Source organism: Balaenoptera musculus, chromosome 11 (genome assembly GCF_009873245.2).
Source record: "Balaenoptera musculus isolate JJ_BM4_2016_0621 chromosome 11, mBalMus1.pri.v3, whole genome shotgun sequence".
NCBI classification, from domain to species: Eukaryota; Metazoa; Chordata; class Mammalia; order Artiodactyla; family Balaenopteridae; genus Balaenoptera; species Balaenoptera musculus.
The window spans coordinates 101492202-102043661 of NC_045795.1; the positions used below are offsets into that span (position 1 = coordinate 101492202).

Sequence of the window (551460 nt, forward strand, 5' to 3'; positions counted from 1 at the left end):
ATTCTGAATAAATGGCAGTGAAGTAAAGTGGATCCTTCTCTCTTTGCTGAAAGATTTAGTAACCCAGTTGATGTACAGAGACGCAATCATAACTGTCAGGGGAACCAAAGGCTGCAGCCCACCTCGACTGCTGCTTGCATTCAGGCCTGGTGTCGCCCTGCCCCGCTGCTGGGGCAGCCGGCTCCGGGGAAAGTCAGGCCAGCCTGGGGTCTAGTCCAGCTCTGCCCCGTCCGAGCAGGTCACGTAGCCCCGGGGCCTCAGTCCTGTCCCCTGTACCGCGGGAAGGGCAGTACCTGCGTCCCAGGCGGTGAGCCTGCACGGTCAGCGCTCAAGGGCCTGCCTCGGCTTCCCCCCCAGATAGTGGTCAGCGTCCCACAGAGGATCGTGGCCCGGTACACCCGCCCCATCCAGACCGGCTTCCAGGAGGTTGCGGCCTCCAAAGTGATGGTCACCGTGGGAGACCGGAGCGCTAACCTGAGAGGTAAGGAGTGAGGGGTCGGGTGTCCCGCGTGGGCCCTGCCAGGCTAGGGGCCTCGGGCCCTTCTGATGGGCTTTTGCTGCTCTTCCTACTCAAACTCACTGACTCCGAGGAGGGCATTTAGCCCCCGCTGGCCCGCCCCTTCCAGCTGTTTAGAAATTCGAGTCCTCCACAGGCAGAAGCAGTGAAGGGATCTTCCTGAAAGCCCAGTGCCGCGAAACTGCCTGTTTCTGGGCTGGAGATGCAACGTCAGCCCGAGGGCACCCAAGTAGAGAAAGCCACCATTCATCCCAGAAAATGTGGCTTAGCAGGCCTCGCCGCTGATTTTGATTTTCATAATTACCTCTCCCAAGTCACGCGTAGAATGTTCGACCTCATCCCCTGCCCGCGACAGCCCTGGGCAGCAGCTGCCGGAAATAAATGCATCAATACAGGCTGTTTTTTAAAAACCACTTAACTGGTAGAATTCAATACCGCTGTCGTCGTTCTGATGCACCTCTGCTGCCTCGTGGTCACCTCTCTCCCTGCTCCAGTGCAAGTGGACAGCACGGTGCCGTTGCCCGAACGATGCTCAGGGTATTAGTGGGGAACTAGTGCCCTCCTGATGTCCAGGGATAAATTGCCCGTTTTCCCCGCTGACAGGAGCAGACGACATGCACCAGCGGGCTTGACCCGCTGCTGTGCCCCTGGACGCGGGCTCTGAAAAAATGCTGAAATTGCCCATACTTCAGGATGCCCCCCGTTCCCGCATAATGAGTAATTTGTCCTCAGCTTTTATAAGCTGCGGCATCATCAGGAGCAATGTGGGCACAGGTCCGGTTCTCGGGCCGGCCGGCCGGCCTCCACGTGGCCTGCTCGCATGTCCTCGTGCTGGGGCTGTGCAGGTGGGGGCCTCGGGGGCCTGGGTGCGCGGCCTTCTCACCCCCTCCCGCCCCCAGGTGAGTGCTCCCCCGGCCAGGTGGAGAGCATCGCAGCCCTGCACCCAGAATCCCTCCTCGACTGCCAGCTACAGTTCAAGCAAGACATCTTCGACTTCCCAGCCCGTGAGGTTTTCACCGTAGAACCGGAGTTTGACGCTGCCCTGGGTGAGTCTGCGGGGCTTGGAAGTGCACACTGACCTGCATGGCGGGTTTGCCTGCGGTTCATTTGGCTCACGATGGCCGTCTGTCCAGGGGGCGGTATCTGTCAGGAGCCCAGCCTGGGGACCGATGCCGTCACCCCGGCCTGTGGTTCCCTGCGGCCGCCGGCAGGGGTTGGCATTCCCAGCTGCTCTCAGCAGCCACCTGCACCTGGCGGAAAGGACTCGGTTCAGAGCTGGGAACCTGGTTCCAGGCCTTTCCTGCTCTTCTAGGCTCAGAGCCTGCAGGCGAGGAGGCTGCTTCCCTCGTGAAATGGGAAGGGCGGTGCCCTGCTCTGCTGGCACGACGGGGCTCTGAGAGGGATGGAAGGGCCTTTATTCAACCGGCAGTCGAGGGCATGGGCGTCTCTGGAGTGTAACCGCTCCACAGAACTGGTAACCAGAGCCGTGGAACTGGCAGCCGGCGCCACGGGCTAGAGCGGCGTGCTGGCCGAGTGGAGTGACCTGAGTGGTAGGATGAGTAGGAGTCCTGCAGGGAGCAGGATTAGCATCAGGGCCTAGGTGGAGCGGAGACGAGGTGGAATAACGGCCCTTGTCTCCACAGGCCGGTACCTCTGCTCGGTGACAATGCTCAGGCTTACAGACAAGCAGCTGAGGCACCTGAGCCTGAAGAGGACAGCACTGCTGGTCACCCCCTCCCTACCAGTCAGCCACTTCTCCGGAGAGCAGGTCGGGGCCGAGGTGCCCTTCAGCCCAGGGCTTTACACCGACCAGGCTGAAATCCTTTTGAGCAACCACTACACCAGCTCCGAGGTCAAGGTCTTTGGTGCCATGGAAGTTCTGGAGAACCTGGAGGTGAGTGGTGACCAGGCAGGAGCCAAGGCCTCAGAGGGGACCAAGAGGCAGGGAGGACCAGCTGGGGTGTGGAAATCCTGGACCACCTCCCTTTCAAATTAAAATTTTTAAGGGAATTCCCTGGTGGTCCAGTGGTTAGGACTCCACACTTTCACTGCTGAGGGCACTCTTTCAGTCCCTGGTCAGGGAACTGAGATCCTGCAAGCTGCATGGCGCAAAATTAAAAAACTAAAAAATTTTAAAAATTAAGTCCCTTTACCCTTTTCCCCGTAGCACTGCTGCTGTCTGTCGGCCCGTATAATCGTGTGAATGGTCGTGATCGCTCCCGGTCTTCCCCAGCTGGAAGTGACGTATGGGGGGAGGCGCTGAGTGCAGGGCCCGCCTGACACATGGCATCCGCTCAGCGAACGTGTCACGTGTCCATGAATGAATTCAGGGCAGGAGGGCACGCTGACGAGGGGCAGGAAGAAAAGCTCTAACCTCTAACCTATCGCTGATCCACTAATGCCGCACACCTGGGGACGATGGCGTCCCCATCTCTGGTCCTGGGTTTCCCCGTCCGTTGAGTGGCGGTGCAGGACACCGGTCCTGCGGCCCGGCAGGCTGGGAGGAGGTCGGGGTGATGTGCCAAGGGCTCGCTGGTGTCTCCGCCGGCTCCTTCTCTGGTCTCGCTGCGGCAAATGTAGCTGCATGTCCTCACGGTGACACAGGGATGAAGTCACTATTGGTGGTGGTGCACCTGCTGGGCCCCAGGCTGCGCTGCTGGCCACGGGCCATGGACAGAGCTCCTGGCTGCTCCCTTGGGAAGCTGGAGTTTGGTGATTGCTCACGCAGTGCAGCATTTTTTTTAAGGAGCTCTTGATTAGAATTCTGTGATATTGATTTGTCCTTCCCCTGAAAATGCCCCAGCATAGACAGTGTGCTCCCCTGAGTTTGCGGATTGCACGCCTGTCAGTTAGAAGTGCCCAGGCCTCCTCACCTGCCTGGGAAGCGGGAACTGTCAGGGTCCCCGCCATCGGCCCGCGGGCCCAGGAGGGCAGCTCGCGTGTGTCAGGCAGACGTGGGCTGTGCCCCTCAGCCCTGACGTCTCTCCCAGGTGAAGTCAGGGTCCTCGGCCGTGCTGGCCTTCGCGAAGGAGAAGTCTCTGGGGCTGCCCAGCTTCGTCACCTACACAGTCGGCATCTCGGACCCCACGGCCGGCAGCCAGGGGCCTCTGTCCACCACCCTGACCTTCTCCAGCCCCACCACTAACCAGGCCATCACCATCCCCGTCACCGTGGCCTTCGTGATGGATCGCCGGGGACCTGGTGCTCGTGAGTTACGGGACGGGACACCCGCTGGGAGGGACCTGCCAGAAGGGACGGGCGGAGTGGTCCAGCTGGGAGTGGAACCGGGAGTCTGAAGGCTGCAGGAGCAGAAATGCAGAATGTGTCTCTCACCCGGGGCCCCTCACCCTCTGAGCACGCACACGACGTGAGGGGCTCCGCGGACGGTTTGGTAACTCTCTTTCCTTGGACCACAGACGGCGCCGGCCTCTTCCAGCACATCCTGGACTCCTACCAGGTCATGTTCTTCACGCTGTTTGCCCTGCTGGCCGGGACCGCAGTCACGATCATAGGTGAGGCGGGCGTGCCGTGTCCCCACCCCCCGATTGCTCCCCCGTCCCCACCCCCACTCTAACCACCCGTGCGTCTTGCAGCCTACCACGCGGTCTGCACACCCCGGGAGCCCGCCACGCCACCGGCCCTCTCGCCGCGAGCCAGCCCTCGGCACAGCCCACACTGTGAGTGGCCACCCTGTGGAGGGGGCGGAGGGGGAGGATCCCCAGGTCTCAGAAGGCCTGGCCCTGGGCATGAGCTGCAGCTGGGGTGTGAGGCCCAGAGGGCAGGCCTGGGAGCTGGTGGGGGAACGGGAGCCGGCGGATGCTGGTCCCAGAGGGGCTGGTGCCAGGGAGCCCTGTCTCTGCGGGTGTGCGTGGGGGGCCGGCGTCCCACCCGCTGGGGCTACCGCGAAGGGCTCTCAGCCGGGGCTGGACGGGCTGACTCAGAGATGAGGGTTCTGGGAAGTCCCGGCGAGGTGCTTCTCAGATGGAGAAGCATTGCTGGACTCATTGCTGTTAATGGTCCCCCTGCCTCTGGTGGTCCTGAAGCCCTGGTGACCCTGCAAACCCCAGGGGCTCCTCTCTCTGTGGGTGGTGTCCCCTGAGGCTGTGCAGTGCCCAACCTGCACAGCTGTACATGGCAGCCCTGGGTCTCCGGATTCCCATTCAAGGGTTCTCTCCCCTCCACAAGGAATCCTTGAGGGGGTGTCTACTGCCCTATGGGGGCATGGCCTGGCTTCAAGGGCTCTGTGAGTTTTTTGAAAGAGGATACAACTGTGTATATAGACTGGTGTTCCTGGGGTAACAAGATCCTACATGCATCCTGGACCCCTAGAATCACAGCCTTCTCTCAGGCCTGCGACGCCCAGGGGAAGCCGTGGACTGCTCGGCAGCTCGCTTCCCCACGTCGACTCCGATTCATCATCCAGCTGTCCTTGCAGTGGGCGCTCGCCTTGCTAACTGCGTCCCGCAGCACACGCCTCCCTGGTTTGTTGGAGCCACGCCGGGGGCTTCGCGTTGCCTCCTGAGCACTCCAGACCTTTCGCACACGTTGGAGTCTGTTTGTGCAGCTTTCTCTGCCCAGATGGACAGGCCCGCTCCCCGTGTGCCCCGTGGACGGGACGCGGCCGTGGGATCCGGGGACCTGGCAGGCCGTGCGCGCCGGGAGGTCAGGGTCACGGTCCAGGCCGCTGCGTGCGCAGCTCAGCGGGCCCCTGTGGGCCTCGTGCGCTGGCCCGGGAGCCGGGGGCGTAGCTAGGCAGCAGCCCCTCGGAGCCCTTGTCTGGCATAGGCCCTGCGGGGTGTGAGGAACGTAGAGGTCTCCCTTTGGCTCCTTGCTCACCGGGGCTCTCTTCCCGCCCTAGATGTTCCTGCCTCATCGCCAACGCCTTTCAACGCGCTGCTTCCTGCTCGCAGAGCCAGCCCTCCCTCGGGGCTGTGGAGCCGGGTGTACCCCTCCCACTAGTCAGCAGGGCCAGGACCCCCGTGCCTCCACCACCCCGGGGCCGGGCCTGCTGGGTCCAGCCTGGAGCAAGCCCGGCCGCCGCCACCCCTCTTCCTGTAACTGTAGTTTAGGCCACGCTCACGAGCTTGTTCTTATAAGTAGGAGTTTAAGTTTGTTGTCTGGGGGTTTTTGTTGTTGTTGTCTTGTTCTACTGGGAGTCTTGCAAAGGCAAAGACCTTGGCTCATTCCTCAACCTGGTTGTCTGGGGTTTCGGGACGACATACACTTTGGCTTTTAGTTTCTTGGTCTCTAAAATCGCTCCCTTCTCAGGACCTGGAGCCGGTGGGCGTCTGTGGAGAAGGGGTCTGTAGATGCTGTGACAGCAGTGGTCTCAGGGAAAGGACTTTTTATTGGATTTTTTACTTGTGTGGGTTCTTCTCTCCATGGAAACTGGACTTTTCCCCTCGTTGGGCTGCTGCTGGGATATGATCGCAGCGAACAGACACGAGTGACCGGGGCCGCCCCGTCCCTGCACAAGGAGCCTCAGGACCGGGGCCAGGGCGCCCGGCTCAGCCTCGGGGGCGCCTGAGACGCCGGGGAGCTGGGAGCTGGGCCTCCTGCCCCCCTCGGGCCACTGTGAGTGGATGGCCGTCCTCTGTGGTGGTTTGTTTCCCGAGCGGTGTACTTGGCCTCGGCCCCGGGGGGTCCGGCTCATCCTCTCCGTCCTGGCTTCGCTATCAGCACAGGGACTTCGGAATCAGAGCTGGGAAATGTCCTTGGCCTGGAGACAGGGACTTTCCTTGTGTTCCACTGTTCCACCCACGCACAGACCCGTGTTCTCTGTCCCTCCCTCTGTACAAATCACCTCGCGGATCTGAGCCTCTGCCGCCCCTCGGGACGGCCTCCCTCCAGGCAGCTCCCAGGACGGGCCGGGGAGGGGGCGACTCGGAAAACGCCCGCCTTCCCAGCCCTCATCCACACAGCAGCTGAGACCTCCAGGACGCGGCCCCTCCTGAGGCCGGGGTGCCGTGCCGCCCCCAAGAAGGCCCAGAGCCCGGCAGGCGTGGACCCCGAGCTGCACACGTGAATCCACCTCAGCCCTTTGGGACTGGGCCACGCGATTTATTTTTTTAAAGCTGGAGACAGGAAGAATTGTGCCTTGCATATTACTTGAGCTCAAACTGGCAACTTGGATGTAAATAGGCGCATTTCTACTTGGTTTATTTAATAAAGCTCTATATAATTTCTTAAGATGAGCGTGATTGTTGCCGGAATTACAGGCGTCCTGTCCAGAAGTGACCCAGGCCTGGTGACATTGCTTGCCGCTGTGTGTATTTGGGGAGCAGGTCTGTCCTGCCAGCCTCTCTTCTCTGGCTGGACAGCCCAGCCTCCCTCCCACCCCTGAGGGACCGGCAGGCAACCAGGGCAGGTGGCCGTGGTGTCTGCCCACAGCTGCCTGCTCAAGGCCCCCAGACAGGCCTTCCCTGTCGGAGGACGTGGCAGCCCTGCCCACACATCCCTGGGGTCACCTAGACGGCCTCTCGGCTCCCCTCCCTCTCCAGCCATCCCCTTCTCTCTGCAGCTCTGGCTCCACCACCCCACCCCCGAGACCATGTCCCCGGGTCACCAGCGCTCTGCCCGGCCTCTACAGCCGGACACCAGCCCCATTAGTTAACTGGCCCTGCCTTGCTGGCAGCCCCTCCTCTGTGGCCCCCGGCCCCCAACCCTGTGCCCCTCAGGGTTGGCCCTCCCAGCCCCAGGCTCTGCCTGCGGCCTTCACGGGGCACTCGTGCAGGGTCATCCTGAGTGCCCCATGGGGCAGGGCCTGGCATCACGTGTCACAGGGGTGGGAACGGAGGCTTAGAGACAGGTAGCCACCCAAGGTCGCAGGCCACCCAGAGGTGCTGCTGGTGGAGACCAGCTGTCCCCGACGTCACTTGCCGGCCTCCTCGGAGTCTGAGCCCCTGACTGGGAGCTGGGCAAAGAGGAGCCAGAATTTCAATGCTAATTTTGCATTTCCCAGCCCTTTGTGCTGCTGGAAGCCAACATGTGGCTACCTTTGGGGGCCAGAACAGAGCGGGTGTGGCCCAGGCAGCTGGTGAAACGGTGCCCTGAAGGGAGGGGTGCCCAGTTTACCTCCCGTCCCATCATCGCCAGCTCAGCGGACCCGGTGGGGTTCTGCCTGGCAAGGACGGTCGGGCCACCAGAGTCGCTGGGCCGTCATCGTGACCAGCCTGCACCCCAACCCGGGAAGGCCTCCCCTGACGCCCAGGCACACGGGCAAGAGCTCTGGGCTGTCTTCTCCCCAGACGTCACCGGCATCTTAAAGCATGTGCTGCTAGAAACAAGCAGACCCGGCCAGAGGCGAGGGCGTTCACAAAACCCAGGGACGTGCTTCAGCTTTCTGTTCCCAAACTAACCAAGCAACTTTCACTCTCTAAAGGGTGCCAAAAAATGCTTTTAGCACCATTTAGCGCTAAAATTATAGTATTGCATATAGATTTTTTTTTTCCTCTAGAATTCCTAAGTTTGGCCAAAAAAAACTCTGTGTCTCTCTCTCTGTCTCCCCCTGTTTTTCTGTGTGTGTGTTGGTGGGGGGGGGCATACTGGAAATGTTACATCTCGAGGTCTGAAATACCAGCTACGAGACAGCCCAGAACCTGGGCATCCAGGTGGGTGGGAAAGGCATGGGGTTTAGAGATGAGGTGGCCAGGGGTGCAGGCCCACCGTCTGGGGCTAGCACGGAAGCGTGTTCCCTCCCTGCGCTGCAGCGTTCCCCCGTCTGCCCCTGGCCTGCCTGCCACCCCGAGTGGCTCCGGGGGAAGAGGCGGCAGGTGGGCTGCGTGCTCATCCCCGCCCTCAGCCTCCCAGTGCCTCCCCCAGAGGCTGGTTGCATTCCCCCCATGGAGGGGGCGCCATGGTCACGTGACTTGCTTTGGCCAACGGAAAGTGGGTGGAAGTGACCGCACGTCAGTTCAGAGCCTGGGCTTAAAGAGGCCTCACCAGTCTCTGCTCACCCTCCTTGTGCTTCTGCCGTTGACAGAATAACAAGGAAACCCAGGTAGCTGCTGGCCCCAGGAGGAGGAGAGACATCTAAGAGGGACCTGAGACAAATCTGCCCATTCCAGACCAACTGACCTGCAGACTTGTGACCTTGAGAGTAAACGATGATAGTTACGAACCACTGACTTTGGGGACAGTTTGTTAGGCAGTGTTGTTGCAGCAGTAGGTGACTGATACAAAGCGTGGCATGGATTCCCTTCTGGCTGAGCCCGTCAGGGCAGGTTTCTGCCACTTGTCACAGAGTCTGATTGACATGGCTGCAGCCTCGTGGCCCCTTCCCTTCAGTCTGTTCTCTCCTGGGCCCTGCCCGGGGCTGCCCCTTCGGCCCATCCCGCTGGACAGGGCTTTCCGGTGGCCCTGGCAGAGGCTGGAAGGACACCTGGCGCTCAGAGCCTGGCACCTCAGAGGCCCCGGTTTCCTCCCTCTTGGGAGGGGCCCAGTCAACCTCACCCTCGGGCTGCTGCTCTCATCCTGTTGTCACCCCAGTGGGCTGGGTGAGACACGTCCTGCTCATGGTGACAGCCAGGAGCGAGAGAGCAGGAGGGAACACACAGCCCCCCAGGGGCTGGGCTGGGACGGGCGTGCTAGCCTGTGCTCTCCAGTCCCTTGAACAAAACAAGTCACGAGTCTGAATCTAGAATCAAGGCTCAGGAATATTCTGTCTTGGCTGGGAGGAGCTGCAAAGCCACAGTTGTGAACGGAGGGGTCAAGAGTCAAGGTCATTAAATAAATTTATTTAAAAAAAGAGTCAAGGTCATTAACACAAAGCAATCATGGGTTGTCTTTTTTCTTATTGTTCAACTCCCTCATCATACATCATACAGACGGGAAAACTGAGGCCCAGAGACAGGAAGGGACTAGCAGGGGCCACCCCTGAGTAGCACACCAGGCCCCGGCCCTGAAGGTCAAGGTCGTACCCCCCCCACCGCCCCCGCCTCCCCAGAGCAGTGACACAGGTCATGGGGACGCATTAGTCAATGGCGTGGGCCTTTCACCCTATGATTAATTCTCAAGGATCCTGTCTAGATCCACAATTTCAACATCACATAAAGTGAGCAGTCTCAGTTAAAGAGAGAGAAAGGAAGAAAACAATGCCCGGGACCGTGGGTCTGGTGATTGTCTATTATTTTGTTAAGTTTTATGTTGTGTGTAATTAGCACATAAACTTCCGTGGAAGATTTCATTAGCAGACTCATCAGGTGACCACTTTCATGTGGGGAGTATTTACTGAAGGCAAATAAAGACAATTTATAAGAACCAGGAAAGTGGAATCCCATTTTCCCATCGCTCCACAGCTGCAAGGTATAATGGCTCCAGGGCAGTGGCAGCTCCCTCTCTGGGTCCTTCTCCACAGAGGGCTGCATCAGGAGGCCAAGGGCAGCAGCCCAGAGCCTGGTGGACAAGGCCCAGGCACCGGGTAGATCTCCTGCCTCTGCCACTATCCAGCCAGGGGACCTTGACCTTGAGTACTTCCTGTCGCCTCTCTGAGCCTCAGTTTCCCCGTCTGCAGAGTGGTAATTATCACACTACCTCCTCCGTAGGTGTGCCGTGTGGACTGAATGAGCTCCTGTATTAAAACCCCCAGCATGGTGGTGAGCAAACATTTGGTGCTCAGTAAATATGATCTTTTCTGCCTTCTTCTCCCTGGTGACTGGCGACAGTTGTCCTCACTCTCTTGGGGGCCATGACACATTCCCCAGGAGTCCCTGTCACTGCTCACCCGGCCAACTGAAGCAAGTCAACAATCAGGTCCAGGCTCACAAACGTGGGTGATGGCTCAGGCAGGCGTCCCCCGAATGCGAGGGGCTGGGGGTGGACGCTGGCGACCTGAGTGCATGGCCTCACCCACTGAGCTCCAGCTGCCAGGTGGGAACAAAGCCCAGTGAGGCCCATTCTTCTAGTTTTCTAGAGACTCCAGAAATCCTTTGGGGGGCAGTAAAACCTTCCACCTTATAAATAATGGTAATAAAATTAAAGTTTAAAAAATATTAAAAAAAAAAAAAAAAACTTGTGTGGGCCGAAGGAACCTGCCCTCAGGCCACCAGTTTTCAATCTCTGAATTTCTTCATAACTGGTAAAATTCTGGCTCGTGTGTTTCCTCAGTCCCTTCCTATGACCCTGGCAGACATTACTAATCACTCCTAGCACTCTCCTGCTCAAGCAGGACTCTGCCTCAGATTCCCTACAATCCAGCATCCGGGCAGCCACAGCCAGTCAGCTGGTGTTGACAGAGGAGAGGAGTCCCATCGTCCTCCCTAATCTACTCCAAGCCCCTCATTTTAGAGGCAGGAAAGGACTAGCTTTAGCTCACCTACAACCAAAGATGTGAATGTATCATCTTTTCTCTGGCAACCGGACGCAGAGGGAGTGGCTAAAAGATGCTGTGTATGTTAGAATATCTTTTTTTTTCCTTCAGAAGTATAGATTTGGGACTGAAGCATCTTAAAATGAAGAAAAAGTAGGCAAATGTTGCAGCCCCAGCTACCTGCCCCTACTGCCCACAGGGTCCAGGCGTCCAGGGTGAGGAGATTGATGGGCAAAGGTAGGAAGCTTAAGTGTGTAACTGTAATCAGTTTGTTAAGTTTTCAGGAACCACTGAAATGACATTCACCATCCATGTGGGGAGGGGAATGGGCGCTCATGGTCTAAATCAAAGGAAGATGATCAAGGGCTGTTTCTTGGGCACCCCAGTCGGAGACAGATTCGTGTCGGCTGTCAAGTCGGTAATTTTGTTCCCTACGCCAGGAAGGTTGAGATGCTGTTACCACCTCCAGGGGCTGTTGGCAGCCTTTATCAACGCCCTGCTTCCCAAGGAGCTGGCAGGGCGGAAGGCAGAGTGATGAGTCATATGGGGCTTCTCTGTGGAGGGGCAGAGAGACAGACAAGGCTCAGAGCACCTTCTACAGGTGGGGAAAGGGACCTTGGTGTGTTGGAGGGTTGGAGGAGGCTCCCGGGAGGAGGCGAGTCAGAACCAGGGCGGGAACAGTGGGCGTCTAGGAAGAGGGGCCAGTTTGAGCCTAAGGTCAGACACTTCTAGCCTCCTGTGGGGAGGAACAGATAGTGGCCTGGATTCCAGTCCTCACCCATTTGGGATAGAGTTATGGCATGTTGTTCTGGGTATAAAAAGCTCTTGGCTCCCAAGCTAGGGGATGTGGGGAAATATTGATTTGGGGTGACCGGGGTCAGTATATTCAAACCAGGCTTCCTGTCCTCCACCACCCCCCACCCCCGCCTCCGGTCCTGTAACATTCCCCAGGGGCACACGTGACTGGGTTGAGATGTTCTGAGTTCAGGACACCCAGAGAGGAGAAGTCAGCAAAGTTAATTCTTCCCAATCTAACTGGACTTTCTTTTAGGTTTCTCCCTTTTCGAACTACATTAAAACCCATTTTCAGTAAAATTTCACATAATTTCAGAGTCGGAGTGGGTTATTTAATTTGATAATTAAAACCTATTTTGTCAAGTCCTGTCATAAAATATTCTAATTATGGTTAATCCTCATTGTATTTCATCCTGTAAATTGTTTCATATGTTCTACTTCCTACTGATAAAAGTATACAACAGATGTCAACTTAGAAAGGGTGGTGGGGGATAGAGTTTTTCCCTAATACTATGAGGGAGCACACGAAAAGCTGTGAAACTTCCCCTGTAGGCAATGGGAAGCCATGGAGGGTGCCAGAGCAGGAGTGTGCCATGGCCAGAGACTGGCTCAGAGGGTCACTCCAGTGGTAGGTGTCTGTGTGAGTGGAAGCCCTTCAGGGCAGCCGATAGGATGACTGCTCCGTCCAAGGCGAGCTGACAGGCTCTCTTTGGGGAAAACACATGCACTCACCTCACCTCTGCCCCTTGGTCCTTTAACCAGGCTCCCCCCGGCTTCTGCTTCCGGCCCAGACTCTCCAGCCAGTCCCCTCCCCTCTCTGGGCCTCAGCTTCCCCTCGGTTCTGATCAGGTGCCCCAGCTCCAAAAGGCTGCGGGTCCAGGAGGGGAGCAGACCCAACACCCGGCCCCGCCTCCCCGCCCGCTGGATCCACAGCCTCAGGGAGCACAGCTTCCGCCCCCGGGGGCTGCCCTGCTCTTGGCAGGAGAGAGACTAAACCTCAGAGGCCACAGCTGAGTGGGGCTGGGCGGCCTGATTTAAGCAGCGCGCCGCTGCGAGGCTCTGAAGGGCAGGACACTCAGGCCCGCTTTCCTGACTGATTCGGAACATCTGAGCCTCATTGGGTCCGCTGGGGCCTTGGGGATGCTCCCGTCAGCCCCTGCGCCGGTCTGCCCTTCTGTTTGTCTCTTCTCCCTTCTCCCCCTGCCTGGCTCCCCACCTCAGGGCAGAAGTCTCACCTCTTCTGCGATTTCTCTTCTTCCTCTTCGCCCCCTGCACCCCTCCCCCCTCCCACTCCTCCTTTCACTCCCCCCTCCCCCTCCGACTCCCTCTCGTTATCCTCCTCGCCCCCCCTCCTTCTCCCTACAACACCCTACAGCCGCGCTACTCAAACTCTGGTCCTCCTCGGATCAACAGTGTGGGCGCCACCCGGGAGCCTGTTAGAAATGCAGACTCTCAGACTCCGCCCCAGACCTGCTGGATCAGGACCTGCATTTCAGCAAGACCCCCAGGTGACTTGTGTGCACTTTTCTAATTACAGAGTAATCGGAGTTAATTGAAGTAGAAAATATAGACGAGAAAAGAAACATCACCTGTAGCCCCTCTGCTGATTGCCAACTCCGTTTTCAATTTGCTGTTCTTTCTTCCCAAGATTTTTTTCTTAATTTTTATTTTATATTGGAGTATAGTTGATTTACAATGTTGTATAAGTTTCAGGTGTACAGCAAAGTGATTCAGTTATACATATCTATTCTTTTTCAGATTCTTTTCCCATACAGGTTATTGCAGAATGTTGAGTAGAGTTCCCTGTGCTATACAGTAGGTCCTTGTTGGTATTCTATTTTATATATAGTAGTGTGTGTATGTTAATCCCAACCTCCTAATTTATCCCTCCCTCCCCATACTTCCCCTTTGGTAACCACAAGTTTGCTTTCTAACCCTGTGAGTCTGTTTTTGTTTTGTAAATAAGTTCATTTGTCTCATTTTTTTTAGATTCCACAGAAGTGATATCATATGATATCTGTCTTTCTCAATCTGACTTACTTCACTTAGTATGATAATTTCTAGATCCACCCATGTTGCTACAAATGGCATTATGTGCTTTTCTCTGGGTGGGTTGTAAGAGTTGTTGAGCGAAAATCCCAACCGGGATTTAATTTCTGGAAGCCCCTCCCTGAACCAGCCGCCCTGACTGTGGCCGTCTCTGTCCCAGTGGAGTCCACTCCAGTCGGCCTGGCACAGCCAGGGATGGGGACCAAAGTCCTGCTGAGGACAGAAATGACAAAAGCAGTTGAGGTTCCCTGCTGATGGGAGGGATGGTCCTCGCAATCCTGAACTTCACTCACCCTCTAAACCCAGGCTGCACTGGCCGCAGGGCCCCGGGAGGCTTCTGACCCCTCCCTGCACTCCCGGACCTCATGTCCCATGTGGAGACAGCCCAGGCTTAGACCAGGGCCAGAGCGACAGCAGTCCTGAGGGAGCTCGGAGGAGGCCCAGCCAAGTGTAGGGGAGGGGATGGTCAGGGAGGGCTGCCTGGAAGAGGGGACACTTGCTCAGGCATCTTGGTGGAATAGTAACAGCTTTTTCTGGTGGACAAGAGAAAGAGGGAAGGGTTCCCAAGAAGAGGGAACAGCACTTGCAAAGATGACCAGGGAGAGGACAAGGAGTTTGTGTGTGTGTGTGTGTGTGTGTGTGTTTGCTGGGCGGGCAGTGGCGGTAGCAGGGAGGTGTGTAGCAGAGGTCAGGAGAATGTTGAGGTTATGTGTCTGGGGCAGGGTTTCTGGAGGTCTGTTGTAAACACTTAAGCAAGTGAAGTTAAGGGCTGGACCAGGCCACTGTTTTCTATGTGCAGGCTCTGGAGCCAGGAGGCATGGGTTCAAATTCTGACTCTGCTTCTCATGTGCTGTGTGACCGTGAGTTAGTTGATGAACCTCTCTGTGCCTCAATTTCCTTACCTGGGAAATGGAGGCAATGATGGTGCTTCCATCATTTGGGCTGATGTGAGATTAAATGACTTAATTAATGGAAAGTACTGGGAAGAGTTCTTGGCATATAAAGGGCCAGCCAGAGACCAAGGATGGGTGGTCCACTGCTCCCATCCTCAACTTCCTCAGTTGCACTGTGGGCAGTGTGAAACCTCTCCTGCAGGGGCATTTGTAAATATTCAGCAACATCCAACAGACATGCATGTGCCTGGCCTTCTGCCTGGCAGGCTCGGCTTCTCTCATGGAGTTGGCACTGTAGTGGGGGACACGGAAAAAGTATAAATAGATAACCCGGTTGCAGAGATAGTGCTAAGTGCCATGAGAAGCAAGATGGTAGGAGAGAGGATGATGGCATGGTGGAGGGGACCCTGAATCAGTTTGGTGGTCAGGGAAGACGTTTCTGCAGTGATATTTGAGTTGAGATCTCAGAGCCAAGGAATCAGCAAAGATGGGGCAGTAGGAGCATGCCAGGCCAAAGGAACAGCGTGTGCAAAGGCCCTGAGGTGGGAGTGCTTTGGATCTGACTGTGGAACAGCACAGGGGCAATGTGGCTGGAGAAGGGTGGCCAGGTTTTAGCAAATAAAAATAATAGGGCACCCAGTTAAATGTCTGCAATTAGAATTTCAGGTAAACAGCAGAGGATTTTTTAGTATAAGTATGTCCCAAATGATGCATGGGACATACTTATACTAAAAAAAATCATTTGTTGTTTATTTGAAATTCCAATTTAACTGGGAACCTCTATTTTACCTGGCAATCCTAGGCTGGAGCGGGGAAGTTGGGGGAGATGAGTCAGCAAGCAGGCGGGGGCTTGGCCGGCCTGGGGAGGCGGCTGGATTTCGTTCTCAGGGTCATGGTTAACAGGGCCGTGGCCTCCAGCTTCCATCCTGCTCCAGGTGCTAAATGGGTGGGCGTTTTAGCTTAATGGGGGAAGTGTCTGTCAGGGACCCCGGAACAAGCGGTTCAAGCCACCCACGTCATGGAGAATTCTCCAAAAGATGACTCATCCCAAGTAACAGACAAGAGAGCTGGGCTGCATCGCGCTCCCGGGAGGTGAAAACCTCCCTCACAGGAATGACAGGGAGGGGAGGTGGTCGAGGTAGCAGGGAGTGATGTTAAAATGAGAACAATCATGTTCTCCTAATCGGAGATGCAGCCAGTGCCCCACGAATCTGTAATGGGCTTCCTTGCAGACTTCTGGAAGGGGGAGGCCAGGGTCAGCTGTGTAAATATTCATTCATCCCCCAGGGGGATGCGGGCCTGCCCGCTCCCTGCAGAGGCCCGGTGGGAGGTCTGGGTGCTTATCCTGCCCTGCGGCTAACTGGGTGAATTGTGACATCAGGCCTGCCCTGCTCCCTCCGAGCCTCGGGGGGACGGATGGAGAATTAAGTTCAGGACAGGATCCCAGAGGGAGAATCAGGGCCCCTCACTTGGCCTCTGCTGGCCCCACAGACTCAGTGCTTGCTGAAAGAATGAATGAATGAATGAATGAACGAATGAGGGCTCTTTGGCAACCCCCTCCTTTTCCTGGCAGGGCTATTTTAAGCCTCCTGCTAGGCCCTGTGTGGGCACATCCACACCGTGTCACAGCAGACAGATTAAAAAGCACCCACATGCCTCATTAAATAGAATTTATATATAACTATATGGCGCTGAGTCAAGATGCAATTGACTAGTTGACTGATGTTCTGTTCTGTGGACATTTAATTAAACATTTATTCATTTTGACGTGTCAGTGTGTCTTTTTCCTCCCTCCTCTACCCCATCTCAAACACATTCCTGGGCCCCTGACAGGCTCCTGGCTGCCAAAGCTCTGCCCCAGCAGCTAAAGGGGCGGCCTTGTCTCAGGGCCTCAGGCGCCCCGTCTGTAAAAGGGGAAGGTTGGATGAGGTGACCCCCACTGGGCATGCTCCTCCCACGAGGAGGACTGTTAGAGCCCCCCACCCCCGTTCCTACAGAGACCGCGGAGTGATAATAGCTGCAGTCCCTCAGAGGGACGTTGAATTCCACGGCCTCCAACATCAGCAGATGTTCTTATCCCCATTTTACAGATGAAAAGGCAGAGGCTGGGACGTTAGGACAACGCTGTGGGGACAAAGTCCCCAGGGCTGTTTGAGGAGATGTGGGCCAAAGAGCATTAAACATCATGAGGTGACAGGGCAGAGAGGTCCATTTCCCTTCAATCCTGATTATAGGAAGGAGAAGCACTTGGCCACCTGCTCATGGGTCTTCAACGCCCCTCTAGCACTTGCTAATCGAGAAGGAACAGGCCCCACACTCACAGTGTAGAATGGCAACAATTTCTAGCTAGAACTTCATGTTTTTTTCCATTCTGTTTTACTTTATGGATGACCTTATAATTATGGCAAGTGATACAAAGTTTCATTTCAGGCTAAATATATTTGATAAGAAAACTTAAACTAAAATTTTTTTTTAAGATAATCGCAAAGACAAGAGCTTAAATTTCTTTATGCAAATCAGTACTTTTTTTTTTTTAATTTATTTATTTTTGGCTGTGTTGGGTCTTCGTTTCTGTGCGAGGGCTTTCTCTAGTTGCAGCAAGCGGGGGCCACTCTTCATCGCGGTGCGTGGGCCTCTCACCATCGTGGCCTCTCTTGTTGCGGAGCACAGGCTCCAGACGCACAGGCTCAGTAGTTGTGGCTCACGGGCCCAGTTGCTCCGCGGCATGTGGGATCCTCCCAGACCAGGGCTCGAACCTGTGTCCCCTGCATTAGCAGGCAGATTCTCAGCCACTGTGCCACCGGGGAAGCCCCTAAAAATATTTTTGTTCAACAAAGTAAAGAAAAAATCAAATACATGTTTAGCGTGTACTCAGTAAGGGCAAAATTCATGAAGGCAGCATTTTTAGTTGATTCACAGTGTTATGTTAATTTCTGCTGTACAGCAAAGTGATTCAGTTATACATATACATATTCTTTTTCATATTCTTTTCCACAGGATATAGTTGAATATAGTTCCCTGTGCTACACAGTAGGACCCTGTTGTTTATCCATTCTATATATAATAGTTTGCATCTGCTAATCCCAAACTCCCAATCCTTCCCTCCCCTCCCCACCTTGGCAACCGTAAGTTTGTTCTTTATGTCTGTGAGTCTGTTTCTGTTTCTTAGATATGTTCATTTGTGTTGTATTTTAGATTCCATATGTAAGTGATATCATATAGTATTTGTCTTTCTCTTTCTGACTTACTTTGCTTAGTATGATAATCTCTAGGTCCATCTGTGTTGCTGCAGATGGCATTATTTCATTCTTTTTGATGGCTGAGTAATATTCCATTGTATATATGTACCAAATCTTCTTTATCCACTCATCTGTTGCTGGACACTTAGGTTGTTTCCATGTCTTGGCTATTGTGAATAGTGCTGCTATGAAATAGGGGTGCATGTATATTTTTGAATTATAGTTTTGTCTGGATATATGCCCAGGTGTGGGATTGCTAGATCATATGGCAACTCTATTTTTAGTTTTTTGAAGAACCATCATACTGTTTTCCATAGTGGCTGCACCAATTTACATTCCCACAAACAGTGTAAGAGGGTTCCCTTTTCTCCACACCCTCTCCAGCATTTATCATTTGTAGACTTTTTAATGATGGCCATCATGAAGGCAGCATTTGAATGACCAAACTTGGGGTTCCATTGGGGTGGACTGCAATTAACATGCTGTGCATCCTCAGACAAATCAGTCCCCCTCTCTGGGCCTTCCCATTTGTAATAAGGATTGCTAACCTAGACAAGCTCCAGTGCTAAGGATCTAACTCTGAAGATTCCTTATTCTGATAGTCTTCTGCTTCTTTCAAGGGCAGGTCAACGTCTTCCCTATAGGTCCAGCAGACAGTGGACCAAAGGCACTTAGAACAGGCCTGAATCCTGATGTTATGTTCTGTGCACATAGGCTCCAGGAGCCTGGCACTGCAGATGAGAGATGTGGTGAGTGCTTCAGTTCTGTGGTGGGTTGTGTGCAGCTGCTCTGAGAGTCACTGAAAGCAGCAATGTTGTAGGACAAGTTTAGGACCAGTTACCTGCTCCTAAAACGTGGGACAATTGAGGAATGAGGACCTTCCTGATTTGCAGAAACAAGGTGATTGATAAGGTGACTGCAATCACCAACCAGCCTTAGCTAGCGTGACCACAAAGTGCTCCTCAGCCATCCAGAGAGAGAAGGGCCTGATGGCCAGCTCTGAGGATTAGCAGTGTGGAGCATCAGGACAGGTGAGGTGGGTGGGAGGTGGCCAGCAGGGACTCCAACCCCCAGGGAGCTCTTGAGATTCCTTAACTCTCCTAAACACATACCTCTCGGCATTATGAGAATCCTGTCTGAGTCTCTGCCTTTTGATAGGAGAGTGGAAGACATTAACTTTTATTGTACTGTTGATCTGTTTAGACTTACTTGGCCATCTTATTTTAATTTTAATTCATCATGATTTCATTGTGTTTCATTTTTAAATTGATCAAATTATCTTTATTCCATTTCCCCCCCTCTACTGCTTTGAAAACTATACCTTCTATCTCTGTTTTTCTAGTGACTGATTTTATATTTTTAACACACATAGTTCATTTTCTAATAATGTTTATTGTTTAACAGTGTCTATGTTCCAACTTGGTCTTTGTGAATGCTGATAAATCCCTGAGGCAGGGATCAGGGAGTCGGGGAAAGGTAGGATGAGGTCATGTACACCTACCCCGTGCCAGGCACTTTCTCCATGTTTCCATATATGACCTTAATTTATCCTTAGAGCAGCCTGGAAAGGAGGATTAGTCTTTCCATTTACAGAAAAGTTAAGTGAAGCTCAAGAGCTAAAGATGGTGGTCCAGGGCTTATTAGCAACTTGGTGGCCAAGCAGGATTTCTAAGTCCTGGCTCTTTCCACCTTTTTTTGTCTGTCTTTCTGAACTTGCCACCACTTGTCTGCACTTCCTCAACAAAGATCTGGGTGAGCTGGAGCGTGAAGACAGAGGTAGAGGTGAGCATGTGCAGGGGGAGGGGAGAGCCCCCCATTGTCATCTGGCCCCTGCTTCCTACCATTGAGGGTTCAGGATGTCTGGGAGCCCCACAGAGCCCTGGGTGGGCACCTTCCTGCCCACAGGCTCTGGGGAGGACAGCTGTGCTGATTCTGGGGGTGGGGGGCTGCCCCACTCAGTCACTCATTCCTCAGATGCTTCCTGAGCTCTTCTTGGTGGCAGTTCATGGGAGTGGAGGTTCAGGGATCAATCAGAATCCGGGCGGGGTGAGAGGGAGACGTGCAAAGAGAATAGGATACCTGGAGATTATTTGTTCCCTTTCAATGCACTTATTATTATGGCTCTATTTTGAAAAGGTGATACATCCATGAAAAGGAAAACAATATCTGAACTTTATAAAAGGCTATAGAGTCAGTCTTCTTTCCACCCCTAGGATATTGTTATTATATAAAAGGTAAAACATACATGAGGAAGTATAAAAAATCCAGAGGCACCCACCTTTAGCATTATCTGGAGCACATCCTTCTGGAAATAGTCTGTACAAATTCAAGTGCACAATTCTGCATGTTCCTTCATATTTTCACACCGCTAGGAGCAGCCCACAGCTTCTGTTCTGTGCCTGACTTTCATCACTTCCTTTTTCCTGAAGATCACCCTTGTCGGTCCATAGAGGCCAACCTCTGCTAAGGCTGCAGATTTTCCACAGGATGAATTTTCCACGATTCCTTTGAGCCAGTGAGTGGGTTTATTGTGGAATAAATTCCTAAGCTTGGAATTGTCGGATCAAAGGGTGTGTGCATGTGAGACAGTTCAATTCCCCCCTTGTCTTCTGAGGAGCATGTGCCATTGTCACCCCAGCTGTGACTGAGAGTTAGTGCTTGTTTTTCCACAGCCCCACCAAACTGAAGACCATCTTTTAAACATAGCAGGAAGAAGAGCCTCGGGAGCTAAAAGGAGCCCCCACATGGGCTGAGGGAGTCAGGGAGGGCTCCTGGAGGGAGGTGCCACTTGGATTGGGTTTTGAAGGATGCATAGGAGTTTGTCAGTCTGGGGAATGTGGGGAAGGAGTGTCTGGAAGAAGGAACAGCGTGTACAAAAGTGCAGAGGTGTGGGAGCATGTGGTGTGTCCAAGGCAAGAAAGTACAGAGAAGGGTGGAGTGGAGAGGCGGGGACCCAGATGCCCAGGATGAGGGGCCATGCAGCTGTGCCTTCACCCCTTTCTCCTCTGCACCCTCTCTGATAGGGTATGAAAGCAGCCTTCACTTCAGGGTGAGGCTTTGTGGAATAATCATGGGAAGTGGGGCAGGGTGGGGAGGAGCCACACACAGAGCCTGGAATTCAAGGTCACGGTTACTCCTTCAACAAGACCACAGGGATCTTGACTTCTCTGGGCTAGGCCTTTGGCTGGAGGTTACAGACAGGAGCACTGAAGTGAGAGGCAGGCAAGGCTTCCCCGGCAGTTACGTGGAGGCCCCAGCCAGTCAGGAGCTCCTGGGTGGGCTGCATGCTTAGCCTGAAGAAGCTGGTTACCCAACTCCTCGCCTCCTGCCCACTTCAGATGAGCCCCAGTGGAGACATGGGAAGAATGGTCAGACTCCTTAATTGAAGCCATTCTAGCAGATATGGTGTGTGTATTTTCTTCCTTTGAATAGCTTCAGTGAGATATAATTAACATACTACACAATTCTCCCTTTAAAAGTGTACGATTCAATGATTTTCAGTACATTCACAGTGTTTTACAATCAGTTTCAGAACATTTTCATTACCCCATAAAGAAATCTTCACCTACCTACTACTCACCCACCCCTGGCCCTAGGCTACCACTAATCTACTTTCTGTCTCTATAGATTTGCCTATTCTGGCCATTTCATGTAAATGGAATCCTACAATATGTGGTCTTTTGTGACTGATTTATTCCGCTTAGCATGTTTTCAAGTTTCATCCATGTTGTGGCAGGTGGCAGCATTTTATTCTTTTTTATTACCAAAAAATATTCATTGCGTGCATAGACCACATTGTATCTATCCATTGATCAATTGATGGACATTGGGTTGTTTCCTCTTTTTAGCTCTTATAAATAATGCTGTTACGACATTTGTGTACAAGTTTTTGTGAGGCTGTATGTTTTCAATTCTCTTGTCTATATACCTAGGGGTGGAATTTCTGGGTCATATGGTATAAATGCTTAAATGTTTGAGGTACTGCCAGACTATTTTCCAAAGCAGCTGCACCACTTTAGATTCCCACCAGCAGTGTATGAGCGTCCCATTTCTCTACATCCTCGCCAACACTTATTATTTTCTGTATTTTAAATTTTAGCTAACCTAGTGGGTGTAAAGTGGTATATCATTTTGGTTTTGATTTGTATTTCCCTGATCACTAATGGTGTCAAGCATCTTTTCATGTACTTATTATATTTTTGAGAAATGTCTATTCACATCCTTTGCCCATTTTACACTGGGTTGTCATTTTAAATTATTGAGTTGTAAAAGTTCTTTATGTATTCTAGAAACAAGGATCTCATCAAATGTATGATTCAGAAAAATTTTCTCCTGTTCTGAGGGTTGTCATTTCAGTTTCTTGATTGATGTCCTTTGAAGCACAAAAATTTTTCATTTCACCGATGTCCAGTTTATCTCGTTTTTCTTTTGTTCCTTATGGTTTTGGTTTCATGTGTAAATCATTGTGATTTTGATTTGCATTTCCCTAATGACTAATGATGTTGAGCATCTTTTTGTGTGCTTATTTGCCATTTATATATCTTCTTTGGTAAAATGTCTGTTCAAATCTTTTGCCCATTTTTAATTGGGTTGTTTGTCTTGTTATTATTAAGTCATAAGAGTTCTTTATATAGTCTATACACAAGTTCTTTGTTGAGTGTACATATTGCAAATATTTGCTCCCATACTGTGGCTTGTCTTTTCTTTTTCTTAACAGTGACATTTGAAGAGCAAGGTTTTTTGTTATTGTTGTGATGAAGTCCAGTTTATTGATGTTTTTTTTCTTTCAGAGTTCATGCTTTTGGTGTCATACTTAAGAAATCTTTGCCAAACTCAAGGCCATTAAGATTTTCTCCTGTGGTTTTTTTCCCTAGAAGTTTTATATATTTAGCTCTCACATTTAGGTATACACTGTATTCCAAGTTAATTTTTGTAGATGCCGACAGGTATGAGTTTTCATTCTTTCACATTGTGCCAGCAACATTTGTTGAAAGACTATCCTTTCCCCCATTAGGCGGCCTTGGCATCTTTGTTAAAATCAATTGACCACATACATGTGGGTCTATTTCTGCACTCTCTTCTAGTGACCTTTTTGTGTAGCTTTACACCAGGACCACTTGCTTTGATTACTCCTGCTTTATAATAAGTCTTGAAATCATGTAGTGTGAGCCCTCCAACTTTGTTCTTCTTTCTGGTAATTTGAGCGGGGCAGCTTTTGTTAGATGGGACTTCCCTGCATTAAATACCAGGCCCCTGCCCATTGAATACCACGCTGTTCCCAGTCATTGTGATGATCAAAAATGCCCCCCACCATATTTCCAAAAGTCCTGACTGGATGCAGTACCCCCCACCCCCACCAAGATAATCTCTTCTTCAAAGGAACAAGAATCAGATTAGCATCAGCAGCACTAGATGATAGAGGAAAATGGTGCAAACCCGTCCAGGTTCTGAGGAAATTGATTTTTAACCTAGAATTCTATACCCAGCAAAACTGTCCATTGAGTGTAAGGGCAAAATAAATCATTTCAGACACACAAGCCCTCAAAGACCTTCCCCCGGGCCGTCTCTGGGAGAATTGCTAGAGGATGTACACAGCAAACTAGGAAATGAATCCAAGAAAGAGAATACATAAAATCCAAGAGAGCATGGACCCATTCCAGAAGAGTAATGCCAGGAAATCGCCGATAACAGCTGCATAGCAGGCCAAGGAAGCGCCAGGCCAAATTACAACAGTGAGTCAGAGAGCTCTCAGAGGAAGGTTTTTAAAGAGAAAAATGAATGTTCTTCAACAAATGGTAATATTAAAAAGATAGATGGTCTACTGAGCAGCTGAATGTGGATAATAATAGTAAAAATTAATAGATGATCATAATATGCCTCCCCTTCCCCTCTCTCCTCCTCGAAATTTTTGTTACCTTTATTTTCTTTAGAGTACATAGTTACATCTTTTTTCCTGCAGTGCAATGTAAACTCCTTGGCCTTGTATTCATGTAATGATAATATTGGAAAAGCCTATTACTGGTTTTTCAAGTTTAAAATCTCTCTCCATACAAAGCACGGAGATTTGCACTAGAGTTGTTAGACAGCATATAAATCCCATAAATCATCACAAGGTCCAAGTAGTGGGTGACACAGTCGGGAGAGGAGGGGAAAGGAGGTTTGGTGCAGGAAGCTTGCTGGCGGAGCTCTCAGGACCAGCACCAGCGCGGGCGTGAAGGAGCACTGCTGGGCAGGGGTAGGGCTGGCCTGGGTCTGATCCCGCAGAGGCCTCAGAGGGCCCTATCAGGGGCTCTGGAGCTGGAATGACCCTGCATGGTTGCCCAAGTTTGGACAAGGCACCAAGCTCTTGTACCCCTGCATGGACCAGTCACTGCCTGGCCTCAGGGAAGTGGGGACATAACCTTGGGTGAGGCAGATTCCATGGGCACAGGGCAATTTCCCAAGAGGGACGTGGCTGTGAGCCGTTAGATGCCAACATGTCTGGCTGGTGGGGAATGAGAGCCTCGTCCTGAAATGGGGGTCCGGTTGGCCACCACAGTGTCCATTGCACAGTTCTCCTTTGTTGTACCCTGCGGGAATTAAGATGAGAGGCAGTGTCTAAACTGGACAGGCTGCATGTGTTTTCACTGCTTCGTTTTGCAGGTGTGTTAAAGCACCCTGGATTATCCCTCCTTGTCCACTTCTGCCACCTTGTCCATCAATGCTCTTATGTCATGGGCTTAACGTGGGGAGACTGTAAGGGACATCTGGGTGGCTGAGAGTCCAGAGTCTAGTCTTTCATTTGGGGGGAGGGGCGGTCAATCAGCTCACTGCATCTGGGGGCTTGGGGGAGAGGCAGCGTGGAGATGGAAATGTGAGGTCAGTTTCAACCCGGAACTGCTGGAAGCGGGTAGCAGGTTGAGGGCGGGGGACAGGCAAATGGGGTTGGGGTGGAGGGAGGGGGAAGCTGCTCCTCCCCCCAGTCGTCTTCTCCCCCAACAATCTTCACTCACATGCCCCAGGATTTAGATCTGAATTTCCTTCATTCCCAAACTGGCAGAGACCCCATGTGTGACTCCACGGTCAGGTCTCCCAAATAAGTCAAGAGAAGCCGAGGCCATATCCCTTTTGGGAAGGCTCCTGGTATCTTTATAAAATGAGGAAATATTAAAACAGGATTGCAAAGATTTTGGTATATTTTCAATGTATAAACTGAAATGATAAACACAGTTTACACACACAAGCAGGATGTAATATAATTGTGCCCTTCACAAGATAATTACAGGATTTATAAAAATAATATTACTTTCTAGAACATCACAAGTAGCCTAGTAAAAGTGCTTGGTGAATTTGAGGACCTCTAAATAGCCCCACTGCCATTCTCTCCCTCTCCATAGGCCATGCCCAGGGGCCACCCAAGGAGGCCTTAGGGCCCTGGAGGGTCCAGGGTCTCTTCATGCAGGGCTCATCCTCTCCTGGAGATAAAGGGGTATCAACAAACATGGGGATAGGATACTAAGTTTTATCAAAGCCAGTGTGATGCCAGCCTTAACAAAGAGACACTGTACCATCAAAATGTACATTATTACAAAGTTTAGAAACTTATGAGATGTAGCTAAAGCTTTACCCAGAGGTAAATGTATAGCCTTAAATGCATTTGCTTTAAAACATGGAAATAACCGAACTCTTCAGGAAGATAGAAAAACAATAAGTTTAGCCCTAAGGAAATTTAGACTATGAAAATGATAAAGGTTTTAAAAAGTCAAGAAATAGAAAATACTATTGCTGGGGAACCTGAGGCTCAGGGGCAAAATAAACTGCTTAAAGTCTCCGTGCCATTTTTGAGGTGGGTCTTTGGCCTACAGGCCCATCACACCACACCCTGGGTGTGAGTGGAAGGTGCCTGCCTGGGCCTTGGTGGCTGGTCCACATTCACATCGTGGAGGCCTCAGTGCCACCAACCGCCTAGAACAGTCTAGGAAAGGAACAGTCTAGGAAACTTGTCTTGCTTGTGCAACAAAATGAACCGCGCGTTTTATCAGACTTAGAAAAAAATGTCAAAGTGCTTAGGAGTTCCTTATTTTCCTATTCACAGCTCAGTCGTCGGCTGACAGTACGTAGTAGGAAGGTCTGTTTTGCCGAATTCCTACTTTGTGAAATTTGTACATCAGAGCGGCCCAGGCGGCTGTGCGGAGGCGCGAGTCGCACCACGGCGGCAGGAGCGGGCGCGGGGCGCGGGGCGCGGGGCCGGTAGGCGGCGCCCTCCCTCCGCCGCCGCCCGCTCCTCCCGCCCGCTCCTCCCGCGCCGGCCGCCTGGTTCCGGCTCCCGCTCCCCTAGCGCCGCAGCCGGCACTTTACAAACTCCTCGCCCGCCGGCGGCGGCCGCAGCTCCACGCACTGTCCGGCCCGGCGCGTCCGCGGGGCCGCGGGCGGCGCGGAGGCGCCGGGGGCGGGCGCGGGCGGAGGCGGGAGCAGGGCGCCAAGGCGGGGCCGACGCGGCCCCGCGCGCCGCGCCCCCCGGGCCGAGCCCCGCGCCGCGCCGCGCTGAGCCGCCGTCACCGCCGCGCAGCCATGGCCGCGCCGCCGCCGCCCCGCCGCCCGCGCGCCTGAGGCGGGGACCATGGCGAGCGCCGCCGAGCCCCCCGGCCAGGCGGCCGAGTACCTGCAGGAGCTGACCCGGATCGTCGCGGCGCAGCAGGAGCTGCTGGCGCGGCGGCGGCGGCGCATCGAGGAGCTGGAGCGCCAAGTGGCGCGGCTGAGCCGCGAGAACGCCGGCCTGCTGGAGCGGCACCGGCGGCACCTGGCCGCGTGCGCCCGCCGCCTCGACCCCGGGCCCGGCCCGCAGCCGCTTGGCGCCATCCCGGAGCTCGGAGGCCGCCGCGACAAGTAAGTGGGGACCGGGGGCGGCGAGCGTGTTGGGGCTGCGCGAACTTCTTGGGGGGCCCCGCTCCCCTCGGGGCCGGGCGTGGAGGGTGTCGGCCGAGGGGGGCCGGGGTATCTCCGGCGGGGTCGCGGCCCGACCTGGGGCTCGGGCTCGGCGGGACCGAGCTCCCAGGGAAAGGGGCTCCGGGGCGCTGCCCGGCGCTCCCGCCCGCCCGGCTCTCCGCGGCCGGCGGGCTCGGGACTCGGGCTCCAGCGACCCAGGAGCTCGGGAGCTTGAATGCGGGGTCGGCCTCGCCACAGGGGGCCGTCCGGGCGCAGCTGCGGGGCTCTGGGTGGCGGGACCAGAACTCCTGACTCGGAGACTCTAGACCCGGAGGGCAGGGGGCGCGTCAGGCGCAGATCCCGCCCTCGAGCGGGCCTGGGTCACTTGCGGGTCGCACCCCTCCGGAAGGGACTCTGTGCTGCCTCCAGCCCGGGACGCGCCGAGCCCTCCTCCCTCTGGACGCCTCCGTCTCTTCCTTCGCCGCTCCGGGTTAATACCCCGCCCGCCTCGCCCCGGGATTACCCGGGGTTATGTCGGAGCGAGGATTAAGCGGGGGACGGGATGGGGCGGGACTGCCCGGCCGCGCTGGACACAGCGTCCTGGCCGCGCGTTTGCCTCCCGTAGGGTCCGAAGTCGCGTGCGCGGCCCGGCTCCGCAGAAGTCCCGGCGCCCATCTCGGCGAGGCGGAGTGGAGAGAGAGAGAGAGAGGGAGAGTGTGTGTGTGAGTGTGTGTGTGTGTGTTGGGGGGATGGAGTGGTGAGGAGAAACCGTGTGTGTGTGCCTGAGTGTGTGTGTGAGTGTGTGTGGGGGGGATGGAGTGGTGAGGAAAAACCGTGTTTGTGTGTGTGTGTCTGAGTGTGTGTGTGAGTGTGTGTGTGTGAGTGTGTGTGTTGCGGGGGTGGAGTGGTGAGGAGAAACCGTGTGTGTGTGTTCGTGTGAGTGTGGGGGGGGATGGAGTGGTGAGGAAAAACCGTGTTTGTGTGAGTGTGTGTGTGCCTGAGTGTGTGTGTGTGTGTGTGGGGGGGGGATGGAGTGGTGAGGAAAAACCGTGTTTGTGTGTGTGTGTGTGCCTGAGTGTGTGTGTGAGTGTGTGTGAGTGTGTGTGTTGCGGGGGTGGAGTGGTGAGGAGAAACCGTGTGTGTGTGCCTGAGTGTGTGTGTGAGTGTGTGTGTGGGGGGATGGAGTGGTGAGGAAAAACCGTGTTTGTGTGAGTGTGTGTGTACCTGTGTGTGTGAGTGTGTGTGTGAGTGTGTGTGTTGCGGGGGTGGAGTGGTGAGGAGAAACCGTGTGTGTGTGTGTGTGTGTGTGTTGGGGGGATGGAGTGGTGAGGAGAAACCGTGTGTGTGTGCCTGAGTGTGTGTGTGAGTGTGTGTGTTGCGGGGGTGGAGTGGTGAGGAGAAACCGTGTGTGTGTGTGTGTGTGTGTGTGTGTGTGTGTGTTGGGAGGGTAGACTGGTGGTGGTCCGCAGCTTCAGGACAGGTTTCGGGGAGGCTGGGGGTGGGCAGAAGTGATGGGGGAGGAGTTAACCCTGACTCCAAAATCCTGCGGGGGAGGGGCTCCTGATTCCCAGGACTCCAGGTGTGGTTATCTGGTCCTCTGGTCACCGGAGACCCCGTGTCCCCGCTGCCCCAGGCCGGGCTGTGCAGGCTGTGTGTGCAGGGCTGCCGCCCTGCTTCCTGCATGGTTCTGGGCGGTGCTCCTGGGCTCTGGGGGGCCCTGGAAGAGGAGCGTAGGGTGGGGTCAGGGCGTGGGTGAGCCTGGTGGCCCCGTGGTGGCAGGCCAGTGGCACACTTCAGCACTCTGTTTATGCTGGAAGGGAGGCGGGAGGCATGGAATCGCTCCTAGCTGGCAGCACTGAGAGAAAGAACAGACCCCCACTGCCTCTGTAGCTCTGCCCCCGGCTCTCTGGTGTCTCCAAGACCCCCTTTGTCACTCGGTCTCTTCTGCGGTCACCTGGTGCTAGTTGCAGGGCCTGAGTGAGCCCTCACCCCCCAGGCAAGGACTTAAGGAAGAGCCAGGGGCCCAGTGAAGTCGTCAGTCGCTCGGGGAGGCAGCGCACCGGGGCTGGGACACGCGCCCCCCTTTCCTAGGGAACGGGGGCACACGCTGTCGCCAGGTGCCTCACAGCACCGTCCTGGGGGTGGATTCCTTCTTTCCCTTCAGAGTCGCCTCTGGTGACCAGGTAGGGGTGGGAAGATGCCGAGAGGTCTGCGTGGGGACTCCCCAGTGCTGGTCTGGGTGGCAGCCTTGGAGGGAGCTCGGGGTGCTGAGGCAGGACTTGTGTCGTGAGTCCCCAGCTCTGTCAGCCTGGCTTCGGAGCCTATGATGGTATCCCTTTCCAGAGAAACGGTGGCAACACGGGCCTTGGCCCACGTTCTAGGTGGAGGGGAGCTTCTCAAACTTGAACGTGCACACAGGTGCCTGGGGATCGTGCTGAAACGCGGATTCTGATCAGTGGGTCTGGGGCGGGCTGGAGGGCCTGTGTTTCTAACAAGCTCCTGGAAGTGGGGTTGCTGCGGCTTTGGGGCCACATGCGAGGAGTGAGGAGTGGGGCTGGGAGGCGCCAGTGTATTGAACAGAACTGGGGGTCCCCTCAAGACAGCACTCCAGGCCCACTTTCCCCCGTCTGCGTCTTTGCCCAGTCTTTGGGCGGGGAGGGTGCTGGAGCCACCCGTCTTCCACAGGCCCCCTGCATGGGGCTGGTGGCTCACATCCGTGGGTTTCCAGCCCCTGCAGTGTGAGGGGAGTGAGCTGGATTTGGGGGGCCCCTGCCCATCCATGGAGAAAATGATTTATGCCTAAGGAGCATGGGGTAACCAACCCCCTGAGAGCAACCAGCCTTTATTAAGCACCTACTGTATGCGGAACCATTAGTGATGTGCTGGAGACCCAAAAGGGAGAGTGGGGAAGCCAGGCAGGGAATACACAACCCCGCACGGGGAAGGGGACGTGGGCAGGTGGACGGGCCCCAGGGCCGGCTCTGCACTGGCCCCGGGGGCTGTGGGACAAGTCACCTCTCTTAGCCTCGGGGCGTCTAATGCACGGAAATGGGGATGAGCATAGCTGTCTCCCATGCTCTTTCTGAGGATTAAGTGAAGATAAAGGGCGTGGAGGAAACGGTACACAGTAGGTGCTTAATGCACATTCTTGCCTTGTCAGGCAGGTTCTCATTTTGGGGCGGGGGCCAACTGAGCACAGGTAGGAGGTGAGTGCACTTCCTGAGAAGCTGGGTGAGACCTCTGGGGGCCCAGCGTCCACGCAGAGGATGTGGAGTTGGGGGCGTGACAGCCTGGGGGAGACGGCCCAGAAGCTGGGCTGGGGCAGGGGTTGGCCCCCTGCAGTCGAGACTAGAACCTCTGTGTGTGGGCGTCCCAAGGTGACAGACAGTTGGAGCCGGAGCTGGCACCATTGGGATTACTTCCTGCTGGGGGACTCTGCTCCACTTTCCCCAGTGCTGGTGCGCCCACCATCTCCCAGGCCCCCCCGCCTGCAGACAGGGGCCCCTGTGGGTGAGGGTTTGGCGAGCATGCAGGACGGCCAGGCCTGGCTTCCCCTTTCCTAAACAGCCTCCTGCTGCTCCAGCTTGAGTCAGGAGCCCCTGGCCCCCTGGCCACTGGGCAGGGTGCCCCTGCATGCCCAGCGGGTACAGTGTCCTGCTGGGGGATGTACAGATAGATGCCATGGGACAGGCTCGCATTGGGACTGCAGCAGTCTCTGTACCACCTCCTCCAGGCAGTCCTCAGGAGGGTTCCTGGGCGTGGGGGAAACCCTTAAGCCCAGAGACCTTTAAACCCTTTCTCAGGAAGTCCTCTTTCGACCACAGCTGAAGGATGTCATCATGAGTTTCTCAGCTCTGGGGAAAACAGAGTTATAACAAGGAAAGAAATAGGATGCCTTTGGTTACGCTGGGTATTTAACTATTTTTTTTCTGACATCAGAATTCACATCCAGTGTTTAGTTAGCTACATTCTAATGATGTTTCTAGAACTGCCCCCTCCCATCCCTCTAGAGATTCGGGCACACAATAGGTGCTCAGTAGATATTGTTGAGTGGATGAAGGCACAGGGGATTGATTAGGATCCCTGTGTTTTCCATTAGAAAGTCAGCTTGGGCTTTAGCAGATACAGCTGGTACCAGTGAGCACCTAGAGCCAGATGCACAAGAGGCAGGTGCGTGCGTTCCGGCTCCATCCATGAGGGCGCCCTGTGTGCCCGGCACTGCTCCAGGTCTTTGCATTTACCAGCTCATTTCGTGGTCCCAGCCCTCCCACGAGGCAGGAACGGTTGCCTCTCCCATTTTACGGATGTGGAGACTGAATGTCAGAGAGGTCCTACGACCGGCTCCGGCCCTCTCACCTGGCCAGTGGTGGAGCCGGGACTGGGGCTCGGGTGTCTGGTCCCAGGCCCCCTGCTCTCACCCGTCTCCCACCTGCCCTTCGTGCTGCCCTGTGATCAGACCTCCCGGGACCCTGCGGGACTCCCAGCCTCCAGTGCTGGAGGAAGCCCAGCACGAGTGGTCCCTGTCCTGCCTCGTGGGCCCTTGTCACCGAGGCCGGGTCCTCGGCATCACCTGAGGTTGCCGTGCGGGGGGGACCAGGATGGAAAGAGGCGCTCCCTCTCAGTCTCTGCTCCTCCAGGGTTCCCCGGCAGAAGTAAACATCGGCCCGAAGAGGTTGGAGAGGCCTGTGGAGCTGCCTCCCTCGTGCTCTCGTCCCCTCCAGCCCTTGAGTGCTGTCACATCACTGGAGAGGACGTTTTTCTGAAGCTCCGAGCTGGTGACTCACTCTGGGGGAGGTTTCCAGTGGCATTCAGTCTCTGTTGACTTTCCAAACAAGCGCTCCTCTGGTCTGTGCTGACATTAACCATGACGGGGGTGCATCAGCTGGCGGGGAAGCTCGAGGGTGGCCAGCGATGTGGGTGTGGCCGGAGTAGGGACACGAGCTGCTGTACAGGGGCGGGTCCTGGCCAGGAGCCTCTGAAATTGCGTTCATCTTCAGAGCAGCTGCGGAGCCCCAGGCCCGGGCCACGGGGTCTGAGGTCCCGGCCGCTTCTGTTCCATTTCCTCTTCCCCTCGGAGCAGAGAGCGGGGGCCAAGAGAGGCTGAGCGGGCTTTTCTGATCTGCGCGTCGGAGGGGGTGGCAGAGGGAGATACTGCGTTCACGTTCTCATTCAATGATTCTCTTGTTCTCCCAGTTGAGGTAGAGCCGAGTGCTGGGGAGGACGTCCCCCGGCTGGCAACAGGCTGCAACGTGTTGGCGGGGCCTGGTCCCTGTTGGACGAAATGTGTTCAAGTCCAAGGGGGCGGGGCGAGCCGTTCTTTCTCCAGCAGATGGTAGAGTCCGCAGAAGGACAAGGAGATGCTTCTCTGAAGCTCTCTCCCAGCCGTCTGACAACCTAGGCAAATGATTCTTCTACAACCTGGAGGATAAATCGTGAGATGCGTCTTTATCTAGCTCAGGTTGAGAGAGATGGGGCAGCGCGGTGTGTGAAGTGGAGACCTGCTCTGGTTTTCGCCTCCGCTGTCCGGGTTTGGGCCTCCGCGCCTGCAGAGACCTCAGGGCTGTGCCCTGTGAGCATCTGGACTCTGGGATGAAGAGGCCCGGGTTTGGGAGTTTGGGGGCATCAGCATTTTTGGTCATCTGGGTGGCTGTTTGTCATCTGTTTTGTCGATGACATTATTTTGACAGCTGATCTCATTTTTTTGTTCTTTGCTTTCTGTTTCTGTAAGAAAGAGCCACACTTTGCCCAACTTGGGGAAGGCACTGTTCTGAGCTTGTCAGGGTGTCATCCGTGTAATTGCCGCAGAGCAGCAGAAAAAACAAACCGGCCGGCCGGGCGTTGGGCAGGAACTGGGAGGAGGGGCATGAACTGACCTCACTGAAATGGAGCCGCAGCTACAGACGAGGCCGTGAGGCAGCCCGGGGCCGTGCCCGTGGCCCGGAAGTTCAGTGGGCCTCCAATTTACCACCCCCTACCCCATGTAGATGCAGGCCAGGCTGCAGTGGAGATTGCCCCGACTGCGAACCAAGCTTCACAGAGTGACGGCCTGACTAGGAATCCCGAGGCAGCGAGGCCTTTGGCGTCTGAATCCTGCCCCTCCAGGGGCCTGACCTGTTGGCGGGAGATGCCAGACCAGTTATTACAAATGCTAAGCGCTTATCTTTTATTGAGTAGGGAGCTGCAGCCTGGAGTTTTTCAAATGCCTCCCCCCGCCTCGTGGGGACCCTCCGTGATGACACCTGAGCAGCTAAGCCCTGCTTGGTCTGCAGGACCCCGTCAGCCTCAGCCCCCTCCCAGCAGGAGGACCGTCCAAGTGAGGCAGGCTTTGCCCCGGCTGCCCAGAGGCCAGTCCCCGTGTAAGATGGGGAGGTGGCCCTGTTCCAGGAGATCCAGGTGGAGGGATTGCGGGGCGCCTGGCCCGTCACTGCAGGACGCGGTGAACACTGGCTCGGGGGAGGAATAGGGTATTGAGAGCGCCCTTAAGGATTGTTTTTCCCTAGCATTTTCTTATGAACATTTTCAAACCTACGGAAAAGTTGAAAGAACCGTACCAGGCAGAACACCCCCCAGATGCTATAGTGAAGGTTTTGCAGCATTTCTTTATTACGTGCCTGGCCATCCGGGAGGGTGTTTGGAACCGCACACGTGGGAGCACCAAGGCGGGGAGGGGGGCGCATGGCATGTTTCAGGCAGGGAGGTGCTGTCGGTGGTTTTGCCAGGCCTGGGAGCGGGGATGGTGGGCCACACGAGGCCCAGACGGGCATGGACAGCCCAGGGCGCTTGCTCAGAACCCAGACTTCAGCCTTGTGGGGTTGGGGGGGTGAGGTGGTGAACAAGCCTGGCTCACCCCCAACCAAGCTGTTCTCTGTTTGAGCCTCGATGTGAAATGCTCAGCTTTCCTTGGAGGAGGCAAGGTTCACAAAGGAACAGGACAGAAATCCTGTGTTCTGGGCACTTAGACTTAGAACGCTTCAATTATAATTAAACCACGGAAATAACCAAGCCGTTCCTGGTGCCGCGTGCCCACCACCTTCTCCTTGGGATCTCTGCTGATGCCCCAACCCTATGACACGTGTGTGCTGCTGCCATCCCATTTTGCACATGTGAACACTGAGGCTCAGAGAGGGTAAGCAGTTGCCCGCGGTTACCCAGCGACAGAGGCAGATTTGCACCCAGGTCTGTCTGCTTCCAGAGCCCGTGCAGTTTGCCACCGCACTGTGGCTCCACAGCTATTCGCTGCGTGGTGTCCGTGTTTGGAGAGACGTTTGGGGCCGTTTCAGGATGTGTGCGGTCAGCTCACCCAGGCTTTTGGTTCCAGGAACCAAAACTGCCCCCAGCACCACTGCCTACCCAGGGACAGCCCTGGTTTTTCCCTTTGTATGTTGGGTTTGGCCTCTCCCTCGCTGTGGTCACCTCGGGGAAGTTATTTTACCACAAGGAGCCTGAGTCACCTTTTGGCAAAAATGATGGCGGTGGTCCCCGCCAGTGGGGTGGTGGTGGGCAGGAGGTGACACGTGTAGGGGAGGGACTCCTAAGCTGTCAGGCACCAGCCAGCCTGGGCAGTTCACTTTGAATTGGCCCATTTCCCCACCCCAAACACGTGTGCATTTGCTGGCCTGCTGGTGAGGCAACCCCAGGCCTTTCTGTGCATGGTAGCCCCTCAGGACACACTGGGCGCTTGGTTGAATGGGAGGATTGGTGTTTGTGCCCCTCTCCCGGCTCTGCCCCCCCATCTTGTTGGTTTCAATGGCCTGTTTTCTCAGCACGTAGAGTGTCAGACATTGTGGAGCCTCAAGGCCCCTGGGCCTGGCCCTTGCCTCTGAGCCGCAGGGAATAGGGCTCACTGCAGCCAGAAGACGGGGCTTCCACGGGGGGTGTCCTGGGTGGCAGATCTGGTGGGGCTGTCAAGGTAGGTCGTGCCTGTGAAGTGTCAGCGGGGCAAGGCTGGCATGAGGTGCCCATGAAACCCCACTGTCCTCCCGGATGGCCTCAGTGCTTGAGTGACAAGTCCTCAGCCCTTGTCCAGTGGTACCAGGGCAGCCTCCAGGGACCCTTACAGGGGTGAGCACATGTGTGGATGAGATTTGGGGACAGACTGAGGGGGTCCCTGACAGCCTGAAGTTGAACATCAACGGGCGGGTGGCCCGTGTGGTCAGCCAGGGGTAAGACCCCGCCTGGGGCCCTGGTCTGGAGGCCCAGCTCTTCCTGCTTCCCTTGGCACATGGAAGAACCCTTTTGGGGCTCTGGTGTCAGTGTCTCTAGTGGGGACAGTGGCGACTGGGTCTCCCTTTGGTATTACATGAGAGGGGAGTGTGCCTGGCGTGGTCCATTCACAGCGAGGAGACTGGCATGTCTGCAGCAGAGTGACCGAGGGGACAGCAAAGGAGAGGAGGGAGAGGGGACCCACAGGTGGGGCTGGGCAGGGCCAGCAGGCTGGGGAGGCCCCGAGGGACATTGGGAGGAGACAGGAGTCCCTGGAGGGTGCTGCCCAGGGGAGGCACTTAGGTGTGGGCGGGGCACCTGGCTCTGGGGGGAGGCGGGGACCAGCGAGCAGGGGCTGCAGGAGACGCTGCAGGACTTGGGGTGCTGGGGGCGAGCAGGAGCACGTGGGTTTTGGATGGAAGGAATGAGCCCCATCCTGTCTTACCCCCAACAACTGCCTGTCCAGATAGGAGGGGGAGATCATTGCTTAAGCAGAAGGAAAGGATCCAGATGTTGGCCTTTGTCTTCTGCAGTGTTTCTTGGACTGGTGAGTGAGTCGGGGGTGGCTTGGGGTTATAGACAGCTCCTGGTCGGGGTACCCATGTAGTATGTGGACAGAGCAATAGTCAGGACATGCACTTGGGGTCAGGCCACTCCCTCTGCCATGTCCTGGCTGTGCCTCACCTATAAAATGGGGTTCTAAAGCATCACCTTCCTCCTAGAGGGGTTGTGAGGATGGAATCCTTAATATGTGTACATGCAGAGTACTCCTCATTCTTGCTAACTTTAATCACTGTTGTTCCCTCTTTCTAAGTCGAGAAGAAATTTGATGTTAGAGAAAAGTCATGGGATTTAGAATCAGATGACTTGGGTTTTGGCATTTGTTGTTCTGTTATCCATCCACCTTCTGCACATCTAACGTAGCTGATTTTGAATCCAACCCTTTGTAAGATGTGCCATCACAATCCTTTTAGCCCCCAGTTACAGCCTCTTCACATGTATTAAAGTTGTGGGGACTTAATGCTATTAAAATAGAACGAGGGCTCCCTACAGCAAAGCAGAGGCTTCTGGAATGTCCCCCACCCCAACCCTGGCAGCCCATTGCCTACACACAGCTCTGTCGAGACTTCTTAGAGGCTTTACTATCACCCAGCTCAGCAGTCCTCAAACTTCCAGGTGTGTAAAAATCCTCCACCTGAAAGGGATGTCGGGGGTCACCCTGACCACCCCATTCAGTTCCCACCCAGAGGCTGACCTGCATCCTCCCCGGCACCTGTTGTGAGCCAGGTAAGGAGGTAAGGAGGGGGAAGTCATGGTTTGGGCAGTGATGAGCCAGGCACATCCCCATGAGAGCTGTCATCTAGACATTTTAGGGGACCCTTTAAATTCCAGTCCATTGTTTCCAGAGAACATGCTTTGTGTGGTATGTTCCTTTTTAATGTATTGAGCCTCACTGTAAGGTCTAAGATATGGTCTGTCCTGGAGCATGTTGCATGCACTTGAGAAGGATGTGTATTCTGCTGTTGTTGGGTGGAGTGTTCTGTACGTGTCTGTTCGATCTAGTTGGTTTACAGTGTTGTTCATATCTTCTGTTGCCTTGTTGATCTTCTGCCTTGTTGTTCTACCATTATTGAAAGTGGGGTATTGATATCTCCAACTGTTATTGTTGAATTGTCTATTTCTCCATTTATTTCTGTCAGTTTTTGCTTTGTGTATTTTGGGGTTCCGTTGTTTGGTACATATATGTTTACAATTATTATTTCTTCTTGATGGATTGACCCTTTTATTGTAATAAGGTATCCTTCCTTGTCTTTAGTAGCTTTTTGTCATAAAGTCTACTTCGTTTGGTAGTAGTATAGCCACTCTAGTTCTCTTTTGGTTACTGTTTGCATGGAATATCTTTTTCCATCCTTTTATTTTCAACCTATTTGTGTCTTAAATCTAAAGTGAGTCTCTTGTAGACACCGTATGGTTGGATTACATGTTTTTTTAAAATCCATTTTGCTAATCTCTACCTTTTGATTAGTGTTTAACCTACATACATTTAATATAATTGTTGATAAGGTAGGATTTACACCTGCAACTTTATTATTTTCTTTTTCCTATTTTTTTAAAATAAATTTATTCTTACTTATTTATTTTTGGCTGCGTTGGGTCTTCATTGCTGCGCGCGGGTTTTCTCTAGTTGTGGTGAGTGGGGGCTACTCTTTGTTGCGGTGCGCGGGCTTCCCACTGCAGTGGCTTCTCTTGTTGTGGAACACAGGCTCTAGGCGCATGGGCTTCAGTAGTTGTGGTGCATGGGCTTCTTTAGTTGTGCCGCACGGGCTTAGTTGCTCCGCGGCATGTGGGATATTCCCTGACCAGGGCTCGAACCTGTGTCCCCTGCACTGGCAGGCGGATTCTTAACCACTGCACCACCAGGGAAGTCCCAACTTTATTGTTTTCTGTATGTTTTATGTCTTTTTTTCCTCCTCTACTTCTCCCTTACTACCTTCCTTTGTGATAGATATTTAGTGCACCGTTTTCATTCTCTTGTTTCTTTTAGCACCTAGGGGACCTTTTAGAGTAAAATAAAACCTGTTGGAGAGGCAGACCATCCCGTGTATCTCTCCTCACCGAGAGAGAATGAAGACAGGGGCGGGCACTGGACAGGGGAACGTTGGCAGTGAGCCCAGAAGTGACGGGCCTGGGAGAGAAAGCTGCCAAACTGGGAGATGGGTACGTGGGTGTGGACCTAGACAAACTGGGTGAGCTCTGAGGAACCAGCCCAGAAGCTCCCCTGGGGACAGGGAGAATGAATTATTTGTCTCTGCTGTTTTTGTAGGGGGCCCTGCCTCAGGGTCGGTTTTAATGAATATGTGTTGCATGAATGAATGAGTGAGTGAATGAATGAATGTTCTAGTTATCTGTGGCCGAGTAACAAATTGTTCTAAAATCTAGAGGCGTAAAACAAGCCCCCTGTTATTATAGCTCAGATTCTGTAGGGCAGGGGTTGGCAGAGCTTGGCTGGTTGGGTCTTCTGTTCCCTGTGTTATTAGTGGAAGTTACTCAGTGGTATTCACATAGTGGATGGACTAGTCTGGAGGGTCCAAAACACCTTAACTCATGTATCAGGGAACTTGTGGAGACACCTGGAAGGCTGGCCCTGTGGACCAGAGTGCCTGCACATGGCATCTCAAGCACGGGGGCTCAGGGATCCCAGAACCAGTGTTCCAAGGCCTGGTGGGAGATGTGAGGCTTCTCGTGGCTTGACCTTGGGAGTACCACAAGGTCACTTCTGCCACATGCTGTTGATCAAGGAGATCCGAAGGCCAGGTTCAAGGGGAGGGGCTTGGACTGCACCCTCAGTGGGAGGAGGGGCAAGGATTTGCAGCCATCTTCACGCCCCACCTTCGGGGTGCCCAGGCCTTGTGCTGTCACTTCCACCTCTTAAGGCTGCTGAAGGGTTGCCCCTCTCTCTGCTTGGCGGGTGACAGCCTGTCCTGCCGCTGGTGGGTCTCCCTCTGCGGTGCTGTGTGTCTGAAGGGCGCTGTCCTGCCGCAGGCCACCAGGAGCTGGGCTGGGAGTGCTTCCCAGGCCCCGCCTGACCAGATCCACACCCCACTGCTCAGGTAGCCAGCCTGCCCACTCCGTCTGCAGCCCCCTCACTCTGAGCTGTATTTTTAACTCCTGCCATATGGCGAAGCAGCCAAAACATCCAGGGAAGGGAACGGGGGTCTGGAGGAAATCATCACCGCTAATGCGTCTTTGATAACTGCAGTAATTAAGAGCGCGGCGCCCTCATTCCCGCCCCCTCCCCCGGCATCGTGGGTGCTCGGAGCAGCGTCACTCCTGCGTGGGGGGCAGCCGTCCCGAGGGGTTGGGGGATCCCACAGACTCGCTCCTGCCTGCGGGGGCGGGGCCGTCACATGGCCAGTGGCTCGTGCACAGTTGGGGGGATGGGGGGTGGAGTGCGCGGAGCCCCTGCCTGCCAGAGATGCGTGTCCCTTCTCCTTTCTCTCTGTTTCTCCCCTTCCCGGGGCATCTTGGCACAGACGCGGCGTTTCCCTGGAGGCTCCTTCTTGCTCAGAAACCTGCCCTGGGTGGGGCGGCCGGTGGCACTGTGCAGTTTTCACACTCCGTGCCTTTGGTCATGCTGGTCGCTCTGCCTTAGACACCCCTCCCACACCTCCATTCCTGCCTCTAGAAACCCCATGTGTCCAGTAGGGACCGGCTCCCATCTTGGAACTTTTTGTGGTTTTGAGCCTTTTCTTTATATCTGCGCTGTAACCCTGGGCGCCCTGGGGCCTCCCGTCTGACTGACTTTGATTGTGCCCTGCTGGGGTGCTTGCCTCTAGGCTCCATCCGGCAGGCAGCGCCAGACCCCGCTTCCGTTAGGATGCAAACTGCTTGTATTAAAGACGAGATGTGTAAGATCAGTCCGCCGTTGTCACGTGCGCAAGTCCAGGGTCTGCAAAATGGAGTGTGTGCACCCCTGGGGGCAAAGGACACCATCCTTTGAGGTGCAGGGAAAAATGTGGGGACTTCTGTTCCCATTGATGCTTAAATTCATCCTTCACTGTCTTTTCTTGGATTCTTTTGCAACACGAATGACATTAGTGCAGTTGTGCCTGCACGTGATTAATAAATACATACAGATACGGTTATCGCGCGGATGTGCGCCCACACTCTCTTCGGGCAGGGAAGACTCATCAAAAGTCTAGTGGCTGGTGTCTTCAACTGCAGCTGGGTTTTCACTGCTTTTCTTCTTGAGGCAGTTACTTTCCTGGTACGAGGGTCTCCGCTGTGAGATGGGCTGAAGTAGGCGTTTATTGAGCACCTGCTGTGTGCTAGCTGTGTGGCCCCACTTTACAGACGAGGAAAGTGAGGCTCAGAGTGGTGCTATGCCTTGCTGGGCGTTGCACAGCTAGTAAGTGGCAGGGCCGGACATGACCGGGCCTGAGTGACTCCCAAACCTGTGTTCTTTACGTTCTGCTCTGTGTCTGTGGTCCTGAGACATGGCTGGCTGTGCTCTGGGGCTCTGCCCATGGCTGGGCCGTGGTGGTGATGGGAGCTGGCCTCCTCCATGTTTCCGTGGCCTCTGGCGGGGGTGGTCCTGCTAGCAGTGGTCTGGACAAGGCATGCAAAGGCCCCTTCCCCATGGGTGGGACTCAGTAAGCCCCTTCTCTCTCGTCCCCCAGAAACCTGAAAGCCCCAGGCCAGGAGGAGAGGCACCCATGGGGCATGGGCTTCTTATTAAGAAACCTGCTGACTCTGGTCCCCGAGGGTGAGGGCGGCTTGTTGCGGGGCGGGCGGGGGGAGCTGATTCATCACCAGCTTCCCAGATTTTCATTCACCAGATGCCAGAAGTCCTGTCCCCCTCAGCGGGAGGAGACCAGGGGGTGGGAAAGGCGGCTTCTATTTTGTCCGCATATCAGCCGCCTCCTCTGCGTGGGCTGTTTTAGTTGCAGAGGTGGGTCTTTTCTCTCTCCACTGAACTTCACTCCAGGTCCCATTCAGCAAGCGTTTACGAGCCTCCTTATGTGGGGACGTGTGTGGGGTTGGGAGGGTAGGGGCGCAGGGAAGCAGATGCCCCTCGGCCTCCCCCCCGTGCAGGGGGCGAGGGCGGTTGTCGGGGCGGGGGGTGACAGCGAGCCCCGGGTGAGTGCACACCCCCTCTCGCGCTGCCCTCGGGGGGCTCCACATCCTGGTTCTGCCATGTCCCTCTAGGGAGGGGTTGGCTTTTGATGTCTCTCAAGGTGACATCTTCAGCCAGAGCTCACAGTTTTTCTCCCTGAAAGGCTCTCCTTTGCTTTCATTTGATTGAAGCAGACCACGCCCTCCCCCGCCTGCAAGCTGGTGGGGGCCTCTCTGTGCACCCAGTTGGGGCGCCCTGAGCCCCTGGTTTAATGAGAAAGACCCCGGCCGGGGTCTGGGCCTCCAGGGCCTGCGGGCTTAGCCCAGTCCGGCCATACCACAGGCAGAGCTTGGCTTTCTGTCTGTGAAAGGCCAGCTTTGGTGTAGTCAGACCTGCACGGTGTACTGGGGCACTTTCCACAGTTGAGACACCTCCGGGGCAGGTGTTTCTCAGGCTGCTCCATCCCACGGGGAGGTCAAGGGCTGTGGACCTCTCATGCCCCAACTTGCCAAGTGCAGTTTGATTAATAAAAATTGCTGAGCTGGGAGCACCCGGGTCTGAGTTTGGGTTCTGGCCCCATCCTAGCAGGCAGGGCAGGTTTCCTCATCTGCAAGTGGGCATAAGAATGGAGACAGAGCCCTCCTCATGGGACAGAGCCGGTCAGCACAGCACGGGTGAGGAGGAGGAGAGTTCACTCTGCAGGAGTTCTCAGTCATAATTACTTAGCAGGTTAAGGGGTCTTGGAGGTGGAAAGGGAGTCATCCCTGGCCTAGATGGGGAGGATATATGATCCAAATAGCTGCCTCACAATATCTACTTTCTCTTTTTCTTTAGCATTAAAGCGTTTTAGCATTTAGCGTTTTTGGTGTGTTTTTGTGTTTTAATCTGGCCTCGATGCCAACCAGAATAAAGACTGCCTTCCCCAGCCTCCCTGCTTGTTAGATATGGCCATGTGACTGCTCTGGCCAATAAGAGGTAAGCAGAAGTGTGGTGTGCAGCTTCCAGGAAGTGTCTTTAAAAGGAAGAGGTGGGTCCTTTGCCTGTTGCTCCTCCTTCCTGTTGGCTGGAATGAGAATGTGATGGCTGGGGCTCAGGCAGCCATTTTGGATTGTGAGGACAATGGCTGCACTGTAGGGATGGCAGGGCAGTGAGCTGGAAGAAGCCTGGGCCCCTGACAACCTGGGGGGAACTGCCCAATACAGCCTGGACTACCCACCTCTAGACTCTTACATGAGAGAATAAAACTGTGTGCTTAAGTCCATGTTAATGTACAGCTGACCCTTGCACAATGTGGGGGTTAGGGATGCCGACCCTCCACGCAGTTGAAAATCTGTGTCTCAGTTAAGTCAGCCCTCCATATTTGCAGTTGTACATCCATGGATTCAACCAACCGTGGATCGTGTAGTACTGTAGTATTTACTATAGGAAAAAATCTGCCTATAAGTCGACTTGCGCAGTTCTCACTTGTGTTGTTCAAAGGCCAACTGTATTTACTTTTGATCCCTCTTAGTCAATCCTAAAGTTACAAAGAGTGTGGTTTTATGGCTGTGATTTGAAGATGTTTGACCACATCTCTGGGAGCCCAAGGCCTCAGCGTTGGAGCCAGTGGAGGTGGAGGTGGGTCCCCTTAGGACCCTAGTGTTGGGATAGTTGCTGACTTTAATCACTCAGCAGATGAGGGCCAGTTACTTCACACAGTGTGAGATACAGAGCTGGAGAGATGGCCAAGTCCCCTGGACCCTGACCCTCAGGGGATGGTGGGTGTCTGATGACAGACAGGGCACTGCCTGGGGTGGTGGGAGAAGAGGCAGAGACAGAGGGGGCGACAGAGAGACAGACTGAGAGACTGCAGGCAGCTACGTGTATCTGACCTTCTTCTGTCCCCTGTGTTGAATTAGCCGTAGATTCGTCATTTATCCATAGGTAACTAGCACTTGCCAAGCCTCGTAAGTGCCAGCCTGCGGCTGGGGGATCCTGGAGCAGAGCGGCCACGGTCAGCGCCCCCCAGGGGGACGCAGTTCTGTTGGGAGGGAGATAGGGAAGAGAAGGGTGTGCTGTGTACCCGTCGGAAAATGTCTCTGCCACGTGTTTTGAAGGTGCTGTATCCGCAGGTTGATTTTGAGACTAATGAGATTCATCATAGGGATCGGGTGAGAGCAAGACTGTGCCCCAGGCTGGGGTCACAGACCAGGGGGCGTGTTCTTACAGTTTGCTTCCAGCTCTGCCCCTCCCCCCACACCCCAGGTGTGCCCCCCCCCCCCCCCGCCCTGTCTCTTGGTTCCTTGAGTCCCTACACAGCAAACCAGGGGAGGGGCCTGCTGATGATTCTGCTTTGGTTTAAAAACCAGTTTGAGTTTAGAAAGAGAAACTGTGACAGGCAACAAGATGGGGGTGGAGCACAGGGCCTGAGCTTGAGGCCTGGAGAGCCGAGGAGGATGTGGCCCTGCTGCAGGGTCTGCGGGGCGGCCGCTCCCTGAAGGTGAGTTTGGAGCCAGGCTTGCTGGGTCCCCTTAGCCGTCAGGCCCGCGATGCTGGCTCAGCAGCCGAGACCGGGAGCTTTGAGCTATTTATATCCACTCCAGCAAATCTTCTGATCTCAAGGATCCTGTTCAAAGGCTGTGTTGTGCTGGCCTCTTGCACGCTGGCCTCCCTGGCCGGCAGTTCAGGGACGAGGACCGAGTGCAGGGAAGGGCTGGGCAGCAGGGCCTCTTCGTCCATCCCTGGCTCCGAGGCTGAGAGCTCGGCCCCGGGCCCTGTGCCCCTGCTCTCGGCAGTTGTTTCTCTGTCCTTAGGGTGAGGAGGAGGCTGGCAGGAAACAGGTATTACTTGAGCACCTACTGTGTACGGAAGAACTTTTTTTTTTTCCAAAGGAGGTTTGTTTATCTTATTTTTAAAAATTGTGGTAAATGTACATAACATAAAATGTACCATTTTAACCATTTTTAAGTGTACAATTCAGTGGCAGTAAGTACATTCACACTCTTGTGAAACCATCACCCTCATCTCCAGAACCTTTTCTTCTTCCCAAACTGAAACTCTGTGCTGTTAACCACTAACTCCCATCCCCTTCCCCCAGCCCCTGGCACCTACCATTCTACTTTCTGTCTCTACGAATCTGACTCCTTTAGGGCCCTCATATAAGTGGGATCATACAGTATACGTCGTTTGTGACTGGCCTATTTCACTGAGCCTAATGTCCTCAAGGTTCATTCATGTTGCAGCAGGTGTCAGAATTTCCTTTGTTTTTAAGGCTGAATGATATTCCAGTGTATGGATGGGCCACACTTTGTCTACCCATCCATCCGTTGGGGACACTGGGGTTGCTTCCTCCTCTTGGCTACTGTGAATAATGCTGTCGTGAACATGGGTGTGCAAATGTCTCTTTGAGACCCTCCTTCCCATCCTTTTGGGTGTGTCCCCAGAAGCGGCAGTGCTTCAGTGGATTGTATACTGATGTGCCAGAGGCTTTAGACACAGGAACTCAGCCTCCACATGACCGGCCAAGGTAGGTGTTGGTGTCTGTGTTGTGCAGAGGAGTCGGGGGAAGAGCGGGCTGGTTGCAGGGCAGCCGCACGACCCCCTCACCGCCGTGTGCCGGCTCTGAGCCCGAGAGGCATGTGGCCGGCCTCCTCCCTTCCTCTCGGGGGCCCCTAGATGCCAGCGCCCCCCGCCAAGCCCTTTCCTCCGCCCTGCTCTCCTTCTCAGCGCACCCCTGCGCAGCGCGTCCTGGGCGTTTGCTCGTCACCTGCTGCCCCCAGCGCGTGGGCTGCACGAGGGCCGGTTCCTTCTTTCGGCTCCCTCTTGAAGCCCCCGTGGCCGGCACACAGTGGGCCCTCGGGAAGTACTCATGAGTGACCGATGGCGTGTGGCTGGACGTTCTCTCCCTTCCCTGCTGGTTCTGGGCAGCCTGACCTCACCTGCACCACCCCGGGCCCGGCCTGCCCCCCGCAGAGGGTGTCCCATCTCTGCATGTGGGGTGGGTGCCCTCGGCCGCCTGGCCCTGCGCCCAGGCTGACAGTGATGAACGGCCCTCCGCCGCTCCGGTTATTAACTCTGCTTCTGAGGGCTCTCGTAGCTCCAGACTCGGGGCTGCTGTTTGGGTTGGGAGCTTCTTGGGGTCAGTGACCCCGCTGCAGGGTGCAGGTGTCCCCCCCACCCCGCACGGTGCACAGCGCACAACCTCCCTCTCCTGTTCTGGCCTCCGCGCAGGGCTGGGGAGGTGAGTTCATCACACCTGGGCTGGCCTGGTGCATTTGTCACCGCTACCAGCCAAGGCCTCTCTCCGGCTCTGCCCGTTCATTTCCCCGGCCCCGAGTCCCTCCTGGTCCTCCCCTAGTATCATGGCCACCTTCCTCTGCCTTTCGGGGCCCCTGTCTCTCTGTGTCCTTCCTCGGTGTGCACAGCACACAGGGTTCCTGTGGACACATCCCTTTGCCACCAGCCACTGCCATGGGGGTGCAGCTGGCCTTCTCCGGAGAGATGCCTTGGCTGATGGGGTCCTCACCCGGGGAGCCCCCCAGACCTCACACCCCCATCTGGGCTCCAGTGACCCACGATGGGGCCACAAAAGCTGTTGGTCCCGCCCCAAGGCAGGACACCTCTGGTGCATCCACTATCCAGACCCCGTGGATCAGGCCGTGCAGACCCCCGTGAGCCCCTGCTCTCCCCCGGCTTCGCAGGTTCCCCTGAGAGCAGCCCTCTGCTGCCGGAAACCGGCCCTGAGGCACTTCAGTGTCCTTTCTTGTGCACCCAGCTGGTCGCTTCTCCCTGATCAGAACCCTCTGGGGCTGGGGAGTGGGCGTCCACTGCACCCCACCACCCACTCCTGCGGGACGGACACCCAGGCTGCCTCTGCTGCAGGGGACGCTTGGTGCGCGGCATCCTCCTGCGTGGCACCCAGGGACCCACGTGAGCATTTCCCTCGGGTGGACGCACGCCCAGGAGTGGAGCCACTGCTCACAGGGCGCAGCTACCCCAGCAGCGAGGGATTGTTCTCTGGAAGGCAGCACCAGCTCCGTGCTTGCAATGGGGCCGAGTCTGCGCGCCCACGCCCGCGGGGGGCATTGTCACCTCCTCTTGGTGCTCCTCCTGCCCCTCCTGGCTTTACAGCTCTTTGGAGGTTCCTGGTCTCCCCTGCTGCCTGCTGGTCAGTGACTGAGCTCAGATGTCACCTCCTCTGGGAAGCCTTCCTGGTGCTTCCTCCGGCCCCTCTGCAGGCCCAGCTGGTTTCACTGCCGTGACAGTGTGGCGATGCCGCGGGGACTTGGGCTCTGCCTCCTGTCTTAGGTGGGCATTCGGGGGCTGGGGACCCTGTGGGGTCATCTGTGTGCTCCCGATGTGTCTGTACACTGGATGGAGGAGGGCTCCAACCCACAGCCTCCCCTCTGTGGGGGAGACACCCTGCCTCCTTCTCCTTGCCTTCCCTGTTCCTTGGGGCCACATGTGCTTAGAGGGAAGGGTCTCTTTTGTCCCCACTGAGCTGGGGGTGGGGTCTCTCCTTCCATTTCTCTGCCGGGACGTCCAGAGGAGACCCTGGGAGATGCCGGGGACCAGGAGGCCTGTTCCCGACTCCTCTCAGCGCCTCGGTTTCCTCATCTGTGATGGGGGGGTGGTGAATGACCCCACCCTGCCGGCGTGGGGGGAGGTTGTAGTGGTTGCCAAGTGTCAGGAGGGCCTGTTGCCCACCCCCCACCCCCGAGCTCTGGAAGGCCTGCTGCCACCTGCCGTTGTAAGGGCCTCCCGTGAGTGGGTGGGCTGGAGTGGGCTTCCTGGACTGGCTTCGTGGCGCAGAGCACGGGCTGTTCCCCGCAGCCAGACCCGCCGGCTTCCAGGACCAACTGTGACCTTGAGCGCTTTTGTTAGCCACTCTGTGCCTCAGTTTCCTCATCAGTGAAATACGTTTAATATTTGGACCGCGGAAGATTGTTGAGGGCGAGGCCCTGGCCTGTAGGTTGTGGTCCGTATACTCTGGCTACTGTGATGATGATTGCTATTATCTATCATTGTCTGCTTATGCGATTGATGGGCCAGGGCACTTGGGGTTCAGGTCTGGGTGCTCATCGCCCTTGACACCCAGCACACGGAGGGGCTGGCCTGCTCCAGACCCGATCTTACAGCCACAGGAAGAGACCCTCGTTCCCGGCACCTGAGTTTACAGCGGGGAGTGCAAAGCGGCTTCGTGCTGGCATAGGAGCTGCCGATTTCCCCAGATAGAAAATGCAATGATTTACAAAACTTGCCTAAGAAAAAATGGGACGGATACTTTACAAATCCACAAAGCCCCAGAGTAGGGCTCTTGTATGCTGGCTCCCAGCTGACCCGCCCAGATGAAGCAGCCAAGGTCACACCCGACAAGGCTTGGAGCCTGGAGCACCGGGGATCGTGAAGGGAACAGAGCCGCCTGCCCCAGGAGCCCGGGGACAGACACACATCCACCGGTTACTGCAGTGCAGGTGGTCACGGCGGGAGGGGAGCGGAGGGCAGTGGGGGACATAACCCCATCAGTGACCCCCCACAGCGATGCACCAGGAGCTCTGGAGCTGGGATGGCCCTGCAGAGATGTCCCTAATAGAGGCCGGGGGGCGGCCTTTGTCCCTCTGCATGGGCCAGACGTTGGATGTGGTTGCCCCTGGGGGAGGGAGCCATGTCCTTGGCCAGAGGTGGCTCCCCGAAAGGGACTCAGCTGAGAGCCGTCGGCAGCCAGCAGCCCTGGCAGGAGTGGCACAAGGGCCTCATCCCAAAGGGGGGACCTTGGCGGCCACCACAGTGTCCACTGTAGCTGGTTGGGCTGATCTTTCCATATGCAAATCAGACTGCATCCCTTCTGCTGTGAAAACCCCTCCTCCCTCCTTTGCTCTCCTTACCCTCTGAGTTGCAAATTGGGCTCCCAAGACCACACCCAGCCAAGAGAGATATAAATTTAAAACCTGAATCAGTTGGCAACATTTACAGATCAGGAGATTTCACATAAAGCCTGAGATTTCCGGCTTCTCTTGCTACTAAGCAGTGCCCCCTCCCCTGCACGGGAGGAGGTCTGGCTGCAGGGGCAGGCCTGCCTCCGCGCAGGGTGGAGGCGCCGTCCCCATGGGCTTCCCCTGCCCAGGGTCCTGGCGGGGCCCTGCGGCTCGGCCCTGTGGGCTGCAGGTGGATGTGAAGCTCTTTATTCCTCACTTATTCATCCAGGCTGTGTTTGGGGTTCCCACTGGGTGTCAGGTTCTGTGCTGTCCCCCAGGCTCCCCTGTCCTGGGGAGCTTACGTTCTAGTGGGGGGACAGGCACTCAGGAGAGAAGCAGGTCCGTGGGGATTGGACTGCCCAGCAGGGCTGGGAGGTGGGGAGTGATGGGCTGCATTTCTAGGCAGGTGGGTCAGGGCGGCCTCCGGTGGGTGACCTTGAGCGGAGAGCAGTGGAAGTGAGGGGTGAGAGGCCAGCCCCCGGGGACCAGGATGGGCCCCCGAGGCTCCTTGTATCCACCACGCACTTCTTGCCTCCATGGGCTTGCTCGGCCCAGAGGACCCACCTCCCCTCAGCCTTGAGCCACCTCCTCCAGGAGGCCTCCCCGGCTAGGCCTTGTTCCCCGGGTCTCTGGGCAGTGTGGTTGTCTGTTTCCATGTCCATGTCACCCACCTGGAGGACCTTGGGGTCAAGGTCAGGGTTAGCCTCTGGGCCATCTTGGTCTCCGTGTCCTCAGCTCTGGCTCAGTGCCTGGCACAGAATAGGTACATGAGCTGGACGTCAGGGGACGGGCCGTTGTGGGTCAGGTAGATGAAGGCAGATTCAGGCGCCTGCGAGGGACACTAGTTCTCAGACCACCTGGGACGCTGGGACTTGCGCCAGGCTTGGTAATGATGGCGCCAGGCTTGGTAATGATGCCCCCAGGAACTAGGGCTTTCTGCCACCTTTACTACGAGCACCTGTTCTGGCCAAAAATGGTCACTGAGTGAAAAATCTGAGAGAGAAAGCCTTGCCTCTTACTGGGTGGAAATCAGTGACACTGCTGTGAGGACAGATGCCCATCGGTGATTAATAACAGTTTTACTCACCAACCTGTATTGATCTGGGTTTCTGCATCACCGTACAGGCTCCCTCCGTGGGCTCGCCCCAAAATGTCAGCCTGGGATAAGGCAGCCCCATACCTTTCTGTTGGCTTCCAGGTCGCAGAAAATGTCAGGCCAGAGAACACAGTGAACAAGCATCATACAGATTAAGGCTCCTGGCTTGAGGACTGCACCTCTCCTGCCCTTCTCCCTCCACCCCCGCCCCTCTCCTCCTCTTGCTCCCACTGCCAGGGTCCTCCAGGGCTGGGGAGCCAAGGCGGCTCCCTGAGATCCAGCGCCTGGGCTCGTCTCTGGCAGGGGCAACTTTTGCTGGAACGCTGTGTGTTCTCCCTGCCAGCGTGACTGTTCTAATTAGTCATTTTGAAAGCAGATCTGCTTAATTGCAAGCGGTACTAAATATTGGTACATAAATAAAGTCATTAATAACTGCATATGCAGAAAATCCTCCCACTGAGCACCGCAACAGCTGGGCCCCTTTGACTGTCCCTCGGGCAGCCCCAGCTCGACGGTGGTGTCCCGCCAGCCCCCTCCCGGCATCGATCAGTGATCAGAGTGGGGGCAGGTGGGGGAGAGGGACGGAGGCTTCCCACAGGAGAGGAAGAGCGGCGGCGGGCCGGGGACCCTAAGGACCCGGGGAGGTGGTTCCAAAGCTCTGAGTTTTGAACGGCAACAGTGTAACGGGTCTCCCGCCATCCAGTTAACATACGCGTCCGGAACAGTCACGGCTTAAACACAGCGTTAATCGTCATCCAGACCCCGGGGGGTGGCAGTGCTTCCCTGATTCCCGTCCGTAGAATGCAGATGATAACATCTGTCCAGCACGTTGGGGGCTTTTTATTTCTTAGGATGTTCAGCAGTGTTTACTGAGTGCCGACTATGTGCTGAGTCCTGTCGTAGTGGAAGCGTCATGTGCCGGTGCCTGCATGGCTGAGGGTAGTGGAGGTGAAGCAGAGGGGTTGGTGGGGACTCGGGAGGCGGGGGTTGGGATTTTGCTCTGCTTGCTGTGGAATAAGGTCCAAGCCGTCGTTTTAGAAGACCTCTCTGGCCGTGGTAGGAAACTGTAAGGAAGGAAGGCACGGGCTGCAGCGGTGGCCCAGCAGAGGGATGGTAGGCTTGGGCGAGGGAGGTGGGTGGAGGTGGTCAGAAGCCCAGATTTGGGGGCCGCTGTGAGCCAAGCCCAAGACTCACAGATGGGCAGGGGGTGATGTTTAGAACCACAGAAGAACCCCTAGGCTTCTGGCAGTGGCTAGCGGTGAGCGGGGTGCGGGAGCGGGTGCAGTTCCAGGGCGGGTGGTGAGAAGCATCTCACGTTTCCCCTCTTGGCTCTGCTTCTCACTGGCTACCATCCCCTGACTCTGTCAGCTTCTCCAGGTTCTACATTTTTTAATCATTTTTTTTAAATAGACTACTTTTAAATAATATTTTGGATTTGCAAGAAAACTCAGCCTTCAGTACAGAGAACTCCCATATACCCCTTCCAGTTTCCCCTCTTATTAACATCTTGAATTAGTGGGGCGCGGTCCTCACAATCGATGAGCCAATGCTGCATTATTAGTGGCCGAAGTCCAGTTCAGTGAGGCTTTACGCTTGGCGGTATGCGTTCTGTGGGTTTGGACAAATGTGTGATGACACGGACCCACCGTAACGGTATCATACAGAGCAGTTTCACTGCCCTAAATATGCCCTGGGCTCCGCCTGTTTATCTCTTCCCCTCCTCCAACCCTTGTCTGCCACTGATCTTTTTACTATCTTCATAGTTTTGCCTTTTCCAGAGCGTCACAGAGTTGGAGTCATACAGTATATAGCCTTTTCGGATTGGCTTTTTTCACTTCGTTTCCTCCATGGCTTTTCATGGCTTGGTAGCTCCTTCCTTTGCAGTGTTGGATACTATCGCGTTGTACGGATGGACCGCAGTTGATGTATCCATCCATTTACTGAAGGACGTCTTGGTTAGCGTCCCCATTTTACAGAACAGAGAACTGGGCTAAGAGAGGTTATGGAACTTGCCTATGAACACACAGCAGGTTGGCAGAGTGCCAGGGCAGGAGCAGGTCCTGGGTTGAGGAGCAGAGAAGGAGTAGGGGCCACTTCCTTGGGGTGGGGTGGGGATCCTGGGCCCCGGAAGCTCTTTACTCCGGTGATGCCTTCGCAGTGGGCGCCTGTCCCCCCGGCTTCCTGTCACTGCTGTGCTCTTGGCTTCTCTCCACTGCATTTGCCACCTGACCTGCCTGACTGCGTGTCCCCTTGGGTTTTGTTCCTGGTCCACGCTCTGGCTCCCCAGCATGGCTCAGCCCCCCAAGGGGCAGGGTTTCTGCCTCCCCAGGGCCTGGCACGGAGGCAGTGCTGTTTGCTGAGTGAACTGTCCCCAAGGCTGCGTTGGGGTTGATGAGAACAGAGCCTTTGCCCAAGGAGCAGTGGGATGGCGCCAGGTTCAGAGCCTGCCAGGCTCCCCACCTGGGCCACAGACGCGTCACTCTACCCCCTCGGCTTCAGTTCGTGCCCCCCCAGTGGGGATAAGGATGGGACCAGTGTCCCGGTTATGATGGGGACTGGCGTATGGTGCGCTCAACATTATGAAGTAATTATAATCAGGTAATATCTACAATGTAATTAAATAACATAATTTGTAGATTTTTTTTTTTACCATGGTAAAGTCTACATAACATTAAGTATACCATTTTTACCATTTCTCAGTGGCATTAAGTACATTAACTTCTTGTGGAACGATCACATCCATCTCCAGAACTTTTACATCTTCTCTAACAGAAGCACATTATAATATGTTGTGTTATAAGATAATAGTAACTATTAATTATTTCTTTTCCTGAGACAACTTCAGCTAAGGGTCCACCTGTTTATTGACAGAGTTTCTCGACCTTGGGCCCCTTGACGTCTTGCGCCAGGTAATCAACTCCTTGTCCGGGATCCACCTGCTGCGTCATAGGATGTTTAGCAGCCGCTCTGACCTCAACCCGCTAGGTGCCAGTAGCACGCCCTCCTCAGTCTTGACAATGAAAACTGTCTCCAGACAGGCACAAAGTTGCAGCTGTGTAGGATGGCAAGTCTAGAGATCTCAGGTACAGGGATGACGGTCCTACTTGGTAGGACTGGATTGAACACAGGACATATGCCGAGGGGGTAGATTTCAGGCTCTCATCACACATGAAATGTAGCTGTGAGGAGATGGTGAGTTAGCTTGACTGTAGGAATCATTTCATTCTGTATGTACATCAAATCATCGTGTCATGCACCTTAAATATGTGCAATTTTGTTTAAAAGTATATAAATAAATGAAAAAATGTCTCTGGGCATTACTCATGCCCCTGGGGTTGGGTTGGAAATTGCCTCTGATTGGACACCAGTGGCCTAAGAGTTTGAAGCTAGTTGGAAAACCAGGCTCCCCATTTTGGGGAGCAACTCCATCATTACAACCCTGTGAAGCCTTTCCAGCCACCAAGAAGAGCCCCTTCTTACTGTTTGGGTCCCCGAGCCACCTGTCCTTCGTACAGACTTTCTCCCTCGTACAGACTTTCTCCCGTGTGAGTTGAGGCTCTCGGCCTGGAGGAAACCCCGGGCGGAGGCGGAAGTTGGGGTGATGGAGCTGTTGGAATCCAGGCGCCAGTTCCGCATTTCACGTACAGGCCTGTCCACGGCTGTGCCCCGTTGTCCCAGGATCAGGGACCGGCCCCGTCCTCGGGGCCCAGGCTGCGGTGACCTCTCCCTCCCTTGGACCCGACACCTGTGTCTCCCTCCCACCCGCCTGCTCTCTGGTGAAACCCAGCAGGTTTGGAAAGGTTATAACCCGCTCCTGGTTCCTTCCTCCGTGCCGGAAAATTTGTCTTTAATTAAAACGGATGCAGCTCCTAGAGCTGCTGGACGTGGAGGTTCAGCCCAGCCCTTCTGGATGTTTCTCCACGCGTGCAGGGTCATCGAGGGCAGAGCCAGGCGAGGGCTGCATGGATGTGGCTTGTTCCATGTGGACCTTGGTCAGGATGTTGAAATCGTGTTGAGACTCGGGTTCAGACCCACGAGGCCTGCGTCCGGGCCTAGCTGCAGGCGGTTAATGTGCTCAGAACCACTCCGGGCTCTCAGAGCAGGGAGGATGGGTGGCAGGCGGTGGGCAGGAATCCAAAGCGGCCCAGGGCACTGCTGGGAGTGCCCCATATGCTCGGCCCTCCAAGTTCAGCCTCCAGCACCCTTTGCTGGGCGTCTACCAGCCCCCACCCCAGGGTGCAGGCGTGGGGCCATGCAGGCTGAGTGCACGGATACACGATGGCCACCGCGCAGGCAGTGATCTCCCCGGAAACGAGGCTCCTGATGCTTCAAAAATAGAGTTGCTTAAGAGTATCGCCCGGCGTGCACATACGTCTTGCATTTTAGAAATCAAACACTGACTGTTCCTTATCTAATATTTTGATGGATGTAATTTTCATGAAAATGGAGTTGAACTTCATTTTCTCTAAGGCAGTACCGAAGTGCATTTTATAATAAAGCATCACTGAGCCTCCATTTGACTTTGGTGCGAGCTCTTCCGACCCCCTCCTTGGTGTCACTGCACCACCCAGTAACCGACATGCCAGCTGAGTTGGCCGGAGTTGCATCTTAAACGCTGTCTGGGGGTGAGGGGTTATTTCCAGGGAGGAATCATTTGCCCAGGGGGTGTCATACCCTTTCTCTGGGCGCCTTGCACTTTCTCTGGAGTCTGACATTCTGGGTGCGAATCTGGGCTCTGCCACTCACGATGTCAGCTTCCGTACCCTTTGGCAAGTTACCAGACCTCTCTGTGCCTCAGTGTCCACATCTGTGTAATGGGGATAATAGTGGTACCGACCCCATAGGGCTGTTTGGGGCTTACATGGGTTAATGTTTGCAAAGCGCTTAAAATAGCATCTGATCTCTAGTGAGCTGGGGTTTGTGTTTGCTGCCGCTGCCGTGCTTGTTAAGCTGCGAGCTACCTGAGGTCAGAAATCCCCCATTTTGGGGGCTTTGTGATCTCAGCACTCACCCCCGAGGGATTCTTTTGTTGAACCTGCTGCCCGGTCTCTAATTCTGGCACGAGGTCCAGGAGCTGCTGCTCAGCCCTCTAAGCAGGCGAGGATGCCTGGCTTGGGCCCTTAATTCAGGAATCTTTTGCAGTCCTTATCAGGGCCTTTGTCTTCCTCACCCAGGCTCCAGGTCTTTCACTCTTTCAGATGCTGGTGTGTAAACACTGTGGTTTCCGTCCTCTGGTTCCTGCCCGTGACAGTCAGCTTCTCGAGGTTTTCCCCTGCATTTTTCAGGCTGGGAATCGCAGCAACATTTAAAGTATTCCTGCGTGCTTGGGTTCTTTCAGCCGACACCGTTCATTCATTCAAGAAATATTTATCGAGCACCTACTGCTTATGCCAGGCATCATTCCAGGAGCTGAGCAGTTACGACAGCGCACGAAACAAGAAAATCCCTGTCCTAGTGGGCTTACACTGCAGTGGGGAGAAACAGATAGTAATTGAGATAAATTTGGACAATATTTAGTGTGTTAGACAGGAAATGTGGCGAGGAGAAAAAGAAAGCAGGGGCAGGGAGAACTGGGGTGGGTGAGACGTTGTTGGAATTTTAGACCTAAAGGAAGTGAGGGAGTGAGCAAAGTGCTTGTCTGGGAAGAGCGAGCCAGGCAGAGGGCACAGCCGGTGCAAAGGCCCTGAGGCAGGCATGCACCTGGCACGTTGGGGGAATGGCAAGGAGGCCCGCGTGGCTGAGGGTGAGCGAGGGGGACTCTGGCTTTTACCCCAGGGAGGGGCGGGCCATGGACGTTTCTGAGCAGAGGAAGGACATGATCTGGATCTGGACCACCCTGGATGCTGCATGGGGAAGAGCCCGAGGGGCTGAGGGTGGAGGCCATTGCGACAATCCAGGCAAGCAGTGATGGTGGCTGGTGTGGGCGGCATCCCCTCTGTGGTTGGTCCAAACCAGAGGACCTGGCTTGTCTTCTTTGAGTCCACAGACCATTTGAGGCTGTTTGCGGTGTCCCCGAAGGCTTGTGACCAGCCCTAGAAAGGCCAAGAAGGAAATGTCCTCCAGTAGCTTGTTTGTGGCAATGTGGAGCCAGGCTGTACAACATTAACCACAGCAGCAGCAGACAGGATACTTAGTCCGCAGCAAAATAAAGTCTCAGAACTCAGATGTGCGGGAGGTGACAGTGCAGGAGGGGACCTCCCCGGACAGGTGGAGAAACTCAGTAAATGTAAGCCATCCTTGTTACAGGGTGGAAAAGAGTTCTGAGGAAGCAGGACACCATGTATGGTTTGTAGCCGTCAGGAAAGGTCCCCTGGAAGAGGGGACGGTGAGGATGGGTCTTGAAGGGTGGGGGGCCCCCAGCAGAGAGGGGGGGTGGCCATTCCATGGGGGATCTAGGAGCTGGTATATATATGTGTGTATATATATATATATATATACATACATATATATATATATATATACACATACATACACACACACATTCTTTTTAAAAAATTCTTTTCCATTATGGTTTATCACAGGCTATTGACTATAGTTCCCTGTGCTGTACAGTAGGACCTTGTTGTTTATCCATTCTATCTATAGTAGCTTAGGTCCGCTAACCCCACACTCCCACTCCACCCCTCCCCCAGCCCCTCCCCCTTGGCAACCACCAGTCTGTTCTCTATGTGTGTGAGTCTGTTTCTGTTTCATAGATAGGTTCAATTGTGTCATATTTTAGATTCCACAGATAAGTGATATCATATGGTGTTTGTCTTTCTCTGTCTGACTTCACTTAGTATGATAGTCTCTAGTGGCCCAGGAGCAGGTTTTGAGGGGTGGACATGTGAGCCCGATTAGAAACCAGAGGGGCTCAGACTGCCTGGGGTCTGGGCACAGGGGGAGTGAGGGTGGGAGGTGGGGAGAGGAGGCTGGAAGGCCAGAATACACGCAGCCTTGAACGCCCGTGGGGACGCGCCTTTGCTCAGCAGGCGGTGATCTGGTGAGAACCACCTTTAGGAAGCTCGGGGGGGGAAGCCCAGGTCCTCCTGCATCGGTGCAGAGTCTGAATTTCCAACGGCTGCAAAGACGCAGTAGGAAACTTGGAAAGAGCCCCGGTTTCTAAGTCCAAAGCATCCCCTGCCTGCGCTTTTGAAAGGCAGCTGGAGGTGGGGATACCCCAGTCCTGGTGACTCCGGGGGTGGCTGGTGGTTCCTGATCCAGGGCGTTGGGACATCGGAGCCTGCACTGTCACAAGCTGGGCCTTGACCGCAGGAAGGACGCAGGGGAGGATGGCCAAGCAGACGGCCCAGGCTCGTGGACAGAAGACCGCAGGGTCAGTGGGAGCCCTGGGCCCAGGGAGGAGCCCCTGTGGCCGCGTTTCCTGGGGCCTGGGAGGCAGTCCCTCCTCTGTGGGAGGTCAGGAACGAGCCTGGGGTGGCCCTGGGGTGGCTGGGAGCCCAGAAGAAGGCCCCGGAGCCCCGCCTCCCAGCCTGGAAGTCTGCCCTGAGATCTGCGTGGGGCCCACTTATCAAATTTCTACTTGGCACAGAACCGAGAAGGCTGCTGATGTGATGGAATCAAGGCTGTCAGTGGCTGTGACACTCCTGACTGCGGGTGAAAGCTCGCGGCGTGAAAATTATGAGGGAGACGTATCTGGCCCAGCTTTGGGTGAAAGGAGAGGCGTGAGCAGAGTGCTTGTTGACAGGGTGAGGGCAGAGGGGAGGGGGCGCCGTGTCGGGCCAGGCGGCCTGAGAGCCCGCGGGGCTTCGGGGCCGCGGGAACCCAGGCGTCCATCCCAGGCCCCGCCTGTGCCTCGGGCTGTCCCTGGACAGAAGCTGGGGGCTTGACCTGGGGGGTCCAGAGGCGGGGCTTGGGCAGTGGAGGAAGTGAGGGGGACAGGCTCTCAGGGGTCGTGTTACCTGGGGGAGCGCAATGGGGCCCCAGAACATCCTGGGGTGTCTGGGAGGTATGCGGCAAAGCCAGCCAGGCAGGTGCACGTCTGTCGGTGCATTTGAGTGGCCCTCGGAGGTCAAGGCGGCCGTGGCTGAGGTTGCGGCGTCCTCTGCCACCCTCAGGAGCAGGGTCTGCGGAAGCAGCAGGTAGGCCGAGTTCTGCCCACAGGCAGCCATCTGCCGTGGTGCCGCCGGCTCTGAAGCGTTCCTGGAGAGAATGGTCAGGGTCCGGGGGCAGGACTCAAGGAGCAGCCCCGGTCAGGAGGTCAGCGAGACTCCACCCCCCGCAGACGGCACCGGCCCTGCAGCCCCACGAGGACGGGGCCTCCTAGCCGTTCATACCTGTCCACGTAGGGGAGGGCGGTCTGCGGGATCCTGGCGGGAGCGCCACCTCCGGCCCGGTGGGAGCCCCCTCCCGCGTCAGTCATGCTCGTTGGCAAGCTGCTCGGCTCACCTGGGAGAGCCTGTCCTGACCTTGCTCGCTCGCCAGGCCTTTGCACCTGGCTGCAGACTGGGGCGTGGGGGGCACACAGCAGCCGGGCTGCCCCGCTGGCAGCGGGTGGGCCTGTTGAGGGCACTGCCTGGCCCCAGGCCTGAGTCGCGCAGGGCACGGTGTCAGGCTGAGAGGATTTTCAACTGGACTTGGGTCTGTAGCAGGAGGCTTCTGAAAACCGCCAGCGCGGCCTTTGCCACATCCGTATTTCCTTTGCACTACTATTTTTCTTTCTTTTTTCTTTTTTTTAAAGTTTTTTTTTTTTTGATGTGGACCATTTAGCTCCCCGACCAGGGAATGAACCTACACCCCTGCACTTGAAGACAAAGTCTTAACCACTAGACTGCCAGGGAAGTCCCTGTTTTTCTTATTTTTTGTCTTGCAGGGAAGTCCCTATTTTTCTTATTTTTTGTCTTGTAGGGAAGTCCCTATTTTTCTTATTTTTTGTCTTGTAGGGACGTCCCTATTTTTCTTATTTTTTGTCTTGTAGGGAAGTCCCTATTCTTTTTTTTTGTCTTGTTATTTTTCATTGTAATAAGATACACGTAATGGAAAATGGACCATCTTAACCATTTTGAAGTGTCCAGTGGCCTTAAGAACATTCACACTGTTGAGCAGCCACCCCCCCCATCCATCTCCAGAACTGTTCCATCTTCCCAAACTGAAGCTCTGTCCCCGTTAACCATGAGCGCCCCCCATACCCCTCCCGCAGCCCCCGGCACCCAGCATCCTGCTTTCTGTCTCTATGGACTTGACTGCCGGTCATTGCTGCTGGGTCAACCCAGGCCGGCCAGCCCCCCGCCCAACTGCCCACTGACCGCAGACACAAGATCTGCGGAGCCCAGGCCAGGACCCAGGTACCCTCTAGACTTGTCACAGATGATCATCGGTGGCTGCTTTGAGCCACTAAATTGGGGCCATTTGTTTTGTGGCGTCATCATAGCAATAGGTGCTCCCCAAGACTGTGGACTCCCCACTGGACGCTAAGGATTCCTCAGTGGGTGTGGAACTGGGGTTCCCAGTTGGCAGTGTCACAGGAGCCCCCCACCACGCACACTGCCACCCCCAGAGCCCCGCGGTACCTTTCCCAGTGCGGTGTTGTCTTGGAGATGTTTGCGTGGTGGTCTCGATAGCTGGGAGGTCTGGAGGGGAAGGAAGTCTTCCTCCAAAGCCCTCTGTTCTCTCTCGACAGCCCTTGGCCACGGATTTATCACAAGCCTGGGACCAGAAGCGGGCATCAGTATTAGGTGTGCCTGGGTCACACGCTCGAGGGCGTAAAGGCTTGCTGTCCACTCTCTGGGGTTACATTATTCTGATACAGTGGACCTCCCCATTCATGGAGTCAGCACAGATTTATTTCGCACTCCTGTATGCCAAGCCCAGGGCCCGCTGTGTGAATGATGGGTGAATTACACTGACTGATAATCACTGGGCTGTTGGTGTGTAACTGTTGCAGTTCAGCTGTTTCTGCACTTGCGTAGAGGAGCTATCTCTAGGTGTTAAAAAAATAGATGGCGTTGTATTTAATTATCAGTTGCTTTTTTCTATCAGCTGTTTATTTATTTTTTATTTTTTTTTTAAATATTCTTTTTTTTTTTAAATTTATTTATTTATTTTTGGTTGGGTTGGGTCTTCGTTGCTGCACACAGGCTTTCTCTAGCTGTGGAGAGCAGGGGCTACTCTTTGTTGCGGTGCGCGGGCCTCTCATTGCTGTGGCTTCTCTTGTTGCGGAGCACAGGCCCTAGGCACGCAGGCTTCAGCAGTTGCAGCACGCAGTCTCAGTAGTTGTGGCTCACGAGCTTAGTTGCTCCGTGGCATGTGGGATCTTCCCGGACCAGGGCTCGAACCCGGGTCCCCTGCATTGGCAGGCGGATTCTTAACCACTGCGCCACCAGGGAAGCCCCAGCTGTTTATTTAGAAAGCAGCAGCGAGGCGTGGAGGGAGACCGGCTGGGGATTGGTCTTCAGCTCTGGTCACAAGCGGGGCCGCCCCCTCCCTGGCTCACTGCTGTGTCCCCAGCACCTGGAATAGCGCCTGGCACAGAGCAGGTGCTGCACAGGTACGTGTGGAGAAATTAAAGGGTGTACCTGCCGTTTGATTTTCCTAATCACCGTGCGGCCTCATCTATAGATGAGGGAGCCTGGCCCAGAAGCATGCAGGGGCTCCCAGGGCCGCCCAGCGAGGAAGCGGAAGAGGCAGAGTGGAAACCCGCTGTTCTGAGCTACTTCCCTCTCTGCTAAACTACCTCCCCAGGAACGGAGAGCTGCAAATCCACATGCTTCTACGAGGGAGGCCATCGGGGGACAAGGGACACCCATATCATGATGTATCCATCAGAGGAAAGCAGAGACGCTCTGGGCGGGGGGACAGGGTGAGGTCTCCCTGAGATGGCCCCCGCCTCGGGACAGGGCATCTAGGGGAGCGTGGTAGAGCATCCCTCCGGCATCAGGAAGCGGCTCCGCGGGCGGAAGCATCGGGCTGGTAGTAAGTGTGGAGCAGCCGCTGGCTACCCTGGGGTCTCCAGACCAGGCCCTCGGCCGGGGACCAGCAGAACCGCCCTCCCCGAAGCCCCCGGGACGCTCGAGGTCCGGCCAGCACGGGTAGGAGGGCAGCAGGGGCTGCGTCCAGCAGAGGCCAGAAGCCGCAGGTGCAGAGAGCCAGCCTGGGAGGGGAAGGCTGCGGCCTTGCCCTTGCCACTGTGTCGCAGCCCCAGCCCAGGCGCCGCGTGGAGTCGGCACCTTCACAGGTCTGCATCTGTGCGTGCGTGCGTGCGTGCGTGCGTGTGTTGGGGGTGTCACGGGCAGAGGGAGCAGGTGTTCTTCCCTCGAGAAGGCAGAGGGCAGTGCTTGAAGGTGGGGTGAGGGCCTTTGTAAGGTAGCAAGCCTCCCGCTGCTGGAGAATGTGCAGGCAGATGCAGAGTGGCTGAGAAGCGGAGGCTTGGAGGGGGTCCACCTGGGTCTCAGGAGACCTCGCTTGACTGCAGCTCTCTTCCGCTTTCTCCACCAGGCTCCTCTCAGGAGGCCACGGGCTGTGGTCATTCAGAGCCTGGGTCTGGAGCCAGACGGCCTGGGTGCTGTGTTTCCTCATCTGACAAATGGGGGTGAACGTGGGACCCACCTCTTGGGGCCGATGTGTGGCTGGAGTGAATTAATACGCACGAGGCACCAGCTTTCTTCTTTTTGGAAAACTCTCCAGACTTCCCGGGTGATGTGAGTGGGGAGGGCAGGTTTGGGGCGCCTTTAGGACCACCTGGAACCATAGTTTCCCCATGAGTGAAAGCAGGGCAGAGACCTGGGCCCCACTCCTGGCAGGAGGCCCAGCCCCTGGAAATGTCAGCTAAGGAGACAGGGTAGCTGGTTTCATCTGGAAAACTCTGGCAGATGGGGGTCGTCAGGCTCTTCAGTCCCGCATGACCAGGTTATGAGGGACGCGGCCCTGGGGCTGGGGTGCCTGAGACATCCAGACCGGGATCTGGGCTCTGATTTGCTGAGCTGCCCATCTAAGGGCCGTGTCTCCCGCTCACTCTCTGCCTGGGAGCTGGCAGAGTGGTCTCGCCTTGAACTTCTCAACTTATCAGGCTGAGGGGAGTGGTGGTTAGCAGACGTCAGCTGTGCCAGCAAGGCCACTGTCACGGCCACCCTCAGTGGGTCCTTGGGGGAGGAAACAAAGGCATCAAGCAGCTGTGTCTCTTGCGGAGGATCCCCCATCTAGAAGCGGCGGGGCCCTTCTCTCCTGCCTCTGCCTGCTTCTCAGATGAGCCCGAGGGGCAGTGTGAGAGCAGGCTTGAAAGACCTGCCTCCCCAGAGGGTCCCCGCTATGCACTCGCCAACCCCCCAAGTCTGTTACTGCCTCGTACCTTCAAATGACAAGCGGTCTGTAAAGCCATAGTGGCAGGGACTTAACATGTTTCTCAGATGCAAGAATAATCTGCTTGGCCATTTGTCACCAGCACCAGGGGCTCGTTCCTCAGCTGCCCAGGTGGCCGAGGGGCCTGGATCCATGTCAATGTGCAGAGAGGGCAGCAGGCTTGGAGCCTTAGGACAGGTGGGTGACCTCAGCAACAGCAGACAGCATTTCCCTCCCCTCTCAAAAGGGAATGCCCTCCTCTTGCTGTCACGTTTTCACGTCCCCATCTGGTTCAGTGGCCAGCCCCCCAGCCCCCCCCAGCCCTCATCACCCTACCACCAGCACCCCGTGGCCAGCTCGGATTATTGGGGGACACTGGAGAGAGAGGCCCAGCAATGGGGGGCATCTACCCAGAGAGGGTCCTCCTGGGCCGTCTCATCGGGGATTTTGCTGTGGTATGGGGTGCACAGATCCCACCTGTGAGCAGGGATGTTTCCGGATGGATCTAGGCTCTCCCCTCCTCTGAGCCGACGGAGGAGGGTGCCTGCAGGTCCTTACGTGGCTGGCACCCGCAGACCGTCAGCTGGGAGGGTACGGTCACCCCCTCTGACCCCAGCATTGCGGGAGATCCGGGCCCCAGTGCCTCCCTGGAGAGCCAGGTGCAGGGGAGGTGTCAATGGAGCCCCCAGCCGGGTGAGGGAGGGGCCGTGCAGGCCAGTCCTACTTCTGATGGGGGCCCCCCTCTGAGCCCTTCTCCGGGTCTTCGGCGCCACGGAGGAGGCCGATGGATCTTCTCCCTCAAAGCCAGTCGGATGCACAGACACACACAGGGCTGGCGCGCTTCATCGGACCCCTGGAGCCTCGCCCCAGGCCTGTGGGATCGGAGCCCCTGCTCCCCACGTGGACCCCCCCCCCCACTTCCATCTTGCCCCAGTGCCGCGGCAGCAATCCACATCTTGGTGCCGGCTGCCAGCAAACTCACACCACGTTTCAAAATGAACCCCGTGAGCAACGGTCGCAGGAAAGCGAGGGGGATGTATTAGCTTTCATGGTGAGAAGCCACAAGGAGCGGAATGATAGGATACGTTTCTCATTAGTTGTAGATGCTGGAAAAGAATTAAGGAACGCTCATATTTTCTGTCTTTCATCAAGCACAATGAGAGCTGCGAGGTGCAGGGCATTGGACGGCTGTGATTTGGGCATCAGGCTCCCACGGGGCAGTGTCACTCCAGCCCGCCGTCGCTGCACACGTCACCTGCCTGGGAGTTTTTTTCTTTTTTTTTTTTTTTTAATCCCAGCCAGACCAGCCCCCAGAAGGGATGATTTGGGGGTACCCCAGTAACCCCTCTCGTCCAGATGCAAGGATGTATTCATGTTGGCAGCAACAGGACAAGATAACAAGGAGGGGAAATAAGTTTAGAGAAAGTTCCTGTGCCTCCAGCACGGGGGATCGAGATGGGCTCCTGGGGAAGGGAAGGCCCATGGGAGTCGTCTTGGAGACACGTCACAGCCCACCTAGGTGTGGGCAGGGCGGGTCTGCAGTGCATGAGACCTGGGGTTGTGACCACCTGGTCGAGGCAGAGGACAGGGACCGCTCTGCTGGCACAGGGCCGGGGCGCCCACCCCCAACCCGGGAGCCCTGCAGCACCAGGACGGTCCAGAGGGTGGAGGGGACGCCTGCCCCGGGGGAGGGACGTGTAGGAAGTGCCCCGGAGCTGGGAAGATGTGGGCAGAGCAGGCCTGGGGAGGCCCATGGGGGCTTGGAGGTGGTTCTGGGAGAGCGAGTCGGGGTCTTCGGGGGGCCTGGGAAAGGGGTCCAGCAGGGGGACAGCACGAGTAGGGGTACAGAGTCTGGTGGTGCCTGGCATGTGGAGGGACAGTACTGCACGTGTGTGTGTGTGTGTGTTTGGTGGGGTTGCACAGGATGGAGGGGGCACAGAGGGCAGGAAGGGACCTGCTGGAGAAGGTGGGTTCCGTCCCAAAGGGGAGCCATGGGCCGTGGTGCCTTGTTCTGTCCTCCTGGTAGTGGGCGTGTCCCGGAGATGCCTCCCCTGGGGAGAGACACGCCAGCCCGCATGTAGGAAGACCACACGTGAACATGCACACACACACACAGGCACACAGACGCACAGGCACACAGATGCAATCTATGCCAAAGTTTTAAAGCATAAAATTAGACACACCCAGTATTCAAGAGCTTAGAGGAAGCTTGTATTTTTTAAAAATTCCGTTCAGATCCCAGAAGTCACATTGAGAGCATCTGTTTCACGTTGTCGGCGATAATCACAGCAGACACTTAAATAGCACCCCTTGCGGTGCCCGCCCCCGTGCGGAACACTGCACGTTTACCTCATTTCACCCTCCCGGCCACCTGGCATGGGTTGCTAGTACTAGAATTACCCAGGTCTAATGACATTAGGATTATCTTTGCATAACAATTTATGGTTTATAAAAACATTCATAATCATTATTGCATTTGATAGTGAAAGCCAAGAAGGCATTATAATCCCCACTTCACAGGGAACAATAACGTGTGTATACATACAGAGAGAGAGGGAGAGAAAGAGAGAGAGGGAGAGAAGAGGGAGTGCTTACTATATGCCAGCTACTGTTCTGTGTATTTTACACATATTAACTCAAACTTCAAATCAACGCCGTAAGTACTATTCCTATTCTCATCTGACATGTGAAGAAAGTGAGGCAGAGAGAGGTTGGGTCACTTGCCCGAGGTCACCCAGCTAGGAAGTGGTAGATCCAGGCAGAGTCATCCAGACTGAGCTGAGCTGGCCCGGGTGAGGCTCTCAGAGAAGCTAACTTTCTAGTTGAGAGCTGAGCCGTGCAGAAGAGAAGTCAGGGATGGATCTGGGACAAGCATTCCAGCAAAGGCGGAACAGCGTGTGCGAAGGCCCTGGGGCAGGATCAAACTTGGTGAGTTTGAGGGGAGAATGAACGAATGAATAAATGAGTGTGAGTCCCACTTGGTGAGGTCCTCCTTGGCGAAGCCCCTGCTGACCTCTCAGCTGTCTCCCCTGTGTCTCCTGCACTGGCCTGTGGTCTAGGCATGTGACGGTCAGCCCTGGGCAGTCGGGACAGCTCAGGCTTGCTTCCCCCACTGCTCTTTCATCTCTTGCTCTGCTGTTTAAATTGTCACCCAGGAGGCTGTGAACAGCTTGAGGGCTGGGGTGGGCGCTGCCACCTCAGTGTCCCTTTGATGGCTGTGGCTAACCTATTGTGCACTCAGGACACATTGAAGGGCTGAACGGTCTGTGTCTATGATTTTGGTAATGCTAGTGAGAGTTAACATTTAAGTAGCAATCAGTTTGTGCCAACTGCTGTTATCATAATGTATCTACATCAAAGGGCATACAGTCCTGATATAATGCTGTGATGCTCAGGTCCTGGCAAGCTGAAACAATACTCTAGCCTTAAAAATTGGCACGTGACTAAGGGCTGTTTAGGGCAAGGGGGGTTTTGAACGCAGGCAACCCAGAATTTGACACCACTCTGTGCAATTCTCTGTATGTGTGCACCAGTGGTGCCAACGAACATCACATCATTATTTATTCTATAATCTGTACCCGTGCCTACCAGGTGCCGGGCACCAGGCTGGACTTCAGTGGTTAAAAGAAAAACACAGACAGACATTCTTAGGGAGTTCTCAGACTGAAAAGAAATTGTCCTCAGCACCACAGGGAGGAAATGTGCGAGGGGCTGCGTTTAGCCTGAGCGGCCTGGGAGAGCTTGCTGAGGAAGTCATATTTACGCTGAAGTCTGAGGAAAGACAGGGAAGGAGACTGGCAGGGACTGAGTGGAGGGAACGGCTCTGGGCAGGGAGAACAGCATGCACAAAGGCCCTGAGGTGAGCATACGTTTTCTTGTTTGGAAAACTAAGAGGCCAGTGAGTCTGGAGCCTGGAGGGCAGGGGTGACAGGGACGACCTGGAAAGGGAGGGACCAGCAGGGACAGATCATGTGGCACATTGCAGGCCATGCAAAGGGGTTTGGTAATGTTTTAAAACCAGATCAATTTTTTTTTTAAAGATGTTAAGGCCTTTGCAAGTCACAGTAAGATTTTGGCTTTGCAAAGTTCCAGGGTCTACTTCCATATAAAGTCAGTGAAAGTCATTGCTGTAATGCTTCATGTCTCCCTCTCACCAAGCCTTTCACGCACACCGCCCTACATTCTGACCACCTGCACCTAGGTCGTCATTGCCACCTGCGTCCGGTTGACCAAGGGAGGCTTTGCAAGGACTTGGCTCGGCCAGGGTCACGCAGCTGGTCTCAGGGTTTGGGCAGGTGTGGTCTCCCAGAGCCTGGAGCGAAGTGCCTGTGGAGGGGGGAGGCCGGCTGGTGGGCCCGGCCTTGGAGGAGCCTCGCTCGGTCCCAGCCCAGCACGGTCGTCTGCAGAGCCTTCCTTCTCTCTGCTCCGTCGTTCCCTGTCTGCTAAATGGGGATCTTGAGTGAAGTTGAAGCTTCTGGGAAGTTCTTACAACAGGGTGTTCCTGTGAGCCGTGTGAAGAAAACGGCAACTCTGCGCTTCTTAGCAAGTGTCATCAAAACATCACCTCGTTCCCACGTGACGGGCTCTGGGACTCTCAGGAGGGCTGGGAGCAGAAAAGACTGACTTCTCAGTTCATTTATTAGCGGGAGCCAGGCTGCCTGGGGCTCGTGGGTGAATAAATCACAGCTCCTGCCGCCCGAGTCCCCGAGAGTGAGGGGAGTGGGGGGATGTGCGGGCTCTTGCTGCAGGGCCGGGTGAGGGGTGGGCAGCGCAGGAGGCCGGGAGAGTCAGGGTGGAAGGCATGTCCTGGCCTCACCCCACTTGGGAGGCTGCTGGGCCTGGGGCTGGGCTCCAGATTTGGGGGGGCGGATAGCCCAGAATCTGACCCCTCCCCATCCCCGCCTGGGCCACGCCCCCGCCAGCCTCCTAAGTGGTCTCCCGGCTCCGCCCTCAGCCACAGCGTCCGACGAGACCCAAGTCGGCCCTCGAGCCTCTCTGCTCAGCGCCCCATGGCTCCCGCGTCACCCAGGGTGCGTGGGCGCAGGCCCTGCACATCTGTCCTCGTCACCCCTCCGCTCTCCTGTCTTACTGCACGTCCTCTGCTCCCTCTCCCGTCCCCCACTAGAGCGTGAGCTGCGAGGGGGCAAGAATCTTCGTTTTGCCCCCTGACGTCTCCCCATGCCTAGAATGATTCCTGGTACACAGTAGGTGCTCAGCAATTATTTGCTGAATGAATGAACAGTGATCTGAGTATGATTGTTATCGTTTTGCACATGAGTAAATTGAGGCACAGAGAGATTCAGTAACTAATCCGGGGTCACACAGGTACTAGATGGCAGATTTGGGATTCAAACCCAGGCAGACTGGCTTCAGAATCTACGTTCTTAATTTCTAAGTTATTTTGCCTGTCTGATTAAGAAATGATGAATTAATGAATCACACAGCCTTTCTAGATTCTTCTTGTATCCTATGCACTAGATCATCAAACTTTTTCTTGCTTTTGAGTCTCTGTCCTGCCTCCATTCCTTTGCACATGCTGTTTCCTCTGATTAGAATGTCCATTCATGTAGGGAACTCCTATTCGTTCTTCAGAACCCAAGCTAAGTTGTTCCCTCACCAGGCAGAGGCAATTTCTCTCTCATCCTTGCTTTCCTTGCCCTGTGGATATACCTTCATCAGAGCCCTGAGAAGCCACTGATTTATGTGTCCTTCTGAATCCCCATTTTGAGACTCTTGATGGCAGGAACCTTGTTTTGTTTTCTTTGTCTCTCCCAGCCTGTGTCTCACACATGTTTTGTAACATGTGAATGAATGAATGAATATTTGTTGAACGTGTGACTGGAAGTGTTTCTGGCGCTTACAGCCTGCCTAGTAAATATATGCATATTGAATCCTATTTGATGAACTTTCGTTTTTACACTGCCCATATGTTCCAAAGAGAGAAAAGTGGGCCCAAATCATAACAAAATCTAATAAAATCCTATCTAGTGGTAACTCTTCATGTCATGCATTTAGAGGGAAATGCTTCTGGTAAAATACTGTTCTGTCTTTGGTGTATTAAACACAGACATTGAATGTAATTCAATGTAAAGTTACATTAAATCCCCAGGATCAAAAGGTACTGTGGGGACCATAAAATGAATTGGTCAGTAGGGAAGTCTACTTGGTTAGGGGATAAAAGGGACATTCATGTCCCATGGGGTAATGCCAATCCTAGTGGTCATAAACGCATTAACGTCTATGTAATGGTGTTAACCAAGAGTCATAGGTGTGGATTACGGGAACCCTTTCTTTCGCATGAGAATTTGATCTTTGCTTAACTTTCTAGCTGTTTTCCTGGGAACCGGGTAACTGTCACCTCTGTTGCTAGGCAGCATTGCTTAAGGTAAAGCATCTCTTGGTTGGTAATTGCATCTGGACGGGTTGGGGCCCTACATACCTGGTGGGCCGCCAGGCTTGGGCTTCGGGAGCCCGGTGGCTCGTGGGCTGGCCGTGTCCTTTGGGAGCCTGGACGCTTTGCCGGTGGGGCTGTGAGCGGAGGTGCTGGTCCCCATGGGGCATGAAGGTTTCAAACTAGGGCAGCTCCCACACCTGCCGGGTGTGTATCTCGCCTCCTTGCGCCTGACTGGCCCCCTAGAGGTGGAGGTGCCAGGTGGCTGCAGAGAGGACGAGCCCTGCCAGGAAGCTGTGCCTCCGTCCCGGGTCCTTTTCCGTGGACGGTGACCTAAGACAACTGTGTGATTCTGAGCGCTGGTTGAACCCTAAACCACACTCTGGCGGGCATTGCAGAAGTGGATATGATATTTGCCTAACACAATAGTGAAGAGTAAGTAAATGGTGCCGATTCCAACACTTGGGAAAAATGGAAAAGCGGCTGGGTGAAGTCAGGAGGCTGAAGCCCCCTGCGTGTGCAGCGCCCCGTCCCGCATCTCTCCCGGGAGCGCAGGCATCCTGGCTGCGCTGGGCCTGGGCCCTAGACCTGCCGAAGACCCGTGATTTCTCAGGCCCTTTCGCTGCTCCTCCCGGCCCTGGTACCTGGGTGTGGCGACCATCTTTCTTCCTCCTGACCTGGAGGGCCGGGGCAGGGCCGGTCTCCTCCCTCCCTCTGGTCAGACCAGCTGTAGTGGGGACTTCCATCCTGGGTGGAGAGTTAGGGATGCTAGTTCTTAGGGCCCCCGTCACCCCCTCTTGCTCTGTGCCGCCCCGGATGGCACCCCTTCCTGCCTTCCCCCAGTTACGCCTCCCGACAGTCTCAGGAGGCTTCTTATTGTCTTCATTTCTGAGATAAAGAACTAGAGGTTCAGAGAGGTTAAGTAACTTGCTCAAGGTCGCCCAGTGGCTCTGTGGCCCGGTGAGGACTCAGCCCCACCATCCCGCCCCAGAGCCCAGCTCTGAACCCCACATGGCGCTGGCCTCCCTCTTCCTCCCAAAGCTAATTAATGTCCTGTGATTCTAAATCAGCGTCACCTCGGTAGGTGGCTCGGGGCAGTGAATTTCTAGGGCACAAGATGTCCTTCTCCCTTCCCTCCTTCTGCCTGAGTCTGTCAGTTCAGAAAATGCTGAAATGGGCCAGGTGTGGAGTCTGGAATGGGGCCCAAAAATTAACAAGCTTTTCTTTTCCCTCTAATGCCTTTGTTTTGACTTCCGCAGACGGCCACCGTCTCCCTGGTGTCCCAAGCGTATCTCTCTCGTAGGTAGAAGCTTGGATTCCGGATCTGGTGTGACAGGCAGGGAAGGGCCGGACCCGCCCGCCTCTCCCGTCCATTCCCAGCTTCCTCCTCGCATGGCAGGTCTGCCGGCCCCGAGGAATTCGGCCACCAGGAGCCCCTCTACACAGGAGGGTTCTGCTTAGTGTGTGGTAAAGCTTTGTCACTCACCAGGGGAGGAGGAGGCTGGCCCAGGGGGTGGGGACCCCCCCTTTCCGGCAGAGGGGGATGGGCAGAGGCTGGGCAGCCACTTGCCTACAATCTGGAGGGTTTGCATCTCAGCGGGAGATCTTGAGCCTTTTAGGGGTTCTTCTAAACCTGAGCGTGATTTCCTCCTGCGTCTGCAGCTCCAGCTCGGAAGAGGCCAATTATGCCGTGAAGCATTCATTTTTTCCTTAAGAGATTACATTCTGGGTGATTATTTACAAAGCATGGCCAGGCAGGCGGACCAGCTCCTGATGTGCACATTTACGGGGAAGCCCTCCCCCACCCCCTACCCAGTTCCTTTTTTTTATTTTCAATCCATCGAGATTGATGCTTTGGTAAAATACAAAATCCTGCTTTGGATGTCAGGGCACCGTCAGATGGCCGCAAAAGTTTCTGAATGTTGACTCAGTTTCTGTACTTACCGTGCTGTGGGCCTGTGACGTGGGGACTGGCCAGTCCCTGGGCTACCCTCTCGGAGCACAGCTTCCTCAGCAAGTCTGATGAAAGCCTGCAGAGTTTGGAGCAGCTGCACTGACGTTGTCTGGTCCCTGAGCTCACAGGGGTGTTAACAGTTCTCAGGAGTCCTGTGGGAAAGAAACATGCCCACTGGTTCCCAAACCTGTTTGACCTTGGAATGTTTTTCATCGCCTGCCACAGAGCTCATACCCCAGAGTTTGCTTCTAGAAACTCTTTTCCAGTGGGCGAGGACGTGGAGAAATTGGAGCCCTCCAATTTCTGCACTGCTGGTGGGATTGCAAAATGGTGCAGCCATTATGGAAAACAGCATGGCGGTTCCTCAAAAAATTAAACATAGAATTACCATATGAGCCAACGATTCCACTTCTGGGCATGTACCCAAAATAACTGAAAGCAGGCACTCAAACAGATATTTGTACATCCATGTTCATAGCAGCACTATTCACAAGAGTCAAAAGGTGGAAGCAACCCAAGTGTCCAGTAACAGATGAATCGATAAAGAAAGTGTGGTCTATCAATGGAATATTACTCAGCCTTAAAAAGGAAGGGCATTCTGACACCTGCTGCAACATGGGTGGACCTTGAGGACGTTATGCTCAGTGAAATAAGCCAGACACAAAGAGGCAAGTACTACATGATTCCACTTATATGAGGCCCCTAGAGCAGTCAGATCCATAGAGACAGGAAGTAGGTGGTGGGTGCCCGGGGCTGGGGGATGGGAAGCTCGTGGTTAACGGGCACAGGGTTTCAGTTTGGGAAGATGAAGGGGTCTGGAGGTGAGGGTGTGATGGTTGCCCAGCAATGTGGATGTACTTAACGCCACTGAGCTGTGCACTGCAAAACGGTGAATTTCGTGTTAGGCGTCTTTTATCGCAATAAAAAGAAAGTCCCCTTGGGGATGCGGGGCTGTGGGCTGGGCCGGTCGCTGCTTCTCCCTCCTGCTCCTCTGCTCTGGGGGCTCCTGTCTCTGGGCGGGTCTCGGCTCATCTCTGGAACACGCTGAGCTGCCGCATCCGGCAGCTGCCTGGCCCTGGGGTCCTTTGTGAACCTCGTCATCGTGGGCGCCAGGCCTCGTCTCCCGGATCACGAATTGCAGGCGGAACGTCCTTTCTGCGGCAGATGCTGGTGCAGGAGCCCCTTGGATTCAGTCCCTGAGCCGCGTGCGGCCCCGACTGCAGCTGCCTCTGTGCTCGGGAGGGCCACCGTGCGTCTGGTCCCCGAGCACCTGTTCCCGGAGGCCCCGGGAGCTTGCGCCGTGTGAGCTCGTGAGGTCCCGGACCCAGCGTCGCGTGGGGAATGGGGCACAAGGCGGCCGGTGGGCTGCAAGGCTGGGACCCCCGGCTGTGCTGCTCACACGGAGGGGGCCCCCCCACCTGCCTCACAGAGATGCTGTAGGTGGGGGTGAGGGTGCTCTGCCCCTCCTCTGCCTTTTCTCTGGCTCCTCCTGCAGCGTCTTGGGCCTGTCATCCTTCTCACTGAGCCAGAGGGGCCTGCAGAGGCCGATGGGCCAGGGAGCAGGCAAGCCTGGGCCCCGTGCCCACCCCGGGGCCATGGCCAGGCAGGCGTGACCCTCTGGGCACCGCCCCCAGGTGATCCCACCTTGGCCAGGTTGGCAAGGCCTGGCCTCTGCCCCCGGGACCTGGCACAGCGCTCAGGGGTAGAAACGCCCCCTCTATCCCCCCCGTCTTCGCTGGTCTCTGCTGGAGGCCTTCCCATGGCCTCAGAGCCAGACACTGTGGGCCCCTACTGGCCCCCTGCTCCCTGGCCTCCCGCGGACTCCTCGCCGCCCCCCGCATCTTCTCTTCCCCACGGGGTAAGTGGCTTGTGACGCCAGTTTAAGAAACAAGCCTTCCCAAGTTGGCAGCTAATTATAGCAACGGGAGTTTGGCAGCCAAAGCCCATCCACACGGATCTGGATGAAGGGACGTGTGAGGGGCGCGTGGCCGGACGTCCGCAAGGCTCATTTAGCCACACGTCCCAGGATGTGGGCGTCTAGGTGGGCCGTGCCCTTCACACTTGGGGAGAAGGTTCTGTGAGGTTGAAATGCGCCTTCAGACAAGTCAGGTGCTGCTTTTCGGGGAACTGCTCCGAGACAATTAAAAAAACCAGAGAAGTAAGTCAGCCCTTGCTTTCAGGCTAGCCCTCACTTTGCATAAAATAGGCTTGATTATTAATTAGTCGCTCGATTCAGTGAGTAATTATTAGGATGTCTTCTTCCCTGGGCACCCAGTGTTGGTGAGAGGTGCTAGGCGATGTTTTCCAGGTTTGAAATCTGGGGCTCTCAAAAGATGTGGCCCCGAAATGGAGCCACATCTGTCCCTGCGGACAGGCCACACTGGCCCAAGCCCCACCCGGCTGGCTTCTCTCTCCACAGACATGTTCACGTCCCGAAGTCACGTTCCCCGACTGCCTTGGGCGGCATCAGCATTATTGAAATAAGCTGTGAGCACCTCGGGGGCCTTGCTGAAATGAGCGATGATCTGCAGATGAAGACTCGCCATCTCCCTCCTCGTTAGAGGTGCCCCGCTGCCCCGTGGCCACGGGGCCGGCGAGGACCATCCCCTGGGCTGGGCGGGCCTGCGGAGGTGGCCAGGCCTTGGGCGAGCGTTGGTGCCACTGCACAGCAGAAAGCGCGCGGGCTTGGCAGGGTCCGCTCGTTGTTGAATTATTTAACATCTTAACGAGTCCATTTTCCACGTCTGTCCTCCGCTGGTTCCCCCAGGATCTGCTGGGGGTGGGCAGTTGGTGAGACTGTAATGATTATTAATGAGGCAGCGTTCGGCTTGGTGTGTCTGCTTCATGTTCCTTCCCACCGGGGTGAGGCCACATGGGGCCACCTCCCCGGTGGCCATGGGGCCATCCCAGCTTGCGGCCACCGGGGCCCTGGAGGTGTTTCCAGCTTGGGGAGGAGTCCCTGGGGGTGACATCACAGAGAGCGGCTTCTGGGAGGGACTCCTGCACCTGCACAACATAGGCGCCACGACCGCTCGCTTGGTGGTCCGGCTCTGCTGCCTTCGGCTTCCTCTTGCTGGTGAACTTGGGAGCAGGCGTTGGGGGGCTGGCGTGGAAGGGGAGCCTTGGGGGGCTCGTGTCGGCGTTTGGGGGTGACGTGGTGTGTCGTGGTTTACAAGGCCCCTCCTGCTGCTGAAGGAATTGTAGACGGCCCGAGGGGGGCTGCCAGACCGGTTGGGTGGCTGGTGCAGTGGTCCAGGGAGAGGTGCTGCTGGCCTGGACCGGGGCGGCGTGGTGGCCTTGGGGCAGAGCGGGTGATCTTAGGTGCACGTCGGAGGGGGTTGTCGGGGGACCTCTGGTAATGGCACGTCGTGGGTTGGGGAGAAGGAGGTGTTGTCGGTGATTTGGGAGGGCTTCAGCAAGTGTAGAAGTCACCGGGGGTGGGATGGGAGTGGAGGTGGTGGGGGGAGTCCTCCGGTCTCCAGTCTCCCTCCCTTGCACACGTGCTGCCGGACGAGTCGTGCTAGAGCCCAGTCTGATCAGGCCACCCTCGCTCAAGAACATTCAGTGGCTCCCACTGTCCGCAGGACCCAAGCACAGCCTGGAGGATGGCATTCCGGGGCCTCCCCACACAGCCCTCCCTGCTGCCCCCGTCCCTCAGGAGCACACGGAACACTGGAGCCTCTTCTCCCAGCTTCTGTTCCTGTTGTCTTTTTAAAACGTTTCCCCTTCCACCATCCCTGGAGGTTAAACGTCTTGTTTGTAAATCAGCCCAGAAGCTGCCTTGTCCACCGAGATTTCCTTCACCTCCTGACAAGAGGCCCTGTGCTCAGAACTCAGCCCCTTTCTCACTGTGTGAGTAGTCTTCAGGTGGGTCATTTTAGCCTGTCTTTTCTCTCTTACCAGCTAGTTCATTCATCCATGCATCTGTGTGTCATTCATTCTACAATGAATGAACACCTGCTGTATACTCAGCGCTGAGCCCAGCCCTGGGGTGACTAATGGGAATAAGAAATGGCCCAACGTTCAAGGACCTAGAAGTCGGAACAGATCCAGACTGCCCTTCCGCCACCGCCCCCCGGCCCGGAATGTCTGCTCGGGGCCTTGCACGCCTCCGAGTGTCATGGGTGCACGTGGAAGGAATTGACCAGCCGGCGCCAGGGATTCTGCGGGAGCTTCCCACCACGGCTTCTGGGAGGTTCCGAGCCTCCGCACTTGGGGATCCTGGAAGCCGGAGTTTCAGAGTTGGCAGGACGGGGCCTCAGAAGCGGCAGGTGCACCTTCCGTTTGGGTGGTGGGCGAGCAGTTGTACCGCTGCTTCTAGAGGCCTCGACCACCGCCCCCCACCCATCCCGGCTTGAGAAGGTGCTCTGTTCCAGCTCTTTCCTGCCCCTGCTTCCCTGAGGGAGACCCGCTCAGCATAGCCTGGAGCCAGGTTGTCGTGTTTGCATGGTGTTTATTTTGGGGGGTTCTTGTTCTTTTCGGCCAAGTGATAGTATTTTTGCATTTAAAGTGTGAATATGAGTAAATATGAATTTTCTTTTCAAATATAATGTATTTAAGTTTAAAAAGTGAGCCGACATAAAGGAAGATACTAAGGAGATAATAGTGATCAAGCACAAGCTTGGGGAAAGGGGTTGGAATGAGGCAAACTGGGGCAGTTTGGAGCTGGTTGGGTCCAAGGCTGCTTGCACAGCTGTGGAGTGCCTCCCCTACTCGGCTGTCTTTCCGGAGAGCGGGGTTCCTCTCGCTGGTTTCTGGGTGGAAATGCTCTGGGAAGCAGTGTGAACACACAGACAGCATGGTGCGTGGTGCACGGTGGAATACAACGCAGCCCTTAGGAAGGAATGAACTACAGCTACATCCTGTGTCACAGGTGAACCTTGAAAACGTGGCGTGCAGTGAAAGAAGGCAGACAGAAAAGACCACTTATTGTACGATTCCATCATGTGAAAGTCCAGAACAGGCTAATCCGTAGAGATGGAAGTAGATTCGTGGTTGCCGGGGGGCTGGTGAGGGGAAAGGGGTGCAGTGTGTGTAACTAGGCGTGAGGGGTCTTACTGGCGGAAGAAAATGTTTTAAAACTGTTTAATGCACCACTCAGGAAAGTTACTAAAAATCATTGAATTGGGGGCAAAACAAGAAGCTCTAAGGACAAAATGAAAATCCTCTTTAGTTGTCCACAATGCGGGCTTCCCTCCGTCCCCACACTGAGCTCGTATAGTCTGTGCACTAGGTTCATTTCACCTACTGAATGGTATGCTTTGTCCTACGTCGTTAACTGTTCTAGGTCAGGGGAACCCGAAGTTGCAGGAGGAAAGGTCAGTAACTTCGGGGAGGGGCAGGAGCGAACGGAGTTAAACGTGTCTGTGGAGTGTGCTGCTGGACCCGTGTCCTGATTCTCCAAGATTCACCCATCCACCTGGACCCGTCTGCTCACTGCCCTCCACCGAGCTCTGTGCCGGGGGGGATGCCCTCCATCACCGGCTCCTGTTGGCTCACCCGTGGGAGGCCCAGACCCGGGATCGGTGGGCAGGGTGGAGTAAGGCTGGGTGTCCATTGCTCCGGCCCCCTCCCTGCTGGGCCGGGGGGGCCGTGCCCCGGTCCCTCCCTCCACGGCTCCTGCTGAGGGGCTCTCTCTGGCGAACCTTTCAGGGTCCATACACGCTCCCTCCCCTGTTCCTGAGGATGAGGGGTGAGCAGCTCCCCGCCTTTGCCAGCCCTGGGAGCTTCAGCATCTCCGGCTGGCTGCCCTCACGCTGCCCGCACCTCTGCAGCAGCCCCTTCCTGAAGCTCACCCCCACCGCCCCTTCTGAGTCTTCTTTTCCCTGCCAGGTGGGGAGCCCTAAACGTACTTGACCTCGTGCGTCTCACGGAGGTCACATGGGCGAGTGGTGTGTGGGACTCACGTTTGATGAAGATGGTTCTACAGCAGCATTTTTCTTTTTTTCTTTGTTTCTTTTTGGCTGCGTTGGGTCTTCATTGCTGTGCGCGGGCTTTCTCTAGTTGTGAGTGGGGACTACTCTTTGTTGTGGTGCGCGGGCTTCTCATTGCGGTGGCTTCTCTTGTTGCGGAGCACGGGCTCTAGGCGCGCGGGCTTCAGTAGTTGTGGCTCACGGGTTCTAGAGTACAGGTTCAGTAGTTGTGGCACACGGGCTCAGTAGTTGTGGCTCGCGGGCTCTAGAGCGCAGGCTCAGTAGTTGTGGCGCACAGGCTTAGTTGCTCCGCGGCATGTGGGATCTTCCCGGACCAGGGCTCGAACCCGTGTCCCCTGCATTGGCAGGTGAATTCTTAACCTCTGTGCCACCAGGGAAGTCCCTATAGCAGCCTTTTTAGTGGCTTCGGAATTTCCCGTAATCGCATCACATGTATGATACTGTTATATATTTGATCTGCTGTGGAGCAGTTGGTCACCGCCAGTGTGTTTTGCATCTTTGTGTGAGGATTCTGTGCTTTGGGTCAGTTCCTAGAATGTTCGAGGGAAGGCCCACTTCAGCCTGGTTCCGGGGGATGCCGGACAGGACCCTTGAAGGCAGTCCAGCTCCAAGGGTGTGGCTCCACCTGTTCCAGGCACAGCCCCCGGCCCCAGTTTCGGGGACATTCATGAATCGTGAAGAAAACAGGCTCCGGGAGCTGAAAGCAGCACGTTGGTTTGGGGGACCCGTTATTCTGGAGCCTTGAGGACGTTTGTTCTGTGAGCTCTGCCAGCAGGCCCTGCCCCAGTGCCCAGGCTGGAAATCACAAGATGTTTCTGAGAAACCCAGTGAGCCCCTGGCAGAAGTGGGTTCCACCCCCGCTTGGCCTCTCCCCAGCAGTGAAGCAGTGATATTGGCCGTCAAGGGCCCACTGAGCCCCACGGAGTCGTGGAGTCAGTTGAAACGATGTGATGGGCTGGGTGAGCGCGTTGCCCACGGTACTGGGGACGAGATGCAGAGGCTGCCTCTCACCTTCTCCGAGCTCCGTCCACACCTCCGCGTGTCTGTGCCGAGGACATTATGTAATATCTCGGCTTTTTATCATCCGTGTAGCTTTGCCGCCCTGCCCTGGCCGCAGAGGGGCATTTATTAATGTCCTCACACGTACAGATGGCCCTGCCTGCTACTGAGGACTTGGAAGCCGTTCAGGCTTAGAATATTTTAAAAATAAAAATCGTGCCATCATCATCCGTTGCTTTTCCGAGGGAGCCTGAGGGTGATCGTCACGATTATCGTGATGCTGATCTGTTGTCCCTGGCTTGGGTGGTGGGGTGGGTGGCGGCCGTTCCCGAGATGGCCCAGGAGTCCGGCGCCTGCCGTGTCTTTTCCATCCTCTTGTCCTCAGTCCCAGTCTGGGGACTTGGTCACACCAGGCATGTTCACAGGGCAGCGGTCACTTGAGTTACAGCCTGGTAATGACTAAATGTGCTGATTGGATTTGATCAGGTTTAATCTGATCTTTTATGGCTGAAAAACTTGACTCGGAGTGAAGGACATGGAAGTTTAAAGGAGCCCCGGGTGCAATCTTTCCTGCGGGTTCATACTGATCAAGAATTGGGGTGACACAGACCCTACAATTCGCTGGAATCATAAGGAACCCAGGAGAGACAAAACAATACTGAAAAAGAGGCGGACTAGGATTTCCACTTCCCAATTTCAAAACTTACTACAAAGCAACAGTCATCTCGACTCTATGGTATTGGCACAAGGATGAACATGGAGAGCAACGGAACAGAGTTGAGATTCCAGAAATAAACTCATACGTCTGTGGTCAGCTATTTCCACAGGGTGCCAAGATCATTCCGAGGGGAAAGGCCAGTCTTTTCAGCAAATGATGCTGGACCAACTGGACATCCACATACAAAAGACTGGATTTGGATTCTTCCTTCACATCAGAAGCAAAAACTACCTCAAAATGGATCACAGGGCTAACTGTAAGAGTTAAAAATAATGAAACTCTTACAAGAAACTATAGGCGTAGGTCTTTGTGACCTTGGATTTGGCAAAGGATTCTTAGATATGACACCAAAAGCCTGGGCAGCTAAAGGAAAAAATAGATAGGTTAAATTGAACTCCATCAAAATTAAAAACTTCCGTGCGTCAAGGAACACTATCAAGAAAATGAAAAGTCATCACACGAAATGGAAGAAAGTATTTGCTGATCTCATAAGGGACTTGTATGTAGAATATGTAAAGAACTCTTACAATCCAATAATCAAAAGAGAAGCAACCCAACTGAAACGTGAGCAGAGCAACAACCAAAAAACCAGACAGCCCATTAAAGAAATGGGCAAAGGACTTGAACAGACATTTCTCCAAACAGGGTATACAAACGACCAATGAGCACATGAGAAGATGTTTGACATCATTAAACATCAGGAAATGCAAATAAAAACCACGATGAAATGCCACTTCACACCCACTAGGATGGCTGTAATCCAAAAGACAGACAGTGACAAGGGTTGGCCAGGATGTGGGGAGATTGGAGCCCTCATATAGTGCTGGTGGGAAGGTAAAATGGTGCAGCTCCTGTAGAAAACAGCCTGGCGGTTCCCCGAACGGTTACACATAGAGTCCCCATATGTGTGGCCTGGCAGTGACACTCCTAGGTATACACCAAGATAAATGAAAACATAGACCCCTGTGAAAACTTGTATGCAGAAGTTCACAAGAGTAGTATTCGTAAGAGTCAAAACATGGAACCAAATGTCTGTGATGAGTGACAGATGAATGGTTAGATAAAACGTGGTCCATCTACACAATGGACTATTATTCAGCCATAAAAAGGAGTGAAGTACTGACATGTGCTACTACATGGATGGACCCTGAAAACATGATGCTCAGTGAAAGTAGCCAGACACAAAAGTCCATGTGGAGTCCATTTATGTGAACTGTTCAGAACAGGCAAATCTATAGAGACAGAATGATTGGTAGTTTACCAGGGGCTGGGGTGGGGAAAGTGTGGGGGAATAGAGGGTTTCTTTTTAAGGTGATGAAAATGTTCTAAAATTGTGGTGATATTTGTACAACTCTGTGAATAAATTAAATAGCATTGGCTTTAAATGGGTGAAGTGTATGGTATGTGAATTATACTTCATTAAAGCATTAAAAAGGGACAGGAGTGAGCTGCTCATTCCTGGAGGTAATCAAGAAGCAGCTCACAATAAAGAAGATGTGGCACATATATACAATGGAATATTACACAGCCATAAAAAGAAACGAAATTGAGTTATTTGTAGTGAGGTGGATGGACCTAGAGTCTGTCATACAGAGTGAAGTAAGTCAGAAAGAGAAAAACAAATACCATATGCTAACACATATATATGGAATCTAAAAAAAATAATGGTTCTGAAGAACGTAGGGGCAGGACAAGAATAAAGACACAGACGTAGAGAATGGACTTGAGGACGTGAGGAGGGGGAAGGGTAAGCTGGGACGAAGTGAGAGAGTGGCATGGACATATATACACTACCAAATGTAAAACAGACAGCTAGTGGGAAGCAGCCGCATAGCACAGGGAGATCAGCTGGGTGCTTTGTGTCCACCTAGAGGGGTGGGATAGGGAGGGTGGGAGGGAGATGCAAGAGGGAGGAGATAATGGGGATATATGTATACATACAGCTGATTCACTTTGTTATACAGCAGAAGCTAACACACCATTGTAAAGCAATTACACTCCAATAAAGATGTTAAAAAAAAAAAGAAAAGAAAAGAAGCACCTCACAGCCATCCTTCAGGAATGCAGCAGAGGAGATTCCCACCTTGTTGGGGGTAGGATGGTTGACTTTTTGGAGCACTTTATTGAGACAGAACTTTTCAATCCTTTCCAGCCCTGTGGGACTTGACATTCTGTGGTTTTTTCTTGGAACGCCTTCTACTTTTTGGTGGAGGAAGCCAGGGTGGGGCATCAGGGGAGCAAATAAAATAGGAGGACTGCTGTGACCTTGACCTCCTTGATCGATTTGCTGCCCATCGATCAATGTGATTAGCGGTGTATTCAGGGCAGGAAACACTTGCTGGGTTTGGCTGAAGTGGGCTCTGTGGCCCTGGGGACACACATGTGGATGGGCCTCTGACCTCACGTGCCCTGCAGCCCACAGTCTGGTTCTCCGATGTCCTGGAGCATCGTTTCCCTATGTGTAAAGTGAGATTGCTGAGAGCCTGGCAGAGGGAGCTGGGCAGAGGGTACCGCCTCTCGGCGGACCAGGCCCCTCCTGGTGCCCCGTGCAGTGGAGCCATCAGTGAGCGCACAAGGAGGTGCCCCCAGGCCTGGGCTGCTGTGCTGGGAGCTGCTGCCCCCTCGGGCAGGCCAGGCGAGGCCCCGTCCCACCTAGGAGGAAACTGTGTGGACGCGTGATGAGCCATCCTTGTGGGGGACAGAGACCTGGATGCTGGGGCACCAGTGATGTGCAGGGGCTGCAGGTGCGTGGTCCAGCAGGGGCCGTGTCTCAGGTGAGCACACCCAGCCCTGCACTGCTGGGGGTGGCAAGGTGTGGGGAGCACGCAGTGGCTGGGCGTGGTGACCGGCAGGCCACCCAATGCCTGTGGGCCGGAGCCAGTGTCCCCTGTGAAACCCACCCTCGCCTCGCAGTTGCATTTTGCCAGGCTTAGGGGAAGGCGTGGGATTGGCAGCCCAGCCCCTCGGGGGGTGTGTGTGTGTCTGTGTGTGTGTGTGACCTGGCAGACACCTTCTTCCTCTGATTTCTAGTTAGGACTCGGGGCTGTAAAATGTGGCCTCTTTGGCATTTGTCTTACCTTTTGGTTTATCAGTTATGGGAGGGGGTTTCCTCCTCCCTTGCCCCCTGCCTGCCTGCCTTCCTGCTGTAATCATTTCCTGAGCCCTGCTCAACTCGGGGCCTGTGCACAGAAGGGTCAGGTGTGGATGAGGGACGGGCCTGCCCCCAAGGTGCAGGGGTATTGGGCGCTGGGGTGTCACTTGCATTCATGAAAATTCACCAGGTGCTTATGGAATGATAGTATCATTATGATCATTACTGTTAGTCTTATTAATGTCCTCTTTATCAGAACCTCCTGTGTGCAAGGCTGTGTTCCAGGATTCTGACTTATTTAATCTTTACAACAATCTTGGTAAGAAGTACAGTTGTCCCCACTTTACAGATGAGAAAACTGATGCTCAAAGAGGTTAAGGAATCGGTCTCTGAGGCCACACAGCATAAATGTGGCAGAGGTGGCATTCCGGTTCTAGATGGCCTGACTCCCAAGCCAGTGCTCTGAGCCACATCCCCTCCCCAGCGCTCTCGGTGAGTTTGAGCAGCTGCGCCCCCAAGAAACCCACAGGTGCTCGGATGAGACCAGGGCCCTGTGGGGCATAAGCGAAGGGATGTGGGAACAGGCGGCTGGAGCAGAGAGATTGTGGCTGCAAGGATGTGGCATTTGAGGCGGGCTTTCAATATTTGCATCCATTTGGATGGGGGGCAGGGAGGGAGGGCATTCCAGGGGGAGGCGAGTTCAAGGGCAAAGGCTTGGAGGCTGGGCAGCTAGATTTGAGTTGAGTTCAGCTACTGAGCAGGGCTGGGGTGGGGCAGAGCTCCGGGACCTGGTGTGGCCCTCAGGGATTTGCTCAGGGGATGGACCTTCTCCTGGGGCCTGTGGAGAGCCAAGGACAGAGAATCCTCCCCAGGCCTGCTGGGCTCTTACCCTGGGGGAGGAACTTGTCAGGGGAGATGCTCCTAAAGGGGGTTGGAGGATGGATACCTGAGGGGCCCCGGAATCTGAGGTCTTTGTAAGATGAACGGGGGCAGGGAGAAGGTGGGGTGTGCAGAGGAAAGACACCTGGCAGGGGTGTTTCCTCCTTCCCTTCCCAGTTCAGTAAACTTTATGGAACACATATCATTGGAAATACCTGGTTCTGGAACAAAAGGGTGAGGAGCTCACTGTGGGGAAGGCTTTCCTTGGTCCGTGCTGTCCAGCAGGCAGTGAGGCCCCCATCAGCACAGGCATGAAAACAGGGACTTCATACTCACCTCCCCAGGCTGTGCCTTCCCAGCACGCAGTGATCGAAGGCAGGGGCTCTGCTCTCCTTTCTTCTGTCTCGTCCACCTACTGTGAGCTCCTGAGTGGGGAGATGGCTTAGTCACTCAGCAGACCTGCCCCGCATCCTTACTATGTGCTAGACACTGAGTGTAGCAGGGAGCAGAGCACACAAGGTCCCTACTTTCTGGGGGACTTTCGTTGCCTCTTTGTCCCCAGTGTCCAGCGCCAACCCTATGGGTACCAGGGACGGAGTGGCAATGTTTGTTGAGTGAATCTTACCAGGAGGGATGTATCTGGTGTCGGTCCCACTGTGTTTATGGATTCAGGGGTTGACCCCCTCCCCCAAGACCTCCCAGAGTCATTAAGCAGGCAGTCATCCTTTTAGTCCGAAACAGGCCATGCCCTCCACATGGATGGCATTTGCCTAAAGGGCCTGGAGCCCTGCCTCCTTCCCCTCCTCCTCTTCCCAGGAATGTCCCCGTGGGATGGAAGCCTTCCTGAAACTCCCCAGATGCCGTTTCATGCCCTCGGAGATTTGCTGGGCGCCCTCTCCTTGTTAAGGAAGGTCAGGACAGAGGCGCCCAGGCCCTGAGTGGGCTCTGACGGCTGTGACAGGTGGGCCTGCAGCTTCCGGGGGCCTGGCTCTGTGTAAGTTGGAATCATCTAGAGTGGTTGCCGGAGCTCCCAGGATAATCTCCCCCGGCGCGAATGCGCCCCCTGCTCCCTGGGGCCGAGCACGGTTCTCCAGGGAAGGGGCCGGTGGTCCGGCGGCTCTGAGCCTCTGCGCGGTTGGAGGGGATGCTTGGAGACGGGGGTCCCCAGGCCAGCGCAGGGAGATGGGAACCCCGATAGCTTCGTGCGACACCTCTCCCACTGGCGTGCAGGAGACCAGGTGGGAGGCAGAGCAGAGATCGTCCGGGGAGAAGGGCGGCTTCCCCTCATTGAGGGCCTCCTGTGTGCTGGGGGCGGGGCCTGTGAGACCTCATTGGATCCCCCAGCTGGGGGTGTTATTAAAACCCCCACTTACTCGTGGGGCCACTGAGGACCCGGCGGGTGGGGGGGATGTAAAGCCACTCCCCCAGGCCACATCCCTGCATTTGACGGAGCTAGGATTCAACACCCCGCCAAGGCTGACACACCCTCCCACAGGGCCCAAGGACTGGGAACCCGAGGCTCAGAGGGGTGAAGCAACCTGCTCAAGGTCACACAGCAAACGTGTGACACTGCTGGGCTGTGACTTGGTGACCTTCCACTGCAGGACATGAAGTGAAGCCCAGTGATGGCCTTGCTGCATTCCGGTGCCCCGAGATGGGAGGAGGAGGGAGCCTTGGCCCAGGGCGTGTGAGGGGGACGTGGCCGCAGTGCGGGGTATTGGGCTGCTGCCCAGCCCTGCCCCCCCCAGGTGACAACTGTCCTTGTGTCTGACCCTCTCCTGGCTTTGTTTTATTACATAATGTGTACAAAAGAGTTTTTTTAGTTTTGCCTATGATTTTAAAACTTTTTCTTAAGCTATACCTACACAGAGTAAAGGGCACATCTCCGCTGCACGCTCATTGAGTTTTTCCATTCATATACACCCATGTTGTGCCTACCGCCGAGATGAAGATGGAAAACATCCCCAATGCCCCAGAATTCTCCCTCATGCCCCCTCCCAGCCATTACCCCACCCCCATCACTGTCCTGACCTCCACCAGCATAGATGAGTTGTGGGTGATTTTGTATTTGTATATGTGGAGTCACACAGTGTATGTTTCCTGTGTCTGGCTTCTCTCACTCAACATTGTGTGAGGGGTGCATGTTTTTGTGTGTCATTGGGGGCTGGTTCATTTTCACTGCCGTTAGATATTCCGTGACTTTGGCGGGCACATATGTACATGTCTGCTGGGTATGTACCTAGGAGTGGAATTGCAAAGGGCAGGCTTTCGTAGAAACAGATTTCCAAACAGCTTTTTGCTTTCCCACCAAGAATGAAAGTTCCTGTCTCAACGTTTGATTTTAGCCCCTCTGCTGGGTGTACACCGGGACCTCCTTGTGGTTTCCATTTGCATTTTCCCAATGACTGAGGATACTGGACATCTGTTAGAGGTTTCCCAGCCTTTAGAATTTCCTCCGTGTGAAATGTCTATCCAGGTCTTTTGCTTATTTTTTTAAAAAACAAATTGTCTGTCTTTTTGTTACCGAGCTGTGGGAGGTTCTAAAAAATATACATTGTGGATGCGAGTTCTTTGTGAAATTTATGTATGTGACTGTCTTCTCCCACTCTGAGTTTTGTCTTTGCAGTCTATTTATGGTATTGTGGTGACAGAATTTCTTAATTTCACTGTAATTTAATGTATGTCTTTATATACATTCTTTATTGGTGATACAAGTTTTGTTTGTTTTTTTAAATTTTATTTATTTATTTATTTTTGGTTGCATTGGGTCTTCGTTGCTGAGTGCGGGCTTTCTCTAGTTGTGTCGAGCAGGGGCTACTCTTCATTGCGGTGCACGTGCTTCACATTGCGATGGCTTCTCTTGTTGCGGAGCACGGGCTCTAGGTGCGTGGGCTTCAGTAGTTGTGGCTCGCGGGCTCTAGAGCGCAGGCTCAGTAGTTGTGGCGCACGGGCTTCGTTGCTCCGCGGCATGTGGGATCTTCCCGGACCAGGGAATTGAACCCATGTCCCCTGCATTGGCAGGCGGATTCTTAACCACTGCACCACCAGGGAAGTCCCAGATACAAGTTTTTTGACACCACCTGTGTTTTGCATGTTTTGAAGTATGCGTCAGGCCCTGTGCTTGCACGGCAGGGCTGTGGTGCAGACCCATTCCCCGCGTAGCCTAACAGGAGGACATAGATGCATAGTTCATCTATGACATCCCTGAGTGATGGGGGAAACCCTTAGGGCAGTGGGCGTCTGGAGGAGGATCCCCTAACTCAGTTCGGGGGGAACATGGATGGCTTTCTGGAGGAGGTGACATGTCAGCTGAGCCCTGAATGATAGAAAGAGGGTAGGCGGGCAAAGAGGAGGGCGAGAGGGGCAGAAGGGATTCCTCAGGTAGAGGGCAGAAAGGGCTGGAATGCCCTCCTCCGCCTCCCTAGCTACCCCAGCTCTCTGCAGGCAGCTCCAGGTGACTTGGGGTTGCTGCCCCGGGCCAGAGTATGACCTGGGATTTTGGTTCCCAAGCTTGGGTGTCTTAACAAGGGCTGCACACCGTCCCCCTGAGCTCTGTGCCTCCTGCTTGCAGCCTTTCGGGTTTGCAAGGGGGTGGGACCCCAGATACTCAGCCCTTGCTCTACAGACCCCCAAGAGAGCGGAGGATCCACGCCCACCACATCAGAGCCAGCGGAGTATCGGTGAGAGGAAATGGGCTGTGTAGACGCATTCCAGGATAAAATAAAGCAAGGAAGATGGGAAGAGGGCAAGACAGAGGGAAGGAAGGGACAGATAAGTAACCAACACAGAATCGTGGTTTTTATCGGACAATGTCCTCCTTACGAGATGCAGGCTGAAATCTTTAGGCGTGAAGTATGGTGATCCTGGTAACTTATTTTTTTTAGAAAAAAAAGTGTGTAAGTAAATATTTAACTGAGTTTTCATGGTATTAGTTTGAACCACGAAATTGCTGGTTTTAGAGATCAAAATGGTCACATATCCACAATTTCATAGGGTTCAACCTAAAGCCATTTTTGTTTTTCGTTTTTTTTTTTGATGTGGACCGTTTTTCAAGTCTTTATTGAATTTGTTACAATATTGCTTCTGTTTTATGTTTTTTGGTTTTTTGGCCGCGAGGCATGCGGGATCTTGGCTCCCCGACCAGGGATCGAACATGCACCCCCTGCATTGGTAGGTGAAGTCTTAACCACTGGATTGCCAGGGAAGTCCCCTAAAGCCGTTTTCTATTCAGTTTTTTTTTTAAAGTATCTCTTCACCATTGCTAGAATAATTGCTTTCTTTTCTTTTCTTTTTTTTTTTCTGGCCACACCCTGTGTCATGTGGAACTTCCCCGACCAGGGATCACGCCCCCTGCAGTGGAAGCCGTGGAGTCTTAACCACTGGACCACCAGGGAAGTCCCCTAAAGCTATTTTTAATTGCTCTCCCTGTTTGAAAATTTTTGTAATATGATGATAGAAAAAAGAATCCCACCTCAAAATTAAAAAAAAAATCAAAGAACATATTAAAAATTTCTCATAATTGCTTCATGCTATAAAGCAACTTAAGAACTCCAGTTGGAGAGCTCAAAAATCAGAATGAGATGAAAAGGGAGATTGAAGACCTAAGGAAGAGAATTGACGATCAAAGCGGTATTTTTAAGGAGCAGATAAATAAATTAGGAGCAACAAGGAACAGAAGAGGCACTGCTGAAATGGAGGAAGTGTCAAAAAGGGAAGAAAAGATAACCAGAGTGGATGCAGCTGGAAAAAAAGAGAGAAAGAGGTAGACGCAATTAGAAGAGAAGCAGCGGGTACAGAAGAAAACTCCTGTGATGCTCATAGCATAGCTGACGGTCCTAACAATCAGACAGAAGATGCACCCCGGGATGTTCTTACTACCGGGGAACGGAAGAGCTGCACCAGCAGGTCGGACAAGCCCTGCTTGAGTCGATGTTCTGGAATCTTTTGATCAAATCCTCAACGCCAAGATGTGTCCACGTTCAGACCAAAGGTAGAATCCCCCAGGCATCCAGGCAGAAAGAGCGCGTCACCTACAAGGATAGAAGTATCAGGCTCGCCTCACCTCTGCCGACTCAGTGCCAGAGAGGAATGGAGAAAGGTCCACACGGTTCTGAGCTGGGGGGAAAGGGTGTGTTCCCAGAGAATAATGTATGTACACAGCCTTGCTGTTGTTTGTATATAAATGCAATAGGCACACTTCCTCAAAGATGGACAAACAAGAGAAATGCGTTCGGTTTGCAGATGAATCAGAATGAAGAATCCAGGAAAGGAGATGCTGATAAAAATTAAAAGACTGGCGCTGAACATTTAATCCACATATATGCAGATTGAATGGGAAATCCAGTTGTGAACAGAATGTGAGTTGGATAACCTGGGTGATGTAAAAATAATAGTGGAGCTCACAAAAATCAGAAGGTAGCGGAGGAGGAATGAGCTGGATTGTGGACGTACAAATGTCCTCATCTTGCACCTGCCGTGTATAGTGCCCCCAGCTTACCCCGTCACATCACCCTCATGCCCTTCTCTGGGTGCTCCACTGCTGTGCTGATGTCTTGACTTGTTTATTATTCTCCTCCATGAGTCCAGCAGCTCCACGAGGTGGGGATTCTTCTCTGTCCTGTTCACTGCTGGGTCCCCAGTGCCTCATAACAGTTCTTGGCATATAGGTTGCTGGATAGATGGATGGGTGGATGGATGGATGGATGGATGACTGGATAGATGGATGGATGGATGGATCGGTGAATGGATGGATGGGTGAATGGATGGATGCATGGATGCATGGATGGATGGATGGATGAGTGACTGGATGGATGGATGAATGGATGGATGGACAGATGGATGGATGGATGCATGGATGGATGGATGAATGGATGGATGGATCTGTGAATGGATGGATGGGTGAATGGATGGATGCATGGATGCATGGATGGATGGATGGATGAGTGACTGGATAGATGGATGAATGGATGGATGGACAGATGAATGGATGGATGGGTGGCTGGATGGACGGGTGAATGGATGGATGGACAGGTGAATGGATGGATGGGTGAGTGGATGAATGCATGATGGGTAGAGGGATGGATGGATGATGGGTAGATGGATGGATGGATGGATGGGTGAATGGATGGATGGGTGAATGGATGGATGGGTGAGTGGATGAATGCATGATGGGTAGAGGGATGGATGGATGATGGGTAGATGGGTGGGGTGGCCAGGAAGCATCTCCTGTATGATTAGGAGGCATGTTTAAGCTGTGTGGCGGCAGTTTCATAGTCTTGGGTCTTGGTGCAGGTGAATGTTTATAGTCCTGTCTGGTGGTTCTGATGGGCTGAGTGGCTGAATGAGTCTGCTGTATCCCACATGGAGGAGAATTTGTGGCACAGAATAGCCCCTAGTGTTTCAGGGTGGCTCCATCTTGAGAGAGATGCTGTCTCGCCTTAATGCTGTGTTCTTACTGTTCAGGACAGGAGTGGCCTGATTCCCCTTGGGGGCAGTATGAGCAGGAAGACATTTTCTGTGCAACATTTGTGACTTGGGTGGAAGTGGGAGAGTGTGCAGCACAGAGGAGCATGAAAAGGGTCCTGCCAAGTGGCCCAGCGCGAAGGGGCTTTCACGCCCATGCACCCCATGCAGTCCTCACAAACCTCCTAAAAGCCAGGCATCACTGTCCCCATTTTGCAGATCAGAAAACTGAGGCTCGGCTCAGCCCCTTCTCACTAGCTTCCAGCTGCCTGGGCGAGTTTCCTCAGCTCTCCGAGCCCAGTTTCCTTAACTGTAAGCCAAGGATAAGAATGGCGCCTGCCTGGTAAGATTGGGATTGTTGGGGGCGGCCGAAATGTGAGGCTAGTTTGAAAGGGCTTTGCAGATTGTCCAGCCCGACGTGATGCTGCGTCCTCCCAGGCGTGGCTCAGTCACTGTTGCTCAGTCTTTCCCAGCTTGGGATTCCCGTGGACCTGGTGGGAACAGCTGCTCATCGTGATGCCGGGTTCCTTTCTGCCGCATTGGCTCTGATGCCCGAGCTGCTTGCCGAGGGTTCTCTTTATTGTAGTCACACCGGAGGCCGTGGGGATGCAGGAGGTGGCACCCACTCCCTGCGGCCCTGCCTGGGCTTTATTTGGGTTGTAATCTTCCCTGACCAGCAGGGACTTATCACTGTGGCCCCTTAGGGTGGAAAATGCCTACCCGCTCACTTCCGAGGTCTGGACAGTACCCACCCGGGAAGGGGTTTCACACGTGGGCAGGTGTGAACTGGCACCTCTCTGAGGGGCAGCCCAGTTCCACCATCAGTGTGGCCTGGACACAGACCAGGGGGCCAGGGCGGGAAGGCTGAGCGTGGGGCGGGGGGGGGGTGCCCCTGGTGAGACCCTACCGACGCCCACCTGTGTCCCTGTGTGTTCCCGGGCGTATTCCTGACACCTGGCACATGGTGGGTGCCGAGTAAATACGAGAGGAAGGAAGGAGGGAAGAAGGAAGGGTTAAGTTTTGGACTTAGGGCCATGTGACCAAGGTCAGTCTTCTGCTAACGGGCAGCTCCTCCTGCCTGTCAGATTACTGGAATCCTCTGTTATTCAGCAGATGTGTTCCTGGACTTGACTCTGAGCTGCCAGATCAGGCCCATGCATCTTACTGATTTGCACGGCAAGCGCTGCCGAAGTGAGGCCTGTTTGTTCTCAGGATGACTGACCCTCACACTCCTGAGCGCTCTCTGTGTCCCAGGCACTTTGTTCACACCCCTGTCTCCGGGAGGCCTGGAGGGCAGGCGTCTCCAGAGAGGATCAGGGGCCTCTGCAGTCTGTGGAGGCCCCAACTAGGAATTTGTCCTGGGCACGTGGGCAAACAGATGGGTGAGGGGGTGCCGGGGAAACCGAGGCCCACTCGCGGGGAGGATTAACGAGGGATGACCGGCAGAGGTGTGAGTAAGGCCAAGGGAACCAGCGGGGCTGATGCAGCACCCAGGGACGAGGGGCAGCAGGGAGCCGTTACTGTTGTCGGCCTGAAGGGCGTGTGTGCACGTGTGGGCACCCATGTTCCTGTGTCCGTGTGTGCGTGTCTGGTGTTGGAGGAACCCTGTGAGCCCTGCAGCTCCAAGAGAGGCCTGCCTGATGGGGCTCCACGCTCAGGGCAGGAGGCAAAGCTGCAGGCCGGCGGGCGGGGAGCAGAGCGATGACGGCCAGCCTCTGTCTCCTGCCGGGACCTCCCATTGGCTAGATGAGCTCAGACGAGAGCACAGGGGAGCCCAGCTGGTGCATCTGTGTGAGTCACCCTCGCAGGACACGGAGATGGGCAGAGAAGGCACCTGTAAGATGGGTGTGATTAAGGCACACACCTAACAGGACACTGTGGGGAACAAATGAGGGATTGTCCGGTACAGCGCTCACAACGGTGGCTGGCACCCTGAGCGCTCCCAGAAATGGTCATTACTGTCATTACAGGGTCCTTTCTCCCCTCACAGTGAGTATCCAGCACAGACTTTTTTGTGTAATAAAATACACATAACATAAAATTGACCACTTTAACCACTTTTAAGTGTCTGGTTCAGTGGCATTTGTGCAGCCATCACCACCATCATCTCCAGAACCTTCTCATCTTCCCAAACTGAATGTCTGTCCCCATGAACCACTAACTCCCCTCCCCCTCCCCCAGCCCCTGGCAGGCACCATCTACTTTCTGCGTCTATGGATTTTGACTCCTCTAGGGACCTCGTATAAGTGGAGCCATACAGCTTGTGCACTTCTGTGACTGGCTTATTTCACATAATGTCCTTACATTTCGTGCATATCGTAGCGTGTGTCAGAATTTCCTTATTTTTTAAGGTGACTAGTACTCCATTGTATGTATAGACTGCGTTCTGTTTATCTGTCATCACTTAGGACAAAAAATGTTGATAGACACTTTTGTTGTTTCTACCTCTAGTATGAATGACGCTGCTATGAGCATGGGTGAACAAATATCTCTTTGAGACCCTGCTTTCAGTTCTTTTGGTCATATCCCTAGAAGTGGACTTGCTGGATCAAATGGTGATTCTATATTCAATTTTTTTTGAGGAACCTCCATACTGTTTTCGACAGTGGCTGCACCATTTTACATTGTCACCGTCAGAGCACCAGGGTTCCAATGTCTCCACATCCTTGTTATTTTCTGTGTTTTTGATAGTTGCCATCCTAATGGGTGTGAGGTTCTAGCATAGACTTTTTGTACATAGGATGGATGGGTGGATGGATGGATGGGTGGATGGATGGATAGATGGATGGGTGGGTGGATGGATGGGTGGATAGATGGATGGATTGATGCATGGATGCATGAGTGGGTGGGTAGGTGGATGGATGGATGGATGGATGGATGGGTAGATGGGTGGTGACAGTGTCTGTTCGTTACAACAAGACTCCTATTGGGACCACTTGGCTACCAGTTGGCTAAAGTGTCACTGTGGATTGGAAAATAGTATAATATTTCTTCTAAAGCGCTCTATAATAATTCCCCCCTTCTTTCTCCATTTGTCCTACCAGTAGGAGTTTGATGTAGCAAAATTATCTAGAATGCCAGTGTTTGTGGTCACAAATGAACTGACTTGGCAACACAGAGGCATGGAGTTGAGGCTGAATTAGCGGGGTGCTTTGCTGTGGTGGTTAGAACACATCCCATGTTATTGTAATCCTGGAAATGAAAACGCTGTTTCCCCTCCAGAGAAAGCTTTGTCTTAAACCATCACGAGAAAAGCTTCTGTCCAGGGCGCTGCCTGTGACCATGGGGGTCTGCCCTTTGCACGTGAAATCGTCTTAAATCAGCCCTTCCCGTTGTCCCCTCTCCCGGCCTCCTGCCCAGCTTTAAAAGAGCAGAGTAGCCTGCAAGAGTACAGGGGCAGTCGGCAGTTGCGGAGGGAAGGTCAGAGGCCCTAAGGGTGAGTTCCGGTCACCTCCCTTCCTGGCCGTGTGCCTTGGGCCAGCTGAGTTCTATTTCTTTGTGGACCACCAGTCCCCTCTGCTATAGAGTGGGAAGGATTTGACTCACCTTGCAGGCTTGTTGTGAAGATGAAATGAGATGATCATAGGTGGTCCCTCCTCAGGCAAGTTCAGTGTGGCTTCTTGTTCCTGAAGGGGTGCAGTAGGTGGGACTCAGGAGACGTGGGAATGCGGTCTGGCCTCAGTTTCCCCATCCTGCACACACTTGTGTTTCCTGGCCCATGTTGCAGCTTTCATACTCATGAATTCCCTTGATCGTCCCAAGAAATCATTACCTCTAGCTTAGAAACAGGGACATGGAAGCACAGAGAGGTCTAGTGACTCACCCAGAATCACACAGCAAGGCAGTAACTGAAAAGAGCAGATGAAATAAAGGCGGTGTGACGTGGTGTCGGAAGGTGTAAGATGTCAGGTGGAGGCGTCGGGCTGGCTTTGGAAGTGGGGACCCCCATGCTGATCCCTCTTCTCTCTCCACCATCTCTCCTCAGGCATCCCCATCCTTGCAAGAGGGAGCAAGAGCTTCCTCTGACCCCTCTCCCTGCCTGACAGGAGCCAGACACACCTGGGTTTCAGTCTTTCCCCTGCCGGGCACTAGCCCTGCGACCTGGGAGACTTAGTTTACCACCTCAACTGCCTCGTTTGAGAAAGACCCCGACCCTGAATTTTGATGCAAGTCCTTTTAAAAAAGCTGTTGTTGGCAGTTGCAAAGGCGACGCATGATCATTGTTTCAGATTTGGAGAGTCCAGGGAAGCAGATAGAACAGCATAATCATTGCAGGGCCCCATTTAAATGAAGCAAACACTGTTAACATTGGGGGAAGTTTCCTGCCAGTCTGTTTTCTGTGTGTAGACCTTTCACAGTTGAAACAACTTGGGAGATTGCTCGCTAATGGTAAGGGGTGTGGGTGCCGAGAATTCCATAACGCTGAGTAACACCCCACTGTGTCCGTGTGCTGCATCTTCTTGGTGGAAGGATACTCAGCTTGTTTCCTTAGCTTGGCTGTTGGGAATACTGTTCAGCCATAAAAAGAAGGAAATCCTGCCATTCCTGACACCACGGAAGAGGCTGGAGGGCGTTATGCTGAGTGAGATAAGCCGGGTGGAGAAAGATGGTATTGCTTACATGAAGAATCTTGTCGAGTAGAATGGTCATTGCCAGGGGCTGGGGAGGGGGGAAAGGGGGAGACGTTGGCCAAAGGGCACACGCTTCCAGTTATAAGACGAGTGGATTCTGAGGATCCAACGTACAGAGCGCCAGCCTTGTGACTGTAGTTAACGATACTATATTGTGTACGTGACAGTTACTAAGGGAGTAGATTCTAAGTGTTCTCACCACAACCCCCCGAAAAGAAAGTTAGCTGTGAGGTCATGGATGTGTTAGTTAATTTGATTGTGGTAAATGTTTCATAATGTACGTTTATCAAATCATCATGTGCACTTTAAGTAGATATGACTTTATTTGTCAATTATACCCACTAGAGCCGGGGGGAAAGAATTCTGCAGGGTTGCTTCTGCCGTCGGTCCCAGTTACCTGTAGGGAAGGGGGTCTTGTGGGGGGCTTTGAGCAGCGGGAGGGACGCCCTCGGAGGCCGTGGTCAGCCCTGCTGCCTAGGCTGTGAGGGCAGCCAGCTGGGGGCAGAGGGGCCTGGGGAGGGGGTGTCACTGTGGGCCAGCAGGCCCCTCGGGGCAGCAGGCAGCTCTTCCGGTAGCCACTGCAGACTTTGACAAAGGAGGCCTGGGTGACCCCTGAGCGGACACAAGTGGGGGCCGACCGCGGGGCTGGCCTCTGCAGCCCGGGGTTGGGGAGGGAACTGAGAGGCCGGCCTGCAAGCAGGTGGAGAAGGGTGGCGAGCAGCGCTGGCGGCCACACGTCTGGGTCCACACTGTGCCCTGAGCCACCTGGGCAGGGCCCTGAGCTCCGCGCCTCTGTGGCCTCCGCTGTGAGGTAGGCTTCGGGTCCCACCTCTGGGCTGTTGGATGCAGGCCCATCCTGCCTGAGGGGCGTGGCTCAGCGGGGCCGTCACTCTGTAGAGAGGTTGTGTGTGGCCCCCACCCCTGGTGTCCCCTGTAAGGAAGTCGGGGTACTTGGCCCACACCGTGGGATGGAGATTTGACACGTCACGTTTTCTGAGTCGTAACAGCTGAGGGCAGGGGACTGAGCCCCAAGCCCCCATGTCCACCCTCGAACCTCTCCACAAGGGCCCGTCAAACGTCTTCCCCCTCTCTGAGAAGGGGACAGGTGTCACCTCCTCCAGGAAGTCCTCTTGCTTCCCAACTCCTCTCCACCCCGCACTGGGCCAGGGGCCTCCTCCCACCCCATAGCTTCTGTGACATGAGGCTGATCTCAGTCTGTTCTATGTCACCTGCTCCGCTGGACTTCTCTCCCAGGGCCACCTGCAGGCAGCACGTGCCTGTTGATTGCGTGAATGATCGGATGCACTATTTTGATGTCAATATGTTTTTATTATCAGTGCAGGATAGAATCATGACAGAAAGTTTAGAAAGTCTAGGCCAAAAAAAAAAGCCCAGCCCATTAGCCTTCCCGGGCCCTGCTGTTATCACTTTGGTGTATTTCCTCCTAGTAAGTTTATTCATCGGTGTGCTTTTTCTTACCCAGCAGCAGAAAATACAGGGTTCTGCTTTTCTTCAGAATAATAACCCCACTCTGGGAGCATGGGGCCTAAGCTTTCATATTCCTCGCGTCACAATGCTCTGGGGACGGTTAGTCTTCACCCCACTTTATGGCCAAGGAGCACAGGCTTGGACAGTAGAAGGACTTGCTCAGGATCATGCAGGAACACATGGGCACAGCCAGCTGGCATTGGAGTCGGAATTCAGGACCAGGGCCTGTGTCAGGGTCCGGCTCTGAGCGTCCAGCGTGCCGCTGCCCCGTCAGCACACGGACCTTTCCCAGTGCTGCCCAGAGCATCAGGACAGGAGTCCCCGTGGCTGCAGAATATCCCAGCCGCCCAGCACTGTGTGGGCGCTGAGCCCCACCAAAGGCCAGGTGCTGGATTTGCCTCTGACCCTGGGCGAGCGCCTCCCGGCCCCCGGCCTGCCCCGGTGGGGAGTTCTCAGACTGGGTCTCCGAGGGGCCCACGTGGTGCTGGGCCGTGGCCATGGGCTGCACAGAGCCCCCCGGAGAGTGGTGATCGACCAGCTCAGGCCTTGGAGTTGCCAGTTAAATGTTCTCTGTTTACAAGGATGCAGGGCTTATGCTTTTGGGGGAAAAAGCCCACAAACGGGCTGTACCAGGCAGGAGAAGCAGAGAGTAAATCAACTTTTAATGTTCGGATAAGCTTGCTGACCACGGGGCTGAATTACAGAGGTCCTCTGTGGGAGAATAAGCGGAAATTGTTAGAATTAGAGAAACAGACAGGCCACTTGGCCCCCTGTGTTCTGCATGGGCTCGGCGCTTCTCTGCTCCATTCTCCCCGGGAACGGGTCATCTTCTCTGTCATTTCAGACCGTGCTGCTCGGAATAGAAACCCTTTCTGGGGGCACAGGGCAGATCCCTCCCAGCAGAGAGGCTGGGGGAGGCTGGGCCGCAGGCACCGGGCGCTGCTCTCAGCCCTGTGACCTTGGGCAGGTCCCTCAGGCCCTCCGAGCCCAGAGTTCCCCCTGTACTGACTGGGGGGCTCACTCCCACCTGCCTCACAGCCAGCCTTGTGCTGAAGCTCACGGACTGGGCTGCAGTGATGCTGGTCGTGGGGTGGACCCAGCAGCTGGTGGACGGGCAGCCCTCACTTCCCGGGGCCCTTCTTTGGCAGGTGGGCTGGGAGAGAGGGGTGGGCCGGAGCGGGGCTGGGGTGAAAGAGCAGGGTGGTGGGCCACTAGAAAGTCTGCCTGAGCTTAGAAGCTGGAGCTTCACAGCCTTGACATGACACCAGGTCACCAAAAAGTTTCATCAAACAGCTGCTCAGAACATCAGCTCTTACCACTGCAACACAAGGCCATGTGGCCTTGACTTTCTTCTGTGCCGTCTCTGGACCTCAGTGTGCCCGCCTGTAAAAGGGGCACATGGATCCCTAGCAGGTGCAGATGTCAGACACCAGCCCATGCCTGGCAGGTCACCTCTGAACCTCAGTCTTCTCATCTGTAAGATGGGCTCCACCTAGTGACCACCTCGTAGCATCGTGAGGACCTCAGGGCCTGGGTCTGGATCTTCCTCAAGGTGCCGCTGGCGGGGACGGCTCCACCAGGGGCCCTGGTCACGCTCCAGCCAGGAACACTTGAGGCCCCAGGGACCCTGTGGCCTTGTTGGAAGTGGGTTCCCAAGTCACGTATGCAGCTTCGCCCTGAAGTTGGTTTGAGCCGTAAAGGCTGGCCTGGGGGGTGCTGTGTGGAAGCCCCCCGCCCTGCAGGAGACAGGCCAGGCAGTGTTTCCTATCTCCGGAGTGGAGGTAAGGGAGGATTCGTGGAGAGAGGGCCTTCTCCCTGCTCCAGGCCGGGCAGGCATCCTGCAGCCGGCCAGGGCCTCCTGCCTTCCCTGGCAGGAGGCCGTCTCTAGGAAGGTGCTCCTCCTGCCTCTGTGGACGCACCCGTGGGTTGGCAGAGTCGATGTTTTAAATCCCACTGTGCGCACGGAGCAGGCACGTCCCATTCTACCGAAGGAAGACAAGGGCTCGTTTGCATCTCTGGTAACATTTCTCCATGGGTCCCAAGAAGCCTAGCAATTTCTACAGCACCAGGAGAGGTTGCCTTTGAAGTGCTTGCCATCCCGGGCTGTGATCCGCAGACGCCCAGGCCCAGGCCGCCCTCCAGGTCCAGGTGGAGGCTGACCTCGGGGGCGGGGGTCCCCTTTGCAGCGGCCCTAGGAGCCCCCCGATGACCCCTGCGTGTCCCTGCCTGAGACAAGCCCTTGGTTCTGGGCTGGGTCTGCTGCCCTCTGTCACCCCCACCTGGACCCCTACCATGGACGCACACGATCTCTGGAAGGAAGCGAGGAGAACTGGGGGACTGCTTACAGCCCTCCTCGGCGTCTAGCTGACGCTGTTGGCTGTAACACCCCCTCCTTGTGACGTGGGCGTCCTCAGGGCATGGCGGCCGGGCTCCAAGGGTGAGTATCCTGAGACAGAGACAGAGAGAGAGACACAGAGAGAGACGGGCCACTGTAGCACATCCAGTCCCACGGTCAGGATGCAGAAGAGTTCCACCACCACAGGGGTCCCTCGCGTTGCCCTTTCATAACCACACTCACCTCCTTCCGCCTCCATCACCCCTGGCAACCACTCGTCTGTCTCCGTCTCTATAATTCTGTCATTTCAAGAATGTTATATAAATGGAATCATACAGTGTGGAACCTCTTGGGATTGGCTTTCTTCACTCTGGGTAATGGCCTTGGGATCCCTCCAAGTGGCTGTAGATCACTCCCTTTTGGGTAGCGTTCTGCGCCGTGGATGCCACGGAAGGGCATCTGGGTTGTTTCTAGTTTGGGGCTGTTACGCTAAAACTGCTATACACGTTTCTGTACAGGTTTTTGTGTGAACGTAGGTTTTCGTTTCTCTGGGATAAACGCCCAAAGAGCGTGATTGCTGGTTTGTGTATTAGTTGCATGTTTATTTTTATAAGAAACCGCCGAAGTCTTTTTCTGGAGTGGCTGCACTGTCCTGCATTCCCATCGAATTCCCTCCAGCATTTGGCATTATGCGATTTTTGATTTTCGTAGGTGTGTGGTGACATCTCCCCGTGTTTTCCCTTGTGTTTCCTTAACGGCCAGTGGTGTCGAACGTTTTTGTGTACTTATTTGCCACCTGTCTATCTGGTTAGGTGAAGTGTCCGTCCATGTCTTCTGCCCATTTTCTAGTTAAGCTGGTTGGTTTTGTTCTGTTGAGCTGTGCACACTCTATATTCTGGATAAATATATCCACCACTCCTTTGTCGGGTGTGTGGCTTGCAAATACTCCTCCCTGTAAAAAGCCTGTCTTTTCATCCTCTTTGTAGCGTCTTTCACGAAGCAAAAGTGATAAACGCACTGAGGTCCAGCTTACTGACTTTTCCTTTTGTGGGTCGTGCTTTTAGTGTCAAGCGTAAGACTTGCCAATTCTAGGCCTTGGTTTTCTCCTAAATGGTTTTTGGGTTTCCATTTTTCAGGTGAGCCCATGATCTGTGCAGGGTTCATTCCTGTATGAGGTGTGAGGTTCAGGTCAGGGTTCACCTTGATTGCCTGTGGATGTCTGACCTTAGAAATCGCTCGCTGTCATGATTTCAACTGTGTTTCCACTGGTCAGGGCACCTGGGGATGTGGGGAACATAGACTCCCACCTCTCAATCTCTGGAACAGACCGTCCACCACGGGGTTGTACCCTGGAGTTTCAGGAGGGCACTGCTCCTCCGGGATCACAGGCTTCAGACGACTGTAGATTCGTGTGGAAATGAGCCTAGAGCAGCAGATGGCCAGTGGGATGGCGATTATCACTCAGCATCCTGGCGGGAGACAACAGGCCCATTCAAGGGGAGTGAGGGGAGGTTCACGAAGGGGCGAATCACAGAGGTGTGGGTGGCACTGCAGAGCTGACCAGGGACAGTGCAGCACCCGGGGCCTGGCAACCCACTGGCTGGGGGGGTCTGGGAGGGGCCACGTCACCAGGACCCAGTGAGAGCAGAGGCTTTGGGGGGCTTCTCACGCTAGGGCTGTAAGTGGAGAAACACAGTTATGGACGAATCTGCAGCCCAGCAGTAGGGGAGCTGGGAATCGATACCCCGACCTCCCTCCCGTCCCCTGCTGGTGCCTCCCAGTGACTGATCCAACTGTGTGTGGGCTGGACCGTGTCCCTCAAATCCATATGTTGAAGTCCTAACCCCCCAGGACCTCAGAATGCGACAGTATTTGGAGATGAAGCCTTTAAAGAGGTGACTAAGTTAAAATGGAATCCTGTGTCTGGGCCCTGCTCCAATCGGACTGGTGTCCTCATAAAAAGAGGAGATGAAGACACTGAGAGCCCCGAGGGACAACCACGTGAGGACACAGGGAGAAGGCGGCCGCCTGCACGCCGAGGACGGAGGCCTGAGGAGGAGCCAGCCCTGCCCACACCTCACAAGTGGATCTGAAATCATCACAGGCCAAGACACAACCCAGGGTGCCTCCGTTTCTAGGGATTTCTTCCTAATCTAAGAATTCAGAGATGAAAAGCCAGTTGCAGTACTTGGACGCCAGGCTCCAGGGGGCAGCAGACGAGCGATGGAGGCTGTAATGTCTGAATATTTTTGAGGCTGAACAGCAGCACACGTCCTCCTCAGCTGGAAACACACACACACACGCACACACACACGCACACACACACACAGACACACACACACACACACACACACACGCAGTACAGAGCACAGTAAGTAAAATCTGTCTGTGCGTCCCGTTGCCTCGTGGTAAAATCCGAACTCTTCTGCACAGACTGCGGTGCCTGCTCTGTACCCACCTTGCCAGTGTGTTCCTTCCCATCCCCCTGGACCCCTGGACTCCAGCCGTGCTGCGTACCTGGAGTTCCCCCGACACAGCACGCTGCTCCCGCCTTTCCTCATTCTGTTCCCTCCTCCCGGGAACCCTTCCTGCCCCTCTACCTAGAAACGGTCTGCTTATCCTGTCCAGGCTCCAAAGAGAGGCTGCTTCCTCCTCCAGGCAGACCTCTCTGACCTCCCGGGCTGGGCTGGGCTTTAACTTCTCTGCTTCATATTTGGGTCCATTACCCGGTTTTCAAGCTGTGGCTTCACTTGTCCCCCGAAGATGGGTGAGCTTCCTCCGATGACTTGGCTGTCCGCCTGTGTGCAGCCAGTTCTGTCTAAATGTCTGCAATGATTTTTGTTTATAGTGCAAAGGACTATTAAAATATGAGTTACTCTTATAATAATGGTAACAGTAATCATCATTATTATGGTGTTGGGCTTTGGGGTGGCTGGCAGTTTGTTTACGGGGCCCGTGTTTGCCCGAAGGGCCTCTTTCATGCCAGTTAGAAATGGATGTTTATTGCAGACAATTGGTCTCCTGCCTGAGCACAGTTTTGTTTTGCTTTGTGCTGTTTTAATCCTTCGAAGGGAAGTTAGAGCCTGTCCGGCCCCATGACGGGCATGTGGTTCAGCCATCCATAGTCACTGAAGTTGCTTGTTACGAAGCAGCAAACAGACCCGTTCCCGGGCATTGCTGGCACCACACAGCTGCCGCTGGACGCCGCCCCTCTCTTACGGCAAATGCAGTTCCTAGGGCTGAGCCCCCTGAGAGGGTGACAGAGGGTGGGGAGGACGGGGACAAGTGTGCATTTGCGATCGAGAGAGGACCCTGGCTGCCGCGTCAGGGGACCAGCTGCCTGCAGGCTGTCGCAGGAGGCTGATGAAAGGACTCCTGGCATCCGTCATGGGCGTGGAGATTTCTGCAGCTCCCCCCCCACTTCCAAAGGGGCATTTGGGGCTGGAGGGTGGGGAGTTTGTCCCTGCTGCCTGGCCCAGCGGGACTGCACTTTGCTCTCCTGCCTTCACCCCTGGGGCCCCGGCCCCGGACCTGCAGGCTGGGGTGGCCCCGGGTCACGCGGCTGCAGAGCCTGTGCTCCGGGGTCGACGGCCCGTCGGCGGGGTCCCCGCCCCTGTGAGGAGCAGGTGTGAAAGTGACCGGCAGCTGAAAAGTTATTGCCCGGACGCACGTTGTTAGTTTTTTTTTTTTTCTCAGAAATATTTATTGCTTTTGTGAAGTTGGTGAGTGCACAAGGATGTTGAAGCATCCAGGGCAGGACTGGGCCAGGTGACCTCAAGAACCCTCCAACCCCAGTGTCCAAGATGCTGAGATTGAATATAAAGAAGGAGAAATGTAATAAAAGAGCTGAAGAATGTTTGCGCCGTCTGGGAGGGAAGAAGGGCAGCGCTGTGCCCTTCCTGTTTCTCTGTCCCTGGGACGCAGCTGCTGCGGAGCCCGTGTGCCCTGGGTGGTGTGGCCGAGGCCGGGCTGAATGGACTCAGCCCCGCCCGGAGCCCCTTGGCCGCACAGAGGGGCCTAGCTGGGCTCCTGGGTGGGGCGGGCGTGTTGCGTTCTGACCTAGCACCGACGGGGCGGGATCACACCACCGTGGCAGTGTGTTCGGGCCTGCACCTCCCCGCTGGGCTCAGCCGTGGCGCTTGCTCTAGTGCCTCTGCCTCGTCCTCGGGTCTCATCCTCCAGACCCTCACTCTGCGTGTGAGAATGCCTGAGACGTCTCAGCCGGGCTGATCAGCGGGTCCTCCCAGAGTTCCAGGAGCCTCCAACCCAAGCTATTGATTCTTGTTTTTGAACTGTGAAGTAGGCAAGTCTTTTAAACGCAGAAGAGCCCAATTTCCCGGATTTTCCCACCCGCCCCATGACTTCTTCCCAGGTGTGGGGTATTTTAAGCAGTTGCAAACACCCTTTTGGTCAGACTTTTCATTTCTGATAATGACCGTATTTATAAAAATTTCTGTCACAATTCACGGTCTAAGAGAAGATCTCTTTCAAACTCAGGCGCTTTGGCACTTTTATAGCGTTTCCATCTGGAGCAGGCACGGTGCTGGGCTCAGTGGGAACACCCTCACGGTGCTGGGGTTCCAGGGGCGGCAGATAATCCACAAATGAATAGGATGTGATTTCAGGCTGAGCTAAGTGCAGCGAAGGAAGATGAGCAGGGGAGGCCGTCAGAGTTGTGGGCACTGAGAGGCCCTCTAGGGCGGCGTGGCCAGGAGCGGATGAGGAGGTGACCTTTGATCAAATCTGGAGTGAAGGAGGGAGCAGGGCTCGTGGAAGTCTGGCGAAGGGAGCGGCGGGTGCAAAGGCCCTGAGCAAGGGCTGTGCTCAGCGTATCCAAGGCCCCGCTCTGGGAACAGCCGACCACAGCCTTGGAAACAAGGAGAGGAATCCTGGGGGCTGGGGGGTGGGGCAGTGAGAAGCCAGGAGGTTCAGGGAGAGGGAACACGACGTAGGAGGATGAAGGGAAAGTGGATCGTCCATGCTCGGCCGTAGCCAGAGTACGGAAGGGGACACACAGGCACGCCTCTGCATTTGAACTACATGTGAACTCTTGCAAGGGACAGGAAGGTCATTTAAACAGATGTTAAAAAAAAAAGTGGGGGGGAGGGGAGGGGATTCATGTATTAGTTCATGGGGCTGAGAATTCCAGGGAAAGGTCTGGCTTCAGGTAAGGCTAATCCAGGCGTCAAACAAATTCATCAGCACCTTGTGTCTGTGTGTGTGTGTCTGTGCGTGTCTGTGTGTGTGTGTGTGTATCTCTCCATGTCTTGGCTCACTTCTGCCACACCGGTGGCTTCTTTCTCACATGCCCACTCTACTTATGAGCACCTACTGTGTGCCACATGCTGTGCTCGGTTCTAGGAGTGCAAAGATGTGTTAAAGCGGAGCTGTGGGACTGACTTCTATAGTTTGATTTACATGAACACTTGGTGTGGAAGTTGAGCCAGGTCATGGCCTGCCCTGGGGCCTGAGGCCTCTCTGAGCCCCAGGTCTTCACTGCAATACCTGTCAGTGTCACTGCATGTCTGAAAGCTCCTGGCCAGGGCTGTGGTACAGAGTCAGTCCCCATGAAAGGGAGTTTCCTTTCCTCCAGAATGAAGGGAGGGAGGGGCAAGAGAGGGAGTGTGAACTTGACCGCCTGATGTAATGACTCCCATTTAAGAAAGCAGCTCTTTGAAGTCCCATTTAAGGACAAAATTATAATATTCTTTTTTTTTTAATTAATTAATTAATTAATTAATTAATTATTTTTGGCTGTGTCGGGTCTTCGTTTCTGTGCGAGGGCTTTCTCTAGTTGCGGCGAGTGGGGGCCACTCTTCATCGCGGTGCGCGGGCCTCTCACTATCGCGGCCTCTCTTGTTGCGGAGCACAAGCTCCAGACGCGCAGGCTCAGTAGTTGTGGCTCACGGGCCTAGTCGCTCCGCGGCATGTGGGATCTTCCCAGACCAGGGCTCGAACCCGTGTCCCCTGCATTGGCAGGCAGATTCTCAACCACTGCACCACCAGGGAAGCCCAAAATTGTAATATTCTTATGACAGGACACTCATATTCTCAAAACTTCATCATGAGCGGAGATTGCACAGCGGGGCAAACTTCCTCCCAGAAATAGTTTGCCTGGGGCCTCACTCTCCAGGCCTGAGATGGGCCCTGGGTGGCTGCCGGGTGCTTGGGGTCTGGCTGCCCGCAGCCCCCTTGAGGCTGCCCGCCTGTTGATGCAGCTGTGGAACATCCGGAGAGGCTGTGATTATTCCCCCTGGGCCGTTCAGGGTGAGGAGGAGAGGAATACACCTTCTCCCATAGCGCTGACAGGACTTGGGATCACCTGTTTTAAATCCTGGTGACTGTGTCAGACTCAGGTAAAGCAGTTTCCAAGCCAGAGTGAATTATGATGGCAAAGCCTACTGCCCAACGTTTCCTCTGAAGGGCACGTCTAGTGGGGCCGGGTCCACCTGGGGGCACGTGCCCTGCAGCGGTTCTGCCCTGGAAAGGAACAAAGAGGAGTATGCCTGGAAAAGTGGGCCAGACAGCCGGCATCCAGGCCAGGGTCCCACTAGGCCCCTGAAGACACCTGCTTCTGGGAGAACGGACCTCCTGGGGCATCAGCAGTGCTGTCCAGCAGTTAGGACGTGGCTCTAATGCCGTCCCTGCTGTCCTGGGATCTTAAGGGACTCCCTCTCCTCTCTGAGCCTCAGTTTACTCCTTTTACCTACAGTAACATTCTGGCCTTTATATTTGGACATCTCCACCCATGGAATGGACAGTCTCCCTTTGGTAATGATCCCCCTGTCTGTGGAGGTAATCAAGCCGTAACTTCAGCCGTGATCGTACGTCGTACATTCATGACCAGATATTTGCTGAGGGGCTACCGTGTGCCAGGCACAGCACAGGGGACTCGAGTTCTCTGGAGCTGAAATTCAAGGCAGAAGGCAGAAAATAAACAAGTACACAAACAAGAGCTTCGGAGATGGGGTGTGACAGGGTGTGACAAGGGAAGGCAAGGGTCAGGAAGGCTTTTCCGAGTCAAGACCTGAAGGATGAGAGGGTGCCAGCCCTTAAACAGCGAGAGAGGAACCCTCTCGAAGATAGAGTCTCGTGCAAGGTCCAGGGTGGAGGGAGTGCTGGCTCAGCGTGGGTGTGGGTGTGGGGGGACTTGGGCATCCTAGGTGTGGGATGAGAGGAGTCTGCGAAGGGTGGGTGTGGGGGGAGAGGAAAGGAGAGGACCCAGGGGATGCTTCTGGCCTGCTCAGCAGGGGGTGGTGACACTGCTTACTGAGAAGCGGAGGGGGAAGCAGAGGGGCCCAGCCAGGGACTTGACAGGAAGGGAGGAGCCAGGAGTCTGGTCTGGCAGCAGGAGTTTGAGCCGCCTGAGAGATGTCTTGGTGGCACTGCGGGGTGCGTGGAGATCAGGGAGGGCCCATCCCATGGAGGGTGGTTGAAGCCCTGGCAGTGGGCGACCCAGGGGCCCAGCCCACTTCTTGGCTAATCCCCACATTTTGCAGCTAAAGGAAATGGCATTTAGAGAAAGGGACTTGCCTGAGGTTACACGGAGACTGGGGGCAGAGGTGAACTAGAGCCCAGGTCTCCCGACCACTGGCCCATAGCGTGTGATGATTTTAATGAAAGCTGATTGGACATCTGCTGTTTCCCAGACTGTTGTGTGTAGTAACTCATTCAGTTTCCACAGCAACCGGGAGTGAAGGCACATTTTACAGATGAGGAAACAGAGGCACAGAGAGGTTAAGTACCTCGTCCAAGGTCACACAGCTGGTCAGTGGCAGAGCCAGGAATGACTGTGGCCAGCTCCTGGGGGCGCACAGGTGGTTGGGGGCGACATGTCACATGCAGACAAACTGAGACCAGCCCGGCATCAGTATGGTGAGAGGGGGAGGCCAGGGAAGGCCTCACGGGGAAGGTGACACTTGAGCACAGACCTGTAGGAGGTAAGGGAGCCACGTGGACATGGGGAAGTAGGTCCCAGGAGGTCAGCCTGTCACTAAGGCCTGGGACACACAGGCTGTCCCTCAGGGGCGGCCGCGGAGGGTGTGGAGAGAAGGGATGCATCCTGACTTGGGCTGAGTGGAATTGTCTGGCCGCGTGTGGAGAGCAGGCTCTGGGGTGAGGGCAGAGGGGACCACGACCGTTAGAGAAACGGGGAGGCGGTGGTCGGCTCCGGTGAGGACAGTGGGGGTGGGGAAGGAGCAGATCCTGGGCGATTCTGAAGGTGGAGCCACCAGTTATCGGCTGACGGATGCGATGAGGGCGCGAGAGCAGGGGGGCCGGGCTGAGCCTGGTGTCGGGCCTGAGCTCCTGGGGAGGCGGTCGGGCCCAGCTGAGATGGGGACGTTGTAGGAAGGGGATCCCTTCCAGGGCCCGAGAGCGGGGTCTTGTCTAGCATGCGGAAATGAATTGTCCCAGGAGACACACGTGCTGACAAAGCAAGAGACTTTATGGGGAAGGGGCGCCCGGGCGGAGAGCAGCAGGGTGAGGGAACCCCGGAGGACTGCCCCGCCACGTGGCTCACAGTCTCGGGTTCATGGTGATGGGGTTAGCTTCCGGCTTGTCTCCAGCCCATCATTCTGACTCAGGGTCCTTCCTGGTGGCGTGCGCATCGCTAAGCCAAGATGGATTCCAGCGCAAAGGACTCTGGGAGGTTGGCAGGACATATTATGGGCTGGCGTCTCCTCCCTCCTTCTGGCCCCTCCCGAATTCTCCCAGTTAGTTTTCGGTGACAGCACTGTGGTGCTTATCGGACCTGCTGTTGTGAGACAGCTCAGGCAAGTGGGCCTGGCCAAGGTGGGCGGTTTCAGTCAGTGGTTCCCTAACAGGAAGGCCGTGGTGGGTTCACTTCATCCAGCTGAGGTTGAGGCGTCCGTCAGGCCTCTGAGCAATGCACCGAGAGGGCTGGTGGATACTCGGGTCTCAGCCCTGGGAGGAGCTTGGGGCTGACTGTGTCGGCATGGTTTTCAGCCCATGTGCATTCTCGTGGGAGGTTGAGACCCTCTTGTGGAAACAGGAGACAGAACTTTCTGGGAGTTGGGCAGGGCCGAGGCCGCCGGGGTGAGAGCCCCGGGCCACGCTGACCACACAGGGCCCTGGGATGGTCCTCGGAAGCCCCAGGAGGCGGGGGACTTGCAAGACCACCCTTCCAGGCTCTGTCCTCCCTCAGGAGCAGGTGGGCCCTCCATCCAGCTGGGTGAGGCTGCTCTGGGTCTGGTCCCCAGGGCACTGAGGCCACACCTGCCCCGTGCGGGGTCCGGGCCGGGAGGAAGGGCTGCCTCTGTCCAGCTGGGTCCCCGGGGGCGGGCAAGGGTCAGCGTCTCAGCTGTGCCAGTGGGAGGGGGCGCAGGGGCACGAAGGCCAGGGGTCTGCCCATCTCCTCACACACCTAACGTGGCCGGAGTACATTAAAAATTCCCAACAAGGTGCCCATCGAGGAGACTATGGATTTTGTTTCAATAGTGACTGATCCGGAACTGAAATGTCCGGGGAATCCTCAAGTCCTTGGAAGTTCTCCAGATTTTGTCAACACTATGTAATTCCTTCCAGACTCCTCTTGGGGAAAGGAAAAAACTCAAAATGCTAGGGAGTTGGGTTACTACTGGCCTTTCAAGGAAATCATTTGGGTTTTTTTTTTTTTCTTCCTCTTGAAAATAATGAGGCATGCGAGGGTTTCTCCCGGGCGGTCTTTGCCTACAGAGCGGTGGAAAATCATAGAGTCTTTGGGGTCAGAGGGAACCACCTGAGAGATGGGCCTTTATCACTCCCGGTTCACAGATGGGGAAACTGAGGCCTGGGACGCTGAGGGACCTCCCCAGGGACACACCGTCCTGCCTGATGCAGGGCCCTGAGCTACCACACGCCTGCGGTGTGACCTCGGGGAGGTCACTTTGCTCATCTGTACAAAGGGGACACTGGCAGTCCCCCCCTCCCCACAGAGTTATCGTGTGAGGAAAGAACAAGGTAATCAGTACAGAGACCTCAGAACGAGGACCTGAGTGCACGCGGCGCTTCGCCCGCTGGTCGTTGTGATGTCTGCTGTTCTCAGCCCCCTCCCAGTCTGCTTGGCACCCAGTGCTAGGGGCTGACGTCCTCTTGCTGGAACACCACTCCATCCTGTCACCCCTCTGCTCCAGATCCTGCCGTGGCTCCCTAGCGCCTGGTCGTTCTTTCTCAGCACCAAGCCCCACAGCCGGCACTGCTGCCCTCGCCTCGTTCCTCCATTCAGCAAGTGTCTACGGAAGACACACCCGCTGTGTACGGCCCTGCTCCAGCCCTCCTGGCTGCGGGTGCCTCTGCCCCCGGCCCCCACCCACCTGGGCAGGCTGGAGGCTGAGACCTCACCGTCCTTGGAGGTCTCGGCGGGGGAAGGAGGGAAGAAGAAAGTGTCAGACATTTTTTTTTTTTCAAAATGTGATCTGGACACATGAGCGAATGGGGACGAGCGGCAGCTCTCCTGCTGCAGGCATCTGGGGGGCCTGTGCACCCTCCCCGGGTCCTGGAGGGGTGAAGACACATTTTGGGCTCTCGTCCAGGAGGTGGTTGCCCTCAGGTCTCCTCCCAGAAGCCTCTCTCATCGCCCCCTCTGACCCTGCGGCCTGGACGCTTGCTCCCCGCTATGACCCGTTGGGGACCCTCTTGCACACTCAGACCCGAGCAGGCGGCTCCCCGCTGAGCTTTGCTGACATCCGTCCCAGGACCAGCAGCGAGCTGGGCTTTGCAGGTGCTTCCTGTGAAACGACAGGCATCGACAGAAGCACGTGTGACGACGTGGAGCTGTCTTACCTACAAAACACAGTCTACTCGCAATTGACTGGCACTGACCGGCCAGGAGGAGTTTTCTGGATTTGCTTCGACAGGGAGGAATAGTCATATCGTAGCATCCTGGCTTCTCCTGGTGGTCTCAGGGACCTTGGAGACGGCCCAGTCCCCCATTTAATTCTGCATGCCCTTTCCACCAACCCAGATTCTTGCATGCCTCCAGGGCCAGGGAGCTCCATTTTTTAGGTACAACCATCCGTCTTGAGACACCTGTAGTTCCTGAACAGTTTTTGCGATGGAGAGCCACAATCTCTGCCCCCGTTGTGGGCTGTGGGGCGTGGCTTCCCTGGCTCTACCTGCTCCCCTGCCCTGGGGCAGCCGTGTCAAGTCCGCGGGCAGGCCCGCCGGCCACTCCTCCCCGGCTAGGGGTCCTCAGCAGACAAACTGGTCTCCTTCACAAACGGAGCCCCCAGAATTCCAGATCTCACTCTCAAGGACCCATCCCCACGCCATCCCTGGAGCTTGATGGGATGACTGCTGGGAAGAGTTTCCAGGAGATAAGCGAGGCCTGGTGTGTGAGGATGAAATCAGCGCCACTGAGGATACAGCGCTTGCTCAGGATCTGATGGAGCCTGTTTGGATACGTAATTGTCATTCTGAGTGCGTCCCCCCTTCGTGACAATCATCTGTCCGAAAGAGCTCAGAATTCTCACCAAGGGGACAGCAGACGCGTTTAAAGAGGGCAGTGGCTTTGATTGGACCATTTCTAAGGTTCCAGTTCACTGTCTTCGACATGATCCAGGGCTACTGATTGTTTTGCCACAAATATCTTTTACGAGTGAACATTTACAGAAGGAAATCTCTTGGGCTTCTCCCCACCAGAGCAGGAAACCGGCTGACCGTGTAATTCCGCGCGCTGGTCCCGGGGTGCCCAGCTTCCGGCCTCATCGGTCAGGACAGCCTGGCCATGGTATTGGAAGTGTCATTTCTGCTGGTGGCATCCAAACTCAGAGCGTTCACGCACTCTTGTTGGGAGTTGGAAGCTCTTTGGTGAAGATTTTAACAAGGGCAGTGGAGAGAGCTATCTGGACTTGTTAAACCTCAGTCTCCCGTCATGATGTGAGAGGAGGAAAGAGCATTCTCTCGTTCATCTACTTCTTTGTTCTTTGTCCTGCTGGGCCCTGCCTGCTGCCCTGCCATACTCCCCGCCCATGCCCAGTGCCTCTCTGGGTCCTTCACACACTGTGTCCCCTTAGCCCGGCTCAGCCTTCCCACTGAAGCAACACGTTATTCACCGAACACTGTTCCCTGAACGTGTGTTAATCCCATGTCTGCTGTGCACAGATGCCTTGCTCGGCTTCAGGAATTCAGCGGGGAGCGGGGGAATTTACCCAAGGGCTCATCCAGGGCCTGAGTAAGCCCTGGGCATTATCTAGGCCTAGGGGAGAGGAGGGGAGGACCCACCCCTGTGCAAAGGCCTTGAGGTGGTCAGTGGGAGGCACTGTAAAAAGCCCATGTGAGTTCAGGATGGGGACAGTGGCCATTCTGTCCATTGACTTAGGACCAAACCCTGCCTCTTCCCACCCAACTGCCTTCCTGGGCTGATACAGTCAGAGGGCTTGAGTCTGAATCCTGGCCTGTCACAGCTGATAGCTGTGTGACCCGGGCCAGTGGCTTCCCCTCGTGAAGGCTTGGTTCTCTCATCTGTGAAATCGGGGGGAGGCTGTGCAAATCATAGGACCAGCTCGCAGGACTTTGGGGAAGTCTAGGTGGATGTGTGTAATGCACCTGAAACGCTGCCATGGCCAGTACTCAGTGAATGTGCGCTGCTACTCTCTGTTGTTATGATTATTATTACTCCTTTGGTTCAAAGCTGATGACTCGTGGAGGCTAGTGGGTAAGGTCACAGGCTTTGCCATTAAACTTGGGAGTCAAGTAGTGCCAGTTCCTCCGTCTGCCTGCTGTGTGACCTTGGGCAAGTCACTTCACCTCTCTGAGCTGCATTTTGTTATCCACAAAATGGGGAAGCTAATTCTAAGGGAGCCTTCTGATATGTGCTTGCATGTATTGGCATAAGGACAGGCTGCGTACATGAATTAGCTCGCCCTGGTTGTGCTGGGAGAGGGGAAATGGAGCCGGGATGGACGGGGAGAGAGCAGGCACGGGGATACTGTGAACTTGCTCTGCGCACGTGCCTTTTCTGTTAGATGTGCTCCAAGGAGCACGCATTCCTTTTGCAATGAAAACAAAGCAGCCCCCAAAGTGGAAGAGTTAAATGAAATAGAGGTCCTACCTTCTTCCCAGGGTGCAGTGAGGATTAAATGAGTTAATACCTGTAAACTGATTAGAATAGGGTCTGGAATGTGATAAGTGCTGAGTAAATGTTAGTTGTTAATAATAATAATAAATTATTATTATTACCATCACCATTACTTTTCAAGCGGCTCTGCAAAATCATTAGCCTCTGTCATGTCACTCTGAGAGAGGTGAGGTCCTCTTTAATCCTGGGGGCGTGGGGTACCCAGGGATGCTGAGAGTCACCTGTTCCAGGCAGGAAGGTAAGAAGCCCCACGTGGTTCTGGGCAGGGCAGCAGCCCCTGTGAATGGCCCCCACGCTCTTATCTAGTGCTGCAAGTTTTGGGAGCCCCTCTGTTCTAGGGTGGGAAGGGCAGGTGTGTCCCTTTAGTCTGGTGACTGAGACGCCCTTGAGAGTCTGATAAAGCCTGAAGGTAGAGAGGAGATGTCTGGGTGGAAACTGAGTCAGGTCCAAGCACTGGACCTGCAACTGTGACTTCCAGCCCTCCTCCAGCCCTGGCAGGTTGGAAGGCAGGGGACGGGGCCCCCAAGGCCAAGAGCCGGGGGTGGCTCTTGTGGGTCACCAGGTGGATGGCTAGGGAGCTTCTCGTGAGCTTCTCCCCTGTCTGCAGCCTGGGACCCCGAGCGCTGGCCCAGGGAGAAGCAGGAGGATGTGGGTTTATTTTAAGATGCAGGAGACCTTGCAAGAGGCGTGTAAGCATTTCGCAGAATGGGTCTCTGTAGATGTCGTTTGCATGACAAGTGTCTAAATCATCAGAAATAGGGAGGAAACTGCAACTGAGGATGAGCAGAGATACCCTGGAAACGGAGGCCTTTCAGTACTTATTTCCAGTTGATGACAACGCCCTTGGGTTTGGGATTTGGGGAGAGGAAGTGGGAAACAGGTCCGTTGGGAGTTGGGGCTGATTCATGCCTTGTGAGGCCTAAATCATAGAACTTATATAGTTTGGTGTGGCGCTTTTTAAGAAAAAGACCCCAGAATTAGGTGTCAGATCTGAGAAGGGGCCAAACAAGTGAGGGCCCTGCAGTTTCAGCCTCCATAGCTTCCCGGGAAACCTGCCTCTGGTGGTGAGTCAAACCCAGGGTTTTAGTAAGACAACCTTTGTCTGCGTGTCCACTCTGCCCCTATAGGCTGTGTGACCTTGACCTGACCACCTCTCCTGTGTGGACCCCCAGAGGGTGCACTGGACCCAGTGGGCTGTGTGACCTTGACCTGGCCACCTCTCCTGTGTGGACCCCCAGAGGGTGCATTGGACCCAGTGGGCTGTGTGACCTTGACCTGACCACCTCTCCTGTGTGGACCCCCAGAGGGTGCACTGGACCCAGTGGGCTGTGTGACCTTGACCTGGCCACCTCTCCTGTGTGGACCCCCAGAGGGTGCATTGGACCCAGTGGGCTGTGTGACCTTGACCTGGCCACCTCTCCTGTGTGGACCCCCAGAGGGTGCATTGGACCCAGTGGGCTGTGTGACCTTGACCTGGCCACCTCTCCTGTGTAGACCCCCAGAGGGTACATACTAAGGCCCTGTACTCACATATGAGACAGACAGTGCCGACAGCGTGGACTTCCTCCCCAGGGAGAGATGAAAGACACGAGGCTGTTTAAAGACTCCAAATGGGCCGCTCTACCATATTTAAATGCTGTTTTGACTCACGCTTCCATTAAGCTACTTGACAGCCGCCTAATGCATCTCGTATTTTTATTGTTTTGCATCTCAGGCGAAGATACCAGCAATGTTGTAAAACCTCCCATGGGACTGGAGTGGCCCTCCTCTCTGTCGGCTGCAGTCCCCCCACCATGACCCCCGCTGCCCTGGCCTGGACCGTGTGTGTGCCCATATGCGTGTGCGTGACGTATGTGTGTGGGGAGGGGGCTGTGGACACTTGTGGGGTTTCTCTTTTGGAGCCTCTTGCCTCCTTAGTTTGTGCTGAACGCGCGCACACACACACACAGACACACACACACACACACACACGCCTCACTGCCCAAGCTGGTGCCTTGCTGTGATGGCTTTGGTCCTAGCTCTGTGGTGGCCCACCCCCATCCAGATCAAGTCAGCTTCAGGTCCAGCTTGACCTAGGGGCTCAAGTTATGACCTCGGGAGTTACCTTAGCCCTGTTCTCCATGTTGGGCTCACTCTCCGGGCTGTGAGCTGCATGTCGTGGCCCTGGCAGCCCCCGCAGAGGGCAGAGAGCTTCTCATCCACAGTAGTTCTGTTGTAAATCCTGGCATGGGTTTGCTGGGCCCAGGTCACATGTTCATCCTCAAACAGGTGACTGAAACGAAGGCGATGAAATCTGTTGAGTGGCCAGATCTAGGTTATACGTTCACCTTTTGATTCTGATATTATGGAGGGTTAACTTCCCCTAAACCACGTGGACTAGGAAAGGCTGGGTGGGTAGCTGAGCGTCTTCAGAATAAAAAAGAGGTACTATTGGCATAAGATGAGGAGACAGAGGGCAGGCAGGAAAGGCAGTCACAGACGTCCCCTACCCCACCCAGGGCAGGGGAGCATCCTGGGTCTGAGGGGATAAGTTCACCCCACACGGAGTGGAGAACCCAACTCAGAACCCCTAAGAACCACACATACATCAGGGGTCAGGGGTCATGGAGCCTGGAGTTGAGAGCCAAATGGAGACAGGGCTTGAGGCAAGCAGGGTGGAAACAAGCACAGGCTTTGCTGCTGGGGCTGCTGCCTTGGAGGCTGAGGCACAGGTGCCCAGGGGCTGTGTCAGTATGGAGCCCAGATACTGACAGGGAAGAGCAGACAGGCTGAGGCCCTCTGGGGGGATTCTCCGGGGAACTTGTTAGAAATGCAGTGTCTCAGGCCCCACTCCCCACCTCCTGTATCACAGTCTGAATTTTAATCAGATCTTCAGGTGATCCATGTGCACCGCTGCTCTAAAGATTCATCTCTTGTCTCTTAGCCCTCACATTCAAGGGGGGTGGCACTTAGGTCTTCCTGGGTGCAGTGTGGCCCTGTGTATGAAGGAGCCTTAACCATATTCATGCTCTATGATGCAGCCAATATTTCTACTTCGGGGACGTTACTGAACAACATCACCAGAGTCAGGGACAAAGAATGCTCTGCACAAAGACTGTAAGAGACTATTGTGAACAATTCTATGTCAATAAATTAGACAACCTAGAAGAGATGGATAAATTCCTAGAAACATGCAACCTACCAAAATGGAATGAAGAAGAAATAGAAAGCCTGAACGGACCAATAATAAATATGGAGAATTGAAAGAGCTGAATTACCAGGACCAGAAAAAAAGAAAAACCAACAAAGAAAAACCCAGGACCAGATGTCTTCACAGGGGAAATCTACCAAACATTTAAATAAGAATTAATACCAATCCTTCTTAAACCCTTCCAAAAAATAGAAGAAGGAACCCTTCTGAACTAATTTCATGAGCCAGCATTACTCTGACACCAAAGCCGGACAAAAAATTAGAAATAGAGGGGCTTCCCTGGTGGCGCAGTGGTTGAGAATCTGCCTGCCGATTCAGGGGACACGGGTTCAAGCCCTGGTCTGGGAAGATCCCACATGCCGCGGAGCAACTAGGCCTGTGAGCCACAACTACTGAAAAAAAAAGAAAAAAAAAAATTAGAAATAGAGCTACCATATGATCCAGCAATCCCACTTCTGAGTATGTACACAAAGGAATTGAAATCAGGATCTCAAGGAGATATCTGCCCCCCTGTTCATTGCATCATTGTTCACAATAGCCAAGACACGGAAGCAACCTAAATGTGCATTGACTGATGAATGGATGAAGAAAATATGATATATACATGCAACGGACTATTATTCTGCCTTAAAAAAAGGGAATCCTGTCATGTCACAACATGGATAAACCTGGAGGGTGTGATGCTCAGTGAAATGTCAGAAGGACAAATTCTACATAATGCCACTTATATGAGGGATCTAAAATAGTCAAACTCATAGAAGAGAGTAGAGCAGTGGCTGCCAGCGGCTGGGGAGAGGGAAATGCACAGGCGATGGTCAAAGGGTACAAAGTTTCAGTCGTGCAACATGAGTAAGTTCTAGAGATTTGCATGGCATAGTCCGTAGAGATAATAATGCCTTATTAAATGCTTGGAACTTGCCTAAGAGGATAGATCTTCTGTTAAGTATTCTTATCACAAAAAAAACAGTAAATAAAGGGGGTGGAGGAAACTTCTGGAGGTGATGGATATGTTTATGGCATTGATTGTGGTGATGGTGTCACAGACATATACTTATCTCCAAAGTCATCTAAATACATACAGCTTTTTCTGTGTCAATTATACCTCAATACAGTAATTTAAAAATAAATAAATAAATGAAAAAGAGTGGATGGAGAGGAACCTGACTTGGTCTAGGGAGCTGAAGGCCTCGTGGCCAAGGCTGCTGGGATGTTCATAATCCACATTAAGTGAGCAGAGCTGGCATAAATAGAATGATATAAACTGCATCATTTTGACTATATAAAAATAATAATAAAAAAACAAAGCCTGGAGATAAACATGCAAATATATTACAGTACCTCCAGGTGGTGGATTACAGGTGGTTTTTTTTTTTTTGATGTATGGATTGTTATTTGTCTTTTATTTCTGGAATTTTTAAATTTTATTTTATTTATTTTTTATACAGCAGGTTCTTATTAGTTATCTATTTTATACATATCAGTGTATACATGTCAATCCCAATCTCCTAATTCATCCCACCACCACCCCCGCACCACTTTCCCCCCTTGGTGTCCATACGTTTGTTCTCTACATCTGTGTCTCTATTTCTGCCCTGCAAACCAGTTCATCTGTACCATTTTTCTAGGTTCCACATATATGCGTTAATATACAGTATTTGTTTTTCTCTTTCTGACTTACTTCACTCTGTATGACAGTCTCTAGATCCATCCACGACTCTACAAATGATCCAATTTCGTTCCTTATTATGGCTGAGTAATATTCCATTGTATATATGTACCACATCTTCTTTATCCATTCATCTGTCGATGGACACTTAGGTTGCTTCCATGTCCTGGCTATTGTAAATAGTGCTGCAATGAACATTGGGGTGCATGTGTCTTTTTGAATTATGGTTTTCTCAGGGTATATGCCCAGTAGTGGGATTGCTGGGTCATATGGTAATTCTATTTTTAGTTTTTTAAGGAACCTCCATACTGTTCTCCATAGTGGCTGTATCAATTTACATTGCCAGCAACAGTGCAAGAGGGTTCCCTTTTCTCCACACCCTCTCCAGCATTTATTGTTTGTAGATTTTTGGATGATGGCCGTTCTGACCGGTGTGAGGTGATACCTCACTGTAGTTTTGATTTGCATTTCTCTAATGATTAGTGGTGTTGAGCATCCTTTCATGTGTTTGTTGGCAATCTGTATATCTTCTCTGGAGAAATGTCTCTTTAGGACTTCTGCCCATTTTGGGGTTGGGTTGTTTGTTTTTTTAATATTGAACTGCATGAGCTGCTTATATATTTTGGAGATTAATCCTTTGTCAGTTGCTTCGTTTGCAAATACTTTCTCCCATTCTGAGGGTCGTCTTTTCATCTTGTTTGTGGTTTCCTTTGCTGTGCAAAAGCTTTTAAGTTTCATTAGGTCCCATTTGTTTATTTTTGTTTTTATTTCTGTTTCTCTAGGAGGTGGGTCAAAAAGGATCTTGCTGTGATTTATGTCCTAGAGTGTTCTGCCTGTGTTTTCCTCTAAGAGTTTGATAGTGTCTGGCCTTACATTTAGGTCTTTAATCCATTTTGAGTTTATTTTTGTGTATGGTGTTAAGGAGTGTTCTAATTTCATTCTTTTACATGTAGCTGTCCAATTTTCCCAGCACCACTTATTGAAGAGGCTGTCTTTCCTCCATTGTATATCCTTGCCCCCTTTGTCATAGATTAGTTGACCATAGGTGCGTGGGTTTATCTCTGGGCTTTCTATCCTGTTCCATTGATCTATATTTCTGTTTTTGTGCCAGTACCATATTGTCTTGATTACTGTAGCTTTGTAGTATAGTCTGAAGTCAGGGCATCTGATTCCTCCAGCTCCATTTTTTTCCCTCAAGACTGCTTTGGCTTTTCGGGATCTTTTGTGTCTCCATACAAATTTTAATATTTTTTGTTCTAGTTCTGTAAAAAATGCCACTGGTAATTTGATAGGGATTGCATTGAATCTGTAGATTGCTTTGGGTAGTATAGTCATTTTCTTCACAATATTGATTCTTCCAATCTAAGAACATGGTATATCTCTCCATCTGTTTGTGTCATCTTTGATTTCTTTCATCAGGGTCTTATAGTTTTCTGAGTACAGGTCTTTTACCTCCTTAGGTAGGTTTATTCCTAGGTATTTTATTCTTTTTGTTGCAGTGGTGAATGGGATTGTTTCCTTAATTTCTCTTTCTGATCTTTCATTGTTAGTGTATAGGAATGCAAGAGATTTCTGTGCATTAATTTTGTATCCTGCAACTTTACCAAATTCATTGATTAGCTCTAGTAGTTTTCTGGTGGCATCTTTAGGATTCTCTATGTATAGTATCATGTCATCTGCAAAGTGACAGTTTTACTTCTTCTTTTCCAATTTGTATTCCTTTTATTTCTTTTTCTTCTCTGATTGCCATGGCTAGGACTTCCAGAACTATGTTGAATAATAGTGGTGAGAGTGGACATCCTTGTCTTGTTCCTGATCTTAGAGGAAATGCTTTCAGTTTTTCACCATTGAGAATGATGTTTGCTGTGGGTTTGTCGTATATGGCCTTTATTATGTTGAGGTAGATTCCCTCTATGCCCACTTTCTGGAGAGTTTTTATCATAAATGGGTGTTGAATTTTGTCAAAGGCTTTTTCTGCATCTATTGAGATGATCATATGGTTTTTATTCTTCAATTTGTTAGTAAGGTATATCACATTGATTGATTTGTGTATATTGAAGAATCTTTGCATTCCTGGGATAAATCCCACTTGATCATGGTGTATGATCCTTTTAATGTGTTGTTGGATTCTGTTTGCTGGTATTTTGTTGAAGATTTTTGCATCTATATTCGTCAGTGATATTGGTCTGTAATTTTCTTTTTTTGTAGTATCTTTGTCTGGTTTTGGTATCAGGGTGATGGTGGCCTCATAGAATGAGTTTGAGAGTGTTCCTTCCTCTGCAATTTTTTGGAAGAGGTTGAGAAGGATGGGTGTTAGCTCTTCTCCAAATGTTCGATAGAATTCACCTGTGAAGCCATCTGGTCCTGGACTTTTGTTTGTTGGAAGATTTTTAATCACAGTTTCAATTTCATTACTTGTGATTGGTCTGTTCATATTTTCTATTTCTTCTGGGTTCAGTCTTGGAAGGTTATACCTTTCTAAGAATTTGTCCATTTCTTCCAGGTTGTCCATTTTATTGGCATAGAGTTGCTTGTAGTAGTCTCTTAGGTTGCTTTGTATTTTTGTGGTGTCTGTTGTAACTTCTCCTTTTTCATTTCTAATTTTATTGATTTGAGTCCTCTCCCTCTTTTTCTTGATGAGTCTGGCTAAAGGTTTATCAATTTTGTTTATCTTCTCAAACAAACAGCTTTTAGTTTTATTGATCTTTACTATTGTTTTCTTTGTTTCTATTTCATTTATTTCTGCTCTGATCTTTATGATTTCTTTCCTTCTACTAACTTTGGGGTTTTTCTTTGTTCTTCCTTCTCTAGTTCCTTTAGGTGTAAGGTTAGATTGTTTATTTGAGATTTTTCTTGTTTCTTGAGGTAGGCTTGTATTGCTATAAACTTCCCTCTTAGAAGTGCTTTTGCTGCATCCCATAGGTTTTGGATCATCGTGGTTTCATTGTAATTTGTTTGTAGGTATTTTTTTATTTCCTCTTTGATTTCTTCAGTGATCTCTTGGTTATTTAGTAATGTATTGTTTAATCTCCATGTGTTTGTGATTTTTACGGTTTTTTTCCCCCTGTAATTGATTTCTAATCTCATAGCGTTGTGGTCAGAAAAGATGCTTGATATGATTTCAGTTTTTTTAAATTTACCAAGGCTTGATTTGTGACCCAAGATGTGATCTATCCTGGAGAATGTTCTGTGCGCACTTGAGAAGAAAGTGTAATCTGCTGTTTTTGGATGGAATGTCCTATAAATATCAATTAAATCTATCTGGTCTATTGTGTCATTTAAAGCTTGTGTTTCCTTATTAATTTTCTGTTTGGATGATCTGTCCATTGGTGTAAGTGAGGTGTTAAAGTCCCCCGTTATTATTGTGTTAAGGTCGATTTCCTCTTTTATAGCTGTTAGAAGTTGCCTTATGTATTGAGGTGCTCCTGTGTTGGGTGCATATATATTTATAATTGTTATATCTTCTTGGATTGATCTCTTGATCATTATGTAGTGTGCTTCCTTGTCTCTTGTAACATTCTTTATTTTAAAGTCTATTTTATCTGATCTGAGTATTGCTACTCCAGCTTTCTTTTGATTTCCATTTGCATGGAATATCTTTTTCCATCCCCTCACTTTCAGTCTGTATGTGTCCCTAGGTCTGAAGTGGGTCTCTTGTAGACAGCATATATATGGGTCTTGTTTTTGTATCCATTCAGCGAGCCTGTGTCTTTTGGTTGGAGCATTTAGTCCCTTCATGTTTAAGGTAATTATCAATATGTATGTTCCTATTACCATTTTCTTAATTGTTATGGGTTTGTTTTTGTAGGTCCTTTTCTTCTCTTGTGTTTCCCACTTAGAGAAGTTCCTTTAGCATTTGGTGTAGAGCTGGTTTGGTGGTGCTGAATTCTCTCAGCTTTTGCTTGTCTGTAAAGCTTTTAATTTCTCCATCGAATCTGAATGATATCCTTGCTGGGTAGAGCAATCTTGGTTGTAGGTTCTTCCCTTTCATTACTTTAAATATATTGTGCCAGTCCCTTCTGGCTTGTAGAGTTTCTGCTGAGAAATCAGCTGTTAACCTTATGGGAGTTCCCTTGTATGTTATTTGTCATTTTTCCCACGTTGCCTTCAATAATTTTTCTTTCTCTTTAATTTTTGTCAATTTGATTACTGTGTGTCTCGATGTGTTTCAGTACCTCCAGGTGGTGGATTACAGATGATTTTTACTTGTTTATCTTAAACGTTTCTGTATTTCTTCCACACAGGAAAAACAATGGAGGTGATTTCAGAATCTGAATTTGTATCAGTCACAGTGATTAGTTCTAGACGACAGAATCCACTCTTTCTGATTTGAGCAGGAGAGGACTTATTCCTGGGTGTTAGGACTGAGATTCCAGGACTGCCAGGGGACCAAGATTGGATGCCCCATAGCCAGGGACAACACAGCCTGGACAGTCGCCTACCCCCACCTGACCCTGTTGCCATGGAAACCCCACTGTCTGTAATGCTCAGGCCCAGACCCCTCTGTTCCTTGCCAGCCAGGAGCCCCATCCCTCCACCACCCTGTGTTGTTTGCTTCCACCTTTTAAATCTTACATAGACATCTGTCCAGAGGACCTCAGGTCACCTGCCGAACTCTAGATGCAAGGTTTCAGTTTTCCGGAGGCTAACATACACAAGGCATGGAAGGAGGGGTTGGCACACATGTTGAATGAGTCAGCAGGATCCGCCACAGAAGTGAAACAAGAGGACGAAATGATCGCTTGTACCCTTGACATTCTGAAGTCCACATGGCGGCTCAGTTCTCCATGGTGTTATCATAAGGACAGCAGGGGGCTCTCTCTTAGTCCAGGGAGCGCGGGCTGCAGAGCCCCTCACCGCAGCCTCTCACTTCCAACCGCCAGCACCTCTGTGCCTGGGGTCTTCTCTTGAGGCTGGAGACCCCTTGGCCTCCTGTGTGGCAGGCTGGAGTGTGGAGACTTACTGTCCCCTAGGAGCAGACTCAGCTAGGACTGCAGCAGCCTTACCCCTTGAATGGGAACTCCGCACTGGCCCCCAGGGCTCCCTGGTGGACCAGTTCTTGTTGCCTGCAGTGGAGGGCTCCCACCGTGGGGGGCAGCTTGATAACAGCCATAATTAGGCAACTTCTCTTTGTCTTCTCACTTCCCTTGCCTTCACCTCCCAAGTAAACTCCTTGTGCCAGCATCCTTATCTCCAGGTGTGTCTAGAGCATCCCAAACGAAGGCATCTCTGACCTGAGCATCACACATGTGAAGCCTCGTCCTGGCTCTGGACGACCCGCTGGGGACAGTCCCCTGAGGTTGGGTTGAGAGGTATGAGACCGCTTCTGTGACCTCACCTCCATTCGTGCCAGTTTGGGAAGTCATCCTGTTCCTGGTTCCCATTCACGGGCAGGAAACCAGAGGGCTCTGGGCTGCTCCCACTGCCTGCTGCCCAGTACACGCTGGCGCCACGTCTGCGCGCACACAGGCCTCATCTGCCCACCCCCCTCTGCGTCGTTCATTGCTCCTTCTGTCCTAGGACCGGCAGCGATATGCCCTGGGGTTCCGAGGGTCCTCTGAATGTGCTGTCCTTGGTGTAAATGTGACTCCGCGGTGTGTGGCTTTCAGTGTGTGGGGTTTGGGCCAACTCCATCGTGGGTTCACACGGCAGCCTTTTCCGTGGAGCCTGCTGGGTGCCAGGCCCTTGCTGGGCTCCGGGCGTGGGATGCATCATCTGTGGAAGCCACCCTTCCCGCTGCGTGAGTCAGGGAGCTTCAGGCAGCTTTACTGGCCAGCTCCTCTGATCGGGCATCAGCCTACCTAACCCGTCCGTGCCGGCTTTTGCCAGGGCTTCCTGAGAACGGCTTCGGAGAGTCTCCAGCTGACAGAGGGCTGGTTTGACCTTGTCTCGGCCCCTGGGGGAGAGGGCACAAGGTCTGTTCCGGTCTTCATCACCTGCCAGCGTCCAGGCAGTGTGGCCGTGATGGTGGGCGCTGATGCCCACTTGGAAGGGAGTCCAGGGTCCTTCTGGACAGGGGTTTACACGCAGGCAGCTGGGAACTACCTGCTGTCTCCTTGCCGCTGGTGAGAGCAAGGGGCGGGCTGGGTGCTGCCAGGGGAGCCCAGGCTCATCCGCCTGTGACAGTGGGCCTGGGTGCTTGAGTGGCGAACTGGGGGCTCTGTCCCCCTTCGTGCTCCTCCCACCGCTCTTATCTCTGAGGAAATTCCAAGGGTTTTGGAAGCTTTGAGCAGGAAACTGTCGATGAAGACCAACTGCATATGAGAAAGATATTTTTGTAAGAGGGGCTTGCGCAGGCGCGTGGCCCATAGCACTCGGCCGTTACTGAGCAACCAAAACCGTTACTGCAAGACCCTGAGAGCAGGAAGCTTAGTGCGAGACCCTTAGCTCCGCGGTTAGACGCCACCCTCCGCCACCGGTGGTCCTCGCGGCGGAGAGCGCAGTAAGAGGCGGATCACGGCCTTCTCCCCGGGGCTTTCCAGGCCCTCCCGCCTCGGGCCGGCGGGTGAGCTGGGCGGCCCGGGGGACAGGCCGCGTCCCGCAGGGTCCTCGCCACGGCTGCCCACTGGCCGGGCCCAGGCCTTGAGGTGGCGGTGACCCTCTCCCCATCCCCACCTACGCGACCTAGTGGCGGCAGCAGTCTGCATGGGTTGCGGTCCGTGGGACCTGGCACACGCTCCCCCCGCCTCCCGTTTGGGCGGCCTGAGGAGCCTGAGGGCCGGCTGGGTGCTGGGCTCCCGGCTGCCTCGGCGATGACAGCTGGTCAGGCTCTGGGGACCTGGCCCTGAGGGCGCCGCCAGCTGAGATCTGCCTCTTCAGCCAGGCCTGGGCAGTGGCCAGAGGACCCAGACGGATGCTCCCAGGCAGGGCACCCAGCCCCCGCAGGGACCCCCTCCTCTTAGCCGGGCCTGGACCTCGGAGGGCGAAAGTCGAGCCTTGGGACCTTGCCCTTTCTTGTCAGAGAAATAACAGAGAATAACATTTGTTTTGGTGGAGGGTTACAGGAACATCGTTCCCTGCCCAGGTCCTGACCTCAAGGACAAAGGATCCGACACCGAGAAGTTAACCATGCCCCTCCCTCACCTTTGGGGGTTTTTAAGGCATGAGCCACCTGTCTCCTTGCACAGCCCTGCAATAAACCTTTCTCTGCTCCACACGCGACATTTTCGTATTGTTTGGATTCACTGTGTGTTGGGCACATGGACTTGCGTTTGGTAACACTTTGGTCATCTGAATGACCAAATATGTAAATACACATTTCTTATAAATGACAGTATCCCTGGGTAACCAGTTCCTGATCAGGAATCACACACCTGCAAACCTGTGTCCCCTTCCATCACCAGCCCTGTCACCTCTGCCCAGACTTTGAACACGGCAGAATGTGGTTTGCTGGCCGCTGAGGTTGCGTCAGGAGCTCGGCCTGGCAGGAAGAGGGTGGAGTTGGCATATCTGGGTTCAAAATGCACCTGGCACTGGCCGGTCATGTGACTGTGACACTTAGCCTCCGGGACCCTCAGTCCCTCATGTGCTCAGCGGGGACCGTGCTGGACCTGCCAGGTTGCTGTGGAAATCACAGATTACCTGCGTCAGGGCCCAGCCCAGGGCTTGGCACACAGTGAGGACCGAATAAGGAGCCTGTCTCGTTGTCATCGTTGGTGGCACCCGAGGCTTGACGGGACGTGGCCTGTGGCTGTGACACATGAGACACCTGAGCGTGACGCTGAGACACGCTCCGTGGCCTGTGGCGTTGTGTGGCTACAGCGAGAGCCGTGGACATGGTGTTCTGGACAGCCACCAGCTGCCGGCGTCCCAGAGACACGGTCCTGCACCGGCCTGTCCATCAGCTTGAAAGGCCACCGGGACGACGTCTTCTCCGACGCAGCAGACAGGGGGACGGGGCACAGCGTGGTCTCCTGAGGTCAGCCAGGCTGGCTCAGTGGGAGAAGCCGCCCCCGGCTTCCGTGCTGAGGGGGCCGTGCAGCCAGTCTTCAAGATGACTGACTGGAAAGGCAACTTGCTGAAAGAAAAGCCATCTGACTTTGGGTTAAGCGTGTTTTTATTTCTCAGGCTCTCTGGCAGTGAAATCCAATTTGGGATGTTCGGGGATTAGGTCCCAAATGTGCTTACTCGCAGCCCTTTACTTGTTCAGACCCAGGAAGCCCACCAGCCTCTTTCGCCCTGAGCTGTTTAATCCCAAAGTCCCTTTCCCTCGGCTTACAGAGCAGAAGTCGTCGCTGTTGATGGATTCCGCGTGTTTCTCGGTCTACATGAAAGTTCAGGTGCGCGTGATACGATCTTAGTGTCTGGTTTCTTGACATTCAGCCTTGTCTCCTTTGTAAAGCAGTGTAATTGATTTCTGGGCACTTGAAAATAGAGCTGGGAGAGGGGAGACACGCTGCAAATACCAAGCAGGGGCAGCGGCAAGGCCGGCGCAGCGCCCACACGCATTCGTTCGTTCACCGGTCTGGTTGCTGCCTTGCAGAGCCTGGACACGGAGTCCTGGAACCGTAGCTCCCCCTGCAACTCTGGGGTTGCTCCCCAACTCCTGTAAAAACGATTACCTTTGAAGTGACGGGCATGAGGGGGGTGGGAGAGGAGCCCTAAAGCTTCTAGAGGTGGCCCTGGGGCTGGGTGGGGGGACAGCTTGCTGAGGCTGGAGAAGGGATCCTGGGCAGCGGGGCTCAGGGGCCCCACGTCTAACATCCTCGCGTGGGTCCGCGGCAGCGGAGGGTCTGCGTTCTAAGCGTGTGCTCTCTCTCGTTGCAGGTTGGAAGGAGAGCGCTCCCGCAGCGTCAGGTACGTGTGTCATCAGCCTCCGTCTGTGCCTCTGTCCTGGGAGCGGGCGGCGGCGGTGAAACCATGTGCTTCGCTTTCCCTCTGACGGGGCCTGGCCAGATCAGAGCCCTGCCCGCCACCTGGGCACCTCGGCCGTGCTGTGCTGCCTTGGGGTCCTGGAGCGAGAGCGCCAGTTTACTGCGTGGGCTTTCCTGGTCCTTGAGTGACCTTCACAGAGGTCACCCCGCCTGGTGGTGGTTCCTTCCCGTCGGGGCCGATGGTGACCCGGTTTGCCTGGGCTGTGACCCACGTAGGACCAGAATCGTCTCAGCTCAGACAGCCCCTGAGGCCAGGCTGGGCAGGTGGGGCAAGTCTTTGGGGAGTTTGGTGGAGGGACGGGCTCGCGGCCTGGACCGCAGTGTTTCTCCAGGGTGCGTGGAGCAGACTGATGGTACTTTCTCGGGGCCTGCGGCGGAGACCCCTCCGCCTCCCCACCCCTACCAGCTGGGGGCTCTGACTGGACCAAGCGGAGGGTGTTAGTGCCTCAGCCCAGGGGCTGGTGCAGCAAGGTCTCAAGGCTTGAGCTGGGGCCGAGAAAGCCATGGGGGATGGGAGACAGTGGGTGGTGGGGAGAGTGGGGGCAGGAAGGAGAGGCAAGGAGGCAATTAAAGAGCCACAGGGGCCCCGGGGCCCACTGGCTGCAGACCGGAGGGTAGGTACCTCCCCGTGACCCCCTGGGAGGAGATGCTCATCGGGCCTGGCGCTGGCAGTGTCAGGCAGGGTGGGGTCCTCTGGGCAGCCTGCGGAGCCAGAGGCAGAGGTGAAGGTGACTACATCCCGGGGAGGCTCCCTGGAGTCAGTACCCCATGCACTCGGCTGTGGCTTAGCGCAGGGGTCACGGGCGGGGCCAGGGGAGGGGCTGGGGCTGGGGCTGGTGGCCCCGAGTCATGCAGGGTCCCAGCCGGAAGCAGAGGCACACTCGAGGGGACCGAGCAGAGTGTCACAAGGATGAGGGCCTGAAGGGGCTGGGGGAGACGCTCTGAGGGACAGAGGGTGTCCAGGAGATGCAGGAGGAGGCCCGGCCGGGCATTCAGGGACATCCCAGTACTGCAGCTGTGAGAGCGGGGTGTGCTGGGGTGTGCTGGCGGCTGCCGGCGGGGACGAGGCCCGGGGTGCCGTCTGTGAACAGAGCCAGGTGCAGGAGAGCGTGGGCCTCACGTCACATCCTGGGGCAAGGGCAGGGGACACAGGCAGCTGTAGAATGTTCTCTCGGGAGGTGGGGGGCAGGGAAGGCGGGGACGGGGTGGCCGCGAGCCTCATCTGAGTCCCTGTGCTGTCTCTGGGCTGTGAACTGTCCACGTGTATGACCTCTTATTAAAAGTCACGAGCCGTCCGAGGGGAGGGTGGGTTGCTGAGCAGTGAGCGTCCCGGCACTGGGGGTGTGCAATGACGCTGGAAGGGGATTGGCTCGCGGATGGGGAGGGTGAGGTCCCGCCCCCCCGCCCCCCACCCCGTTGGGATCTGAGAACCGCCCTCTCTGACTGACACACTCACCCAGAAGGTGCTGCGGCTGAGATGGGGCCCTGCACTGAGGTCTCCTGAGACCTGTGGGTCCAGCCGGGCTCCCCATGAGTAGCGGTGGGAGGTGTGTGCAGGGTGAGCGAACCTCGAGGTGGCCGGCGAATGGCCCTGAAGAGCCTGGGTGCCCAGCCAGTCCCCCACCTCCAGCTGCAGCATCTCGTGGTGGTGGTGGAGGGGTGTCGGGAAGGTGGTTCTTTGAAGGCACTGACGCTGGAGCCGGGCCCAGGGAGGAGGGTTCTCTCCTCGGAAGAGGGGGGAGGACGCGTGCAGGGACCCGGAGCTGCATCGCTTGGCTGCCTGGTGGGAACAGGAATGGCCTTGGGACGCGGGCGGCGGAGTGCAGCGTGAACATATGCTCCCAGCTCCAGCCAGACGGTTCTCGGCAGGACGCCCTGGCGCTGAGGAGCCAGGCAAGGAAGAAAACTGATGGGAGCGCGGGCAGAGAAGGCTGCGTTTCAGCTCTTCTAGGGCTGAGGACCCCACCCCGATGGCTCCGGCCCGCTTGGCTGTGTGCACTCCTGGGTCGTGGGTGGAAACTGTCAGGACTTGAAGGTGCCGTGTTCAGGTCTGGACTGCGTCTCCATCCTGCGTTTCAGCCCCGGGGCCGTGGACGCCGGCATCAGGCCTTGGCCACGTGTCACACCCTTTGCTCGCCGGTGTGGCCACAGCACACACACACACACACACACACGCACGCACACACACAGCCCTCCCTTTGCTCAGGACCAGGAGGTGCCAGACTGCTCAGGTCTGACCCCTGATGGGTCCCAGTCCTCTCCCCATGCTCAGGTCACTGCCTCCCAGCACAGCTGCAGAATTGGGTTTCCAGGGAAGAGCGTCGTGGGGTCTCTTCTGTCAGTGAGCCCAGACCCCGCCGGGTGGCCTCTCCGTAGCCCCTCGGCCCTCAGGGCCGCCAGAGGGAGTGCTCTGCAACAGGGACCCTCTGGGTCTCCTCCACGATCCCCTTTGCCCCTCGGCCGGCACCTCCCACCTGTGCAGCCTGGTTTTCCACTACGCCCCCCTCGACCTCCTGCTTGCTCCCACCCAGCGGTGCTCCTCGCCTTCTAAACGCACCCAGTGACTCACTGCCTGCCTTCCGGCTTGTGCGTGTGACTTGTGCTGCTTGCTCCGCCCCCTCCACGGGGCAGACCTGTGCCTTTCTCGGAATTCCCCCAAGCTGCTGCCTCCCTGACACTTTGAGGGAGGCAGCGGCTTGGGGGGACTGAGGGGGGGCATGGCTGAAGTGCTGTCCTCCCCTCCACCCCTTGATGCTGAAAACCTGGCCTCTGTGCACCGGTGCCGAACCGAATCTCAGAGACAGTTTGGGGTGAAGTAGAAAAGGAGAGCTTTATTGCTTTGCCAGGCAAAGGGGGGGGGACACAGCGGACTCCTGCCCTTGAAAACTGTGTTGTCCCCACCCAGGAGGATTTGCTGAGGAGTTTTAAAGCAATGGTTCAAGGGTGGGGTGTGTGCGGGACCTGCACTCCTTTCATCTGGTCTCCGTGGTCTCTTGATGAGCTTCTCTGGTTCCTTTAGTCTGGCCTCAGGTGGTCTCCTCTGGAATGAAGAATGCTGACTTCTTCCATTTGAAGGGGTTTTACTTCTGTAAAGAGCTCAAAGATATTGTTTTGTGTATCCCTTGAGGGGGAACCAGGACCCTGCCCCAAGGCTGCACTGTTGTTTCTTGGCTTCTCCTCCCTTGTCTCTGCATCCCCTCCCTTCCCTGATTGGCAACCGTTTAAACTGCCCTTTGGAACTCAGGGAAGGTCACAGAGGCTGAACAGAGAGGCTCCTTGCCCAGGAGGAGCCCCACAGGGTCCTGCTTGGTTTCACCCTTGCCTTCTGTGGCTGCTGTGCTTGCTTTTGATACGCAAGTTCATGCTGCTTTTGCGTCCTAGTGAGGTGAGCCCCTGTCTTACTTCCCCGGGCAGCGTAATGGACCCCGGATGTGGCCCTGGGTCGTTTCCAGGTAGGGCCAGCACCTGCCAGGCACACAGCAGGCCGCAAGGGCCTTAGTGGAATGAATTTACCTTGGTATCACTAGGTATCCCTGGAGCCCCAGCATGATATCTTGCATATAGAACATGGACAAGCTAATGTTTGTTTTATTGAATTCAGGACCCATAAATATTTTCAGGCCATGAACTTGCAGGGAAAAAGAAAAGTGGACCATTCACCTTGGTCAGTGGAGAATCCTTCACATCCCTACGTCCACAACAAACCCTCACTAAAAATAGTGGGCAGAAGGGGCCACCTTTGACGTCTGGGTTTCGTTAGGCTGGCAAAGTGAGGTATTGATGGACGCCCTGAGCTGATTCTTTGCTGAATGTTAAGGAACTGAACCCTGAGAGACGACCCCCTGTTGCTCTCACCCTCCCCAGGGCCCCTTCATGGGGAGGTTATTTCCCTTTAGACTCCAGTGACCTGAGGCACTGTCTTTCTGCTTGGCTGTCTCAGCCTCCCCGAGCAGTAGGAAACTGCTTTTCCAGGAGAAGGCTGTTTGAGAATTCGCGTGCGCTTCTTTTCCCCGAGGCGAAACATTTGCAAGATCAGATGTATTCATTCTCCACAAATGAAATGACTCATTTTTGACCATTTTGCAAACGTAGGACTTTGCTCCTTGTGCCCGGGGAGCACGTGTCTGCTTTTCACTCCATTCCAGGGGAAGCTCACGAGGCCCAGACTTTGAATCTTTTCATGATTTATTTAGTCGGAAAGAGGAGAGGTTTGCAGAGTTTGGAGTTTGAAAAGAATGAAGAGCTACGTGGAGGGCCCAGAAAGAGTGCTGATACCGTATTTAAGATGCAAGGACTTTCTGCAGGGTAAAGAGTTATTTTCTCTCTCCCTGGCTCTCATCAACCCCTTGAAATGAACTCATATTCACTGGTAGGAATTAAGTATCATTTAACGAGTGTTCACCGTGGGTTGGGGCCTCACCTCATCTGTGCCAGCCCCGCCCCTGCATGTGAATTATTAGCCTCATTTTTTCAGCTCTGGGAAATTGAGGCTGAGAAATACTAACTAGCTTCCCTGGGAGCCAGGACATGGAACACCAAACCTTTCCAAGTCAGAATTCCTGGCGTCCTTGTTGAAAATACAGATGTCCAGGCCCGTCCTTCTCGTGTTTGAACGCAGCTGGGAATGTTTGCTGTGCAGGGTGACCAGAGCTGAACGCTCGCCTGCAGGATGGATTGGGAGCTGTTTCCAAATCAGAGAGAAGGGCTGGGGGCCTTGTCCCGCAGTGTGTCCGGTGTCCAGAGAGCCCGGACGAGGGGCTGAGCAGGTGGCCTAGGAGGTGAGCAAAATCCTTCTTAGCACCGTGGAATGGAAGGAGTAGAGGCAGTGGATTTAGACGAATCCAAATCCTTTCTCCTCGTCTTACCCTCATGTCACCAGGGATCAGATGCTGAACTCTCCAGGCCTCAAATTTCAGTCATTCAGCAGTCTTTATGAAACACCTACTGGGGGCTTCCCTGCTGGCGCAGTGGTTGGGAGTCCTCCTGCCAACGCAGGGGACACGGGTTCGAGCCCTGGTCTGGGAAGATCCCACATGCCGTGGAGCTGCTAGGCCCGTGCGCCACAACTACTGAGCCTGTGAGCCACAATTACTGAGCCCGCGTGCCGCAACTCCTGAAGCTCGCGCGCCTAAAGCCTGTGCTCCGCAGCAAGGAGAGCTACCACAATGAGAAGGCCACGCACCTCAACCAAGAGTAGCCCCCGCTCGCCGCAACTAGAGAAAGCCCACGCTCAGCAACGAAGACCCAACACAGCCAAAAATAAAATAAATAAGTAAATAAAATAAATAAATGTGTTTAAAAAAAAATAAACACCTTCTGTATGCTAACCACTAAGGGCATGAAGACCAGTGAGATACAGCGAATGAAATGGGAGCAAAGATCTCAGCCCACAGCCAGTGGGCCTGTCAGACGAGGCTGTTGGTGGGACAGTGTGTGACAGGAAGTACCATTCAGTTCACTTCTACCTTCTTCTCTCCTTTCTCCTCCCTCCACCAGTCTCTGGAGACTCACCTCCTTGGAATCCGGAGGGAGGATTGGAGGCAAGCTCATGTTTGCTGGAGCAGGAAGTGCTTGCCCCAGCTTGGGGGACATCCACGTGGCTGTCTTCCATCCTCCCTTCCCTCCCCCCCGAGATTTCTTGTCTCTCAGGGCCTGTTTCTTAATTTGCATCTCCTTGGCTCTGTGCTGCGTCCTGTGCCGTTTCCGCAGGATGGCCTTTCAGTTCACTAATACTCCCTTCAGCTGTGTCTGTGTGCTGTGGGGCCCATCCCTGGGGGGCTGAGGCTCTTAGATTGGGTCCATATGTGTTCAGCCTGATTCTGGAGGCACCAATGCTCCTCTCTTTACAACAGGAAATAGAAAGATCTTACAGGAACCAGATTCAGGTCACTGGGCGAAGAACCCATCTGGCTGGATATTTTATTTTGTTTTTATTTTTATTTGTTTTGGGGCCGCCCCACACAGCTTGTGGGATCTTAGTTCCCCGATCAGGGATTGAACCCGAGCCTCGGCAGTGAGAGTGTGGAGTCCTAACCACTGGACCGCCAGGGAAATCCCTCTGGCTGGATGTTTTAGAAAAATCCTCTGGTGACCATCTAGAAGATGGGCCAGAGATATTTGGGGGGTATCACGGCAATGCCAGCCTCATAGAGTGAGTTGGAAATGTTCTTTCTCCTGAATTTTTTTAGATGAGTTTGAGAAGGCTTGGAGTAAGTTCTTCTTAAAATATTTCGTAGAATTCACCAGTGAAGCCATCAATCAGATCCACAGCTTTTTTTTGTCCAGAGTCTTTGATTACTGATCTAGTCACCTTACTAGTTATGAGTCTATTCAGATTTTCTATTTCTTTGTGACCCAGTCTTGGTAGGATTTGTATTTCTAGGAATTTGTCGTGTTATCCAGGTTATCCAATTCATTAGGGTACAATTGCTCATAATCCTTTTTATTTCAACACAGTCAGTGATAATGTCTCCACGTTCACTTCTATTTTAATAATTTGTCTCCCTTTTTTTCTTAGTCAGTCTAGCTAACAGTCTGCCAACTTTGCTAATCTTTCCAAAGCACCTACTTTGGGTTTTGTTGATTTTCTCTATTGCTTTCCTATTCTCTGTTTTATCTCTGCTCTAATCTTCATTGTCAGCTTCCTTCTGCTAGCTTTGGGTTTAATTTGTTCTTTTTTTAGTTTTCTAAGTTGCACAAAGTGAGGTTATTGATTTGAGATCTTGTTTTTCAGTGTAAGCATTTATAGCTATAAATTATCCTCTTAGCACTGTTTTGCTGTGTCCCTAAGTTTGGTACGTCCTGTTTCGTTTTCCTTCATCTCCAAGTAATTTCTAATTCCCCTTGTGATTTCTTTGACAAAATTGTTCTTTATGAGTATGTTATGTAATTTCCACAAATTTGTGAATTTTCCACTTTTCCTCTGTTACTGATTTCTAACTTCATCCCATTGTGGTTGGAGAAGATACCTTGTATGATATCTATCTTTGAAAATCTACTAAGACATAAATTGTACTCTAACACGTGGTCTGTCCTGGAGAAGGCCCCACGTGCACTTGTGTGTTGTGTTGGTGGGTAGGGTCGCATGTGTCTTAGATCTGGTTGGTTCATTGTGCTGTTCAAGTCCTCTACTTCCTCGCTCATCTTCTGTCTGGTTGTTCTACCCATCCCTGAGAGTGGGGTATTGAAGGCTCCAACTCTTATGTAGAACCGACTATTTCTCCCTCAGTTATGCCCATTTTCGCTTCATATATCTTGATGATCCGTCATTAGGGGTGAAAATGTTTACAGTTTTATCTTCTAGCTGTACTGAATATACAGTGTCTTCTTTGTGTCTTATAACCTTTTCTGATTTAAAGTCCATTTGTCTGATGTTAGTACAACCACCCTGCTCTCCTGTGGTTACTGGTTGCATGGACTATCTTTTTCGGTCGTTTCATGTTCAACTTTTTTGTGTCTTTGGAAATAGAATGAGTTGGATCATACTTTTTTTTATTGTAATTGTTTTCAATATTTAATGGAGTTTTCTAATGATTATTGATCATATTTTTATATCTATTGTCTACTTTAATTTTTTATCTCATGAAATTTTTTTTTTACATCTTTATTGGACTATAATTGCTTTACATTGCTGTGTTAGTTGCTGCTGTATAACAAAGTGAATCAGCTATACGTGTACATATATCCCCATAGCTCCTCCCTCTTGCATCTCCCTCCCACCCTCCCTATCCCACCCCTCTAGGTGGTCACAAAGCACCGAGCTGATCTCCCTGTGCTATGCGGCTGCTTCCCACTAGCTACCTATTTTACATTTGGTAGTGTATATATGCCCATGCCACTCTCTCACTTCGTCCCAGCTTCCCCTTCCCCCTCCCCGTGTCCTCAAGTCCATTCTCTACATCTGCGTCTTTATTCCTGTCCTGCCCCTAGGTTCTTCAGAACCTTTTTCTTTTTTTTTTAGATTCCATATATATGTGTTAACATGCGGTATTTGTTTTTCTCTTTCTGACTTACTTCACTCTGTATGACAGACTCCAGGTCCATCCACCTCACTACAAATAACTGAATTTCATTTCTTTTTATGGCTGTGTAATATTCCATTGTATATATGTGCCACATCTTCTTTATCCATTCATCTGTCGATAGACACTTAGGTTGCTTCCATGTCCTGGCTATTGTAAATAGTGTTGCAATGAACATTGTGGTACGTGACTCTTTTTTGAATTATGTTTTTTTCAGGGTGTATGCCCAGTAGTGGGATTGCTGGGTCATATGGTAGTTCTATTTTTAGTTTTTTTTTTTTTTTTTTAATTATTATTATTATTTTAAATTAACTTATTTAATTATTTTTGGCTGTGTTGGGTCTTCGTTTCTGTGCGAGGGCTTTCTCCAGTTGCGGCAAGCGGGGGCCACTCTTCATCGCGGTGCGCGGGCCTCTCGCTATCGCGGCCTCTCTTGTTGCGGAGCACAGGCTCCAGACGTGCAGGCTCAGTAGTTGTGGCTCACGGGCCTAGTTGCTCTGCGGCATGTGGGATCTTCCCAGACCAGGGCTCGAACCTGTGTCCCCTGCATTAGCAGGCAGATTCTCAACCACTGCGCCACCAGGGAAGCCCCCTATTTTTAGTTTTTTAAGGAACCTCCATACTGTTCTCCATAGTAGCTGTATCAATTTACATTCCCACCAACAGTGCAAGAGGGTTCCCTTTTCTCCACACCGTCTTCAACATTTATTGTTTGTAGATTTTTGGATGATGGCCATTCTGACCGGTGTGAGGTGATACCTCATTGTAGTTTTGATTTGCATTTCTCTAATGATTAGTGGTGTTGAGCATCCTTTCATGTGGTTGTTGGCAACATGTATATCTTCTTCGGAGAAATGTCTATTTAGGTCTTCCACCCATTTTTGGATTGGGTTGTTTGTTTTTTTGATATTGAGCTGCATGAGCTGCTTGTATATTTTTGAGATTAATCCTTTGTCAATTGCTTCATTTGCAAATATTTTCTCCCATTCTGAGGGTTGTCTTTTCATTTTGTTTATGGTTTCCTTTGCTGTGCAAAAGCTTTTAAGTTTCATTAGGTCCCATTTGTTTATTTTTGTTTTTATTTCCGTTTCTCTAGGAGGTGGGTCAAAAAGGATCTTGCTGTGATTTATGTCCTAGAGTGTTCTGCCTATGTTTTCCTCTAAGAGTTTGATAGTGTCTGGCCTTACACTTAGGTCTTTAATCCATTTTGAGTTTATTTTTGTGTATGGTGTTAAGGAGTGTTCTAATTTCATTCTTTTACATGTAGCTGTCCAGTTTTCCCAGCACCACTTATTGAAGAGGCTGTCTTTTCTCCATTGTATATTCTTGCCTCCTTTATCAAAGGTAAGGTGACCATATGTGTGTGGGTTTATCTCTGGGCTTTCTGTACTGTTCCATTGATCTATATTTCTGTTTTTATGCCAACACCATACTGTCTTGATTACTGTAGATTTGTAGTATAATCTGAAGTCAGGGAGCCTGATTCCTCCAGCTCCGTTTTTCTTTCTCAAGATTGCTTTGGCTGTTCGGGGTCTTTTGTGTTTCCATACAAATTGTGAAATTTTTTGTTCTAGTTCTGTGAAAAATGCCAGTGGTAGTTTGATAGGGATTCCATTGAATCTGTAGATTGCTCTGGGTAGTATAGTCATTTTCACAATGTTGATTCTTCCAATCCAAGAACATGGTCTATCTCTCCATCTGTTGGTACCATCTTTAATTTCTTTCATCAGTGTCTTATAGTTTTCTGCATACAGGTCTTTTGTCTCCTTAGGTAGGTTTATTACTAGGTATTTTATTCTTTTTGTTGCAGTGGTAAATGGGAGTGTTTCCTTAATTTCTCTTTCAGGTTTTTCATCATTAGTGTATAGGAATGCAAGAGATTTCTGTGCATTAATTTTGTATCCTTCTACTTCACCAAATTCATTGATTAGCTCTAGTAGTTTTCTGGTAGCATCTTTAGGATTCTTTATGTATAATATCATGTCATCTGCAAACAGTGACAGTTTTACTTCTTCTTTTCCAAATTGGATTCCTTTTATTTCTTTTTCGTCTCTGATTGCTGTGGCTAAAACTTCCAAACCTATGTTGAATAAAAGTGGTGAGAGTGGGCAACCTTGTCTTGTTCCTGATCTTAGTGGAAATGGTTTCAGTTTTTCACCATTGAGAACGATGTTGGCTGTGGTTTTGTCATATATGACCTTTATTATGTTGAGGTAAGTTCCCTCTATGCCTACATTCTGGAGAGTTTTTATCATAAACGGCTGGTGAATTTTGTCGAAAGCTTTTTCTGCATCTATTGAGATTATCATATGGTTTTTATACTTCAGTTTGTTAATGTGGTGTATCACATTGATTGATTTGCGTATATTGAAGAATCCTCACTTTCCTGGGATAAACCCCACTTGATCATGGTGTAGGATCATACGTTTTTATCCTTTCTGCCAGTCAGTCTTTTGTTTGGAGAATTTCATCCATTTACATTTAAAGTAATTACTAATAAGGAAAGACTTATTTCTTTTATTTTGCTGTTTGTTTTCTATACACTTTATGGCTTTTTTGTCCCTCATTTCCTGCATGGCCATCTTCTTTTGCTCTTAGCGGATTTTTTGTAGTGAACGATTTTAATGTCCTTCTCATTGCCTTTTGTGTATATTCTATGGCTCTTTTCTTTCTGGTTACCATGGGATTACATTTAACATCCTAAAGTTATAACACTCTAATGCCAAGTTATACCAGCTTAACTTCAATAACATACAAAAATTCTGCTCCTATACAGCTCTGACCCCACCCCCTTTCAGTTACTGATGTCACAGAACTACATCTTCACGCATTTTGCGTCCAAAAACAGACTAATAATTGGGTTTTTAATTACATTAATCTCTTAAATCAGGTAGAAAATAAAAAGTGGAGCTACAAACTGATGTTACAGTAGTACCAACTTTTCTAATCATCTGTGTATTTACTTTATTTTTTCACAAGGCTTTGAGCTACTGTCCAGTGTCCTTCATTTCAACCTGAAGGACGCCCCTCGTTGCAGGCAGGTCTGGTGCTAAAGAACTCTCTCAGCTTTGGTTTATCTGGGAAGTTCTAAATTTCTCCCTCATTTCTGAGGGACAGTTTTGCCAGATATAGGATTCTTGGTTGACAGCTTTTTTCCTTCAACACTTTGAATACATCAAGCCCATGCCGTCTGGCCTCCAAGGTTTCTGATGAGAAATCTCCTGATCTTACTGGAGAAAATCAGATAAAGCTGTTTTCCTCTCAGCTCTATAGATGCTAACAATGTACCTTCACAGCCAGGCCAGGTCTCTACTCGTCTTCCATGCAGTTCCTTCCTATGCATTACTTCCTGGAGCCGATAGTTCTTAGAATTGATAGTAAATGAATTCCCATTTAAATTCTATTCTAATTGTTTCCTCTGTGTGGGTTAGTTGGATTGTGAGCTCCACAAGGGGAAGTTCTGGAATCACCCCTCAACATCCCAGGTTTTCAAATACTATGTATTCGACATAATAACAAAAATAATAAAGATACTTACCTTACCGTGTCTTATGCAACAGAACATTTTCCTATAGTGTCGTGATGTCAGTTGAGTTGTAGTATTATTTTGAGACCAGAGTTTAAGGAAACAGAATTTAATATTTCAAGTGTCTATGTTATGAGGTCTTTAGAAGCCAAAAATTATTACAGATTTTCAAGCTAGAAATGAAAAGGCCACTGGATTATCCTACAGTTTTCATTTCGAATAAAGTAAATATCAATCTCTAATAACCCACATAAACAGAAAGCTCTTTGGGTCCTTTTTTTTGTTTGTTTTTGTTTTGGTTTTTTTTGGTTGTTTGTTTGTTAAAGAGTAAAGGGGCCTTGAGACCAATCAGTGAGAAAACCACTGTGGTTTATCCCCAGCTGTGTCTGGTCCGTTTCTTGCTCTGACCTCATAGGTGCCACTGTGATGTATTCACAGAAAACCTATAGAAGTCCCTGCTGGGCCCCGGTTTTGGGTCTTTATAGCCCAGGAAGCTGCCTTTGGTGACCTGATGGCCTTGGACCCACAGTTGGCTTGTTTTTTCCTTTTTACCCCCATTTTGTTTATTTGTTCTTTTTTCTCTACTCTTTTATTTTTCTGTGTTCTTTTTCTCATTTTATCTGAATTTTTTTTTGTATTTTTAGTACAGCTGGTATCATTAGAATTGTTGGTATAGTTAGTGTAGTTGGTATTTATTAGCACAGTAAGTATAGTTAGTGTTGTTGGTTAATATCGTCAGTGTAGTTAGCAGGTCACCATGGTGCAGGGCCTCACTGAGGCCTCCCTGCTGACAAGGAGGCTCGTATGGACTATTCCAGGCTCCTCAGGACCACTGGCAAGGTAGCTTTGCCAAGGTGACATTGGCCCAGATGGCCATCAGAGTCATTAAGGAAAATCAGCAGAGCTCCTCCAGCCTCCAGGCACTTTACCATGAAGTCCACAGCATGAAGGTTTTAAATCATCCAACATCATAAAGTTATCCAAGGTGACTGACCGGAGGAGACCTGTTGGACCATTTACAGGACCACGGCCACAGGACAGACGGAGGCCCGGGGCACATGGGCAGCTGGTCTCCACCCTGCAGCACGGCCACCAGGAGGGGATCGAGCCTGGGACCTGAGCCAGGATACCTCCTCTCTGAGGATGAGATGGACACGACAGCTGCAGACTTGGGCCCCAGCGTGAGTTCACGGGCAGAGGAGCCTCGCGTCCCCACGCGGCTGTACGGGGAGAAAGTGGGTGGCCTGAGGAGGGCCAGGAGTCAGGGCAGAGGCCAGAGAGCCCCCCAGTCCCCCAGCCAGCCTGGAGGCGAGGACCACCACCTCCAGCCCAGCCCTGCGGCGGGGCCCAGGGCCTCCCCTCCAGCCACAGCACCAGCTGCCATACTGGAGCCTCAGAGAAAACCACACGCCCCCAGGGCGGGACCCTCCTGGGCACCTTGATGCTGGGACCCCAGCCTCGCCCTCTGGCAGCCAGAACTGGCAGCGGGTGGCTGGGAGATTCTCGAACTTTATCAGAAAGCATCTATGTTTCAGGCTGCCGGGCAAGAAGCGTCACAGCAAAGTGAGCCCAATGTGACCCCTTTTGGACGGCCGAGGAAGGGCAGACCGCATTTAAATGCAGGGCAAGAGGACGCGGAGCCAGGAGCCTGGCGACAGGTGCGGGAGATGGGCCGGGGCTGGATACACACTCCCTCCTGCGAGCAGGAGCAGGGCAGGACGTGCGCGCTGTGTGCACAGATGCCAGTGGACGAGGGGAGTGTTTTCTGCTCGAGATTCAAATCAGGAGGGTATCCAGCGCCTCCACGACACCGTATCCAAAACCATGGTGAGCTTCGAGGACGAACTGGAGCTGCCTGGGGCAGGTCTGCCCCTCGGCCCCCGCCTGGGTGTCACTGCAGAGACTGGACAGTCTTTCCTGGGGCGCTCCCCTCCCCCGCCCTTCTCTGTCTTTTCTTCCATGCTGGTGGGGAGGGGATGGTTCTTGTCAGGTACTTGGTTCTTCCTCATCTTGAGCTCGATGCTCCAGAAAGCTGCATCACAGATGCTCTGTTCTGCACCCTCCTGCCCAGAATCGGGGCTGTGTATGCTCCAGTCTGAGAAGCAGGGAGTGACGTGGTGCTTGGAGTTCATCAGAACAACTAAATGGAATAATGACTTTAAAGAATTATCACGGCAGCCATACATGCGGTGCTGAAGGGAAGAGGCTGGGAGCCGCACTCAGGGCAGAAATGCAGACACTGTGCCTTGCCTTCCTGCACGAACACCACCGAACATTCCCAGAAGGACCGCGGGCAACTTTTGGTCCTGTGCCCTGTGTTCATTATGACCAAGAGGTTCATTATAGGATAACAAAGCCCCGTGAAGCAGCCTGTGTGGGGAGTCGGAGAAGTGGTGGGGGGGCGTGGCCCCCCGGAGAGGCTTGGGGTCACTTTCCTGTGCAGCTGGCTTTTCTGACTGTCATGCAGGAGTCGGGCCTTTTCCCCTTTCCCCATCAGGGAGGGGCCCCGAGGCGTGGGTCTGAGCACAGGAAACGGAGAGCAGGCATCCGGGCGGCAGGAAGCCGGGGTGTCAGGCACACGCAGGACAGAAATGGGGAGCGAGGCTGGGAGTCTGGGGCTGGGCCGGCCCCCCTTGCTTCCAGGACCACCCCCACTGGTGCACCGTGCTCGGCGGCCCCAAACTCACGCTCCCCCAGCTCAGGGCCTGGAAGCAGGCGGCCCTGAGGTCAGAGCTCTCAGCTCCCGAGACCGTCTCCCCCTCTTCCGTGAGCCTCGGGCCCGGGCTGGGCCGTGGCCACTGCTGATTTCCCTCATCCGTCCAAGCTCCGTCCCGCAGGGGGGCTTTGGGTGTTTTTCTAAAGGGCAGGGGACCCACGAGCAGGGAGTGGCACGGCGGCCTTCCACTGGACGAGACGCGTCTGGCTGCAGGTGTCCAGGGCCGAGAGCCTCCGTCCGTAAGGGAGCCCCGCCAGCGGTTGGCCAGCAAAACTCATGAAGAGCACCCAGAATCTCATGACTTTTAGCTGGTTCCTGAATTATGAAGTGCTTAGTGCAGTTGACGGACAGTGTTTCATACAACATGATTTCAGGGTTGAGAGTGGTGGGGAGGTGGGAGGGAACACTAGAAGGGGCGGGGCCGAGGGGTCCGGGTGGCTCCCAGTAGCCTTGTCCGCTTCCCAGAGCACCGAACACTGACTTTCAGCTGGTCACGCGGCCGCCCGGGACTACAGAGGTGCCACCTCCTCTGCAGCGAGGCTGCTTGTGTGACCAAGCTCTCCCTCTAGGACGGGAAGGGAAGCGATTTGCACAAGCTCTAGAGTATGTCCCGGGAGAGAGAAGCAGGCCCTTTCTGCTTCTCCCTCTGTCCTGCCCCTGGAAACATGAGCTCTGAGGTTGGAGCTCCGTCCTGCCCGTGGGGACGAGGCAACTCCTCTGGGACGACAGGGCAGCAGGGACAGGGGCTTCCTGGACCAGCCCTGGACAGTCAGCCTCCAGACCCAGCGCGACGGATGCCAGCTTCCGTTTGCCACTCTGCTGTGAGGCCCTGTGTTACAGCCGCTGAGCCTTTTCCTAAGTAGGACAGCAGTCCTGGAGGGGACATTTCTTGTGGTTCCCTTGGGTCCGGCTGCTCCCAGGACCACAGCTGTCTGACATTTCCAGTCCCCCCTTCCATAGGTGACAGCCAAGCTCAGCTCCAGCCCACTCTCTTCTCTGGCCGCTTCTGTGGAAATCTAACGCAGGAAGACAGAGGCTCCCGACTGAACTAGTCAGGAGCTGATGTCTTCCAGGGGCACCAGCCCCACTCAATCCCAGAGACGTAGGTGGTTTTGAAATATTCTGCACTGACTCTCTCCCTGCTAATATCTGCAGATTCTAATTAGATAACTCAGGGAACAGGCCGTCTCATGCGTGGTGTAACTTGATTATTGCTAGAAAGATGAGTTTGGAACTGACAAGTTCCCTGCTAGGCTGACAAGTATAAAAACTTAATTTGAAAAACCAACCAAATTTCATACACAGTGTGAAAGCAGAGACTGGGACTTGGTCAAGCCTTGGCCTGAGCTGTCCGTTTGGGGAGGTGGATATTTAGGGCCTCCTGGGTGTCTGGCTCTGTTTAATTTCTTACATGCCCTCCACTTACGAAGCCTGCGATTTTATGGGGGAAAGGAACTCTAACATAAAAGTATTCAGCTGATTGAGGACATGTTAAAAAGGTATACAATTCACTTGTTAACTTGTTTACTCTAAGTGTCTGCAAAGTATCTTGTCAGGCTGGTTTAAAACAGGATGTGTTTATAGAAAATTTGCCTTTAGCACCTGCTGTGTACTTGGTCCCAGGTTGGGGGCTCAGGAGACTGTGAGGAGGAGGGAGCCTGGGTGTCTGTCCACAGGAGACCAACTAATGCCAGATGGAGAAGGGGGGAAATACCTCTGATGGCGGAGGGGAGCTGGGGTCTGGGGTAGCTGCGGAGCATCTCCACAATGTGATCTGGTGGGGACGGGGAAGGGTGTGGGTGTGCTGGGTGGAACAGCATGCACAGTGGCTAAGAAGGTGTGGGGGGTTGGGGGGTGTGACCCTGTAGCAGGCCTCCATCCCGCTTTCCTCTGTGATGATGGGGAAGATGATGAGAGCAGCTTAGTGAGCCCTCCTGGGGCCCTGTTTCTAGTTCTTTATTACAGATGAGGCCACTGAGGCACAGAGAGGGCAGTGGCCCCCGAAGGTCACACAGCAGGGAACCAGCTTAATCCAGGCCACACGGTCAGTGTCTTTTACGACCGACTCTCTGCTGCCAGCAGGGGTGCAGGCCTGGAATGGATGATGAAGGCAGTCTGAGCCCCAGTGCCCCATCGGATGCTGAGTTGCCCTCAGGAAACACCCCTCAGCACCTACTTGCACACCCCCAGGGACAGAGCTCGTTGCTGTTCCTGGAAGCTGGCCAGGCCTCCCTGTGATTTGGCCTGGGACAGCCCAGGAGAGGCCTGGAGCAGCCACAGGCCCCTGGAGGCTCCCTGTCCCCAGCTGCGCAGCTCTGGTTCCCCGGCTGTCCCTGGCAGCGAGCCTGATGGAGGTGACAGCCGTGCAGCCAGGAGCGCTGTGGAGATGAGGGCACATTGGGCCCAGTGCAGGGACACGCACATGTTCAGACCTTCACTCAGCAAACACTGATTCAGGCCTTGCAGTGTGGCCGGCCTGGACCTGGGCCTGGGTGTCCAGCGGTGAGTACAGCACAGCTCCTTGAGCCGCCTGCCTGATGGGAAAGCAGTGCTCAGAGAAACGGGCCCCCAGTGCCCCCACCCTGCTCCCCACGAATAATCACTCTGAGCTGAGCCTGCAGCCGTGGGTCCCAGTGGAGGGTAAAGGAGGCAAGGGACACCCACCACGGGCACTGACCACGAGCCTGGATGCTGGAGCTGGACGGCCTGGGCTCTGTGACCTGGGCGGTCACCTCACCTCTCTGTGCCTCAGTTTCCCATCTGCAGAAAGGGCTGATGACGTTGGCACCTCGCCCACAGATTTCCGTGAGGATTAGGTGGGGTCCTGCTTCTAAGGCACGTAGGACGGTGTCTGGCAGTAGATCAGGCTGCCGCTCACCTCACAGCAGTCTGTCCCCATTTTAGAGATGAGAAAACCAAGGCTGAGAGGGGCTATGAGACCAGCTCGGGCTCACCCCCTCCTCATGCTGTGCTGATGTCCCCTCTGTGTCCAGCTCTCGTGCGTTCACCTTGTCTCTCTGTCCCCTGTAACCCCCCAGCAAAGTAGATGCTAAGAATCTCTGAGCAAATTAATGGATGAATGAAGACAAGCCCTGCTCCCCACCTTGGGCTCTCGGGGCCGTGGGCTGGACTGGGGCGTCGGGCTCCCCCAGACCATCAAGGAGACACGGCATGTCCATCACCTCGCTCACACCCAGCACGGAGAAGGTGTGGGGACCGAGGGCCAGAGGGCGCTGGAAGAACCCCGGGTGCGGGGGGATGTCAGTGAGGCAGTGGGGAGGCACAGAGAGGCCTCTGGAAGACAGTCTCCAGGCAACCGAGGCGCGGGAACAGTGATACCCAGGAGGGGGCAGAGGACGGAGTCGAGCCTGGCGCCGCCCCCTGCTGGACACTGAGTGGGGTGAGAATTAGGACAGGCCTGGCCCCCACTAGGCCTCCTCCTCATCCAGCAGAGGGGAGAGGAAAAGATAAGAAGGCCAGTACAGATGACCCCAAGGTGCCCCCTGCATGCTGGGCGCTGCTTCAAGGATTCTGTAGGTTCCTCAGAACCTTGTGAAGTGCCTGCCGATTCCAGCGCCACGTAGACAGGAGAACTGAGGCCCGGAGGACACAGTGACACCCCTAGGACAGAGCCAGGACTCAGCCCAGAGCGTGTGCGCTGGGCCCCTCACTGAGAGCAGCCTCTGGGCATCAGGGACTCGGGAAGCGCCCCGGCCTCCCTCTGACAGCGGCGTCCTGGCTTCTTAGGCAGGGAGGCTCCCCGCGCCCATCCCCAGGCCTCTCTGAGGGACACTGATGTGTGGGACCATGATGGCTCCGGGGAAAGGAGAGAGAGTGTGGCCTGGGCGTCAGGTCTGCGTCAGACCCCAGCTCTGCCCTGGCCAGCTGTGGGACCTGGAAATGTTCCCCGACCTCTCCGTGCCCGGCTTTCCAACCCTGAGTCGGAGGACTGCTGGGCTTGGCACACAGTAGGCCCTCAACCAGAGAAAAAAGCCAGTCCTCCCCAAAGAACCTCTCCTATTACATGCCCAAAGCAAAGCACATGTGCCACGCGCCACAGAGCTGATCCTTGACAAGCAGGGCAAGTGCAGCCCAGCAGGTCCTCCCGCCCCTGCCTGAGGCCCTTCCCTCCTCAGTGACAGTGGCTTGGTCACGGCATCCCAGGAAGTCTCAGCTGAGCTTCTGTGACTTGAGGGAATTCCCTGTTCCCCACAACTTGGTTTCCAGGTCGTTCCAGCAAGGAACGAGAGCACCTGCTCAGTGTTTTAGCGGCAAGGTCCTCCCTTTACAAATCGCCCATCACTTTTGGGCCAGGAGATGTGAATTCCTGAGCATGTGACTGTCTGCCCAGTGACTTCAGGGGAATCGTGCCCACCCACCACTCTCCTTGTAGCCGGCCTCCTAGAAAAGAGGCGTTAGTGATCCACGGCCATGTACGGTTTTATCAGAACACAGCCCCACCCACTATTGGAAACACATGGGTGAAAAACAGAATCTCCCCAGTGCCTGGACCCCGTCATCCAGAGAGCAGGGGTCAAGGTGCCTCCAGAACAGAAGAAGGTATTTAGAAATCACATATCTGATGAGGGGTCAGTACCCAAAATATATAAAGAACTCATACAACTCAACAGCAAAAGACCAAGCAACCCAGTTTAAAGATGGGCAGAGGATCTGAATAGACATCTTTCTAAAGAAGACATTGACGGGGCCATCAGGTACGTGAAAAGATGCTCAGCATTGCTAATCATCAGGGAAATGCAAATCAAAACCACAATAAGATATTGTATCACCTCACACCTGTCACAATGGCTGTCATCAAAAGACAAAAAATAGCAAGTGTTGGCGAGGATGTGGAGAAAAGGGAACCTTCGTGCTCTGTTGATGGGAATGGAAATTGGTGCAGCCACTATGGAAAACAGTATGGAAAGTCCACAAGAAAATTAAAAAGAGAACTACCATATGGTCCAGCAATTCCACTTCTGGGTATTTATCTGAAGGAAAGGAAATCACCATGCTGAGAAATATCTGTACTCTCATGTTCATTACAGCATTATTTACAAAAGCCAAGACATGGAAACAACATCAGTGTCCATAGAGAAGTGAATGGATGAAGAAAATGTGATGTGTGTGTGTGTGTATAATGAAATCTAATTCAGCCGTAAAAAGAGAAGGAAATCCTGCCATTTGCGACAACATGGACCTTGAGGGCGTTACGCTAAGTGAAACAAGTCAGACAGAGAAAGACAAATACCATACAATCTCATATGTGGAATCTGAAAAAAAACAAACCCGAACTCATCGACACAGAGAACAGATTGGTGGTTGCCAGACGTGGGGGGCAGGGAAGGAGAAATGGATGAAAGGGTCAAAAGGTACAAACTCCCAGTTATACCGTAAGTTAAGTCCTGAGATGTCCTGTATAGCAGGGTGACGATCATTAACAACACCGTGTTGTGTATTTGGAAGTTGCAAAGAGAGTAGATCTTAGCAGTTCTTGTCACAAGGAAAAACACATTGTGACTCTGTGTGGTGATGGATGTTACCTAGACTTATTGTGGTGATCGTTCCACAATATGGACATATATCAAATCATGCTGTACACCTGAAACTAACACCATGATACGTGACAATTATATCTCAATTTTTAAAAACGAGAGAGCAGGGGTGAGAGCGTGGACAAAAGGCTGCGTTTGCCCTGCAGCAGCAGAGGGCCGTAAGTGGGACAGAGTCCGTAGGTCCTACAGAGCCTGAAGTATTTACTGTTTGAGACTTCATGGGAGAAGTGTGTCGATCCTGGAAGACAGTGGTTGTACAGCAACGGCGTGCCTGGGTGCTCGCTCAGCCCAGCCAGCTCCTGTGCTCTACTGGTCGCCCCATTTAATCCCCCTTCCCACCCTAAGAGGGAGAGACTTCAATATCCTCATTTTACAGATGAAGAAACTGAGGCTTCTTTTGCTTTTAATAACTAACCAAGAGGTGGACCCCCAAGAACTCCAGTGTTCTGGTTTCAAAGCCACAAAACCCCGATTTCTAGAAGGCGGGGATCCAGGCACCGGCGACCCTCCCTCTTCCACGCTTAGAGTTGTGCTTTGGGGCCGGCCGGCCCAGAGGCTGCTGGATTAACACTTAATCCACTTATTCTGCACCTGCTCAACCCTTGACTGCTGCTCTCCTGCTGCTGCTGACACTTCTGCCAGCTGAGGTTTTACAGGTGAATCATCACCACTCGCCCACCCTGCCCTTCTGTGGGGCAGCCCCTCCTCTCTCGTTATTCTAAATCCTTAGCTCGCAAATCTGCAGAACTGCTTTAAAAGAGCCCTGCCAGCCTCTGTGGAGGTGTTGACAAGGGGAAGGGAGGGAGAGTTTGGGGTGGCCTCTTATACTGAAGGTGACACGTGAAAGGGACAGTATTTATGTCCATAATCGGACTCAGTTTGATGCTAAGAACTCAGTCCCAGAGAGAAATAAAAGCTGAGAGGCTGAAGCTTACGCAGTTGCTGACAAAGGGGCTTGACTGCTGCGTCGTAAATGTGTAATTTAATTTTAAAAATCAGCCCCCTGGATGATGACAGTTTGCCCTTTAAGGCTGGAAATGGCCACCTGACCCCTGCGCCCCCCTCAGTTCCAGGATGTGATTGTCTGGGCATTGGGGAACTTAACTGGGCACACCTGCCCACGTGTGCACCCACGGACTGTGGTCCCCATGGGTCAGGGCGCTCCTCATGCCAGGCCCAGGAGGCCCACCCGGGTCACAAGGGAGGACTGACGCGTCTGTGGGGTCCCACGTGTGCCCTCTGCAGGGCTGAGCGTTGTGTAGAGGAAAGGCCTCCCCATCTAGCAAGCGTCCTGGCCGGGGGTGGGGAGGCTGCCCCGCTCTGAAGTCATAAAGGGGATGGTGGATTGGAATCCCACCCCCCCCAACTCGCCAGTGAGCCCCTCACCCGTGTCCAGCCTCTGTTTTCTCCTCTGTAAACTGGAACCCAGTCACCCTTGCCCTCGGACATGGGGGCGCCCTGTGTAAATTACAACACAAAGTGCTGGCTTGTTTGGGCGCCCTGGGGTGTGCGGGCCCGAGGCTGGGCTGGGGGCAGGTGGGAGAGAAGAGGTGTGGGTGAAGCAGGTGTGCTGGCAGCGCTGTCTAAGAAGTGGGCTGAGTCTGTGCGTTCTAATATCCAGAAACAGGTAGCTGCCACGAGCACATTCATTACCCAGGGTCATGTTTGCTGTCTCTTGTCAATTACAATCATCTGTTTGAACAGAGGCCTGTGGAGTCTATTAGCGACATTACTGCCCATTACTGAATGGCTCTGCCCAGCTCCTAAGCACAGGGGCCTCTGTACACCGTGATTTCCCATCTGCTCCTGCACTCACTCTCTTACTCTCAGTAGCTCCCCGTTGCCCAGGGCCTGCCCCACTCCAGGCAGAAAACCTCCTGTGAGGCCCTGCCCACCTTCCCCACCTGTGCTGTATTCCTGCAGCAGTGAACCACCGGTGACCCCGAGCCCCCAGGTCGTCCCTGGCACCTCTGAACCTCTGCCTGTGCTGCTCCTCCTGCTCTCCTGTTCCCTTGTCTTTGAACCCTCAGCTCCCTTGTGCATTTCTCCTTTAAGGCAGGATGGTGTTGGTTGCTTACCCAGCAGCCTTTGCCCAGGCCACCCCGCCTTCTTCCCGTGGATGCTCAATTTGGAGGAATCACAGTTGGTCCAAGCCAGTCATGGCAGCTGCTTCCCCCCCACTCACTAGTGATTGGTCAGGACAAGGGCTCATGACCCAGTTCTGGCCGGTGACATATTAGAGGAAGTCTCTGGGGGCTTCTGTGAGAGATTTTCCTTCCTGAAAAGAAAGAGCTGCACAGGGAAGAGGGTGCCCCCTTGCTTCTGGTTTGAGTGTTAACTGTGCAGAGGTGATGGCTGGAGCAGAGGCAGCCACCCTGCATCCATGAGGGAGTGACACCAACATTCTGATAATGGTGCAGTAGAGAGGTGGGTGGCATCTGATGACATTGTTGGGCCACGAGACTACCTCTGGACTTCCCGTCGCTCACGTCTTTATTTTTTTTTTTATTTACCATTTTAACCATTTTTTAAAATTTATTTTTTTTGGCTGCATTGGGTCTTCATTGCTGCAGGCGGGCTTTCTCTAGTTGCGGCGAGCGGGGGCTACTCTTTGTTGCTGTGTGTGGGCTTCTCATTGTGGTGGCTTCTATTGTTGTGGAACACAGGCTTTAGGCATGTGGGCTTCTAGTTGTGGCTTGTGGGCTCAGTAGTTGTGGCTCACGGGCTCTAGAGCGCAGGCTCAGTAGTTGTGGCGCACGGGTTTAGTTGCTCCGCAGCATGTGGGATCTTCCCAGACCAGGGCTCGAACCCGTGTCCCCTGCATTGGCAGGCGGATTCTTAACCACTGCACCACCAGGGAAGTCCACTCTTACATTGTCTTTAAACATTAAATGTTAGATGCCTACGTAGTTTAAGCCACTCTCAGTAGGGATTTCTGTCACTTTAGCCAAACATGTAACTAACTGATACAGCCTTCAAGTCTCAGTTGAAAATTTTCTGTCCTTAACCAGTTCCCCAGAGGACTTGGGTCTCTGCCCCTGTCCTCGCACCCTTCGCCCGTGAAAGCAGCTCAGGTGCTGTGGTGCCCTGTCTGCCTGTCTGGCTCGACCACATTTGGTCTGTGAACACCTCCGGGGCAGGCCTCTGCCTTCTCTTCTCTGTGCACCCTGAGCCTGCACACAGTGGACGTTTAGAACCTCAGGGACCTCGCCCCACCCCCACCATGGCCAGAAGCCCCCAGCCATCACAATGCCTGCGGATTCATTTTGGCACAAGCACTGCTTCCAGACCCTGGAAGGGGGCTTCTAAAGCCTCTACATCGTGAAGAGCAAGGTCCCTTGTAAACAGAGTTTCCCAGCTATCAGATCTCGCCTCACATGTGCCTTCCAGGGCTGAGCTGTCAATTCTATGTCAGCTTGGTCTCTTCCTGTGGCAGCCACGAGGGCTGCGATGCAGAGAAAGGAGCACATGAGCTGAGTTTCAAGGGAGATGTGGAAAGGGCAGGACTGGGTACATTTCCTTGCAAACTGAGTGAGGTTCTCTGCATGTTCTGGAAAAGACCTCTGGTGAGCCAGTGGGGAATAGGGTCTCCCAAGGCCCAAAGGAAGGAGAGGTCCCCAGGTATGGTAGTAGGAGGTGGAGGTCAGGGCTCTTGACCTCCCCTGTAGCAGCTGCAGCCCCTGGATGGGGGACTGCCCCTGTGGTCACGTGAGCATGACTCTAATTGTCACACAAAGCAAGAGAAAGGTGTGCTGGGTGTGGGGGGAGCTGGGAGGGTGTGTGAGGGGCTGGTGAAGGAAGGTCCGCCTCCTGTCTTCGGTGTGAATTGCTTTTGTGAGTCTCGGAGCAGCCGCGTGGCGGGCACCAAGTCTCAGGCCCCCACAGTAGCTGGCACGGCGCTGGGTGCCTTAGCCCCGTCCCATGGCCAAGCCATACCATGTGGTTTCCCCGAGTTCAAACAGCAGGATCTGTGGGTTTTGTCTGGGGCCACACTTTGTCACTACAGCCCAGTTACCTCCCTTCTCTGAGCTTCTGTCTTGTCCTCCAAAATGGGGACGTCGGTTGCTACCTTAACTGGGTTAATTCCATGAGGATTAATTTGGGTAATGTATCTCAACAGATACTGCTTACATCCACTTGGATCTCCAGTTAGAATGGAGTCTCGTAGTGTTATCTGGAAGTTCTTCCTTGAAGCTAGCCTGAATCCATACTGTGGCAGTACCGGGTGGTCCATTTAACCAGCTGGAAGGAACGGTCAAAATTTTTTTTGATAGCCAGTGACGGAAAGTGCAAAGTGGTTTAAACTAGCAAGCAAAGTGGGAGAGAACAATGTATGTAACTAAGAAGTCTAAAGGCAGACAGCTTCAGGCAAGGCTGTACCTGGGTGCTCAGTGAAGTCAGCAGGAATCATCTCTCCCGACCTCTCAGCTCTGCTTACTGGTGTCACCCTCACATGGCCTCTCCTTTTATGAAAGCAAGAGGGTCACCAACAGCCACAGGCTGGTGTCCTATCCCCTCGGCTCCCAACAGAAATAGAGCTTCTCTTCCCCAGATTCCAGTGCCTGGCCTGACCCGTAGGACCTGATTAGTCACATGCCTAGCCCTGAGCCAATCACAGTAGCCACGGAGGATGGAATATGCTGATTGGCCATGGTCATGTGACCACCCTCTCCGAGGAAACCTGTGAGCTGCTCACGGTGTTTCGGCATAGGAGACAGTGTGACGCCCCGGAGGGCAAGGGTGAGGGTCCAGCCGCTGTGTCCTCTGTGCTCAGTTTCCTGAGATGTGCCTGCTCACATCCTCTTCCCGCACCCCGTTGTCCTTTGTTTACAAAAGAATTCGTGGCAGCCCCTCTTCCCTTCCTACCCACACCAGAAAGGAGCAAGACCTCCTGTTTGAAGACAGGACTGGGGATCCCCTCCCAGCCTCAAGGCTTGCTTTATGTGTCTCATTACTGTCATTTTTTCACCCATTAAATGCCCACTTGTTACAGAATGCAAGTCCATGTGCCCGATGCGCAGTGAATCCAAACAATACGAAAATGTCACGTGTGGAGCAGAGAAAGGTTTATTGCAGGGCTGTGCAAGGAGACAGGTGGCTCATGCCTCAACAACCCCCAAAGGTGAGGGAGGGGCATGGTTAACTTCTCGGTGTCGGATCCTTTGTCCTTGAGGTCAGGACCTGGGCAGGGAACGACGTTCCTGTAACCCTCCACCAAAACAAATGTTATTCTCTGTTCTGACAAGAAAGGGCAAGGTCCCAAGGCTCGACTTTTGCCCTCCGAGGTCCAGGCCCGGCTAAGAGGAGGGGGTCCCTGCGGGGGCTGGGTGCCCTGCCTGGGAGCATCCGTCTGGGTCCTCCCGCCAGTGCCCAGGCCTGGCTGAAGAGGCAGATCTCAGCTGGCGGCGCCCTCAGGGCCAGGTCCCCAGAGCCTGCCCAGCTGTCATCGCCGAGGGAGCCGGGAGCCCAGGACCCAGCCGGCCCTCAGGCTCCTCAGGCCACCCAAACGGGAGGCGGGGGGAGCGTGTGCCAGGTCCCACGGACCGCAACCCGTGCAGACTGCTGCCGCCACTAGGTCCCGTAGGTGGGGATGGGGAGAGGGTCACCGCCACCTCAAGGCCTGGGCCCGGCCAGTGGGCAGTCGTGGCGAGGGCCCTGCGGGACGCAGCCTGTTCCCCGGGGCGCCCAGCTCACCGGCCGGCCCGAGGCGGGAGGGCCTGGAGAGCCCCGGGGGGAAGGCCGTGATCCGCCTCTTACTGCGCTCTCCGCCGCGAGGACCACCGTCCGGCCCCCCTCTAATCGCCGTGGTAGCGGTCTTGCACTAAGGGTAACGGTGTGCGCTGGCGATCTCGCGGTAACGGTTGCCTGGTAACGGTAGCCCGGCGTGCGTGCTAACAGCGCCGCCCCGCGTCTGTTACGCACTGCGCACCACACACTGCGCACCTACTATGTGCTGTTATGAGCTTTCAGGACTGTCCGTTGTTCTGAGTAGTGGGCAGGAGCCTTCCAAGGGCAACGAGTTTTGTCTGCGGAAGCATCTGGAGGAGAGCTTCCAGTCGCACCCCCGCTAGGGGTGTGGTGGGGAACCGTAGAGCAAGAAGCAGTGTGCCCAGAGCGTCCAAGGTTTGAAAGAGGATGCGCCCGGGAGCAGCCGGGACCAGAAATGAACCCCTGGCATCTGTGTTCCTGTGAACCCGAGCGGTATTGTTTCGGCGCCTTTGCAGGTGGAAAGCAGAGTGTGTGTGGTGTTTGGAGTCTGTGGGCAGTGATGATTATGGCAGGTTCCAGGCCCTTCCACACTTTGGGTGTCATGGCGCCCTCTGGCCTGGGGGTCAGGTGGACCCTGTGTGGGCACGTGGCTGGCTTTGCTCGGGATGAAGCAGCAGGAGACCACTGTGTCTGTTCATTGGAGATGTCTGGATGCCTTAAGTTCCTGTCCTCGTTTCCTAAGAACCTGCCACAGTTCTTTCTAATAAATCAAGACTTCCTGTGCCCACAGTCCCAGCAGCCATTTAATATTTGCATAAGATGAATAAAATGGAAACGAGATGAATCACCCAGAACACCATGTCGCTGGATGTAATGTCTCGGATACGATTGCGTTATTAAAATAGTCTTCAGGGCAGGGTGAGACCAGGCGAGCCCGCTGCTTGGTGACTAGTGACCCCGGTCACTCAGCGTCCCCTGTGCTGGGGAGGGAGGCGTGACCACACAGGCCTGGGGCTTCAGGGCCCTGATGGGATGTGGCAGGAAAGCTCCCAGCCCCCCAAAAGGTGGGAAAGTGGGCTGTGATGCTGGAAAGTCACCCCCCTTCATGGCCCTTGATCTTCTGGTTGTTACGAAGGGAAGTGAAGCGTGTCCCCCACTGTCCGCTTCCCTGGTGTGAGGCTCATGCAGTCAGTGGACCGGGCTTGGAAAAGCCCACTTATTCCGAGGGATCATTGTTGTCCTGGTGGTATTATTAATTTCATGCCACTTGTGAGGTGGACCCTGAGGGGGTCCCTGAACTGGGGGGATAGACACCCACAGAAACTGGACCCTGACCCGGCACACAAGTTCTCCATGAGAAAGCTGACCTGTGCGTCCTGGACATCGAGAGGAAGGAAGTTAACTCCTGCTGGGGAGGGAGCAGACAGGGGGCCGGGGGAGATGGGGGCTCCCCAGGCAGGGGGAGGACAGGAACAAAGGGACAAAGGCCTGGGGCCTGAGGAGGCAAAGGTGGAGAGAGGAATGCAGTCCCTCTGTCTGGGGGGATGGATAAGGCTCAGCAGGGACGTGCCCTGGAGACTAGAGGTGACGATGATCCTGCGTGGCCCTCTGTGCTAGTGGAGCTGGTTTCAAGGCCGGCGAAACTCACCAGCATTGTGTAGACATGAGCCTGCCCACCGGGCAGATGGCAACCTGGGGGCCCAGGAGGATGGCAGGGGGGCGGCGAGGGGCTCCAGAGACCGGAGGCCACAGGGTTAGGCACTGTAGCAGCTGAGGTTCCACTGGCCAGCTCCAAAGCCAGTGGGCTGCTCCTCGAGAGGCATTGGCTTTCAGAGCAGCTTCTGCCCACCAGCTGGGCTTCAAATCTTCCAGGCCAGAGCTGGCTGGACTCTCCAAGTCAGGCATCATTTAATGTTCCGTCTTTGATCGACCGTCACTGGCAGCCTGCAGTGAAGCTGAGGAGGAGTCAAAAGCTGTGAGGAGTCCAAAGTCCAACGTGAAAGAGTGCTGCAATCCATTAGTAATGTCTGCAGTGGGTGAGGAAAGGGAGACCTGTGTTAATGCGTGCCAGCCATTTGTCATCCCTGGTGCAGCCTCTTATTTGGCTTATGGAGAAACAGGCCCAGGTTCTTCTACCTCCTGCTCTGGCCTCTGGGTACCCACTGGGATGCAAAGAGAAAACAGTGAACTGTGTGACAGGGAATCAATCACACTGGATCTGTCTGGATCCACACTGTGTTCCTCCTCTGTTTTCTCCTTGCCTGTATCTTTTTAGTATTTAATGCATTTTGTCCATTATAAAGGATAGTAAAATAATGAACATCTGTGAATACACCACTCAACTCCAGAACTAGGACCTTCTCAATAATTTGAATCTTGACCCACCCTGGAGTCTCCACTATCCTGAATTTTGTGTTTGTCATTCTCTTGCTCATAGATTTACTACATCTGTCTAAACAATATATTGTTTTGTTTGTTCTTGGGCTTTATAAAAATGGTACACTATGTGTGGACTTCTAAGATTTGCAGTTTTCAGTCAACATTTTGCCTTTCTTAAGCTTTCTTCATGCTGCTGTGTGTAGCTGTAGCTAGTTTACACTGGTGTGAAAATAAACTCTGTGACTATTCGACAATTTATTTTTGCATTCTCCTGTCAATGAGTCTTTGGGTTATTTCTGGGTTCTTTTTTCCTGTTATTAACAATGCTGCTAGGAGATCTTCTTGCTCGTGACTTGTGTCATGCCCAGGAATGGACTTGCAGGGTTATAAGGTGTGTGAATGGTCCACCTACGAGAAAATGCCAAAGTGATTTCCACAGTGGTTATACCAGTTTTCTCTCTCATCAGCAGTACTTAGATATTCCAGCGGGTCTTTACCCTCTTGGGCCCTTGGTACTGTCAGATGTCTCACTTTTTGCCAGTCTAGTGGGCATACAGTGAAATTTTGGGATGTTAATTGCATTTCCCCGTGCACTAGTAAAGCCAAGCGTCTTTTCACATTTTCATTTGTGTGCCTGTTTCCTTCTTTAAGAAATGCCTGCTCCAGGCTTTTGACTCCTTGCTTCTCGTTTTCCTGTGGATTTGTAGGAGTTCTGTATATATTCTGGATGCTAATCCTTTGCTGGTTGTGCATATTCCAAATGTCTTCTTGCCGTCTGTGGTTTGTCTTTCTCCTGTCTTCTGGTAAAAAGAAATTCTTCATTTTATTGTAGTCAAATCTATCCATTTTTTTTTTATGCCTAGTGAGCTTTTTGTTCCTTGTTTAAGAAATGATTCCCAGCCCCACCTGTAGAAAGATAATCCCTCATAGAAAACTAGTCTGAAAGTTGTAAAGTTTTCACTATCAATTGCAGGTTTTTAACATGTCTGGACTTGGCTTGGGGGTGTGGTGTGAGGTGTGAGGTAGGGATCCAAGTTCATTTTCCCATGTGGATATTCAGTTTTCCTGCACCATTGACTAAATGGACCTCCTTTCTACAGTCTCATATCAAGAAGCCTTTCTAAAATTCCTCAGTATTGAGACCCTCAGACCTTTGGTGATTTGTGAGCACCCAAAGCTCCTGCCTCCTGTCTGTGTCTTCTCCCCGTCTCCCTCTTTTTACTGTTGCAATTTCTGGTGTGCGCGAGGACCCCAGAACGCCCAGTGTCGTGATCCCTGGATGTTTTTGTGGAAACACGAGCGTGGAGGAGGGGCTGAGTCCATCATGACCGTATGACCATGTGGGGTGACCCAACGTGGAGGGTGGCCGGGGCTTCCCGAGGGCAGGGTCTGTGTTCCTCTGGAAGTCTGGCCGCGCACAGTAGGGCTGGTGGGCTGGGACCTGGGGCTGGCAGCGGAGGGGTCAGACCCCCAGCCTGCCTTGCCATTTCCCTCCTGTGGGCTCCCCTGAACCGCCGCGGAGACATTTCTGGTGCATTTCCCCTGAGGCGCCTCTCAGAGAGGTGCTCGCCGCTTCTGCTTCTCATCTCCTGCAGTGTCCCTCCTCGTGTCCTTTTGACAGTAAAGCACCTGTGCTTTAGTGAGTGAACTCCAGCTCCTGACCTGGTAGCGAGATGGAGAACTCTGGGAGCAGCACCCCCTTACCCTGGAACCGGGATCAGAGAGGCTGTCCTTGCCAGGAGGGCTCCAGCCCTGCTGTGCGGGGTTCGGAGTCACGGCCTCTGCCTCCTCCACTCCTCCCTGCCTCCTGGTCCTTTGACACAGGCCCCACTCAGAGGTCTTGAGCCGGGAACGGAGATGGCCTCCCTTCCCTGACCCACGATCAGGAGCGGGCACTCAGTCCAGCCCGCTGCCGTCTCCGCCCTGATCCGTGTCCAGCCCCGTCCGCAGGGTCAGGAGGCCCAGGTTCCAGGACAGTCTCGCACACAGAGAGGCTCTTGGAGGCCCTCAGACCCTAAACCTAAGAGGATAACGATGATGACAGCTGTGATGTGCCAGGCCCTGGTCTAAATAAGCATTTCATGGGGTCCTCACAGCCCTGTAGGGAGACACTGTTTGTGCCCATCTGACAGATGAGGAAGCTGAGGCTCAGAGCCCAGGGTCACTCAGCAGCTTGGAGAGTGGGCTGCGGTTTGAAGCCAGGCCGCCTGGCCCCAGACTCGTGCTCCTCACCACAATGCCGCATGGTCCCTCCAGACCTGGACGTGGCCCCCAGCTCTGCCCCCCAGTGACCGATCTGAGGCCTCAGACCCCATGGGGACTGTCCCCCCTTGCAGAGTGTAGAAGAGCTTTGTCCCTGAGCCCTGGATCCATGGTGGACCTGGGCCTGCCCTGGGGCTCCCTGGCCCCAGAGAACTCCCTCCCCAGCTTCTGCGGCCGGGCCAGGCCAGCCGTGGGGCCTCCCGCCTGCCGTAGGGGAGTCCTAGCTCCCTGCAGTGAGAGACTTAGCTCTACCAATTCTGAGAAAGGCCCTGAATGCTGGGCCTTGAATTTTAGAGTATTTTACACAGCAGGGGCTCCTATGCTCCATGGAACAGACCTCTAGTAACACCTTCAGTGAAGGTATTTTCGACAAATGTGTCACCCACGGGAGGCTTGTAAGCAGTTGTGCCACAGCCATAAATCTGGGCTTGGCCTTGTGCTGCTGAGTGAGACCCCAGCTCCTGGAAGTGGCTGAAGCACGTCAGGTGTCGGGCAGAGAGGAAGGCGGGCTGCGGCAGGACACCCAGGCTCTTTGCCCTGGAGGCCCCCAGGCTGACCTTCCTCACCACCCGCCCCTTCCTAGCGCTCACTGGCTCCCACTGGAGGCCTCACGGCTTGGGCATTGTTGGGCCGGGTGCTAGGTGCTCTGAAGACAAAGAAAGCAGCAGGAGGGCCTGGAGGGTGGCAGGGGCCGTTTGACAAGGAGCAGTCTGATGGCTATTTGCTAAAGCAGGTTGGAGCAGGAACCTGCAGGAAGTGGGGAAGGAGCTGTGTGGGTGCCAGGGAGGAACGTTCCAGCCCAGGGAGCTGCACGTGCAAAGGCCCTGGGGTAGGGCTGGGTTCTGTGGGTTGGAGGCCAGTGTGCCTGGAACGGTGTGAGAGGGTGGGAGACAGGAAGCTGAGAGGGGAGCAGGGGTGGTGAGAGCTGTGTGGTGGGGTGAGGAGGTTGGATTTCATCCTGAGTGTCACGGGAAGCCACTGGAAGGCTTTGAGTAGGTAGGGCCCATAAGCAGGGGAGCCCAGAGGGCTTGGGCTCGGGGGTGCCAGGGGGACTGTATCTCGGTTGTAACAGTGTGGACTGAGGCCTGGGGTCCAATCTGTAGGACAGAGCCTGGATGATGGGAAATGTGAGGGCAGGGAGGCGAGAGCCCCGAGGCCAGTCCGTCTGTCTGCAGCCAGGCCTCTGCCCATAAATCCCAGAGCCTGTGCAAGGAGGCCTGTGTGCTCAGAATTCTGCAGTGCCTGTATCAGTTAGCTTCTGCTGCGTAACAACCACTCCAACATGGAGCAGCTTACAACAATAACCGTTTACTAGCCAAGTAGCTAGCAGCCTGGGCAGGTCTCCTGGGCTCCCTCAAGCGTGCATGGTCAAGCAGGGCAGCGGGGCCTGTCTGCGGCTGGGGGTCAGCTGTCAGCTGGCTGCTGGCTGAGGTGACCAGGGATGGTGGTGACTGGACTGCGTGTCTCTCATTCTTCTGGGAGGCTAGAAGAATGTCACACATGGTGTGACAGAGTCCCAAGAGGGTGGGCACACAAGGCCACAAGGCCCTCGAGGCCTATACCCAGCACTGGCACAGTGTCCTTTCCAGCACCCCTGTTGGCCAGAGGCCAGAGCAAGTCCTGGAGGCAGGTTCAAGGCTGGGAAACTGGACCTCACCTGTGATGCTTCCAGACAGCTGCCCAGTCACAGTGCAAAGGGCATGGGGACAAGGAGATGGCGGGCACCACAGTGCCCTCCAGACAGTGGGAAACAGCTCTGCCACTCAGGGCACAGGCACTGGACAGGACGGTGACCCGCAGGAGGGGATGCAGAGGACCCTCCGGGGGTTCAAGGGCAGCAGTGGGCAGGTAGTTAATTTCCAGTTACAGAGTTTCTGCTGCGTGAATTCTGACTTACCCAAAATAAATATTATTATCATAAAAAGACAAGCCTATTGAGATGTGACAACTCTGAATGCAGTGCAGTTTCTACACTGTCACAGGGCAGGAGAAAAATGCTTGTCACCTTATCGTGCATAGCAGAGGTGAAGGAGGGAAGGATGGCGGGGGTGAGGTGGTCTTCACTGAGTCTCAAGGGTGGGCCTCGCCAGGACCCACAGTGGGTTAGGCCGGGCTGCTAGTGTGTGAACCCTCCCTGCAAACTGGGCCATCGGAGCCATTGCCCTGGCCGGGCCAGGCACTCTCTCCTTGGGGAAGGAGTTTGAAGCCTTTGCAGTTTGTCGTTGTCTGTTGTATTTAGAAACCCAAGCATCCCAGAGTCATAAATTACCTTGAACTAGTTTGCTAACCCGTGTGACTCATGGCTCTTCAAAGCGGCCAGTTATGTAACTGAATAAGGCACAGCCTGGGCCCCTGAGAGAGGCAGGGCTGAGCCAGTCCTGGCAAGGGTGCTGGCTACCCAGGACCACAGGGGACAATGCAGGGAGATGCTGGGGGACCATGCGGTTCACTGGCATTTCCATGGAAATGCGCTCCTAGCAAGGAGCAAGGGTTTACAAATTAATGAGGCCAGATTCTCACTCCCAGCGCAAGGTCGTGGGATCTGAGCCACGTGGAAGGGGCAGAGAGCACCATCTGGTTCAGCCTCCGCTGTGATACCCCTGCTAGGGGATCATCCAGTGCCTGCTTACATCCTTCCAGGGATGGAGAGCTCATCACCACTCAGGACATTCCCACTGACAAGAAGTTAGCTTCCTGCTGATGCCAGCGCTCTCTTCTGGGGACACAACTGTATCCATGCCTGAGACAGCCTGGACAGAGTGATAGGACCTCTGGCCAGCCTTTCCTTCACCACCACCGGCCCTCTGGACAGAGCAGGCACTAATGGGGCCAGCTGGTTAGACGTGTAGGGTGTTATCTCCAACGTTGACATCAAATTTTAATATCAAACGGTTGCAAGATAAACATGTCTACTTTTCTTTTCTCTAAACAGAGCTTCAACCCCCTCCCCATTCCTGTATTCAGATAGCAGAGGTGACTGTGCTGTGGGCATGGGGAGGAGGTCCAGGTGTGAAGGGAGTCTCTGCTTATAACGTGGGATCAAATTCCAGTATCCCCCAGGGTTCCCTGAAATTTGCTGCAGAACAAAACCCATTTGGTGTTCAAAATCAGGCTTCAAACTGAATGGGATGCCTGAAACTTTCAAATAATGGACAAACATCATAAAGGCCATATATGGCAAACCCACAGCTAACATCATACTCAGCGGTGAAAAGCTGAAAGCATTTCCTCTAAGATCAGGAACAAGACAAGGATGCCCACTCTTGCCACTATTATTCAACATAGTTTTGGAAATCCTAGCCACGGCAATCAGAGGAGAAAAAGAAATAAAAGGAATTCAAATTGGAAAGGAAGAAGTAAAACTGTCACTGTTTGCAGATGACACGATACTATACATAGAAAATCCTAAAGATGCCACCAGAAAACTACTTAGAGCCCATCAATGAATTTGGTTTTTAAAATTTTGCGTATTAATTGAAAATTAATATACAGAAATCTATTGCATTTCTATACACTAACAATGAACTATCAGAAACAGAAATTAAGGAAACAACCCCATTTATCATCACGTCAAAAAGAATAAAATACCTAAGAATAAACCTATCTAAGGAGGTAAAAGACCTGTACTCGGAAAACTATAAGACACTGATGAAAGAAATTGAAGACAATACAAACAGATGGAATGATATACCATGTTCTTGGATTGGAAGAATCAATACTGTTAAAATGACCATACTACCCAATGCAGTCTACAGATTCAGTGCAATCCCTATCAAGTACCTAATGGCATTTTTCACAGAACTAGAACAAATATTTTAAAAATTTGTACAGAAACCGGCTTCCCTGGTGGTGCAGTGGTTAAGAATCTGCCTGCCAATTCAGGGGACACGGGTTCGAGCCCTGGTCTGGGAGGATCCCACATGCTGCGGAGCAACTAAGCCCGTGAGCCACAACTACTGAGCCTGCGCGTCTGGAGCCTGTGCTCCGCAACGGGAGAGGCCACGACAGTGAGAGGCCCGCGCACCGCGATGAGGAGTGGCCCCCGCTCTCCACAGCTGGAGAAAGCCCTCGCACAGAAACGAAGACCCAACACAGCCAAAAATAAATATAAATAAATAAATAACTAAATAAATAAAATTAAAAAAAAAAAATTTGTACAGAAACACAAAAGACCCTGAATAGCCAAAACAATCTTGAGAAAGAAGAACAGAGCAAGTAGACAGAAATCAATAAGGATATAGAAGATTTGAACAACATTATCAGCCAACTTTACCTGTTTGACATTCCACCCAACAGCAGCAGATAAACATTCTTCTCAAGTGCACCTGGATTGTTTGCCAAAATAGACCAAATTCTATGTGATAAAACTAACTTAAACAGATTCAAATCATACAGGGTATGTTCAATGACACAGTGAAATTAAACATCAAGAACAGAAATATTTCCAAGAAAATCCCCAAATATTTGGAAAATAAATAACACATTTCTAAATAACCTATGGTGAACGAGGAAGTCGAAGTCTTACTGACTGAATGATAATGAAAACACTGCATATCAAAATTTGTGGAATGCTACTAAAGGGATACATACGTAGGGGAAATTTTAGGTCACTAGAAGCCAGTAATAGAAAAGAGGAAGGATCTCAAATCTTCCATCTTAAGAAAGAAGTTTGGGGTTTTTTGTTGTTGTTGTTGTTGTTGTTGTTTAAGAAGAACAAGTTAAGCCCAAAGTAAGTAGAAGAAAGGAAACATGAATATCAGAGTGGAAATCAATGAAACAGAAAATACACAGACAATAGAGAAAATAAATGAAACCAAAACCTTGCTCTTTGAGAAGATCAATATAGGTAATAAACCCTTAGATAGATTAATCCAGGGAAAAAAGAGAAAAGACACAAACTACCAATACCAAGAATAAAAACAATGACATCACTACAGGTTTGATACATATTTAAAGGAAAATGAGAGAATATTGTGAATAACTTTATGCCAGTAAATTTAAAAACTTAAATATATGAATTCCTTGAAAGACAAAAACTAAGAAATCTCACTCAAGAGGAAATAGATAACCTAAATAGCTTTACATCAAAGAAATTGAAATTATATTTTAAAATCTCACAAAGAAAGCTCCAGACCTACATGTTTTTACTGATGAACTCTACCACACATTTAGGGAAGAAATAACATGGATTCTACACAAAATCTTCTGGAAAACTGAAAAGGAGGGAATATTTCCCAGCTCATTCTTAAAGACCTGCCTTATCTGTTACCAAAATCAGACAAAGAAATACAAAAAAAGAAAACTACAAACAGGTCCCAAGGTGTAATGGTTAGCACTCTGGACTTTGAAAACTATAGACGTGACTTTCTCATGAACGTAGATGCAAAAATTCTAAACAAAATGTTAGAAAATCTAATCCAGTAATGTATAAAAAAATTTTGGGACTTCCCCGGTGGTCCAGTGGTTAAGAATCCGCCTTCCAATGCAGGGAACGCAGGTTTGATCCCTGGTCAGGGAACTAAGATCCCACATGCCATGGGGCAACCAAGCCTGTGCGCTCTAGAGCCTGCGCGCCGCAACAAAGAGCTTGGGTGTGGCAACTAAGACCCGATGCGGCTAAATAAATAAATATAAAAAAAAAAAAAAAGATTTGTTTGGGCTTCCCTGGTGGCGCAGTGGTTGAGAGTCTGCCTGCTAATGCAGGGGACACGGGTTCGAGCCCTGGTCTGGGAGGATCCCACATGCCGCGGAGCAACTGGGCCCGTGGGCCACAACTACTGAGCCTGCGCATCTGGAGCCTGTGCTCCGCAACAAGAGAGGCCGCGATAGTGAGAGGCCCGCGCACCGCGATGAAGAGTGGCCCCCACTTGCTGCAACTAGAGAAAGCCCTTGCACAGAAACGAAGACCCAACACAGCCAAATAATTAATTAATTAATTAATTAATTAAAGGTGCTAATAATTAAAAAAATATTTTATACCATGACTAAGTGGGATTTATTCCAGATATTCTAGGCTGGTTCAGTATTCAAAAATCAATCAACATAATCCATCATCTCAACAGTCTAAAGAAGGCATAAATCCTATGATCATATCAGTGATGCAGAAAAAAACAACATCCATTCACAATTTTTTTTGTTGGGGGAGTGGCACTGTGCAATTTGCCAGATCTCAGTTCCCTGACCAGGGATTCAACCCAGCCATGGCAGTGAAAGCACTGAATCCTAACAACTAGACCACCAGGGAACTCCACCATTCACAATTTTTAAAATTCTCAGATAAATAGGAATAGAGGGAACATTCTTTAACTTTTTAAAGATCCACAAAAAACTTACAGCTACCATCATACTTAATGATGAAGACTGAATGCTTTCTCTCTAAGATTGGGAACAAGAAAAGTATGTCCACTCTCATCATTCTTATTTAACATATCACAGAGCAATAAGTCAAGAAAAAGAAATAGAAGACATATAGATTGGAAAGGAAGAAATAAAATTGTCCCTATTTTCAGACAAGGTGATTCTCTACATAGAAAATCCCAAAGAATCTACCCAAAAAAACCCTCCTAGAACTAACGAAAACGTTCAGCATGGTAGCAGGATACAAGATCAACGCACAGAAAAATTACATTTCTACGTACCAAAAATAAACATGTAGAAACCAAAATTAAAAACACATACAATTTATAATTTCTACAAGGAAATAAATTACTTATGCATAAATCTAATAAACAAGTGCAGGATTTGATACATAAAAATGCAGATGAAAGAAAGCAAAGAAGACCTAAATAAATAGTGAGCTATACCATGTTCATGGATTATGGATGGACTGTGCTGGAAAACTCAACATAGTAAAGATGTTTGTTTCCCCAAATCGATCAATAGGCTTAATGCAATTCCTACCAAAATCCTATCTAGGATTTTGTAGACATATACAAGCTTGTTCTAAAACTTATATGGAGAGATAAAGGACCTAGATTAACTTAAAACAATTTTGGAAGAGAAGAATAAAGGATGAGGAATCACTTACTTACTTATATTACTTACTTACAGGCTTATTATATCGCTACAGTAATTAAGACAGTGTGTTATTGGCAGGAGGACAGACATATGGATCAATGGAACATATAGAGAGCCCAGAAATATGTCCAACTGACTTTTAACAAAGATGCAAAAGCAATTTAATGGACAGAAAATAACCTTTTCAACAATGGTGCTAAAGCAATTAGATATCCATAGGCTGAATAAATGAATGTCAACCTAAATCTCATACCTTATACAAAATTTAACTCAAAGTGGATCATGGACTTAAATGTAAAGCTATAAAACCTTTAGGGAAAAAAAAATAGAAGAAAATCTTCGAGATCTAGATCCAAGCAAAGAGTTCTTAGACTTGACACCAAAGGCACAATTCATTACAGGAAAAATTGGACTTCAAAAATTCAGAACTTTGCTCTGGGAAAGACTCTGTTAAAGGGATGATGCTTGGCCTCATTACATATTAGAGAAATACAAATTAAAACCAAAATGACATACATTTCTACATGCCTATTAGGATGGCAACAATGAAAATGACTTACCATAGCAAGTGCCTGTGAGAATGTGGAGGAACTGAAACTTTTACTATCTGCTGGTGGGAATGTGAACTGGTGTAAGCATATTGGAAAACAGTTTAGCAGTTTCTTAAAAGGTTAACCATATACCTACCATATGCTCCAGGCATTCCACTCCTAGGTATTTACCCAAGAGAAATGAAAACATGTTCACACAAAAACTTGTACACGAATGCACATAGCAGTCCGATTCATAGTAGCCAAAAAGTGGAAGTAAACAAACGCTCATCAACTGATGAGTGGATAAACAAACAGTAGTATATCCATACAGTGGAATTCTACTTGGCAATAAAAAGCAACGAACTGTTGATACATGCAACTACTTGGATGGATCTAAAATAATTATGCCGAGTAAAAGAAGCCAGGCTAAAATATGTGCTGTGTGATTCCGTTTCTCTAAAATTCTAGAAAGTGCAAACGAATTCTTATGAATCAGTGACTGCCTGCGGATGGGGTCAGGTGGCAGGGTCAGTCCCCGAGACCTAGGCCAGTTACATCACTAAGGACAGGCCCACTAGTGCCCTTTCCTGAGCTCTTAACACGTGCCAGCCCACCTGGCCCGTCACAGCCTGGGCGTCTCCTCAGTCTGCACCTTCTCGATCCAGTGTGCGAGGGGGGTGCCACTCCCATCCCCACCACCACCCGCCACTCAGGTTTGTCACTTGTCAAAGGATAGCCACAGGTGCAGCTGTCCTGCAACCTTTCAGAAGTCACCAGCCCACATGGCGACGTGAGCCCGCCCAGTTGCGTGCTGGCCACTGACCCAGGCCAGCCTCGCCCGTGAGGGGCCAACTGAGGCCACGGGCCACGTCCCCATGCAGCCAGCTCCCCAGCTTGAGGATGTCTGATTCCTCCCTCTCCGGCCCTCGGTGGTGCTGTTACAGTCCTTTTATTAGAAGACGAAGACTGCCTTTCCTGCAGATGCTGGTTATAGGTCTGAAATCAATTGCAGGCGGTAGGGGGGACACAAATATTAGAACAAGCACCTCCTTCATCACTGCCTTCCGAGGCCTTCCGTGCTGAGCCCACATCTCAGAATCAGCCCACACAGAGCCTCCCTGGCTGGGTTTTTTCTTAATCATTTGCTCAGTGGGTGTCTTATTTGACATGTAATTGTCGTCCTAGGGAAAATTAATTTCCAGGGCGTTGAATGGTCTTTATGAAACTTGTGAGCGTGGTGAACCCTGGCCCTGTCCCGGGGGCCAAGGGAGCCCCAGCACCCCTCTCACGGGAGCTCCAGGGGAGCAGGGCCCCAGGCTGCGTCCCGAGGTTCGCCAGGCTCTCTTTCTAGATGCAATTGACTCGGAGGTGGCTCCTGCGGTGTCTGAGAAGTGGGCACGCTGCCGGCCCCTCGGTGGGCCAGAGCCTGGTTTTGTGGTTGTGAAGGTGTCCAGTGTTGAGCCCCTGTGACCTTGTCATCTCTGAGCTTCGGGGTCCATGGCAGCACAGTGAAGGCAGTCAGGGGAGCTGGGGGCTGGGCTTCTCCGGAGGCCTGCGCTGAGCCCCCCAGTGCCGCAGGCATCGGGCAGCACCTGCAGGGCATGGTGAGGGGCACGCAGCCCACAGGCCGCCCTCCGCTCTGCATGGAGCTCTGCCTGACTGCTTGTCCCCATCACCCCCTCTCTTTCAGTTAATTCACTCGTTGGTCCCTCCCTCCCTCCCTCCCTTCCTTCCTTCCTTCCCACAGTCATCCCATTCTGCACCCAGCAGCCAGAGTGACCCTGATAAAACCCTCCTGCTCGGCACCTGCCCTAGCCCCCTCCTCACTCACGGCAGAGACAAGGTCCTCCCAGTAACCGTCACGGCCCTGACTATCTGGCCTCAGCCATTCCTGGGCTCCCTGTCACTCACTGGGCTCCAGGCACGCTCCTGCCCCAGGGCCTTTGCACTGGCAGTGCCTGCTGCCTGGCTTGCCCTTCCCCCAGGCACCTTGTGGCTCCCTCACCTGCTTCAGGTCTTCTGGCAGACAGCCTCATCTCACAGAGGCCGCCCCTGGGCAGCCTCGTCCCCTCCCCCGGGGTGGGGTTGCTGCTCACGGTGCACGTCACCACCTGTTGGATTTGGCTAATTGTCGTCTCCCCACTGGAAGGTGAGGGCCCTGTGGGCAGCCTGGCCCAGGACAGGTGCTGGGAGCTCTTGCTGCCCCTGGGTGACCTGGATGGTTTCCACCCAGCCTGGACAGGCCTGGCCTTTACTTTAGATGGAGGTCCCCTTTCAGCTTCCTGCTGCCTCAGCGGTCCCCCGAGGCCGGGGGGAGGTTCTGGAGGGCTGCTCGTCACCAGCTCACGAGGCAGACCGTGGTCGGTCTGTCCCCTCCGTGTCACAGCCGGGAGTTCTGCAGGCCCGGCTCGGCGCCTGTCCTGGCCGTGCTCTCTTGATTCAGCGTTCGTGGAGCAGGACGCCTTCTTCCTGTGGGCCAGGAACTGCTAGCTCCCTTCTGTCTGCCCAGACCAGACCCCCAAGCCTGCCGCCTTCCAGAGACAGAAACAGCCTGTCTGGTGCCTGCCTGGCTGCACCTGATGGTCAGGCTGGTGCTCTGTCCTCTCAGGGCTGGCTTTGGTCCCGTTGTGTCCTGGCCGCCCAAGAGCTTGGCAGATGCCGGGCATATCGCTGATACACAGCTCTGCTCAGGGCCACCGCCTCCCGGGCCAGCGAGGGCCTTGTCCCCACAGGCCACCAGGAAGGCCCCTGTGACCTCAAACTCCACACCGAGCTCAGTCATTCAGCCACGTCATCACCCACCCATCCGTCCATCTGTCCATCCGTCCACCCATCCGTTCAGCAAACAGTCACCAAGCGGCCTGCTCTGTGTGCTGGGAACAGGCCAGAAGCCCTGCCCCCATGGGGCTGGCCTTTCCTCTCCCGGCTCTGGGTTCCTCCTCTGTGAAATGAGGAAACTAACAGTGGCTTCTCCAGGAGGCCATGAGGAGTCCATGAGACAGGCGTGGAATGGGGATCAAGCCTAACGGGGATTAGGCTTTGTGGGCCCTACGGGCTCCGTCACCACCACTCCATCCTGCAGCCGTCTCGGCCACAGACGGAACGTACATGAATGGGCATTACTTACAAAAACAGACGGCGGCTGGGGGTGGCCCGGGGGTTTGCTCACCCCTGGTGTGGAGAGTCTGGGGTGGGTGCAGGGTAAGGGGCAGCTGGCAGTGTCATCATATCTGAGAATGACGGTGTGACGACGCTGAGATGCCATCCCTGTCTGGGATGCAGGACTGCGGGAAACTCGCGGTCCAGGGGCTGCAGGGCGCTGGGGGTACGCAGGCAGGAGGGGAGACTTAAACAAAACTGCCTTCTGTTTAAATCTGTTTAAGCGTCGTTTCATCTGGGGTTCCCTGGGTCCACGTGTAATCCCTAACCTAGTGGGGTACATTCTGAGAGACCGAAGCTAGGATTTAGCTCGTGACCGAGGGCTGCCCGGAGCCCAGCAGAGGCGGCTGATTTCACCATCATTTTGAAGGAAGCCTGGGCTGTGCCCCTGGGGGCCATGAGGGTCTCATGGACCCTGCTTCCTTGTCTGCAAGACTCCTCAGCTGGCCCTACCTTCGCTCGCTCCCCGGAACTCCGAGATCCCGTGCTCAGGGCTCTGTCCAGCCCCGTCTCAGATCCCATGGTAAGCTTTTTGTAATTAAATGTATGCCTCCTCCCTCTAGACTGCGAGCAGCTCCTCCGCAGGGAGGGGAAGAGGAAGAATTAACATAACGAAGTGTGTGCGCCACGTGTGGCCTTGGGGAGCCGTGCAGGGAGCCCAGAGAGGTTCCATGCCTGCCTGAGGGCACACAGCGTAAGAGCCGCAGAGCTGGGATCCGGAATGAGGACCCTCCCTCGATCCCCTGGGAGAGGGCAGGCATGAGGAACCCAGGCTGGAGTCAGAGAGACCTGGGTGGCAATAGGTCTCTCTCCCAAAGCCTCAGTTTGCTCACCTGTAAACTGGACCCAGTGACGGTCACCACCTCACAGAGTGGCTCTAAGGATTCAGTGAGGCCGGGAGGGAGGCAGGGGTGACAGAGTCCTTGCCTGTCTCTTGGGCCCTGAAGGTCACTGCTGCTGCAGACTGCCTGGCCGGACCCGTGTGCACCCTTGTCCCTGAGCTGGAGTGGCTGGCGGCAGGCCTGCGTGCAGTGTCCCTGTGCCAAAGGGGATGCCTTCCAAGGAACATGACGCTGTGGCCAAAAACAGACTCCAGAGCCTTCCCGGGGAGGTGAGAGCCACTGGGGGCGGACCCCTCTCCACCCCCCAGTCCTTGGACGCCTCCCTGGCAGGGCTGCAGAGAACTGGGGAGGCTGTGCTCAGCCGATGAGGTTGGGCGCGGATGGTCTTAGATACTTACGGAGGCCTACAGCAGTGCTGTGCTGCCCTGCGGGAAACAGAGCCTGTGCCGTAGTCAGGGAACCGGGTCCGCACGTCACCCTGCGGGAACCAGAGCCTGTGCCGTAGTCAGGGATCAGGGTGCACACGTCACCCTGCGGGAACCAGAGCCTGTGCCGTAGTCAGGGACCCGGGTGCGCACGTCACCCTGCGGGAACCAGAGCCTGTGCCGTGGTCAGGGACCCGGGTGCGCACGTCACCCTGCGGGAACCAGAGCCTGTGCCGTGGTCAGGGACCCGGGTGCGCACGTCACCCTGCGGGAACCAGAGCCTGTGCCGTGGTCAGGGACCCGGGTGCGCACATCACCCTGCGGGAACCAGAGCCTGTGCCGTGGTCAGGGACCCGGGTGCGCACGTCACCCTGCGGGAACCAGAGCCTGTGCCGTGGTCAGGGACCCGGGTGCACACGTCACCCTGCGGGAACCAGAGCCTGTGCCATGGTCAGGGACCCGGGTGCGCACGTCACCCTGCGGGAACCAGAGCCTGTGCCGTGGTCAGGGATCCGGGTGCGCACGTCACCCTGCGGGAACCAGAGCCTGTGCCGTGGTCAGGGAACCGGGTCCGCACGTCACCCTGCGGGAACCAGAGCCTGTGCCGTAGTCAGGGATCCGGGTGCGCACGTCACCCTGCGGGAACCAGAGCCTGTGCCGTAGTCAGGGACCCGGGTCCGCACGTCACCCTGCGGGAACCAGAGCCTGTGCCGTAGTCAGGGACCCTGGTCCGCACGTCACCCTGCGGGAACCAGAGCCTGTGCCGTAGTCAGGGATCCAGGTCCTCACGTCGTCCTGCCGCCCATGATCAGCTTCATCATCGTCTACCATGAGCGTTACATCTGCAGCCGCCCTCATTCTACACCGACCTTCTGCACAGCCAGCCTGTCCGAGATGCTCTACACCGGGGTCTAGAAACCGCCACCACATCCAGCCCACTGGCTGCTTTTTTCTTTCTTTTGTGAAAGGTTTTGACCATTTATTTACTAAAAAGCATCAGTCGTGGAAAAAAACAGAACTTTACTGGTCTTAAGCTGATTTTGCAGTTCATTAGAATCTCTGTATTAAATTATAAACCGTGAGATGCAGCATGGTGATGGTATCAAGGCATCTGAGATTATCTCCACTCGCCGTTCATACCCCACAGTCAGCTCCCTCGCTCTGCTTCCGTCACCATGGAACTATCTTTAAAAGTTTCTTCAGTTGTTGGCAGAAGCAGGTTTACAGCTGAGGAAACTTTAGCTCTGAGCCCCTTGGTTCCCTGGATCCCTTTTAAGGATGGGGTTGGAGGGACCAAAAGATGTGTTCATGTGGGCATATGCTTTTTAGTTCTTGTTTAGTTTTTTATTGTGGTAAAAATCTACATGACAGGACTTCCCTGGTGGCACAGTGGTTAAGAATCTGCCTGCCAATGCAGGGGACGGGTTCGAGCCCTTGTCCGGGAAGATCCCACATGCCGCGGAGCAACTAAGACCGTGCGCCACAGCTACTGAGCCTGTGCTCTAGAGCCCGTGAGCCACAACTACTGAAGCCCGCGCGCCTAGAGCCCGTGCTCCACAACAAGAGAAGCCACTACAATGAGAAGCCCGCTCACCGCAACGAAGAGTAGCCCCCACTCGCCGCAACTACAAGAAAGCCCACATGCAGCAATGAGGACCCAACACAGCCAAAAACAAACAAACAAATAAATAAATAAATACATTTATGAAAAAAAAGAATCCGCCTGCCGACGCAGGGGACACTGGTTAGAGCTCTGGTCTGGGAAGATCCCACATGCCGTGGAGCAACTAAGCCCGTGCACCACAACTACTGAGCCTGAGCTCTAGAGCCCACAAGCCACAACTACTGAGCCCGTGTGTCACAACTACTGAAACCTGTGCACCTAGAGCCCGTGCTCCACAATAAGAGAAGCCACCGCAATGAGAAGCCCATGCACCACAACGAAGAGTAACCCCTGCTCGCAGCAACTAGAGAAAGCCCGTGCACAGCAACGAAGACCCAATGCAGCCAAAAAAAAAAAAAAACTACATGACATAAAATTTACCATTTTAACCATTTTTAGGTGTACAGGTCAGTAGCATTAAGAACACTCACATTGTTGTACAGCCATGACCAACCATCATCTCCAGAACCTTTCATCTTCCCAAACAAACCCATCAAGCACTAACTCCTCCTTCCCCTCCCCCAGCCCCTGGACCCCACCATTTACTTTCTGTCTCTGTGAATCTGACTCCTCCAGGGACCTCATATGAGTGGAATCGTATAGTAGTTGTCCTTTGTGACTGGCTTGTTTCACTGAGCATAACGTCCCCACGGTTCATTCATGTTGTAGCAGGTGTCAGATGTCCTTCCTTTTTAAGGCTGAGTAATATTCCATTGTATGGATGGACCACACCTTGTTTATCCATCATCCATTGATGTACACTTGGGTTGCTTCCACGTTTTAGCTACTGTGAATATTTGTACATGGGTGTGCACATGTCTCTTTAAGAGCTTGTTTTCACTTTTCAGTGTATGCCCAAAAGTGGGATTGCTGGATCACAGGCTGACTTATTTTCATCTTTTGAGAAACCTCCATATCATGTCCCAGAGCAGCTGCACCATTTTACATTCCCACCAACAGTGCGCAAAGGTTCCAGTTTTTCAACATCCTCACCAACACTTTTTGTTTGTTTGTTTTGAGATTTTGTGGGGTTTTTTTAAATAGTAGCCAACCTAACGGCTGTGAAGTGGTATCTCACTGTGGTTTTGATTTGCATTTCCCTAAGTGAAGCATCTTTTCCTGTGGATATCGGTCTTTTATATATGTATATTCAGGTCCTTGGCCCATTTTTGAATTGAATTATTTGGGTTTTTGTTGTTGAGTTTTAGGAGTTCTTTGTATGTCCGATATCAGTCCCTTATCAAATATGTGATTTGCAAATATTTTCTCCCATTCTGTGGGTTTTCTTTTCACTCTATTATCGTGCCCTTTGATGTACAGAAGTTTTTAATTTTGATGGATTTCAATTGAAGTATTTTTTTGTTGCCTGTGCCTTTGGTGTCATATTCAAGAAATCATTACCAAATCCGTTGTCATGAAGCTTTCCCTCTCTGTTTTCTTCTAAGATTTTTATCATTTTATCTCTTAGGTTTAGGTCTTTGATACATTTTGAATTAATTTTTGTATACACTGTTAGGTATGGGTCTAACTTTATTCTTCTGTGTGTGGAATCCAGTTTTCCAGGCACCATCTGTTGGAAGACTACCCTTCCACCATGGAGTGGTCTTTGCACCCTTGGTGAAGATCACATGACTATGTATGTGCGGGCTTCCATCTGGGATCTCTGTTCTGTTCTGTTCTCTTTCTGTAGGTAAAGTTGTATTGGGACATGGCTGCACTCATCTGTTTATGTATTGTCTGCGGCTGCTTTCGAGAGAAAACTGGCAGAGTCAGAGTAGTTGTGACAAAGGACACTTGGTGCTCAAAGCCAAAAATACTGCACCCTGGTCCAACCCACGCCCCGGCTACACAGCCCCACCGGGCCTCCCTGGGCCGTGAGCGCCCCAGACGGTCACCTCCAGTGTCCCCACCACCCACCCCCGGCAGGCAGCGCCAGGCCTAGCACATCGTAGGCCTTCCATCACTGTTGTTCTTTTATTGCTCCCCGTTGAGCCAGGAGGATTTACAGCTGCCTCTGGCTGGTTCATCTTCCAGGGAGAAGTGGCCAAGTGGTTAAAGTACTACAGGACCCCTCATTCACCCCTAAGGCCCCTCATTCCTTCCCTGAGGGCCCCCTTCCCTAGACACTGGGCCAGGGGAAAAGCTGAGAGTCAGGGGCTGTAGTGTAGGCGATGGGTAAACTATTTTGCAGGGTCCTGGAGGCTCCCGCTGCACCAGATGTTAACCTTTCGCTTGCTGACTTGTAGGAAAGTGGGCAGCAGGTCCACGCAGGTGGCCAGGCTGTGGGAGGGGCTCGGGGCAACGGCGACTTACCAACCAGACCACGGTGTTTACCATTCAGCAGCCCTCGATCCCAGTACCGACCTCATCTGGAGGAAGGGGCCTAGGGCCGGCTGTGGCCCATGGTATTTGCCCACTCCCGGCACCTGGCCCTGGGCATTTGTTGGGGCCATGGATGCAGTAATTGGGGCCAAGATGTTCTGAGTGCCTGGGTCCAGCTGCCAACGTGTCCCTCTCTGGCAAGACGAGGCAGCACGATGCCCTCTTTACAGATGAGGAAACACATCACAGAGGAGACTTATCCATGGTCACGGAGCGAATAATGGGGACACCCCGCCAGAGGCCATCTTGCGGGCCCAGACCTCTGGGGAACACTGTGACTTGGACCCATTTCTGGCCGGACCCTCATCCTGAGACAGGTACCCACTGTCGTCTGTTTGGACCGTGTCCTCGCAAGGCTTTCTGTGCATTTTCAGGCACTACACGCGCTAAGCTGGCCGTGTTCCGTGCACAGTTCCCTCCCCCACAAGCAGAGTCGTGCTGTGTCGGAGGGTCCTGCAGCTGGCCCTGCGGTCCCGGAACTTTTCCGCGTGTCACCTGTGACCTGCAGCTTGGAATGCCTCACAGCACATCCTAGCTGGTCCCCCAGCGAGGGACATCCAGGTTGCTCTTTGGTTCTGCTTCCCTTTTATTTGATGAGCCCCTGCCACATGGGCCCCTCGCAGCTGGCACCCACCCCTGCCTAGGACCTTGCCCACCTCCTGGTTATGGGTGAGCTCTCCTCTGGGTGCCGCACCCGCTGTGATTTCTCTAACCCTCCCTCCCCACCCCAAGGCGGGCAGGTGTGAGCCTCATCTTACAGACGCACACGCTGAGGCCCAGAGGGTCCTGGAGCGGGTCAAGGTCACGCGGCAGCAAGGGCGGGCCGATTGGCTCCACGGGGCCTGTGTGTTTAACCACTGGCTCTTCAACATGGAACCCGCCCAAATGAACTGAATCCCCCCTGCCCGGCAACAGCCCTTTCATTACTGCCACCTGCCTTCTCCCCTCGCCCTGGATCTGGGCAAAGGGGCAGCTGACAAGGGCTCAGTTACAAGCTGTGTGACCTCGGTTGGTCACTTGCCCTTTCTGAGCCTCAGTTTCCTCACTGTGAGGGGGCTGGTAGCAGAACCCTCCTTGGGCGGGGTGGGGGGGGGGCGGGGCGTTGGAGGGACCCCTGCAGCACCAGGTACTCAGCAGGAGCCTGAGACGAGAGCACCCAGTGCCGCCGAGAGCGGCTCGGCGGTTCAGGCCCGGCCACCTCCCACCCAGTGATGGATGTGCAGCTGTGCAGCGCGAAGCCAGGGAGAGTTTGTGATGCTCCGGCTGGTTTTTAATCACAGCAAGAGGAAATTGGGCAGATCCAGACGCTGATTCATGTGACAGCGCTGTCTCATGTCTCACTCAGCTTCCCCTGGCCTCGTGGCAACATGGGGGGGTGCAGGTGGGGGGCTTCTGCTCTTGGGAGCTCCCCCAGCGTCCCTCAGGCGCCCCTGCCTCTCCCACGCCTACTGTGCGCTGGGCCCGGACCCTGAGGCCAGGCCTGTGCAGCAAGTTAAGGAGAGGGACGTGAGGGCAGGGTGGTGGAACTCTCCTAGCCTGCGGCCCCTGCTCCTTCCCTGTGAGCCCCCCTGCCCGCCAGCACATGCTCCTCTGCCGGGTGGACCGCCTGGCCTGCCACGGCTGGACTCACAGCCTAAGAGGCTTCTGCATCTGCGATGGGAGTTACTCGGAGGTGTCGAGGCCCCCTCCACTCAGGTGTCACTTCCTCAGGGAAGCCCTCCCTGACCACCCTACACAGACTGTCCCCTTCACAGCTCTCAGGGCTGGGGCAGAGCTTTCTGCAGGTAGGTCTACTTGTCTGTTGTCTGTCCACTGAGAGTGATCAGTGGCACCTATGTAGCACTCGAAGACGTGTGCAGGGTACTGTGTGCAGAGTACTATGTGCTAGGTACTGTGTGCTGGGTACTCTGTGCAAGGTACTGTGCGCAGAGTACTATGTGCTGGGTACTATGTGCTAGGTAATGCGTGCTGGGTACTATGCAAGGTACTGTGTGCAGAGTACTATGTGCTAGGTACTGTGTGCTGGGTACTATGTGCAGGGTACTGTGTGCAGAGTACTATGGGCTGAGTACTGTGTGCAGGGTACTGTGGGCTGGGTACTCTGCTCAGGGTACTGTGCCAGGCCCTTCACAGGTGTTAGCAGTCCCGACAGCCTCCTTTTCAGATAGGCACAGAGAAGGTCAGGAATTGCGTGAGGTCGTCCCGCTAGCAGCGAGCTGGGCTGGCTGGTAAGCTGGGTGTTCCCAGCATTCCCGGCCTGTGTGTGCTGTGCTTCTCCCTGTGGGCTCCCAGTGGTGAGAATGCTCCAGACACCTGGTGGGCGCTCCATCAGCAGTGGTGCATGTTGCCCTTGCGAGTGCTATTCTGAGTGCTGGGGGCCCAGGAGGAAGCCGCTAACTCGTGCACCAGCAGTGCCGGGAGAAGATGTCAGGAAGGACACCGGGGACAGGGGAGGGGGGCTATTCAGCTCTGCCTTTCAGGGTCCAGCTGGCAGGTGGATGGGAGGAAGGGCAGCCTGGGCAGAGGGACCAGCATATGCAAAGACACGGCGGGTGCAGGGAACAGTGGGGAGGGGGAGGGGCTGGGCAGGTAGAGGAGATGGGGAGGCTGCCCAGGGTAGAGGCTGGGGACTTTGCAGAAAACAGACTCGCTCCATGTGTTAGGCAGCTCGGGCTGCTGTGACAAAATCCCACAGGCTGGGTGGCTTCAGCAACAGAAGTTTATTTCTCCCAGTTGTGGAGACTGGCTGTCCAGGGTGGAGGTGCTTGTGTGTTCAGTGTCTGGTAAGAACTCTTTCTGGCCTGCAGACGGCCGCCTTCCTGCTGTGCAGGCAAAGGGAAAGGAAGACATCTAACACTCTGGCCTCTGCTTTTCTTCTTCTAAGGACACTAATCCCATCATGCGGGCTCCACCCTCAGGACCCCATCTAACCTAATCGCCTCCCAAAGGCCCCACCTCTACACCCCATCACACTGGGGATTAGGGCTTCAACCCATGAATTTGGGGACACAAACATTCGGTCCATCACACTCAGCTCTCTGAAGCAGAAAGAGTGTTCAGACGGGGTTAGATGCTCACGCACATCCTTGGAAAGTCTGGAGGCACAGGTTCTGGGCAGGTGTCGAGGAAGGAGCCCAGAGCAACACTACAGAGATAGAGTGGCGGGAGCGGCGGGAGTTGCTGCAGGCTTTGCCACAATGAGGAAAATGGGGGGTGGGGTCCGGGGGCTGCCAGTCGAAGGGTCAGGAAGCACGGCTGTTGACCCGTGCGTGTGCTGGGAGGGCGCTGCAGGGGCCGGAGAGGCCAGGTCGGGACACCCCAAGCCCTGGCTGCAGGGAATGGGGTCTGCAGCCCGGCTGGGCAGGCGGGGCCGGCATTCCCTTTTGTTTCTTGCCTGCTCCCTGGACCGTCCTCTTTTTGTGTCCCTCCAGGCCCCTCTGTGTTTCTTCTTATGGGGTGACAGCTGGGTGCAGTCATCCCGCAGCCCCCCTCATCCTTGTTTACTGCGAGGAGGCTGTGCCCTGGTAAGCTCTTTAAGACGGGTTCGTGGGCATTGCCTCTCTAATCGGCGTCCCGGCCCGCCCAGCGTAAATCTCAAACCGCAGTCGTGCAGAGTGGAAACCTCACAGGCTGGGGCCGCGACCTCCCTCTGCATTAGTGTCAGAGGCTCAGCAGCCCACAAGGTGCCTATGATGGGGTATCAGGCAGTGTTCAAGACACAGAAGCCAACTTTGGCTAAAAGAGAATCAGAGATGGGTCAGGGCGGGGGGATGCCCACACGGGCAGGGGTGTAGTGGGTGCAGGACCAGGCCCGCGGAAGCCAGAGCCAGGGCAGCTTGGTGGGGGCCAGGGAGCAGGAACCGGTGGACGGGCTTGTCCAGACACCCTGCTGGAATCACTCAGCTGCCATTATATGGGGTTTTTCTATTTTTATTTTTTCTTCATTTATTTGTATTGAAGTATAGTTGATTTACGATGTTGTGATAATTTCTGCTGTACAGCAAAGTGACTCAGTTATACACATATATACATTCTTTTTCATACTCTTTTCCATTATGGTTTATCACGGAATACTGAATACAGTTCCCTGTGCTGTACAGTAGGTCCTTGTTGGTTATTCATCCTATATATACTGATTTGCATCGCTAATCCCAAACTCCGGATCCTTCCCTCGCCCATCCACCCCCTTGGCAACCACAAGTCTGTTGTCTGTATATGTGAGTCTGTTTCTGTTTCATAGTTAAGTTCATTTGCGTTGTATTTTACATTCCACATATAAGTGATATCATGTGATATTTTTCTTTCTCTGTCTGACTTACTTCACTTAGTATGATAATCTCTAGGTTCATCCATGTTGCTACAAATGGCATTGTTTCATTCTTTTTTTATGGCTGGGTAATATTCTGTTGTGTATGTGTACATCTTTTTTATCCATTCATCTGTCAATGGACGTTTAGGTTGTTTCCATGTCTTGGCTATTGTGAATAGTGCTGCTATGAACATAGGGGTGTGTGTATCCTTTTGAATTATAGTTTTGTCTGGATATAGGCCCAGGAGTGGGATTGCTGGGTCATATGGTAATTCTAATTTTAGTTTTTTGAGGGATCTCCATACTGTTTTCCATAGTGGCTACACCAATTTACATTTGTATGGGGTTTGTAGATTATAAAATATTTCAAACCTAGGGAAAATAAACATAACAGCCTATATGTATATAACACATCCTATGTGCCCAGAAGCATTCTAAGCATTTAATAAACAAAAATTCCTTGAATCCTCATGATGACCCCCTGAGGCAGGTACAGTGTTTTCAGGTAAAGAAATAGGCTCAGAGCTACTGCCCAGGTGAGCCGGGGCCGTGTGGATGGAGAGCACGGTACACCCCCAGCCGCGCCATCCAGATGCGCTTATTAAAAGGAGGGAGGGGAGGAGGGAGAGCAAGCTGCCACTCCAGCTGCCCCTGCCTCTGCCTCCCAGGGCGGGCGGTCCTCTCCGTAGGTCTGAGCATTGGCCTTGGAGCCCCGGGCCCGTGAGGACCCTGGCAGCCCCTGTCTGAACCCCTCCACCACACGCTGCCCACTCTCTGGACATGCCCTTCCGTGGCTGCTCTCTGGAGGTCTGTGTCTGAGGTCAGGACCCCAGAGGGACGTATTGGCCGTGTGACCCCCGAGCTTGGAGGAGGCCACACCCTACCCACCCACGTCCACTGTCCCTCATATTTCCCTTCCAAGCATTTCCCGAGTGGGGGGCCGTAACCTGCAGGACCCTCCCCCCATCCCCGCAGAGGGTCTGTGAGGTCCACAGGCTGTTGTTTCATCTGTGTGATTTGTACAGATTCTATCACAGGCTGCTTATCTCCATGCAGCCTGCCCTGTCTGAGCCGCTGTGGTGTTTCGAAGCTCTATCCGCTCTAGGAAGACTTGACCAGCAAGGGAGCACGTGCCTCTCTGCCTGGGAGCCAGGCAGCTCAGGACTGCGGACTCAGAGGGGTGGGCTCGTCCAGCCCGAGCTAGGGAGGGAGGTTCCCACCAAGACCGACTCACGACAGGATGAGGGGGTGCCCTCGTGCGAGAGGGGAGATGGGTGCGCGCGGCTGGAAAGTAGCGCAGGACCACGCTCGCTGCAGCCTGGAGGACAGCGTGGGCGTTTGTGCCGAGTATCCCCAGATAACCACAGGCGTGACCCGTAATCCTGCCTCTTGGAATGCTCCTGAAGGAACTCCTCACAGATAGGAACGAGGATGCCTCGCCACGTTGCTTTATGATCACAAAATACGAGCAGTAACATTGCTATCTAAAAATAGATGCTTCGTTTCATAGTTGACACTACAGCCACGTATATGAGTGTAAGAGAGTTGTTAAAAATTAGGGTTTTAAGAAGATGAGGTGGAAGGATGCCCGTGAAGTTACATTCGCTAGAAAAGTGAAGGCAAAACTAAAAACTCCAGCAGTGTGTCAGTTAGGTAAAAAATAAATACCTTGAAAAAACGCCTAGGAGAAAATGAACAAAAAGGCAGAGAGGTGGTTTCTAGGTGGTGGGCTTATGGGTGGCTTTTGTTTCTTTTGTACTTTTCTATAGTTTTCTAGATTTAAAAGCCCCAGTGATATTAGCGGCAGCATGAAGGGTTTAGTCCCCCAGGGCTCACTGGGTGGGGGGTTGGGGAGCTCTGCTCAGAGCCAAGGTGGGCCAAGCTGGTGCCCAGAGTGCGGGGGGGTGAGTCCTCATGCATCTCGCTGGCCGGGTTCTGAGCCAGCTGGCAGTGAAGCCACAACTCCACCACCGTGTCCATGCCCAGTGGGGCTTTCCTGGAGTGTCAGACCCACCAGCCCAGAGTTCTGTGGGGTCTGGCGGCCAGTAGCAGGGTCCTCGACCATCACTGGAAGTCCTGGCAAAACCAAGCTAAGTGGTAAGAAAGCACAGCCACCATAACACCAGCAGACATTGTACCAGCTGCCGGATTTGGGTTCCAGCTCAGGTCTGAGCAAATCCCTGGTTCTAATCCTACCTCTCTCACCAGCTGTGTGACCTTGGGCAAGTGACTTAACCTCTCTGAGCCTATCTAGTTTCTTCATGCATACAGCGGAGATAACGATTACCTGAATTGGTTGCTGGGAAGGTTAAACACGTGGGAAGCATCTAACTGTGCTGGCCACGTAGTAGGCACTCAATTAATTGTAGTGGCCACGGGGATGGTGCTCATGTGGGTGATGTCCTCTGCCTTTACTTACCTGGATGGTTTCTAAAGGGTCTGGAGCTCAAGGTTAGAAGTGGGAACTGGCTTTATTTTTCTCCAGCCACTGCTCTGATCGGCCCCGTCTTGGACTTTCTTTCAGTTCCTGGATGACTGTCTTTAGACACCTGCTGAGGGTGTGCAGAAGCCCCAGGTCTCTATCCGGCGTGGGGGGCGGGTCACCGGAGACATCTCACCCCTTCTCCACGTCAAAAAAAAAAAAAACACAGGCGATGAGAGATGGCCAGGGGTATGCCAGCTTTGTGGCATTTTACATGTTCATTGTTACCTTGGGTTGACATTTTGTTAACATTTAAGCGTTTCCATAAAACCACCCGAGTCTTTTACTACTTTCATTATTCCTGCTAATTCCGCACGGTTGGGTGACTTCAGTGGGCCACAGAGCTGGCGTTTGGTGTCTCTTCTCACACAGGCTTGACATGATGTATTGGGGGAAATGTGTACTTAGGATTTTAAGGTTGTGACCTCCAAGATGTTCTAACTTCTGGAGACGGCTGACCACCAAGATGTTTATTCAGTCACTCGTTTTATAAATAAATTGAGCACATGCTCAGAGCTTGGCCCTGTGCTAACCCACAGGGTAGAAATTCGTTTCTGATTCTGAGAGGTTCCTGGTCTCCAGGAGGCAACGGCCGAATATGATCATTTATTCTTCACTAGTTACTCACCACGGATTAGCCCTGCTCTGCCAAGAGGCAGTGCTGACCAGTGGTTAAGGAAGGGCATGCTGGGGTCAAGGTTTCAATCACTGCCCCACCTCCTGCTACCGTGCAATTCGGGGCATGTCACCCGGCCTCAGCTTTCTCACCTGTACAATTTCATGGGGTTGTTGTCAGGATAACATGAGATAAAGAGCTCAAAACCATACCTAGCACATAGTAAGCGCTCAAAAATGGAGTCTCTGACTACAGTGGGCCCAGTGCTGGGTCTGGAATAAAAAGAGGAGTTAGCGTGGCCCTGCGTCCTCAGGCACTGGCATGGAGGCAGAGTCACCGGGGACCGTGGGGGTCCTGGGGGGAGGTCACAATGGAGTGTGGGCCTGGGCGCTGATGGGGGCAGGGAGGACCTCCTGGAGGACTCAGCTCAGGGCTCCAGGCAGTGGATCCACGCGCATTTCTACTGAGTCCAGAGTTGGGCTCAGAGGCAGCCTGGTTGAGCCCAGGGCTCTGCTCCACAGAGCCACCCAGGGACCCAGGTCCCCCAGTCCTGCGGTTCTGCCGTTCCCTCGGCCGAGGCTGGCTCTCCATATATTTATTTATTTATTTTATTTATTTTTATTTCTGGCTGCATTAGGTCTCCGTTGCTGTGTGCGGGCTTCCTCTAGTTGTGGTGAGCGGGGGCTACTCTTCGTTGCGGTGCGCGGGCTTCTCATTGCGGTGGCTTCTCTTGTTGCGGAGCACGGGCTCTAGGCGCACGAGCTTCAGTAGCTGTGGCACGTGGGCTCTAGAGCGCAGGCTCAGTAGTTGTGACGCACGGGCTTAGTTGCTCCGCGGCATGTGGGATCTTCCTGGACCAGGGCTCGAACGCATGTCCCCTGCATTGGTAGGTGGATTCTTAACCACTGCGCCACCAGGGAAGCCCTGGCTCTCCGTTTATTACCGAACTCAGGTTCAGCTGCCTGAGGCTCAGGAATCCGACACTGAGAGACAAGTGTGGGTAAAAGGAAAGACAGCTTTATTGAGGAAGCTGGCAGTCCTGCAGAGAAGGTGGACTCATGTCCCAAAGAACTAATACCCCCTTGTGGATCAGGGGGCACGAGTTTTTAAGGGGAGTTTCAGGGGTGCACAGGCCAGGAGCGGGGGGGTGGGTGGCTATATGCAGAACAGCACAGTCAGCTGTGACAGTCGTCTTGAAATTGGTCACACGGTTGTCTGATCAGCGTCATCTTGATTGTCTTAAGTACGGTTAATCTTCAGTTCCAGGGTTGTTTTGTTCCCACTTCTTTGAAGCCAGTTCTTGGAATTGGCAAGATGGAGTGGCTTATGTCATAGCTACAGTCTGGTCATCATGTAGTAGCTTCCACCTGGTGGGGGTTTCAGTATCTACAAAACAGCTCACAGGATACGGCTCAGAATAGTATCTATAGCCCTTGAGGAGGAGCTAAAGGTCCTTGACCTTGTTTAGTGGCTAAACTATTATTATTTTGTCTTGTCTGACTGTTTTCCATCGTTTCTGCATTTTCTTGCTTCTCTGATTAAATTTATCCTTTGGCTAAAGTTTGTCTACAGACGAGAGGCAGGCGGAGGACATGGTGTTGGGGGAGGGAACGAGGTCTGTCCCAGGAAGGCCCCATAGCGTCCTGCTCTGTTACACACCTTCCCCCACGTGGCCATCCTTCACTGGTCAGCCTCACGCCCTGCTAGGGGAGGGGGAATGGACACGGGGTTGCGGGGGGGGTGGTGTAGAAGGAGAGTGGTGGCAGGGAGAGTGCATATGTGTGCATGGGGGTTGTAGTTTTTGGTAACTGGATGATATTTTTAAATGCACATGTCAACTTGACTGTGTGTTTTATGGGACTCCCAATGCTCTTGAAATGTCTTTCCTCCATTTTCTCTGCCCTTTGCTGGTGGAGGTAGGGACCCGGGGAGCGGTTGGTTGTCCCTGGGCAGTATCTTTGCTGACTATCCCTGATGGCAGCAGAAGGGACCTGGGATGTGTGGTCAGGACCCTGGGCTCCAGACCAGGCTCTGCCTCGTCTGCTGTTGGGGCCTGGGCAGGAGAATCTGTGCGCAGAATCGAAGGCCGTGGAGGGTTATGCGCTGGCGGGGCGGAGGAGCAGTCAGGGACGGCTTCCTGAAGGAAGCAGCGTCACTCTGGGTGGAGGGGCCTAGAAGTTCCCTCTGGACTCAAAAGGGCCAGACCGTGAAAGGCCCTGAGTGCCGAGCTGAGAGCTCACCCCGCGTGGACAGAAGCCACAAATGAGCCCCCGAAAGAAGGCCTCTGGTCTGCAGAGTGTGAGTTAAAATTTTAAAATTTTAAATTTTACAGTCCAATTACCTATGGACATTTGAAAACGAAAAGATTTCAGATGAGCCTCTGGGTTTCTGTCTTCTCTCAGTGGCTCAGAAGATCTGGCAGCTCTGGACGGGTTCCCTCCTCGCAAGCCCCCTCCACCCACCTCGCTCACTTCATCCCCCACCAGCTGGGTGCCTGGAAGACCCCTGAACCCTGCCACATGTGGGGGGGGGGTGCCTGAAGGCTTTGCCCCCCAGGAGGACCCAGTGTTGTCCAGGTCAGCATGTGGTGGAGGCCAAAGGTGAGGGGTGAACGGGAGGAGCCGTGATGGTCCCTGCACCTGTGGTCCCTGAGGGCAACTGAGTCCAGAGCCGGGCCGAGGGGGCTGGTGGGGGGAGCGGACAAGGGGAGACCCGGGGCTGAGCTCTGGCCCCCAGTGGGTGGTTTCTGCCTGGATGTTGGGTAACTGTAATCCACTTACTAGAAAGTTTTAAGACTCCGCATAAAAATGAAATCATGGCTCTGAACCCACTTTATAGACTGCAGAGAACCTGGATCCAAGGGACTGGTGAGAGGGAGTCCGGGTGGACTCAGAGGGTCCTGAGTGATGGCCCCCAGCGTGCACTCACCGGGAGGTTTGTCACCTCAGGGCCCCCCAGGGGACTCACCCCTTCCCTCCCCTTCATCCCCAACCTGGAACATTCCAGGTTTGCCCCCACAGACTGCTCAACTGTGCTGTGTTTCGGAGAAAGCAGGGAGCGCAGAATTCACTCATGTATTCATTCAGTAAGCACATCTACATGAAGGGTGTATGTCAGGAAGGTACACGGGGCGCAGGACACAGTCCCGGCCCTTCAGGTGGGGGGAGCAGGTAAGGGAGAGTGGAGGGACTAATAAGCACAGCTCGAGTCGGATGTCCTGGGTTCGAATCTCAGCTCCACCACTCACTGGCTGTGTGACCTTAGGCGAGTCGTTTTACCTCTCTGTGCCTCGGTTTTCCCACCTAGAAAATGAAGATACTAGCAGTGCCCACCTTGGGGATTGCTGTGAAGATTAAATAAGATAATGTAGTAGGGTACATAGGACAATGCCTGGCACAGAAGGAGTGCTCTGTTGGCAAGTATTACTGTACATGTAGCAAGGATTTACTGAGCACCTACCATGTGCCAGGCACTGAGGATGGAGCAGTGATGGAGACAGGCACAAGCCCTTGCCCTCGTGGGGTGGGAGGCCCCACAGGTGCGGAAGGCAGACCCTCTTGGGGTCATGCCCCCCCATCTTTCCTGCCCAGAAGCCGCAGCTGCTTGCCCCTGCTTTTCCCCTGCCAACCAGACCCCATGGTCCTGCAGCATCTGGAGGGCTTTTGCAAATCGCCTGCCCTAAAAGGCTCACTTGCCCTAGCTCTTGCCAGCTGGGGGGCCTTAGGGCACTGCCTTGACCTCTCTGGTCCTTGGCTGTCTCTCTGTGATGGAGGACCCAGTCCCTTCCCCGGGCTGTGGAGAGGGGCAGGGGACAGGCGTAGATGGCATCCAGGTGCGGGGCTGGCTCTGCCAGTGATGGGGGTACTGTGATCGGTCAGCTTTAAACACACCTGCAGCTCTCCTGAGGCTCAAGCCTCGTGGTCCGTGGTCTGCAGACATGGCCTGGCGCGGGCGATCTATGGCCGCCTTGGGTGTGTTGGAGGGGGGTTAATTAAAAAGGTGTCTAGGAGATGAATTTCTGGAAACACAAAGTGGAAGCCAGTGGAAGCTATTGATCCATTTAATGGGAAGCCGATAGTATCAGAGCGAGCAGACAGCTCTGGCTTAGGGAGATCGATGCAGCCGCTTCCACAAGCTGACCTGCCGGGGCGGGCTGGGGACACGGCTGGGCCGGGGAGGGGCCCCCAGCCTCCATAACTCCCCCCTCCCTGCAGGGCCCCAGGCGCTGACTCTGGGTCAGAGCAGGGGAGTAAGCTGTGCTTCTGCTGGGGTCGGAGCCTCCGCTGAGGTCACCCCCCCGGGGAAGCCCCCTGGCTGGACAACGTGACGAACCTCTTCAGGCCTCAGTTTCCTCCTCCCGAAACTCCTGAGCCCTGGGGATGTGGTGGGGTTAAACGTGATCGTAGTCAGGCAGTGGCAGGCTGTGTCGTCCTCAGCACTGGGGCTACGGAATGGAATAACCTGCCCCAAGCCCCGGCCCTCCTGGGGCTCACCTTAGTGGGCGGGACAGACCACAAAGAGTCTGTTTATTACACGGTCTGAGAACACGCAGCCTCAGGGAGAAGTGCGTGTGCCAGGGCCCGGAGGAAGGGTGAGAACCCAGCAGCCAGCAGGTGACAACTGCAGCCTGTGATGTGAGTAGCTCATTGTCATGGCAGCTGACAAATCCCCTCCCCGCCACCCCCCCTCCAGCCCCCCCCCCCGCCAAGGTCCCCGCCCCGTGCGGGGATGGGGCGGCCGCAGCACTGCCGCCCGCAGCACGGGTCTGCTCCCTTCCTCCTTACAGACCCTGGGACGCCCGTTCTTGGTGCCCATTTCTCAGAGAGGTGTGGCCATGGGAAGTCTCTGGGGACTGGACGCCTTGGAGGCCTGGGCAGGGCTTGTTAGGCACCTGCTGATGAGGGGCTCCTGTCCCCATGCACTCCCTTCCCTCCCCAGGAGTCATCTTGAAAGCGCTTATTTGTGAAGTGCTCTCCCAGGATCTGCGTGGGGAGAATGGCATGTTAGTCTGTTTATTGACTCCTGGACTTTATAAGCCTGTAGCACCTCCCCTCCGCAGCCTGCCCCTGAACTTGGGGCTCCTGCATTAGTGCCTCCTCAGGTGTGACCATCCCCCACCCACCCTGCCCCCCCCCACCTGGTCCCCTGGCTCCTTTCTACCCTCTTAGCAGCCAGGGGAGCTTTTAGAAACACAAACCACATCGTGTCACGGGCTTGAAACCCAACAGTGGCTTCCCACAGCATTAGGTGTAAGATCCAGACCCCACACCGCACTGGCCCTGCCGTCCCCCAAACCCCCTCTCCTGCCATGGCCTCCCCCAAACTATGCTCCCTGAGCTGCCTCTCCCCCCATGGCCTCCCCCAAACTCTGCTCCCCGAGCCCCCCCTCCCCCCATGCCCTCCCCCAAACTGCTCCCTGAGCCGCCTCTCCCCCCATGCCCTCCCCCAAACTCTGCACACTGAACCCCCTCTCCCCCATGCCCTCCCCCAAACTCTGCTCCCTGAGCCCCCTCTCCCCCCATGCCCTCCACCAAACTCTGCTCCCTGAATCCCCCTCTCCCCCATGCCCTCCTCCAAGCTCTGCTCCCTGAGCCCCCTCTCCCCATGCCCTCCCCCAGACTCTGCTCCCTGAGCCCCCTCTCCCCCCATGCCCTCCCCCAAACTATGCTCCCTGAACCCCCTCTCCCCCCATGGCGTCCCCCAAACTCTGCTCCCTGAGCCCCCCTCTCCCCCTGATACCCTACCCCACACTCTGCTCCCTGAGCCCCCTCTGCCCCCGATACCCTCCCCCACACTCCGCTGCCCTTGCAGCATTTCGAGCACACGGTGTCCTCTGACCTCAGGGCCTTTGCACTGCTGCTCCTCTGCCCAGAATGCTCTTCCCAGACAACTCCATGGCTCCCTCCCACACTCCCCTCCTCAGCGAGGTCCTCCCCGCCCCCGCATCTAAGTGGGTCACTCTGCCCTCCCCCAGCCTCCCCATCTTACCAGTGTCTCTCCTGACATCCCCAAACTTCCCTATTGTGTTGTCAGCCTCCCCAGATCCAGGCTTTGTCCTATTCTCTGCCATGCCCTCAGTGCCAGAAAGATGGCTGCACGTAATATCTACTCAATCAATGTTTGCTGAATGAACGAAGAAACTCTGGGGTCTCCTGAGATCCCCTTACCTTATTCAGGCCCAGCCGAGGGTCAGGTCAGGCCAGGGGCCACCTGGGGCAGGATACATGTCAGGCACCATCGCCCTGGGATGCTCGGCCTCGGCCTCCAGAAGCTCCCATAGGGCTTGCGGACCGGGGCTCAGGCCAGCCAGTAGGCATCTCCTGCAATGCCCAGAGCTGGTCCTGAAGAAGCAAGCTGCAAACGGGGCATGGGCGCCCGCCTTCCCCAGTGACAAATGGCTGATAATTAATGTTGGGCCTGCACATTACTGATCAATTTAAAGTTGAGCGTGCAGCCAGAAGCGATCCCAAGAAAAAAAATGTTCAGCCCCACATCCTCCTTGTTCTTACTCATCCATCACCAGTTTTGCAAGCAGCTTATTAAAATGTAGAGAAAAGCATGGCTGGAGATATAAAAGGCCCTTCAAGGCCCAGAGATGGTTTATCAGGGTTTTGTAGTTGTGGGTGTGGAGAGCGGGGAGTGGGTGCCGGGAATGCAGAGCTGAGGGCCTGGCCCGTTTCACAGAGGGAAAGGCGGTGGTGTGAAATCTGGAAACGGGTGTGGTCAGCAGCAGGTCAGGTGCAGGTCCTTGGGGGACGCGTGGGTGGGCAGCCAGGCAGAGTCCAGGTCCCGTCCGGAGGACTTATTTACTGGAGGGCACTGGAGCCACGTCCAAATGCTGGGCCGCAGAAGAGCGTGGTCCAGAGTTGGGCAGACCGGACTCGGATCCCAGCTCTTCCCAACCAGCAGGGTTGAGGGGCACATCACCTTCCCTCTCTGAGTCTCAGTTTCCTCCTGAGCCAGGAGGACCCCCTCAAAGGTTTGCAAAGATGAAGGGAGGCCACGTATGTCAAGGCCTTAGGCACTTAGGGAGAGTACCTTAGGCGTACAGTTGGTACTCAATAAATGACAGCTCTCTCCCCAGCAATGCAAAGGCCCAGAACTGGTCCGTGAGGGCAGCTGGGGTTGCTTCTGTACCTCCTTGGGGCATGAAGACAGTATTCTGGCCTAGAGCCAAGTGAGTTTCCCTCTGCCAGGACAGTCTTTCAAAGCACCAGGCAGCCACTATGCCTTTGCTCATGCTGTTCCCTTTCTGGAAGGGCGCTTTCCTCAGTTATCTCCTCTCCCCAGGGAACTCCTATGCATCCTTCAAAACCCACCTCGCATGGCACCTCCTCTTGGTGCCTTCCTGATGCTGAGTCAGCTTCTTGCCGTCTGTGTTCCAAAAACACTTGATTCTTGCTAGACTGTGAATCCTTGTGGGAAGGGTCTGTACCCTATGCCCTAGTGTGCAGTGACATAAGACATTTTGTTGGATGAATAAGCAAAGAAATGAGTGACTAAATGAGTGAATAGCTCTCTGAACATTCACCCCTGCCCTGAGATCACCTAGAGGCCTCCCCTCACTGCCCCCTGCCCCCTTTGAACTCCCTGAGTGCCAGGACCTGGCTGGGGGTCTTGTCCATCTCCCACTGCCCAGGTCTGTTCTTGGTACATGGTATGTACTCAACAGAGGTCAGAATGACTAAGATGAAAAAGAGGAGCAGGAAAGCTGAGCCCACGTTCCGTAAGCACCTGCTAAGGGGCAGGATGGTGCTGGGCATTTCCCCCGTAGGTTTCTTTCTTTCCCTCGTACCAAGCCCGGTTCACAGATGTGGATACTGAGGCAGAGGGACCCTCGTAGTGGAGGAGCCAGGATTTAAACATGGATTCTGGATGATTCTGAGAGCTCTTGCCACTCCTTCACGATGCCTTCCAAGGAGGTGATGTGCAAATGAATGAATGAGTGAACGGATGACTGAGTTCTCATGTGTACCTTGCCACCTCCTTCCTGTCTCACCCCAGCCTCCCACCCGGCCAGTCTCCTGTGCAGCTGGCTCAGCACTTTTATTTAGGGCTCTAGAATGAAACCAGGCGTGTGCAGGACCCCCCAGATTTTCCTGCAGTGCCTCCGCCCCTCCATCCCCTGCCTCTCCCTGCTCTGAAGCAGCAGCTGCTGGCCCCTCCCACTCCCCTGCCAATCAGACCCCATTGTCCTGAGGCATCTGGAGTGCTCTGCAAATTGCCGGCCCCGAAAGGCTCGCTAAGCATCCTGAGAGAGAAGACGTCCGCACCTCCTTCACAAGCCTAGCTCCTAAAAGGCTGGTGATTGCGTCCTCAGCGTTCCCGCCAGGCCTGCCCAACGCCTGGGAGTGGCGGAAAAAGCCCCAGATGGCTGGGGCGCGGTGGGGGGATGTCAGTGATTATCACTGAGCAGGAAGTGAGCTTGGCCTGCAAGTAAGCAGGGAACGCGGTTCTAAAATACCTTTCAGCCGTCCTCCCCCAGAGCCTGTGCCGCTGCCTTCCCCAGGTGGCATCACTGTCGCCAGGAAGGAGGACCGTGAGAGCCCCGAGGCTCGGCCCGCTGGGTCTGGTTCAGGAGGGCGGGGGTGGGCCTGAGACTGCTGCTCTCACAGATTCACCTTCGATCGATGCTTGGGGTTAGGGGGCCACACCTTGGGGACCACGAGGGGGCTCGGGAAGGGCAGGGACCACGACGGGCTGGGCTCACCTCTGGGGAAGGCCGATCACCTGGACTGCACAGGGCACTTAGGTCCCCGAGGGGCGGGGACGGAGGCAGCTCTAGCTCACCTGCTAGTGGAGCATCTTCATTGAGCCGCAGTCAGCCAGGACAGGCGGGGAGGGGGAGGGCGCTGGCCCCGTCCCAGCTCACACTAATGGTCACGGTGACCACCAGCATGAAACAGCAGCACAGCGCCCACCATGCGCCAGGCACGGTACCTCCTAGCGAATGATTTGATGTCCCTGGAGTCTGTGTTCGTGAACCATCGAAGTGCATCCCCGTGCTTTAAGTCCACTTTCCCACCCTCCCTGAATTTCCAGCAGAGGCCCAGAGAGGTCACGTGCTCTACCTCCGGTCACACAGCTTGGAGGGTGCAGGACTCACTTGTGGTTGCTGAAGCCAGTCGGCCTGAGTTTATCCCTGCGTCCCTCTGCCAGCCCTGTGGCCATGGGCGGGCCCCTGACCTCTGTGTCCTCAGTTTCTGCATCTGTACTATGGGTCTGAGAAGGTGAGTCTGTGGCAGGAACTGCCCTGAGCCCCAGATCATTGGTCCAGGTCCCTCCCCTGTCATCACCTCCCCCCGGCAAACCTCGGAGGCGGGGGCGGTGCTGCCCTGCACCTGTTTAGCAGACAAGGGGCCTGAGGGTCGGTGGGCGATTCCCCAGGTCCGCAGTGTCAGCCCCTCCCTCAGACATCACTCTTCGTCTGGAAGCTGAGTTCGTCGGGGCCAGCGGCCTCCTAGGAGATGGTGTCCAGCCGGTGCTCCCCCTGAACCTGGGGCTCTGGTGTCGTCAGACTTGGAGCGAGGGCTCCCCAAGCACAGGAAGGGCAGGGCCTGGACTACAGGCACCCCACAGGGATGTGGGAGACAGGCCCTCAAAACGTCTTGGGTGAAAAATACCTAAGAAGTGGAAGTTGGTAAATGCTGAATTCAGTGTCCCCAGGTGAGACGCGACAGCTGACCAGGGGCAGCTCAGCCACTTCCCCAGAGGGACGTGTAGGACTTAGGACCCGGGCAGGGTCCCGAGGAGTGATGCGCTTCGCAGGTGGAGGTCACCAGGTCCATTTATTGGCTGGGAAGGGCTACAACAGCCCAGGTACTGAGACAGGAGCCTGTGGACCGGAGCGAGCTTGCCCGGGGCGGGGGGCGGGGTGGTCAGGGAGGCCCCTGCGCCTGTGACATTTGGGCCGAAAATTCAGTGCGGGAAGGAGCCAGCGCTGGGACTGGGAAGGCGCAGGGCCGGAGCCCGTGCTGGTGGCCGGGGTCTGCACGAGGCTTTAGGATCAGAGGGATCTGGGGCCGTCAGTGGTGGGAGAGGACATGGCGGCTGGGAACAAGGCCCAGACCGGGAGTGCAGGATGGGGACCCACAGGCATGACCAGGGGGCTGGAGGCCGGGGGCTGGGTGGGTTGGGTCTGTGGATCTCCTTGGGTACCAGGTTTTGGGGCTGCGCAGGCCACCCTTTCCAGGACTATGTAGCAGCCGAGTGCTGCCCTCTGCTGGGGTATCTGAGTATTACATCCATGGTGTCAGGCTGGACCAACCCCAGAACTTCCCTGAGAACTTCATGGGAACGTCCCTGGGATCCGTGGTCCTCAGGGATGCAAGGGGCTCCTGAGGCCTTCTTCTGCCCCTGATAGATCCTTGCTTGCTTACTCCTAGTGACAGGGAGCTCACTCCCTTTTGAGGCAGTCTGTTTCGACTCTATACAGCGCAGATCAGCTTGACCCCAGAAGGAGTTGCACTTGGCTTCCTCCCCGTCTCAGCCCTGCCCTCTGGGTCTCAGGACTGGCTGTAGGGCCTGGGGTTACTGACCTCCCCCCCACCAGCTGCCTTGCTCTGGGCTGGGCTGCTCCAGTTCCTCCAGGCCCTGCCCGCCCCCGCCCCACCCAGACAGCCTTATGCCCGTCCATCTTCCACACAGCCTCCTGGACCAAAGAGAGGACCTTGCGGGAGGTCCAGACATCCTCGGCCCCTGCAGAGGACGTGGCTTTCTCGGGAAGATCCCTACAGACCTCCCAAATGTGCCCCTCTGAGTTCCCCTGAATCCAAAGGGGGGTTGGCAGGGGGCCTGGTCTTGGCGAACAGCTGGGCATGAACAGAGGGGCGAACGGCTGAGTCAGAGGCCAGCAGGGGCGAGGCTGCAGCACAGGGGACCCTGGAGCATTATGGGCTCGTCCCACACTGCCTTTCCAGGACCTTCCAGCCCCAGCCCCTACTTCTGCAAATGAGGGTATTCTGAGGGAGGCCAAGAGCAGAGGGGAGGGGAGGGGAGAGAGGAGGAAACTGCGCAGGCTTGGTGGCAGAGGGGCAGGACCAATAGCCCAAGTAAGGAGCCCAGCAACTTAATCCATCACGTAAACAGATTCATTAATTTATCAAATACTCTGAGAACCTGCTATGTGCCAGGCACAGTCCTAAGCCTTGAGGCTACATCGGTGAATAAAACAGACAGAACCCTTTGTCCTCAGGGAGGCTAACACTTTAATGAAGAAAACAGTCAACAAACAAACAAGGTGCTTTCAGAGAGTGATAAGTGCTCTGAGGATGGAGGGGGGAGGGGACAGAGGTGGGCAGGGGAGGCCTCTCTGAGAAGAGACCTGAGTGATGGGAAGGGCCGGCCAGGTGAAAACCCGGGGGAACGTGTTATTTATACACATTTGCTTATTTTTTAACAGCCGGAGATGTAATTCATATAGCATAGAGTTCACCCATTTGAAGTGTACAGTTTAATGGGTTTTAGTATATTCAGATTTGTGTGAACATCACCACCGTCAATTTTAGAACATTTTTGTCATCCCCAAAAAAACCCCGTATCCACTGGCATCACCCCCGTCCCCACTCTCCCCCAGCCCCTGGCAACCATTCATCTACTGTCTATCTCTGTGGTTCCAGCTCTTCTAGATGTTTCTGGTAAATGGAATCTTACAATCCTGGTCTTCTGTGATGGGCTCCTTTCACTTAGCACCGTGTTTTTAAGGCCCATTCATGTTGTAGCATCTATCAGTACTCCGCTCCTGTTATAGCCAGATCATATCCCCTTGTGTGTATATAAGACATTTTATTTATCCATCATCAGTGGGACATATGGGCTGTTTCCACTTTTTGCTGTTGTGAATAATGCTGCTGCGAGGATTTGTGTACAGGTTTTTGTGTGAATGTATGTGTCCAGGGCTCGTGGGCATGTGTCTAGGAGGGGAACTGCTGGGTCATGTGGTAACTCCATGTTTAATATTTTGAGGAATGGACAAACTGTTTTCCACAGTGGCTGCAGCATTTTCCATCCCCACCAGCACTGTGTGAGCAGTGTGTTTCTCCATCCTCACCAGCGCTTGTTATTGTCTGTTTTTGACCCTAGTGGGTGTGAAGTAGTTTCTCACTGTGGTTTGGGTTTGCATTTCCCTGACAGCAAGCGATACTGAGCATCTTTTCATGTGCTTATTGGCCATTTGTATATCTTCTTTGGAGAAATGTCTATTCAGTTTCTTTGCCCCATATTTGCTTGTTTTTGAAAACAAAAACCAATGACTACACAAGAGGATTGCCGAAGAAATTAATGGAAGCGTCTGCCTTTGTGGATGGGAACCGCAGAACTGCGAAGGTGGGGCTAGAGGTGGGGACCAGACTTCGCTATAAACCTTTTACATTTTTGCTTTTGAATCCTGCAAATGTATTATAAAAGTATGTTTTTTTAAGTAAAAGTGAAAAATAATAGCTGCATCAAGCCATCCAAGTTAGTCCTCGGCAACCCCTGGACGCAAATATCTGAAGCTCGTGTAAGGAAACCCGTTTGGGGTCTGGCTGGGGCTGAGCAGGCCGTGGTCCCCCTCCCCGCCCATGGTCCTCACCGGGTCCCTCACCTAGCCAGAGTGGGGTTCCTACTTTCCCTCCTATGGCAGGATGGCCGCCCTGCCATGCCCCCTCAGCTGTGTCTTATATAAAAACCCCTCTGGGGGAGGCAGCAGGATCGGAGGCCGGCTGTGGGAGGTGAAGCTCAGTGCGGTCCCCGTGTGCTGTCCCCGCGGCCGTGGTTCTTGGTGAAGGCAGCCGTGGGGACCGTGGATGCCCAGGCTCAGCCTCGGCCCTTTCTCACAGGAGTGTCCCTGGCCGAGCGCTGGAGGGTGTGGGTCTCCTGGCCCAGGGGTCCAAATCGGAGATCTCTCCCCAGCCCACGTCAGACTCAGGGGGTCAGGTCCGTCTGCATGTCCCCCTCATTAAAATATTGAAATATGGTTCATGTCAGAAGTTGCAGACTGTGCCTGAGCCCCCAGACTGGCCCCTATTGCAGCTCTGCTGTCCTGTCCCTCCCCCGGTCCCCCTCAGACACCCCCAGGACCTACAATGAAGGAGTTAATGCTCAGTGTAGCAGAGGTGTTTCTGAGTATATATTCAAATATTCTGAATATCCCCCCTGGGCAAAAAGCACAACACATGCAAAGGCCCTGGGGCAGGAGAGGGCCTGGCAGACTGGAGGAAAGAAGAGGCCACTGTGCCGGGAGCAGAGCCAGGGAGGGGGAAGGGGGCAGGGGGAGAGGATCACGCAGGGCCTGGTGGGTCACTACAAGGACTTTGGCTTTTGTTGTGAGTGAGGTGGGAGCCCCGGAGGGTGCTGAGCGGAACAGGGACGTGGTTTCACTTAATTGTAGCCAGAGGAGTGGTCCGGCTGCTATCTGGAGATAGTCCGTGGGAATCGGGGGAGCAGGGGGGCTTCCACTGTCATCCAGGGGAGAGAGGGTGGCCGGGACCAGGGTGGGGTGTGGAGCCAGGGAGAGGTCAGAGCAGGCCCGTGGGGTGTGAGAGAGGAGAGGCAATCGGGAGGGTTAGGTGGTCGTTTGCCGAGAGAACAAGGCTGCGGAGGAGAGGCCATCAGGGCAGGCGGGGCGCCCACTAGGCCCACTGGCGAAGCTGGCCTTCTCCTGGATGTCCGTCTGAACAGAAACAACTCGGAGGCAGCAGGACCTCCGGTCGGGAGTTGGCACAGAGGTGGAGGTTAGAAGCATAACCATGGGCATGATCAGCGAATGGGTGGTTTACAAAGCCGGGGGGGGCTGGATGGGACCACCAGGGCGTGAGCGCAGACAGAGGAGGCCGGGGATGAGGCGACCAGGAGGAGCCAGGCACCAAGACCAGGAAGGGGCTGTGGGGCCCAAGGGGAACCGGAAGGACATCATCAGCTGGTTCACGGTTGTATCCCTGCACCAAGCAGGCGCCAGTGCACAGTAGGTGCTCACTCAATAGTGTAGAATGAACGAACGCATGGATGGCCGGCTCCTTTGGACCCTTCGGTTCCCTTGCTGGCAGACCTCAGCCATTGGTTCCTTTACCACCTACTGAGTGAGACCTACTATGCGCCGGGCACTGGTTTAAGCCCCGGGGGGCTCAGCAGTTTAGCGACCAGACAAGGGAGCTGACGACCCAGTGGGAGAGACAGACAATGACCACAAAAACCCGTCAGTGTGCTGTGAAGCTTCAGAGGCGCGCTCCCACGAGATATGTGTAAGGCAGGCGGCCCTGGTTTTCCATTTAGGGTAGTGAAGGAGTTTCCCTTTAAAATGCATTCAAGTGAAAAAAAAGTCCATTTAAAGAAAGCTGTTACTTGGATACTGGTGCAGAGATCCTAGCGTGTTGACGGTCATCGTGGCGATGGAGGTTTGGGCTCTTTGTCTCCTTCCCTGTGAGGCAGGTGTTATCATCCCATTTTACAGATGAGGAGACTGAGGCCAAGAGAGGTGAAGGGCTTGCCTCCAGGCCTCCTGCCCGCCCTCTGGGGCTCTTCCTGCACCAAGAGGCTCTTCTCCCGTGAGCAGCAAATTTGGGAGCTCCCCGAAACAGCTGGGGAACTTTCCATATGCAAATATTCCATCCGGTCCATTAACTAAAATCGCAGCAAATAAACTATAATCACAAGACCTATTATTAGCGTGGAGGCACGCATAATTACCCAGCGCAGATTCACTGTTGGAAGAATCTTCATCGGGGTGGGGTGTTTACCAAACCCGCGAAGGGTGAGGCGTGTGGAAATAATGGGAAGCTACAGGGTGTACCTGTGTTCCCACTGATGCAGCTGGGGGTGAGCCAGGGAGCATGGCTTGAGGGTGTTCATTAATCCTTTCTGTCGGTGGACATTTATTAGACACCTACTGTGTGCAGGCCCCATCAGTGCACTGAGGGATGCCGTGGTGACCCTGCCCCTATGGACCTGACATTCTCTTGAGGGAAGATAGATGTTGGAAAAAAAAACAATTAAACAGGATCATTTTAAATGCTCTGGATGAAATGAAATGGGCACCTGGGGGGCCATTTCAGCGAGGGTGCTCAGGAAAGTCTTCCCAGGCAGGTGAGCTCTGAGCTGAGACTGGAATAGAGCGAGATGTGCGGAGACCTGGGAGAAGTGCGTTCTGATGGAGGGAGCACATGTGCAAAGGCCCTGAGGCAGGGACAAGGCAGGGAGCAGAGTGGGGGAAGGGATGAGTGTCAGCAGGTGAGCGGAGTGGCGGAGGTGTGGGAATCTGGGGAGGCCTGGAGCTGATTGGCGTTTGTACAGGATGCAGTGTCACAGTGTGGGGAAAGGGCGGTAGCCCCGGTCAGGATGGAGAAGGACCCTGGCCCTCCCAGGAAAGACACAGGCTCTGGTTCCCAGCCCTGGGGGTAGCTCTGTGCACCCAGCTTCCTCCAGGCCACTCCCCAGGGCTGAACCGGCTTGCAGACAGATAGGCCTCTCAGCTCTGATGATGAGCTGTGTGCCTGGCGACCCTCCTCGTGTCCATTCTCTGCGAGGACCCTGCTTTTCCCATTTCCCAGGGTATGAACTGAGGCTCAGAGACAGGTAGTCACTTGCTGGGGGTCACACAGCAGGTGAGTGGTGGGCTGGGACCTGAGCTGATAGGTTTGATGGCAGAGTCCATGCCTGCTGGGCCCCCAGCCGACCCCAGCCCAGTCTGCCCGGGAGCAGCCTTTATCCGACCAGATGGGGCTGCGTCTCTCTGGGCTGGGTGACCAGAGACCCCAGCCGTCCAGCCTGGGCCCCACCAGCAGCCCAAGTCCCCAGACAGACCAGGCCCCCACTGGCCTGGAGAGGAGCCTCCTTCCAAGTACCCCCTCCCTGGGTAAAGATGAACAGGTGACCAAACTGGGCCCATGGCCGCCTGGAGGTGGGGGACAGGAGACCGCAGGGCCCAGGCGCCATTGGGTCAGCCCTGCCCCCTGCAGCCCACATGCCCCTCGGGCCGGGACGATCCTGGACAGTCTCACAGGTAGGGCGAGAGGTGGTCCAGCCTCGTCCCCCATCCGTAAACTGGGGAAACGACACCTGAGTCAGAGGGTGGCGAGGGGACCCACTTGGGTAACGGCCACACACGACTTGAAAACTATAAAAGGGGCTCTGAGGGCAGGGCCGTCCTCAACCCCGGGGCGCTCAGTCCAGTAAGGACCCCTCGGGGCTGTGGCCTGGTGCCCAGCCAGCTGCACCCGGGGTTCCAGGGCCGCCTTCTCAGCGCCCTGACCTTCCTACCCCTTCGTATGCTGCCGCCTTTGGGGAATACAGGTCACGGGCGCCCCCGCTTCCAGGCGCTGCTGGCACCCAACCCGGGGTGTTCCCAGCAGCCTCTGCCAGGGGCCAGGTGGGACCGGTCCTCAGACAGGAAGCCCAGGGGAGCAGGGAGCAGGGATGGGCCCCAAGGTAAGCAGCGTGGAGCCAGGGTTCAAACCCACATCCGACCCCAGACCTGTGCGCTGTGCCCCTCAGGACCCGTCTCCTCATCCTTATATGATAGCTCGTTGGTGTTTCAGTCACTTTTAGATGACTGGGGAATTTTTTGTAATAATATATTTTTCCCATACTATAGTTAAGTATGTTGTAGAACATTTGAAAAATAAATGAAAATGAAAAGGGAAATAAAGTCGATCAGTGACCCCCACTCGAGGGCCAGCTGTCGATGTGGTGTTTTTCTGGTTGTATCTCGGTCACATTCTTAGGTTTGTACGGAATACACGCTTTGAGAACCTACTTTTTTTTTTTTTTTTTTTTTTTTAACGAACAATCGTTAATGTCATTGTTTGTCAACATCCCTTTTGAAGGCTGCCTGATGCCCGGTGCCAGGCAGGAACCATGTGTTTTTAGCAGCTTCAGCATTGGGCGTTCACCTTCCTATTTGTTTGGGGTTTTAGTTTGTTTATTGTTGTAAATAGTGCCGTGGTGTGCATGAAGCTTAGAGCTTACTTTGGGCTCTTTTTTGCTAAGAAATGTCGTTTCTGTGTTATGTCAGGCCCTGGGGGACACGGGGACATGGCCTGCATCTCTGTGACAGGAGAGGGTGGTTGATGGACCCGCAGGGAGGACGGGCAGGGCGGGGGCTGGGCAGTGAGCGGCGGGAGAGCCTGCAGCTGAGGGCCCGCGGCTCACCGGGTCTCTCCACCTCCTTTGCTGGCCTTTGCTTCTGCCCTTAAACGTCTGTATCCCCAGGGCTCGGCCGACCTCCCCTCCTCACCCCTCACACTTTCCCTCCCCTCTCCCCCGGAGCTGAGCCTCCAGCCAGACCCTTAGCGCCTCCTGGACGCTCCCCTTGGCCCCCAGGCACCGCATCCCAGCACATCCAAAGAGGAGGGTCATCTCTCTTCCACTGTGCACCTCTTCCCGTGTCCCAGTGTAGGTAAATGGTGCCACCCGCCACCCAGTGCCCAAGCCAGGAACCTGGGTGTCGCCCTTGTCCCCATACCTCACCCACACTTCTCCCCAAAACACCCCTTCTCTCCGTCCCACCCCACGCTGTGTGCAGGCCTCCCCCTCCTCCTCCCTCCAGAGGTGAAGCCCTCCAGCCTCTAATCTCCCCCCCCACCCATCCCCCATGAAGGATCTATTTAATCACAGGCTTAATCACACGCCCCTCCTCTGCTCCCCTTTCCCCTCAGACGACGCCCAAGGCCCTCAAAGGCTGAGGCGCATCACTCTCTGCGTCTCACCTCCACGCCTTTGCACATGCTGTTCCATCTGCAAGTAACGCCTTTCCACGCACTGTCTGCCTGACGAGTTTCTACTCATCCTTCGAGGCTCAGCGTCCACATCCTGCCCTTCAGGAAACTTCCACTTTTCCTTCCCGTTTCCTTTTGCCGAAGAACTTACCCCTCCTTCCCTCCCACTTATAAGGTATTCTGTGTAACTTCTATGGAAACAGTCACTCAATATTACACTATTCACTCAGAATTATAACTGTTAAAAGGCACAGGTATTGGGACTTTGGGTCGTAAGTGACAGAGGGCCCACTTCAGACTGGCCCAGGTGAAATGAGCTTATCAGCTCACATGACCTCAAAGCTTCAGGTGTCGCTGGATCCAGAGGCTCCAGTGACGACCCCAGGGCTGTCCCTCTGCCGCTCTCAGTCCGGCTCCTTGTCAGGCGCCTGTGTGAAGCGCCAGCTTGTATCTCTCAGGTCTGAGCTCAAGCTTAAGTCCAGAGGTTCTCTCTCCCAACAACGCCAGTGAAGTCGGGCTTCCTCTCAGGGCCCAGCTCGAGTCCCGTGCCCGATCCTGAGCCGGGAGAAGAATCAGCCCCACCCAAACCCCAGGCGCCGAGGGGGTGCAGGGGTGAACGCAGGAGGGGCGGCTCGGGGCAGGGAGACGGGTGGCGGTTCACCACGGCCCCAGGATGTGCCCATTCCCTTCCTCCAGGTGGGAGACGTGGCTGTTTCTCATCTTGGACCCCCACTGCCTGGACGGGCCGGCATCAGTCAGCGTTTTATGGATGAAGCAGCAAGTGGGCAGAGAATTAGTGCTGCTTTGTGATCAGGGAACGCTCCTGGCAGTCAAGCACACACACAGCCCGGCTCGGCTCCTAGATTCCCAGGAGGACCTGGGAGGAGCCCAGCCCCTAGGGATGCTGTCAGGTGGCACGGGGGGTGCTGCCCCCTTCATACGGATCTCAGAGGCCTCAGCCCTGTCCCAGGGAGCAGTGCAAATCACCAAAGACAGACAGACAGACACACACACAGAAGGGCAGGTGGGCCTTCTGGAAAGGAAAGGAGCAGTTACCAGCCCAGCAGTGACCACGAGCAGGTCCCCGGTCTACCCTGACCCAGCCAGTGAGCAGGGCCGACCCCGCCACCTGCCCTGTGCCCACCTGCCCGCCTCCCCGGCCTCAGCATGGGGTTTCCCAGGCTGGGGCGCCCAGACATCCCGGGGCCAAGGGAGGGTCTCAGGTGGGCAGCTTTTCTTTCATAACCATATTTATTTGAATATTTCTCGGTGGTCTAACCAGCCTGTCAGGTACACGATTTGTAATAGTGACTGGAAGTTTTGCTTTTAAATGAAAATTATTTTAGACTTAGAGGAGACTATTAATCAAATAATACAAGCAGGGTGAGAAGTGGGAGCCGCTGTGGGGTCTGTACACGCCGCCGGGGCTGCGGGGGCCACCGCCCGCTCTCAGTTCCACCTGGCGGCAGGCAAGGGGGGTGTGCGCAGGCCTTAGCCCGGGTCCCCCGACTCCAGGCCCAGCCGGCTGCAGTTCTGCGAGCCGCCCAGCAGCCCAGCACCCCGACTAGCTGAGGCTTTCGGAAGCGGCTGAGTTTGGGTCGCCTGCCCCAAGTCCCACCGCTGGTGGCAGAGGTGGCTTCTGGTCTTGACCGCCGGGCTGCACTGCCTGCCTGCCGAGAGGGTGCAGCCGCTCGAGGGGGGCGGAGAGGGGGCACCGCCCCTGCTGGGAGAGGGAGGGGCCCACCACCCCGCGCACGCTCGGACCCGTCACCTCTGGCTCGGCGTCTGGGGCTGGTCCTCCTGCCCTGCCACCCACGCAGGCCTTGGGCCGGCCAGCGATGCCCCACCTGCACCTTCCCGCCCAGCCTGCCTCCCGCGGGAAGCGGCGCACAGGCTCCCGAGTGGAGGCTCCCGGGACCCACTGCCCCCACTTGCTCTCGCCCTCTGGGTGATCGGACGCCAAGTCTAGTCCCAGCCCCACAGAAGCCGGCACACCCTGCAGCGCTGGCCTCCACGCCTCCCCCCTCCCGCCAGCACATCCCAAGTGCCGCCAGAGCATCTGCGGGAGCATCTGCGGGGCCCCGGCTCCCTCCCGGGCGGGCTCCTTGGACCGGGTGTCCTTGGCAAGCCTGGCACGGCAGCGGGAGCGCAGAGACCGATGCCAGCCAGGTGGTTTCCAGCTCTCCATCAGCCGGGGCTCCAGAATGGCTCCAAGAAGCAGCAGCCGTTGCGTTTCAGCCACGTGTCAGGGACCCCTTCTCCCCCAGGACAGGGCACAGGACACGGGTAGTAACTGGTGCACAGCAGACGGGGTGTGCCCAGCCCCCAGGAGCCCGCCCACGTTTCCAGAGATAATTGCTGTGGTCACTTCCTCCCTTCCTTAGCTCCCTGAACGTGGTGGGGCGGGGGCAGGGGTGCGAGGGCTGTTCACAGCCTGGGGGACCCCCCCAGCTGCAAGAGCTGAGTCCACGCCTGGGATTTGGCAACTGCACAGGATAGCCTGTGGATTAGGGATTCCAGGATTCAGTGTCCTGAGTGTATGCTGAGGGCGAAAGAGCTTCATGGAAAATGACGCGTGGCGTGATTCCGTTTATGTAAAGTCTAGAAGCATGCACGAGTGTTCCTGCTGTTTCTGGGTACCTAGCCCCGTAGGAAAACTGCACGGAGAGATTTGCTACGGGAGTGAGTTCACTGTGGGTGTGTGAGGAGGGGGGCTGGTGTGGGGATGGAGCTGAGGTGACCATGGCTGCCATCAGACCCACTGTGTTCCAACTCTCATAGTGGGTGGGGCATACCCAGAGCTCACTGTCTGCATCTTTATGCCTTTTGGTGTATTGACTTTTTAATTTCGTAACTTTATATGATACCGCTTTTTAGGGTCTGCATAGTACTTGATACTTTCTACGGGCATGTGTATGTAGCTTAATGCATAGGAAACGTTCTGGAGGGTACATCCTGACAGATGACAGTGGGTACCTCTGCAGAGGTGGGCTAGGGCAGTGAGAATTGGGGGAGTGGTCAAGGGGACCTTGCTTTATTTAAGGAGAAGAGATTTTCATGTTATTTATGAATTTAAGATTGTTCCTTTAAACCGTAAAGCTTAAGCAAGAATGAAAAAAGAATTCCAGGCCTTGAAGGATTTGTGATTCTGAGATTTGAAGAGTCAGAATGTAGATGGGAAGATGCTGGGACCGCCCCCCGCCCCCAGCAGTGGCCTGGAAGGTCCTGTGGCCTGGGGAGCTGTTGACTCCCTGCTCCAGCCCTCTCTGTCCTTCCTCCGTCACATGCTGTTGTGCTCCTTTCATGGTGGGGACAGATGGGGACAGTGGCCCCAGGCTGCGGGAGCCGCACGCTCTCTGTGTAAATGTGCCTGTCCGCCTGCAGGGTGGAATTTTCCAGTGGAGGCGGGAAGTCCTGGGTGTGAAACGTTTCCCTACCACCGTTGGCCTCTGCTTTCTCCTCCCAGTCTGGGTTGCTTCCAGGGGTCCACAGCGACCGGGGCGGGGGGCAGGGGGTGAATGCCAGCATTTCCGGAGTGACCCAGAGAGTGGGTGACTGCTGGGGTGAGGACCTGTCCCAACGCCAGTTCCCATGTGCCCCAGTCCCGGGCCTGCAGGAGGGGGTGGGTGGGTGAACCTGCCTTTGGAAAGGCCGGCTGCCCCATGCTCCCCACCCCAGGCATCTGGTTACGGTTGGGAGAGCCCCACCAACCTCTCAGTACTAAAGTCCTGCGGCGCCACTTCCTCACTGTGTGCCCTTGGACCCGCTCCTGACCTCAGCCTTCACATCTGCAAAGTGTGCTGACAAACCCACCCTCCGATGGTGATGGTGCAGGCTTGGTGTGAGGCAGGCAAAGCCCACACACACGCCTGCACGTGTGGGCACGCCCCCTTGCTGAGTGACCTTTGTCACTTCCCGAAAGGACAAGCCTGTGGGTCTCTAATCTCAGCTCGACAATTTTTGGAGACTCCCTTGCACCTGATCCTGTGCTAGAAACCCACCTTCAGAAATCTAGCACCTACCCACGTGCCTTGTAAACACCTACAGTCTTGGCATTTGCGTCTGAACTCCGGGGTCTTCTCCATTTGCCTTATTTTGAAATAACAGGCTAACATGTAAGAAACACACATGTAAGTTTGTGAGGAGGAAGTGTCAAAAAGCAGTGGGCGTGCAGGTGATATCATGACCCCCAGGGAGGCTCCAGGGTTCCGAAAGTGGAGACCCAGGAAAGGGACACTGGAGCCGGCCCTGCCGGTGGAAAATGGATGTGATAAAATAATCCCCACTCTGAGGAGGTCCTGAGGAGAGATGCTAGGGCCCAGGCCTGGGAGCCACAGAGATGGGGGGGTTGAGTCTTGGCTCTGCCATGCATGGAGGTGAGCCCCCTCTGAGTGGGGGGCCTCTGAAGAGTCACTAAACATTGGAGCTGAAACAAAACCAGCCTCGTGGTCATAGTTGTTATGATTTTTGCATTGTTCTTAAAATCTTGTGCAGCTGCAGTGGGGAGAGAGGTGGGTGGGCTCTGCCACAAGTTCAGGCACTTACTTGACAGCCTTCTTCTCGGGGAGTGAAGTACCTGCTGGAGGAAGATGGGTCCTTCAAAGGTGTGATTCAGGAAGCCTCTTGCAGTTCTGATGCCCTTCACCTCCGTTGCCCAGCCCTCATCTCTACTCCTGCTCCACGTGAGCGTGTACAGCCAGAAGAACTGGCTCCTAGTCCCACCCCTGCCACTCTGTGCTGTGCAACTTCAGCCAAGTCACTTGCCTTCTCTGAGTTCTGTTTCCTCCACTGTAAATGAAAGACTAAAACAAAACTAGACGATGCAGCAACCCTCCTTTGCCTACATTCAGCGGGTCTGAAAGCCCAGAGAAAATGGGAAGAAGAGAATGGCCTTCTGAGTTGCCGCCAAGGGGCCGGGGCATTCCTACCCATTTGCTCATGTAATTGTCCCAATGAGGAAGTTTTGCAAGAGCTTAAGAGCCGAGACTCCGGAGCCAGACTTCCCTGGTGTGCCGCCCACCAGCTGTGTGGCCCTGGGCCAGTTGCTGAACCTCTGGCTTTAGTTTCCTCTTCTGTAAAATCTTATATCCCACTGAGGTTGTTATTAGGATTATAATGCACTTAAACATTATATATATATATATATATATATATATATATGCATATATGAAATAGATTTGGAGTTCCTGGTTTACATGTGAGGAAACAGACTCTCTGATCAGTTCAAAGTGAATCTGGGAGGGGAGGATGGATGGCGACCTTCTCATCGTCACCTCCCGGTGACTCACTCACTCCAGCCACACTGGCATCCTCAATGGTACTCAGACACACTAAGCTCATTTCTGCCTCAGGACCTTGACACTAGATCTTCCCTCTGCCTGGAATGTTCCCCCCCTAGATCTTCCATCATACATGTCTCAGCCCACATGTGCCCTCTCTGACCCCCCCACACCTCTGATGTGAGGGAGGGGGCTTCCCTCCCTCCCCTCCCCCTCCCTTCCACCTTCTGCTTTATTTTTATCCTGATCCTTACTACTATGCAAAATTATCTTTGACTACATGTTGACTTCCTATTTCCCCCGTAGAATGTAAACGGGGCAGTCTAATGAATGAATGAGGGCAGATAACGTTGCCTTATTCACCACTGGGTTGCCAGTCCCACAGCAGTGCCTTTGGAATGAGTGAGTGAGTGGGTACATGAATGAGCGGGCACCACAGCTAGACCAGAGATTCCGCTAGCCCCAGGACATGGCCAGCATGAATGATAGCAGCTCCGCATCCATGCGGCTGCTGTGTGTGGTAAGCCCTCCTGGAACCCTGTGACATAGCTACTGTGATCCCATTTTACAGTATCATAGATCAAGGCTCCCAGAAGAGAGGCGGCTTGCCCAAGATCTCAGGGCCTTTGAGAGGCAGAGCCAGTCTGGGAATCTGTCGGCCTGACTCCAGGGCGCCAACCCCGTGCGCTCCGTGCCTCGCACGTCTCCGTCGCAAAGGCAGAGAAGCCACCCTGGGAAGCAGCGTCATCGTAGGCTCCGGGGCAGCGCATGCATTTTAGCAACAGATTTCCAGGTTCCGAGTGCCGGGCCGTGGCGCGGGCGCTCTCCGCCTGGTGGGTGACTTTGCAGCGAGGGCGCCACTGGGCGGCCGCTCCTGATGCTGCGGTTGCCATGGCGACGAGCGCCTCGGCGATTGGTCCAGCGCGGCCGCACTACGTAGCTCCTGGGGCGCGGGGGAGTCTCTGCTCCGGTCCCTCCTCCGGATGCTGCGAGAGCAAAGCGGGTGTGGACACTCCCCCAGCCTTCCCCTCCCCCCGGCGCCCCGCCACCACGGATGTGCGGGAGGGAAAAAGCCCGAGGTGGTCTCAGGTAGCAGCGAGGCCCACGCCCCCCCGCCAACCTGGCGACCACGTCTTCGCAGGCTGCCAGGCTCGGCGTGAGCCCTGCGTTACCTGGGCCCCTCGGAGCCCGCTGCTGCCGCCCCCTGCTCCTGGCCCAGCCTCCGTGGAGCAGCCCGCCACCCCCGGGAATGTGACTCGCCCTCGATTTAATTTTATTCCCTTCCACTTCTCGCCTGAGCATCTGCGCGCCTCCAACCACGTTGAGCCTCCACCACTGGAGAGGGAGAGAGAAGGGAAAACTGCCCCCAAACAGGATGGCGTGCAGGAGACGCTGTTTGTGAGTATAGGTGGCAGGTTTATGCCTGGAACTCGAGGCCAGAGGGGCCGCAGCCCAGCTTGGAGCTGGAGCGGGGGCTCTGTGCGGGGAGGGGTGGGTTGCCGTGCAGGTGGCTTGCAGAGGGAGCTGGCCACCAGGCAGAGATGCCAGCATTTGTCCCCTGCAGTGGAGGTGTTTGTCAGTGGTAACGATGAGGGAAAGGCTGTTAGTCAGCAGGACTCTGCTGGGCTGTAAAATTCCCTGTCTCTGAGGGCGGGTAGCACCCCAAATCTATGTACAGGGTCCCCCGACCTGCTGCTACCATTGTGGCGTTTGGTACAGCCCTCCTGTGTCCATTTGGAAAAAGCTTCTCGTGCCCGGCTCTTCCGTGACTGGCACTTCAGCCACCGCTGATGGAAGGTTGGCAGGAAGGTCAGGGTGGACACAGGGTGCTGTGCCCTCCAGGGACAGGTGAAGGTCCAGCCTGCCCTTGTGAGCAGGGAGCAACAGTGTCCCTCCGTGCCACCCAGGTGTTCTGTGGGCCTGAGGCAAACACCTGTCTGCTGGGCGCTAGGCCAGCGGCAGAGACTGTGAAAGTCTGCACGGGGCAGTGACATCACAGGTCTGGGTATTTATGGAAAGCCAAGCCTGGGCCTCGTTAAGCCAGGCTTCCTGGGGCGTCACATTAGAATGCCAGCTTCCCTCGCAGCTCTCCGGGCCTCTGCGATGTTCTGTTCTGGGGTGAGCAGCCTTTGGTCTCTGGCCTCACAGGACCCCTCCTCTGGGACCGGAAGCCATAGGGGTTGAGACACAGACCCACGTCTCCTCCTGCCCTAGGTACCTTACGCAGGCCAGGCCTCTTGGGGCTGTTCAGTGACCTCAGACCTTGTAAGATCAGAGGGCAGAGCTGGACCCTTAGGCTGGGCTCAGTCCCCCGGACTAGAAAGGTGAGGCCTGGAACATTACGTAGGGGGACATCTGGGGGGCACTCCAAGGCCTTGAACCCCCCTATACCATGACAAGGGCCCCTGGAGCCCCTAGTGAAACAGCACCCATCCCCCTCCATCAGGGGACAGACAGCTCTCTCGCTAACGGAGCGTGAAGGAAAGGAAACATTGCTCCTGCCACTGTGTCAGTCGGCCCGGGCGGGAGCCCCTGGGGTGATGAAGGTGGCCTGGGTCTGTGGTTTGCTGTGATGTTCATTTGCTTCTTAAGTGGAAAAGCCCACGGGTTGGTTTGTTGACGTGAGCAGAACACGCCAGAGTTCTCCCCCCTGTGACAAGGCCCCGGCTTTTCTGGGAAACAAATAGTAAATCCTTTCCCAGCATGGAACTTCCGCTGTTGCTGGGAATAGGTCCGAGGCAGCCGTCTTTTTTCTGCCACACCTTTGCCTGGGCCCAGGAGCCTGATGTCAGAGAAATTCTCAACTCTCAGGGACTGTTAAACCCTGGGGGAGAGGGGGTGTCCTCAGGGTGAAATGTGATGTCGGACGTTGCCTGCACTAGGCCCAGCTCCTGGTCTCAGTGATGGAATTCGCACAGCAGCCTTGGCTGGGCAGACACTAAGACTCCCATTCTAGAGATGGGGAAACTGAGGCTCAGCAAACCTCCCCAGGAAACTTGGAGTGTCTTGGCCTGAGGGTGGGGGTCTCAGCCCAGGCTCTGCGCTAGAAGCAATGGAGAATTTTTTAAAACTCCCATGCCTCAGTCCCATCCCCAGAGATTCCAGTTTATGGGTCCGGGGAGGGCCCAAGCCTCAGGATCGTTTTAGTTCTCCGCGTGATTTTGCTGCACAGCTGTGGCTGATGTTCACAGATGCAACCATTTCCCTTGGCATCACTGCCCAATCCTATCTGATTGTGATTTTGCTGAGGACACAGCTACCATACTGATTTCAGTACCCCTCCTGGATACCAGTACAGACTCATTCAGTCTGCCGGGAGCCCAGGAACCTGCATTTTAACACCTGGCCCCTGGAAGGACCCACAGATCAAGCCTGTCTCACCCGCTCGCCTGGGAGAGGGGCTGGGCTGTGGGAAGGGCAGCCCGTCGGGCACTCTGGGCTCCCTGCCTCCCTCCTGTGGGTCTCTCCATGCTGCCCTGGCTTTCAGGCTCCCACAGTCTGGCAGCACAACCCCCAGGCCGTCCCCCCACGTGCTGCCACCAAACCCACAGGCACCAGAGATTGCAGAGAGACTGGGGAGGGGGTGGCTGAAGAGGAGGGGTCACACTGCTTTATAGAAAGATTTGGGGACCAGAACCAGGGCTATCCCGCACCTGCAGCTCAAACCTTGTTCCCCGGGCTTTCAACGTGGGGAGGGCTGGGGAGTTGAGTGTCTCCAGACGCTTAACTTTCAGGACAGCTGGAGACACCAGCCCAGGACCACCGTAGCCACGATCAGAGCTGAACTACTGGGCTTCGAGGCTTCTCATGCCACTTGCCTCATTGGTTCTCACCACTGCCATAAAGTGGGGTGTTAATGACCCCATTTTACGGAGGAGGAAACTGAGGCTCAGAAAGGGGTAGCAACTTGACTGAGGTCTCATAGCTGCTTCCTGCCACGCACTTGGCGGTACATCCCTCCCTCAATATGCCGCACACCAGGGCTAGACAGACATGCTCCAGAAGGAGCCCTGCCAGCTACCCGCCCCATCCCTTCCCGCCTCCCTGTCCTCCAGTCTCTTCCCCTCCACCCTTTGGGCTCCCAAGAGAGCTTTGGAATCTAGACTCCGTAGGCACTGAGAGGAGGCGGGTCCCCATCTGGGAGCTCAGGCACTGATGGAGGTGGCCAAGTGAACGAGAGAAAGGATGACAGTGGGAGCAGGAGAAGATTTATTAATGAGATGGGGAAATCATGAGGCCTCCAAGAATCAGTTCCTTAATCAAATTTGCTAACAACCAAGGCCATTACTGTACTGACAGCTTAATTAATGGGGTCTTAATTAATGTCAGCCCCCTCCCAACCGAAACTACGCCTAACACGGGCACATCACTTCCTGCTACTGGAATGCAGGGAGTCGGGCTGCAGGGAGTTTGCAGTGAGTGTGTGAGACTCTCAGAGCTGCTGGCGGGGAGGGGGCTGAAGTGAGGTGCTCATTTATAATTCATTCATTCATTTGCTCATTCATTCATTCACTCTGCCTGGAGCCACCAAATCTAGATGGCAGATCCCACCCTGACATGCCCCCGCCCCTTCCCTGCCCAGCACTGTCTCCGTCTGGCCCGCCGCTGTGTCCCTACTTGGGGGTTGGTTGGTCCATCTTGGCCACTAGAGTGTCAGCTGCACCAGGGCAGAGAGGTTGACAGTGTGTTAGCTGCTGCATCTCCAGCGCCTAGAAAAGCACTGGGCATATAGTAGTTGCTCAGTAAATCTTTGTTGATTGAATGAATGATGGATCTTGTGCCAGGCATTGCCCTAAGCAAGGGGGTACAGAGCCCAGTAAGAAATAGTTTCTGCCTTCTGGCAACCTGCAGGCCATGAACAGACGGTGTCAGTATATGAGTGCCAAGGGCCGGAACAGGACGGTGACCCAGAGGTGGGGAGGGTTCCCGCAACCCACAGCAGGCGTGGAGGGTGAAGGGAGGTTGCCAGGTGGTCAAGGAGGGGAGGGCGCTCCGGGTATGCAAACCTCAGGCCTCAGGTTGCAAGCATTCTGCAGGCGCGAGCTCATTTGACCTTCACAGAGACCCTGGGAAGTGGGGCTGTTGTCATCCCCTTTGTACAGACATTGCAACTGAGTCACCGAATAACTTGCCCCAGTGAGGGGTAGAGCTGGGCTTGCGCGCGGACAGGGCAGCCCCAGAGCCCGGCTCTAGTGCTCTGTGATGTACCGCAGGCTTTTACTCAGTGATCGCGTCTGGCTCCAGCCCCGCACCCCGAGGGTGAGCAAGAAGGAGGTGAGAGGAGAGCCTGGAGGTGTGGGCAGGACCAGGACAGGAGGCGGAGGGGCTCCCCCTGCAGGCAGGGGCCGTGGGCAGCCACGGAGGGTTCTGCTCCGAGGTGGCGGCCGCAGTTCCATCGCTGGACTGTAGAAGGAGGTTGGGGGTAGGGAGACCGGGCGGGGCTCTCAGCCGTCCTTTTCCTGTGCCCGCAGCGGGGCACACGTGTCCCGGAGAGCAGGAGCGCCCTCATCCCAGGCCCTCGGCCCTCCGCACCGCCTTGGGCCGTGGGCAGCTGCTGCCTGCAGGTCTGCTCAGGGCCGGCCCGGGAGCCAGGGTGGTCCCCGGAGGCCCCAGCTCGTGGCCTGCCAGGCAGCTCTGTGGCCCGGGTGAGAGGGACCCGTCCCCTCTCCACCGTGAGGCTGACCTTCACACTCAGTTCCGGTCTGGCCTGGCAGGTGCCCAGGGGTGTGGACAGGGACCCCCCAGCTCGCCCTGAGGGACAGGGACACTACCGAGCCAGGGCCGGGGTGGGGCTCGTCCTTGCCGCCCGCCCTTGGCAAAGTGCTTCCTGCACCATCTCCTGTGGGGTCTGTCCTTCCTCCCCAGACCCCACTCTTCAGCAACCCCATTCTGTCCGCCCTTGAGGGAAGACGCAGGTACACAGAAGGTGGGCAGACAGCAGGGCCGGAGGGCGGCCAGGCACAGCCGGGTGACAGACACGGCCCCTGGTGCCTTGTCCCTGCTCAGGTTCCTGACCTCCGGCCACGGGGTTCTGCCCCTCCCCCCATGCGCGCTCCGCCTGGAACTAGAACGTGGCCACGGCTCCGGCCCTCGTCCAGGGCGCTGAGGGTGCCTTGTCTGGCAGCAGCAGGGAGCCCAGCATCTGGGGCCTGCGGATGAAATTGGTTTTGTCTCCACCTGCAGGCACCTAGGAGGCATTGTTGCCGGGTGCTAAGTGCCCACCAGGCTCACCTTGAGGCCTGCTGCTTTCGGCAAAGCCTGTGTCTGCTCCTCCCTCCCCCCCTACCTGCTCACTGGCTCTTGTTCTCTCTCTGTCCCTCCACTCACCCCTGCCCCTTGGTCTCTGAGGCCCTGGCCCTCCCTGGAGCTCCCAGAGCAGGGGAAGGATGCTGCGCTCCAGCTCTGCCCCTGCCTTGCTGTGTGACCCTGGGCCAGCCTCTTGCCCTCTCTGGGCCTGTGACCTCATCTGGAACGAGAGCGGCAGGGTCAGCTTTTGATGGTCCTGTTATGCGGACTCACACAGGAGGCTGAGGGGAGAGGGGCCAGGGCCTACCAGAAGCAGAAACTGAGTGTCAGCCGTTCTGGCTCTTTCACACACAGCCCGTCCTGTGTATCACTTGTGGTCCCCGGGGGGGGGCGGTCACCATCCACCAGCTCATTCACTCACTCACTCCACAGTGGTTGTCAAGCACCTAGTCTGTGTGCCGGGCCAGGGCCTGCCGCCTGCAGCTGACGGTCTCAAGCGGGGACACGCGACAAATACGGCCCCAGAGCCCCACCCCGCTCCCGTCCTGCCTGCCCTTTCGGGAGAGCCCTTGCTGGTCCCTCTGCCGGGAGGGCCCTTTCTCCCCCTCACCTCAGACCTCGAGATCCAATCACGCCTCTCTCTCGGCTCCCCAGGCAAGTTGTCTCCTCGCCGAGTTCCCCGTCACCGGTCCTCCCCTTTGCCACAGTGCAGGCCCCTCTGTTGTCCCCAGCCACCTGCCTCTCCGTCTCCCCCACCGACTGGGACCTTCCCAGGCTAGGCCCTGCCTTTGTTTCCTGGCGTCCGTGTAGGCCCTGGCGTGGCAAGACACCAATAACCTTCTTTTTAAAATCGTGGTAAAATACGCATAACATGAAATTTACCAGTTTAGCCGTTCTTAAGTGTGCAGTTCGGTGGCATTAAGAACATTCACACTGTTGTGCAGCCATCACCACCATCATCTGCAGAACTTTCTCATCTTCCCAAACTGAAGCTCAGTCCCCACTAAACACGAGCCCCCCTTCCCCTGCCCCAGGCCCCGGGCGCCCACCATCCTACTTTCTGTCTCTATGGATTTGACTGCTCTAGGAACTCATATAAGTGGAATCACGTCGTATTTGTCTTTTTGTGATTGGCTTATTTCGCTTAGCATCATGTTTTCAAGGTTAATCCATGTTGCAGCCTGGGTCAGGATTTCCTTCCTTTTAAGGCTGAATAATATTCGATTGTGTGTATAGACCACACTTTGTTGATCCGTTCGTCTGTCTGTGGGCACCTGTGTTGCTTCCACCTTTTGGCTACTGTGAATAATTGAACATCGGTGTGCAAATATATCTTTGAGACCCTGCTTTCAATTCTTTTATGTATATACCCAGAAGAATTGCTGGATCATATGGTAATTCTATGTTTAACTTTTTGAGGAACCTCCATACTGTTTTCCACAGCAGCTGCACTATTTTACATTCCCACCACCATTGCACAAGGATTCCAATTTCTCCACATCTTCGCTCACACTTGCTATTTTGTTTTGTGTTTTTTGTTTGTTTGTTTTTGTGATAGCAGTCCTCAGGGTGTGAAGTAGCACTTCACTGTGGTTTTGATTTACCCTTTCTTGTATAAAGGCAGGCGTGAGTGGTAAAGTTCAGCCTCCTTCTCTGATGGACCACTCAGCCCCGAGGACCCCTGACATTGTCTGGGGAGGGCTGGGTCTGCTGGGCACCTGCTGGCTGATGCCTCCACTGCATTTGTCCAAGTTTCTGTCCTAGGGGAGGGTTGGGGGGGCGTGGACGTGAGGCTCTGGTCTCCCCACCCAGAATCCAGTCCTCCAGGATATAAATATCCCAAGGAGTTGGGTCCTTGGGGGTACCTGGCACGCAGTAGGTGCTCAGAAGTTTTTAATCACACCAATAACACCTGCTTCCGTCTTTTTTGGCTGTTCTTTGTTTATTCATATAATTGAGAGATAATTCATCCACATGGTACAAAAATGTCTGTACACAGTGCAAAGGCGCCTCCCTCCCCTGTCCCTCTGCCCAGAGGCCGCCACTGTGTCCAGTTTCTTGGGGTCCTTCTGGGAAAGTTCTGTGCGTCGATGGAAATACTTTATTGTTGAAGTGCCTCAACCACCCAGCCACTTACACAAAGAGTTTCCAATCGCTGCTTTGCAGTTCTGGATTTGAGGGCCCTCTGGGGGGACATGGTAACCAGCAAGCCCTTGAAGGAGGTGATGTTCTCCCTCTAGCGGGAAGCCCTAACCAGTGGCTGGCAGAGTGGTCTCCATGAAGGAAGCAAAGCCGCGGCAGGAGAGCGGAGGTGGGAGGGTCTGGTCCTGGGGCATCCGAGGATAAGATCACACCAGGCCTCCCAGCAGCCTGTTTGTCCTGCGCTGGCTGTCATTCCAGATCCGTTCTGTTGGCACATTTATTAGCTTCTGTTCAGCGCTGGGCATGGACTGCATCCTGGGGGGCAGCGACTCCTGCCCAGAGGATACGGACACAGGTGGAGTTGCCAGTGTGGGGTTAGAGAGTGTGCTAGGGGCTTTCAGCAGGGGCCGCCGGGCACGTGGGCGGCATTCGGGGTGCATGCAAGGAGAGGTGTCTGGTTCCCTACGGTGTAGGGGGCAGGCCTGCACAGCCGAGACCTGCGAACGTCTCCCCAGATCCTCACGAAAGTGAAAATCCGCGCATGGTTATCTGAACCTGCACCTCACTCCACGTGACACCTAAACCACTAAACACATTCCGCGTGATTGTCACATACATTGACCTTTCCAGGAATGCGGCTGCTCTCCTCACAGTCAGGGGAAGATCAGACTCTGATATGTTCAGAGCTCTGCCAAGAGCCGTCACCACTGAGAGCATCACGGCACCGAGGGCAGCGTCCCTCGTGGCACCCGAGTGGCGAGCAAACCCCTGTACCCGCCTGGGTGTGTAGCCGCTGTCACCCAGAGGGGCGGGCAACTGACTGCCTCCCTGCGTGCCCACCACTAATACGCAGGTCACCTCGTTATAAACTGCTTTCCTCTTTTTCTCTCTATATTGTTACAACTAGGGCATTCTGTTGATTTTTGTTTTAAAATATGTGTGTAGATAGATCATGTGATTCATGAACTTCATTTTAGACCAGAGAAAGGGTAGCACAGGTTGCAGCTATCAGGAGGAGGTTTGGACGAGGGGTCTTTGCGGTGATGGAACTATTGTGCGTCTTGACGTGAACATGCACGTAGAACCACGTGGAACTAAGCCCTCCCGCCGCTACCAGAGACACACGAATAGGCATCAAACAGGAAATCTGTCCAAGATGGTGGCTGGTACCGTCAGCATTGTGCTGGTGACGTTGTCCTGTAGTTTTGCAGGACGGTGGGGGAAACAGGGTAAAGTATAGATAGGATCTCTCTGTATTATTTTTAACAACTATAGGTGAATCTACAGTTATCTCAAAATTAAAAGTTTAATTGGAAAAAAGAGGCCCGGGGCAGGTGTTGGGTCTGATGAGCTGGACCCTTGGTGACTGTGGGACAGGAAGGCCGCGACCACCCCACACCCTGTCTCAGTCCCTCCGTGGGAGGCCTGTGTGGTCACAAGCCTTCTCCCCAAGGCTGAACCCCACCAGGGCACTGGGACCAGCCTCCTCCCTTTAGCTGCCAGCTGGGGCCTGGTCGGTCCCTGGCACCCAGTTTTGAGACCTTGGAGCAGGGTCTGGTCCATGCTCCCAGAGCCCCTGGCGGAGCTGGGCCCCAGGCTCCCTGCCCCCCACCCCGAGCTGCCCTCGGCCGGGCGGCCTGCTCCCTGGACCTGCGGGACTGCCCTGCTGCCCAGTGCCGCCAGCACAGCGGTAGTGCGGGCAGCTGGCTCTCCCGCCCTCGGCCCCCACGTCCCTCCCCCACCCAGCAGCAGGAGCTGGGACAGACACAGACTGACCGTTCCTTCAAGTGCCATTTTGAAGACTAAAATGAACCCAGCCGACTAAAACTGAAAGGTTAAAGGAAGCACGTGTTCTTGGTGAGTTTGTCCTCCTGCACGTTGACTGTTCAGTGGCTCGGCTTCTGGCACATGGACTTGTCACAGGTTGCAGGGCAGCCGGGACGAGGCCGGCGAGGCTGCGGGTGGCAGGGTCCAAGCCAGCCCGCGCGTGGTGCCGGCTCGGGGCCCGGCCCACCCGTACCTCGGAGCCAGGCTCACTGGACAGACCCATTGGGGGGCCCTGGCCTTCCCTCCAGTTTATCCGATTTCCTGGGGATGAGCTGGGGACCTGAGGGCTCCAGGAGCCCGAGATGCCCCCTGCCCCCTGCTCCCTGTCCCCGGGAGTGCATGACCCCGGAGGAGTCCCCGTGCGAGGGTCCCATCGGAGCAGCCCCCGGGCTCCTCGGGCGGCGATCAGGTGTGGCTAATTTCATTCCTCGTCAGGCTGGTCCCGGCATCTGTTTGGAATGGTTAATAAGGGAAGCGATACATTTTTAATCAGTGCGGCTCTCGCTGGAATCCTCAGCCCGGCTCTCAAAGGCCTCACCAGGCCAAGATAACACAAGTGTCTTCTCACATTTGCTCTGTTATCAATTCCGGCCCTACCTAGTCCAGGGGGCATGGCCGCAGGCGCCCTGGCGTCCCTCAGATCCCTCATCCGTGGTCGGGCTTCAGGCCTTGACCATCTCCGGGGTTGCTGAGTGATTTTGGTACCTCGGACGAGCTCCCCGAAACTGGATGGGCCGAGCAGAAGTGGGGGCTGAGGTATTGGGGTGATCAGGGCCTTTTCCCGTTACCTCCCCCTGCCTCAGTAGCTACTCGGATGGAACCCCTTATCTGCTGCCCAGTGGCTGTGTGACTTGAGGCAGGTGACTTAACCTCTCTGAACCTCAGGTTTCTTTTCAGTACGATGGGGCCAATAATTGAAACTTTGCAGGGTGGCCATAAGGATTCAGTGACCCGCATGGTGGGTCTGTAACTTATAAATATCCTCGTCACCTTCCTCCCCTGGACTCTCACTGCACAGGGATAGACTTGGGGACAGGCTGGGACTTTAGAAACACAGGCCTGGGAAGGGGAAGGAAGCCAGACTGGGGCGGAGGGAGTGTATCAACCAGAAGTCTCCGGGTTGCAAGGGACAGAAACTCAAGGCAGAAGGGATTTTTTTTTTTTTAATTTATTTATTTATGGCTGTGTTGGGTCTTAGTTTCTGTGCGAGGGCTTTCTCCAGTTGCGGCAAGCGGGGGCCACTCTTCATCGCAGTGCGCGGGCCTCTCACTATCGTGGCCTCACTTGTTGCGGAGCACAGGCTCCAGACGCGCAGGCTCAGTAATTGTGGCTCACGGGCCTAGTTGCTCCGCGGCATGTGGGATCTTCCCAGACCAGGGCTCGAACCCGTGTCCCCTGCATTGGCAGGCAGATTCTCAACCACTGCGCCACCAGGGAAGCCCGGCAGAAGGGATTTTAATGGGCACTGTTGGTCAATGGCCCAGGGCTCAGGCTTCGGCGTGGCTGGGTCTGGGGACTCCAGCGCTCTTGTTGCCATCTCCTGCTTGCCTTCCGCCTGGGATGTGTTCCCACGTGGGGGCTCTGGTCCCCCCAGGACCCCTCACCTCCTGCTGGTCAGCCCTGGGGTTCGTGGTCATTCCTGAGACCACGTCCATGGCCCGAGAAGGCCGTGTGCTGATTCGCCAGCCCTGGAGCTGGGCGGACGGGGTCAGCTCCACCTGAACCACTGCACTGCGCGTTTTGGAGGGGGTTCAAATGTGTGTTTACTGGGGAGGGGGCAGTAAACTGAGGCTGGAGACGGAGCACGGGGTATGCTTGGAGTTAGAGGACAGCATGCCGAACTGGCAGCCTCAACTCAGCGCTGGGCAGACGCCCACAGCCAGGTACCAGGGAGGCAGGCCCTTGGCTGGGTGGCTGGGCCCTGGCCCCGGAGCAGAGCCGGAGTCACTGACCCGAGTTCCGGGGGCTCTGTGGCTGCGTGTGTTGGGTAAGCCCGCGGGGCCCCGAACGCGAGGGCTCTGGCTGGCCCTCCCACCCCACACCCAGGCTCTCCTATCTCCCTCTTAGCCAACTGGGACCTATAAACAAGAATCTCTTTTCTTGTTATTTCGTCTTCCCTCTTTTCCCAGTGGTATATACTAAAAATTTTTTAAAAGCTGCCTGGGGCACTGTGTGTTACCCAAGAAAACTCATCACCTTTTTCAGAGCGACCTCACACCCTTTTTACCAGCACCTCCGGAGGGGACCCCCTTCCTGGCTGTGCCGAGCCTCCCCCTTGGGGGCAGGCGTGCCCTGCTGCCGGCCGCGGGCCCCACGTCCCCATCTGTAAAATGGGCCATTCCCGGCCCCTGAGGGGACCGCAGACAGCACGTGGGTGCTCAGGCGGGAGCAGCCCCTCAGCCAGGGCGGGAGCCAGTGATGTCCGGGATTCTGCAGCTGTAGGAAACAGCACCCTCACGTTTGTCCACCGCACTTCCCAGTTTACAGAGTGCCCTGGAGGCAGAGCAGGGCTCAGCTCCAGACCCCCCGGGCAGGGGCTGGGTCCTGGGCTCAGCCCTTCGGTGCCCCTCCCTCCTGGCCTCAGGAGCCTCCCAACCCCAGAGTCCGGGGGCAGGCCCCACCCTCCAGCAGCCCTGCCTCCATCCTGTCCGTGTTCCCCCCACACGCCCTTGGCCTCGCATTAGCCCTTGGACAGGTGTCCCGGCTCAGGAGCCCCAGGTCCAGAAGGGACATGGTACCGGAGGAGGCAGGGCTCTCCCTGGGGTGGCCCAGTGGAAAGCCAGGGCGCACAGTCGGCCTTGGGGACAGCCCTAGGGCCACGTCTGTCCCTCTGACGTCAGGTTGCGGGGTCTCCGTTCCCCGCCCCCTCCGCCTCCCCACCCGCTTGCTTCCTCCTGTGCCCACATGCCTGGCTTCTGTCCACTGCCCGCCTTTGTCCTTTCAATCCCAGCTTTCCCACCAGACTGCCGCCTGCCTGCGTCCGCCGGGCCTGCCGCTGGGTGCCCACGCCTGGGGCGGCACCCGGGGACAGTTGCTGCGCCCCAGGTATCCCTATACCGCCTGAGGGTGGAGCCCCTGGCGGGGGGGGCACGGAGGGGGTGGCCCCTGAGCTGGGCCCTCTGGCATGGGGCAGCTGCAGCGTCAGTGAGTGAAGGATGCCCCACGCTGTTGCCTTCAGCCTGAAGTTTATTTTCTCTCTTCCTTTTATCCAGCGCTGCCACGGGGTGATGGGAAAACCTGGAGGTGTCTGATGGGGGGGCCCAGGCACCTGACGAAGCAGAGTGACAGGGGTGCATGCTGCAGGTCGGCCTGAGGCCGGGGGCGGCGGGGAGAGGAAAACATCAAAGGCATGCAGACCACCATGCCCAGGGGTCTGGCTCGGAGGTCTGGGTGGGTGGCAGTGCCACCACCAAGATGGGCCCCCCGGTGCAGGGAGGTGCCTGTTGGGGGGCAGGGAGGGGCCGGGGAGCACCAGCTTGGTGTGCCTCTAGATTGCGGGGGCAGGTCAGAGGCTGGGACGCCCCCCACTCTCATGCCCCAGTGAGGACGCTGCTCCTCCGTCCACCCACTCTGCCCTGCACCCTGGGGCTCAGCCCCGCCCAGCTGGCCAGGGGTACATCCTGCTGCTGTAGCCGCCAGCCACCCCGTGGGCCGAGAGCACCCAAGGCCTTCCGCCCGGGCTCAGCCATCTGTAAGAACAGTCTGCGTCCTGAGCAGAGGCCAGACGCGTGGGGTACAGCGCATGCTGTGATGGCATCTTGCTGCCCCTGAAACAGACGCCCCCGCCCGTGGCCTCCAGGCTGAGTTCTCCGCCTCCTGGTGAACAGAGGGGGTGGGTTAGGGCTCCCCCTGTACCCAGGGACCACCACAACCATGGACCCAGGGGCTGGTGGTCCCCAAGGCTCCGCCTCCAGGCCCCTCTGCAGCCCTCGAGAAAGCGTCCCCCCACAGAGCTGGGGTCGGCCTCCTGCTGCTGCAGGCGGAGGTCCCCCAGCAGCTGTGCAAACCCAGCTCCCGTCCCTTCCCTCCTGCCCCACCCACTCCCCAGTCCCCACGCCCTGCGGTCAAAGAGGGCACCCAGGAGCCCTCACTTGCTGAGACGGGGATGAGCCCCTTCCCCGCTCTGCACCCAGCTTGCTCCTCTGCAGGGCGTCCAGGAGACGCCAGCCCCTCAGGGGACCTCCAGCGGTGGGGTCATGGAAGTGCAGGGCGTGTGAGAGAGGCCACAGCTGCGTGGCCGCAGGAACCACATGGGAGACAATCTGCTGGGACAAACGTTCCGTCTGCGCCCGCGTCGGGCCAGGCCCACATCCCGGTAGGCCTGGAAGGGGTTGGCGCCGTCCCCCGGTGCACGGCCTGCAGCGCTTTTCGGTAAACCCTGAGAGAGATGGTGCCGCAGAGCGGCAACGGGGCCACGTGGACGGCACGGCCCCGGTGCCAGCATGCAGGAGGCTGAGCAGGGAGCCCGCGAGGCCTGTGAAGACCACTGCCAAACCAAAACAAAACAAAACAAGACTCCTGAATAGATAATAGGGCGTTTGCGAGGGCAGAAGCCAGGTGGTGCCCGGCGCTCAGCACAGCGGCCTCATTGTTCTCGAGCGCCCCAGCCTCGGTTTCCCCTTGAAGTTTCCCCAGAAGCCCCACGCTCCAGGGGGTTCTGGAAATATTCCGTGTTGTTTTTAACTTTCATTCAACTAAAGGGAATTAACACACCCGGTTTGCTTGGAAAGACCTTGGCGGATTTTCCTTGACTGTGGTTGTTGAGTGCAGGGCCTGGGGTACATCCCAGCCCGACTCTTGCTCGCGTGTGACCCCGAGACCAGGCCCGAGGCCGGGGGGGTGCTTCCAGCCGCCCGCAGGAGGGCCTGCACGCGCATACGTGCCTACAGTCGTGTGTGCACGTGTGCTGTGCAAGCATGTGCGCGTGTGATGGTTCAGAGGTGTCTTGTTTTTTTAATTGAAATAGAGTTGATTTACAGTGTTGTGAGAGTTTCAGATGTAAGGTAAGAGGTGCCTTGTTTGCGTATTTGTCCGACCGTGTGAGGTCAGCATGGATCCGAAAGCGTGTTTGTGGTTGGGATGCTGTGCGGTGGGTCCCAAGTCAGACCTGGAAGGGGAGGCAGCTGGGCGGAGTCCACCGTGCCCTTGCCAGCGTTCCAGGTCAGGGGCTCTGCTCAGGCAGGGTACCCCAACCTCGCCCTGCCACAGAGGACGGCTGCCCTTCACCCTGCCCCCAGAGGGGCCGTGGAGCCGGGGCCGCGTCCTTCCTCTGGCTCAGACTTCGGTCAGACTTGGCCACCGTGCCCCAGACTGAGGGGCGAGCTCCGGGACCGGGCATGAGGACAAATCCAGGGCCGTGTGTCCAGGGTCCATGTGCACGACTCCTCCAGCTGCGTGTGTCCGCGTCTGCTTGTGTCTGCATGAGGAATTTCTGTGGCAAGGCACAGGAAGCTCGTGGTGGGACTCCCTGGGGGACAGGGGGACCTTGGTGGACGTGGTACCTTTGGGAGGGGGACTTTCCTCTTGATATCTTTTTTGTTGTACTTATGAACTATGAGAGTGCATTAGCTATTTAAAAATTAAATGTGTCAAGTCTGTAGGTTGCTGGTTTTGGGGTGAATTGGCTTGTTTTCTGGATATCTGAGGGATGCCCCCCCAAGGAAGGGGTGCTCTCAGGAAACGTGTGCCTGAGCACATCCCTCACCCTCAGGGTGAGTGGGGTCAGGGCGTCCTCGTTGGGGGTCAGCTGCCTGGATGACTGTGGACAGCGGGGGCTCTGGAGCAGAGGGCAGGGGACCCAGGTCAGGACCTGGTGTGGCCGCTTGCCAGCTGGGAGTCCTCGGGCAGGTCTCAGTCCCTCTGAGCCTCGGTTTGCTCGTCTGTAAAATGGGGATACAAAACTCCAGCTCCCCAGGCAGGCTTGAGGGTAAAATAAGATCATGTTGGCATCTGAAGAGCGTTCCAGCATGGTCGGACCCCCTCCCGGCTGGGCTGGACTGAGGCGTCTGCGCTCCCTGCGCATCAGCGAACCAGGTCCAAGAGTGACAGGATGTGGCTCCCAGACACGGCACCCGAGGGCCCTGGCCACAGGCCCGGCCAGGCGCCTGGCCAAGTGGCAAGACCTCAGCCCTACTCCCAGCAGCCGGAGAGGCTGGACGTGCCCCGGCCGGTGGCCCTGCCCCCTCGGCCGGTGCTCTGCCTCAAGAAGAGAATCCTGGAGGGAGCTTCGGGGTCACAGAAGAAGCTGGGATGCTGGGTGCTGGGGTCTCGGGGGTGCTTCTCGGCAGGTCGGGGCAGCCCGGGAGGCTCCCTCGCCAACCCAGGCCCCCCTGTGCCCCTCCCTGCCCCGCTCCGGGACCCTCCCCTTGAACACACTCAGACCCCGCCCTGGCCGACCCCCTGCACGCTGCCCCCGCTGAGCCGAGGTCTGGGCTGAGTCACTGTGTCCGAGGGGAGCCCCGCCCTTGCCCCCCATTGGCTCACACACGTGGTCGGAGAGACCCAGCTGGGGTGCGCCCCTCCCTCCATGGGCAGCCATGCATCTTACTCGCAGTGTTTCTCCCTGTGCTCTGATGATGCCTCAGTTTCCTCATCTGTAAAGTGGGTTCCTTGTTAGGGTGACATGAGTGAGGATGATGGTCTCAGAGAGCTGGGCACAAGGCGGGGGCTGCGTGGAGGGGGGGATGAGCAAATCCTTGTCCCAAGTGGCCTGAGACACCCCACCACCACCCCCTAAGTATCCCTTCTCTAGACAAACCTCCTCATGGTGCAGATGAGGCCCAGAGGGGGATTTGGTTCCCCCCGCCCCAGGTCTCACCCCAGGGCCGCTGCCCGCCGCCCTAGCTCTCTCTCCACACCTCTGTCCGGAAGGGGGGGCCCTGGGCAGAGACACCCCCTCCCCCCGCAGCAGAGACTTTTCCAGGCTCGGGCTGAGCTCCTGGGCAGGGCAGCCTGGCAGGACGGAGGGGCGTGGAGGCCAGCCCGGGGACAGTCACTCACTGTGCCTGCAGGCAGGGCTGTCTGGGGCCCAGAGCCAGGACAGGAAGGCCAGGTGGGTGGGCAGGGCCCCTGTGGCTTTCTGAGAGGCAGGCCCAGGGCAGGCGCTGGGGGCCTGGGCAAGACAGCTAGGGGCGGGGGAGGAGAGCCAGCAGGGCAGCTCCTCAGGTCGGTGTGGTTTACGAGGCGCCCCCCGTCCGTCCGTCCGTCCGCTCCCGGGAGCCGCACCGGAGTCTCCAAGACAGGAGGCGGCCCCAGGCTCCTCGTCTGAGGCAGCCCAGAGCGGGGCCCCCGGCGGGTGACGTGAGACAGCAGCCTCGGCCCTCGGGGATGATGGGACGAGACCTCAGGGCAGCCTGGCCACCTCCTACCTTCTCTGTGTCCCCGCTTTCGGAGCCCCAGAGGGGAAGGAGGACAGCGACACACGGGGCAGCGGCGAGGGGTGAGCCCGCCCCGGACAGGCGCTCTGTCTGGGGCTGGCTGGGGGCTCAGGAGAAGGGGTGCCCAGGCTCTGCCCCAGACAGAAACTTCGGGAGCCCTGGGGATGGCTAGGCACCCCCGTCACTGCCCTAAGAGCACTGGTCCAGCCCCCTGGGTCTGCATCCGTGTGTACCCAGAGCCGTGTAAACATCCCTCCCCTTGACCGAGAAATCCCAGGAATGGGTCCTAGAGACACATCCGCCGCCTGCACAGAGACCTCATTGACGGGACAGCCCAGCAGCCAAGGATGGGAGAGACACACCAGGCCTGACCCCGATGCGGGCAGTGGGGAGTGGGCCCAGGGTTCCGTGCCGCTTCCAAAGGGTGACGCAGAGCAATGTTTGACGACCTAAAAACATGGAGACGTGTTAAGTGAGCGGGGAACGTGGGCCACAGAACAGAATGTACTTTTGTGCAACCACAACACACGTAGGCCCGGTCCCCGTCCCAGGCACACGTTTAGAGAGGCCTCAGACATCAACACCGGCAAATCCCCAGGGAGCTGGGAAGGTGGGTTGCTTTCTTTTCCTTGCTGTGCTCTGTTGTTATTTTCCATAGTTGACGCAGTGGCTATGTATTATTTAGTAAAAGGGCGGCGTGCGGCCTCCCCTGCCCCTCTGGAAATGGGGGTAAATCCACAAATAACTCCAACCCAGGGCCCGTGAGCGTCTGGAGCCGCCCTGCCCCAGGTCCCTCCCAGGCCATGCCCTGTCCCACTGCTCCCTGCCAACCAGCCTACTCAGGCCCCTGTGGGCTTTGAGCAGACTCCCTTGGGCGAGGGCTACGTGGAGAGCCTGCCCTCTGCCCATCGTGCCCCTCTCTCTATTTTCTCCCTGTTTCTTCTCAGGAACAAACAGAGCCACCCTCTGGCCTGAGCACAATGGCTCAGAGCCACCTTTGGCAGTCTGGAACCCACCCTAGGGCCCTTCCAGAAAGCACAGGGTGCCAGGAAGAATTCTTACACCCGTGAACGTGTTCTTTTTAAAACTGACAGAACTGGGACTTCCCTGGTGGTCCAGTGGCTAAGACTCCGCACTCCCAATGCAGGGAGCCCGGGTTTGATCCCTGGTCGGGGGAACTAGATCCCACGTGCAGCAACTAAGACCCAGCGCAGCCAAATAAATAAATAATTTTAAAAAATAAAAAGTAAAACTGACAACTTTCTAGGCTCGGAGGGCCCTAGAGGATTAGCTGGTTCCATGTTAGACCCATCTGGGCAGCTTTTTTTTTTTTTTTTTCTTTTAATTTATTATTATTTTTTAAATTAATTAATTTATTTATTTTTGGCTGTATTGGGTCTTCGTTGCTGCAGGCGGGCTTTCTCTAGTTGCGGTGAGCGGGGGCTACTCTTCGTTGCGGTGCGAGGGCTTCTCTCATTGCAGTGGCTTCTCTTGTTGCAGAGCACAGGCTCTAGGCACGTGGGCTTCAGTAGTTGAGGCACGTGAGCTCAGTAGTTGTGGCTCGCGGGCTCTAGAGCGCAGCCTCAGTAGTTGTGGCTCACGGGCTTAGTTGCTCTGCAGCATGTGGGATCTTCCCGGACCAGGGCTTGAACCCATGTCCCCTGCATTGGCAGGTGGGTTCTTAACCACTGCACCACCAGGGAAGCCCTGGGCAGCTTTTAAAAATGAAGGTGCACCTTTGTTTCACCGAACAAGATAGGCGGGTGGCAGATAAACACATGAAATGATGGTCAGCGTTGTAAGCCGTTAGGGAAACTTGAGCTAAAACCACGGTGAGGTTTCACTGCATGTCCATCAGAACGGCTGGAAGTAAAAACAGGGGCAACACGAAACACTGGCCAAGATGCAGAGAAACTGGATTCTTCTTGCATTGCTGCTAGGAATGTACAAGGGTACAGCCACTCTAGAAGGGGGTTTTTCAGAGTAAGTGTACTCTCACCAAACACCCTGGCTGTGGCACTCCTGGGCATTTGTTCCAGAGAAGGGAAGACTTATGTTCACACAAAAACCTGTAGGAGAAGGTTCCTAGCAGTTCTATCCCTGACAGCCCCCCAACCTGTAACCTGCCCAGATGTCCTTCCCAGGGGGGATGGATAAAAAAAACTGTGGTACGTCCATGCTGTGGAATATTATTCAGCTGTGAAAAGGAAGGGACTGTTGATACATGAACAGCTTGAATAAACCTCCAGGGAATTATGGTGAGTGAAAAAAGCCAGTCTTGAAAAATCACATCCTGTACGATTCAGTTTGTATAACATTCTGAAATGACAAAATGATGGACAGATTGGTGGCTGTTGGGAGTGAAGGATTGGGGGAGAAGTGGGTGTGGCTCTGGAGGGAGGGGTGGCATGCGAGTGCCACGTGATAGACGGTCTTGGAACTTGATCGTGGGGGGTCACAGAAAGCTACATATGTGAAATTGCATAGATGCATACACACACATGCACGCACGCATGCATGCAACATCAAAAGATGACTACTGATCACCAAAAAACAGACTTCTCAAGTTAATGATTTTAGTGCTTTTCTGTGTATGGGAAGATGCAAGAGTCTGGGCTCATTGAAATTACTCTTCGATAAGCATCTTAACGCTCTAGGGCCTGTCTCCTCTTTTTCTCCATCCTGAATCCCCTCAGGGCGCCGTGTCAGGTCAGCTGCAGTGGCCGGTGGCTTGATGGTGGGCAACATTTTTTGGTGCACAATGTTATCACTGGGGGAGGCTGGGGGAGGGTTGCCTGGGTCCTCCCTGTACATTTTATTTTGCAACTTATTGTGAATCTTATTGTGGTTATTTCAAAGTGAAGAGTTAAAAACACAAAAACAAACAAAACACCCAAGGTGCAGGAGCACGGCCCTCAGAGGTTCTGACTCATCCGTCTGGGTTTGGGCCCAGGCGTCAGTACATCTGTATTTCTTAGAAGCGTCCATGTGTCTACCGCACGGCCGGGGATGGAAGCACTGCCGCTCCCTCATTCAGCAGAGGGAAACTGAGGCCAGAGAGGGGAAGGGGTTTTCCCAAGGCCACACAGCTGCTGCGGAGGAAGGGGGTGGCGGGAGGGGAAGACCACCAGCGCTGAGGCCTTGGGTTTTTACTGCTGCTCCAAGCTGGGGCTGAACCAGGCTGGTTGTTTCTTTTAATGTAAATTTTTATTGAAATCCGGTGTACAGCCTGTTGAATTGTGACAAGCTGAACACAGTCACGTAACCAGCACCTAGACCCCCAAGCAGAAGCTGACCAACCCCCCAGGAGCCCCCTCGGGCCCTGCCCGTCATAGCCCTGCTCTGCATCCAGGGGACCCTCTGTTGACTCACAGCACAGAGCCGTCTTTCGTGTTCTTGAACTTGGTAGGTGACCGGCCACCGTTTGGAGCCATGCCAGGGAGTAGAATTGGAACAGCCACTTTCCTCTGAGGGGAAAGGAAGTGGCCTCCCCAGGAGCCCGGTCATGTAGGGCTGGGGACAGGGGCTTCAGAAGGGACTGTCCCCAGGGCAGTCGCCTTGTCCAGGGTGGCCGGAAGGGGTTGTTTCCCTGGAGCCTGCGTTGGAGGCGGGAGGAGGACTGGAGCCCTGCCCAGTTGACCCAGAGTGCCGCGTCCGCGAGCCTGGTCCAGGGGCCTCCGGAGATGCTGGGGCCCCCGGGCGGCGGGAGGAGCCGCAGCCCAGCAGAGCAGACAGAGCTCTGGACTTGGGGCCACCACACCTCAGTAAGAGACCGTGGTACTGCGCGGTCACCACTCACAGCCCATTTCCCCTATAAATGAGGATTTTAGATATGTGGGTAAAACAAACATCTATTAATATAGAATCGGTGTGTTAATACAACACGTTAAGATCATTCGTATACTGGCCGTATCACACCTTCATATAATACATAACATAATATGCTACTGTTTTGAGTTCTGTACTGGTCGTAGCTGGATTTATGGAATACTGACTCTGTGCCTGGCACTGTTCTAAGTGCTTTAAATGTATTAACGTATTTAATCTTCCTAAAACACAATAAAAGAGGACCCTAAACTGAGGCACAGAGAGGTTCATTAACTTGCCCAAGGTCACACAGCTAGTGTGTGGCAAAGCTGGGATCCGAACCCCAGCCCTCTTGGCTCTAGAATTCACGTTGTAAGCTCTAGGCTCTAGCATCTCACTAAACGTTATTGGATGTAATCATATAATAGCGTGTGGTACCGCAGACACACCTGCTCTGCACCTTCTGGTATACAAGGTGCTTCTGCTCCGTGGGCTGCACCTCACCTTTCTCACAGCGACTGTGTGAGGTGGAGCTGTTACCGCCGCCCCTCATTCCGGGTGGGGAGGCCGAGGTGAAGAGGGGCTCCGGCATGTCCCAGGCCGTTGGTTCCCAGTTCAGGCGCTGGGCCGTGCCCCTCCTGTTGGCAGCTGGGCTGAGCGGGTAAGGAGGGTGACGGGCAGAGCGGGCCTCAGTCTGTGGCCAACAAGGCTGCGTGGACCCGGCAGGGCACCGGGCAGAGGGAGGGTCCCCATCAGAGCCAGTCCCAGCTGGGCTGTCAGGGTCAGCAGCACACCGAGAGGGGGACCGCCGAGGGGTTCAGGCCACCGAGGGGTTCCCCGGGATGGGCGGGACATGGGTGGGGAGGAGTGGGGAGCCCAGGCAGGGACCCCTGCTTGTCACAGGGTTTAGAGCTGGGCCACAGCAGGCCAGGTCAGCCTTGCACGTCTGGGAGGGTTCCCGTCTTCACGTGTGTGCCTTGTGGACACTACTGCCTGGGGGGAGAATTATTGTGCACCCTTCCGTATCTTGGACCCGACTGTCACAATGTGGTGGGGTGTCCCCGTGCCTCCTTCACAGGCTGTGGTGACGACCAAATGAGGTGACACTGGTCAACTGTTAATACCAATGCCTCGTCCATAGGAACTGCTCAAAAAATACTCACTGTCATTAGAGGAGTGGGAGAGAGACGAAGTGGGGAGGGAAGGAGGGAGTGAGGAAAAAAGGAAGGAAGGAAGGAGTCTGATTAGGGGGATAAAGTAGGCAAAGAAGTCTGCACAAAGGAGTTGACCTTTGAGCAGGGTTTTGGAGGGTGAATAGGAGTTTGCTGCAGGATGAAAAGGCAGGGAATGGAGTGGTGTTCCAGGTACAGGGAGCCCCTGGGCCTCATGGTCAGCTTTTGTAAAGGGGGGTCATGATTCCATGTGCCTTGTGAGGTTCACGCAGGGGTTAGGCGAGGAAGCATTTGGAGAAAGAACCTAGCGCTCACTAGGTGGACTGTCTGTGGCAGGCCGAGATGGTGCCGTGTTATCACGATGTAGTCAGAGCAGGACTGGAGCTGGGGAGGGCAGCCCTGGGCCTGGGCAGAGTGGGCTCCAGGAACCCCAGCACCATTGGCTGTGTCCCTGTCACATCACATTGGTGTTACCTCGCATGGCATGTCCATGTCTGAGCAGCCAGGTGGGGGATTGTCCAGACTTGGGGCTTCCAGGAGGCCGGGTTTCCTCACCTCTCCCAGCACAGCTCCCAGCACGGTTCCTGGACCGGGAGGGAGGGAAGGCCTGTCTGGCCAGCCGTGCCCTCTCCATCCTCGAAAGCCGCTGTCCTCCCCACAGTGGGCACAGGACAGTGACAGTCCGGCAGAGCGACTCGAGGGCATCCTGACACCATCCCTCATGTCCTCTGTTCTTCCTGATCCCCGGCCAGGCCTGTTGACACACAGGCAGAGGGGCTGAGCCGATGGTGCGCGGCCCCCAGTGGGCTCTGGCTCCAGGGGAGGGGGGAGCCGTCTGCGGCCTCTTCAGCTGAGGCTGGAGCAGGGGGGTGCCTGAGGCAGGTTCTGGGGCATCCCATCTGCTGCACGTGGGGTCCGGCAACCAGCGATGCTTCAGCCGGACGGGAAGTAGCAGATTCACGGGTCAGTGCGGGGCTGTGGAAGGAGGGTCAGGGAACGAGGCCGAAGCTCAGATGAGCCGTGGTGGGCTCCCAGCGGTGGCCCAGAAGGCCAAGGCCCACGGTGCCGAGCTCAGGCCCACTCGGAGCAGGTGCCCTGGACGTCTGGGTGTTGGGTGCCGAGAGGCACGTGGGGCACCCACAGCGGGAGGGCTGTGGCCCACGTGGGAAGCAGCGTGGCATCGGAGGAGAGGTGTAGCCCAATGACACCGCCTCCAGAGGCGTGTCCTGTGTCACAGCTGCCGCTGCCCAGGAGGGCAGGGACAGGGTGTGCTGGGGAGCTGGGCCCCCGCCTCGTGGAAGGCACCCCCAGGCCCGAAGGCCTCGGTCACCGGGCGTGGCGCCAGGCAGAGCCAGCAGAGGCTCGTGTTTCTCGACATCGTCTCAGATCAATTATTTGCCCGCAGGGGCTTTGTACTCTCACTTCCATTTTACTGAAGACACTGAGGCTCAGAGAGGCACTTGTACCACATGAGTGGCTGGTCGGGGGTGGGGTGGGATCTGACCCCCCAGGTGGGCTGGCTCGGAGCCCAGACCCACAGCTGGACCCCGAGCCTCTCTGCCAGGGCTCCCGGCGCGGGGGTGTTGGGCCCTGCCCGTGGTCCGGGCCTCTTTGGGGAGGACCTGCTGGTCTCAGGCAAACACACCGAGTCTCAGTGCCACCCGATCTCTAGAACAGGGGACCCACAGCGCTTACCTTCTCGGAGCCTGTTTCCTCACGGGCGTCTCTGGGGCCTCAGCAGACCCCCCCCGCCGACTGCCCTCCCCACCTGTGACCAGGTTTGTAGCAGCTGACAGATCAAAGGAGGCACCGTCACGGCCGGTCCCCTCGGTGGGACAATGACCAGGACACACGGGGCCCTGCCTTCGGGAGGGGAGTCTGACGGGCAGACAGGAGTGAATAAGCGAACAGATAGATGACTCGGCCTGTTTCACATGGGGCTCTGAAAGACAACGAGTGGGGGGCGAGGGTACTGAGGGGCGGGGGAGGGCTGCTATAGACAGGGAAGGCCTCCTGGAGTTGGAAAGCTGTCAAATGTGATGGGGACAGAGCATTCCATTGCAGGGGCAACGGCAAGTGCAAAGGCCCTGGGGCAGGAATGATGAGAGGAGCGTGAGGGGGCAGAGGCCAGCTCATGCTGGGAAGGGGTTGTCTGTGGTCGGGGGCTGTGGACAGACCTGCCAGCTGGCAGGCCCAGGCCACACCCCAGGGTGCAGCTCTGCCTGCAAAGAGCCTCCGCTGGGAGACTCCCTGTGGGACCTTGGGCCTCGGTGTCCCCATTGAACGGGGAGCAGTTGGACGTGTCGTTGCCAAGGGCCCCCTGGCACTGAGCCCCTGCACTGGCGTGTGGGGTGGGCACGGGGCAGAGTCTTGGCTGACCTGTCAGAGGGCAAAAAAGCACATGGTTTCTTGCATGTGGGGGCCACAGGCTTTCCCCAGGGCTGCTCACCTACCCCAGGACCTGACCTGGCACCACCCAGCGTGGCCTGCGCTGGCATGGCCCCCCGGGTGGGGGGGTGCTTGTTGTCTGGGGTCATCGGTAATCCTGTCTCACTTTTGCCACCTCAGGAGCTCCCTGGAGACCGGAAGCAGCCTCTCCACTGACCGATACAGGTACTGTTGTACCATCCACCCTGGACCTGCTCAGAACCACTGGCCCACTCTCCCCATCAGCACCTAGGGTCAGCCCCAAGAGGCCATGGGGGAAATTAGCCCCCCATTTGGCCCTAAAATTCCCCCAGGGCCCGGAGATAGTGCTGACACATCCCCTGAGATCAAGTCCAGCTAGGAGCGGTCCCTCCTGGACCGTGGCTCAGCCCATAGTTCCTCCGAGATTCAAGGCTGGTGGTCCCCCGAGGGCCGGCCTACAGCCGTGGCTCCCATGACGACCAAGGCTGCAGCCCAAGGGAGAAGCTGACAGTGTCTGTCAGTTTCCACACTGTACTTGGTGGAAGTGGGGATGGTGGTCTGAGCGTCTTGTATCTTGATGTTTCTGTAAGACGTCTTCAGAAGGAAGGGCTGGAGACTGTGGTGTAGGGGAGGCCCCTGGATGGGGCAGCAGGTGGGCATGGAAGACCAGGAACGGGCAGCTGGTCCTGAGTGGGGTTGGCATGGACGGGGGGCTGGGAGGGGACGTCTGCGCTACACGTGGGGGTGACTAGAAGTGGGCTGGGGGTCCCCGCTCCCAGGAGAGGGCAGACTTTGTGAGGCCCTGAGAAGTGGATGTGGACCCAGGGCATGGAAAGCGAGGGGGCGGGTGGACGGCAGACCCAAGTCCCACTGGGGAGCTCGGCCTCGGTGAGAGGGAGCTTCTGCACAAAGGCAGTGCGCCCCGAACTGGAGCCGTCAAGCAGGGGCTGGGCCCCAGCTGTCGGGTGGCAGGCGCTATATGGGGATGAGATGGTCTGGTGACCAGGTAGATGCCTGAGGCGGCTGAGGCTGTGAGAAGGGCTGGGGTGGGCACGCGGGCGCGGCTTCCCTGAGCAGCTCGGGGCTGGGCACCCCCAGGGGCACTGCTGGAGGCCGGAGAATCGGGTGGTCCGCACACGTTCACGCTGTCGTGTAACCCCGTACACGGACGCTCTGCAGCCACAGCGCACGTAGCAGCGAGGGCTGTCACTTCTGTTGGCTGAGAGCTGGCAGCGTCCCACCTCTGCACGGCCCCGCAGAGCTATCGGCCCATTTTACAGGCGTCACATTTTCAGGACTCTCAGCTGGTGAGCAGAGCTGGGATTTGAACCCAGATCCTGGTGTGGACACTGCCCGACGCTGTAGTACACTCCTCGCCCATGTGTGTACACTTCCTGCACAACCGCACACACACACGCAGACTCCCGGACATCTGCACGCTCCCTTCCTTCGGCACTCGGACCCTTGTACCGTCCCTCTGCACGTGGGTCCACACACCCCCACGGCCTCACTCCAGTTCGGACACATAAGTGATGGCGGTCACGGTCAGGGAGTGGCCACAGTAACCACCGCTGCTTGAGGCTGGCCACACTTGACCTCATAGCCAATGACCCCCTGCACCTTCAGAGAGCAAGGACAGCAGGGCCCCTTGGTTCTGCCTTCCCCCTCTGCTTCTCAGCCATTATTTCCTGAGCACCTGCGGGTATGGGGGGAACTCAGGAAACCACAGGGACTTGTCCTGCTGCCTTTGCAGAGCTACTGTGTCAGGCAGCAAACGGACAGAGAAATCGGGTTTTATTATGATACGTCAGGTGGTGACAAGTGTGTCGACTGAAGAAAAGCGCACAGCCCAAAAGTTGCGAGTTATGTTTTATCTGGACCTTACTGAGGACTGTAGCCTGGGAGACAGCCTCTGCGACAGCCCCGAGGGACCTGCTGCCAAGAGGGAAGGGAGAAGCCAGGAGATAGAGGGCTTTCTGCTGGGAAAAATGTGCTCCACCACCAAAGATGACTGCTAATCACAAAAACCCAGACATCTCAAGTTAATGATTTTAGTGCTTTTATACGTATGGGGCGGTGCAAGAGTCCTTGAAATTATTCCTTAGATGTGCATCTCCACTCTCCAGGGCGGCTCTCCTGTTTTTCTCCATCTGGAATCCCCTCAGGGCGCACCTTCAGGGGCTGCTACAGCGGCTGACGGCTTGACGGCAGCAGCATTCTCTGTTTACTGAAGTGGCAGCCGCATTTTTTGTCCACAAGTGCTACGAAGAAAAATAAAGCAGGGTGAAGGGGATAGTGATGGGAGGGTAGTCAGGGAAGGCCTTTTGGAGGCGGCGCTGTTTAGCCAGACACCAGAAGGAAAGGTGGGCGAGGGATGAGCCGTGCAGCTATCTGGAGTAGGAGCCTCCGGGCAGGGGGACGGCCAGTGCAAAGGCTCAGAGGTGGAGCATTCCCGGCACGTTTGAGGAGCAACAGGCGCTACGTGAGATCTGCCCTCATCCCCTTGGGACATAGGCAGAGCCCAGCTCAGTGTTCCCATTTCACAGATGAGGAAAAGTGAGATCCAGGGACCAGAGGACTGTTGGTGCCAGACCCAGCCGCCCCCTCCCCCCCGGCACGACCGCCTGGCCTCTGCCCTTTATGCGCAGCGGGGCCGCTGGCTTTGCTGCTTTGTGGGAGCCTCTGGGAAAGCCGGCCCTCGGGCTCTGGTGGCCAGTCCCGCGGAGGTTCTGGAGGCCTGCTTACAGCCTGGGAAATTCAGAAACAAAGGTCCCAGCCAGTAACTGCCTCCTTTCAAAGGAACAGCCGGCTTCCTCTGCCACAGGCGTGAGAGGGAAGCTGATGTCCCGTTGGGGGAGGGCGGACGGCCCTTCAGGGAGGCTGGCCCCGCTGGCTGGCAGACAGGCCCCTCACCCTCGGCAGACCGCCATGCTGCCCTCCTTCCTCGCCTGCCTCATCACCAGCCCAGTTACCCAGCAGCTCCCCTCTCCCCAGGCTGGGTTGGTGGACTGTGCCCCACGCTGCGTCCAGCTCGGCCATCCTGATGATGCGTCCATGCCCTTCCCCTCACTGGGCTTCACGCTCCCCGCTCGACTGAGCCACCGCGGACGCCCTTCCCTTCTAGCCATCCACGGCGGCACTTCCCACAGAGAGCCACCCTGCAGAGCCGCTAGACTAAATCATTCCTGGCGGAGGGGGGCGTCCTGTGCACTGTGGGGTGTTTGGCGGCCTCTAAATGCACTAGAGGCCCGTAGCGCCGCCCTCCCCATTGTGACAACCCACAGTGTCCCCAGGCATGGCCACTGTTGCTTGGGGCAGGGGGTGGTGGCAGAATCGCCCAGGGGGGGAGAGCCACTGCTCTAGAAGCAGCGCGTCCGAGATGGTGGACGGAGGAGACTCCCTCCTGAGGCCGGTGACTTTGTTTTTGGCTTTGCTGGGACGCGGGGAGTGCTGGGATCAGGCCCGGGTCCGCACCCAGCCTTGGACGCCCGGCCGCCGGCACAGGACACGCAGGCCCAGCACTCTGGCGGCAGCCACTCCTGTCTGAGGCCGATGAGCCTGGACGTCGTCCCTCACATATGGTGATGGGGTCTTCTCGGAGCTCTGTTTCCTCATCTGTGGTTGGGGGAGGCGGAGTGAGCCCTCCACACAAGGATGCGATGGGACCACTGCTTTGTCAACAGTGTGGAGCAAACCAGGGACCCCGAGTAGCAGGCGGGGTGAGTGTGGTGTGCTCAGGTGGACCCTTCCATCCCGCTCTCCAGGACCCTTCACTCCTGCAACAAACGATGGGGCGCCTGCAGTGGGCCAGGTGCTGCCCTGAGCCGGGCTGGGCTGGGGTGCTTGCGCTGCAGTTGGGAGCAGAGCAGATAAGTAAATCAACAGGATCATCTCAGAGGCGGGCACGTCCCGCAGAGAAAGTCAGGGCAGGGCGTGCGGGGGGCTCGGACGCGATGCTGGCGGTAGGATCCGGTGGGTGGAGAGGGGCCGGGGAGGGCACTTCTGGCCAAGGGCGCTGCCTGGAAGGCCTAGAAGAGGGGATGGCTTCTGGGACCTGGCGGGAGCCAGGGGTCTGGGCGTCGGGAGCCTCAGAGAGCTCAGACCGTCGGCAGGAGTCGGGGCGCTGAGGGCCGGTGGGCAGTCGGGAGTTTGGCCTTTATTCTGAGAGCAGCAGGGGGCCCGCGTGGAGCAGGGAGGGCCATTTGAGATCCCTGTGGCTAGCGTGTAGGGAAAGGGCCGCAGGGCGTCCAGAGTAGAAGCCAGACCCGCCAGGAGGGGCCCATTGGTTCTGCTTGGCCGCCCGTGACGCTGGGTCCCGGGCCGCAGAGCCGCCCGTCCTGCCTGTGGCCCCGTCCCTGCCTGACAATGCCCCGCTGACCATGGCCCCTCAGCCCAGGCCCCCCCCCTGGCGTCGGGAGTCCCCTCCCGGCAGCCAATGAGCGGCTGTCATCGAGGTTCCATTTTAGATTTTATCAATGTGTCCCTGTCACCCAGGCAACCACGGTGGCCCTGTCAGTCTTTCTCCGCTGCCTTTCAGAGCCAGCGGTTCCCACTGCACCATGTGGCGACGTGGTGAGTTTCTGCTCTCGGGGCCGAGCAGGGATTCCGCCAAACATAACTGACCTGGCGAGGAGGCCGGCATTTGTCACCTCGCCCCCTCCCTGCCTGCACCCCACACCCCTGGTCTTCCCAGCCTCGGCCACTTCGGGCCAGGCAGGCGGCTGGGCCACTGCCCGGCCAGGTGCCGGCGCAGCCACTGGGGACCAGTTGGAAGAGGGAGCTTTCGGAGCCGCCGTCAGGAGCCCCGGCATCCAGGCCCCCAGGATGACGGGCCGGGGGCCCCCACCACTCAGCACAGCCAGGGCTGCCCCCGTTTGCCCCGGGGACCCCCGGGGAAGCCCCGAGAAGCTCCAGCCCCCCGCGGCGGCGGCAGCCTGAGGCTGCCTGGGCGAGCCTGACGGAGGAGTCGCTGGGCTTTTGTGTGCGCTGCTCTTTGTATCGGAGGCTGTGCTGGAGGGGCGGCTGGCAGCACCGGGCCATGTGAGTGGGGCCACTGTGGCAGCGGGGACCGGGGTGGCCGGAGCGGCCTGTCCCCCAGCTCCCTCAGCCCCTCTCCAAGTCTCGGTGGAGGTGCCACGGGGGTCCGGCAGGAGACCGAAAGGCGAAAATGCTCAAGTTCAAGGCCTTTTGCCTGGATTACTGGCAGTTCCTGTGCCTGCAGCCGCTGCACGGAGTCTATAAAAGGTAGGTGCCCCGGGAGGGCCTCTGCCGTGGGGCAGCCGAGCTGGCGGGACCGTCCCCTGCCTGGCGACCACAGGGCCTCCTCGTCCTGGGGCAGGGCCCCTGCTGGCGTTTGCTCTGGGCCACTGGGCAACTTGGCTCAATTGTACCCGCCTCTTCCTCCAGCCCTGAAGCTGGTAGGATTTCTGCAGAGAAGGGGTCCCCCCCGAGTGCTCTGTGGCCATGCGCTGAGTTTCATTGTTCCTTGCTGCTGAGATTGGCCCTGGAGCGGACTTGCATGGAGGACTGTCACCCCACAGGAGGGCAGCCTCCACCCTGGCCTGGCCCTGCCAGGGTCCACGCCCCCTGACCTCACTGGCGGCTCATGTGACTAAGGGGTTTGACGGCCTCCATCCCAAGCAGAGATCTGAGACACACTTGGGGCAATGAGGGTATCTGCCTTACTTGGGCAGAATGAGGGTATCCCTGGTGTGGAAGTCAGGAGACCAGAGTTCAAGTCCCTCCGCTTGCTTTGTGACTTTAGGCAGGTCACTTTCCCTCTCTGAGCCCCAATTTCCCCATCTTTAGGGATTTGGCCCAGTTGACGGGTAGTGGCATTTGGGGACTACTCCCTGAAACGATGCGGGCATGACCCCGAATGTTAGTAAAACTGACGGTATCTTCCGCACGTGCGTTCTGTCCACACACACACCTTGGCTGAGGAACACCGGTGCCCAGGCCAGCAGGAAGGGCGGCTTCAATGGCCCGTAATTAAAGGCCTTGGGGGAGGGAGTTAGAATACCGGCTATCCTGAGGGAATTAGTTTTTCCTGATTTCACACTCTGTGAAGTCCGTGGCTATTAGCATGCGAGCCGTTCTGGGAAAGTGTGGGAGCTTTTCTTTTCTCTTCCAAGGCTTTCTCCGAAGGGGGCAGGTCCTGAGGGTCTCACAGCGGCCTCAGAAAGGAAGCCCCCGCTCTTGGGTGGGTGCCAGGGAGAGAGGCCCACCCCGCATCTGATCAGCACCAGCTGTACCCGGGGCATCTTCCACTCGTGCAGGTGGACCAGCCTTTCCCACCATCCTGGGAGCTTGTTCCTACGGGCCTGGGGCACCTGGAATGTTCTGGCTCTTAGTTATTAGGTGTCTGCCGAGGGTGCACTTTACACTCTGGTCAATCCTCAGCCCTACTGCAAAAGGGGCGTTGAAGCCCCCCTTTGAGCAGGTGAGACCCAAGGGCAGGCAGACAAGTAAGTGTGGCCACAGGATTTGGACCCAGGTCTCTCTTGTTCCAAGGTAGGCTCTGTCTCGAGTGCCCCGCAGCTCAGGAGAGGAGTATGCCAGGGTCCTGAGGCGAGAGGGATGAAGGAAGCATGTCCCCACCCCACGGGGGCTCAGGTGGACACGGTAGGAGGAGTGGATCTGGATGTGGGGCTTCCTGGAGGAGGTGACAGCTGAGTGGGCAACGAAGTGTCTGCAGGAGTTGGCTGGGCCGAGAGGGGGAGATGGGTGTTCTAGGCAGAGGGAAAGGCATGTGAAAAACCCCAGAGGCTTTCAGAGGGCATGTGTCTTTGGGTGGTGGTGAGAAGCCATGGAGCTGAGAGGGGCGCCGGGGACCTGAGTCTCGGACCAGGGGCTGGGCCTCCTGCTGTGCACAGTGGGGAGCCCAGAGGGGCTCTTAGGGTGGGAGTAGCAAGCTGAGAGTCCCTCTGGGAGTTACGTGGTGCTTGTGAGAGACCTGGCTCAGCCTCCAGGCCAACCAGTGAGAGCCCCCTTGGCCCCTCCCACCATGGGAGGTTCTTATTCAGAGCAGGTGCTCTTTTCTCAAGGCCCAACTGTGACCGGAAGACAAATGGGACATAGTCCCCAAGGAGCTCCCAGCCTACGAGGGGGAAGAGACCCACTAACAAGCCATGAAAGTTGAGGATGGGGGATAAATAGAGGTGGCACAAAGATACCAGCAGTATGAGGGAGGCTGTCTGGCCTGGGAGAAATCTAGGAAGGTTTCCTGCAGGAGGTGTCATTTGAGCTGGGCCTGAACGTAGGAGCAGGATTTTTCCAGATAAGGAAGGGACAGTAGGGAGGGAGCACAGCATGAGCAAACGTGTGGAGGTAGGACCGAGCCTGGCGTGGTTCAGAAATGGTCACAGATGAGGCTGAAGTGTAGGGTGCCTGTCAGGCAATGAGGCTAGAAAGGGAGGCCGGGTGGGCAGTGTGATGCGGAGGCTCACGGAGTACCTGCTACGTGGGAGGCATCGTTCTAAGCCCACCAACCCCGTGAAGGGGAGGATGTAATTGTCCCATTTTCCAGGTGAACAAATAGAGACTCATGAGGGAGAAGTGGCTGGCTCAGAGTCACATGGCCTGTCAGGGGGACCGAGGGATCTCACAGGCTGCACAGGGCCAGCCAAGGAGCTCCGACTGGCAAATGAGATGCTTGGGGCTGGGGACAGTCCTCTTTCTATTGACTAGTGTTCATAAATAATGGTGACGCATCAGTCAGGTGGACGAGAGACTCCAGCTTTATGGCCAGATGGCATCCTGGCAGGGCTCCGACTGCTCGCGACGGTGGGGGGAGGGAGCTAGCCCACCTGCCATGGCCCCTCCGGGGGATTGACAGTGTCAGTGCCAGGGAAGCACTTAAGGCACCTCACTTAGGGGGCTTAGGGAGCCGTGGTCACCTCTGTCCAAAGAGATCCAACCCTAGGAACTTGGCGCATGGAACCACTTGGCTCTTTTCCTGATGCCATATTCCATTGTTTAAACCAGCGACCCAAAACTTTCGAGTATGAAAAGGGTGTTTTGCAGACAATGCATAATTAACCACTTCTAAACACAGGGTGTGCCAGGCTCCCTTGAAGCTGTTAATTATTCTTCATTAGTGATCTTAAATCCATGTAAAATAATCCTGGAGCCTTGCCAGAGGCTGAGGCCGCAGGAGGAGCGGAGATGCTTATTTCAACTAGAAAGTGCAAAGGAAGTTCTTGGCACCTCTGCCTTCTGCCTGGGGCGATGGCCATTCCGCAGAGCCCCTAGCTTTGGCCCAGAGCCCATCCTGGGAGGCACAGAGCCCTCTCCCCAGGCCCTAGAGCCTGGCGGACCTCAGGGCACTCTGGTTAGTGAAACAGTTCTTCGGGTGGGAAGAAAAAGTAGAGAGTGGTATACCCATCACCTGGCTTCAGAAATAAACGGTTACGACGCGGTGGACGGCCCCTGTGGGCCTCCCTCAAATCCCATCTCACCCCGATCCCCCCAGAGCTAAACCTAAGCAGTAGTGCCCCCACCCTGCCCATTTGCTGTGTTTATTTCACATGCACATTTTTATAATTTGGCTAACACAAAGCTCATTCTACAAGTTTTAGAACTTTACAGGCATGATGTCATAACCTACAACTTGCTTTTCCAAACTTTTGAATTGTGGTAAAATACACATAATGTAAAACTGACCATCTTCTCCATTCTTAGGTGTACCGGTCGGTGGCATTAAGTACGTTCACACTCTTGTGAAACCATCCCCGCCATCATCTCCAGGTCTTTTTCATCTTCCCAAACTGAAACTCAGTCCCCATTAAACACTCCCCACCCCGCTCCCCCAGCCCCTGGCACCCACCGTCCTGCTTTCTGTCTATAAATTGGACTGCTCTCGGGACCTCATATAAGTGGAGTCATGCAGGATTTGTCCTTTTGTGACTGACTTGTTCCCCTCGCCGCAATATCCTTCAGGTTCATCCATGTTGTAGCAAGTGTCAGAATTTGCTTCCTTTTCAAAACTGTATACTATTCCATGCTGTGCGTAGACCACATTTAGTTTATCTCTTCATCCACTGACGGACATGTGTGGCTTCCACCTTTTGGCTCTTGTGAGTAATGCGGCTGTGAACATGGGTGTACAGATAGCTCTTCAAGATGCAACTTGCTGTTTTCAGTCCAGATTTTATTGGTGAGAGTCATCCGTGTGGCTGTGTATAGTTCTCATGTTTATTTTTGTTGGTGTAAAGTATTCCACTGTTCTGCTGTTGATATAGATTTCGGTGGTTTCCCATTTTTTTGATGCTCCAGGGAGGACTGCAGTAAGTGTTCCTTCACTCGCTCCTTGCACACACGTGTGGTGTGTGTAGGGTTTGTACCAGGGCGGTATATGAGTACCTTCAACTTTACTGGGCTTTGCAAAATTGCTTTCCAAAGTGGTGTAGCAGCGCGCCTCCTCACGAGCAATGAGTGACGGTCCCGTGTCTCTACATTCTTACCTACACTTGGTATTAAAAGCCGGATGATATTTTTAATGTATAAAAGAGAGAAAGAGAGAGAGGAGAGGAGAGGAGAGGAGAAGACTGTAAATGGTGTGGGTGTCCACCCCAGCTCTGCACAGCGTCAGGCATCCTGGAGAGCAAGCTGAGACAGCACGTGCCGTTCCCTCGGTCTGTGTAGTTCCAGGTTTTCCACAGTCACAGATTTTCAAGGGTGATTGTAACTCCGTGTTTTCTTGCCCCACAACCTGACTTTGGCGCCTCCCCTCCAAGCACGTGGTGGGTACCCCCATCTGCTTTTAGATGTAGGACTAGTTCGGGTTAGACCAGCTGTCAACTTGCTTCCTGATGGGCAGGTTTCACCAGCCCCTTCTGCTGGAAATAACGGAGGCCAGGGGTATCGAAAACACAGTGTGAAGACGCTCGTTTTGAAGAGAGTTCCCCAACCTCAGTCACAGTCAGTGAACGCGGTGGCCTGGCAGCTCTGAGCACACAGCCCAGGAAGCTGGGCACAGAGACTCAGGGCTGGTCGGAGGCTGCAGGGTGCCCGCACACACGCTGGAGCCCAGGCGTCTGCTCCCAGCCGGCAGGTTCAGTCCCTGAGGCTTTGTGACTTGAGGGGACGGCGAGGGCGCTGACATCAGGCTGGCTGGGGATCCGATCTGGCCGGTTCCTTTGATCATCGTCAGGACTGCTGTTACTTTCCGTGGGTGTTCGTCTAGGTGCCGAATGCTGCGCGCGTGGTGTCTCCGTGAATCCTCTCAACAGCCTCCTGAAATAGATACTGTTCTTTTCCCCATGTTTCAGACAAGGGAACGGCGGCCCAGAGAGGGCAGGTGACCTCCTCAAGGTCACACAGTGGGGATGTGGTGAGTGCCCTCCACGTGACCAGCTCCACGAGGCGGCCCGGCCGCACTTGTCCTCACTGTCTAGCCCCTTCTGGCTCTGGGCAGCTTCTCCGCCTGCGGTGGCTCCGTCACAGATTACCGCACACTTCCGGTGGCTTCAGACGATGACAGTGTTTGCTCTTCCCACAGGTCTGCAGTTTGGGTGGGGCCTGTCCTGCTCGGCATCAGATGGGGCGTCTTGAAGACGGGGGGCTGCATTCCTCAGACGCCTCCCCCACCCAGCCGCTCACCTCACAGCTGCTGCAGGCTGTGAGCGGAACGCTTAGACGGGACCTCCCCGTGCGGCCTGGGCTTCCTCACAGTGTGGTGGCTGGGTTCCCAGAGCAAGTGTCCCGAGAAAAAGAGAGAAAGCGGGGGGTGGGGGGGTGGGGGGGTGGGCAGACAGAGCCAAGTAGAAGGCGTGCCAGCTTTTATGACCAGGCCTCAGAAGTCCCAGAGCGTCACTTCCCTTGCGTTCCGTTCATTAGAGCATCAAAGTTGGGACCGTCTCGGGGCACAGTGACACCCCAGTCACTTCTGCTCTCCGACCTTCAGGTCCTGAGCTGAAATGGACTTAGGGAGAGGACCCAATGGGTGTGAGGGTGCCTGGGAAACAGTTGGCTCTGGGTAAATGGGGGGGTTTTCTTTTTATTAATGAAGTAAGTGCAAAGAAAGCGTGGATGTTATTCAGGAGAGGGAGCGAGCATTTCGGCTGGGAAAGCCAGAAGGGGTTCTTGGAGAGCAGAGATGGGTCTTGAGGGCTGAAGAGGGTTTTCCCACCAACAGAGGGAAGCAGTGCCCTTGGCAGAAAAGGCATGGAAAGGAAGTGAGGGTGGTGGAGCTAGAGCGTTGTATGGGACAGAGTCTTTGGGGGTGAGCAACAGAGATCCCGTGAGGCCAACCAGAGACACAGGGGCTCCAGCGGCACTGCACCCCGTGCGGGAGGGCCGGTCGCCAGGCGCCATGGGCGGGCGGGCAGGAAGGGCTGTGTGTGCTGGGCGGTGCAGAATGCCCGTTGTTCCCCGAAAGTGTGTCCTCCTGGCTCAGGCGCTCCTGCTGGACCAGAGTGCGGCGTGGGTGAGAAGCACGCCGCAGGCTCACTTTGACCCGGTGGCCGGGGGCCTTGAGAAGCTTGTCTTCGGCCGAATAATCGGTGAATGTTTAAGAATCAAGCAGCCGGAGCTGAACCCGGCCCAGGAGAGAGGAACGGGATGTCCTCGGGTGGAACACCAGCGTGTCCTTGCCAGGTGCATCTAGAGGGCGAGTAAAGCAGACGCTGCAGGCGTGGGTGGGCTTCAGGGCTCCGGACTTCGAATGACCGCTTCTCCCCTGCGGGAGGCCTTCTGTGTCTTAGCGAGGTCCCGCTGGTGGCCGGAGGGTGGTGGGAGATGGGTGTTACGGTCGTGGAGAGTTTATTCAGGGGAATGCTGTTGCCTGGACGAGACCCCACTGGACTCCCCCTGACAGACACTTCCTGCCTTCAGTATAACTGCCGGACTGAGCACGTGAGATTAATCCACGCTGAGTGACCGTCTGCACCTGAACCACGTCTTGGCAGCCATCGGACGGATGGGTCAGCCTGCCTGAGGGGCTCCGCGTGTCCAGGCAACTCAGAGGAGGGAAGAGCTGGGCCTGCGTGCTTCTGAGCTGAATGGCCCACCCCCGAAGGGCCAGACTGGTGCTCTCCTTGAAGGCCGTCCTGGGAACGCAGTTCCCTCCGCATGTTTGCAAAGGAGGCTTAAGATCAGGGACTGTTCTCCGTGGAGGACGTGGCTAGGTCAGCTGGCAACTCTGAATAAGATCTGAGGATAAGATAGTAGTATTGAACCAATGTGAATGTCCCGACCTTGAAAACTGTCCTTCGGTTATGTCAGAGAACGTCCTTGTTTTCAGGGAACACATCAACGTAGCAGGGACTCAGAGAATTCTGATCGCAAGCGTGTCTGTGCGTGTGTGTGTGTGTGTGTGTGCACACGTATGGCGAGAAAGAATACGATAAACAGGATACACTGTTAACATGGGGGGAATCTGGGCAAAGGGGGTACAGAATTCTTTGTAGGCTTCTTGCAACTTTTCTGTAAGTCTGAAATTAACTTAAAATACAAAGTTTGAATAAAAAGAGTCAGGACTTGCTGAGGGCTGGTTGCCTGTGCTCAGGCTCTTGCTTCTCTGGCGCCCCCGGGCCCCAGGTCTCCCCCTCCCTCCTTCTCGGCACTTCGGGCCCCAGCCTGAGTGGCACCTCCTCCTCCACCTCCCCGACTGCCATCGTTCACGCCCTCCAGCTTGGCTTCTTTATCCTCCTCACCAGCATAGGAAATGATCTCATTCGTTTGCTTAGCTTTTGTCCTCTGTCCCCCGCCTCTAAGTGTCAGCTCTTTGGGACTTTGTCCTGTTCCCCCGTGCCCCCCATCCTCTGTGCCTCGCACACAGTCGGTGCGCAGTGAATACCTGCGAACAAGGTTAGATGATCATGTGGCTGAAGGTCAGAAAACCTGGAGTTTTGTCGTTCCTGGTTCCCCACCCCCAGACTTTGCATGTGACCTTGGGCAGTGCCTGCCCCGCCTGGGACTCAGTTTCTTCGTCTCTGCCCCAGCTCTGAGCTTGTGGATTGTGTGACTCAGAAAGGCCCAGGCTGCCGCCGAGGCTGAGTCCCCACCGAGCCCCTCTCTGCTGCAGAGACTGCCTGCCGGCTGCCGGGGGGCGGGGAGGAAGGGGCTCTGCCCCCACACTCACCACCCCTCCCTCCCTGATGCACGAAAAGTGGAAGGTGAGAAAAGGTGTTTCGGGGACCTACCTGCAGCCCAGTATCCCCGGTGGGCCCAGGACGAGAGTGCAGGCGCTCACCTCTCGCCCAGGGCTTCACGGAACAGAGGCGGGCAGGTTTGCAAGGCACCCTTGGCAGGACACAGAATCCTCCTGAAATCGGATCGCACTGTGTTGTTTTCATGGTAACCTTCTACTTACAGCAAGTGATACTAGTTTTCCATGTAGGGGAGTGATCTAAAGTTTCCTTTTAAAATAACCGTATTCAGGGCCGAAAGCCAGTGCATTTGGCATTTTGTGCATTGTTTTCAACTTTTCATTCTTGCAAATTTGAACCTAGTTGGAAGCGTGTTTAAAGTCCCTCCGCTCAAAGTCTCGCCGTGAACCACATGCCTGCACCAGATGCCGTGGCTTTGCCCGCTCGTCAGCTTGTTCCTCTGTCTCCTGTAGTTCCTACAACCTGGGAGTTAGACCTAGAAGCTTGATCAGACTAGGGTACAGCTTTTTAAACCAGTTGATCTTAAAGGAAAACATTAAATAGTATTAAATGCTATAACGTCCACAGAGAGGGCCTTGGGAACAGCCTGTGCATGGAGATGAGCGACGGAGAAGATTCAGGCAGGGCCTCGCCCCGACAGGGCTGGGCGCTGGGAAACAGGATGCCGGGAAGCAAGTGAGGAGGTGAGGTCCTGGCCCAGGGTGGGGCGGTCCTCACCAGGCCTCTGCACGCAGGCACACGCACAGTCAAGGGGAGGGTTCCTGTTTGGGGTAACCTGACCCGCATGCCAGGACCCAGGGAGCTGGGAGCCAGGGGCCAAAGAACTTAGGCCTTTCAGCACAGAATGGGGGACATGGGCGGAGCTTTTCCCCTTCGCCTAAGAAGTAGCTAGGGAAGGGCTCAGCCTACAGCAAAGGGGATTCAGGTTAGACCTTGAGAAGGACTTCCATGCCGGACTAGGACAGCCGTGTCTCATGGTGGTTTTAGTGGGTGCTTGGGAGCAGAATTGGTTCAAATCCTTGCTCTCCTGTTTCCTATTTGTATCACCCTGGGCATGTCTGTACACCTGCCTGTGCCTTGGTTTCCACGCCCTGCAGATAATACTAGAAGCTGCCTTATAGGATGAGCCTGAGGATTCGCTGAGTTCCTCACGCGTAGTGCACTGGCCCCAGTGAGCACCCAGTAACCACCGGGTATTATTTCTCTTGGATGAAAGTGAGATGCGTCTCCTTGGAGGTTGGGAAGGTTGCCGCACCGAGACCATTCAGAGACCAGAAGATAAGAAGAGTGGGGCTGTGTAGTCCCGAGCCTGCACCCAGCACCACACCCCACGAGCACGTTCACACAGCCTCGGCCCTCAGGGGCGCTCATGTGCACAGAGCCCCGCGGGGGCGGCTTCTCCTTCTCTCCCTGTTCTGCGGATGAGGACTCTGAGGTGGGGGAGGAGGGTGTGTGGCATGGCTTGTAAAGACCCCAGGGCCAGTGCAGCTCAGCAGCCTGGGAAGGATACAGGACTCAGAGTCGGGACCCCAGATCTGCTGACCCCAGTCTGTGTGACCTTAGGTAGGTCACTGCACACCTCGGAGACTCTGTTTCTCCATTTCCAATGCTGGGAACTGGGCCGGGCCTCCATCGCCTCCGTCATCTGATTTCTCTACATGGCAGATCTGAGCACAGACCCTGAAGGTCCCTGGCACGGTCTGCCCTCCCAGGGCCAAAAGGGAACTGGGTCGGAGCTCTCAGAAGAGAGCCTAGGAGGGCTGGCTGTCACTTTAACTGACTGCTGATGTCAGACCCTGCCCTCGGGGGGTCCCTCTGTCCACAGCCAGGCCACCCACAGCGATGTTCAGTCCTAGGGGTCTGGCTCTGCCCTGACCCCAGTGGGTGGCCACCGTCGCCCTGGAATGGGCTCCCCACCCACCCTGGACACTCAGGAGCTGCCCAGGATCCTGTTTTTCCCTCAGGTGGCAGAACCTGGTAAGATTGTGCAATCATCTTCGTACTTCCTGCTCGCCCAGTCTCGGGGGCAGCGGACAAACAGCCTGGACAGAGCCTGGCCCCAGGGCCCACCGTGGACAGGTCAGCTCCCTTCTCTGGGCCTCGGTTTCCTCATCTGCAAAATGAAAGGTGGGAGGATCAAGGGAGAGAGATACTCATTCATTCAGTAGGTACTCATTCAATAACGCCTCCTCTCGGCCAGAGTGTCTGCTGAGGGCATGAGAAATTGATAAGCAAACCCACACCCACCCTCAAGTCACTGCCAATCTGGTGGTTTCAGTGCTGTGAGGAGGCACAAGCACCTCTAGAGCTGGAGCAATCGCAGACAGCTTCCTGGAGGAAGTGGCAGCTCAGTGAATCTTGACGGGGGAGAAGGAACAAAGGGTACAAGAGGTAGCCTGAGGGCCGGACACCTGCAGGTGTGCTTTATTTGGTGTGCACGGGATTAGCCCACATGGCATTTTAAATTTGAATCTATCGCAAACATCTAAAACCCAAGAGCCTTTATGAAAAAAATCTGGATTTCTGACTTCTGAAAATCCAGAGCCTTCATTCCTACAGAGCAAGAATTTTCCCTTTAGACCACTTGTCCTCACCACTCTGTCCCACCCAATCACCCCCCCCATACCTGCGCCCCATGTGCCCGTTGCCATCAGTGGAACCTCCATCCGCCCAGTAGTTCAGACCAGAATCCCAGGCATGACCTTGCACGCCTCTTTCCCCCTCCCCCCGTCATATCCATCAGCAGCCCCCGCTGGCTCTGCTTGGTGAGTGGTTCTAGAATCCAATCGCTTGTCCCCACCTCCTGGGCCACCACCTGGGTCCAAGCAGCAGCTGCTCCCTGGTCCTTGCTCTGTCCTTGCCCCCCTCCAGCCTCCCCTCGGCTTGGCAAGCAGAGTGAGGCCCTGCATGCCCAGGCGGGGGCTTGGCCGCTGGCCCCCGTGCCCCCCACGACGGACCTGCTGAAACTCTTCTCTGGCTCCTGCCCCCTGAGTGGCCTCCTGGGCCTGAGAGGAGAAGGCGGAACTCAGGATGCCATGTGACCGAACGCTCTTAACAGCCTTGGGCCTCCATTTTCCCATCTGGAAAACTGAGGCATCCGGGGCCCCCTCCCCACAAGGCACGCGCTGCTTAAGGAGCAGGACGATCACGGTCTTTGATGTTCAGCCCACTTGGCGGGAGGTCTAGCACCGGCCTCGTGCTGGGCCCTGCTCTGGGCACCACGGGAAGAGTCTGCAAATATAGATGATGGTGATGCACTTCGCTTTCAGCCTGAAGCAGGAGAAAGAGCTCGGCTGTGGAGTCGGGCGGGCGGCGCTGGGTTTGGGTATCATCCCCCAGGCAAGGTGTTTGTGAGTTTGTGGAAAACGGACCTGGTAAGGACCGTTACTACTCGGGCTGCTGTGAGGCTGATTCGGATGGTGTGCAGAGAGCTGAGTCACGACGTTCTCCCCTCCCCGCCCCGCCGCAGGCTCTCAGAGCAGAGGCAGAGGGACGGACACGGGTACTGCAGGGTGAGAAAGGCCGCAGCCCCGGCCCAGCGAATGGGGGGCATGTGGGCGGGAGAGGGGGACCAGGGTAAGCTCATGGCAAGAAACTCTGCTTTATTTCTCTTCCTTGAGGCCCCGATCGCTGCCGAAGTCATCTTTATTTACTTGGTCACTTGGTGCTGGTCATCCCTCCCACCAGAGGGTCCGCCCTACTAGGCTCCCCATCTTCTTCACCGAGTCCTCACGTGGTGTCTGGCGATCGATCCGTGTGGAATGGATGAAGGAACGAACAAACAAATAATTGCTTCCTGGAGGCGGTGGCCTTTGAGTTGCACCTTGAAGGGCAGTGTATGGAGTCCTGGCGGAAACAGCGGGTTCACTAGGAGTTGGTGCGCCGTGCTGGCCGTGGGGGTCTGTGCGCAGGGGCGGGGTTAAGGGGAAGGTGTAGCACCTGGGCTGGCAGCAGTGGAGGGGAGCCTTACCTGGGCCTGAGGGCGGGCGAGGGAGCCTTTACGAGAACCCAGAGAGAGCCCTGTGCAGAGACCAGGCACCAGGCACCGCCGCTGCAGAGGGCACAGGACAGCAGGGGGTGGGGCAGTGAGCTCCTCCGCCTGTGTTCTTGCCACGCCTCCCACTGGCCACACCCACCGGAAACGGGGTGCCTGGGGATGCAGTCCATGGCCCAGAGCAGAGTGGAGGGCAGGTGGCAGATGGGAAAGGGCCTTGCCTGCCTGGCGAGGTCAGCAGTGGGGAGGGTGCTGGGTGCTGGAAGGACCCTTATGGTGGATGGGGGGTTGGGGAGGGACGGGACAGGCGGAAGGCAGGGTGAGCCTGCAGAGGCTGTGCACGGACCCAGCCAGGGGGAGGGGGCCGATGTCTGGCCTCAGAGACCCCATCACCTCCAACTCACCGCCAGGGAGTGGGTTGGGGGCACCCATTTGCTGGATGAGACAGGCGACATGGAGTAGCCCCTTAAGTCAGAGGTGGGAGTTGGGGGGTGGTTGAGAGCCCTAAGACCACAGACGCCCCTCACCAGGCCAGCAGAGGGGACAAAGCCCACTGGGCCTGGAAGCTGGACTGAGGTTCACAGACCCTCACTTGGCCCCCAGAGGCGGGCCACACCCCCAGCCCCCATCCTCCGGCCGGGTCCTCACCCACTGCCCCCCTCCCCCCAGGCTGCTGCCTCCCTCAAGTGAGCAGAAGCCCTCGCAGGCCAAGTTCACCGTGGCGTTGGCGTCTCCCAGGGAACAGGTGTGTCCTTTTCTCTGCCTGAGTGGCAGTGACCTCACCCCCAGTGGGCCATGTGAGTCACTGGGCCGAGGGTGGAGGCCCGGGCAGCTCTCCGCAGAGTCTGGCTTTGGCCGTGAGGCTGGGAGAGGGACCAGCGGAGGGTGTGAAGGTTTCCATGCCCTTCCCCCGCCTGCTGCTGTGGCCCCGTGTCCTACGGGGGGGAGGGGCACAGCAGTCACTGAGCACCTCACACATGCCCAGCGGTGCCAGGGGCTCTCGACATGATGCTGACGTGAGCTCACCGGTCCTGCAGGAGATGGCCCTGAGAGGTTAGGTCTCGCACCCAGGGTTACACGGTTCTGTGGCCTGGTAGCACTTATCTGTCACCACGGCCGGGAGGGCAGGGATGCTTGTCCCATTGCACAGAGGAACAAACTGAGGCTCAGCGGACGATGCGTGTAGGGACAAGCGCATCAGAGATGAACCAGGAGTCGGCCCCCGTTCTCGAGGACAAGCCACCATCGGCATCCAGGGAACCTCGAAGCACGTGGAGCCTCAGTGTCCTCATCCATAAAATGGGGATAATGACACCCGCCCCTCGGGGATGGAGGAAGCAGAGAGAGGACATGACAGGCGCAGTGTGGGAACGGTGGGGCAGCCCCCGCACACCCCCAGGCCACCCCACCGGGCCCTCTGCCATGTGACAGCCTCCACTGCCATCAGCCCTGGGGCCCGTATCAGGCCCGTGCTGGGCCGTGTGCAGCTCAGGTTCGAGGCTGGACCAGAGTGATGGCCATGGAGTGGGGCTGCCAGGGGTTCAAAAGGCAGATCGTCATGGGCCACCGGTGAAGGAGAGCGTGGGTGATGGCACCTGGGTTGGCCCCTGCTGGGTGGGCCCATGGAGTGAGCTCCTCTTGTGCCCCAAGGGTTTCCTAAACCCTCATACAGTCTCCCCAGCCTATCCTCACCAAGGAGCAGCCTTCTGAGGAGCAAGTGGCTCCCTGGGAGCTGAGAAAGCCGTGCTCCTCCCCTGGCCTCAGTTTCCCCATCTGTAAAGTGGAGGGAGGGAAGCCCTAACTCGGTGCTGTTGGAAAGGAGATGGACCAGGTAGACACAGCCAAGAGGAGGAATGAAGAGTGGGGCCCAGGACCTCCAGAGCTTTTGGTGATGGGACAGGTGTGTCCTCCAGGACGAGAGGGACTTGAAGGAGGCCCCCGCAAGGGACTTGGGCCTCTGGTCCTAAAAATGGCACTCTAAGATCACCTCCAGGGCAAAAGTGCCACGTACTCCCCTCTCCTGGGTGCCTGCCATGACTGGTGTCTGGCACAGAGCAAGCGTGTGACAAATACTTCTCCCGCTGGGTGTCCCGGTGCTGAGCCCAGGACCAGGGGGTCTGCCCCAGAGCCTGGGGCAGTTGGACCCATGAGACATGGGAAATCAGAGCCTGGGGGCCACACAAGGCCTGGGGGCAGAGACAGAGAAGGCTCCAGCTTGCCAGGGACATGACAGGTCATGGATGGAAACCTGGGGACCAAGCAAGAGGCGAGGGGCTGGCAGGGAGGAGGGTTCAGGAGGACAGTCAGGAGGAGGAAGAGCTTGCTGCCACCACCTGTTACACCTCGTGACCCTGTGGGGACAGGGGCCCAGGCCGGGGGGGTGAGTGAGGCGGTGGATGGCTGAGGGGATGGATGGATCGTTGGGGAAGTTGGATAAGAGGATAAATGGATGCATGATTGGAACAGAGGGAAGGAGATGTGTGTGGACGTGTGAATGGTTGAATGGGTCCATGGATGATTAGTTGGACAGGTGGATGGGTGAATGGATGTGTGAATATAGGGGTGGGTAGAGATGTGTAGACAGGGGCTGCCCCCACCCACAAAATATGTTGAGGAAACTTCCACTAGTAGGAGGACAGACCAGATAAACCTTTGAAGGGAGATCTTGCTCTGTGCGGCACAGGAAGTAAAGCCAGTATGAAAAGTGACAGGGAGGCTCTATCCAAGGGAGAGTTTCCCTAGGTCAGTGGAGGCCCATGATGAAATGTGCAACTTTGAGAGGTAGTGAGGTTCCTGTCACTGGGGGCATTCAAGGGTGTTCAAGCTGAGGATGGGCAGCCACTTCCCCAGAGTGCTGTGGAGGAGGTCCTGTGGCAGGTAGGGGCCTACTGTGGTGGTGTCTGATAACAAAGAGTGAGAATTTGGGTTCACGAGGCCCCCAGGGAGGCCATGGCCTTTGTAGAAGACTATCTTCCTTTCAGATAAAAAGTTCTTTCCTGGCTTGGGGGAGAGACAAGCGTGCAGCTACTGTCCTGACTGTGGGAATCGGGCTGGAATCCACAACAGAACTCCCATCCTGCACAGGCCAGGGCGGGGGGCCCAGGGACGGAACAAGGCTTTGACCCGGAGACCCGGTCAGGCCCAGCTCCATCCTCCCTGACTGTCTCTGGGCAGGTGATGCCCCTCTCTGAGCCTCGGTTTCCTCGTGGGTGAAGTGGCGGCCCTGACGGCCGCTGGACATGATGGCACTGGCAGCTGGGTGTGATGCCTAGGGCTGCAGGGTGCCGGGGTCTGGGCCCACCTGCCTTCTGGAGGACTTCCTGGGGGCCGTGGGTTGGGAGAAGTGGGTTCTGGGAGCACTGACCTTGAGCTTGAGTCATTGTCCCCAGGGGCTTCGCCTGGGAAGCCCCGGCTGCCTGCCCTGGGCTGGGCCTGGGAGCAGCTGGCAGGGGGCGAGGGCAGAGGCTCCAGCTGGGGCCCTGCCTGGAAATGCCCCAGACGCGGCTCAGGCCCAGACCCCACCACTGCTGAGAGGGGCCCAGCCCTCCGACCCTCCTCCTGGCCCACCCGTGCACCCCGAACGGATCCTACGGCTCACATCCCACCTCCGCCGTCGCCTAGGTCTGCGGCCTGGGTGACTGACCGCCTCTGTGTGTGCCTCACTTTCCTCGCGTGTAAAATGGAGCTGATGATAAAATGCACCTCGGAAAGCAGCTGGGAGAATTGGATAGTCAGTTCTGGACCAGTGCTCGGGGTTCCATGAGGCCGAGGTCAGAGGGGTGGGGTGGTGGTAATTGAGGCCAAGGAGGGGCAAGCCACCCCCAGGCTCGTCACACAGCAGGGAGGCGGCCTGGCCAGGGCCGGAAACCCCATCTCCCCCACCAGACGGAGATCCTTGAGGGCTGGCACTCTCCCAGGAAGCAGACAGCCCCTCTCCGCGTCCTGGCCAGAGCTTCGGTGGGCAGGGCTGCAGCGGGCGGGTGTTGGGTTTAGGCCTCTGGGGAGATGAGGGAGGATGTGGGCCCGCCCTCGTCTCCCCGCCCACCTCCCTCCTCGGGCTCAGCCTCTCCCGTCCCAGTCCCAGGCCGGCCTCTGGACGCAGGACCAGACCCTGGGCTCCAGGCGGACGCCCCTCACCCAGCCCGCCCTGAGTGACTCACTGCTCCCCTGGCCCCGGGCCACCGCCGTCTCCTGGCAGGAAGCAGGCGCAAGGTTGTGCAGGAGCCACGGGGTCTGGTGCACGAGGGCCGCTCAGCCAGGAGGGTCTGGAGCAGCTGCCCGGGGACTGCACGGCCGGCGGCTGAGACCTGCGGGGGCCTGTGGAGCCAGCGCTCCTCCTCCCCAGGCTTTGGTCTTTTCTTTCTTCTTCCCACCATGAAGAAGGAAGCGACCTGAGAGCCAGCCCCCTGGCCAGAGCGGACCAGGGCCGGAGGGCAGCGCCGTGGGCCCTCGGCCGCCCGCTCCCCTCTAGCCAGGCATGAAGGGCGGTGGCAGCGCTGTGTGGAGCCTTATGTGGAAGTACTGCATCTCCGTGAGGACCCTCAGGTACCAGGGGGCGTGTGTGTGTATGCAGCCGTGCCCGGCTGTCCCCCAGCGGGCAGAGGCAAGCGGTCACTGGGCTGGCCAGTTGCCTTGGCTCTACGAGGTCCAGGGCAGCCCGGCCTGGGGGAGCAGGGAAGGAGGCACGAAAGGCCACCCTGGCGCGCTCCTCCGAGCCTCTGATGGGGAGGGAGCGGGACAGTGGGCCAAGGGTCCGGGGTGCCCAGGTGCCCCGGAGGATGCCTGGCAGGTTCGGCGTGGCTGGCAGTCTCCCCAGCGTGCCCGGGAACTGCGCTTAACCACGGAGCACACCAGCCTCGGGCACATCTGAGTGACCTGGGCCCATCCCCATCCTCCCTTACTGTCGCCCCTCGGTGAGATGGGCTCAGAACGCGGGCAGGACTGTTTCACACTGTAGTCCACGCAGTCGCTGAGCCCGGACTTGGGCACCAGGCAGCCCAGGGTCACTGGCTTTTGAGGGTGAAGTGGCTTCACCTCTCTGGCCAGAGTTTCCCACCTGCAGATCCTTAGAGGCTCAAAGGGAGGATTAAGTGTGGGAACAGAGGGTGGGGCCTGGCACGCGGCCAGCGTTGGGTAAGAGGTAGCTGCTGACTTCCCCATCCGTGAGCTGGGGGGTGCCCGGAACCAGGTGCAGTGGGGGTGGAGAAGGAGGTAGAGCGGAGCTCCGCCCCTGGGGAGAGGGCACTCCCCCCCCCACCCCCAAGAACACCAATCCCAGCCCCACCCCCGGGTTGGCTCCAGCCTCAGCAGCTGCTGAAAGGGTTCAGAGCCAGGAGCAGCGACCAATGGATCCTGTGTGTGATCTCAGACAAGGCTGGGCTCCACATCTGTCAAGGGGTTGGGAAGGGCTTAGAGGCCCCGCCTATTTGGATAACACCTTCGGGCATGTTTTTTACTTCAAGGGGAGGTTTTAGGAAGGATAAAGGATTGGAAGATCCTCCCCCTCTTTCTTCCAGCCCTCATTACCTGGTATGTAAACTATATAAACTTTCCCTTGCTTCCTTCCTTCCTGCCTTCCTTCCTTCTTTCCTTCCCAAAATATTTGTGACCACTTACATGAAATACCTACAGTAAAATAAATAATAAAACATCAGGATCAGGAAAAACACAATTTAGAACAGGATGTCATGACCTAGCAGAAAAAAAAAAAATAGAACAGAACAGAGATATGCAGGGTCCTGAGGTCCTTTTGTTGAGATGAAAATTGATGAGCTTCCTAGCAGCCAAAGGGAAAAGGGAAACCCAGCCACCCAGGTCACTCTCACGGTGATAAGAAGCTATCATTTCCAGGACCACAGTTGTCTCTGCTGCTGGGGGAGAGTGTTTGGGACCCTGGGCCTCATCCTGGGTAGATGGGTGGGTGAGAGGCATTGCAGGGACAGGCCGTGGGCCTGGCTTTAGGGAAACAGGGCAGACAGTGAGGGCTGAGGCTTTTTCTTGTGTGGGGATGCAGGCTGGCTGTAGGAATGGAGAGGAAAGCTCACCCCTGGAGTGAGTCAGCAGCCGCTTGTCCCTCCTCAAACCCTGGGACAGACCTCCTCAGGCGGGCACCTTGGAGGTTAGGCCAGGCAGGGAGTGAGTCCCTGGGTGCCTTTCCCTGTAACCGCAGCAGGATTTTCCTGCGTCTTGTTCTTTCCTGCGGTTTCCGGGGATTGGTGCTCTGGAAACCTCAAGGGTTGTTTACAGGATGCAGTGGGCCCAGGCCTGGGAGGCCCTGCCATGCTCTGCCAGGGGCTCACCAGCTCTGAGGAGGCACAGCCCAGCCTCATGGAGCCCTGCAGGCTGGCCTCTCCAGGCCTCAGTTTCCTCATTGTCAGGGTGGGAGTAATTGCACAGCCACCTGAGGGCTTGCGGGGCTCGAGGTCAGTGCCCACTCGGTGTTTGCGGGCACCGCTGGCCGTATAGAAGCAACAGGCAGGCCTGCAGTGCAGGGCCAGCGTGCACACTGGCAGGGTGGCCGCCTGGCCGTCAATGACAGAGGACCGGCTTGGGGTGGGTGAGGGCACCGTAATTGGCCCTGGGTTCTCCCCAAACCCCCACTTAGCGCCCATAAGTACAGGGCGCTGTGTGGTCAGCAAGGAGGATGGTCCCGGTGTGGGATGCACGGGGTGGGCTCCAGGCTTCAGCACACACACGCTGCTCTATGCACCCCCACCCCATTTTGTTGGAGGGCCCCCAAGAGGGCGAAGGCCACTCCCTGAGACAGACAGACGGACAGACAGCTGGAGCAGGCCCTCGGCGGGATCCCAGCCCCCTTGGCTGCCAGAGGTGGGTGGGAGACCTGAGTCAGCAGGTCTGCGGCCCCAGGCGGGGCTGGCGGCAGCCACAGGGACAAATTGGAGGGTTGTGATCGACAGCGCATAGTTTTCCACTTGCGTCTTCAGATTCCGCTCCGCGTGTGCCGGTCGCCCTGGCTGGGGCGCTCACGTCTGGAAAAGCGCGAGGTGAGTGGGGAACAGGCCGCTGGCTGGCCCGCCCTGGGCCTCTGCCCGGGGCCCCGGTGGCTGCAGCCGAGAAGCCAGTGGCAGGATCCCTGGGACTTGGCTTGAGGTCCCTGAGAGGGGACCCCTGGGCTTGGGGCGTCTCCTGGACGGATCTCCCGGGAGCTGGGCACACGGCATCCCAGCCAGCAGCGGTAGGTTGTAAGATGTGCAGTCACGGGCCAGATGCTGAACCTCTCGGGCCCGTTTCCTCGCCTGTAGAGTGAGGGGAGCGGTGCCAGCTGGGCGGGCTTCTGGGGAGATCCTAAGGGGGTTCTGTCGGCTCGGCACCACTGACCCCGTCCCCTGCCTTCCCTCCCGAGTGTCGAGTGTCCGTCTGCGTCCGGAGGACGGTGATGGAGTGCGGGGGAGGTCAGGCTTGGCAGTCAGGCCGCCCTGAGTTTGGAAGCAGCTCAGCCCTTTCTACCACGTGAGTGACTTTTAGGGTGGTTCTGAAATTAGCTGAGTCGACGCCTGCGGGCCTGCCTGTGGGGTGGGTGCCACGTGCATCGGTCTCTGAGCGCCCACCTCCGGGGTGGGGCCCTGTCTGTGACAGCCCCTCCTCTGCGCTGCAGGTAACCCTCAGCCTCTGGGGTCAGGCCGGAAAATCACTGGTGCACCTGGCATTATTTGGGGAACGAGAGATTGCTTTGTGCCCTGGGGGCCAGAAGGGCATTTGAGCTGCCGGGGGGCGGGGCAGCCCATTTGGGATGCAGACCCTGTCCCCGGCCCCTCCCCCGCTGTGGTGACTCTGGGGAGGGCTGGGGAGCAGCTGGCAGCCGAGCTCCCAGGGAGCTTCCCGGACAATTAGCCATCTGATGCCCTTCAGCGGGCGGCCTGCGTGCACCTCCTGGGGCGGGAAGCTCGCTGCCTCCCAGCCTGGGCAGCTCTCGGGCGTGGAGATCCTTTCCCACTTGGAGCTGGCACTTCTCTTCCTGTGATGCCACCCCCCACTCTGGGTTGGGGGTGCTGGCCCTGTGCTCAGGCCCCCAGCCCGCCCCCGCCCCTGTCCTGACACAGCCTGCAGTGTCCAGGACTCCCTGAGGCCGGGGCCGGGGTCTCCAGTCTCCTCCTCACCTCCTTCTCCTGTGGACACACGCCAGGCTCTCCTGGTCCCTCTCTTGGCACAAGAGCCGAGTGCAGCCGGGGCGGGAGATCCCAGGCAGGGCAGAGGAGCTGCCGCCTCCTTGCTCTGGGCGCTGCCCAAAGCTCACGTGGATTCTTCTGGCAGCTGCTCTCCCCTCTCATACGTGGGCCTCCCTGAGCCTCAGCCCTGCAGGCCTGCCCCCCCCCCATCACACGCTGCTCCATCGCCTCTGTGCAGACACGCTGCATTCTCATGTCCACCTGCGAGGGGCACCATCCCCAGGGCAGAGGAGGAGGAGACTGGGGCTTCGGGTCTGGCGTTATTAGTTCCCTCTCGGGGTCACTGGGGAGACCTTTCTTGGTGGGAGCGCGCTTGCCCTCAGAGAGCTGGGCAGGGAGATGGCGGGGGCCAAGCAACCCCAGCAGGCGTGGGAAAGGCTGAGCGCCTACTGTGCGCCGGGCCCTGGGGATCCGGCAGTGAGTATGTGGAAGGCCAGGGTCTCACAGGGCTGAGGTTCGGACGGGAGACAAACAGTAAAACAAATAGATGAAGAGGTCTTCAGACAGGGATTCAGGGAAGAGGGTTAAACTGGGAGGCGTGATAGAGCGAAGGGGCAGGAGGGGCCACATGACCCGGGTGGTCCAGAAAGGCCCTTCCCAAGTGTCCTTCAGCTGATGAGTGAGTCCATCCGTGCAACGGGATGTTATGCAGCCATGAAAAGGAGTGACGTGCTGGTACACGCTATGACACGGACAGACCTTGAGAACACCAGGCTGAGCGACGTGAGCCAGTCAGGAAAGGCCGCAGAGTGTGTGGTTCCACTTGCACATACGTCCACAAGAGGCAAGTCCGCAGACACAGGAATAGACTAGTGGTTGTCTAGGCTGGGGCGGGGCCGAGAGGGACTGCTTAATGGGTGCTTCTTTCTGGGATGATGAAAATATTCCAGACTTAGATGGTGGTGATGTTTGCACCACTCTAAATATACTGAAACCATTGAAGTGTACACTTTATTTTTATATTTTTTATTTTTTTGGCTGTGCTGCAAGGCATGCAGGATCCTAGTTCCCCGACCAGGGATCGAACCCGTGCCCTCCACAGTGGAAGCGTGGAGCCCTAACCACCGGACCGCCGGGGAAGTCCCGTGAATTGCACACTTTAAATGGGTGAATTTTATGGAATGCGAATTGTATCTCGATGAAACTGTTTTAAAACAAGACAAAGAAAAGAAAGGCCTGTGTGAGGGGGTGGCCTTGAGTTGAGAGCGGCAGGAAGGAGTGAGCTTGTGCAGAGCTGGGGGAGAACTAACGTTCCAGCAGCGAGCACAGCAGGTGCAAAGACCCAGAGGCGTAACATTAGAGACAAGGGTCAGGGAGGGAAGGAATGCGCCATCCCCAGGGTCCAGGACCAGATTCTTTTGAGGACTTGAGTGTTGACTGAGGTTGGAAGAGAGACAGGGCAGGGTTTGAAGCAGGATAATGACATGACGTGCTTTCTGTTTTAAAACAATCACTGCTGCGAGGAAATGAGACGGTGGAGAGGGGACAGGGTGTGGGCTGGCGGGGCTGGAGAGACCAGTCAGGAGCTAGATGACGATGGATACCCCAAGGAGACAGACTGGCAGAAGGTGGCAGTGATCGGTCCCACAGTGGGGAAGGCTTCCTGGAGGAGGGGCCTGGGCAGGGCCTCCAGGAATGGGGGATGGGCCGGGCAGTGGCGGGGAGTGGCCAGGGACTCTCCGGGTGACCCCACTGGTGTGGGCACGGGGAGCTGAACGTGTGGAGGCCTCAGAGACCCGCCCGGCCACAAGGAAGGCAGGCTGACCGCCCGACCCCTGCCATGCCCGATCCCCTGTGGGCTGAAGCAGCTTTCAGAGTAAGTAGGGTAGTGTCCTCCAGGGCCACCTGTCATACGCCTTTGTCCTGCCTGCTCAGGCTGGCCCACAGTGAGAGTGTTAGCTCCGTGTGGCCAGAGACCCAGCCGGGCCGGCGCTCTGAACAAAGCAGCCTCGACGAAACTCGAGTGGCCCCGAAACGCGATCGGCCACGAGAGACCGGCCAGGCAGGAGGTTGTATTATTTATTGAGCAGAGCCCCTGGGGCCTGCCTGGTCTGGGGCCCCTTGGACGGGCCAGACCTTGAAGGAGCCCACTGGGCAGTGTTCGGGCCCTGTCGGGGGCGGGCGGGGGCCCCAGGGTGCCCGGGGCGTGGTTTCCTGGACGCCGGCTGAGCAGGGAGGAAGTCGGTCAGGCCCTGCGGGGGGAGGGCCCACAGCTGGTCCCGAGGGGCCGCGGAGGCAGGCAGGGTGCCGGGGCTCCAGGAAGACCGCCGCCCTCTCCCTGGTGACACTGTGAGTACCCACCGCCTGCCCAGGAGCAGGGAGAGGGGCTCGGCCACCTGGGTGACCTGCGACGGGCCGCCAGTGTTCGGGGCAGCGGCTGGGGTGAGGGTCTCTGGCGCGCTCGTTGGGGTCTTGGCTGTTTCTTGGAACTGTTTTTTGTGCCTTCTCACTGCCTGGGTGGTGTGGCCCGGCTGGCCCAGGAGCCCCAGGTGTTTCCCCACAGCTGCCTGGAAGGGCGGCCACAGCTGCGGGAGGGAAGTCCGCTCGTTCCCCTGGGGGTTAGACCCACCCCACGCCCTGGAGGGAGGACGGCCAAGGCCCCTCAGCCTACCTGGGCCGGTTGGTTCTCTGCCTGGGGCCCCACGACCCCCCCACCCCGAGAAAGAGGGACTCTGGCCCAGGCGCACTTACAGCCAAGTGAACTGAGGCCCCAGAGGCCCCCAGAGTGTGGTCGGTGCATCCCTCCCGCTCCCTCGCCCGAGGGGCACACACTTGGAGCACGGGGAGGCTGGGCCAAGGTGGCAGGAGGCTTCCCCGGGCTCTGGGACCCGGGCTTCCTGTTTGTCAGTCCATCAGGGTCAGCTTTGTCCCGAGAGGACACTGCCTGGGCAGGTCCCCCCCCACCAGCCCCGCAGTGGCCCAGCGCGTGTCCCCTCGGCAGCCCCCAGCCCCGCCGACAGCTTCACCTTCTTTCTGAAATGGTCCAGCGTGGAGCCATGAGGCTCTGCAGAGCCGGGGCGGGAGGGACTCGGGGACGGTCCCGGGTGGGTGGGCAGCTCTGCACACGCAGAACGAGCAGCTCGGTGAGGCGCTGGTGCCGTCCCTCGGGAAGTCCCCTTCGGCGCACTGGGGACCTGGGCCACCTGCCCCTCGGGGAGATTCCCCGCCGTGTCCTGCTTCCCCCTCCAACCCTCACAGCAACTGGGAAGGAGAATGGCTGTCGCCTCTGGTGACGTGAGGGCGTCCGTGCGGCGTCCCCCGGCCAGAGTACGTAGGGGAGCTGGGGTTTGAACCTGGAGCTACCCCCAGCCCCTCGGTGCATCGTGCAGCCTCTGTCGGGGCAGGAAGTGCAGGGGACAGGGGTCAGTGATCCCATGACGACCCCATTGCTGGGTCTGTTTCTCCCTTTGCAGGGGTTGGACGCCAGTCCTGAGGAGGGGCTGCTGCCCCATGGGCCCCCAGTAGCCGGGACTGGGGTGGGGGAGGCTTGGCTGCAGGAGAGAGAGCTCCAAGGCTGCCCTCTGAGCTGGGGTCAGCGAAGGCTTCCTCTAACCCATCCATAGAGCTGCCTGATGGCCCAGAGGGCCAGGGGTCACGGAGGACCCCAGCGGTCAGGCCGCTCAGAGCCCAGGGCTCCGGCCCCCAGCTCGGCGTCTCCAGCGGTGAGCTGCTTCCGTTGGGCTCCAAGGCACAGCTGCGGAGCCTGGCCAGGTGGGTGGACGCCGGTCCGGCCAGGCAAAGGCCACCCCGAGGGCAGGCGGGGCTCTGGAGCGGCGCTTGTTCTGGTGCCTCGGACAAGCTGCTTTCACTCCAGAGGCAGCCTGTCCTCGCCGGCGCACAGGCCATGGAGCCAGGAGCCAAGCACCCCACGACTCCGTGCGGTCTCAGCACCTCGCTCGTCCATAAGTTCAAGGATTCCACTTTTATTGAGCACCTGCTGTGTGCCGAGCACTGTGTTGTCTGGGGATCCAAAAGGGACAAACGAACCAGGTAAAAAGGCAGGGGAGGGGGATGGATAGCAGGGGAGGGGCACCAGGGCGGACGTGATTTATTTTCATAGGTCCACGTGGCCTATTTGAAACAAAGCCAGCTAGCATACCAGATTCATGATTTCACAGTTATCAATGCTTAGGATGAAGCAAAGCTAAAAAATCAAGAAGAAGTAGGTAGATGTGAAGTTGATTTGGAGAGCAGGTGGCGGGCACAGAGGGCCCGAGTGGCGCGGGGTCGTGGGTGCCTGGGGCTCTGAGCAGAAGCGTGGCGAGCGGGGCTGAGCTTCGTGTCTGCAGCCGGGCCGTGAGGAGGGCTGTAGGGCATCCCAGCCGCTCCCTCCCCTGAAACTTCTAGAAGTCCCCAGACCAAGTCCCAGCTGTAACATGACCCTCCTCAACGTGGCTCTGCTGAGATCGGTCCTCGTGCCCAAGCATCCCTCCTCCTGACCCTCCGAGTGAGTGGGTCGCGGCTGTGTAGACGTGAGGGTCTCATAACCCTGGCTGGGGTCCCGGCTCTGCACCCCTGCCTGTGGGGGCCAGGTCAGGCTCCGCTCACTCGAGCATAGAAGGAGACTGCTTCGTGGTCACCAGATACATCCAGGTCTGATGGGCGTTCCTTCCCTGCCACACCTTGAAGAGCCCACATCCTCGGAGAGTTTTCCTCGGGCCTGGATACTTTCCAGGTGACCCTTTCCCCCGGGGCATGGCCTGGGGGGGACACGGAGTCCACGGAGCCGCCTCGGGCCCATCTCCCAGAGGCCTGCTGGCCTCATCCTGTTTGGAGGCCCTCCCCTGGGCTTGGAGTGAGCTGGGGCTATGCAGGACCCTCACCCACACCATCAGAGAACCAGAGCAGCTTGGCCTTCAAGACCCCTGCCCAGAAGTGGGGCTACTGCCACGGCAGGAGGACCGGCCAGGCGTGGGCAGGGTGTGCCTGGAGCTCCATGTGGCCCCCGAGCTGGGGCGGGGGTCTGCTGAGCACAGCATCTGCAGGCCGTCCGCCAGGTGAGGGCGGGAAGGAGGGTCCACACCGTGGCCTCCACTCCGAGTCCCGCCCCCCATGTGGGCCAGGCAAGCGTGAGGCATCCTCTGACCTTCACTGAGAATCTGTGAAGGAGGGGTCGGTAGCCGCATTCGATGGATGAGCAAACCAGTGCCCAGAAATCCCTATCAGCGTGACATCACCTGCTTCTAGGAAACAGGTGAGAGGGCTACGGCCCGGCAGAGCAGGGTGTCTGGGCTGCACCCAGAGTGCTGGGCCTGGACGCTGGGCTGTGGTCAGGCTGCTGAAGCAGGCTGAGAGCCCAGACTTTGGTGTGAGTCTCACTCTTCTGCTTTCTTGGATATGTGACCTTGGGTGCTTCAGGTCACCTCACCAAGCCTCATAGTAGAGGACCTTCTAATTGCAAGTGACAGAGAAATCCAAAACAAACAGGCTTATGCATTGAAGGGGCTCCTCTGGCTCATGGAACTGAAAAGTCTAGGGGTAACTAGCTTCAGGAATGGCTGGATCCAGGAGTTCAATTTATGTAATGGGTTTGGACTTTTCAACCCTCACCCTGCTTTCTCTCTACTGTCTTCATTTTGGCCTTCTCCATGTGGGTGCCTGGCGTGTCGGGAGTGTTCCCCAACCCTGCGACGGGCCGGCTGCAGGGCCAGGCTGTGGCAATCCGCATGCTGTTTCTGTCCTGGGATGTTGACAGTGCCCTGGGGGAGATGGGACAGGAAAAGAGGAAGTTACGACACAGGCAATCAGAGCTGAGCAGGGGTGAGCTCCAAGGCCTGTGGGAGCCCAGAGGAGGAGTGTCAGAGTTTACATCCGGACGGGTTCCCCAAAGGCTTCCTGGAAGAGGTGGCAGCTCAGCTAGACTTTGAGGTCTTGGAGTTGGCCCGGGGAATGAGAAGTGAGGGAGCAGGAGCCCTGGGGTCCAGTCTGGGGCTCAGGTCAGCTCAGGATCCGCACACGGTGGGGCTGACCTGGCTGTGCTGGGTTCTTGGAGTTCCTACCCAGGCTCAGAGGTCAGGATGCCTGGGGGGTGGCGGTGAGGGAGCGACAGGGCCTGCATTTGGGTGATAGATGGCCCGGCTTCTAGGCGGTGAGGACAAGAAAGAAAGAGCACTTAGTGAGCACCTACTGTGTGCCTGTAACTTTCCATCTGGCCTCGTTCTGGCCACACAACAGCCCCTGGAAGCTCCTCATCCCCTCTTTGCAGAGGATGAACCGGGTGCTTGATTAGAACAAGCCTTTTCTAAATAAGCCAATCAGTCGTATTTCCCTGCAAAGTTAGAAGGTGCTGCTCACCCGTTGGCCGGGCTCAGCGGCCTCTGCCATCAGGAGGCTGCAGGGCTGCCCCGTGGCAGGGTCGCATGGGGAAGTCACCGTGTTCAAAGCAGTTGTGTGTTGAAACAGCTTCCCAGAAGACTAACCACCAGGCCTCCCATCACACTGGCAGCAAACACGGTCAATCTGAAACCTGATGCCTGCAAAACAGGGGCGCGTCAGAGCCAGAGGCCAGGTGTGAATTGTGAAGCCAGAGACCCCAGCGCCGCAGCGGGTATGGACGGCCACCCACTCCGAGCAGCCAGGAAACCAGCTTGGTTTTGAGCTTTAGGCGGCGAATTTTTAAACCCCTTCTAAACTGCTCCTAAAGTGTGTTCACGGGCGGCTGAGATAAGCCAGGGTGGGAGCAGGAAGATGGAGGGTCAGATCCCAGCTCCCCCTTTGTTCGCTGTGACTCCTTGGGCAGCCGCCTGTACCTCTCTGAGCCACAGTTTCCTCCTCTGCAAAATGAGGATAGCATTTCACAAGGTGAGGATTAAATAACATTATACTTGGGCGTGTCCATGTGTGATGACATAGCAGTGGCTCATAAAGGTCAGTGATTACCTTGAGTTAAAACTACTGTTCTCAGTTTGACTGTAACACTTTTTAAATTGTCGTTTTTGCAACCATGGATTTGAGCCAAATGGGAAATTGTTTGGTTCCGGGTATATATGCCCCTTGAGGGCAGGCACCAGGCCAGTGAGACCTGAAGTTCAGGAAATGCACTTGGAGAGTTAAGAGCAGATTTTGAATTTGTCAAATCCCAAGTCAATCCAGGGTGTTCTTTTCCTAAAAGATCCAGTGAGACAAAAGAAAAACACTAGTGGACTTTGCCCGAGGGATATAATCAAGAGTGGCGGCAGGCCAGAGCTGGATGGCAGTGGCTCTTCGGGGGTGGGGGGGTGGCATTTAAGAGAGGTTTTCAGGGAAGCAGAGGCATCTGAGCTGGGTCTGGAGCGTGAGTAGAACTGGGCAGGTGGAGAGGGAGGAGATGGTGGGTGGAATCTGTAGGTCGAGTCCCCGTGTGTTTGGGGAGCAGCAGTCAGAGTTGGGTGGTGTTGGGTCTGGAAGGGATGAGGGCCAGATTGGGGCCAAAAAGGAAGGCAGGTGGGCCGCAAGCCCGGAGTGCTGCGCTCTCTCTGTGGGCACAGAGGCGCCATCAGGGCTTTTGAGCAGGGAGGTTAGATTAACCAGTATTCTTTCGGTGGCAAGTGATAAAAACAAACAAAAACCCAGACTGGCTTAAGCTGAAGGCTGAGTTTATTGCCCTCTACTTCTGAAACAGGGCTTCAGGTACAGCTTGATTTAGGAGCTCAAACTATGTGTCAGAGACACTGGTGTCTTTTTCTCTTCTTTCCCGACTTCATTCCCAGGCAGTATCTCTGCTCGTGATGGGACTGACAGCTCCAGGTTTACAATAGTGTGACAGCTAATGATCCCAACAGAAACGGTTCCAACAAACTCCCACTACAGTCTTGGGTCACATGCCCATTCCTGGACCAGTCACTTTGGTAAGGGGGCAGAATACTGTCAAGTTAGGGCTGGAGTCCATGGACACAAATTAGATAGACTAAGAGTGGAGGAGGGGGAGCCCCCAGAGAAAACTGGGGTGCCTGACTGGAAGTGAGCTGGGAGGCTGGGCAGGCTCAGACATCCAGCCTCCCCACTGTGATCTGATAAGACCCTCCAGGCGCTGTGCTCGGCGACTTGACCTGCATCATCCCTTCCTGTCAGCACCATAGGCTAGGGTTTCTTACGGTCCCCATTTTGCAGATGAGAAAACCAAGGCTTAGGGAGATAGTCACTTGCCCAAGTTCACATCATTAACAAATGGCCTCACACCTCAAATCATCCTGACCCTGAAGCCCAGGCTCTTAACGATCTGCTCCACTGCCTCATGGTAATCAGATCTGGGTTTGAAGAAGATGCCTCAGGACCTCAGATGGAGGACGGATTGCAGGGGGGACCGGAGGCAGAGGATGGGCAGGAGGCTGGTGCCACGCAGGCAGAGAGGAGGGCAGTCCCGAGCGATACAGCTACGGGGCATCTCAGCCCCTTGGTCCCAAAACACTGCCAGCCCAGCTTTCCTGTGATGTTTCCTGAAGTAGAGAAAATATACAGTAATATGTGAGTATGTATGCACACATATATATGTGTGTATTCATTATTGTGCCTCCTGGTCTCGGATTGGGGCGATCTTAGCAGGAGGGTGTGAGGTGTGAGGCTCTGGGGCTGGAGGCTGGATTTATGCTCCTGCCGTGGGCACAGGGGCACTTCCGGGGCAGTTTCCGGAGGAGGTGGTCAAAGGGAGGTGACCGCCCATCTGGCACAGGGCCAGGGTGGGGAGTGGGCGGGATGGGGAAACAGCAGCTCCTCACTTCCCTTTTCAGCCCTAAGACTTCCCAGGAGAGAGTCCCTCCCCCCTGATGACATCATACCAGGTCAGAGGTCATCCTGCCCACACCTTCCTTGCACAGAGGAAACCGAGGCATTGGGGGCACAGCGTGTTCTGCCTTGCTGTCGCCACTTGGGGAAGTCTGGCGGCATGAGTACCAGCCCTAGATGGCCTGCTGCCTTGCTTTGTGAGCTAGGGCAAGCCACAGAGCTGCTCTGGGCCTCAGTTATATCTGCAAAATGGACCTACGATTACCTCACAGAGTGGGCAAATGAGAAAACCTTGAAAGGACCGGGTGCAGTGCCAGGCACCTCACGGGTGTCAGTGAATGTTGGCTGTGACGATTCCTTCCTTTGCATGGTGAACTCAGAGGAACGAACAGCTATAGATCCCAGGAAGCTGGGCCCAAGATCCAGCTCTGCCGTCCAGGCTGTATGGCCTTGGGCAAGTCACCTCATTTCTCTGGGCCTCAGTTGCTTTATCTGGGAAATGGCTTTCAAATCACCACCTCAGGGGTCACTGAGCGGATTGATGGAATGCCCTGTCCACGGGATGGGATTTTCTGGGGCGTCTCTTTCCCACTGGGCGGTTGGACGTCCCCTCCCCAACGACTCCCCTTCCTGCTCTGGGAGGGGATCAAGTGAGTTAATCTATTGGTAAATCTTTCAGCTGAGCACCTGCAGTGTGCCAGGCGCTGCCCAAGCGATGAGGAGGTCAGACCATGATCCCTGGCGTCCCCTCTCCCAGGTGGCAGCTGGCCCCCAGCCAGTGCCGCCACTGCTCCATCACCTGGTGGGCCAGTTATGGGAGAAGGGCCCCCGTGGTGCCTGCCTCTGGGTGCCGCATGGCTGCTGAAGGCGGAGTCCTTTGCTGACAGCTCCCCGGGCCTCTCCTGGGCGTCCGCGTGCCCCCATCCTCATTGCATCGGGCTGGGTCGGTGTCCCCGCCCCCGGTGTGGCAGTCTCCTGCTGCCTTCCCCTGTGGCCCCAGTTGGGAGCTGGAGGAGTGTCTGCAGGGTGTCCCCTGCCCGCAGCGCGGAGGCTTTTGGACCCAGAAGCCGGATCTGGAGGAGGGCAAGTACGGGCAGGGTGACTCAGACAAGCGCCTTTGCTCCTGAGTCTGTTTCCTCCCCTGTAAAAGGGGAGAAAGACAGCCACCCACGGCAAGGGCTTTGTAACCTTGTCCCGTAAACGCCCCAGGAGAGGCTGGGCTGCAGGGCACTGCCGACCCAGAAGCCCTCTGCACTTCGGGAAGTCCGGGCCGATCAAAGCCCAGCTCGGTGCAGGGTGCAGGCGTCTCCCAAAGGCTGCCTCCCTTAGCCTCGCTCAGGACTCTGTTCTGTGTAAAGGGCACGTAAGTTCCCCTGGGGCCCGGGACACCACTTGTGGGTCCCCCACCCCTCCAGGGAACGCTTTAGGTCCCTGGGTCTGCCTTCTGGGGCGTGGGCTGGGCCTGAGCTGTGACCACCCCCCCACCCCCGGGCAGCCACACTAGTGATGGACGTGCCATTTCCTGTTTCAGTTAGTGTTTGCTGTGTAACAAACCACCCCAAATGTCGGGACTGCAACAGCAGTGTGTGACCGTGCCGGCTAGAACCTGGGCCACCCTGCTGGTCCCCCTGGGCTCACCAGAAGGTGCCAGGTGGCCCCACTCACATGGCTGCAGTTGGTGCTGGGGCACCTCTGTTTCTCCACCCCCTGGCAGTTTGGCCCCCCGTGGGCAGCCAGCGGCCATGGCATCTGAGGGCAGCGTTCCAAGGGGGTGAAGGTGGAGCCTCAAGGCTCTTGAGGTGCAGCCTCGGAACTCACACAACCATCCCTCCTGCCACACTCTGTTGTGCAATGAAAGTCCCATGGCCAGGGGGAGGGGAGACGGACCCCACCTGTGGGAGGAGGAGGAGGGGACGAGTCCCAGAGCTGAGGGGCCTGGGTACCGGGGTGCAGGGAATCTTTGGCCATATTTTGCAGTCACAGAGTATGCACCATTAGGATTTTGCCAGGTTCTTACCTTACAGGGGTTGGGGTCAAGGGAGCAAGTTTTAAAGTCATTGGATACAGAGCCAAAAATTACCCGGTAGAACTATCCTTGAAGACCCCTTACGTTGCCACGGCGTGCAGAGCCCCTGGTTCGGCACCCACCCTGCAGGGAGCTCCGTGCCCACTGAGCGGGCGAGTCCCTGAAGCAGGCCAGGTGCGGGGTGAGGCTTGCCCAGGCATTCCAGGCTTTGCTGGAGGGGGGAACCCCAGATCCCAGCTGGGAATGGAGGGGGTCTCACCTTCTGCGTCGGCTCCATTCTGTGTGTCCGTTAAGCCTCTAGAAGCTGCAGTGCCCGGGACAGAGGCCGCTGGCCATAGATGGCTATTCAAATGTCAACTACTGAAAATAATTCCAATTTTAAAGAAGTCAGCTCCCCAGCTAGCCCCATTCCGAGTGCTCAGTGACCACACGGCTAAGAAGTGGAGAGCCAGGAGTCAGCTGGCCCCCAGCCAGCCCCCTTCACCCAGCCCTCACCTGCATGGTCACCCAGGCCCGGTGCTGGCCGCTTGAGACTCAAAGTGGCTCGGCCCCATCCCGGTCACTGCCTTCTAGAAGCTCCCGACCCGCTGGGAGCAGGCGGGCTGGGGAAACGCAGTGCCAGAGTGGGAACTGGGCAGCCAGGCCCCCGGAGACTTGCTGAGGTGGGAGCCCTAGGGCCTCCCCCTCGCCGCTCCCACCGTGTCCTCGCCGCGCAGGGAGTTGCGGCGGCTCCATGTGCACTTGCCAGGCTTTTCTGGTAAAGGGAGGGTGCCTTTTCATCACCCCAAATCCCACACATACCCCCCCCCCGACCTGTGCACACGAGGGTTAGTATCCGTGGCTGAAAAATCACGGTGAGCCGCTGAGAACCCATTTTAGACGAATGTGAAGTCTGTGAATTTTATTCATCGCACAGCATCTGTTTTGGTTTGAAAGATGTTAACGTGTGAAACGTAGTATTTGTTTGGTCTACCAGCAGCATATATGGGATGCAAGAACCCCTAAAATAATTCGGGGGCTCCCAGCCTGGGAATCGGTGGAATCTCCAGGAATGGGATGGATAGCACCCGGGCAGTGGAGGGGTGTGGGGGAGCACCTAGACATGGGATGAGCAGGGGCACCCCCTGTGGGAGGTGTGTTCACAACTGCATCAGTGCCTTTTCTCCTTTGGGGGCCATGGATTTATTCTCAGGGGTATTCAAGTTCCACTCAATATTTTTACATGTGGATTCATTGAGTTATTTTGTAACAATTTCAATCTTGAAGAAGGCCTGCAAGAATTTTTAAAAAAAGAATTCTCCCGTGTACCCTTCGCCCAACTTCATCATAATTAACATTTCACCAAATTTCAATCTCTCACAAAAACATTTTTTTCTCCCAGAACTATTTGAGAGGTCATCGCAAACATGCAACCTGATGACCTTTACTCCTAAATAGTACTTCAGCATGTTTCCTAAGAGCAAGGACACTGTCTTACATAGCTGCCGTCCAATAGCCAAATTCATGAAACTTAACATGGTCACAGTACTAGGATCTAAAGTACAATTTAGGGACTTCCCTGGCGGCCCAGTGGTTAAGACACAGAGCTTCCAATGCAGGGGGCAGTGGTTCGATCCCTGGTCGGGGAACTAAGATCCCACATGCCACAGGGTGTGTCCAAAAAGTAAAAAATAAATAAATGAAATAAAATACAATTTAGAGTTCATGTCACCAATTATCCCAATGATGTCCTTTATGTCAAGTTTTTCCCCAATCCAGAATCTTGCATTGCATTTAGTCATCATGGGTTTTCTTGAAGCTTTACCAAGGTTTACTTTGTGTCATATAATTCACTTGTGTTAAGTGTACAATTTAATGATGATTAGTATACTTACAGAGCTGTGTAATCGTCACCATAATTTTATTTTAAATCATTTCAAATCATCTTGAAAAGAAATCTTGTGTCTATTTTCTATCACTCTTTTGTCCCACCCCAGCCCCCGACAGACACTAATCTACTTTCTGTCAATAAACTTGCCTTTCTGAGGATTTCATATAAATGGAATCGTACAGTAAATGACCTTTTGTGACTGGCATCTTGCACTTAGCCTAATGTTTTCAAGGTTCAGGCATGCTGTAGCAGGTGTTAGAACTTCATTCCTTTTTTTTGCTGATTAAGACTCCGTTGTATAGGTAGACCACATTTAGTTTATCTACTGTCCTCAGTTGATGGACATTTGGGTTGTTTCCCCAGTTGATGGACATTTGGGTTGTTTCCCCAGTTGATGGACGTTTAGGTTGTTTCCCCAGTTGATGGGTATTTGGGCTGTTTCCACTTTTTGGCTATTATGAATATACTGCTAGGGATATTCACGTACAAGTTTTTATGTGGACATATGTTTTCATTTCTCTTGAGTAGATACCAAGGAGTGGAATTGCCAGGTCAGATAGTAACTCTTATGTTTAACTTTTCAAAAAACACACAACTGTTTTCCAAAGTGGCTGCACCATTTTTCATTCCCACCAGCACTGTATGAGGGTTCCAATTTCTCCAGACCACCTGGATGGCTCTCTAAAAACTGAGTTCTGCTGTCTGGTTTCTGCGGCTGCCTTTCCTATTCTGTTTTTGAACACGTGGTCTTCAAGGGACCCTCCAGTGTGGTCTCATTTAACTCTGGATGCAGTGTTCCCTAAAGTGGGGTCTGATGAACGTTGCAAACTGTATTCTTAGGGGTCCACCGAGTTCTTAAGTTTGAGAAACCCTTAATATAGAGCCATCTCTCAGATGGGAAAGTAGAGGCCCTTATAGAGAAAGTGATGTGTCCAAAGCCGTGCATCTGTGAGTGCCCACAAGCCAGCACGGAGGCCACGTGGAGTAAATAAGAGCCACTTAGGAAGTCGTTCAGCACCCGCCCAGTTTTCTCACCTGTAAAATGGAGGGGGCGTCACCCATCTCTAGAAGCAGGAGCAGTAGAGACAGTGTGGATAAAGAGCCCAGCTCAGCTCCTGCCTGACGCAGAGTGGACACCACGTGTGCCCACCACCTGGCCTTGCACCTGGCCCCCTCCTCCGCAGCACCTCCTCTCCCCAACAGAGCAGCCCCGAGGGCCGGCTCCCGGCTCCCGGCTCCAGCTGTCCCTCCCCCTCACGCACCTCACCTGTCCCCAGTGCTTAGCCACTTACTGGGCATGGCTCTGTCGCAGGCCCTGTACTGATGTTGGCAAAACAGAGATGATTCCTACTCCATCCCCGCCCTCGGGGACTTTGGGCAATGAATAGACTCATTAGCTGATGATTACAGGACAGCGTGGCAGTGGTTATTTTTACGATCAATAGCTAACGGTTATTGAATTTCTCCTATGTGCCTGGTCCTGTTCTAAGAACTGTGTCAGGATGTACAGGGCACTGTGCGAGCCAAGATGTCTAGAGGAGGTGACATTTTTGCAGCTGGATCTTAAGGGTGGGTTTGGACTTGAGCTAACAGGCAAAAAGCACTCTTTAGGAATTTTTACTAATTTGGTGGGTGAAAATGGTATCTCATTATTATGGTATGCAATTCTTTATCAGTAAGGTTATATATCTTTTGGTACGTTTATAGGCCATTTGTATTTCTTCTTCTCTGAGCTACCTAGTTAAATCAGCTGGATACTTTTATTTTCATGGTTTTCTTATTGATTTGTTAGAACTCTTTGTATATTGATGAACCAAAGGGCATAGTATGTGCAAATACTCAGTGTTGTGAAATAGCGTGGCATACTCATAAGACGTTAAGTGTAGTTTGACTTTGGGGGAAGCAGCTGAAGATGGGGGGGTGGGCAGGGAGGCAGAAACTAGTTCTGGTGCTGAACTGGGAGCTTAGACTTTATCCTCCAGGTCATGGGGAGCCTTAGAAGGGTTTTGAACAGGGAAGGGATGTGATTGAAGCCATTTTTTTAATATATATAAATTTATTTATTTATTTTATTTATCTTTGGCTTCGTTGGGTCTTCGTTGCTGTGCGCGGGCTTTCTCTAGTTGCGGCGAGCTGGGGCTACTCTTCATTGTAGTGTGCGGGCTTCTCATTGTGGTGGCTTCTCATTGCGGAGCACAGGCTCTAGGCGCACGGGCTTCGGTAGGTGTGCCACGCAGGCTCAGTAGTTGTAGCTCGCAGGCTCAGTAGTTGTGGCTCGCGGGCTCTAGAGCGCAGGCCCAGTAGTTGTGGCGCCCGGGCTTAGCTGCTCCGCGGCATGTGGGATCTTCCCGGACCAGGGCTCGAACCCGTGTCCCCTGCATTGGCAGGCGGGTTCTTAACCACGGCGCCACCAGGGAAGCCCTGAAGCTGTATTTTTGAAAGTTGCTTTAAATAAGTGACAATGATGGGTGGAGGGATGGGCTAGAAGGATAAATTGAGGCCAGAAAGTGCAGAGCTGTGAATGTCCCGCTGAAGAGCATCAGTTTGGTTTGCTGGGCAAGGGGGAACGTTCTGGGTAATGACGGGGGGTGGGGAGAGGGAAGGAGCAGGATCAAGGCCATGGCTGATCCCCGGGTGGGGTAAGTGGTTCAGTCTCCCTGCAGGAGGCTTTGCCCCCACTGACATCTCCTTCCCACATGGGTGCCCAGTGCTGGGTCGTCTCTTCCTGCTCCGTGGAACTGATCTCCAACCAGACAGACGGGATTGTTGCCAGGGCTGATCTGGAGAGGAAAGATGAACCGGGAGTTTCCAGGCAGGGCACTGCGGGTGGGAGAAGGAAAAGGGAAGAGCATGGTGGCCAGCCTGGAGGGGGCTCAGAAGTCATGCATTCCACAGGCCAAGGAAGCTGACCCTCGGCTTCCGCTCCCACAGCCCAAGGCTGGGAAGCCCCACCTCCCGGCAGCATTCCACATCAGGTTGGCTCTTCCAGTGAGAAGGTTCTCGGGCTGGTCTGACGTCAGAGCTGCACGGAGCCTTGGCACTTGCCTTATCTCAGGCTTCCTGCCTGCTCGATGGAGGGAACCTCGAGGCTCAGAGGAAGACGATCCTCCCGCGGTCACACAGGGAGTTAGCCCCAGCCCAAGTCAGAGCAGGCCTCCCAACTACGCGTGCAGTCTCAGAAATGATTCTTTTTAAAACATAATTTTTTTAAACGGTAGTACATGCAGAGGGCGCAAAAAATATTTAAATGGAACATTTCAGTGAAAAGCCATTCTCCTTCCCACCCTGGCCCCCAATTCTCCACACCCTTCCCCAGGGCACCACTGTACCAGTTTCTTAAGCATCTTTGTCAGAGATAACACATCCACACACCAGCAGGTACCCTATACCCCGCTCTTTTTTTACATAAAAAGTAACATGCCATACCCTGTACTGCACCTTGCTTTTTCCACTTAACAAAAATACCTTGGAGATTCTTCCTTGTCCATCATGTACAGAAGCTGCATCCTTTTTGACCGCTGCGTAGGTTTCCACCATACGGATGTATCATAACAGGCATCTGTCGAGCAATCCCTCTTTGGCGCGCTTTAGGTAACAAGAAGACTCCAATAATTTTTATTCACTTTAAAGACAGTTGCTTAATTTTTTTAAGGCACATAAAGAAGAAGATTTAATCAGCCCGTGAGCTGGTGCCTATGTCCAGATAATTCCTGGCGACTTTTTACAAATCAACTAACCCTCAGAAGAGTATCAAATGAAAAGTAAAAGCTCCTCCCACACGCATTCCACACACCCCACCGTCCTCCCAAAAGGCAGCCATCAATAGCAGGTTGTTTGGGTATGTGGGTATCCTCTCGGGGAGAAGAAGTAGGAAATTACAGTACGCATATATGTATAACCTTTTACGATGTGCACAAGAGAGATCACAACATACACAGTGTTCTTTCCCCTGCATTTTTCAGCAGAAATGCCTCCTGGAGATATTCCCATGAAGTCCCTGCCTGTGGGTGTGTTCATGCCGGCTCTCCCTCCCCCAGTGTTGGACACCAGAGGTGTCTCTCTTCTTAGTTGCTGACTGACACAGAGTGCTGTGTGCACTGCCCTTGCGTCTTTATGCCAGCACGCTGGATGGCTTTGCAAGATCACCCTTCAAAAACAGGTCGCCCCATCTTGCACCTCACCCTCCAGTACTCTGGGTGCATTCATCTCCTCCCACCTTCAACAGCAAAAGCACCATTATACTTGTTCTTTTCTGCCAACTTGGTAGACACAAAAAATGACAGGCATGCTGTGTTTCAGTGTGTATTTCTTCAATATGCATTTAATTACAAGTGAGATTGAGTATCTTTCCCTGAGCCGCCTGTTTCTATCCTCTGCTCTTTTTTCTAATTGGTTAGTCATCTTTTTCCTATCGCTTTGAAAGAGCTTTTTACGTATCCGGGAAAGTAACTTTCATCTCATTTTCCGCAATTAACTTCTGTCATATGTGCTGCAGATATTCTTTTTAAGTTTACCCTTTGTCTTTTTTAACTTTGTGGTACATTTTATTCCATTTAGAAGTTTTCATTTCTATATAGTTAAAATTTATCAATATTTTCCTCCATAGCTTCTGGGAATACAAATATTTATACAGTACATTTTACACAACCTTTTCACACCTTATCACAGCTGATCCTCAGAGCAGCCTTTGAAAGGAGGCAGGGTGAGGGTTTTTATCATCAGGTCTGTTTTACAGGTGAATTCACATGAGGCTCAGAAAGGTGGTGGGACCTGCCCAGGCTGAACAGGTTCTAAAACCCTTGCTCTTCCCAGGTCCCTCACCCGCCTTCCTGCCAGCCAGGTAACTCACTCCTGGCACTGACAACAAAAGGATGTAGCTTCTCTAGGAAAGCATTTTTAATTATTAAAACTACAAGAATCTTTCCTTCAAGAGCTCTTTTTTTTTTAAGTTTTTGAAATTATAAAACTAATTCATAGTTTTTAAAAACAAAATGTCCAGTGATACAGGAGAGTGTAACACAGGGTTTCGGGGGGGGGGTGGGCTCATGCCTTGCCCTGAAAGCCCATCCCCCAGGGGGACCACTGTCATGTTTGCTGTGAGCACCAATGGTGAGGAAGACCCACCGGGAGCTGGACCGTTCCTTATCCGTCTCTGCCCATCACCAGTGCATTGTATATTCCAGGAGCAGCTCAGGTGCTCATAAATGCTGCGAGACGAGACTGAGGTGGTCAGGCACCCCCCTTAGCTTACACTCTGCAGCCCCACAGGCCTGTGTTCAAATCCCACCTCAGCCACTTAGCCAGCCATGTGAGTGTGGGCAGTTGACTTACCTTCTCTGTGCTGCGCTGTCCTTGTCTCTGAAATTGGGATAATAGTTTACACCTCAAGTAAATGAAATTAACTTCCTAAAATGCTGAAAGAATGTCCACCTCTCACCTCTGATCTGCCTGTTCCTTGGGGGGTCCACTGCCTACTCCTACCTGGCCCCAATATCCAGGGTCATGACATTTCAGAGTGGAAAGTCAGGCTTCCTCCCCCCTCCAGAAGCCCAGAGAGGGGAAGTGCCTTGCCCAAGGTCACACAGCCCACAGACGGCAGAGCCCGCAGACACTCCAGTCTCCTGACTCATTACATCACTCGCCAGGCTGGACCACTGCGGCCCGTCCCCCGGCCTCCTGTCTCGCCCCTTCTGGCCACCAGGGGGCGCGCCCTAACCCAGCCCAGACTGCGGCCGCCCTTGCTCCCACCTGGTGGGGGTCTCCCGGCGGCCCACGAAAGGAAGCGTTCCTTAATCTGGTATTCACGGCTGTCAGAATCTCCCTACACACCGGGCAGCGCGCCTTCCTCTCCTTGCTTGTTCCTTGGGTACAGTCTTCCTGGAGTGCTGTCCCCCTTCCTGCCCCTTCCTGCCCCTTCCAGGCCAGGCCTCTCCTGCCTACTCCACTCCTTCCCCGCGGACTGGTCCCTCTCCGAGGCCGTGCCGCCCCACCGAGGCCCGTCCCCAGCATGCAGTGGGTGCCGAGTCCATGTTTGCTGTGGGGTAAGGGGCGGCGCCGGCAGGCTCGGACCCCCCCTCCCCAAAATGCCAAGAGCGCGCGTCCTGGAGGGGACACAGGGCCCCACCACCGCGCTGTGCGATTCTGGGCCAGTGGCTGCCGCTTTCTGGGCCTCGGTCTTCTCATCTGAGAACTGGGGAGGCTTCGGGGAGGGGTCTGGGCATGGCCGGCGGGGACCGCAGCTCTCCGTGGGAGGGGCCTGCGGCTGCGGCTCCCGGGTGTTTACCTAGGGGGTCTCGGGGAGTCTGAGCGAAAGGCCGGGGTCCCAGCGCCCCTCCGCCGCGCTTGGCTGTGCGGACCCCGCTCCCCGGCCCGTCCCCTCCGCGGCCCCACTGACCCGGGCGCCCTCAACTGGCCGGGGTTCGGGTGACGTCGGCGGCCGGGGCGGGACCCGTCCCCGCGCCCACACCCGTGTCCGGGGAAACTGAGGCCAGGCGCGGAGAGGCCGCGCACGCCAAGGTCACTGCGCGGAGGCAGGCCGGCCGGCGGCGCTCGGGCTCGGGCTCCGGCTCCGGCTCGGGCTGGGGCTCCCGCGCGCCGGCCCCCCCCGCGCCGCGCGCCCGCCCGCGCTCCTGCCCGCCGCGGGGACGGCGGGGACGGCGCGCGCTCGGAGGCTGCGGGCGGCCCCGCGAGGTAGGAGGCGGGCCGGCGGGGGACGCGCGCGGCAGCGGGCGGGGCGGCCGGGGCCGGGGGCCGGGGGCCAGGCCGGGGGTCGGCGGGGGTCGCGGCTGCCCCGACGCGCGAGCGGCTTTCGGGAACCGGGCGGGGGCGGCGGGGGGCTTTGCGGAGCCGGGCCCGGGACGAGGGCCGAGGCCGCAGTCGCGGGGACGCGGCGGGCCCCGGGGTTGCAGGGTCGGGCACCCGCGGCGCCGGGCTCCGCGGGGATGGGGCGGGGGCGGCGGCGCCGGGCTTTGGGAACCGGGGCTCTGCGGTGTCGCTCCCTGGGTCGCAGGAGATGGAGCCTCCGCGGCTCTGCGGATCGCTCCTCCGAAACCTTGCGGACGTGGAAGGCGCGATCTGGGGGGAGGGGGGCTGAGGGTCTCCGCGTCTATACAGCTGGCTGCCTGGGCTGGGAAACGTGAACCCAGGTCCCGAGGGTCGCTGGGGGAAGCTGCCCCCCGGCCCAGACACACACACACTCTCTCCCTTTTCTGCCCCCTCCGCCGTGCTCCCGCCTCTCCGCGGAGAAATCCTGCCGCGGGTCCAGGGTCCGGAGCCTGCGGGCGGGAGGTTGAGGCATCTCAGGAATTCGCTGTGAGCCAGTTAGACGCTCTTGGGGCGGGCTGGATGGCTGGCCCCGAATTCAGCCCTGCCCCGACCCCTTGCGTGACCTTGGGCAGCCCCTCCTCCCACTCCCACGCGGGCAAGAGGCTGGCTGGTAGTCTTGGGGATCCTGTGGGTCAGACCCCCAGTGGGCGAGGAGTCGGTTGAAGGGACTGTGCCTGGGGGCTGGAAGAGCCACTGCGATCTCCGGACCCAGTCCCAAATGGGGCAGGAGGCAGCAGGAGTCTGAGAAGTGACGATGGGGCTGGCGCAGGTATCAGGGCACTCTGTTCCACCTGCCAGCCTGGCGGGGAGCCCTCATGGACCAGGGGGCTCTGAGTGCGGGAAAGCCCTGCCCTGCCCAAACTAGCTGCCCCTGGGCTGTGAGGAGGCAGGACCGGTTGCCAGAGGTGTGGCCAGGCTGTCCCCCTGCCCCCCACAGTCATGGGGACACCCCCCCCTCCCAAGTTTCTGCCACGCAGTTGCCCCTTTAAATTGCTAAGCTCTCGGCTGTCACAGCTGATCTGTTTCCAGAGCAAACGGAGCAGAAAGATGACAGTGGGTGTCCCCTCCCCCGGGCCTGTGCGAGAGATGAGGCTTGCAGGCCAGCGGTCCCCTCTGCCTGGTCAGCTTTGTGCGTTTAGCTCTGGGCGTGCTCCATCATGGGGTGGGGGTGGGGCACTTGCTCTGCACCGGGGAGCCCCTGCTCCGCTCGGTGGTCAGGCACCACCAGACAGCGTGCGTGCCAGCCTGCGCAGCCCCTGGGAGCAACTCGGAGCGAAGGTGACCTCTGGTCACCCTTCCCTGCCCCCAGCTTTATGCCTGGCTCCTCCCTTGGGCTGGCGCGGTGGCCAAGCCTCTGAAACCGTGTGTGGCCAGAGAGCCCATGTGCAGCAGTTGGGTTTGAAAGGAGAGAAAAGCAGCAGCCCCAGACGCCCCGGAGACAGGAAAGGACAAGCTAAGAGGTGGTCAGGGTGCCACAGTGCCACGGCCCAGCCACTGAGCATCCGCACCGACCGGGTGGAGCATCTGGGGGCCGATCTCCTATTAGAGATGGGGAAACCGAGGCTAGGGAGAGGCAGGGACATGGCCAAGGTCACACAGCACCCCAGTGGCCCCAGCTCTCCCGCCGTCCAGCCATGCCCGGGGAGCTGCTGCCTGGGGAAGGCTCAGAGGACTCGGTGTTCCCGCCAGAGGTCCCTGCAGTGGAGGGACAAGGAAGGGGGGACCCTGGTTCCGGCACAGGTTGCAGACATTAAGTAATCTTGAGTCTCGTGAGTAGAGTTGCCACCCTCTCCCGTGGCTGCCCGCCCTTCCAGCACTTCTCTGCTCACCCCGTGGCTGCCAACCCCACAACGACACTGTGACCTCAGTCGTGCCCCTGCCCCATCGTGCAGAGGGGATGCCAAGGCCAAGCCAGCACTGGGACCCTCTGTGTCCTCAGCTTTCTTCCAACCAGTGTCCTAACTGCTGGGGTGCTAAGCACCTAGGCGTCCCTAGAAGAGCACAACCATCCTTTGTTCTCGTAGTAAGCGCCCCGTCACTGGGGTGTGCAAGCTGGAGCTGAATACTCATTGGTTCGGGAGGCTATGAATTTGGCCTCCGGTGGGAGGGTTGACCAGATGTCTCATCACCCTCCCACCCCGTCCCTCACAATTAGGGGGTAGGGGATGGGCTTGCTTGCTCCTGTCAGGAGATGATGATTCTTGCCTGAGAGAGGCTGGGTGAAGGCGCTGGGGCAGGTCCCTGTATGAGGCCCAGGGTTCCACATACTGGCATTGCTCAGACCTGCTGTCCAAACTTGAAGTGTGACTCAGACCCGCTTCTGGGGCAGCGTCTTCCAGTGCCTGCTGCCTTCCCACTGGGCCCAGCCTTCAGCCTTGCCTGTCCTGGCTCCCGTCCCACCCCACCTGCGCCACCCAGAAACCTTTGCTCAGCCTTCACCCATTGGTGTCACCTCTTCAGCAAAATCTGCCCAGTCTCTGTGTCTGCCTCCCCTGGGGGTCCCATTGTCACTGAACTGGGGAGGGGGACAGTGTGCAGGGACATAGGTAGGCCTGACTGCAGGACACCCGCCCCCCCGCCCCCCCCCACACTGCCTGAGCTCTTCAGTGGCCCTACCACACAAGTGCCGGCTTGGAAAGGCAGGATGCAGGCAGTCAAGTTCTCGGTGACTCTTCGAAGAACTGAGTGTACGTGGCCTTCTGATCTAGTACGATTATAGTTCACACTCAGCAAGCGTCTTTTAAGCATCTACTCCGTGCCCGACCTTGTCACGGGGTCTCACTTGTATCAGCCCATTTCATCTTCGAAACCACAAACCCATCCGCTAATGTGTATGAAGGCTCTAGAAGCGTAATATCAAAACAGTGATGTCAGCCGCACGGGCCAGTGGGACCCACTGAGAATGCTGCACCCCCCGCCCGCCGCTGGCCGCGGTCTTTCCCGTGACTTGGGCCCTAGTGTCCCGACAGCTTGGCACTTTGCGCGCGCAGATGGCCGGGGGGGGAGCGGGGGGTTAGGGTGCTCAGAGGGGACTGACCCCGTGAATCCACGCGGGCTGTGTGGACGGAGATAGGAAGGCTTGCGAAGGGGTCCTGGGACCCGGTGCATGCGTTTGGGCCTCATCTGCTGCCTCTTTAGAAGGAAGTCCTGTCGGGAGGGCGGAACAGTGGCGGAGGCACCTGCCGGTCCCCAGCGCCAGGGGCTAATGTGAGTCTTCGTTGTGCTCAACTGAGGTGGATCCAAACAAGAAAAAAGGTGGTGAGTTGTCCTCACTGGAGGTATGCAAGCTGCGGCAGTCGAGAAGTCTCCCGTGCCTTGGTTAGGCGAGGTGCCCTGGAGGGCCATTTTAGCTCCAGGACTCCCAGAGCCAATGACTTTTTTTTTTTTTTTTAATTATTATCTGAGGACTTAGTGAAAGCTATCAGGATGGTAATATAGGTTTGGAAAAATGCTCAGTGCCAGGCTGTTTTAATAAAGCCAGTTGCCTCGGGGTATTATGGGAACACTCCATTATTCGGCTCCTCCAGATTCGGAACTAGGACCAGGTTTTGGACTTGGCCAAGGGGCCTGAGGATTTGGCGTGAAACAGGAAGGAAATTGAGAGTCTTATGGCCAATCCAGGAGCGCTGGGGTCACTGTCGGCCACACTAACTTGGGAAGCCCTGAGGTCAGAGCTGAACTCCTTGTTGCTTTGGACAAGTCCCTTCCCCTCCCTGAGCTGAAGGAGTTTGAAAGAGTCCGGAAAGCACTTTGGAAATTGTAAGGGTTGGGGGCCGGGAGGAGGGGCTGAAGCAGCAGTTCCTGATTGGCTCAGGTGCATGGACCAGCTGAGGGCCAGCCTGCCGCTGGGATGGGTTCAAGTCCCAGCTCTCAGCTCCCTAGCTTCCTGGACCTCCGTGAGCCTCAGTCTCCTCCTCTTTAAAATGGGAGTGATGACAGGGCCAACCTCCTAAGGCAGTTATGAAGGTAATTCTGGAAAGTGTGTCAATGTCATACAGCTAGTTTCCATTTTCTCCTTTGGGGATATTGAGAAGCCACTCAGTATTCCTAAGGCCTCAAAGTCCAAATAGAAATGCCAGCTCTGTTGATTCTCTCATTCAACAAATATTTATGGAGCGCCTGTGATGATAGCAAAGGAGCCACACAGACAAAACGCCTTGCCCTCCAGGAGCTTTGATTTCAGCAGCAGGAGACCCACAACAAAAAAGTAAACAAACAAAGAGCATTTCAGTGAGTGCTAAAAAGAATGCATCTGCCCTGGTCGGTGTTAAAGGTGCTTTACAGTGGAAGAACTCTTCCGGAAGGGAGAGGAGAGGAGCCCCCTCACCCTCATCTGGGCTCCGGGAGACCTAGATTCCAGTCCTGGCCCTGCTGGCTTCCCACTTTGCTGTGCAGACTTGGGCAGTTTCCTTCCTGTCTCTGATCCTCGGTTCTTGTTTGCGAAATGAGACAGCAGGTATGCTCCTCCAGCTCAGGTGCCCGATGTGGCTGGGCTGTCTGCCCTGTGGTGCTGCACTGAAGTCTGCACTGCCGTCAGAGCTGGGGTCCCTGCCTGTCCCCTCTGTGTACCACACCACACATACCTTTCTATTTTAGATGTGATAGGTAACCTGTCGAACAGAAAGGCGCAAAGACAGGCATGCAGCAGCTTCGGGAGAAATAAGAGAAACACACACGTTGTGAGACCACCTCCCGGGCCCCGAGACAGAGCGCTGCCAGAAGCCCCCCGCCCCACCCCATGGGCTCCCCCTCAACTGTTGCCCCTCACGGATGCTCACCACCCTGACTTCTGTGATAATATTGTTCTTGCTGTCACTGTCTTACCACCTGTCTGAGCAACTCTTCACCACATGGCCTTGTTCTTATTGTTGACTTGTTTATACATGGACTTAGGCTGTAGATATCTGTTTGGGTCTGGCTTCTTCTCAAAGTCACAAGGAGCTGTTGCTTGTCGTCGTCACGGCTGTGTAGTATTCCACTGCGTCGCTAGGCCACGGTTTATTATCCAGTCTCTGTGATGGACACACAGGGTGTCTTCAGTTCGGGGCTGTGTTCTTGAACCTGCCCACGTCCTAGTGCACATATGACCTCCTTTCCGGCATCTGTCTGGAACTGGGCCACACAGGACGCACATGTTCAATGTCATAGACGCACATGTTCAATGTCATAGAGCAGACCAACACTGTGGTCCTTCCGTCCCGTCGCCCCCCACTCCCAGTGGCACCACCTATTGTCAGTCTCTGCCATTTTTGCTCTCCTGGTGGGTGTGTAATGGCTTTGATCCGCATTCCCCTGACTGCTGATGGGGTTGAGCATTTTTCGTAAGGTTACTGGCAGTTTGGATCTCCTCCTCAGTGGCTGTTCAAGCTTCTTGCCTACCTTGGGCTGTCTTTTTGTTTCCTTGTTTGTTTGTTTGTTTTAATTTATTTATGGCTGTGTTGGGTCTTCGTTTCTGTGCGAGGGCTTTCTCCAGTTGCGACGAGCAGGGGCCACTCCTCATCGCGGTGCGCGGGCCTCTCCTGTTGCGGAGCACAGGCTCCAGAAGCGCAGGCTCAGTAGTTGTGGCTCACGGGCCCAGCTGCTCCGCAGCATGTGGGATCTTCCCAGACCAGGGCTCGAACCCGTGTCCGCTGCATTGGCAGGCAGATTCTCAACCACTGCGCCACCGGGGAAGCCCTGTTTTCTTGTTGATTTGGAGGATTCTTTAGGTATTCCGGATTCCAGTCCTTTGTCAGTTGTATGTGTTGTAAATATCTTGCATTTTTCACTTTTCCTGGGGTCTTGGAAAGAACATCTTAATTTCAGAGTTCTTAATTTCTATCAAATCTATCTTTCACTTTATTTTTGTTTTGTGTTTTAAGAATCCTTTCCTACCCTGTGGTCATGAATTCACCTTTTTGCGTTAGATCTTTAATCTACGAGGAATTGATGTTAGTAAAGGGCGTGAGTTAAGGGTCCCATTTCGCACACGCACGCACGCGCACGCACGCACACACACGCACACGCACGCACACCCCATTTCCCAGCCTGCCCAGCGCCGTTTGGTGACATATGTGTCCCTTTCCCCTACCTGCCCTGCCCGCCCGGGGCAGGCAGGAGCCCAGGACTGCAGGCTCTGGCCTGGGAGCCCCGGCAGGGACAGCCCCCGGGGGCAGGGCAGGGCGGACAGCCCTCCCCCACTGGACCAGCTGCCGCTCCTGCCAAACAGGTCTGTGGGGCCCGTCACGTGTCCAGCTGGCGGTGACTCGGGCTCTGGCGGATTAAGCAGGGGCTCAGGGCTTATGACCCGCACCGTCCACTGCACAGACCCCCGGGAGGGCCGAGGGAGCTCAGCTCTGTGGGCTGCAGAGGAGACCCCCACAGGAGAGCGAGGCTGTGCTGTTTGCCTCAGGACACCCCCAGCCGGGGCACTGGAGCAAGGTAAGCGAGGGCCGGGGGGCCCTTGGCTGTGACTTCCCTGCCCAGCTCTGGGAACTTCTGTCTGGAAAATTAAATGTCCCCCCCCCACTCCCCCGCAAGCTCTTTCCATCTGGGTCTATTGGGGGAAGCCGAGAGCCAGGAGGTGGAGGGCGGCGGCCGAGAGCAAGGACCTGCCGGTCTCAGGCCCCTGTGCACACTCACCCAGGCTCACACACACACATACACGCACCTGCCCACCAGCTCCCGAGGGATTCCGCATCCTCTTCAGTGACGAGGGCCTGCCCACTGGGGGGGGTGGGAGGGGTGGGGGCACTGCCAACCTCCAGTCCGCCCTCCAGATCCTGGTGCCTCTCCCCCCCACCCCACCCCCACCACAATGGCCGGTACCTTCGTGCTCCTGGAGTCTTCAGGGCAGGGAAGAGGGGGAGGAAGTGGGTGTGTGCTGAGCACCGTCTATGTGCCGGGAACCTCCCCTTGGGTGATCTTTATTCCAACCCTGCAAGGGAGGGAAGATTCGCCCATTTAATAGATGAGGAAACTGAGGCTCGGAGATGGGCTATGGCCCAGCTGGGGCCCGGGCTGGGTGGACGGTCCCCAGCATCTCAGCAGCCTGCCCACATGACCCCAGAAGTCGCAGGCCCTGCTCACCCCTGCCCAAAGGCACAGTCCCTCTGGCGCAGAGCTGCGGCTCCCTGGGGCTCTTTGAGAACTCTAGGTCCTTGCCGGGGGGCATCAGGGCGGGAACAAGAGCCAGCGGCTCTGGGCCCAGCTCAGCCTAGGCTAGTGGGTAAGACTTGGGCTCCGTCTCCTCGTTTGTGCCATGGCGGGGGTGACAGTAGTAGGTCCCACCTCTCCAGGTCGCTCTGAAATGCCACCGTGCATGAAAGGGCTTCCAAACACGGCGGCTCCCAGCAGGCACTCGGGCACTTAGCTTTCGTTTTTACAGGGAAGGTCAATACCTGAGTTCACTGCGTCCTCTGAATTTCTGAGCTCCTGTGCATTTCTTTTCTTCCTGGGCTTTATGCATGCATTTATTCCTATGAGTTTAATACTTGCTTAGGAAATACAGGCACGTGGTAAAATGTTCAGCATTATAAGAGTATACAATGCAAACGACGTATGCCCCCCGCCCCCTCCCCGGAGCAAACAGGACGAGCATTTTGGGGGTATCTCTGGTCAGAAATGTTCCTATGTATATATTTGTTCCTCTGCCGTATTTTAAAGAGAGCACCCAGCAGCTTGCTCTGCCCCTGTCCTGCGGCTTCCCTCTGGGCCTTTAAATCCACCCCCTCGGTTAGAGAGCCTGACGGCTGCTTTCCTGCAGAAGGCCTGCATATTTGTGGATGCTGGCACCAGATCTTCCTCGTCAGCAGGACTTGAGGGAGACTGCAGCCTGGCACGGGGCAAACAGGGGGATTGTTGAGCCGCAAAGAACGGTCCCTCTGTGCCCAGTGAAGGCCTCAGTTGGAGGCCGGCTCCCCCTCCTCCCCACTCCAGCAGATCTGGGTCTGGAGCAAGGGTGGAGCCTGGGGACCTGGCTGAGGCCCAGCCCGCTGTCCATCGGGTGACCTTGAGCCTCCTCTGGGCTCCCGACTCAGTGCAGAAACCCAGGGCGCGTGGTGGCCCCAGTGAGAGGACCGAGGGTCTGTCTTCTTGAGGACCCAGCCAGCCACGCCTCACCCATCCGGCCCAGGGAAGAAGCGCATGACGTAGGCTGGAGTTCTCACTGCTTCCTCTTGAGCTTTGATGGTGCTCTCCGGGAGACAGTCGAGATCAGCACTAAGTCTCACTGATACGTTCTCTGTGGGCCTTGTGACTCCTGGACCTGCCGGCTTCTTATCTCTGCCAGGGAAAGCTCCCAGAGGGCTGGGGTCAGGGCTTTGTCTCTCCCAGCCTCTGAGAAAGGAAAGCAGCAGGTGGCCACATGCGGCAACATACCCTGTGTGCGTGACTAGGAGGCTTCATCAGAAAGGCTCCCTGCCCCCTTGAAGCAAGAGCAGGATCCACCGTTGGTGTCGGAAGGGTGGCCAGTTACCCAGTGGGGCAGAGCTCCAGGCGCTGCCCCTGTGCAGATGTTCAGGTTGTGCACTGCACAAGAGCAGTTGGCAAAGGAAGAATGCACTGGTACCAAGCTACAGGCCTGAGAGGCTGTGTCCACCAGAAGAGGGCGCTTTTTCCAAATTCACATGCAGGCCCTGCATGCTCGCTGGTGAAGGAGAGGTGCCTGCTCTCCACTTACGCGCTCTGCTCAGTTTTCTAGAATCTCCCTCCAGGACTCTGCTGGTAACCCCAGGGGAAAGGCAGCTCCAAACACTCTCCTCTGTCTGTGGGAGCAGCTTGGGTAAACCCAGCCCAGTGGATCCTCAGAGGGAACGGGGCCATGGCTCAGAGTAGAACTGTATCCACATTGCAGCTCTAGCTGCTCCTGGTCAGGACTCCTCAGCAGAGACCCTCCACGTTAGCATCTGTTAATACTCCGCCCAAAGCTCAAGTATGAAGGACCCTTACCTCTGTGCCCGGCCCCTTGAGCAGGGCCACTTTATTTATGAAGGCATGTTGATTTGGGGACAGGGACTCATGTGAACTCATCTCGTGCACAAATAATTTCTCCAGCACCTAGTGTGTGCCAGGCTGGCAATAAATGCTGAGTCCCACAGACGTGACTTTTATCCTCACGGAGCTGTCCAGTGAAGGAGAGGGAAATGCCCCCACGAACAGCATGGACCAGGGGCTGGGAGGACTTGCTCAGTGGGGCCTGTAAGGAGGTCAGGCAAGGCTTCCTTGAAAGTGGAGTCAGGGATAAGTAGGTGAAAAGAGAGAGACGTATGCACCCGGCAGTGGGAACAGCATGTGCAAAGGCCCAGGGGCAGGAGCCAACTTGCCGGGTATGAGGCTGGAGACGAGACGGAGGACAGAGACGAGACGGAGGACAGAGGCAGGCAGAGGCCGAACCCACAGGGGCTTGTGGGCGTGGTGAGGAGTTCGCTGCTTATTTCTTTTAAATTTATTTATTTATCTATTCATGGCTGTGTTGGGTCTTCGTTTCTGTGCGAGGGCTTTCTCTAGTTGCGGCGAGCGGACACTACTCTTCATCGCGGTGCGCGGGCCTCTCACTATCGCGGCCTCTCTTGTTGCGGAGCAGAGGCTCCAGACGCGCAGGCTCAGTAATTGTGGCTCACGGGCTTAGTTGCTCCGCGGCATGTGGGATCCTCCCAGACCAGGGCTCGAACCCGTGTCCCCTGCATTGGCAGGCGGATTCTCAACCACTGCGCCACCAGGGAAGTCCCCTGCTTATTTCTTAAGCAGCGAGGAGCCAGGGTTTGGAGCAGGTCAGTGACTTGTTAGATAGAAATGTCGGTGAAATTGGGTTTGAGTGCTGGCTCTGCTTCCTGATCCAGCTGCCCTCCCGCTGTGTGATGGGGGTGGGGGCGGCGGGGGGGAGGGTGTCTTAGGTTGTGCCGGAAGGAGGAGATCTGAATGAGGAAGCTTACCGTGGGGTCCAGAGGCTGCCTCAGCTGCTCCTCTGGGCACCTGCCCTGTGGCTGGGCACCTCCCTATCCAGGAGGCTTGGGGCTAGGAAGGCCAGACTGCAGTTCTCCAGCAGGGCGACAGGTGGCGCCGGCCCCTCAGAGGTGACCGGTGGGCTGGCCCAGCAGGGACCAGCGCAGGTCAGGTGGGGTTGGGTCTAGCTCTGGTCAGGCCGGGCCGGGGCCACACTTCCCCCTGCCCTCACCCGCACCCCAGGTGGCACCCAGACTGCTGGTTCGGTGGCTCCAGCCCGCAGTTGCCAGCACCCCGTCTTTCATCCCCTCCGAGGACCATCCATCAGCTGTGACCTGAGCTGACGTTTTAAGCCGATCTAAATTTGCCACCAAGCCTGACAGGGGAACAGCTGGGTGAAACCACCCTCTGCAGGGGAGTACTGCGGTCCAGATCTCCGCTCTGCAGCCTCAGCCAGTGAAATGCAGATAATGAGGTGCCCCCTCCCAGGGTGGGCATGCGTCAGCACACACTGAGTGCCCAAGGAATGTTGGCCCAGCCAGGGCTGGGCACCCAGGAGGCCTGCAGGGCCTGGCAGTGCCTCCCCTGCTCCACCAGGGCCCCCGCACCTGGCATGGGGGCTGGACGCACAGGGAGCCGACATGTGTTGAATGAAGACGTGCCCTACGCACCAGAGGCTGAGTCCCAGAGTGGGAACGCTCACACCCGGCCCATCGCTGGTGTCACATCCCAGCTCCCCGAGGCTGGTGTGTGATCTGGCATCTTGGGCAAGTGGTTTGGTCCTTTTGAGTCCTATTCCTTCTGTAAGATGTGGACAGTACCCTCTCTGTAGGTGGGAGGGTTGCTCGCCCGATGGGAGTCCCTTGGAGCACCCAGCACCGAATTGGTGCTCAGGGAAGGGCAGCCACTGCCACTGGGAATGCAACCAGCCATCCCTGCCTCGGAACCATGGGTGGTCATTAAGGGAGACCAAGGGCAGAAGCTGGAGCCACGATTGCAAGCAGCCCACAGCAAGCTGGCTGACCAAAGCAAGAGGGAATTTACTGGAAGTAGCGTTGTCCCCAGACTGCCCAGGAAGGACAGGAAACAGGCCCGTACACAGGGCCCCTCCTAAGGGCAGGAGGCAGTTTCCTCTAGGAATGCCCCCTGGAAGGGGTGCCTACTTGTCCGTGCTTGGGTGCCCGCAGGCAGGGCCGAGCCCCGTGAGAAGCCCACCGGGTGCAGACGCCCCCAGGATGGGGCACTGCGGGAGGGAAAGGAGGGATCCTGGAATAGGACGTGGCCTTGAGGGAAACCGCCCAGGTCCAAGCCCAGCACCCCCAGCGCTGGCTCTCTGTCCCTGGCCCCCGTGCACCCCGCTGTACTCGATATGGGTTCCTCTTCACCAGCATGATAATTACTGGACACATCACTGACATTGAACAAATTGTTGTGTGCTTGTAATTACAAATTACGTTTCTAACACTCCAGGGGTTTCCAAAAGTTGATATCTGTGCTATTAACACATAAATTACAGTCATTTATGGAAATTACCAGAGAGACCAGAATTGTCTGTGGATTGTGTTGTGTAAGAGGTGCTCATTGGTGGATGTGCTCCAGGAGCCTGGAGGGGCCCAGTGTGGGCCTCGAGCTTTCCTCCTGTTTCGTGGGGTCAGATTCGATTCCCAGCCCTAGACTTTTTTTTTTTTTTAAATCTATTTATTTTATTTATTTATTTTTGGCTGCGTTGGGTCTTCGTTGCTGCACGTGGGCTTTCTCTAGTTGCGGCGAGCCGGGGCTACTCTTCGTTGCGGTGCACAGGCTTCTCGTTGTGGCTTCTCTTGTTGCGGAGCATGGGCTCTAGGCATGTGGGCTTCAGTAGTTGTGGCACGTGGCCTCAGTAGTTGTGGTGCGTGGGCTCAGTAGTTGTGGCTCGCAGGCTGTAGAGCGCAGGCTCCGTAGTTGTGGTTCACGGGCTTAGTTGCTCCGCGGCATGTGGGATCTTCTCGGACCAGGGCTCAAACCCGTATCCCCTGCATTGGCAGGCAGATTCTCAACCACTGCGCCACCAGGGAAGCCCCCCAGCCCTAGACTTTTCACACATGGACCCCCAGGTCGGAATCCCAGCTCTGCCACGACCAGCTGAGTGACTTCCAGCCACTGACCTCTCTGTGTCTCAATTTCCTTATGGACTAAATAACGGGACTTGATGAGTGATTCCTAGAGATAGCGGCCGTCCAGCTGCAGGCACCCGCCTCCGTGCAGGAGGTGCCCCCGGGGCCTTTTCTCCTCTCTCACAATGCAGGGGGCGCACAGTGAGGCAGCAGCCAGGTTTTGTTCCCAAGAGGAGGGAGGCGACCAGGGCCCTGGAACCCCGCCTTCGGTCCCCCTGGCACCAGGCAGCCCTCCCCAGCCTTAGGTTGCTGTGAACTCCTTATGTGCTTCAGGGTGTTATTTCTTGCTGCAGAGAGTGTACTCTCAGATTCCTGGGTTTCTGGAAGTGTAAGACCCAGGCCACAGGTGGGCGTGAAATGATTCCAGGTGAGCCATAGATGCTGCATTGGGTGACACGGAGCCTATCATACGGACCTGGGAAAAAGCTATTCCCCTCCTGGAGTTCTTTTAGCCCCTCCGATTACACTGAGCCCAGAGTGTTGGTCGGGGCTAATATCTCTTTAATGCCTCTTTATCACTCCAAAAAAAGCTTAATTCTATTTCCTTATTTTATAGGAAGTAATGTGTCACATGGTTAAACAGTGAAAGATATAAAAGGCTACAAGACAAACAGTGAGCCCCCTCCCAGCCCCAGCCCCCCAGAGGTAACCACCATCCAGAGATACTTTGTGTGTCTATCAGCGTGTGGGGGGTGTGAGTGTGTGTGTGTGTATTCTTCTTCCCTTTTTTTTTTAGGCACATACAGCATTCTAAGTTTAGCCTTTTCATTTATAATATATCTTGTATCTCATTCCCTATCAGATATAAAGAGAATCCTTCTTCTGTTTTATGGCTGCCCTCTGTGACATGGATACTCTATACTTGCTAATCTCTGTTTTAAAGAAAGAGCAAGCCTCAAGCATAGGCCTTCTGCTGGTAACAAGATCTGAGCAGGATTTTATAACAGTGTTTTGGTTTGGGTGATTTCTTTTTATGAGAAAATTCAATTTATGCTCAGCGAGACTGGCTTTTCACAGATGGAGCAGATATAACGTGAGCCTGATATGAAGAATAGTATTAAGTAAGTGGTATACAGGTGCTTATGTGGTCGTTGGGAAAGCTAACCTGGGGATAAATCCAGGCCAGTTCTGCCGGCTTCCTCCCCACCGACACACACCCATAGGATGAAACCCCAGCCCCATCCTCTGGCCTCATTCCTCACAGCGCACCCATCCCCACACTTCACGCTCCCATATATGCTGTTCCCTGTACGTGGGGTGCCCTTCAGTGAATTCCCAGTCATGCCACAAATCCCAACACAGTCTTCACCTCCTCCAGGAAGCCCTCCCTGATGGCCACCCCATCAGCTCACAGTCATTCCTGCTTCTGTGCCAGGTTGATCCCATGGTTGCATTGATCACCCACTGCAGTGCCCTGGCGTAGTGCGAGATCCTCTGCAGGATCTTCTGCAGAAACTTCTGCAGATGTCAGAATCACCTGAAGGGTGAGAATGTACATTTCTCAGAATTCCCAGCTGGGACTGCGGTTGCTGCTGTTCCTGGGACCTCACTCTGAGAACTGCTGGTGGAGGGGCAAGGACACAACGTTCTCCTGGGTTCTCCTCCCGGCTCCATCATTTATGGGCTGTGTGTCTCTGGACAAATTACTTACCCTCTCTGGGCTTCAGGGCCTCCGTGAGAAACTGAGATGTGACCCCACCTTGTACAGAATTGTGTGAACGTGTGTGGAAGCAGGGCTGGCACCGACCAATGTGAGTTGCCTCCCGCCCCCTCCCCACCGAACTTCCCGAGGGCAGGGCCCACATCTGATGTGTCTCAGATGCTCTGAGACACCCAAGCTGTGCCTGGGGGGCAGCTGCTGGCCATGTTCAGGAATGCACATGTGCCGGTTATCTATTTATTCAAATAGTGAATCAGATGGTGCACATCTCCCGTGCCCATTGATTCCAAATCCGTGGAACCGGGTCAAGCTGGTTGAAGTCTTCCTCCCACCGGGACCAGAGAAGGGGTTGCTTAAATCAATAACATAAAGAAGATTTCAGAGGGGAATGTTTAACCCACTTAAGAAAGAAGCTGTTGTTTTCGGAGCACTTAGTGGCATCCGTTTGCAAAACAGGCGTCCCAAGCACTTGTTATAAATGAACGCTCTATTCATTAAAGCAGAGGGCCACTGAGGCTCGGCTTGGCTGGCCCTTGGTAGCGGTGTGGGCGTGACAGTTAAGAATCAGTGCCGCCAGCGGAGTGGTCCATGGCAGGGCAAGGCCTAGCAGCCCCCTCTCTACCCCTTTTAGTGCAGGTGGGCCCTGGTTAAACGCAACTCCTGGGAAAGAAACCCAAATGCGTCAAGAATGGTCATTCGCTTTGCCCCAGGGGTACCTCTCTTTAGAGAATCTTTAGCTGACAGGTTCCTTAAGTACTGGGCACCCTGGTTATGAGAAGCAGTGTCTTTGAAAACCAGTTTCATGTGAAGAGGGGCGTTGGCTCAGACTGAATAGGACCAGGATGTGAATGGGGAGCACGGAGGGGGCTGGCCCCGTGGCTGGCCCTGAAGCAGGATGAATCTGGTTCTACATGATTTGTTTGTTCATCATTTATTGAGCACCTGCTGTAGACCAGGCGCCTTCCGGATGCTGGGGACACCGTGGTGACGCTTCATTCTCGTAGAGGATAGACAGTAAACAAGGGAAGATGTAACTGAGCCGGATAAACAGGCGGTGAGATGGGCTTTAAAGGGAATTAGACAAGATGGAGAGAAAGGGGGTGTGCTTTACCTGGGGGCGGCTTAGGCTGTTCTCAGGCACAGGGAGTGGGCACGGGGCAGCCCTGGAACAGTCTGGAGCCAATTTCCCGGAGCTGTCCCCGAGGGAGGGACTTGGCATAAGCATCGTGGGTCATACCCCTCCCTCCCTGAGATCTGGCGGTGGCTTCTTTGTGCCACCAGCCAGGAAAAGAGGGTTGAGTGTGAGGGGCACTTCTGATTGTGTCCTGGGGCTGGCAGGGCTCCCTGACAGGGTAATTTCGGGGCTGAGGGGGCTCAGGGAGGAGACCATCACTGGTGAAAGCAGTTCAGCTTTTTGCTTCTGAATTTCTTCCTGATGTTGTCAGGCCCCTTGAATCCTGCAAGAAATCCAGCAGATGGCCATTTCCCATCCACTTGAATAGACTCATAACTCAAGTGGCCGTACTTAGAAGCCGCAGGTCTGTTTTCTGCAGGCCCTTTCCCCGGGGCTTCAGGACGAGCAGTCCCGTTCACCTGGCTGGGCCCAGCAGAGGGACGAGGGCGGAGGGGGTGTTTCCCAGGAGTGCCCAGACTGGGGAGGGATGCGGTGAGCACGGTCTCGCCTGTGGCCGCCACCCCCATCTTCCTTCACTTTTATAACAAACCAGCATCTGCTGTGCGGCAGGGGTGACATGTGCTCTGGGGATCCAGCCTAGGAGGTCTTCTTAGAGGAGGTGATCATTCTTGGCTGTTCTGTTGACTTTGTCAGTCACTGAGCATTGTCGTGCTAGGTTTGTCAGAGCTCCACAGAGCTACCCCATCCCATGTGGGGTTTTCTTTCTCCTTGCATCTGACCCTGTGTCCCAACCATGTGGTTTGATTATTGTAACCCTCCTGGAGGAGCTTTCCCAGGCCCTTGCAGGACTGTTCACCCATTTGTCAACTGTTGGCATTAATAACAACTGCATCGAATTTTTAGTGTTCATTTAAAGACCGCAAGAAAAGAGCTCCGTACACCGCCAACCACGATGGTTCCCTACCTCTGTGGCTTCCTCTGCCAGAGCAGTGGGAAGGAGCTGAGGAAAGGATGCCCCTTGGCTGTGCCCCAGACTGACTTGGGGACTGTAGGACTGAGGTTCCTCATCTGAATAAGAGCTGGCTGCACTGGGTTACGGTGACTCCTTCCGACTCTCAAGTTCTAGGGTACACTAACGTTAAGGCCGCTTTCATCTCACCAGCGTGGGTCAGGTCTTGGCCAACCCAAGTACCAGTGAGTTTTTTGTGGTTGGGACCCATTTCCCCTGGTGCCAGGACAGGTGTCTGGAACCAGGCCGGTTATGTGAAGCAGTAGTCGCACCTGAGCCCCACCACTGGGAGAGTGATGGAGCGCCATTGTCCCTGCCCTCAAGGTGCCCACAGTCTGGGTGAGGGGTTCTCGCTTAGCCTAGGGGGGCGGGGGCACTGGAGGAGGCTTCAAAGAGAAGGTGACGTTTGGGCTGGGCCTTGAAGGTTGAGTCGGAGGTTGCCAAGCAGATGAAGAGGGCAACCCAGGAAGTGGGAACAGCATAAGCAAAGGCACTGGGGCAGGAAAGTGCCTGGTGCATTCTGGGAGTCACTGTATGGGAGGGATGGTAGCTGGGAATGAGGCTGGAAAGAGTCAGGGGCTAGATGTCACCAAGGTAGTACCTGAGCAGGTAAATAGTCTGGTTCACGGTAAACAACCCTACACCACCTCCGGGTGACCGCAGGCTCCCAAGATAAGTTATCCCAGGGTCATTTAGTTTACTTTGTTTAGTAAGATTAGGGAAGTCCATGATTTGCAGAGGTTTCTATGAAAACTGGTTGAAATTTTAAAAATAACTTGGCACTTAATAAGAACAGCTTTATTTACCTGGGAAATTTCTCCTGTGGGGGGCTGACTGGACTCCCAGAGAGGTCACGCTACAGAGTTCTCTGTTCTGTGCAGTGTCTGTGGTTTCTCATGGCATCCGACGCTCAGATGAATAAGTTCCATTCCATACGGAACCCACAACTCACCCACGCCCAGGCTGTATGCTGGACAGTCCCCATCCCTGCCATGCCATCCCAGCAGTGGGGGCCTGTGACCTGGGAGGTAGGATACTTGGGTCAGGACCACTGTTTCTAGGACCTGGCCGCACGCCTGGGCTCATCCCTTTGTCTCTCTGGGCCTCAGTTTCCCTGTCTGTGGAGTGAAGGATTGCGCTGGAGGGAGGGTCACAGAGCTGTGGCTGTGACATGAGGAGGATCCTTTCAGTGATGCGAAGAGTAACTTATTAGTGATCAACAGACACTAGGAGGGAGGCTCGGATGGGCTTGACCACAGCCTGTTTTTATGGCTGTCATAGGACACAGCCTCTCACAGAGTGGCCCAAGAGGCACCTTCGGTACAGTCTGGCATTTGGGGTCTCTGTGGACTGGCTCTGGTGGGCTTCAGAGTCTCCTAGAAGATGCTAGAAGACCTGTAGTCCCTTGGATTGTTAGGTCTATTATGGATTTCTTCATTTCCCTGGCTTTTTAAAAAATTATTGAAAATTTTGCAAACACTGTAGTTCTAAAGTGCTCCTTCCTCCTTGCCACCCTGTGTCCCAAGCTTAGAGGGCAGAGGCGTGTCCCCAGGAATCTCTGGAACCCCCGTTTCCCTTCCCAGAGGCAACCACCAATACCTGTTTCTTGGGTCTCCTTTAAGAAACAGTCTAGGGCTTACCTGGTGGTGCAGTGGTTAAGAATCTGCCTGCCAATGCAGGGGACATGGGTTCGAGCCCTAGTCCGGGAAGATCCCACATGCCACGGAGCAACTAAGCCCGTGCACCACAACTACTGAGCCTGTGCTCTAGAGCCCACGAGCCACAACTACTGAGCCCATGTGCCACAACTACTGAAGCCCACACACCTAGAGCCCATGCTCTACAACAAGAGAAGCCACCACAATGAGAAGTCCGCCCACCGCAATGAAGAGTAGCCCCCGCTCGCCACCACAACTAGAGAAAGCCCACGCGAGGCAACGAGGACCCAATGCAGCCAAAAATTAAAAAAAAAGAAAGAAAAAGAAACAGTCTATGAGCGTATTATGCTACATAAGCATACTAGTGTCCTGTATGTTTTATTGTCTGTACTTTTCACATTTGTCTGGACTTTTTGTCACGATGTTGCGTCTCAGACCTTTTGCTGCAAGTGTGTACGGTGCTGCTGCCGTTCTTTTAACATAGGGCTCCTCTGTACTGCAGTTTACATAACCAACTGACAGATGTTGCCTGTGTCCTTCTCTGCGCTCTGCTGTTACAAACAACTGATACCCTTGGACCTGTGTCTTTGTGTACCTGGGCAGGTAGCTCTCTATGGAAGTATCTGTTCCGAACAGTGGATGGTCCCATCTTGTGGCCATCTGTCTGAAGGTTGCCTGGCCTGGCCCTATCTTTTTGATCACCATCTTCCCCATGACATGTGGACTCTCTTTCCCAGATCTCATCCACAGCCCGGAGGCAGGGAACTGGGGGTTGGCTGAACAGGCAGAGAATTCACGTGGAGCTAATGCAAAACTCCCTCAGGGGAGCTTCATTATGTCAGGCTGACAAAACTTTTCTGTGGACAACTAGACAAATATTTCAGGCTTGCGAGCCACAGTCTCTCTTCAACTTTGTTGTGGCACAAAAGTATCCATAGACAATACATAACGGAATGAGTGTGACTTTGTTCCAATAAAACTTTATTTAAAAAAGCATGCAGGGGGCTGGACTTGCCCCCAGGCCTTAGTTTGCATTTGATTGATTTGCCTGAGCACCTCGGTGTCCCAGCCCTATAGTGGGCACAGGGGATGCTGCAGAGAAGGACGCAGGCCAGCTCTGCCTGGCAAGGACGGCACAGTTCCTCTGCCCCTGGCAAGGAACTGGGGAGCATGTAAAGGCAGTTTCTGACTTGGATTGGGGGCCAGTCAGGGTGGCTTTCTGGGTAAAGTCACATCGAAAGCTGAAACCCAAGTCCTGGCCACCAGCCAGCACAGTGGGGAGTGTTGCTTGAGGTGCGGCGAGGGCCGGAGAGAGGAACCAGACCAGGCCTCACAGGAGGAGGCCTCTGGGACACGGACTGCAAAGGTTGGCCTTTGGGGGCATGCGTGCCACATGTCTGGTCAGAGGAGAGCAAGGAGGCAGTGGAAGACGGGAGGCTGTCAGAGGCCCAGGAGATGGGGATGAAGTCAGGTTGGGGGGTGTGTGAAATGGGCCAAGGCAAGTAGGTTAGGACTGAAACCCAGGACGATACAGTGAAACTAAACATTTTCATGCCCTTCTTGCATCTTACAGCCTTGTAGGTGGGCTTCTACTCACCTCTCAAGGCCCAGCCTAAATGTCCCTTCATCTTTGGAGCCTCTTGTGGGGCAGAGTTACGGGTGACTTCCTCCAGACTATCCTAACGTCATCCCCAGGGACACTTGTCACGGCAATGTCTCCCCACTGTGCCTCTGAACAGCAGCATGGAATAAGCACTGAGGCATGTTTGCTAAATTAAAGGAAAGGGCGAGGTGAATTAGCCAGTGGAGAGGTAGCTGATGAGCCTCACTTTACAGCTGAGGAAACTGGGGCTCAGAAGCCTAAGCAATTTGCCCAAATGGCACGTGTAAGACCTCTGCCCAGTCTAGTCATTTCTGCCCAGCAGAAAAATTGGCTTTCTCTACCTCTCCAGGCTGGAACTTTTCTCACTTGCCTCACGATTCCTTAAATTATTAATGTGTGAGGAAATTAACTGAGAGCCAGAAGCAAAAGGCACGCTCTGCAGGAAGATAAAACAGAACGAGAGAATGAAGAGGCATTTGGTTTCCAGGAACTCCATCCTCTGGTAGTCCAAACGCTAACGGGGAGACTCAACGCCCTTTTTCTAAATCCCAGCCGGAACTATGTCGCCAAGACTATCCTGGCGGGCGGTGAGGCCCTGGGCCTGGAGAAGTGCCTGGAATTCTTGGAGAATCCGGGTCGTGAGGCGGTCAGAGCCGGTGTCTGGAGCGCTCCAGCAGCTGAGGGGCGACTCTCTTGGCTCCAGTTATTACAGCCTATTTTTAGAGGGCAGTTCAAGTGGGGGTGGGACTTCTCCACCCTCCTCCACAACTGGGCTGTTACAACCCTATCGACTATATCCCCTCCCATCTCCCCAGCCAAGATGCAGCATATGAAGGTCTTCTCCTTCCAGAACCCTATGTGGAGGGGCTTTTGCCCATCTTGATTCCAGCCATCCTAGTGGCTGTGAGGTGATACCTCACTGTGGTTTTGATTCGTGTTTCCCTAATGACTAGTGGTGTTGAGCAAGTTTTCATGTGCTTATTGGCCATTCATATATCTTTTCTGGAGAAATGTCTGCTCAGATCCTTTGCCCATTTTTTAATTGGGTTGTTTGCCATTTTATTATTGAGTTGTAAGAGTCCTTTATCTAGTATGGATACTAGACCCTTATTTGATACATAATTTGAAAATATTTTCTCCCATCCTGTGTCTTCATTTATTTTTATTTTATTTTTTTCCGCATGATGACCTTTATTGTTTAAAAGAAAAATGCTCCCACGCGTCTGATTTCGTCTTTACTTAGGGCTTTAAACGCCCAGCTGGTTGTTTGTAGAGCCGAGGCCGCCTGTGCACCCTGTAATTTTTCCAACCTCGCGGGTCGAGGCCCCGGCGGTCACGGGGTCGAACAATGCCAAAAGGCCTCCGCCGTCTCCACGACCCACTTGGGGACCCCTGCCCGCGCAGGCGGCGCGCGGGACTTCCTTCGCGGGTCTTCATTTATTTCTAATGTAGCAAAGAAAACATCGGAAGTGAAGAGGAGGCATGTGGAGATGGGCTGTGGATTCCTGCTCGGCCTCCCGCCTGGGAACCCTGGAGCACTAATCTGGCTCTAGGGCTTGCCCTTTCCTGGGCCGCAAGCAGGGCCAGCCCAGCCCTCTTCCTCCCCTGTTCCCCACCCGCCCCAGTTCCCCATCTGGGAATAACGCTCCTCATCGGGCCCGTTGCACCACCCCCTCCAAATGAAAGAGTCAGAAGGGCACAAGCGGATGCCGCTGCATGCGTGGCTTCCCACAGCTTCCTGACCCCTGCAGACCTGCCAGCTGCCTGGCCCTCCAGGAGGTGTACCTGCGGGTGGGGCGGCCCAGGACAGGTGGGGTTTTGATCGTGTCTGTCTGCTTGAGGTCTCCCAACTACATTTGGGCATTCCACAAGTGTGAGTGATGGGCACTGTGCCTGCCTTCAAGGAGCCGGAGGACAGACAATACAAAAAATGTGCAAACCGAGAACAGCAAGCTATGATTGCTTCTAGCAGGGACAGCTGTGCTGCCTGGGAACCGTGAAGGTGAGGCAAAGCCTCTCAGAGTTAACCCAGTTAAACTGAGCCTCAGTTTCCTCTTCTGGAAAGTGGGGTCAGTAATAACTCCACCTGCATCACAATGTTGTCTTGAGGACCAAATGTCAGTAAAAAGCTCTAAAATGCTAATTAGTATTACTTTAAACTTGCCGTGGGGGTCTGGAAGTTGTCTCTGGGTGAGGGGAGGGCAAAGGGTTGGGTGGGCTTAGGGAGAAAGAAGCTGCTTCCATCAGATCCTCCCCAAAAAGTCCCCTAAAGGGTATCCCCAGCCTCAGGATGGGACCCACTCCGCTATCTCCGGGGCAGGGGCGTCAGAGCCCAGACCCGCCCTGTCTGGGAAAGCAAAAGCCCCGTTTTATAAAGTGAGGCCAAAGTCAGGAGTGGCAGAGGTTGGCGCCGTTGGCAGAGTAGGCTGCAGTTGGCTGGTTTGGGGTTTTGTATTTGTTGTGCTTACACGCTTGGGAGGGGCATATGGCTACTGGGGGGCTCCGTCTTGGAGGGAGTGCGCAGTCCTCCCAGGAGAGGGCCCATGTCTGGGACAGGGGATGACGCTGCCTTGGGAGAATCCCGCTCCAGCTCGCGGCCCCGCCCCTCGCTCCCTCCCGCCCGCGGCCCGGCCCCGCCCTTCGCCCCTCCGCCCGCGGCCCCGCCCCTCGCGCCTTCCTCCCGCGCCCGCGCCCGCGCCCGCGCCCACGGCCCCGGCCCCGCCCCCGCCGGGGCCACATTCCTCCGGCCTGGCCTTGCGCTGCGCCAGGCGGGCGGCGGGCGGCGGGCGGCGGCGGGGCGGGCTCGGCCGGCCTGGGGCTCGGACTTGGGGTCAGGAGCGGCGGGGACCTGCGGGCGCTGGGCCGGGCGACCCGAGGTGGTCGCGTGGCGGGCGGGCAGGGCGCGGGCGGTCGGGTGTCGGCCCGGGTCCGGCCGCCGCTGGCCCGGCCTGGGTCCCGGGCGCCCGGCCCCGCCAGCTCCCGCCGCGGCCGCCATGTGGTGCCTGCACTGCCACTCGGAGCGGACGCAGTCCCTGCTGGAGCTGGAGCTTGACAGCGGGTAAGGGCCGGGGCGGGGTGGCCGGCTGAGCGGGGTGGGCTTGTGCGGTCGTGCGACGCGGGTCCGAGTGAGTGTGAGCGAGGCGTTGGGGGGCTCCGGGGGCAGCGCTCCCCGTTAGTGTGCGTGCGGGCCAGAAGCGGCCCGAGAACGGGGGAGGCTGTGCGTTCGCGCTCGCCAGCGACTGTCGGACGGGAGCGCGTGTGGGTGAGTGTCGTGGGGAGACCACTGGGAGTTGGTGTCCGGCGCAGGCGGCCCGCAGGGGGCCGGGAGTTTGTGGGAGGGAGCGTGGCCAGCGGGCGTCTGTGCTGTGTCTGGCGGCAGGCCGGCGGAGGTGTCAGGGAGCGCTCGCACAGGCCTGTTGATGCGGGCCCGGGGCCCGTGTCCGCTCTGTCGGGAGGCCCCCGGGGAGAGTGTGCGGGGCTGTGCGCAGGTGCCCGGGTGTGCTCTGGCGGGTTCGCCTGGGAGTGCGCCGGGGCACCTGGGACAGGAAGGCCGAGTTCTGTGCGGCTGCTGCTGTGTCTGAGCGGGGCTGCGAGGGGGCCGCTGGTGGAGTTGGGGGCGTCTGTTGACGTGTGTCTGGTGCGGCCCGGGATGGAGTCTGGCGGGGATGAGCGTGTGCCCCAGAGATGATCCCTGTTCTTCTTCGGGGCCTGCGGGTGGCTGGCTGAGCTTCCAAGGGCCTGTGTTTATGGAGAGAGAGGGAGAGAGTGTGTGTGTGCTGGGAATATCGATTTCCTCGCTCTGCCCGCCAGCACAGCTGCCCCCTGAGCTGTCTGCAGGCCCCCCGGAGGAGCAGGGCTGTGGGGCGGAGGGGATTTGTTGACAAACTGTCTTGGCTTGTGTCAGGCCCCTTGCGGGGGGAGCCCACCTTCAGCCGTTGGATCTCTGAGTTCAGAAATTCTGCAGTGTGTGTCTGGCAGCTGCGCTGAGAACGCACGTATGTTCCTCTCCGCGCCCCCCAACCTCACCTCAGGGGCCGGGGCCCTGGGACTGAGGCTCCACGTGGGGTTGTGGGGTGTGGTTCCCAGGGACCCATGGCTCCTTGCGTCTGGGGCGGAGGCCAGGCAGGCTGCAGCTGCAGGACCAGCTGTCTGGAGTCAGTGGCATCAGTCCGAGAATGGTGCCGGGGGGAGTCATGATATTCACATCCCACACGTGCCGGCGCCGCTGCCGTGCGCACCTGTCCTCCCCGTATTCCTCTGCGTTCTCGTCCTTGCGGTACCGCCTCCCCATGTTGCAGGGGAGCACACTGAGGTTGAGCCTTCTGTTGTCAGCACCAAGGCTGTGGCGTGAGTGCCTGCTGTATGCAGCCCCTGCTGTAGGCACTGGGAACACAGCAGTGAGCAGAACTCAGAGTCTTTGTCCTCCTGGGGCCACAGGCTAGCGGGGACACGGTGGTCGGCACGCTCTGCTGCCTGGGCCTCCTCCGTCGCCAGCAGAGAGAGCCTGAGGAGTCTCTCCGTCCGTTAGGACTTGTCCAGTGCCACCCTTCCCGTGGGGATGTCCGTGGCCACCTCTTCTGCGTGTTCCTACGTCCTGCATCCCTTCTCATCGGAAGTCCCTCCGTGTAGCCAATCTGAATCTTCCAGATACAGGGAAGCCTGCTTGGGCCCTTGTGTGGTCAGAGCTGGTGCTGAGCAGCTGCTCCTCCGTCTCTGCCGGGCCAGGTGCCCCGGAGATTAAGCCCTGCTCAGGCCCAGCCTGCAGCTTACCCTCGGGCCTCCGAGCAGGTGGGGCCCATTTGCTGCGGAGTGCCTGGGGGAGGGCGGGAGAGGATCAGCCCAGCCCTGACCCGTGGAGGCTTAGCAAGGTGCTCCTTGGGCTGGCCAGCTTGCACCCAGCGCAGAGTCCTTCCGGGAGGGCCATCTCCCCTTCTCTAAACACAGAGAGGACCCAGCAGGCTCCAGAGGCCTCGGGACGCCCCCAGCGTGTAACAGGTCCAAGGCAACCTGTCTCGGCACGGCCGCGCCCCCCAGCCAACAGCATGCCTGGCACCTGTCCTGGGTGCTCTGCTCTTTGAGCCTCTCTCACCCTACCTTTCTGCATGGGCACATAGAGGCAGGGAATCCAGGGACATGACCAGAGTATTACAAGGCGAGCCCAGAGTAGAACCCACACGTTCTGATGGAGGCCTGCGGAGGGTCCCTGCCAGCCCTGCCGCCATCCTTGGGCTTTTGCCCAAGGAAGTCGGACTCTGAGCTGGTTGTGCTAATATTTACACAGCTTTGGTTCAGAAACACGGACGGGACTGCTGGCTGCACAAACAGTGTGATGACTGGACAAATAGGTCCTTCTGGAAGAGTATGGACAGGGCTCCAGGAGCTCAGTATACACGTGTGCACGTGTGCGGGTGTTATCCGGCGGGGCTCTGGAATGTGCGATCGTGGTTTGCCGGGAGAATCCGTGGGTCCAGGGCGGCTCAGGGCGTCAGGAAAGAAGGGCTTGGGGAGGCGGACAGACGTTATTCCAAACCCCAGCTCAGCTCTGTGAGTTTATGCGAGTTTCCACACCCCGCGAACCTCTGTTTCCCCATCTGTGACAGGGAATGGCGCTGCTGGTTCACGGAGGGGCCCGAGGCCCTCCCAGCGGGCGTCTAAAAGCCCTCGCTGGGCTGGCTGCCCCGGCCTCGGTCAGGCGCACAGTTGGCCCGGGTCAGCTCTAGGTGCTTCCCACCACCAGGGACCTATTGGATTTTCTTCCTTCCTCTTTTGTAAATTTCCTCTGCATGATGACGACGTGTGGAATATCCGCCCAGTAAGCACAGAGGCAAGGCGACGGCACAGGGCTGATGGGTTTGGACCCAGCCAGGGGAGAGTCCTGTGGAGATAGCCCGGGTGCCCTGGAACTGTGTGTGCCTGGGGGGCGGGGGGAGGGTGTGCAAAGGCTCTTGAGTGTGATATATCATTTGTTCTTGAAAAGCAAATCGTAACGAGTTTAAAGGCCATTTCAGCTCTCGAAGAAGTAATCGGTCAGGCCTTAGAGAATCTGGCTGTTCCTACTGCGTGAGTGGCTCCTGGGGGGAAAGTGGTGGCAATCGTGGTGGAGGACGTGGCGCGGTAACTGCTGCTCTTCCGGCTGCTGTGGCTGCACTTGGGTTGGGCGTGTGCCCCCGAGCCCCGGGCTGTGGTTTGTGCTCGGCCGTCGCGGCGAGCAGTGCACCCGTGGACGTACACGCTCTCCGGCCCGGAGGGCGCTTTGTTCTCTGGAGAGACGTGTGCAGCCCCAGGGCCAGCCACGTCACACTTCCTGTGTTCCTTTATTCACTCACCAAACAGTCACCAAGCACCTGCTCTGCCAGGCCCTGGGCTCGATGTAGGGGAACCGGATTACTCGTGTGAAGCCGTGAGCCCCGGGGCCTGGACCCTGACTCTTCCCAGCTGCGTGGCTTCAGATATATTGCCTCCCCTGTCTGAGCCTTGATTTTCTCATCTGTGAAGTGGGACCCCAAAGGACATTGTGGGGCCTGTGCAGCTTTGCCTGGTGACTGAGGACCCGTGGTACATGCCCAGCAAGGAGCAGCAGCTCTCGGCCCATCATTGCGTACTCCTCGCTGCTTTCCTTCCCGCTGGTTTCTGGAGTCTGCACGGGGCGCTGGGCCTGGTCCTAGTTGCTCTGACTTTAACAGCTTTTAATGCCTTATTCGTACATGGCTGTAGCTTCTCTGCTCCTTGATGGAAAGGACCATTCTTTCCATTTCATTTCCTTGGTTTGCAGTTTCCTAACACGGAGACAGTTTAATGTGAACTTAAGGCCCAGGTGTAGCCAGAGTCCCCTCCCTCTTTGTATAGATGGGGAAACTATGACGACATTGTTTTTTCCTCTTTGTTCAAAGGTTGGTATAATAATAATGATAGCAGCGGTTGCCATTTGGTGAACTCTGTATGAAGTACTTAGTTCTCAAAGCAGTTTATGAGAAAGAGCTTCTGCTGGGCCCATTTTTCAGTTGGGGGAAGGTCACATGCCTTGCCCAGGGTCACCAGCCAGTAATCCCGAAGGCTGAGCTTTGAACTCCGTCTGCCTGGCTCCGAGGTCTGCGCTCCTCAGAGCCAGGCTCTGCTCCCTCTGGGACTAAATAATCTTCAGCAAAATATGTCACATCGCAAATAGAACCTTTTGCGTCTTTCCCAAACCCCAGAACAGGAGTCTAGTATCCCCTGCTGTGAGGATTCCCAGAGTATCCCCAAACGTGCCAGCTATAGGCAGGTTGATGACATCTCTCTCCATTCTCCTGATGTCTTGACAGACCCCAGAGCTACTTCCCCAGACACTCCAGCAGGATGCTGCAGGACGCCCTTGGTCCCAAGTACTTGCCGCATTTTGAGGGTAGCACGCTTACCCCCAGGCCAGTCTCGGTGTGGCACGGGGTCTCAGGGACAATAGCCAACTGCCCCTGACTTGCTGAGGGACCCGTGCGAACGTAGCTGGCCTGGGCATGGTGAGGAAGCCCAAGGGCATGGCCTTTGATGTCATGAGGGGACACACATGCATGTGGGCTGTTGAATTCCATCCCATGGGAGGAGAGAAGGACCATTAAAAACACTGGAAAATTTGAAAGCGTCCCAGCTGGGAGGCAGCCTCCTTGTCTGGGTTTCCCGAAGTGGCTGTGGTCCAGGCAGGGTCCGTGTCTGTCTGCCAGCGTGTGCACTTTCTTCCCGATGCCTGAAGATGGAAGATGGAAGCAGACGGTGTTTGCTTTTCTGTCTCTGGCTGGGAGGCTTGGTGGTGTGAGAACTGGATGCAGTCGTCCGAGTGAAACACGGTGCCTTACTGTGATATAGAAGGAGCTCAGTAGATATCAGTTATGGTCATTGTCAGTGTTATTATTTATCCTGATTATTCCAGAGGGAGGAGGCGTCCCTGGGGGCCCTGGCGTCAGGCATCACATCACGTCCCCTCTCTGGGCCTCGGTTTCCACCTCTGTGAAGACCGCGGGACCCCCGTGGTCATTTGCTGAGGGGGGATGTTTGGTCCAGCGGCTGGGGGGCAGATACTGTAGCCTGTGACCCCTGCCCTGGGCCTCACACTCTCTGTGATCCTGGGAATGTTCTTTAGCCTTTCTGTGCCTTGGTCTCCCCATTTGCAAAAGGTGAGTGACAGTAAGAGCTCGTTACATGAGTTGATCCACATAAAGTGCTTAAGCGTGTAATGTAAACGCCTGGTAGACAGTAGCTTCTCACTCTTTCAGACTTGAGGGGTTCCACGGCGTTGTTCCTCGACAGGAGCGGATGGCCCCTCGTTTTGGCTGCGGGCAGGGCCAGGGCTGCTCGTGGTGCACGGCGGCGGCGACTGGAGGACCCAGATCGCAGCCTTGGTGAGGGGTGGCACACCCCGTGGGCTTGTGTGTGTGCTCGTAGCCTCTGCTTACAGCTGAGGATTGAAACCTCCCGCGGAGGATGGACAGTGGAGTGTTTTGCCCGGAGACTGGGAAACGTGCAGCTGGGCACCTGCAGGGAAGGGGAAGGGCTTGGCTGGGTTTGGTGGGTCTGGAGTTGGCACAGGTTTGATCCAGACTGGAATGGGCCACAGAATAAAAATGGTAATATCTGACATTTGGGTGGTCTTTGAATCTGACACACACTTATCCTATTTGAACCTCCCAAGAGCCTTGTCAAGTAAGTAGCTGGTATTATTCCCATTTTACGGACAAGGAAACTGAGGCGAGAGAATGGAAATAACATATTCAAGTTTTGTACAATGTAGATTTGGTCTTCAGGTTAAAGTATATCTTTCCCCCTCCCTGGCCTTGTTGTGGCGAGGGCTTGGGCTTTCAAGGATGGAGGATGAGGTAGAGGCAGGAAGGGGCGGGGGGCAGACAGGAATGTGTGGGACCCCCCCCACCCCAGGCCAAACAGCAGCCACGTGTGGAGAGCACAGAGTCCACTTCGCAGTGGGCGCGGCTCCCTTGCAGCTCTGGCTAGTGGCCTGGCATCCCACAAGCATGTTTGCTGGCCCGGGAGGCCACCCGGCGTGAGAAGGGCCCTCCAGGTCCCCTCCCCCACGGAGGGGCTGGTGGCAGTTGTTCAGGAGCTGCCGGCTGCTCCCGGGTTCTTACGAATCCGTCTTATTTCCCCGTGCAGACCCTGCACAGGTCCCAGGGTAGCTCAGTGCCGTGCTGGGGCCGGAGAGGAAGTGATTGGGAAACGGCTCTTTCCTCCGCTGCCAGAACGGCGAGGTGCGGCCCTGCAGATTCGGCTTCTCTGTTCCCTCCGGCCTTGACTTTCTCAAAGCCGTAAATTAAATGTGCAGGCTTTGGGTTTTTCTCCCCCGTGCAGTAAAAATGGCAGAATGGCCCAGGAAGATGATAGGCCTTGATGTGGACAGCAGATTCTTGGCGCTGTTTTACACTCTTTCTTATGGAAAACTCCAGACATACACAGAGTAGAGAGAATGGCACGATGGCTCCCACGGGCACTTTTTTTTTTTTTTTTTTTTTAATTTTATTTATTTATTTATTATTTATGGCTGTGTTGGGTCTTCGTTTCTGTGCGAGGGCTTTCTCTAGTTGTGGCGAGTGGGGGCCACTCTTCATCACAGTGCGCGGGCCTCTCACTATTGTGGCCTCTCTTGTTGCGGGGCACAGGCTCCAGACGCGCAGGCTCAGTAGTTGTGGCTCACGGGCCTAGTTGCTCCGCGGCATGTGGGATCTTCCCAGACCAGGGCTCGAACCCGTGCCCCTGCATTGGCAGGCAGATTCTCAACCACTGCGCCACCAGGGAAGCCCCACGGGCACGTTTACTTCCTTGCTCCCGGATTATTCTGAGGCAGATCCCAGACATTTTGTTGATCTTAAATCAAGGACCTGTCGTGCGGTCAGCCTCATGTCTGGCAGTGGAGGGGTCGTGTGGCCGGGGTGGGTCCCTGGGGCACATCCGCGTTCCTCCAATGGCCCTTGGCTGTGGTGGCCCAGCCTGGGAACCCAGAGCCTGGCCCCGTTTCCGGGCCTTGAGACCCGAGTGATGCCGGCCCCCGGGGGAGGCCAGGCCTGCGAGGCCCCTCCGTCAGGTCGTGGGGTGGGATGCCCGAGGCGCTGCCCTTCACCCCGCAGGCCCCCAGGCAGAACTGGGCTCCCTGCTCAGCGTCCCCACCGGGTCCCGCCTGCTGCGCCGGGGCTGCCCTCGCCCGGTGGTGGGGTGGCAGTGGCCCCTGCGCCCCTGTCCCCCCACACAGTGGCCTCTCATCTCGCCTGGCCTCTGGGTGGCCTGACACGTGGCCTCCAAGTGCTCTTTCCTCTGGCCTAAGAGACGTCCACGCCCACCACTGCAGCTCCTTCCAAGCCCTCGTGGCCAGCCCGTCTCCCACCCGGGCCTCTACCAGGCCCTCGTCCCTCCTCTCTGTCCTGCAGCTTGTAACCTGGCTCCTTACGGCCTCCCCCTCCCCAGATCTCCCCGCCCGACCCTGGCTCCGGCTCTGGATAGGAGGCTGGAGTCATCCTGACACCCCCTGCCCAGCACTGTGTCTCAGCCTGGCACACGGTGGGTGCTCAGGAAATGTGAGTTGCTCTGGTCCTCAGGAACATGTTAACATATCACTGTCACCGCTCCGGCGTCTGACACAGTGCTGGGCGCACGGAGAGCCCGCAACCAGATTCAGTTAAAAAGCCACAGTGTGCCCGAGTCCCACCCCACTCCTGCTCTGAACCGGTGCCTGCCCGGTCAGCGCACCCCGCACTCTCCTCAGGCGGGAGCTGGTCTTGGGTCACGTGGTCTGACTCCTGGTTCTGAGCAAAGGCCGCTCCTTAAGGTCTCTTCCCACTGCCACCCACCCACCGCCTTCCAGCCACCCGGTCCCCGTGGTGCCGTGCGACGCAGCCCTGAGCACGTCCTGATTCTCAGGCCCCAGGTGAGGACTTGTGTGCGTTACCCTGCGGCCCTCACAGCAGCGCTGTGAGCCGGACAACACCCCCATCTTATGGCTAAGAAACTGAGGCACAGAGAGGCCTAGTCAGCTGCCCGAGGTCGCACAGCTCCTGCTTGCCGGGTGCCAGACCGGGGAGGGCCGTGTGCCGCTGGTACAGGAGGTTGAGGGGCGGCGTCCTTCCCCAGGCCCTCGCCGTTCCGGCTCCGGCTGCCGCGTGCGGGTGGGGGCCTGTCGGCGGTGCTGCAGGTCCAGGTCCTGAGGGCAGGAGGGGGTCGGGGGGCAGACAAGGGGGGTGGGCTCCCCCTCCCGAGGAAGGGGCTGCAGAGGTGCGGGTGTGAAGCACCGTCGGCCGGCGGCCCGGTGTCTTGGTCGGCCTCCCCCCTTCTCCCCTCCCGCACTCGCTCAGTTACATTACCTCTGTGTCTCAGTTTCTCTGTCGACTAAATGGGTAGGTGATAGAGCACCTGCCTCTACCTTTAGCTCCGAGCGTGAGCCCTCAGTGACCTGCGGCCTCTGGGTGACGGTGTGGTGTCCGCGCGTTCCCGACTGTGACAGAGGTGCCGCTCTGGTGGGGGTGTTGATGGGGGTACGACTGTGCACATGTTGGGGTGGGTGTATGGGAACCCTGTACTCGACGCTTCGTTTTGCTGAGAACCTAAAACTACTCTGAAGAATAAACATCTATTAAGGAAAAAGTTGTTGGATGGTTAGTTAGTTCCCTGTGAGGTGCTCAGCAGGCCGGGCGCGTGGCTGTCACCTGCTGCTGTGCAGTGATTCTTGTCACCATCAGCTCCTTCCTTCCTTCACTCATCCTAGGATGTGCTGGCCCTGAGGACACAGACACACAACGTGTGCGCCCGTCCCAGGGTCAGCTCACTGTCGGGCAGGGCGTCCCGGGGCCTCTTGTGGGCTGTGCCCCCTCCGTCATGGGCACCCAGTGTCCCGGGAAGGGCATGGAGAGCGCCACAGGCTGGAGCACGAGGGGAGGGGTGGGCAGGGCCCCGTGGGAGGGGGCCTGGGCGCTGCCCCAGGGAGTCGGGACCGGGACAAAGATTTTAGGTCGGCGAGGACTTGGATGATTTGCAGTTTGGGAAGTGCTTTCTGGCAGCGGAGGGGGCGAGAACAGCTTGGCGGCCCGCCTCTAGGATGGGACTGGACAGCTGGGCTGAGAGCGTCCCGGGCTCCGAGAGGGCCCCGCGCCGGGCCCTGGCCGACAGGGTGGGCTGCAGACGGGCGGCCTGCATGCCGGGTGTCCCCTCTCTGCCCGCTCGCTCCCCCGGAGCCACCTCCCCAGCCGGTGCCTCCTGCCTGCCCTGCCGGGAGGGGGGTGGGTGGGGTCCCTGGGGCCCGGCCCAGCCCAGTCTGCTGGAGCCTGCCACAGAGAACTGCTTTATTTAAGTCCATGTTGCGCATATGGAAATAACTAGAGGCCTCTGTATTTAATTTGGCTCAGCTGGGAAGATTTTTGGCTGCGTGCATGCGTGTGCGTGTGCGTGTGTGTGTGTGTGTGTGTGTTTGGAAAAATCTTTCCGAGTGCGCCCAGGGATTGGAAGCCCCAGTCATCCTCATGCAGTCAAGCAGTCAAAACCAACAAGAGCCGCCCTGGCTTAGCCGGGGGTGAGTGTCTGGCAGAGGGCAGGCTGTAGGAAGTGGCCAATAAAAAAATACAGACAGGGAAGATGCGATGCTGTGTGCAGAGGAGACCCCGGTGAGGGGAGCAGTTTTGTGAACTTTTAGGTAAGCTGTGGGTGGAGTGAAAGGATGAAGCCCTGTGCAGGTGCACCGAGGTGTTCCTGGTTCCCGAGCAGGGAGTGCTTAGGTGGGTGCTGGACTGGAGACCGCGTTTCCCACATCTCTATCCGGCCTCGACGAACCCGGCAAAGGCTCTTGGCCAAGCCCTTGTCCGTCCGTGTGCAGAGCAGAAATATGCCCCGTGCTCACATGGAGGCTTGCAGTTGGCAAAGCCTGTCCTCACTTGATTCCCCCTTGCCTGCTGGGTAGCGGGCAGGAGTGATACCCATTGCTAAGATGAGCCAGCGGAAGCCTGGAGAGGTGAGGTCACCTGCCCGGGGTCACTCAGCCCGGCAGTGGGGCAGCTGGAGCTCGACCTGGTCTGACCTCCTCCCAGAGCCGCCCCACACTGCCTGTGGGCGCTTCCCGAGCTGCAGGGCACCACCGTTCCTTGCACAGACGGGTGAAGGGGGCTGCTGAGGGTGGGCAAACCCCAGGACGTCACCTGGGCATCCAGGTTTGGATGAACGCTTTTTAGGTTATATCCTAGCCGCATGACATTGAGGAAGGAGGACGTGTGGTGAGTTGAAGTTTGGTGGCCATGACGACTACGTGATTGTGGATCACAATCCACAATTGTGGGTCATCCATGTGGACCCACTTTGGTGGGTCTTGCAAAAATCAAACGCTCAGAGGGTGCGACAGAGCGGAAGGCCTGGGCGTTCCCACCGCTGTGCAGAGCTGTGGGAATTCTGGAACCCTGCCCCTCGGGACTTGGCGTTCTAAATCAGGTTCCTTGGGAACAGCAGATCTGACTTTTCTGCTCTTTGAGTTGGGTCTTGAACGTTGGTCCTTTGCAAGCATGGCAGGCAAATGCACATGCTCTGAAAGGAAGGCGGTGTGAGGGAGAGGAGCAGGCCAGGTGTGGGCGGGCTATAGGGAGTGGTGAGGACTGTGGCGGCGGGAGAGCGCCTGCCCTCTGATGGGTGTGGCTGCCACCAGCTCCATCTGATTGTTACCAAGCTGGAAGATGGGCCCACGTGGCCTGATCCTTAGCTGCCCATCCGGAGCTCTGTGTTGAGACCTCGTGAGCTCTCCTCGCAGAGACCGTTGTCTCCCGGAGAGCTCTGCCCCTCAGGTGCCCATGTGAGGAGCGGCAGAGTGGGTGCCAGGCCTCCCAGCCAGCCGTCCTGGGGGTGAGGCGCAGGGTCCCAGATGGCTGGGCCTCACCCTTCCTTTGGTCCTTGCCCAGATGGCCCTGGGGAGAATAAAAGGCTTTTTCACAGCCTTTCTCTGGAAAGGCTGCCCGTCCTGGGTTTGGCTGCAGGACTGGCATTAGAGGCCCCATTTCCCTTGGTTTAGGCCTGTCCCCTGGCTTGGTGCTCTGGTCCCTGGGATGTGGGGTGAGATCCTCAGGCAGGTTGGGGCCCCCGGGAATGCTGGTGATGCCACGTGAGCAGCCCCTCGCCGAGCAGAGGCCCTGGCTGGGCTGGATTGGGGGCTGCGTGTGTTGGCCCTCACCCCTTCCCCACGACCCTGCCCCCACCCGAGCCTGTGGCTTCCCCGCCAGCTGGATTCCAGCCCAGGTAAAAGCGCACGTTTGCCGCCTGCAGAGGGGTCCCTGCGCCTGCCTCCCGTCTGAGACCCCATCGGTGCCGGCCAGCAGGGCTCCCAGGGCTGGGGAGGTGGGCGCGGGCAGAGGTGGCCCAGGGGAGCCGAACCCCCCCGAGGTGGCCTGCACGCGGCCCCTGTTCCTTTGAGCCTCGAGGCCTGGGGAGCGGCGTTCTGGGGGCCGAACACACGTCTGTTCCTCGGAGAAGCTCGCCCGTGTCTGCGGCCGTTTGGTGCTGCCGAGGCCGGGCGGCAGGGCCAGGGAGCAGGCGTGGGTGCAGCTCCAGCGTCCCAGGCCCCGTCGCGGCTGTGGGTGTGTCGGGGGAGTCGGATGAGCCTGCCCCCCACCAGGCATCGGTGCCCCCGCTTGTAAGTGGGGGAGGAGCGAGCCCGGCTGCGGGGTTGCTGGGCCTGACTGCGGCGGCCCCAGTGAAATGCCTGGCCAAGGGGCTGAGGGCGCCGTCCGAAGGTCTTACAGGGAAGGTTGGGGGCACGCGGCCCCTGGTCCAGGAGTAGCTAAGCGAGGGCACAGGTGCGGGAGGGGAGGCTGGGAGGTCCGCCTGGTGCCCAGCTCTGGGTCCTGATCGTCCAGTGGGCCTCATCCTTCTCACCTCTGTGTTTGTTGAGTGAATAAGCGAACGAACGAGGGATGCTGCTTCCCAGATTCACTGGGGCCCCTTAGCCACTGGTGGCATCGCTCGTGTAGCGTCACTCATTCACTCGTTCAGCAAATGCTCACTGAGCTCCCCGAGCCCTGTTGTCAGCCCTGGAGGCCTGAGCGAGGGGCAAGCGGCATGCAGCCCCCGCCCCAGCTTTCCAAGGCAGAGACACAGGATGCAGGGGAAAAGGCGGTCAGATAACCAGCCTGCTCCATGCGGTGGAGACAGTGGAGGTGGGCGGAGGTGGGGCTGGCAGCTGCAGAACCCCTTTCCCTTCCCTGTTGCCAGGGTGACCTTTATGCCCCGCGTTTGCGGTGCCCTGAGCCCCGTGGGACGGCCTTCGCTGGACCTGACTGCAGGCTGTTGGTGCTGACCTCTGACCCTCTGGCCCCCCGGGCTATTTTAATGGGAGTGACTCACGCAGAGCCTCCGGGAGGTCCAGCCCGGGCTCTGGCAGGCGGGTAGACAGACGTTCTTTATGTTTAGGAGTCAGGCCTGCGCCAGGGATGCTGGAGCCGCCACCTCCCCGGGGCCGGAAGGGCGACTTGGAAAGATGTTGACAGGACAGGGCGAGGGCCTGGCTTCGCAGCCGACTTGTGTTCCTTCCCTCTGGCCGTGCGCTGGTGAGAACAGGCCTGTCTGAGGAAGGGTGCTGCCCCGCCCCCTGGAGGGGTTCCCGTCCAGTTAGGCTCGGCATTGGCTGTCCGTAGGGCTCCTTGCCCGGCGACGGGTCCCCTACTCCATACCCCCGAGGTGGCGGCCCCGCTCCCGCTCTGCAGGTGGGAAACTGAGGCTTGGGCAGGGTGGCTGGACCCCGGGGTGCTGGCCACCCGCCCATACTCTTGCCGCCTCACGTCGGGACACTGTGGAGTGGTGAGTGCCCTGCAGGGCCGTGTGGGCACTCAGGACCTGGGGCGGGGAGTGCCAGGCGGCGGCCCCCACGCCCCACAGCTCGGGCATCCCAACACCGCGCCTCTCCTCATGCGCTCGCGTCCTGAGGAGACCCCGCTCCTGCCCGAGGCCCATGTCGCCAGCAGCAGCTGACAAACAGGGAGATGCTGAATGCTGGCGCGGTTAGCAGGGCTCTAAAAATAGCCTCCCACTCTGAGAAGTTCATTGTTCCGAGTCCTATATTTTTATACGTATATAAAAACCACTTCTGGAGGCCTTGGTGCCAGTAGAGCCGGTCTGCAGCCCGGGAGGCGGGAGGCGGAGCTGAGCTGGACCTCGTCCCCGGCAGGGCAGGCCTCGGGGCAGGGGAGGGGGTGCTCTGCGGCCGTGGCCCTCTCCCCGGAGGTGATGGGGCAGTCGGGCCAGCGACCTGTCCGCCCACGTCAGGGAGGACGGTGGCTGGGTGGCCGGGGAGGGGCTCTTCCAGGCTCAGGGGCCATCCGAGGCGTCTGCGGGTCACAGAGGCCACGAGGCGCGGGGGTGGAGAGCCAGGGCCAGTGTCAGGGCTGCGGACCCTCCCTGCGACTGGACACAGGGTCGGAGTGAACCCCGTTTCTCTTGCTTTGGTCTAATGCAGACCTCAGGCTCCCGAAACTGGCCCTGCCCGAGTCCCAGCTTGCTGGGGGTCGGGGGCAGCCCACTGACCACCCCCCCCACCCCTCGGAGAGGCAAGGCAGGGGAGAGGTCCTACCGGGCTGCCGGGTCCTACCCGCTGGGGCCCTCTCCTCTGGTGGCTCCTCCAGGGCCCTCTCCTGTCGCCGTTCAGGTGTGCCCGGGTCCCTGCCAGCTCGCACAGCTCAGGCCTTCCCTGGAGCGCCAGCCCCTTCAGCCACCACCCGTCCCCTCCTCTCACCCACCCGTCCTCCCCTCCCCGGGCCCTCACAGCCCCACCTCACCAGCCAGCGGCCCTGCCACGCCACGCCGGGTCCTCAGCCTCCCCAGCTTCTCGGTGACCTCTGGCCCCACAGCGTGGCTTCCAGGACCTGAGGACGGGCATAGCTGTCTCGCTCTTCTGGCCCGTCACTGTCCCTGGGACCAGCCCTTTCCCCCCGTCCCGTTGTCAGGGCTGCTTGTGCCCCCGAGGGTCGCTGCAGGGGAAGGATGGGGGGAGGCGGAGGCAGTGACTCGGGGGCTGAGGGGCCTGTGCTCCACAGTTCGCGTTCCCCTTCTAGGGTGCCACTGCCGTCCGTCCCACCCCAGGTAAACCCGAGACCCTTCCTTGGCCTTGCCCCGACCCTGCGGTCCACTGCACCCTCCCTGGCAAGCCTTGCAAGGTCCTGAACACGCTGGCTCCTGCAGCCCCATGTGTGTCCCGCCAGCCTGAGCTTTCCCATCCCTTGTGCACACAGTGGACCGCGACCTCCGCTGTTCAGCCTCCACACACGCAGCGCCCTGAGCCGGGAAGGGCCCTCACCCGCCACCCGCTGCTCCTCCTGGGGTCCTGGCAGAGGGTGCGTGCCTCCCAGGGCGCTGGGGCTCGGGCTCTGCTCGCCGGCCTGTGGCGCCTGATGCACCCCCGTGACTGTCCTGACGCCAGCGTCGTCATTGTCCGTGTCCCCCCGCGTCCCTGGCCCTGACCTGGGTGTGTCATATAGTTGGCTTCGTTCACGGGATGAAGTGACCAGCCTGGGGGAGGGGTTGCAGGGGGGCTCCTGGGGGAGGACGGACCTTCCACGGGCGGCTGCTTTGGGGTCTACATTGTGGTCCCCGTGCAGCCCAGCTGCCCCGTCCATGGTTTGGTGAATAAGACTTTTCAGGTCCAGAGAAAATCTCGAGAGAGATTAAAACCGGTGAGGTTTTAAAATCACCATTCTTTTTTAAAAAACAAAACTCTGTAGTAAGTTATCTTATTAGCTATGTAGCTATGTTTAAAGCCTCAGTAAGGGAGCTGGTCAGGCCGAATCCTTAGGCTCCGGCCTGTGGACGCCATGTCCCTTGGGGGCCCCGGAGGGGACTGAGCCGTCAGGCCGCTGCTGCAGGGCCCCGGCTGGACCGTTTTACTGTTGGGAACGTGAGGTCAGGCCAGGGAAAGTCACCCCTTTGGGGGACTTGGGCCTGTGGCTGCGGCTCTGTGCCCTCGGCACCAGTGAAACAGGACGAGCCCTGGCACCTGCGGGGCAGGCAGGCAGGCGTCCACCACGAGGCAGGCGTCCACCACGAGGCAGGCGGCCGGCGGGGGCCCAGGGCACTGCAGATGGCTGGCCCTGAGCTCAGCGATGGAGGCCACGCGGGAATGCGTTCTCTTCTGATTTTATCTAAGAAAAGCCAGAAATCCGGGTGAGTGAACACTCCCGGTACCTAGTTCTCACTTGAGAAAGAAAAAGAAGATGGTGGCCACTGCTCTGTGTAGACCAAACAGAGCCACGTGGGCTGGACTCAGGCCCTCCGCCTCAGGTGTGCACCTTGCCCGTGGGTGGACTTCCAGAGCCAGGGCTGTGGGCGGCGGGAGGGGAGGGGGGTGGCCGGGTCTCTCCTCCTGGGCCCCAGTTTCCTCTGTGTCTGACGGGGGGCTTGGCTTGGTAGTCAGGATTCCAGACAGGCCACAGGTCACAACCAGCCGGGGCTCTTTTTGAAGTCCCGTTTCAGGGGCCGCACTGCTGGCTGACCCTTTGAATTCTCGGGATCTCCAGACTTGGGTGGGAGTCGGCTGCCGAGTCTCCCAGGGGAGTCTAGGGACCAGCCCGGTTTGGGGGCCACATGCCCCAGGCCCTCTGCAGTTAACTCGTGTCTGTCACCTGGGCACCACCTCGCGAGGGAGGGGTGTCAGTGTCCGGCCAGAGGGTCTTTGTCCCTTTTGAGCCCAAAAGTTAGGGGCGGGGAGGTAGAAAAGCTTCCAGCTTTCCTTTAAAAACCTATTTCTAGACAATTCTGAGTCATGTTTGCGTGGATTTTCTGCATTGAAATTGTCACTTTGGGTGTGTTTTGGGTCTCTGTGGCTCCGTATCCCGCCATCCCCAACCAGGATCTGAAACCTTACCTGAGGGTTGGGTCGAGCCAGCCCGGCTGAGACAGTTTGTTGTAAGTTGGTGCCCACCCGGGCCCAGGTCCCGCTCCCACAGACCTTGCGGTCCACATGGCAGACCGAGCAGCCCTCAGGAGTCTGGGTTTCTTTAAAAAGGCTTCCCTGGCTTGGTAGGGGTAGTTCAGAGTGTGTGCACCTGCTGTGTGCCAGGTGCTGATCTGGGGCCTAGATCTCACGGGACAGACATTCCCACAGATGGTGGCGAGGCGGTGGCATACCACTGTAGAGAGATGCAGCAGGGGAAGACTGGGGGAGGGCCGGGGTCCTCGCTGAGGCTCGGGCAGCCTTTGAGCAGAGACCTGAAGGAGGTGAGGGCGTGAGCCAGGTGGACGTCTGGGAAAAGACCCCGGCAGAGGGAAAGCACGTGCAAAGGCCCTGCGGTTGGAGTGTGTCAGGAATGTGGAGGAACAGCCAGCAGGGTGGGGGTGGGATGGCCAAGGGGGCATGGAGGAGGGGTAGCAGGGGGACAGCCGGTCCTGCAGAGCCTTCCGGGTCACTGTGAGGACTTGGCTCTAAGCCCCATGAGGGACAGCAGAGGAGGGACCTGGTCCGAGTTGTGTTTTAACAGATCCCAGCTGCTGAATGGAGGGGTGAGAGGGGCCGGATGAGCCTGCTGGAGAGGCTGTGGCCATAATGCAGGGAAGAGGTGAGGCCTGCGCAGACCGGGCTAGTGGGGGGTAGGCCAAGCAGTCAGGTGCCGGCTCTGTTTTGAAGGTGGAGCGGCCTGATTTGCTGACAGACGGGGAGTTGGGTGTGAGAAAAAGAGAATTGCCAAGAGCGGCCGTCAGATTATTGGCCTGAGCAGCTGGAAGGATGGAGTTGCTATCGGCCGAGATGGGGCGGCTCCAGGGGTGGGTGGGGGCCACGCAGGAGCTCAGTGGAGCCTGTGTTCCAGGGGTCTGCTGGGCAGCAAAGAGGGTGCGCCTGGGGCTGGACACGCGTTTATTCGGTTGCTTTGTGATCACCGTAGGGCCTCATTAAAGCAAGTTTAGGAACTGGGTAAAAGCAGGAAGTCTCCTGACTCTCCTGAGCCTGCCAAGCCCTCGGGCCGCCTCCAGATTGTCCAGAAAGCTCGTCACCTCGCGCATTTTGGATATGGTGCTCCTCGTTAAGCAGCCAGAAGTGACCTTGGATGTTTAGGTGGGTGTTAAGGTGGATGTGGCTCCAGCCTCCCGCAGCCCCTCTGTCTGAGGCCTCGCGGTGTCTGGAGGCCCTGAGTGCTCCCCGTGGGCTCGCCCGCTCTGCCCCTCCCTCCACCCTCCCCAGGCTTCCACCCAGCCCTGCAGGCTGAGACGCACCCGCTCCTGCTCGCCGCCCCTCCTGAGGTCCTTCTAGGTCACACTGACCCAACCCGCCCACCAGGGGAGGTGCCTAGCATTGCCCGGCCTCAGTCTAGGGGGTCCCCAGCTCCTCCTCCCTGGGAGGGAAGGGCTTAGGGGTGTCCGCCGGCATCCGTAAGTCCCTTCGGTTGCCAGCTAGGTATCCGTCTTCACTGAGGACCACTTACCAGCTGTGGTCCAGGCTGCGAGGCTCTAGTCGTCCCTGGAGATGCTGCCTCCACCCAGACCAGGGAGGAGGGTGGGTGACCGGCATAGGTGCGGCCTCCGCGGTCCCCGGGGAAGCCCTCTGCCCCCTTCTTGCGGGCACACCAGCTCTCTGTCCCTTTGCACACTCACTTCTCCCTTCACAACCGCCCTGTGTCCTCGTGTGCTGCTCCTCGGGGCCAGGCACGTGTCAGAGTGGGAAAGACCGGGAGGATGGCCTGCGCTTGCATCCTGACTCTGCTCCAAGCTCTGCGTCCGTGGGCGAGTCCTGAGCCCTGAGTCTGCATTTCCCGTCGGCGGAGGGGGCAGGGCCGTGCCTTCCCCACGGGGTCACGGCGGGGATTAAATGCATGGACTTAGCTTGTGCCAGGGCTCCCACGTGGCACGCTGGGTGAGTGTATGTGGGTGACGACCCACCCCAAGCCACAGCAGTCCCTGTAGACTGGTTTTCCAGACCCTGATGGAACGCCTGCACTACGCCGAGGCAGCCCTTCCCCAGTAGCTGAACTGCTGAACGCCTCACCTCCCGAAGCCTCCGGGCTGCCTTCATGCGGCCTGTGGCCCCGCAGACCTGCCTGCCCTTGTTGCCCCAGGATGGAGGACACGGCCACCAGTTCCTTGCCCCCCCTCCCCTCCCCTCCCCTCCAGACCCTGCCCTGGTCTGCCTGCGTTCCTCCCCCAGAACCTAGTGCAGAGCAAGACCGTCCGCTCCCCCTTCTGGGCGACACACCTCTGTGAACCTGGCCTAGGCAGCAGAGTCACAGGAGCCCAGGGGGAGCTTGCGAGGGCCGGGCGTCAGTTGTCTCTGGCCTGGACTCCTTTTCTGGAAATCAGAAACCTTGAACAGAGCGTGGTGGAGGCCACGAGGCCTGGAGGTGTGAGGGCGTGTGCGTTTGGGAGGCTGTCTTGCTCGGGCCTGTGCGTACCGCCGGGAGTCTGGAGGGAGGCTCTGGCGTGGGCGTCTAATGACGGGCAGGCCTGCAGATCACTCTTCCTCTGTGTGGGGCCGGCCCCCTCGGAAGAGGGTGGCTTTTCCGTGTGATGTGACCCCAGCTGGCACCACGCAGCCCGGGCTGGCTTATCTCATGACCATGCACGACCCCGAGACCCCCAGGCCCTGAACCCCAGCCCTGCCCCCAGCACGTCAACTGCACACGCTTCCTCTGGGCTGCCAGCTGGCAGGTGCACCCACCTGGGATCAGGTCCCCTGCATGGGTGACCTTGGCCCAGTGACTCAGCTCCACCAGCCCCACGTTCCTCATCTACAGAAGGGACAGTGGCCTAGCACCCCCCCCCGCCCCCCGCCTCGGTCCCCAGGGATGGTGGTTGGGTTACAGGCCACATAGGTTAAACACCCAACACAGCTCCTGTACCCAGAAGGTTTACAGAGGAGAGTTGCTGCTGTATACCCCAAACCCGTGTGTGTGTGTGGGGGGGGGGGGGGGTGTGTGTGTGTGTGTGTGTGTGTGTTTCGCTCAGAAGTCATAGAAGCACAGGGTGTACGTCTGTCTGCTCTGAGGCCAGGCTGCCGGGGTTCTGATTTCACTCGTGAGCTGTGTGACCTCAGGATGGGCCCAACCTCTCTGTGCCTGTGGGGTGTGTTGGGCGGTCAAGAGGACTAAGTGAGCTGCACGTACAGCTTAGAACACCACTGACTACGCAGATATTAGTATTATTTCTGTCATCAGCGTTGGGGGTGAGCAGCGGGTCCCTGCTTCTGCCCCGAGCCTCCTCTGACTAACATCTTTCTTAAGAAAAGTCATTCATGACCTCACAGGCCATAATTAGACATCCGTGGCCCAAGAGGCCGAGGGCCCCCTGCCCTGACTCTCCCCAGCTAGAGTCAGGATGTGGCGTCTCGGCTGTGGGGCCTGGGCCCCTTTCTAGGACCCTCCTGCCTTCCCCTGGGAGCCCGTCACCCGCATTCGTGGCTCAGTGCCGCAGGGGCGTGTCCGCAGAAGGAGGGGCCCTATAGCAGGCAGGGTAGGTGACCCGCCTCTAACTGCTGGGACATGCAGGCAAGGCCTTCTCAGTCGGAGAATAACTGGAGACAGCAATCAGAAAGCGCTTTTATGAGCCGAGCAACTTTTAAGGACTTTTCATGTACCGACTCTGTAAAGCCTCACAGCAGGCATGTGAAGTTGGCTCTCTAATCGCCCCCATTTTACAGGAAAGGAAACCGAGGCACGGAAGGATTCCTGCCTGTGGTCACACAGCTGGTGAGCAGTGGAGCCAGAATTCCAGCCCAGACGTCTGGCTCGGAGGCGGCGGCCAGGAGCCCGTCCAGCCCCTCGCTTGGCAGAGAGGAGGCGGGGAGGCTTCAGATGCGTCCTCTGTTCTTGTGTGGTTTCCGTCATCCCAGGGCTGTCGGAAGCTCCGGGCGCTGTGATCCAGCCATTTCCCCACGTAAACATAACACAGACCAGCCTTTAGTGCAAGAAGGATGTTTGGAAAACGGGAGAAGAGGAGGAGGAGTCTGGGGTAACTCGGCGACGCAGAGCTTGGAGTCCCCAGGCCGGTGTGGGTAGGGCTGGGCCCCTAGGGCCAGTGTGGACGCCTCTGTGTGCAGCTCCCCCTGCTCTCCAGCACCCGCCACTCGGCAGCTCCCCCGCGCACACACACAGCCCCCTCCCGCTCTGTAGCCTCGGGGCCCCGTTGTGCATGTGCGGAGCTTGGCCCCTCGGGAAGGAGCCAGTCTTGGGTCCCGGTCTTTGCCGGAGGCTGAGGCTTTCAGGGACTCAGCCCTCACAGAGCAGGACTCCCAGTGGGGTGGTTGGACCCCATACACACTCGCCCAGGTGATCTCCACGGTGACCGGGAGCGCGGGAGCGGGGGCCGCAGCAGGCAGGGGTGGCCTTGTAGAGGAGGTGGGACTTGAACTGATACCTGGGTGTGGCCTCAGAGGCCAAGAAATGCAAGTGAAGGGCAGTGGGGTGCAGATGGATGGCGGCTTCAGCCGCACCTCTGACAGGTGTCTGACCTGCCGCAGCTTGCACACCTCCAGTGACAGGGAGCTCATCACCTCCAGAGCAGCCCTGACCACATGAGAGCATTTTGTCTCGAGCAGGGCGATGCCGGTCATAGTTCTGTCTGCAGCAGGATCTGCTCTGTTCTCTGCCTGTCAACCCGTCAGAGGCTTGACCGCAGGCCTCATATCCCCTCTGGCCGCTGTTCTCCTGGCTACGCGGTCTCAGCCCTTGGTGGGAGGTCGCCTCGTGCTGTAATTGGGGTTGGCAGACGGGGCCCCTCTCGCCCCCAGCTGGCGTCCATCGTGGTCGTGTGGTGCGCCGTGCTGGCAGATGTGCAGAAGGGAGTCTGTGATGGATTAGCGATGTCTGCCCTGGGCTGGCGGGAGAAGGTGGGAGCAAAAGCGCCCAGGCTTAAGAACCCGTCTGGGGCTCAGACGGTCTTCCGCTATGATCCGATACCTGTAATGGACGGTAGGGCTGGGTCTGCTTCTGGCTTTTTACTCGTCCTTGTTAGTGACTGGCTTCTCGGTTTGTATTAAACTCATGTCAGCCAAAAAGGTCCCCCAGTCTTTTTCATGAGAACAGCCATGAAGCTAAACCTTCCCCCTTCTTGACATTGTTTCCAGTATATTGATATATAATTAATTTAAATCAATCCCTTGTTGACAGGCATTTAGATTATTTCCAAGTTTTTATAATTAGAAACAACACTGCGGTGGAATTCCTTGTACTCACCTCTTTGCGTATCGGTCTTATTTCCTTCGCGTGAGTCTCCAGAAGAGGGATTGCTGGATCAGGAGCATCTTCTCAGAGTGCTGGCACCAGCCTGAACTGTCATGGAACGTCCCAGAAACTCTAAACTGTCAGGGAATGGCAGGGACTTGGGACGGTGCCCGCCCATTCCTAGATTTGCACATGGCCCGGGAGTCTGTGCGTGATCACAAATTCCAGTGGGCAGCTGAGGACCGACTCGGGGGTGTCCGGTCCTGGCTGATGGGCACAGGCTTTGGGAGAAGCTTCCCCAAGAGAGAAAGGACCTGGGTGGCGAGAGGTGGAGCTGCCGTCCGTCGAGCGCGGTGGTGAGGAAGAGGCGTGCAGGGCGGGCTGGGGGCTGGGCCAGAGATCTGTGTCCCTGGGGCTGCCTACAGCGGGCATCCTGCTGTGGGGTGCCTGTTCTGCTCAGGGGACGGTCCCTTCTCCCCCAGGAAGGAGCTGGGGGCAGAGGCGAGTGCTAACCAGGACAGACGGGCTTCGAGCCCTGAGCTCCAGGGTGTGGGTAAACGTCTCCACGGGTTCAGGTCAGGCATCTGCAGGACTGAAGGTCAACGACCAGGTCTAGCTGCCGCCCTGAAAGGTTTAGAGCGGCGTGTCCTGAGCGCATCTGCTGCTGCCCGTGCTTGTCGGCACCGGGCGTTTTCACGCCAGACGTTGTCCTTGCGTTCGCCAGGGCTTTGGCTCTGGTTCAGGAGACTCTCTCGGTGTCTAATACTGTGTCGCTGCTGTTTGGGGCCATGAAGGAGTGATGTCCTCTGGCTCAAGACGGGTTCTTACGCTGCGTGCTCTGCTCGCTTTTGCGCCCTTATCCCTTGGAGGACAGTGAGTCACGCTGGCTGCCATAGGATGGCCTGGCCGTTTCTTATCGGGATGGTCTGAGGCTTTGATTTGGGGGTGTGCAAGGGCTGCCACGTTGCACAACTCAAGGGACCCCATTCACGTAGATTCGGCAGGACTTGGGGACAGATGGAATGGGGTGAGGGTGGGAGTTTGGCCGTAGGGGAGGGACTAACTTGGTGACTCAGCTCAGGACTCTGGCTCCGTCACTGCGTGGTGATGGGCGACCGTCACCGTCACCGGTTAGGTTTGGGGCAGGTGGGATGTGCCGGCGGGGGGTGATGTAAGAAGCCGCGTTCCGGGACCGGCAGGTGGCTGGCCTGGGAAGTGCCTGCACTCACTCGGCAGGTGTCACTGGGCCCTGTCAGTCTGTCTGGCACGTGTGTCGGCACTCGGGGAGCATCAGGCAGCAACGCAGAGAAATGACCCTTGACCTCACAGGGCTCGGGTACTGATGTGGGGGGCAGACGGCAAAGGAAAGACAGCAAGAGTGCATCACACTCTACAGCGTGCTGGTGGGCAGGCCGCTGAGTGTGGGACTAGGGCTGCTGGGGAGAGGGCGGCGTGGCTTTAACTCGGGCGAGTAGTGGGGGCCTCAGTGGAAAGTGGCACTGAGTAAAGACCCAAGGGAGGTGAAGGTGTGGTGCGTGCTGAGATCCAGGGAACAGCGTTCCAGGCAGACGGAACAGCCAGGGCAAAGGCCCTGAGGCCTGCCTGGCCCCTTGGAGAAGAGAGGAAGGAAGCCGGTGAGGCTGGAATAGAATGAGCGAGGGGAAGAGGGGCCAAAGTGCAGTCAGCCGAGGTCAGGCCTGAAGGGCATTGCAAGAAGGACGGTGTCTTCCCAGCGTGACGGGGAGCAGGGAGGCACTCGACGTGGCTCCCGTTTGGTCAGGATTGCTCTGACTGCCGTGGGGAGAAGAGAGGCGGGGGCATGAGTGATAATCCAGGGAGCCGCGGTGGCGCTGGCCTGGAACACCTGCTGACCAGTGGGCAGGTAGGGGTGTTTCGAAGGTCGGGCTCACAGGGGAGAGGAGGCTGCAGGTGACTGTCAACCCCTTCTCTTGGCCTTAAAGGAGGCCCGGCCCTCTCCGCCAGGCACCTTCTGGAACCTGCTGGCTCGAGACGGTCGGGAGCCAGGTCATGGGCAGAGCAGGAACCCCGGGCTGGCACAGCCCCAGAAAGCCCCTGCCTTCCCCCAAGCACCTCCATCCCCATCCGATCCCGAGTACACCCCGCCTGCTGGGGCCCAGCCTCCACACGGAGGGGCTCCGCACAGATGTCCTGTCCCTGAGCTCAGCCGGGCGGCCAGGCCTGGCCCCTCCGCAGGGCAGAGCGCGGCCGTGGGTCCGGGGCAGTCCCCTGCCTGCCCTTCCTCAGCTCCCTCTGCCCCAGACTGGCCCGGCCCCGCCCACTGTGGGGGGATAGGGGAAAGGCCTTTCACCTGTTGACACCTGGCCTTTCACCTGTTGACACCTGTTCACGTCGCTCCGAGATCAGGTGAGCGCAGGCCGGGTAGGGGTAAGGGGCCGAACCCCTTCCCCGTGAGGGTGGACACCCCCTTTGTCGGGGGGCGTCGGGCGCTGGGGGAGAGTCCAGGCCCCCGGCAGGAGTGGCCCGTGAGGCACGGAGGGACTTCCCGCTGGGACCTGCACGGACCCCGCCCCGTCTCCGTGGCCTCTGCAGACTCAGGGCTCAGAGACTGTTTAAAATCCTGGCGAGCTGAGCCCCGGCTGCTTCTCTGCTGTCACCCTCTTGCTGGGAAAGACAGAAGAGGCTCTGACAGAAGTGCTTCCAGTGGGGGTGCAGGTGGAGATGGTCCTGGGGAGGCGCGGCGCAGGTGGGGGCTCGGGTCGGCCGCGGGCACCTCCGGGGCATGCATCGCCTCCGGGGCCCGTGGGCTCCTTCACTCTCCCCTCCAGCTGTCCGTCCCGGGCTGTGGGCTTTATCAGGAGAACGGGAGAGTTTGCCATGCTGCCCGTCCCTGCCCCCGTCCACCAGCCCACGCAGGCCCCCGAGGCCCCGAGGAAGCTGCTGCCGGGTGACCACGAACGGCAGGAGGGTCTCGAGCGGTGGTGGGCCTGAGGCGCCGAGAGCGGCCCACCTGGGTCACGGACAGGGGCCAGGCCTTGCGATGAGCCTGAGCCCTTGACTCAAAGCCGCATCGAGGCCAGGCACCCAGGACTCTTCCCCGCGGAGGACCCTCGTCACACCCCAGCCCCTGGGCGCCGGCTGGGGTGTCCTCTGCTGCAGGAGACCCGCTGTGTGTCCCCGCGGGCCAGAGCAGAGGGCCTGCACTCTTCTTAGACGGCCCGCCGGGCGGCACGTGCTGGGCTTTACAGCCAGGTGGGCTGGGATGTGCTGGCTCCAGGGCCTCCGTGCCCACGCCCCCGCCCCAGGAGGCATGTTACACGCTGGGCAGGGGGCTCTGCCGGCCCTGGGACCCGTGGGGACAGTGGGAGCGGAGCTGGGCAGGTGGGCCGGTCACAGAGGCTGCTGAGTGCAGGGCGTTCCCACTGCTCTGAAGGCGGGACTCTGGAGGACAGACTGCAGCTCACGGGTCTGTGGGCCCTTGCCTCTGCTGGGCCACTTCCAGAGGGACCCTTCCCTGGCCCCAGGGATCGATGGACCGGGGAGTGGCAGGGCGCCTCGGGAGAGGTCGCCAGAAGCTGCCAGAAACTCGGTTGCACGTCTCCCCCTTCTCTCTGTGTCCCGAGTCTTCTAAGGTCATGAGTTTGGGATGAGTAAGCCACCCCTCTGTCCCCCCACCGGGCACTTGGAAGGTTGAGGGATCTGCACAGGCCCGGGACAAGGGCGGTGGGGTGGAGGGGAGCCCCCGGTGTTGGGCTTTAATCCCGACTCACCTACGTTCTACCTGTGCAACCTCGGACAAGGCCTGCGCTGTGTGGGCCTCAGTCTCCTCACCTGGAAAAGGGGTAATAATCCGTCCTCTGGAGGGAGACTGGCTTTAAGATGTAGAGAAAATGTACACACAGCTCTGTGTTTGTCTCCAAGCTGGCTGTAACCAGCAGCACAGATGGGGCGGCTTGGACAGCAGGTGTTGATGCCTCAGGATGGGGGGCTGCGGGCCGAGATAAGGTGTGGGCAGCGTGGCTCCTCCTGAGGCTCCTCCTCTTCTCCCTGCATCCTCACAGGGTCGGCCGTGTGTGCGTGTGTGTGTGTGTGTGTGTGTGTGTGTGTCCTAATCTCGCCTTCGAGGACACCAGTCAGTTTGATTAGGACCCTCATGACCTCATTTTAACTCAGTTACCTCCTTAAAGACAGTCTCCAAACGCAGACACATTCTGAGGTGCTGGCTGTTAGGGCTTGAAGTATGCACATGTTGGTGGGGAGGGACCAGTTCAGCCCATAACAAACACCAGCACAATGCCTGACTCCCCCGTAGGTATGCAGTGAAAAGCTATTTTGTTAATTACTGTTTAAAAAAAAAAATGAGTGGTTTACTTAAATCAGGCAGTGGGAGTGCGGGAGTGGAGGGGACGGGACCCGCTGTCCGTCAGTGAATGTCACTAGGCACCTGCTCTGGGCCGGGCCCGCTCGAGGTCCTGGGCTCATCAGTGGACCCACGGGGCCGACCTTCCCGTGGGAGACGCACAGTGAACAGGGTCCTTCAGGGAGGGGTGCTGGCTGTGAGGAGGGGCGAGCTGTACAGAGAAAGCGGAATCACCGCAAGGGGAGGGGAGCCTCGGGAAGGCACGGGGCAGAGGGTCACGTGGGCCCCGGCCGCCCCTGGGGACCACCCGTAGGAGGGCGGGGGGACGCCTGCGGGGCCGTGGGCTCTGGGTTCCCGCTCACCGGAGGCCCGTCCTCTCTCTGCAGCGTCGAGGGCGAGGCCCCCAGCAGCGAGACTGGCACGTCGCTGGACAGCCCCTCCGCCTACCGCCAGGGCCCCTCCGCGCCCGGCTCCGGCCTGGGCCCCGACCACTCCGAGCTCACGCCAGGGGGCGCCTATGGGCTGTATGCGGGGCCGCCCGGGCAGCAGCGCACGCGGAGGCCCAAGCTGCAGCACTCGACCTCCATCCTGCGCAAGCAGGCCGAGGAGGAGGCTATCAAGCGCTCACGGTCCCTCTCCGAGAGCTATGAGCTCTCCTCCGACCTGCAGGACAAGCAGGTAGGCGGCCGGCCACGCGGGCCACGCGGGGAGAGGCGCTGGGGGTTGGGGGAGGCCGCGGTGCCTGCGCGGCCTCGGACGACGCGGCCCTTGGCTGGGGCCGCCCAGGGCCGCGGGGGGCCCCGCGTGCTCCACAGCCGCGCCAAGGCCGGGGCCGTTCCCCGCGGACGTGGCCTCTGCCTCAGCCCCAGCCCGGGCTGGCTCCCCCCGACGCGCGGAGGGTTCCGAGGGAAGGAGCCGACGTGGGACGTTCCTGTCCGGCCTCGGCCTCTGCCCGGCTCACAGCCCTCCTCGCTGGGCTCCGGGGCCCACGCTGGGTGTCAGGACCTGGTGCCGCCAGTGCGCGTGGGTTCCGTGGCGGCCACGGAGGTCCTGGGGTCCAGGAGAGAGCTGAACCTTGGGAGGTCTGCAGGAGGGGCCCTCGGGGAGGGGGAGGTCAGCTCACCACAGAAAGAGCACGTGCTCTGAACCGAACAGCGAGCCCGTCCCCAGCCAGCGAGGCCAGGCTGTTCATTCCACCCCTCAGTTTACAGCCCCGTGTCCTGGGGGAAATCGCCTCCTTGCAGGTTGCCCTTCCTCCCCGGGGCCTTGGCCCAGACCCACTGTGGGGCTGGCACGTGTGTACAGAGCGACGGGCATGCGTGGCCTGCCCGCTTGGCCTCTTAGGTTGATGGGAGAGAGGGGAGGGGTCCCGGTTGGGTGGCAGGTGGGGGGGGCAGAGGGAGTGCGAGCTCATGAGGGGACAGGGGCTTCTCACTCGCAGCCCCTCAGAGTGCAGGCACGTAGTAGGCACTTTACTCAGAATTCCTGTGCGAAGCTCTGGCAGAAAGCCCCAGGCTTCAGGAGCACCCCCAGGCTGCCAGAAGCAGCGGGGCCGGCCTGCCTGTCGCTCTCCCCAGCTCCTGTGCCCTGAGCTGTGGGCAGTCTCCTTGTGAGCCCGGGCGGCTGCCTTTGCCCCGGCCTGGCTGCAGGACCTGCCCGGCAGCCCCTCAGACACCAGGCTGCAGAAGTCACCTTGCCCGCTCACCTCCCACGCCTACCCTGGCCTGGACCCTCTGTTTGCTCCCCAGTCTAACTGTTTGTCTCTTACAGAGCGGAGGTCTGGGCCTGGTGTAGCCCCAGACTTCTGCGGGGAGCGGTGCGGTGTGGGTACTGCCCCGGGCGGGTCTTCCGCCGACACAGTCCCTACCGGCCCCCGGGGTCTCCCTGTTCTTGGTGCTGCCCTGTGACCTTGGACAGCCCTGCCTACCTGCCCTGGTCTGTATCTGTCTGCCTGTGAGTTGGGACTGATGCGGGGGTGGGGCCCGCAAGTGGCCAGAGCCTGAAGCAGATGATCCCCGTCAGGCAAATATTTGGGAGCATACAGACCCCTGGCCTCGTGGCGCTTGGCCTCGTGGCCAGGCCCACGGCAGGGGCCTCTGTTCCATTTATCAGTTTCACCCATATCCAAAGTGGATCAAAAACAGTTTATAGTAACAAACGTCTGCAGCAGGACCGTTAAAATAGAAGTGGGAAAGGTTAAAACTTCAGAGAGGCCTGTGGAGGTGAATCATATGCTTCCTGCAGCCTTGATGTGGCCACAGCTGTTCATTTTCATCCCTCGCACATTAGCCTGCTGCCCACCGTGTGCCAGACCCCGTGCTGGGCGCCGGGGAGTCACCAGGGGACAGGGTGCGGCCCCAGCCCTCAAGCAGACGCTGTGGTCCAGAGACAGGTTAACAGTTGAGACACAGGTTAATTCCAGAGCGTGATACAAACTCCGGGGATGACGAAAGAGGGGCGAGAAGCCGAGCACCTGTGGGAGGAGACAGCTTGGATGAGGTGTGGGGGACCTCTCCGAGGTGGTATCAGAGCTGGGTGTTTGAGGACGGGGTCTTCCAGGAAGAGGTAACAGCGGGCACGAAGGCCAGAGGCAGAACCACTTGGCGGAAAGGATGGCCGGGAAGAGGGGAGGGGTGGGGAGGTGATGCTGAGGGCCACCGCGCATTCGACTCTCTGCTGAGCCTCCTGGCAGTCAAGGTGAAAATAGGAACAGGACAGATTACACAGGAATTTCCAAATGAGGGTAGGGTGCCCGGTTCCATGAGAGGGTAGAGTCTGGGTGGCGCAAAGCCCCATTTTAGTGGAAGGAGCCCAGTGCAAGGTCATGCAGTGTCCGCTGGCCCTCAGCCTCCGCACCTCCTGGCAGTTTCCTGTCTGAGCGGGAGGCCTGAGTTGGCAAGGGTGGCAGTTCTGCTTTGTGGGAGGGTGAGCCTCTCAGCTCCTCGTCCCGTCACTTGTCAGAGCCTCTGTCCCCCTCTGCAGGGGGCGGGGGGCTCCTGGGGTCCCTCTGCAGACCAGACGCTGTGTCAGGTGAGGGTGGTGCCCAGCAGGCGAGCACAGACGGGTTGGGGTCCCTGCCCTGCACCCCCAGTTAGCGTTCAGATTGGGCCTTGGGTCGGTTCTGGCCCGGAAGGAAGAATGAATGACCACGGTGGGCCCGGGAGCTGAGTAAGAGCGGGCCTGGGTCTGTGTGTCCCCCGGGGGAGGCCGGTAGGAGGGGCTGAGGGGGCTTTGACAGCGCAGCACAGAGCCCACGTCCGCCTTCCCGAAGTCTCTCCTGTCCCCACCCAGATTTGGGGGACGGTCTCAGGCCAGGAGTGTCGCTCCAGGGTTCGCGAGATCCAGAGTCAGAAAGAGAGAAGGGGCCGTGAAGCGCACTCTGACCTGTGCGGTGCCCCTCCTCCTTCCCACCCGAGGGGCCCGGAACCCAGGCCTTGGAGGGCAGAGAGGAGAGGGCTTCCCAGAGCTCAGCCGTGGGCCCTTTGTCGGCGCCGTGGGCTTTCAGAGCTCCACTCCAAACCCAGAAAACAGACGCTGCTCACAGATGCGGAAGTGAGGTCATCGCTTTGGATGCCGTTCAGTAACTTCAGGGCGAGAGGAAAAACAGACCCGCCCTGGCTGACTCCAGGTCCGGGCTTTGAAAAGTCATTTTCGTCCTCACCCCGCCCCCCAACTCCTCTCGTGCGAGGGGCCGCTCGGCCCCGCCTGCGGCTCCCCCTCCTGTGGGCCCCGGAGAGCTGCACGTCTGTGTCTGGGGGGAGCTGGCATCCCTCAGGGAGACCAGGACCCACCCTGAGTCCTGAGTGAGGCTGGGAGCCCCCCTCCCCCTTCCCGTCCACCCTCAGGCGGCTCTGAGCAGCCTCTGCCCCACTCAGCCACGGCCTGGGGTTTGCTCAGTGACGCGTGTGCCTCTGTCCTGGATGGACTTGGCCTCTTGAGGGTGGGGACCTTGTCCCCACGTGGGCGTGGCGCCTGCATGGAGCAGACAGCGGTGCTCTGCCCCCGCGGGATGTGAGCACGCCTCACTCCCAGGGACCCGAGGCCTTTCCACCCACATCAGGGGCCACTCTGCCCGGCACCCAAGGGCTTGGCTTGGCCGACCGGCCGGCTCCTTATCCTGGGCTTTCCTGGGTGCCGAAGAGCGGGCTCTGGCCTCACTCGGGAAGCAGGCACGGGGAGCGGCCCTCGGGGGCTGTCCTTAGTCCTCGGCCGGCGTGAGCCTAGGACTTCACAGGCCCTCGTGGCACACGGGAGTCCCAGCGCCCCTGCCTGCCTGCAGCCCGGCCCAATCGCCAGGCTCACAGAGCCTGCTCTGGGTCTGGAGGCCTCCAGGGGTGTGCTGGGCCTCTTCTCTGGGCCTCAGTTTCCCCATCTGTCAGGGAGGGGACTTGGGGCCCCCACAAACTGTCTACACTTCCCAGGAGTGCAGCCGAGGGTCCTGCATCTCCTCAGCCCCGTGCTGGCATGTGCCGAGGGCCTGTCTCACCTGTGCCCACCGCTGCCCTGCGAGGTCCGTCTGATGGGACTCAGCAACCGCAGGGTCCAAGGCTTCTCAGAGTCACTCCACTGCTAAAGGGAAGGGCCAGGACTAGGCCCAGGCCCTCGGGCAGTGCCGCAGGCGGAAGCAAGGCTGGAGGCCTGCGGCCAGTGCTCGGCGCCCAGGGCCTGCTCGGGCGCGGGCTTCTCTCTAGTTGTGGCGTGCGGGCTCAGTAGTTGCGGCGCGTGGGCTTCGTTGCCCTGCGGCATGTGGGATCTCAGTTCCCTGACCAGGGATCGAACCCGCGTCCCCTGCGTTGAGAGGCGGATTCTTAACCACTGGACCACCAGCGAAGCCCCTCGGGCCGGTCTCTTAACCTGCACCTGCCGCGGGCTTCCTGTCTCTGGAGGGGCTGCCTGCACCTCCCCCACCACCTCCAAGTCTCATTCAACTGCATGCCCCAGGCACACCAGGGCCAAAGGCTACTGAGGCCAGAGAACTCTGGGAAACCCCCACCCTTTAAAGGTTCTGAGAAGTCCTGCAGGGAACACTTGCTTTAGCTGGGTCTGACCCCTGGGACGCGCTGGGCCTCCTGGGCCGTGCTCACGCTCCTCTCCTTCCCCCGCAGGTGGAGATGCTAGAACGGAAGTATGGGGGCCGCCTCGTGACCCGCCACGCGGCCCGCACCATCCAGACAGCCTTCCGCCAGTACCAGATGAACAAGAACTTCGAGCGGCTGCGCAGCTCCATGTCCGAGAACCGCATGTCGCGCCGCATCGTGCTGTCCAACATGAGGATGCAGTTCTCCTTCGAGGGGCCCGAGAAGGTGCGCAGCTCCTACTTCGAGGGCAAGCAGGTCTCAGTGACCGACAAGGGTGCCCCGCTGGAGGCCCTGGTGCCGGCCGAGTGCGGAGACCTGGGCCCGCCGCCTGCCCTCCAGGCCCCTGCCCCGGCCGGCGACTTCGCGGATGCCATCACGGAGCTGGAGGACGCCTTCTCACGGCAGGTGAAGTCGCTGGCCGAGTCCATTGACGACGCGCTCAACTGCCGCAGCCTGCACGCCGAGGGGGCACCCGCGCCCGACGCGGGCCGGACCCGGGACGCCGAGCCCTCGCCGGCCCTGCACGGCGCCGAGCACCGCCAGCTGGACGAGATGACCGCCTCGTACAGCGACGTCACCCTGTACATCGACGAGGAGGAGCTGTCGCCACCCCTGCCCCCGAGGCAGGCGGGCCGCCGGCCGTCCAGCGCCGAGTCGGACCTGCGGCTGCGGCCCGGGGGTGCTGCCCAGGACTACTGGGCCCTGGCCCACAAGGACGACAAGGGGGACACGGACACCAGCTGCCGGAGCACGCCCTCGCTGGAGCCGCAGGAGCCGCGGCTGCGCGGGGAGCACCTCCCGCTGCTCACCATCGAGCCGCCCAGCGACAGCTCCGTGGACCTCAGCGACCGCTCGGACCGCAGCTCGCTGAAGAGGCAGAGCGCCTACGAGCGCGGCCTGGGCGGGCCGCAGGGCAGCCCCAAGCACGGCCCCCACGGGCCCCCCAGGGGCCTCCCCCGGGAGGAGCCGGAGCCGCGGGCCCGGGCGCCCAGGCCCCTGGACGGCCACCTGGCCATCAATGGCTCGGCCAACAGGCAGAGCAAGTCCGAGTCGGACTACTCGGATGGGGACAACGACAGCCTGAACAGCACGTCCAACTCCAACGACACCATCAACTGCAGCTCCGAGTCTTCGTCCCGCGACAGCCTGCGCGAGCAGACGCTCAGCAAGCAGACCTACCACAAGGAGACCCGCAACAGCTGGGACTCGCCCACCTTCAGCAACGACGTCATCCGCCGGCGGCACTACCGCATCGGCCTCAACCTCTTCAACAAGTGAGTCCCCGGCCGCTGGCGGCCCGGGCGGGATGAGGGGCGGCCCCGGGGTGGGGCTCGGGGGGGCGCGTGGGGTGGCGCCTGCTGCGCCGCACCGGCCCCAGCGTCCGGCCCTGGGTGGTGCGGGCACGGGGGTCTGAGCAGGGGCGGGCCGGGTGCAGGTCCGTGCCCGTGTCCGTGCAGCCTGGACTCGGGCCCGCACCCGGGAACAGGGCACTGGTAGGCCCTGCGCCCTCTGGGAGACTGTACGTTGGGTCCGTGGTGTGGCCGCCACGCCGCGTTCTGGCAGGGCGCCGTGGGGGCCGCCTTGAGAGCAGGTCTGGGGCAGGCGGCTGGTATTTAAAGCTCACTATTCTTAGCACGGCTGAAAATAGCAAGTGGAAGGGCAGGCGGGCTGAGCATTCCCTCGGAGGGGCCGCTGGCGGCTCTGGCTGTTAAACCTCGGATTTCTCCTCACTTCCATCCACAGGGCCTCTGGATTTGGGGTCAGCGGACGCCGGCCTGGCGCTGGCTCCTCCGGGGAGGGGGCCGTGGCGGGGATGTGGCCAGCCTGCTTGGTGGCTGCTGACAGCTGTCCTCCGTGCGTCCCTGCTCCCCGCTTCCTCTGCTAGACGGGGGTGGAGAGTCTTGGGGGCGCTTCTGAGCCATCCCTGGTGCAGCTGGCAGCGCCGGCTGGGGGACTCAGAGAGACCTGTCCCGAAGGGCGCGTGTGGGGGAACTGTGCAGTCCCACAGGAGCCGCCGGGGGCTGGGGGCCATTGGTCCTTGATCAGCTGAGGACTAAGAGTCTTGGGCCCGTCACATCTGCCAGGGGTGCTCTCCTGAGACTCCATCTGCATGTGAGGACCAGTCCCACTGCCACGCAGTCCGTGGCCAGAACAGCGCGCTGAACGGGGAGGTCGTGAGCTGCCAAGCCCATCCTGAGGTCTGTCCCGAAAGCCTGCCCCCACCTGCTTCCAGGCACAGCCAGCTCCCGGGTCATCTGGGACCCTCTTGGGGGAGGCTGGGATGACCTGGGGGCTCCCCCAGTGCCCAGGGTTCCCTCATCCCTGGCAGACGTTGTGTCCTGACGTGGGAGTCCCAGCTGGGTGGACGGGTGGAGGCCAGAAAAAGCTGCATCCCTCCCCCCAGCAGCCTTGGCCTCTGTAGATTCTTTCTGGCTCTGTTAGTCTTTAATTACACCTGAAACGCGTGAATACACTCTCCACTCAGCGTAGAAGGTGAAAGCCTTCCAGCTCGGGTTTCTGTGCACGTGTGGTCCAGCGCAGCTCCAGGCCAGGCCGCCTGGGTGCGGACCCCGGTCCTTGCCCTTCCTGCCTGTGTGTCCCTGGGCAGCTCGGTCTCTTGCCACGGCGGCTTCATCTGCGTGGTGGCGCCGAGCCCAATGGTGTCCAGCTCGCAGAGTGTGAGTTGGAGATGAGCGGATGTATAGGTTGCTCAGCAGCGCCAGACGTGCGGCGAGCTGGGCCCGAGCCTCCCTGCTGTCCCCGTGGCCCCTGTTGACGTTACCTGGGCCCAGGCCACACCCACTGTCCCCCCTGTGACGCTGCCAGGCGCTCTGCTGTTGGAGGCCGTTCCCATTGGTGCCGCGGGCCACCTGGTCTCCGTGCTGCTACGTGGGGTCCACGTGCGGCTGTCCAGGGTGGTCTGGCCACTCGCTCCCATGTTTTCACAGTCACCAACCACGTGACGGTGACCGTGGGCCTGCCCCTCCCACACGCTCCCGAGTCTCTGGGGAAGGGGGTAGCTGGAGGGGGCGGTGTTTGGGGCTCACGTGGGCGTGTTGTCCATCGAAGTAGAGCCTGCAGCTGGACCTGGAGGGCCCGTTTCCCCACACGCTGGACAGCACTCCGCCTTGTCTCCCACCCCAATCAAAGCATAGAAACAGTGTGTCTGTTGTTTCAATTTGGATTTCCCTGCCTGCTTCTAAGATGCAGCGTCCATACGTGTGTCTTTCGGCCATTTGGGTTTTTTCTTCTACAAAATGCCTGTTCCTATTTTTTGCCCATTCTTCTGTTTTTTCTCATTTTGATTTACTAGTGGTTCTTTATACATTATAGATACTAATCCTTTGTAATTACAAATATTTTCTTCCTGTCTGTCACTGGCATTTTGTTTTTTTTTTTAAAAACTTCTGAAATAGAATTCGCAGACCATAAAAATTCACCCTTATAAAGTGTACAGTTCAGTGGTTTTTAATTATATATATTTTAACTTTGTGTATGCTTTGTTGGTCTAACAGAAGTTACTAATTTTTGCATTTTTTTATCGAGGTGGAATTGACATGTAACAGTTTCAGGCGTACAACATAATGATTCAATATTTGTATATATGTAGTCAATTCATCAATGTTCTCTTTGTTTATTACTTTTTTTTTTATGTTTTATTTTAAAAGGCTCTGCCCCAGGTCATAATATAGTTTTAAAATATTTTCTTCAGGACTTTCTTAGTTTTGTTTTATATCCTTTAGGACTTTAACCTGGCGTTTGGTTTGGAGAATGGTACAAGGTGAGGGGTGTAGTTTTTATAGTTCTTTGTAAATTAGCTGGTTGTCTGCAGACGGTGTATTGAGTAGTCTGTCCTTTCTCTGTTGACTTGAAATCCCATCTAATTCCTACGTGAAAAGGGCCTGTGCTTGGATCCTTTCGTTCACTTGGCAAGTATTTATTGAACACCTGCTGCATGCCAAGCCCTGTGTAGGGGGCCTGGACTCAGCCCTGAACAGAATAAAGACCCTTGCGACGCTCCACGCTAGTGGGTAGAGGCTCTGTGTGTTCCTTTGCCAACATCAGACTTTCAGTTTTATATGTTTTTTTATTAGGCCAGAAACCACTCTTTTGTTCTTTTAAAAAGTGGTCTTGGCTCTTGTTGGTAGTCACTCTTCCACATGGATTGCAGAGTCAGCTCATTAAGACCATGAAAACTGCTGGTGGACTTTGCACTGGAGCCCCTTGAGCTTGGGGGACCTCGCCCCTCTACAAGTCGAGGGACAGAGGTGAGGTCCAGCCACAGGCGGTGTTTACGTTCAGGTTGAAGGTAACTACAGTCCGTCCAGCTCCCCCGGTGGCAAGCCGCAGTGCAGGTGGTCGCCGGCCACACGTGCTTGGCGGCTGCGTCCCTGAAGTGCGGGTCCAGGATGGTCCCCCGGCTGCAGAGCCCGCCGTTGGATGACGCGGGTCTCGCGCGCCGAGAGGGGCAGGTGTTGGGAGGTCGTGCGGCGACAAGCTCCGGCCCTCCTCCGTCTCCTCCTCCTCCTCCTCCTCGGCCTTGGTTGTCCACCTCGGGGGTTGTTTGGAGGATTGAAGGCACAGCCACAGCACCGTGGCCACCGGCCATCTCCCGAGTCTCGCCAGGCCCGGGAAGGGCTGGTGGTCCGACCCGAGTAGATGGAGGGCCAGGCCCTGTGCGGGGCGAGCGAAGCTGGGAGCCGGGTGTCCCCGAGCGGGCCCTGGAGCCGCTGGACGAGGATGGGCACTGAGCAGCCTGCTGCCCGAGGCCGGGGCCCCTGCCTGGGAGGCCCGACCTCAGCGCCTCTGTCCCTTCCCTCCTGGCACCCTCCTGGCACCCTCCTGGCGCCCCCACGTGTCCACTGCCCACGTCTGCTCCCCATGCTCTCCCCGTGGCTCTCCTCTCCCCCCGCCATTTCCCTCCCTCCCCAGGCCCACACCCAGGCTGCCTTTCCGACAGTTCTTAGGTCCCACCCACTCCCCGGAGGGAGCTTTCCAGCACAGACACCCGCCCCCTCCAGGGGGTACGTGAAGGGCCTGAACGCTGGATCCAAAGTGGGTGAGTAGCCAGCTGGGGAGGAGAGAGGGAGAACAAGTGAAACCCGAGAAGGTGAAGCAGGTTGGTGGGGAGGGGCTGTCCCCGGGGCCACAGAGGAGGCTGCCGCCGTCTGCCTGGCATCCAGATGCGCCTCCCGGGCTCCAGGACTGCACGTCCGGCTCGCGGCGCTGGGCACCGGGCCGGGGCCGGGAGCCGAGGCAGGAGGGTTTCGGCCCCGGTTCAGCGTATCCGCTGCAGGGACTCGGCACCGCCCTGCACCCTGAGCCTTGCCGGCTGCGCCCAGAAACTGGCCGTGAGGTTCCTGCCCGCCCAGGGCCTGCTGAGGGTTAGAGACCGTGAAACCGGGAGCCGCTGGCCAGGGTGCCGCGGATGGCAGCGGTTGTGCTCCGCGGGGCTCCTGCGTCCAGAGCCATTGCGGGGGGCCTGGGGCTCGGGCCTTAGAGGACCCAGGAGGTGGCTTAGCGGGCAGAGCAGCATGGAGCACGGGAGTGGCTGACGCCCACGTGCGCTGACGTGTGCCCGGTGCTGTCGTATGAGCCCACCGTGCTCACGGCAGACCGTAGGGAGGGGACCGTCACTAGCCCGCTTTACAGTTTGGGTGAGCTGAGGTGCCGAGAGGTAGCTTCCCCGAGGCCCCACGGCCGGTGGATGGCCGGACTGGGATTCACGCCTCCGCCGCCTGGCCCCTGAGCACAGCCTCGTAAAGCCCGGTGCAGGGACTGCGGCCCGGAGTGCGGCCTCCGCGGCCCCGCCCGCTCGCTGGGCCTCGCGTGTGCGCTGAGAGTCCAGGGGGCGCCGCCACAGCGGTGGGAGCTGGGGTCCGCACCCCACAGCCCGGAGGGGCACCCAGCGGGACCTCCTTCACGCCCCTCCCTCTCGCCCTCGGGCGCGGGCCCAGGTGACCGTGGGCCAGGCCAGCCCTCTCCCCACTCTGGACGAGTGTCCTCATCCCCAGAGCCGCCCCTGATGAAATGGTGCCCTCGGAAGGGAGTGAGGGCCTCTTGTCTGAGGAGCACGTAAGCCGGGCCTCGGAGACTACTTGGTGTGCCGGGACTCCCGACGGGCAGGGAGCTGCTCACCTGGCCTCCGAGGTCCCTCCCCGCCCAGGGCCTGCGTTTGGTTTGGAGGCAGGTCTTCTCCGCCCAGCGCCGGGCCGCCGCCTGCCTCTCCTCCTGCCCTCTGTCCACTGCCCGCTGGAGCTGCTGCAGAGAGCCCTGCCGCGAGGCTGGGGTGCTCCGAGGTGCCACCCTTCCAACGTCCGCGGGGCTCGGGGCTCGGCCCGCCTCCCAGTAAGCGGCAAAGCTCGGGTTGGGCTCCCGATTCCGTGCGCCTTGGGCGTTACGTCTGTTGTGACCAGTGAAGAGGACGGTGGTGACAGCCAGCCTGCGTGGTTGCATGTTAAGTTGGCAGCTGGTGCCGAGCACTTCGTGTGCGGCATCTCGCCGAATCCTCACGGTGGCCTGGGAGGCGTGGCTGCTGGCAGCCGGGCCGCGGGACCCCAGGCGCTGGCTCGAGGCTGCAGAACCAGAAGTGCTGGCTGTGCCGGGCCGTCTGCTGGTGCTGGACGTGCTGACGGTTTAAGTGACTGTGGCTCTCTTATGAGCATTTTGAGTTGGGTCTTTGCAGATCAGGGTCCTGTTCCCCTTGACATGAGCCACTCCTCCGGCCCGTGCCACCCTCAGAGCGCTGCCCCGGGTCTGGGCTGGCTGGCGCCAAGGGCCTCAGGGAGGAAGGCAGCGCGGGGCAGGCCCCACGGGTGCTCCAGCCATGCCAGTTCCTTCTCTTTTTTCTAAACTGAGTGTGGGTGATTTATAATATTGTGTTGGTATACAGCCAAGTGATTTAGTTGGGTTTTTTTTTTTTTTTAGATTATATTCCATTATAGGCTATTACAAGATATTGAATATAATTCCCTGGGCTTTACAGTAAATCCTTGTTACTTATCTGTTTTATGGATAGCAGTTTGTATCCATTAATCCTTTTCTTTTCTTTTTTTTTGCCCCATTGCACGGCTTGCGGGATCTTAGTGCCCCGACCAGGGATTGAACCTGGGGCCATGGCAGTGAAAGAGCTGAGTCCTAACCACTAGACTGCCAGGGAACTCCCAGTATCCACTAATCCTATACTCCTAATTTGTCCCTCCCTCCCCCCTCCCCCCGTCCCCCCTCCCCCCTCCCCCTCCCCCTCCCCCCTCCCCCCTCCCCCCCCCATTAACCATAAGTTTGTTTTCTACCACACGTCTGTGAGTTTGTTTCTGTTCTGTATATAGATTCATTTGTATGATGTTTTAGGTTCCACTTATTTATTTATTTTTGGCCACGCCACACGGCTTGCAGGATCTTAAGTTCCCCGACCAGGGATCGAACACGGGCCCCCCTGCAGTGGAAGCGCAGAGTCCTAACCACTGGACCAGCGGGGGAACTCCCTAGGTTCCACGTATAAGTGAGATCATGTGCTATTTTTCTTTCTCTGTCTGACTTACTTCACTAAGTATGGTCACTTCTAGGCCTGAAAATGGCAATGTTTCGTTCTTTTTTATGGCTAACATTCCACTGTATATACATGTACCACATCTTCTTTATCCACTCCTCTGTCGATGGACATTTAGGTTGTTTCCACGTGTTGGCTATTGTAAATAGTGCTGCTACAAACATAGGGGTGCATGTATCTTTTCGAATTACAGTTTCGTCTGGATATATTCCCAGGAGTGGGATTGCTGGATCATATAGTAGCTCTATTTTTAGTTTTTTAAGGAACTTAACATACTGTTTTCCACAGTGGCTGCACCAGTTTATGTTCCTACCGACAGTGCACAAGGGCCAGAGGGTAATTCTTCCACCTTGTCTCTGGGATAAGTGCAAAAAAGACCCCGGCAGCCACGTTCAGCTTGGGTTTCTAGTATCAGAAAGAACTTTGTGAGAATCAGAGCTGGATAAAATAGGCAGTCTGGGGAGGTGATGAGCTTGCTGGCCGTGGAGGTGTGCGAGCCGATGGGAGGTGGCCGCTTCTCTGCAGGATATTGGAGGGGTTCGAGCCTAGATTCCGGAGTTGAAGGGCACCTCCAGGCTTGAAGGGCCCCTGGGTGCTGAACTTGGTGAGTCCATCCCTCGCCCCTGCGGCCAGTGAGAACAGCACGGGGATGGCTCGGCCTCCGACCTCGGGACATCCTCGGGCCCTGCCGGTGTCTGTGCAGACCCCGTGTTGGTCTCTGTGTGCATCAGGCCCTTCTTCATTGGAAATGATGGGCATCCGATCAAACTGGTTCAAGCAGAGAGGCCTTACTGGTTCGTGGACCTGAAAAGCCACTGGGCATCTCTTGGCCGTGCCCCACCATCGCGCCCTCAGGGCAGGAGGGCAGCCAGCAGTCCGGGCTCGTGGTCCAGCCTCACGGCAGCCCTGCAGGAAGAGAGGCTCCCGCCGGCGCCGTCTGAACCGCTCGCTGTCGTCCGCGGGGTGCAGCACTCTGACCGGCCAGCCCAGGCAGCCCATGGGGTCAGGGGGCGGAGCTCGAGGGGGGTGTGGGAAATCCTGAGGCCGACAGGGTGCCGGGCAGACGCCCACGTCCACGTCTCTTCAGCTGCTGCAGCAAGTGAAAGCGACAGGAGGAGCCGTTGTGGCCCCTGCAGACCCTGCTGGGAGGAGAGGGGTTCCGGCAGGTGAGTGGTCCTTAGGTGCAGAGACCGGCCTCGTAGTAACCGCCTCCCGAGAGCCCCGGGCTCAGGCTCGAGGACAGAGATTGCGAGGCTGGCGGCACCACTGTGGTCTGCACGTGCTCACCTGGCACAGTTGACGAGAAAGGCTGGACCTGGGGACAGCAGAGGCTGCTCGCAGGCCCAGCAGACGGGCAGTGGGAGTGGGGGGCAGAGGCCCGGGCGCCCGGGATGCAGAAGCGCGTCAGGTGTAGATGGTGAGAATGTCGCCTCCGCACCTCGTGGATGCTGGTTCTGGAGGGTGGAGGTCAGAAAGCTAGAGAAGGAGTCGTCGAGGGAACCCGGAGAGATGGGGAGAGCGGGCATCGCAGAGGTGGGCAGAGCAGATTTGCAGCCCCGGTGGGCTGGGAGCATAGAGTGGAACTTTGCGGGCTTCTACGGGCAAAGGGGTAAGAACCTGGCTCTCCCTCGCTGGACAGCCTGGTGCACAGCTACTTGGCCTTTCTGGGCCCCGTTTGTTTTTTTTTTTTTGAATTTTACTTATTTTTTTATACAGCAGGTTCTTGTTAGTTATCTATTTTATACGTATTAGTGTATACATATCAATCCCACTCTCCCAGTTCATCACACCACCACCCCCGCACCACTTTCCCCCCTTGGTGTGCCCCGTTTTGTTACGTGTCCAGTAAGGCTTTTGTGTTGGTCGTTCCCGCTCCCAGGGACCTTCTTCCTGGCTCCAGGTTCAATGCCACCTTCCCGAGGAGGCCTTTCTGGACCGTCCCTTCTCACCCCATCCAACTGAAGTCCAGGCCTTCTGTGGTCACTACGGCTTCCCCTTGGTTTAGCTCTACCTAGTGCTGGCCCTTTTCTTAAACAGCCATAAAACCAGCGTGTCTTCCAAGGGCTTAGAGGCATTGACTCGTTTGATCTTCACAGTGACTCTGCTGTGTGCACCGTCACTCCCCACTACGCAGGTGGGGAGGCTGAGGCTCAGAGAGGGTGAGTGACTTGCCCTAGGTCACCCAGCCAGGGAGCGGAGCTGGGGTCTGAGCCACGCCGGGGAGTGTCTCTCCTGGGAGTTCATCGCGCTCCAGCGAGGATGCGTGTTCGTGTTCGAGGGCAGGGATTTGTCTGGACCACAGGTGTGCTGGTGCCACACCCACCCAGAGCAGGCGCTGGATGGATGCCTGGAGCGAATGGAGAAGTGGATGAGGGGCGAGGGGCCGGAACTTGTCCTGCAGGCTTGGGAGGCCCTGAAGGCTCTAGAGCAGAGTCCTGGGAACACGGGCCAAAGCAGCCCCTCCCAGAGCCACGTCGGCCCCAGCCCCGGACACAGCACGTTCTGTTTCTCTGGTCGGACCTGCGCTATGTGGGCCGGGCCCCCGCTGGCCCCTGAGGGTGCACAGGCAGCAGGGCCCCAGGCTGCGCCTCTTCAGTCCCGAGGGCCTGGAGCCGCGTTCAGGCTCGCAGGCAGGGAAGGGGGAGCCAGAGCTGGGGGTGGCGGCGAGCCCCTTTGCCCGGTCGGGTGGGCTCTGTCACAGCCGGGTGAACTGCTCTGTCCCGGCCGCGTCCGCTGCGTGTTGGCCGGGCCTGCTGCGCTCATCAGGTCTCTCAGGGACAAGGCGGGCAGAGGATCCTTTCCATGGGGTCCCCTGCGTGCTCTGGGGGATCTCGAAGCCCCAAAGGATGTGCCTTCCACCCTCCTGCCTCGGCCCGAGCCCGTCCAGTGCCCCTCACTGCCCCAGGGGGGGCGGGCAGGGCTGTGGGTGAGCCGCAGGCCGAGTGTGTGACCTACCCACGCAGGACACCTGGGCTGCTCCGGTCAGCACGGAGCCCTGTGAGGGGCCAGTGGGCCCAGGACCCCTGCCCAGCAGGGCCCCCGGAGTACACGCGGGGCAGCTGGGGGCCAGCAGGATGCTGCGGGCCAGGGACTCATATCAGTGCTGGCTCTCCACGGTCGGGGAGATCACTCGCCTTGCCGGCCGCGCGCATCCCGAGCCTGGAGCCCCCGCCCGAACCCCCGCCTGCACCTCCGGCCGTGGCACCGTTCCTCTCAGTTTGCTGGGAGCCCCTGCTCTCTGGTCGTGGCCTGGGCAGTCCACGTTCCTCTCCTGCAGCATCCTGTGAAGGGTGCCAGCTGGACGCGGCTCCTGCCCCGTCCGCCTCGGGCTGAGGGCTGGAGCCCTCGGGCTCACACGCGGGGTCACTAGCATATGTTGCGATCGCTGCCCCCAGGCGGTGTCCTGAGCCAGCCCCTCCTCCCCCACTCCTGCACCAGCGCTGGGGGGCCTGCGAGGGTCTCCTAGTGGGCTCCCGTAGAACAGCCAGAGGCGGCTTCTTAAACGGGGACCCAGGTCCCTCCACTGCGCTCTGCAGAGCATGCCGGGCTTCTCATCCCACTCAGGGCAGAGCCAGATGCCCCTGCGGCCTGTCCACCCCGCTGCCCCTCCCCCGGGGCCCCTACTCTGAGCCCTGGAGCAGCCTCATGGCCTTGACCCTACAACACCCACTCCCACCTCAGGGCCTTCGCATTCGCCATTGCCTCCTCCAAAAAGCTCCTTGAGCACGCTTGTCACTGTGTCACCTGCTCAGAGAAGGCCTCTGCCTCCCCTGCCAGAACCCCTCCCACCCTCGCTCGGCCACTTTGCCCTTCAGACTGGGCGGGGGCAGCTGTCGTGCCGGGCGTTCGAGGCCAGCCACGCTCGCCGCTGTCATCCAGAGTGCCGCCCGGCACAGAGTCGGCGCGCGGCACTTACGCCCTGGGCAGTCCGCATGCTACGGCCCCTGCGCAGCCTGCCCGTCCCAGGGGGCTGTGGTCTGCTGCGGGGGGGCCTGGCAGCTGTGAGGCTGCACGACGTTGGCCTGTGAAGCAGCCGGGGCAGAGGGGAGCAGTCACCCCAGGGCGGCAGGAGGAGGCTGGGCTGGACCCGGGCGTGGTGTCAGGGCCTCGGTGGGCCAGGCTGGCCCCGGTGGGTGACAGGGGCGCCCGAGAGGGGGCTCTCCAGTCGCTTTCACGTGGGAGCCAGGCCGGGGGGGTGCCACACTGTCTTCTCAAGAGAAGCCGGAAATCCGGGTTCTGTGTCCCAGCTCCCGGTTTCTAAACATTGGCGACCAACTGGAATTCTTTCTGTTAACGTTGTGTGGGCCGAAGAAAACACATCTGTGGGCTACTGTGGAAGTGGGGGGCGGTCAGGTGTGGGCTGCGGTCCTGTGGGGGCCGCTGTGGAGCTGGCGGTGAGGAAGCGCGACCCGCCCCGACCCCGACCCCACCCCCGGTTGCAGCATCAGCACCAGTAGCCCAGTGCCTGGAGAGGCCTGGGGCTGGGGCAGTTCTTGGTTGGAGACCCCAGGGTTGCCGGGAGGAACGGGGACGTGGGGGAACGGGGCCACTCGGTGACCACTTCTGTGCCAGGACCCAGGTGGCCGGCAGTCGCTCCCCGCCCAGCTCTGAGCGCAAGGTTGGGGTGTGTGGCCACCTGGGATAAAAATAGCAGGGTCATCTTGAGGCTGGAGGTTGGCCTGCGTGTGGTAATACGGCATCTGCGGGACCCGCTGTCAGCGCACGGCTGGTGGTGGCAGGTAGATCCTGGCCCTCACCTCCGTGCCCCCAGGGGCCAGCAGGACACTGACCTCTACCACTGGGGCAAGGCGTGGGGCGCCAGGTATGCCCAAGGGCTCCGCAGCTCCTCAGCCCATCCGAGGCTCCGGGTTCGTCAGAGGAGGACACCGCCCTCCGAGGGTCACAGGTGCAGAGGGAGGGGGTCAGTGGCGCCTCCCCCTGCCCCGTCTCTTTCGACCACCGCCTCCCCGTGAGGTCAGCCGAGCCGGCACCAAGCCCCGAGGCCGCCGGGAAGAAGGGACCTCACTGCTCAGCCCCCGAGGGCGCCCCGGCCACCAGGCTCCTGGTCCGGGTGGACGCTCAGCCCTGTGGGGCCAGCACAGCCCCGCCCCAGGCCTCTGACTGCAGGTGGGGCCGACGCTGCGCCTCCGCGTCCTCTGCCGTCAGTTGAGGTTTATCCTAAACCTTCCCGGTGCTCACCTACTGCGTGCAGCGTTCCAGGCGTTGCTCACCTACTGCGTGCAGCGTTCAGGCGCCCGACTGTGTTAACACACAAGTCTCACGACACGGGCAGTCGAGTCCCCAGCAAGGTCACATGGCTGTCGGGCAGCACAGGTGGCAAGCGTGCCAACCCCAGGGAGCGGTGTGGGAACTGAGTTGGCGTGCAGGGTCCTCAGACGGTGACGGCATGGAGCACGTGCCACAGGCGGCCAGCGTGTGCTGGGCGGGGCCCTCCAGCCCGCCTGGAAGCTCAGCACAGAGGGGACCACGGAGCCGGGAGGGGTGGGGCCCTTCTGTGCCGCCCCCTAGCCCCCAGCACCCTCCGTGCTCCTGCACTGGCCCAGCCCTCCTGCAGGGCCCAAGCCGCCCCGGTTCCCCTGCGTTGTGGGCTCAGGGTGGGGCAGAGCAGGGTGCCGTGGAGGAGGAGGGGATGAGGGCTGGGGGAGCTGGAGGGGTGGGAGCGCCCGGCTGAGCCCATCTCTCGTCCCCCAGGAAGCCCGAGAAGGGCGTCCAGTACCTCATCGAGCGCGGCTTCGTGCCCGACACGCCGGTGGGGGTGGCCCACTTCCTGCTGCAGCGCAAGGGCCTGAGCCGGCAGATGATCGGGGAGTTCCTGGGCAACCGGCAGAAGCAGTTCAACCGCGACGTGCTCGAGTGAGTGGGGCTGGGGGCGCTGCGCGCACACCCCAGGCTCCCCGCTCCCTTTTGTCTTTCTGGCTCCCAGACACACGGAGATGCCCTGCCAGCACCTCTGGCCCCATCCAGCAGGGCCAGTCCCTTCCCCTGGCCCAGCGGCCTCTGGGCCGACCTCCCGCAGGGGCAGCCGGAGGGGAACCGGTGAGCTCAGCCCCCCTCCTCCTCCCTCTCCTGGCGGGAGGTGGGATGACGGTCCAACCAGGCTGCCGGCCATAGACTCTCAGCTCCTTGGAACCCTGCAGAAGAACAGGTTTCCAGCCCCCTGGGAACTGCTGACAGCTTCGAGAAGTCCTGCCCGCACGTACCCTGCACCCCCCGGCCCTCGTCCAGACTGTCCTGAGTAGAAAGCCACCACACCTGGGTCCTGTGGTCACTGGGCAGGTGCTACGTGCAGGCCGTGTCCTCACCTCGTCCGCGGGGGTGTCAGGGGTCCATAACCCCTTCCGCAGACGAGGAGCCAGGGCCAGCAGGAGGCCGGCTCGGAACAGGTGCCCTGCTCCCCTTTGCCGGGACCTGGGGGTGCAGCTCCAGGCCTGCTGTGGGCATATTGCTGACCCAGACACTGCACGTGAGATGGGTGACCCAGCCGGTGGGCCAGGAACGGGATCAAAGCAGGGTAAAGACTGACCCTCAGTAAAAACGGCAGGGCGGCCTGGCCACGTACACCTGCCACCTCCGGGCGCCCCTGGGAGGAGGTGGGCGTGGGCTGCGGCCTCTCTGTTTCACAGGTGAGCAGACCCAGGCTTGGGGAGCGGGGGTGTGGAGGGGTCTGGCCTGGGTGCCCCCCCATACAGACACACCCACTTGCACACACATATATGTACACTAGTGTTCACTCAGTCACACGTACGCACACACACCGGAGAGGCAGCGAGCTGTTGGCGGTGCCTGGCGTGTGGCCGGCTTGTGGCGTCTGTCCCACCTGGGCTGCTCTCTCCCAGCCCAGCCTTTCTGATAGTTCTGGCCCCGCCCTGATAGTGTGGTTGGTGCCCCCTCCCCCTTTGAAATCCGGGAGGAACCGTCCTAGGAGAGCACGCTAGCTGCTCCGTGAATGGGGCCCAAGACCATGTGGTCTGGCCCCCTCCCCTGCAGCCACCCCTGCTCCCCCCCACGCCCCCTCCGAGCTGCTCCTCGTCCGTAGGAAATCCGCACATTGTTCTCCTCGGATCAGAAAATAGCAGCGGCCTCAGGAAGCAGCGAGACCCCCCCCCGCCCCCAGGCATCCTACTCGGATGCTGGTCAGCGAATTGTGCTGCGGGGCCCCTGCCCTCACCCTGCCCCAACAGCCTTGAGCGCTCAGCGCATCGCCCCAGGGGAGGGGGCCCACGGCCGGGGTCCCTGCAGCCCCGCCGGGGTGGTCACGCGAGAGTCCCTGTTGCAGACCCGTCTACCGTTTGGGGTCACGGTCAGAGGCAGGAGCAGGCTGTGCTGAGGGCGGAGCTGTGATAAGAGGTACCTGTGACCTGCGGCCTCCCCAGCTCTGCCCGCCTTGTGGGATCGGCAGGTGAGGGCAGCACAGCCCCTCCAGAGGCCCTGCAGAAATGCCTGGGAAAGCGTTGACGTGAGCAGCAGGCCCAGGGTGCGGTGGCTGCAGGGCCAGTGGGTGCCGAGACCTCCACCTCCCCCTGTGGAGGAGGGAGCCGATTCCCACCGCCCTCCCTCTCGGGCCTCCCGGCGCTGACCCCTTGTGCTCCCTCCGCCCTCTGCGGGCCGTGCTCGCCTTGCACCCGGCGGGAAGGTGGGCGGGGGACGCTGACGGGGCCTTCTTCTCTCATTTCAGCTGCGTGGTGGACGAGATGGACTTCTCCGCCATGGAGCTGGACGAGGCCCTCCGGAAGTTCCAGGCGCACATCCGGGTCCAGGGGGAGGCCCAGAAGGTGGAGCGGCTGATCGAGGCCTTCAGGTGGGGGCGGGGCAGGTGTCAGGTAGAGAAAGCGTCCCCACTCGAAGACCGTGGCTCAAGGGCAGACTCCCCTTCAGGGTCAGGCGGCCATGAGCTTCCAGGGGCTGGGGTGCGGGGGGCCGCAGCCCCTCCTCTGCCGCGTGCTGTGCGGCTCGGTGCTGGAGCCAGGGCCTCCAACGTCTTCGTGGTCCCCTCGTCCTCACTGGTTCGGGAGTCCATCTGTGTCGTCACTCGTCTGCTCGTTCACAGGGGCAGGTGCTCCCTCAGTGACGCAGAGGGCCTGGTCTGACACCTGCACTGCTGTGTGACCTTGCGCTGGTTACTTAACCTCTCTGTGCCTCACGTCCTTGCCAGTAGAGAGGGGTTGATGAAGGCACCTACTCTGGAGGGGGTGGAAGGATTAAACCACTCAGGCCGTGCGGGCGCACTCCGCCCAGCACCTGGCCCCCCAGAGAGCCTGCAGTCAAGGCGGGCTGTCCCTGCACCATCTTCCATGCTGGGATGGTGTGCACACTGGCCACATAGGGGGTTCATGCCCTGTGCTGGGTGTGGGAGACCCAGCCCTCTGGGCTCGGCAGGGGTGGTGGGTTCACAGAGGAGCAAGGTCGCAGGAGGAGAAACCCCAGGCCCTGGGAGGGGAGCGTTCAGACACTTCCATTCAGGAGGGCTTCCTGGAGGGGGCGGCACTTAACAGGGAAGACGAAATTGAAGCCCACATCGTCTAAGCTCCCATGGCTGCTGCCTGCGGGATGTGGGCCTCGGTCACGGTGCCCCACCCGGTTCCTCTTCTCCATCCCTGCCCCACACACCTACCCCTGCACAAGGTCGCCAGTGGAGGGAACCGTGGGGTGGGATGTGGGGCGTATTCGAGGCAGTGAGGACGTGAGCAGATGACTCTGTGAGGCAGTTTGTAGCGAGACTGTTAGTTCGGCTGCCGCAACAAAGACACCCGCCGCAGCCACCGTGGCTAAAACGCCCCGGAGGTGGGCCGCCCTCTGAGCTGGTGTGGAGGAGGCCTGGGCTCCTGTCACCTGAGGTCCCTGGGGGCAGATGCAACACCCATCACATCCACGTTCCAGGCAGGCAGAGAGCATGGAGGGCACCCCCTGCCTTTAAGGCACAGCCTCGAAGGTGCCGACATCGCATCAGCTGGAACTTAGCACGTGGCTGCGCGGGGACCGAGGGATGTGGTCCTCAGCCCCGAGCAGCCACGTGCCGGCCGAACTACGGGCGGGTGGGACTTAACTCACATGGGGTGGGTGAGTGGACGGTCAGGGCCGGCTCTGCCAGACAGGTGACATCCCCGTGTACCAGAAACGGAGGCTCCGAGGTCAGTGACCAGCCTCAGCTGTTTAGGGCCGCTCACGGGTGAGGGGCGGACTGGCCTCCTGCCGCAGCTGAAGCACCACCCCCGTCCGCCCCCAGCCAGCGGTACTGCATCTGCAACCCCGGGGTGGTGCGGCAGTTCCGGAACCCAGACACCATCTTCATCCTGGCCTTCGCCATCATCCTGCTCAACACCGACATGTACAGCCCCAACGTCAAGCCCGAGCGCAAGATGAAGCTGGAGGACTTTGTCAAGAACCTCCGAGGTGAGCGGCCCTGGCCCCGGCGGGACGCCCCCCCCCCCCTCGCCGCCAGCACGCACCTGACCGGGGTGCGCGCAGTGCGGCCTCACGTGGGGAGGGCGGGGGTTCCTCCCCGAAGGAGCCCACGCAGCGCACGTTCCCGCAGAGGGCGCTGAATGCTGTGGCGGGGGCACTCGGGGGGGAGGCGGCGTGTTGTCTCAGAGGACTGCGGGCTTCGGCAGGCCCAGGGCGCCCGAGGGCAGAGGCCTGAGAGCGCAGCTCGGCTCAGCGCCCGGGGCCGGGCCGCACACGGTGGATCCAGGCCTGCTTGCAGGGCCAGAGGGAGGGTGGACCGCAGGCTGGGTGCTGGGCGCCCCGGGGCCTCCGAGCACGGGGGGTGGGACGGGATGGGGGCCGGGCGGGGGCCGGCACTGCCCTGCCCCCATCACTGCTGCCCACACAGCGTCACCCACCACCCCCCCACCCTCAGTGGTCCTCGTGGAACAGACTTGCCTTCTTGTTTTCGTCTTTTTACTTAAACGTATGTATTTTTAAAAGGGACTTTATGTCATCACTGTAAGCGGGAAGCCGGTAGCATTTGTCACACGTGGGCATCACTTACGAAAATGAGCACCGTGAAAAGGCAAAACCGCTGTGGGTTCCAGCCAAGCTGTTCCTGGCTGGGCCCCGGGCCCGAGACTGCCCTCTCCTCCCTGGCAGGTGGGCCCATGTGGGGCAGGTGCCCAGGGGCTGGGCAGCCAGACGGAGGCTTCCTCCTGTGTCGCCAGGCAGGAGAGGGACGGAAAAGGGAACGGCTGTCTCCGTGTTTGCTGCCGGCAGGTCCCTCCTGTCCGTGGAGTCCCGGGCGGGGGGACTGTCCCTCTCCTTGGGAAACAGCTGTAAGGGACTGAAGTCCCTTTAGAAATGGCATCATAATTTTATAAAAGGGAAACAACTGATCTGAATCAAGTCCAACTTTTCGAGCTGTTTAAAGTTTTCATTTTGTCCTTCATTTCTGTAAAGCTGCTCCGTCGTCCCGTCCCCCAGAGCGGAGGGTCTGTGCTGGCGCCCCCTGGGGGTGGGCCCCACCCTGACAGGCGGTCCCGCAGGGAGGTGGGCTCAGGGCCCTCCCCATGCGGCCCTCCGCAGGCCCCAGGGAGGGGCAGGCCTCAGCCGTAGTTCCTAGGAACCTCGTTAATAAGAGATCAAGTCGCCAGGCCAGGTGAGGGAGCGGGGCGGTCAGCAGACACCGATGGTCCGAGGGGCTGCACCCCCTCCCCTCCTCTCCGTCACCTCAAGCCCTTCTCCTCGCTGGGCCTGGTCTGGTCTGGTCTCCACGGCGTCCCCGTGGCCCCGGATGCAGGCGGCTGCTCTGTAGCTGCCGGGGAAGCTGGCCGTGAGCTGCGTGCTGTTGGCGACCCCGGGGAGCTTGAGGGACTCTGATTTTTGTCTCTGGTTTAGCAGCTCAGCCATGTAACCGGGGCCTCTCCTGTGTGAGAACTGAGACAGAAACGAGGCCCGTGGACAGAGGCTCGGGGGAAGACGGGGCTGCTGGGTCAGATACCTGCCGGTCGGCCGCCCTCATAGCCGCGGCTTCATGGCTCGTGCGCATCCTTGCGTCCGCCATCCTGGCAGTCTGGGGGAGGGGGGCTTTGTCACCCCAGTTCCCAGGGCAGGGGCTGAGCACCCCAGAACCAGGAGAGGAAGCCACTGATCCTTTCTCGCGAGCCTGGGCTGTTCCCACCAATCACCTCTTTTCTTCAAGCCAGGGACTCGAGCGTTCTCTGCCCCATCTTCCTTGAGCTTCAGAAGGTTCAGAGAGGGAGGGGGCTTGCCCGAGGTCACACAGCAAGTGTGTGTCAGAGGAGGCAGGACGCTGGCCTCCCAAAGCCAGGTCGGCGCTCTGCGCTGAGCACACGTCCCAGCTTGTTCTTTTTAGAGAGTGCCCCCCTGCCCCAATGTGCAGCGGACACACATTTTCTCTGGAATCGCTCAGTGTGCCCAGTGGGTCCAGCAGCAGGGGCGGGGCTCTGGGAATACAGGGATAGTCAGGGGAGGAACCTGGAAGCCAGGCAAGCGATATTTTGCTTTTATTGATATTTGCCTTCAGATTTTTTAAATGTATATTTTGAATGGGTCTTATCCTCACATAGTTCAAAACCCAGAAAGTAACGTGACCCAGCAGTTGCCCTCCTTGGAATTTACCCAGATGAGCTGAAAACTTATGTCCACACAGAAACCTGCACACGGATGTTTATAGCAGCTCTATTCATATTCGCCAAAACTAGGACGCCACCAAGCTGTCCTTCCGTAGATGAGTGGGTAAACCTTGGTCCATCCAGACAGTGGGATATTATTCAGCACTGAAAAGAAATGAGCTACCAAGTCATGAAAAGACACGGGCGAACCTTAAAGGAACATCGCTAAGTGAAAGCAGCCTATCTGAAAGCCTGCACCCTGATTCCAGCTGTGCCGCGTTCTGCAGGAGGCAAAGCTGTGGAGACAGTCAGGAGACCAGTGGTTGCCAGTGGTGGGTGGGGAGGGATGGAAAGGAGAAGCACAGAGGGGTCTTTAGGGCAGGGAAAATTCCGTATGGTATCATGATGGCGGACACGTGGCGTCGTCTATTTGTCCAGACCCACAGGGCGGACAGCAGCAAAAGCAAACCCTCGTGTGAGCCGTGGGCTCTGGTGACCGGGACGTGTCTGCGTGGGCTCTTCAGCTGTAACGAAGGCACCGTTCTGGTCGGGGCACTGATTGTCGGGGAGCTGGGGGTATATGGGAGCTCTCTGTGCTCTCCCCTGAATTTCGCTATGACCTTAAAACTGCTCTGAAAAAACAGCCAATTAGAAAAAAGCCAGAAAGTGTAAAAGGTGCACAGCAGGGCCCTTCCCATCCCTGGAGGTCATCGGCTTTTGAGTCCCTGCTGTGCCACCCAGCGCTTCTCGCTTCTCGTGGGCGCCGGTACAAACGTGCACGGCTGGCCTGACCCTCTTCCACTCGGCGCCTCACTCTTGCGTTCGGTAAATCTAAGGGCTGTTGCCAAGGCTTGCCGTGGCCTTCCTCGTTCCTGCGGGCGTGCAGTGACCCCTGTCCCAGGAGTCCTCCTATGCGGACCGCTTAGCCAGTCCCCTGTGACGGGTTAGCTCCCGTTTTCTGCAATTTGGAAGCAGCGCCGTGTTGAATGTCACGCCCCACATGACAGATCCCCCAGATCCACTCAGTGGGCCCGAGGGTGTTTGAATTTATGACTGGCAGGTGGTGCCGGACAGCCCACCAGAGGGCTTGAGCCGTCCCACTGCCCCACGTACCGCCAGCAGCCTGCAGACTGAGGGCCGGGGAGCTTTGCGTCTCTGTCGTGAGCAGGGCTGGGACTTCCTGACAGCACTTTTGGGGCCGTGCAGCAGAAAGGGCGCATGCTTGTTGTCAGAGTGACCCGGGTTCAAGTCCCAGAACTGGGACAGCAGCCACTCAGACCCCCTGAGCTCTCGTGTCGGGGCGGTGGGGGTGGCCCCGTGAGCTGCCCTGGTCCCTGTAAAGTCACCGTGCTCTTGGTGGCCTGTGTCACTGAGGAGAGGACTCGTAGCTCAGAGAGACCACGACTCAGGCCGACAAGGGGCAAAGTGAGGATGTGGGCCGGGCAGCCCTATCCGCACAGCCTCCCCGCACCCCAGCCCCGTCCCTAGGCCCCCGCCAGCCCGTCGGTGCAATGGGGACCGTGGTGCCCACCCCACAGGGTGGTGGCCAGGATCAAGCAGGGCTGTGTGTGCGGAGCCCCCTGGGCATGGCTGCAAGGTGGCACAGGCCCCTCCACACTCATCCGGCGGCAGTGCCAGCCTGGTCCCTGGTGCGGGGGCTCCGAGAACACGTGTAGTGGATGGAGCAGGGGCAGCTGCTGGGGGTCTGGAGGCCTTTGGTTCAGCTGGGGGCTGGCAGGGGGACCACTGTCCGGATTTGGCTGAGAACCCGGTGCCTTGGGGTGAGCCCTGCCCCTGTCCCCTACCAGGCGTGGACGACGGGGAGGACATCCCCCGGGAGATGCTGATTGGGATCTACGAGCGGATCCGCAAGCGGGAGCTGAAGACCAACGAGGACCACGTGTCGCAGGTGCAGAAGGTGGAGAAGCTCATCGTGGGGAAGAAGCCGGTAGGTGGTCTCCGTCCCCACCGCGGGGGGAGCCGCCGCGGGAGGCCCGGGGTTCCCAAGACCCACCCACCCCGCCACCCCAGGCTGCCCCGCTGGCTTGGCTTCGGCCAGTAGCCGCAGTGCCTTTGGAACCTGTTCCCTTCCAGGTGGGGTTGGTGAATTATGTCAGGTTTGGGGCTTTTTAAGGGAGTAACAACCCTTCTCTCTGGGTCCCCTTTGACGAGAATCTGAGGCTCTTGATAAACCAATGGCCGGGGCTGTGCAGTGGCTCTCTGGCGGCCTGGGCTCCCCGTCAGAGCCCGCTGGGGGCGCCCTGGGAGGCGCTGTGGGCGGGGCGTCACCCCGGGGTCTCCATCAGGGCCCAGGTGTGTACTTGGAACCTTAACATCTCTTGTTGTCTGTTCACTGCTCCCCCCTGTAGATTGGATCCCTGCACCACGGACTCGGCTGTGTGAGTTCCCCTCGGCTTTCGCCTTCCGTGATCCCCACTCCCCCGCAGCTCGCGGCTCCCAGACCCACAGTTCTGGCTGCATGAGTTAATTTCCGGAGCCATAAGAAATTTGATTTTCACAGTTATCTCCGCCTCAGATCTCTGCGAGCATGCGGGAGGGTTGTGCTGTCAGGCCCAGAGCAGCTGGTCCCCTCCTGTCTCATCTGGGCCCGGTTGAGCTCAGAGATGCCGCTTGTCCCTCGGCCCCGAGACCCTGTGCCTGAACAGATGACCTTGGTGTGGCGTTGAGGCCTCCCCGTCCCCACCCAGCCCACGCTGTGCCTCCCACGTCCCTTTCGCTGCCGGGGCTGGCAGTAGTGTGCCTGCTGGCCGTCATGTGGTCTGCTCCTTACCCCCCCAGCAGCCGGGTCAGCTGCCCCTGCAGAGGGCCCGAGACCCCCGGCACTCCCGTGACCTGCCCTCACCCACCTCCCCAGCCCTGCGTCCTGCCCTCCTTTCTCGCTCACACTCTGCTGCGGACAACGCTGCCCCCTGAGGGCACCAGGCTGGGCCCGCGTCCCCTCCCTCTCATCTGCGGGTCGCTGAGCTCGGGCCTGGAGAGCAGCCCCACGCAGGGCCGTGTGTGCCCACGGCCGCGTGTGCAGAGAGCAGGGACCAGCCCCTCGAGGTGGTGACTGCTGGCTCGGGACCCCGCACGGCTCCCCCAGACCCAGCTGTCGGGGCTGAGAGCCTTCAGGAGGGAGGGCCTGGGGGCGGGGAGGCCCGGGCTCTGCAGCCTCCTGTGTGTGTGGCTCGGGGCGCACATGGCGGGTGCTTTGGGGGCTCAGAAGATACGCGTGGCTCCCTGGCGGGGGCCCCACGAGCCCAGTGCTGAGAGGAGTCGGAGGGCGGTCTCCCTGGAGCAGGGGCCTCCGGAGGCCCGGGCGAGGGCGGGGTGGGGGAGTCCCTCGTCCCCGCGGGTGCGTGGAGCTGACGCCGCCCCTCCACACAGGTGCTCTCGCTGCCGCACCGGCGCCTGGTCTGCTACTGCCGGCTCTTCGAGGTTCCCGACCCAAACAAGCCCCAGAAGCTGGGGCTGCACCAGCGAGAAATCTTCCTGTTCAATGACCTCCTGGTGGTACGTGGTCCCCACGGGGAGGGGCTGGGTGCGCAGACCCCAGAGCGGCTTGGGAGAGCGGCCCCGGCCGCTCCCGGTGTCAGCCGCCTGGGCTCCCACCTCAGGCGGGCTCATCCAGGAAGGGAAAGTCAGCCTCCGCGGGTCCAGGCCCAATCCTGTCCCCTCGGCCGCCGGGGGACCCTCTTCCCGAGACTCTGAGCAGAGGTCTCACTGCTGCCCAAGCCCGCCCCGGGGGCCAGGCGGGTGCGGCGCTGTCTCGCTGGCCTGGGTCTCAGCCCCAGGACTAATGGGCTGAACGTGGCAGAGGTGGGCTCCCCAAAGGGAAGTTGAGCTCTTGCCCCAAAACAGGTAGCACAGATGTGAGCCAGGGAGATAAAGATGTTCCCGCAGGGAGCAGGGGGCGTGCCCTTTGGAGCTCTTGCCTCCTGCAGGCCCCCTTCTTGCCCGAGACCCTATCCCCTTTCCCCACCTGACTGAGGACCAGCTGCTCTCCTCGGCTTCCTGAGGCTGGAATCTAGACGTGTGGGTTCAAGTCCTTTAAGAGTTCCTGACCTTGAGCAGGTCGTTTCAGATCTCCGGCCTCAGTGTCCTTCTCTGTAGAGCTCATCTCTCAGAGGGTTTCACGGTGCCTTTGGGCGGTGCACGGGGACGGCGGGCGTGAGTGTCCCTCCCTGTATCGGTCCTCCCCCGCCCCGGGGGCCTCCTGACCTTGGAACTGCAGGAGGGTCCTCACCCAGGAGAACTCGAACTGTGGGCCCACTTAGAATCCTGAGCGCCCAGGGCTGCTCCCGGCCGCTCGGGCCCAGTGGCTCAGCCTCTGTCTCTGGCTGCCCCCAGGTCACCAAGATCTTCCAGAAGAAGAAGAACTCGGTGACGTACAGCTTCCGACAGTCCTTCTCCCTGTACGGCATGCAGGTCCTACTCTTCGAGAACCAGTGTGAGTGAGTCCCGGGGCCCGTCCACACGTGGCCTGCACCCCGTGGCAGGAGGCGGCCTTGCCTTGGCTTCTCCCAGGCAGCACCAGGGAGGCTGGTGCCACGCGCACTGCCCTGCCCGGCAGGCCCCTCTTGGAAGGGGTGGCGGCGGTAGTGACCCCCCAGCAGCGGCCTGAGCAGACCGAGTCCTCAGGCAGAGGCCACGCCCAGACCACTTTCAGGTTCCCAGGGCTCAGCCCTCGGCCCTGGGCGCGGTGCTAGCGAGAGCCGACCCCGACCTTCTGTAGGACATGCCTCGCACCCGGGGTCTCCAACCGGCAGCCCCTGGTCGGTCGCAGCTCAGTTATGTTACGTTTGAACTCGGTTTTAAATTCGTTGAGCTCATACTGACATCTTTCCCATAAGAGTCAGGTATCCGTGGCTCGTCTTGAAAAGCTAGGTTTGGGCGGATGGCAGGCAGTGGCAGGCTGCACACCCCCCGAGGCCCTGCGGCCGCGGTCTTACCCTGCCCTGCCCGCTCCCCGCGTTTAGGAAAGCCGCTCAGGCCTCTAGGCGTTTGAGGTCCCAGCCCTGACCCAGGTCTGAACCACGGTGGGATTGGTGTTTGGGCCAAGAACCTTCACACACTCAGTGGTGGATGCTTGATTCCCACTGAGGAGAGAGGCTGCCGGGACACCAAAGCCCCAGAGACCCCGAGAGCACGGAGGAGGCACCGGGCCGGTCTGAGCAGAGGACTGTTGGGCGTGGGGTGCCCACGGTGTACCCCAAGGGAGCTGGGGGCCTGGAGACCAGTCGGGAGAGGACAGAAGAGTCCGAAGTGACTGGTTAAGACTGTCCCCGAGAGGGGACACGACCTCCCCCTCCTCCCAGGCTCGGCGCCTGGCCCAGTGACCAAGGATCCTGACCCTAAAGAGTCCAGGCTCCACGCCCTTCCGGTGGGGAAGAACGAGGGCCCTGGCTTTGCCTCAGGTCAGTCGGATCTGCCCTCGACTTGAACACAGAGCGACACAGACCCAGGTCAGGAGCCGGAGACTGCCTGGTGGTCTGTCCAGGCTGCACCGCGAAGCCTTTCCTCCCTGGAGGGATGCGTCCTCTGGGAGCCTGGCCTCGGCGTGCTCCCACGCCCCGGCTGAATGGAGACCCGCTGGTACTTTGCCAGCCAGAAGGGAGGTGGCAGAGCCCGCCCTGAGGCCCGCGCTCTCCTCCTCTTCTGCAGATTACCCCAACGGCATCCGGCTCACATCCGCCGTCCCCGGAGCAGACATCAAAGTGCTAATAAACTTTAACGCCCCCAATCCTCAAGACCGGAAGAAATTCACTGATGACCTGCGGGAGTCCATCGCGGAGGTGCAGGAGATGGAAAAGCACAGGATAGAGAGTAAGTCACGGATGCCCGGCGGGGGGCCTGCTGGGTGCAGGCGTTGCCTCCCATCTTGGGGCCGAGACAGTGGTGAGAGGCCAGGGTGCAGGGACTCTGTGAGCCCAGAGGTGAGATGCCCTCGGCCTCTTCTGGCCTTCCCACGGCCACGTGACCAGGCAGCCCACCCGCCCAGGTCGTGGGAGGCGGCACAGAGGAAGGAGGGGTGGGCAGGGGTCTCTGGGTGGGAGCCGGGCTTCCAAGGCCCAGGCCTGTCCTGCCCGAGGAACTACATCGTGTGCCCTGAGGGCAGGCCTCTCGGGACCCTGGTCACCCCGTGTCCAGAGCCCTGGACCTGAGCCCTTTGCACTTGAGCGTGGTTGGTATTTGTGTCTTCTGCGCCCGACCACCCGGAGGGGTCAGGGCTGGGGCCATCCCCTGGTTTTCGTTAAAGCCGATGATACCCCTGCTTCTCCTGGCTTTAAGCCTGCTTCCTGGAGGCACATGGGTGCCCCAACCCCTGGCCTCCATCCACAGCCAGGCCGGGTTAACTCCTCTCCACACCCGCGCAAATCCGCCTCCTAGGAAAGTGACTGACCTTCCTGCAGACCTCGGGCACTCTGGTCTCTCCAGCCTCCTTTCTGGGGTCTCATTTCGGCCCCTTTGGTCGCAGGTGCCGTCGCTTCTGCTCTTTCCCAGACGGCCTTGCCCCTCACTTGCCCCCTTCCGGGGAGGTGGCGGCTCAGCCCGGTGCCACCCTGAGCAGAGGCCCCCCCGAGTCCTCTGCGTTGCCCTCCGGGGGGGCCCCAGCCCCTTGCCCTCCCCAAGCCACCCTTGGCTGGGGGCCACGCTCCCCTCACTGGGTCCCTCGGCCTCTGTTCCAGCGGAGCTCGAGAAGCAGAAGGGCGTCGTGCGGCCCAGCATGTCCCAGTGCTCCAGCCTCAAGAAGGAGCCGGGCGGCGGGACCCTGAGCCGGGCCTGCCTGGACGACAGCTACGCCAGCGGCGAGGGCCTCAAGCGCAGCGCCCTCAGCAGCTCCCTGCGCGACCTCTCAGAAGCGGGTAAGAGCTGGGCCCAGGACCGCCCCCTACCCAGCGCACGCGGGACTCGGCCGCCCGTGGCCGGCGGGGCTTGCGTCGGCCGGAAGGGGCTGTGTTGGAGGCTCGGACGGTGGAGGGGCTCGGACGGAGCTCGCTTGGGTGGCCGTCCCCAAACCACAGCAGCATGTGGCCACGCGGAGAGGGCGTCCCCCAAAGGCCAAAGGAAACGGGGCCGAATGGTCAAAGGCAGGACAGCCGGGAGGTTACCCCTGGTCTCCCTTGCTTATTTATTTTATTCTTTTATTTGTTTTCTGAAATCTGCTCTCACGCAGAGTGAGTCGGCCCCGCTGACGGGTGGGTCCCCTGTACTCTGTGCTGCCCCGTCCCTGTGCTTCATGCTGATGAATGAGATGGAGTGAAGCCCTTGACACTGTGTCTGGGACCCCGTCTCCCACTGTCCTCGGTCTTGCTTTCCGCACAGAGGTCTCCCTTCCTGGGAAACCCGGGCCTCCGTCCAGCCCAGAGACGCGGCCACGCCTGGCCCTGGGACGTCAGGGGAAAGCCCTGGCGGAAATGTGATTGTCGTTGTTGTTCCTTTGTTCCTGTGTGCGTCTGATTTGCTGCCAGCCTCTTAGCGTGCAAGCAAGCAGCACCCCTCGAGCCGCCCGGGGTTCCTGGGGCGGGGGCTGTGCGTGGGGCGTCAGCGAGCAGGGAGCTTCTGCCGGCGGCCCTGCCCGACCTCGGCTGGGGCGGGGAGGCGGGAGGTGAGCGCTGCTGCAGCCTGCTTTGCCTGCCAGCGCGGTCGGTCGGAGGAGCCACGGGGTGAGGCGATGCACGCCAGCGGCTCTTCAGCCCCCCACTAGGCGTGTCCAGCCAGGCAGCTTCTCCCTTGAGGGAGCTCAGGGGCCGCGGCGCAGCGGAGGGAGCCGGACACGGGGGCACGTGGCTGTGCCAGGACCCCAGGCTCCCACCCCGAGGCCCCAGCTGTCCCAGCCACAGGAGCCTGACGTAACCGCGGCTCTGCTGGCGAAGACCCTCTCTGGCTGAGACCAGCCTCCTCCTCTCCAGGGCCCAGCGGACCCCTCCCCACCAGGGCCTCGCCCACCCCACCGGCCTCAGGCATCACCGCTTGACCAGCGCTGGGCCCCCGTACAGAGCCTGCTGATGACCCCATCCCTCCCTTCAGCTTACTCATTTCCCAGAAGTGTTTTTCTTTTTTTTTTTTTTGAGTTGGATTTTTTTCTTTGTTTCTGTCTCGTCATTTTTTTTTTTTTCCATAGTGAAAATCCGAATTGCATGGCCAGCGTGAGAGTCAAGCAGGGCTTCTCAACCCCGGCTCTGTTGACGTCTTGTGCCAGAGCACTCCTGGCCTCTGCCCACCAGACGCCAGTAACACCCCCCAGTCATGACAGCCAGTAATGTCCCCCCAAATTGCCAGGTGCCCTCTGGGGGAGAAGTACCACCCCTGGTTGGCAGAATTGCCGTGGTTGAGAACCGCTGGTTTTCCCCGTGGCTTGTTACACCCAGCTAATCGTAACCAGACTGCTCAGGGCTTCTGCAGGCTGGGGGCCCAGGGCCCGTGTTTGAGTTTGTGCAGTGGGGCAGGTTCTGGCCTCTCTGGGTCCTGTCCAGCCCCCTCGGGTAGCAGTGGCCTCAGCGCAGCCGGCTACGGCCCCTCCAGCTCCCGGTGATCAGGGCCTCAGCTCTCCACTCTCTGCTTGGGGGCCAGACAGAGCCGCGCGCCCGGGTGCATGGCCATGAGAAGGGCGGAGCTCCGAGGCCTGGCTGATTTCTGTTTATCGGTACCGTTGCCATTTTTGTCTGGGGATTCTGAGCCGAGAAGGACTCCAGGGAGCGAGTCCTCTCGGGTCCTAAACCACCGCGAAGAGAAGCCCCGGGAAAGCGCCCCCTGCGCCGAAGGTGAGAGGGGCGGTAAGGTGGGTGTTTGAGTCCTGGTGACCGCCGAAGCCCCAGACTGGGACAGGCCCCCTGCGACCTCCAGAGGAAGACGGGCCGGCGCCAGCTGCCTGCCGGAAGACGCCGGAGACGTGCCCCTATGTGCTGGACTAGGTCGGGGCGAAGCTCTCCCGCACCCGCCGTGCCCCGGCCGAGATGGGCTTGTCGGGAAGAGGTGAGGCGCAGGGCCAGCCTCTCCCCTCGGGACAGTGACGCCCAGCAGCCGGCTTGTCATCGTTCCCAGAGCAGCTGCCCCAGACCTGCGACCACACGTCCCTCCAGGAGGCAGCACCCGGGGATGTGCCCTCGGCCAGGCGCGAACCCCGGGGACCTGGGAGGCAGTCGTGGTTTGGCGGCCCAGGAGGAACCGGGCGGCAGACTTCCCAAGAGGCAGGGGGACGGCCCTGGCCCCCAGCCCGGCTCCCCGCTGAGCTGCGAGGCCTCGTCCCGTGTCTCCGCGTGGTCTTCCTTCAGCTGGGCCCCCTGCTCGTTTCAGTGGCACCAGAGCCCTGCCAGCCTGAGATCAAGGACCCACAGGGACCTCCGACACGGGTGTGACTGGGCCTTAGCTCCTGCCGCAGATCAGTCAAGGCACAGTGGACCCCGTCCACGGACCCCGAGGCCCCCAGCCCCTCGCCAGCCGAGCTGCCCAGCACCGGTCCCCACGGAGAGGACATCTCCCGGGCCCGCGGGGTCTGCCGTCGTTACCCGGGGCGCAGCTGGAAGCCTGCCACGTCCTGCACCTGGTGGGGAAGAGCTGGTGGCTCCTGGCGGCCAGTTTCCAGAGCAGCCCCTGCTGTCCCACGATGGGCACTCCGCACGTGTAGCGGCCAGTGGGCCAGCGGCTGCCTCTCCTGGGGTGGGGGCCACGCTCGGGGCGGCCTCCCAAGCAGAGCCCATCAGAGGGCCGCGCAGCACGCCGATTCCGGGGTCTTTGGCTCCAGGCCCTGGTCGAGTTACACCTCTGGGCTTGGGTTCCCCAGATGCAGGTGGGCCTAGCGCTGCCCTCCAGGATCTGTGAGAGTCAGTACCCACAGAGCACTGGGGGTGGGGCCTGGCCCGTGTGCTGGCTGTTGTCACCCTCAGCGTTGCTAGGGCCACGGCACGAGACCTCGGGCAGAGCCCTGTCTGCCTGCTGTCCCAACGCCGAGAAGCCAGGAAGGCAGGGAAGAGCCTCGCCGGGCACCCCGTCTGGATGCGGCTCCCAAGCTGTCCGTGGCCGGGCTGGCAGGGCCTGCTCTGACCCTCGAGAGGCGCCGGCTGGGGCAGGGCTCACCTGAGGCTTGTGCAGGATCCGGAGATGGTTGCGGGGGACCCCAAAACAGGGCAGGCAAGGAAGGAGTGGTGGGGATACGTGAGTGGGAACAGCTGTCCCAGCTCCTCCTCCATCAGTAGGTGGTGTGCACGTGTGCAGACGCCCACACGTGCGTCTGCCGTGGGCAGGTGTCTGCGGGTGCGCCCGGGACTGGAGTGCAGGACTCCTGCGGGGACATCCCGTATCTCCTGCTGACTTGAGAAGTTGAAAAGGTGAAGTCTGAGAAACTCAGAATCACTCCAAGACATCCAAGTTAGAGCTCCCCTGAGTCTTGGCCCACGGTGGGCAGGAGAGGGGCTGTTCAGCTCCAGCGGGGGCAGCGTATGAAGCCGCAGCCCCCAGCCCCGGGCCTGGCCCAGTCCTGTTGGGAGAAGCAGGCCAGCTGGAGGGTGCTGCTGGCCCGGCGGGGCCTCTGTCTTCCCTCTCTGTCCCTAGTCCTTAGAGGAGTGTCCCCAGCCTTAGAGGGGCTAGAGAGCAGATTGAGACGCTCCAGGGACAGCAGAGGTCTGAGCATAGCCAGCCCAGGGAGCGGGGGCCATGCCTAGTGGACAGATGTGGAAACTGAGGCAAAGAGTAGACGGCGTGCCAGGTAGGGTCACCCCTCCAGCTGCAGAGCCCCCCTTCTGGAGGCTGGGCTCTAATTCTGTTCCATGTCCCTGGGCCACCTGTTGGGACAGAAGGCAGGAAGGAAAGGTCACCACTCTTCTCACAGCGGCGGAAAGATAAGGAAGGGAAAGGTCATTTTCAGCTGGGAACGAGGGCCAGTCCCCACCTGGTGGTCCATGGTCTTCAGCAACCTCATCCGCTGTGCGGCGCAGTTCCGAGTGGGCTCTGAGGCCAGGGTCCAGCACGGCCTTCGGTGGACCCCAGGCTCCCAGCTGGAACTCAGGTTTGGGGGTCAGCAGGCAAGGCAAGGGCACCGGAGCTCCCCTGAGCCTGCCGTTGTGAGCCCAGGCCCGAGGGCCTGTCCCAGGCACGTGCAGCTGCCACCGTGAGGCCCGAAGGGTCCAGACACGCCCTCTCCACCCAGCGCGGCTCGGGGTGTGGGCCACAGGACGGCACGAGGCAGCGCCTTCCATCCTCCAGGCTCCTGGGTCCGGCCCGGGTCCAGCTCAGAAGGCAGCGTGGCCAAGATTTCCCGCCTCGGGGACGGGCGGACGCGGCGTGAACGTGCTCACTGGGGGGATTGAGCCGGTCAGTCCGTCGGCCAGAGCTTCCGTCTCCTGCTGGTGGGGACAGAGAGACACCTGTCCCGCCCCATGGGGCTTGCCAGGCCGGCACAGGTGGAAGCTGGAAGCCGTCTTGGAGCCCCTTCTCTGCCTCAGTCTCGGTGTCCTGCAGACATGCCTGGAGAAGTCGCCCGGGGCACCGGGACCGGCGGGGGCCAGGGCGGTCGCTGGACATCCAGAACCAAGAGGCAGACTCAGTCTCCTCTGGCACAGCCAACACAGGTTGCGTGCCTGCTACGTGCCACGTGCAGGGGACGCAGAGGCGTTGACAGCGAGGGCTCACGCCTGGGGAACGTGTGTGGCGTCCCAGCGGGCCGTGCCCACAGAGGACTCCAGGCCCTGCGCTGGGAGGAAGTCCCAGCGTCCCTGTCCCTGGCCAGACACTGCACAAACCAAACACGGGCCCAGGGTGCGGCCCCCCCTGCTCCACCGGGAGAAAGAGGACGTGGAGTTTAGTCTCCTCACCGTCAGGCCCACCAGCAGCCGGGGAGGCAGACGTGTGTGCGTGTGCGTGCGCCATACATACGTATGTGAAATCCACCGCAGGTCAGGCCGGGCAGGACCACGCTTGGCTCGTCTTAGCTGTGGGAGGAGCTGCCCTTGCCCGTCCCCGCTGGCAGGCAGCTGAGGCCCCCTGGAGCTCGGGGGCAGCCGGGCCTGTGCGCCCACCCCAGCCCCCCGGAGGCCCCTCCCCCCAGGCTCCCGGTCCAGGAGAGGGGGTTAAAGTTGGGCTGGTTGAAAAAGATTTTTTTTTTTTTTTTTTTTTTTTTTTTTTTGCTTTTTAAGAACCCCCGTTGTCTTGTTAACTCATTACTGCCCTGCCACCGGCTCCCCCGGGCCATCCGGCGGCAGCGCCCGGCCCCGTGTCGCGTCTAACCTGTGGTATTGCATGTTCTGGGCAGGGAAGCGAGGGCGTCGCAGCAGTGCGGGATCGCTAGAGAGCAATGTGGAAGTAAGTCGGAAGCCCCCCGTCCAGCTGGCTGTCGTGTGTCGCCTCCTGGTGTCTTTCTGTTTTGCTCCTCCTCCCCTTCTGCACAGAGGCTCAGACCCCCCGCCTGCCTCGTCCGTGCATGCCGCCCGCCTGGCGTTCCCGTGCCCCTCACCGCTTGTCTGGGCTGCAGCGGAGGGGGTGGGTCTGGGTGTTGTGGTTTAGTCTCCGCCTAACCCGTCCCCGCGGTCCCAGCATGGTTCACTTCCCGGCTTCCCGCTCATCCCGGGCCGGAGGCGGCGGCCGCCGGGCGCCCTCCCCCGCCCCGCGCTGGCGGGTTCTGCCACCTCGGGACTTCCATGCTCCGCCATCCCCATCGCTTCCCTCCTGGAGGTTCGATTGCTGTGTGTCTGCAGTCAGGGCACCACGGAATTGCTCAGCTAGCTCGGGGGAGGAGAGCCATGAGAGCAAGAGGAATTCAGTGTGGATTTCATGAGATTTCATTCATCCTCCAGCCATCTCGATATTCCTGTTCACATCTAACCTCAGCTTGCAGACCTTTCTGTTTCCTTCTTTTCCCGTGTTTGGTTTGCAGTAGTAGCCGCAGTGAAATGCCTAGGCGGTGCCCACCCCCAGGACGGGGCTTCCCCAGCCCCTCTTGTCCCCCTCGCCACCTCCCCAGAAACCTGGGGACCGGCACAGGCAGAGCACACGCCCTCGGACGTTGAGAGGACCCAGGAGAGCTTAGGGCAGGACCGGCCCTTCCCCTGCACGCGGCCCGCCCGCCCGCCCGCCCCACCCTACCCAGCACACGCCGCTTACACACACCCGCAGACACACGGTTCTGATCTGGAAGCTCCGGCCGCCTCCGGCAACGAGGTGCTCATCAGGCCAAGAGCAGAGGTCAACCTTGACCCGCCGCGGCTGCGTCCCCCCCCCACAACCGACCTTTCTCCCCAAAGGCCCCCTCCCGGCCCCTCCAGCCGACCTGCACGGTAGTGTCCGGAGGTGGCGCCTGAGTCCAGCCTTACACGGCCCGGCCTCTGCGGCTACCGAGTTGAACTAAGGCTTAGCAGTCAGTGGGTGAACTTTTTTTTGACATTTCTTAAGAATCATTCTGACGTAAGTGCTCTAAGCTCTTTTAATTTTGGTTTCTATGAATTTCCTTTTTAGGGGTCCATCATTAGCAGTCCTCACATGCGCCGGAGAGCTACATCAACACGAGACTGTCCATCTCGCCCACACCAGGCCATGCCCAACTCCTCCTCCCTCCTGGGCTCCTTATTTGGGAGTAAGAGAGGGAAGCCCCCTCCCCAGGCCCACTTGCCCCCAGCCCCTCCCCAGCCGCCCCCCCACGCGCCTCATCCCTCGCCCGGCCACCCCCAGGGGCCCGCGGAGGGCCCCTTGCAGGCCCCGGTGCACGGGCACCACGGCCAGTACTGCCCCCTCCAACAGAACCCGCCCCCCTACCATCACCACCACCACTACCACCCGCCCCAGCACATCCAGCACACACACCAGTACCACCACGGCCCCCATGGGGGGCAGCCCGCCTACGGGGCCCATGCCCACAGCCACCCGCCGCTGCCCTCGGCCCACGCCGGCCACCCGGGCCACGTGGGCCACGCCGTGCACCACCACGGGCAGCCCCCTGCCCCGCCGCCCCTCCCCAGCAGCAAGGCCAAACCCAGCGGCATCAGCACGATTGTGTAGACAGCCTGGGCGGGGGTCCCGGGCCCCCCCAGAGCAAGTGCACACCACACAGGCGCGCCCAGGGGCGGCAGCCCCAGACCAGACCCAGGGCACTTTCTGTTTCCACCTCCCCGTTTGCTCCCGGCCCGGACGGAGCCCCCCAAGCCCCGGGGCTTGTGTCACAGGGAACAAACCCCCCCCCCAAGTTTCGTTTAGCGGTGGCGCCCCAGGCTCTATCCACCTCAGCCCGGGAGGTGGGCCTCGGTCACCATCAGCCCTGAAACGGTGCCGCCGGCCAGGTAGATGTCGAGCTCCCCGCCCTGACGCCCCACCTGTAGCCCTCAGCTCTCTGCTCCCTCACTGTACACGCAGATGAGAACCCAGCCTAGGAAAAGAAGAGACGACACAAAAAACCAGAGACAGAACCAAACAAAAAACCCAAAACTTGCTGCATTATTGCTCTTTTATTGACAATGGGCAAAAATTAAGTAGACCTGATATGGTTGATGAAAATACGTAAGTAAACTTTATATAATATAAATATATAAATATATAAATATATATATATATATACTGTATAGGTAGTATTTGTGTGTGAAAGGCAAACGTTTCAGTCCACGAAATTAGCAATATAGACTTTACAAGGAGCTCCACTTACCTGATAGGAAAGACAGTACCTTAGACAAACGTGTGAGAGGGTAGACCAAAAACTTAAATGCTAGGGACAAAATTCATATTCTTCCGTATTTTCATAAAAAAGAAGAGAAGCCCCCCTAGGACTGGCGGAAATCTTTACACGATCATTACTAACTGTGCCAAGTAACATAGCATCTAACTGTTTTAAAAGTCCGATATTGCTTTGTATAAATCCTTATTTTATTAACAGAAGACTATCATAAGTAATCAGTATTATAACTGCTCTGTTATTTCAGGTAAGCAAATAGATAAAATGCAGTAAACTCTACAGTAGCAACTCGAGACAGCTAGTTAAGAACTGGTTGCCTTGGACCATTGGTTACAGATTCTTAGACACTTTAATGGCTGCAATAACTGTGAATTTCCATGATCCATGTTTCTTTTGTATGCATTTGATTTAATGCACACTCATTCAGAGCCCTCTGCGGGGGGCCCCATACACGGCAGAGGTATTCATCTCCAACATGAAAACGACCAACTCATCCTGTGTCCCCAGCACCATAGCTCCCTCATCCTGTCTCCAACCGCAGCAGGCGGACGCCCCGGAACCCGAAGGCTGCTCTTAGCGTTTAGTGACCCAGGGCGGTGTGTGTGTTTCCCGTTTTGTTTTCTGAGTGGTGGCCGTGATCATCGTGATTCCATGTGGCCGTGTGCTAGCGCGACCCCCGTGTCATCACCGTGGCCCATCTGACCCCGGCCGACGAGTGCCCGGCCCCGCCAGTGCGGCCCCGCCGCCTCCTCACGGTCAGGCGGCTGCCGGGGCATCACGACTCTCCGCTGTGCTCTTGTCGCTTCCATGTTGTGGTGACACCATCCGCTCCCCCGGGGCTGGCGCCGCACGCGCCCGGTTCTGTGCCTGAGTCACCCACGGGACGTACTTTGTAGTTTCAGCCCTTCGAGCCACTGCAGCCGCCAGTGCTGTGCTCCTAAGCCGTGGACCCGAGGATCGCCCCCGGCACCTGCCGGGCAGGGAGCTCTTCCAGAAAGGGCGAAGCTGGCGCGGGACTCCGCGGGCGCGGGGCTCTGCCCGCCCACCGCCCCCTTTGTCGCATCATCCAGGTCACCAAACCAGCAAATCTGCAAACCGAGCACTTTGTTAATCTCCATAGAGAGCAAGTACAGCAATCTAGAGTTTAGCTTTTTTTTTTTTTTTTTTTTTTTCCTTTTTCGAAAGAAGTGTGACTTTAACCTGCCCGCCTTTACCTTCCCATCCGTGTCATCCTTCTCTCTCATCTGCTCAGAAAGAGAGAAATGAAAAGCACGGGCGTGTCTCATGTGGTCCAGGCCGGGCTGGTGGGAGGCTCCCCGGTTCCGCGGACCCCGAAGCTCCTTGGTTTCCCTCCAGAGTCCCGCTCCCGAGGCGTTCTCCGTCTTGTGGTGTAAAGGGCGTTGTGATGACAAGGAACAGTCGAATTGTACTGCATGTCCTCTGGCGTCGGGCACGAGGCCACACTTTGTGTTCTGTGTATTTGCAAACTCTCTCAGTGTTCCTGTTGACAAATAGTTGAAGTAAAGTGATAACATATTAAGTATGTCGGCTTTTCTTCACCCTCTGTACCAATCGTAGGCTCTAACTGTAAACTCCAGGTTGTTCCAGAAAAGATGCAGGCAGGCTGATTGACCCCAGGTCGCCCTTTCCGAAGGGCAGTCAGTGATGGAAACAGAGCCAAGCTGGGTAGAGCCGGCGGGGAGGGTGCCCTCTCTCTGCAGGCCATTCGGGACCCTCACCTCCAGGCTGTCACCGGGCTGGGTCCCTGAAGGTGGGGGGGAGTCTCTCCCCGTGTTTCCAACTTTCTGCTGGATTGGGTTCTGGTCAGTGAGGTTTCATCAGTCTTTGTGTTTCGTTTCCAAACTTGTCGTGGAATAAGTGTTCCCGAAAGGTACCCCGTTCCCTGGAGGAGGCCGAAACCCGGCTGCCCCAGACTCGTTTGGGAAGCAGCCGCTCCTGAAAAGCGTGTGGCCCAGGTAGCTTTCTTGAGGCTGCTCTCTCGGGATCCCAGCCCATCCCAGGGTCGCAGCTGTGGGCACCTGTGCTTCACCCCCTGGCACAGGAGGTGGGAGGCTGGGCACCACCGGGATGTGTGTCATCCTTTCTCACTGTCAAGATACACGCGGGGCATTTTGTTCAAGTCACAGATTATTTCAGCAGGTGACCCTTAGAGAAAGCAGTTGGTACCATCACAGAAATCTTTTCTGGGACAACAATTAAATCATGTTGTTTGTTTGTTTGTTTTTTTTAAGTTTATGAATGGATTGCACAACAATGTAAAAATAAAGTTCATCCTAATACGATGTGCACATCTTGCTTAAAAACACCCTCAGTCATCCCGGGTAGAGTGATTTTTCCATCTCGCCCTGCATGCAGCAGAAACCTCTTGGTTTTCTTTAAGATGAGCTGGAAAGACAGCAGATGTTAAACATGACCCTAGGTGTTGACTCAGCACCGTACGAAGCTATGTCGCTACAGGTAAGCATGCATCTAACGGTCCGTTGTAAAATATCATCACCCTTCCTGCCTGAAAAACGAGTCCTTTTGTAAGTATTTTCAATACAACAACAATAATCCAGGAAGCGGGTTGCAGAATGAATCGGCGTGAGGTGAGGGTGGTGAATGGGCACAGCGAGGGGGGGTGGGGGGGGCGTCACCGTGTGACCCGCCTGCGGTCATGCCATGGTCGTGTGTGGGACCACCTCCTCTGGGGCACTGTCGTTCACCTCGAGTCGTTTCACACACTTAGAACCAGGTCTCGAATGCGGGCTCTTCAGACCTCAAGGGCCACCTCGCTCGCAGGAAGCCCGGCACCCACGATGTAACTTTGGGGAGGAAAGAAGTGCTTTTGTTTTCCTATGCGTTCTGTGTGTAAGTAGTAACAGACTCTACTGATGTAAAACCATAGCTGTGATCATGTGGAGAAATCAAATAAATGCTTCAAAACCCTCGAGTTCTTACTTTTTCTGGGAAGTCCAGCGGTTTCCCTGTCGGCCACACGCAGAGACCTCCAGGTGACAGGGCGGCCCATCCCTTGTCGTGACTGCCGTGGGCTCCGGCTTTCCGGGAAGACGTTAATTTGAGGATGCTGATGGACGGCTTAAGATAAAGGTACACGTCGGTACACGTCGCAATGTAGGCACTGGTAGAAGATTTCAGAGGTATTTATAACTTCTAGCAACTTTGGACAAAATTGTGTGCTTTCGTTGAGTTAGAGAGAGACAGGAGGTGGACCGTATGAAGTGTGCAGGTGGGCTGGGAGGGACTGGTGGAGGCGGAGGAACACCCAGGGGCCCAATCCCCGTCACGTGATGTGGAAGCCAGGGAAGGAATTCTGCTCCTGCTGCGAGCAGGCATTCTGTGGGAACGTGATGGGCTTGTACTGTTTCTCCTTTCCTTGAGCCAAACTCAGCTCCAGAGGATACCCCTTAAAAGTTTCAGTACGTAGCATAAAACCAAGTAAGACTGGTAGACGTAATTTGCGGAAACACGAAGAGGTTGGCATCAGCGGTCACCATGAGCTGCGGCCCACCCTTCACAGAGAAGTGGGTCCCTATGGGAAGACGGTCTCAGGTCTCTGCAGCGGGGGGGCCGTCCCTCTCCCAGGCCCTCGGGGGGCCTCCGAGGGAGGGGAGCCGGTTCCCGGCATTCCTGGGAATACTTAGGTCTGCTTCAGCGCGTGATGCCACCACGCACGGGGCTGCTGACACCTGCCGCTTGGGGCACCCGAGCCGCTCAGCCAGTGCTGCGGTGCGACCGTGCTCTGGGTTTCGGGTTTGTCTCCCCAGCAGACTGCGAGCTCCTGGGGCAGAGGGTGCACGTGGTCCCCTTCTCTGTGTCCGGTGCCCAGCACAGGGCTGCTTCTGTCAAGATGCATCAGAAAACGAATCGGTGGTTGGAAGGGGGCGGGGGTCACAGCGGAACCACTGGCTGGTCTGAGGGTGTGTAGATCGTCCGCACCCCACATTGATGGACAGTTGTTTGCTTGGCCCTCTGCTCCTCCTGCCACCGAGAATCTAGCTGGGGATGCAGGTGACACAGTGAAACTTCTCCGAGATTGTTTCCTGCTCACTGACCGTGCCCTTTAGCCCACGTTTTATTCGACCTCAAAGCTTTCGGCGCTGTTCACACGTCCCTTCGTGAAACGTGTGGCGTCTCTGGTCGCACACTCTCTCCTTCCTCTCCGAGGGAGGAGGGTGGGGAGCTCCTCCTGTGTCTCCTTTGCAGGCTAACACCCCTCCCCGGAGCCACGACGTGTTGGTCTCAGGGACGCAGAAAGCCCTCCTCTTCCTTCCTTCCTACTTCTCGGCAACGTCACACAAGCCCACAGCTTCGGCTGGCTTTCTGTTTTCCTATAGAGATTCCCAAATTCGAATCTCCGGCCCAGACCTCTGCTCCCAACACCCACATCCCTTGGATCTTTCAGTAGCAACTCTCCCCAGGAGGACCAAATCCACGGTCGCACACGGACACACACGTGGAGCTGGGGCCTCCCTGGGCCCCCCGCATTGATGAATAGCACCCCTGTGAGGGGTGTAAGTTAGAATTTAGGAATTGTTCTGGACACCTGTCCTTTCCCTGAATCCCCAAATCTGTGCTGTCACCAAGCCCTTTTGATTTATTTTATTTTTTTTTTATTTTTTTTTTAAATTTATTTATTTATTTATTTATTATTTATGGCTGTGTTGGGTCTTTGTTTCTGTGCGAGGGCTTTCTCTAGTTGTGGCGAGCGGGGGCCACTCTTCATCGCAGTGCGTGGGCCTCTCACCATCACGGCCTCTCTTGTTGCGGAGCACAGGCTCCAGACGCGCAGGCTCAGTAGCTGCGGCTCACGGGCCCAGTTGCTCCGCGGCATGTGGGATCTTCCCAGACCAGGGCTTGAACCCGTGTCCCCTGCATTGGCAGGCAGATTCTCAATCACTGCGCCACCAGGGAAGCCCTATTTTATTTTATTTTAATATTTATTTATTCGGCTGCACCAGGTCTTAGTTGCAGCACGTGGGACCTTTAGTTGCGGCATGCATGCGGAATCTAGTTCCCCAACCAGGGATCGAACCCGGGCCCCCTGCGTTGGGAGCGTGGAGTCCCAGCCACTGGACCACCGGGGAAGTCCCTAGCCCTCTTGATGTTTTACCTCCTGTGTGTTCTTGAATCTACCTGTGCCTCTTCACATCTCTCACCTGCCTTCAGGCCGTTGTCTGTCTGTCACCCGCTCGGTACCTGGGCTCCCGATCTCCACGGTGGGCCCCTCGACCCCGTTCTCCCCTGGCGCCAGAGGGGTCTTTTTAAGATGCTGCCTGCTTGAAGCCACGTAAGTGGCTTCCTGTCGTCCTCAGGATTAAAAAGAAGATAACAGAAGACCCTTGACATGGGCTGCGTGAGGCCTGCATGGTCTGGCCCTTGACCCTCGCTGTCCCCTTTCATTCCAGCCACGCTAGCCCTTCAGACGCCCAGGGAAGCCGTGTTCCCCCTGCCTCCGGGCCTGTGCAAGTATGACCCTGGCCGTTCCCCGAAGGTAGGACGCTCTTCCTTGCATCTTTGTTGAGTTAGCTTCTATTTCCTGCATCAAATTCCAGCTCAGCCGCTGCCCGCTCTGCAATGCGTTTGCGTAGTTGTCTATTCAGTGACGTGATCGTTCCGTTGCCGAAGCGTCACAAGGTCAGGTCCTTGCACAGCTGTAATCCTAACACGTGGCACAAAGGGCTTCAGCCAGTGTTTGTTGAGTGAATAGGTGAGTACCAACGCCCGAAGAAGGAGACTTAGTGCCGAAATGCACAACGCACTTCGGTGGTTCACGGTGAGATCAGAGACCTAGGGAAGCGGCATGGGCCAGAGGCAGGGAAAGACTGCGTCCTGCCGCTTCCTTGTTAATTCAAGGAAGAATTTGGGCGATGGCTGGAGGCTTTTAATCACTGTGTTTTAACTTCATCAAATGTGTTTTTAACATTCAGAGCATTTGGAAAGAATAGATTCATAACAAGCAGGGGGAAAAAATCACCCACGATCCCACCACCCAAAAACAGTTATAACTGAGCATTTAGTCTCCCCTCTTCCCACCCTGTCTTTGGGCATGTTTCTCGGTTACCTAGTTCAGATTTTTTTTTTTTATGGTAACTTTATTTATTAGTTCAGATCTTTGATGTGTGTCCCAAACAGTCTGTAAGTGTTATTCGGTGCCCCTCGTGAAGAAAGAGTTTCACAGTGGAAGCCATCTAGGAGACGCCAGGTCAGATCAGAGTTAAACTGTCTCTGTCCTGCAGGACGTCTCAGAGTGTTACCAAAAGTGGGATCCGGCTGCCCGCAGCTCAAAGGACAATAAAGAGGCAAGGTTAGTGGAAAGGAAAGTTTGCTTTATTTCGGAGGCCGGCATGGGAGGGGGGCGGTGGGGGACAGACGCCTGTCCGAAGGTCAACTCCCTCCCCCCTGACAATCAGTGGAGAAGAGCTTTTATAGACGGAGGGAGGGGACTCCAGGGAGAAACAGCACAGTCAGCTCTGACAGTCGTCTTGAGATTGGTCCTGCAGTGGTCTGACCAGCAGCATCTTGATGGTTTTAAGTACAGTTAGTCTTCAGTTCCAGGGTCGGTTTGTTCCCATTTCTTTGAGGCCAGTTCTAGGAATTGTGGCAGCTTATGTCACGACTGTGGTCTGGTCATCATGTAGTTCACTTCTTCCACCTGGTGGAGGTTTCAGTATCTATAAGACAGCTCGCAGGATATGGCTCAGGATATTATCTATAGCCCTTGAGGAGGAACTAAAGGTCCTTGACTTTGTTTAATGACTAAACTATTGTTATCTGGTCTCCTTTGACCGTTTTCCTCTGTTTCTGCATTTTCTCACTTCTCTGATTAAACTTACTCTTTGGCTAAAGTTTTTCTACAGACAAGAGTCAGGCTGAGGACATGGGGGGCGAGGACCATAGGGTCCTGCTCTGTTTCAAGAGCCTCTTAGAAAGATGACATTTGTTGTAAGTTTCTGAAAGATAGTCTGTGCCACGTTTTCCAAACGTCTGTAGCAGTGGAACTCTGTTGCGTTCTACAGCATATGGTTTAGTTGAAGTTTGTATGTGTAAATTGTATTTCCTTTTTTCCTTAATATATCCTGATGTTATAAAAGATGCAACAGTTGATGACGTTTGTACACTGGCCCATCGTATGGGTGGCCCCTGATGTACTTGCCATCAGATAGTGTTGTTTTGGTGAATAAGGACCAGATGGATGGAAATCGTAGCGTTTCTGAGCAGATTTGGTGACTCTGGTAGGGACTGGGGCCTGGGGGAGGGGGGCACCCCTGAGTCTGACTTCAGGCCAGAGCTCCTGGGATGAACAGCGACACCACTTTGGTGGCCCAGGGCAGCCACGGCGTCAACCTGAGAAGCCTCTCCTTGGGTGTATTCATTCAGCGCTCCCCTCCCGCAGGAACCCACCTCACCTTTCAGCACTGAGTGGGTCTGCGGTAAAGATGTACCGGCTGCCGACGCAGGTGTGTCGTGAAGGATGCTTACCCCATTTCTGACGTGTACTTAGAGACTTCTAAGGCCCTTTCAGGGAACTGCCTTCTCCCCTTTCTATTATTTCTGGTCCACCTGCACCTCCATGACGTGACCGGTGTCCTATATGGATAAAGTCCCATTTAAATCTGAAAGATGGGGACTAAAGCTCCTCAGGTGTCATCTTCCGTGGGGTTAATAGGGAAGAAAACATTCTAAAATAAAAACACCAGGGGGTAGTGGAGGCCACCTAAATCGGAATCTCTTCCCACATCCTGAGAACTGTTCAGAAAAAGAACAAATAAAACCACCCATAGCCCGGACCTACAGTGTAACCAGGAAAGACCAAAGATCACAAATCTCAATGAGAGGTCGGTGGGAAAACAAACATCTTGGACTAGCCGAGTTGCCAGTGAATCCCACACCAGAATGTAGATCAAGGTAAGGACTGCACGGAATAGAGGAAACATGTCATCAACTAGGGTTCACACCCATAAGGGCAGACTGGCCCTCAGAGGAAACGCGAGTGCCGGTGGGTGAGAGTACTGGCCACTTCGGAATCAAGCGGGAGAGACTGAGAAAGTTCTGAGACCAGAGGTGCAGAAGCCCTGCTTCCGGAGAAGAGGGAAGCACCCTGGAAAGGGGAGATTTCCCGGAGGCCTGGTGACGAAGGGAAAGAAAGGAGCAGCTAAAATAAGGGCCCTATTCGAACGAGGTGCTTTCAGAGAATCAAATAAACAAAGTTGACTAACCTATAGGTAACCAAATCAAGATGCAAAGAAAGCACAAACACACAGAATAAGAAATGATAAGAGGGAAGAAACTATTACAGTAAAGGAAAAAATTTAAAGCAATGCTACTTTGAACAACTTTATGCAAATAAATCTGAAAAACCTAGACAAAATTGATAATTAGCCAAAACTGACCCCTGGAGAGACAGAGATTTTAAACAGACAAATATCCATAAGAGAAATAGAAAAAAGTAATCAACCTGCCAGGTCCATATTGCTTTCATAGAGGAATTCTTGCAAACTTTTAAATTTCAGATAATCTCAATGCTACTTAAACTGTTTCAGATCACAGCAATGGAAGGAAAACTTACAAATTCTTTTTTATGAAGTGACTGTAGCAACGTTTTCTAACCCTGATAAAGCTTGCATAAATACAAAACTACAGACAACCAAAGCAGAAGTGCGAATAAAACAATAGCAAACATCTAATGTCGCATTAAATGTAAACTAATCTACAGTTGACCGTTAAACCATGTCGGGGTTAATCCACCTATAATTTATAGTTGGCCCTCCACATCTGCGGTTTCAACCAAGCTTGGACTGTGTTGTACTGTAGTATTTTGTCTGTTTGTTTTTATTTTTTTAATTTTTAATTTAAATTTTGTTTTATATTGGAGTATAGTAGACCTACAAAGTTGTGTTAGTTTCCGGTGTACAGCACAGTGAATCAGTTATACATATACATAGATCCATTCTTTTTCAGATTCTTTTCCCATATAGGCCATTACGGAGTACTGAGTAGAGTGCCCTGTGACAGCAGGTCCTTTGATTATCTGTTTTATATACAGTGGTGTGTATGTGTTAATCCCAACCTCCTAATTTACCCTCCCCGCCCCACCCTGTGTGTAGTATTTACTACTGAAAAATATCTGCATATGAGTGGACCCTCGCAGTTCAAACCCGTGATATTAAGGGGTCAACCGTGCTCCATGACCCAGCCAGGCTTCCTTGTCTGGGGGAATGAGTCAAACCATCATCCCAAGTGGTCTGAGTCTTCAAGCGTCCTCCCTGTTTTGGTTGCTGTAGTTTTGCGTTAACTGTTGCTATCGCGCGTGGACGTACTCAGAGGTGCCGCAGGGGACCCCGTGGGTTGCAGACGTAACCCTTCTTGCCCCACTGTGTGGCCGCAGCCCACGCTCCCCTTGGTCATTGGGACCCACCCTTCCAGCTAGGAGAGTAAACCCTACTGCTTCCTGGTGGTTCGGGGGCAACAGGGAGCCCAGGGGCCAGGTGGCCGTCCCACCTCCCTCTGAGCAGGACCATCGCTCCATTTCCTCTGGTGGAAGCGTTCCTCCCCTCCCCCCCCACCCCCAGGATCTAAGACCTCCAAACACGCAGAGCTCAGAGTTGCTGGGATGGGATGTAAAAACTCTGTGCGCAGGCCCTTGGGTGTAATGGTGAGAGGAGCCACCCCGCCCGTCGTTTCTGCACCTGTGTGTGCTGACCATGGGGGTGACACCACCACACAGTGGACGCTGGCTCAAAGCGTGGCCTGCACCCCGTAACACAGAACCCGTCCTTTCGGGGTGCTGCCCCCCGGGGGTGTGGTAACTGCGTTTTCAGGAAGCCCCTCCACCTCTGAAGTGGACCAGCTTAGTCCTTGGTGATGGTGGATCTATGGTGAGACCGGTTAAGGTTTGCTTTTTTTTTTTTTTAATTCTATTTTTTGGACACACGGTTCGAAAGTCAAAACCGCATAAGAAACTATTTTCAGGGGAGTTGCCTCGTGGTCTAGTGGTTAGGATTCCACGCTTTCACTGCCATGGCCCGGGTTCAGTCCTTGGTCAGGGAACTGAGATCCCTCAAGCCACACGGCCAAAAGGAAAAAAAGCAAAGCTATTTTCAGAAATTGTCACTTCACTGCTCTCTCCATCCTTATCTCCGTCCTGGGGGCTCCATGTAACCATTTGTGTTCCTTTCTAGGTTGATCATTCCCATGTGTCCTTTCACAGAGTTAAGCAAAGATACACAGAGAGTTCTTCCCAGCCTTTCCTCCACAAAAGGCAGCACAGGGTGTGCATTTCTGCACTTACGGTCACTCCGGTGTTACCAATATATTGGCCCCACTGCACCCCACTGGCCTGGCTCTGTGATCCGGACTGAACTCTACCTCATCTGCCGCCTGGCATGACGCTTCGCTTTGTCGCCTTGTCGATGGAGGGTGCATGGGGGGGTGCCGCCGGAGGGGGGTTTTCTTCCAGGTTCGGTAGGCGGCTGTCTTTTTTGCACCGTGCGCATCTGGCCAGGCTTCACCGCTCGCCGACCCAGGAGGCGGTTCCCTGCCACAAACCTCAGCACCCTCGCCCGCCCCAGGTGGGAGGATTCCTGCTTGCTGCTCCTGCCCGAGGTCCCCGCCTGCCTTTGACTTGGTGACTGTAGGCCCTTTGGAGCCCAGGGCACCCAGCTGGCTGCAAGTAGAGCTCCAATGAGCGTGAAGTGCAGTCTTTGGAAGGGCCCACGCCCCACAGTTTGTCTCTTTCAAGGGCATTTTTTTGAGAATCCTTTTTCTATCCCTTCTTAGTACTGAATCCCCTCTAAATAGTTTAAAAGTCTTTGTATTAAACCTTCCCTGATCAAATTACCCTGAGGTTTCTGTCCCCTGGACTCTGACGGATGCAAAACTGATGCCGTGAGTGGTACGAGAAGATAGCCCCACAGTGATGATGGGATTTGGGGGCTGCTTGTGGGGAGGCCTGGGCTTGAGTGCATCCCGTGGGAAACAGGATGCTGGCAGCCCAGGCACGCAGTGGCTGTCATCTGTGATGACTGGATTAAGTGTCATTGAAGTGAACGCCTTTGGAGCCTCAGGAGGGCTGCCCTTGAGGGTGATGACAGCAATGACAATGGCCAGGACCTCTGTGTGGGGCGGGATCTGCTGACACCAGGTTGGGGTGAAGGAAAGTGCAGCGTTTATTGCAGCCCCCAAGCAAGGAGTCAGGTAGCTAGTGCTTAAAAGGCCCAAAGTCCCAAAAGGCTTTCAGGGAAAGGTTTATAAAGACAAGGTGAGTGAAGGGGTTTGTGGGGTGTGCGATCAGCTCGTGGACACCCTTCTGATTGGTTGGTGGTGAGGTAATTGGGAGTCTGCATCATCAACCTTCTGGTTCCAACTGGTCTGGGGTCTCCGTGTTTGTGGGCAGCAGACAGTTAACTTCTTCCACACGATGAGGGTTTCAGTAGCTGCAAAACAGCTCAAAGGACATGAGTCAGAATATTACCTATAGCCCTTGAGGAGGAACTAAAGGTCCTTGACTTTGGTTAATGGCTAAACTGTTATTATTTTGTCTTGCTTGACTGTTTGCTTTTCTTTTTGCATTTTCTCACTTCTCTGATTAAATTTATTCTTTGACTAAAGTTTTTCTACAGACAAAAAAAAGGCAGACAGAGGACATGGGGGTTGTTCCTGTTCTAGAAAGACCCCATAGTGTCCTGCTCAGTCACAATAGTATTCTGGTAGATCCTGTAGCCTTATCTGGCATCAAAGCCACAACGTGGGAGAGCTTTGAAAGGGGAAATACCTTTGCATCAACTTCGGGTCTGAAGGCCATCCTTTACCCCACAGTCTTCCTTCTCACTTTGTTGGTTAAAACCCATTTTGCATGTCATGGACTCAAGCTAAACTCATTATCTTTAACACCCATAAGGAGCTAGCATAATGCAGCTATACTGTATGCTGAGCATTTATTCTCTTAAAAAACATCTCTGCTCTCTGCAGAAAAAGTGTTGGTGATGAAAGGCTGCTTTATATCACAAGCTGGATTCATACGCTTAACCGGACTTTGCATCCAAGTTGGGGAGGTACTTACTCATCCACATTTGGCGGGACCAGCCTTCAGTCTAGAGAGTATTTCTTAGTAAATGGCACCCCAAATGGCCCTTTCCTGGTGACCTGGAGTCCAAACCGGGATGTCTGACACCTTTGGCTAGACTTCCTGAAAACCCACTGCTGTCGGCCTTTTGTAATCAACAGCCAGGACGGGAGCTGTTTGTAGGGCGGTGCTGGGCACATACAGCTTACATACTGCAGTCTGGCCAGCGAGAGAATATTGGATCTTCAGGAAAAGAAGAAAAAGGGAAAAAAAAAACCTATTAATTACAGTGTATTGCAGGGAAAATACAAAATGAGGTCCTCAGATGAGTTTCACGTGGTTATCTCTCCTACAAATTACAACTGGGAAAAAAAATGAATTTGAGTAAATGCCAAGTTCTATTAAGTAATTAAGAGCAGTGGGGCTTCCCTGGTGGCGCAGTGGTTAAGAACCCACCTGCCAATGCAGGGGACACGAGTTCAAGCCCTGGTCCAGGAAGATCCCACATGCCGCGGAGCAATTAAGCCTGTGCGCCACAGCTACTGAGCCTGCGCTCTACAGCCCACGAAATACAACGACTGAGCCCACGTGCCACAACTACTGAAGCCCGCGCGCCTAGAGCCCGTGCTGCGCAACAAAGACAAGCCACCGCAATGAGAAGCCCGCGCACCGCAATGAAGAGTAGCCCCTGCTCGCCACAACTAGAGAAAGCCTACGCACAGCAATGAAGACCCAATGCAGCCAAAAATAAATAAATAAATAAATAAAATTTATTTTAAAAAATCAAGAGGAGTAACTTTCCTTAAAAGAGAAAAGACTAATTAAAAGATAATTAAAAGAATTATTGTCAATAATTTTTGACTTAATGCCGACTCTCCATGGTCCTGTAATCTGCATTTACAACATCCAGAGAACGATGGAAAGAGGATTTTTTTGTGCATTTCATTCTCACCATGGTGTGTGAATATACAGGCCAGTCCCTTCTTGGAGGCAGGCAGGGTAGAAACGATAAGTGAACAAATGTGGAGAACAGAGCTGATTATCAGTCTCTGCCTAGGAAATCACAGTGTGGTCCGCTAGATATTTGTATTGAGCTTTAATGGCGAGCAGACTTTATTGTTTATCAGCTCATGCTGAGTGAGCACTGAAAGCTTTTTGAAACGCAGGGACCGACTTGGGGCCTGAGCTGTCTCTTCCTCCCGGGATCAGTGGGTGAACCGTTAAGATGAATTCTCCCCCATCACGCTTCACTGTCTGGTTTACAGGCCCACAGTCACTGGCTTAAAGGATTACAAAAAAATATTGTCGTTGGTTTCAAAGAAATGTTAGCGCTGAGTGCCAAACGCCTTTGCAGGGGCCCCCAGGGTTTTCTGGCAAGAGGCTGACCGCGGGGCTTCCCGACAATGACCCAGCCGGATCTCGCTGTGCGTCAGGATTCCGCTACTGCAGGCATCACGGTGATGGACTCTGCTTCCCCCAGTATGTTTCCTGGGAGTTATTTGTTTGAGTTGAAGAGGAATAGTCCACAGTAAGTCCCTTCAGCAAGGACTGGCATCGCATCTTCTTTGAGGGCAGTTTCCCATGAGTTAAGGACGCTGGCTCTGCCACTTGGGCATCTTGAAATAAGATTTCAGGCTCTACTGGCTTTTGTGCAAACAGATAAGACCCCAGTGAGTTAACGTGCTTGTTTGGCTCTTACATTACAGCAGTTGCTTTGGGAATGCTGGCGGTTTCAACACAGCGTTTGTTGCATGTTATCTTAACATGCTTTTCATGCTGTAATAGTGGGGGACACACGCTCTAGAACTTGGTTGAATCTTAGGTTCTTTTGGCTTTTGAAGCATAAGGAAAAATCGGAGGTATTTTGTTTTTGTCGTTGTTAATGCTGTTAATATTTCAGCTCTCCTGAGATTTTGAAAAACTGTTATCACTAGGACCAAGTCTCAACTTAAGAGCCCCTATTTTTAGACTCTTTTTTTTCAGGGTTGCTAGACCCTGAAATCTACAGTGTGTGGAGTGGGAGGAGAACTAAACGTTAGACCACTTAATTTGCATAAAAATCCATGTTTTGTGTTGATTTCCTCATCTGATAGGTGAGGCAACTGGGACTCTGGAATAGGACGTGCCTTGCCCGAGGTCTGGCGGTGGAGGAGGAGGGTGAAGGGGATTGGTGAAAATGCATCACTGAGCAGAGGCTCTCTTAGACAAGTCAGTCCGAAACATTCAGACCGACAATCCCACAAAAGACAGAAGAGCCAGAACACACGTCAAATGGGCACCTAAGTACCAAGGGCCGTGCTTGACCCTCCTTGCAACTTGACCTAAGGGTGTGTCACCCCATCGAGCTGGCAGAGGCGGAGAGTGACACCAAGGCCTGAGGGGGTTTCTGACCTCCGCCAGAGTAATTTCACCTTACTTCAGGTCGGCCACTAATGGGGGCGAGTGATGACAGAGAAAGAGGTCATTTTTCACCCGCCAGGTCTTGCCTTGCCGCCTTCAGGAAGGCAGTACAACCAGGGGGATGAGGACACAGAACCAGGGGGATGAGGACACAGGCCCAGGAGCCAGCCGGCTGGGCCCGGAGCCTGGCTTTGCTGTTTAGGACTGTGTGAGCTTTCAGTGCCTGTGTTTCCCATTTGCAAAATGGGCATAAAGTAACTGAATTCACAGACTCGTTTAGAGGATTAAATGATATTGACACATGTAAGGCACATGAGCCAGTGTCTGGCATAGAAGGGCACTCATCCTGGCTGACCAGGATGGGGCTCAATAATGACAATCTGGTTGCTTGGGGCTCAGTTGACCTGCATGACAGGTGTGACTGGCCCCTAAAATGATGACTCTTTATGTTTATACTGTTCCTTATGGTGTTTTCCTTGACACTTGGAAGGTATTTTTATTAGTTGGGGGCTGCTGTAACAAACCCCCAAATGTCAGCGGCTTCATACAGTACATATATCTTGCTCCTGTTAATATTCAACATGGGTGTCCCTATTCCGTGGCTGGCTTTCCTCCGTTGGAGGAAAAGACCAATATTCAAAGACCTAGGCTTTTCCCATCTCGTCCCGCCACCCACTAGGGCCGAGTCCTCTGCTTCCAGCTGGTGGAAGAGGAGGCAGCAGAGAATGACCACTCATTTCTTAAAAGCTGGAAGGAAGCCGTGGATTGTAAACCATAGCAGGAGCCCTGGGGGTGTGGGCTGTGAGACACGGCCCCAGCCCCGTGGTCGCTGTTAGGCCCTATTTATTGATGTTGCCACGTGCCAAGAATCACAGGCCCTCATGTCTTAGTCTGCAAGGGCCGCTCTAACAAAGAACCACAGACTGCGGGCTAAAACAGTCTACTGTCTCCCACTTCTGGTGGCTAGAAGTCCAAGATCAAGGTGTTGGCAGGGTTGGTTCCTTCTGAGGGCTGAGAATCTGTCCCAGGCCTCTCTCCCAGCTTCTGCAGTTTGCTGGCCATCTTGGCCTTCCTTGGCCTGTAGAAGCATTATCTTGATCTCTGTCTTCACCCTCGCATGGCATCTCCCTGTGTGCACGTCTGTGCCCACATTTCTCCTTCTTATAAGGGCACCAGTTGTACTGGACTAGGCGTCCACACCGCCCCACTATGACCTCTTCCTAACTTAGCTCATTGCATCTGCAACACAATGCAATCGGAAACCCTCATTCCAAATAAGGTCACGTTCTCAGGCGCTGGGGGTTAGGATTTCAACAAATGAATTTTGGGGGACACGATTCAACCCATAACACCTCGTTACCTTTGTGGCTTTCAACAAGCCAGGGACTTCCATGTTTCCGTAATAAAGTGGGCAAATACACATCAAAAAGGAAGGAAGTAGTAGGGGACAACATAATTGAGTGTATGAGACACCATTATTCTTCGAGGGACACCTCTCTTCTTGCAGGTATTTGATGTCTGGGCAGTGAGGTGTCAGCCAACTTCTCTCAGCAGGAAATGCACTGGTGATAGCTGTGCATGATTTATCTGTGAGCCTTTAGTTAGGACGCGGATGGCTACGAGGCAGGAACCTTGACTAGACTCTCATTTTTCACATGACTGACTATTGACCTTGTAGCCTTAGGACAGGAGACAACGCCACCCCTTTCTTCTAATTCTGTGTTGGTAAATGTCTCCATGACCTTCCCCACTGTATGGCTTTCACACTGAGGGGTGTAGGAATAGTTTCCTACTCAGAGGATGTGCCAGAGGACCAGAGCCAAGCATCCTGGTATGCTAACACCAACACGATGGCCATACAAGAGTGCCAGATTATTTGCTGGTAAGTCATGTGTGAGAACCAGTTGTACTGACATGATCATACAGAAGGACATTCAGAGGTACTCGGTGAGAGCGTTTTAAATATGAAATGTGGAAATTCTATGTCTAAAGCAAACTTTAAAAATGGCATCCTATTTCTCAGAGGCTAATACTCAAGTATAAGATGGAAATCTCAGTGTGTAACCATTTTTTATTTTTATATTATTACAAGGAAAACATTGATCATTTACTGTGGTAGATGCTTCTGTTAGGATTTAGTTAGTTAATCCTCACAAAAGTTCTGTGAGGTAAGTGATATTATACTCATTTTTGCAGATGAGAAAACTGAATTTAGAAACTGGCAAAGTAGTAGAACTCCAAAACTTTTCCCATTGTACATGCTACTAGAGTACATAGAAATTATGCCTTAATTTTTTTCTAATTTTTGTTTTGGAAACTGTGTGCCACTGAATTTCTCACTTGGTTAATTTAGGGAGGATCCAACCAAAGTAGGATCCACTAAAGAGGATCCAACACATTATCGGATGACTTGATTGATCTGACTACATTTGTTTTGGCCAAAATGTACACCAGCTCAAACTTAAAGCCCAGCAATGTCACCTTTTCTTTGTTTCACCCGCAGAGTTAATACACAAAGGCACTTGTTACCAAATGCCTTCTTGAGAAGCTGAATGCTGAAACTGGCAAATACTGACCACTGATGAAGAAACCAGGTGACAAGCCTTTAAAAGTTAAAGATAAAATAGAGAACACATTGCAGAAGATGCCTGCAAGTACAGGTATTTTGCAACCCAGAAAGTTTTTGAGCTCTTTTTTCCCTGATGCTATGGCATTGATCGGGATAGAGTAGGATAATCAAATAGTCAGTTTAGAAATCCCACTAGGGGATTAAAGACAGAGAGGGAATTTTAAGAGAGTTTGGGAGACTGTGTAAGCTAATGACCACTCAAGAGAAGAATCCAGTAACCTAGCAACGATCTACACTACCTTGAAGGAAGACAGGTGCCTCCAAGCGCCAGGAACACTCAAGCCACAAACCCTGATAGTTAAAGCACAAGACAAAAGCCATGGGGTCTGAATCTTGTTACATGAAGTCAGGGAGTTAATCATCCTTTAAGACTAGCATTTCTGCGTGTAGCCAAGACAGAAATATAGGTGAAAAGGAAAGAAACTAGGTGAAAGGGAACATTATACTGAAACCTGAGATTAATTACCATATTTTAGTCTATGTTACTACCCTTTTGCTAATATAAATATGAATTAAATAGCGCCATGACAGCCCCGGTCAGACCATATAGGGTCACAGGAGGAACTAATGATGTAAGCCTTGACGTTTGCCCAAGAATGAGGAAGAAGGTGGTCTTCTTCCCTCCCCACTTTTTCTTGGATGATAAAGATGTAGCCCTCTTGGTTCTCAGGGCTCCTTTCCCTTGCCAGCCCGCTTGTATCTCTCACAAGCGTCCTATGCTAACAGACTCACTCTTTGCCTATCACTTTGCCTCACACCGACTTCCTTCTGCAACCAGACAAAAGAACCTGAGCTTCAGTTAAGTCCTAACACCAGGTGAGAGGTTTTAATTAAAAGACAGTGGGTTCGCGTCCACATCTGAGATGCGGGGCGGGGGGGGTGGGGGTTGAGTCCCAATCTGAGTTTTGGCTGGGTTCGAATCCCTCCCGAGAAGGACTGCGTTTTCATCATCAAGTCTTTACCCAAACAAGTGTACTTTTTATTGGGTCTGGCACAGCACGTTGAGCTGAATGCGTTTCCCACCGCTCTCTGAATATTGACGGTGGCAGAGAGCATTTCCAATGAGAATAAGGCGTATTGCTACTGCCCTGTAAATGCGACAGGCAGGGCGCAGGCACAGGCACAGGTGAGGAGGGCCTTCAGGGCATCGCTGGGTGTGGGGAGGGGGGCACCCTCCCCCCTATCCCGTCCCCGCCACCGGTCCCAGCTCCAGCTTCTCCCCCAGCCCCGCCCACCCTTGCCCTTCAGGTTGGCGTTTCCCAGGGACGTAGTAACTAAAGGGTTTTATCCAGACCTCTCTGGTGGAATACCTCTTTCCTTTTCTTCTCCCCACCCCCCATATAGGTGACAAATACGTAAGCTATGAAGCAAAACCAAAGGAATCCTCACGCATCAACCACCCACTTCAAGCAAGGACCGTAACCCGTGTGTGCGCTCCCTCCAGAGATAACCAATATCGCGAATTTCCCCCACCCCCCGCTTTGTAGTTCCACCATGTCCTCGTCGCCCCAGCTGGCGAGAGGGAGGCAAAGTGGAGGCAGCTGGGCCACCGCTTAGGTTCCGGCGCCCAGAGACGCTGCCCCGGCTGGTAATTTACGGCATTTAGGCAACCACTGCAGGTGTTTGAAAGCAGCACGCCGCCGCCGCCCAATCGCGAAGCCGCCCAATCGCGAAACCGCCAAGATTGGCCGCGGCCCCGGCCAGGGCCCGAGGCCGCGCAAGCGCCTTGGCGGCCGGCGGGGCGGCGCAGGTGGGTGGCGTCATCGGGAGGCGCGCTCCCGGGGCGAGTGACTTAAGGCGCTGGGAAAGCGGCGGCGGCGGCGGCGGCGGCGACGACGACGACGACGACGACGACGACGACGACGACGACGAGAGCGACTCGGGACAGCATGAGCGGCTGCGGGCTCTTCTTGCGCTCGGCGGCGGCGGCGCGCTCGTGCCGTGCCCTGGTGGCCTTCACCGCGAGTCGGCGCTCGCTGCGCACCAGTCCACCGAGCCAAGCTTTCGCCAAGGAGCTCTTCCTGGGCAAAATCGAGAAGGTAACGCCGAGCCCCGGCCGGCCATTGCCCTTCCTCCTCGCCTTTGGCCCTTTGCGGGAAGGGCCCGCTCGAGCCTGGTTAGCGTCCCCACACCTGCCTTAGAAACGCACCTGCGGGCGGGCGTGCTAATTAACCCTGTGGCTCTGAGCAGCTATGGTTTTGACCTGTGTTCGAGCTAACGCCTGCCGGGACACCCTGGGAAACCCTAGGCGAGGTGGTCGCTAAGTGATCCTCAACTCAGCACTGCGGCCGCGAACTGGGGGGCCGGGAGGGGGTTTCCTCTCTGTTTCCTAAGCACAGCCCAGGCCATGCCGCTCCTCTCTCTCTTGGCTTCCACGGCCGAGTCTCAACGCCTCACCCCACCTTTCAGGTTCCCCAGAAGCCCGCGGCTCAAAGGTGCCTTCCCGGCCCGTCCCTTCCACGGGTCGCACGACCTGGTGTTACTAAGCACTCACCGGACTCTTATAGTTAGAAGACTTGGATTTGACCTTGACTCTGTGACTTTGAGTCCCAGTTCTTTCAGCCTTAAAACCGAGCTTGCGATGTGTTCTGCGTCTCAGATGTGTTGTAACGAGACGTATATACGTGGAAATGCTTTTTAAACTGTTAAGATGCGGTACAGATTCATGAAGCAGCAGAATGAGTAGTCGGTGCTGGCGTCAACACCTACTAGTCTTGTGACCTTGGGCTCATAACTCCTGTGAAGTGCCTCAGTGCTCTCATACAGAAAACAGGAGTAAAAACAGCCCTCGCCCCCTCCTACAGGTGGCCCGCAAGCCAAAGGAAAAATGTGTGTAAAGTGCTTTGAGCTTGGCTGGAATCTTGGCTGATTCTGTATTACTTTAGGAGTTATTCCCTGGTTTTTCTAGGACATTCTCTAAGGTCGTCAGGCGTTACAGATGCAGACGCTCTGACTGGAGTGGTTTGCCCTGCTAGAAGTACGAAGCTAGGTCTTAAAGTTAGGGAAGCTGTTTCCTCCGGAACCTGGGGCTGTGTGGTGCTCTGTCGTGGGACCCCCGTGGCTCCCAGCAGCTTGGGGAAGAAAGAACACACGTTTTTCTGTTACCGACCAGGGTTCTTGGCCTTCCCCACGCAATAGAAGTTGACCAGAGGCCAGACAAGAAATTCAGGCAAGGCTTTATCGGGGCCTCTGCTGCAGCCGGGGGGAACAAGAACAAACAGCACGTTCCCTTGCTTGCTCAATCCCCGAGGGGGGCAAACTTGTTTCTTATATGGGGTGAGGGTAGGCGTGTGTCCAGGGGTCAGGCCGGAGGGGTGGCTTAGGTGTTTTGTCCACCCCTTAGGTGGTGTTGTGTGCAGGGGGCATGTGGGGTACCCTGTTTTTGCTCCAGGCTCTTCAAAAGTGGCAGTTGGTTGTGGTTTTTTTTGGTCTTTTTGTATCTGTTGGACCCAGAATTTGCCCCAACTGCGCATGCACGCAGTTATTTTTAGTCCCATACAGTTTCTTTGTGTTTTGTCGCTCAAGGAGAGGTTTGTCCAGGTGCAATGATTGTAGCACGGCAGCAAAGAGTCCCGGGTCCCAGCCTGTCTCATTTCATGCTCCTCTTTCTCCAAACCTCTGGCGCCACCTCCCCCATCCTCACTCACCTGTCGGCTTTGCTTCCTGTTTCACTGAGAAAATACACGCAGTCAGGTAAGAACTTATACCACCACCCTTACCCCCTCCTCCCCACACATGTGCCCATGTGGTCTGCGTTCTCTGCATTGATGTGGGGGAACCGTCCACTCCCAGCAAAGGCCAACTATACCCCAAGCTTTCTCAGCTACTCAAGGACGTTGATTCCTTCTTGGCTCCTTGACAAGTCTAAGCATTAGACAACATTTCCAGCCAGCTCAGTCGGAGTTGAAGTTTTCTAAGGCTCAGTCTGTGGGCTTCTCTTTTCATCTACAAGCATTCCTCTGATAATCTAATTCAGTATCATGCTGTCAGTATCCGGAAGATGCACATTTATTTCTCCAGCTGAGATTTCTCCCCTGAACTCCATACTCTTTATATCTGCCTTTCTACTCAGAAGCTACACTTGGATGTTACTAGGCATCGCCAGTGTAGCCCACCCAAAGCTGAGCTCCTGGTCTCTCCACCCACTCCTGTCTTTCCTCCCGCTCTTCTTATCGGAGAGGGTGGTGACTCTGCCGCACGTGTTCAGGTCGAATACCTGGAGTCACCTTTGACACCTCCTGTTCTCATAGTCCACATCTAATCCGACAGCAAATCCCGTTTTCTCTACGTTCAGGTTCTCTTTAGAATCTGACAGCTTCTAAGCACTTCCACCGGTACCTCCCTGGTTCAGGCAGACATCGTCTCTCTCAGCGTTGTTGGGGTTTGAGCAGCAACGTGGTATCCCAGATGCTTAGAATCTCGGAATAGAAGGAGACCTTCATGATCACGCAGGCCGGCAGTTGTCCCCCTGCCCTCAGTTGGACCCAGGCTGTTCCTGAGAGCACCCCCAGGGCTGCTGCAGGGACCAGTGGGGGAGTCAAGTGGGAGGGATCTGGGTGACTTTTCTCCCCGTTCACAGCCTCAGCCAGAGCAGCTTGGCTTGCATCTGTTTTGCATATTTGGTTTCTGCTCTGGATTTATTTGAAAAACCGGTTGTACTTTCAAAAATGTGAAAAGTGCTGATGAAATTGAACCCAGCACCCATGAGGCACCCCATTTAGACTCTGAACACTGCCATCAGAGATTTGTTCTCACATGGGCTCGAGATCTGTCTCCTGGGGACAGTTGTCCTTTGGTTGCAGTTGAGGCCACCTGGTTCCCAGGCTGTTCTCTCCTCTCACCTGGCTGCTCGCTGGTACCAGAATCATCTCCCTCTAACACAGCCCTTGCACCAGGCCCAGGTGAGCCCGTTTAGGCCGGCGCAGTGGACGTGGCCTCTACATTCGGCTAAAGAGCCGGCTTTGTTCTAAGCGGCTGCGGGGTGGTGACAGCTCAGCGTAATTTCCTTGTAGACCACCTTAGGGGCAGGGTCGAGGGTGGCCTGGAGGCAGGGATTCCTTTAAGTTTGGGCATGGCACCCACCTGTCACCTGTACAGGTGGCCGGAGAGAAGAAAGTAGATTTGGGAGCCTGTAACTAGAGTGGCTGATTATTTACAGGGCTGGAGAGGAGACAGGACTCCTCTGCTTTGAAGACCTTTCTCAAGACGCTTGGTGAGAGGTGCTGTGAGGAGAGGCGGGGCTCCTGGGGGCGGCTTAGGGCCTGGGACATCACTTCTCAGCAGGTGTCGGTCACATCCAGATACTCGGGTCCCGCTGGCAGCTAACGGGCGGGGGGGGGGTGCGGTGGAGCCCAAAAGCCAGAGGGCACAGCGGGATGATTTTAGGCAGCATATAGCGACGGCCCGGTTGGGAATCCAGCGTCAGTTGGAAGCATTGGCCCCTCCTCTGTCAGTTTGAGGTAGACTTGAAGCGGAGTCACTTTCCAGGCTGTGGGGACAAGAGCAGAGCCAGTACCCAATACAGACAATTGCAGCTATTTCGTGTTCAGGACGCCTCGTCTCCTTTGAGCCTCACGGCTGCCTTCTGAGGCATCACCTGTAGCAGGAGAGAAACTGACCCTGAGAAGGGGTGAGACTTGCCCATCACACATCTAAGAATCGGCAGAGCCAGGGCTGCATTCCGGTTGATCTGGCCCCTCGGCTGGGCCTCCTCTGGTGGCCCTGCTCAGCACACGGAGCAGGGGTCGTGAGGCCGGACGGGCGGGTGCTGGAGCGAGCAGCCAGGTGGGAACCCGGCAAGGTGTCAGACCCGTGACCACAGTACGTTCTTGTCAGTGGCAGCACCTTTGAGCTCACAGGATAACTGAGGTGGATTTCTGCGTTTTGGTAAAGAGCTTGCTCATCCGTTATCTTCCATGGTCCTCACAACGACCTTGAGTAAATATTACCTGCTCATTGTAGGTGAGGAAACGGCAGTGCGGACAGGCGAGGGGATGTGACGAAGGCTGCCCAGTTAGTCAGCTGCAAATCAGGGCCCAGACTGGGCTGTGAAGTGTTAGTCCAGGCTCTCCGCTCCGTGGGCCAAGCTGACCAAAATTAGGAACAGTTTTGGGTCAGGGAGGGGGATGAACCAAGGTGCTGGAGTCTAACGCCATTCCTCGTCTTAATTAAGCTCCTTCTGAAGTTTGCTTTCCGGCTCCTTCAGCGAGTAAGGCCCTGCCAGCCAATGTGGAAACTAGCAAGTCTTTCTCCTTCCCTTTCGGTTGATACTGCCACTATGGGAGGTTGCCAAAAATTAAATTTTTACTACATGTTTATCATTTTTAGAAAGAAGTTTTCCCATTTCCAGAAGTTAGCCAAGATGAACTTAATGAAATAAATCAGTTTGTGGGACCTGTAGAAAAATTCTTCACTGAAGAGGGTATGTATGATTTTCTTTATCATTACCAATTTCCATTTTAATGGCAATGCTTTGATATTTATATCAGAAGCAGTGTACATTAATCATGGAGAAATAGTACTATTGACATATTTTGCTTAAAAGATCATTCCAGGGCTTCCCTGGCAGCGCAGTGGTTAAGAATTCTCCTGCTAATGCAGGGGACACGGGTTCGAGCCCTGGTCCGGGAAGATCCCACATGCCGCGGAGCACCTAAGCCCGTGTGCCACAACTGCTGAGCCTGCGCTCTGGAGCCCGTGCTCCACAATAAGGGAAACCACCGCAGTGAGAAGCCCGCACACCGCAACGAAGACCCAGCACAGCCAAAAACAAATAAATAAATAAATCCAACTGCTCTTTAATTATATGATATCTAGTTCAGTGCCTTTTTTTTTTTTTTTTCTGTTGGCTGCATGTGGGATCCAGTTCCCTGACCAGGGATTGAACCCGGGCCCCCTGCATTGGGAGCACAGAGTTTAAGCCACTGGACCACCAGGGAAGTCCTTACTTTAGTGCTTCTTAATGTATCTGTGGTGAAGGACCACTTTAAACATTTCAAACTGTTGCAGACTAACACTTTTGTAAAATACAATAAAAATGAACAATTAGAAAAATGGAATTAAAAAAACATACAAAATACATCGATCATGTGCTGGGTTGTGTGGCAATGTAAAATTGCTGTAAATGTTTCTGAAGGTTTAATTTCGATTTCTGTACTTAGCTTGTTAGGAACCAGGGATGATCTAGGTACCAGACCATAGATAGAGGGCACCAGTGTGGAGTGCAGGGTCCCTCACTCAGGGGTCACTGCCCTTAGCGAGGGCAGTGACCTCTGCCTATGGGAGTCCCTTGGGGGGGTTGAGCGATGACAGATTGACAGCAGTGCTTCCCCACCGCTCAGGACCCCAAGGAGTTTGTTTGTGTGGGTTTTAGCTATCAACTGGTGCCCTTTTACACATTAAAACTGAGGAATTTTTTAAATGCTGTGTTCATTTATTACTTCATTTAAAAATAATAAGCCCATCACATGTTAACATAAACGATGTTCTTTTTCAGTTATTAAACTTTTTAAAAATTTTCTTGGAGTGTAGTTGATTTATAATGTATTAGTTTCAGGTGTACAGCAAAGTGATTCAGTTATACATATATTCATTTTTCAGATTCTTTTATGATATAGGTTATCACAGATTATTTTTTAACAAGATTTTATTTATTTTTTATAAATTTATTTATTTTTGGGCTGCGTTGGGTCTTCGTTGATGCGCATGGGCTTTCTCTAGTTGCGGAGAGCAGGGGCTACTCATTGCGGTGGCTTCTTTTGTTGTGGAGCATGGGCTCTATGCACGCAGGCTTCAGTAGTTGTGGCTCACGGGCTCAGTAGTTGTGGCGCACGGGCTTAGCTGCTCCGCGGCATGTGGGATCTTCCCAGACCAGGGCTCGAACCTGTCTCCCCTGCGTTGGCAGGCAGATTCTTAACCACTGGCCATCAGGGAAGCCCTATAACAGATTATTGTGTAGAGTTTCCTGTGCTATACAGTAGGTCCTTGTTGGTTATCTGTCTTATATATAGTAGTGTGTGTATGTTAATCCCAAGCTCCTGATTTATCCCTCCCTCCCACGTTTCCCCTTTGGTAACCATGAGTTTGTGTTCGACATCTGTAGGTCTGTTTCTGTTTTGTAAGTTGATTTGTATCATTTTTTAAAAATTAGATTCCATATAAGTGATATTTGTCTTTCTCTGTCTGACTTACTAGACTTAGTATGATAATCTCTAGGTCCATCCATGTTGCTGCAAATGGCATTATTTCATTTTTAGTAATATTCCATTGTATATTACTGAGCAATATCCCATTGTATATGGGTAATATTCCATTGTATATGTGTACCACATCTTTTTTAAATTTTATTTATTTATTTATTTATTTATTTATGGCTGTGTTGGGTCTTCGTTTCCGTACGAGGGCTTTCTCTAGTTGTGGCAAGTGGGGGCCACTCTTCATCGCAGCGCGTGGGCCTCTCACTATCGCGGCGTCTCTTGTTGCGGAGCACAGGCTCCAGATGCGCAGGCTCAGCAATTGTGGCTCACGGGCCCAGCTGCTCTGCGGCATGTGGGATCCTCCTAGACCAGGGCTCGAACCTGTGTCCCCTGCACTGGCAGGTAGATTCTCAACCACTGCGCCACCAGGGAAGCCCCATCTCTTTTTAAAAAAATAAATTTATTTATTTATTTATGGCTTCGTTGGGTCTTTGCTGCTGCGCGCGGGCTTTCTCTAGTTGCGGCAAGCGGGGGCTACTCTTCGTTGTGGTGTGCAGGCTTCTCATTGTGGTGGCTTCTCTTGTTGTGGAGCACGGGCTCTAGCCTCACGGGCTTCAGTAGTTGTGGCATGCAGCCTCAGTAGTTGTGGCACAGGGGCTTAGTTGCTCCGCGGCATGTGGGATCTTCCCGGACCAGGGATTGAACCCGTGTCTCCTGCATTGGCAGGCAGATTCTTAACCACTGCACCACCAGGGAAGTCCACCACATCTTTATCCATTCCTCTGTTGTTGGACATTTTGGTTGCTTCCATGTCTTGGCTGTTGTAAATAGTGCTGCAATGAATAAACAGTGTTTTTGATGAAGAGTGGCATTGTTTTACAGTTTTGCAGATTTTTTGGCTTATTGAAAGACAGCTGGATTCTCGTATCTGTTTCTACATTTAATCTGTGATACAAACCACATAGGCCCTGGAAGACTCCACTGTAGGCGCATGAGAGAACTAGGATTAAAAGGCAAAGAGCATCTTTCTTTTATTAAAATAGTTTTCTTCTGTGGACTCCCTGGAAGTCTGGCGGGTGCCCTGGGCACCCTTTTGAGAACTGCTCATCTACAGAGCTATCATGTTTCTAGTTTTAAAAGTTGCTGAGTTGTGTATAAATATGTTTTGTTTCTATTCTATTTTTGTTCTAGTGGTTATCTTACTACTACTATTTTTAGTTCCTTAGTTCCTTGTTCTTCTATTTATACTTACTATCTGGTTTGTCAGGCTTTTTTTTTCTTCCAATTTTTATTGAGGTATAATTAATTTACAATAAATTACACATTTAAAGTGTACAGTTTGATAAATTTTGGCATGTAAACATTACTGCCAAGGAATCATCAACACAATTAATGTAATAAACATACCCATTACCTCTAAAAGTTTTTTTTTCAAAGTTTAACAATTAAAATTTATTATTAAACTTTTTTTTAATTATAGTTCATTTACAAAGTTGTGTCAGTTTCAGGTGTACAGCACAGTGATTCAGATATATATATATATTCTTTTTCAGATTCTTTTCCCTTATAGGTTGTTACAGAATACTCAGTATAGTTCCCTGGGCTATATGGTAGGTTCTTGTTGGTTATCTGTATTGTGTATAGTAGTGTGTATGTGTTAATCCCAACCTCCTAATTTATCCCTCCCCACACCTTTCCCCTTTGGTAGCCATAAGATTGTCTTCTATGTCTGTGAATCTCTTTCTGCTTTGTAAATAAGGTCTTTTTTTTTCCTTTTTTAATTGAAGTGTAGCTGATTTACAATGCTGTGCCCGTCTTTGCTGTATAGCAAAGTGACTCAGCTATACACATATATAGGTTCTTTTTTTTAGTATTCTTTTCCATTATGCTATATCACAGGATATTGAATATAGTTCCCTGTGCTATATGTAGGACCTTGTTCTTTATCCATTCTATATGTAATAGTTTGCATCTACCAACCCCAAACTCCCAGTTCATCTCTACCCCCCACCCCTGCGCTGGGGCAACCACAGGTCTGTTCTCTATGTCTGTGAGTCTGTTTCTGTTTTGTAGATAAGTTCATTTGTGCCATATTTTAGATTCCCCATATAAGCGATATCATACGGTATTTGTCTTTCTTATTCTGACTTACTTCACTTAGTATTATAATCTCTAGTTGCACCCATGTTGCTGCAAATGGCATTATTTCATTCTTTTTTATGGCTGAGTAGTATTCCATTGTATACATGTACCACATCTTGATCCATTCATCTGTCAGTGGAAATTTAGGTTGTTTCCATGTCTTGGCTCTTGTGAATAGTGCTGCTCTGCACATATGGGTGCATGTATCTTTCTGGATTAGAGTTTTGTCTGGATATATTCCCAGGAGTGGGATTGCTGGATCATACGTTAATTCTATTTTTAGTTTTCTGAGGAACCTCCATACTGTTCTCCATAGTGGCTGCACCAATTTACATTCCCACCAACAGTGTAGGAAGGTTCCCTTTTCTCCACACCCTCTCCAGCATTTGTTATTTGTAGACGTTTTAATGATGGCCATTCTGACCAGTGTGAGGTGGTACCTCATTGTAGATTGATTTGCATTTCTCTAATGATTAGAGATGTTGAACATCTTTTCATATGCCTACTGGCCAGCTGTATGTCTTCTTTGAAGAAATGTCTATTTAGGTCTTCTGTCCATTTTTCGCTTGGATTGTTTTTTTGTTGTTGAGTTGTATGAGCTGTTTGTATATTTTGGAGATTAAGCCCTTGTCTGTCCCATCATTTGCAAATATTTTCTCCCATTCCATAGGTTGTCTTTTCGTTTTTTTAATGGTTTCCTTTGCTCTGCAAAGCTTGTAAGTTTGATTAGGTCCTGTTTGTTGATTTTTGGTTTTCTTTCTGTTGCCGTGGGAGACTGACCTAAGAAAACATTGGTAGGATTTATGTCAGAATGTTTTGCCTGTGTTCTCTTCTAGGAGTTCTGTGGTGTCATGTCTTATGTTTAAGTCTTTAAGCCATTTTGAGTTTATTTTTGTGTATGGTGTGAGGTTGTGTTCTAACTTCATTGATTTACATGCAGCTGTCAAACTTTCACAGCACCACTTGCTGAAGGGATGGTCTTTTTCCCATTTTATATTCTTGCCTCCTTTGTCGAAAATTAGTTGACCATAGGTGTCTGGGTTTATTTTTGGGCTTTCTATTCTGTTCCATTGATCCGTATGCCTGTTTTTGTACCAATAACACACTGTTTTGATTACTGTAGCTTTGTTTTGTTTTGTTTTGTCTTAATATTTATTTATTTGGCTGCACCGGGTTTTAGTTACAACACGCAGGATCTTTGTTGTGGTATACGGGATCTTTAGTTGTGGCCTGTGGGATCTTTAGTTGCAGCATGCAGGACTTAGCTGAGGCATGCAAACTCTTAGTTGTGGCATGTGAGATCTAGTTCCCTGACCAGGAATCGAACCCAGGCCCCCTGCATTGGGAGTGTGGAGTCTTAGCCACTGGACCACCAGGGAAGTCCCTGTAGCTTTGTAGTATTGTCTGAAGTCTGGGAGAGTTACGCCTCCTGCTTTTTTTCTTTTTTTTCCCCTTCAGGATTGCTCTGGCAATTCTGGGTCTTTTTTGGGTCCTTATAAATTTTTGGATTATTCTACTTCTGTGAAAAATGTCATGGGTAATTTGATAGGGATCACATTAAATCTGTAGATTGCTTTGGGTAGTATTGCTATTTTAGCAATATTAATTCTTCCAATCCAAGAGTGTGGGATATCTTTCCATTTCTTTGAATCCTCTTTTATTTCCTTTATTAATGTTTTATAGTTCTCAGCGTGTAAGTCTTTCATCTCCTTGGTCAGGTTTATTCCTAGGTGTCTTTTTTTTTTTATTGGTGCAATTTTAAATGGTATTTTTTTTTTTTACATTCCCTTTCTGATATTTCATTGTTAGTGTAAAGGAATGCACCCGATTTCTGAATGTTTATCTTGTATTCTGCTACTTTTCTGAATTCATTTATTAGATCTGGTAGTTTTTGTGTAGAGTCCTTAGGGCCTTCCCAGGGCAAGACCCTTCCCAGTGTGCGGAAACCTTTCCACTTCACAGCTCCCTCCCAGAGGCGCAGGTCCCATCCTGATTCCTTTCTCTCTCTTTTTTTTTTCTTTTTTCCTTTGCTCTACCCAGTTACATGGAGATTTCCTTGCCCTTTTGGAAGTCTGAGGTCTTCTGCCAGTATTCAATAGATGTTCTGTAAGAGTCGTTCCACATGTAGAAACATTTTTTAAAATTTTTAATTCATTTAAATTTAATTTTATTTTTATTTTTGTAGGTTTTTTGAAAATTTTTTATTGTGGTAAAAGGCACATAATAAAATTTAACTATCTTAATGATTTAGAAGTGTGCAGTTCAGTGATACTACATACATTCATATTGTTGTGCCATCACCAGCATTCATTTTCAGAGCTCATTTCATCTTCAGAGCTGAAAACTTGTACCCATTAAACATTACCTGCCATCACCCCTCTTCCCAGTCCCTGGCAACTACCATCCACTTTCTGTACCTAAGGATGTGACTACTCTAGATAGATACCTCCTTGAAGTGGAATCGTACAGTATTGTCTTTTTATAACTGGCTTATTTCACATCTTAGTGTCCTCAAGGTTCACCCATGTTGTAGTGTGTGTCACCATTTCTTTCCTTTTTAAGGCTGAATGGTATTCCATGTATATATCTATATCATAGTTATATATCTATATATCTGTTCACAAATCTATAATATCTATCCAGTGGACTATATATCTGTCACATTTTGCTTACCCACTCGTCTGTTGCTTGACACTTCAGTTGCTTCCACCTTTTGGCTATTATGAATAATGCTTCTGTGAACATGTGTGTACAAATATTTCTTCAAGACCTTGACTTCAATTGTTTTTTTTAATTTATATATAAATTTATTTATTTATTTTTGGCTGCATTGGGTCTTCGTTGCTGTGCACGGGCTTTCCCTAGTTGCAGCGAGCAGGGGCTACTCTTCGTTGCAGTGCACGGGCTTCTTATTGCGGTGGCTTCTCTTGTTGCGGAGCCTGGGCTCTAGGCACGTGGGCTTCAGTAGTTGTGGCACACAGACTCAGTAGTTGTGGCGCACGGGCTTAGTTGCTCCACGGCATGTGGAATTTTCCCAGCCCAGGGCTCGAACCCGTGTCCCCTGCATTGGCAGGTGGATTCTTAACCACTGCACTACCAGGGAAGCCCCGTAGATGTAGTTTTGATGTATCTGTGGGGAGAAGGTGAGCTCCACGTCCTGCTCTTCCACCATCTGGATCCAATCCCTCAAGGTCTTTTGTATCATTTTTTTTTTTAACCCATAAAAGTTTTCTTGTGCCCCTTTCATTCTCTCTCTGTCCCCAGGCAACCACTAATGTGCTTTCTGTCACTGCAGCTTAATTTGCATTTTCTGGAATTTTATTTAAATAGATTCATATGTTATATATGTTTTTGTCCAGCTTTTTTCAGCCTAACTTTGAGTTTCATCCATGTTGTGTGCATCAATACTTTGTTTCTTTTTAATGCTGTATGCATATGCCAAAATTTGTTTATCCATTCACCTATTCATTGACATTTGGTAGGTATCCAGACTTCAGCTATCACAAAGAGGGATGTTGTGAACATTTTTTTGTGAGTCTGGTGTACACATGTGCTTGCATTTCTCTTGGGGAAATACCTAGGAGTGGAGTGTCTGAATCATATGGTAGGTTCATGCTGAAATCTAAGAAAGTGCCAAATGGTTTTCCAAAGTGGTCACCACTTCACATCCCCACTAGTGCATTGGAGTTCCAGTTGCTCCACATTTTTGTCAGCACTTGGTATGGTCAGTCTTTTCAATTCTAGTCATTCTACTGGGTGTGCTATGGTATCTCATTGTGGTTGTAATTTTCATTGCCTTAATGACTAACAAGATGTTGGTCATCTTTTCATGTGCTTATTTGCCATCTGTATGTCTTTTTTTGGTGAAGTGTCTTTCAAATATTTTATGCATTTTTTAGAAACTGGGATTTAAGACTTTTAATTGGTGTATGTTTTACAAAAATTTTCTCCTGGTCTGTGGCTTGACTTTTCATTTTCTTAACAGTGTCTCAAAGAGCAAAAGTTTTTAATGTTGATTCGGTACAAGTTTTTTTCTTTTGTAGTTCATGCTTTTTGTATTGTACATAAAATATCTACGAAACCCAAGGTCATGATGATTTTCGTCTATATCTTCTTTTAGAAGGTTTATATTTTTATCTGTTAATATTTAGATTTATGATCCATTCCCAGGTAATTTTGTTCACGATGTGAGGTAAAGTTTGAGGATTTCTTTTTTGCATGTGGCTATCCAGTCGTTCTAGCAACATTTATTGAAAGGATGATCCTTTCCCTATTTAACTGACTTTGATACTTTTGTCAAAAATCAATTGACCATAAGATTCCCGGAAGATGGCAGAGTATCAAGCACCAGGAATCTGTCTCCCCCCCCAGACAACAATTGCACTGGCAGAATCTGTCTGTTGTAACTGTTGAGGAGCTCTGGAGTCTAGGTGGTGGAGCGGGGGCCGGTGGGGGGGGCCTGGACAAAAATGTGGTTAATTTCAGTTTCGGCTCTGAGCACAGAAGCAGCTACCCACCCCCAGACCCAAAGCAGGCTGCTGTGCACTTGTTCCTGAAGCAGCCTGTACACGGCTTGTGGGAGCCAGAGTGGGCAAAACGGACCCCGTGCAGCAAGTATTAGGGATCTGTGCTGGTTGCTGATTGCTGCTTCTGATCAGAGGTGCAGACAAGGAGGCAGAGGCCATGGTGTTGCAGCTTCTTACAATGTTGCAAGCCCCTCCCCCTCTGGTGGAAGTCACTTCTAGGGGATTTAAAGGGCTAGTGCCTTTTTTCCTCTTCATTTTTGCCTTTTTTTTTTTTTGGCCATGTGGCATGTGGGATCTTAGTTCCCCAACCAAGGATCAAACCTGTGCCCCCTGCAGTGAGTGGGTGGAGTCTTAACTACTGGACTGCCAGGGAAGTCCCTCTTTGTTTTTTCAGGAGCCAGATGGAATACTAGGACCTTCTAAAGCAATCGTATATATGGGCGGCAAATTAGAAAGTCACCATGCATGACCTGGGAAAGGGACAGGCTCAGGAAAGACCTGAAAAGACCTTAAGTTTACACCTCAGGCTGATCCTCGGCATTAGACAAAGCCTACAACAATTAAAAAGCAAAACAAAACCCAAAAGCACAAACAACAAAAATAAAAATCAACATGTGGAATATGAAACCTAAAATCTTCTGCATAGCAAAGGAAATAATCAACAAAATGAAAAGGCATCCTAAGGAATGGGAGAAAATATTTGCAAAGCATATATTGGATAGGGGACTAATATCCAAAATATATAAAGAACTCATGCAACTCAATAGCAAAAAAAAAGATTAAAAAATGGGCAGAGGAACTAAATAGGCATTTTTCTAGAGAAGACATACAAATATCCAACAGATATATGAAAAAAGTGCTCAACATCACTAAACAGGGAAATGCAAATCAAAACCACAATGAGATAACACCTCACACCTGTTAGAATGACTGTCATCAAAAAGACCACAGGTAACAAATGTTGGTAAAGATGTGGCAAAATGGAACCCTTGTGCACTGTTGGTGGGATTGTAAATTTGTCAGCCACTATGGAAAACAGTATGGAGGCTCCTTAAAAAATTAAAATTGAGCTACCATATCCAGTAATTCACTTCTTGGTATATACCCAAAAGAAATGAAAACACTGGGACTTCCCTGATGGCGCAGTGGTTAGGAATCCACCTGCCAGTGCAGGGGACACGGGTTCGATCCCTGGTCCGGGAAGATCCCACATGCTGCGGAGCAGCTAAGCCCGTGCACCACAACTACTGAGCCTGTGTCCTGCAACTACTGAAGCCCGTGTGCCGCAACTACTGAAGCCCACGCGCCTAGAGCCCATACTCTGCAACGAGGGAAGCCACCACAATGAGAAGCCCACGCACCACAACGAAGAGTAGCCTCCGCTCACCACAACTAGAGAAAGTCTGCGTGCAGCAATGAAGACCCAATGCAGCCAAAAATAAATAAATAAATTTTAAAAAATGAAAACACTAACCCAAAGAGATAATATGCACTCCCATGTTTATTGCAGCATTATTCACAATAGCCAAGGTATGGAAACAACCTAAGTGTTCTCCAGTTGTTGAATGGATAAAGAAGATGTAAGATACCAAGATATATGTAAGTAAAATAGAATATTATTCATCCATGAGAAAGGAAGTCCTGCCATTTGCAACAACGTGGATGGACCTTGAGGATACTATGCTTAGTGTAATAAGTCAGAGAAAGACAAGTATTGTGATAATCACTTATATGTAGAATCTAAAAAAGCTGAACTCCTAAAACAGTTGAATATGTGATTACTAGGGGCTGGGGAATGGGGGAATTGGAGAGGTGGTGTTTAAGGGTATACACTTGGAACTAGTAGATAAGTGAGTCCTGGAGATCTAATGTACATTATTGTGATTATAGACAACAGCACTGTACTATAAATATCAAATGTGCTAACAGAATAGATCTTAATTATTACCGCCTCAAAAAGAAATGATAATTATGTGATGTAGTAGAGGTATTAGCTAAGGCTATGGTGGCAATCCTATTGCAATATATAAATGTATCAAATCAACATGTTGTACACCTTGAACTTAGACAATGTTATATGTCAAATATGTTCGATTAAGGAAAAAAGAGCAAACCCTGGAGATTTCCTTGGTGGTCCAGTGGTTAAGACTCTGTGCTTCCACTGCAGGGGCACAGGTTTGATCCCTGGTCGGGGAACTAAGATCCCACATGCCACACAGCACGGCCAAAAAAGAAAAAGGAGCAAACCCTGGGAAGAGGGAAAATCTGATTTCCAAAGTTACCACGTTATTAATTCACATGTCCAGTTTTCAACAGAAGCAGAGCAGAAAAGTATGACCCATACAAAGAAAAAAAAAGAACCAACAAAAAACTCTTCCTGTAAAAGACCTGATGGAGGATCTACTAGACAAAGACTTAAACATAGCCATCTTAAAGATGCTCAACTAGCAAGACATGCGAGAAGTGAAGAATGTGTGAACAAAATGGAAATATCAATAAAGAGGTAGTAAACCTAAAAAGAAACAAAAATGACATTTGGGAGCTGAAAAGTACAGTGACTGAAAGGAAGAGTTCACTTACAGGGGTTCAAAGACAGATTTGAGAAGGCAGAAGAATCAGTGAACTTGCTGATAGGATAATGGGAAATAATCAAGTCTGAAGAACAGGAAAAAAAAAAGATTGAAGAAAAGTGAACCTGAGGGACCTGTGGAACACTGTTTTTTTTTTTTTTTTTAATTAATTAATTTATGGGTGTGTTGGGTCTTCGTTTCTGTGCAAGGGCTTTCTCTAGTTGCAGTGAGCGGGGGCCACTCTTCATCGTGGTGCGCGGGCCTCTCACTGTCGCGGCCTCTCTTGTTGCAGAGCACAGGCTCCAGATGCGCAGGCTCAGTAGTTGTGGCTCACGGACCTAGTTGCTCCACTGCATGTGGGATCTTCCCAGACCAGGACCGTGTCCCCTGCATTGGCAGGCAGATTCTCAGCCACTGCGCCACCAGGGAAGCCCTGGAACACTGTTAAATGCATACATATTGTGGGAGTCCCAGAAAGAGAAGAGAGACTATTTGAAGAAACATTGAAAACTTCTCAAATTTCGTGAAAGACGTGAATATAAACATCCAAGAAGCTAAGCAAACTCCAAATAGGATGAATCATAGAGACCTACACCAAGACACGTTATATAATCACACTGTCAGAAGACAAAGACCAAAAGAGTCTTGAGAGCTGTAAGAGAGAAGCAACAGACAAGGGATCCTCAATAAGATCATCAGTAGATTTCTCATCAGAAACTTTGGAGGCCAGAAAGCATTGGGCCAATATATTCAAAGTGCTAAAAGGAAAAAATTCTCAACCAAGAATGCTATATCTGGCAAACTGTCCTTTACAAGTAAGGGAGAAATTAAGACATTCCCAGATAAAAGCTGAGGAAGTTTGTTACCACTGGCTCTGCCCTACAAGAAATGCTCAGGACACTAGACAGTAACTCAAGTCCATGTAAAGAAACAAAGATCTCATTGAAGGTAAATACATGGGCAGGTGTAAAACCTAGTATTATTGTAACAATGGTTTATAACTGTAGTTTTTGTTTTCTACTTGATTTAAGAGTCTAATATATTTTTTAGAAAAACATCAGTCTAAAAGCTAGTATCACTGTAACTTTGTAACTACATTTTGTTCTCTGTAATAATTTAAGAGACTAAAAATCGTTTGAAACAATTATTTATGTTTTTGGACATGGTGCATAAAGATGTAATTTTGTGACAACAATAAAAGGGTGGATATAGAGCCTATAAAGGAACAGAATTTTAGTATGTTATTGAAGTTAAGCTGGTGTAAATTCACATGAGAGTGTTATAACTTTGAGGTGTTCAATGTGATCCCCATGGTAACTACAAAGAAAATACCTAAATGATATACATGAAAGCAAATGAGAGAGGAATTGAAATGTTTCACTGCAAAAAAAATCAAGTAAAAAGACAGTAATGCAAAAAAATTGATGGACAAAAAAGCTATATAAATAACAAAATGACAGAAGTCTTTCCTTATCACTAATTACTTTAAAAGTAAATAGATTAAGCTCTTCCATCAAAAGTCAGAAGTTGCCAGATTTAAAAGTAATCCAGCTATACCTTGACTACAAGAGATTCAGTTTAGATCCAGAGACACAACCAGGTTAACAGATAAATGGGTAAACAAAACGTATATGCATACAATGGAATATTATTTAACCTTTAAAAGGAGGGAAATTTGGACCAGTGCTACAACATGAACCTTGAGGACATTACGCTAAGGGAAATAAGCTGGTCAGAAAAGGACAAATACTGATTCATTTCACCTGTATGAAGTATTGATACTGAGAGCAGTCAAATCCATAGAGACAGAAAGTAATAGAATGGTGGTTGCCAGGGGGTGGGGGGGAGGAGGAATGGGGAGTTATTGTTTAATGAGGGCAGAGTTAACTGTTTTGAACGGTGAAACGAGTTCTGAAGAATGGGTGGTGGTGATGGTTGCACAGTAATGTGAATGTACTTAATACTACTGAATTGCACACTTAAAACTGGCTGAGACAGTAAATTTTATGTGTATTTTGCCACAATGTAAAAAAACGGAAAAAATCAATCATTTATGTGAGGGTCTGTTTCTGCATCCTCTGCTCTATTTGTCTCTTTTGATGCAAATATCGTGTTGCCTTCTTTACTGAGCTTTGTAATGGGCTTGAAACCAAGTAGTGTTAGTCCTCCAGCCTTGTTCTTTCTGAAGTTGTTTGGCTCCTCTAGGTCCTTTGCATTTGCTTATAAATTTTAGAATCAGCTTTTCAGCTTCAACAAAAAGGCCTTTGTGTGTTATGATTGGGGTTACAATAAATCTGTAAATCAGTGTGAGGGAGAATTGAGATTATAACAATACTGAATTTTCAAATCCACGATCGTGGGATATCTCACCATTTATTTGATTCTTATTTAATTCTCTCAGCAGCATTTTGTGTGTCATGGTCAGTGTATAGACCTTGGACAGTTGTTTTTTTTTTTTTTGGCTGCATTGGGTCTTCGTTGCTGTGTGCAGCCTTTCTCTAGTTGCAGCGAGCAGGTGCTACTCTTCGTTGCAGTGCGTAGGCTTCTCGTTGTGGTGGTTTCACTTGTTGCAGAGCACAGGCTTCAGTACTTGCCGCCTGCTGGCTCAGTAGTTGCGGCATGCAGGCCCCAGAACACGTGGGCTTCAGTAGTTGCAGCACATGGACTTCAGTAGTTGTGGCACGTGGGCTGTAGAGCACAGGCTCAGTAGTTGTGGCGCACAGGCTTAGTTGCTCTGCGGCATGTGGGATCTTCCCGGACCAGGGATCAAACCCGTGTCCCCTGCATTGGCAGGTGGATTCTTAACCACTGTGCCACCAGGGAAGTCCCGACCTTGGACAGATTTTGACAAAAGTTTCTGATGGTTTCTCAACTTATCCTTAATGTTTTTTTGATGGTTTGTAAAATGTATCTGTAAGTATTTAAAGTTCTTTGACATTATCGTAAATGGTATTTTTTAAAATTCCAATTTCTGATTGTTCATTGTTTGTATATAGAAATACAGTTGATTTTTTACACATTATTTTTACAGTGGTATGGAAGTTCACTTTTTTCTGTTTATACTTGTTTCTATTTCTGAAATTTTTCTTCATAATCTATATTTTATTTCATTAATAAAAGAAATTCACACTCATTTAAAGGAGATTTAGGAACTATAAACAAGGTAAAAGAAAAACGTCACCCATTGTGTCATAGTTTTTGTTGAAAATCAATTTTAGTTGAACTTCAGCAGATGTGGGTGTTTTCGTGGGGATTTCTTAATTCAACCTCAGGGTTATTCCCATTAAATTTAATATGTATGTAATATGATAACATTTCATGATGACATTATTTGCTTTAAAAAACTTTAGTTTGAGATAATTGTAGATTCACATGCAGTTGTAAGAAATAATTCAGAGATCAGTTATACCCTTCACCCAATCAGTTTCCCCCAATGCATAGCTTTATGGAATGCGTCTTGCATAACTACAGAACGTTATCACAACAAGGAAATTGACATCAACCTTATTCAGATTTTGCCAGTTGTACGTTTACTGATTGTGTATGTACTTATGTAATTTTGTCATATATATAGATTCATGAGACAAGCACCACAATCATGATACAGAACAGTTACATCACAAGAATCCCTCATGCGTTCCTTTTATAGACATAGCCACTTCTTGCCCTCTCCTCCCCAGCTTCTGGAAACCACTAGTCTGTTCTCCATTTTTATAATTTTGTTATTTCAAAAATGTTGTATTAATGGAACCATACAGTATATAAACTTTGGGATTGGCCTTTTTTACTCAGCATAATTCTCTTGTAAGTTGCCATGTATCAGTGGTTTGTTCTTTTTTATTGTTCGGTAGTTTTCCATGTTACGGGTTAACACAATTTGTTGACTATTCTGGTGTTGAACTACATCTTGGTTGTTTCCAGTTTTGAGGCTCTTACGAATAAAACTTCTGTGTACGTTTGTGTACAAGCTTTGTGTGAACATGTTTTCTTTTCTCTGGGATAAATGCCCAGGAGTGCAGTTGTTGGGTCCTGAGGTAGTTCTGTGTTTAATTATTTTCAAAGTGTTGGCTGTACCATTTTACGTTCTCAATAGCAGTATATGTGATCCAGTTTCTGTGCCTTTTTTGCCAGGATTTGGTGTTGTCACTGGTTTTGTTTTAAAAAAAACTTTAAAAAATTTTGGCCATTCTGATAGATATGGAGTGTTATCTCATTGTGGTTTTAATTTGCATTTCCCTGTTGCCCGATGATGTTGAACATTTTTTCATGGGTTTAGTTGTTCCCTTAATGTAGCCTCTTCAGTGAGTACAGTTGGTTTTTGTATATTGACCTTGTATCCTGCAGCCTTCTTAAGCTCATCTATTAGCTCTTGCAACTTTTTTGATCGATCCCAGAGGGTTTAGTACATAGACAACGTGGTTGGTGATGAGGGCAGTTTCATGTCTTCCTTTCCAGCCTGGCTTCCTTTTCTTTTCTTTGTTTAATTCAATGGCTAACATCTCTAGTATGTTGAATAGGAGTGGTCAGAGCCAACTTCCTTGCCTTGTGCCTGATTTTAAGGAGAAAACATTGTCTTTTACCATTAAGTAGGAGTTAGCTGTACATTTTTTTGGAGTGCCCTGTACCAGGTTAAGGAAGTTTCCCTTTATTTCTAGTTTGTCGTGTTTTCATCATAAATTGTATCAAATTGTGTCCAGTGTTTTTTTCTGCGTCTGTGGAGATGATTATGTTTTTTTATTGTTTATTCTGTTGACCTAGTAAATTACATCGACTGGGTTTTGAACACTGAAGGACACTTACATTCCCAGGATAGTTCCCCTTGGTTGTGATATATTATCCTTTTTTGTATTGTTGGATTCACTCTGGAGGATGTTAAGGGGACGTGACAGCTAAATACAGTTGGGATCCTGGATTGGATCCCAGGAAAGACATAGGGCATTAATGGACAAACTGATGAAATTCAAATTAATTCTGTAACTTAGTAATATTGTATGAATGTCCATTTCTTAATTTTGATAGTTTCCCCATGGTTCTATTAGCTTCTGTTAGGAGAAGCTGGATGAAGAGTATACGGGAACCCTATACTATTTTTGTGACTTTTCTTTAAATCTAAAATTATGTGAAAACAAAAGTTTAAAATAAAAATGAAAAAGTGATTTCTTATGGGCAGCTTAGTTGAATATTGTTTTTTTAATCCAATTTGACAGTCTTTTTTCCTTTTTTATTTTTTTAATAAATTTAATTTTTTTATTTTTGGCTACGTTGGGTCTTCGTTGCTGGGTGCGGGCTTTCTCTAGTTACGGTGAGCGGGGGCTACTCTTCGTTGTGGTATGCGGGCTTCTCATTGCGGTGGCTTCTCTTGTTGCGGAGCATGGGCTCTAGGCGCGTGCACTTCAGTAGTTGTGGCACGTGGGCTCAGTAGTTGTGGCTTGTGGGCTCTAGAGCGCAGGCTCAGTAGTTGTAGCACATGGGCTTCGTTGCTCCACGGCATGTGGGATAGTCCCGGACCAGGGCTCGAACCCGTGTCCCCTGCATTGGCAGGCGGATTCTTAACCACTGTGCTATCAGGGAAGCCCTCCTTTTTTAAATTTATTTTTTGTTGAGGTAATGTTGGTTTGTAACATTGTATGTTTCCTGTGTACAACACTATATTCCTATTTCTGTGTATATTACGCCATACCACCAAAACTTCAGTTTCCATCTGTCACCATACACTTGATCTCCTTTACCCATTTCACCCTCCCCCATTCTGTGCCTTTTAATTGGTTTTTGATATATGATTATTTTAATGTGGTTATTGATATATATATCGCTGGGTTTAATGTTATCATCTAGCTGTTTGTCCCATATTTTCTTTGATCTTTTTCCCTCTTTTCCTGCTTTTTTTGGATTAGTGGAGTATTTTTTATGATTCCATTTTATCTTTTTTGTTGGTTTATTAGTTATGCCTGTTTTGTTTTATAAGTGGTTGCTTTAGAATTTATAGTATGTAAACATATACTATGTCTAATCAAAATCTGCTTTCAGCTAATATTATACCACTTCATGTATGGTGTAAGAACCTTACATATCTGCTTTCCCAGCCCATGTTCTGTTTCATACATGTTATTTCTACATTCTTTATAAACCCTACAATACTCTATTTCCTTCCTTCCTTCCTTCCTTTCTTTCTTTCTTTCTTTCTGTCATAAAATGTACATGGAATAAAATTTACCATTTTATTTATTGACTTCCTCTTGGTACCATCATTCTTCTGTGGGAAGGACTTCTTTTCACGTTTCTTGTGGTGTAGCTTTGCAGGGGTGAGTATCTACAGCTTTTATGTATCTGGAAAGTCTGTTTCATCAGAAAAGAATTCTGTGTTGACAACATTTTTCTTTTAGCAGTCTCTTCTGATTTAACATTGTTTCTGATGAGTCGTCTGCTACCATATTATCTTTGTTTTTTTTCATGTGTGTTTCTTCGTATCTGGCTGCTTTTAAGTAGTTTTAGAGAAATTGATATTAGTGTAGTTTTCTTCACATTTTTCTCAGGGTTCTTTGAACTTCTTGGATCTGTGTGTTCATAGTGTTTATCAACTTTGGTAAATGTTGGTCATTATTTCTTTAAACATTGTTTTATCACCAACCATACCACATTCCCACACTCCTTCCTCCCTGCTCTCCTTTGGAGATTTTATATATATATAAAGCATACACATCTATAAAAAAGATATAGATATATAAAGATATAGATATATATATTTGCTTGAGGTTGTCCCACAACTCACTGATGCTCTGTTGTTGTTTTCTTGTCTTTTTTATTTTGTATAGCTTTTATTATTATGTCTCATGTTCACTAATCTTCTTTTCCCCGGTATTTGGTCTACTGTTAATCTGATCCAGTGTTTTTCATCTTAAACATTGTTTCATCTCTGGAAATTTGATTTGTGTCTTTTTATTTTTCCATGTCTGTCCTTAATATGCTCATATTTTGTTCTACATTTTTGAGCATTTGGAATTTGGCTATAATAACTTTTTAAAATAAATTTACTTATTTATTTATTTTTGGCTGTGTTGAGTCTCCGTTGCTGCGCGTGGGCTTTCTCTAGTTGCAGTGAGTGGGGGCTACTCTTCGTTGTGGTGCATGGGCTTCTCATTGTGGTGGCTTCTCTTGCTGTGGAGCACAGGCTCTAGGCGCGTGGGCTTCAGTAGTTGTGGCATGCAGGCTCAGTAGTTGTGGCGCACAGGCTTAGTTGCTCCGTGGCATGTGGGATCTTCCCAGACCAGGGCTCTAACCCGTGTCCCCTGCATTGGCAGGTGGATTCTCAACCACTGTGCCACCAGGGAAGCGCCTTTAATAACTCATGTAATACCCTTGTCCACTGTCATCTTTGTTATTTCTAGGTCATGTTCAGTTGATTGATTTTTCTTCTTATTATCACTCATATTTTCCTGCTTCTTCGTGTGCCTGGTAGTTTTCTATTGGATGCCAGTCATTGTGTATTTTACATTATTGGTGCTGGGTGTGTGTGTGTGTGTGTGTGTGTGTGTAGTATGGTCTTAAGCTTTGTTCCAGGGCACAATTAAGTTACTTGGAATAGTTTGATCCATTCGAGACTTGCTTTTAAGTGTTGTTAGGAGGAGCAGAGAAACCTGTAGGGCAGTGTTTTTCAACTTTTTTTACTGCTCTCTCTTCCCCCACAGCCTTTTTAGACATCTTTTTACCCTAATCATATCCCTCTGTGAAATTTTAATGCCACAACTATATTATTATCTGTTTATGTATTATACGTGTTGCTGTGCTTTATACATAAAAAAAAATTGTTTTGCTCCCCTTCCTCCAGAACCGTTTTCACCCCCTTGGGGGTGATGTTGCCCTGTTGAGAATGCATGGTCTCGGGCTGATTCTTTGCTACTAGTAACACATGACTCTTCCTCCTTGTATCTAATACCCTGTATTCTAAGGCAGTGAGATAAATCCAGTCCCTGTATCTCCATCTTGCGGGAAGGAAGTCTTCCCAGATCCTGGCAGTTTCTTCAGAGTTGAACATACCCTACCATACAGCCCAGCAACTGCACTCCAAAGTGAAATGAAAACATGTAGTTGCACCAAAACTTGAATATGAATGTTCACAGGATCTTTATTTCTAAGAGCCAAAAACTAGGAACCAACCAAATGTCCTTCAAGGGGTGAATAGATAAACAATTTTATACCCATACAGTAGGTACTGAACAATAAAAAGGAATGAAGTATTTATACCTGCAACAATATGGATGAATTTCAAAATCATTAGGCTAAATTAGGCCAGATCAAAAAAAATGCCTTGTGATTCCATTTATATAAAAACTCAAAAATGCAAACCAATCTATAGCCGAAAAGATTAGTGGTTGCCTGGAGATGGAGGTGGAGGGAAGGATTGATCACAGAGGGACATGAGGAAATTTCGGTGGAAAAGGAAATGCTTTTGTTGATTGTGGGAATGGTTTCATGGGTGAACAGATGTCAGAACTCAAAAAATTATTCTAAATATGTGCAGTTTATTGTGTGCCAATTATATATGTCAATAAAATTGTAAAAGTAAAAAATGAGGGGTTTGGACTCCATTTGGGGAAACTATATTTCTCATTAGTGACCCATATGTGTATAAAAATTTATAAGCGTGATTATGGTTGTTTTTATGATTTATAATAGTGATGAAGTTTAATTTGTTGGCAGTTGATGAAACACTTTTACTTGATTCATATGAAATTGTGCAGTTGCAGAGCTAACGCAGTGATGGTTGAGTTTTGCTGTGATGATTGTGTGTGTTGGTGGTAAACAGACTGACCTGTTCTCAAGAACCTGTGGACTCTGGGGAAAGGGTGTGGTTCTGAACACTGGTGGAGCTGGGTCCAGAAGCTGCCTAGAGTCTGGCTACGTAGCCAAACGTTTTAGGGCAGTGCTGGCAGTTGGGTGTTTATTGTCTAATTTTCTAGAAGGTACAGGTGATAAAAACAAAAGTTCAAGTTTAGTAATAAATGCCTGCAGAAAAGTTTAGGTCTCATAAGTGTATAGTTTCTGCAGTTTTACGCAATGAATACACCCAGATCAAGAAACAGAACATTACCTGGTAGTGGTAATTTTCTGAAATGCAATTCTTGCTGGGCGAATGAGGTAAAACTGAACACATGCTGAATGACCATGGCTAGACAATTTCCAGTTCTGAAGTTTCTGACACTGGGATTGTATAACATACAACAATTGTTCTGTTTACTTCTGTTTGTGTAAACACAGGTTATATTTTGTTTAATCAAAATATTTCCTCTTGGCAGTGGACTCTCAAAAAATCGACCGGGAGGGAAAAATCCCAAATGAAACTTTAGAGAAACTGAAGAGCCTGGGGCTTTTTGGGATGCAAGTCCCAGAAGAATACGGTAAGTAAAGGAAACCACCACCCAACCAGTTTGGCTTTTTTTTTTTTTTTTTTAATCTATTTATTTATTTATTTATTCTTAAAGGAATTCCTTTATCTTTATTATTTATTTATTTATTTATTTATTTATTTTTGGCTGTGTTGGGTCTTCGTTTATGTGCAAGGGCTTTCTCTAGTTGCAGCAAGTGGGGGCCACTCCATCGCGGTGCGCGGGCCTCTCACTATCGCGGCCTCTCTTGTTGCAGAGCACAGGCTCCAGACGCGCAGGCTCAGTAGTTGTGGCTCACGGGCCTAGTTGCTCCGCGGCATGTGGGATCTTCCCAGAACAGGGCTCGAACCCGTGTCCCCTGCATTGGCAGGCAGATTCTCAACCACTGCGCCACCAGGGAAGCCCACCAGTTTGGCTTTTAAGAAAACCCTCTGTATTTGTCCAAAAAAGGGTTCTGTTCCAGAAAGGTGGCCTTTGAAAATGCATGAAGTCCAAGGTCAGGCTGTAAAACCTCCCTTTGTGTGTTAAATCCAGGGTGGCTGGCTGGTGAGTGTGTGGCCTAAGACGCTTTTCAGCAGGACGAGCTATCCAGTTCTGTGCCTTCCTCCTCGGAGGTGGGGAGGGACCCTGCAGGATGTCTGTGCTCTCTGGGTCCCTTGGGTTGGGGAGGAGGGGTGGGTATCATCTCCTGCCAGCTCGGGCCGGTGCAGCGTGGTCTCCACTGTGGAGCCCTGTGATCTCTCTGGCAGAGGAGCTGCCGCAGGCCCGCAAGTGCTTTTGTGTGTAGGGAAGGCCACGCGGTGCGTGCCCAGGGGCCAGGGCCCAGCGGCCAAAGGGGTGGGCGCACGGCTGTGGGGCGCGGGCCGCCTCGGGGCTGGGGCTCTGGCCTCGGGAGCCTTCGAGCAGGCCCGTTGTCCTCTGGGCCGTGCCCGTTGCTGTTGGAGGTTTACAGTGAGAGGCCCTGCCTTCCCCCCAGGATCCCCGCCCGGTGGCTGTGCCCTGTTAGACTGAGCCTGTCGTGCAGCTTGTGTGTCTCCTGCCTGATCTAGGGGTGGTCCTCTCAGTTCTGTGGGAGTAAGGGGACAGGCGCGGAGTGTGTGAGGGAGGAGCAGGGACACAACAGAACCCCTCGCGAGCGCTGGCACGGACGCACGTCCCTGTATTTTCACTCTCGGGATCTTTGGACGAAGACGTGTGGCCTTGACCCTGCACCCCCTGCTCTCTGAGCCCTCCCGCCGAGCCCAGGCTGAGGCGGCTTCCGGCCTCATCAGCACAGGGTCAGGGGTTTGGACCCGAGAGCTGTAGGTAGTGTGTGACATCCGAGTACGTTCTCCCAGCCAGGCCGTGGGTTAGGCCTGCACGGCGGGGCCCGGACGCGGGAGCGGTCCTTGACGTTCTGCCTCCGCCGGGTTTTTATCTGCGGGGCTGAAGTGAGCCCTGCGCCCCCGCACACGCCACCCCACAGCCGAGGGGGGGGGCCCTCGCTGCCTGTGCGGAAAGTCCCACTGGGACCTAGCCTGCGGCTGCTCCAGTCTGAGACAGAATGTGAACATTTACAACAAACGAGTTTGATGCCTCATTTTCTTAATTTAGAGGCATATTTTAATCAGGTTAAATCTTCGTTTATATGTGTGTCTGTCGCAGTGTATTAAGCTGTTAAAGGATGTCTCCTCGTCATCCTGTGAAATCCCTCTCACCGCATTTCCAAATGTAGGAAAGAAGTTAGAGTCTGTGCAGAAAACATGAGCTAATTGCTGCTCCCCCTGGTGGCGGGATGCCGCACAGGCCTCTGGGGGGAGCTACACCTGCAGCCTCTGGGGACCGGGACTGAGCTCTCCCCAGACCTCGAGGCCAGGCCCCGGGGAACTGTCTGCCGGAAGGTGGGGGCCACGTCGAATGTTAGAATAGAGACCAGGTGGGGCTGAGCCACAGAGCGGTGGTTGGTGTCATGAGCCGAGAAAAATACGTGCTTGGAGAAAACACATAGCAGAGGAAAGCTGGCAGACAGAGCCAGGCTGGTGATAGTATCTGTTTCCCCTTCAGAATCGTTAAGAAACTACTTCTTGACTGATGAGAAGCAGCAGTTAAGTTTTCCTCCAGACGGTTTTCCTGTGAAATTGGAATATGTCTTTTTGCATTTCTCTGTGTTTTATGCCAGCACGTGTGTGTGGGGGGGGGGGGAGTGTGTGTGTGTCTGTATGTGATTGCACAAATCCATCCCTTATTCCTGTTTTATGTCCCCTTCTTGGGTGTGAAAATGCTCTTTTCTTTCATGAGATAACAGTGGTCACATGTGGAACTATTTCATTGTCTTTCCTTTTTTTAAATCCTTCCTGGGGAAATTAAGGCGACAGCAACCTTATGTTCATGCCCAAAACATTTTCAGGAATTGTTCCCAGGCCTGGAGCGTTCTGAAGGCTGGTTGGAAACCGCCATCCTGGAAAAGAGGCCTTCCACCGGCAGCCTGGTTTCCGCCCCCAGTTCCCTGGGTCCCCCCGGGCCTTTCCTGCCCCTCAGCCCCTTGCCCGTCAAGCAGTCTCCACCCACCTGTCATCTGTCCCCATTGATTGTCCTCCCCCCATGATTTTTCTGATACTTTCATGGGGAAAAAAATGACAGTTTTTTTTGTTAACAAGCAACACTGACTTCAGTATGTGAAACAAGTAGGAGCACAAGCGTTTTGACTGAAAGCGGCATGGTGATGGGTGCCGCAGGGCCCTGGCCTTCCCTGGGTCCCCGCTGAGCGCAGGGGACGCTGCGCACCCCTGCAGGGACTCGACCCTCCCCCGTGTGGAAGGCGCCCCCTGCAGTTGGGCCGCACCTGACCTTAGGCCTCGGGTAGTCATTTGTCAGGTGCACACAAGGCCACCCCACCACCGCCGGAAGTTGAAGATAAAATGCGGGATACCCCAGTTCAGCGGAGTCTGCGTTTTTAGTGTTTTCTCTTTCTGCTCCTAGAACACTGACTCCTTCCGAGGGTGACTTACCCCCCCAACCCCGGGTGGGCATTTGGCAACATCTAGAGACATTTATGTTGTCAGAACTGTGGAGGAGGGGGAACTACTGGCATCTAGTGGGCAGAGGTCAAGAATGCCACCCCGGGGCTTCCCTGGTGGCGCAGTGGTTGAGAATCTGCCTGCCAATGCAGGGGACACGGGTTTGAGCCCTGGTCTGGGAAGATCCCACATGCCGCGGAGCAACTAGGCCCGTGAACCACAGTTACTGAGCCTGCGCGTCTGGAGCCTGTGCTCCGCAAAAAGAGAGGCCGCGATAATGAGAGGTCCGCGCACCGCGATGAAGAGTGGCCCCCACTTGCGGCAACTAGAGAAAGCCCTCGCACAGAAACGAAGACCCAACACAGCCATAAATAAATAAATAAATAAATAAAAATTGTATAACTTTAAAAAAAAAAAAAAAAAGAATGCCACCCCACGTCCTACAGCACACGGGGCGCCCCTGCGGCAGAAGGACCCAGCCCCGGATGCCAGAATCCCAGGCGGAGAGACCTTTCCTGGAGGCCGCGAGATACTGGGGGTGGGATGCAGAATGGGGTTCACGTCTGTGAAGCCCAAGATCTGTGATAGGAGGTATTCACAGCATTTCAAGTAGCTTTATGTATGTTTAGGTGTTTATATATTTTTGTATTAAGTATTACATTTTTATATTAAAATATACACCTGTATATGCTTATATGCCTAGAAGAATTCTGAAAGGATGTACACAAAAATGCTCTTTCTGAGTGATAAGTTTATGGGTAATTTCTGTTTCCTTTGTACCGTTCTGTGTTGTGATTTTTAAAAAATGGTGAGCTGGTTTTACTTTATAAAGCCACTTGCCTTTTCTGGGAGGAATTTGGGGCTGGAGCCTAAGTGAAGCTGGCCTGTTTCTGCCCCAGGTGGCCTGGGCCTCTCCAACACCATGTACGCGCGGCTGGGGGAGATCATCAGCCTGGATAGCTCCATCGCCGTGACGCTGGCAGCACACCAGGCCATCGGCCTCAAGGTCAGGGGTCTGGGTTTCCGCGGCGGCGAGGGGGCGGCCGGCTCAGCGTCTCGGAGGAAGGCCCGCTGTCCTGCAGCCTCGCTGTACCGTGCTCAGTGCCCTTCGGTGGCCCTGTCCTTCCTTTTGAAACCTCCTCCTGCCCCATCGCCTCTGACCCATCCTTCCAGGCCCAGGTCAGATGCCACTGCCTCCACGGAGCCTGCCTTCACCACAGGCTGGAGGTGACCGCACCTCTTGATTGGCTCCCTCGGGGCCTGAGCGTGTTCCCCCTGCTGTTGGCACCGGTCCTCCTACTCCGCTGGGCTTGGCGTCTTTCAGGGCAGGGCCAGGGGCCCACAGCTCATTCCTTGGGCGGTTCTTGCTCAGCATAGAAACCGAGGGGGCTGAGTGCACAGCAGGCTTGGCGCCCGGGCGTGGCGCTGCCCAAGCACCAGCTGTGGCTCCAGCCACCCGGCCCCGGCCACCCTGCCAGGAAGTGGAGGAGCTGCCGGAAAGACTGAGGCCCTCCCTGGAGCTGTGCCCGGCCACCCTGGACTGTGCGCCTGGGGGGTCTCCCTGGCAGCCCAGCTCCCCAGACCCCCCAACAGCTCCCCATTTTTTACTGCGGCTGCCAGCTCTTGCGTGAAGGAAGCATGTTCCAGAAGGGGCCGCGTTCTGCAAGCACGCTTCACACACTTCTCTCTTGCCGCCGCTGAAAGCAGCCCATGTGTGTTGCCAGGGCATCATCTTGGCCGGCAGCGAGGAACAGAAGGCCAGGTACCTGCCCAGGCTGGCGTCCGGGGAGCACGTGGCCGCCTTCTGCCTGACGGAGCCCGCCAGGTCAGCCCTGCGCGCCACTCACGGCTTCAGGGTCCAGGGGCTCTTACGGAAGCTGGGCGGCTGCTTCTGCCCTCCCTGAAGACTTCCCGGGAGTCCAGTCCACAGCTTTTCTCACCCATTCACTTCATGCTCTCTTATCTTTACCTTCCTTCTCTTTCCTGGTGACCTTTACAAGTGAGATAACATGGCTGACAGCACCTGTCATTTTTTTTGTGCTTTGCAGCCTCCTTATATACAGTAATGCATTCAGGCTTCACAGCGACTTTTAGAGTATGAAGGGCGGGTGGTATTGTCCCCACTTTACAGACTGTGAACTGAGGTTCAGTGAGATGGGGTGATGAGCCCCGAGTCTCACAGCTGCCGTGACGGCAAGTCCGTTATCCAGCCCCTTTCGGTCCTGCTTCCCCCACCTGGGGACCTGGGTCCCCTGCACTCGCCTTGCGGGAGCTTAGAGCCTGTGTGAGCCGGCATTTCCGTGTTTAGACCTCCCAACGTTGTCACTGCCGCCTTTTCTCCCGATGTGACAGCAGGGTTGGCCAAATCCACCTCGCCACCTGTGTTCATAGATGAAGTTCTACTGGAACATGCTCGTCTGTCTACAGATTGTCTGTGGCCGCAAAGCTGAATATATCTATCAGCTGGCCCTTTGTGTTCCGTGGGGCCCGAAAACCGCTCTTCTCTGTCTCCAGCGTTACCCTCAACCGCATGTTTCTGTCCCCGCAGTGGGAGCGATGCCGCCTCCATCCGGACCAGGGCCACGTTAAGTGAAGATAAGAAACACTACGTCCTCCACGGCTCCAAGGTACAGCTGCGTGGCCTCCGTGGCCGTCCTGACCTTCACCACCGCGCACTGACCACTTCCCGTGCTCCAGGGCTCACAAAGGGCAGGCACATCACCCCTTAACTGTCATCCTCGGGTGATGCGCCTCCTTTTTTGGAAGAAGAAACGGTGGCTCAGAGAGGTTACGTGACCCGCCACCATACCGTCCGCTTAGTGGCAGGCTGGGAACCAAGGTGCCCTGGCTCCTGAGCCTGCAGGCCTCTGTAGAGCTGCCCACCTCCCTGAGCTGCTCTCGTGTGGCCGTTCTTTTAACTTTTTATTACACGGAATTTGAAACACAAAAGTTTAAGTGTCGTGAACGTCCACCCCCGTCTCCCGGTTTCAGTGCTGCTTCCTCCGTCACACTGCAGTTCTGGATGGCAGCCGTGACAAGCTCAGTGCATCTCTGCAGGACGGGCCTGAGAAAGTCACGGCGTACACTTAAACCTTGATCATTTCTTACTATCTGCTTAACGTTCAGACTTCCCTGATTGTCTCATACTTCTTTTTTACAAACAAGTTGCTTGAATTAAGATCCAAATAAGTTCTATATGGAGCAGTTTGTTGAGAAGTCTGTTCCCCCTCTCCCTACCTGTCCCCTCCCTCCCCTCCTCCCTTCCTCCCCTCCTTCCCCTCCCTTCCCTCTCTTCCTCCTTCCCCCTCCCCTCCCCTCTCCCCTCCCCCCTCCCCCTCCCCCTTTCCCTCACTCCTTTCTGCCTCCCTCCCACCCCCAGCTGTTCCATGCTGAGTCGGAGCTGCTTGACACACACACAGACACACGTGCAGGGCCACCTGTGTCTCCTGGGGAAATCCGTGCTCTGGGGATGCTGGGTTGAGCCCGTCCTGGCCTGAGCTGTGATGGGCAGCTGGTGCTGAGGGTGGCCAGTTTGTAGTAGTTTGGTTTTCTCTGGAGCCCTTTTGCTTTCTCTCCTCAGGTCTGGATCACCAATGGAGGACTGGCCAGTGTTTTTACTGTGTTTGCAAAGACAGAGGTTGTTGATTCTAATGGCTCAGTAAAGGACAAGGTCACAGCGTTCATAGTAGAGAGAGACTTTGGTGGAGTCACCAGCGGGAAACCTGAGGATAAGTTAGGCATCCGAGGCTCCAACAGTGAGTGGCACGTGCATGCATGTGTGTGTATGAGAGAGAGAGAGACAAGGTGAGATTTTATCTTGTTAAAAAGATATCAAACATCAAGATAACGTGAGACCTAAGTAGTTTTGTTTCCACCCGAGCATTTGGCAAAATCTCTCCGCACATCGGGCAGTGATGCCTTCAAGGTGAGGTTGTCGCCACCTCGTGGCGCTCAGCCTTGGAGGGAGGTGGTGCTGGGGGGTCCTGGGTCAGTGTTGCAGTACAGCAGACCCCCATCTTTCCAGCCTGGGACTCCTCCTTCCTCCCTTCTCCCTCCTCCCCACCCAGGCCTGGTTGGCACTCAGTTCACTCGAGGCTGGTGTCCTGTAAGTGGCCCTCGGCCCACCTGGAGCTGCCCTGCCATCCTCACGAGGCTCAGCCTCTTGGGTCCCTTAGCTCGGACTGTGGAGGGTCTGAATGAATGAGCGAGTGAGTGAGTGAACCACGTCCCCTGAGTGGAGGTCGGGGATAGAGCGCTTCGTCCCCCTCAGCTGAGGTCCTGGATGTCGTGTGTTCCAGCCTGCGAGGTCCACTTTGAGAACACCAGGGTGCCCGTGGGAAACGTCCTCGGAGAAGTTGGAGGCGGCTTTAAGGTGTGTTGCCCTGCGTGTGCTGACCTTTGTTGCAGTCTCGTGTGCGTTGGCCCAGCTTCCCGTTACCTCCCTGCTGGCAGTGTGCTGGGCTGGGCTGGGCTGGCCGGGCAGCCATGCAAGGCTCTCTGCAGGGAGGTCAGCAGAGCGGAGAGAAGTCAGCCCTGGGAGGCAGGGGTGCAGCAGCGCTTGGTCTCACCCTCCCTCACGTAGGGGTAAGAGTCCTCCCCCAGCCAGTGGAGAGAGCAGCCCAGTGGCCCTGCAAAGCTCAGAATGTACAGCCCTGGGTCCCGAGTGCTTACCCTGATTTTTTTTTCTTAGAGTAAGAGTATTTTTTTTAATAACAGGTAATTCACATGACAAAATTTACCATTTTCAAATGAATGCTTTGTTGGTTTTTAGTATATTCACTGTGCTTGTGCAACCATCTCCATGGTCTAATTCTAGAACGTTTCCATCACCCCAGCAAGACAGGCCATACTTTCTCATTTCCCCTCTCCCAGCCCTCGGCTGTCACTGTTTTACTTTCTGCTTCTGTGGATCTGCCTGTTTTGTTTGTTTGTTTGTTTATAAATTTATTTTATTTTTGTTTTTGGCTGCATTGGGTCTTTGTTGCTGTGTGCAGGCTTTCTCTCGTTGCGGCGAGCGGGGGCTCCTCTTCGTTGTGGTGCACGGGCTTCTCATTGCGGTGGCTTCTCTTGTTGCGGAGCACAGGCTCTAGGCGTGCGGGCTTCAGTAGTTGTGGCACGTGGGTTCAGTAGTTGTGGCTTGCGGGCTGTAGAGCACAGGCTCACTAGTTGTGGCACACGGGCTTCGTTGCTTCACTGTATGTGGGATCTTCCCGGACCAGGGCTTGAACTTGTGTCCCCTGCATTGGCAGGCGGATTCGTAACCACTGCGCCACCAGGGAAGCCCCATCTGCCTATTTTGAATGTTTCATTTAGATGGAATCCATGTGTGGTCCTACTTCTATGGCTTCTTTCACGCTGCATAATGTTTTCAAGGTTTATCCAAGTCTAGCAGGTGTCACTCCTTCTTATAGCTGAGTAACGTTCCATCATGTGCAGGGACCACGTTTTGTCCATCTGTCATCAGCTGATGGACATTTGGGTTGTTTCAATTTTTGGCCATTTGAATAATGCTGCTGTGAACACTCATGTGCACATTTTTGTGTGAATGCTGTTTTCCATTCCTTTGGGTGCACACCTGGAAGAAATGGAGGGTCAAATGGTGACTGTATGTTTAGCTTTTTGAGGAACCGCCAAACTCTTTTCCACAACAGCTGCACTGTTTCACATTCCCACCAGCAGTGCGTTAGGGTTCCAGTTGCTCCGCATCCTTGTCAATATGTGTGATCGTCCATTTTTAAAATTACAGCCATCCTCGTGGGTGTGAAGTGTATCTCGTTGTGGTTTGATTTGCATTTCCCTGATGATTAGTCGTGTTGAGCATCTTTTTGTGCGCTTATTGGCTGTTTATCTCCTTTGTTTTTTTGGTTTTTTATTTTATTTTATTGGGTTGGCCAAAAAGTTCGTTCGGCGTTTTCCGTAAGATGGCTCTAGTAGCATTTAGTTGTCTTTAATTTCATTGGAAACAATTTTGCTAGATTGTATTTTGACAGCTGTCATATCAGCATGCATTTTTTAAAAAACTTATCAAAACTGGTGAATTTTTGTGTAGCCATTTTAATATTGAAGGTGGAAGGAAAAAAAGCAACGTTTTGGGCATATTATGCTTCATTATTTCAGGAAAGGTAAAAACGCAACTGAAACACAAAAAAATATTTGTGCAGTGTATGGAGAAGGTGCTGTGACTGATCGAACGTTGTCAAAAGTGGTCTGCGAAGTTTGTGCTGGAGGTTTCTTGCTGGACGCTGCTCCATGGTCAGGTAGACCAGTTGAAGTTGATGGATATCAAATCGAGACAGTAATTGAGAACAATCAACGTTATACCATGCAGGAGATAGCCGACCTACTCAAAATACCCAAATCAAATGTTGAAAATCATTTGCACCAGCTTGGTTATCTTAATCACTTTGATGTTTGGGGTCCACGTAAGTTAAGTGAAAAAAACCTTCTTGGCCATATTTCCACATGTGATTCGCTACTGGAACGTAATGAAAACATTCCATTTTCAAAACAAATTGTGACCGGCAATGAAAAGTGGATACTGTACAATAATGTGGAACGGAAGAGATTGTGGGGCAAGCAAAATGGACCACCACCAACCACACCAAAGGCTGGTCTTCATCCCAAGAAGATGATGTTGTATATATGGTGGGATTGGAAGGGAGTACTCTATTATGAGCTCCTTCCGGGAAACCAAATGATTAAATCCAACAAGTACTGTTCCCAGTTAGACCAACTGAAAGCAGCACTCGAAGAAAAGCATCTGGAATTAATCAATAGAAAATGCATAATCTTCCATCAGAATAACACAAGACCGCATGTTTCTTTGATGACCAGGCAAAAACTGTTACAGCTTGGCTGGGAAGTTCTGATTCATCCACCATATTCACCAGGCATTGCACCTTCGGATTTCCATTTATTTTGGTCTTTACAAAATTCTCTTACTGGGAAAAATTTCAATTCCCTGGAAGACTGTAAAAGGTACCTGGAACAGTTCTTTGCTCAAAAAGATAAAAAGTTTTGCGAAGATGGAATTATGAAGTTGCCTGAAAAATGGCGGAAGGTCGTGGAACAAAACGGTGAATATGTTGTTCAATAAAGTTCTTGCTGAAAATGAAAAATGTGTCTTTTATTTTAACTTAAAAACTGAAGTCAGTTTTTGGCCAACCCAATATTTTATTGAAGTATAGTTAATTTACAATGTTGTGCCATTGTCTGCTGTACAGCAAAGTAACTGTTAATACACATACAGACATTCTTTTAATACTCTTCTTCATTATGGTTTGTCACAGGATACTGAATATAGTTCCCTGTGCTATACAGTAAGACCTTGTTATTTATCCATTCTATATATAATAGTTTACATCTGCTAGTCCCACACTCCCAATCCTTTTCTCCCCCTCCCCTCTCCCCCTTAGCAACCACAAGTCTGTTTTCTATGTCTGTGAGTCTGTTTCCGTTTTATAGATACGTTCATTTGTGCCGTGTTTTAGATTACACATATAAGTGATATCAGATGGTATTTGTCTTCCTCTTTCTGACTTACTTCAGATAATAAGTCTTTCTGACTTTATGATAATCTCTTGTTGCACCCATGTCACTGCAAATGGCATTATTTCATTCTTTTTTATGGCTGAGTAATATTCCATTGTATATATGTACCACATCTTCTTTATCCATTCATCTGTCAGTGGACATTAAGGTTGTTTCCATGGGCTGTTTATCTCCTTTGAAGAAATATTTTTCCAAATCCTTTGCCCGTCTTTAAATTGGGCTATTTGTCTTTATATTGCTGCTCTGCCCTAATTACTGGGTGGCCTGGGTAAGTGTCTTCACAGCGGGGAGCTGCCCCCACCTTGGCTGTGAACAGGGATCAAAGCAGGACCTCCCTGGCCACCTGGGCGTTACAGGAATCACCCAAGGGCCGTCAGCCAGGGCTCCAGCCACTGCTGCCCGGGAAGTGTGGAGCAGAGGGTAGGGGAGGTGGAGGGCACAAGAGGGGCATCCGTGTGCAGATGTCACACAGATGAGGGAACACGTGGGTCCCCCAAAGCCCATCCCAGGGGAGTTGCCATTCACTGTTCACACTTTTTTGTTTACCTATTTTATTTTTTTATTATTTTATTTTTTTGAATTTTATTTTATTTTTTTACACACCAGGTTCTTATTAGTTATCCATTTTAGTAGTATATATTAGTATATATGTCAATCCCAATCTCCCAATTCATCACACCACCACCTCCCACCCCCTGGCGCTTTCCCCCCTTGGTGTCCATACGTTTGTTCTCTACATCTGTGTCTCAATTTCTGTCCTGCAAACTGGTTCATCTGTACCATTTTTCTAGGTTCCATATATATGCGTTAATACATGATATTTCTTTTTCTCTTTCTGACTTACTTCACTCTGTATGACAACCTCTAGATCCGTCCACATCTCTACAAATGACCCAGTTTCGTTCTTTTTATAGCTGAGTAATATTCCATTGTATATATGTACCACAACTTCTTTATCCATTTGTCTGTCGATGGGCATTTAGGTTGCTTCCATGTCCTGGCTATTGTAAATAGTGCTGCAGTGAACACTGAGGTGCATGTGTCTTTTTGAATTACGGTTTTCTCTGGGTATATGCCCAAAAGTGGGATTGCTGGGTCATATGGTAATTCTATTTTTAGTTTTTTAAGCAACCTCCATACTGTCCTCCATAGTGGCTGTATCAATTTACATTCCCACCAACAGTGCAAGAGGGTTCCCTTTTCTCCACACCCTCTCCAGCATTTGTTGTTTGTAGATTTTCTGATGATGCCCATTCTGACTGGTGTGAAGTGATAACCTCATTGTAGTTTTGATTTGCATTTCTCTAATAATTAGTGATATTGAGCAGCTTTTCATGTGCTTCTTGGCCATCTGTATGTCTTCTTTGGAGAAATGTCTATTTAGGTCTTCTGCCCACTTTTGGATTGGGTTGTTTGTTTTTTTAATATTGAGTTGCGTGGGCTGTTTGTATATTTTGGAGATTAATCCTTTGTCCGTTGATTTGTTTGCAAATATTTTCTCCCATTCTGAGGGTTGTCTTTTCATCTTGTTTGTAGTTTCCTTTGCTTTGCAAAAGCTTTGAATTTTCATTAGGTCCCATTTGTTTATTTTTGTTTTTATTTTCATTACTCTAGGAGATGGATCAAAAAAGATCTTGCTGAGATTTATGGCAAAGAGTGTTCTTCCTACGTTTTCCTCTTAGAGTTTTATAGTGTCCGGTCTTACATTTAGGTCTCTAATCCATTTTGAGTTTATTTTTGTGTATGGTGTTAGGGAGTGTTCTAATTTCATTCTTTTACATGTAGCTGTCCAGTTTTCCCAGCACCACTTATTGAAGAGACTGTCTTTTCTCCATTGTATATCCTTGCCTCCTTTGTCGTAGATTAGTTGACCATAGGTGTGTGGGTTTATCTCTGGGCTTTCTATCCTGTTCCGTTGATCTATATTTCTGTTTTTGTGCCAGTACCATATTGTCTTGATTACTGTAGCTTTGTAGTATAGTCTGAAGTCAGGGAGTGTGATTCCTCCAGCTCTGTTTTTTTCCCTCAAGACTGCTTTGGCTACTCGGGGTCTTTTGTCTCTCCATACAAATTTTAAGATTTTTTTTTGTCCTAGTTCTGTAAAAAAATGCCACTGGTAATTTGATAGGGATTGCATTGAATCTGTAGATTGCTTTGGGTAGTATAGTCATTTTCACAATATTGATTCTTCCAATCCAAGAACATGGTATATCTCTCCATCTGTTGGTATCATCTTTAATTTCTTTCATCAGTGTCTTATAGTTTTCTGCATACAGGTCTTTTGTCTCCCTAGGTAGGTTTATTCCTAGGTATTTTATTCTTTTTGTTGCAGTGGTAAATGGGAGAGTTTCCTTAATTTCTCTTTCAGATTTTTCATCATTAGTGTATAGAAATGCAAGAGATTTCTGTACATTAATTTTGTATCCTGCAACTTTACCAAATTCATTGATTAGCTCTAGTAGTTTTCTGGTGGCATCTTTAGGATTCTATACGTATAGTATCATGTCATCTGCAAACAGTGACAGTTTTACTTCTTCTTTTCCAATTTGTATTCCTTTTATTTCTTTTTCTTCTCTGATTGCCATGGCTAGGACTTCCAAAACTATGTTGAATAATAGTGGTGAGAGTGGACTTCCTTGTCTTGTTCCTGATCTTAGAGGGAATGCTTTCAGCTTTTCCACCATTGAGAATGATGTTTGCTGTGGGTTTGTCGTATATGGCCTTTATTATGTTGATGTAGGTTCCCTCTGTGCCCACTTTCTGGAGAGTTTTTATCATACATCAGTGTCAAATTTTGTCAAAAGCTTTTTCTGCATCTATTGAGATGATCGTATGGTTTTTCTTTTTCAATTTGTTAATATGGTGTATCACATTGATTGATTTGCATATATTGAAGAATCCTTGCATCCCTGGGATAAATCCCAGTTGATCATTGTGTATGATCCTCTTAATGTGTTATTGGATTCTGTTTGCTAGTATTTTGTTGAGGATTTTTGCATCTATATTCATCAGTGATATTGGACTGTTATTTTCTTTTTTTGTAGTATCTTTGTCTGGTTTTTGGTATCAGGGTGGCCTCATAGAATGAGTTTGGGAGTGTTCCTTCCTCTGCAATTTTTGGAAGAGTTTGAGAAGGATGGGGGTTAGCTCTTCTCTGAATGCTTGATAGAATTCACCTGTGAAGCCATCTGGTCCTGGACTTTTGTTTGTTGGAAGATTTTTAATCACAGTTTCAATTTCATTACTTGTGATTGGTCTGTTCATATTTTCTGTTTCTTCCTGGTTCAGTCTTGGAAGGTTATACCTTTCTAAGAATTTGTCCATTTCTTCCAGGTTGTCCATTTTATTGGCATAGAGTTGCTTGTAGTAGTCTCTTAGGATGCTTTGTATTTCTGCGGTGTCTGTTGTAACTTCTCCTTTTTCATTTCTGATTTTATTGATTTGAGTCTTCTCCCTCTTTTTCTTGATGAGTCTGGCTAATGGTTTATCAATTTTGTTTATCTTCTCCAAGAACCAGCTTTTACTTTTATTGATCTTTGCAATTGTTTTCTTTGTTTCTATTTATTTCTGCTCTGATCTTTATGATTTCTTTCCTTCTACTAACTTTGGGTTTTGTTTGTTCTTCTTTCTCTAGGTCCTTTAGGTGTAAGGTTAGATTGTTTATTTGAGAGTTTTCTTGTTTCTTGAGGTAGGCTTGTATAGCTATAAACTTCCCTTTTAGAACTGCTTTTGCTGCATCCCATAGGTTGTAGATCATTGTGTTTTCATTGTCATTTGTCTCTAGGTATTTTTGATTTCTTCTTTGATTTCTTCAGTGATCTCTTGGTTATTTAGTAACGTATTGTTTAGCCTCCATGTGTTTGTTTGTTTTACGTTTTTCTTCCTGTAATTTATTTCTGATCTCATAGTGTTGTGGTCAGAAAACATGCTTGATATGATTTCAATTTTCTTCAATTTACTGAGGCTTGATTTGTGACCGAAGATGTGATCTATCCTGGAGAATGTTCCGTGTGCACTTGAGAAGAAAGTGTAATCTGCTGTTTTTGGATGGAATGGCCTATAAATATCAATTAAACCTCTCTGGTCTATTGTGTCATTTAAAGCTTGTGATTCCTTATTAATTTTCTGTCTGGATGATCTGTCCATTGGTGTAAGTGAGGCATTGAAGTCCCCCACTATTATTGTGTTACTGTCGATTTCCTCTTTTATAGCTGTTAGCAGTTGCCTTATGTATTGAGGTGCTCCTATGTTGGGCGCATATATAACTGTTATATCTTCTTCTTGGATTGATCCCTTGAGCATTATGTAGTGTCTTTCCTTTTCTAACATTCTTTATTTTAAAGTCTATTTTATCTGATACGAGTATTGCTACTCCAGCTTTCTTTTGATTTCCATTTGCATGGAATATCTTTTTCCGTCCCCTCACTTTCAGTCTGTATGTGTCCCTAGGTCTGAAGTGGGTCTCTTGTAGACAGCATATATATGGGTCTTGTGTTTGTATCCATTCAGCGAGCCTGTGTCTTTTGGTTGGAGCATTTAATCCATTCACGTTTGAGGTAATTATCGATAGGTATGTTCCCATCACCATTTTCTTAATTGTTTTGGGTTTGTTTTTGTAGGTCCTTTTCTTCTCTTGTGTTTCCCACTTAGAGAAGTTCCTTTAGCATTTGTTGTAGAGCTGGTTTGGTGGTGCTGAATTCTCTGAGCTTTTGCTTGTCTGTAAAGCTTTTGATTTCTCCCTCGAATCTGAATGAGATCCTTGCCGGGTAGAGTAATCTTGGTTGTAGGTTCTTCCCTTTCATCACTTTAAATATGTCATGCCCACTCCCTTCTGGCTTGTAGAGTTTCTGCTGAGAAATCAGCTGTTAACCTTATGGGAGTTCCCTTGTATGTTATTTGTCATTTTTCCCTTGCTGCTTTCAGTAATTTTTCTTTGCCAATTTGATTACTGTGTGTCTCGGCGTGTTTCTCCTTGGGTTTATCTTGTATACGACTCTCTGAGCTTCCTGGACTTGGGTGGCTATTTCCTTTCCCATGTTAGGGAAGTTTTTGACTATAGTCTCTTCAAATATTTTCTGTGGTCCTTTCTCTCTCTCTTCTCCTTCTGGGACCCCTATAATGCGAATGTTCTTGCATTTAATGTTGTCCCAGAGGTCTCTTAGGCTGTCTTCATTTCTTTTCATTCTTTTTTCTTTAGTCTGTTCCACAGCAGTGAATTCCACCATTCTGTCTTCCAGGTCACTTATCTGTTCTTCTGCCTCAGTTATTCTGCTATTGATTCCTTCTAGTGTAGTTTTCATTTCAGTTATTGTATTGTTCATCTCTGTTTGTTTGTTCTTTAATTCTTCTAGATCTTTGTTAAACGTTTCTTGCATCTTCTCGATCTTTGCCTCCATTCTTTTAACGAGGTCGTGAATCATCTTCGCTATCATCATTCTGAATTCTTTTTCTGGAATGTTGCCTGTCTCCACTTCATTTAGTTGTTTTTCTGGGGTTTTATCTTGTTCCTTCATCTGGTACGTAACCCTCTGCCTTTTCATCTTGTCTATCTTTCTGTGAATGTGGTTTTTGTTCCACAGGCTGCAGGATTGTAGTTCTTGCTTCTGCTGTCTCCACTGTTCACACTTCTGGTGCTTGTCTTTCTACATCTTTTTAAAGAGTTTACATTGCTGAAATATTTCTGCGTGTGTGTGTGTGTGTAAGAGGTGATAACTGGCATTTTTCACTTATCAACAAGCCCTCATAGTCTTTTCATGCTAGGGAATGTGATTTGCTGAGGTTCAGAACCACACAGCATTTCCTCATGTGGTGACGCCACACTCACTGTCCCTGGGTCTCCAGGATCGAGCATTTAGCGCAGTTTCCCTTCTTCCCCACTCGGGACTGCGGTGCATGGCATGTATCCTTATACATGTCTTGCACACTTCTCTCATTATCTCCTGAGTTTAAATACCAGTCAGGTTTCTGGGTCAGAGGGCGTGGTCATTTTTAAGTTCTTGGTCCATGTTGCCGTGTCGCCTGCTGGACGGTTGGACTGTGTGTGAGGTCTTTGCCCAGTCCTTCCCAACACTGCATTAAAACGTTTGTTTCCATTGTGTTGGGTGAGAAGTGATGGTTTTAGTATGCAGAAGAAAAACAGATCGCTAAAGCCCTGTCTCGTGATGAGTGCGATTGCCTGGCAGTCAGCGTCAACACTGAAAAGCGCAACACGCTAGGGCGATCCCATCGATGGCGGGTAGGGTGACCACAGGCCCGGGGAACGCCGATGCCGCGTGAGGTCAGGTAGGAGGTTCATCGGGGCACAGAGGCGGTCAGCGACGGGGGCTGCGGGGACGGCCGTGTCTCGTACCTGGAGTGTAGGTGTGGGAGGGGACTGCTCTGCGGCAGGAAGGTGACCACGCAGCACGGTCAGGCCTGGGTAGGAGGGACCGCCTGGGCTCATGAGCCCTTTCCGGTGAGGCCAAGCCTGCCAGGCCTTCCACCCTCCTGGGGCCTGGGGCCTGGCGTCCAGTCCTCTCCTCCTCTTGTTCTTGTAAGTGAAGCTGAGAATCGACCACGAAGGGGCTGTGAAGTAAGTTTGTTCATGAAACTGTGAGCTGGCCTTTGAGAACCAGTCTGGGAAAAGGGACCAAAGGTGGGGAGTTCAGTTCCTGCTCAGTCCTGGCAGGTGGAGCAGGACCGGTGCCCCCCCTCCTCGTCCCCCCTCCATGTCCTGAGACACAGGGAGTCTGACATTACAGGCCACAGGCCAGAGCAGGAGGCACAACAGGCCACACTGCGCTGCGACCTAGCTGAGCCCCAGCTCCTGGCCATGCCCACCGAGGTGCCCACCCGCCTCGGCCTCGCCTGTCAGGACCAGTGCTGCCTGCCCAGTGGCTGGAGCAGGTGTTTCCCGTCTCCCCAGCCCCACAGGATCTGTTCTCAGAGCCTCCCTTCAGGTTATTGAGCAAGTAATCATAAATTTAAACTCAGAGGCACGTTTGGTTAGTCCCAGCCACGCAGGCGAGCAGTCAGTACGAGCAGTGCCACGTGTGAAGCTGAGTCCCAGGCTGCTTGCTGCCCCCAGACCCCGGCCCTGCCTTGAGGCCTCCTCCCTGGGCCTCGCAGGCTTGAGCAGAGGTGGGCAGGTCACAGCGTCCTCTAGGAGCCTCGTGCTGGTGGCCACGCGTCCACCGTGTGCCTGGGATGCCCCTTCTCCCCTGCTGCCTGGGTGGCTGTGGCCTCTAGGTCGCTTTAGGTCTGTAAGGGGCTGCCTCCCCAAGCCCGGCTAGTCTGGTACTTGGGAAGCAGTGTGTGTGCTTGCCGTCGGCTTTAGGTAGAAAGTTGGGGTCGGAAGAGAGGAGTGAAGCTGACAGAACTCCTTAGCTAGGGTCATTACTGTAGGCACCGGGGGAGGAGGAGCCCGTCACGTCCGTGCGAGGGGCTGGCTCAGTGCAGGGTGCACGTCAGGCGGGTGCTTGCTCTGTCTGTGACTGGTCACCACTTGGAACCTCCGGCTCTTCTTCTGTGAAAGGAGGACCCTGACACTGACGCGTTGCTGGGAAAGTGAGGAGTTGGCAGTGGGTACCCAGCCAGTCTTAGTTTCTGCTCCCCTCCCCTGAGGCCGAGGGAAGTGGCCACTTCCTTTGGAATAAGCGTGTCCCATTTCTTTTTTTTGGTGGGGGGGGGGTGCCTGCGGGGATGTTTGTGAGAGCATCTCCATGACAGATCACCTGGTTTTGAGGCCGTGGGACTGTGTTCTCTCCCGGCCCAGGGAGGGTTGGCAGGATGATTAATTCCATCCGCATGCTGCCTGTTGTCTGGTAAAAGCAGAGAAGCCCTGTTGCGGTCTGTCCCCTTCAGCCCTCTAGGGCCCTCAGCTCTCCCAGCTGGGCACGGAGGGAGTGGCCCGCGCTGAGCCCTCCTCTCTCTGCAGGTGGCCATGAACATCCTCAACAGCGGGCGGTTCAGCATGGGCAGTGCCGTGGCCGGGATGCTCAAGACGCTGATCGGTGCGTAAGTCAGGGACGGCACCTTGCCTGCCCCCGCCTGCTCCCGCCTGCGCCCGCCTGCCCCTGCCTGCTCCGGCCCAGGGGCTCTGCCCCGTCCCTGGGCAGGCGGGCAGGCCAGCGCCGAGCCAGGCCACTGACAGCCGGTCCTGTCCAAGTCTAGGATCAGGGCTTCGACTTAGACTGAAGGGTGCACTGAGGCTGGCCCTGAAGGGCCGGTGTTGCGGTTTCAACACGCACGGGATGGGGGAGGCGGGGGACTTCCTGGTGGAGGTAGACGGGGGTGGCTGCTCTGGCCGCTGAGCGAGCACCTGAATGTGAGCTGGACACCGAGAAGCCTGCGCGCCGGTTCCCTGTGGATGGCTCTCCACAGTGGGTGAGCCGCGGGGTCAGAGTGGGGACCCTGGTCCCTCAGCCTTTCGATTGTCCCTTTCTTCTGGTACGCTCACTGAACCCTAGACTTCCCTTTGCCAGTGAAGGTAAAACAGCCTGATAGGGGCTTTGCAGGGCACAGAACGTCACTGCCATCTCTGCTCTGTGGCGGGGACCACAGGGACATGCGGGGCCCTGGCTGCGGCGCGGGCGTACCCGGGGCCCGCTCCCCACTGGGTGCCCAGGAAGCTCCTCGGAGTTCAGGGCAGAGTTCGTTTATAGACGAAGGGACGGCCGCTCAGAGCAGGGGGGTGATGTGCCCAAGACCGCACCCCCCATCCGACTGCAAGCTCAGGGCTCGCCCTCCTCTGCGAAGCTTCCCCCAGGGCCCTGCGCCCACCTGGACTCTGCTGCCTTGTCTGGAAAACTCCTCAGTGCAAGGGCTTCACTCTCGTGGTCAGTCTGTCCCCAGAGGATGTAGAGCCCCTGAGATCGCAAGGCCCAGAAATGGGGGGATGTGGGAGCCTGCGTACCCTGCGAGCCCACTGTGAGAGTGGGTCACGCATGGAGGTCTGTGGGGAGTGTTGGGAGAGCGCTGGCTGCAGGGAGGGGGCCGCCGTGGGCACGTGGGCGCCTGCAGGGCTGGCGCGGAAGCCACGGGCCACCCTCCTGCTGCCAGACGGACACGTGTGCCGGGTGTGAGCCTGCTTCTCCGTGCAGGGCGTCCCGTGGCCTTTGCCGTGTCTCTGAGGTCAATAGTGTTGATGAGGGCGGGGAGGCCTCGTGGCCCAGGCTTGGCTGGTAAGAGCGAGAGTTGGGTCTGGACGTGTCTGACTGGCCGCTGATCCTGCTCTGTCCCCCACCCTGGGTGCCACTCAGAGGGGACAGTCACTCCTGGACCCGGAGATGTTGGAAGGCGGGGCTCTCACTTTCAGGGTGTTGGTCTCAGCAGACCCGCTTCTCGTAGCTCCTGCCTGAGCGTTTGAAGGGTGGTGACGATAGACTGAGGAAATCATTTTAAGACAGCCGGAAAATTGTTCTTTGATAACTCTGCCCCTCTTCAGAAATGACCGCTGAGTACGCCTGCACAAGGAAACAGTTCAACAGGAACCTCAGCGAGTTTGGATTGATTCAGGTATGGAGGGTCCAGAGCACCGCATGGGCTGACTCTGCCTCGTGGGCACTGAAAGCGTGCTTGGGGGTCTGTACTGCCGACTCCTAGGCGGTGGTTCGGGGAGAAGATGAGCACGTGGCCCCTTTTACGAGTGCCAGGCCTTGGTGCTCTTGGGCACTGGGCGTGGTCTGAATTACCCTCTCTGCTGCTCGGCAGGTTTGGGTCTCAGTACAGGCAGATTCTTTCTTGATGGTGTATTTTCCTGAACGCTCCAGGAGAAGTTTGCCCTGATGGCTCAGAAGGCTTACGTGATGGAAAGCATGGCCTACCTCACTGCGGGGATGCTGGACCAGCCGGGCTTTCCTGATTGCTCCATCGAGGCCGCCGCGGTCAAGGTAACCCCACACGCAGCGTGCCTGCCGTCTTTCTCCTTAGTTTGTCACTGCTTAGGTATTTACGAGGTACCCACCGTGCCAGGCACCCCTGGGATGCAGCTGGGCAGAGCAGAGCAGCATAGCAGCAGCAGAGGGCAGTGCCCAGCTTACGGGAGGCCGGTGTCTCCCCGCATGGTTTGTGCCAGGCTGTCACCAGCTGACGGTGATCATAGCGAAAGAAGAGAATACAGACTGGGCACTGTAACTTCGTATCCGCCTAACAGAGCAGCTGGGCTTCCCTGGGAAGGACTGTGTTGTCCTGAGTCTGGTCTTCCTAAATTTTGGTGTCAGAACTTCCTTTTATGAAATATCTGGTTGAGGTAGATAGCACAGAGTTCCCCGTGCCTCTGTCTTGTTTTGGGGAGGGGGGTCATTTTTTGGCCACCAGTGAGACGTGACAGTCAGGGCTCCTACCTGGGTCACCTCGTCCCAAAGCCCACTTCTCCGCATGGGGCCTCCCACCCTGTCTGCAGCCACCTGGCCCCGAGGCAGAGGGTCCCCCTCCTGAAGGGGCTTTGGTGCTGACCTCGCCCGGGCCCGTGGCAGGTGTTCAGCTCCGAGGCCGCGTGGCAGTGCGTGAGCGAGGCGCTCCAGATCCTCGGGGGCTCGGGCTACATGAGGGACTACCCGTACGAGCGCATCCTGCGTGACAGCCGCATCCTGCTTATCTTCGAGGTGAGTGCGTCACCCCGCCCCGCTCCGCCGTGGACCCCAGAGCCTCGTGCAGCCTGGCTGAGAGAGGACGACTCCAGAACACCCGTGTGGTGAGGGCCTGGTGTCTCAGGAAGCAGCGCACTTGGCCTCGGGGGCAGAGAGGGCAGAGGAGTGGAGTGTGCCAGGCCCCGACGGGACCTTCCCTGCCGGCACCAGGGAAACGGAAGGAGCAGCGGCCGGTCCTGCTCGGCGGGGCTGGGGTGTGGGTGGGGCAGGGTGGGCAGGGCAGAGGGGCTGGGCGGGAAGGCCAGAGAGTAGCCAGCCGTGGAAGCCCATTTGGCTCTTACCGTGAGGGCCGAGAAGCGGTAACAAAGTTTGGAGCAGAGAATGGCTTGTTTGAGTTCACGTCGCTGGAAATGCCCCGAGCCCGCCCAGGGCGTGGGTTGCAGCGGTGCGGCCAGCGGCCGTGGAGGGAGGCCGGGCGGGACTTCAGGCTGGACGCAGGTGTGCAGAGGCTGGGCGCCCGGGCGGCTCCCCCTCGGGGGGGGAAGACCGCCTTGGCTGCTGGTGTTCCCTGTGTCCTCTCCCTCAGTGGGCAGACAGGGCGTGGCCAGCCCGAGGCCCCGGGGGCAGTTCCCACGTCACCACCCTGCTGCCCCAGGCCTGCCTCCCCCAAGGCCCCTCCCCTTGGCCCGGGCGAGTGCGGTCCTCCGTGGCTGGTGGGGTGGTCAGCACGGGTTCAGGAGCTCTGAGGGGTGCAGGGCCCTCAGCGTGAAGCCGAGACCGCCCCGGACGGGCCTGGGTCAGCCTGGAGTTCTCCTTGCTCCCACTTCCGCTCCCACGGAGTCTCTGTCCGTGGCGTGGCCTGGCGGTGTGCCTCAGTCCAGCCCCTGCCCCTCTGACCCTCAGCACCACCGTGCATGACGGGCACAAGCCCCCTGGTCTGCGGCCCCGAGGTCACGTGGCTCACGGTGGGGGGGGGGGGGTGCCTGGGGGCGGCAGCAGGGAAGAGGCGGCCCCGGGGTGTTGGCACCTGGCACTGCGGTGCGGCCAGCTGCTTCCCGAGGAGCCTGGCCTGAGCTAGTAGTGGGTCCACTGAGGACTTGCTGTGTCCTGGGTACTAGTGTCCTTCACTTCTTTTAAGGGGAACTGTTTCTCCGCTTAAAAGAAGTAGAATCGGAAGCTTGGAGAAAGGAATGACTCATGCACAGTTGGGCATGGGATGGGGTAGGTCCCGGAGGGAGGCCACCGCCATCTGGTCAGCCCCAGCTCGTCCCGTGGAAGCAGTAGCCTGCGTGTTGCCCTGGCCCCCGGTCACAGCCCTGCTCCCAGCTGCTTCCGAAGAGGTAGCGGGAAGCAGCGTGGCCTAGCCAGTCACGCGCACGGCGCTGCTAGGGCTGCCCTGACGTGGGCGGCCTCGGACCTGGGTAACGTTGGCCACAGGGAACCAACGAGATCCTCCGGATGTACATCGCCCTGACAGGCTTGCAGCATGCCGGCCGCATCCTGACTGCAAGGGTCAAGTAGGTGCCGCGTCCACCGTCTGCCCCTCGGGTCCACCCACCCTGCCCGGCAGAGGCCTGTCCCGGGGCAGCCAGAGGAGGGCGCTGCCTCATCCGTGGACCAGGCGTGCAGCCTTGCAGGGCTCAGCTGACTCACAGGCTGGCTGGAGGGAGGGGACAGGGAGGGGCCAGCTGCCTGGGAAGCCGCCAGGGCCCTGCCCTCCTCCCCTGCAGCTCTCGTGCTGCTTCTAGAACCGGGGCAAGGAGAGGTGATCCTTGAGTAGGTGCCAGCTCCAAGGCCAACACAAGACTAGTTTCCTCTCCTGACCCCCATCCTGGGGCCAGAACAGTTGAGTAGCCCCTGCCAGCGCCCAGGCATGGCTTGCTCAGAGGATTTTTCAGGCTACTCGGGGAGAGAATGAGCTGGAAGCAGGTGTGCCCCGGGTGTCCCCTCCGGCCGTCGAGGAGACGGCTGCTGCCTATGGGGCGGGCCAGGTCCTGGGTTGTGTCCAGGTGGCCCCTCTGGCTTTGCGTAGTCAGGGGGCTTGCCCGGGTTCCCTAGAGCTGCTGGCACCGAGGCAGGGCCGTGTTGCTGGGCGGCAGGAGCCGGCTGCGGGGCCTCAGCTTACCGCGCCTGGGCTCTCTGCAGGCAGCTTAAACAGGGCAATGTGACCACCATCCTGGAGACTGTCGGCCAGAGGCTTCGGGACTCCCTGGGCCGAACTGTGGACCTTGGGCTGACAGGGAAGCTCGGAGTCGTGCACCCCAGCATGGCGGTGAGTGGTCCAGCCAGGGGTACCCCCCCTATCGGGTATCCCCTTCCCAGAGGGGGTGTGGCCGGGGGCACCGGGGAGGACCAGGCAGTCCGAGGGTCACCAGATGCCCTCTCCGCCCTGTCACGGTGGAGAACAGCCAAGCCTGGCAGCAGGGCCTGGGCACCGCGGGAGGGCGGTGCTGAGCGGAATCCTCCCCCCGGCCCCCCAGGACAGCGCCCACAAGCTCGAGCAGAACGTGCACTACTTCAGCCGCACCGTGGAGAGCCTGCTGCTTCGCTTTGGCAAGGTACCTGGGGGCGGGGAGGCGGGCCAGCGGCTAGGGGCCAGGCCTAGAGATCTCGGTCACCGTGGAGGGCTGGGGGAGCAGGGCTGCCTGTGGCTGCCTGCCCTGGGGACCACTCAGCTAGCTGGGGGGCGTGGGGGGAGCCCCTACCGGGTGGGCACCGTCTAGGTGACCAGACGCTCCCTGGAGCCGGGAGGGGGCAGCCCCACCTGGACCTTACTCTTAGGACCTGATCTGTGTCTCTTGCATCCAAAGGTGATAATAAGCGCTGGCCGGTGGTCTCAGCCAGGCTTCTGGGACATGATCTTGTCTTGACTCCTGCCCAGATCTGGACAGAGCTAAGGGAAAACCCAAAGGGAAGGCAGTGTTAGGCCTGCTCCCCCAGGGTGTAGAGTGAGGCTCAGAGATGCGCAAAGGTGGGCCTGGGAGAGAGAGACAGAGAGAGAGAGAGCGTGTTGGCGCTGTGTCCCGGTGGTAAGTCTCCCCCCTGCCCTCTGTTCCCAGACCATCGTGGAGGAGCAGCTGGTCTTGAAACGAGTGGCCAACGTCCTCATCAACCTGTACGGGATGACGGCCGTGCTGTCGCGGGCCAGCCGGTCTATCCGTGTGGGGCTCCAGAACCACGACCACGAGGTGGGCCCGCCCCTCCCGCCCACACAGGCAGCCTCCCTGCAGGGGCCATTCTGCTGCACTTTAATGATGCCGGGCAGCGGGGAAGGGAGGGGCTGGGTGCGTCCGGGGGTCGGGGGTGAGCACGGGGTCCACGCCAGCTGACCCAGAGACAGGTGGGGTTGCCAAGTTGTGTCCGTGGCCATAGCCGGTGCTCTCAGCTCCGATGGGCGGGTCTCTGCTGTTCAGGACACAGGACCACTGCCTTTCACCTTCCTGCCTGGGGGGGGGCCGGGGGGACGTGGGTGTCGGAATCCGAAACCCAGCGCCCTCACCCCTCTGCTAGCAGGGTGGGTGCCGTCTCCGTCTGAGCACCTGCTGTGTGCACGCCCTCGTCTTGACGCGCCCCGTGGCTGCGGGGATTGAGACGTTCTCCCGCCAAGGAGCAACCTGAAGCTCAGAGGGGTTGAGTCACTTGCCCTGAGGACAGGGCTGGTTTGGCTTGGGGCTGCCATGGCTTCTGAGCCAGGCCACCTGACCCTGGTCAAGCTGCCCGCTTTGGCTGACAGACTGAGTTCTTTGAAGCTCAGAGGTCAGGCTCCAGGCAGGGGTGGCCCTAAGGCCCAGAGAGCCCAGGGTCCTCAGCAGTCATCCTCTCTGACTTTGACTTTGGTTCTGGCAGGTTCTGTTGGCCAACATCTTCTGCACAGAAGCTTACCACCAGAATCTCTGCACCCTGTCTCAGCTGGACAAGCGTAAGTGGGCGGCTCGGGCTGGGGGAGAATGGGGGGCGGGACCTGATGCCAGGCGACCTGGCGGTGGCCTCCCAGGGCTGCTGGCTGCGCACAGACTGCTGCTCACCAAGGGCTGGGTGAGGCCTGCCAGCAGGAGCGCACAGAGCCGGCGAGGCGAGAGCCTCTGGGGACCCCGTACCCGGCCGCGCTGCGGGGGGAGGAGCGCGGGGCTCCGCCCAGCTCAGCACTGGTGCCCCGCGCCCACCGTGCTGGCGCGGCTGTCACCGCAGGGCGTCTCCTCCAGCAGGCTGGGGTCGCCAGGCGGCAGCCCAGAATCACTTCCTGGGGACAGGCTGCCGCCTTCAGGGCTCCTTCACACTGCAGGGCTGACTTCGTGATAACAGGAATTGCTGGAACATTTTTTTCCAAAGATCACCTACTCTTTCCCTCCCAGATTCTCCGGAAAATCTCGATGAACTGATCAAGAAAGTGTCCCAGCAGGTCCTGAAGAAGCGAGCCTACGTCTGTGCCCACCCTCTGGACCGGCCGTCCTGAAGCAGGGGGTCAGTGTCCCTGCTGCTGTCCGCCCGACACACGCCTTCCAGAAGGTAGAGAACGTGCTTTATTACAAGTTAACTGTTTCTCCCAGTTCTCTGACTGACGGGCTTCTCCAGGCCCCCGTGGGCACTGCTGCCTGACAGACACGATCCCGGGCTCCGAGCGGACATGGGGAGAGCGCGGAGCTGCTGCGACTCACCTGATCGTGAGGCTTCGGGGTGGAAGCTGGCCGGGGGTGGGGGGGACGGGTCTCAGCAGGGTGGCCATTTCTGCCAGACCACACGTTCTCCAAGAAACAGCTTGAAAACGGCGTATGTGTCATTCTTTAAGCTAGGAGCCAAAGGCACTTATTTACTTAAAACCGTTTAACAGAAGAGGACAGTTTGCGTTTCCCCTTGTAGTGTTTGTTTGCTGCACTAGTCAGTCACCTGCTTCCTCAGAGCCAGCCTAACAACTTGACCCTCCGATCCCCCCCTCTGGTGATGGCTTCCAGGGCCCTTTGTCCCCCTGTGTGCGAAGAGGGCTCCAGCAGCAGCGGGGCAGGTGCCCGGGCCACGGGGCCGTGAGGCTTTGGTCCCTCTCAGGTGATGGTGCTGCTGCGTGACAGCGGGCGCTTCTCTGCCGCTTGACAAGCAGCGTCTCCCGGTGGCACACACGGGCCGCTACACACTCGTCCTGGCGTGCTCACCTGGCAGGCTTCACGCTGGGTCGGTCGGTTCCCGGCGGCGTGGCCGTCACAGACGTTGCCTTGAGGCGGCCCGGCGTTCCCCCTGCGAGTAGGAGCCGTCATCCACCTGGGCGTGGGGCTGGGCCTGCTGCCGGCCTCGTGACAGCTCGTCTTCCCGACGGCACCCCAGCTTCGGTGCTGGCGCAGAGGGAGAGGTCACGGCTTCGCACCTGGTGCCGGGACAGCAGTCTGCGTGGAGCCCTCGGGAGGGGGGGAGCCCCGTCTGCAGCAGGTTCTCCTTGTCTCCACTGTGGGGAGCGGTTCTCAGCCGCGTGTCTTCAGCCTTGCGCCCTGGGAACGGGGCAGTGAGCCTGGCGTCCCTGGGCTGGACCACAGCAGTGCCCCTGAGCCTGGGGCCTCCACTGAAGGGAGGTGGCACAGTGCAGAGGAGGGGAGAGACCAGTTTCAGCAGCTTGTCAGCACGTCCTCCGGTTTCATGGAGCTGTTGCCAGCGGCCCTTAGGAGTGAGTCAGGGAGGAAAAGCACTCCACCGTTTATCCAGTCTAGCTTTCTGGGCGAGGGGTCTGTGGCCAGATCAACTCGCCTCTCTTTCTCCCTGAAGATTCTGGTTCTGTTAATTCACAGATTTGGTTCTCTACCTATAAGTGATTTTCTGGTCCCTCTTCACAAACAGGGGGATGAAGAGGACTTGGAGGGCTTGGTGTGGCCAGGCTCCCGCCCTCCCCCACGGGTGACAACTGGCCGTGTCTGGGAGCTGGAAGGGCCCAGCAGCGCCCAGAGCCTCCTGAGGCTGGTCACGGGTAACACAGTGTGAAGCCTGAAAGCCCTTAGCCCTACCTTCCAGCGCCTCCCTTTCACAGAAACCAAGCCCAGAGCGGGGGCGGGACCTGCCCTCCGTCACACAGCAAGTGACGAATCCAGCTGGAACCAGAAGTTCCAGCCCAGTCTGTGCTGTTACACCAGCCACCACCCGCCCCCCGCCCCGAATGCTGATTTCCCAGCCCAGGAGTGTGGCTGCTAAAACAGAACGGGTGCCGCCCACGGTTACCTGTCCTGGGCTTTGGCGCCGGAGGGGGCGGCAGCTCCAAGAACGGCGGCGGCTGCGTGTACAGATCGAAGTCCTGGTGGCGCCGGTCCCAGCCCCAGCTCTCTCGGTGCAGCACCGGCTCCAGCACATTAGCAAACAGTGCCTTCTCCCTCCACTCCTACGTCGGGGGGGCAGCAGGTCACGGGGAGGCCCCTGCGGACGCCCGCCGGAGACCCACTCCCGCCACCCACCTCCGTGACGGCGCCGGGGGGTGGCAGCCCCAGGTGATGGGTCCTGCCCGTGCTGTGAAGACTGGTCACTTGGAAGCCACTGGGTGTGAGCCAGGCGTCGCGGGACTTCCTCTCGGCTTTTCTCTTCTCCTCCTCTGAATCCTGAGGCTCCACTGTGGCTGACAGGTGGCTCTGGGAGTACGTGAGTCTCTTCCTTGGCTCCTGGGAACGCGAGCAGACGTGGATAGACGGGCTGACAGCGGACCTCGGGGGGGCGGACCGGCTGCCAGTCTTGGGGGCAGGGTGCTGGCTCCTGGCGGTGCGGGGTGCCTGCTGGTTACCAGAGCCAGGCAGCAGCCCAGCGAGGGCCACGTCCCTGTCCCCTTTGACAGAGCCCTTTTCTGAAGTGGTCAGGGCGGGAAGGAAGCCTAAGCCCAGGCTTTCCCTGCTGGGGTTAGGCCTTTCCTAGGCAGCAATGAAGGGCTACCGAGAGCCACGCACACCTGGACAGGCGCTGGGGGCCTCTGGGCTCAACGTGGCGTGTAGAGGGTTCACGCCTCTCTGTGCTGGCGCTCGTCCCTTGTCGGCTCCTCCCCACCCCGGAGACCCCCCGCCGCCCTGCCTGGAGTGGAGGTGCGTCACTGCTCCCCACCCTGGGCCTTAACTCACCTTGGCCGTCTCTCGATACAGCTCCTTCTTTGCAAGCTCTGTAGAGTTCAGGGTCTGGATACTGTAGTTAGAGACAGCATCCTTGGCCGGGGCTGAGATCTTGATCACCTTCACAACGGACTTGGGAGACTTCTTGCTGACCTCGTAGGCCCCCGAGATGTTTTTCTGGAGAAAGAGACACCAGTCACTCCTCACAAGCGGCCTGCTCGCCAGCAGCTGTCAGTGTGTGTCCAGCCAGCTGACCTCTGGGACACGGCTGCCCTGCAGGTACCTGTCCTGAGAGCGTAAACAGACCTCTGCCTAAAGGACCATCGAGACAAGCCCTCACTGTGCACATTGTATTTCGAGGGCCAAAAAAGTGGAACCCTCCTCCATTTTCGTGCGAATGTACATTGGTAAAAGCCACCATAAAGGACAGTATCGAAGTTCCTAACAAAACTAAAAAGAGCCCGGCCCCAGGAGCACTCCTGGGCATCTATCTGGAGAAACCCATAATTGGAAATGAACCAGGCACCCCGGGGTTCATTGCAGCACTAGTTCCAACAGCCAGGACACAGAAACAACCAAAATGTCCACCAACAGATGACTGGATAAGACAACGTGGTACATATATACAATGGACTATTACTCAGCCATAAACAAGAATGAAATAACGCTACTGGCGGCAACATGCATGGACCTGGGATGCACATACAGTAAGTGAAGTGAGTCAGAGGAAGATGAACAGCATATGATATCACCTATACCTGGGACTGAACAACAGATACACATGAACTCATTTAGAAAACAGCAACACACACACACACTTGGAAAACGAACGTAGGGTTACCAAAAAGGAAAAGTGGAGGCCAAGGACAAATTACACACAAGTGTATTTATATATATATATGTGCATATGTGTATGTGTGTGTGTGTGTGTATATATATATATACACACATATATATGTATATATATATATATATATATATATATACACACATATATATATACACATTTGATGGATAATCAACATGGACCTCCTGTAAAGCACAGGGGAATCTGCTCAATGTTCTGCAATAACCTATATGGGAAAAGAACTCAGAATAGAATAGATACATGAATATCAATAAGTGAATCAGGTTGCTGTACACCTGAAAACAACACAACATTGTAAATCAACTATACTCCAACATACCATGAAAATAAACAAGAATAGCAAAGAAATGTCTGCTCTATTCCCCTCTGGCCTCGGGAACCTGGGCTGGTATCACATACCTGAAGCCTGAGCAGACTTCGGTCCCAAGGCTGTACTGTGCTGGGGATGAGGGAGCAGGGGAGGGTGTGCTCCCAAATGGGGCCCCCCCTTGGACCTGTCTTGTCCGTTCCCCTTGGGAGGGGACCACCATCTCCAGATCCAGGTGGGCCCTCCTACACCTAAACGAAGCCGAGCACACCCAAACGACAGTGGACCCTCTGGGCTGGAGGAGCTTCGAGAAGTCACCTGGTCTGCACGTCTCCTGCAGGCAGGGGGCCTCCAGCCTCCCTCCTGGGAGTCACCCTACCTATGAAACACAGCACACACTCAGGGCCGTTTGCAGGGGTTGCCGTTTGTCTCGGGGGGCAGGGGTGAGGCTGAAGGGGGAAGAAGTAGTGAGACCCAAGCCCTTGAGACTTTGCTCTGGCACATTCCCCTCTAATTCACAGCCCAGGAAGCAGACTTTCCCTAAGGCTTTTTGTTGCCAAGTAACTGGAGTTGGGCACGAAGAAATGCTGCCGCCTTGTGGACGTTTCCCGGAACAACTTTACAACGGGTGCTTCAGGGCACCTCATATTCACAAAGCTTGAAGGGCTGTTACTAACGCTGAATTCCAAACACAGCCGACTTTCAAAAAGCCAATTTGAAGAGGCGAATTTTATACTGTTTGAAGAGGAAAAAAAAACCCAAAGAGGAAGATGACAAGATGCTCAACATTGCTAATTCTGAGAGCAAAGCCAATGAAAACTACAGTGAGGTGTCACCTTCCACCAGTCACAATGGCCAGCATCAAAAAATCTACAAGCAGTAAATGCTGCGGTGAGCCTAGAAAAAAGGGAACCCTCTACAGTGTTGGTGGGAAAGTAAATTGCAGCCACTATGGAGAACAGTATGCAGGATCCTTAAAAAACTATTTGCACAGTTACCGTACAATACAACAATCCCACTCCTTGGTTTATCTCTGGAGAAAAGTGTAGTTGGAAAAGATCATGAACCCTAATGTTCACAGCATTACTATTACAATAGCCAAGACATGGAAGCAACCTAAGTGTCCACTGACAGATGAATGGGTAAGGAAAACATGGTATATAAACAAAATGGAGGGCTTCCCTGGTGGCACAGTGGTTAAGAATCCGCCTGCCAATGCAGGGGACACGGGTTCGAGCCCTGGTCCGGGAAGATCCCACATGCCGCGCAGCAACTAAGCCCATGCGCCACAACTACTGAGCCTGTGCTCTAGAGCCCGCGAGCCACAACTGCAGAGCCCGCGTGCTGCAACTACTGAAGCCTGTGCACCTAGAGCCCGTGCTCCGCAACAGGAGAAGCCACCGCAATGAGAAGCCCGCACTCCACAACAAAGAGCAGCCCCGGCTCACCGCAACTAGAGAAAGCCCGCGTGCAGCAACGAAGACCCAACACAGCCAAAAATAAACAAATACGTTTTTAAAATAAGTAAATAAATACAATGGAATATCAGTCAGCCATAAGGAAGAACGAAATAACGCCATTTGCAGCAACATGGATCCACCTAGAGATGATCACACTAAGTGAAGCAAGTCAGACAGAGATAGACCAATATCATATGATATCACTTATATGTGGAGTCTAAAACATAAGTGTAATACAGGGAACTATACTCAATAATCTGTAATAATACATATGGGAAAAGAATCTAAGAAAGAGTGGTTATATGTATAACTGATTCAGTTTGCTGTACAGCAGAAACTAGCAACACTGTAAATCAACTATACTCCAATAAAAATTATAAGAACAAAAAAAAACAGCATGAGAGAAAGGGGCTTATTTACAAAACAGAAGCAGAGTCAGACATAGAAAACAAATTTATGGTTACCAGAGCAGTAAGGGTGGTGAGGGATAAGGTAGGAGTTTGGGCTTAGCAGATACACCCTACTGTATATAAAATAAACAAGGTCCTACTCTATAACACAGGGAAATATATTCAATATCTTGTGATGATTACCTATGACAGAGAAGAATATGAAAAGTATATGTACATAATAACAACAGGAACTATTATAAGTCAACTATACTTCAATAAAAAATAAAAATTAAAGCTTAAAAGGATAAAAAATAGCAAATAAGCATAAATTTTTTTAAAGAAATGAATAAGAGCGGAAATCAGTGCAATAGAAAATAAAGGTACAACATAGAAATTTTAAAAAGCAACAAAGAACATTTTCTTTGAAGAGAAGAATTCATTCATAAATGCAATTTCAATAAAGATCCCAATCACCCAAGAAACAGCAACTCAACTTGCTCTGACAGACCTGGCATATAGATCACTGGGGAAGGGACAAACTTCTCACAGAGTGCTGCTACCATAGGTCATATGAAGGAAATGAAATTAGATTCCTATCCTCATACAAAAAATAAATTCCATATGGATTAAAACGTTAAATGAAATGAACAAAACTTTAAATCTTGTAGAGGAAACCTCGGTATAATTTTATAACCCTGGGTTAGGAAAAGATTTCTTAAGGTAAAAAAATTCAATCATAAGGGAACAAATGGATAATTTACAAAATTTAAAATAACTTTTGTCGATTAAAAGGCACCATTAAGAAAGTAAAAAGACAACATAGACACCAGAAGAAACTTACCACGTATATAAATACCACTGCAATAGCATTAAGAACATTAAAACCAAACCAAACCTGAAATTCAAGGGAAAAACGTTTTCATGAAAGAAGAGATTATCAAGTCTATAAAAAGATATTCCACCTCACTAGTAAACAGTGAAATGCAAATTAAAACTTCCATGAGGTATTATACATCATATTAGTGATAATTTATAGTCAGATTTAAAGTATTTTCCAGACATGTAGAAGTACAATCAGTGCTTGTAATCCTAGGTATGTATCTTATGAAATAAAATCTTGCCTATTTTTAAGGAGAAGACATGTTAACATATGTTTACAATCACACTTTAAAATAACAAAACAAAAAATACAAATGCTTATTAATAAATAATGGTATATTCGTATAGCTATATACACAAACATGGTTGAATATCATTAATACTAAGCAAAAATTAAAATGATAGATTATATACATATGCAGTAAAATTATAGAGAAAAGCAAGCGAAAGATAAAAGTTGAGATAGTGGTTATTTATGGGTAAGGGGTAAGAGATGGGAAAGGACACATGGAAAACTATGGAAATACTGATAATGTTTGATTTCTTAAGTTGGATAGTGGGTATAAGACATTGCTTTTGTTACCTTTTGCAGAGCAAAGGAAACCATAAGCAAGACGAAAACACAACCCCCTGAATGGGAGAAAATATTTGCAAACAAAGCAACTGACAAAGGATTAATCTCCAAAATATACAAGCAGCTCATGGAGCTCAATATCAAAAAAAAAGAACCCAATCCAAAACTGGGCAGAAGACCTAAATAGACATTTCTCCAAAGAAGATATACATATTGCCAACAAACACATGAAAAGATGCTCAATGTCACTAATCATTAGAGAAATGCAAATCAAGACTACAATGAGGTATCACCTCACACCAGTCAGAATGGCCATCATCAAAAAGTCTACAAACAATAAATGCTGGAGGGGGAGTGGAGAAAAGGGAACCCTCCTACACTGTTGGTGGGAATGTAAATTGATACAGCCACTACAGAGAACAGTATGGAGGTTCCTTAAAAAACTAAAAACAGAGCTACCATATGACCCAGCAATCCCACTACTGGGCATATACCCAGAGAAAACCGTAACACAAAAAGAGTCATGTACCACAATGTTCATTGCAGCACTATTTACAATAGCCAGGACATGGAAGCAACCTAAGTGTCCATCAACAGATGAATGGATAAAGAAGATGTGGCACATATATACAATGGAATATTACTCAGCCATAAAAAGAAACGAAATTGAGTTATTTATAGTGAGGTGGATGGACCTAGAGTCTGTCATATGGAGTGAAGCAAGTCAGAAAGAGAAAAACAAATACCGTATGCTAACACATATATATGGAATCTAAAAAAAAAAAATGGTTCTGATGAACCTAGGGGAAGGACAGGAATAAAGATGCAGACGTAGAGAATGGAGTTGAGGACACAGGGAGGGGGAAGGGTAAGCTGGGACGAAGTGAGAGAGTGGCATGGACATATATACACTACCAAATGTAAAATAGATAGCTAGTGGGAAGCAGCCGCATAGCACAGGGAGATCAGCTCGGTGCTTTGTGACCACCTAGAGGGGTGGGATAGGGAGGGTGGGAGGGAGGCTCAAGAGGGAGGGGATATGGGGGTATATGTATACATATAGCTGATTCACTTTGTTATACAGCAGAAACTAACACAGCATTGTAAAGCAATCATACTCCACTAAGAATGTTAAAAAAAAAAAAAGATACTGCTTTTGTTATTTTTGACAGTACACACACACACACTCTTACATGTATATTTTAATAATAACAAAATTATATCATTTGTGAAAATAGCACAGGAAATCATGAGAATTTCTAGAAAATAAAATATGACTGGTGCAATTTAAAATGAGAAATTGTTAACAATTGTGACTAACAGTGGTCGAAGTGGAAGATATAGCTGAACTCAGTGCAAAAGACCAACAAGTACAAATTAAGAGGGAAAAAAATCATGGTGGAAGGCCCTTTAAGCTCTGGTGAAAAACAAAAAAAAAACCCCACCTGCACACCTAGAACCAAGGATTAAGAAAAAGTTTTAAAAGAGTAGAGGAAATCATAGTTTAGCTAAAAAGGAAACATAATCAGATAGGCATCAGACTTATCTGCAACACTTGATTCTAAAAAGCAATGGATTTGGGGGAGGGGGGGGAGGAAGATTTGATTCTATAATCCTGAAAACAGCCCAGCCACTTCTCAAGTGCAAAGACAGAGTGAAGACCTTGGCTCTGCAAGCACTCTGAAAGCTTACTGTCAAAAAAAACCAGCAAAACAAAGGGTAAAGTAGACACAGACTCCAAATATAGTAGGAAACACAGAAATAAGTAAAGCTTGTAGTTGGGCAGGAGGATGGTAGGACTTTTAACATGGTGAAGCTGGGAGCTTGGTCCTTTCCTCAAAGAGCAAGGATAAAACGGGACAAAACTGTCAAAAGCTACCACTGGGAACTGTCCAAAGGCATACAACAAGGTGAGAAGCGTTTACTCATAAAACTACTGAACCTCAGGCAAGGAGAGTAGACGTCAGCGTCATTCCTGACATCTCAGCACGGTCAGAGCAGTCGTCCTTCTACCGTGGGCAAGCTGTGGAAATCAGCGGCTGCACTGCTCACTCTATTACAGGCTCACGTGAGTCAGACTGGAGCTTGTAGAACCCCATAAGTGTGGTCGCTGTAAGGGACAACAGCCATCTCAGCAGCAAACAGGGAAGGCCGGATGCTCTGTGGGGCTGAGGTCGTGACCCTACATGGCTCAAGCGACAGACCAGCAGATTCGTCAGAACTGAACAGGAAGATACAGGAAACGGATGGCCTCAGAGGACCATGGTAAGCTCTACACACATCCCTCGCTGACGGGCTGCCTGCGCGTGCAGAGGAGACGTGAGAGGGCCCAGTGGGAAGCCAGAGCTGGCGCAGTCTGGACGCACCCCCAGATCCCCTGGGAAAGGCCGGCACCTTCCTGGCTTCAGCACAACTTCTGACCAGTGGTTGGCTCATCACTAAGTGACGCAGACACAGAGTTGACCCAAGGGAAACCAGGCTTAAAAATAAAAACAATGAAAAAAAACGGCAGAGATAGCAATGGCCACACCCCCTGAGGAGACAGATTCCACAGATGAAGTGCAGGCAAGTTACTCAGCAGACAACAACCCCTCTGCCCCAGGCGGAGAAAGTCAGAATCCAAAGGTGTTGCCGTGTATTTTAGACGTCCAGCTTTTGATGAAAAACTAGAAGGCATGCAAAGAAATAGGAATGTGTAAACCTTATTCAGGAAAGCAAAGCAGTCAACAGAGTGGGTCCAGCAGGTTGACTTAGTAGACAAAGATTTCAAAGCAGCTATTATGAAAAAAAAAACTTAAAAATTATTCTGAAAGTTCAAGGAAAGTATACAACACGGAATAAAGAAATAGACAATATTAACAAAGAGGAATCGTTTTTAAAAAGAGCTAACTGAAAATTCTGGAGCTAGAACATATAGGAACTGAAACTGAAAATTCACTAGAGGGACTCAGTGGCTGATTTGAGCTGACAAAGAATCTGAATTTGAAAATGGGGACAACAAAAACCAGAGATTATCCAATCTGAAAAACAAAAACAAAAAATATTTTTAAAAAAACTAACAGATCTTCAAGACCTGCGGGACATTATCTAGTGTACCAACATACACATAATAGGAGTCTGCGGAAGAGGGGGAAGGGAGGAGGAAGAGAACAAATTTTTTGAAGAGCTAATGACCCAAAACACTGATCTACCAATGTAGGAAACTCAGTGAGTCCCAAGTAGGATAAATACAAAGAGAGCCACAACTGGACATATCAAACAGTTGAAAGAAAAAGACGAGAAAATCCTAGAAACAGCAAGAAAAAAAACCCATCATGTACAGGGGAACAACAATGTGATTAATGGCTATCAGAATTTTAATTTAATTAATTTTATTTAGAATATTAATGTTATCAGAAACAACAGAGACCACAACACAACGACATTTTCTAAGTGCTGAAAGAAAAAAAGTAGTGTGAACCAAGAATTCTATATTTAGCACAAACTATCCTTCAGAAATGAAGGTGAAAGAAAGATAGTCTCTGATTTAAACACAGGATTTATTGGTAGTGAGCTACCTTATCAGATATACTAAAGCAGGTGCTTTAAGGCTGAAAGAAAAAGTGACGCCAGATGGTAACTAGAATCTACAGAAAGAAACATCACTGGAAAAAATATGTGGGTAAATATAAAAGATTATATAAATAAAATTTTCCTTTCTCAACTCTCAATGTAAAAGACATGACTGCATAAAATAATTATAGCACTGTATTTGGGGGGGTCACTGCATATATAGATTTAATATGACAATAATAGCACAAAGGAGGGAAGGAAATGGAACTATATTGTAGAATAGTTTCTACATTTTACCCAAACTAAATTAGTAATCATCTGAAGTAGAATGGTAAATTAAGATGCATACTAAAGGGACTTCCCTGGTGGCACAGTGGTTAAGAATCCACCTGCCAACGCAGGGGACATGGGTTCGAGCCATGGTCCGGGAAGATCCCACATGCCACGGAGCAACTAAGCCCATGCACCACAACTACTGAGCCTGCGAGCCACAACTACTGAGCCCACGTGCCACAACTACTGAAGCCTGTGCACCTAGAACCCGTGCTCTGCAACAAAAGAAGCCACTGCAATGAGAAGCCCGCCTACTGCAACAAAGAGTAGCCCCCACTCGCCGCAACTAGAGAAAGCCCACGTGCAGCAACGAAGACCCAACGCAGGCTTCCCTGGTGGCGCAGTGGTTAAGAATCCACCTGCCAATACAGGGGACACGGGTTTGAGCCCTGGTCCAGGAAGATCCCACATGCCACAGAGCAACTAAGCCCATGCGCCACAACTGCTGAGCCTGCACTCTAGAGCCCGCAAGCCACAACTACTGAGTCTGAGCACCACAACTACTGAGTCTGAGTGCCACAACTGTTGAGCCAGTGTGCCACAACTACTGAAGCCCGAGTGCCTAGAGCCCATGCTCCACAACAAGAGAAGCCACCGCAGGGAGAAGCCCACGCACCACAACTAAGAGTAGCCCCCACTCGCCGCAACTAGAGAAAGCCCGCACACAGCAACAAAGACCCAATGCAGCCAAAAATAAATAAATAAGAAATAAATAAATTTATTTTTTAAAAAAAGATGCATACTAAAGAAAAATCCTGGAGAAACCACTCAGAAGTAACTTTCTTAAAGGTCAAAATCAAAGGTGTTAAAATTGTACACTAAAAATATCTATTCAACGCAAAAGGAGGCAGTAAAGGAGCAGCAGCAGAGCAAAACCAACATGAAATACACAGGAAAAAACCCGGAAGGACATATTCCTCCCACATCAATAGTTATAACACACATAAACAGACGATCAACAGGCAGAGACTGTCAGACTGATTTTAAAAATAAAAGACAGGATCCAACTATACGCTGTCCATAGAAGACACACTTTAGATTCAAAGGCACAAATACTTTCAAAGTAAAAGGATGGGGGAAAAAATACAGAAGAGAGCTGGAGGGGGTACAGTAATTTAAGACAGATTGGTCTTTATGACAAGAAATGTACTAGAAACAAAGGGGTATTTCACCATGATTAAACGGTCAATTCATCAGGAAGATGTAACAACTATAAACACAAATGTACCAAAATACGATCAGCAAAAAGTGACAGATTTGAAAGGAGAAATAGTAAATCAACCATTGACAGTGACGCCAATACCTCTATCAGTAATAATAGAACTAGAAAGAAAATCAACAGCGATGTAGGCATCTGAACAACAATTAACTGACCTGACTTGCCATTTATATGATACTCCTCCCAACATCAGAAGAACATGTTTTCCTTTCAAGCCTGAGGATGGAGCATACGTGAGGCCGTAAGACAAACTGCAATATGTTCATACCACAGAAATCATACAAAGTACATCCTCCAGTCACAACAAAATTTAATTTAAAATTACCAATAGTAAGACATTTGATAAATCTCCAAGTATTTGGATATTAAGCAACACAATTCTAAAAACCACAATGGAAATTATAAAATATTTTCTGAAAGTTAAAATACAACATATTAACTTTATGGGATGCAGCTAAAGTACTGTTCAGGGAGGAAATCTGTAGCTAAAATACATGTATGAAAGAAGATCTCACATTTAAAACCCTAACTTCTCTCAAGAACTAAAGGTACCAATTAAATCCAAAGTACCAGCAGAAGGAAGAAAGTTATAACACAGTTTAGAGTGGAAATAAATGAAATACAACAACAGAGAAAACAATGAATTCCAAACTGGTTCTCTGAAAAAACCAATATTGACAAACCTTTAGCTAGACTGACTAAGAAAAAGACACAAATTAGTAAAATCAGGTATCAAAGAGGAGATATTCTATTGATTTTACAGAAATTTAAAGGTTATACAGGATTCTAAGAGAATACTATGAATAACTATATGCCAACAAACTAGATAACTTAGATGAAATGGAACATTTCCTAGAAAGACAGAAATTACCAAACCTGTCTTAAGAAGAAATAGATATCTGAATAGACTAAATAACAAGAATAGAGACGAAATAGTAATTTTAAAATTCCCCACCAAGAAAAGTGCAGGCTTAGGGGCTTCCCTGGTGGCACAGTGGTTAAGAATCCGCCTGCCAATGCAGGGGACACGGGTTCGATCCCTGGGCCGGGAAATCCCACATGCCGTGGAGCACCTAAGCCCGTGAGCCACAACTACTGAAGCCCGCATGCCTAGAGCCCAGGCTCTGCAACAAGAGAAGCCACCGCACTGAGAAGCCCGCGCACCACAACTAGAGAAAGCCCGCGCGCAGCAACAAAGACCCAACACAGACAAAATTTAATTAATTAATGAATTAATTAACTTAAGAAAAAAGAAAGAAAAGCTCAGGCTTAGGTGGCTTCACTGGTTACTTCTACCAAACATTGAAAGAATGAAGATCAGCCTTTCACAAATTTCCAGAAAATAAAAGAGAAAGAAACACTTCCCAACTCATTCTACAGGGCCAATAAATATTACCCTGACACTACAGGCAGACAAAGATATCACGAGAAAAATAAAAAATATCAGCAAACCAAATCCAGCAAAATATAGAGAAAAGATTAAACACCATGACCAAGTGGGATTTATCCCAAGAAGGCAAGGCTGTTTTAAAATCTAAACATCAAGTAATGTAATATATTAATAACACATAAGAACCACACCTCAGTATATTCAGAAAAAAAGCAAACTGACAAAAATCCAGCATTTATTCATGATAAAAACTCTCAACAAACTAATACTATGAGAACTTCCTCAACCTGATAAACTGCATCTCCCCCAAGCCCACAGTGAATATCCAACCTCATGGTGAAAGACTGAGTGCATCCCCTCAAGATCAGAAACAAGGAGAGCATGTCTCTTCCACAACCCAACATACGACAGTGTGTTCTGTACTGGAGGTTGCAGGCAGTGCGGAGGAGGGGAGGGCAGGGTGGGAGGCTTATGCGCTGAGTATCTGTGTCCCCCCAAATCCGTACTTTGAATCCCTACCCACTGTGGCCGCATCTGGAGAAAGGAAGAGCTTGAGGGTAAATGAGGTCATAAGGGTGGGGCTTATCCAAGAGGGTTCACGTCCTTATAAGAAGAGGCACCACACAGCTGGCTCACCCTCCTGCCCCTGCTCACAAAGAAGAGGTCATACGGGCACACGGTGACATGGCAGCCGCCCACAAGCCAAGAGAAGAGGCCTCAGGATGACACCTACTTTGCCAGCACCACGATCTTGGACTTCCCAGCCTCCAGAACTGTGAGGAAATTAATTTCTGATGTGTAAGCCGCCAACCTGTGGTGTTTTGTGTGGAAGCCTGAGCTGACTAATACAGGAAGGAAAGGAAGGAAGGAAGGGAAGAATCCGTATTGGAAAGGAAGAAGTAAAGTGATCTTTACCCATGGATGACATGATCCAATTTCAGAAGGTTGCAGTATACAAAATCAATATATGAAAATCAATTGTATTTCTACATCCTGGCAATAAACTATATAAAAACTAAATGATTCAATTCATAATACCATTAATTTCACAAAGTGTAAGACGTGTACGCTGACAACAGAAATTACTGAGGGAAATTTAAGAAGACTTAATAAAAACAGAGACAGTTCAGGTGTATGAATTACCAGCTTCAAAACTGTTAAAGATGGCAATTCTCCCCAAGTTGATCTATAGATTCAATAACAACTTTCATGAAAACTCCCACAGGCTTTCTTGTAGAAACTGGGAAACTGATCCTAAAATTTATTTGGAAATGCGAAGGACCCAAAATAGTCTAACGGTTTTGAAAAAGAACTTAAAGGACTTAACACAATCCAATTTCAAAACTGACTATAACGCTACAGTTATCAAAACAATGTGGGGCTGGTGTGAGGACAGGCATGTAAGTCGATGGAACATAAGAGAACACAGAAAATACTTATAGCCAACTGATTCTTGACAAAGGTGCCAAGGCAATTCAGTGGGGGAAGAGTTAGACTTTTTGAGAAATGGTGCTAGAACAATTGGATATCCATATGTAAAATGATGAATTTAGACCCCTACCTTACATCATAAAGACACAAAACAACTTGGTCAAAAATGGCTCATAGGCCTAAATGTATGCTAAAAATATGTATCTCCCAGAATAACGCATTGGGGAAAAAATCTTTGTGTGACTTTGGGCTAGGCAGAGTTCTTAGCTATGACACCAAAAGCATGACTGAAAAAGAAAAAAATTGATAAATTGGAGTTTTTCCTTGCATGATTAAGAAATAAAAAGATAAGCCACAGATACAGAGGAAATATTTACAAATCACATTTCTGAATAAGCAACTGTATTTGTAACATACAAAGAACTCTTACACCTTGACAATAAGAAGACAATCTGATTTTAAAATGGGTTAAAGATATGAATAGATATTCCATCAAAAAAGACAGATAAATTGCTAATAAGTACAGTAAAAGATATCCAACACCACTAGTGATTACAAAATCCAGGTAAAACCACACTAAGGTACCACTACACACACACTAGAATGGCTATAATCAAAAACACTGACAGCAGCAAGTGTTTGTGAGGATGTGGAGAAACTGGAACCCTCATGCATTGCTTTTGGTGACATAAAGTGCTGGAACAACAGCAAAAAACTGCTTGACAGTTTCTTGAAATGTTAAACATAAACGTACTAAATGACCCAAAAATTCTACTTCTGGGGCTTCCCTGGTGGCGCAGTGGTTAAGAATCCACCTGCCAATGCAGGGGACATGGGTTCGAGCCCTGGTCTGGGAGGATCCCACGTGCCACGGAGCAACTAAGCCCATGTGCCACAACTACTGAGCCTGAGCTCTACAGCCCGTGAGCCACAACTACTGAGCCCACACGCCTAGAGCCTGTGCTCCGCAACAAGACAGGCCACTGCAATGAGAAGCCCACACACCGAAACAAAGAGTAGCCCCCACTCGCCACAACTAGAGAAAGCCCGCTCACAGCAATGAAGACCCAATGCAGCCAAAAATAAATAAATAAATTTAAAAAAAATTATACTTCTGGGTTTCTTCCCAAGAGAAATGAAAACATATTTCCACACAATGATCTGTACGCAAATGTTCATAGCAGCAATATTCATAATAACCCTAAACCAGAAGCAATACAATCTACCAAGTGTTGAATGGATGGATAAATTGTGGTACACTCAACCAATAGAATACCATTCAGCAATTTAAAGAGGAACAAATTTCTGGTACGCTCTGCAACACAGATGAACCTCAGAAACACGCTTAGTGAAAGAAGCCAGACACGAAAGGTCACATATTGTATGATGCCATTTACATAAAATGTCCAGAAAAGGCACACGTGTAAGAGGCAAAAAGCATATCAGTGGTTATCTGGGGCTGGGAGTGGGAACAGGGTCTGACCGCAAACAAGCATAAGGAAACTTGTGACAATGGAAATGTCCTAAAACTGCAATGTAATGGTTGTGCAACTCCATAAATTTACTAAACGATCATTGATTTGGGGCTTCCCTGGCAGTCCAGTGGTTAAGACACTACTTATATACAATTAAAATGAGTGGATTTCATGGATTTTAATGTTAATTACATCTTAGTATAAACAAAAAAATTAAATAATGGTTGGGTTTCAATTATTGATCTTAATATGAATAAAGCCATTTTAAAGTAGCAATTCCTAAGACATTTCAAACATAATTTCTTAAAAATCTGGAACAATATTTCCAAGGATTTCAACAAAATATAGGAGAGAAGGGCATGTTAAATAAATTGTACTAACATATTATAAAATTCTGTACAGCTGTATTATTGTAAAATCTTCAAGACACCTTGTTAAATGGCATTAACAAAACAGTACTAATCCATATATGAATGTAATATATTCATGTACATAGGTGCACATATGTGTACATATGTAAGTGCACTGAGGTGGGATAAAGGGGTAAGGAAAGACAGTTAATACTCTCCATACTGTTTCACTTTTTTATAGGTATGTACCTAGGTCTCGTTCTGTAATTTATAAGAAATCTAAGGCAAATAACACCAGAATACACAGCACATATGTAACACTGTACAGAATATAGCCAAGGATATATACAGAGGAAAATTAATAGCCTTTCTTATTAGAAAACAATTAAATGAAATAGTCAACTCAACAAGCTAGGGGGAAAAGAGAAAAATGTGTTTTAAAATATCATAAAAAATAAAAGTTGATGGGTTTCCCTGGTGGCGCAGTGGTTGAGAATCTGCCTGCCAATGCAGGGGACACGGGTTTGAGCCCTGGTCTGGGAAGATCCCACATGCCATGGAGCAACTAAGCCCGCGAGCCACAACTACTGAGCTCACATGCCACAACTACCGAAGCCTGCACACCTAGAGCCCGTGCTCCACGACAAGAAGCCACCGCAATGAGAAGCCTGCGCACCTCAACGAAGAGTAGCCCCCACTCACCGCAACTAGAGAAAGCCTGCGCGCAGCAACGAAGACCCAACACAGCCAAAAATAAATAAATAAATAAATAAAATAAATTTTAAAAAGTAAAATTTGAAGTTAATGAATTAGGAAAACAGAAAAAGTAGATTGATTGATGAACACCGACGGAAAAACACAACCACCTCCTTGTTGATTTTCATAAAGAAGGCACATATATAAAACTTAGAAACTACTAAGACAATTTTTACTAGAGATTGGGGTGGGAGGGCCAGGCAGTGGCTTCACCCACACAGCCCATGGGTGGGCTTCACTCATACAGACTACGAGTTCAAGGCACACCTCAAATGTTGGCGTTTTTAAGCCTTTTTGGTTGGTATGGACTGAGGGAGGCCTTTGGCCATTCAGGCCACATACACCTGACCTTCCATCACCTCACCAGCTTCTCAGTCTCCTGTTCTCTTCCTCTCTACTCACATTTTCTCACACAGGTTAGTTTGTCTCCTGTGTTGCTTGGACATCATATAACATCCATGCCCTCAGCAGCTTAAGCAAAATGTTAACACACACACACACAGTTCTTTCTCTAAGATGAACTCCAGGGCCAAGGGAAAGGAATTACACATAAGAGAGTTCCTCTTTACCTTTCAGGAAGGACAAGATACTCCAGGGTTGGGAGGCAAAGCTCCTGGCGCAGTTGTGCCCTGCAAGCAGCACTTCCTGCCCATCCCGCCTGGGATCCCTGCCCAGGAAAACAGACACAGGCCGCAGGAGGCCTGGGATGCCTGGGGGTGGGAGCGCCTACCTGGATCAGGCTGTACTTCTGGTCTCTGTTCTTCAGGATCATGGTGTTCCGCCACTGCAGGTACTTCTCCTGGTGGGCCTGGATCTCAGAAGTGAGGGTGGAATTCCGGCTCTGGAAGTCCTCCAGATTGGGGGCAAGAGGAGGGGACATAGCCAGCAGTTTTCCCTCTGTAAGATCTTCCTGGGAAATGGGCAACCCAAACTCCTGGCTCAGCTCCTTGATCATGGAGGAGGAGGGCAGCAGGTCCCCGGTGATCACCTCCCTGAGCCTGGAGCTGTAATAGCAGATGCAGTAGATCCTGGAACACAGAAGAGCCCCACTCAGCCTGCCTGCCTGGCACGACAGGTCAGACGGTCCCCATTTTATGAGAGGAAACGAAAACACAGAGAGGTTGATGAGCTGGTCCCGGGTTACCCAGCTCGTGCACGAGAAGCTTAGATGCCATGTGCTGAGCCCACGGGGTTGAGGTGGGGGGAGATATCCCCTTCCCTCTCCCCTCTCAGCCCCCCCGCAGTTAAAGGCTTCCCACTTTCTGCTCTGATTATTTTTCAGTTCCGATGGCCTTATTCCCTACCTCACACCAGCCCACGCCCCACCAGGGAGTGGCCTCAACAGGCTGGCCGTCGGGGGTGTGGGCCCCAGAGCTCCTTCCCGCCCAGGCAGAGGGTACGAGGCACAGAGCCTCATGTCAGCACAGCTTGAGGACTGAGTGGTCACCCCCACCCCCACCAGGGTGAGCGGACGCCCCCTTTTTAAAAACACATTCAGCAGGCACAGCTGGGGTTTGGGTTAGGCTGCCTTCTGTCTGCAGCACGCTTCCGAAGGCCCCCTGGCAGAGCATGTGGGACGGCGGGGCACGGGCCGGGCCACACCTGCTCAGCGCCTGAAAGACCTGCGGCGGCACCGTGTTGCGCACGTAGAGCGCCGCGTGCTTCACCAGCTGCGCCAGCGGCTGGGACAGGCGCACGTGGTACGGGACAGTCTCCAGGTCGGCGTAGAGGCGGCGGCGGAAGCGCAGCTGCGAGTTGTAGAGCGCCTTGTAGGAGCCGGGCTCCGCCCGTGGGACCCTGCAAGAGAGAAGAGGGGCCCCACGCCGCTGCCGCTCTGCCCGCCACGGAGCTCGGCACTTTCCCAGGGACGCTGGCAGTGAAAACGCTGGCACTGGCCTGGGCTTGCTTGTGTCCCGCCGCCCCCGCCCCATCTCTGTCTCCTCCCCCTCCCCTACCGACCCGCCCCTCCCACCGACTCTGCATCCTCCTCCCCCCACCACCGCTGTGCCACCCACTGTGTTGGGCTCAGGTTCCTCCACCTTCTTGAACCCGGTGAATCTGCACAGAGCCTGCACATCCCACCCTGAGTCTGTGTGTTGGGGTGGGGGCGGTTCCCCTTTTGGGGGGGTCCCTGTTCAAGTCTTCTGCCCATTCTTCCACTGGGATGTTTTTACTGTTTTCTTATTTGTTCACAGGCGTTTCTGTATTCTCAGAATACTAGCTCCATACATTGCATATACTTTTTTCTCAGTTTGTGGCTTTTCTTTTAGCAATTTTTATGGTCTTTGGGTGAACAGAAGTTACTAATTTTAATATAGCCAAACCTGTCATTTTTTTCCTTTATTTTTTCTACTTCTGTCTTATTCAAGAAGTCTTTCTTTATTCTGAGGTCATGAATATGTCCTCCTATAGTATTATCTACAAGTTTTACAATTCAGCTTTATTTAAAATAGATTTTTCTTCTACAAGAAAGGTGAGAATATACAATGGGGAAAAGACACTCTTCCATAAGTGGTGCTGGGAAAACTAGACAGCTATGTGTCAAAGAATGAAATTAGAACATTTTCTCATACCATATATAAAATAAACTCAAAAGGGATTACAGACCTAAATATAAGAAGAAAACATAGGCAATACGTTCTTTGACATTGGTCTTAGCAATAATTTTTTGCATCTGTCTCCTCAGGCAAGGGAAACAAAAGCAAAAATAAACAAATGGGACCTAATCAAACGTAAAAGCTTTTGCACAGCAAAGGAGACCATCAACAAAATCTAAAGGCAGCCTACTGAATGAGAGAACATTGGCAAATGATATGTCTGATATGGGGTTAATATCTAAAATATATAAAGAACTCATACAACTCAGTGTTAAAAAAACAAACAACCCAATTAATAAATGGGCAGAGGACCTGAATAGGCATTTTCCGAAGAAGACATACAGATGGCAAACAGGTACATGAAAAGATGTTCAATATTACTAATTATTAGGGAAATGTAAATCAAAACCACAATGAGGTATCACCTCACAGAATGGCTATAATCAAAAAGACAAGAAATAAAGTGTTGGTGAGGATGTGAAGAAAAGGGAACCCTCCTACACTGTTGGTGGGAATGTAAACTGGTGCAGCCACTATGGAAAACAGTATGGAGGTTCCTCAACAAATTAAAAATAGAACTACCATATGATCCAACAATTCCACTCCAGGGTATGTATCGAAAGAAAATGAAAACAATACTTTGAAAAGATATATGCACCGCAATTTACAACAGCCAAGATATGTAAGCAACCTAAGTGCCCATCAGCAGATGAATGGATAAAGAAGACACGATATATAGATACAGCGGAATATTGCTCTGCCATTAAAGAGAATGAAATTTTGCCATTTGCAACAACACGGATGGACCTTGGAAGGTATTAAACTTAGTAAAATAAGTCAGACAGAGAAAGACAAATACTGTATGTTCTCACTTATGTGTGGAATCTGAAAAATAAAATGAACAACAACAAGATTTTTCTGGTGAAATCTGAGTAAGAACAGACAACTGTGGTCTAGTTAACTGTACTGCATCCATCAATATGTCAGATATCACCACTGGGGGAGACAGGGTGTTGGGTACCTGGAACCTCTCTATGATTTTTGCAACTTATTGTGAGTCCATAATTATTTCAAATAAGTTTTTACTCTGTCTGGGATTGATTTTTGTGAATTGTGTGAGCCAGCAAACTAGGAAACTCTCAGCAAATAAGGAATAGAGTGGAACTTCCTCAAGTTGATAAAGGACATCTACAAAAAACCTACACGTAATGGGGAAAGACTGCCTTCCACCAAAGATCAGAAACAAAGCAAGGATGTGACAACTCTTACATAAAATAGTACTTCAAGTCTTAGCTAGCATACTAAGGAAATGAAGATGTACAGACTGGAAAGGAATGAATTAAACTATTCCTATTTGCAGATGACATCTTGGTCAGTGTAGAAAATCCCAAGGAATCTACCAAAAACAAACAATCAAACAAACAAAACTCCTCAAACCAATAAGTGAGTTTAGCAAGGCTGTAGAATCAACATAGAAAAATCAATTATATTTCTATATACAAGCAATGCACAGCTGGAAACTGAAATTTAAAAATACAGTACCACTTAAAAATCACTCAAAAATTAAAATACTTAGATATAAATCTACCAAATATGTACAGGTCTTGTATGCTGAATATGCTGATGAAAGAAATTTTTAAAAATCTAAATAGGTGGAGAAACATACCATATTCATGGATTGGAGGGCTCAAATAGTTCTCTCCAAATGATACATAAGTTTAGCATAATTCCTATCAGCATTCTAGAAAGATGTTTTGTAGATATATACAGCGTATTGTAAAATTTATATGAAAAGGCAAAGGATCTAGGACAACAAAAACAATTTTGAAAAAGAATAAAGTGTCCTGACTTTGATTATATAGCTACGGTAATCAAGACTGTGTAGTACTAGTGAAGGGACAGACACACAGATCAATGGAACAGAACTGAGAACCTAGAAATAAATCCATACAATTATGACCAACTGACTTTTTATAAAGATGCAAAAGCAATTCCATAAAGGAAGATAATATTTTCAACAAATGATGCTGTAGGAATTGGATATATGCAGGCAAAACAAAACAAAACAAAAACTCAGCCTAGGTTCCAATTCATGATGGTGATGTAGGAAGATCCTGAACTCACCTCCTCCCAAGGACACACCAAATCTACAGCTACATATGGAACAATTTCCTCTGGGGGGAAAAAATACAGAAACAAAAACTAAAAACTAGCTGAATGACCCCTTCACACAGGGCAAAAGAGAAACAGGCCACATCAAAACAGAATTCCAAATAAGATGAGCCCAGAGACCCACACCAAGACACATTATAATTAAAAGGTCAAAAGTTAAAGACAAAGAGAGAAGCTTAAAAGCAGCAAGAGAAAAACAACTTGTTACACACAAGGTAACTCCCATAAGGCTATCAGCAGATTTTTAAGCAGACACTTTGTAGGCCAGAAGGGAGTGGCACTATATATTCAAAGTGCCAAAAGAAAAAGTCTTCCAACAAAGAATACTCTACCTGGTAAAGTTATCATTCAGAATTGAAGGAGAGATAAAAGAGTTTTCCAGATAAGAAAAACTAACAAGGTTCATCACCACTAAACTGGCCTTATAAGAATGTTAAAGGAACTTCTTTCAGTTGAAAAGAAAGGATGCTAATTGCTAACAGAAAACACGAGACTGATCAAGACGGCAGAGTAGTATGACACAAAGCTCGCTCTCTCCCACATCTACAACAAAAATACATCTACATGTGGAACAATTCTCACAGAATATCTACTGAACACTGGCAGAAAACTTCAGACTGCTGTAAGGGCAAGAAAATCTCCATGTAACCAGGTAGGAAAAAAGAAAAAAAAAAAGTGAGAAAGATATCCAGATGGGACCTGCACCCCTGGGAGAGGGCTGTGAAAGAGGAAAGGTTCATGCACCCTGGGAAGCCCCCTCACCGGCAGGGAGATCTGCCAGGACAGAAGGGGAGCTTCAGAGCCTCTGAGAAGAATGCAGCAGTCAGTTTGTGGCAGCCAGAGCAGAGGGAGAACTGCACAGATGGTCAGTACCGCAGACCTGCACTCCCCAGCCTGACACGCACATCCCCAGTGCTGGCAGGGGCTGGGTGCTGGAACTTGGGCTCCAGAGATCAGAACCAGGGAGAGGACTGGGGTTGGCTGTGTAGAGACAGACTGGGGGGCGGGGGGAAGAATCCAGTGCCACCACGGCTGGGGGTATAAGCAGAGGAAGCCTGAGACGCCTCAGAGGCCAGTCAGCATTGTTTGGGTGGTGTAGGAGGGGAGAGGTGGGACCTAGACTATAGCCTTTTTTCCCTGTATGTGTGCTCCCAGAGGGCAAGACACTGCCTGCCCAGGCTCCAGGGGCAGTTGCAGACCTCCACCGCCACCCACCCTGATGCCAGGAGTGGTCGCAAGCCCCCACTAAAACCCTCCCAGACCCTAGGAGTGGTTGAGGGACTGCACCAGCTCCTGCCCAGACCCAGGAGTCGTGAGCCTCCACCAACTCCCTCCCGGACAAGACTGGTTGTGGGCCACTGACACACCTGCCCAGGCACCAGGAGTGGTCGAGAGCCCCAGCCACCTCCTTCCTGGACAATGAAAACACAACCATACAAAATCTATGGGACACAGCAAAAGCAGTTCTTAGAGGAAAGTTCATAGCAATACAGGCCTTCATCAAAAACAAGAAAAATCTCAAATGAACAACCTAACCTACCACCTAAAAGAATTAGACAAAGAAGAACAAACAAAACCTAAAGTCAGCAGAAGGAAGGAAATAATAAAGATCAGGGAGGAAATAAAGTAGAGATTTTTTTTTAAAAAATAGAAAAAAAAATCAAAACCAAAAGCTGGTTGTTTGAAAGGGTAAACAAAATTGACAAAATTGGCAAACCTCTAGCCAGGCTCACCAAGACGAGAGAGAATCCAAATAAACAAAATAAGAAATGAAAAAGGAAAAATCTCAACTGATACCACAGAAATACAAAAAACCATGAGAGAATACTATGAACAATTATATGCCAACAAATTTGACAACCTAGAAGAAATGGAATTGTCTAGAAACATACAGCCCACCAAAATTTAATCAAGAAGAAATAGATAATTTCGACAGACCAATCACTAGAAGTGAAATCAAATCTGTAATAAAAAACTTCCTACAAACAAAAGTCCAGGATCAGATGGCCTCACAGGCAAATTCTACCAAGCATACAAAGAAGAACTTATACTGATTCTTCTCAAACTCTTCCAAAAGATTGAAGAGGAGGGAACACTCCCAAAGACATTCTGTGAAGCCACAATCACCCTGATACCAAAACCAGACAAAGATACCACCAAAAAAAAGAAAATTACAGGCCAATATCTTTGATGAATATAGATGCAAAAATTCTCAACAAAATATTAGCAAACCAAAACTAACAACACATAAAAAAGATCATACGCCATGACCAAGCAGGATTCAACCCACGTTCACAAGGATGGTTCAGTATACACAAATCAATCAATCTGATACACCACCACAACAAAAGAAAAGACAAAAAATACCTTGACACAAACACCACATAAACAAAAGACAAAAACCACATGATAATCTCAACAGATGCAGAAAAAGCATTTGACAAAATTCAACATCGATTTATGATAAAAACTCTTACCACAGTGGGTATAGAGGGAACATATCTCAAAATAGTAAAAGCTATTTATGACAAACCCACAGTCAATATAATGCTCAATAGTAAAAAGTTGAAAGCCTTCCCACTAAAATCTGGAACAAGACAAGGATGCCCACTCTCACCACTTCTCTTCAACATAGTATTGGAAGTCCTAGCCACAGCAATCAGACAAGAAAAAGAAATAAAAGCTATCCAAATTGGAAGGGAAGAGGTAAAACTGTCATTATATGCAGATGATATGATACTATATATAGAAAACCCTGAAGACTCCACACAAAACTACTAGAACTGATAAATGAATTCAACAAGGTAGCAGGATACAAGATTAACATACAGAAATTGGTGGCATTTCTTTACACCAACAGTGAAATATCAGAAAGGGAATGCAAAAAAAAAATTTTTTAATTGCAACCCAAAAAATAAAATACTTAGAAATAAACCTCACCAAGGAGGTGAAAGACTTATACGCTGAGAACTATAAAACATTAATAAAGGAAAGTGAAGAGGATTCAAAGAAATGGAAAGATATCCCATGCTCTTGGATTTGAATAATTAATATTATTAAAATGACCATACTACCCAAAGCAATCTACAGATTTAATGTGATCCCTATCAAATTACTCATGACAATTTTCACAGAAGTAGAATAATCCAAAAATTTATATGGACCCATAGAAGACCCAGAATTGCCAAAGCAATCCTGAGGGGAGGAAAAAAAAAAAAAAAGCAGGAGGCATAACTCTCCCAGACTTCAGACAATACTACAAAGCTACAGTAATCAAAACAACATGGTACTGGCACAAAAACAGACATATGGATCAATGGAACAGAACAGACAGCCCAGAAATAAACCCACACACCTATGGTCAATTAATCTTAAACAAAGGAGGTGAGAATATACAACAGGAGGGACTTCCCTGGTGGTGCAGTGGTTAAGAACCCGCCTGCCAATGCAGGGGACACGGGTTTGAGCCCTGGTCCGGGAAGATCCCACATGCCATGGAGCAACTAAGCCCGTGTGCCACAACTACTGAGCCTGTGCTCTAGAGCCCGCAAGCCACAAATACTGAAGCCTGCACGCCTAGAGCCCGTGCTCTACAACAAGACAAGCTACCAAAATGAGAAGCCCGCACACCGCAACTTAGAGTAGCCCCCACTCACAGCAACTAGAGAAAGCCCGCCCTCAGCAAAGAAGACCCAACACAGCCAAAGATTGATTAATTAATTAATTAATTAATTATTTTAAAAAATAGAATATACAACGGGAAAAAGACAGTCTCTTCAGCAAGTGGTGCTGGGAAAGTTGGACGGCTGCATGTAAATCAATGAAGTTAGAACACACCCTCTCACCATACACAAAAATAAACTCAAAGTGGCTTAAAAACTTAAACATAAGTCATGACACCATAAAACTCCTAGAAGAGATCATAAGCAAAACATTTTCTGACATAAATCGTACCAATGTTTTCTTAGGTCAATCTCCCAAGGCAAAAGAAATAAAAACAAAAATAAACAAATGGGACCTAATCAAACTTACACGCTTCTGCAGAGAAAAGGAAACCATAAACAAAATGAAAAGACAACCTACAGAATGGGAGAAAATATTTGCAAACGATGCAACTGACAGGGCTTAATTTCCAAAATATACAAACAGCTTATACAACTCAACAACAACAAAACAAACAACCCAATCAAAAAATGGGCAGAAGACCTAAAGAAACATTTCTCCAAAGAAGACATACAGATGGCCAATAGGCACATGAAAAGATGCTCAACATCACTAATTATTAGAGAAATGCAAATAAAAACTGCAATGAGGTACCATCTCACGCCAGTCTGAATGGCCATCATTAAAAAGTCTACAAATAATAAATGCTGGAGAGGGTGTGGAGAAAAGGGAATCCTCTTGCACTGTTGGTAGGAATGTAAGTTGGTACAGCCACTATGGAAAATAGTACGAAGGTTCCTCAGAAAACTAAAAATAGAGCTACCAGATGGTCCTGCAATCCCACTCCTGGGCATATATCCAGACAAGACTATAATCCAAAAAGATACATGCACCCCTATGTTCATAGCAGCACTAGTCACAATACCCAATACATGGAAACAACCTAAATGTCTATCCACAGATGAATGGATAAAGAAGATAGATATGGTACATATATACAATGGGATACTATTCAGCCATTAAAAAAACGAAATAATGCCATTTGCAGCAACATGGATGGACGTAGAGATTATCATAAAAAGTGAAATAAGTCAGAAAGAGAAAGATAGGGACTTTCCTGGTGGTCCAGTGGCTAAGACTGTGTGCTCCCAATGGAGGGGGCCCAGGCTCGATCCCTGGTCAGGGAACTAGATCCCACATGCCACAACTAAAAGATCCCAATGCCACAACTGAAGATCCTACATGCCACAACTGAGGATCCTGCATGCCGCAACTAAGACCCGGCGTGGCCAAATAAATAAATTTTTTTTAAAAGAAATAGACAAACACCATATGATATCACTTATACGTGGAATCTAAAATATACCACAAATGAACTTATCTACGAAACAGAAACAGACTCATGGACATAGAAAACAGACTTGTGGTTGCCAAGGGGGAGGGAGATGGGAGAGGGATGAGTGGGAGGTTGGGGTTAGCAGATGTAAGCTATTATATATAGAACAGATAAACAACAAGGTTCTACTGTATAGCACAGGGAACTATATTCAGTATCCTATGATAAACCGTAATGGAAAAGAATATAAAAAAAAGAATGTGTGGGGACTTCCCTGGTGCCGCAGTGGTTAAGACCCCGCCTGCCAATGCAGGGGACACGGGTTCGAGCCCTGGTCTGGGAAGATCCCACATGCTGCGGAGCAACTAAGCCCGTGCGCCACAACTACTGAGCCTGCACTCTAGAGCCCGCGAGCCACAACTACTGAGCCCTCATGCCACAGCTACTGAAGCCTGCATGCCTAGAGCCTGTGCTCCACAACAAGAGAAGCCACTGCGATGAGAAGCCCGCAACGAAGACCCAACGCAGCCAAAAATAAATAAATAAATAAATAAACTTTTTAAAAAAAGGAAAGAAACGAAGGTGCTTAAAAAAAAAAGTGTGTATATATATATATATATATATATGTATGGATAACTGAATCACTTTGCTGCACAGCAGAAATTAACACAACATTGTAAATCAACTATACTTCAATAAAAAAATAATTTTAAAGTCAATAAAGTCACAGAAAAGGAAAAATAAATAAATAAATGGGCAGAAGATCTGAATAGACATTTTACCAAAGATGACAAACAGATGGCCAACAGGTACATGAAAAGATGCTCAACATCACTAATCATCAGGGAAATGCAAATTGAAACAAAAGTGAAATATTACCTCATACCTGTTGAGAATGGCTATCATAAAAAAGACAAGAAATAATAATTTTGGTGAGGATGTGGAGTACAGGAACCCCTCAAGCACTGTTGGTAAGGATGTATTAATAAATTGGTACAGCTACTACGGAAAACACTTTGGAGGTTCCTCAAAAAGTTAAAAATAAGAACTGCCATATGATCCAGCAGTTCCACTTCTGGGTATTCATCCTAAGGAAACAAAAAAACTAGTTCAAACAGATATCTGCATCACCGTGTTCTATGCAGCACTATTTACAATAGCCAAGATACAGAAACAACCTAAGTGTCCACTGATGGATTATTAAAAAAAAAAAAAAAAAGAAGTGTTCATTTACACAATGAAACATTATTCCATCATAAAAAAAGAGAATCTTGACAGTGGGGACAACATGGTTGCATCCCCAGGGCATCATACTGAGTGAAATACGTTAGAGAAAGACAAATACCACATGATCTCACTTACACGTGGAATCTAAAAAAACAGAAGCAAAATAGTAACAACCCGAGCTCACAGATACAGAGAGCAAACTGGTGGCTCTCCACCCAGAGGCAGGGTGTGTGGAGTGAGCAAAATGGATGAAGGGGGTCAACAGGTTACAAGACATTTAGTTATGTACAGCAGTGTGACTACAGTTAGTAATACTGCACTGCGTACCTGAAAGGTACTAAGGGAGTAGGCGATAAACATTCTCATCGCAAAAAATTCTGTAACTTGTATGATGATGGATGTTAACTAGACTTATTGTGGTGATTGTTTCACAACATATAAAAATATCGAATCATGAAGCTGTATACCCAAAGCTAACATACTGTTACATGCAAAGAATACCTCAATTTTTTTAAAAAAGGGAAAAACTCAATCTAAACCTTGCACTTTATACAAAAATTAACTCAAAACGAATCATAAACTTAAAAGTAAACCATAGGGGCTTCCCTGGTAGCGCAGCGGTTGAGAGTCTGCCTGCCAATGCAGGGTACACGGGTTCGAACCCTGGTCTGGGAAGATCCCACATGCCGCGGAGCAACTGGGCCCGTGAGCCACAACTACTGAGCCTGCGCGTCTAGAGCCTGTGCTCCGCAACAAGAGAGGCCGCGACGGTGAGAGGCCCGCGCACCGCGATGAAGAGTGGCCCCCACTTGCCGCAACTGGAGAAAGCCCTCGCACAGAAACGAAGACCCAACACAGCCAAAAATAAATAAATAAAAATAAACAAAAAACAAAAAACAATACTCATCAAGTCAAATAAGCTGTAAGAAAAGGCAATCAGACAAGTAGAAAGGGAAAATATCCATCTATGTTAAAAAAAAAAAAGTAAACCATAAAACCATGAATCTTTTAGAAGAAAACAGAGAAAAAATACTCAAGACCTAAGGCTTTGTGAAGAATTCTTAAACATGTCTCCAAAAGCACAGTGTACAAAAGAAAAAATAATCAATAAAGTGGACTCTATCAAAATTCAAAACTTTTCTTTGGAAAAGATATCTTTAAGATGATGAAAGAGTCACTACACAGAGTAGCTCCCCTAGCCTTGGTGTCCAGAGTTTTTATTGGGGCTCCATTAATGATTGATTGATTGATTGATGGCCCACATAGCAATCTCAGTCTCCATGTCAGGAGGGGGCGTGTCTTGATGTGCTGATGGCCAAGAGCACGGCAGCGGGTGACGGGCATGGGGAGGCTACCTCGTGGCTGGTTATCTGCCCAGGAGAACTGAAAACATGCATCCACACAAAAACGTGCCCATGACACTGCACGACCCAAAGCCCCTGCCCTAAGTCACGCTGTTGGTCTTTCCGGCCCCACCAACCTCCATCCTGTGACTCTCTGGTGAGGCCTCAGCCTGAGATCCAGTGTGGTCAGCCCCCAACCTAACCAAAGACAATCCTATCAGGCATGACACAGCTCACCTCCGAGAAGCCAAGGGCAAAAGCCAGACCTCTCTTGGGCAAGGCCAAGTTCTTTCCCACACACCATGAAGTTCACCCTTTTGAAGTGTACGATTCCTGCCATTTGAGGAGAGCGTCCTAGGAACTTGTCGGCAAACCCCGGGGGTTTTTGCAGAATGCACTCACCATTCTGTCTCTAGAATCGATTGTTGCTCTGACCTACAGATCCCAGACTTGAGCTGCAACACGTCCCAGCTCTAGCCAGCCCCGCGCACTTCAGACCGGGCCCCACAGTCCTAACTGGCAAGAGCCAATTCCTTAATATTCATCCTGTTGCTGTTTGCCCCAGATTCGGCGGTTTCTGTACACGGACAGACTCCTTGGTTTGTTGAAAGTCAAGGGGAGATTCTGACAGCAGCCGAGGGCCTCTGTTCAGTCCTCAATGGGCTTTTCCTCCAGGTGCTGGGCTTGTCCCTATACTTAACGCCACTCAATGTACAAAGGTATATAGAGTTATAGCACCCCTAGATCTTCTCTAATTGTTTAATATATTGTGCAGTGTTTAATACATTGCACCCTTAAAGCTGTCCACCTTTATTTCAAAAATCTAAACACAGGGTCAGCATATACTTAAGTTCAGTATTTGATGGTGAAATTTAAATTTGAATAAAATGTATACGCCCCCCAAAATAAGTGTACAATTCAGCGGTTTTAGTATACTCCCAAAGTTGTGCAACCACAAACACTGTCTAATCCTAGAACATTTTCATCACTACCCACTTCTCCTGAACCCCTCCTCTCAGACCTTGGAAACCACTGATCTATCTCTATGGACTTGACTATTCTAGACATTTCTTATGAATGGAATCATATAACAGGTAGCCTTTTATGTCTGGCTCCTTTTATTAGCATAATATTTTTATTTATTTATTTATTTATTCTTGGCTGCAGTGGGTCTTCATTGCTGCACGCGGGCTTTCTCTAGTTGCGGCAAGCGGGGCCTACTCTTCACTGTGGTGCGCGGGCTTCTCACTGTGGTGGCTTCTCTTGTTGCGGAGCACGGGCTCTAGGCACACGGGCTTCAGTAGTTGTGGCGCACGGGCTAAGTTGCTCTGCGGCATGTGGGATCTTCCTGGACCAGGGATTGAACCTGCGTCCCATGCACTGACAGGCGGATTCTTAACCACTGTGCCACCAGGGAAGTCCCTATTAGCATAATTTTTAATTGAGGCATAGTTGATTACAATATTACTTTTAGGTGTACAACATAGTGATTCAAAATTTTTATAGATTATGCTCCATTTATAGTTACTACAAAATATTGTACTGTGCTGTACAATAGATCCTTGTAGCTTATTTATCTTATATGCAATAGTCTGTACCTCTTCCTCCCCTACCCCTATCCTGCCCCTCCCACCTTCCCTCTCCCCACTGGTAACCACTAGTTTGTCCTCTCTGTGAGTCTGTTTCTTTTTTGTTGTATTCACTAGTTTATTTTTTAGATTCCACATGTAGGTGATAACATACAGTGTTTGTCTTTCTCTGTCTGACTTATTTCACTTAGCACAATGCCCTCCAGGTCACTTAGCATAATGAGTTTTTGTTTGTTTGTTTGTTTTGGCTGAGCCAGGTCTTAGTTGCGGCACGTAGGCTCCTTAGTTGCGGCAGGCGGGCCCCTTAGTTGCAGCTCACCGGATCCTTAGCTGTGACATGCGAACTCTTAGTTGTGGCATGCATGAGGGATCTAGTTCCCGGACCACGGATCAAACTTGGGCCCCCTGCGTTGGGAGCGCGAGTCTTACCCACTGCACCACCAGGGAAGTCCCCTAGCATAATGTTTTTAAGGTTCATCCGTGTTGAAGTATCTGTATCCATACTTCATTCCTTTTTGACGGCTGAATATTATTCCATGGTATGGATGTTTTGTTCATCAGCTGATGGACATCGGAGTTGTTTCACTTTCTGATTATTATAAATAACGGTGCTGCGAACATCCACGTGCACGTTTTTGTGTGTACGCATGCTTTCAGTTCTCCTGGGAGGATACCCAGCCAGGAGGCAGCCTCCCCGCCTCCCCCGCCCCCACGCTCTTGGCCATCAGCACATCAAGACAGGCCCGCTCCTGGGTGGACAGAGTCAACACCCGGACTCCCTGCTGTGGTCAGCATCTGGGTCATGGGGCATCTGAGCTCTGAGAACAGACAGGGGGGCCTCCAGACTAGAGAAGGAAGGCCCTATTGATCCAAACTAGGATAGCTGCAAATCACGAAAGAAAAAGAGAGGTATCCCGTCACCAAAACTAAAGAACGGAAGGACCACGAGGGGCCACCGGCTGCAGCCCAGAAGGGGACGCTTCCGTTGCCTCTGCAACACCTCCAGGGGGCGGCCATCAGGGGCGCCTGGGCCGCCAGGGAAGGGGACTTCTGCAGCGTACGCAGCCCTCTGGCCTCACAATAACCCGCCCTGTCTCCCCTGGGACGAGCTGACGTCTGTGTCCCTGGGGTGTCCCGCTCAGGGCCGTGCAGAACACTCTGCCCCCCGCTAGTCGGGGGGGCACCTCGGGAGGCTGAAGGCAGCACCCAGTTTCCTGAACCCGCCTGCCTTCCACATACCCCTGAAGTCTTCACTTCAACCAAAGGCAAGCGGTTCTCCCAGTTGCTGAGCTCTGCGAAGTGCCTTATGAAAACCCCGAGAGGCACCGAATCAACAGGTCCCTCCTACAGTCGGCGACATGGAACCTGAGCTTGGCCACCCCTCCCCACCCAGAAACGCGGCGACCTACCTACCGGCTCTGGTGGCTCTCCCACAGCCGCCTCAGGCCCCGGTCGGCCAAGCCCTCCAGGATGAGGAGGCGGCCCCGCCCGTCCAGCAGGTGGAAGCCGGTGAGCACGTCCAGGTCCGGCCGCTCCTGGATCTTCGCCCGTATCTTCAAGGCGGACAGGATCTGCGGGACGTCCTCCACGGGGCAGGAGTCCAGGCCCAGGGCCCCGGCGTTGATCACGGTGACGTCCTGCAGGAGGCCGTGCAGGAGTGAGAGCTTCCTGGAGGCGAACACGAAGATGACGCGGCCAAACGGGGAGGCCGTGGGGCTGGCGTCCAGGGCCTCGGTCCCGGCCCGCAGCGGCACCGCCACGCCCACCCGCAGCTTCAGCAGGCAGCTGGCCTCCAGGTAGTCGCCCGGGGGCATCGGGCCGTGCCGCAGGCCGTCTCCGGGCACCCGGAACCCCGCCACCTTCCTGCTCCTGCCGTCATGGCCGAGGCGCGTGGCCTTGGGCTCGCAGCTGTGGACGGGGACGGTCAGGTTCAAGTACTTGTGGCCAAGGAGGAGGTCGGCAAAGCTGACCTGGGCAACCCCGTAAGGGTCCCACATCTTGTCCTGGGTTTCAAAGGGGTTGTTCTCCGTCTCTTTCGGGGAAATTAGGGTCTGGAAGTTGAGGTACGAATCCAGCGGGTCCTCCCCAAACAGGGCAGGCTTGCGGGAATACCCCTCTGACTTGCGGTCCCGGTCATGAACTTCCACCACCATGGGGGGGCCCTCCAGGTATTCCCTCAGGTCGCTGGGGTGCATGGCCCCAAGGAAGATGACGTTGACGTCCTGGAAGTAGACGTGGGTCCCATGGGGCTGGCCCTCAGTCCTGTGCACCGGGGTCCTGTGGAACTGGTACCTGCAGTACACGGGGGTGCACAGCCGCTGCGAGAGAGCAGGGGCGGCGGTCACGGGTGCGGCCGCGGGCGCCCCCTGCCGGCCCCCCTCCCCTCCAGGTGGCCCCCACCCAGGGGCTCAAATCCCGGCCCCAGGCTCACCCCCGGCAGCCCCAGCAGCCCCTGCGGCCTGTGGTTCCTCATTCACAAACCCCAAGGACAGAGCCCACTCTGCAAGGCCACCGCGAGGCCCGAGAGCCACGTGTACAGCGCCGAGCTGGCGGCTGAAGCAACTACTTCCCCCGGATGGCCAGTGCCACGAGGACAGGCCCTGTGCCTTCTTCCCGTCCCGTGGCCGGGCACAGAAAGGGTGGAGAGGAGTGGCTTTTAGAACAGACAATCCGTGTTTCCCAGACACGCATCTGGAGGGCTGGCACGGCGCACCTTTAGCATATAAAGTGACCAAGCAGAACTGGTGTCTGGGTTTAAGAGGACTCGCAGGCTGAGCTGGAGGTGGGGGGCAGGGCTGTGTCGGGACAGAAACAGGGAACCTTGCGCATGCTACGACTTTATCATCAGAAGCTCACCGTTACACAAGTGTGTGGTCCGAATGCATACTCCCAGGGTACTATTTATTTTACTATTTCTTTTACCATTGATGCTGAAATTTTATTTTAAAATAATCCTGGGTTGGTAGGGCTCCCAGGTACCTGGCAGAAAAAATTAAGGAAACCTTCTGGAGAAATCCACTTCCAACCTAGGCCTCAAAGAATTCCCACAGAGAAAGTTCCATCGAACATGGGGATCATAGTAAAAATCACAAAACTCCTAAGGGCAAAAGGTACCACTAGCAAAACCAGATGTACAAAGGCACAGGTATTAGAATGATCAGGAACATAAAATAAATCTATTTGTTCTGTTTTTAAAAAATAAAAGTATATCATCAAGGTCAAAACTATTGTAATTCTCTATTACTCAGCCATAAAAAGGAACGAAATTGAGTCATCTGTTGAGACGTGGATGGACCTAGAGTCTGTCATACAGAGTGAAGTAAGTCAGAAAGAGAAAAACAAATATCGTATATTAACACATGTATGTGGAACCTAGAAAGATGGTACAGATGAACCAGTTTGCAGGGCAGAAGTTGAGACACAGATGTAGAGAACAAACGTATGGAACCAAGGGGGGAAAACCGTGGTGGGGTGGGGATGGTGGTGTGCTGAATTGGGCGATTGGGGTTGATATGTATGCACTGATGTGTATAAAATTGATGACTAATAAGAACCTGCGGTATAAAAAAACAAACAAACAAAAAACAACTAATACTAAACTTTCTTTGGGTTATTTGTATGGAAATATGTTAATATAAACGTTTCAGACATTACAATAAATTTCTAAAAATCTTATATGTTCTGATATAATGTTATAAGTCATAATTCTAGTTATTACTTTAAAATGTATATCTCAGAAATACGTAAAAAAAAAACTATCGTAATTCTATTTACTAGCAATGAAAATTCTAAAACTGAAAATTTTAAAATATCACCTACAACAGCATCAAAACATAAAATGCTTAGGAAGAAACGAAAGATGTGTAAGACCTGTACACTGAAAACTACAAAACATTGCAGAGAGAAATTAAAGAACATCTAAATGAAGAAATATACCATTTTAATGGTTAGGAAAATGCAATTAATTCTAGAGGAATCATAGACATAAACATAAAAGCTAAAATCATACCCCTTCTAGAAGAAAACATAGGGTAGTATCTTCATAAACTTGGGGTGGAAAAAAGATTTATTTGATATGACATAAAAAGCACTAATCATAACAGAAAAAGTTGATAAGATGGACTTCATCAAAGACACTATTAAGAAAATTAAAGTCAAGCTCCAGATGGGCAGAAAATATGTACAATGCATATATATCTGACAAAGGACTTGTATCCACAATATATTAATAAAAAGAATATCTATAAATCAATAATCAAAAAGAAAAATAAAAGAGGAGCTTTCAAATCTGGTTAAACGGAATAAGCACACCCACCCTGCACCTCCCACTGAATACAACAGAAAGCATGCTTCAACTAAGAGTCCGCATGCCGCAACTAAGAAGCCCGCACGCCACAACGAAGGTCCCGTGTGCCTCAACTAAGATCCGGCGCAGCCTAAATAAATAAATAAATATTAAAGAAAAAAAACCCTAGAGAGATGCACAGAGCAGCTTCTGAAAAGTAAAAGGCAGTGGGCAGACTGGAAAAACAGGCCAAACCCAGTGAGTTTCCTGGGTTTTATTCTCTTCCTGCATGTCCCAGACTAGATGCAAAGGAAGCCTGAATCCCAGAATTATGCACCAGGCATGGAGAGACAGAGCTCTTTCTGGTCCAAGGAACGGGGTGGGGGAACCCTATGAGACAGAGAGAGTGGAAGGAAATCCCCTATTGCTTTTCTCTCCTGGACCTGCCCTCCGGCAAGTTCAAGTTCCCAACCTGTAATCTGTTTGCAGTGGCAGCAGCTGGGCAGGCAACTGAAAATCTGAGTGAGGGGAATCCTCTTTGAACAGATGAACTGTGATACAAACAGTGTATCAAAATGTCCAGTTCCTTGGCTCCCATGCTTGACTGATGGTCACCGAGCTCCTGTTCGTACCAGGCCCCGGGCTGGGCGCCGGGGACGCTGACACCATGGTCCCTTGTGCGGGCGACTTCAGCCCACTGGGGACATGAACTAAACATCAGGTCATGCGGTTTAAGTGGCAGACTGAACACATACATCTGGTTACACCCCTCACCGAACTCCCCTAAAACCACAGGGAAGTTTTTTTTAAGACGTAAACATACAAGGACAAGGAGAAGAGAACAGAAGCCAGCATGAGCGCTGGGAGGGTGACAAGCAAGTGGTGCAGGCACAGCACAGGCGAGGAGGCCAAATCCCAAGCACGTAATGGAGAAGCTGAGAACCAGCCACATTCTCTGCAAAATCCTCGAAAGACTTAGGAACCGGCAGGACCCAGCATCTCTGGATCTGGGGGTCACAGGGAAGAGCGCAGCAAGGGAACCGTTGCGAGTCCCGAGAAGCCAGCCGGCCCACCCCTCCCCTACTGCTTGGCGGGAGGCTGTTAGCTTGTTGTGCAGGCAAATGAATACAGGGTCCTGAGAGCTTCAAAACACGGATGAGAGAGAAAAGAGGAGACCTAAACTAATGGAGAGGCACACTGAATTCAGGGGTTGGAAGGCTCAACACAGTAAGACGTCAGTTCTCCCCAGACTGATCTATGGATTTCATGCAAAGCCAGGCAAAATCCTAGCACAAGTTTTTGTAGATAGAGGCAAGCTGATTCTAAAATTTGTATGAAAGGGCAAAGAAACTGGAAGAGCTAACACAATTTTGAAAAAGAAGAATAAAGGATCCCTAAATAGACCTCTACCAGTACGGCCAACTGATTTTTGTCAGAAATGCAAAAGAAATTCAATGAAAAAAAAAAAAAAGGCTTTTCCACAAATGGTGCTGGAACAATTAGTCATGTGTATGCAAAAAAAAAAAAAAGAACATTAACTTAAACCTTATACATAAATTAACTCAAAATTGATTATAGATCCAAATGTAAAACTATAAACATACAGAAGAAAACCCCTGTCACCAGGGGTTAGGCGAAGAGTTCTTAGATGTGACACAAAAACACAATCCATAGAAGACAAAAAAGTATAATTTAGACTTCATCAAAATTAAAATAAGAGAATAAAAAAGGCAGACTACAGACTGGGAGAAAATATCTGCAAAGAATATATCCAAAAGAGGATTTGTATCCAGAATAGATTTAAAAACTCTCAACTCAACAACAGGAAAACTAAGTACTCAGTTGAGAACTTCTCTGGTGGCGCAGTGGTTATGAATCCGCCTGCCCATGAAGGGGACACGGGTTCGGGCCCTGGTCCGGGAAGATCCTACATGCCGCGGAGCAACTAAGCCCGTGCACCACGACTACTGAGCCTGCGCTCTGGAACCCGTGAGCCACAGCTACTGAAGCCTATGCTCCGCAACAAGAGAAGCCACTGCAATGAGAAGCCCACGCACTGCAACAAACAGTAGTCCCCAGTCGCCGCAACTAGAGAAAGCCCGTGCACAGCAATGAAAACCCAATGCAGCCAAAAATAAATAAATTTATTAAAAAAAAAAAGAACTCAGTTGAAATGTGGGCAAAAACTTGAATTGACACTTCACCAAAGGGGCCATAAAGTGGCAGATAAGCAGATTAAGAGATGCGCCACATCACTCTGCATCAGGGAAATGCATGGTAAACCCCGATGAGATAACACTGCATATTCATTAGAGTGGCCAAAATTAAAAATAAAACACTGACAATACCAAGTTCTGGGAAGGATAAGGAGCAGCTGGAACCCTCGCACACCACTGGTGAGAATGCAGCCATACCCTCTCCACAGAGCCCGGGAAGCCCACTTGTGGGCATTTATCCTAAAGAACTGAAGGCTTATGTTCACACAAAAGCATGTACACAGATGTTTTAGCAGCTGTATTCGTAACTGCCCCAAACCAGAAACAACCTAAACATCCTCCATGGGTTAACGGACAGACAGACTGCGGTTACATCCAGCTGCAGAATACGACTCAGCAGCAAAAAGGGATGAATTCTAGCTTGCAGGAATCTCGCCGGCATCGTGCTGAGTGAAGGAGGCTGCACGTGTTGTTCCCTGCTGGAGCAGAGGTTGTTAGTGTGGATGTTACACAATATATAACCCCATCTGTACGACAATCTTCAAAAGTTAAAACTATCACGACGAACACATGTGCGGTTGCCGGGAGTGCGGGTGGGGAAGATGTGGTCGTAAAGGGCTAGTACAGAAGAGTTTGGGGGCCGCGGTCATAGGGGTGTTCTGTATCCTTACCGTGGTTGTGAGAACACTGACCCACACATGAAGTGAAAGTTACAGAACTGTACACCAAGAGAAAACAGTCTATTCTGTAGGATATTTTTACTTTTCTGCTTGTTATTTTAAAAATTAAAAAACCAGAGGGTCTCTGGAATGAGGGACAGCTGATGGCATTCGGCTCCTATCCAAACCAGATGTATTAGGTGACCAAATGCTCACGGACCATCCAATGCAGACCCCACGTCCTTTTCATCCCTTGGATACCAGACCCTTACCCTCCAGGCAGGCAACTGGGAGAGACCTCCAGAGACCGACCTTGAGGTCTCCCCACCACCAGCCCACCCAGGCCACCGCAGCATGAGGCTCAGAACCCACAAGCCCGCTCGGCACCCAAGGCTGCTTTTGAGGCCCCCACTCTTACCTATGAGCAGCGAACCAGGGGATTAAGACAGATGTGACGATGGAGACCAAACAAACAGAAAAACCAACTTTAGGAAATAAGGACTGTACAAACAGGGACGGTGACCCGCAAAGCAGGAAAACACTGCTGAGTCGGCAGCCCTGGGGCCACCCCCAGATCCGTGATTCTCTAGGAGGACCTCAGGACTCGGCTGTGGTCGGACCCACAGCTGGGCTTCACAAAGGCCAGAGGAGACCAGGCAAAGCCTGCAAAGGGAAAAGGGCTGCGAGGCAAAGCAGGGGGACAGGCGCCAGCTCCCCATGGCCTCCTCCTGTGTGTCCCAGGATGCACTGAGCTGCTGCACAACTGACTGTGACAACTCAGGTGACGTACTGTCCACCAGGGAGCTCACTGGAGACCTAGCACCCAGGGTTTTGATTGGGGCTGGTACTAGGCTCCCCCAGCCTGTGCCAATACGCCAGGCGCCCTGGAGGAAAGCATGGTCAGCACTGTTGGCAGAAACAGTCAGGCCCAGGAACCACTCTCATCAGAGAAAGATTCAAGTTCCTAGACACCTGCCAAGGGCCAGCCTTTCAAGCAGACCTTTTTAAAGATAGTCACCTTGGCAATCTAGATTCAATACAATCCCTATTAAATTACCAATGACACTTTTCACAGAACTAGAACAAAAAATTTTTTAATTTGTATCGAAACACAAAACACCCCAAATAGCCAAAGCAATCTTGAGAAAGAAAAACGGAACTGGAGGAATCACACTCCCTGACTTCAGAATATACTACAAAGCTACAGCAATCAAAACAGTATGGTACTGGCACAAAAACAGAAATATAGATCAATGGATCAGGATAGAAGGCCCAGAAATAAACCCATGCACCTATGGTCACCTAATCTGTGACAAAGGAAGCAAGGATATAAAATGGAGAAAAAACAGTCTCTTCAATAAGTGGTGCTGGAAAAACTGGACAACTACATGTAAAAGAATGAAATTTGAACACTCCTTAACACCATACACAAAAATAAACTCAAAATGGATTAAAGACCTAAATGTAAGACCGGATACTATTAAACTCTTAGAGGAAAACATAGGCAGAACACTCTCTGACATAAATTGCAGCAATATCTTTTTGGATCCACCTCCTAGAGTAATGAAAATGAAAACAAAAAATAAACAAATGGAGCCTAATTAAACTTAAAAGCTTTTGCACAGCAAAGGGAACCAAAAACAAAACAAGAAGACAACCCACAGAATGGGAGAAAATATTTGCAAACGAAAAGACCAACAAAGGATTAATCTCCAAAATATGCAAACAGCTCATGCAGCTCAATATCAAAAAAACCAACAACCCAATTAAGAAATGGACAGAAGATGCAAACAGACAATTCTCTAAAGAATACATACAGGGCTTCCCTGGTGGCGCAGTGGTTGAGAATCTGCCTGCCAATGCAGGGGACACGGGTTCGAGCCCTGGTCTGGGAAGATCCCACATGCCGTGGAGCAACTAGGCCCGTGAGCCACAGCTACTGAGCCTGTGCGTCTGGAGCCTGTGCTCTGCAACAAGAGAGGCCACGACAGTGAGAGGCCTGCGCACCGTGATGAAGAGTGGCCCCCGCTTGCCACAACTAGAGAAAGCCCTCGCACAGAAACGAAGACCCAACACAGCCATAAATTAAATAAATAAATAAATAAATATTTTAAAAAAAAGAATACATACAGATGGCCAAAAAGCACGTGAAAAGATGTTCAACATCTCTAATTATCAGAGAAATGCAAATCAAAAATACAATGAGGTATCACCTCACACCAGTCAGAATGGCCATCATCAAAAAAATCTGCAAACAATAAATGCTGGAAAGGGTGTGGAGAAAAGGGAACCCTCCTACACTGGTGGTGAGAATATAAATTGGTGCAGCCACTATGAAGAACAGTATGGAGGTTCCTTAAAAAACTAAAAATAAAGCTACCATATGACCCAGTAATCCCACTACTGAGCATATATCCGGAGAAAACCGTAATTCAAAAAGATACATGGGGCTTCCCCGGTGGCACAGTGGTTAAGAATCCACCTGCCAATGCAGGGGACATGGGTTCAAGCCCTGGTCCATGAAGATCTCACATGCCGTGGAGCAACTAAGTCCGTGCGCCACAACTACTGAGCCTGTGCTCTAGAGCCCGCAAGCCACAACTACTGAGCCCGCGTGCCACAGCTACTGAAGCCCATGCACCTAGAGCCCGTGCTCCGCAACAAGAGATGCCACCGCAATGAGAAGCCTGCACACTGCAATGAAGAATAACCCCCGCTTGCCGCAACTAGAGAAAAGCCCGCGTGCAGCAATGAAGACCCAATGCAGCCAAAAACAAATAAATAAATAAATTTATATACATAAAAAAAAAAGATACATGTACCCCAGTGTTCACTGCAGCTCTGCTTACAACAGCTAGGACATGGAAGAAACCTAATTGTCCATCGATGGATGGATAATTTATCCAGGAGTGGATAAAGAAGTTGTGGTACATGTACACAATGGAATATTACTCAGCCATTAAACAGAATGAAATAATGCCATTTGCAGCAACATGGATGGACCTAGAAATTATCCTAAGTGAAGTAAGTCAGACAGAGAAGGACAAATATCATACAATATTGCTTATATGTGGAATCTTAAAAAATGGCACATATGAACTTATTTATAAAACAGAAATAGAGTCACAGATGTAGAAAACAAACTTATGGTTACCAGTGGAGAGGGGGGAGGGATAAATTGGGAGATTGGAATTGGGAGATCACACCACTATATATAAAATAGATAACTAACAAGGAGCTACTGTATAGCACAGGGAATTCTACTCAATACTCTGTAATTATCTATATAGGAAAAGAATGTAAAAAGAATTATCTATATAGGAAAAGAATGTAAAAAGAATATGTGTATATGTATAACTGACTCACTTTACTGTGTACCTGAAACTAACACAACATGCTAAATCAACTATACTCCAATAAAAATTTTTTTAAAACTGAAGGAAAATGATTTTTTAACCTGGAATTCTATACGCTAACTATCAATTAAGTATAAGGGTAGAATAAGGATATTTTCAGACATAGGAGATCATAAAACAAGTATCTCCCATTAACCTCTTCTCAGAAAGCTACAGGAGGATGTGCTCCAGCAAAATCAAAGAGGAAACAAAGCAAGAGCAAGACACAGAATCCAGGGACAGGGACCCACCAGGAGAGGAACAGGGGACTCCCAAGGTAAACAGCAGCGCTAAACTGGCTGGTTCAAAATCAGTGAGCACTAGGTGAGCACCGCTGCTGGAACAAGGAAGCACAGGGCTCCTCCTGAGCGGAGGGTCGCTACCTGCACCTGAAGAACCCTGTGGTGCAGCAGAGGAGACCTCACACTAGGTAACTCCTGATCCCAGGAACCTAATCTCTTTGCTGTCTGGCTGTGAGATCCTAAATGAGGAAATGGGGTTGATAATCATACTTCTCATGCAGGGCCATTGCGGGTGAGGCGACAGGCGATGGGCAGATGGCTGGGAAAAGCAGCTCTCAAACCAGCTGGGCTGGCTCACTCTTACCTCTAGTTCACTGAAGGACACAGACCGTGATGGAAGGCAGGAAACACACTTGACCTCTATGGTCAGGGGGTTTAAGTCCCGCTTTTGCTCTTCAGTCATGAGGGGAACTTCTGTTTTTAGGGTCAAAAAACAATCTAAGACGTTGGCCGACCTCCCACTGCCATGACTCACGACAGTTTGCCATCCTGCGGGGAGATACACGCAGCGTTAGGATGTTACTCAGAACGGCCCCCAGACCAGCACAGAAGGGATCAGGCAACCGGAGAGCCAAAGATAAAACTACACCAAAAAGAGGAAAACTTAAAAAAATAATAATTGGGAAACACCTACAGGCAGCATGTCTGCACCACTTTTTCAACTGGGGTCCCATAGGTTCTCTAAGAGAATTTCATTTTGTGATTTAATCTTGATCATCACCTTGTGATATAAGCATTTCCTGAATCATCTGTAGGCTACAATCAGGAACAATGACGCTTGGGTCCCACCCCCAGTCTCATGGGCTTGGTCTGGGCTGTAGCCTCCACACTGGGATTTTTTAAATCTCTCCAGGTAATTCTAGAACCACCAGACTTGCGCTGCGAGTCCCATAGTTACTGGCCGTATGTGGATATTTATGTTTAAATTAATTAAAATTAAATATAATTTAAAATGCACTTCCTTCGGACTTCCCTGTTGGTCCAGTGGTTAAGACTCCACGCTTCCACTGCAGGGGGCACAGGTTCAATCCCTGGTCGGGAAACTAAGATCCCACATGCCACGCAGCATGGCCAATAAATAAATTAATTAATTAATTAAAAGGCACTTCCTTCATCATGAGTCCCACGTCACACGCTCAGCAGCCATGTGTGGCTATGAGCAGACACGCAACAAGTCCTTCACTGCAGAAAGCTCTGGAGCACTTCTCCAGGCAGTTCTCTTAGACTAGAACACATTCAGGAACAAACAACACCAGCGTGTCTGTGTTTGGTGCCCAGCGGTGTCACTTTCACTGTTGTAATCCAGGGAGGGAAGAGTAGGTACTGATGTAGAACACAGGTGGTACATTCGAGCCAAATCCAGCCTGGCACACCTCCTGCCGTGACAGCTGTGCAGCAGTGCGACTGCAGAAAAGGGTGGGTGACTTGACCACTGCAGGGCACATGGGCAGCTGTGAGAATACTTTTCTCGCAAAAGGGGCCCATACATTTCACCAGGTGGAGAGACACTGGTGAAGGCCAAAAAAAAAAAAAGAGCAAAGCTCCAGATTTGCAAGCAGATTTTTCAAACCCTAAATCCGGCTGTTAGGCATCATGTGACCTACAACAAGTTAGAGGCTCTTTGAGGCTCGATTTCGTGGTGTGCAAAATGGACAGAGGTACCACCTTTCTTAGGGTTAAGAGGATGAAGAGGGGTTATGTACGGGAAGGTGTCAGGAACACTGCCCTCCTAGCACAGGGTCTGTGCTCAAAAAGACCAGTTCTATTTCTTTCATGATGCTGGTAAATATATTTTTAGGGCATGTGAGAGCCCCATCACTCACACTCAGAAAGAGCAGTTGCTTCCAGAACAAGTCCTGGGCCCGAGGTGTGCACTGTCTGCCTGGGCCATGGGCATCTCCTAGGGACCCCCCACTTCTCCCTGTGACTCTCTTCAATAAACCAACTCATTAAGACCATAGCCAATTCTGATTTGTGTTCTAGAACTTTGCAAGCCTTTTCATAGAAGATTGCCCAGTTCAGAAGGACTCTCTAGTGCAAACATCTACTCATATCATCATTCAGAAATCTCAGGTGATGTCAGCCATGATCCAGGGCAGGGATCTCAACCTCAGCACTACTGACACTTGAGGACTGATAATTATTCGTCATGAGGACCATCCTGTGCATCATGGGACATTCAGCAGTGTCCCACTCCCACTTGTGACACCCAAAGATGCCTCACAGAGTGCCAAGTATCCCCGGGGGCATAAGTGCCCAAGGTGAGAACCACTGTCCCACATAAGGAACAAGGCAAGGGCGAGTGGCCACCACAAGGTTTTTGCACCTACAGCTGCCGGGCTTGAACATGATAGGTCCAGGGATGTCAAGTGATCGTCCAAGGACTCTTGGCCAATAAGCAGCGGAACCAGTGTCGAAACCAGTCCTGTGTGGCTAAAAGTGTGGCCCCTCCTCTATGCAGTAAACATAAGAGTTCACTCCAAACATAGAACCTTTCTAGACACTTACTGGCCAACAATATTTACCACTAAGGTATGCAAAGTCTGTGGCCTAATCTTAAATTGAAGATGGGGTTTCCCTGGTGGTGCAGTGGTTGAGAATCCGCCTGCCAATGCAGGAGACACGGGTTCAAGCCCTGGTCCGGGAAGATCCCACATGCCGTGGAGCAGCTAAGCCCATGCGCCACAACTACCGAGCCTGCGCTCTAGAGCCCACAAGCCACAACTACTGAACCCACGTGCCGCAACTACTGAAGCCCACATGCCTAGAGCCTGTGCTCTTCAACAAGAGAAGCCACCACAATGAGAGGCCCGCGCACCGCAAAGAAGAGTAGCCCCCGCTCGCCGCAACTAGAGAAAGCCTGCGCGCAGCAACGGCGACCCAACACAGCTAAAAATAAATACAATAAAATAATTTATTTAAAAAAAATTAAATTGAAGATGACCAAAAATAATCATTCTAGCTTTGGAATAATCTTATGCTATTCTATTTTATGGCAAAAAGAAACCTACAGTTGGCCTGCTGAGCCACGGCCACGTGCAGTCATGACCACGAGCCGTGGCCTCGGTGCCAGGGAGCATGCCCAGGGCCCTACACGCAGCCCACCCAGATGTCCGGGCGAAGCAGCTGCCACCTCCTCACCAGTAACCGGTCTGAGTTCTGCTGTGTGCAGGGCTCCCCGCTAAGCCGTTTACACACATTATCTCTCGTGATCCTTCCTACAGCCCCCTGGGGCGGGAGTTCTTGTCCCCATTTTACAGATGAGGAAACTGAGACTCAGAGAAAGCAGGCGACCTGCTGGTAAAGGGCTGAGCCAGGATTCAAAGTCTGTTTGTCACTCTCGCAACAACTGTCACTGTACAGGGCCATGGCGGCACAGGTTAAAGGGAGGGGAGGCCCAGGCACCTCTTGGCTTCACCTCCTGGAAATGGTCACACCGGGCAGACCAGGACCATTCAGTGTCTCCCTACCCTCACAGCAAAGTAAGGAGCAGGTCAGGCAGGTCCCCCGGGGCCACCCACCTGGAGGAGCACCGGTTGCCTTCTGGGTTCAAGACCAAAGAAGCATGAACCAAAGTCACTGCCCCAGGCGGGGCCACGTGGCCGCTGCGTGAAAGGCCCGGTCCTCCTGGACACGGCTCAGCAGTGGGTAAGAGTCTCTGAAAACTCACTTTGGGTGGAACTAATTTTCAAAAATCCATCTAAACGCGTGGACAAAAAAGTTAATAGTAGTTCCTCAAAACATATCGACATCAACCCAAGCGCTTGTGGGAATAAGGATTTTCCCGGCACCCCCGGCACTGGACTCTGACCCTATGGGGTTTCACTGACCCTCCGCGTCTGCCTAAATTTCTCCAGATAGGCCAGAAGGGGGCACTCGTTCACCCTGATAGCCAAAAACCCCACAGTGAAATAAGTTTGAAATTATTTTCTCTAAAAAGAAAAAGAAGAGTGTTCCCCCCATATTCCCTTTTTAAAACAAAGTCACATAATTTTACCCAAAATATATTCTGAGCCTTCCATCATCTAAACCTATGGACATAATAAATACCTACTTATTGTTTATCAAACTTAGTTTATAAACTGTGGTAGGTCTTGCAAAGCAAATGAAGCAAACCCCTGTTCTGCCACTGAGCTGTGTGCCCTCGGGTTAAGTTGCTTGACTTCTCTGAGTTTTGATTCCTCCCTGAAAAAATCGTGACAATAATAACCACCCCCCATACCACCAGCGCCAGTTCACTGGGAAGATCAGAGTTGGTCGTGAGAAGTAAATGATCGGACATAAATACTGGTTGCCTTTCTTCATTTCCTTTGCTAGACGTCTTTGTAAAAATCTGCAGGAACGCGTTTATACAAATGAGCATCTTATGTAGCAAACAAAACCGTGACGTTTCTTATTCTCACGTTTGCTTGGACTTTGGAATCAGACCTAGGTTCAAACCCAGGCTTCGCTTACTCGCTGCGTCCTCCTGGCCGACGCGTTTGACCTCGCTGCGCCTCCCCTCGCTGCGCCTCCGTTTCCCGCTCTGTATAGCGGAGACACGCCCACTTGGCGGGGGCGGCCGACAGCGCGGGGCAGGGGCTCGGTCACCGCGAGTGTCCTTTGTGCGGGCATTCTAGCCACACGGGACGAGGAGACCGGACGCTGCTGGGAACGGGTGTGGCTACCTGCGAGGAGTGGCATCACCGCCAGCTGCACGGCGAAGGTGCCCTGCTTCCCGTGGCCTGCCAGCCTGGAGTCTGTCTCCACGCGAGATTGCTCCCTCCTCCTCTGGCTTTTCCTCCCCGCGTCTGATTCTTTCCGTTTAACTGTGAAATCAGAGGAAGGGAATAAACGTTAAGAGGAGCCCCTGTCCCAGAGGCTGTATGTGCCTGCTTCACGCGGCAGGGATGCGGAGGGCTCTGGGGGGCTCCCTGGAGGCAGAGTCTGTGCCCCCGCTCTATCCCAGCAACCGGGAGACACATCCCAGCGCGGACAGCAGTCGTTGGTTACACGCAGCAGGAAATTACGGGGTCCTGATCCGCCACTCGCCACTACCCAGAGCCAGCTGTGACGACACCAGTGCCACACAATACCCAAGTTCTCCTCCCCGTCGGCTTATAACCGCAGTGCAGCGCTGAGGGTTGGGCTTTGAAGCTGGACCACCAAAGGTCTAGAATCAGCTCTCTCCCTCCTGCAGGGAAAGCGCCTTAACCATTCTGAGCCTCGACGCCCCCGTCTGTCGAATGGGGGCAGCACCTGCCTCCTAAGGGCATCGAGAAGAGTCAGTGGGCAAAGGCACATAAGATGCTCAGCTCAGCACCCAGCTTAGATCAAGAAGAAAAAGGAGACGATAAGACACATAAGTGTGGGTAACTAAAACCATGAGCTATAGGTTCTGTGACAGAGAGACCAATGGAACAGACCATTGCGGGCAAGCCCAGAAATAGAGCCACACACATGGGGAGACTTAACAGAGGCCAGAGGTGGCGTTTCAAATCAGTGGGAAAAGATGGACCAGTCGATCAATGATACTGACTATCCACCTGGAGGCAAATGAAATTATAGGGCACCTCATGCCGTATGCAAAATGAGTCGCAGACTGAAGGTGGAAAACAAAAACTTCAAAATTGTTAGAAGAATACTTGGGAGACTAGACTGCCATCTGGATGAGGAAGGGTCTCTTAAGTGTTACCCAGAGTACAAACTGGACGGGAAGAGGTGAATACCCAGGGTACACAACAAGACACCCTACATGAAGGGAAAGGGTAAGATACAGACCCCAGCCTGTGATGTTTACAGTGCATGAAACTACGCAGAGTTATTCAAAAGACCTTAAAAAAAAAAGGCTTGGGGATCAACAAGAAAAAAAAATCTAAACCCAACAGAACAACATAAATGAAGAAATGGGAATAGGCAAATGACCTAAGTGCTGACCAGATAAGCATTCTAGATACTCTCAATCCCAGTAATCAGGAACTGGGCCCCTGACTATGCAAGGGTGACATGGAGGAGAAGCGGGAAATCTCGGGGCTGCTGTCAGGAGGGCAAAGAGGTAAAACCGGGACCCTAAACCTGCAGCATCCCCTGAGCGGTCACAGTGCATTTCCTACGCCCGTGACCCCGCCGGGCATGTGCCCTAGACCCTCCTACACGTGCGCTGGAGCCCCGTGCAAGGACGGTCACTGTCGCAGCACTGGTGACAGCAGAAAACTGGTGACTATTCAAACACCCCTCAGTGGGGCCTGCAGGGATGAAGGGGGCACTACCCGACAGGGCACTTTACAGAAGGTAGAAGAAGGGGCTGGACTGAGATGTACTGACACCAATAAATCTCAGAATAAAGTCGAGAGAAAGAGCCAGTTGCTGTTAAATACGCATGCGTGAAGTCATTTCTGTAACTCACGAAACCAAAAATCACTACAATGTTGTGTGAACGTGTGAGAAAGGGGGGTGGTTACACCGATTTCTAGGCGAGGGTGGCTGTACGCTTCTCAAAAGCACGGGAAGCCAAGGGCGCGTAAACTGTATCTGTAGCCTCTTATTTCTTTTAAAAAAAAAACAAACAGAAAAGAAAGAAAGAAAGAAAAGAAAAAAGGAACAAGAAAGAAATAAAGGAAATATGACAAAATATTAATACCTAACTTCTGGGTACATTGTTGTACATTTTTCTGTGTACTTTTCTCTACTTCAAAAAAAAAAAAGCATGGCTTGAAAACCTCATTAAAATGCTCAAAGGACATTAAAAGGGACCGAGGCTGTTTAACCTGAAAAGAGAAAACTCGGAAGGAGTTGCAAGGTGTTCCTAGTCTTTTAGGGCCTGAAAAACAGGACTGACGTTACTCCCCTACATCTCCCACGGCCAGTGAGGAGCCTGACTCCAGAAGCTTCAGGATTGGACTAGAACCGGGAAAAGCGGATTGACTGAGGGTTAAGGAAACGATGTGCAGCAGTTACAGCTCAACGAATGGGAAACGGGAAGGAAGCAAGTGCCCCGGCTCTAGAATTTTCCACCTCATACTGGAAACACAACCACTTGCTGAAACAATGCTGAGGAGATCTAGGCCAAGAACGAGGAGGTAGATTCAGGGACTGGAGGGTCCTTGCTGGGAGTCGGACACTCAGATCACATGCTTTCAGGAGTGCCATTTCCCTCATTCCACCGTAAGAAGCAAATGGCTTCTCATCTTCCAAAGAGAGTCTCTCCACCCGGCACATCCCACATACCCACCCTACACAGCATCTATCACAGAGAAGTGTAATTATTTATCTGGAAGTCTCTGGTCAATATTAGAGATTTTCATGTTTCCCATACACACAATACCATGGACCAGGAGCACAGAAATATTGGTGGAGTGGGAAGGGATGGGATGGGATGGGATGGGATGGGATGGGATGGGATGGGATGGGATGGGATAGGATGGATGGATGGATGGATGGATGGACAGACGGATGAGGTGAGATGGACCGGGTAAGTTAAAATTGCATGTAGTAGTTTTTACTTTTGAATAATATTTGAATCTTATTGAAGTATCGTGAATTTGAAATATTTCATAATTCTTTTCCAGGTCTAGTTATACTATAAATTTCCAAAGTCCCATCCTAACTTACTTTGAAATTTTTGCTTTTCCAACAAGTTTGTTAAGCTGCTAAATGACGACCTCTCAATTAACTCCTTCATCTCCGTCATGGTTGCCCCTCCCAAAGAAATGACTGGTCTTGAAGTACCACATCTAGAAAATTCACAAAGAGAAAAATAAATGAAAGTGAGAAAAATCAGGGACCAGATCTAAGAATCTATTTACTGGACGGCATGTATGCAGATTTTTAAAAATATAACATTGCATTCCTCTAACCCAGTGCTTCTCAAATTTCAACATGCATATGAATCACTGAATAAAATGCAGATTGTGGTTCAGCAAGCCTGGGGTGGCCCTGAGATTCCCATTTCTAACAAGCTCCCAGTCATGCTGAGGCTGCCAGTCTGCAGACAAATTTGCATTATCAATTATGATGGAAAAACTAATATATTTTATAAAAAGCAACTGAAACTCTAAAATATTCAGGAATTCTTTTACAGGAATTATCCACAACATCTATAGGAAGAAAAAAAAAAGCAACCCTATTAAAAGTCATAAAGGAGGAGCTGAATTAGGTGAAAAGATACACCATGATCATGGATGGGAGAACTTCGAAATGTAAAAATGTCAATTCTCTACCCTGAGAAAAACATAATTCAAAAAGAGTCATGTACCAGTCCCTCTCATCAGGAAACTTGCACAAGCCTCTTAGATAGCCTCATGCACCAGAGGGCTGACAGCAGAAGCAAGAAGAACTACAATCCTGCAGCCTGTAGAACAAAAACCACATTCACAGAAAGACAGACAAGATGAAAAGGCAGAGGGCTATGTACCAGATGAAGGAACAAGATAAAACCCCAGAAAAACAACTAAATGAAGTGGAGATAGGCAACCTTCCAGAAAAAGAATTCAGAATAATGATAGTGAAGATGATCCAGGACCTCGGAAAAAGAATGGAGGCAAAGATCGAGAAGATGCAAGAAATGTTTAACAAAGACCTAGAAGCATTAAAGAACAAACAAACAGTGATGAACAATACAATAACTGAAATGAAAACTACACTAGAAGGAATCAATAGCAGAATAACTGAGGCAGAAGAACGGATAAGTGACCTGGAAGACAGAATGGTGGAATTCACTGCTGAGAAACAAAATAAAGAAAAAAGAATGAAAAGAAATGAAGACAGCCTAAGAGACCTCTGGGACAACATTAAATGCAACAACATTCGCATTATAAGGGTCCCCGAAGGAGAAGAGAGAGAGAAAGGACCAGAGAAAATATTTGAAGAGATTATAGTCTAAAACTTCCCTAACATGGGAAAGGAAGTAGTCACCCAAGTCCAGGAAGCACAGAGGGTCCCATACAGGATAAACCCAAGGAGAAACACGCCGAGACACATAGTAATCAAATTGGCAAAAATTAAAGACAAAGAAAAATTACTGAAAGCAGCAAGGGAAAAACAACAAATAATATACAAGGGAACTCCCACAAGGTTAACAGCTGATTTCTCAGCAGAAACTCTACAAGCCAGAAGGGAGTGGCATGATATACTTAAAGTGATGAAAGGGAAGAACCTACAACCAAGATTACTCTACCCGGCAAGGATCTCATTCAGATTCGAGGGAGAAATCAAAAGCTTTACAGACAAGCAAAAGCTAAGAGAATTCAGCACCACCAAACCAGCTCTACAACAAATGCTAAAGGAACTTCTCTAAGTGGGAAACACAAGAGAAGAAAAGCACCTACAAAAACAAACCCAAAACAATTAAGAAAATGGTCATAGGAACATACATATCGATAATTACCTTAAACGTGAATAGATTAAATGCTCCAACCAAAAGACACAGGCTCGCTGAATGGATACAAACACAAGACCCATATATATGCTGTCTACAAGAGACCCACTTCAGACCTAGGGACACATACAGACTGAAAGTGAGGGGATGGAAAAAGATATTCCATGCAAATGGAAATCAAAAGAAAGCTGGAGTAGCAATACTCAGATCAGATAAAATAGACTTTAAAATAAAGACTGTTACAAGAGACAAGGAAGGACACTACATAATGATCAAGGGATCAATCCAAGAAGAAGATATAACAGTTATACACATATATGCACCCAACATAGGAGCACCTCAATACATAAGGCAACTGCTAACAGCTATAAAAGAGGAAATCGACAGTAACACAATAATAGTGGGGGACTTTAACACCTCACTTACACCAATGGACAGATCATCCAAAGTGAAAATAAATAAGGAAACATTAAATGACACAATAGACCAGATAGATTTAATTGATATTTATAGGACATTCCATCCAAAAACAGCAGATTACACTTTCTTCTCCAGTGCGTATGGAACATTCTCCAGCATAGATCACATCTTGGGTCACAAATCCAGCCTCAGGAAATTTAAGAAAATTGAAATCATATCAAGCATCTTTTCTGACCACAACGCTATGAGATTAGAAATGAATTACAGGGAAAAAAACGTAAAAAACACAAACACATGGAGGCTAAGCAATACGTTACTAAATAACCAAGAGATCACTGAAGAAATCAAAGAGGAAATCAAAAAATACCTAGAGACAAATGACAATGAAAACACGACGATCCAAAACCTATGGGATGCAGCAAAAGCAGTTCTAAGAGGGAAGTTTATAGCTATACAACCCTACCTCAAGAAACAAGAAAAATCTCAAATAAACAATCTAATCTTACACCTAAAGAACCTAGAGAAAGAAGAACAAACAAAACCCAAAATTAGCAGAAGGAAAGAAATCATAAAGATCAGAGCAGAAATAAATGAAATAGAAACAAAGAAAACAATTGCAAATATCAATAAAACTAAAAGCTGGTTTTTTGAGAAGATAAACAAAATTGAAAAACCTTTAGTCAGACTCATCAAGAGGGAGAGGACTCAAATCAATAAAATTAGAAATGAAAAAGGAGAAGTTACAACAGACATCGCAGAAATACAAAGCATCCTAAGAGACTACTACAAGCAACTCTATGCCAATAAAACGGACAACCTGGAAGAAATGGACAAATTCTTAGAAAGGTACAAACTTCCAAGACTGAACCAGGAAGAAATTGAAAATATGAACAGACCAATCACAAGTAATGAAACTGAAACTGTGATTAAAAATCTTCCAACAAACAAAAGTCCAGGACCAGATGGCTTCACAGGTGAATTCTATCAAACATTTAGAGAAGAGCTAACACCCATCCTTCTCAAACTCTTCCAAAAAATTATGGAGGAAGGAACACTCCCAAACTCATTCTATGAGGCCACCATCACCCTGATACCAAAACCAGACAAAGATACTACAAAACAAGAAAATTACAGACCAATATCACTGATGAATATAGATGCAAAGATCCTCAACAAAATATTAGCAAACAGAATCCAACAACACATTAAAAGGAGCATACACCACGATCAAGTGGGATTTATCCCAGGGATGCAAGGATTCTTCAATATATGCAAATCAATCAATGTGTACACCATATTAACAAATTGAAGAATAAAAACCATATGATCATCTCAATAGATGCAGAAAAAGCTTTTGACAAAATTCAACCCCCATTTATGATAAAAACTCTCCAGAAAGTGGGCATAGAAGGAACCTACCTCAACATAATAAAGGCCATATACGACAAATCCACAGCAAACATCATTCTCAATGGTGAAACACTGAAAGCATTTCCTCTAAGATCAGAAACGAGACAAGGATGTCCACTCGCATCACTATTATTCAACATACTTTTGGAAGTCCTAGCCACGGCAATCAGAGAAGAAAAAAAAAATAAAAGGAATACAAATTGGAAAAGAAGAAGTAAAACTGTCACTGTTTGCAGATGACATGATACTATACATAGAGAATCCTAAAGATGCCACCAGAAAACTACTAGAACTAATCAATGAATTTGGTAAAGTTGCAGGATACAAAATTAATGCACAGAAATCTCTTGCATTCCTAGACACTAATGATGAAAAATCTGAAAGAGAAATTATGGAAACACTCCCATTTACCATTGCAACAAAAAGAATAAAATACCTAGGAATAAACCTACCTAGGGAGACAAAAGACCTGTATGCAGAAAACTATAAGACACTGATGAAAGAAATTAAAGATGATACCAACAGATGGAGAGATATACCATGTTCTTGGATTGGAAGAATCAATATTGTGAAAATGACTATACTACCCAAAGCAATCTACAGATTCAATGCAATCCCTATCAAATTACCAATGGCATTTTTTATGGAACTAGAACAAATCATCCTAAAATTTGTATGGAGACACAAAAGACCCTGAATAGCCAAAGCAGTCTTGAGGGAAAAAAACGGAGCTGGAGGAATCAGACTCCCTGACTTCAGACTATACTACAAAGCTACAGTAATCAAGACAATATGGTACTGGCACAAAACCAGAAATACAGATCAATGGAACAAGATAGAAAGCCCAGAGATAAACCCACGCACCTATGGTCAACTAATCTATGACAAAGGAGGCAAGGATATACAATGGAGAAAAGACAGTCTCTTCAATAAGTGGTGCTGGGAAATCTGGACAGCTACATGTAAAAGAATGAAATTAGAACACTCCCTAACACCATACACAAAAATAAACTCCAAATGGATTAGAGACCTAAATGTAAGACCGGACACTATAAAACTCTTAGAGGAAAACATAGGAAGAACACTCTTTCACATAAATCACAGCAAGATCTTTTTTGATCCACCTCCTAGAGTAATGGAAATAAAAACGAAAATAAACAAATGGGACCTAATGAAACTTCAAAGCTTTTGCAGAGCAAAGGAAACCATAAGCAAGACGAAAAGACAACCCCCTGAATGGGAGAAAATATTTGCAAACAAAGCAACTGACAAAGGATTAATCTCCAAAATATACAAGCAGCTCATGGAGCTCAATATCAAAAAAAAAAAAAAACCCAATCCAAAAATGGGCAGAAGACCTAAATAGACATTTCTCCAAAGAAGATATACATATTGCCAACAAACACATGAGAAGATGCTCAACATCACTAATCATTAGAGAAATGCAAATCAAGACCACAATGAGGTATCACCTCACACCAGTCAGAATGGCCATCATCAAAAAATCTACAAACAATAAATGCTGGAGAGGGTGTGGAGAAAAGGGAACCCTCTTGCACTGTTGGTGGGAATGTAAATTGATACAGCCACTACAGAGAACAGTATGGAGGTTCCTTAAAAAACTAAAAACAGAGCTACCATATGACCCAGCAATCCCACTACTGGGCATATACCCAGAGAAAACCATAATTCAAAAAGACCCATGCACCCCAATGTTCACTGCAGCACTGTTTACAACAGCCAGGTCATGGAAGCAACCTAAATGTCCATCAACAGACGAATGGATAAAGAAGATGTGGCACATATATACAATGGAATATTACTCAGTCATAAAAAGGAACGAAATTGAGTTATTTGTAGTGAGGTGGATGGACCTAGAGACTGTCATACAGAGTGAAGTGAGTCAGAAAAAGAAAAACAAATACCGTATGCTAACATATATATGGAATCTAAAAAAAAAAAATGTTTATGAAGAACCTAGGGGCGGGACAGGAATAAAGACACAGACCTACTAGAGAATGGACTTGAGGACACAGGGAGGGGGAAGGGGAAGATGGGACGAAGTGAGAGAGTGGCATGGACATATACACACTACCACATGTAAAATAGATAGCTAGTGGGAAGCAGCCGCATAGCACAGGGAGATCAGCTCGGTGCTTTGTGTCCACCTAGAGGGGTGGGATAGGGAGGGTGGGAGGGAGACGCAAGAGGGAAGAGATACGGGGATATATGTATATGTATAGCTGATTCACTTTGTTATAAAGCAGAAACTAACACACCATTGTAAAGCAATTATATTCCAATAAAGATGTTAAAATATATATATATTCTGGGGGAAAAAAAGCCAATTCTCCCCAAATTAATCTGTAAATTCCTGCAAAAAAAATTTTTAATCAACACTTTAAAACATGTTCTGAGTCACTTTGCTGTACAGAAGAAATTAACACAACATTGTAAATCAACTATAATTCAATAAAATTTTCGAAAAAAATGACATGTTCTCTGGTTCTTCCCATCCTATCCCTTCAAGCCACCAGCTGGGCCTCCATTCTCCCTGACTCCCCACAGCATCTGAGAAGCCTCCTTCGCTGGACCCTCATTAGGCTACAGGAGGCCCCAAGAGCAACTGCTCTCCCAACAGGGAAGGCTGTGGACTCAGTCATCTGAAGGTGTGGGTTGGGATCCTGGCGGTACCAACACTCTCAAGATGACCAAGAATTCTAGTTTTATAGCTTTGTAAAAATCACGTAACCTCTCACTTTATGGAGAAAATGGAGATGGTAATACCACCCCACAGAGCGATAATGCTGATGATTAAATGCGATACAGTAACGCACGCAAAAGCATGGGGCCCGACGCACCACACACACTCAAAGACACAGCATGCCTCTCTCCGTTCCGTTCATCTCAGCTGGATTGCGTGAGATCGAACATAACTGAAGTTACCAAAAATCGACATGACTCTGGGTGAGAATCTGTGGGGCAAGTACAAGAGGGGGTTCCACTCCCACACCCCAAAATAACACAGGGCCATCCTTACTGTACTGTGTCAAGATCTTCCGTCCTGAGCAGCTCTTCATAGTTCTCAGTGGTCTTGGGAAGAGTTGCCTTTTCTGCTGGGTGAGAAGCCAGTAATATTAGCCAGCGTCTCCAAACTTCCTGTTCTACACGCGTTCACTAAGACACATGCAATGCCAGCCCCCAGGCAACAGTCCCTAAGCATTCAGTAAAAAGGTCTGTCAATAATACGTGAGTAATGAATGAATACACAGAATAACTATGGTTACTTTGGACAAATGGAGGCAAGAGAGGGCCTCTAGGTCCTTATCTAACCCCCCAGAGAACAAAAAAGAAGAAAAGTCTACCATCTGTTCAACTGTCCACTTCAGCACCGTAGAGAATACTGAAAACACCCCCCAAGATTCCTAAGTTCCCACCAACAGGGAATAAATAGTTAAGCATATTGCAGTGCCGCCAGCAGAGGAAATATTACAAAGTCACCACAGATGAAGTTTACGGAAAGTTCTTAAGGAAATAGGACAGTGCATGTGACGTAGTAATCTCAGAACAGAAAATTATGTGTCCAGAATAACCTCATCCATGTGGAAAAAAAAAAAATCTTAGCACAAAAACAAAGGAGTTGCCATGATATGATAACCAAAATATTACGTTTGTTCCTGGTGACGGAACAAGAGATTATTTTCCCTGCTTGTTTTATACTTTTATAACATCCTACGGAAAAAACCCGAACGAACTTTTGGGCCAACCCAGCATATTCACTGAATATTCTAAAAAACAAACAAAAAAGATGTATCTAACTTCTACGGCTAGGAAAGGTTTGTTTTTTTTTTTTTGGTAAGTCACAAAAATGAAAGGACAAGAATCCACGATGAAAGAGTGGTGCAGGGAGAGCCGCGCCCACTTCGGAGGGTGAAGGGGCGCAACGCAGCCACTGCACACGCGGGGCGGACGCCAGTGCGCACGCGCCACTCCAGCAACACCAGCCAACCACCTTCCCTGCCGGGGTCTCCACTCACCATGTCCAGAGCTTAAGCCTTTTCTTGCTTCTTCTGGCTTCCCTGGTGCGCGGTCCTGGTGCAGCTTCTCTTTGACGTGAATGCCCTGTTCAGACGAACTTCTCTGACTTAAAACCAAATGTTTCACCTCCTCTAGAATGCAGGAGAAGAAAGCATCACGGACTCAATCAGAAATACACACTGATACCCACGCTGTGACAATCATTCTCCTGGTGCTGGACCAATAAGGGAGGCAAGGCCGCTGCCCTCCTGGAGCTGCTGCCTGGGGAGCTGCTTCAAAACACCGTGAAATGCAAACCTCAACTGGCAACGGCTTCTCCCAAACTAGGTCACTAAGCACTCAGTATCTGTTGTTGCATTTGATGTTCACGCTGCACTCTAAGAAAGGCATCACCACCTCCCCATTTTATTGACGATTAAGTCACTCTCCTGTGGTCAGAGAGCTGATCCTTTACCAAAGTGAGGACAATCCCCAGCGAGGGTGACACCCCTCCGTGTCTTTCACGTCTATCAGTGCGGGGCTTTGCACGCACACAGCAGCAGCCAACACGTGTGGAACGAAGAACGAGCAGAGGGAAGGAGCGAACGAATGGCAGTAACGGATGCTGAAGAAAGATGTGGAGAGAAAAGAGATGTGACTGGATGCGGTGCTGAAGGATGCATAACAATTTTTGGAGCAAGAGATTAGGCTAAGAGCCCCTGATGCCCGAAGGCAAGCCCTACAATGGGGAAAAGCCTAGTGTTTTCAGGGACCAGGGCTGGAGCAGGTGTGAAGGTGACAGCGGCGATGAGAAACGAGGCCTGGGGAGCAAGGTGCACGATGCTTTCAAGGCTGGACTCAGATGTCAGGCTTGGTTCCCGAAGGCACTGGGCAGCCATGAAAAGCTGCAGAGCAGTGAAGTGCGAGGGTCTGAGGGGTGATACAGGAAGGTCAGGGAGCAATGCAGGAGAGATGAGACAAAAATAAACGTGGGTGCAGAGAGAAGAGGCAGCTGAGGGCTAGAGAACTCCAGAGAGCAACACACAGGCAGTGACACCAAGTAGGTGCTGGGTGGGGCATGGCCAAGAGTTGAGGGCATAGCAGGAGTCAGCCATGACCTGGGGGACTTCAGACGGTCTTTGTCTGACAGTACTGAGAAACCAAGGGGCTCAGGAGATTTAAGAGAAGAAAATGCTAACTCTTGTTGGGATGCTCCATTCAAGACCCAGAGGCTGAAAGCTGACAAGTTCTCGCAGGTGATGAACTTCCCATTCCCTTGGCCTCTTGTGTCTCTGCTCCCAGGAAACAGGAGTTTCAAGAATAACTTCTCGGGCTTCCCTGGTGGCACAGTGGTTAAGAATCCACCTGCCAACTCAGGGGACACGGGTTCGAGCCCCGTTCCAGGAAGATCCCACGTGCCGCGGAGCAACTAAGCCCGTGCACTACAATTACTGAGCCTGCGCTCTAGAGCCCACGTGCCACAACTACTGAGCCCGCGCGCCACAACTACTGAGCTCACATGCCTAGAGCCCATGCTCTGCAACAAGAGAAGCCACCACAATGAGAAGCCCATGCACCACAACGAAGAGCCACTGCAGCTAGAGAAAGCCCACGTGCAGCAACAAAGACCCAACGCAGTCAAAAATAAATAAATTTAATTTTTATTAAATTAAATGAAATTAATTTAATTAAATTTAAATTTTATTAAATTAAATTAAATTAAATAAATAAATTTTTTAAAAAAAGAAGATAACTTCTTCATCAACAATGAAATATCAGATAGGGAATGTACACAACAATCCCTTTTAAACTCACACCCCCAAAAATAAAATACTTAGGAATAAATCTGACTAAGGAGGTGAAAGACTTAAACACTGAGGACTATAAAACATTAATAAAGGAAACTGAAGAGGATTCAAAGAAATGGAAAGATATCCCATGCTCTTGGGTTGGAAGAATTAATAGTGTTAAAATGGCCATACTACCCAAAGCAATCTACAGATTTAATGTGATCCCCATCAAATTACCCATGACCTTTTTCACAGAACTAGAACAAATAATCCTAAAATTCATGTGGGACCATAAAAGACCCAGAATTGCCAAAGCAATCCTGAAGAAAAAGAACAAAGCAGGAGGCATAGCCCTCCCAGACTTCAGATGATACTACAAAGCTACAGGAATCAAAACAGTGCGGTATTGACACAAAAACAGACATATGGATCAATGTAACAGAACAGACAGCCCAGAAATAAACCCACACACCTATGGTCAATTAATCTTCAACAAAGGAGGCAAGAATATACAATGGGAAAAATACAGTCTCTTCAGCAAGTGGTGCTGGGAAAGTTGGACAGCTGCATGCAAATCAATGAAGTTAGAACACACCCTCACACCACACACAAAAATAAACTCAAAATGGCTTAAAGACTTAAACATAAGACATGACACCATTAAACTCCTAAGAAGAGATCATACGCAAGACATTCTCTGACATAAATCGTACCAATGTTTTCTTAGGTCAGTCTCTCAAAGCAATAGAAATAAAACAAAAATAAACAAATGGGATCTAATCAAACTTATAAGCTTTTGCACAGCAAAGGAAACCATAAATAAAAGGAAAAGACAACCTACAGAATGGAGGAAAATATTTGGAAATGATGCAACTATCAAGGGCTTAATTTCTAAAGTATACAAACAGCTCATACAATTCAATAACAACAACAAAACAACCCAATCAAAAAATGGGCAGAAGACCTAAATAGACATTTCTCCAAAGAAGACATACAGATGGCCAATAGGCACATGAAAAGATGCCCAATACCACTAATTATTAGAGAAATGCAAATCAAAACTTCAGTGAGGTACCACCTCACATTGGTCAGAATGGACATCATTAAAATGTCTTACAAATAACAAATGCTGGAGAGGATGTGGAGAAAAGAGAACCCTCATACACTGTTGGTGGGAGCCACTATGGAGAACAGTATGGAGGTTCCTCAGTAAACTAAAAATAGAATTACCATACAATCCAGCAATCCCACTCCTGGGCATATATCCAGACAAAACTATAATTCAAAAAGATACATGCATCCCTATGTTCATAGCAGCACTATTCACAATAGCCAAGACATGGAAACAACCTAAATATCCATCAACGGATGAATGGATAAAGAAGATGTGGTACCTTGAGGACATGGGGAGGGGGAAGGGTAAGCTGGGATGAAGTGAGAGGGTAGCATTGACATATATACACTACCAAATGTAAAATAGATAGCTAGTGGGAAGCAGCCGCATAGCACAGGGAGATCAGCTCGGTGCTTTGTGACCACCTAGGGGGGTGGGATAGGGAGGGTGGGAGGGAGGCTCAAGAGGGAGAGGATATGGGGCTATATGTATACATACAGCTGATTCACGTTGTTATACAGCAGAAACTAACACAACATTGTAAAGCAATTATACTCCAATAAAGATGTTAAAAAAAAAAAGATGCGGTGCATATATACAATGGAATATTACTCAGCCATAAAAAAGAATGAATTAATGCCATTTGCAGCAACATGGATGCAACTAGAGATTATCACACTAAGTGAAGTCAGAAAGAGAATGACAAATGCCATATGATATCACTTATATGTGGAATCTAAAATATGACACAAATGAACCTGTCTATGAAACAGAAACAGACTCACAGACACAGAGAACAGACTGGTGGTTGCCAAGGGGCAGGGGGTTGGGGGAGGGATAGAGTGGGAGGTTGGGGTTAGCAGATGTAAGCTATTATATATAGAATAGATAAACAACAAGGCCCTACTGTATAGCACAGGGAACTATATTCAATATCCTATGATAAACCATAATGGAAAAGAATTTTTTAAAAAGAAGAATGTATACACAAATAACTGAATCACTTTAGTGTACAGCAGTAAACATTGTAAATCAACTATACTTCAATTTAAAAATATTGATTAAAAAAAACTCCTCCAAAATAAAAAAAAAAAAGAAGATAACTTCTTAAGTGGAAAAAGGCAGGACTTAAGACAGTATGTACACTGGATCCATCTTTGTTAAAATTTTGTACCCAGTTATAAGACGCACAGGAAAATGTTAGCAATGGCTGTCTCTGCTCAGACATCATATGATTTTAACTTTTTCTCCCTTTGGCTAATCTACTTCTAAATTGTTTTGCAAAGTGAACACACACTGATATTTTTAACGGAAAAAAATTAGTTAACTTAAGAGGCAGTGATGCCAGGCGTGGGACAGGGTTCAAGGAGGAGCAGTGGCCCCAAGGACGTTCACAGCAAAAGGCCCAGGGGCCCTCACTGAAGGGCCTGTGACACCCGGCCTCCTCCCTTTTCCGGCCGGCTGATTCCATTTACCCTTCCAAACTTGTCTCCATGGCCCCTCCTCCAGGAAGTCCTCCTGGTACACCCACCCTGGCACCTCTGCTCCAGGGTAAGCCCACTGCCAGGCAGATGTTTACCGGAAATTTGGGCTCGGCAGCTCTGGGGCAGGCCCTGGAATCTGCATTAAGGCTGCACTCCAAGTGCGTCCAATGCAGGTGGTTTAGAGCCCATGCTCTGAGGACACGGGTCTTTCCTTTGGTCCAGGTGAGAAAAGAGAACTTGAATCCCATTTTCTCACCCAGGACCAGTAGTTTAGAGGCAAATCAGTGATTTTCAGCCAGGGGCTATTTTGCACCTGTGGACAATGTCTGAAGAAATTTCTAGTTGTCACAGCTGGGAGGCTGGTCCTGGTGTCTAGTGGGTAGAGGTCAGGGATGCTGCTACAGTCCTCCAGTGCCCAGGATGGTCCCTGCAACAAGGAACGATCCGACCCAAGATGCCAACACCGCCGAGGGTAAGAAACCCGGGATAGCAATGAAAGATTAAAACTCGGAAGCCCCAGGCCCCCAAGGTCAGGAAGGCTCTTTGAGGAGGGCAGGCTGGAAACCGGAGAAAAAAGACTTTCCAGTCACACAAAACTGGGTTCTGATTCTGGCGCTGCCTCTCGCTACAAGCAAGTCCAGGCCTACTTTGCTCATGGAAAGTGGGGAGGGTTGTACTTGTCTGGAAGCCGCGATCAGCAGCCGTGACAGCGCCTCATTCCACCCATTCTCTGAAGCACGTCGACTCTACCTTCTAATATCTCCGAAAACTGGGATGCATCTTACGAGAATGCCGCTGCATATTTTAAGTGGCAGCATTTTATGATAGTTTTAAAATTCCCTCTAGACAATGCAATCCTCCTTATTGTGGGGGGAGGGGGGCGCACTCCCACCACCCTGCCCCCAGGCATCTGGCCAGACGAAGTAGGTGCCCAAGGTCACCATTAGCTCAGGATGGAGACAGGGCTCAATTCAGCTGCGTGACTTCAACTGCGGGAGTTCGAAAGGAGACTTTCTGGCGCTGATACAATCTTTCTTTACACGAGGAAGAGTCTGAAGGGCCTAATGGAAACAGGGCTGTGGGACTTTCGAGTTTTCTGTTTCGTTTCTCGATAGCCTCTAATTTTTTTGTTCAGGGAGCACACCAGACTCACCCTGGGACACAGGCCGGGGGTGGGTGCCCGCCTCAGCACTGCCCAGACTGGTGGCTGACGGGCGGCACACAGATTTGGGGCGCCCTTCCCGTCGCCGCACGTGCCCTGGAGGGAGGGGGTGTCACTGCGCTGACAGAAACCAGCGTGGGCCCCAGGAAAACCAGATGCGCCAAACGAGGAGATGCTGGCTGGCTTTTCTGCTGTTACCGGTGAGAAGCCACACGCCTCCGGAAACATCTCAAATCAAACGTGAATGCCTGACTTACCAAAAGATCCTGCATCTTCCAGAAACCCGCAAGGTTTTAATCGATAATGCTTGGCTTTTTTCGAAACCTTGTCCTTGGTGTCCCAGAGCCTCAAGGTGATTTTGTGAAAATTTATTTTCTTTAGTAACTCCTTTGTCATGTTGATGTTAAAACTTTGGGTCCATGACACCCAGACCTTGTCCCCTTCTTGCCATGGCCTGATGGTCTGTGTAAAAGGACAACAAGAGACTCTCAGTGTTGAAAGCTCAGGGGCCAAGATCTGACCGCTGCCACGATGTGGCAGGCCCTGCCTTCCACTTGTCTCTCTGTGCATCCCACCCCCTCCTGGCTCCCAACTCACATAGGGAATCAGGAAATGGGTGCCACAGACAGGGGCCTGCACGCCTCTGGGTTGCTCGGAAAAATAAAGTAAAAGCAATTCCCTGCAAAGAGTGTCCCTCCCAGGGACTCCCCATCCTGACCCAGAGCCCTGCCCCAGGCGGGAGTGTGCGTGTGTGTGTGGATGGCAGGTGTGCATATACACACACGCGCATGTGTACACACACGTACTCACGTGTACACACAGAAAGAAATAACAAGAGCTGCCAAAACTTTTGAAACACCAAAGAAATTATTAGGTAAAAATACCTTCAAAGAAAATCATAGAGTTGCTATCAATATTATTAGGTTTGTGCAGATTCCCATTCAGTAGGCCTAGGGTGGAGACCAAGATCCTACACTTCTAGCAAGTTCCAGGGGAAGCAAGCATCCTTTGTGGCTCGTGCTATTTCTTGGGGGTATCAGACTATATGCAAGGCCACACACACACACACACACACACACACACACACTCACCTTTATTCCTGAATCCAGGAACACTTTGGCCAAGGCTGGAAACACCACCACATCGACCTTTTTAGGCTCCCCATCATCAGGCAGGAGGAAGTACTCGATGTGGTAGTAATGGCGAACCTTTGCAATAGGTTTGTCCATTTTAGGGTGTCTCCTATATTTTTCAACCAAACTTGAACATTTTCCTTTGTGACCTAGAAGATACAGATGTAATGAGACTTGTTCTAACCTCACGTGGGAAAGCAGACCCGTCTCCACGATTCCCTGGAACCAAGAAGAGCCCAAGGCTGGAGGAGGTGCCATGTGCAGACTCCCCGCTGCCGCCCACTTGGAGTTAAGATGCATGTCCGGTCCTCCCAGCCACCAGAGGAGCAGCCCCAGGGCTGGAAGCCAGTGTGCGGAATTATAGAGCGTGACTCTGAGGTGAGCATCTCCTTAAATTTTTTTATTGTAGGCACTTACCTGCCTACCCCTAGTCTCAACAGTAAGAGGCAGGTTAAAAAAAAAACCAAAAAAACCCCACCATAGACTCATCAAGAAAAAGAGGGAGAGGACTCAAATCAATAAAATCAGAAATGAAAAAGGAGAAGTTACAACAGACATCGCAGAAATACAAAGCATCCTAAGAGACTACTACAAGCAACTTTATGCCAATAAAATGGACAACCTGGAAGAAATGGACAAATTTTTAGAAAGGTATAACCTTCCAAGACTGAACCAGGAAGAAACAGAAAATATGAACAGACCAATCACAAGTAATGAAATTGAAACTGTGATTAAAAATTTTCCAACAAACAAAAGTCCAGGACCAGATGACTTCACAGGTGAATTCTATCAAACATTTGGAGACGAGCTAACACCCATCCTTCTCAAACTCTTCCAAAAAATTACGGAGGAAGGAACACTCCCAAACTCATTCTATGAGGCCACCATCACCCTGATACCAAAACCAGACAAAGACACTACAAAAAAAGAAAATTACAGACCAATATCACTGATAAATATAGATGCAAAAATCCTCAACAAAATAATAGCAAACAGAATCCAACAACACATTAAAAGGATCATACACCACGATCAAGTGGGATTTATCCCAGGGATGCAAGGATTCTTCAATATACACAAATCAATCAATGTGATATACCATATTAACAAATTGAAGAATAAAAACCATATGATCATCTCAATAGATGCAGAAAAAGCTTTTGACAAAATTCAACACCCATTTATGATAAAAACTCTCCAGAAAGTGGGCATAGAGGGAACCTACCTCAACATAATAAAGGCCATATATGACAAACCCACAGCAAACATCATTCTCAATGGTGAAAAACTGAAAGCATTTCCTCTAAGATCAGGAACGAGACAAGGATGTCCACTCTCACCACTATTATTCAACATAGTTCTGGAAGTCCTAGCCACGGCAATCAGAGAAATAAAAGGAATACAAATTGGAAAAGAAGAAGTAAAACTGTCACTGTTTGCAGATGACATGATACTATACATAGAGAATCCTAAAACTGCCACCAGAAAACTGCTAGAGCTAATTAATGAATTTGGTAAAGTTGCAGGATACAAAATTAATGCACAGAAATCTCTTGCATTCCTAGACACTAATGATGAAAAATCTGAAAGAGAAATTATGGAAACACTCCCATTTACCATTGCAACAAAAAGAATAAAATACCTAGGAATAAACCTACCTAGGGAGACAAAAGACCTGTATGCAGAAAACTATAAGACACTGATGAAAGAAATTAAAGATGATACCAACAGATGGAGAGATATACCATGTTCTTGGATTGGAAGAATCAACATTGTGAAAATGACTATACTACCCAAAGCAATCTACAGATTCAATGCAATCCCTATCAAATTACCAATGGCATTTTTTATGGAGCTAGAACAAATCATCTTAAAATTTGTATGGAGACACAAAAGACCCCGAATAGCCAAAGCAGTCTTGAGGGAAAAAAACAGAGCTGGAGAAATCAGACTCCCTGACTTCAGACTATACTACAAAGCTACAGTAATCAAGGCAATATGGTACTGGCACAAAAACAGAAACATAGATCAATGGAAGAAGATAGAAAGCCCAGAGATTAACCCACGCACCTATGGTCAACTAATCTATGACAAAGGAGGCAAAGATATACAATGGAGAAAAGACAGTCTCTTCAATAAGTGGTGCTGGGAAAACTGGACAGCTACATGTAAAAGAATGAAATTAGAATACTCCCTAACACCATACACAAAAATAAACTCAAAATGGATTAGAGACCTAAATATAAGACTGGACACTATAAAACTCTTAGAGGAAAACATAGGAAGAACACTCTTTGACATAAATCACAGCAAGATCTTTTTTTGATCCACCTCCTAGAGTAATGGAAATAAAAACAAAAATAAACAAATGGGACCTAATGAAACTTCAAAGCTTTTGCACAGCAAAGGAAACCATTAACAAGACAAAAAGACAACCCTCAGAATAGGAGAAAATATTTGCAAACAAATCAACAGACAAAGGATTAATCTCCAAAATATATAAACAGCTCATTCAGCTCAATATTAAAGAAACAAACACCCCAATCCAAAAATGGGCAGAAGACCTAAATAGACATTTCTGCAAAGAAGACATACAGACGGCCACGAAGCACATGAAAAGATGCTCAACATCACTAATTATTAGAGAAATGCAAATCAAAACTACAATGAGGTATCACCTCACTCCTGTTAGAATGGGCATCATCAGAAAATCTACAAACAACAAATGCTGGAGAGGGTGTGGAGAAAAGGGAACCCTCTTGCACTGTTGGTGGGAATGTAAATTGATACAGCCACTATGGAGAACAATATGGAGCTTCCTTAAAAAACTAAAAATAGAATTACCATATGACCCAGCAATCCCACTACTGGGCATATACCCAGAGAAAACCGTAATTCAAAAAGACACATGCACCCGAATGTTCATTGCAGCACTATTTACAATAGCCAGGTCATGGAAGCAACCTAAATGCCCATCAACAGACGAATGGATAAAGAAGTTGTGGTACATATATACAATGGAATATTACTCAGCCATAAAAAGGAACGAAATTGAGTCATTTGTTGAGAAGTGGATGGATCTAGAGACTGTCATACAGAGTGAAGTAAGTCAGAAAGAGAAAAACAAATATCATATATTAATGCATGTATGTGGAACCTAGAAAAATGGTACAGATGAGCTGGTTTGCAGGGCAGAAGTTGAGACAGAGATGTAGAGAATGGACATATGGACACCAAGGGGGGAAAACTGCGGTGAGGTGGGAATGGTGGTGTGCTGAATTGGGCGATTGGGATTGACACGTATACACTGATGTGTATAAAATTGATGCCTAATAAGAACCTGCAGTATAAAGAAACAAACAAACAAAACAACTAATACTAAACTTTCATTGGGTTATTTGTATGGAAATATGTTAATATAAATGTTTCAGACATTACATGAAATTTCTAAAAATCTTATATTTGTATTTGTATGGAAATATGTATGGAAATATGTTAATATAAATGTTTCAGACATTAAAAAAAAAACCCACCAATACAGGGTAGGATAAATTAGACACATACGATGGAATACTATACAGGTGTTTAAAACAAACGACAACAAAGTAAAACCAGGTCTGCTCATATCCTGTAAGATATCTAAGAGATGCCATCAAATTTTTAATGAGCAAGTTGTAGAACAGGATACATAGGATCTCGTTTCTCTTAAGTAAACAACTTACATAAACATTCATAAATAAATTCATAACTATTTAGGTATTGAAGGAAAAAACATTGACGTTAGAATTTTATATCCAGCCAAAGGTAGATCCTTTGAAGGTCCTGGCGCCATAAAAATACTCTCAGGCAAGGTCTCAAAAGTTGAGCTGCACAGCGATGTATTTTGTAAACGCCTTTGGAATAAGTGCCAAACTAAGAAAAACAAATCTAGGAGATGCTGCAAGAGATGTGAGGATTAAAGGTAATCAAATAAGCACCAGTTTTCTTTTGGGTGGTATTTGCAGATGTCTTTTTTCAGGCTCTTTTGCTTGATATCAACCGACCAAAGATAAAAAGCACCATTATGGATAGAGGAGGTCACACACAATGACCAAAAATTCAATTCACCAAGAAGATAGGTCAATTCTAAAACATGGTATACACCTAACCAAATAGCCTCCAAAATATCTGAAGCAACCATCAACAGAACTACAAGGAAAAGTTGAAATTAATCATCATGGGGAGATATTTCAGGCAGAACAACAAAAAAAGACATATCAAAAAATGGAGTACTTCTTGATATATCTAGGAATACACCTACATAAGGAGGCAAAAGACCTGTACTCCAAAAACTATAAGACACTGATGAAAGAAATCAAAGACGACACAAACAGATGGAAAGATATACCACATGTTCTTGGATTGGAAGAGTCAATATTGTTAAAATGACCATAATATCTAAGGCAATCTACAGATTCAACACAATCCCTATCAAACTGTCAATGGCATTTTTCACAGAACTAGAACAAAAATTTTTTAATTTGTATGGAAACACAAAAGACCCTGAAATCTTGAGAAAGAATGGAGCTGGAGGAATAATGCTCCCTGACTTCAGACTATACAACAAAGCTACAGTGATCTAAACAGTATGGTACTGGCACAAAAACAGACACAGAGATTAATGGAACAGGATAGAAAGCCCAGAAACAAACCCACGCATTTATGGTCAATTAATCTATGACAAAGGAGGCAAGAATATACCTTGGAGATAAGACAATCTCTTCAATAAGTGGTGATGGAAAAACTGGACAGCTACGTGTAAAAGAATGAAATTAGAACATTCTCTAACACCATACACAAAAACAAACTCAAAATGGATTAAAGAGCTACACGTAACACAGGATATTATAAAACTCCTAGAGGAAAACATAGGCAGAACACTCTATGACATACATCACAGCAAGATTCTTTTTGACCCAGCTCCCAGAGAAATGGAAATAAGAACACAAATAAACAAATGGGACCTAATGAAACTTAAAAGCTTTTGCACAGCAAAGGAAACCATGAACAAGACCAAAAGACAACCCTCAGAATAGGAGAAAATATTTGCAAATGAAGCAACTGACAAAGGATTAATCTCCAAGATTTACAAGCAGCTCATGCAGCTCAATAACAAAAAAACGAACAACCCAATCCAAAAATGGGCCGAAGACCTAAATAGACATTTCTCCAAAGAAGATATACAGATGGCCTACAGACACATGAAAGAATGCTCAACATCATTAATCATTAGAGAAATGCAAATCAAAACTACAATGAGATATCATCTCACACCGGTCAGAATGGCCATCATCAAAAAATCTAGAAACAATAAATGCTGGAGAGGGTGTGGAGGAAAGGGAACACTCTTGCACTGTTGGTGGGAATGTAAATTGATACAGCCACTATGGAGAACAGTATGGAGGTTCCTTAAAAAACTACAAATAGAATTACCATATGACCCAGCAATCCCACTACTGGGCATATACCCTGAGAAAACCATAGGTCAAAAAGAGTCATGTACCAAAATGTTCATTGCAGCTCTATTTACAATAGCCAGGACATGGAAGCAACCTAAATGTCCATCGACAGATGAATGGATAAAGAAGATGTGGCACATATATACAATGGAATATTACTCAGCCATAAAAAGAAATGAAATGGAGGTATTTGTAATGAGGTGGATGGAGTTAGAGTCTGTCATACAGAGTGAAGTAAGTCAGAAAGAGAAAAACAAATACAGTATGCTAACACATATATACGGAATCTAAGGAAAAAAAAAAAAAAGGCCATGAAGAACCTAGTGGCAAGATGGGAATAAAGACACAGACCTACTAGAGAATGGACTTGAGGATATGGGGAGGGGGTGGGGTGAGATGTGACAGGGTAAGAGAGTGTCATGGACATACATACACTACCAAATGTAAAATAGATAGCTAGTGGGAAGCAGCCGCATAGCACAGGGAGATCAGCTCGGTGCTTTGTGACCACCTAGAGGGGTGGGATGGGGAGGGTGGGAGGGAGGGAGATGCAAGAGGGAAGAGAAATGGGAACATATTGTATATGTATAACTGATTCACTTTGTTATAAAGCAGAAGCTAACACACCATTGTAAGGCAATTATACTTCAATAAAGATGTTTAAAAAAATATTAATATAATTTTATGTAAATGTTAAAAATCAATAATTTCTATAATAATGTTTCATTGTTCTAAAAGATCATTATAAATCTTCCATATTAAAACAATAATTACCTTTATAAAATGTATTAGTGATTAGTAAACTGTCAGAATGGGCTGCTTTGTAACAAATTTCAGACTATTTCATTTAATCCTCAAAATCACATATGAATATTATTCTCTTCTTGGACACTCAGCAGCTCAGAAGTGTATAAGAAACTCCTGTGATGTTAAAGAAAATAAGTCTGGAAGAATTCCTGAAAGTATCTGAAGGCAAAATCCTTAGAAATAAAACATATACTAGTTTTGACCACAGCATGGAACTTGTAAGAATGGGCATTGCTTAGGAAAACACATCTACACATAAATAAAATGCTACATTGGTTAAAAAAAAAATGGATTAAAGAGCTACACGTAAGACAGGATATTATAAAACTCCTAGAGGAAAACATAGGCAGAACACTCTTTGACATAAATCGCAGCAATATTTTTTTGGATCCGTCTTCTAGAGGGATGGAAATAAAAACAAAAATAAACAAATGGGACCTAATTCAACTTAAAAGCTTTTACACAGCAAATGAAACCATAAACAAAATGAAAAGATAACTGAAGGTCTAGGAGCAAATATTTGCAAATGATGCTACCAACAAGGGATTAATTTACAAACAGTTCATGGAGCTCAATATCAAAAAAACAAACAACGCAATGAAAAAATGGGCAGAAGACATAAGTAGACATTTCTCCAAGAAGACATATAGATGGCCAACAAGCACAGGAAAAGATGCTCAATGTCACTCATTATTAGAGAAATGAAAAATCGAAACTACAATGAGGCATCACCTCACACCAGTCAGAAAGACCATCATTAAAAATCCACAGACAGTAAATGCTGGAGAAGGTGTGGAGAAAAGGGAACCCTCCTACACTGTTGGTGGGAATGTAAATTGGTGCAGCCACTGTGGAGAACAGTATGGAGGTTCATTAAAAGACTAAAAATAGAGTTACCATATGATCCTGCAATCCCACTCCTGGGGATAGATCTTGAGAAAACTCTAATTCGAAAAGATACATGCACCACTCTGTTCATAGCAGCATTATTTACAATAGCCAAGACATGGAAGCAATCTAAATGTCCATCGACAGAAGAATGGATAAAGAAGATGTGGTATATATACACAATGGAATATTACTCAGCCATGAAAAGAATGAAATATTGCCATTTGCAGAAACATGGATGGACCTAGAGATGATCACATTAAGTGAAGTAACTCAGACAAAGACAAATATTATATGATATCACTTAGATGCAGAACCTAAAAAAATGAAACAAATGAACTTATTTACAAAACAGAAATAGACTCACAGACATAGAAAACAAACTTATGGTTACCAAAAGGGATAGTAGGGGAGAGGAGATAAATTAGGAGGTTGGGATTAACATATACACACCACTATATGTAAAATAGATAAACAACAAGGACCTACTGTATAGCACAGGGAACTATACTCCATATCTTGTAATAACCTACAATGGAAAAGAATCTGAAAAAGAACATATATGACTGAATCACTTTGCTGTACACTTGAAACTAAGACAACATTGTAAATTAACTATATTTCAATTAAAAAGCTGATATAAAAAAAGATAGTCCACCTTAAAAAAAATGGAGTACTTTTCTCTGCCCTTAATCTTGGGGTTCAACCATGTGCCTTGCTTTGGCCAATAAAATGTCTGCAGGTGGGAGGTGCTCAAAGACCTGAAGAGTGCTGGGGTGACTGGGCTTGCCCTCTTTTGTGCCCTGCCTTTCCATGGCAGGAATGCGTCTGGATTGCCCACACATCCGAGAGGAGGATGAGAGAGACAGAAGCAGGGCAGAGCTACTGCAGGAAGCCCAGCCCGGATCAGCTGGTCCGCTCACCCAGCACAGGGATTTCTGTTTGAAGCCAATGAAATGGGGAGTTGCTTTGCGTTTGTTACACAGCGTTTTTTGGCAGTAGCTGATTACCTCTGCACTCAGAGATTTTGATCCAATAATCTGAGAATCTGTACTTAAACAAGGAATTAGATGATGCACAACCAGCTTATGGGGAAAAAAATGCCTTAACCTCTCCGTCATTTCTTTATTTGCAAAAAGCAGAAATAACATCACCTGCTTCTTGTTTTGAGAGGATTGAGTCTGTTCCTTGCCTGGACCACAGTGGGCTCTAAAGTGGCAGTTTCTTTCCGGACCTCTGCTCCTGTCACCGGCCACCCTACTTAGGGAGCCAGCAGAGGGAGCACAGGCGCCCTACACTCCTGGAAGAAGGTCACTGGTACACTCCCTCTCTGCTGTCACACTTACCCGCGGTCACTGGGAAGGCCAGAGAGATGATGAACTTGCAGGGCACGACGTGGGGCACATCCGAGTCGAAGGTGCTGGCAGGCCCTTCTGAGGACTCGCCGCTGCACTGGTGGCCAGTGGCCGACTCCTGGGCCCAGGCCCTAACCTTCAGGCTCTCCTCCACTGCACACTCGCTCCCGGACTGGTAAAAGCTGCCCATGGAGGACACGGCCCCCGTGCTCGCCTCGTCCTCGTCCTCCCACTCACAGGCCTGCAGCCACGTGCTGCAGGGCGGCCCACGCAGCCGGCACTCCCGGCTGCAAGGAAATAAAGGCACCGCCGTCACCACCACTGCTCCCAGGAGGGAAGCCCTGCCTGCCTCCTCCTCCCCCCGTGCCTTGTCCTGTTCCGGGCTGACCAGCCAAGGCCTCAGACACTGCCTGGCACACAGCGGGCACTCAACAAAGATTAGATGAACCTCAGAGAATGGTGCCGTCAGTAATCGTGATAATCAGCAAAGCCAGCGTCTCCAAATAGAGTCGCGTCCTCCCGGCCCCAGCTGTTCCTCCTTTCAGGACCAAAGTTAATCATTGAGCACGTCTGGAATGCCTGTCCCAGGTGAATGCAATTCCCCAAGAACCACAAGGGAGGGAGTGGGGGGGTGAGGGCCTCGGGTTAGCTGTGCCAAAGCACAATATGACCTTGGTTTGGGGACAGCACGCGAAAGAGCCTGGTGAGGCCAAGGAGGGCGAGGACCCCGAGGCAAGACCCGACCGAGCACTGAGTACTGGGCTCAGCGCACAAGCGCCCTCCACGGACGCCGCACGCCAGCAAACGCTAAGAAGGGGCTGCGCAGCTGGAGCGGGGGACGGGGCGGAGGGGGGGTACCTGCGGCACCTGTGAGCGGACGCGCTGGGCAGCCGCGTGGGCTCAGACGACGGCGTCGGTCAGCTCGCACAGCAGCTGCACAACCTCCTCACGGAGGAGGCTCCGAGGACCTGGTCTGTCCACCCGGGCAGGGCGGCCCGCGGGAGCCGCCTCGCCGCTATGTTTGGCGGTTGCTAGGAGACGCGCGTGGCCACAGCCCAAGGGCGGGGCTCCTGGGGGCGGGGCTCCCCGCCTCAGCCGCTGGGCCCAGGTCAGGTGCCCAGACAAGGTCCGGCAAAAAGGTGTATACAAATGCAGAACCAGCTGCCTTCATGCCGTCAGTTATTCGCTTATCCACTCAGTCTTTTTTTTTTTTTTTTTTTGATGTGGACCATTTTTTAAGTCTTTATTGAATGTTGTACAATACTGCTTTTTATGTTTGGGATTTTTGTGGTTTTTTTGGCCGTGAGGCATGTGGGATCTTAGCTCCCCGACCAGGGATCGAACCCGCACCCCCTGCATTGGAAGGCGAAGTCTTAAGCACTGGACCGCCAGGGAAGCCCCCATTCAGTCTTTAAGGAATTCCTGCTCTGAACGTGAGCACCTATTATGCACCTGAGCCTTACCTGCAGTACAGGGGAGAGGCGTTGCCAGCTCCCCACTGCAGCTCCATCAGCGGCCCCTCCCGTTCTTTGATGAAGGCAAAGGAAGCACTGGGCTCTGCCAACTCAGATGACCCGACCCCACCCCACCCCCCATCCCTCTCTGGCATAGACGCTCTGCTTCTGTCACTGACGTCCTTCAAATATGAGAATTCTTTTTAGTCATCATGAGCCCCAAACTCAGCGATGAGGAAACCGAGGCTTAGAGAGGTGAAGCGATTTGCCTGAGGTCACACAGGTATATGGCGGCACTGGATTGAAATCCAGACTATCTGATGGACACCCTGCCCCCCACCCCCAGATGAGAGACCCCTAACTGCTGCTCCCGATGTAGAAGACCACAGACCACCAAAGGGGCTGCGGCGGAGGGACACATCGCAGAAGCGACTGTCCGGAGGGGTTGGGGCAGGCTTCACGGAGGAGGTGACAAAAGCCAAACTGTGGGGTTTGCCAGGCGAGGAAAGCAAGAGAAGGCATTCCAGGAAGAGGACACAGCATACGCAAAGGCCAAGCAGAGTGAAAACGTGTGGCAAGTTCAGGGAAGGTTTGATGAGGCTGGAGTGGCGCACGGGGGCCCCGGTACCAAGCCCCTGGGCAGTAGTTTGTTCAAGCGAATGGGCGCGGAATCTCCACACACACTCAGCTGTTGCAGAAACTGAGGCTCTGAGCTGAGACACAACCTACCCGTGGCCAAAGAGCAAAACTGTGGACGCAAGCCCCCTGCCTCCCAGTGCCCACCTCCCTAGGCCGTCCCCAGGGGCTGGGGACAGTAGTCCAGTATTCCAGAATACTGCCCACTGACGGGGGCCCTCCGACATTCCTCAGGTTCGATCAGTCTAAAAAAACTGAACCTCAAGAACAGCTGTGAGGGGAGGTCTGCAAATGGCAGTGAGGTCCCCTGGGGAGAAGGACTCAAGCTTCACCACTGAGTGCCCTGTCCAGCAGCCTGCAGACTACCGTCCATAAGCAAGGAAGTACTAAAAAGACACCCAGGGCTGCAAGGGGAAAAGGCTACTAGGATACACCAGCTCCCAAAAGGCCCCATTAACAAGAGCCGGTCAGTGACACCACCCTCCCTGGGACAGACAGCAGGCCTGCTGCCCGTCAGGTGCCACCTGCTGCCTGTGGCTGGTTTTGCTTCAAAGGGTCCTCGACCACCTTGTTACCAAGGGCAGCAGCCAATCTCCCCAGCCCCTCCTGTGGGGCGGCCCTGAACTCAGGCTTGAGAGGTCCTGGATGTGCATGAGAATCACCCAGGATCATGTCAAATCTTCAGTCCTGAGGCTTCACTCCAGACCTGTGGAATTGATTCTCCAGAGGTGGGGCTTAGGAACTGCTGATAGATTGTATTTTCCAAACACCTCAATAGATTCCCTCCCACCCTCTCTTCTTACAGTGTGATGTCAACACTCTTCACATCCTGTGGTGGATCTAGTCCCCTCCCCCTTGAACCCAGACAGAACTTTGGGACCACCTCAGCCAACAGAGCAGGGTGGAAGTGACACTAGGTGACATCTGAAGCCAGGTCATACAAATTCCATGCGCTTCTGCCTTGTTCTTTGGGGTGCTCACTCTAGGAACCCAGCACCATGTTGTGAGCAGGCCCAAGCAGCCTCATGGAAAGGCCACGTGTAGATGCTCTGGCCAACAGCCGGCCGGGTTCCCGGCCAACTGCCAGCGTCACTGCCCAAAGTGTGAGAGCCAGACCTCAGGTGATTCCAGCCCCCAGCCTTTGAGTCACCTGGCTGACACCATGTGTAGCAGAAACCAGCTGTCCCCATCAAGCCCTCTGCAAATTGCAGATTTATCAGCAAAGTTAAGTTACTGTTGTCCTAACCCACTAAGTTTGGGGATTATTTGTTGTGCAATAATAAATAACTGGAACAGAACCCTTGTTTGTTAAAGTCACCTCCACCAAGATCCCACTGCACAGCCAAGATGTGGAACCACTTCCCTGAGGGAGGTAGTGTCCAGGTCAAGAGCCGGGGCATCATGGGATGGAATGAGGGCAAAGGTGTGTCACCTGAGACTCAGGCACGAGGGGTGGGTCTACAACCTCCCCTCAGCAAAGACGGTGTCAGGGCTGGCAAAGTCAAAGGAAAGGAAAGGGGTTATTTGTTTCAATTGTCTATTGTTGCATAACAAACCACCCCAAAAACTTAGTGGATAAGACAACAGCCACTAGCTATTTCTCACAGTTCCATGGGTCAGCTGGGCGGTTCTTCACTGGTGGCCCCCGGGCTCACTCACCAGGTTATACTCATGTGGAGGGTCGACAGGGCCGGAAGGTCCAAGCTGGCCTGGCCCACGTGTCTGGCAGTTGGTGCCGTTGCCTAGGGCACCTCACTTCCTCTCCACGTGGCTCCTCATCTTCCACCAGGCGGCAGTGGCTTCCTCAGACGGGCTTCTCAGGGCAGGGTTCCAAGAGGGCCAAGGTAGAAGCTGCAAGGCCTCTTGAGACCTAAGCTTAGAACTAGCATGGCATCACTTCCGCCATAGTCCGTTGACCAGAGCAAGTCACAAGGGCCAGCCCAGACTCAAGGGGGTGAGGAATAGGACAGGAGGAAGGGCAAGGTCACATTGCAAAGGGGCACCCCGTGGAGTGCAGCAATCTGAGAGCAATCTGTCCCCGCTTCCTTCTTCCTCCAGGGCAGTGGAGCACCACAGCTCCCAAGGCGCCCAGAGAGCTTTCTGAAGTTATCACAAGACTCTGGCAGCTGGAAGCATACGCCCATCTTCTTCTTGCCATCCCTCTCCTAAGCAAAGCGCCCCCCCCCTTAAAACAACTTTACTGAGGTGTATTTTATATCATACAGTGCACCCATTTCAAGTGTATAATTCAATGATTTTTAGTAACTTCACCAAGTGGTGAAATCATCACCATAAGTAAGTTTTAGAACAGTTTCATCTCCCTAATAAGATCCTTCCTGCACAAGTTTCACCCAAAAGTACTATAATTAATTATAATTAATCTCTGTTCCCACCCCAAGCTCTAGACAACCATTAATCTACTTTCTGTCTCTAAAAATGTGCCTTTTAATGAACATTTCCTATAAATGGAGCCATAAATCCATTTTGTCTATCCAGCCATCAGTTCATGGACATTAAGGTTGGACATTTAGACATTTATGAAGAATGCTGCTGAGGACATTCACATGACGGTCTCTGTGTGGACAGATGTTTTCGTTTCTCTTGAGTAGAGGCATCTAGCAGTGGGAGAGCTGGGTCACGTAGTATGCTACACTTATGCATCAGGCTTTATGCTTATCTTTTACTGCCAAACTGTTCTCCAACGTGGCTCCACCATTTCACATTCCCACCAGCAACGTGTGAGGGTTCCTATTTCTCTACATCCTCAAAAACATTTATTGTCCGTCAGTTATTATTGCCATTCTTGTGAGGGCGAAATAGTCTCTCATTGAGGTTCTGCTTTGTATTTCCCTAATGCCTAACGGTACTGGGATCTTTTCTCATGCTTATTGGCCATCCATATATATTCTTTGGGGAAATGTCTGTCCCTGTCTTTCACCCATTTTTCGATTGGGTTGCTTGTCTTCTTCTTATTGAGCTGTCGGAGTTCTTTGTCAATTCTGAATACAAGGCCCGTATTGCGCATGTGTTTTGTCAAGATTTTCTCCCAGTCGCCTGCCTGTCCGGTCATTTCTTAATGGCGTCTTTACCACTGCGCTTTGAAGTGCAAAAGTTCTGAATTTTGATGAGATCCAATGTATTGATTTTTTTTCTTTTTTTGGACCATGTGTTTGGTGTTGTATCTAAGAAATCTTTGCCTAACCCAGGCCCATTTTTAATAGACAGAAGTCAAACTTGGCGTCTGAACACTAAGCAAATCCACTAACCAAGACTCCTAAAAATGTAAAAGCTTTGACACTAAAAATGATGGCTCTCGGAGAATCCCAGACACTCCAGGGGACTGTACAGAACAACACAAACTTTCTGAAAAACAGTTTGACAACATCAAGAGCTTATAAAATGTCCGCACTCCTTGGCCCTGCAGTAAAGCACCCAGGAAATAGAGCCAACCGTTCACAGTGTTGTTTGAACGGAGAAAAACTGCAAACCACCTCGATGTGCACCTATTGGGACGACAAAGCACCTCCCAGGTCAGTCCTAAGAGGCAGTGTGGACCAGTCTTTGAGAACGTTACGCAGGAATGGTAATGATGGCGGAGCCATTTAGGAAGATGCTTGATGTGCAAAGAAAGATCCCAACAGCAGCATTTCAACTCGTTTCTTTATGTCACATTGAAGGAGGTACAACTGACATCCTGTAAAATTCACCCTTTTAAGTGCTTTGACAGGTGTATACAGTCACGTAACTACCACCCCAATGAAGATATAGAATGTTTTCACCACCCCCAAAAGTTCTTTCATGCTTAAATGCATGGAAAACATCTGAAAACAAATACATCAAAAGAACCCTGTGTTCTTCTCTTGTTGGCACAAGGGGGGATGGTTTTTTTTGCTTTTTAGCATTTTGCTGGGCTGTTTCTAGACACTGTGAACAATATACTATTTGGAATGGCTCAAACAATACTGAGCTGACTTCAGAAAAATCACTTCTCGGCTCTCCCCCCGACGCAGACACACACCCATCCCCCAGCTCAGACAAAAGCGCAGGAGACCTCTGGGTTTGCTCACTTAGAGCCTTAAACAAAAACCTTGTGGGTCCAACCGGGATGATTTCAGAGGCGCCTGGTAACACTGCCCGCAGACAGACGGGCCTGACAGCGCCCCATTATCAACCCGGACTCCCCTGCCCCCAAGGAGCTGCGGGGGGCAGAGGCCAGGCGATGGCTCCATGGCAAGATATTTAAAGTCTTTCTTTTCAGTACTGACTGGCCCAGAAAAGTTCCTGTTCAAAGGATTCCTTCCGCAAAAGCCGTCGCCAGCTGCAGCAACGGGGGTAGTCTCCCCTGGGTCACCAGCTCTCAGCATTAACATGAAATTGAATCAGATTCATCTGCAGAGACGCGGCTCAAAAGTCCAGAGCCACAAGAGGGAGGGGATATGGGGATATACGTATATATAACGCTGCTTCACTTTGCTGTACAGCAGAAACTAACACAACATTGTAAAGCATTTATACTCCCATAAAGATGTGGGAAAAAAAAAAGTCCAGAGTCAAGTTCCAGCGTCCCATTCTTTTTTTTTTCTTTTTAATTTGGCGGCACTGGGTCTTAGTTGCGGCACGCAGGATCTTGGTTGGCGCATGTGGGATCTTCAGTTGCGGCAGGCATGCGGGCTCTAGTTCCCTGACCAGGGATCGGACCTGGGACCCCTGCACTGGGAGTGCAGAGTCTTAGCCACTGGACCACCAGGGAAGTCCCCAGAGTCCTGTTCTAAGTGCAGACAGCAATGCCCCCAGCGGTGGGACTCCCGGCCTAGAAGTTTCTATGGTCCAGCTGGGAGTCCAATCAACCTAACATCTGGAGTCTCACTGACTCCAGCATCTCTGGGCCCAGGGATGCCTGAATCCGAGAGTTGCCAGCTACATGTAGTTTTCCTGCTGATGCAGTGTGTCCACATCTACAAATGACATAATTAGTGCCTACGTAATGCCAGGCCCTGTGCTGGGCATGGGGGTACCAGGTCTCTGGCCTTGTGAAGCTCAGCCCTCGTGGCAGGCCTGCAAATAAATGGCAATGTGGTACAATGCTGTTTCTTAAAATACAAGTTAAAAAGTACGTCTCGGGCTTCCCTGGTGGCGCAGTGGTTGAGAAGCTGCCTGCCAATGCAGGGGACACGGGTTCGAGCCCTGGTCTGGGAAGATCCCACGTGCCGCGGAGCAACTAGGCCCGTGAGCCACAACTACTGAGCCTGCACGTCTGGAGCCTGTGCTCCGCAACAAGAGAGGCCGCGATAGTGAGAGGCCCGCGCACTGCGATGAAGAGTGGCCCCCGCTCGCCACAACTAGAGAAAGCCCTCGCACGGAAACGAAGACCCAACACAGCCAAAAATAAATAAATTTAAAAAAAAAAAAGTATGTCTCACCTGTAGGCAAAGAAAGCGCATGGAGAGCCTCATGCCACACTGTGCCCGGCAGCAGCTGCGGGCAGGCAGCTCAGACAGGGGCTGGAGCTCTTCTCTCAGTGTCCCCGACACCAAGCCCGGCAGATAGACAGGCAAGCGTCCCTCCCCTCACGGCTGATTGTGCGTTACAGGGAGACAGACAGACGCACCAGGCAAGAGAGTCTGTTAGGGGCGCAAAGGGCTTGCAATGTCACCGAAGGCCTCACTGAGGGGCTGACGCTGGAGCAAGGGACTTGGAGGTGAGAGGGCGGGCTGTAAACATCTGGGGAAGCAGATGCAAAGGCCCTGAGGTGAGTTAGAAGAACGGCAAGGAGGTCAGTGAGGGAGGCATTGCGGGAGGTTATGGGGGACATGGGCGCCCACTGCACTGGGCCTTTAGTCCCTGAGAGAGGGAGATACGGTGGGTGCTGAGCGAAGGAGGGCGTCCTCTGGCTGTGGAGGACAGACGTAGGAACTCAGGGGCACTTCTTGGGAGAAGGCTGTTGCAATGATACAGGTGAGAGATGCTGGGGGTTTGGTCCAGGGCAGCAGTGGAGCAGGAAGAGGGGGGCAGATTGGGGGTGAGCTCTGAAGGTGCATGGCCTGACAGACCGGATGTGGGTGTGAAAGTGACAGAAGAACCCAAGACGGTAGGGATTTGCCGAGGGAGGCTGGAGGCCCCGCGAACTGAGATGGAGGTGGTGGAGGGGAGGAGGGGAAGGAGTCGAGGACTGAGAACATCTGTATTCCTTTACCCATTGAGAAATACATGAATTACACTGCTGGTAGGAATGAAAATGGTGCAACCACTTTGGAAAATGGCCTGGCAGGCCCTCAAAAGTTAAACATAAAACTACCACACAACCCAGCAATCTCACCCCTAGGTATATACCCAAGAAAAGTGAAAATATATGAACATACAAAAACTTCTGCATGAATGTTTACAGCAGCATTATTCATAACAGCCAAAAAGAGGAAACAACCCAAGCGTCCATCGACAGATGAATGGATAAACAAAAAGGTGGTCCAGGGCTTCCCTGGTGGCGTAGCGGTTGAGAATCTGCCTGCCAATGCAGGGGACACGGGTTCAAGCCCTGGTCTGGGAAGATCCCACATGCCGCGGAGCAACTAGGCCCGTGAGCCACAATTACTGAGCTTGCGCGTCTGGAGCCTGTGCTCCGCAGCAAGAGAGGCCGCGATAGTGAGAGGCCCGTGCACCGCGATGAAGAGTGGCCCCCGCTTGCCACAACTAGAGAAAGCCCTCGCACAGAAATGAAGACCCAACACAGCCATAAATAAATAAACAAATAAATAAAAATTTAAAAAAAAAAGGTGGTGCATCGATACAATGGAATATTACTCAACAATAAAAAGGAATGAAACGTATGCCAGCTACAACATGGATGAAGCTGGAAAACATTATTGTTAATGTTCTCAAAAAGGAGCCGGTCACAAAAAGTTACATATTGTATAATTCTGTTTTATACACAATGTCCAGAATAGTCAAGTCCACAGCGACAGAAAATAGTGGTTTCCTAGGGCTGGGGGTTGGGAGTGGAGGGTAGGAAACTGGAGCAGGGGGTGGGCTACCCAGTACAAGGGTTTTTTTGGGGGGGTGAGTGATCAGAATCTTCTAAAAATGAAATTGTGATGCTGGTTATATGCTCTATAAATATACCAGAAACCACTTATTAACATACCTTAAATGGGTGAACTTTGTGGTCTGTAAATGGCAAATAAAGTATGTCTTCTCCCTCCAAAAGAAAAAGAGAAAAGAAACAAACAAAAACAACTCCCTTGTCAAAAAGAGAGATGTTACACTGAAAGCCAAACTCCTCTGACCCCTGGAAATAACCACTGAATCTGTCTGTGAATCCCTCCGTCTTTTTCTATGCACTTACATACACATGTCCTCACAGAAGATATTTAGTACCGTTTTGTGTGGGTGTGTTGTTATTGTCGCTTTTTCCACTCATCCTTTTGTGGTGATTCATCCCGGCTGCTGTACCAATGGGCAAAATGTTGTCTTCAGTTTCTCACTATTATAAACAACGATGCAGTGAACATCCTGTACACATGTGTTTTTTCTAAGGCAGAAGCCAAGAATTGGAGTTGATGTAAAATTTTTTGTCAAATTGCTACCATTTTAATAATTTTTTTTTAAATGCACATCCAAAATGGTTGGGGAGAAGCATCTAACTCCTTCCTGGCAGAGGTGTGTGGTGGGCAAAGTCTTCAAGAATGAGTAGAAATTTGCCAAATGGACAAAGTGCTTATTCTGGGGTACTGCAGCAGAGGAGATAGAATTTCAGTGCTTTTTCAAATTCCAGGATTTAACATTTAAATTCCTAGAGCTGTACACAGGCCAGATTCTGCCCATCGTATAGCCAAGGTCAGCTGAAGAAATCTAAATCTGCCTCTTGCTCCTGCGAGGCTGGATGAGGGTTCCCAGAGCAGGTATCAGGTTAGGACATCTCTACACCTCTCTTGTCAAAAAAAAAAAGGAAAAGCAGCCTTACATTCACCTGAAAGGCTGATTTTTCTTTCATCTTCCAGAAAGGTGTTCTAAGGCACCAGAGGAAATGTTGGCCAAAGAGCTACCTGGTAGCCTAACCCCAACTCAGAAATGGAATTCCGGTCACAGGGCCAATCCACTCCCCAGGCACAAACGGGTGTGAAGACGGAGACCACGGCTTTCCTACCTCCCCCCCCACCAACTTCAACACACACAGAGCTTAAAGAGCAAGGGTCCGGCTCAGATAGGTTTCTATCCAGCGGGATGGCCCTAACGCATCCCCTCACTTCTCGGAGCTGGGCTTTCCTCTGCTCTAGTTGCCACGTGAGGCCCTTTGCACCAGCCCTGGTGGAGCGAGAAGCGGGTTTAGGAACCCAGTCGCTGAATTTAAGGGGAGGGGGGCTTCTCTGTACTTACGGGAGTAGAGTACAGTCCCAGCTAGCTCGCGGGGCTACCCTCGAAAGGTTTTCTGGCGAGAAGGGGTGGAGTGACGCGTGGGCGTGGACCAGACCAGGGGGCCACCGGACCAGGGGGCACCCTCCAGCCTCTCCCCAGCTTCCTATCCCGAGCCCACCCCTTGTCCCCGTCTCGGGGCACACTCTCTGCACAACGCAGCTGGGTGGAGAGTGGGGGAGTTGAAAGCAGACAGACCCGGGAATGGGAGGAAAAGAGGGGATGCCAGGAACGCCCCGGGAGGGATGAGGGGAGAAGAGTGCAGGGATCACCGAGAGAAGCGAGATCAGGAGGGAGACCAGGCAGCGGTGGCCCCGCGGGGGTCTCGGGGCTCCTGGGTCCCCGAACCAAGCCCCCTCCAAGCCAACCCGGGTAAACACAGACGCCCTGCCAGGCCAACGCAGCTGCTGGACACGGCCCTCGGCGCCGCTCCAACCAGACCGCCACCGCTAAGCCCCTCCTTTCAAGAAACTCTGGGGCCGCCCCTGGAAGTGGCGGGGCGGAGAGACCCGAGGAGCGGCGCTCGGCGGCGATGGAGTCCAGCGGCCCGGGCACGGGGACCGGCGTGGAAGGCGCGGCGGGCGACCCGTACCAGCGACCAGCGCGGCGCACGCAGTGGCTGCTGAGCGCCCTGGCGCACCACTACGGGCTGGACCGAGGCGTGGAGAACGAGATCGTGGTGCTGGCCACGGGCCTGGACCAGTATCTGCAGGAGGTCTTCCACCACCTGGACTGCCGAGGCGCCGGCCGCCTGCCCCGCGCCGACTTCCGCGCGCTCTGCGCGGTGCTGGGGCTGCGCGCCGAGGAGGCTGCCGCCACCTGGGAGGCCGCCGGGGATACAGCCGCGGGAGACACGAACTCCGGGGATGTGATCGCTGGGGTGGCCACCGATGGGGACGCGGACGCGGAGGAGGAGGCGCGCCTGGCACTGCGCGCCGAGCCGCCTGAGCTCACCTTCCGCCAGTTCCACGCGCGCCTCTGCGGCTACTTCGGCACCCGCGCCGGGCCCCGTCTGCCCCGCGGCGCTCTCAGCGAGCACATCGAGACGCAGATCCGCCTGCGCCGTCCGCGCCGCCGCCGCCGCCGAGCGCCCCGTACGCCCGGCCCCGACGGCGGCCCGGACAGCGAACGCCTGGCGCGCTTGGAGGAAGAAAACAGCAGCCTGCGCGAGCTGGTGGAGGACCTGCGGGCCGCGCTGCAGAGCAGTGACGCGCGCTGCCTAGCACTGCAGGTGCGCCCGGTCCCGGGGCGGAGGGTGATGATGGAATGGGGCGGGGGTGGGGGTTTGACAGCGGGCTGGCTGCAGAGCCCCTGCTGAGCAGAGGAAGAGGACGGGGAGAAGGGGCGGCCCTCCCCACTTGAGCCTACTTGCATCCTGTCCCTGGCCACCCCATCCCACTCCAACACACCCTAGTCCCCGCCCCTACTCACATCACCCACTGCAGCCCCCCAAAACTCCAGTCCCTCCGAGAAAACCATTCCCCCGCCACACACACACAGCCCATCTCATCCTGCCTCTCTGACCCAGCCGTGGACCCTCGCAGGAAACAGTCTCACACACATACGCCTCCGGAGCTCTCCGCGGTGCCAGGATTCCAGGAGGCCTAGGAGATAAGGTGTGAGGAAGGCCTGTCCCCACCCTTAAGGAGCTAACGAGGTACATAGGCAGCTCGGTGCAGTCACACAACAAACATTGGAGGGCCTCCCTCAGGGCCAGGCCTGGTGTCCCGATGCTAGCCAGTGTCACTGTCGACCAGGCAGGTCTGGCCACTCAGCGCTGCGGGGGGCAGGCACCGACAGAGGCATGGGCGCAGCCCAGGCATCTGCAGTTCAGTCAACAAGCACTTAACGCTGTGCCCAGCCGTGTGGCAAAGGCCATGCGGGGGTCGGGGTCAGACGAGAACCAGACGGCCTCTGACCCAAGGGACCACAGGCCAGGAGGGAGCTGACGTTCTAGTAGCCCTGCCCGCTCCCCACACAGCCCGGGGTCACAGCCCTGAGGGGTAGAGAGAGGCCAGGGAGTGTGCAGGGGTGCAAGGCGCGGATTTCAGGGGCCACGGCCAGCGGGCATCGGAGAAGCCAAGTCCGGGGCGGGAAAGTACTGCCATTATGTGGAATAAGATCGTCCAGGACCATTAGTTCTCCAAGTATTTGCTGAGCACCTAAAGTGCACCAGGCCTGTTTTAGGCGCCGGACGCCCAGCAGTGAACCCGACAGAAGCAAACCGCACCCTCAAGGAGCCGGCTGCCTAGTAGCAGACAGCGGGGAGGGCCGCGAACGCCCATAGCGCGCTCCCCAGTCTCGGGGGGGAGGAGCGCGGCGGAGCGGAGTGCCCCGAGGGCAAAGAAGAGCGCAGGCGTTTGGGACTCTGTCGAACTGTGCAAACAACAGAATATGGGCTTTGTGCCCCAGTGGCCCGCATCCATTAAAAGGGAATGACATGAGCTCCCGCCTCGGTAGAGTTAGGGCGAGGGTTAAACGAGTTCAGATGGGCCCAGGGCGGCGAGCACGAGCGCGAGAAACGTGCCGGGCTGCTTTGCTCACGCGCCCTGGGCCGGGTGGGGTCTGGCGCGAGGCGCTCACCGCCTGCCCTGCTGCCCTGTTCCGGCAGGTCGGCCTCTGGAAGAGCCAGACGGGCGCCCAGGAGGCGGCGCACGGCGGGCCCGAGGCGGTGGCGCGGGAGCTGCGGCAGGCGCGGGGCGCGCTGGCGGCAGCCGAGGCCCGCGCGGGGCGGCTGCGCCGGGGCCAGGCCGAGGTGCGGCGGCGCGCGGAGGAGGCCCGGCAGGCAGTGCTGCGCAGCCTGGCGCGCGTGCGCGAGCTCGAGGCGCTGGCGCGGCAGGTGCCCGGCCTGCAGCGCTGGGTGCGGCGGCTGGAGGGCGAGCTGCAGCGCTACAGGTGAGCCGGCGGCCCGGGTGCCCCAGATCAGCTCTCCTTCTCCCGAACCTCAGGTGTGCTTTCCTCCCCTCAACTCGTCCCCGTGTTGTTCACGTCTTCAGGTATCCACCCACCCATCCATCCGTGGGCCTGTTCCCCCATAAAGCCCCTCCATTTGCCTATTCGCTGGGGGCAATAGGATATATTTGTTCTTATTTGTTCTTTGATCAGTGCAATAACAATGGTGATAACAGATAACACTTACCGAGCACCTAAGGTGCGCCAGGCTCTGAGCTAAGCACTTACCTGACGTAACTCACTGAGTGCTCACAGCCACCGGACCTGTGAGGTAGGTACCGTTATGTCCCCATTCTCCAGCTGAGGAAGGAAACAGATGCGCAGTGATCCCTTGTGCTAGCTCCACCAGGGTAGGAAGCTGGGCTGGGGACCAAGGTTCAAATCCTGGCAGGGTCTCTGACAGATGTGTGACTTTGGGCAAGTCACAGCCCCCCCTCGGAGTCCCTGTTTCCTCTTGGATGGAACAGAGCTTGGGGCCCCTGCCTGCCAGGGAGGCTGTGAAGAGGCAGTGAGGCCCCGCCTGGCTCACTTAGGTGCTCAGTAAACAGACCTCCCTCCCTTTCAAATCACAAGGCACCCGGCCTGCCTGCCTTCCACATTTACTGAGCACCAGCTCTGCACAGGGTCTATGCCAGCCACCGGGGGTGTCATTCGGAACAAGACATTCCGAAATCCTCGCCCTGAGCGTGTGAGGTCCCCACGTGAGCAGATGTGTGGCAACAGCTGGCTGCCTGCTGTCAGGGAGAGCAGGGCCCTCGTCATGCCCGCTGCAGGCTCAGCCAGCGCCTGCAGACCTGCCCCGGGAGTGGAGTGCTGAGGCTGGGACGTGACCTGGCGAGACGGGCCAGGGAGGGGGAGGGGGGAGAGCGTGCTAGGAAACGGGAACAGTGTGGGCCAAGCGCAGAGGCAGGAGGGACCTTGGCCCGGTCCAGCAGCTAGAACAGCAGCTGGAGGGGTAAAGCTGGAGAGGCAGGCCGAGGCCAGGCCAACCGCAATGGTTGTGACAAGGTCTTCAGCCTTTCCCTCGAGAGAGCATGAAGCCATGGGAAAGTTCTAGCAAGGGGGCGACAGGAACAGACTTGCACTGGAAAAAAAATCACCCTGGCTACAGTTGTGACAAAGAAATGGAAGGAGAGGGGAAGGGCAGAAGACAGTGGGAGCCGGGCAAGGGGCTGCTGTCCGACTTCAGCCCGAAAGGCAGGCGGTCTGGCCCAGACTGGTGGGCAGGGCAGCCAGAAAGGGTGGCTTTGAACCTAGTTCCTCATCGGGGGGACCATGTCCTTGACTTTTGAGGTGCTCCCAGCGGGGAGACAAGGAGGCACCATGGTGGAGTGAGGAGGCTGGCTCTGGGCTAGCCTTCTGCAGCTCCAAATGTTTGGATAGTCACTTCCTGTTTGCATAGCTGATCGGCCAAAGAGCAGGGCCCGTTGGCTTGAGGCCCATATCCCGCCTTGGAACTTTCTCCAAGAGGAGAAATAAAGGGTCTCTTCTTTCTTTTGCTCTAAAGTAACTGTCACAGCATGATTGTAAAAATAACTCCAAACATTGGGATAGCTCTTTACAGGAGAAAAAGTGGAGCCATAGTCAATGCAGTATTTAATCCTCACAAGGACTGTTCAAGGAAGAGGTTTTATCCCCATCTTACACGTTTTGGGAAGTGAGGCTCCGAGAAGTTAAGTGATGTACCCAAGGCCACACAGCCAGAAAGTGGAAAAGGAAGGTCTGTCTGCCCCCACAGCCTGTGTTCTTTCTGTCTTTCCACTTTACCTTTTTTGTTGCTGACTCATGGTTACAAGACAGCTGCTGCACCTCCAGGCCTCATGTCTGCTATCCAGGCATAAGAAGGACCAGTGATATTGGGGGTGGGAAGGATTTTCTTCTAGTGAGCTTTGCCTTTGTATTCAGGGAGAGGCCCCTCCACCTTCTCCCGCCAGAACTTGTACCTCCATCAGCTTGGCCAGAACTGCGTCACGTGGCTGCCCCTGCCTGCAAGAGAGTCTGGTGATATTGATGCCGCAGCCAAACCTGAGGCTCTCTTAGGAAGGAAAAAGGGAGCAGATATTGCAGAGGCTCCAAAGGAGATGCCCAGTGAATGAGGAAACCACGGACCAGAGAGTGACCTTCACACGGTGATTAGGTGATGGTTGTCACTTGTTTCCCTGTCCTTAAACCTCATCCAGCCCCAGAAGCAAACCTCCTCTCCCCATTTTCTGTAGTCAGAGCTTGCAGGTTTGTGGGCTGACTTGCCCCCAAAGCTCTCCCTCTTTGGAGAAAGGAAAGGGGAGGGGATAGAACAGTTGAGAACACTAGTCACGTAGCCAAGCTTGATGGATCCAGAACTCAGCTGAGCTTCCCAACTCCAAATCAAACCTCCTTCCCCTTCTCTGCCACCTCCTCAAGAGAAATCTCAGCAACTCTCTTCCTCATTGCTCAGACTTCTATTTAGTTCTTTCTCAAACCTGCACCTCCTTTTCCCTCCCACTCAGTCCTTTGTTGTGGGTTCTACCCAGTCCTTTCCCTGTTTCTCAGGTAAACCTCCTTCTGTCGCGTCTCTTTGGGGTTGCTGTAACCCCGAGCTTGCCCAGCTCTTCCCGTCGTGATGATGAGTTCCCAGTGTGCTCTGTGGTTGCTGCCCATGAGCCTACCTTTGGCAGAAGCCAAGATCCTGGAGGGTCCCCCTGATCTCCAGGGTCATGGAGCTCGCCCTCTGCCTCAACCAGGGCCTGATTCTGGGCTGGTTTCTAAATGCATTTCTTAGCTCAAAGTTTCTCACTACACAGGTGGGGAGAAGTTGAGCTCCACACCTTAGGATAACATCCCAAGGTCAGTCAGCAGGGTTTTTCTCGCCTCTGTCTGTGGATGAGACGGCCCTGGATGACCCTGGGCTTCATGCAGGGCCTCCTTGTCTTCACTCAGCACGCAGGGTCTCCTGCCCCTTCCCCACTTGGGCCTCAGAACCCAAGTCCTGACCCCTCAAGGGCAATTCAGCTCCATCTCCTGCTCCCCACACAAGCTGGGCATCTTACCTTTTTGTTTTTGACCTTGACTCTGGATTCTTTTAAATGGTTATATTCTATCCAGCACTTCTGTGTGTTTGTAGACAGAAAGAGAGCTTCCCGTAGCACCTCAATCCGCCATCCTGACCAGGAACCTAAGAGAATAGACAGTAAGTATTTAAGCCATTGGAGACACTCAGGTATTCGTTCCACATTTTCTAAGCACCTTCTATGGACAAAGTCCTGTGCGGATACCTGGGTACACAGAACTGGTACAGGCATGCCCACTGCCCTCTGAGGGTCTCCTGGGCCCGAATGGAACAGGCCATGAACACGCATGTTGGGACAAACATGCTTTGTGCAGAGGGGCCCCAAGAGAGCAACTGCTGCTTTCAGAACCATGGGAGTCCTGGATCAGATACAAGCATTCCCCGTGTCAACGTGATCTGCAGCCTCCTGGAGCTGGGCAAAGACCCTGGGCTCACCCAGCCAGCCCAGTCTGCGGAGGATTACCCGGTCCACCACAACCCCATCAGCTTCTGCTTCCCACGGCTGGTCTCCTGGGTCCACCTCGTCCCAGATGGCAGACTCAGCTCCTCCAAATCCCACAAGACAGTCCCTCCTCCCAGCACATTTGTGAGCATGGTAACCCTGACAGATGATGCAGAGGGGAAGACGCGGATTACGTTGCACTGATGCAAATAGTTTCATATGGAATATTTAACATCACGATTCATACAGTGTCATTTAACCTCCGCCCCCATCCATCTAGAGTGTTTCCCTGTCACTTCTCCCAAACTACACCCAAACCCTCTCTACCTTTCTCTCCTCTGTTTTCTCTTTCTTCCTATCAGCCAGGTCTCTTAGATGAGTGCCAGAAAGCCTGACTCAAACTGACTTGCTTAAAAAAGAAGCTGGCTCTCAGTAAAGTTTAAGCATGTCCAGCTTCAGGCATGGCTGGATCCAGGTACTCAAACAATGTCACCAGGATATGGAAATTCTGCTTCACTCTCAGGCAAGTTCTCTCCCCTGGTAGCCTCTGGGGCACTTACATCTCGAAAGGTCATCTCTTGTCTGAGCTATCCCACTGGAGTGCCAGGCTGAGCCTCAATGGACCAACTTGGAAACATGTTCATCCCAGAACCCATCAGGGGGCCAGGATGATTGGATGCTCCGATTGACCAAACTTTAGTCACTTACCCACCAAACACATACAAACCCACAGCCAACCCTGTCGAACTCTGAGACTGAGATCCTCCCAGGAGAATCACGGGAGCACATATTCCAGACGTGTTAAACAACACACACCCCTGCCTTTGCTCCTCTCGGGAACTCACAGCCCAAATCCCCTTTCTTGTCTCGGGAACAGCCCACCTGTGGCAACTGGAGAATCTCTTGAGTGGAGGCCCCGGAAGGAAGCCTGCTTAAATGCAGGACAGGCTTGTCTCAAAGTCAGCTCTGCCAGGCTGCTGAACGCTTTGGGGTAGTAGGGGGCACTCTGCACCCTCACCAACCTTGCCTGTCTCAGTGCTTCAGAACTTGCTGGGAGGATGGGCCAAAAGGATCCTTATTACTGGCCTCCGGGCCCAGCCCGTGAGCCCTCCTAGGGAAGCACGATGTCTTGACGTTGTTTGGCCCAGCACCCAGCCCAGGGCTCCCAGTAAGACGGTGAACGAACAAGTGAACGGACCAACAAGCATATGGATGGATGCAGCCTCAAAAACGTCTTGGAAGAATGGGCGTGGGCGTGCAGGAGTCCAGCACCAGGCGAGCCCCGAGTGGTCCAATGGCCTGATCCTGCTTCGAGGGGAACCATCGTCCACCCGGTGACTAGATTCTCTTGAAGCCCCGTGTCTCAGCCATTTCCTCTGCCCTGCCGCCCCTTGCTCTGCGCCACGGAGGAGAAGCTGGGCCTTTAAGACGCCTGGGCAGCTGCCTGGGGCCAGCACTGCTGGGCAGGGGCTGGGCTCCAACGCCCAGAAGACAGAAAACCTAGCTCAGCTGGAGCCGGAGGAGGGGCCGCCTCTGTGGCTTTGTTGTCGTCCGGGAAGGATGAAAAGGCTGGGATGGATGGGGGGGGAGGGAGGCGTAGGGCAGCTCACTGGGCCGGCCACCATGCTGAGGACACAAAGATGAGGCCTTGGAGGGCCACCTCCTTTCTTCCGCCCCAGTGCAGCAGCCCGGCCTGATGGGGGGTGGGCGCAGTCGGTGGGTCAGGAGGGAAGCAGACGGGCGGGGGGCGCCATCTGGAGCTGGGGGCTGGCTGGCTGCGGATTCCATTATCCTTAGAAGGGAGCGTGTGGGTGGCCGCTAGTGGGAATTGAGGCCTTTGTCCAGGGAACAATACCCCGGGCTCACAAAGGGACACTGCTGGCCCAGCACCTGCTGCAGGCCCACCCGGGGGCCGTCGAGATGCAGAGCGGGGCTCGGTGGGTGGAGGCCCAGGCTCGGGAGGCCCAGCCCAACCTGGGCTTGAATCCCAGCTTTTCCAGATCTTTACGGTGGGACCTTGAGCTGGCCCCTCCCACTGTGCCTCAGTTACCTCATCTGTGAAGTGGGCTGGGGCCCCGTTGCTCTGGACGTGTGTGTTCAGTGACGTGGGGGCAGGGAGGTGCAGGCTGAGTGGGCAGCTCTGGGCTCTGACCTGCTTCACTCATTTTTTTTTTTTAATAAATTTATTTATTTATTTATTGTTTCTGGCTGCGTTGGGTCTTCGTTGCTGCGTGCGGGCTTTCTCTAGTTGCGGCGAGCGGGGGCTACTCTTTGTTGCGGTGCGCGGGCTTCTCATTGCGGTGGCTTTTCTTGTTGCCAAGCACGGGCTGTAGGCACGCGGGCTTCAGTAGTTGTGGCTCGCAGGCTCTACAGCGCAGGCTCAGTAGTTGTGGCGCACGGGCTTAGCTGCTCCGCGGCATGTGGGATCTTCCCGGACCAAGGCTCGACCCGTGTCCCCTGCATTGGCAGGTGGATTCTTAACCACTGCGCCACCAGCGAAGCTCATATCTCAGTCATTCTTGCTTCTGTGAGCCTCCTTTTCCTCATCTTTAAAATGAGGGTGACAAGAATAATAATGATTATTATATTCACCTCATAGGGAATTTGAAGATAAAGTGCTAATATGTACAAAGCACCTAGAATAACACTTAGCCTTGAGAAAACTCTTGACGAATGCTGGAGATTATTATTTTATTTATCCCTTATCACAGTACCCCCCATAAATAGTAATGGTAGTGGTGGTTGGTGGTGTTGATATGAACAGAGTCTGGCCCCAGAGAACCCTCTGTGTGTGGAGACCACACAAGGAGTGGACAGTGTCAGCTGAGTGTCAGGGTCCTACCGGAGTTGCAGAGTGTGGGCAAGCACAGGACCCTGACCTCAGCGTGAGTGACGCTGGCTAGGGCATCTCTTGGGGGAATGCCGTCATCTGAGCTGGGTGTGGAAGGATGAGTAGGAGTTTTCTGAGGTATCGCAGATTCAGGTTGCCGTGAGTGCAAAGGCTTGGAGGTGTGAAGGCCTTGGTGCCTCTTGGGAACAGGGAGACGTATTGTGGCTGGCGGGTTTGAGGTGGAAAGTGGCAGGAAAGGAAGCTGGAAGGGCAGGCGAGGATGGCGAAGGGCCCTGAGCACCAGGCTGAGGCACGAGGCCTTCACCCCAGAGGACGAGGGAGACAGAGAAGGGCTCGAAACAGAAGTGAAGTGATCACTTTGAGCTTCAGAGCGACCCTTCAGGCTGCCTGTGAAGGACAAATGGGCAGGAGGGGAGGTGAGAGGCAAGGAGGCTGGTGAGGAGACCATTTCTGGGTCCAGCGCCTGAGAAGGGATGGACCACCAGCCCCACACCTGGAGGCCTTACCTGGAGCTGGGCAGAGCCTCAACCTGCCATTCTCCGTCCTCGGTCAGAGCCTTCCTCAGGGACAGCACCTTAGGGTTTGCAGGGTGAAACAGGCATTAGAGCCCCAGGCAACAGCCAGGTTGGCAATGGGGACCTACCTCTGGGGGGAGGAGCCAGCAAGGGGTCACCCAGAGCCAGCCTTGGTGTCCTCACCTCGCGCGGGGCTGGGGAGAGCAAACACGAGCGGCTTTCACCCTAGCGTTAACAGAGCACTCCGACGTGGCACTCGTGGGCGCGTTATGCGCTGCCGGCTGGATGGTGAGCCAGGACCTCAGGGGTCAGTGGGAGTGAGCACCGTGCCTCGAGAATCTTACCTGGTCGCGTTCACAGTCAGGGACCCCCAGGAGCCCAGGTCAGCAAAGGATCCCACTGCGTACAGGCTGAGGAGGGGGGTGTCAGGTGAATGTGGTTCCTCCTGCGTCCTCAGGGTCCGGCCGGGACACAGGAAGCCTTCGACGGGGGGTTACCGGACCTTTTATCCCCCTGCTACATCACCCTGAAATTGCAGCCGGAGTTTGCTAAGAAGCCACACCGCCTGGACCTAAACTCAAGTCCCACCTACAATTTCTCGCTGCATCCCCGACACCTCTCGCTCCACTGGCCACAGGTTACCCACTACGGCCAGCATGGCACGTGGGCGGTCACACCACACCTGCGTGAAGATGACCTTCCAGGGGCAGCTGGGAAGACATCTCTAGCGGTGGGGTCATCAGTTAGGGATGCCCTTCAGCCGAAGTTACAGGAACTCAACTAACACTGCTTGGAACACACTGGGCTTTGGGTTTCATTGTCTGCTCCTGACCAGAAGCCCGGGGTGGGCTCTGTGATGAGTCTTGGCCATGTCCCTCAGACACGTGGCCTCCACAACGCTATTAAAGGCAGAAAGCATGGGACATCTGTTCGTTGCTCTCCAGAAAAGCAAGGCCTGCCCAGAAACCACAAGTGCACGTCCGTGTGAGCCCAACAGCCAGGACGGGGCCCCAGAGGGCAGCGGAGCCGGGGAATGAGCGCAGGCAGTGAGTGGGGGGGGGAAGCCGGGGACCACCTGTTGAGTTGTTCGGTGGATAGAGTCCCTCTCTGAGGTGATCTGGCCAAGGTCACCCAGGCAGTCAGGGCATAGCCCAGGCTGGACTCCGTCCTCAAGGGCCCAAGAGTCCTGGGCTCTCGTGCTGCTTCCCTCGGGGCTCGGGAACAGACCTCGGCTCTGCGCCTTCGAGGTTAGTTGGGGATGCCCTGAGACCCTACGTTCGCGAGCCCTGCTTTCCCAGTTCCAAACCAGGTGGGTGGCCTCAGGCACACAGACAGGTGACAAGAGGACCATGATATCGGTTTCCCAGGTCAGGGGCAGCCGCACAGGACCCGGGGTGGCCTCAAGTGCCAGACCAGTCAGTCGCCTTTGGCCACTGCCTGCTTTGTCCATCTTCTTTGGTGCCTTGACACTTCTTGAGAGGCTCTGACTCTACCTGTTTTTGCCTCCGTTTGCTCATCTGGAAAATGAGGTTAATTTTAGTGCCTACGTCATAGGTAAGACTTAAATGAGATAACGTGTAAAAAGCACTTCGACGTGTGCCCAGCACGTAGTAAGTAATCCACCAATTTCATTGTCATCAGTCGGCGCTTACCTGCAGGGAGCAGACGTTAAATCCCGTGCCACCAGCTCTGTCCATCCACCCCGCATCTCCGCTTGTCCCTGCTTGGTTTCACGCGCTCCTGCTGCACACGGGAGGGGACCGGCTGCAGTGACCCCAGATCCGTAACTTTCCAAATTCAGTGACCGGCATACTGCGTCCCAGCACCTGCAGATAAAGTCTCAGGGAAGAACGCTGCCCAGCCCAGCCTGGGTGACAGGCCACCTCTAGGCCATCACCGTGGCCAGGGCGCTAGGATACGCCAGCCAGCCAGGACTCGGATGCACACTCAGCCCTGTGGCCTGGGAGAGGCGGATGCTAGGATGGGTAGGGGGCGGGACAGTTCCTGAAAGCAAAGTGGGGGCTGTTATCAGGAGACAGAAGGAGGATGCCATGAGACAAGAACAACAAACTCCACCTCGTGACCTTCCCCTTAGAAGTGAGAATCCAAGACGAGTGAAGGCTGCAGTGTGGCACCAAGCAAAGGGAAGATGAAAAAGTGGATGTTTGGGCCTCTGAGCCCAGGATTAGCACCAATCCTTCTATTGGGGTAACCCAATAGAATGAGCATTTCTTTGCCAGTAGTTCCAAGAAAATCCTTAGATTAACTCTTGATTATCCTGACATGGGTCACGCCCATCCCTGAACCAATCAGTGGTACCAGGGATGTTGGAATATGCTGACTGGCTAGGTTGGGGGGGGTCATGTGACTACCCTGGACCAATCACTGCCACTCTGGTTCACCGGACCTGGGTCTCACGGACGGATCGAAGGGGAGGTGACTTCTGCAAAGAACAGCAGTCCCTCTCGACTGGGAGCTCCTGTGGGCAGCAACGGTGCCCAATGCCCCTCCTTTCTGCCCCTGCGGCCATTGCCAAGCAGAGGGCCTGGCCCAGAAAGGCAGGTGTTTCCTCCTGACCGGGCAGGTGCACGGACCATGGGAAACGCCTGAGGCTCCCATCACCTGCCCTGAATCCTCCTGAGAGGACAGAGGTGACTTAGAGAAGGCTGGAGCCACTGACATCAGAGACCCTGAAGCGGGGAGGGGACAGAGATTCTCCGTGGGCTCTCTTCACGATTTTCTGTCAGAATTAACCACTGACTGTTCTTTATCCAACCACATTTTGTCACATGCCCAGACTGCCGTGCTGCCCTGGGTCCAAGGGAAACAGCCATGAATGAGGCAAAGTCCCTGCCCTCACGGGGCTGACGTCCTGGGGGGAGACCGCTGACCAACAGGTGACAGTACACGGGATGAATAAGGGGAGGGCACGGTGGAGGTGGCTGCTTTGCTACAGTGTGTTAGTGGCAGTGTATTAGTCAGCTCAGGCTGCGTGACAAACACCATGGTCTGGGCGGCATCAACCACAGATGTGCACCATCTCGCAGTTCTGGAGGCCGGAAGTCCAAGATCAAGGTGTGGGCAGCACTGGTTTCCCCTGAGGCCTCTCTCCTTGGCCTGGAGACGGCCGTCTCTTCCCTGCGTCCTCACACAGTCATTCCTCAGTGCACGTCTCTGTCCTAACCTCCTCTCCTTACAAGGAGATCAGTCACATTGGATGAGGGCCACCCTAGGACCTCATTTTTACTTAATCACCTCTTTAAAGGCCCTGTCTCCAAATACAATAATACAGTCACATCCTGAGATACCTGGGCTGAGGGCCTCCTTGCCATGACCGTGGCCCTGAGAGATGGGGCCCCCACTCCGGCCCCAGCTTCCTCCACCCTGCCTGCTGTGCACCCCTCCAGCCATGCTGACCTCTCTGCTCCTTGAACCCCAAACCCCTCCCTGGTCCACTTCAGGCACAGGGTTCCCCGACTGCTCCCAGCCAGCTCCTGACTAATTCGCATCCACCCAGCTGTCTTGGCTACATCCCACGACATCTTCAGAGGCCCCGGCCCGGCCAGCCTGCTCCGCTGTCATCTCTCACAGCCCCTGGCCTTTCCATCCTCCATTTATTTTTGTTGTGACTTCACCGGGGTCCGTGTCGCCCAGGGGAAGGGAGGCTCCAGGAGGTCGGGCCGTTCTGCTAAGCACAGTGTCTCCAGCACACAATTCACCTGTGGGATGAACTGCGGAGCCAAATTAGCAGCTCGGACTGTGGGGGGTCTGCTCAGACACCCCCTTGCACCCACCCCCCGGTAGAGGCGGTGCCCCGCATTCAGGTAGGGACCAGAAACGAGGAACAGTCAAAAAGGCTTCCCAGGCCCCGAGGCCTGTCTGCACACTCCCCTCTTCAGGATTTATTTTCGGCTCTTCCTCCAAGGCCCCCCCCTCAAGCTCTTCCTCCTACTGTTGTTCTTTTGTTTTCACACACCCGTCTCTGTTTCCTGCGAGCCTTCACTCAGGAAACGCCACACAGCAAAGGCAGCGGTGTGCGAGCCTCCAGGACCTCTGGCTGCCTGGCGACCTCACTCCTGGCCAGCCCTGGCCAGGCCCTGCATGTCCTGTCTGCCTTGCAGCTTCCCAAAGCTCGGGGACCACTGGGTGTCAGAGGGTTGAATGCAGAGAGGGAAGCAAAGGAGAGTAATGTGTTCTATCCATTTCAGAAAAAGCTGAATCCAGGGGTGTGATGGTCTCCGGCTGGGTCACCTTGCTGAGTTACTTGGTTCCAGCCCAAGTCATTAAAGCACTAACCTTGAGGCATTTTGCATATGAATTAAAGTCTTTAACCAGTTGACTCTGAGTGAGGGAGATGATCCTGGTTAATCTGGGTGAGCCCCATTTAATCACTCGATAGACCTTAAAGCAAGGCTGAAGGCTTCCCTGAAACCAAGAGGTTCCACCTGTGGACACAGTTTCTGCTGTGCCCAAGGGTCTAGCCCGCCTGTGCGCTCCCCTGCCTCTGGATTTCAGACTCGCTGAGCTGGCCCCACAAGCACAGAGGCCACTTCCTGGTTACAAAGCTCTTGAGACAGCACTGTAGCTACAGACGTGGATGTAGATGGGCATCCCCTACTGGCCCCACTTCTCTGGTTGAACCCTGACTCAACCAGGGGTTGAGGCAGGAGGGAACAGAGGCCAGCGTTTCTGTGCACCTGTGGTCATGATGCACTGCACTAACGACTTCACGTACACAACCTCATTTAACCCCCAAGCAGTGCTGTGAAGTGTTTATCAGTGACAGTGCTTTAGGCTGCAAGTAACAGAAAACTCAACTCACAATGGCTTAAACCACAGGGACACTGATAATCCTGCATGAGAAGTCCAGGGGACAGCAGCTCAGTGATGTTTGCAAGGACCCAATTCTCCATCTTTCGACTCTTAGCCTGTCATCTTGGCCTATCAGCAAAGGCCCCTCATGGTCACAAGATAGTCGCCATGGCCCAGGCATCACTGCCACATCCAGAGACAGAAAAATAACTTCCTTCTTCAACTTCTCTGTTCCCAGAGACCCTCCTGGAAGACCTCCCTTCATCTCTCATTGGCCAGGATCACATCACATGCTTGTTCCTAAACCAATCCTTGGCAAAAGGAAGGAATAATCGTGATCAGCTTAAACCAATCAGATCTCCTGTCTGGAAGCACTTGGCCACTCAGCGCCTGATGGAATAATTGAGATTGTGCCAACAAGACAGATGGGGTGTGATTGTTTGGGTTGCTGTATTTGGTTCCTATGCAACCATAACAAATTACCACAAATGCAGGCATTCAAAACAACATCCACTTATGATCTCACATTCTGCAGGCCAGAAGTCCAGGCAGGCTCGCCCGGGTTCTCTGCCTAGGCTCCCACAAGGCTGAAATTAAGGTGCTGTTGACCTTGGGCTGAGGGGAAGAATCTGTTTCCAAGCTCACCTGGGGGTTGATAGAATTCAGATCCTTGTGGTTGTAGGACTGAGATCCCCATCCCTTGCTGACTGTCAGCAACGGTCGCTCTCTACATGCCATCTCCTGTGTCCCTGTTCATCCTCCAGCCAGCAACGACCCAAGTCCTTCTCACACTTCACATCTCCCTAACTTCCTCTTCTGCACCAGCCAAGAAAGTTCTCTGCTTTTAAAGGGACACGTGTGACGAGGTGACATAGCTTAAGGTCAACTGTCCCATATAACATAACACTATCCCAGGAGTGATACCTCACCACATTCACAGGCTGCAGGAATTAGGATGTGGGATCTTGAGGGTCATTCCTAGAAATTCTGCTCCTGCACCAGCTGGGTCTGCCCTCCCTTGCTTTCTGCCCAAGCCTGGCCCTCCAAGCTGCCGATCGACTCTGTTAGCTCCTGGGTGTCCTGCCCACCAATTCCTTTCCTGCTTCAATGATGGTTTCTGTTGTTGCAACCATGAACCCCTGGCTTGGGTACAGCCTTGAACAACTCACTTCTCCTTTCTCTCCAATGAAGTGTCTGTCTTGCTGTGGCAGCACCATGGCTACGGTGGGGGTGGGCAGAATTTCTAGGAATGACCCCCGAGATCCCACACCCTAATTCCTGCAGCCTGTGAATGTGGTGAGGACAAGGTGTCTCCATGGGAGCAATATCTCCCCCAGAGACATTCTGGAAATTTGTGGGGAGGGACTGTTTGTTTCAGTGGCTAGGAGGACGGTGCTCCCAGCACTTGGGGGTGGATTCCAGGGATACAGGCCTCCAGGTAGGCCCTGTACAACCCACCAGGATTGCCTTGTACCCCACATGACTTCCAAATGCCCTGCTGTGTGTTCGTTCTGCGAAAAACTTGCTTTCACTGCAATTCTCTGAGCCTAGGTCCTAAGTCTGCTTTCCATACAAACACAGTTTTTTTGCACAGGTTTAATATACAAAGAATTTTGCAAGAATGCAATGCTGCGTGAGTTGAGGGAAGGTTATACTTTGATTTGTTTGGAATTTTCCAAGGGTGCCTCATCATTGTATACACATCACAGAAGATAGCAACATTTGTGAAGCTTAACCAGCTGGTAAGGAGTTCCTGTGTCCACTGGCATTCATTACTCTGTGTCCCAGGGAGTCTGCATATCTGTCTATCTGTCTGTCCATCTGTCCCTCCATCCATCTATCTGAATATCTTTTCCTAGTCCTTATTTCAAAATGTCAACTATAGGGAAAGAGTGTCAACAACATTCCACTGAACATTACCTTGCCTCTCTCAAATTCAAACTTAGCCATTATAAATAGTTTTAAGCATCTGAAATTTTCTTTATATCTGAGCATTTACTTATTGAAATGTATGTTATAAAATTCCTTTCTCTCTCCTTTAAATCACAAGGCATCACATTAATTTTTTCAAAGTATATGTAAAGACAGGGTCTATTAGCTCATTTAGGGATAGCACAGGAATGTCCCAAAATATCCGTTATAAAAAGAGGGTGTCAGTATGTTAGCAGTGGGGTCCTCTGCTGTGCGGGGGACAGAACGAGTGGCTGAGGGACAGGGCAAGAGCTTGGCTCCGACAGTGCCCACAGCTTATGATGTGCTGCTGTCCAAGCATTTGCCAAATTTCAGACACTCTCCTAGGAGCTGTGTCATCTTTTACCATACCTGCAGAGCACCCGTATTGTTATCTTTTAGTTACTATTTTTCCTTAAATCATCTCACTCTTTTTACTTAATTTAAAAGGAAGTTTTATCACTGTCATAAACATAAAACTAAAATGGTTCATTAATTGTCTTTAGTACACATTATACTAAATACTTAACTGTTTAAAACACACACACCCACACACACACCTGTTCATCCGAGTGCCCCCTAAAATCCCCTTGAATACTAAACGGAGGCAGGAGCTCCCCGTGTTTAAAAGTACCGTTATTTCATTTCATCTTCATGGGACCCCAGGGCCCATCAGTGTTTACTGGTGAATGAACAGAGGATTGAGATGGAGGCCGGGGGGCAGGGGCAGTTGTGGAGCGTCACACCGCAAAGCCACGGTCCTGCGGGGTGGAACCCAGATTAGGCAGCTCCTGAGAACCCCCCTCTTTGCATCGCAGAACCAAGGGAGGCTCTGTCCGTCGGAGGCCCGGAGCTGGGCGTGAGCGGCCAGGAATGGAAGGAGTAGAGGGGAACATCTGGCCCTTGTCAGATCGTGTTGGCCGCCGGGCTCCAGCAGGAAGAAGGCGTCAGAGGGAGCCTCACTCGGGACTCAGGGCGGCACGCAGAGGCGCGCAGCTGGAGGGAACGCCCTGCTGGCACGAGGACGTGGTCTGTCCGGGCGTGAGGGCACGAGGGGACAGTGGGCAGCCACGGGCCCGCCTCTCCCCAGGAGGGCCTGGAGCTGAGAGGGAGGTGCTCCGCTATGCCTGTGGGGTGACAGGCATCTCTGCAGGCCCCAGAAGTTCCCCCAGCCCCGCCGTGCCCCCAGAGGAGAGTGGCCCGAGGTGGGCAGGGGGTGGACGTGGGGTCGCAGGCCAGCAAGGGCCTCTGCCGGCCTTTGCAGTCCTGGTTGTTTCAGGTCCTGGACTGACCTGGTGAATCTCTAACTCCCCTTAGCCAACCTCTCTTTTTAACAAAGAAAGAACAGCCTGAAAACAGGATCTAGCTAGAACTGGCTGTTTTGTTGTCTTTGTTTTTCTGGTTACCTTCTATTTATGGCAAGAGACACTGGCTTTTTACTCTTGGTGATAATGTTTCCTATGAAAGGAAATCTGTATTAGTCAACAATAGGGCCAGTGACCCAAAATGCCTGCAGTTTGGGAAGGTCCTCCTCACCATCTCACCTGGAGGGTCCACCCCTCTGTCAGCCCCCATCCATGGGACTCGGCAGTGATGGGGCTAGGACTCGCCCCCGGTCTGTGGCTCCAAAGCCAGTGCTCTCCTGACTGTCTTTCTGGAACAATCCAAGAGCAGAGGGACGGGAGGAGGGAGGAGCTGGAATCCCCCCCGCCCTGGGGCGCTGGGCTTGTCCTCGCCTGACCTGCCCTCCCGCTAGTCACCTGAACTGCCGCCAATGGTGTCATTCATCCGTTCCCGCGTTCAGTTCCCGCGTTCATCGTTCAACAAACCTTGACGGGCCACTCGGTCCTGTGCCGGCTGCCCTCCAGGAAACGCCGTCTGATGGGGGAAACACAGCACAACAGCCGCTGGAGACCACGGGAGCTCAGGGCATCCAGGTAGGAAGGCAAGTTCGGAAAGGAAGCGACATTTGTGTCGGGGACCCGGCAGGTGGGTGGTTGAAGGACCAGCGGGGTTTTCCAGGCACAGCTAGCTCGGGATGAGTGCACAATGCAGCTCGAGGGGTCTGCGTGGTCTCAGCAAGTTCCCCCAGCTCTGGACATCAGTTTTCTCATCTGTGAAATGGCAGGAATGAGAATAAGTTTTTCTTAGGGCTGCTGGGAGGAATAGATGAGTTTTTTCATTAAAACACTCAGAGCGTACATACTATCTATAAAATACATAGGTAAACAACAGGGACCTACTGTAGAGCACAGGGAACTCTACTCAGTATCTTGTAATAACCTATACGGGAAAAGAATCTGAAAAAGAATGTGTGTGTGTACGTATACACGTACACACACGTATAACTGAGTCACTTTGCGGTACACTTGAAACTCACATAACGTACATTAACTATACTTCAATTTTAAAAAATTAAATCTGTATATATAAGGGGAAAAAAACACTCAGAGCAGCGTCTGGCACACAGTAAGGTGCTGGCCGTGGTCATCACATGCAAGGACCCAGAGGGCAACGCGCCGGAGGGTCAGTGGGTCTGGCTCTGCCATGCCCAGGGGGCATCAGCAGCCATGAGCTGGAGGGCTGGGCCGGGTCGGACCATGGAGGACCCTCGAGGTTGTGTTAATGACGCTGGCGTTCTTTCTCTTGGCCAAAGGGAGCCACTGAAGCATTTTGCAGGGAAGATGGACGGGGTCAGAGCTGACCTCTGCTCCCTTTGGCAGCCACAGTAGAGTGGGCAGAAGTGGAGGCGGGCAGGGGGACTTCTCGCCACCTGCGGGACCCTCTGGAACAAAATATATCCTTTCCTCCTCCAGATCTCAGCTTCATCCCTTGCGGAAACTCCCTTGGGGAGCGGCTGGAATATGGGGGGATCTGGACTTCTCTGGTCGGCCATGGGAAGACACAGAAGGCTTTGGAGCAGGGTCAGAGCTGTTTTCCAGAAACTGGCCATGACAGCAAGTGCTGATGGCCTGGGGGTGGGTGGAAAGAGACACATACTTATCAGGTTACAGGGTCCTCTCTGTGACTCTGGGGCTGGAGCATTCAAAGAAGCTGGAGCTGCAAGTCAGGGGGGCCACAGCACTCCGCCCACCCAGGGGGGGCCACAGGTGACCTCCACCTGCCCCCAGGTCACTCCATCTCCTCCCCAGAGCCAACCCCAGGGATCTCGTTCTTACGGGAAACCCTCATTAAACCACTGGGCCCTGTGGTCCAGTCCCAGGGCCAAAAGCTGTCAGATTTCTAAGGCCGGACTATTCCAACAAAGCCTTTCCCAAACTACTGCAGTGAGGGTTTGCAGTCAGTCAATCAAGAAATATTACACAGACGTGTCCTCTTAGCCGGAACCACTCTCAAGTGGCCTTTTGCAGGTCAAAAGCAGGAAAAGTCAGCAATTCCATCTGGGTCAGCCTAACACACGCTTCCACCACCTGTAGTATGAAGCTCGGTGGGGCCTTCCAGGGCCTGTGAAGCAGGGAGTGGGCCGTGGGGAGGTCGGGCTGGGCAGGGCGTGGACCCGGGTCCGGATCACCGTCCTGCCCCCAACACCTCTGTGACATAATCTTTTCGTCCTCTGAGAAGCAGCAACCTCAGAGCCCAGGGATGAGAGTTGCCCAGAATAGCACACCAAGGCCCAGCCCAGAGCAAGGTGCCAGGTCAGGGCCAGCTCACCCGCTCTCTGGTCTGCTCTGCGAGCCCTCTACCCTGGCCCTGCTGCCCCCGTCTGTCCCCAAACACCTGCCACCTCTCTTCTTCCGCCCAGGCCTCTTTCATTCTGCTCAACCCCAGGTCCTGCCTCCTTCAGGCCGCCCGCCCCGCTCTGCACCCCCAGCGCCCTCCTTGTCTGGGGGAGGTCCAGCCCTGCGTCCGGCGGGCGCGACCCTGAAGAATGAGGGCTGTCTCTGCTCTCCCTGCCTGATGGCCCCGTGTCTCCACCCCGAGGACCCCTGAGGGCAGGGACTGCACCCCTCTCCCCGCCCACCCCCACCTGCACAGACCCAGGCATTGTAGGTGCCACAGAATAGCACCTATACTGCCGCCCTCTGCCCAGCACCGTTGCCGCGGCCCCCCTGGACCAGGCCCTGCGTATGACCTCCAGGTGGCCAAGCCCAACGGACACTGTTTGGGTGGCCAAGTGGGTGACGGCGCTTCACACGGGGATGGGGGGCAGCAGGAGGGGCAGAGGGAGGAAGGCAAGGAGGCGCTGGAGATCCTGTGGGACCTCCAGGCGGAGACGCCAAGGCAGCGGCCGCGCTGGGGAGCTCACTGGGAAACCAGATCTGAGAAGCCAGAGCTAGAGGCAGACTTGGAAGCCACTGGTGCTTGAAGCCACAGCACTGGCTGAGACCTTACAGAGGGAGTGCACGCGAAGAAGAGAAGAGGTCCTCGGGTGGGGCCCGAGGGCCGCTGGGGTTAGGGGTCAGGATGAAGAGGAGGAACGAGCAGAGTAGACAAGAAAGGGTGCAGGGGAGGTTGAGCGTCTCCCGGAAGCCGAGGGAAGGAGGCACCCAGTGAGGGAGCGATGTGGGGTCCGCCCTGCCTCTGCAGGCCCGGCAGTGTGGCGCTGCCGGGTGACAAGATGTGAGCAGAGCAGGCAGAGAAGCGGGTGGAGGAGCCGTATGGCGGGAGGGGGTTTCGTTTGTTTCAAGGTGGAGATATCACAGCTCATCCGTGTGGCACGTGAACGATCCTGCAGATGGACCCAGTGGAGAGAGGGGCGGCGATACAGGCCGTCAGAGACCAGTTGCTGGACGAGAGTAACACCCTCTCTGTTTCTCTGCAGCCCCGCTGCACTTGGAGAATTCCAAAGTGTGCCCTCATCCGTCCCACTCTCCGAACTCTGTCCTCGCCAGCTTCCTCTTCCCCACTTCGTTGCATGTGACCTGTGGTCACCTAACGAAGACAGCAGCTGGGCTGGGCCATTCCAAGCTTGCCTTGCAAGCTTCCCCTGCACCTGGCGGGGCCCCTGAGATGCGGGCCTGGAGCCAGGGGCCGGAGTGTAAACCCAGCTCCTGCATTTCCGAGCTGTGCGGCTTGAGCCAGTTACTCTGGCAAAATGGGGGGGAACGATGGTACCTACCGTGTGGGGTTGTTGTGAGGAAATGTTCAAAGCCCTAGAACAGTGCCTGGCACCTAGCGAGCATGCTGAAAGATTTACTGTTGTGTTGACGCAGGAAGTCGCTCTTGGACCCGGCTTCTGAGACTCCAGTGGCTGAGGGGATGCAGGGAGGGGAGGCCCAGCCTCTGCTAGGAAACTTTGAATAAGGGCTGTCCCCCCATCTCATTTTGCTTGTTGAAGCCCTTAAATAATTTAGGGAAAAAATTAATTCCTCACAGTGGGAAGACTTAGACATTGCCTAGTCTGACTCTATTCAAAATTCCACCCATTAAAGTCCCTTATCTGCTTACATACCTCCTCTGCCAGGAAGCTCACCACCTCCCAACGCAGCCCATTCCATTCTTGGTCAGCAGTCCTTGTGAGAAAGTTTTTCCTCAAAGGGAGCTAAAACTGCCTTCTTTTGACTCTCTCTCATCTTTGCTCCCCCTCCCCTTCATCCTGGTCAAGTACTGCCCTCTGGGGCCACATAAAGGCTACTTGCCTCCTCACCTGAGTCTTGGAGGCAATGACCCTATACCCCTGTGTCTTCTCTTCTTTTGGCTGTGGTCTGAGCCTCTGGAATTGAAAGGGACTGTCACCTGCCCAGGTGGACCTCAAATGATATGACCTAAGCTCTAATCACACGGTTTCTCTTTGAACCAAGAATCCCCATCCAGGGGGGTCTCACACCGATTACTGCCAAGCACCTTCCCATTCTCGGCTTGCACTGGGGGAGCCTGAACGCAGGACTTTATCAGTCAGAGTTACTGGCTCATAAAACACAAAAGGTTAGGCTTAGCTTTAGCTTCAGGCAGAGCCTGATCCAGCAACTCTAATAATGTTACCAAGGATCCGTTCCTATTGCCGTCATTGTTAGGCTCTATCCGTAGCCCCCAGCGTCTCCAGGTGGCCCCCTAAGAGTCACAGGTGACTGTCACATCTCCCCACGGCACCCCTGCTCGATTGGGAAGAGGCTGCCTCTGTTTCGGGGAAATTCCCCGAGCCTACAGCTCCTTGCATCTCATTGGCTACCTGTGCAGCCCTTAGCCAATCATGGTGGCTGGGGGTGGGATTATGCTGATTTGTGTGCTACGCCCTCCTCTGAGCAGGTGAGCAGCCTGTGGCTGGGGGTGGGGACAATCGGGGCGCTGTCACCCCTGGGGAGGGGGTGCTGAATGGCCCCAAGCGGCAGATGGCTCACCCTGGGCCTCATGTACAACCTTGCAGACCCCCACTTGTTTGGCTCAGCAGATGGTCCTCTGGGTGGTGAGTTCACCTGACCAACCCTGGGCGCCCACACCTGCTCAGGCTCTCTGTAGTGCCTTCTCCCCGTGTCCCAGTTACTCCGGGACAGCTGCCGTGGTCCCCCTGGCCGGCACGCGGCCAGAGGAGCTCCTGGCCAAGCCAGTGGCTTCCGGGTCCCTGCCCTCTCGCAGAGGCCCGACCGCAAGAACCCAGTCACAGCTGGGAGGACCTCAGGCATCGGCTCCAGTGACCCACCTGCAAAATGGAGCCCAAGTCCCATTGCCAGTTCCTACTGGCAGCGCTGGGGTTGGAATCAAGGACCCCTGCCCGGCCCTCCTGGATGCAGGTGCTCCTCAGAAGATTTTGCCTTTAGTCTCATAGGCTAAAATTCAGTTACAAGCCTACGTCTTAGCTGCAAGGGAGGCTGGGTGAATATCCACCATGGAAGGCTGACTCGGCCATACTGGCCACTGGGTGGGGAGCCAATGGGGTCAGCCACAGAGACCACACAGGGGCTTCTGCAGGCATGTCACAGACAGCTTAGCTGTGCAGAGCAAGGAGTGGAGAAGGGCGGGCCCATACCCCACGCTCTCCCGCAGGAAACTGGCTGAGGCCCTCCCTCTCAACACCTGTGTCTTCCCACACCCACAGGTCGGAGGACACCCACCTCCCAACCTCACCACGAGCCAGCCCGGAGCCGGAAGCCAAGAGTAGTGAACCTGAGGATGGTGGGACCAGAGGCCCAGACCTCCCTCCAGAGGGAGACTGCGGGTCCGACAGCAGCTCGGGGAGCAGACCCCTGGACGAAGGTTTGTCCCGCCCACCCAGGCTTGCTGCCAGCTCACGACTGACCAGGCTGTGCCCCAGCCCTGCTCCCAGGGTCCTGTCTGAGCTGATGCTGCAACCTGGCCTCCAGACAGAACCCCATCCCCTACCTGCTGAGGCTGGGCGTCCCCAGCCCCCAGCACCCCCTACACCCGGGCCTGAGAGGGTCCTGTCTGAGCTGATGCTGCAACCTGGCCTCCAGACAGAACCCCATCCCCTACCTGCTGAGGCTGGGCGTCCCCAGCCCCCAGCACCCCCTACACCCGGGCCTGAGAGGGTCCTGTCTGAGCTGATGCTGCACTCTGGCCTCCAGACAGAACCCCATCCCCTACCTGCTGAGGCTGGGCGTCCCCGGCCCCCAGCCCCCCCCCTACACCCGGGCCTGAGAGCAGACACCCAGTGGGGGAGGGTGGGATCCAGGGAGGCAGGTTCTGGCTCAGCATGGGAGAATATGTCTCTTGTCAATCCCGTGTAGGGGTGGGTCGGGCCAGGGAGCTGGGGTGGAGTAAGCTCCCCATCATAAGAGGTGTGTAAGTAGGGCTGGACGGTCACCCCTCAAGAAGAGCGCAGAGAGGCCCATCATCTTAAGAACCTGGGTCTGGTGGCTGTGGAGCATCAGGAGGAAAGGAGAGAAAAGCTATCTGAGCCAGTGCCCCAGGGCTCTCAGGGCTCTTCCAGCCCAGCTACAGGCAGGAGTGGACGGGCTGCTGGGCGCCATCCCTCCCACCCGACTTCAGAGCCCCTACTGCCCCTGCCTCGGGCACCGGGACGACTGTGACGATAATGACACCACACACACACACACACACGCACACACACACACACATCATCAGGAAATTCTCACAACGAAAAACAAATCGCCAATATTGGAAACACACGTAATCAAAAAGTCATGGACCAGTCACCTCAACCCTGTTCTCTTGGGTCTGGGACACTTTTTATTGAGACAAAACAGAACGGCCCTGCGCCCACCCAGCTGGGTGTCCAAAATCAGGACACCTGAGCCAGTGGTTCCCAAACCTGCCAGCCACCCAGGATCACCCAGGAGGCTCATGAAATGCAGGTGCCCAGGGACTTCCCTGGTGGAGCAGTGGTTAAGAATCTGCCTGCCAATGCAGGGGACACGGGTTCGAGCCCTGGTCTGGGAGGATCCCACATGCCACGGAGCAACTGGGCCCGTGAGCCACAATTGCTGAGCCTGCACGTCTGGAGCCTGTGCTCCGCAACAAGAGAGGCCGCGATAGTGAGAGGCCCGCGCACCGCGATGAAGAGTGGCCCCCGCTTGCCGCAACTAGAGAAAGCCCTCGCACAGAAACGAAGACCCAACACAGCCATAAATAAATAGAGTCTGCCTGCCAATGCAGGGGACACGGGTTCGAGCCCTGGTCCGGGAAGATCCGACATGCCACGGAGCAACTAATCCCGTGCGCCACAACTACTGAGCCCGCGTGCTGCAACTACTGAAGCCCGTGTGCCTAGAGCCTGTGCTCTGCAACAAGAGAAACCACCGCAATGAGAAGCCCACACACTGCAGTGAAGAGTAGCCCCCGGTCACCGCAACTAGAGAAAGCCCATGCGCAGCAACAAAGACCCAGCGCAGCCAAAAATAAATTAATTAATTAATTTTAAAAAAAAAAAGAAAGAAATACAGGTGCCAAGGCCCACCCCCAAGCTGCTGCGTGTGATCCTCTGGGGGCGGGGAGGTGGACAGTTCCACGGCCGTGCCAGTCAGGACATTGTCCGGGAGTGTGAGGCCATTCGGCCTGAACCGGCTCTAGTTAAAGGGAACTTGCTGCTTCACATAATTCACTTAAAAGCCCCAGAGTGTCAGCAGACCCCATCCCTGCCGGCCTCACCTGCCGTCCCGTGCATGGGCTCCCCTCACACTGGCAAGGCGGCCCCCAGCAGCCCAGACCCACGCCCTCCAGACCCCAGGCTGGAGGAACAGCGGTGTCACCCTTCCCTGGAAGTTTGAGTCAAGTTCTGGCCCGGCTCTCCCTGGCTACGCTGGATCCCTGGCCCTGCCTGCACCAGTCATGTGGCTGGGTGGCCTGCGCTCTGACCGGCCAGGCTGGACTCACACGTCCCCCGAGCCAGGGCGGAGCGGAGGTGCCCCCGGAGACGGGGCCTGACGCCGGGCAGCCGGACCCCAGGCGGGCACGACGTAGCCCGGGGTTTCTGACGCTCATTCCGGCTGGAGTGCGCCAGGAGGCATGGCCACGTCGGGGATCACCTGGAGTCACACGTGTGACACCCCTCGCTGCACATCCCTGAGCGCTGAAGATCGGCTCACTGGGTGCCCGAGCCCTGCAGAGCCCCGGCCCAGCCCGAGAGAGGGTCTTGGCCCCCTTGGCTGGGATCACCGTGTCCTCAGTGGGAAATAACACGCCCGCTGAGGGCACAGATGGGCCCTGGCTTCTCAGCAGAGAAGAGAGGAGGGCTCCTCGCTCCCAGTGTCCCCGCGTGAAACCCAGGGAGGGGGTCCCGGGCCAGGCACACGGGAGGGGGCCGCAAGGGGGTGGGAGAGCCGCTGTCTGGCGGAGGGGGTGGGGACCGGGAGGGGAGATGGCACCAGGGCCTCTCTCCCCTCCCCCCCCCCAGGAGAGCTGCCTGCTTCCACTCCCTCCGTCCCTCACCTGCAGCCCGTGCTTCTCCAGCAGCGGACGAGCAGCTGTTCCGCTCGGTCGAGGGCCAGGCCGCCTCTGATGAGGAGGACGACAGTGGGAAGTGGCAGGAGGCGCGGCGACCACCGGCTGAGGTGAAGGCCCTGCTGGCCGGCCTCTCCAGCTGCGGCAGCGGGTGCGTATGCTGGTGAGGACGGCCAGGACCGGGCGCCGGGGGGCCGGGCTCTCCCCGTCGTCCTGGAAGCGCAGGGCGGCCCCTCCATGCAGTGACAGACCCTGATTCACGGCCAGGCTGGGTCACCTCCCTGCCCTCTGACGCTCTGTCCCCACATCTGCTGGGGGAGGGGAGAAGACGGCCCCCGGCATGGGTGAGGGTGAAATGAGACGAGCCAAGGCACAGTTCCTGGTGGTTTAATTCCCACTGATTCTCACTGCCTTGGCCGCGGTCCCAGGACCTGCCCCGAAGCTCTAGTGGGACCCTCAACACATCGGTCCCTTTCCTAACCCACTGCTCCTGACACCTGCGGCGCCCCGGCCAAGTCGCCCAACTTCTGAGCCTCAGTCTTCCTGTCTCTCAGATGGGACAGTAACACCTGCCGGGCAGAGGTTTTGTGAGGATTCTCCAACGAGGATGTAAAATGCCCCACGGGTGCCCGATCCCAGCAGGTATTCCACTGGGGGGCGGCCTTGACTTTTTTAATTACATTGTAAAGTTCGGTTGATTTTCCAGGGTCATTGTTATCACCAACCCTTTAAGTCAACAAACATATACTCAGCACCTACTCTGTGCCAAACAAATCTGGGGGCACCGGGAAAACAGCACTAACCAAGACAGGCCCTCTGCCCTGGAGCCTCTGTCCCAGTGAGTGGTGACAGGTGTGAGGGAGAGGCGGGGGAGGGGCAGGACATGCTGGGAGGGCCTCGGAGAAGGTGCTGTTTGAGCAGAGCCCTGAAGGAAATGAGGGAAAAGCATTCCAGGCAGAGGGAACAGCAAGTGCAAAGGCCCAGAGGCATGTAGGAGGGGCCGTAAGGAGCCTGCGGTGGCTGGAGTAGAATGAGTGAAGGTGGGTGGGAGGGAGGTCGGGAGGTCACGGGGCAGAGTGGGCGAGGCCTCTGGCGTTTGCTCTGATGAGATGAGGAGCCGCGGGGGTGGGTGAGCAGGGGGTGCCACAGCCCCGCTTAGCTTTCAGGGGAGACAGCCTTGGTAATAACAACCCCCCTCCCAGGCTGGAGCAGACTTTGGAAAGCAGCTCCCTCAGTGCTGGCACTCTCCTTCGCTGCAGGTGTGATGACCAGACGGCCAAGAAGCTCATGACCTACTTCACCCGCTTTGGCAGTGCCGACCATGCCCGTGCCCTGGGGGAGCTGGAGCAGCTGGGGACCCAGGGCTGCAGTGGGAAGACCCTGGGGACACCAGGGGAGGAGGTCAGCTGAGTCCCACAGGCTGAGAGCTGGACCAATGCTAGAGTCTCTCATGGGCGGAAGAACTGAGGGATCTCAGCCAAGTGCTATGCCCCATTCACAGATGCGTAAACCAAGACTCAGAAGATGATTTAGATCTAGTGAAGAATATTTTGGTTGCAAGTTAAAGGATACATCTCAGATTAGCTCGAGTGAAAAACAGGAATTTATTAGAATACGGAGCTGGGAGAACAGTTTCAAAAGAACAGCTAAGATGAGCTTCAGGCACTTCAGCTTCCTAAGATGGATCCAGGGACTCAGATTGCCTCCACCTATCTGCTCTGTATTTTTCTGGGTGCTGACCTCACTTTCCCCTACTTCAGAGGGGCTTGCTCCATGTGACAGGGAAAGGGAAGGTAGGACCACAGGCAGCTCTAGGCTCCCATCAGCCCACTGAAGAAACCCCAGGGGAACAATAATAGCCCAGTACATTAAATCCCAGGGAAGAACTCCAATGGTCCAGGCTCAGTCATGTGCCCATGCCAGGGCCAATCCCTGTGGTAGGCGGGCAGGGTCCCATGACTGGCAGGTCCATCAAAGTCAGATGAAATGGAAGAGGGACACTTCCCTCAAGGAGAGTTAGTGAGTTTGTTGTGGAAGAGGAGGGTGGCGCTGGGCAACACCAAGAGAGGTGTCTGTCTCCATCTCAACAAGAACACGTAGCATTTTTTTTCTCACCTGTCTACACCATGGCAACTTCCCTGTTCCATAGTAATCAAACATGGAATGCTATGGAAAGTTATTATTTCACTAAGCCCTCTAGCACAATGCACGTTTGCAAACCGATTTTGATAAAAGAGTTTTATATTTATATACCTGAAATTCTAAATCCATACTGTTTTGTTTTCTTTTGTTTTTTAAACATATCTGTGATCTGATACAGTTCCAAAGGGCATAGCGACCACTCCTTTCTAGTTAAATCTCAAACAGGCGGCTGGGGAGCTCAGTTCCTGAGAGCCACAGACCATGTTGCCAGGCCTCCAATCTCCTGCCTGAAGCTGAGCATCCAATGGCACCATGCCTTCGGCTGTTTCTCTTTCCCTCCATCGGTGCTAAGAGAGGGGGCTGCCTCACTCCTGCCATCCCTGCTTTAGAAGGCAGGTGGCCATGCAACATTTTGCGACCTCCCACCATCCACCCTCTGGTATTTGGATGGGATCGACAGCGTCAGTGCCCCCTGGCCAGGGGTGGGCCAGTGACTGTGGCTGGGCCGGTCGGGCCCCTTTCCTGGGGCTCTCTGTCCCGAGGCAGGGGAGGGGGGGAGTGGCTGGAGAGTGTTTTCAGCTGCAGCACCCGGACAAGGGGCTCGAGATGTTTCTCTGCCTCGTCCTGAGGTTCTCCAGCTTCCAGTCTGTTCTGGGAACAACGCACTAGCCTGCCAGTGAATTCCCCTTCTGTTCAAACTAGCCAGATGGGTTTTTGTTGCTTGCAGCCAAAAAACTTCAAAAAGAAAAAGCAGATGGATAGAGAAGAGAAGGGAGGATGGAGTCCTTCCACCAGAAAAGGAAGGATGTGTATTCTTACATCAGCCTGACTCACTGTGTGGCCTTAGGCCCGGCATCCAGCTTCTCTGGGCCTCGGTGCCATCCCTGGGGAGACGGTGGGGCTTCTATCTGCCTGGCCACCTGGCAGGCTTGGGGGGGCCAGATGAGATGACCTCTGTGAAAGGGTCAAGGCAGGCCATGGGCCCCGCCTGGGGATGGCGCTGTGAGTATGGGGCGGAGGGCAGCAGGGCGGGCGCTGAGCCCGTTGGTCCCCACAGGCGGAGCTGCAGCAGAAGGTCGAAGAGAACGAGCACCTGAGGCTGGAGCTGCAGATGGTGGAGACAGAGCGGGTGCGGCTGTCCCTGCTGGAGGAGAAGCTGGAGGATGTGCTGCAGCTCCTGCGGAGGCTCCGGGACCTGGTAGGCTCACGGGAGCTGGCACAGCCAGGGCGGGGGAGGAGCTCGGGGTGCGGGGCTGGGGAGCCCGGCCTGTGTCGGGGACTGCCCCTGAGCTCTCCCCACGTGGGCAGGTGTCACCTCTACTTCCAGATGCAGAAAGAGCTCAGGGAAGCTAATCCAAAAAAAGGGGAGGCTCTCTAATTCATTTTATGAAGTTAATATAACTTTGATCTCAAACCCAGAGGACAATAAATATAATAAGAAAGGGAAATGATAAGCTACTGTCGTATTTAAATACAGATGCAAAAATATTAAATAGCATATTAGTAAACCAAATCTGGCAGTGTTTAAAGGAATGCAATATGACTAAGTTGGATTTATCCCAGGAATTCAAAGATGATTCAAATCAAACATCTATCAACATAGTACACCACAGTGCAGGTTAAAAGGAGAAAAACCACGTGTTCATCTCAATAGGTGAACAGTCAGTAACAGCTCCTCTTATTATAAAACCTCTTGGCAAGTTAAGAACAGGAGGGATCGTCCTTAATCAGATTAGGAGTCTCAGCCAACTGCCTCTCGCAAACCTCACACTTATTAGTGAAATGGTAGAAGGAATCCTTCTAAAAATCAGAATCAAGACAAGCATGCCTGTCATCACTGCTTGTGCCACATAGAGGTTCTAGCCAATGCAGTAAGACAAGAAAAAGAAAGGATGTAGGCTTCCCTGGGGGCGCTGGGGTTAAGAATCCGCCTGCCCATGCAGGGGCCACGGGTTCGAGGCCTGGTCCGGGAAGATCCCACATGCCGCAGAGCAATTAAGCCCGTGTGCCACAACTACTGGGCCTGCACTCTAGAGCCTGCAAGCCACAACTACTAAGCCCACATGCCGCAATTACTGAAGCCCGTGCACCTAGAGCCCGTGCACTGCAACAAAGAGCAGTCCCTGCTCACCACAACTAGAGAAAGCCCGCACAAAGCAACGAAGACCCGACGCAGCCAAAAATTTAAAAATAAATAAATAAATAAAAAGAAAAAGAAAGGATGTAAGGACTAGAAAGGAAGAAACAAAGTGATTAGTAACTATGTATCACATTTATCCACATAGAATACCGAAGAGAATCTAAAGGCAAATTACTGTGATTCTTTGGCAAGGTGCCCAATTTTTTAAAAAATCATAACACAGAAATCAATATTTCTAAATAGCATCAGCAAACCATTTGAAAATTTTTCTTAAGAGACACTAACTTAGCCAGGATTGCACAGCCACTATGAGATGGAAGTAGGATGTGAACACAGGTCTTCAGGGTTTGAAGTGGGCTCTGCCTGCGCTTCAGGCTGCCCAGGATGTAGGGCTACCGAGGCCCAGCCTGATGTGACACAGCCTGGGAGAGTGGCAAGTGACAGCCCCGCACCTGTGGGCTGTGAGGATAGTGGTTCCCAGCACAGCTCTGGGCCATGGAAACTGAGGGTAAATGGTGGTCCTTCCATCTCCCAGCTGGGGGGCTTTGGGCAGATTTCTCATTTTCTCAGCATTGCTTTTTTTTTTTTTTTTTTTTTTAAATATTTATTTATTTATTTTTGGCTGCGTTGGGTCTTCGTTTCTATGCGCGGGCTTTCTCTAGTTGCGGCAAGCGGGGGCTACTCTTTGTTGTGGTGCACGGGCTTCTCACTGTGGTGGCTTCTCTAGTTGTGGAGCACGGGCTCTAGGCACGCAGGCTCAGCAGTTGTGGCACACGGGCTTAGTTGCTCCGCGGCATGTGGGATCTTCCCGGACCAGAGCTCGAACCCGTGTCCCCTGCATTGGCAGGCGGATTCTTAACCACTGTGCCACCAGGGAAGTCCCCAGAATTGCTTTTTTCACTGCTTAAAATGAGAATAAAATAAGCTCTTTCAAGGATTAAAGGAGCTGATGCATCACCTCTGTTCACAGTCACTTCCCAAGTGCCTACTTGGGCACAAGGACAGTAATCTGTAAGCACGTGATCTTTGAAGAAATGGGTCCTGCATGCTGCTCTACCACCCACCTAGAGTCTGGGCAGTGTGGCCACCCTAGGGGTGGGGGCCAGGGAGGGACCATGGGCAGGGGTACTCTATCTGCCACAGGGAGGCACGCAGAAGCTCTCAAGGGCCACCAAGTGCCACCCGCCCTCCATTTCCTTTTAAGAACATATCGAAAAGAGCCCTGGGGAAGATTTTGCTGAGCACACTGGACGCTTGCAGGGACCCTGCGCATGGTAGGTGAGCCCCCTGACCCCATCTTCCAGAGCCTGGCCGCAGCCGGAGGGCATCCTGACCTAGCACCTCTGTCCTAAGTGTCTGGGCTGCAAAATGCCACCTCATTCCTGCCCTGCCCACCTGCAAAGGGTACGTTCAGGAACAGGCTTCGGGAAGCTGAAGGTGCTATTTGACAAGAGCAGGGAGCAGACACCCCAGGGAAAAGGCCAAACAGAAGCCAGGGTGGCCAGACCCCGAGGGAGCCAGGCAGTTCCCTGTGGGCAGTTTAGACTCGCCCACAGTCCTGGGCTTACTGCGGAGGAAGGGTTGTTGTCATACCCATTCCACAGGTGGGAAGATGGAGGCACAGAGAGGCCAAGGGCCAGCTGTGCCAAGACCTCAGGTCTCTCCCTTAAGCACTAGGCCACGTGGCCCCGTTGTTTAGACAAAGTTCAGGGCAGCAGAATCTCATCAGTGCCAGCTTGTGCCCGATGAAATCAGGAGGAGCAAGGCCGGCTCCTGCCTGACAGGGCCTCACAGGCTGACGGGGAGACAGACTGGTGAAGAGCATTTGCTCGCTGGTCTCACTGGGCACCGCTGGGCAGGGGTCGGGTATGTCCAGTGCCCTGAATGGTCCCTGGCACCAAGGAGGAGGTCAGAAACTGTGCATCAGAAGGCCCCTTCCCCAGGGTCCTCATTGGGAGGAGCAAGAGGGGGGTACAGCTGAACAGGGCTGGGGAGGGCCCAGGGAGGAGGGGGAGCAGCTCTGTGGGCCAGAGGGAGCAGACTGACCCGCCCTGCTGCCCACTCTTTCTTTCCAGAGGGGACGTCTGGCCCCTCAGCCATGCTGGATGCCCTGCACCGAGCTTTGGCTGGCTGTGAGCTCCTGCGTAGAGAGCCCTCGGCACCAGCCTCTGCAGCTCCAGCACTCAGCGACTCCCTCCTCATCTCCTGCTGAGGTTGCTAGCCCAGTCTGTGGGCCCCCTGGGCAGCCTGGCCACCGTCAGACCAGCCTCGAGGAACAGCCTGGCCACCATCACATCCTCAGAACCCTGGAGGTGCAGGCTCCTTCTGAGACTGGCCCAAGTTCAGGGCCCGGCAGCCATCCCTTCCTTGGGTTCCGCCTGGATTCCCTTGCAGTCCCTGCATTCCTGCTGCCAGGGTCCACACTGCCCTACGGTTGCTGGATCAGCCTGTACCTGCTGCAGTCTCCCCTGCCCTTGGAGTGGAGCTGCACACTCTTCTGCCCGGTCCAGTCCAGAATCCCTTCCCTGGGCTCCCAGGGTCTCCTCCCCGTCCTCCCCACAGCATGCCTGCCGCGGGGACTCTGTGTCCCCCGGTCCACCGGGGAAACTACTCATGCCTCAGGAATTGTGGAAGGCCAGGCAGGGCTGGGGGAACTCCAAGCGGGGCAGCGTGATCACGGCAGGCTTCCTGGTGGAGCTGGCCTTGAACTAGCTCTAGAAGACGGATAGGATTTAGATAGGCAGAGAGGAGGGGAGGGCATTTCATGTGAGGTAACAGCGAGAGCAAAAGTGTGGTGCCAGAAAGGGCCCCCATTAGTACAGAACCCAGAGCCCCTCTTTCCTGAGCACACAGTAGGTACCAGGCCTCATGGGGTCACAGGAAGGAGGAGGACAAGCTGCCTGGTCTCATCTACCTTAAACTCTTGTAGGGGAGACAGATACGTTGGCAAGCAGTGCAACGCGGCTGAAATCCGGGCTACCCTGAGGTAGAAGAGAGGGTTCTTAATTAAAACTGCAAACCCCAAAGCTATGTAAGAATGTGAAGGCATATGTGAATATATGAAAATTAAAATTTTTGTGTATACAAAAAACTCCACAAATAAAGTCAATTATCAAAGGTAATGGTTTGATAATATTTTTATTAAAAAAAAAAGAAGAGAGGGTTCTGAGAGCTCAGCCGAGAGGGATCAGTTCGAGCCAAGGAGGATGAAGCACTACAGAGACGGCAGGACGAGGGCGGATGCCTGGCAGGGACGGGGGCGCCTGGCAGGGACGGGGCAGGTCAGGGGGGCCTTGACGACAGACGAGGATTTAGACGACAGACGAGGGTTTAGGACTCCATCCCCCAGGCAATGGGGGCCCTGGAGGGTTCTGACCTGCCTCCCAGAGGGTGGAGCAGAGGGGAGGAGACAGGAGGCTACAGGACTCTGGGAGCAAGGGGTCGCCAGGGGGCTGGAGCAGAGTCATGGGGACACAGAAGGGGAACGGTGGGGGAGGGAGATCAGGGGAGCCCGGGACCAGCAGGCACTCCCGGGCAGGAGCCACAGGGAGGGCTGGAGGACAATGCCCAGCCTCGTGTCTTGTACGAAACCTCATCTCATTGGAGGCAAGTTTATAATGTGGACTAGGATGTAGAGGTGCCCAGAGAGGCTGGATGAGCTACCCAGCATCACACAGCAAATCAGCATCCAAGACTGGACTGAGGCCTGTTTTCTAACCTCATATCTCACACAATTCCTACCACTTCCAGCTGTCTCTGGCTAGGAAACCCCAGGCTTGGGGTCTGGATTAGTTATGGTACAGGCTAAACCACCCTGATAAAAGAGATCCCGATATACTCTGGGTCAAACAGGATAGAACTCTCTCTCCTGTAACAGTCCAGAGGTGAGTGGCCCTGGTTGACAGAGCAGCTCTGCTCCATGGAGTCACCCAGGGGTCAAGGTTCCTTCCACTTTGTTGCTCTGCCTTGCCCTAGGGTGTCATCCTCCTTTGCATGGTGGAAGCCAATTCACCAGCATTGCATCTGCCCTCCACATGAAGGAGGAGAGAGGAAGGGAAGGGTCAGGCACTCTGGCTCACATCTCCTCTACTCTCATCCCATTGGCCATACCTAGCTGCAAGGGATGCTGGGAAATATCATCTATAGCTGGGAAACCACGTATCCAGCTAATGCTAATATTATTTTTAAAAAAAAGGCAACCAACTGGACCAGGACCAGCCACGCCCACCAGACCACCCACAGTAGTCAGCCTGCCACAACAGAAGGACCTATGCAGTCCACATAGGGGACACCCTATGGCATACAGCCTGGCTGGAGGAGAGTGCACTGCTGGGACACATAGGACATCTCCTACAAAAGGCTGCTTCTCCAAAGCTGGGTAATGTAACCAACCTACCAGATACATAGAAATAAAAATAGCAAATTAGGCAAAATGAGGTGACAGAGGAATGTGTTCCAAATGAAGGAATAACATAAAACCCCAGAAGAGTTAAGTGAAATGGAGATAGGCAATCTCCCCAAGAAAGAGTTCAAGGTAATGATCATAAAGATAATCAAAGAACTCAGGAGAAGAATAGATGAACAGAGTGAGAAGTTAGAAGTTTTTAACAAAGAGTTAAAAAATATAAAGAACCACCAAACAGAGATGAAGAATACAATAACTGAAATGAAAAACATACAGCAGAAGGAATCGACAGTAGATTACATGATACAGAGGAACAGATCAGCGAATTGGAAGAGAGTAGTGGAAATCACTGAAGCTGAAGAGAAAAAAGAACAGAAATGAAAACGGTTTAAGAGACCTCTGGGATAACATCAAGTGTACTCACATTAGCATTATAGGGGTCCTAGAAGGAAAAGAGAAAGAAAAAGGGACAGAGAATTTATTTGAAGACATTGTAGCTGAAAACTTCCCTAACCTGGAAAAGAAAACAGACATTCAGGTCCAGGAATCACAGAGAGTCCCAACAAGAGCAACCCCAAAAAGGACCACACCAAGACACATTCTAAGTAAAATGGCAAAAATTAAAGATAAAGAGAGAACATTAAAAACAGCAAGGAAAAGCAACAAGTTACATACAAGAGAACTCCTATAAGGCTATCAGCTGACCTTTCAGCAGAAACTCTGCAAGCCAGAAGGGAGTGGCACAATATATTTAAAGTGATGAAAGGGAAAAACCTACACTCAAGAATACTTCACCTGGCAAGACTCTCATTCAGATTTGAGGGAGAGATCGAAAGTTTTACAGCACCACCCAACCAGCTTTACAAGAAATGCTCAAAAGACTTCTCTAAGCAAAAACGAAGAGACCACAACTATAAACATGAAAATTATGAAAGGAAAAAACTCATTAGTAAAGCAAATATACACTAAAGGTAGTAAATCAACCACATACAAAGCTAGTAGGAAGGTTAAAAGACAAAAGTAGTAAAATCTATATCCACAGTAAGCAGTTAAGGGATACACAAAAACACGTAAAATGTGATGTCAAAAACATCACAGTGGGAGTTCTCTGGTGGTCCAGTGGTTAAGACTCCACGCTTCCAAGACAGGGGGTGCAAGCTCCATCCCTGGTCAGGGAACTAAGATCCCGCATGCCATGCAGCAAGGCCAAAAAAAAAAAAAATCACAGTAATTATGAGGTGAGGGGAGTACAAATGCAGGGATGTTAAAACGTGTTTGAAATTAAAAGGTCAGCAACTTAAAATAATCACACATACATTGATTGCTATATATAAACCTCATGGTAACCTCAAACTAAAAATCTATATAATACACGCACAAAAAGAGAAAGGAATCTAGGGCTTCCCTGGTGGCGCAGCGGTTGAGAATCTGCCTGCTAACGCAGGGGACACGGGTTCGCACCCTGGTCTGGGAAGATCCCACATGCCGCGGAGCAAATGGGCCCATGAGCCACAACTACTGAGCCTGTGCGTCTGGAGCCTGTGCTCCGCAACAAGAGAGGCCACGACAGTGAGAGGCCCACGCACCGCGATGAAGAGTGGCCCCTGCTCGCCGCAACTAGAGGAAGCCCTCGCACAGAAACGAAGACCCAACATAGCAATCAATAAATAAATAAATCTTAAAAAAAAAAACTCATAATGGTATATACTCAAAGAAAACACTAAAAAAAAAAAAAAGAGAAAGGTATCTAAATACAACATTAAAGATAGTCATCATATCATAAGGGAAGAGAAGAATGAGGGAACAAAAACCCCAAAACAATTAAAGTGTCAATAATTACACGCCTATCAAAAATTACTTCAAATGTAAATGAGCTAAATGCTCCAATCAAAAGACAGAATGGCTGAATGGATATAAAAACGTATATATGTTGCCTACAAGGGACTCACTTCAGATCTAAAGAGACACACAGACTGAAAGTGAGAGGATGAAAAAAGACATTCCATGCAAATGGAAATCAAAAGAAAGTTGGGATAAAAACTTTTTTGTCTGATATTACATCAGACAAAATAGATTTTAAGGGCTGCCCTGGTGGCGCAGTGGTTAAGAATCTGCCTGCCAATGCAGGGGACATGGGTTCGAGCCCTGGTCTGGGAAGATCCCACATGCCGTGGAGCAACTAGGTCCGTGAGCCACAATTACTGAGCCTGCGTGTCTGGAGCCTGTGCTCCGCAACAAGAGAGGCCGCGACAGTGAGAGGCCCGCACACCGCGATGAAGAGTGGCCCCCACTCACCGCAACTAGAGAAAGCCCTCGCACAGAAACGAAGACCCAACACAGCCATAAATAAATAAATAAGTAAATAAAAAATTTTTTAAAAAATAGATTTTAAAACAAAGACTGCAACAAGAGACAAGAAAGGACATTACATAATGATCAAGGGATCAATCCAAGAAGATATAACAACTGTAAATATGCACCCAACATAGGAGTGCCTAAATACATAAAGCAAATACTGATAGACATAAACGGAGAAATTGACAGTAACAGAATAATAGGGAATTTTAACACCCCACTTACATCAATGGACAGATCATCCAGACAGAAAAAAATCAATAAGGAAACACTAGCCTTAAATGACACATTAAAACAGATGGACTTAAGAGAATGTGTAGATCATTCCTTACAAAAACAGCAGAATATACTTCTTATCAAGTGCACATAGAACATTCTCCCTGATAGATTACTTGCTAGGCCACAACACAAACCTCATAAAATTAAAAAAACCTGAAGTTGTATCAAGCATCTTTTCTGACCACAAAAGCTAAGAAATCAACTACAAGGGAAAAAACTGCAAAAAAACGTGAACATGTGGAGGCTAAACAATATGCTACTAAACAACCAATGAATCACTGAAAAAAAAAAGTCAAAGAGGAAATAAAAAATACTTGGAGACAAATGAAAACACAATGATCCTCCCCCCCACAAAATCTATGGAACACAATTATACTCCAATAAAGATGTTAAAAAAAATCTATGGAACACAGCAAAAGCAATTCAGAGAGGGAAGTTTATAGCAATACAAGCCTATCTTAGGAAAAAGAAAAATCTCAAACCAACCATCCTAATTTTATACCTAGAGGAACTAGAAAAAGGAGAACAAAACCTGAAGTTAGAAAGAAATCATAAAGGTCAGAGAGGAAATAAATGAAACTGAGACTGCAAAAAAAAATAGAAAAAAATCAATGAAACTAAGAGCTCGTTCTTTGAAAAGATAAATATTGATAAACCTTTAGCCAGACTCATCAAGGAAAAAAGAGGGCCCAAATCAATGAAATCAGAAATGAAAAAGGAGAAGTTACAACCTACACCACAGAAATACAAAGGAGCATAAGATATTACTACAAACAACCATACACCAATAAAATGGACAACCTAGAAAAAAATAGACAAATTCCTAGAAATGTACAACCTCTTGAGGCTGAACCAGGAAGAAATAGAGAAAATGAACAGACTAATTACCAGTGCTGAAATATGAAACTGAATCAGTAATTAAAAGAAAAAAACTCCCAACAAAAGTCCAGGACCAGATGGCTTCACAGGTGAATTCTACCAAACATACAAAAAAGAGTTAAACACCTATCCTTCTCAAACTTTTCTAAAAAATTGCTGAGGAAGGAATGCTTCCAAATTCACTCTATGAGGCCAGCATCACCCTGATACCAAAACCAGACAAAGATAACCACACACACACACACACACACACACACAGAAAAGACAATTATACGCCAGTATCACTGATGAACATAGATGAAAAAATCCTCAACAAAATATTAGCAAACCAAATCCAACAATACATTAAAAGGATCATACACCATGATCAGGTGGGATTTATCCCAGGGATGTAAGGATATTTCAATATCCACACACAAAAATATCAACGTGATACACCACATTAACAAATTGCAGAATAAAAAAATTGTATGATCAGACTTTCCTGGTGGTGCAGTGGTTAAGAATCCGCCTGCCAATGCAGGGGACACGGGTTCGAGCCCTGGTCCGGGAAGATCCCACATGCCGCAGAGTAACTGGGCCTGTGTGCCACAACTACTGAGCCTGTGCTCTAGAGTCCATGTGCCACAACTACTGAGCCCATGTGCCACAACTACTGAAGCCTGTGCGCCTAGAGCCCAGGCTCCACAACAAGAGAAACCTGCACACTGCAATGAAGAGTTGCCCCCGCTCGCCACAACTAGAGAAAGCCTGTGCGCAGCAATGAAGACCCAATGCAACCAAAATTAATTAATTAATTTTTAAAAAATCATACAATCATCTCAGTAGATGCAGAAAAAGCTTTTGACAAAATTCAACATCCTTTTATGATAAAAAAAAAAAACTCTCCAGAAAGTGGATATAGAAGGAATATACCTCAATATAATAAAGGCCATATACAATAAGCCCGCAGCTAATATACTCAATGGTGAAAAGGTGAAAGCATTTCCTCTAAGATCAGGGATATCCAGTCTACCACTTTTACTTAACATAGTATTGGAAGACCTAGCCACAGGAATCAGACAAGAAAAAGAAATAAAAGGAATCCAAATTGGAAAGGAAGGGTAAAATTGTCACAGTTTGCAGATGACATGATGCTATACACAGAAAATCCTAAAGATGCCACCAAAAAAACTACTAGAGCTCAATGAATTTGGTAAATTCGTAGATACAAATTTAATGTACAGAAATCTATTACATTTCTATACACTAACAATGAACTATCAGAAAGAGAAATTAAGGAAACAATTCCATTTACAATCACATCAAAAAGAATAAAATAGGGAGTTCGCTGGTGGCCTAGTGGTTAGGATTCTAGGCTTTCACTGCTGTGGCCTGGGTTCAATCCCTGGTTGGGGAACTGAGATCCCACAAGCCACACAGCGCAGCAAAAAAAGAAGAAGAAGAAAACACCTAGGAGTAAATCTAACTAAGGAGGCAAAAGGCCTGTACTCAAAAAACTGTAAGACACTGATGAAAGAAATCAAAGACAACACAAACAGATGGAAAAGGTTTACTGTGTTCATGGTTGGAAGAATACTGTTAAAATGACCATACTACTCAAGGCAATCTACAGATTCAATGCAATCTCTATCAAATTACCAATGGCATTTTTCACAAAACTAGAAAATTACCAATGGCATTTTACACAAAACTAGAAAATTTTTTTCATTTGTATGGAAATACAAAAGACCCTGAATAGCCGAAACAATCTTGAGAAAGAACAGAGGAGGAGGTACCATGCTCTGTGATTCAGATTATACTACAAAACTACAGTAATCAAGGCAGTATGGTATTGGTACAAAAACAGACACATAGATCAGTGGAACAGAATAGAGAGCCCAGAAATAAACCCACACACCTATGGCCAATTAATCTACAACAATGGAGGCAAGAATTTACAATGGGGGAAAGAATCTCTTCAATAAATGGGCTGGGAAAACTGGACAGCTACATGTAAAACAATGAAATTAGAATATTTTCTCACACCATATACAAAAATAAACTCAAAATGGATTAAAGGCTTAAATACAAGGCTGGAACTCCTGGAGGAAAACTCCTAGAGGGATAAAACTCCTAGAGGAAAACACAGGCAGACACTCTGACATAAATCACAGGAATTTTTTGGATCTGTCTCCTAAGGCAAAGGAAAAAAAAAAAACAAAAAACAAATGGAACCTTTGTTTACAAGGTCAACTTAAAAGCTTTTGCACAGAAAAGAAAACCATCAACAAAACGAAAAGATAACCTACTGAATGGGAGAAAATATTTGCAAGTGATATAACCATTAAGGTGTTAATATCCAAAATTATGTAAACAGCTCAAACAATTCAAAATTTTTAAAAAACCCAATTTTCAAAATAGGCAGAAGACCTGAATAGACATTTTCCCAAAGACATACAGATGGCCAGCAGACATGTGACAAGATGCTCAACACTGCTAATCAGAGAAATGCAAATCAAAACCACAATGAGATATCACCTCACACCTGTTAGAATGGCTACTGTCAAAAAGACCACAAAAAAACAAATGTTGGCAAGGATGTGGAGAAAGGGAACCTTTGTACACTGTCGGTGGGAATGTAAATTGGTGCAGCCACTGTAGAAAACAGTATGGAGTGTCCTCAAAAAACTAAAACTAGAACTACCACATGATCCAGCAATTCCACTCCTGAGCATATATCTGAAGACAACGAAAACAATAATTTGAAAAGATACATGCACCCCAACATTCACTGCAGCACTATGTACAACAGCCAAGACATGGAAGCAACTTAAGTGCCCATAAACAACCAACTGGATTAAGATACACACATACACACACACACACACACTGGAATATTACTCCACCATAAAAAAAAGAAACAAAATACTGCCATTTGCAGCAACGTGGATGGACCTAGGGAATATTATGCTTAGTGAAATAAGACAGAAAGACATACTACATGATATCACTCATATTTGGAATCTAAAAAATAATACAAATGAATGTATATGCAAAAACAGACTCACAGATATAAAAAATAAACTTGTAGTTACCAAAGGGAAGAGGTAAGGGGTAAGAAATTATGGAATTATGGATAATTATGGAATTATCAGGTACAAACTACATATATATAAAACAAATAAGCAACAAGGATATACTATATAGCACAGGGAATACACCCATTATCTTATAATTATAAGATAATATCTTATAATAACCTATAATGAAATATAATCTGAAAAAATACTTAAACACTATGCTGTACACCTGAAACTAACACAATATTTTAAATCAACTATACTTCAATAAAATAAAAATTAGAGCAGAAATCAATAAAATTAAAAATAGAGGAAAAAAAGCAATGACACCAAAAGCTGATTCTTTGAAAAGATCAATAAAAGCAACTAGCCTCTAGGCAGGCTAATTAAGAAAAAGAGAGAAGGGACTTCCCTGGTGGCGCAGTGGTTAAGAATCCACCTGCCAATGCAGGGGACATGGGTTCGATCTCTGGTCTGGGAAGATCCCACATGCCGTGGAGCAACTAAGCCCGTGCGTCACAACTATTGAGCCTGTGCTCTAGAGCCCACGAGCCACAACTGCTGAGCCCGTGTGCCACAACTACTGAAGCCCGCATGCCTAAAGCCTGAAGAGAAGCCACCTGCAATGAGAAGCCCACGCATCACAAGGAAGACTAGCTCCCGCTCGCCACAGCTAGAGAAAAGCCCGCGTGCAGCAACGAAGACCCAACGCAGCCAAAAATAAAAAAGGAAAAAAAAAGAAAAAGAGAGAAGACACAAATTACTAATATCAGGAATAAAAGAGGCGATCTTACTATAGATTCCATTGACATTGAAAGGATAATAAAGGAAAACTATGAACTCTAAGCCCACAAATCTGAACCTAAATGAAATGAACCAATTCTGTGAAAGACACTATCTGCCAAAACTCACACAAGAAGAAACCTGAATAGACTTATATCTATTAAATAATTGAATTAATAACTAATAACCTTCCAAAAGAGAAAGTACAGGCCCAGATGGGTTCACTGGTAAATTCTACCAAACATTTAAGGAAGAAATTTTTCCAATGCTTTACAATCTCTCCCAGAAGATAGAAGCAGAGGGAATACTTCCTAACTCACTCTATGAGGCCAGCATTACCCTAATACCAAAACTGTACAAAGACTTTATAAGAAAAGAAAACTGAGGAATTCCCTGGAGGTCCAGTGGTTAGGACTCAGCGCTTTCACTGCTGTGGTGCAGGTTCAATCCCTGGTCGGGGAACTAAGATCCCGCAAGCCACACGGTGCAGCAAAAAAAAAAAAAGAAAACTGAAGACAGTATGTCTCATGAACACTGATGCAAAAATCGTCAACAAAATATTAGCAAATCGAATCCAACACCGTATAAAAAGAATTATACACCACGAACAAGTGGGATTTATCCCAGGTATGCAAGGCTGTTTCAACGTCCAATAATCAACTAATGTAATCCATCACATCAACAGGATGAAGAAGAATCACATGATCATATCAATAGATGCAGAAAAGGCATTTGAAAAAAAATCCAACATCCATTAATGATTTTAAAAAAACAACTGTCAGCAAACTAGGAATAGAGGGGAACTTCCTCAATTTGATAAAGAACATCTACAGAAAACCTACAGTGAACATCACACTTAATGGTGAGAAACTAGACACTCCCACTAAGATCAGGAACAAGGCAAGATGTCCCTCTCAGCATTCATCTTCAACATCTTACTGGAAGTCTTAGCTAATGCAAAAGACAAGAAAA

General features: G+C 53.6%; 5 protein-coding genes across 15 annotated transcripts in view; 4 read left to right on the forward strand and 1 right to left on the reverse strand.

Annotated features, from left to right (window-relative positions):
* The window catches only part of NUP210 (nucleoporin 210), a 108669-nt gene extending 101991 nt beyond the window's left edge, over positions 1–6678 (forward strand). Inside the window, exons 34-40 of the mRNA XM_036870138.1 lie at positions 358–481; positions 1417–1563; positions 2161–2411; positions 3508–3724; positions 3934–4029; positions 4111–4194; positions 5376–6678. Of these exons, the coding sequence (XP_036726033.1) occupies positions 358–481; positions 1417–1563; positions 2161–2411; positions 3508–3724; positions 3934–4029; positions 4111–4194; positions 5376–5476 (1020 nt within the window). The 3' untranslated portion in view covers positions 5477–6678. The remainder of the gene's footprint in view (positions 1–357; positions 482–1416; positions 1564–2160; positions 2412–3507; positions 3725–3933; positions 4030–4110; positions 4195–5375) is intronic.
* Positions 6679–26387: 19709 nt separating this feature from the next.
* On the forward strand, positions 26388–358206 carry IQSEC1 (IQ motif and Sec7 domain ArfGEF 1). Of its 7 annotated transcripts, XM_036868758.1 has the most exons (17): positions 26388–26664; positions 122426–122455; positions 224236–224280; positions 316779–317070; positions 321498–322744; positions 334732–334893; positions 336716–336838; positions 338264–338430; positions 342413–342552; positions 342974–343003; positions 343995–344120; positions 344958–345057; positions 346272–346433; positions 347297–347473; positions 352855–352904; positions 354054–355088; positions 356154–356199. In XM_036868758.1, exons 1-16 carry the CDS (start codon positions 26399–26401, stop codon positions 354591–354593), a joined length of 3657 nt encoding a protein of 1218 aa, XP_036724653.1. In that variant the 5' UTR covers positions 26388–26398; the 3' UTR covers positions 354594–355088; positions 356154–356199. The 7 variants fall into 7 exon arrangements, with proteins under 7 accessions (XP_036724653.1, XP_036724656.1, XP_036724657.1 ...); XM_036868761.1 differs by lacking the exons at positions 352855–352904; positions 354054–355088; positions 356154–356199 and adding exons at positions 357659–357735; positions 358007–358206; XM_036868762.1 differs by lacking the exon at positions 354054–355088 and having other exon boundaries at positions 356154–356342.
* Positions 358207–374173: 15967 nt separating this feature from the next.
* Positions 374174–431901, forward strand: ACAD9 (acyl-CoA dehydrogenase family member 9). Of its 5 annotated transcripts, none has more exons than XM_036870618.1 (19): positions 374174–374410; positions 378699–378792; positions 399098–399199; positions 403083–403189; positions 403908–404008; positions 404732–404810; positions 405764–405938; positions 406482–406555; positions 417650–417725; positions 419159–419229; positions 419484–419603; positions 420189–420317; positions 421740–421819; positions 422448–422574; positions 422783–422860; positions 423362–423490; positions 424149–424221; positions 424655–424763; positions 424850–425063. In XM_036870618.1, exons 1-18 carry the CDS (start codon positions 374261–374263, stop codon positions 424753–424755), a joined length of 1866 nt encoding a protein of 621 aa, XP_036726513.1. In that variant the 5' UTR covers positions 374174–374260; the 3' UTR covers positions 424756–424763; positions 424850–425063. The 5 variants fall into 5 exon arrangements, 4 of the variants coding, with proteins under 4 accessions (XP_036726513.1, XP_036726512.1, XP_036726515.1 ...); XR_005021996.1 differs by lacking the exon at positions 424850–425063 and adding an exon at positions 431859–431901 and having other exon boundaries at positions 374175–374410; positions 424655–424808; XM_036870619.1 differs by lacking the exon at positions 374174–374410 and adding exons at positions 377372–377583; positions 377825–378239 and having other exon boundaries at positions 424655–424973.
* On the reverse strand, positions 423510–511641 carry CFAP92 (cilia and flagella associated protein 92 (putative)). Its single transcript, XM_036870616.1, has 16 exons — positions 511240–511641; positions 497555–497850; positions 488974–489164; positions 488140–488344; positions 482353–482484; positions 481356–481431; positions 474721–474842; positions 471798–471938; positions 467435–467619; positions 457687–458591; positions 443949–444143; positions 443077–443374; positions 427373–427537; positions 426725–426925; positions 426495–426651; positions 423510–423746 (listed from the first exon to the last, which is right to left on the reverse strand). The coding sequence occupies exons 2-16, from the start codon at positions 497751–497753 to the stop codon at positions 423712–423714; spliced, it is 3207 nt and encodes a 1068-aa protein (XP_036726511.1). The 5' UTR covers positions 497754–497850; positions 511240–511641; the 3' UTR covers positions 423510–423711.
* EFCC1 (EF-hand and coiled-coil domain containing 1) lies at positions 508592–541784 on the forward strand. The gene is made up of 8 exons (XM_036870204.1): positions 508592–509290; positions 510671–510954; positions 531622–531779; positions 534438–534594; positions 535703–535844; positions 537643–537783; positions 539930–539999; positions 540801–541784. Exons 1-8 carry the CDS (start codon positions 508592–508594, stop codon positions 540935–540937), a joined length of 1788 nt encoding a protein of 595 aa, XP_036726099.1. The 3' UTR covers positions 540938–541784.
* Positions 541785–551460: the final 9676 nt, after the last annotated feature.

Excerpts from the sequence above, each read along its gene's own strand:
- EFCC1 (XM_036870204.1), top strand. The coding sequence starts at position 508,592 with ATGGAGTCCAGCGGCCCGGGCACGGGGACCGGCGTGGAAGGCGCGGCG. Across the intron at positions 531,780-534,437 it reads GAGCAGACCCCTGGACGAAG|CCCGTGCTTCTCCAGCAGCG; the intron begins GTTTGTCCCGCC and ends CCTCACCTGCAG. Across the intron at positions 534,595-535,702 it reads CTCTCCAGCTGCGGCAGCGG|GTGTGATGACCAGACGGCCA; the intron begins GTGCGTATGCTG and ends CCTTCGCTGCAG.
- CFAP92 (XM_036870616.1), bottom strand. The coding sequence starts at position 497,753 with ATGGGCAGCTTTTACCAGTCCGGGAGCGAGTGTGCAGTGGAGGAGAGC. Across the intron at positions 488,345-488,973 it reads TCCTGGATTCAGGAATAAAG|ACCATCAGGCCATGGCAAGA; the intron begins GTGAGTGTGTGT and ends CCTTTTACACAG. Across the intron at positions 471,939-474,720 it reads GGAAAAGCAAAAATTTCAAA|TTAAACGGAAAGAATCAGAC; the intron begins GTAAGTTAGGAT and ends CTGATTTCACAG.
- ACAD9 (XM_036870618.1), top strand. The coding sequence starts at position 374,261 with ATGAGCGGCTGCGGGCTCTTCTTGCGCTCGGCGGCGGCGGCGCGCTCG. Across the intron at positions 417,726-419,158 it reads GATGCTCAAGACGCTGATCG|AAATGACCGCTGAGTACGCC; the intron begins GTGCGTAAGTCA and ends GCCCCTCTTCAG. Across the intron at positions 422,861-423,361 it reads TGCTGCTTCGCTTTGGCAAG|ACCATCGTGGAGGAGCAGCT; the intron begins GTACCTGGGGGC and ends CTCTGTTCCCAG.
- IQSEC1 (XM_036868758.1), top strand. The coding sequence starts at position 26,399 with ATGGCGAGCGCCGCCGAGCCCCCCGGCCAGGCGGCCGAGTACCTGCAG. Across the intron at positions 122,456-224,235 it reads GAGCGCTCCCGCAGCGTCAG|GAGCTCCCTGGAGACCGGAA; the intron begins GTACGTGTGTCA and ends TTGCCACCTCAG. Across the intron at positions 345,058-346,271 it reads CCTACTCTTCGAGAACCAGT|ATTACCCCAACGGCATCCGG; the intron begins GTGAGTGAGTCC and ends CCTCTTCTGCAG.